General features: G+C 44.4%; 6 protein-coding genes and 1 long non-coding RNA gene across 10 annotated transcripts; 3 read left to right on the forward strand and 4 right to left on the reverse strand.

The window, feature by feature from the left end:
- Nucleotides 1–45,856: 45,856 nt before the first annotated feature.
- Nucleotides 45,857–196,262, forward strand: akt3a (AKT serine/threonine kinase 3a). 2 transcript variants are annotated; one of them, XM_014179955.3, is made up of 14 exons: nt 45,857–46,044; nt 59,381–59,648; nt 158,949–159,074; nt 171,507–171,618; nt 175,008–175,155; nt 175,539–175,670; nt 175,817–175,882; nt 176,471–176,539; nt 177,997–178,119; nt 178,852–178,980; nt 182,774–182,988; nt 184,160–184,247; nt 184,580–184,682; nt 189,759–196,262. In XM_014179955.3, the coding sequence occupies exons 2-14, from the start codon at nt 59,603–59,605 to the stop codon at nt 189,842–189,844; spliced, it is 1,443 nt and encodes a 480-aa protein (XP_014035430.1). In that variant the 5' UTR covers nt 45,857–46,044; nt 59,381–59,602; the 3' UTR covers nt 189,845–196,262. The 2 variants fall into 2 exon arrangements, with proteins under 2 accessions (XP_014035430.1, XP_014035429.1); XM_014179954.3 differs by lacking the exon at nt 45,857–46,044 and adding an exon at nt 46,053–46,262.
- On the reverse strand, nt 117,102–122,206 carry LOC106589690 (uncharacterized). The gene is made up of 2 exons (XR_001324885.3): nt 122,053–122,206; nt 117,102–121,606 (listed from the first exon to the last, which is right to left on the reverse strand). It is a non-coding gene; the product is annotated as an uncharacterized LOC106589690 (long non-coding RNA).
- Nucleotides 196,263–196,356: 94 nt separating the features above from the next.
- Nucleotides 196,357–254,386, reverse strand: sdccag8 (SHH signaling and ciliogenesis regulator sdccag8). The gene is made up of 18 exons (XM_014179967.3): nt 253,901–254,386; nt 253,450–253,596; nt 250,552–250,637; nt 250,113–250,226; nt 249,757–249,882; nt 249,570–249,653; nt 249,331–249,395; nt 248,994–249,185; nt 248,329–248,467; nt 245,182–245,334; nt 244,619–244,753; nt 239,231–239,347; nt 238,712–238,854; nt 217,919–218,046; nt 215,779–215,887; nt 210,211–210,342; nt 201,273–201,399; nt 196,357–199,614 (listed from the first exon to the last, which is right to left on the reverse strand). The coding sequence occupies exons 1-18, from the start codon at nt 253,965–253,967 to the stop codon at nt 199,573–199,575; spliced, it is 2,106 nt and encodes a 701-aa protein (XP_014035442.1). The 5' UTR covers nt 253,968–254,386; the 3' UTR covers nt 196,357–199,572.
- A 73-nt stretch (nt 254,387–254,459) lies between these two features.
- cep170aa (centrosomal protein 170Aa) lies at nt 254,460–320,400 on the forward strand. 3 transcript variants are annotated; one of them, XM_014179957.3, is made up of 19 exons: nt 254,460–254,674; nt 265,426–265,585; nt 275,680–275,769; nt 281,299–281,377; nt 281,664–281,722; nt 285,790–285,997; nt 288,989–289,126; nt 295,399–295,860; nt 303,708–304,312; nt 306,306–306,449; nt 309,235–309,370; nt 309,503–311,071; nt 311,400–311,450; nt 314,187–314,442; nt 316,441–316,651; nt 317,073–317,329; nt 317,434–317,527; nt 317,652–317,703; nt 317,889–320,400. In XM_014179957.3, the coding sequence occupies exons 2-19, from the start codon at nt 265,481–265,483 to the stop codon at nt 318,149–318,151; spliced, it is 4,779 nt and encodes a 1,592-aa protein (XP_014035432.1). In that variant the 5' UTR covers nt 254,460–254,674; nt 265,426–265,480; the 3' UTR covers nt 318,152–320,400. The 3 variants fall into 3 exon arrangements, with proteins under 3 accessions (XP_014035432.1, XP_014035440.1, XP_014035441.1); XM_014179965.3 differs by lacking the exon at nt 295,399–295,860; XM_014179966.3 differs by lacking the exons at nt 254,460–254,674; nt 265,426–265,585; nt 275,680–275,769; ... (2 more) ...; nt 285,790–285,997; nt 288,989–289,126 and adding an exon at nt 292,770–293,024.
- An 8,421-nt stretch (nt 320,401–328,821) lies between these two features.
- abcg5 (ATP binding cassette subfamily G member 5) lies at nt 328,822–341,215 on the reverse strand. The gene is made up of 13 exons (XM_014179968.3): nt 340,906–341,215; nt 340,023–340,144; nt 336,870–337,006; nt 334,530–334,628; nt 334,253–334,385; nt 333,307–333,446; nt 333,045–333,174; nt 332,734–332,947; nt 332,275–332,480; nt 330,958–331,096; nt 330,297–330,482; nt 329,960–330,072; nt 328,822–329,739 (listed from the first exon to the last, which is right to left on the reverse strand). The coding sequence occupies exons 1-13, from the start codon at nt 341,199–341,201 to the stop codon at nt 329,558–329,560; spliced, it is 2,097 nt and encodes a 698-aa protein (XP_014035443.1). The 5' UTR covers nt 341,202–341,215; the 3' UTR covers nt 328,822–329,557.
- A 20-nt stretch (nt 341,216–341,235) lies between these two features.
- abcg8 (ATP binding cassette subfamily G member 8) lies at nt 341,236–355,015 on the forward strand. Its single transcript, XM_014179969.3, has 13 exons — nt 341,236–341,496; nt 344,412–344,516; nt 347,356–347,503; nt 348,190–348,428; nt 350,475–350,607; nt 350,862–351,131; nt 351,829–351,988; nt 352,131–352,223; nt 352,401–352,600; nt 352,705–352,781; nt 353,539–353,806; nt 354,043–354,170; nt 354,715–355,015. The coding sequence occupies exons 1-13, from the start codon at nt 341,425–341,427 to the stop codon at nt 354,850–354,852; spliced, it is 2,031 nt and encodes a 676-aa protein (XP_014035444.2). The 5' UTR covers nt 341,236–341,424; the 3' UTR covers nt 354,853–355,015.
- A 1,786-nt stretch (nt 355,016–356,801) lies between these two features.
- On the reverse strand, nt 356,802–437,830 carry lrpprc (leucine-rich pentatricopeptide repeat containing). The gene is made up of 38 exons (XM_014179970.3): nt 437,614–437,830; nt 436,759–436,967; nt 436,471–436,593; nt 436,102–436,223; nt 435,865–435,923; nt 435,678–435,764; nt 431,627–431,753; nt 429,074–429,218; nt 428,669–428,826; nt 428,013–428,118; nt 427,808–427,915; nt 421,497–421,615; nt 421,144–421,237; nt 420,248–420,317; nt 414,972–414,999; nt 414,553–414,610; nt 412,082–412,188; nt 411,777–411,854; nt 411,625–411,684; nt 411,427–411,540; nt 411,083–411,213; nt 410,549–410,634; nt 401,908–402,115; nt 388,990–389,114; nt 384,645–384,751; nt 380,915–380,983; nt 380,749–380,839; nt 379,662–379,804; nt 376,399–376,567; nt 376,000–376,126; nt 374,213–374,301; nt 373,922–374,126; nt 367,069–367,205; nt 366,721–366,836; nt 362,810–362,884; nt 362,373–362,457; nt 360,297–360,439; nt 356,802–357,046 (listed from the first exon to the last, which is right to left on the reverse strand). Exons 1-38 carry the CDS (start codon nt 437,823–437,825, stop codon nt 356,969–356,971), a joined length of 4,368 nt encoding a protein of 1,455 aa, XP_014035445.1. The 5' UTR covers nt 437,826–437,830; the 3' UTR covers nt 356,802–356,968.
- Between the last annotated feature and the right edge of the window lie 43,759 nt (nt 437,831–481,589).

Genomic DNA, 481,589 nt, shown 5'->3' on the forward strand with positions numbered 1-481,589 from the left:
ACTTCATAAAACACAGAATCTAATGGAATATAACTACTGTACATACTTCAGCCCTCCAGATCGTTATTGATGGTCCTCCAGTTCGTTATTGAAGTATGATACTTTCCAATTAATAGCTAGAATTCTTTTCTGCAGCAATTAGACCTACATTACAAAACTTTATTTGATTTTGGTCACCAATATAAAAATTTCCCAACAGACATAATCGTGGAGATGGATGGGTATAAATTACTAGACACAATGATATGATAGCACAGACGTTATCCCAAAATGGTGTCAGTTTGTCACAGGGCCACAGCATATGTAATAGGATTCCTTTTTTGTTTTTTTGCATCTCCAAAGCAAAAATGAAACCCATTTCTGGGTGCATTACATACATGCATTCTGGCAGGAGCGTGGTAAGTCCCAGTGTTGTGGTACTCGAGACCGGTCTCCAGACCACATATTGAGTGTCTCTGTCACGGATCCCCCCGGTACTTCTGCTCATTTCGTTCACCAGCTCCGGAGGTCTACGTCACCGGCCTTCTAGGCGTCACTGAATTGGATTCATTACCACCAACCCCGGACTGTCTTGTCTCATTACACACACCTGGTTCCACATTTGCCCTAATTTTATGTGTATATATGTACCCTCTGTTCCCCATTGTCCTTGTTGATTATTGTCCCATGTCCGTTGGTCTTGTGAGTACCTGTGCTCTGTTGTATCGGATTTCGTGCGATGTGTTTTTGTGCGCTTGTTATTACGGGTCTCGTCACGTGTATTATTTATTGGTTTACACCTCACTCTTTTGTTTGGGTTTATATCCCTGTGTTATATACAGTACATAGCTACCTCAATTATCTTGTACCCTTGCAAATTGACTCAGTACTGATTTTTTATCTTTAACTCCGCATTGTCAGAAAAGGACCCGTAAGTTAGCATTTCACTGTTAGTCTACACCCGTTGTTTATGAAGCATATGACAAATATTTGATTTGATTTGTAGTGAGCGATTTTCAAGGCTGTAACATCAATTACATATAGCTTAAGGACACATATTAGTAACAAAAAAAGTATTTTAATAGCCTTTATTGTTTTATTTACTGAATTATACAATATATTATATACTTGTTTACTTTCTAGGATTCAAATATCTCTAAATCCCCAAAACATTTCACGACAACTCCACTCATCACTACTGGGACAAGCCCATTTGCTTGCCTTAAGTACTTTAAACAGTGCATAAACAAAGTTTTGCAGTATGAAGGACTTGCAATATGTTTTATCATTGCTAAACAGTTTAATATAAACAAAAACACGTATTATGTGTAACTATTTGCTCTTTTAAAGTGTTATTCATGGCGAGGGATGCAAATGCCACCACAATTCAAAAAAGACCCAAGAGCACAAAACGAAAATCGCATTTTAAGCAAGGAGTAAGAGGGTCTCTTCACATGAGTACACAACATCCTCCTCAATGTCCTTCAGACCTCCAGAACACTTTCCAAAGAGGGTTCTAACATGGAACACAAAAGGGTTCTTCCTGGAACCAGAAAGTGTTCTCCCTTTACCATATGAAACTTAACATATCATAATAAATGGAGTGTCTCGGATGTACGTACAGAATAATACGAAATGCTCTGAGACCAGTTTGCTCAACCTAGTAGGCCTCCATCCGACATCCCATTTGCCCAGGGCAGGGCAGGGCGCCCATGATAATTATGCTAATAGATATAGCTTGGAGGTAAGAATGTTATGGGTGGCGCCCGCCTGCCTGCCTTTGGATAGGATTAGGCAGATGTTGATACACAGCCGCCTTTGATGAGATTAGCTTTGGTTGCCTCCACCAACACAGCTGGCCAGCCTCTCTCTCACAACCAGGCAGCTCTTTCAGAGAGCCAGTGGATCCTCACTACCAAGCCCAGGATAGAACCAAGCATCAGGCCATGATGCCACTGGAGAGTCAAATATGTATTACATCTACAGACTGGAGAGCTAATATTACATCTATATTCCTTCAATAGAAAGCATGTAGTAAATTGGAATGAAAAAGGGCATTTAATAGTAAAAGTATTACTTAATAGCAGTTAACTATAAGAAAATTGAAGGTGGTGTTGAGAGAGAAAGCTCTTCAGAGAAAGCTATCCCTCAAAGGACAGTAGAGAGCAGAGTTGTTTTCCTCGTGACAATCTCTTCTGAGAGGACCGAGCAATGCCAATTACCACGATCAACGTTCATAACAATTAACATTAAGCACCAGGCCATATGGAGTGATCCACTTTTACCCTGGAAGTACAGGGCCATAAATTAAGGTTACAACTCAATGATGGAGAACAGGAGAATACATGCAGGCAGCACATTACTAAGGTCTTGTGTCTGAAGACTTCGACTAACTTTGATTTCTATTTTAATGTCTGCCTGTACAGTAGCCTTCAATCTTTAATTGTGGTTGTTTTTCTCTGAACTGTCTTGCAAAGTTTAATGTCCTTACAAGAAAGCTAGATTTGATTTCGACTTTGGTCAAAATACATAGAGAATACACGAAATATTTTATTTCCATCTTTTCTTCAAAGTGTCATTTCATTTCACACTGAGCCCTAGAGCTGAGCTTCAGATGAATAGACTGTGCTGAGCATAAAGTGACCTGCCCTGAAAAACACCTGGCTGCCTGCCCCACTGCTTCCCAACATAATGGCAGCCATACAGCCACCATGCTTTCTAATATATTGCTATGCCACTGGCCACAGTCTGTGTGACGCCTCAGAGCCACGCAGGCAAAACCATTTTCTCTTGTGTTAGTGGATAAGGGGATCACTTGTTTGAATGTGATGGATACTCCTGCCTCTTTCTCCATAGGGATGATGGATGGTACTACCGTATACACTGGGAGGTGAAAGATTCACCAAGCCACCTTCCATATTGCACCAACATAGAGCCCTTCCTTCGCGGTTGAGGGTGAGTGTGTCTGGAATGAAACAAGATCAGGAAAACCACCAGAGGAGAGAGGAAAGTGGACTTGTGTCACCTGTGAAACGAAGAGTTAATACAATGCATATGAAGTTTTGTATAATGGATGGATGTGCTGGTAAAAGTACAGGGATGGTTGAATAATGATGGGAAGCTTATAGAAATAGAAAATATAGGGAACTGGTGTTACTAACCTTAAAATAACCTAAAAGGAATGTTCAGGTAACCAATCATGTTGAGCTGGGGGAGCTTGGGAAGAAGAGCTGGGCTTGGGGAGTTGATTAGCACCCACTAAAGACAATATTGCAGAGTGTAAATAATTCATGAATTATCCATTTCGAAGGCACCCATCTCATTGGGCCAGGGGAACAGCTGCTGTCTCCCAGAGCCCAGAGAAAGCCTCTTGAGGTGCAGCATCTGTTTAGGGAAGGGGGGGGCTCTCTGGGGTGTAGGCATCAGGAGACACAACTGTGTGCTTAACTTGTTTATCAACAGATGGCGGGGCCCATTTTAGACATATCTGTTTTGGATTAACGTTTGTCAATCAAGCATCTCTCATGATGACAGCATGGTGCTGGTGAAATTTACAGCAACGTTTAACTCTGTAATGGACGGCGGCTTTGTGGTTTGATTTATTGTAAGATTAGATGGGTCTAGTGGATAAACCCCATCTAATCATGCATTTGTGATGTGTGTTTTGGATTCTCTTTCTCTTTAATATGAAGGTATTACAAATGTTAGCCTCCGAGCTAATTTCCTCACACAGCTGTTGTCTAATTCCGACATCTGGACAGGGTGCAGTGTCCCATGCCAAATGTAGGCCCTGTGGGCCCTTTAGAAACTTTAAAGTGGCAACAGTGCTTCGTTATATGACAGTGCAATACAACCAGGTGTTTGCAAATTCTAGCCAAGATTGACGTAGCGCAGCAAGAATGGTTTGTTAAAAGGTTAAACATTTCACAGTCCTTACTTAATATCGCAAAGGTACCCAATTAATTTCTATCTGTCTATATCTTCAAAAGTTGTATTGGAGGAGAGAATAGTTTACTTCAGAGTTATAACGTCAGACACTGCCTTACTCTGAGGGAGTTGACCAACCGATGTTCAAGATCTGTGTCCTCTATCCTCACTGCCACATGGCATGGAAATTTCCATTGACACAGCAGTCCCGACTATGTCCCCTCTGGAAATGTGGCTATGGATAAGCCAGCACTCCCCTCTCATCTCCCTGCCCAGTATGGCCTTCAGGGGGGATGTTTTCCAGGGGTAGGCAGAGGACAGATGCGGCGGCAGCCCTCGCATTGCTGGAGGAGGAAATGGCTGACTACCTCTTGGCTTGGAGGCGCCATTAACCAATTTGCCTTCCAGATGTCCATCAGTGGGCAGGGGCCAGTACTGCACAGCTCTGTCTGTCTGAGCTGCCTAGCCACGAGAACCCCATACATCTAGTCCAGCTTCTTTTAGTTCAGTCAGGTAGTCACTCGCTCACTCACTCACTCACTCACTCACTCACTCACTCACTCACTCACTCACTCACTCACTCACTCACTCACTCACTCACTCACTCACTCACTCACTCACTCACTCACTCACTCACTCACTCACTCACTCACTCACTCACTCACTCACTCACTCACTCACTCACTCACTCACTCACTCACTCACTCTCTCACTCACTCACTCACTCACTCACTCACTCACTCACTCACTCAAGCACTCACTCAAGCACTCACTCACTCATGATTACTGTATCTAATCGTATCACATTGAGTAGCTTCTGTATGGTGCCACAAGATGAATCCCAAATAAAAACAGCTTTCCAGTAGTAGTCATACAGTAATGGTGGCTCGATGTGGGGAGTGCCAAATAAGAGGGGAGGCTGTGTAGGAGTATTTTTTTGCTCTTACCAATCTGTCTCCTCCTACACTGATTGATGAAAGGCCTACCTATGCTGTTTGTGTGTGTGGGTGGGTGGATGTGTGTGTCATAGTCACAATCACAACCTCAGCCAGTGTGTGTGAACATTTGCCTTGTGGAATGAATTCCCAGGAATGCCTAACCTGCGCCAGCTGTTGGAGACAAGCTACCTTTGCCAACAGTGCCGGCTCTGCCCACTGGATCATCAGTTCCAGCACTTCCATCTGTATCATTTGTACCAATTCTACCCTCTCTGCATCTGGACCTTCTATAGAAAGCCTTCCAACAATGCTGGCCATGGCTAGCCTGCCAACTGTGCCAGATGTTCGAGCTGTAAGCCCCAGGCTAAATGAATGTAGTTCTCTGCTCATTATTCAGGACAGGTAAAGTGCCCCTGTTTGTAGGTTTCTCCCCAACAAACCATCCATCAGTGGGAAGACTTCAGTTGATGTTAGTGGTTGAAGGCATTTAGGAAGGGGGGGGGAGGCAGATGTGGCTTTCATGAGGCCTTAGATTTCAACCTCAGATGTGTTGGAGTGCAAGGGCAAATAGATTCTAAGGTATTGAAACTTATATAATAAACATTTAGTAAACATGAGACATGGCAATTTGTGGAAAAACATGTTAATGGCATAATCAGAGTCTGAAAATTAGCTTCATCATCTGCATCGTTTAGGTATTGGGCAGATTGGGGTATGTTTTGCTGTGGTGCCCACTAAGATGGCATCTGCCAGGGTTTATCAGCATGGCCTCCATGTGCAGGGCGACACGCGGCTTAGAGCCTCCTGACAGATGGTGAGAACCTCCTGGTCTGGACATCCTGCATGGGACTATCTTCTACTGCATGGCAACCATTGTCCACTGTCCAATGACACCAATGTAAGCAACAACTGGACATGGGTTGTTTTTGATTATCCAAAATGTGATGTGGTTTAGTGATATTATCAAAAATAATAATAATTTGCAAATGACCTGCATTTGCAAATGGTTACAAAACAATGACACTAAAATTAGTCTAATTTCTAAACCTACATTTCAATGAGAATAATAAAAACATTCAAAAAAATATAATCCACTGTTCCATTTCGCAAGCATATTTCTGAGAGAATTGCCAAGAGACATGCTCTCGATCACACTGTTGATTCTACATGGCATTTTTCTGTGACACTGGTGGAACTTACTGTAAATACCCTCTCAGTGGGTTATACTGTGAAGGCTCTTCTCAAGGTACCTCCAGAGAGTTCAGACCTCAACAGTGTGCTATTCCATGAAAGCTGATGACCATATGGAGGGCATATACCCTCTGCTTTCTAACCACACCTGTAGTATTAAACATACCTCGTATACAGGATCTTAATTTGATCACCCTTTTGGAGGAGAAATAAAACACTAGTTTGAGTTTTAAAAGGCTTCTGAAGTTTGTAGTTTCCACTTGGAAATTTCAGACTTGATTTTCCCTTACAAAAAATGTACCAACCCCTACGAAAATGTCCATTAATTATAATTCATGTAATTATTCACATTTCCTGTTGCTGCAGGATTATTTTCCTGCTGAAGCAAACTGGCTCAAAATAATATCCTACATCTGTAGACATGTTCTCGAAAAACAGTGATGCTTCAACTAATGTGCAACATCAAGAAAGTTTCCATATAAATACAGACCCCTTGACTTTTTCCACATTTTGTTACGTTACAGCCTTGTTCTGAAATGGATTAAATCATTTCCCCCCCCTCATCAATCTACACACAATACCCCATAATGACAAAGCAAAAACAGGTTTTTAGAAATGTTTGCAAATGTAATAAAAAATAAAAAATGAAATATCACATTTACATAAGTATTTAGACCCTTTACTCAGTACTTTGTTGAAGCACCTATTACAGCCTTGAGTCTTCTTGGGTATGACGCTACAAGCTTTGCACACCTGTATTTGGGGAGTTTCTCCCATTCTTCTCTGCAGATCCTCTCAAGCTCTGTCAGGTTGGATAGGGAGTGTCGCTGCACAGCTATTTCCAGGTCTCTCCAGATATGTTTGATCGGATTCATGTCCGGGCTCTGGCTGGGTCACTCAAGGACATTCAGAGACTTGTCCTGAAGCCACTCCTGCGTTGTCTTGGCTTTGTGCTTAGTGTCGTTGTCCTGTTGGAAGTTGAATCTTCGCCCCAGTCTGAGGTCCTGAGCGCTCTGGGGCAGGTTTTCAACAAGGATCTCTTTGTATTTTGCTCCGTTCATCTTTCCCTCAATCCTGACTAGTCTCCCAGTCCCTGCCGCTGAAAAACATCCGCACAGCATGATGCTGCCACCACCATGCTTCACCGTAGGGATGGTGTCAGGTTTCCTCCAGACGTGACGCTTGGCATTCAGGCCAAAGAGTTCAATCTTGGTTTCATCAGATCAGAGAATCTTGTTTTTCATGTCTGAGAGTCCTTTAGGTGCCTTTTGGCAAACTCCAAGCAGGCTGTCATGTATCTTTTAATGAGGTGTGGCTTCCGTCTGGGCATTCTACTATAAAGGCCTGATTGGTGGAGTGCTGCAGAGATGGTTGTCCTTCTGGAGGGTTCTCCCATCTCCACAGAGGAATTTTGGAGCCTGTCAGAGGGACCATCGGGTTCTTGGTCACTTCCCTGACCAATGCCCTTCTCCCCTGATTGCTCAGTTTGGCCGGGTGGCTAGCTCTAAGAAGAGTCTTGGTGGTTCCAAACTCCTTCCATTTCAGAAATGTTTTGGTACCCTTCCGAAGATCAATGGAAACAGAATGCACCCTCGCTCATTTTAAAATCTCATAGCAAAGGGTCTGAATACTTGTAAATAAGGTATTTCTGTTTTTTATTTGTAATACATTTGCTAAACATTCTAAAACCTGCTTTTGCTTTGTCATTATGTGTCATTATTTATTGTGTGTAGATTGATGAGGGACATTTTAGAATAAGGTTGTAGCGTAACAAAATGTGGAAAAAGGGAAGGGGTCTGAATACTAAATATCAACTGAAAAAAAATATATAGTGTTTAAATATGTTGAATCTACAACAGTATTCAGTGGCTTTGCGTCGTGGTCATATCGTCCATCTACATCAACCAATGGATGGCCTACTGTCACAACGTCTACATAAGGTGGCGCCTCTCCCCGTTCGGGCGGCGCTTGGCGGTCGTCGTCGCCGGCCTACTAGCTGCCACCGATCTCCTTTTCATTTTCATTTGGTGACGTCTGTTTTATGTTAGCACCTGTTTTGAGTTAGTTCATTAGTGGGGGTATTTAGTCTGTCTGTTTTGGTTTGGGATTGTGCGGGATTATTTGTGTCATTTTTTGTAGGTTGGGGATTTGGGTTTTCCTCTGCCGTTTGGTTGTTTAGGCATACGGGTTTGCTGGGCTGCGTCCCGACTCGGTTTGAGGGTTCTTGCCTGTTGCTGGATTTATTGTACCCTACCTTGTATTTACGGCACTTTTGGACTGGTGTTTATTAAACGTGTTTTTTCCATGTACCTTAGTCTCCTGCGCCTGACTTCACCCCTCCTGCATGTTAGAGTTACATGACACCTACCTCTTTTCTCTTGTCTCTCTATACCACAATCACAGTGTAAAAGGTAGTGCCACTATTGTCAATATTGTTCTTTGGGAAACCAACATTTTGAAAAAAGTTTTATTTGACTCAAGAGAGGTGTTAACACAGACAAATTGTTGTCTGGCAACTGTGCTCCCTCGCGCCTCATGCATAGGAAAACAGATATTTGTTTCCAAGTTTGCAGTAAGATTTTGGGAAGATTCCCCTAGCTTCCCTAAGGACACCGTGGGCCATAGTAAGAATCCCTTGAGGGGGACCAAAGACAAACAATGCAGGCTTCAAGACAGACAGAACCACCACAGAGGCGAGTGGTGGTGGTAGTGGGAGGAGCGGACGTTATCCAGTTGTTGAAAACTAAACACAGTCTGGATGTCCAGATGTGTGCACCACAGCCACTATTCCCCAGTGAGAGGTCATGATGGCCCCACCGGAACCGCAAAGTCAACAATGTTCCCAAAAAACAACACATGATAATAAAGTATTGAGGATGTGAGGGACTCTGGGGCGTTCCAGCTGTGTGTGTTAGTGTAGAGGAAGTCTCATCCAGCCGTGTTGACTTAGGAGACTGACGGAGGTCCCACAGCGGTGCCAAGGCAGCTGGGAGACCCAGGGGACTGGGAGTCGGGACAGCACAGTTCTCCCTAGTGACCCCCACATGTCCCCATAGAGTGGAAACTGTTCATTTTGCTCTGCCAGGGGTGGCGGTGGAGGACACATGCCCCTTCAAGTGTCCATGAAAGATAGAATGGTCAGAGCCAGTTGTGTCATTATAAAAAGCAGCGATGTGGACAATACCATCTTTCAAAAATCTCACTCACTATGTTGGCCTCATGTTTTCCGCTGTTGTCATTATCATAGCATTATGGAGTCTTTAGCTCTGAATCAAGCCCCCATGGTGAAGATGTGCAATACAGTTGATTTATCTTCATTCTCTTCCAGAGAAGAAGGTATGCCTGCCTGTGCCTGCCATCACCCAAGTATAACCTTGACACATGGCTTGGTTCCCAGACGTTGCACCATTGACTAGAGGACCAATGTGTGATGAGATTTGATGGCACCCAGTGGCACGACAGCATGCAGCTGAAAGCAGTGGAAACGGGAGTCATGGGGAGAGCATACAGAAGCCCGCTGCCTCGGGATCTTTGTGGCACCACTGGCAAGATGACACTCCAAATGCCTCCTTCATGTAACAGCTGCATTGGCCAGAGGCAGACACGGAGAGGTTGAACCTCTGGTTTGTCCAGAAGACCTGCCGCGGGCCACTTTGTCTGGAAACGACTCCGTTAATGGAAGTTAGGTAACATTTATGATATGTCAAGGTTGGTTTAGTTTAGCAATACATCTATCTTTCATTGATTGGTGGCTCCCCACAATCATATTGTGCCGATATGCACCGTATGCAGTAGCTATACGATTTGTTATGTTTGATTTGATGTGTCAGTGTGCCATGTGAGAAATAGGGAGTATGTAAAATGCAAAGCTTACTAACAGGCGCCGACATACATGGTAAAGCTCACGTCATAGCAAACAAATAGAGCACAGCAATCTGTGGTGAACATATAGAGGTAAAGGTAGTAATAACAGACACAAACATATGTTTAGATGATTTAGACAAGTACTTACTGTATGTATGGGTTTAATCTCAAACCTAAATGATGTAACTAAATCATTACTCTCATTTATGATCATCCAAAAGATAGGACGTTTGAACGTTTGCCATCTGAAAGTATTTGAACTGTTCCAACATGGAACTAAATTGAGGGCAGAACAGAGGAGAGGGGGCTGCAGCTGCAGTCAGACCCAACCTGTGAAGCCCAGATTGTGCTGGCCTTGGGGAGAGCAGGGGGATGCAGGAGGACAGGGACAGCTTGAAAAGGAATAGAGACTCTCTGCAGTGGAGACCTGAACCCTTCTGTTTCTCTGGCTCTGGCCAGAAGTGTCCCTGTCATGTACAGCACACACTCACACTCACCCCCCCCCCCCCACACACACACACCCTGGAGTTACCTTCCTGAGATGTCCATCTCTCCATCTCTTTTCTCTCTTGTCATCTAGCTGGATCTGAGCTTTCTGATTAATAAGTATCTTGGACAATCATGAGTCTTAATGAATGCCTTTAAAAGTGATCTCACGGCCCGAATACTCAGGTCTGGAGTTCAAGGGGGATTTAGTGTCTAAGGAGGTTGGCTTGTTCTTACCTGTGTCAATAAACAACCCTGGGCAGCTACTGCATTTTAAAACAATATACAAGAATTAATTACAACGTGTACTTGAATTGTCACAAGTGGAAAGAATCACATCCCCTATTTACCTATATGTATTTGCATCATAGGTCGGAATCAAAACACCTCTAAAGAACCTCAAGGGCTGGTATTCTGAGAGAAGTACTTAATGTTTCAGAAGATAACCAACTAGTGGACCATTTTCAAGTAATGAAAGCTATAAGCTACATTCCATATTCTATGAGAAAAAAACATGTTAGGAAAACATGTTAAAGTGATATTCTCCAGGTGCTGTCTGTTCATTAAAGCATGCTGTCAAACGTGTCCCACATGGTCCTTGTCTCTACCTCCAACCCAGCCATGACACAAACATACACACACACTACCCAGCTAGCACATTTGGTTCCTTAGAAGTTGTGAGAACTTATGTTTTTGGTTTCCCATTGGTTCTGGGAACGAAGCCATAAGTTTCCTGACTGGTAAAACAGATGATGTTGTGTTCTCTATACATGGAATAAGTCCATTGCGCAACCAGGATGGAGCAAGCATGCCATGTAATTTTTTTTACTCATAGAAAGCTGTACATTTTAGTCTATTCAAACAGACCCCATTTCAAAGGAAACAAGCGCTAATTAAGATCAGGTGTGGCCAATTAGTGGGCACAGCCAACACAGCTGAACACAAGATAGAGGATAGAGAGAGTTTTGTTGATGCTGTTCTTTGAACGTTACTAATGTTTTTTAATGTTTTTTATGGAAAGTTTTATTCTTAATGTTCTGAGAACATGACTTTAAATAGAACCATGAGGAAACCTGCAGAAAACATTATGCTAAAGTACTGAAATTCCTACAGAAGAACATTGTTTCTTAATGTTCTGAGAACATGATTTTAAATAGAATCATGAAGAAGCCTGCAGAAAACGTTATGCTGAAGTACTGAAATTCCACAGAATGTTGTTTCTTAAAGTTCTCTGAACGTTCTGGAAACATGACTTTAAATAGAACCATGAAGAAACCTGTAAAAAAAAAATACTGAAATTCCCCCCAAGAAATATATGGTTCTCAGAACGTTATGTGCTAGCTGGGGTTTAATAGCGGGAACTGGGTTACTGAGATTTCCAGAGATTTCCCGCCCAAACCCATTCTCGTTTCCTGGGATAAATAATGCCGAGAAACTGGTCAATTATAGGGTGATAAATTATTTCAATGAACAGCGTGACAGGAAATGGAACTGTCTATACAGATCATTGCTCAAAAAGATGGCCATAGCCTACCCTTCTCAACAATCCCTTGAACATATCACAACTGGTGAGAGGATATGCCGAGAAAGAGAACGGTAAATTAGCCGAGATGCAAAAATATAAAATATGCACGTGCAACATATCAACTCTCTTGACATTTTAGTCATTCAGCAGAAGCTCTTTTCCAGAAGGACGTACAGTTAGTGCATTCATCTTAAGATAGCTAGGTGGGACAACCACATCTCAGTCATAGTAAGTACATTTTACCTCAATAAAGTAGCTATCAACAAAGTCAGTGCTAGTAAGGGGGGAAAAAGTGTTAGTTCACAAAAGGCTTCTTTTTTTTATAGGGTGAGGGGTGAGGAGGAGGTGCGAGGGGGGTGCTGTGAGGTTATTTAAGATACTCTTTGAAGGACCTGCGCTGTTTCCTGTGTGAGGTAGGGTCATACTCTACGGATGTTGTAGATCATGAACCTGCATGAGCGAGTCACTGGAATGTTTGCAGAGAACTACAGGGTGTTAACCAGTGTCACGCCAAGGTTCTTTGCACTCTGGGAGGGGGACACCGTGATGTTGTCAAATGTGATGAAGAGGTCTTGGGAGGGAGGAAGAGCAGCTCCGTCTTGTCGAGGTTGAGCTTGAGGTGGTGGGTTGACATCCAAACTGAGATATCTGCCAGGCACGCAGAGATGCATGTCGCCACCTGGGTGTCAGAAGGGGGGAAGGAGAAAGGTAGTGAGTGTCATCCGCATAGCAATGAGAGGAGAGACCATGTGAGGATATGACGGAGCCGAGTGCATTGGTGTATAGAGAGCCCTGGGGGACACCAGTAGTGAGAGTATGTGGTGCAGACACAGCTCCTCTCCACATCACCTGGTAGGAGCAGCCTGCCAGGTAGGATGCAATCCAAGAATGTGTAGAGCCTGAGACGCCCAGCCCTGAAAGGGTGGAGAGGAGGATCTAATGGTTCACGGTGTCGAAAGCAGTGGTTAGATCTATGAGGATGAGAGCAGAGGAGAGAGAGTTAGCTTTGGTAGTGCGGAGAACCTCCGTGACACAGAAGAGTACAGTCTCAGTTGAGTGACACGTTTTGAAGGCTGTCTGGTTAGGGTCAAGAAGATCGTTCTGAGAGAGATGGTGAGAGAGTTGGTCAGAGACAGCACGCTCAAGTGTTTTGGAATGAAAAGAAAGAAGGGATACTGGGCTGTAGTTTTTGATGTCAGAGGGGTCGTGTTGTTTTATTGAGGAGGGGGAGAAACTCTGGCCATTTTGTAGTCAATGGGGGAAGTAAGGGAAGTAAGGAATGGGAAAATGTTTCTAGAAATGGTCTGGAGAAGGGAGGAGGGTATGGGGTCGAGCGGGCAGGTTGTTGGGTGGCCGGACTTTACTAGTCACATGATTTAATCTGGAGAGAGAGGGGAGAAAAAGGTCAAGGGTAGTTCTGTGTGAGTGGGACCAGTCGACTCAATAGGCTGAGTGAATGAGAAACGGATGTTGTCAACCTTCTTTTCAAAGTGGTTGACAAAGTCGTCCGAGAGAGGGAGGAGGGAGGGGGTGGAGGGTTGAGGAGTGAGATTTGATTTGATTTTATTAGGATCTCTTTTAGTCCTCATTTGGACTAATTGTCTTCTGCCGAAATCGATGCCCCTCCTTGTTCGGGCGGTGCTCGGCGGTCGACATCACGGCCGCCCGTCCATTTTTCATTTTCCATTGGTTTTGTCTTGTCTTCATACACACCTGGTTCCAATCCCATTCATTACAAGTTATGTATTTAACCCTCTGTTTTCCCTCATGTTCTTGTCAGAGATTGTTTGTTGTTTTGCGTGTGTTGTTATTTTTGGTGCACAACGGGTTTTTGTAACCATGTTACTTTTATATTGTACTTTGGTTTTGGAGTTTGTTTTACTTTATTAAACTACTCCAGTTCCACCAAGATTGTTTCTCCTGCGCCTGACTTCCCTGCCACCTACACACACGCCATGACAGAATCTCTGACCATATATGAAGTCAGCAGGAGAGGGTACCCCGGACATGGAGGTGGAGGAGCGTCCAGGAGCATGCGGAGAAGCTTCAACATCTGCGCCGCCATGGATCTCGTTGTCCAGAATATGGACCACTGGGAGAGACGGAGTTCTTCCAGTGCCTCCACCAGCCCAACCGGGGTCTGTCTTGAGCGCCCCTTTTCCACCTGACCCAGTGTGATTCGTCTCTCCATGCCACAGGGGTACGACGGAGGTGCTGCCAACTGCCAGGGTTTTCTCCTCCAATTAAACATTTATCTGGCCACAGTCCACACAGCTCCATCAGACTGTGAGAAGAGTTTCGCCCTCGTCTCGTGCCTCACCGGGAGAGCCCTGGAGTGGGCCAGCGCCGTGTGTGGAGGGGGAGATGCGGCGTTGGACCATTTTGAGGAGTTCACCCGCTGTTTTCGGGCAGTCTTTGACCACCCACCCGAGGGCAGAGCGGTGGGTGAGCGCCTCTACAATCTGAGGCAGGAGACGAGGAGCGTCCAGGAGTTTGCCCTGGAGATTAGGACCCTGGCAGCCGGTGCAGGATGGAACCACAGGGCCCTGATTGACCATTACCGCTGCAGTCTGCATGAGGATGTCCGTCGGGAGCTGGCCTGCAGAGACACCACCCTCACCTTCGACCAGCTGGATCTGTCCATCCGGCTGGACAACCTGCTGGCTGCTCGCAGACGTCCAGATCGGGGTCTGGTGGTTCCATCCTCCCGCACCCCCTCTCCAATACCCATGGAAATGGAGGGGCGGTGCACAGGGGGACCGGAGGGGGTTCCCGCTCGTGCACCATCTGTGGCCACAGAGGTCACACTGCTGGTCGGTGCCGGGTTGGTTCCTCTGGGAATCGAGGCAGCAGGCAGGGCGCTCTGGCGTCACTCCAGGTGAGCTGGCACCATTCTCACCCAGAGCCCTCTGTTGCACTTATATTTGTGTCTGTCACTGTCCAGAATTTTCCCCGCGTTCCCAGCATAAGGCGCTAGTAGATTCAGGCGCGGCTGGGAATTTCATTGATAAAGCGTTTGCTCATAGTTTAGGGACCCCCATTGTACCCGTGGATGTGCCTTTCCCCGTTCACATCTTAGATAGTCGACCATTAGGGACAGGGTTTATCAGGGAGGCCACAGCTCCTTTGATTATGGTGATAAAGGGGGGTCACACGGAAAAAATGTGTCTTTTTCTTATTAACTCTCCTGCGTATCCCGTGGTACTGGCGCTACCTTGGTTAACTTGTCATAACCCCACTTGTTCTTGGCCACAGAGGGCTCTCACGGGGTGGTCGCAAGAGTGCTTAGGTAGGTGTTTAGGGGTTTCTGTTGGTGCTACTACTACTTCCCCAAGAATATGCCGATTTGGCTCTCGCCTTCTGTAAAAAGAAGGCAACTCAATTACCACCCCATCGACGGGGGGATTGTGCGATAAACCTCATGGTAGACGCTGCACTTCCCATGAGTCATGTGTATCCCCTGTCGCAAGCGGAGACGGTGGCTATGGAGACATATGTCTCCGAATCCCTGCATCAGGGGTACATTCGGTCCTCCACTTCACCCGTCTCCTCGAGTTTCTTTTTTGTGAAGAAGGATGGAGGTCTGCGCCCGTGCATTGATTATCGAATTGACTCAATCAAATCACGGTGGGGTACAGTTACCCGCTACCTCTGATCACCACGGCGATTGAGTCAATGCACGGGGCGCGCTTCTTCACTAAACTGGATCTCAGGAGTGCGTACAACCTGGTGCGTATCCGAGAGGGAGACGAGTGGAAGACGGCATATAGTACCACCTCAGGGCATTATGAGTACCTCGTCATGCTGTACAGGTTGAAGAATGCTCCATCAGTCTTCCAATCCTTTGTAGATGAGATTTTCAGGGACCTGCATGAGCAGGGTGTAGTGGTGTATATCAATGACATTCTGATATACTCCGCTTCACGCGCCGAGCATGTGTCCCTGGTGCGCAGAGTGCTTGGTCGCCTGTTGGAGCATGACCTGTATGTCAATGCTGAGAAATGCCTGTTCTTTCAACAGTCCATCTCCTTCTTATGGTATCGCCTTTCCACGTCAGGAGTGGAGATGGAAAGTGACCGCATTGCAGCCGTGCGTAATTGGCCGACTTCCACCACGGTGAAGGAGGTGCAGCGATTCATAGGGTTTGCCAACTACTACCGGAGGTTTATCCGGGATTTTGGTCAGGTAGCTGCTCCCATTACCTCACTGCTGAAGGGGGGCCCAGTGCATTTGCAGTGGTCGGCTGGGGCGGACAGGGCTTTTAGGCAACTGAAGGCTCTGTTTACCTCGGCTCCTGTGTTGGCTCATCCGGATCCCTCTTTGCAATTCATAGTGGAGGTGGACGCGTCTGAGGCTGGGATAGGAGCTGTGCTCTCTCAGCGCTTGGGTATGCCACCTAAGCTCCACCCCTGTGCCTTCTTCTCTAAGAAGCTCAGCTCGGCGGAGCGAAACTATGATGTGGGGGACCGGGTGCTGTTGGCTGTCATCAAGGCTTTGAAGGCGTGGAGACATTGGCTTGAGGGGGCTAAACACCCCTTTCTCATCTGGACTGACCACCGCAATCTGGAGTACATCCGGGAGGCAAGGAGACTGAATTCTCGTCAGGCAAAGTGGGCCATGTTTTTCACCCGTTTTGTGTTTACCCTCTCTTACAGACCAGGCTCCCAGAACGTTAAGGAAGACGCACTGTCCCGGCTGTATGACACAGAGGAGCGGTCCATGGATCCCACTCCCATACTCCCAGCCTCTTGTTTGGCAGCACCGGTAGTGTGGGAGCTGGACGCGGACATTGAGTGGGCGTCACGTGCAGAGCCCATTCCCCCTCAGTGTCCAGCTGGGCGTCTGTACGTTCCGTCTGCTATCCACGACCGGTTGATCTACTGGGGTCACACATTACCCTCCTCTGGTCATCCTGGGATCGGTCGGACGATGCGCTGACTTAGTGGGAGGTACTGGTGGCCCACTTTAGCTAAGGACGTGAGGATTTATGTTTCCTCCTGCTCAGTGTGCGCCAAGTGCAAGGCTCCTACCCAGAGGTAAGTTACAACCCTTACCCGTTCCACAACGGCCGTGGTCGCACCTGTCGGTGGATTTCCTAACCGATCTTCCACCTTCACAGGGTAACACCACGATCCTGGTCGTTGTGGATTGTTTTTCTAAGTCCTGTCATCTCCTCCCTTTCCCCGGTCTCCCTACGGCCCTACAAACTGCGGAGGCTCTGTTTACACATGTCTTTCGGCACTACGGGGTGCCTGAGGATATAGTGTCTGATCGGGGTCCCCAGTTCACATCAAGGGTCTGGAAGGCGTTCATGGAACGTCTGGGGGTCTCGGTCAGCCTTACCTCAGGTTTTCACCCTGAGAGTAACGAGCAGGTGGAGAGAGTTAACCAGGATGTGGGTAGGTTTCTGAGGTCTTATTGCCAGGACCGGCCGGGGGAGTGGGCGGAGTTTGTGCCCTGGGCAGAGATGGCCCAGAACTCGCTCCGCCACTCCTCCACTAACCTCTCTCTCCCTTTCAGTGTGTGTTGGGGTATCAGCCAGTTCTGGCCCCTTGGCATCAGAGTCAGACCGAGGCTCCTGCGGTGGATGACTGGTTCGGCGCATGGAGGAAACCTGGAACGCCGCCCACGTCCACCTTCAGCGCGCCGTACGGCACCAGAAAGTTGGCGCAGACCGTCACCGCAGTGAGGCCCCGGTGTTCGCACCCGGGGACAGGGTCTGGCTCTCGACCCGAAAAATGCCCCTCTGCCTGCCCTGCCGGAAGCTAGGTCCGCGGTTTGTGGGACCGTTTAATGTCCTGAGGAGAGTGAACGAGGTATGTTATAGTTTACAGCTTCCCCCCCATTACCGCATTAACCCCTCGTTCCATGTGTCTCTCCTCAGGCCGGTGGTGGCTGGCCCGCTCCAGGAGGCTGAGGTGCGGGAAGTTCCTCCGCCCCCTCTGGACATTCGAGGGGGCCCCGGCGTATTCCGTTCAATCCATCCTGGATTCGAGACGTTGGGCGAGGGGCCTTCTGTACCTCATGGACTGGGAGGGGTACGGTCCGGAGGAGAGATGCTGGGCTCCGGTGGAGGATGTGTTAGATCCTTCCCTGCTGCGAGAGTTCCATCGTCTCCATCCGGATCTTCTGCCGAAGTCGATGCCCCTCCTTGTTCGGGCGGTGCTCGGCGGTTGACGTCACCGGTCTTCTAGCCATCATTGATCCATTTTTCATTTTCCATTGGTTTTGTCTTGTCTTCATACACACCTGGTTCCAATCCCATTCATTACATGTTGTGTATTTAACCCTCTGTTTTCCCTCATGTTCTTGTCAGAGATTGTTTGTTGTTTTGCGTGTGTTGTTATTTTTGGTGTGCAACGGGTTTTTGTAACCATGTTACTTTTATATTGTACTTTGGTTTTGGAGTTTGTTTTACTTTATTAAACTACTCCAGTTCCACCAAGATTGTTTCTCCTGCACATGACTTCTCTGCCACCCACACACACGCCGTGACACTAATCTTCCAAGAGTCCTTAAACATTAAAATACAATTTATAATACGATCACATTTTCGCATATAACACACGGTTACAAACAGACATAATACACTGACATATTGACCAGATAAATACTCTAACAGTCTAAAGAGTGATTTTTCATCTACCATAGTCCAGCACAACTTTCCTATGTATTATATTTAAATGGTTTTCAAGCATTGTTTGAATTTATATTTTGAAAGGTTTCTGGTTTGCTCAGATAAATTATTCAATTTCTTTATTGCTCTAAATCAAAATGTTATTTTGCCTATTTCTCTTTTCTGTCTGGATAACACAGACGGTGGACAATCCATTCCTAGTATTTACTGAATGTCTGTCTCTTACCAACTGAATACTGTTGTGAATAGAGTTTGGCTGTTTTAAATGGTGTATATTATGAAATAAAATAAGCATGTTTTTTTTCAATTATCTTGTTGATTGATGACCAACCAAGAGCATTGAGCATGACTACAACATAAGAACCATATCTCCACCTTAAAACAATCCTTGCTGCAACCTAATTTCACTTGCTGATGCATTTCCCCAGACCACAGAACAGAAGTTCACCTAACTCCCAATTAATGCTTGGGTTATTTGCTTAAGAATCTTCCCCGGTAAATATTTAGCTATCCTTCTGATCATGCATGCCGTTTTAATATTTTTTTTTTTACATAGATGAGTTATTTGAGACAACCATGATAAGCAGTTGTCTAGCTGCACTCCTAGTTGTTTGGTTTCTGCCACATCCTCAATTTGTACTCACCCCATACTTAATTATATCCCATGTTGTGTTGGCCTTTTCTTGGTGGAACAGACCAACATAACTTTGGTTTTCTTGGTGTTTAAAACAAGTTTGTTCCGGCCAACCCACTCCCTGATATTTTCCAAATCTACTTGTAGAACTTGTTGTACCTGTTGAACCGATAGTCTTGCTGTATAAATTGTAGTATCATCTGCAAATATAGTAGTTTGAGTTTCAGATAAGGCATAAGGAAGGTCATTGGTATATCTTAAAACCTGTCTGGGCCAGTGGGACGCTTGCGTCCCACCCTAATCAACAGCCAGTGGAATCTCGTCGCGCTAAATGCAAAACCTCATAAATGCTATAACTTCAATTTCTCAAACATATGACTATTTTACACCGTTTTATAGATACACCTCTCCTGAATCGAACCACGTTGTCCGATTTCAAAAATACTTTACAACAAAAACAAAACATTAGATTATGTCAGCAGAGTACCCAGCCAGAAATAATCACACAGCCATTTTCAAAGCAACTAGCATGCATCACAAATACCCAAAACACAGCTAAATGCAGCACTAACCTTTGACAACCTTCATCAGATGACACTCCTAGGACATCATGTTACACAACATATGCATTTTTTGTTCGATAAAGTTCATATTTATATATAAAAACAGCATTTTACATCGGCACATGACGTTCAGAAAATCTTTTCCCTCAAATGCTTCCAGTGAATTAGCGCTACAATTTACAAAATTACTATTCGAAAACATTGTTAAAATGTAATATTGTCATTCAAAGACTTATAGATTAACATGTCTTGAATGCCATCTCTTTGCCAGATTTAAAAATAACTTTACGGGGAAATCACACTTTGCAATAAACGACGTGGTATGCCCAGAAAAAAAGTCTAGGCTATAAATGTTGGAGCTATCTTGGAACGATCAACCATCAAAAATACTATTGTAAATAATCCCTTACCTTTGATTATCTTTATCAGAAGGCACTTCTAGGAATCCCAGGTCCATAACAAATGTAGTTTTGTTCAAAAAAGTTAATCATTTATGTCCCAATAGTGTTAGCACGCTCCGAAGGCTAGTGAAAATGTACCGTGTGCGTCTGACTTGTCGTCAGGAATGAGCAAAAAAAATATATTTAAGTTTGTTCAAACATGTCAAACGTTGTATAACATAAATCTTTAGGGGCTTTTTCAACCAGGGCTTCAATAATATTCCATTGGGACGGTTGCATTGTTTTTCAAAACGTTTCGAAAAGGGAGAGTAGCCATGGGCGCCGACGTCACAATGGTAATGGCCCATCCCCTGTGACCAATATCAACAGTGTCACGATTGTCGTCGGTTAAGGAGGACCAAAACGCAGCCGGTATGTGTACGCTCATCTTGACATTTATTAACTCAGAATGAACACACCAAAACAACAAAACGAAACGAACTTACGAACAACGAAACAGTCTTGAAAAGCACATTCAGCAAAACAAGAAACAATCTCCCACAAATACACAGACAAACACACCCAACTAATATAGGACTTCCAATCAAAGGCAACACCACACAGCTGCCTTCAATTGGAAGTCCACCCCAATTAACTCAACATAGAAACAGATTACCTAGACTAAACATAGAATTACATAAACAAGGAACAGTGCCCAAAAACCCCGGAATACATAAATCAAATGCCCTTTTTAGAAAAACCACCACCCCGAACCACATAAACCAAATACCCTCTGCCACGTCCTGACCAAACTACAATAACAATTAATCCTTATACTGGCCAGGACGTGACAGTAACCCCCCCCCCCCCTAAAGGTGCTAACCCCGGAAGCACCTCAAATTAACAAAAACCCCAAACAACAACAAAAAAATCCCCCTAACTAAAGGGAGGGAAGGGAGGGTGGCTGCCGTCAACGACGGCACTGTGCTACACCCCCCCTCCCCAACCCACCTATATCTGGAGGTGTCTCTGGTTCAGGCAGTACCGGGCAGACGACCCACCCCGGCAGCTCCGGGTAGACGGGCCACTCTGGCTGACCCTGAAGACAGTCGGGCCACTCTGGCTGGCCCGGAAGACAGTCGGGCCACTCTGGCTGGCCCGGAAGACAGTCGGGCCACTCTGGCTGGCCCGGAAGACAGTCGGGCCACTATGGCTTCGCCGGGCAGTCTGGCTTCTGGCTTCGCCGGGCAGTCTGGCTTCGCCGGGCAGTCTGGCATCTCTGGGCAGTCTGGCATCTCTGGGCAGTCTGGCTTCGCCGGGCAGTCTGGCATCTCCGGGCAGTCTGGCCACTCTGGCATCTCCGGGCAGTCTGGCCACTCTGGCATCTCCGGGCAGTCTGGCCACTCTGGCATCTCCGGGCAGTCTGGCCACTCTGGCAGCTCCGGGCAGTCTGGCCACTCTGGCAGCTCCTGACTAGTGGGTGGCTCTGGCGACTCTTCACTGACGGGCGGCTCTGGCGATTCCTCACTGATGGGCAGTTCGGGCGACTCTTGACTGACGGGCAGTTCGGGCGACTCTTGACTGACGGGCAGTTCGGGCGATTCTTGACTGACGGGCAGTTTGGGCAACTCTTGACTGACGGGCAGTTCTAGCAACGTCGGACTGGGATGACGCACTTGAAGCCTGGTGCGTGGTGCTGGTACTGGACGTACCAGACTGGGAACATGCACCTCCAAGCTAGTGCGGGGAGCGGGAACAGGACGAGTCGGACTGGGCTGACGCACTTCCGGGTCCTCACGAGAGACAGGAGCTGGAAACCCAGGGCTATGGAGGCGCACAGGCGGTCTTGATCTTACCTCCTGCACAACCCGTCCTGCCTGAATGGAACTAGTAGCCCTGTACGAGTGGGGTGCTTGTACAGGGCGGACTGGGCTGTGCAGGGGCCTGATGGTAGCCGTGCGTAGAGTGGGAGTTGGGTAGCCTGGTCCTTGGAGGCGTACCGGCGACCAGATGCGCTGCGCAGGCATCCTCCTACCAGGCTGGATGTCCGCTCTAGCACGGCACCTGCGAGGGGCTGGAATAACGCGCACCGGACTGTGCGTGCGTATGGGTGAGATAGTGCGCTCCTCAGCGAAACATGGCGCTCTCCACCTCATACGCTCCTCCATATAACCACGGGTAGCTGGCTTCCGGCTCTTCCTAGGCGTAGCCAAACTACCCGTGTGCCCCCCCCAAAAAAATTATTGGGGGTGCCTCTCGTGCTTCACCCTCAGCACGTCCAAGGTCTCGTACCTCCGCCTCTCTGCCTTGGCTGCCTCAATTTCCTCCCGTGGGCGACGGTACTCCCCAGCCTGGTGCCAAGGTCCAGCCCCGTCCAGAACTTCCTCCCAGGTCCATCTCTCCCGCCAGTCCAACTCGAAATCCCTTTTCCTCTGCTGCTTGGTCCTTAGTTGGTGGGAGATTCTGTCACGATTGTCGTCGGTTAAGGAGGACCAAAACGCAGCCGGTATGTGTACGCTCATCTTGATATTTATTAACTCAGAATGAACACACCAAAACAACAAAACGAAACGAACTTACGAACAACGAAACAGTCTTGAAAGGCACATTCAGCAAAACAAGAAACAAAAAATATAGGGACTGAAGAGCAGCATAGGCTGAGATGAACTTGGCACTCTTGACCACGTATTGGCAGTTCCAAACGCTGAGAGAGACCAGGAATTCCACATGGGTTGTACGAGCAGGGCACACTAAATTAGAAGGGTTGCAGCCAAGGGATGTTGAGTGTCTGTAAAGCTTACAGGGAGAGGAGCAAACAGGTATAGAAAACACATAGTTGACAAAGCTACAAAAGAGCAAAACGAGATAATCTGAAAATTACTAGGTAAGATACTCAAGTGAGAGAGTGGTGTTGAGCCTTCCTCTCTTTGCTTCCTTGAATAACTCGGCAAAACAACTCAGCAGAACTGTTTTTGTTTCGGCGATGGTCTTAATTTTGAAGACGAAACCGCCACGACTGCTGCTGACACTGCTGCCGCTGAGAAAACAGGTGAGACTGAAGTACTAATACTAATTGCTCATTTCCTAGCAAAGGTTGAGAGCACACCTTCCACACTCCCCCTCCAAAACAGCCAATGATTACTAAAACAACAACAGTCACAAATTGCCCTGCCCCTTAATCCTGGTTGATGTCCCAACAATCAACTGCAAGTTATGAGCACTTAGAAATTCACACACCAGGACCAGGAAGACAGACAGCAATTCAAGTAGCTGGCCCTAGCTAGCAAAAAGACAGTACTAGACAACAACAGAATAAGACAAACATTATTCTTATTACTCCTGGAGATATCAGGAGTCCTCTAGCTATAGATTGAAACATTAGAGCAGTCATCACAGCGCTAGCAGTCTACCATTTATTCAACATAAAGTCCCCTGTAGAAAACATCCCTTAGGCTACGTGCATGGCTTCTATAAATGTAATTGCTTACTATACAGTGCATTCGGAAAGTATTCAGACCCCCTGACTTTTTCCACATTTTGTTACTTTACAGCCTTATTCTAAAATGGATTAAATAGTTTTTTCCCTCATCAATCTACACACAATACCCCATAATGACAAAGAAAAAACAGATTTTCAGAAATGTTTGCAAGTATTTTCAAATAAAAAAAATGAAATATCACACTTACATACATGTTCAGACCCTTTACTGAGTACTTTATTGAAGCACCTTTGGCAGCGATTACAGCCTCGAGTCTTCTTGGGTATGACGCTACAAGCTTTGCACACCTGTATTTGGGGAGTTTCTCCCATTCTTCTCTGCAGATCCTCTCAAGCTCTGTCAGGTTGGATAGGGAGCGTTGCTGCACAGCTATTTTCAGGTCTCTCCAGAGATGTTCGATCGGGTTCAAGTCCGGGCTCTGGCTGGGCCACTCAAGGACATTCAGAGACTTGTCCCGAAGCCACTCCTTCATTGTCTTGGCTATGTGCTTAGGATTGTTGTCCTGTTGGAAGGTGAACCTTCGCCCCAGTCTGAGGTCCTGAGCGCTCTGGAGCAGGTTTTTGTATCAAGGATCTCTCTGTACTTTTCTCCACTATAGACCACCAAGTGCTAACAATCAGTATCTGGATAATATGTGTGAAATGTGTGAAATGCTTGAGGGGGGCTGCTAGAATCCTGACTAGAACCAAAAAATTTGATCATATTACTCCAGTGTTAGCCTCCCTACACTGGCTTCCTGTTAAGGCAAGGGCTGATTTCAAGGTTTTACTGCTAACCTACAAAGCATTACATGGGCTTGCTCCTACCTATCTTTCCGATTTGGTCCTGCCGTACATACCTACACGTACGCTACGGTCACAAGACGCAGGCCTCCTAATTGTCCCTAGAATTTCTAAGCAAACGGCTGGAGGTAGGGCTTTCTCCTATAGAGCTCCATTTTTATGGAATGGTCTGCCTACCAATGTGAGAGACGCAGACTCAGTCTCAACCTTTAAGTCTTTACTGAAGACTTATCTCTTCAGTAGGTCCTATGATTAAGTATAGTCTGGCCCAGGAGTGTGAAGGTGAACGGAAAGGCTGGAGCAACGAACCGCCCTTGCTGTCTCTGCCTTGCCGGTTCCCCTCTTTCCACTGGGATTCTCTGCCTCTAACCCTTTTACAGAGGCTGAGTCACTGGCCTACTGGTGTTCTTCCATGCCGTCCATGGGAGGGGTGCGTCACTTGAGTGGGTTGAGTCACTGACGTGGTCTTCCTGTCTGGGTTGGCGCCCCCCCCCCCCCCCCTTGGGTTGTGCCATGGCGGAGATCGTTGTGGGCTATACTCGGCCTTGTCTTAGGACGGTAAGTTGGTGGTTGGAGACATCCCTCTAGTGGTGTGGGGGCTGTGCTTTGGCAAAGTGGGTGGGGTTATATCCTGCCTGTTTGGCCCTGTCCGGGGGTATCATCGGATGGGGCCACAGTGTCTTCTGATCCCTCCTGTCTCAGCCTCCAGTATTTATGCTGCAGTAGTTTATGTGTCGGGGGGCTAGGGTCAGTCTGTTACATCTGGAGTATTTCTCTTGTCTTATCCGGTGTCCTGTGTGTATTTAAATATGCTCTCTCTAATTCTCTCTTTCTCTCTTTCTGTCTTTCTCTCGGAGGACCTGAGCCCTAGGACCATGCCTCAGGACTACCTGGTATGATGACTCCTTGCTGACCCCAGTCCACCTGGCCGTGCTGCTGCTCCAGTTTCAACTGTTCTGCCTGCGGCTATGGAACCCTGACCTGTTCACCGGACGTGCTTGTTGCACCCTCGACAACTACTATGATTATTATTATTTGACCATGCTGGTCATTTATGAACATTTTAACATTTTAACATTTTGACCATGTTCTGTTTTAATATCCACCCTGCACAGCCAGAAGAGGACTGGCCACCCCTCATAGCCTGGTTCCTCTCTAGGTTTCTTCCTAGGTTTTTGGCCTTTCTAGGGAGTTTTTCCTAGGGAGTTTTTCCTAGCCACCGTGCTTCTTTCACATGCTTTGCTTGCTGTTTGGGGTTTTAGGCTGGGTTTCTGTACAGCACTTTGAGAATATCAGCTGATGTACGAAGGGCTATATAAAAATAAATTTGATTTGATTTGATTTGATTTGATAATGTATGTGATATCAACCGAGAGGTACATTTTCTGGATGCTTTAAATATTGACTGGCTTTCATCAAGCTGCCCACTCATGAAAAAGCTTTAAACTGTAACCAGTGCCTGCAACCTGGTTCAGGTTATCAGTCAACCTTCCAGGGTAGTTACAAACAGCACATGAATGAAATCATCAACATGTATTGATCACATATTTACTAATGGTGCAGAATTTAGCTTGAAAGCAGTATCCAGATCCATCGGATGTAGTGATCACAATATAGCAGCCATATCTAGGAAAACTAAAGGTTTTGTAGTGATTGCTATGTAGTTGACGTAAAGAATATTTGTTGGTATGTAATGAGGAGCAAACATACACTTTACTTGACACATTTATGAAATTGCTTTTTCCAGTTACTATTAAGCATGCACCCATTAAGAACATGACTGTAAAAACTGTTAAATCCCCATGGATTGATGAGGAATTGAAAAATTGTATGGTTGAGAGGGATGAGGCAAAAGGAATGGCAAATAAATCTGGCTGCACAACCGATTGGCAAACATATTGCAAATTGAGAAATCATGTGACTAAACTGAATAAAAATAAATTCAAATCTACACTATGAAACTAAGATAAATAACTAAAAAAAGCTTTGTAGCACCTTAAATTATATTTTGGGAAAAAAGGCAAACTCAGCCCCATCATTAATTTAATCAGATGGGTCATTCATAACAAAACTGACTGACATTGCCTACTACTTTAATGATTTTTTCATTGACAAGATTAGCAAACTTTGGCATGACATGCCAGCAACAAACACTGACACTACATATCCAAGTATATCTGACCAAATTATGAAAGATAAGCATTGTAATTTTGAATTCCCTAAAGTGAGTTTGGAAGAGATGAAACAAATATTGTTGTCTATCTACAATGACAAGCCACCGTGGTCTGACAACTTTGATGGGAAATTACTGAGGATAATAGCGGATGATATTGCCATTCCTATTTGCCATATTTTCAATATAAACCTACTAGAAAGTGTGTGCCCCCAGGCCTGGAGGGAAGAAAAAGTAATTCCGCTACCTAAGAATAGTAAAGCCCTCTTTACTGGCTAAAATAGCCGACCAATCAGCCTGTTACCAATACTTAGTAAACTTTTGTAAATAATTGTGTTTGACCAGATACAATGCTATTTTACAGTCAACAAATTGACAACAGACTTTCATTACGCTTATAGGGAAGGACATTCAACAAGCACAGCACTTACACAAATGACTGATGAATTGGCTGAGAGAAATTGATGATAAAAAGATTAGGGGGCTGTTTTGTTAGAGTTTCGGGTTTTGGATCGACTCTGTCAATCACCACATCCTCATCGGCAGACTCAATAGCCTTGGTTTCTCAAATGATTGCCTCGCCTGGTTCACCAACTATTTCTCTGATAGAGTTCAATGTGTCAAATCGGATGGCCTGTTGTCCGGGCCTCTGGTAGTCATTATGGGGGTGCCACAGGGTTCAATTCTTGGGCCAACTCTTTTCTCTGTATACATCAATGATGTCGCTCTTGCTGCTGGTGAGTCTCTGATCCACCTCTAAGCAGACGACACCATTCTGTATACTTCTGGCCCTTCTTTGGACACTGTGTTAACAACCCTCCAGATGAGCTTCAATGCCATACAACTCTCCTTCCGTGGCCTCCAACTGCTCTTAAATACAAGTTAAACTAAATGCATGTCCTTCAACCGATCGCTGCCTGCACCTGCCCGCCCGTCCAGCATCACTACTCTGGATGGTTCTGACTTAGAATATGTGAACTACTTAGAACTACAAATACCTAGGTGTCTGGTTAGACTGTAAGCTCTCCTTCCAGACTCACATCAAACATCTCCAATCCAAAGTTAAATCTAGCATTGGCTTACTATTTCGCAACAAAGCATCCTTCACTCATGCTGCCAAACATACCCTCGTAAAACTGACCATCCTACCGATCCTCGACTTCGGCGATGTCATTTACAAAATAGCCTCCAATACCCTAATCAATCAACTGGATGCAGTCTATCACAGTGCCATCCGTTTTGTCACCAAAGCCCCATATACTACCCACCACTGCGACCTGTACGCTCTCGTTGGCTGGCCCTCGCTTCATACTCGTCGCCAAACCCACTGGCTCCAGGTCATCTACAAGACCCTGCTAGGTAAAGTCCCCCCTTATCTCCGCTCACTGGTCACCATAGCAGCACCCACCTGTAGCATGCGCTCCAGCAGGTATATCTCTCTGGTCACCCCCAAAGCCAATTCCTCCTTTGGCCGTCTCTCCTTCCAATTCTCTGCTGCCAATGACTGGAACAAACTACAAAAATCTCTGAAACTGGAAACACTTATCTCCCTCACTAGCTTTAAGCACCAGCTGTCAGAGCAGCTCACAGATCACTGCACCTGTACATAGCCCATCTATAATTTATCCCAAACAACTACATCTTCCCCTACTGTATTTATTCATTTATTTATTTTGCTCCTTTGCACCCCATTATTTCTATTTCTACTTTGCACTTTCTTCCACTATAAATCTTCCATTCCAGTGTTTTACTTGCTATTGTCACATCCTGACCAGTATAAGGGTTATTTGTTATTGTAGTTTGGTCAGGACGTGGCAGAGGGTATTTGTTTTTGTGGTTCGGGGTGGTGTTTTTGTAGAAGGGTATTTGATTTATGTATTCCGGGGTTTTTGGGCACTGTTCTTTGTTAACTTATTTCTATGTTTAGTCTAGTTAGTTGTAGTTCTATGTTTAGGTTAATGGGGGGTTGGACTCTCAATTGGAGGCAGGTGCTTTCTCGTTGCCTCTGATTGAGAGTCCTATATATGGGTATGTGTTTGGTTTGGTGTTTGTGGGAGATTGTCTCTTGTTTTGCGTGTGTGAGCCTTACAAGACTGTTTGGTTGTTCGTGAGTTCTTTTGTTTGTTATTTTGGTGTTCTCTTTGATTTAAAATAAATATCAAGATGAGCATCCACATACCTGCTGCGTTTTGGTCCTCCTTTCCCGATGACAACCGTGACAGAATCTCCCACCACAAACGGACCAAGCAGCGGAGGAAGGAGCAACAGGTGGACTTTAAGGAGCAAGGGGAATTTAAGTTGGACCAACGGGAGAAATGGACATGAGAACAGATTATGGCCGGGGAGGGCCCATGGAGAAAATGGAGCGAAGACCAGGAACGCTACCGAGGAACACGACTGGCGTTGAAGCACGAGAGGCACCCCCAATACATTTTTTTGGGGGGGGGAACACGGGTAGTTTGGCTGGCCCAAGGGTGAGCCCTAAGCCAGCTCCCCGTGTTTATATGGAGGACTGTATGGAGCGGAGGGCGCCATGTTTTGCTGAAGTGTGCACAATCTCGCCCATACGCACGCACAGTCCAGTGCGAGTTATTCCAGCCCCTCGCAGATGCCGTGCTAGAGTGGGCATCCAGCCTGGTAGGAGGATGCCTGCGCAGCGCGTCTGGTCACCGGTGCTCCTCCTAGGACCAGGCTACCCTACGCCCGCTCTACGCACGGCAACCATCAGGCCCCTGCACAGCCCAGTTCGCCCTGTACTAGCACCCCGCTCATACAGGGCTACTAGCTCCATCCAGCCAGGACGGGTTGTGCAGGAGGTGAGATCAAGACCGCCTGTGCGCCTCCATGGCCCGGTGTTTCCAGTTCCTGTCTCTCGTGTGGACCCAGAAGTGCGAAACCCCAGTCTGGTACGTCCAGTACCAGCACCACGCACCAGGCTTCCAGTGCGTCAGCCCAGTCCGACTCGTCCTGTTCCCGCTCCCTGCACTAGCCCTGAGGTGCGTGTTCCCAGTCTGGCACGTCCAGTACCAGCACCACACACCAGGCTTCCAGTGCGTCAGCCCAGTCTGACTCGTCCTGTTCCCGCTCCCCGCACTAGCCCGGAGGTGCGTGTTCCCAGGCTGATACCTACAGTACCAGTACCACGCATCAGGCATCTAGTGCGTCAGCCGCTCGCCAGTCAGGAGTCGCCAGAGCTGCCCGCCAGTCAGGAGTCGCCAGAGCTGCCCGCCAGTCAGGAGTCGCCAGAGCCGCCCGCCAGTCAGGAGTCGCCAGAGCAGCCCGCCAGTCAGGAGTCGCCAGAGCCGCCCGCCAGTCAGGAGTCGCCAGAGCCGCCCGCCAGTCAGGAGTCGCCAGAGCCGCCCGCCAGTCAGGAGTCGCCAGAGCCGCCCGCCAGTCAGGAGATCGCCAAAGCCGCCCGCCAGTCAGGAGTCGCCAGAGCCGCCCGCCAGTCAGGAGTCGCCAGAGCCGCCCGCCAGTCAGGAGTCGCCAGAGCCGCCCGCCAGTCAGGAGTCGCCAGAGCCGCCCGCCAGTCAGGAGTCGCCAGAGCCGCCCGCCAGTCAGGAGTCACCAGTGCCGCCCGCCAGTCAGGAGTCGCCAGAGCCGCCCGCCAGTCAGGAGCTGCCAGAGAGGCCCGCCGGCCAGTCAGGAGCTGCCAGAGTGGCCCGTCTGCCCGGATCTGCCAGAGTGGCCCGTCTGCCCGGATCTGCCAGAGTGGCCCGTCTGCGCCGGAGCTGCCAGAGTGGCCCGTCTGCCCGGAGCTGCCAGAGTGGCCCGCCGACCCGGAACCGAGGGGGTCTGCCTGTGACCCGGAACCGAGGGGGTCTGCCTGTGACCCAGAACCGGGGGAGTCTGCCTGTGACCGGAACCAAAGGAGTCTAGCAGCAACCCGGAACTGAGTAAGTCTATGAATGATCCAGAACTAAATATAAGTAACTGTGTTTCAAATGAGTCTGCCGACAGTGTGGAATGGAAGAGGTCTGCCTACGATCCGGAACGAGGGGAGTCTGCCTACGGCCCGAAACGGATTAAGTCTGTCTGCATTCTGGAGGACAGTAGGCCGGAGCCTGAACCACCATCTGTATAGTGGTGACGGCAGCCACCCTCCCTTCCCTCCCTTTAGTTTAGGGGGATTTTTTTGTTGGTGTTTTGGGTTTTGTTTATTTAGGAGGTGCATTCAGGGTCTGCACCTTTGGGGGGGGGGGGGGGGGGGGGGGTACTGTCACGTCCTGACCAGTATAAGGGTTATTTGTTATTGTAGTTTGGTCAGGACGTGGCAGAGGGTATTTGTTTTATGTGGTTCGGGGTGGTGTTTTTGTAGAAGGGTATTTGATTTATGTATTCCGGGGTTTTTGGGCACTGTTCTTTGTTAACTTATTTCTATGTTTAGTCTAGTTAGTTGTAGTTCTATGTTTAGGTTAATGGGGGGTTGGACTCTCAATTGGAGGCAGGTGCTTTCTCGTTGCCTCTGATTGAGAGTCCTATATATGGGTATGTGTTTGGTTTGGTGTTTGTGGGAGATTGTCTCTTGTTTTGCGTGTGTGAGCCTTACAAGACTGTTTGGTTGTTCGTGAGTTCTTTTGTTTGTTATTTTGGTGTTCTCTTTGATTTAAAATAAATATCAAGATGAGCATCCTGTCGTGTCTTTGGCTATGCCGGATTAAGTGATATGACATGCTAACTTATAAAATGATTTCTCTGTAATTAATATTACCTGATTAAGCTAATCATGTAAATGTAATTAACTAGAAAGTCGGGGCACCACGGAAGAACGTTTATAGAGCCGTAATCTTCGGAAAAAACTCTTAAAATACTTTGTAATATTTTACATTGATAGCAGTCAATATTAACCCTTGTTTTATTTTCAGTCTCATAATGAAAGTTGTAAATTCTTGGTTATCTTCACGAACCCTGGCTAACAAGTTGAATCAGCAATACAAAATTGGGTTTAATTATTTATTTACTAAATACCTAACTAATCACACAGAATTACAAATACACAGAATACAATGATGTCATACAGAAAACGTCCCGGTAGACGGAACAGATATGACGGCTGGTTACACAAAGGAAAGGGGGTTGGGCTTGAATGAAAGAGCGGGAAGATTTAGGAACAGAGAAACAGCAGCTATGCTATCGTAAATACATTATCTTATGCCTTCTAAATTACCGCCCATTTGGAAAAGGAAAATGCAACAAATATTTACTCTGAGCTGCGCTTCGGTAGATTGGTCGTAGATGCTGGCCGGGTTGGCCAACAGATCTCCCTGTTTTCGGAAGAATGTCAATGGGGGTCAATTGGATACGTGGTGGTATCTTCGTCTGGTTGTTAGACTGGATCCGTCGTCCGTCCTTTCCTAGCCCACGTAAGCAGCGGCCGCTGCTAACTCAACGGCTAGGAAGTAGCACTTCTGTAGTGAATAAGCTCAAAGTTCATACCATTCGCCACCAAAGCTCACGCCGAGGTTGGCTTAGTTCTGTACTTGACATGTGTGTCCTTCTAACGTAGAGGCTGCAGACCTCCCGTACTGGAACAACGTGGTTATCTTTTCGTCAAAGGATTATATAGTGGAGAGGGGGAGGGAGGTGTTTCATCGTTTATAACCCCTGTCTCTTCACAGGGTTGGGCCACTGATCGAGCAGGGCACTTTCCTTATGAAAACCCAAATCTCTCATTCGGAAGCTAAAATTACATTTCATCTCCTAACAAACATTTTCAATATCAAACATTTCAATTGCATAACAATTCCATGTGACTCTGATAACTAGAGGGCGTATACTTTCTCAGATACAGTTTATGTCGTCCTGTCATCAGTCATAATGTCTCAGATGACAACCGAACTGACATACATACTCATTACGTTCCCAAGCATATTTCCAACTGGTTTTATTAACAAAATATGTGGTACCTTTCCCCATTTGTTTGATGTTCCCAGACTCTCTATATTTAACACAGGCTATTCAAGTCCTTCAGTAGATTCAGAGAGGGGAAGTGGTAAAAGGTATTTATGGGGGGGGGGGGGGGTCATAAACCTTACCCACAGGCCAACGTCATGACAATCCACATACCTGCTGCGTTTTGGTCCTCCTTTCCCGACGACAACCGTGACAGCTATATTGTATTTACTTTGCCACCATGGCCTTTTTTGCCTTTACCTCCCTTATCTCACCTCATTTGCTCACATTGTATATAGACTTATTTTTCTACTGTATTATTGACTGTATGTTTGTTTTACTCCATGTGTAACTCTGTGTTGTTGTATGTGTTGAACTGCTTTGCTTTATCTTGGCCAGGTCGCAATTGTAAATGAGAACTTGTTCTCAACTTGCCTAGCTGGTTAAATAAAGGTGAAATAAAATAAAATAAAATAAAAGAGTTCAGTGCGGCTTTTGACATTATCGATCATAGTCTGCTGCTGGAAAAACGTATGTGTTATGGCTCTACACCACCTGCTATATTGTGAATAAAGAGTTACCTGTCTAACAGAACACAGAGGGTGTTCTTTAATGGAAGCCTCTCCAACATAATCCAGGTAGAATCAGGTATTCCCCAGGGCAGCTGTCTAGGCCCCTTACTTTTTTCAATCTTCACTAACGACATGCAACTTTGAGTAAAGCCAGTGTGTCTACGTTTGCGGATGACTCAACACTATAAACGTCAGCTACTACAGTGACTGAAATGACTGCAACACTTAACAAAGAGCTGCAGTTAGTTTCAGAGTGGGTAGCAAGGAATAAGTTAGTCCTAAACAGTGACGATTTTAGCATGTAAATCTTGGTGGGGCAAAAAGAAAAAGTGGGATGCATGCCGGCAAAGCCACTACACAAAACAACACTAAACAATACATTAATTGCACTATAAAGGTGACAAACGGTGACCACAAACTGTTAGGGCCTACCTAAAGCTGTCCCAACAGCAGTCCCAACATCTTACCACTGCTACACTTGGCTATCAGCAGAACCTTGTCTGGCAGCGAAACAGTTAATTCAGCCTCATTTACTGCCTTTTAAAAAAACATAGCTGATACGGCTGACTTGCTTAAACAAATGTGGTTTCTAATGACAATTGAGATGTACAAACTATGGCAAAAGGGAAAAACAAGCAGATAAAGAGGCAATCTGTAATTTCGATTAAGACATGAATGAGGGAGCTAGGACAAACGTAGTCAATATAACTATTTGTTTAGCACTTTTGAAATGTACAGCGACAGAATTCAGAACATAGGCCATTCTTACAGTGTTCTCCCTGTATGCCAAGTCAGAAGCTTAGGATAAATAAAGGGGGCATATAAGCAGACATTGAAAGCTCTGACAATATTTGATGATTACATTTCTCTAAAACATGTTATAGCCTACACGTGCAGCACCAAGTCAGAACAGTAGGTGAAATTAAGAGGGGTAAATAGACCAAATTATTAGGGTGAGGCATATGGGCTACTAACATCTTACTACACAACATACACTTAGTATTACTTTCTTAGCTACAGTATACATATCTCCCTGGCATATTACATAATTTATGCAGCAACATACAATACATTTTTGGACTCACCTTGTTGTGCTGTGCTCACTTGAACAGGAAGGTGGCGCGGCAGTCCTTCGTGGGCAAATTTTCTCATCAAAGTCTGGCATTCTATGGATTTATGGTGCTTTCAAGACAACTGGGAACTCAGAAAAAAACAAGGTTGAATCATGATGACATCATTGATCTTCAGGTCGTAGCTCTAGAAAGAGGACGGATTTACAATTCCGAGTTGGATGACCATTCAAAATGTATTTTCCAAGTCGGAGCTCATTTATTCCTGGCTTCCCAGTTGTCTTGAACTCACTGATGTCAAGTTTTCGCAGTTCCGAGTTAACAGTTGTTTTGAGCGCGGCACAAATCATGCTTCATTGACAGCATGGCCACTGTTGAATGTTTATCATTTTAAACTTGGAAAAGTGCCCCTTAATCCCAGATTTGGGACCAGACAGCCACTCCACTGAATAGCAGGCTAGTGATTGCTTTGCAATGCTTGCATTGCAGTTGCCACTGTCACTGATTCCTTCCAAACCACTCATTGTTGAATTTGCGATTTCCAACTTGTTGTGTAATGTTCATTTCCAATGGCACCGATACGTTTAATCTATAATTTCTCTTCTTTATTTCTCTTCATATGACAAGGATTAAAAAGGATTTGCCAGTAGATTGTCGACTTGATTCATAATGATCACTGCTAGCTAAGATTTTGAAAGCTACTGTACATACTGTATAACGTGATTTGACGTAATTGTATCTGTGGCCAATGACCTTGAGCCTTCTTGGATGGGCACTTCTAATGTAACTCTATGGCAGCACCCAAGGGGCTAGAACTTTCTAGCTCTACCCTTAGACTTGGCGGTGACGTGCTGTTCCCCATGCCAAAATAATATGCAAAACAGGCAAAGCTGCCCCACCTGCCCTGAATGATGGGTCGCCACTGGTCCTAAATATTTCTAAAACTAAAAGCATTGTATTTGGAACAAATTATTCACTAAACCCTAAACCTCAACTAAATATTGTAATAAATAATGTGGAAATTGAGCAAGTTGAGGTGACTAAACTGCTTGTAGTAACCCTGGATTGTAAACTGTCATGGTCAAAACATATTGATACAACAGTAGGTAAGATGGGGAGAAGTCTGTCCATAATAACGCACTGCTCTACCTTCTTAACAGCACTATCAACAACGCAGGTCCTACAGGCCCTAGTTTTGTCGCACCTGGACTACTGTTCAGTCATGTGGTCAGGTTCCACAAAAAGGGACTTAGGAAAATTGCAATTGGCTCCGAACAGGGCAGCACGGCTGGCCCTTGGATGTACACAGAGAGCTAACACTAATAATATGCATGTCAATCTCTCCTAGCTTAAAGTGGAGGAGAGATTGACTTCATCATTACTTGTATTTATGAGAGGTATTGACATGTTGAATGCACCGAGCTGTCTGTTTGAACTACTGGCACACAGCTCGGACACCCATGCATACCCCACAAGACATGCCACAAGAGGTCTTTTCACAGTCCCCAAGTCCAGAAAAGACTATGGGAGGCGCACAGTACTACATAGAGCCATGACTACATGAAACTCTATTCCATATCAAGAAACTGATGCAAGCAGTAAAATTTGATTTAAAAAACAGATAAAAATACACCTTATGGGACAGCGGGACTGTGAAACAACACAAACATAGGCACAGACACATGCATACACACACACAACAACATACGCACTATACACACGTGTACACATTCATTTTGTATTGTAGATATGTGGTAGTGGTGGAGTAGGGGTCTGAGGGCACACAGTGAATATATTGTAATGTTTTTAAAATTGTATAACTGCCTTAATTTTGCTGGACCCCAGGAAGAGTAGCTGCTGCCAATGGGGATCCATAATAAATACAAACACAAATACAAATCTTTCCCTCAATCCTGACTAGTCTCCCAGTCCCTAGTCCTGAAAAACATCCCCACAGCATGATGCTGCCACCACCATGCTTCACGGTAGGGATGGTGCCAGGTTTCCTCCAGACGTGAAGCTTGGCATTCAGGCGAAATAGTTCAATCTTGGTTTCATCAGACTAGAGAATCTTGTTTCTCATGGTCTGAGAGTCTTTAGGTGCCTTTTGGCAAACTCCAAGAGGGCTGTCATGTGCCTTTTTACTGAGGAGTGGCTTCCGTCTGGCCACTGTACCATAAAGGCCTGATTGGTGGAGTGCTGCAGAGATGGTTGTCCTTCTGGAAGGTGCTTCCATCTCTACAGAGGAACTCTGGAGCTCTGTCAGAGTGACCATCGGATTCATGGTCACCTTCCTGACCAAGGACCTTCTCCCCCGATTGCTCAGTTTGGCTGGGCAGCCAACTCTAGGAAGGGTCTTGGTGATTCCAAACTTCTTCCATTTAAGAATGATGGAAGCCAATGTGTTCTTGGGGACCTTCAAAGCTGCAGAAATGTTTTGGTACCCTTCCCCAGATCCTCGACATAATCCTGTCTCGGAGCTCTACGGACAAATCCTTCGACCTCATGGCTTGGTTTCATTTCTGACATGCACTGTCAACTGTGGGACCTTATGTAGACAGGTGTGTGCCTTTCTAAATCATGTCCAATCAATTACATTTACCACAGGTGGACTCCAATCAAGTTGTAGAAATATTTCAAGGAGGATCAATGGAAACAGGATGCAGCTGAGCTCATTTTCGAGTCTCATAGCGATGGGTCTGAATACTTACGTAAATAAGGTATTTCTGTTTTTTATTTTTAATACATTTGCTAAACATTCAAAAACCTGTTTTTGCTTTGTCATTCTGGGGTATTGTGTGTAGATTGATGAGATGTTGTAATACATTTTAGAGTAAGGCTGTAACATAACAAAACATGGAAAAAATCAAGGGGTCTGAATACTTTCCAAAGGCACTGTATATGCAGGCTACACACAACCTCTCGACACGGTTATGGTAGACAATGTCCAATCTCAATTTCCATCTCACATTCAAATCTCCACTAACGTGTATTGTGTGGCACTGGCAATGGCTCAAATATGAACGGTTTCTAATCACAAAATGACTGATACACTGTGCCCACAAAAAAACGCTTCAGGAAATAGACATTTGCAACATTGTATCATGATATTATGCTAACAAAAGCGGGAGCACGGTGGGATACTGGTCAGACTCGTGAGCAATTGATCAACTGGTGAATCTCCGCTAACCTAGGCTTGTTTGTTTAGCAGAGAATCTGATGTTCCCTGTGACAGTCACCACAATAAGCGGGTTATCATGAAGTAAAAACAGCCACAACCTTCTCAAATTACCCCAATAACCAGGTGCAAATGGAGAGAAAAGGGCCAACAAGCTGCCTGACATCTTTCAGTCCAAGGTAGACTAAAACAATATTTTCACTAGACCTCATAATATTTTACCAGTCGGCCAACAGTGTTTCATACGTCTAGGCTATCTACGCTACATGAACAAAATTAGCCCAAAGGCCAGCAGATGTCGATATTGAGTAATTTCATCTTACCGCCAAAGGAAATATATGCAGCCGGCTATATACTAATTTCCCCCGTGGACTGGTTCGTACATAAAACATTCTCCATTCAGGCTGCAAAGGCATCGATTTCCTCGTTAATGTTCCACCACCATGCTAGGGTGGCTAATGCTACTTCATGATATTGCATACAAAGTTCAGACCAAGGGTAAACAACAGACTGCTGCAACCTGATTGGCTGAACGCGAACTGCCACATCCGTGACTAGCAATTAGGTGGTGGAAAATGATGTTCCATAAAGAAAGTACGCATATTTTCCTGTTTTTTTTCCTCTTTCTCGACAATAAATCGAGTTAAGGAGGTAATCGACGCCTTTGCAGTCTGAAAGGAGAATGTTTAGTTGGATATTACTGCATTACTGCATTGTCGGAACTAGAAGCACAAGCATTTCGCTACACTCGCATTAACATCTGCTAACCATGTGTATGTGACAAATAAAATTTGATTTGATTTGATGTACGAACCGGTCCAGGGGGGATACGAGTGCATAGCTGGCTCCATACGTTCCCTTTGGACGGTAAGATTAAACGACTCAATATCACCATCTGACGGCCTTTGGGCAATAACAAAATAGTGTGGTGAATTTGAGAGAACTTTGAGTTGATTAAATTGCAACGAATACAAAAATAAAAAGATAGATTCATGTGTATATTTCTCCACTTACAATGTTATAATGTCCGAATGTTTTTGCTGGTATTGTATGCTTTTAAATAGCACTTCTGGTTTGAACGGGAATACCGGGATGCCCGGTAATTTCATGCAATTTTCTCAGGAAGGAAAATTGGTAGACTCTCGGGAAAATATTAAACTCTAACACACACACTCTGCTGTCCCATTACCACGCCAATGCCGTGGCCCACCGGGACGATGCCCAACGTCGACCTACGGCCCACTGTGCCCACTTTGCTCTCACCAACCTGGACCCCCGTTTCCCTGTGGGTGGGAGGGCACTCTGCCAGCTGAACCCCTCAACATTCCACAACAACAGCAGAGCTGGAGCTCAGGCGGTCTGCCAGCCAAGGGGCCCCAGTCCAGCCATGCCCAGGGAAGCTTTATCTCTCTGCCCTTTCATGTCTGTCCAAGAGAGGGGTCACTGGGGCCCATGTGGCCCTGGATGGAGGGAGGGAGGGACCCGGTGAGAAGGGGGACAGCTGCAGACAGACAGGCAGAGGGAGCAGAGCAGCTGTAGCCACAGTTAAAGGTGTGCAGCAGGAGAGCTTTCTCAGAGGGGAGAAAATATGGTCAGAATTGTCCATTCTGGGTCAGCTAACAACAGCATTCAAGTGATAAATGTGGCCCCAGAGTGATAGAGGACAAGATGAAAATATAAATAAAGTGTTGGGCAATTCTACGAAAACAGAATTGCGCTGAGACTAACATTTTTCACTTTAATATGTTACGTATCCCAAACAAAAAACACTGATTTCAAAGTTTAACAAACCATGCAACTCTATGCACAAGGACTACTTTTAACATGTTTTTATTTTACAAAAACACATTTACTGGAAGAACTTTGCCGATGCAAAATTTGGTAACAGAATTTTTGTAAAATCTCCCTCAGTTTTTTATGTGACTCCGTTTTCCAAAAATATCTGCTCTAAAATTCTAAGATGTCTGCTGAAATAATTGGCTGTCAGCTATGAAATGACACCTTGACTTTGACAACATCTATTTTGGTTATTGAACTACAATAAGTGAAGTGGATTTACACCAGGTAACTGAATTGCGGTTAGAGATTTCATCATGGGTCCCTGATCTATACTACACAGAAATGCATTATTATGGATATGAATGTCATTCTCTTCATGGTGATGTAGCCTAAAAAGGTGCACAAAGGTAGAAATATGCAATATCCTCCTTTGCATATTTGGGTATTATTCTACACCCTGGCTATTATTTTAATGAGCACCGCTCATGGGCAGGTCAATAAGAGCCTGGAAAGGTGACATTTACTGGAGAGAGAGGGAGAGAGAGGCATAGAGAGAGAGGCAGGGCTTGTCCAGACTTGCTTTGACCACCAGATGACAGAAAGAGAAAGAAAACAGTTATGAGCAGAACATAACAGTATGCCAGGGAGGACAGTAGCAGGTGACCCTATGAGCTGAACATAACAGTTTGGCAGTGGAAGGGACGACTTTAGCAGGTGACCCAACTGTGTTTTGTGACTACTGTGATATCCTATTATAGCCAATTTAACTTAAATAATTCCATTAATGATTTTTCTGAAATTCTGTTACCAATATCGTAACATAATTTCATGTTTGAATCACTTAATAACTCATAAAATTAAATAGATACCAACAAAAACACTAGAACTAATTGGTATGTCTACCTTTACTTGTTACTTCTGTGAAGTTAACCTCCCTTCTCATGAGGGAGAGAAATTAGAAAATGTCTTAAAGATACAGTATTAGTTGGCAGGGATCTTTACATTATAGTGTTCTGATGTTTTTCTAATACCTTTTAAGACTTTTTCTCATAGATTTCCATCTGTTTGACTAGAAATCAAAGTATTTGCTTATTCTTAATATTTAGGATAGAAAATGGTTGAAACAGTTATTGTCTTAATAAAAAATTCAAAAACAGAGTCTTAGCTTTCATTTGACACCACATTTGATATGCTCCTATGAACTTCACATATTGATGCTCATGGGTCCTTCTGCATGGAAATGCCCTTTTCCGGCCTACATATTCCAACTCCAGATTAATCACAATGGGCCTGATCCCGATTTAGGAATGTATTCCTTTTCTTACGCACTCCTTTCTCAGCATTTGGTATTCAGATTGACATTTTTCAGTCACATAACAAGCTCTGCAGGTGTGGCTACCTTGTGCGCTCTGAATAAATGTCATTCAACCCCTGAAAACCCTCCCACTTGCTGGCCAACAGATTTTCTCGTGGAGTTTTTCAGTACATTTATCCCTTTAAATATAGTGTACATTTAATAAAAAATGTGTTGACAGACACAATAGAATAGATTGAGAGAACAGGGTCAGAATATATGGATCAATGAAAGAAAGCCATCTATGCATATTCCTGTCAGTTTCAGCACCAACTGGTAGATTTAAAAAATACTCTGATCTTGTAGATAATTTAGCACATTTTAGGGTTAGGAAAGTATGTATGATTAAAAAAAATGGTTTGGAGAGCCTTTTCGCACAAAACATATTGATGAAAAAAAATTACATTGGTTTGATTCTTCCTGAAAGTTTTCATACTCAAGTTCAATCCATAAAATATTGGAAGGTGGTGTCACGCCCTGACCATAGAGAGCCCTTGGTTCTCTATGGTGTAGTAGGTCAGGGCGTGACTAGGGGGTGATCTAGTATATCTATTTCTATGTTGGTGCTAATGTGGTTCCCAATTAGAGGCAGCTGTTTATCGTTGCCTCTGATTGGGAACCATATGTAGGTAGCTATTTCCCCACCTGTGTTTTGTGGGATATTGATTGTTTGTTAGTGTGTTTGGGCACTACGTCCTCATGGTCTTTGTAAATTTTGTTATTTTGTTTTGTTAGTTTCACTTAAATAAATATGTGGAACTATACTCACGCTGCGCCTTGGTCCACTCATTTCCAAGACCGTGACAGAATATCCCACCAACAAAGTACCAAGCAGCGTGAAAATTAGGTAAGGGAGTTTTGGACTTGGGAGGACATGAGAGGACACGAGACCCTTTCTTGGCAGGAGTCGCCAAGGAGCATAGCGGGACAGCGACGACGCCGGGGCGGCCACAGAAACCCCAAGATTGTTTTTTTTGGGGGGGGGCACATGGAGCTGGGGGCTGAGCAGAGGGAAGAGCCAGAGACTGTCAGGGAGGCGATAGAGAAGTGGTCGGTCAACCCAAGGAGAGTGCCAGAGCCCGCCTGGGAATCGATGGAACAGTGTGAGGAAGGATACTGGAGAATGGAATTAGCTAGGAGTATGCGGCAACGCAGGCATTTGGAGGAGCGTGTCATCAGTCCGGTGAAACCTGTGCCGGCTCCACACATCAGATCTCCAGTGTGCCTACTCCCTGCACTCACCCTGAAGTGCTAGAGACTGTCAGGGAGGCAATGGGGAAGTTGGGAGAGAGAGAGATGAGAGAGATGTTGTGCAAGTGTGTTCTGCTCAAAATCCGACCAGAGGATCCGGTTAGCAGTCTGGTGCAATCTGGGCCGGCTCCACGCTTCTGGCCTCCAGTGTGCCTCCCCAGTCCGGTACGTCCTGTGTCTCCTCCTCGCACTCGCCCTGAAGTGCGTGTCCCCAGTCCGGTACGTCCTGTGCCTGCTCCTTGCACTTGCCCTGAAGAGCGTGTCACCAGTCCGATGCAACCTGTGCCGGCCCCACGCATCAGGCCTCCAGTGCGCCTGCCCAGTCCGGTACATCCTGTGCCTGCTCCTCGCACTCGCCCTGAAGTGCATGTCACCAGTCCAGTGCCACCTGTACCAGCGCCACGCACTAGGCCTCCAGTGTGCATTTACAGTCCAGAGCTTCCGGCGACGGTCCACGGTCCGGAACCTCCTGCGACGGTCCACGGTCCGGAACCTCCTGCGACGGTCCACGGTCCGGAGCCTCCTGGGACGGTCCACGGTCCGGAGCCTCCTGGGACGGTCCACGGTCCGGAGCTTCCAGGGACTCTCAACAGCCCGGAAAGTCCAGGCACGGTGTCCAGTCCCGCTCCATGGCAGGAGCCTTCCTCTGCGCTGGTGCACAGTCCAGGCACGGCATCCAGTCCAGCTCCAAGGCCGGAGCCTTCCTCTGCGTCGGTGCCCAGTCCAGGCACGGCATCCAGTCCCGCTCCATGGCCGGAGCCTTCTTCTGCGCCGGTACCCAGTCCAGGCACGGCGTCCAGTCTAGCTCCAGGGCAGGAGCCATCCTCTGCGCCGGTTCCCAATCCAGGCACGACGTCCAGTCCAGCTCCAGTCCAGTCCAGTCCAGCTGGATGCCGTGCCTGGACTGTGCACCAGCGCAGAGGAGAGCTCCAGCCTTCCTCTGTGCCGGTGGCCAGTCCAGGCACGGCATCCAGTCCCGCTCCATGGCGGGAGCCTTTCTCTGCGCCGGGGCCCAGTTCAGGCACGGCGTCCAGTCCAGCTCCATGGCCGGAGCCCTCCTTTGCGCCGGTGCCCAGTCCAGGCACGGCACGGCGTCCAACCCAGCTCCATGGCCGGAGCCCTCCTTTGCATCGATGCCCAGTCCAGGCACGGTGTTCAGCTGAACTATACTCACGCTGCGCCTTGGTCCGCTCATTTCTAAGACCATGACACGTGGGAAAAAAGTGTACAAATAGAGTTTAACAATAATACTATAAATCTACTCCAATTCAAATACGCTACATGTCCCAAAATATTGCACAACGTCTCTCTATATGCACAGAGAGAAAAGTGTATAAAAACAGAATTATGTTTCATTTACGCATGCTTATCTCGGGTCAACAAGAATTTACAATTTGGTGTAATTTGTGTGTTTGTGTGAAAAAGATTCCCTTTTGAGTGGATGAGGTATTATGAATTTATGTGTCAACATGTTTGTGTGTGTCAGAATTTTCATATGTGTGCATGTCCGTGTGTGTGCACTGAGGAACACCCTTAGCTCCTGTGTGGTGGTCAGGTTGAGCTCCCCCCAGAGCAGACGGATGGCAGAGGGAGGGCGTCTGTTGAGCCCATAGCCCTGTGAACACATAATACAGTGTGGCACGCTCGCCTCCAGCTCCACCTGTGTAACAGCAGAGCCCCAGCAGGCCTCTGCCCCCTATACTACCTCTGTGTCCTTCCCTCTGCCATCTGGGTCAGCCAGGGAGCCTGGGCCTAAGCCACAGTCTGACCCCCCACACCCCAGGCCTCACGTGGAGTTGTGAGGGGATGGAGTCAGCCTCTGGGACCCAATGCCCACAAGGCTTCCTCTAGCGTACCTGACTGGGACACGAGTTCTAGAGCAGCTGCTGTCTGTAGCCTATACCAAGCTCATCATCACCACCTGAAAACAATTTTTTTGGACCAAATCATTCAACTTACACTGTCTCATCTACGTAGGAGATTGAGCAGAAACTTTGTTTGAATAAAAACATTTAGAATATACTAATAAGACGAGCAAGTGTGGATTGTAATTGAACTGAAGTAAATATATAAAAAAATTTGACAGTAACTATTCATCTATGAATCATTGCTATTAATGGGTGAAATATGCCAGGAGAGAAAATAATTACAGACTGATAAAAACATTGAATGAGTGATTAAGCACCTACCATATCATCTAAGTTAACTTAGTTTTCTATAGATCCCCACTATGAATTAAATCAAGCCTTCACACTATTACAGAATAATAGGCACTAATTTAGGCATGACACATCACTAAACTCGGTAACACTTTCTACACAGTAATAACTGTAGTAACAATATAGTAGTACTATGTAATGACATGGTAATATGGTTTAGCGGTATCAGTTATTACACAATTGGAACAACGACTGTGTAATTCCACTTCCACTTGCTGAAGGTTATTCCACATGTGTAATTATTAAAGTAATGTAATTACATGAAACATAGTCACAATTTGGTTGGTGTTACTAACATAGTAATTCACAGGTGACTTTCAAACGTGTAATTACAAAAGACAAGTTACATAGTGGAACAAGAAAATATGCAGTAACATTAGTAATTACACATGTGGAATAACTTTGACCAAGTGGATATGGAATTACACAGTCCTTGTTCCAATTGTGTAATAACTGATCCCGCTAAACCATATTACCACGTATTTACATAGTAATATATATGTAACTAATATGTTACTACAGTAATGAATGTGTAGTTACATAGTAATAGGGGCAATTTAATGTATAGTGTTCCTTAAAGTTGCACTATGTAGAAATCGCTCCGCCATTTCCTGGTTGCTACAATTCTAATAGTTTGCCTAATTTCAGTTATGTGACAAAGTAAGCTGGTATAGTGTAGAGAATCATTGTACCATTTAAACGGCTGTGAAATATATTTTCCATAACCAAAAATATGTTGTTTTAGCTGTTTGAAGCTGGTGTACAACCCCGAAAGTAAAAGAAGCAAAAACAAAACTTAAGAATGGGAATCATACAAATAACGCAAATAGAACAGATCTACCGCATCTTAAACTTGCTTTCTTGTAGAGTTATAGATCTATAACCCACATTTCTATGTGAATTTAGTGGGGCCACACAAAAAGTTACATATTGGCACTTTAACTCTAAGCAGGTTGCAGTTCAATCTTTCACCACATGGGTGGCTGGTGTACTAGTTTGCACTAATCTGAATAGAATTGTATTAGAGAGAAATCAGATATGAACTGCAGGCAGCTAAGGTTATAATATCATGATGAAACTGAGACAGAACAGCAATAGCGATTACATCCAAATGAAAAATATGTTATTGTAAATGTTAAATATGAAACAAAAAGACAGAAAACCAAAACCAATGTACTTCTTGAAGAAAATAATAATAAATAAAAAACTGGGATATAAATGAATGAATTAATGAATCAGCTATAAGCTATAGTTACTACTCTTCTAACCTTAGAAATACCCCACAAGCTACAATGGTAAACTATAGCAAAATAGACCAAAAGAGACAACCACACAGCAGTTTTCAGCTGTCGGTGCAACACAATGTGGAACTTCAACAGAGCTATTTCCAGATGTTAAGGTGAAACAGATTGATTGTCTGTTAATGTGAATCAGATATTATGTTGTTTTCACTTCCTCTATGATGTCTCCTCACATGCAGGCACTGAAACCTCCACTACAGAAACAGCAGAGATAAATATAATATAATAGCTCTATAGTAACATTCTATTATATTATTATATTACTTATGGCAATTGCAAAAACGTTGTTGTAGATTTTGTGGCACTTTGTGAAAACCATGTGTCCAACTTTCTAACTACGTCCAACAAGTGAGTATCAAATGCATATTAACAATGCATATTTCAGGCAAAGCAATGATCATCATTCATGATTTCACATATTCTTTCACTTAACCTATGTACCTTAGGCTACACGACACATGACATGTCTCTCAGGAATGATGGAATTGCATAATCCTGTATGAAATGTTGGGGATTACACTGCAGCATAGTAAAAGGAAAATAAATAACTCATTATGTGTGTGTGATATGGGCTGTGTTGTAAATATACAGAAGGATGCGGCTCTTATCAAGCACCTGATTCTCGCGAGGGTTGGCTTAGCAGAGAGACACGGAGGAGAGTGAGCAAAATAAGGAACAGACAACCACCCAGCCTGCCTGGCGTACAGAGCAGACGGGGACAGGGATAGACAGAGCCAGGAAAGCCGTCCGAGAAGTGGCTGGGCGTGACGTCACGAGTTTTCTGAACGTCAACAACAACCTGCAGCATCAGAACCTGCCAGCGGCGGTTCCCAGTGGGCGGTTCCTGGGGTAAGAGGAGTTGCAGTCGCTTTTTTCAGCCACCACAACCTCTCTGTATTGTTTGAAGCCATTCCAGCAGCGACACAGTTCATCCTCTCGTTGTGTTTCCGGCCAAGGCTGCTTATCTCTCATTTATTCACACGCGCACAAGAAAAGCGCGAGCTTATAAAAGTAGAGGCACGATAGGGGAACCCATTGCTCTCCCCACGACTTCCCGCGCCAGCCAGGTAATATAATCATGACAACAACCATAGTTATGCTGCAAAACGGTTGAAAATATACTTCTGATACTGTGTTTATGTGAAGTTTGTAGTATTCAAGAATGGTGGAAGCTATGTCCACTGACAGCTAACGTTAGCCAGAGAGTGTTTGTAGTGCTTGCTACGTGAAGATGATGCTGATGCTGCAACGAGGCTGAGAGTGCGAGACAGTATAGGGGAGGTGGAGGGAACTGGCCTAGTGTGTTTGCGTGTTCTCAGCATTGTTTTCTGCCCCCCCCCCCCCAAAAAAAACCTATAAATCTCGGAGAATAAATTGTTTACGTCAGGCATTAAATATTATATACAGTCAAGTATCTGAATAGTTTGGAATAATTTATGCATGCCTGTAAAGTCGATTCTTAATTCTTTAGCTCATCTGCTAGCAAGCTATTGGCGGCATGCGTTTGCTTGACAGCTCTTGAGGTGAGATGATGCAGTTGCTACTGTTGTGCTGGCAGGCTATCATTGGGAGCGTTCAAGGAGATACGTTTTGTGAAGTTGGTGTCACCGCCTTTCAAGGTGTGTTGCATTATGGGGATACAAATAGACAATACAAATTGTCTGACTTGCGCCTACATGTTGACTGCATTGCAGTTGCTTCTCACCAACTTCAACCTGCAGCAATCGCCTGCGTTGTAGGAAGATCTATTTTCAACCAATTGTTATGGTGTTTTTGTTTGAGCCAGCGACGAAACGGGAACAAACTTTTCTGTGATTCATATATACACAGTGGATATATACCAATAAATCACATTTGAGACCTCTCACCAATTGATTGTACAGACATATGATTTCAGTGTGTGTGTGATATGGGGGTTAGAGACATGTTTATTTCGACAATTACGTTGACACTACCATGTTGATCTGAGCCTTGCTGTAGGAAAACCACAACACTGTCCGACTTTCCGCTGTCACAGATGCACCTCCCCCGACTTCACTCATGGACTTTCGTCTACAGTGGGCTGCATCAGCCTAACAACTGGAACATGCTAATTTTCAAAAAGCAGCAACAAAGTTTCCATAAACCCTTTGAACCCTCTGTCAGTTTGATACTTTGTGTGCCAACAATGTTTACTAAAGCTTGTGTTTGTTTATGTCTGCATTTCTGCAGCACTCTATAATAATTCAGACTGATAATTCAGGATGTCTTGACCCACTCAACTATGTGACACTGTCACTTTATAATGAGGACTAACACTGCTGCCTGCTCCTCTTTTTACATAAACATTTGGAGTGAAGATGGCATCCCCTAGAGCCCTCATACACCCCTGCCACTGCCCATAACCACTGGTACAGTGATAGGCTTGGTCATTTTATGACAACTAGGATTCTAATGCAGCCTCCATGTAAATCACACAGTAGGTTATAAAAGTTGACAAGTGATACTGAGGTAATTCAGTATCTGACAAGATAAGAGGAACTCCTGGGATCCATCAGAAATCAGCATCCGCCAGCGTTCAATCACACCTTTTCATTTCCTTAATTTCAAACCAAAACACTGGTCTCGCTCTCTCTTGTTACTCTCTGTGTGATCCTTATGAATTTTCATTCTTCATTCAGGCACTGCTCCTTTGGTGTTATCCTAATCCATGTCTAATTCAAAAGGCACAAATAAAATGTTTTTTTTTTTGTTGTCTTGTGGGCTTGTCTGTGCAGATGATGATGATGGGAATAGATTTGTATTTGAAAGACAACTCATTTTGACATGGCTTTACTTCCATATCCGTTTTCTTTTCTCTTGACTTTCTTAGGAGGGTAAATGCCTTTGGACAACAGCTGCTGTCCTGGGTCTGTTCTAAGATGTTTGATGCTAAAGGAAGTGGAAGTTAGGAAGTGTGTGGCTAGGCTTAATGTACTAAGTGCTTCCAGAAGCCATCTTGGGTTACAGAGCAGTAGGCCTAGTTTTTATCTGGATTCTTAAGTGCGCTGCAGGAGTCGTGTAGAGCAACATGATATCCCTCCGCTAAGGAATCACTTGTACCCTTGACCAGGGTCTTGTTCATTAGGCACAAATGGGAGCATCATTTAAATGCGTTTCAGAACCACTTCAAAAACTATTTGATGCATCTTAAGGAGCTTATGCTGTCTACATTTGTTGATAAACAAATTAAAAACATGCCAGCCAGGGCATGTGCATACTGTTTGTTTAGACTATACAGTCTACAGAATACAATCATTCTAATCAAGGCTTTTTGACATAGGTCAGCAATTTGCATCTTTCTATTATTTCAGCTGTCTGTCATGTTCTGTATAACATTAGTGATGGGGAAAAATGTATACAGTTACATATCGGGATATTGTTGGGGACGATATATCCTATAGTTTTGACAATATCACAATATTATTTGTGCACTAGTTAGCTGTACCTGCACCAAAACTCCAGTATTTCTTCTTCATAGCTTGTTCTACATCTCATTTTTAGATATGGAGCCAATTTGTTTTCAGGTCTTTTATTTCCATGACCGATTAAAACATTTTTCTCCTGGCTCTCTCTTGTCCCTCTGCAGCAGACATATGGTGAGCAATATGTTTGGAACATCGAAGCGCAATACATATTGTATCGGCACCAAAGTATTGTGATATTATTGTATCATGAGGTCACTGGCAATTCCCAGCCCTATATAACACCATGACTTTTCTCCTGTGTAGGCTATGGGAATGTGGATGATCTGTCTGGGATAGTAGGCTATTTGCTTAATAGGCTCTCAATGGGAGGAGGCTGCGGTCAATTCCACTGTAACAGAGTGATGCTGAGACAGTGCAGATGCAAATTTTGGTAACAGAATGACTGTGATGGCACAAACCATCATTCTATTACCCAACTTTGCATTTGCACTGTTCTTCAGGTAGGCTAAATGTGTTTTTGTAAACTTTTCTGTGGAAATTGTAGTCCTTGTGAATAAAGTTTAACTTTGCAATCATTGTTTTTTGTTTGACATATATTTTAAAGTGAAAAAGTGAGTCTCAGCATCACTCTGTTACTGTGGAATTGCCCATTTGGCTCCTGAAATAGATTTAGGCTACTTAATCCTTCTGTAGTGATTCTTGGGGGAACAAGGCCTGTCATAGTTAGGGTTGCAAAATTCAGGGAATGTTCAATACATTCCCCTGGTTTTCCCGAAATCCCGGTTGGAGGATTCCCGGAATCAGGAGGGAATAGGCAGGAAATCCCCAGGCGGGATTTTGGGAAAACCACGGAATTCCCTGAACTTTGCAACACTAGTCACAGTGTTTGCATGATGAAGCATTATGTTTTTGCACACTATCTAGTTTAGAGAAAGAAAACATTTGAGTAAATTCAACGTTGTTGTAAATTCCCCCAAAATGGAATCAAGCCAGGCATTAGCCAAATGAGTGGTTTTTGTCCAGAAATGCTCGGGTGCTTGTATCTTTCTAGATATTCTTTATTTCCTACATTTCAGCAGCTGTGAATTAATTTATGTGTACCTAGCCTATATTCTTGCTGCTGTATGCTCCAGCCTCCAGGGCTGAGGGAATTGTAAATGCTTCATGGTGTATTTTTGAATGGAATGAGGCGTTTCAGATTCTTTTTCTGCTTGTATCCTCTGGGTCCACCCCCACAGTGTGAGTCAGGTCAGCCTCTCACTCTATAGTTTACTTAGTTGTTCTGATTTGAAAGTGTTTTATTTGTAAATGTGTTGATGGGCAGTGGGCACTAATTGGCCTTTTATATCGCTATGGGAACTAAGTACAACCCAGTGTTAGAGGTTACATAGTCGATATTGGTTTAAAACCTGGTGCCTTGTGATGATAATTCAAGTAATTTATTTACTAGTACAGGTGGGGCCCCCTGCAGCCTGTAATAATAATATACTGTACTTCTGGAAACTCTGGGCCTATATGTCTACAGAATCTCTAGGAAATCAAATATGTTCCGTCTGCTATCACCATGTCTGCAAACTGTCCTGTTCCTCAGGATAAGCATTGATGGTCATTCATGGTGCATAATGTCTGTTTGATTCCCTTGTGGCAAGTGTGTCTAGTAGTTCACACTGGCCTTTTGCTCCTGCATGCCTGCAGGCTGCCCCGGGAGCTGCTCTCACTCATTCGCTGATTCCTTTGTTTTCTTCAGTGGATGGGATCTGTAGTGTGAGTGTTGCCTATAAAGATAGGTTAGGTATGGATTAGTCTAGTGGGTGACAGTACAGTATTGCCCATTGGAGAGTGATCACAATCAACTGGAGTTCAGTGAATTTCCCTAATGTGGTGTGCCGTTCATTTTGATTCAGGGCTGTTCCCTGACATGGCGTGACTGATTTATGGTGTGTGGCAGGCTGGTACCTCATACCACTGCACATTGATCAGGTACTGATACTCCCTGTATATTGTGCCATTCTTGCGTATTTTATTCCTCTTGTTACTATTTTCAATTTTATTTTACTCTACATTGTTGGGAAGGGCTTGTAAGCGAGCATTTCACAGTAAAGTCTACACTTGTATTCGGCGCATATGACAAATACAATTGGATTTGAGTTGATTTGGCTGGCTCTTTCTGGACCCTCCCTCCGCTCCCCTCTCCACTAGGGCTGCGAATTGGCAGGGACCTCACAATACAATATAATCACTATTTTATAGATATTGTGATTCGATACTGAGATTTTATTGCGATTCGACGTTCCAGACATATTGCTCTCTATATGTCTGCTGGAGAGAGACGAGAGCCATGAGAAAACGAGTTTTGATCAGTCATGGAAATAAAAAGTGCTGAAAAGATGTTGGCTCACTATTTACAAAGAAGATGGAGAACAAGCTATGAAGGAAAAATACTGGAGTTTTGGTACAGGTACAGCATCACTACTCTCCATCCCCGTGAAATGAAATGACTATCTCAACGTTCTCCCTCTGACTACATAAAGACATTGAATTCAGCGCTGTTGGTTTTAGCACAGCTGAAGACTGTTCTGCGGTGACAGGCTTACAACAGCAGGGCTGGGGCTTTGTCACACTGGATCTCAGCTCGCCACCGTGTCTGTCACTCAATCTGTCTGAGGCGGAGGGAGGGTGCAGGGGAACATAGTGGAATGGCGGCCAGCAGCACACACTGCTGCCTCTGCCACACATGAAGAGCCAGGCATGATATCGACAGTCAGCTCTCTGTCCTTCTTCCGCCCCTCTCTACTACTATAGACTAGTACTACACAGACTTGAGCTATCAGACAGGCTGAGTCACCACATCCTCTATGACACCTTTTTTTTAATTTTATGTGCTCTGTCCTTTATACTATAGTCATTCATTGACAGTCATATGAAATCCAGCAGCGTTCTGTGCAAGGCAATGATTGGGAAGCTCCGTAGCCCATAAGGCTGTGGCTGAAACCCCCTCCAGCCCCATTATATACCCATTGTGTACACCCCAGTGATTTTATAGGCTTCATTGTGCTACACAGCCAGCCAATAACCGATCTTTCTGGGAGGCTCCATCTCCGAGTTCACTTTTATGTTTGGGTGATGCCAGGCTGGGTTCATCTTTTATAAAACATGGCACACAATTTGATCTGTTTTTCTCCCCATAGGACTGCTGTTATCTGGTGTGCTGCTTTCACAGCTCAGTCCAAAATACATTTAGAATTCTAACCTCACTCATTACGATGCTAACAAACGTTCCCTAAGCAATAGGCTATTACTTCAAGTATTCAGCACAGCAATTCGGAGACAATGAAATTGAAATATGATCTATTGTCTTGAAATGCAAGCTATACATTTTCATGGATTAAAGAGCCTCTAAGGCCCCTTTGATTAGTATAAGGAGGTATTATTTGATATTGATCTCAGGATAGTAGATTCTGTTGTACCACCTAGGAATTTGAAATGAGGCATGCATGCCTTGCTGCCAATCACTGAACATTTTCTCATGATATATTTTGGTGGAGGGTGTTGGCAGTTGTAAAGTACTCTAAGGATACAGTACTCTGGTTGCATGGTGCTACAGTATGGTGCTACAGTAGGATTCCAACACTCTGACCACAAGGTTTCAGTTCAGAGTCTCTCATTTTTTTCTCACACTATCACCATCTGTAACAAGTACAGTATAAAGTTACCTGTGGGATTTTCACCTGTAAGAGATTCTGTCAACCAACAGCTACTGCCAAGCGGCTAACGTTAGTACTGCGCTGATCCTGTTAGCCTAGTACACAGTGTCTTTACTAATGACTGACATTTTAAAGGTTTAGGGCTATCTTCATTGATGCCTCTCCTCCCTTGCCTGTCCCTTCAGCACTCAGCCAGAATCTGGACCATATCAACAGGATAATAACGTAAATATCTGGACGAGGTGAGCAGGGCACTAATGACTATAACACCCTGCATGTACTGTACATTGTATTCAATAAGGAGGTTCATTTCACTCACCTCGTCAACTCATTGTCCACTTAGTTAGTCGGGTTCATTCATACAATTGGGGTCAAAAGCACCTTTAGTAAGACACAAAGTCGGATACAAGACATTTGCTATCTGGTTTGTCCAGTTTGGTTTTCCAAGGAAAAAAGGGATGTTCCAGGGAAGTGCTGGCCTGCGTCTTAGAACATACAGTGCCAAGAACACAAGAAAGGGGACAGTATATTAAATCATGCCAGTACTTGTGATAACCCGAGGCCTGCATATCTCCACTCCAGCCAGTGTTCACTTTGAGGACTACATAATGTGTATGTTACTCATGCTGCTGTAGACTGTCTCGTACACACACTTCCAGGTCAAATGTTAGGCTAGATTGTAATGTACTTGGTGGCTTCAGTAGTTTTAAAGAGACTGTAATTGTTAGTTGGCAAAGTATTGTGCATTATAGATGCGTATCTCGTTATATAGGCTACAGAACCTTGGAAACCAGGGTGACATTTCATTAATTAAGTTAGCATCATTTGCACTGCCAACACCACGGTAGCTCTCTCAATGGGCATCTTTGGTCAAATTGACTTAACTAGATACCTAAAGATCTGTTGTGTGACTGTACATCTAAAAATGTCACTGAAGAAAACGAGAGCCAAAACAAATAGCAAATGCATCTGCAGAGGCATTCTGCCAAACAGTTTAGCTCTACTGTTTCCTGTAGCATGTGTCAGTAATCCTGTGTGATTTTGCGATGTAGTAAAGGGGTGAGTTACTCTACCGTGACAGACAGTCAGGTGTGGGAGAGAGAGTATTGGGTGGATTGTGCATACACCGGCTCTGTGGTAGACACTCGGTGGATCATGTTGATGCGATGCTAGCTTAATAGTTGACTGTGGGTCTTCCGAGTGTTCACCACAAACTGCCGTCAGAAGACTTGCTCTTAAAACCATTGCTTGACTTGGACTGAAATAGATGCCGGTACTCATTTTGGGTGCCGGTACTGTTTACATTTAGGTGCAGGAGCTCCACAGTACTTTTGAGCTAATATTCTATAAGAGGAACAGGAGCTCAAGCAGTAGAACATTTTAGGTGCCGGTACTCAGCTCTGGTGAGCTCCTACCTAAGTCAAGCACTGCTGATAACTGGCACTTTTGTGGAGTTGTGTGTCATTTATTCCCCAGCCTGATATGACAAGGCTTTTCTTAGATGTGTCAGCAGGTCTGATCTGAATACTGATGCTAGGCAGAGCTCCACAGTGGAATACACTAACTTTGATTTATTAAGCTAGCCTATGGTGAGTCTGGTATGGCAATGCAAGGTTCTATGGCACCACAATTGAAATGCTTGCAGGTTTGATTCTCTCTGGACTGGCTATCAGATTTGGTTGAATTCCTTGTACATTTCACAGTACTCTTCTGGTCCTTGATGTAACATAGACATTCACAAAACAATTGTCTGACAAATCCTTTCTTCGCAAATTAAGTAAACAGGAAGTAACAGGCGACCATGATACATTGATACATTGTTGCACATTTTGGGGAATATTCAGAGGTGGAAACTTTCCGTGGGAATTAAAGGGAATATATGGGAATTAACGGAAATATATGCAAACTAATATTAATACCATTTAAATGTAGATGTTTTTTATATTGGATACATATATCATATGGAGACAGAAACATAAACCTTTTACCTTATCATAAGTATACATAATAGAAATACAAAAAAATATTTGACTCTTCACATGGGATGATTTCACTGAACAACAAAAGAAAGGGAATATTGAATGATCATCACATCTCCCAAAAACGTTTTCAACATCTGTAAAATGATAGTCTAGAAACTAAAGCTTTGGTTGTCTTCCTCTCAGGCTTCCATGTCTTCTCCCTGGACCTCCTCAATGTCCAACTCTTGAACATCAGACTCTGAGGCCTCATCTTCACTGTCACTTTCCAACCTTGTTGAGGATGGCTCGTTGTCAGGCTCAAAAAGCCTCACATTTTCCCGGTTGGCCACCAATTTTTCAACCCTTGTATTGGTCAGCCTGTTGGGTGCTTTGATGTGTGTGTTCCCAAACAAGGACCAGTTGCGCTCTGAGGTGGCTGATGTTGGTGGGATTTTGAGGATGGTGGAGGCAACAGGGGAAAGAGCCTCAGATCCACAAAGTCCCTTCCACCAGGTGGCTGATGAGATATGTTGGCACGACTGCCATATTGCATCTCCATCCCAAAACCCTTGCTTGGAAGTGCACTTCGCCAGACTGCAAAGAACCTTGCACTCATCCAGGCCAAGGTGGCGAGAAACGGTAGTGATGACACCATAGACCTTGTTGATCTCTGCACCAGACAGGATGCTCTTGCCAGCATACTTGGGGTCCAACATGTACGCTGCGGCGTGTAGGGCTTCAGGCAGAAGTCTTCACACTTTTTGATATATTTCAGAACGCCAGTTTCCTCTGCTTGGAGCAACAGTGAAGTGGGCAGGGCAGTACGGATTTCTTATCTTACATCTGCAAGCAGAGTCTGAACATCAGACAGGATGGCATTGTCTCCCTCAATCCGTGCAATGGCTACTGCTATAGGTTTCAGGCTTACCACTCTTTCCCAAAATACATCATCCAGGAGGATCCTCTTGATGGGTCTGTCCATATCGGCAGACTGTGATATGGCCATTTCTTGGAGAGACACCTTCCCCTCCAGGAGACTGTCAAACATGATGACAACACCACCCCAATGGGTGTTGCTGGGCAGCTTCAATGTGGTGCTCTTATTCTTCTCACTTTGCTTGGTGAGGTAGATTGCTGCTATAACTTGATGACCCTTCACATACCTAACCATTTACTAGGCTCTCTTGTAGAGTGTATCCATTGTTTTCAATGCTATGATGTCCTTGAGGAGCAGATTCAATGCATGAGCAGCACAGCCAATTGGTGTGATGTGAGAGTTGGACTCCTCCACTTTAGACCAAGCAGCCTTCATGTTCGCAGCATTGTCTATCACCAGTGCAAATACCTTCTGTGGTCCAAGGTCATTGATGACTGCCTTCAGCTCATCTGCAATGTAGAGACCGGTGTGTCTGTTGTCCCTTGTGTCTGTGCTCTTGTAGAATACTGGTTGAGGGGTGGAGATGATGTAGTTAATTATTCCTTGCCCAGGAACATTCGACCACCCATCAGAGATGATTACAATACAGTCTGCTTTCTCTATGATTTGCTTGACCTTCACTTGAACTCTGTTGAACGCTGCATCCAGCAAATGAGTAGATGAAGCATGTCTGGTTGGAAGGGTGTGTGCTGGGTGAAGAACATTCAGAAATCTCTTCCAATACACATTGCTTGTGAGCATCAGAGGTGAACCAGTTGCATACACAGCTCGAGCAAGACATTCATCAGCATTTCTCTGACTACGTTCTACCATTGTGTCCAAAAAACTTCTGATTCCAGGAGGACCATGAGCTGTTGCTATTGATAAGGTGTCTGATTCATCATTTTCACCTCGAATAGAAGTAGAGGGACTTTTGTCAGAGTTTGCTTGTTGTGAGCGCTGAGGGAACTTTATGCACTTGGCCAGATGATTCTGCATCTTTGTTGCATTCTTCACATATGATTTGGCACAGTATTTGCAAATGTACACAGCCTTAACTTCTACATTAGCTGCAGTGAAATGTCTCCACACATCAGATAGTGCCCGTGGCATTTTCCTGTAGAGATTATTTAAAAAAAATTAAAAAAACCCAAATACAATTCCATGTACAGATAAATAGTTAAGCAGTTAGATTAAACAACTCCTTTGTAAGATACAGGTGAATTAACACTCCTCAGTTAGCAGGCTAAAGAAAGCTAAAACCCACATGGTAGAAAAAACTAACTAGCAGAAATTGTTAACAAGTTCAAAATGATTTAAACACACTTTGCTGTAGGCTACTATTTTCAAAAAATCATGAATGTCATATAAAATATATTCACCCCACCCAGTATTGTAATGAAAATGTACCATAAAGCATGTAGTCCTTGGCTCAGACAGTGTAGTAGTGTGGGCTCAATAGCATCTCATTAGTGTGCAAGATCTTGAGAAACAGCTGTACATGTGATGGAAGAATGCACTGTGCATGCAGAGGGTTGCAATTCCATTGAATTGGGGATAGTTTAACAAAAATATGCCGCAAGACCTAGAATTGCCTTGTGTGTATCCCACAAAAAAGGTTCACTGTTATAAACTAACTTTTTTTAATGAATTTAAGCAAAATTCCCCAAATTCACGGGCTTAACTAACCATGGAAAATTTCCAGAAGAATTCCGGGAATTTACCGGAAGGTTTCCGACCCTTTGCAACCCTAGTTATGACACACACATAAAATAGCATGCGTGTATAGGTTAAGGCTATGACATACTGTCCTGTATATCATGTAGCCTACGTTTACAGTACAGTAATCCAATGAATTAATATTGTCTACTGGTCAGACACTTCTGAATTCGTGAACGTCAGAGTGACCACTGCTTCTAATACTGTTTGGAACAATGGTTATATTGCGCCTCCAGTGAAGACAAGGCATACTACTGTAGCAGTACTAGAGACTGTCACATGACCCTCTGAGGCTTCTGTTGTAGCTGGTCATTAGGTCGATAGGTTAATTGGTGCTTTGAACTCCTCGGTGTCGAACAAATTTGATTGAACAATTTAGTGGGTCTGTAATGTTTTGAGAACATGCTGTTTTCAGAAGTAGTAAGTAAGTAACCACTCTGGCAAAATCAATACTGCTCTAGTGGTCTTGGGAAATCAACTACTGCTGTTGAACATTAAACACATAACCTAGTTAAAGGGATACTTCAGGAATTTGGCAATGAAGCCCTTTACTTCTCCAGAGTCAGATGAACTCATGGATACCATTTTGATGTCTCTACATGCAGTTTGAAGGAAGTTGCTAAGTAGCATTAGCGCAATTCCTAACTAGTGTTAGCACAATGACTGGAAATCTATGGTAACTTCTAGCATGCTAGACTTCTAGTCATTCTGCTAACCCTAGTTAGCATTGGCTCACGAATCTAAGTTCCTTTTCGATTAGATGATAGCTTAGATAAATCAAGACTTGAGTCTCCAGCCGGAGACTTGAAGAAGAGGCTCACTCAACAGCCTTTTCGATGGAAGTTTTGAAAGGTAGCATTGGGTCATTGACAACAGTGTTATTTTTAGGAATGGCTTATCGTATCCTAGAGTTTCAGGTCAGTGATGTGCCCCCACAGCCCACACAAGCTCCCAGGCCTCTACAGCCTCCATCCTGTTCTCCTGGCTTCTCACCAGAGGCGCCAGCTGCCCACCCACTACCACCTCCAATACTACCACCGTTTATGAATGAATCCTCAGGCCTTAGCTCAGATCAGATGAGAGAGGAAGTAGCCGAGTGTCATACTGTTTTACTCAGGATCTTAATTTAGCCCTCTAGTTAAGGTGCGGGGGGGTTTGACCTCTAATAAGGAAGAATGTTTCCTCTGAGTGTGCTTACTAGTCTAGTCATTAGTGGAGTAATGTCAGCAAGGTATTAGATTAGATAGCATAGGTGAGAAGAGACACTGTTTGTTTTTCTTTCCTGTTTGTCTGTTTCATAAAATCCGGGGTCAGCTTGCTCTTCACCCTGTTAATCCTTGAGAGTCTAAGCCGGGTGAGGGGGGGATTGTTTTAAGATAGTCATACCAAGGATCATTTAGCTATTTGATTTTGAATTGTAGGACCCCCTTAAGGTATAAAACACACACACACACATATATATATATATATATATATATATATATATATATATATATATATATATATATATATATATATATATATATATATATAATGGAGGAAACATATTGAATTTGGCCTTATTAGCCCATAGAAACGCATTGAATAACAGCTTCCTACATGGATAAACAGATAGTTCAAAAAATGATCAAAAGTAAGTTTGTTCGGAAGGGTCTGTCCTATACCTGAGAGATAAGAAAGATCAGAAAACAATTTTTTATTTATTACATGTATTTAACCCCTTATACTTCCATAAAAACATTTTAACTGGTACTTGGCTACCTTCAGATTGTGTTCGTGAGAGTCTCATCTTTCATTAGAGGGGTCATAATAGTTTGTAGGCAAAACCGTTCGTATGCTACAGATTTTTCCTTGACAATACTTTTTTTTAATATAATGGTCTGATAAACACGGTGGATTGAGATGCAGCCCAGGCAAAAACAACTGATATCTCTAGCTTAAACTGATGGAATTTGATGGGGATTTTTTTATTATACCAATTATATTTCTGCAGGGGCGCGGACATCGACTTTATGGGGCTAATAGCATAATCAATACCTTTTTTGATGCTTGATTGACTTTGTTTTATCTTATTGACCATTTAGACAAGAGGGAACATTTAGGTTAGATGTTTGTCACTTTCTTTTATCCTGTTTTGAAAGAATATAAGGATATAAAAAGACCAATAAAGACAGGAACATTGCAATATAGCTATTTAATAAACAGCATAGGAATGTGGTTCAGGGATGAATAGGAAGTATCAACAGGAGAGTCCAACTGCGGAGGGGAAAACAATGCAACAAGGGAAAAGCAGCTTTGGTGGGATGGAGGGATGTTATTTGGCTTCACAATGACTGTTGTTTGTCATGTCAGATTGTGTAAGAATGAAGGGGGAAAGGCAAAGAGAGAGACAGAGAAAATAATCCATGTATTATTTTTTCCCCTGTTACTTCCTTCCAGGCTGAGTCACCACTGGAGAGTGGGAAGGTCTGGAGAGAAAGAACGAGAGAACGAGAGAGAGAGGGGAGGGAGAGAAGAAACAACCACGAGAGGAAGAGAAGACGCCACACACCACTTGTATGCGAGTGTGTGAGAGAGAGCGAGAGCAACTGAGCGAGCTGCCGGGAGAGCGCGAGTAAGGGAGGGTGAGAGACACCGCCGGCATCGAGGCTGGGAGGCACCATGAGCGATGTCACCATCGTCAAAGAAGGCTGGGTGCAAAAAAGGGGTAAGTAGTACCTCTCCTCTTATGGGCTGTTTTGTAACCGACTGGGATGAGTGAGAGTGAGAGAGAACATGGAGATGTGTGTTTGAGAGTGAGAGAGAAAATGAGTAAACACATGGATGGGTGATTATTCTGTGTGTCTCCCCAGGGATAAGTCTCTTTATTATGGTTGGCTGGCTGCTTTACGCCAGGGCATGGCTTCAGTCTGATTGTGTCTGAAGAGAACAGTGTGTGTGGGTGTATGAGAGGAGAGGAGGGGAAGGGAGAGCACACAGCATGTGCCTGTAGTATGTACATGGTTTTCTGAGTGTCTGTCTGAGCTTAGCTTGCGGAGGTTGCGTGCGTGCATGTGTGTGCGTGCGTGTTTGGCTGCTGTTGCTAAATGAAGGGGAAGGACTGCCCCAGTGTTGATGTTGCAAGGCTGTTTTACTCCGATTTGACTTGGTCTCCCCTACTGTGTGTGGAATAGAGACAGAATTGCATTTGCCTTAAGCTGTTGTCTGCTGCCGGCTTCTGCTTCTATGAGACATGAAACAACCTCCCTTGTCCCTGACTCAATGCTAGTGTCCCTTTCTGGTCCTAGACCTCCAGGGGTGCTGTGCTGAATCTGACATAAACCCAGAAGAGAGAGAATTAAGATTTTTTTTGAAAGATTTGTGTAATTTCTCAGTTAATTTAATAAAGTTTGCGTTAGATTTACTTATTATTAAATATTTATGTAAAGCACATTGTGTTGTATTCATTCCATGTCTGATATGTGCTGTATAAATAAAGCTTGAATTGATGTTATGCACTTGGCCTGTTGCACAACAGCTCTGACATGTGAGGAGCATGTCATCACAGGGTCGTGGGTCACTGGCCGGTTTCTCTGAGTCTGTTGAGATCTTTTGATGAAGACGGACAAGACATCACCCCTGGTCTACACTGGTCCTGGTGCCTTGCGCACTCTGTCTGTCTCGGTCTGTTTGATGGCCTTCTATTCCCCTCAGTCTGTGCCCTGGGTGGGTGCTCTCTCTGACAGATTGCGTGTTCAACGTTTTTCTCCAACCACCTAAACATTCTCAGTGCTGTACTAAATTAGAGACAGCCTTAGTTTGTCTTACATCCTTAGTAGAGGTCGACCGATTATGATTTTTCAATACCGATGCCGATTATTGGAGGACCAAAGAAGCCGATTTCCGATTTATCGGCAGATTTTTTTTATTTATTTATTTTTTATTATTATAATTTTTAACATTTGTAATAATGACAATTACAACAATACTGAATGAACACTTATTTTAACTTAATATAATACGTCAATAAAATCAATTTAACCTCAAATAGATAATGAAACATGTTCAATTTGGTTTAAATAATGCAAAAACAAAGTGTTGGAGAAGAAAGTAAAAGTGCAATATGTGCCATGTAAGAAAGCTAACGTTTAAGTTCCTTGCTCAGAACATGAGAACATATGAAAGCTGGTGGTTCCTTTTAACATGAGTCTTCAATATTCCCAGGTAACAAGTTTTAGGTTGTAGTTATTATAGGAATTATAGGACTATTTCTCTCTATACGATTTGTATTTCATATACCTTTGACTATTGGATGTTCTTATAGACACTTTAGTATTGCCTGTGTAACAGTATAGCTTCCGTCCCTCTCCTCGCTCCTACCTGGGCTCGAACCAGGAACACATCGACAACAGCCACCCATGCAGAGCAAGGGGAACAACTACTCCCAAGTCTCAGAGCGAGTGACGTTTGAAACGCTATTAGCGCGCATCCCGCTAACTAGCTAGCCATTTCACATCGGTTACACCAGCCTAATCTCGGGAGTTGATAGGCTTGAAGTCATAAACAGCGCAATGCTTGAAGCATTGCGAAGCGCTGCTGGCAAAATGCACGAAAGTGCTGTGTGAATGAATGCTTACGAGCCTGCTGGTGCCTACCACCGCTCAGTCAGACTGCTTTATCAAATATCAAATCATAGACTTAATTATAATATAATAAACACACAGAAATATGAGCCTTAGGTCATTAATATGGTCGAATCCGGAAACTATCATCTCGAAAACAAACGTTTATTCTTTCAGTGAAATACGGAACCGTTCCGTATTTTATCTAACGGGTGGCATCCCTAAGTCTAAATATTGCTGTTACTTTGCACAACCTTCAATGTTACAACATAATTACGTAAAATTCTGGCAAATTAGTTCGCAACGAGCCAGGCGGCCCAAACTGCTGCATATACCCTGACTCTGCATGCAGTGAACGCAAGAGAAGTGACACAATTTCACCTGGTTAATATTGCCTGCTAACCTGGATTTCTTTTAGCTAAATATACAGGTTTAAAAATATATACTTATGTGTTTTGATTTTAAGAAAGGCATTGATGTTTATGTGCAACGATTGGGCTTTTTTCGCAAATGCGCTTTTGTTAAATCATCCCCCGTTTGGCGAAGTTGGCTGTCTTTGTTAGGAAGAAATAGTATTCACACAGTTCGCAATGAGCCAGGCTGCCCAAACTGCTGCATATACCCTGACTCTGTTACAGAGGTGACACATTTTCCCTAGTTAAAAGAAATTCATGTTAGCAGGCAATATTAACTAAATATGCAGGTTTAAAAATATATACTTGTGTATTGATTTTAAGAAAGGCATTGATGTTTATGGTTAGGTACACGTTGGAGCAACGACAGTCCTTTTTCGCGAATGCGCACCGCATCGATTATATGCAATGCAGGACACCCTAGATAAACTAGTAATATCATCAACCATGTGTAGTTAACTAGTGATTATGATTGATTGATTGTTTTTTATAAGATAAGATTAATGCTAGCTAGCAACTTACCTTGGCTTCTTACTGCATTCGCGTAACAGGCAGGCTCCTCGTGGAGTGCAATGTAAAGCAGGTGGTTAAAGCGTTTCACTAGTTAACCGTAAGGTTGCAAGATTGAATCCCCGAGCTGACAAGGTAAAAATCTGTCGTTCTTCCCCTGAACAAGGCAGTTAACCCACCGTTCCTAGGCCGTCATTGAAAATAAGAATGTTTTCTTAACTGACTTGCCTAGTTAAATAAAGGTGTAAAAAAATCGGCCCCAATTAATCGGCCATTCCGATTAATCGGTCGACCTCTAATCCTTAGTTTGTGTGTGTGTGTCTGTCCAAGCATGTGAGCAGCGATGGCACTGGCTGGCTCCAGTCACTCTTGCCACCCCATTTGGTTGAATTATGAGCCCCTAGTCCATGTCTGACACACTTGAGTTGATTTAGAAGACTCCAGGTACACTCCTCTAGCTCCTGCTCTCTCATTGAGCTGCTGCCTAAATAGATTTTTATGGACAAAATACAAGTGGTGAAGTGGATGGTCAGTGGACCTTAATGTCTGATGTGATTTGTGGGGTTTCTGAACCCCAGGGGTTCTGCTACAGACTACAGACTTATTATAGCAGGATCTCTAGCTGTCTTGGTCCTCTGTAGCTAAGTTGGTAGAGCATGGCGCTTGCAACGCAAGGATAGTGAGTTCGATTCCTGGGACCACCTGTATGTAAAATGTATGCACACATGACTGTAAGTCACTTTGGATAAAAGCGTCTGCTAAATGGCATCTATTCTAGATGTGATGAGCCACATTGTGTTCTGGGGTTTTATGCCTGCAGCACAGTCACATTGTGTTCTGTCTCTAAAGCTCCCAGAGCTCATGTCTGTCTATCAAAATGGAATACAGCTTTTTAGGAGGCGTCTGCATGCAATTTTCCAGACCATAGTACAGAACCATTATTCCAATCCTTTTGTGGTCTTACACAGTGTCAAGGCTTGCAGTTTAAGTGCTATTTGATGGTATTGAAGTATTGATCCACTCAAAGCAGAATTAGCCTAAACAAAGAAATTAGCTTAAGGACAAAGCTTGTTTTTCATCAGACATGATTGAATCAAGGCTTTAAGCTCTGCAAGGGATTCCAGTGAAATGCATTGGGGGGGGGGGGACAACCAGAGGCACGGGTGGGAGCGAGAGTGCTGTTGAGTTATCTGGGAAATGTCTGAACCTTAGAGCTTTATAATACTAGCAGTGCATAGGTCATGAGAGTGTGCAGTCGTTGCATCGGTTTCAATGCAAATCACATGGGTAGGTGAGTGAAAAATAATGCAGTGTATGACAACACCGTCTGAACACGCTAGTAATATTAAGCATAATCACACCGTGTGTGTGTGTGTGTGTGTGTGTGTGTGAGAGTCAACTTCTCGGAGCCTCCCAGATGTGCACATGCTCCAGAGCTGTCCATTCCATCCCATATAAGGCCATGTGGGAACCTGGGGGATCCGTTCAAACTTCCCTCCCTCCCTCCCTAGGAGGGGAGGGGCCACGCCTTCCTCCAGCCATGCAGCCTGCAGATGGGGAGACGAGAGGAGAGTAGCCTCGGCTCTAAGCTGCCTGGGAAACAGAGCACGTTTTGTTGGGCTTGGACTCTGGCCAACATGACCTTGTTCACCCTCTCTTTCTCTGCCCCTCCCTCTCCTCTCTCCATCCTTCGCTCATCTATTTTCCCTCCGTGCTCTGTCCCGCTCCATTCTAACCGCCTGCCTTCCTGCTTGTGTTTCCCTTGCTGCAGTAAAGTGATTTTGTCCCTGGCCTGACACAGGCTGTGTCTACTGGGTGAGTTTGTGAAAACAGAGCTGTGATACAAGGGGAAAGGGGGGCGTCTGGCGGTGACATAATTTCCTGTTTACGGACCAGCTGAATGGGTCTCTCTGAGAGGGGGCCCGCTGAAGAGAGGATGATTGACCAGCTCCTCTGTCCTCCTCCCTGCATTACATCCCTCCATCCATCCATGCTCTCACACTGAATTCACTAAGTGCTGATTGAACTCTGGGCCAATGATGTCCTCATACCCTGGAAGCAGCAGATCGGAGACGAAGGTAGAACAATACACTACTAGGCTCTATTCAGTCCGAATCTGTAAACGGGTTTCCCGGTTCAATCAAAAGCAGCATTCTTCCATGTGTGTATTATTGCAACCCAAAGTGAATTGTTTTCAGCTACTTCCTGAAATCCGGTCACTGGGTTCGTTGGAATAAGTCCAACTGCTTCCGGGGCTCACTTAAAGACATGTATTAATATAATTTGATGACTTTTGCAGTGTGGATCTCCTAGATATCTCCCTCACAGATCTACATGGATTCTCTCTAGCATATGGTGAAGCACAGAGGGAAGTGGATGGCATCTGCACCATTCAGATAAGCATCCCACATGGCCTCCTTGGATTGGTTCTGGACGGCGTGTCTGTGTCATCATCTCTGGTTAAGAGCAGACCTCCCTGTCTGTGTGTGTGTGTGTGTGTGTGCATAATGCGTGCTCTGGGGCTGCTGGGATCACATGGCTGCTCTGCTGCGGTCTCAGTCAGAGCACTGATGGAACACTGTGTACTGCAGGGGTTATGACTGGGGAAAAAGGGGAGTGGGGGTGGGAGGGGGTGGAAGCTGTGCGGAGGCATGAATGAAGCTCTCTCTCTCTCTGACTCTGACCTTGGTGGTACCAGCTCTGCTGACTGCGCTATACCTTCAGTCACCTCTGGCAGGGAGAACCCATCTGACCCCACACAGAGCAACACTTCAGTGGCCACTGCACCACTCCTCTGGCTCCTCTCTCCCCCTCCGCCCAGGCCTCATGGTGGGGGGGAGGGGGCTGCTAGTGGGAACTCCCTGGAAATCTCCTCCATGACTCAGAAGAAAGTGAGACACAGACAGCAGCCAATGTGATGTGACCTGTCTGGTCTGTTTCCATAATTTGCTATCAACTTATCACACTTATGGTACATGTCTAGCTGCTCCTCCCCTCTCCAAGAACACTGGTAGATAATACAGTATGGCTTCACTACTATCAGACCTGTCTGCCTCCAGTCTTCTCCTCACGATGGGCCCCAGCGTGCGTCTGCCTGCCTGGTAGCGGGTTCCATCTACGCATATTAAGTGGAGGAGTGCAGCCTCCACAGTCACGACTCAGCCTTTCGTGCGTGTCTGTGTGATGCATCAAGGACACACATGCACACAGACTTACTGTATATACAGAAAATTGTCTGTCTGGCTGGCTGTCTCTAGCTGGCTGGCTGGCTGGGAGAGGTCTTGCTTGCTGACTGGCTGGGTGGCTTGCTGGCAGTCTTGTACGTGACTAGCTGGCTGTACGTGACTTGCTTGCTCACTGTCTTTCTGGCTGGCTGTCTGGGTGGCTGTCTGGTAGAGTTCTTACTTGCTTGTTGTCTGGGAGAGGTCTTACTTGCTAGCTGACTGGGAGAGGTCTTGTTTGCTGGCTTTCTCTGACTAGCTGACTGGCTGGGAGAGGTCTTGCTTGCTGACTGGCTGGCTGGCAGTCTTGTCTGACTAGCTGGCTGGGAGAGGTCTTGCTTGCTCACTGTCTTGTTGGCTGGCTGGCTGTCTGGTAGTAGTCTTACTTGCTGGCTGACTGGGAGAGGTCTTGTTGCCGGCTGTCTGTCTGACTAGCTGGCTGGCTGGGTGAGGTTTTGCTGGCTGTCTGTCTGACTAGCTGGCTGGGAGAGGTCTTGTTTGCTGCTGTCCAGGGACGGGTGCAGGCCAGAGGAACAGGGTTAGGGTGCTGCTGACTCATGGCCCAATCCAGAACCATGACTGCAGTATTTGTCACTGTGTGTGTGTCTGGATGGCCCAGGGCTGGCCTTCTCTGATGATTGTGCTGCATTATTATTAGTCATCAGCCTGCTGACTGATGTGGTCCATGTGTTCTGATCCTCAGATAGTGGATCACATAGTACTAGACTCAGTGCTCTTCATGTTGCTCTACTCTCATCCATCCCTCTGTCCAAACTGCACTCTGTGTGTGTAAACGTCTGCTGCGTGTCTTGTCTGTGTGTTGAGCCCTGTCTGAGCAGGAGAGAGGACTGGGGAGGTTGGAGTGTGATGCATTTAGGCTCTAAATGCTATTGGCATGTCTGTGTTGAATGTTGAAGTGCTTGATCTTTACCAAATGTGATGAAAATGCCCGGCATGTGTTTACTCTTACTTTGTACTTGTGACCTGTAGCAGGAAATGTATAGCAGGAATGTAATTTAATGTCTATCGGCTACATGTTTCAAACAGACCACCATAGTCCCTGTGCCCAAGAAAGCGAAGGTAACCTGCCTAAATGATTGCTGCCCGTTGCACTCACGTCGGTAGCCATGAAGTGCTTTGAAAGCCTGGTCATGGCTCAGATCAACACTATCATCCTGGAAACCCTAGACCCACTCCGCTTCAGATACCGCACCAACAGATCCACAGAGGACGCGCTCTCAATCGCACTCCACACTGCCCTTTCCCACCTGGGCAAAAGGACAGCTATGTGAGAATGCTGTTCATTAACTACAGCTCAGCGTTCAACACCATAGTGCCCACAAAGCTCATCACTAAGCTAAGGATCCTGGGACTAAACACCTCCCTCTGCGACTGGATCCTGGACTTCTTGACGGGCTGCCCCCAAGTGGTAAGGGTAGGCAACAACACAGCTGCCACGCTGATCCTCAACACTTGGGCCCCTCAGGGGTGTGTGCTCAGTCCCCTCCTGTACTCCCTGTTCACCCACGACTGCGTGACCAAGCACGACTCCAACACCATCATTAGGTTTGCTGACGACACAACAGTAGTAGGCCTGATCACCAACAACAATGAGACAGCCTATAGGGAGGAGGTCAGAGACCTGGCAGTGTTGTGCCAGGACAACAACCTCTCCCTTAATGTGAGCAAGACAAAGGAGATGATCGTGGACTACAGGAAAAGGAGGGCCAAACAGGCCCCCATTAACATCGACGGGGCTGAAGTGGAGTGGATAGAAGTTTCAAGGTCCTTGGTGTCCACATGACCAACAAAATATCATGGTCCAAACACACCAAGCCAGTTGTGAAGAGGGCACGACAATACCGTTTCCCCCTCAGGAGACTAAAAAGATTTGGCAAAACTGAGTTCCCTTTTGTTTCACGGTCCTACAAAAGGGGGACTGCCAGTCCCCATATTGACAAAAAGTTGCACCATCGAGAGCATCCAGGACCTATATACTGGGCGGTGTCAGAGGAATGGCGAGAAAATTGTCAAAGACTCCACAATCACCCAAGTCATAGACTGTTGTCTCTGCGACCGCACGGCAAGTGGTACCGGAGCGCCAAGTCTAGGACCAAAAGGCTCCTTAACAGCTTCTACCCCCAAGCCATAAGACTGCTGAATAATTAATCAAATGGCCACCCGGACTATTTACATTGACCCCCCCACCCCTTGGCTTTTACACTGCTGCTACCCTCTGTTTTATATCTATGCATAGTCACTTTACCTCAACTAACCTGTACCCCCGCACATTGACTCGGTACCGGTACCCCTTGTATATAGCCTCGTTATTGTTATGTAATTTTCTTATGTTACTTAAAAAAACAAACACTTTAGTTTATTAAGTAAATATTTTTCTTAACTCTATTTCTTGAACTGCATTGTTGGTTAAGGGCTTGTAAGTAAGCATTTCAAGGTAAGGTCTACACCTGTTGTATTCGGTGCATGTGACAAATAAAATTAGATTTTTGATTGATTTAAGGCTTACTGAATGAAAAGCATGCTTTGATAAAGTTGGCTTTATTAGTTGTAACAGTCTAATGATAATGGAAGAGTTATTACTGGCCATACACTAGATAAGTAACAGAGCATTCCTCCCGAAAGGAGCCTCAAAGTTAGTTTTTTCAGTGAAACACTCTCTACTTTTTAATTAGCAAATGGTTGTTTTCATCTTGATAGTCAACATCATTTCCCATTATCTCCTTTCTCTCCTCTCTGAATGAGACTTTAACTCTCACTGAAGACATATTTCACTGTGTGCAGTCAACACATTTATCAAAGTAGTCAGAACAACAACAGGGCTGCATCGAACGGCTTAAATTACTTCATCAGAACATTCCTCTCCCTCATTAAACATTCCTGGAATGTTCTGTCTGCTTGCTGTCATCGCTGGCACTCAATCATCTTCCGCCTTCCGTCATACCATCCAGAGAGTCTTCTCACTCATTCTCTAGATCCAGTATCCCCCTGCAAGGCTAACATCCACAGCATAGACCAGCTTAAATTTCAAGATGGTACATGCTGGTCATGCTGGTGTGACCAACATGGCTTAGCTAATTAGGCTGGCTGACCAGCTGGTGATGCTGGTGACCAGCTCATGCTGGTATGCTTGTGACCAGCTTATGCTGGTACTGGATGCTGTTGATGCTAGAATGCTGTTGACCAAGCTGGTCTATGCTGGTCCAACATGGTCTAGCTCAGGGATGGGCAACTTTGATGGGAATGGGGCCACAAAAAAAGTGAACTCATGAGGGGCCGCAGTGGCTCACGTGTCTGAAAACCCTACCCTTTTGGGGGCCCTAAGCAAAATTTGGTTGGGGTCCCCCCCATTTGACCATGATTACTACAAATGGATATGGTCTACTGGCCAGCTAACATACCAATCTAAAAATGTTTTGCTTTAATGGGCTAATTGAGTGACAGTCAGTGACTGACATAACGTAACTGCTTATGCAGTTATGATGAAATTGTGCCTTGTGTATCCTACTATTCTAACTCTTAACAGTAAGTTGAGAGCAAAACTGAGTTCCCGACTGAGTTCCCTTTTGTTCCATGGGCCTACAAAAGGGGGGCTGCCAGTTGCCCATCCCAGGTCTAGCTGGTCAAGCTGGTCTGGCAAAACCACACCTATTATCATATTTCCCAGCATGCTCTATTGCAGTTAGATTTGTTTTGAATTGTTTGTTTCAATATCTTTTTGGTTTGTTGTGTTTTTGCATGTACATTGATTTGATGAATTAATCTTATTCTACACAAAGATAAATAACATACATTTTGGTTGGACTTATTCCACACGTTACTGAAATGGTTGTTCCCATTTAGATGGTTTAGGTAGTTTTATTTACTCCTCTTTCTAACCCTGGGAGTCATTCTGAATGCAGATTGTGGGTGAATACAAGTTTTAAATTGTTGGATACCCCCCACTTAATAGGAATAAAACATCACTTTGCAAGCCAGCAGAATGTTACTTGCAGGCCTGTTGTGGCCACTGTATTAGGGAAAAACTCAGCCCTCAAATGAAGGCCTTATGATATATGTCATGTACTGTCTTTAAATAATAAAGCACTTTGATGCTGGTCACCAATGTCCAAAACCCAGCGAAGGCACCAGCAGAATCACAATGAAGGCACCAGCGAAAACCCAGCGAAGGCAGGTGACCAGCGTAATCAGCCTATTCTGGTCTATGCTGTTTTTTTCAGCAGGGATGTTCTATAGCAGGGCTGCCCAACCGTCTTCCTGGAGATCTACCGTCCTGTGGGTTTTCAATCCAAACCTCTTCCTGGAGATCTACCGTCCTGTGGGTTTTCAATCCAAACCTCTTCCTGGAGATCTACCGTCCTGTGGGTTTTCAATCCAAACCTCTTCCTGGAGATCTACCGTCCTGTGGGTTTTCAATCCAAACCTCTTCCTGGAGATCTACCGTCCTGTGGGTTTTCAATCCAAACCTCTTCCCGGAGATCTACCGTCCTGTGGGTTTTCAATCCACACCTCTTCCCGGAGATCTACCGTCCTGTGGGTTTTCAATCCACACCTCTTCCCGGAGATCTACCGTCCTGTGGGTTTTCAATCCAAACCTCTTCCCGGAGATCTACCGTCCTGTGGGTTTTCAATCCAACCCTAATTTAACACACCTGATTCTACTAATTAGCTGCTCAACAAGATCTTAACTAGCTGAATCAGATATGCTAAATTAGGGTTGGACTGAAAACCTACAGGACAGTAGATCTCCAGGAAGAGGGCTGGGCAGCCTTGTTCTATAGGGTTCCATTGGTACATATTGCCAGGCCCTTGTTTCTCTGCTCATACGCTGGCTCAAATTTGGTGTTTGGTGTGAAGCGTTGCAGGATCATAGAGTTCATTCCTGTAATGATGAGCTCAATGTCAAGAGTCTGATGACTCAAGAGTCAGGAGGATGGATACCGCAAAGAGAAGGAGTGAGAGGGGGAGAGAGACCACTCAGCCATGTCTGTCTGTGCTCTTTCCCCGTCCAGTACTCGGGTTTCGGGGGCAGACAGGACAGGACCTCTGTTCAGGGTCTTATCAGGGACGGACATCTTGGCTAGTGTGACCGTGTCAGCTGCCACCCGCCTGAATGGTGCCATTGAAGGGGAAAAGGAGCAGGGGCTGGCCCATACCTATGGCACTGTTAGGCTGATCCTGGGTCTGGGGGGGGCAAGGCTTAGAGGCGAGAGCAGTAGGGATGGAGGCTGGTTTGACTCAAGATGTTGTTACTTTTTTGGTTCAACCTCTGAGGAACACTCATGGTATTGATTGGCTTTGGCTAAACTCATGGGTGTCTAATGGGTGTCGATCTGAGAGCGCGCGTTATACCCCGGAACGGGTCTCTTGCTTGAAACTGCCTTTTACACAACGCTCAATGACTTTAAATGGAACCATGAGGATACCTGTAGGAAACGTTTTACTGAAGCAGAGAGGGAATGTTTCTTACTATTCTTCAACAACGTAGAACTGTCAGCCTGTGTTAAAATATGCTTAAAATGATTAAAATACAAAAAAAGGGATTGCGTTGAATTGTTTTGGGGAAATTAACATAGACATGGTTTTAAAAAGGTAGTGGTAATATTAAATTCAGTACCGAAATTTGTAGGCGCCTTAACTTACCCTGTCCTGCGGCTCAAGTTACCCCATACACGAGTTGTGCCAAGATACTTTTTTGTAGAAGCTATGTTTTCAAAACTGTAATGTTTACATGAATTTCTATTATTTCCAGGGATACAAAGCATCCTGAAATATGTGGATCTTTGTCAGAAATAAAACCATATTTCCCTCGATACAGTGACGCTGCCACTAGGCGCCATGGCAACTATAGAACCATACATTTCCCAAAATGAATGTTGTTTCTTAAAGTTCTCAGAACTATTTAAGAACATTCCCAATGTCAAACCATTTGGAGAACATTCCTAGAATATTGTAATTAAATGTAACCATGTGGGAAACGTTCTGTTAAAGTAATGAAATGTTTTTTGTCAAGTTCCTTAAATGTGGTGAGAGTATTCCAAAGCTAAGCAACTATCCTGCACCGTTCCCAGAACATTGTAGTCATTTAGCAGACTGTCTTATCCAGAGCGACGTACAGTTAGTGCATTCATCTTAAGGTACCTAGGTAAGACAACCACATATCACAGTCGTAGTAAGTAAAACATAGAAGTGCTTTAAATACTCATAGGACAACAACACTCTCACCAACCTCTAAGAAACATGTGGTTCTTAGAACATTTTGTGCTAGCTGGGTAGTAGAGTATTTGGACTCTGCCGGTCTATGCTGCATTGACATATACGTATGGCGTCTTCCATAGGCCTATCCCTACCTAGCCAATCAGAGCTGTTGTGTTGTAGACGCACTCGGTGTTGTGACACTGTGTGTGTGTGTGTGTGTGTGTGTGTGTGTGTGTGTGTGTGTGTGTGTGTGTGTGTGTGTGTGTGTGTAGGACCTCCTTTGTTTTTAATCCGAGGATATAGTGGCCATGCTCATAAATATGTAATCAGCTGTGAGCCATTAGGAAAATTGGGATACCATGACAGAAGTCTTCATGGTTGAAGCCACACTCGCATGCAGTATCTGCTGGCCTGAGCTATCAGCTTAGGCAACAGATACTGATCAGTCGTGGTGATGACGCGTTTGCCTTTAGCAGTGGAACATCCGAACTATACGCTCACTTTTCATTAAGTGTTCAATGAATCTTTCATGGGAAAGTGTCCCACTCCGGCATTAGTATGGAAGAGTCAAGCACAGACGTGTGCACGCTGTTCTGTGAGGAGCAGCGGTTGGTTGGGATCACTGATGTATATACAGTATACTGAACAAAAATATAAACACAACATGCAACAGTTTCAACTATTTTACTGTGTTAAAGTTCATATAAGGAAATCAGTCAATTGAAATAAATTCATTAGGCCCAAATCTATGGATTTCATATGACTGGGCAGGGGCGCAGCCATAGGTGGGCCTGCTGGGGAGCCAGGCCCAGCCAATCAGAATGAGTTTTCCCCCACAAAAAGGGCTTTATTATAGACAGAAATACTCCTCAGTTTCATCAGCTATCCAGGTAGCTGGTCTCAGACAATCCCGCAGGTAAAGAAGCCGGATGTGGAGGTCCTTGGCTGGCGTGTTTACACGTAGGGCTGTGGCGGTCATGACATTTCGTCAGCCAGTGATTGCCAAGCAAATAACTGCCGCTCTCACGTTAATTGACCGTTAATTAACATAAACACATTCAGCATCTCAAGCCACTGATGCAGACCTTTGGAACATCTGCATTTTCAAAAGTCTAATAAATCCATGTAATATAGCCTACACCTTCACAATAAATCCAGAATTTAGACGGGTCTAAAGAAGCATGATATGAAGAAAATGTAGTCTATTTCAGAAGAACAGAATAGCATACTCTGAGTTGTCCTTATGTTAGGTCCTCATCTGGCTGTGGGCTACGCTAGTTCATTTAGCAGACACAATTTTCTTGCAATTCCCGTGCATTATTTTATTAAATTTTATAGTATGAAGAATACAATTGAACAAAGCTGAATAAAATAGAAAGGATGTTTTCTCCAAACGATTTGAGGGAGTGCGCACACTATTCTATGTTGAGCAGTTAACAAAGAAACATGTACTCCAATATGCTTAATTTAGAGTTATTAATGTAACTTTAGTTGTTCTACAAACGTTGGGCTATATGTTCTGATTTTTAATACATTCTAAGGCTGCATGATACGACTCTAATAATGATTTGAAAAAAGTTGCATGAAAGGCATGAGCTCTGTTGTTTTTTGTGCAGGCTTTACACACTTCATCAGCCTCTCATTCACAATTTCACAAGCACTTGATAATGCCTCAAATTTTCTGGTGTCATCCCCTTTGTGTGGCCATAATGCCCCTTAAAAAAAATCCATGTCTTTTGCTGCCAGTGGCTCTGTTGTGCCCTTGGGCTGAATATAATAATTATAATTCCCTTCTCCCTGAGTGCTGCATGCTCCAAAGCACCTCTCACTCATATGGCTCTCCATCACGTGATCGGGTCTTTCTCACAGGCTACAAGTGGAGACCGACACATTGGGGACACAACTGCACTCGTCCTTATCCAATTCTGAGGTGCATATTGAAGATTTTGTAAGAACCGTCCACATTTACTTTTCGTCAGCCAACAAGATGAGTAGGCCTAACGAACAGCAAAAGCACTAGCCTACATTAATCTACTATCCCCCATAGTATAAACGTTGACCTATTGTGTGCAAAAAATAAATATTCCAGTCTGGGACAGTTGTGGGATGTGATAGATCCTAAATTAATACAACCACTAGCATCAAAAAACCTGTTTTACGCAATGAGGCTGATGCAACAGATCAGAACGTTTAGCTTAAAATGCTGATAAACTATTAGGCTATTTCTTAACATTATAAACCCAGCGACGCCCACACGGCTTTAATAAGCATGAATGTTCCATTAGCGGGAAAACACTTATCAAAAGTGACCGCAAATGTGATTATGCATGTAATGGGTGCATTTTTATGGTGAAAATTACCTTTCCCAAACTTGAAACTCACCCACTGCTTATGTATTCCAGTTAGGCTCTACACCCCTTGTAAAGGGGATTAATGTGCTTCATTTTAAGACGTTATTTGGCCACTTTAGTTGTGATACAAACCTTATTAAAACATATAGGCCTATGGGCTAGGCTACATGAGATGTGTCACTATGATTTGAAAAAGTCACAAAAAAAGGCATTGTTTCTTACGCTGGGCATCATTCACAAGTGATAATATATCATTCACAAGTGATAGGCTAATATTGTCACCCATCAGACTATTCTTGATTTAATCTTGTCTTTACATATTATTTAGTATATGTGCGAAATTTGTTTAAATTTACAATGGACCATTGTCAGGCACCTGTCTCAAAACATGGTTAGGGGAAAAAATACACGTCATCTATGCACTTAAATAGCGAATGGAGGATGCTTTTCCCATGGTAAGTTTTTAATGCCAGCCAGGTAGGCTTTACTCCTGTTGTAAAGAGAAGCGATGTGCTTAATATTAGGAAAGTTGAGAAATAAATATTGTAGGCCTAGCTTATAGAAAGCTGATGGGATCCTCCTATTTTTAATAGAGGCCACCACTGTTTTCTCACGCAATTGCCTAGCCTATAGAAATGTTGCGCAACATGAGTTTATGGGCTCTCATGAAGTGTTTCATGAGATTTTCGATTACGTTTGCATTGATGTCAGAGTGGTTAGAGGGACAATAGAGTGCTGAGTACCAGGCAGTTAGCATGTTTGGTAGGTTACTAATGACCAACAGCAGCATCAGAGCTTGGAGAAACCTAATTGATCACGTGGAATTTGACTGCCTTCATGACTCGTGACCACCGGTGTTTTGCGGTAATACGGTCACCGTAACAGCCCTAGTTACATGTGGTCTGCGGTTGTGAGGCTGGTTGGACGTATTGCCAAATTCTCTAAAACAACATTGGAGGCGGCTTAAAAAAAGGGCCCGACGGACAGGGCTGCCGTCCTTCTAGCTCTTAGGAAACTTGGCAGTATTTCATTTTTTTATGTGTGATTTCTTACATGATTAGCCCAGGAAATGTTTCATGTTATTACATACAGCCCGGAAGTTACGACCAGGAATACGACTTTCCCGAATCGGATCCTTTGTTCGTACCCTCAAGTGCAATTTAACTGATTCCAGAGGCTGTTCCAAAACACCACCGGTGGAAAAGAGGTATTCAGAGTGGACCACCTACCGATCTGAGCATATTACTCGCTAATGTTCAGTCTCTGGATAATAAAGTTGACGAGCTCAGAGCGAGGATTTCCTACCAAAGAGATATCAGGGATTGTAACATACTGTGTTTCACGGAAACATGGCTCTCTCGGGATATACTGTCTGAGTCCGTTCAGCCAGTTGGGTTCTCAGTTCATCGTGCAGACAGGAATACATATCTCTCCGGGAAGAAGAAGGGCAGGGGTGTATGTTTCATGGTGTGATTGTGATTAGAGGTCGACTGATTATGATTTTTCAACGCCGATACCGGATATTGGAGGACCAAAAAAAGCCGATACCGATTAATCGCCCGATTTAAAAAATAAAATAAATACAAAAAAATACAAAAAAAATACAAAAAAAATAATAAATAAAATCAATAAAATAATTATTATTATAAAAAATATAAAAAAAAAAATAAAAAAAAAAAATAAAGACAAAAAAATATACCATAATAATAATAATAAAATATATATTTTTTAAATGTATAAAATATATAGTTTATTTAATAAAAAAAAGTAGTATATATATTTTTGGGATATTTGTAATAATGACAATTACAACAATACTAAATGAACAATGAACACTTATTTTAACTTAATATAATACATCAATAAAATCAATTTAGTCTCAAATAAATAATGAAACATGTTCAATTTGGTTTAAATAATGCAAAAACAAAGTGTTGGAGAAGAAAGTAAAAGTGCAATATGTGCCATGTAAAAAAAGCTAATGTTTTAAGTTCCTTGCTCAGAACATGAGAACATATGAAAGCTGGTGGTTCCTTTTAACATGAGTCTTCAATATTCCCAGGTAAGAAGTTTTAGGTTGTAGTTATTATAGGACTATTTCTCTGTATACAATTTGTATTTCATATACCTTGGATGTTCTAATAGGTACTTTAGTATTGCCAGCCTAATCTCGGGAGTTGATAGGCTTGAAGTCATAAACAGCGCAATGCTTGAAGCATTGCGAAGAGCTGCTGGCAAACGCAGTGAAGTGCTGTTTGAATTAATGCTTATGAGCCTGCTGGTGCCTACCACCGCTCAGACTGCTCTATCAAATCATAGACTTCATTATAATATAATAACACACAGAAATACAAACCTTAGTTTCCGGATTTGACCATATTAATAACCTATCATTTCGAAAACAAAACGTTTATTCTTTCAGTGAAATACGGAACCGTTCCGTATTTTATCAAACGGGTGGCATCCATAAGTCTAAATATTGCTGTTACATTGCACAACCTTCAATGTTATAACATAATTACGTCAAATTCTGGCAAATTAGTTCGCAATGAGCCAGGCAGCCCAAACTGCTGCATATACCCTGACTCTGCGTGCAATGAACGCAAGAGAAGTGACACAATTTCCCTAGTTTAATATTGCCTGCTAACATGAATTTCTTTTAACTAAATATGCAGCTTTAAAAAAAAAAAGACTTCTGTGTATTGATTTTAAGAAAGGCATTGATGTTTATGGTTAGGTACAGTTGTGCAACGATTGTGCTTTTTTTGCAAATGCACTTTTGTTAAATCATCCCCCGTTTGGCGAAGTTGGCTGTCTTTGTTAGGAAGAAATAGTCTTCACACAGTTCGCAACGAGCCAGGCGGCCCAAACTGTTGCATATACCCTGACTCTGTTGCACAGAACGCAAGATAAGTGACACAATTTCCCTAGTTAAAAGAAATTCATGTTAGCAGGCAATATTAACTAAATATGCAGGTTTAAAAATATATACTTCTGTATTGATTTTAAAAGGCGTTGATGTTTATGGTTAGGTACACATTGGTGCAACGACAGTGCTTTTTTCACGAATGCGCTTGTTCAATCACCCGTTTGGCGAAGTAGGCTGTGATTCAATGATAAATTAACAGGCACCGCATCGATTACATGCAACGCAGGACAAGCTAGATAAACTAGTAATATCATCAACCATGTGTAGTTAACTAGTGATTATGTTAAGATTGATTGATTGATTGTTTTTTGTAAGATACGTTTAATGCTAGCTAGCACCTTACCTTGGCTCCTTGCTGCACTCGCGTAACAGGTAGTCAGCCTGCCACGCAGTCTTCTCATGGAGTGCAATGTAATCGGCCATGATCGGTGCCCAAAAAAATGCCGATTACCGATTGTTATGAAAACTTGAAATCGGCCCTAATTAATCGGCCTTTCCGATTAATCAGTCGACCTCTAATTGTGATAACATACAGGAATTCAAGTCCTTTTGTTCACCTGACCTTGTGTCACGTAGAGTAGGCCAGAAGGCTAAATTCGATAACCTAACCTCTATCAAAATAAAAAGATGGTGGAGCCGCAAAAGTTCTTCTGTGCAAGGGTGTTTATTTACATAGTGATTCCGGAACAAAAACAACAGTAATGCCATCAAACGTATACCTTATGGGACAGCTAAAAACAATGCTGCCCCATCCCATCCACAGCTCAATCCAAAATGCCTCTCCATGAACTGAAAGAGAGGCTCCTTTTGTAGGGGTAGCCCCTCCCCTCAGAACAATTAACACTAATTAATTAAGCAATTACCTATTCAAACCTACATTTGCCATTTAACTAAACATACTAAAGTATATACATTGCAACACGTTTTTTATGAAACAATATCACAATATAACATTTACAAAATTATATCATTACTGACAGTGTCTTTCAATATGGCCATTTACATTAATGAGCCATTCGGGACAGGCTCTACAAAGTCAACCCAATTCCCTTAGCTCGGGTCCTTATCCAGCATACCCGTAAACTACAGAGATGGAGAGAGAGAGGAACAGAATAAACAACGCGCTCATCCATAACATCTAAGTATAATAAATATTGCTTATATTAGATATGAACACTTGTCTGTTTATTTCTTTATACCATAACCGGTTACTGACGTAAGTGTGAAATGTATGTACTAAGATAGAGGAGTTAACTTGTGTGTCGACCCACATTGTTAACTTATCTGATAACGGAGCAGGGAGGAGTGATGAATGTGTGCGTGCGTTAAAGTACCAAATTCTGCCCGCGGCCAGTGACGGACTTCTACGTCACACCTAGAATACCTCACAATGAAATGGCGACCGTATTACCTCCCAAGAGAATTCTCTTCGGTTATAGTCACAGCCGTGTATATTCCCCCTCAAGCCGATACCACAACTGCCCTCAAAGAACTTCACTGGACTTTATGCAAACCAGAAACTACATCCTAAAACACTCAACCACTGCTACTCCAACTTCCGGGATGCCTACAAGGCCCTCCCCCACCCTCCCTTCGGCAGATATGACCACGACTCCATTTTGCGCCTCCTTTCTTATAGGCAGAAACTCAAACAGGAAGTACCCGTGCTAAGAACTATTCAACGCTGGTCTGACCAATCGGAATCCATGCTTCAAGATTGTTTTGATCACGCGGACTGGGATATGTTTCCGGGTAGCCTCCGGGAACAACATAGACGAATACACTGATACGGTGACTGAGTTTATCAGGAAGTGTATAGGAGATGTTGTACCCACTGTGACTATTAAACCTACCCTAACCAGAAACCATGAGTAGATGGCAGCATTTGTACAAAACTGAAAGCGCGAACCTTCGCATTTAACCATGGCAAGGTGATTGTTTGTATTCGGCCATATTCCCAATGTAGTTTTTCCCTCTGTAAGGCAATCAAACAAGCAAAATGTCAGTATAGAGACAATGTGGAGTCGCAATTCGAAGGCTCAGACACGAGACCTATGTGGCAGGTTCTACAGACAATCACGGACTCCTAAGGGAAAACCAGCCATGTCGCAGACACCGACATCTTGCTTCCGGTCAAACTAAATACCTTCTTCACCCGCTTTGAGGATAACACAGTGCCACCGACGCAGCCCGCTACCAAGGACTGTGGGCTCTCTTTATCCATGGCCAACGTGAATAAGAAATTTAAGCGGTGTTAACCCTCGCAAGGCTGCCAGCCCAGACGGCATCCCTAGCTGCTTCCTCAGAGCATGCGCAGACCAGCGAGCTAGGGTGTTTATGGACATATTAAATCTCTCCCTATCCCAGTCTGTTGTCCCCACATGCTTCAAGTTGTCCACCATTGTTCCTGTACCCAAGAAAGCAAAGGTAACTGAACTAAATGACTATCGCCCCGTAGCACTCAATTCTGTCTTCATGAATTGCTTTGAGAGACTAGTCAAGGATCATATCACCTTTAACTTACCTGACACCCTAGACCCACTTCAATTTGCTTACCGCCCCAATAGATCCACAGATGATGCAATCGCCATCGCACTGCACACTGCCCTATCCCATCTGGACAAGAGGAATACCTATGTAAGAATGCTGTTCATTCACTATAGCTCAGCATTCAACACCATAGTACCCTCCTCCAAGCTCATCATTAAGCTCGACGCCCTGGGTCTGAACCCCGCTCTGTGCAACTGGGTCCTGGACTTTCTGACGGGCCACCCCCAGGTGGTGAGGGTAGGAAACAACACCTCCACTTCGCTGATCCTGAACACTGGGGCCCCACAAGAATGCGTGCTCAGCCCTCCCTGTACTCCCTGTTCACCCATGACTGTGTGGCCATGCACGCCGCCAACTCAATCATCAAGTTTGCAGACGACACAACAGTAGTTGGCCTGATTACCAACAATGACGAGACAGCCGACAGGGAGGAGGCGAGGGCCCTGGGAGTGTGGTGCCTGGAAAATAACCTCTCACCCAAATTCAGCAAAACTAAGGAGCTGATCGTGGACTTAGTCCTATATCGACATAACCTGAAAGGCCGCTCAGCAAGGAAGAAGCCACTGCTCCAAAACTAGCATAAAAAAGCCAGACTATGGCACATGGGGACAAAGATCGTACTTTTTGGAGAAAGGTCCTCTGGTCTGATGAAACAAAAATAGAACTGTTTGGCCATAATTACCATTGTTATATTTGGAGGAAAAAGGGGGAGGCTTGCAAGCCAAACACCATCCCAACCGTGAAGCACGGGGGTGGCAGCATCATGTTGTGGGGGTGCTTTGCTGCAGGAGGGACTGGTGCACTTCACAAAATAGATGGCATCATGAGGGAGGAAAATGATGTGGATATATTGAAGCAACATCTCAAGACATCAGTCAGGAAGTTAAAGCTTTGTCGCAAATGGGTCTTCCAAATGGACATTAACCCCAAGCATACTTCCAAAGTTGTGGCAAAATGGTTTAAGGACAACAAAGTCGAGGTATTGGAGGGCCATCACAAAGCCCTGACCTCAAACCTATAGAAGATTTGTGGGCATGGGATTGTTTTGCACTTTTCGCACCAAAGTACGTTCCATTTTAGGAGACAGAACGTGTCTCCTTCCTGAGAGGTATGACGGCTGCGTGGTTCCATGGTGTTTATACTTGCGTACTATTGTTTGTACAGATGAACATGGTACCTTCAGGCGTTTGGAAATTGCTCCCAAGGATGAACCAGACTTGTGGAGGTCTACAATTTTTTTTCAGAGGTATTTGGCTGATTTTTCTTTAGATTTTTCCCATGATGTCAAGCAAAGAGGCAGCGAGTTTGTAGGTAGGCCTTGGTATACATCCACAGGTACACCTCCAATTGACTCAAATGACGTAAATTAGCCTATCAGAAGCTTCTAAAGCCATGACATCATTTTCTGGAATTTTCCAAGCTGTTTAAAGGCACAGTCAACTTACTCTATGTAAACTTCTGACCCACTGGAATTGTGATACGTTGAATTATAAGTGAAATAATCTGTCTGTAAACAATTGTTGGAAAAATACTTGTGTCATGCACAAACTATAGTTTGTTAACAAGAAATTAGTGGAGTGGTTGAAAAACGAGTTTTAATGACTCCTACCTAAGTGTATGTAAACATCCGTCTTCAACTCCTACCTACCTACCTACCTACCTACCTACCTACCTACCTACCTACCTACCTACCTACCTACCTACCTACCTACCTACCTACCTACCTACCTACCTACCTACCTACCTACCTACCTACCTACCTACCTACCTACCTACCTACCTACCTACCTACCTACATTTTTTGGTAGAATATACCTTTATTATTCCCCGCAAACCCTTCCACCCCTCCCCCAATTGGAGTAAACTAAGAAACAATAACACTTAGGCTTCTACCTTCAGTTTATACATATTATACAGATTTTACAGACACAATCTATTTTACAATAGTTATTTATATTTTTGTTCAATATTTGAACTGGAGACAGCATCCAAGATGGCCGGCGGTTGTTTTCAAAGTGTGCGTCTATTACGTAACCCTGGGGCCTTGGTTGGGACCCTGGGGCCTTGGCCCTCACTCACATTCATCATAGTTAGGCTGTCAGATGACTGCCATGTATGTAGCACATCTGGCTACAGTATGATGCTGGACTACATTAGAATAGGCAGGCAGGAAAGCTGTGCTGCTAACAGCCCAATGAGAATATGCAAAGTCAACTAAGTCTTCAGCGGATGTCATATGAGGAAGAAGGGAAGAAAAAACGTCCTGTCATCTTTCCATTGTTTCATGTGTTCTATCTTTCTGTGTGAAGGTAGTCCTTTCTGTGTGAAGGTAGTCCTTTCTGTGTGAAGGTAGTCCTTTCTGTGTGAAGGTAGTCCTTTCTGTGTGAAAACAGCTATGCTTCTCAAGCTTCCCCTCAACTGCTAATCTTCCGGCAGCAGACCGGAGAAAAGCCACATTTTCAATGGCAGAGAGCTGCTGCTCATTTCTATTTGGAAGAAGACAGAACAGAGAACCGTTTTGCATCTGGCAGGTAGGCACTGGAACTGGAATCCCAGAAAGACGAGTTATTTCTAACTGAAGGAAGGAAGGAGGCATTTAGACTCATGTCTTAATTCAACATTTTTTTTTTTAAACCATAGATTTTCGGCTGGGACGAGTTAGGATGGGACATTGATACACCAGGTATATGATTGGATATGATTTTAGAATGGTAACCCAGGAGATTAATGGCAGTGAGGGTTGAGGTGAGGCTTCCTGTCGAAGGTCACATCCACACTTTCCCACATTAGCACATAGGCTACACAGAGTTCTAAACTGTATAGGCCAAGTATCTCAGAAAAGGAAATCCTAGATGCGTATTATCAATGTCTTTAAGACATGCTATAATGAGAGGCAGTAGGATGTTAAAATACACAAACCAAAATGATGATCCATAGTTCTCTTTAATCATGGCCAGAAGATGCACTGTACCATGTGTAGAATAAATGGATGTGTGGGTGGGTATGTCTATGCATGGGTATGCCACTGTGCTTGCCTGTCAGTACAAACCCCTCAGCAGTGTTGAGACATCAGTGATGAGCGAGTGGGCATTGGGCTGCTGTGCACCCATCCCCTCGCTTCCAGCTGGACGGCCATCTTGGCTCGGTGAGTTCAGTGAGTTCAGTGCTGCTGGAGCCGAGTGGATCAGGTGGCAGTGCCAGACCGCTCTGATATCAATCACCCGCCGCCGCTGTCTTTGTGTCGCCCATTTCTCTCCTTCTTGACTGCAGCACAGAGTAGACAGTCAAAACACCAGTCTCTTTCTCCTCTTTCCTTACCTCTCTGACTTTCGTCCTCCCTTTCTTTTTTATGCATCTCTCTTTTATTCTCTTCCTCTCTCATTTACATACAACAGTGATAAACATGCACACTCACAACCACACACAGCCAGCTTGCGCCAGCCACACTGACAGACACTGGGGGCTTTTGTAGTGAATGACATCCACACTCACATCCGGAGGAAGGGATACAGTGCGGTTTAACAAACTGTGTACATTGTTGAGCAGTGACTCACTCACTTCCAACTGTGTGGAGGCAGTCACCAACAGAATGTTGTATTCTTCTATCTGTGACAATCACAACAAGGCCCATACCCATCTATGTAGGCCCTTGTGACAGACCTAACATTCAAATGTTATGGTAAATTGAGTTCCTGGCCAGTACGTTCTGAAGATTTGGTTCTGGGTGCTGAAACTACCTCTATGCTGTCTGTGGTGGTTAGGGACACATTCTGAACCACACATAATGTGCATTTTAAGCTGCATCTTCACAACCCTCATAAACTCTTTCTAAGATGTCAAAAGGGCAAAGCTCTGACTTAAAGCCCTGACAGGCCAAAGGGACTGCCTACTGTGATGTGATGACCACCTTCCATCCACTTCAGCAGCAGCTGCTTTAGAAATCTCCTTTTTGACTGATCCCCTTGTTGTTCCCTGTTTTTTTTGTACACAGCATTTTTAATCATCCTCTCTCCAGCTCCTTTCCAGAGGTGATGCTCTTTCAGGCACATCTAGGAGAGGTATGTAAGTAGGAAACCAGGTAACCTAGCGGTTACAGCTATGGGCCCAGCTATGGGCCAGTAACCTAAAGGTCGCTGGTTCGAATACCTGAGCCAACAAGGTGAAAAATCTGTTTATATGCCCTTGAACAAGGCACTTAACCCTAATTTGATCCAGGGGTGCTGTACTACTATGTCTGACCCTGTAAAACAACACAATTCACTGCACCTATCTGGTGTATGTGACAATAAAACATATATTTTTTAACCTTATACAGTCAGTGCATGTGGCAGTAAAGTAGCTGAATCCCTTATTACCTAGTTAATGTTCCTAAAGGCCACAGAGCCCAGGATGTTAATGTGATTATGGGGAGCTCAGGGCAAGTAATCTAAGATTGTGACGTTATTGAGGCTGCTTACACTGTGTGTGTGCTTTACGCAAGACAAGCTTTCTCCCTGCAGCCCATCCCCAGCCCTGCCGACGCAGCACAGCTTCCAGCCACTCCAGACGTCTCAGTCACAGATTCCACAAGCCATGTTGCCTCCGTCATCATGCCACCAGCCACACTAAATAATGTTTAGCCCCCTCTCCTCTCCTACTAACTGGTAATACAACTTAGATATTGTTCTTGACCGAATGTAGAATTGAACAATCATAATACGCTGTGGGGGAAAAAGGTCTACAACTGGCTGACATTAAGTGTCATCCCTTTAACGACAGTGGAGGATTCAGGTCACTGTATTCCTGCTGGTCTCTCTCTCTCCTGTATCAGCCTCTGGCATTAAATCTACATGGCGGGTGCTCTAAAAGGTTAGTGCTCCATAAAAGCAGCAGGGAAGGCCTCTCTTTTTAAAGGGCGACAGAGAGGGACAGGCTGGCCCGGCCGTCGTCATCAGCATGCAGACAGTGGTGGGGCACATCGATTGATGGTGCTGCTCGGCTCGCTGCCGGCTGGAAGGGTGGATGAGCGAGACAGTGGCTACCGGGGAGGGTGGGAGGACAGAGGAGACGAGAGGGGAGGAATGGGGAGAGTGCAGGGCTGGATACGAGCCCCACCACCAACCAGCGGGCCTGTCAACCTGTTTACGCACCAGCTGAACTGATGACCAGAAGCAAAAGGACTGGCTGGGCTGAGACCACTGCTGCTTTAACGTGATGGGAAAACACTGGGAGTCTAGCAGGCAGGCACACACATGCACGCGTACACATGGACGCTACCTGTACACACACACACACACACACACGTCTGCCATACATCATCAGTCAGGCCTGGTGGGGGGTTGTTTGGAGATCTCTCAGGGTCACCTAGGATGGAAGCACCTGTCAAAATAGGGATGTTTTCTCATGTTTCCTCAGCCAAGCGTCACCTGATGTATGAAGGGGAATGGGGACCTTGGACATGACTGGTATTCACACAAACTCTGCATTGGTGCAATGTCATCAAGCTTTGCTTTTATAGCCAATGTACAGAGTAAACACTTCCCTGGTAATACTTTGTTGGTTACATTTCTTTGTGTCTCCCAGTATACTGAATGCTGCAAAGAGGGTGTTTCAGTGTTGTCAACTGACTAGCTTGTTTGGAGAATCCATAAAGGGACCCGATATACAACCCAGGGATGTTGAAGCTAGAGTCCTCAATTGAAACAATAACAAAGCGGACACCCCGCCTATGTTTTGGTGAAAAGCTGAGGAGAAAGCCTGGAGAAATGTAACCACTCTTAAATTCCGAGACCAAGCTATGGATGCAAGGGCTGTTATATCAAAATTATAGATTTAACCATGTTATGAGGCTATACAGTGTTTGTTTACATTTACAGTGTTTACATTAACAAACCATTAAAACAAGCTTATATTTTGGGTTCTAATGGGGTACGACAGTTGAACTAAGCTCCTAAGGCATTTATAAGTTATAGTCTTCGAGAATAAATGGATGTATATCATTAATTCATCAAAACATGGATGTAGCAACTATGGATTGTAATGCGTTATAGCTGTCCTGTCTCCTCTGTGTAGAAGTGCTGCTGGACAGGAGTTACAGCTGTCAGTGACATGCTTTACAGCCAGAGCCCGGCCTAGAGCATAGCCACCTGCATCTCTGTAAGCCTTAAGGGAACATGGGATCTCATTATGTTCAACATATTTACCCTCACATCCCTTCCTGCACTACAACATTTTGCAATATGTAGACTACTGTAGTGTGTGGCAGTGTATCACAACCCCCCCCCCCCCCCCCCCATCGTTGTTTACCTACAGTCATTGTAAGTCAGTTCTTGGGTGTTGTGAAGGCTGTCTCATGTTCTGTGAAATTGGGTCTTGAGTGACCTTTTAGAGAAATTGCCTTTGTTTTAAGCTGGTCGCATCAGAATAAACTAAACTGGCTACCAAGCTCTGATCCACCTGCTAAGCACCTCCTGCTAAGACAAAATAGGGGGTTCCCCCACACCTTCTTTCTCACCTCCGTTGAGGTGCCATTTCCTCACCCAGCTCACCCCTCAGCTCAGCTAGCCTTCCCCTCCATTCCCACACCCTCCTGCAAAACCCATCAGAGAAGGGGAACGCTGTGACATTACTGCTGATGAAGCTCCCTCCGGTCTGTACATTAATAGTATCACAGTATCAGCATCACATTACATGCTTTACATTATTCAGTATCAAGGGGAAATGGAGGGATGGTCCCCTGCTGGGATGTGACCAGGAAATTACAGTGTTAACTGTCTTAGCCCGTGGTGCTGAAATGTTCTGAACACTACTCCCTCTGCCAACAATAGAGGGGGAGGAGAGAGCAGAGCTGTCACTCTTCACTTCCTGTTAAGGCAGGAAAGCCTGTATTTGTTCCCTCGGCCAGTAAGCCCTAGCTAATGAAAATGAATGGCTGATTATGAAGGCATATTATTCTGTACAGACAGAGGGATTGTATGTGCTCGTCTTTGAGTGCTTCACATCTTGTTCTATCTTTTCAGAGACAGACATTTTATTTCCCCTTTCAATTTAATTATCCATGTACTTTCATACTTATGCAAGTTATTTTAGAGAGTATATTTGAGTTTACGATGTTGTCGAGGAAACCCATTGAGATTGTCCTCCGTTGCAGAATAAATCCCTCATCTTTTCTGTCCGTGATGCTTTCCTGAAGTAGCCATACAATAAATGACCACGCTCATTATTTATTTAATGGGGCCTAGTGAATAGATAGGCTATGTATTTCAAGTTTTGCTGTAGCCCTATGCGATCCCATAGGCAGCGCGGTTTATAACAGCCAAATTTAACAGGTGAACAGACAGTTGATCTTTTACATTGTGTTATGTATGCAACTACTGTAAGTATCCTAATCTAATGTCAATGTTTTTCAGTAGGCTAGACAATGTTTCAGAACTTGCAGGCAGTCCAGCATATATTAAGGTTGGGGGTAATGTCAATGCAAAGCATTGTTGAATTCAAACATTCTGCTGACAGCTCCACAACAATTAGCCATTGTTTTCTTTCAGAAACTGGCAGTCTTTCGCCAAATATGGCATGCATTTTTACCTCAGGTCTGATTTATAACAGGAAACATGCATATGTATGGCGTGTGCCAAGTTTATAAATCTCAATCTTTTTAGACATACAGTACCAGTCAAAAGTTTGGACACACCTACTCATTCCAAGGTTTTTCTAGGTGTGTCCAAACTTTTGACTGGTACTTTACGTCAGTGGAGGCTCCTCAGAGGAATTTCATAAAAATAAAAATTGTGACACATTAAAAAAGTTAGCCTTTTTAGATAAAACTATACTAAATATATTCACATCACCAAATGATGGATTAAAACAGGTCTACAGTAGCCTCAACAGCACTCTCTGGGGTAGCACCATGATGTAGATGGAGGGCAGCTAGTTTCCATCCTCCTCTGGGTACATTGACTGCAATACAAAACCTAGGAGGCTCATGGATCTCACCCCCTTCCATAGACTTACAAAGTAAGAATAACTACTTCCAGAGGACGTCCTCCAACACATCAGAGCTCTTGCAGCATGATCTGACACGTTGTCCACCTAGGGCTGGGCGGTATACCATATTTTACTATTTACTGATATTGATGCATGGAACTGTTTGTGTTTTATTTTACCTTCTATAATGGTATTTCAATATTTGGTTTGTTAAATGTGATCCGCAACTCCGGCGTGTATAATGTCAGTTTGTATAGTTCACTCCGTTTTCTACTTGAGTCATTTCAAGTCATTTCCCTTTCCTCCTGCTGCTGCATGCCAACAACCACACCAAGCCCTGCCCGCTGTCGCTCAAGGAAAAAGCAGTTGCTCGACCACGGAGTCACGAGCACTTTCTTGCCATTCACTCTGCATGGTCAGGTTGATGCTCCAATGTTGGTGACATGCTGATTTCCACAAGCGTTCTATACACTATTAGTTTGTGTATCTTACTGTCTGCAAACTATTATCCTCTAGTTTGTCTTTACTTAGCAAGGTGTTGCTAATGCTAATTGCTAGTTAGATGGCTAGCTACCTTGCTAAATGTATTAGAGTCAAAGCAAACATAGCTAGCTAGATAATACTGACTGGTACCAGTGCTGGCGTAGGCCTAGATAAGCATGTTTGTGCAACGGTATCTTATCAGAGGAATATACAAAGCATGAATATGTTTGTCCAGCTAGCTAGCTAGCTACATGAAGTAAGAAAACATGTAATGTAACATCTAATTAGCGTCACCTGGAAACACTGACCAACACTTGGGTTCCTACCCTGTCAATAATTCCTCCGTGGTTTATTAATTCGTTGTCATGTCAAACAACAATGTATTCAAGGTGCTGCCCACTATATTCCAACTATAGGATTAGCGTACTCGTTATATTTCCATGATTCCAACAGTTCATCAATTAACTAAGCCTATATTTCTTTTGCCCATATCATGCTGTGTGGCACAGTGTGGAAATAGTAATAATAGTGCAGGAAATGCAGTAATTGATGAAAAAGTTGAATATGATTTTTGCTTGGACTTTGATTGAACAGTATAAATGGAGAAAGCCCCATTGAAATAACTTATAATAGGGTCATGAACATTTAGATCTTTTATAATTAGAAAACATAAAATACCGTAATTCCGTCAAAAATGTGAAAATATCGTGATATGATATTTTGTTCATTTCGCTCAGCCCTATGTCCACCCAATCAAAGGCTCAGAGAATGAACTTATACTGAAAGCATAAGCTATAGCTAGCTAGCACTGCATTGCATAAAATGTGGTGAGTAGTTGACTCAAAGAGAGAGAAAGAAAATAGTTCAACAGTTTTGAACAAATTAATTTCTTAAATGAAGGAGAAGCGAGAGAGGGAGGGAGAGAGCTAGTTTTATTTCATTGTATTTTTTTTTTTACTTACTTAGCTAGCGAATGCAGCTAGCTATTTTAGCCTACTCAAACACCTGGCTCAAACAAAGAGAGATGCAATGTTAGCTATCTGGTTAAGGCTATCCAAAACTGGAACTCTTCCAAGTCAAGCTTATGTTTTTTTTTAAAGTAGGGCCCGCCGGTGTAACTGCTAAACTGCTTGCTGTACACTGTACTGCATGATTGTAGCAGGTTTACTAACGCGTTAGTTATAGTAGCTGTGTTGACTATGACATAAGCTAATATGGTGACAACGGTGTAGGCTGTCTTTAGCGGTTATGGTATGAAGGTTTGGCTTGCCTGTTCATAGACAACTGTTGTGTTGTGCACCGAAGTCCACAAGCAAATGGAAAAGGTGAGAGGAGGAGAGCGCATAGATGCGAGAAGGAATTATACAATGAGCAAAGTGATCATGCTGTTTGTATGTGGCTGCTATGAAAGTGAACTGTGTGTGCGGGTGATCAGGGGTGTATTCATTCCTCCGATTCTGTTGAAAAACTTTTCTTAAATGGAGGCAATCAGAACGAAAACAGGGATAAACATACCTGAATTTGTCCAATAGAAACTCTTGTTTGCAACTGTTGGACTAATGATCACACCGTAGATCAGCTAGATGCAGGCAAGAGTGTGCAAGGTGGTATTTGTCACCTTGATGTCACTGTCACCTTGATTACTCAAATTTTTCTCTCAACCCGTGCACCTATGTTGTAAACTTTCATTTATATGCTAGGTTGTAGCAACCTCATGATGGGCATATGGAAAATTTGAGTATAATGTAATAGCCTAAACCTATCGATGTTACATTGAACTGGGGGAATGGAATATGAATGACAGTCATCCAATATGCTGTAATAGAAATAAGGCCATGCTCATAAACAATTTTTTGGTCCTCCCTAATCTTAAAAATCACCGGCTGCCACTGAAGTACGTATTCTTTTCAGAAATGGCACAGGCAGATATTTAGTGTGAAATTTACGCAACGGTTATAAATGACGCCCCAGGGGTGGTGATTGTCACTGTAGCGTGAGCTAGAAGAGGCGCGGCGTGTCCCGGATTCACCCTGCTGTATTCCCCAGCCAGTCTGAGTCGACAGCGTCAGTGGCAGAGGGAGGCAGAAGCACAGCGCGGGGACGGTGGAGTGAGGCACGGACTGCACCGTGCACGACTTTCCCTTGCCAGTCCCTCAGAGCCAGACAGACGGCACTTGGTAGCTGAGCAGGGACCTAGCTGGGATTGTTATTGTCATTGAGGTGTGTTTCACAGACAGAAAACAAAACAATCCTCACGTCTGCTGTTGTAGCGCAGGATGGGAGTGCTGCGGCAGAGGCAGTGGCACCTGAATGTGAATGAGACCTCAGAATAGTGGCTACCTGGCACTCACCCTTTCTCACAGAAATCTGTCACTAGGTATACAGTCTGGAAAAACGTTTAACAAGGCAGCATTTTACAGACAAACTGTCGTTCATCAGTGGTTCCCTGTGTGACTTATCCACACCCCTCTTTGTGTTCTAAGCCTTAGTGACCGTACATAAAGGACATGAAACTACTGTACATAGTATCCAAAACCACTTCCAGTACTGTCAACATTGACAGTGGCACATATTGATGGGCCCACCCTCTATTGCCAGTATGTTTTGAACCTTTCACCTCATTGAACACAAGTCATTCGATTGGATTGTCTTTAGTTTGTTGATAGCTTTTGGGCACAGGGAGCTCCTGGCCGGGTTACCACCACCCCTCAGACACTCCAGAAATTCCTAGTCAAAGGGGGTGAAGCGGGAGGAAGCGGGTCCATTAAGCAGCTAGAGAGGGCAACAGGGCCACCACCAAATCCATCCCACAGAACGATGCTCTGGGGAGCCCCACCTCCCTGCACTCTACCACTCTACCAATTTCATATCTTGGACAGAGTGAGAGAGATGTAGAGGAAATGAAATGCACTCAAGCCATCTCATCTGTAGGAGGGGGAGAGAGAGAGGGGGGGAGAGCAAGAGAGAGGGAGATAGGAAAGCGTGTGAGAGAGGGATAGAGAGGAGAAAAGTCTAGAGAGAGACGGAGGAAGGGCACTCATTCTGAAAGCTATCAGGAAACTGTTTTCCCCCTTGCTGCCGGAGATGAGACGGAAGCTTTCAAAAAACATTTTACTATATCTGTTTGAGTGGAGGATGTTTTTTTCCCAGCTCCTTTGTCTGGCATTTAGACAGCATGTTTGTATTTTTTATTTTTTTTGTTTACTCGCTAGACAAAGCCATTGTAAGGTTTGCCACACTGCTTTTACGTTTCTGTAACAGAACTGATTTTCAGGCTAGGGTTTGTCTTCTAAAAAGGCTTTCCCTTGATTGTGCCTGTCTCCTAGTGTATACTGTGCCTAACTCTATTCGTCTTCAACTCACATGTCTTCTTCCATCACACGTTTATTGAAGTCCATTCATTTGTTTAGGGGGGACTGGCCTATGCTAATTTTACAATGTAAAGTAGTAGGCCTAGCGTTTGCCAATCACATTGAGCTTTTCTTCGATTCAACACTGACACCAACCATTCCCCAGTACAGTAACAGTAAACCAATACCAACCACTCTCTTGCCGTTTGAGTTACTAGTCCCAGCATATTAACCCTGCAGCGCTTACAGTACAGTGTAGCGTTGTCACTGACTGTCCCTGACCAGGCAACATGTTTCCATCCCAGCAGGTAGTGGGCCCTCACACAGCGTCAGGTAGCCCCCCGAGAGTGTTAAACTCACTCCACCGTAGGGCTGTGATGGTCTTGGAATTTGAGGTTACGGTAATTGGCCAGGCCAATGTACATGGTCACTGACAACTGTTCAGGGGGAGGTCACAATGATGTTTGTTCACTTGTTTACATGGATATGCTTCTTAATAAAAACATACTTGAAACAAGCCATTGTACTTCATTATTATCATGGCATTTCATTATGATTATTCAGGTTATTACTTATAAATATAAAATCAACAAATGAAGAAATACCAGGTTGGAGAGCATTTGTTCCATTTTCGTATTGACACAACATTAACGGGGTCAAAATAAAGATATATGCCTAGCTTGTCCTTGAATGTTTTTTCTGCATAAAAAAACAAGTCAATACAGATCCTATTTCGACACACAAAACCATTCAAATGAAGTCCGATGGGTTTCCCCAAAATATTTGCATAACGTCACAATGTTCTTCAAAGAGAGAACGGCATAACGAGGGAATGTAGCCTGAGCTACTGAAAACAGCCCTTTTACAAGATGACATCATGACCTTAACATGTGATTCTTATCTAGATATGGAGTCCAGACGGGCTAATTTAGGAAACGTTCTGAATGCACACGCCCGGAAAACCACCCGTCAATCAAAGCCACCAGTGTATGTCAGACACGAGCAAATATTTCTCCTTTCCTTAAAACATATTGAAAAATCTTGGCCTACCTTAGGCTTTCCTGAAAGTAGGCTATACAATAATGAATTGACAAGGAAAGTATGAAGGGGACAGCTATGCTATAGTATGAAGATGAAATTATAAAAATACACACAACCATGTCCATAGCCTATTTATCAGTGACGCTGATTATTGATGGGGATGATTTTTCAAATACTGTGAGGAACTATTATAATTTGAATGGATGTAAAAAAAAAAAAAAAATAATTAAGGACTTTGTTGACTTACTGTGTGAGGTGAACAAAAAATGACTGAGAAGCCCAGCTGGGCACTTTCCTACATTTGACATTTGCAAAGCAGGCCAGGAGAATCTATGCAGACTGGTTTCTTTGTCAACATTTATCAGGACAGAGAAACCAGACACATGCTCACATGGAGCGTGTAGGTCTAGATGATGGTATGAAATAAACCAAAACTTGATTCTCACAAGTGTAAGAGGTTGGTTTACTAAGAGAATGAGAATGGTAAAGTACTGTAATTAATACATGCAATTAACCAAATATAATGTAACCAAATGAAAGGGATTAACTGTAAATTGCCTGTTTTACAAATGGTAGGCTAACACATGGGCATTCATAAAAGGTCATTGCGGGCCGACACTGTATTAGGGCTGGGCGGTATACCGTATTTTACGATGTACAGGTATTGATGCACAGACCGGTTTGGGTTTTTACTTTACCTTCTATAATGGTATTTTAATGTTTTTAGTTTGTTAACTTCTCTAGGGCCAGTGGGACGATTTCGTCCCACCTACGTAACAGCCAGTGGAATCCCGTGGCGTGTTATTCAAATACCTCAGAAATGCTATTACTTCAATTTCTCAAACATATGACTAATTTACACCATTTTAAAGACAAGACTCTCGTTAATCTAACCACACTGTCCGATTTCAAAAAGGCTTTACAACGAAAGCAAAACATTAGATTATGTCAGCAGAGTACCCAGCCAGAAATAATCAGACACCCATTTTTCAAGCTAGCATATAATGTCACATAAACCCAAACCACAGCTAAATGCGGCACTAACCTTTGATGATCTTCATCAGATGACAATCTTAGGACATTATGTTATACAATACATGCATGTTTTGTTCAATCAAGTTCATATTTATATCAAAAACCAGCTTTTTACATTAGCATGTGACGTTCAGAACTAGCATACCCCCCGCAAACTTCCGGTGAATTTACTAAATTACTCACGATAAACGTTCACAAAAAACATAACAATTATTTTAAGAATTATAGATACAGAACTCCTCTATGCACTCGCTATGTCCGATTTTAAAATAGCTTTTCGGTGAAAGCACATTTTGCAATATTCTAAGTAGATAGCCCGGCATCACAGGGCTAGCTATTTACACACCCACCAAGTTTAGCCCTCACCAAAGTCAGATTTACTATAAGAAAAATGTTATTACCTTTGCTGTTCTTCGTCAGAATGCACTCCTAGGACTTCTACTTCAATAACAAATGTTGGTTTGGTCCCAAATAATCCATAGTTATATCCAAATAGCGGCGTTTTGTTCGTGCATTCAAGACACTATCCGAAAGGGTAAATAAGGTTTACGCGCACGACGTGTTTTGTGACCAAAAAAAATCTAAATATTCCATTACCGTACTTCGAAGCATGTCAACCGCTGTTTAAAATCAATTTTTATGCCATTTTTCTCATAAAAAAGCGATAATATTCCGACCGGGAATCTGTGTTTTAGTACAAAGAGAGAGAACTAAAAACATGGTGTCGCCCCGTGCACGCGCCTCAGCTCATTGTCCTCTGATAGACCACTTAACTTCTTGGGGCTATGTGGGACGCTAGCGTGCCACCCGTGGTGCACCCTATCAACAGCAGGTGCATTTCAAGAGCGGCAAATTTGAAACCAAATAAATGTCAAAATTCAAATTTTTCAAACATACAACTATCTTATACCCTTTGAAAGATAAACATCTCCTTAATCTAACCACGTTGTCCGATTTCAAAAAGGTTTTACGGCGAAAGCATAAAGTTAGATTATGTTAGGAGAGTACATTGACAATAGCTGTGTGTAATGTTTTGTCAATTCAAAGACAGGCGTCACCAAAACCATAAAACCAGCTAAAATGATGCACTAACCTTTTACAATCTCCATCAGATGACACTCCTAGGACATTATGTTAGACAATGCATGCATTTTTAGTTCTATCAAGTTCATATTTATATCCAAAAACAGCGGTTTACTATGGCATTGATGTTCAGGAAATCGTTTCCCTCCAATAACCGGCAGTCAAGTCAGCACCACAAATTAAATAATTAAAATTAGAAAACATTGGTAAAATATTATATTGTCATTTAAAGAATTATAGATTTACATCTCTTGAACGCAATCAACTTGCCAGATTTAAAAATAACCTTACTGGGAAATCACACTTTGCAATAATCTGAGCACTGCGCCCAGAAAAATACGCTTTGCTATACAGACAAACGGCCATGTTGGAGAGATCTAAAATCGAAAATACTATGTAAATAATCCATTACCTTTGATTCTCTTCATCAGATGTCACTTCCAGGAATCCCAGGTCCATAACGAATGTAGTTTTGTTCAAAAAAGCTCATCATTTATGTCCAAAAAGCTCCGTATTGTTAGCACATGATCTAAGCCAGCCGGACTTCTCGTCATGAACGAGGGGAAAAAATATATTTACGTTCGTTCAAACATGTCAAACATTGTATAGCATAAATCATTAGTGCCTTTTTTAACCAGAACATGAATAATATTCAAGGTGGACGAATGCATTCTCTTTTATAACGTATTGGAACGAGGGTACCCAACATGAACTCGCGCGCCAGAGTCTAATCGGCCATCACCGTTCCATGGCTCTTGTTCGGTCAGATCTCACAGTAAAAGACTCAAAACACTTTGTAAAGGCTGGTGACATCTAGTGGAAGCAATAGGAAGTGCCAAAACATTAATCAACCCCTGTGTGTTTCAATGGCATAGGCTTAAAGGTCATTCAACACATCAGGTATCCACTTCCTGTCAGAAAATGTCTCAGGGTTTTGCCTGCCAAATGAGTTCTGTTATACTCACAGACACCATTCAAACAGTTTTAGAAACTTTAGGGTGTTTTCTATCCATATATAATAAGTATATGCATATTCTAGTTACTGGGTAGGATTAGTAACCAGATTAAATCGGGTACGTTTTTTTATCCAGCCGTGAAAATACTGCCCCCTAGCCCCAACAGGTTAACCAAAGGCGCTAAAGTTTTTCAGCCAGCGGCTGGAATTACATCATTCAGCTTTTTCCCGGGTTCTGAGAGCCTATGGGAGCCGTAGGAAGTGTCACGTTACAGCAAAGATCCTACATTTTAAATAAACAGAGCCAAGAAGCCCAAGGAATGGTCAGAGAGGGTACTTCCTGTACAGAATCTTCTCAGGTTTTTGCCTGCCATATGAGTTCTGTTATACTCACAGACACCATTCAAACAGTTATAGAATCTTTAGGGTGTTTTCTATCCAAAGCCAATAATTATATGCATATTCTAGTTTCTGGGCAGTAGTAATAACCAGATTAAATCGGGTACGTTTTTTATCCGGCCGTGTAAATACTGCCCCCTAGCCCTAACAGGTTAAATGTGATAGGCCGTGTGTAACGTTAATTTGTATAGTTTACTCCGCTACTTGAGTCATCTCTCTCCACTCTCCATGCCGCTTTCCACCCAGACCTAGTCCCGCCCTCTGTCACTCAAGGAGGGCATTTGTTGTTGCTTGACCACCAGACACTTTCGTTCAGTCTGCATGCTTAATGCAGCACATGCAACAATGTTGATGACAACGATGCTGTTTTCGCTTTGCTTCTTATTATAAATCCACTAGCGTTCTATAATTACACTATCCGTTAGTTTTCTTAGCAAGTTGGGCCTAAATCATGTTAGCTGCTAATCACTAGTTAGCTAGCTAGCTAGCTAGCTACAGTTGAAGTCGGAAGTTTACATACACTTAGGTTGGAGTCATTAAAACTCGTTTCTCAACCACTCCACAAATTTCTTGTTAACAAACTAGAGTTTTGGCAAGTCGGTTAGGACATCTACTTTGTGCATGACACAAGTCATTTTTCCATCAATTGTTTACAGACAGATTATTTCACTTATAATTCACTGTATCACAATTCCAGTGAGTCAGAAGTTTACATAGAGTAAGTTGACTGTGCCTTTAAACAGCTTGGAAAATTCCAGAAAATGATGTCATGGCTTTAGAAGCTTCTGATAGGCTAATTGCCATCATTTGAGTCAATTGGAGGTGTACCTGTGGATGTATTTCAATGCCTACCTTCAAACTCAGTGCCTCTTTGCTTGACATGATGGGAAGATCTGTCTCCTAGAGATGAATGTACTTTGGTGCGAAAAGTGCTAATTTAATCCCAGAACAACAGCAAAGGCCCTTGTGAAGATGCTGGAGGAAACAGGTACAAAAGTATCTATATCCACAGTAAAATGAGTCCTATATCGACATAACCTGAAAGGCCGCTCAGCAAGGAAGAAGCCACTACTCCAAAACCGCCATAAAAAAGCCAGACTACGGTTTGCAACTGCACATGGGGACAAAGATCGTACTTTTTGGAGAAATGTCCTCTGGTCTGATGAAACGAAAATAGAACTGTTTGGTCATAATGACCATCGTTATGTTTGGAGGAAAAAGGGGGTTGCAAGCCGAAGAACACCATCCCAACCGTGAAGCACGGGGGTGGTAGCATCATGTTGTAGGGGTGCTTTGCTGCAGGAGGGACTGGTGCACTTCCCAAAATAGATGGCTTCATGAGGAAGGAAAATTCTGTGGATATATTGAAGCAACATCTCAAGACATCAGTCAGGAAGTTAAAGCTTGGTCGCAAGTGGGTCTTCCAAATGGACAATGACCCCAAGCATACTTCCAAAGTTGTGGCAAAATGGCTTAAGGACAACAAAGTCAAGGTATTGGAGTGGCCATCACATAGCCATGACCTCAATCCTATAGAACATTTGTGGGCAGAACTGAAAAAGCGTATGCGAGCAAGGAGGCCTACAAACCTGACTTAGTTACACCAGCTCTGTCAGGAGGAATAGGCCAGAATTCACCCAACTTATTGTGGGTAGCTTGTGGAATGCTACCCGAAACGTTTGACCCAAGTTAAGCAATGTAAAGGCAATGCTACCAAATACTAATTGAGTGTATGTAAACTTCTGACCCACTGGGAATGTGATGAAAGAAATAAAAGCTGAAATAAATAATTCTCTCTACTATTATTCTGACTTTTCATATTCTTACAATAAAGTGGTGATCCTAACTGGCCTAAGACAGGTAATCTTTACTAGGATTAAATGTCAGGAATTATGAAAAGCTGAGTTTAAATGTATTTGGCAAAGGTGTATGTCAACTTCCGACTTCAACTGTAGCTAATAAATGTACTGAGTTGGAGCAAATGGAATGAGCTATACAGCCTGATAATACCAGTGATGGTGTAGACCTAAATCAGCAAGTTGTTTGTTTATCCTCTAAATCAAAGAAGAATACATGAAGCATGAATATGTTAGTGTAGTAGTAGTATAAGATTCAATGTAACCAAATATTATAGGGTCCCCTGGGAAACACTTATCAACAATTTGGTTCCTACTCTGTCACAATTACTCCTCCCTGGGATTTTCATTCATTGTCATTTCAAACAACAAAACAGAATCCGTATCAAATTATACAAAGTCAGGTTGGATAGGATTGGCACATTGTCCCGTTGACACAACGTTAGCACATTATAGGCTTTTTATTTACTTATTTACTAGCAAGCAATGAAAAGGTGCATTATCTGAAAGAAAGTCCTCACACCATATCCTATAGTGCTGCTTGAGCATCGAAGGACAGTTGGAAATAGGAGGAGATGTAGACATTTTTATAGACCGACTAAGTTAGAAAAATAATAGCTTATAATCATTAAACACTCTCGCTATTAGGTAAAGTTTATCTACATGAAAATAAAGTTAATACAAATTAAACAAAATCCTAAAATGAATGTATGCCTATTTAAATGGTTTTGACGGTTTATTTTATTTTCATGGCAGTCTTCATCCATAACCGTCAGTTACACGGTTATTCAATTACAGCCCTACTCCACAGTCACTCCCTGTCACACAGCCCTCTCTGCTCAAGGTTAATCACCAGATGTGGTCTCTCTCTCTCTCTCTCTCTCTCTCCCCCTCGCCTCAATTTGTATGTTTTTATATTTCCTCCTATAGCGTGACATTGTCATGTACAGAGACTGTGAAGTGTCCGAGGGCAAGAGGGCAGGCAGGCAATATATTTTTAGTCCTAGCAGCCCACCAACAGGGCCCAGGCTGCTGTAACTAGTTGTAGCTCTAGCTGGGTATATGTGCATTGGGCTGCAAGGCTGACAGAACTAATAATGTCTCTGTAAGCAGCCCTCTCATCATCATACCTCTCCTCAGACACAGATGGGCCTTCTGCCCACAGAGTCTCCCAGCACCACTCGTTCCCTCACCCATAATGCAGCACTCCCAGCCCTGGCTTGTCCCTTTTATTACATTTGGTCTATTGGCCAGGCTTGACTCTTCTGTAATGGCCAAAGCCATTCGACTCATTCATTTATGGTGCTTTGGCAGGGCCTGACCTGCACTCAAACAAGGATCAATTCATGGATTCTCATCGCCCACATAAACAGAATTGTGCCAGTTAGTGAACCTGACATTCTAATCTCAAGTTGTCGTTGTCTATAATGTCATACATATGTTTGAATATACATTGGCCTGGCCCTGCTTAGAACCAGAAATGTGTACTGTAGCACCCTAAAGTATCTAAGGGAGTGTGTGGTGTACAACAAGGTTTCTGTTCTCTCCTGACATTGTCCCGAGAACGGATCTATATTCTCTGGTTTCTGTGCTGTGCTTGTCAGGGAGACAGTTTCATGATAGGGACAGCAACCCTAGTCACAGCCTCTATAGGCCAGAGGTCATGTTGGGTCATAGGCTGAGGACAGGAAGGAACAGATGGAGCAGGGAAGGAGAGAGGACAGGGAGAGATGGAGCAGTGAAGGAGAGAGGACAGGAAGGGGTAGATGGAGGAGCGAGGGGGAGAGGACGGGGAGGGAGAGATGGAGCAGTGAAGGAGAGAGGACGGGGAGGGAGAGATGGAGGAGCGAGGGGGAGAGGACGGGGAGGGAGAGATGGAGCAGTGAAGGAGAGAGGACGGGGAGGGAGAGATGGAGGAGCGAGGGGGAGAGGACAGGAAGGGGTAGATGGAGGAGCGAGAGGAGGGGGGGAGGGAGAGATGGAGCAGTGAAGGAGAGAGGACAGGGAGAGATGGAGCAGTGAAGGAGAGAGGACAGGAAGGGGTAGATGGAGGAGCGAGGGGGAGAGGACGGGGAGGGAGAGATGGAGCAGGGAAGGAGAGAGGACGGGGAGGGAGAGATGGAGGAGCGAGAGGAGGAGGGGGGGAGGGAGAGATGGAGCAGTGAAGGAGAGAGGACAGGAAGGGGTAGATGGAGGAGCGAGGGGGAGAGGACGAGGAGGGAGAGATGGAGCAGTGAAGGAGAGAGGACAGGAAGGGGTAGATGGAGGAGCGAGGGGGAGAGGACGAGGAGGGAGAGATGGAGCAGTGAAGGAGAGAGGACAGGAAGGGGTAGATGGAGGAGCGAGGGGGAGAGGACGAGGAGGGAGAGATGGAGCAGTGAAGGAGAGAGGACAGGGAGAGATGGAGCCGGGAGGGAGAGAGGACAGGAAGGGGTAGATGGAGGAGCGAGGGGGAGAGGACGAGGAGGGAGAGATGGAGCAGGGAAGGAGAGAGGACAGGGAGAGATGGAGCCGGGAGGGAGAGAGGACAGGAAGGGGTAGATGGAGGAGTGAGGGGGAGAGGACGGGGAGGGAGAGATGGAGCAGGGAAGGAGTAGACAGGGAGGTAGTGATGGAGTAGGGAGGGAGAGAGGACAGGGAGGGAGAGAGGACAGGGAGGGAGAGAGGACAGGGTGGGAGGGATGGAGTAGGGAGGGAGAGAGAGAGGACAGGTAGGGAGGGATGAATGGAGAGGACAGGGAGGGAGGGATGGAGGAGGGGGGAGAGACGACAGGGAGGGAGGGATGGAGGAGGGGGGAGAGACGACATGGAGGGAGGGATGGAGGAGGGGGGAGAGACGACATGGAGGGAGGGATGGAGGAGGGGGGAGAGACGACATGGAGGGAGGGATGGAGGAGGGGGGAGAGGCGACATGGAGGGAGGGATGGAGGAGGGGGGAGAGACGACATGGAGGGAGGGATGGAGGAGGGGGGAGAGAGGACATGGGATGGAAGAGGGGGAGAGACGACATAATTGTAGGATATACTCTAAAACATTCTTACTGTCTCTCATACTGTAGCAAAGAGTTATTTTCCTCTGTGTTTTCACGCACCTAAGCAGATCCTCCCTTCTGGGTTTTAGGAGGGAGAAGTGGCCTCTCAGTCACTCGCCTCAGGTGAGAGGAGCTAACTCTTTGCTATGAGTAGCTCACTGTCTGCAGGCTCCTATTTTTAGCTGGGATTATTACTACTTACTCCATGACTCTTTCCCAGGCAGCCGCTCGCCCAGTGCTGAGATTGAAGTGTGTAGCATCTCGTTCTAACCGGCTCTGCCTCCGTGTGTACACCCTTAATCAGGAAGTCTCTAGGAGGAAGACGGCATTATGGATTAACACAAGGGGAATGCTGCGACATAAGCTGTCCTCCCCTCGTCGGCTAGCACAGCATTTCCACTACCTCTTGTTTCCACTGCCTCATCAGAGCAGCGCGTCGACTGCTCAAAGATTATCTTGATGACAGCCAAGGCCGCCCACTCATTCAACAGACACAACAAAAGCTATAGAAAGCTAGCCCACGACTAATCTTGGAAACCCACTATGACAATCTTGTGTATTTGCGTTGGATCCTCAATTAAATTCTGGGGGCAGATGTTAAGATAAATATACTAATGCGACTTGTAAAGTATCAACCCCCCTAAATGGAAACTCTCTGTAAATTTCTGGCAATTCTATGGCCAAATTATTTTTTATATTTTGTATTTATTTTACCTTTTATTTAACTAGGCAAGTCAGTTAAGAACGAATTCTTATTTTCAATGACGGCCTAGGAACAGTGGGTTAACTGCCTTGTTCAGGCCCCCTCTCCTTCCAAAATCCGAAAGATGCAGGCACCTGCGGAATCATGATTTGTCAAAATGATGAGTGATGAAAAAGCACCATACCTAAAGAAAAATCCTTGTTAGTTGTCACATCACACAGTCTGTTGACAGACGCTACTACCATTGATATGTTATGTGTGTCTGTCCACGAGAGCCATAACAGATGCCATAACCACTGACGACTTGGTTTCCTCAATCAGTTGTTCTTTTATTCTCTAGCTAGCTAGCGAACTTGCCCCTCTAATCCTCCTGCTTTACTAAACCTTAGATTATTCAGTCAGGGTGGGGAACGTCGCCCTCCTCTCTGACCCTGCGGGCCCACCACCCCACATGGTGTCCCCAGCTGCAGTACAGGGGGACTGGCTGTTTGTCTGGGGCCCCAGCATCCAGCACTGGTTTTGGCAGCGAGTGCGGCAGCAGCAAGGCTGTGGCAGGCTGCAGGGAGGTGAGGGAGGGCAGGCGGGGGTTAGTGGTGCTCTGGGCAGTTGTTTGTTCACCCGCCCACAATTGCTAGTAACCTATCCGCAACCGCCCGACTATATGTGATAAAGATCTGAGGCCCGCACCCGACCTTAACCCTCTAATATAGAAAAAATGCTCTAGGCTACAGTCAGATTTTTTGACAGAGGGTGGAGGAATTTTCTTTTGCTTGATTTAGATATATTTATGCTTATAATTTCCAACATTTTGGTAGACTATTTGTTACCCTACAATTAGATACATGCAGCTTCACTTCTGTCACATGTTGCCCTAGAAGACTAAATAAACCCTTGCTCACCAGAATAAAGTCATACAGTTTTTTACAATCACTTTGGCACTAATTTCAGAACCTTGTGGTCATTTTTCAAAACTAGACACAAAACTCAAAACGGTCATCACTCGTAACACAGGCTGTCCAATGTTCAAAACATTGCATTGTGCATTCATATCTTTAAAGAAACCTTGCACTTGCAGAATCATTGGTTCAAATAACTCATTTATCATGAAATACCATAGAAACATGAATTTAGATCACCCACACACAAGCTACCGATAGTTTCACTGTGTAGTTGTTCATACATTCATTAAATATTGTAGTACAACATATGTGATAAATGTTTCATTATGGTACTACACGTTAATACATCACTGTAAAAGGACTAGCAGAGAGAATACTACAGACACAGTGGAATCATTGGACAAAACCTGAAATGTATTGATGAAATACAATAAAATCACAACATAGGTTTCTTTGAATCAAAGCAAAAATAATTAGCTACAAAAAAATCTACAGTAAAACGTCAACTGCAGTGCTCCTCACCTGGCTTACTGTAAAAAGGTCAACTGCAGTGTTCCTCACCTGGCTTACTGTAAAAAGGTCAACTGCAGTGTTCCTCACCTGGCTTACTGTAAAAAGGTCAACTGCAGTGTTCCTCACCTGGCTTACTGTAAAAAGGTCAACTGCAGTGCTCCTCACCTGGCTTACTGTAAAAAGGTCAACTGCAGTGTTCCTCACCTGGCTTACTGTAAAAAGGTCAACTGCAGTGTTCCTCACCTGGCTTACTGTAAAAAGGTCAACTGCAGTGTTCCTCACCTGGCTTACTGTAAAAAGGTCAACTGCAGTGCTCCTCACCTGGCTTACTGTAAAAAGGTCAACTGCAGTGTTCCTCACCTGGCTTACTGTAAAAAGGTCAACTGCAGTGTTCCTCACCTGGCTTACTGTAAAAAGGTCAACTGCAGTGCTCCTCACCTGGCTTACTGTAAAAAGGTCAACTGCAGTGTTCCTCACCTGGCTTACTGTAAAAAGGTCAACTGCAGTGTTCCTCACCTGGCTTACTGTAAAAAGGTCAACTGCAGTGCTCCTCACCTGGCTTACTGTAAAAAGCTAAACAAAGGATTGATTACTGTACTTCTATATTTCCATCAACCCTGTCTTGTGGATTTGGCCACAGGTTCTCATCCACATCACAATGGATGTTTTCATTAGCCAAACATTTTGGGTAGAATCTTCGGGCATGGCGTCATCCATGGCCCTGATGTCATTGCATGCATCATCCATGGCCTGGAGAAGGGCGGCTTGTTTGTGAGGGCGCCTATCATATACCTTCCACCTCCGTGTGGAGAAAAATTCCTCAGTTGGCTTAAGGAAAGGAGAGTATGGGGGTAAGTACAGGGTGGTAAATTGTGGATGGGCCTGAAACCATGCTTGCACCATTTGAGCATGGTGGAACCTGACATTATCCCACACAATGACATGGGTCACACCATCAGCTCTACAGACCTGATTTAGTTCATCAAGGAAGGTTACAAGGAGAGCTGCATTATATGATCCAATACGAGGTCTGCGTCCCACCACACCATCTTCTGATATAGCTGCACACATGGTGATGTTGGGCCCCATGTTGTCCAGGTACTTGGATGGTTGCCCGCTGGCCAATAACATTCCGACCTCACCTCCTTGCCTTGGCCAAGTTGAAGCCTGCCTCACCCAAAAAGAGGAATTTGTGCTGGTTTTCATCAGCATCCAGCTCCATCACCCTCTAAAAATACATTTTGGAAAGAGAATTGCTGATTACAATGATGTAGAATTTTGGGGGAATTTTTCACAACAGGCATCTTGAAACTGAACGTACCAGAACATACTCAGTCCTCTGTTGCTTCACTCTGTCTGCATTTCTTTCTAAAGGCACACGGTATAGCTGTTTTAGAGACACCTGGTGCCTTTTCAGCATGCGTGCAATAGTTGACAAACTTATGGCTTCCACATTGTTGAACATGTCGTCATTGTCCAAGATGTGCTGCCGAATTTCTGTAAGGCGAATATCATTTCTGGTCCGAACCAAATTGACCACAGCCCGCTCTTGTTGGTCAGTACGAATTTTGCAACTGCCTCCTCTAAATGGCCTAGTCTCAATTCTGTTGGGAAAATTACAGTCAGAACCCATTTAGTCACATCACATACTCTGTGGTACACATTGGCATGCAGTATACAGTCATTTCATAATTGAGAGTAACCTAATGTTTAGTGCATGCTGAAGACTTACCAGTTCTCATTGTGGAAAGTTCTGATGATTGAGGCCACGGTTGATCTTCTGAGGTTTGGTTGAATCATTGCAGCTGCCTCAGTCATTGTCATGTCATGATTTACCACATGGTCTACAACTATTGCTCGGATTTCATTGGACATTCTTTGCTGTTGCTGCCTCTGTCTTGATCCATGGCCTTGTCCTCTACCACATTCCCCCACACCTCTCAAACGAGGCCCACGACCACCTCTCAGAAGGGGTGCTTGTCCCCTGCCATTCCTTTGGCCACCACGTCTTCCTCATCTTCCTCCTTCCACTGTTTGACCTCTTGTGACCTGGATCACCTGCTGACTCCGTGTTATCGCTATGTTGTTGTAGGTGGATACCACTCATTTCACTATATACTCGTACCACAATGTGAATCCAATCGTCAGCAACCACTTTATTGGCCACTTTATTAGGTACACCTGCGTGTTAACACAAATAGCCTGCTCCTTCGAACAGCGAACCATGTGGCTGCCTGCAACTCAATATATAGAGTATATAGAGTAGAGAGCTTTAGTTGTTTTTCGACCAAACAGAACGGATAAGATGCGTAATGTAAGTAACTTTGACCGTGGTATGATTGTTGGTGCCACACATGGTGTTCCAGCATCTCAGAAACAGCTGCCCTTCTGGGATTTTTACGCACTACAGTCTCTAGAGTTTACAGAGAATGGTGCGATAAACAAAACACATTCAGTGAGCGGCAGTTCTGTGGGCAAAAACACCTTGTTAATGAGAGAAGTCAGAGGAGAATGTCCAGACTCATTCAAGCTGACAGAAAGGCCACAAATGCTCAAATAACAGCTGTTTAAAACAGTGGTGTGCAGAAGGGCATCTCTTAATGTGAATAATTCAGGCCGTGAATAATTCAGGCTGTTGTGGAGGCAAACGGGGGTCCTACCCAGTACCTGATAGGTATAGCTAATAAAGTGGCCGTTGAGTGTACAGTAATGTCAAATCTAAAAACATGGTCTGGAAAAGTGGTACATGGAACCATGGAAACAGTGTCTGATGAAGAAATATCCATAGATAATGTAGTCCAGTTGGTTCATGTTCCACGGTAATTGGTGTCAATGGATCTCGTTATCCTGAAACTTTCATGATCTTAACATGGAATATTGTTTGTCAATTTCCATAACTATGCATTAAGAGTAATGCAGCAGTTACTTATCATTTTGAGCAGTTGTATCAATTGATAGTTAGATCATTGTAATGAAATGAATAGACAGTCATCTCAGATGTAATGTGTGAATTGCATTTTGAAATGGTAATACTCTGATGTTAAGTTGTAATTTTGAACAGGTGATTTTAGTTCAATGAACTAATTATCTTAGCTTTATGTGTATTGTATCCAAGCTATTGGAAAAAGTCTTAAGAGTTGAAAATTGTGTATTTTGATCATCGGTTGAGAGTTTTGTGTCTGGAGTTTTGAAAATGACAGGAAGGTTCTGAAATTAGTGCCAATGTGATTGTAAAAAAACTGTAAATCGATAGAATGAATGCTTCAGTCTAGTTTACATTGGGAAAGTTCTCTGTCATCTCTGCTTCATTCACGGCGCCAAGACGTTTAGGCGACAAGGGAGAAAATGAAATAACTCTTTAAAAAAAAAAAAAAAGATTTTCTGTGCAACATTTCCAAATGACATCAGTTTGACCGGTTGTAAGGAAATGGAAAGCTCTGAAAACGACCCAACATATTTCTGATAAGATTTAAGTTTGGCTTGGATGCATATTTTATCTAGTTGAAATACTATCAGGTTTTATGATGCTGATAAAGACAGCACCTCTACAGACGGTATCTAACTGCACATTCACATTCTCTCAAGAGGCTGAAAGAAAGAAATCATATTCCTCCACTCCTGTAGCCTTCATTTCACTGCAAGAAATGCTGAATTCTGTCGGAGTTAATATTAAGGCTATGTGAGAGGTTACACTCTGTGTCCACATTTCAGTTTCCCTTTAACCCATTTGAACAATAGACTATAGTTCCCTTTACGTGCCGTAGGCCTATTTGAAGTCCCCGTTTTGTAACTGTCGAATTTGTATAGAATTAGACATTTATGGATTTTTAAAGGTATTATTTTCTCTTTATTCAACCCGCTCAGGTATATAACCACGGGGACTGCGGGTTATGAGTCAACGCTCGCATCACTAGCGGGCGGGGTATGGAGTCCCAGAGGGGAAAGAGAGAGGGCAGGGCACAGCCCCCTTTAGGAGCTGAAGGGTCTCCACTGCTCCCTACTCCTCTCAACCAGGCCCCCTTCCCCATTGTAACAGAGCTCCTCCTGGTAACAAAGCTGGCCGCAGGGCACACAAAGCCCCCAGATGGCACTCAGAGATGGGGACATATCAATAATAATGGAAACCAAACAAAAAGGCTGGCCAAGCCAGTGTGAGGATTAGGGCGCTACTTGGCCCTCCTTTACCCTGCCCAGTGTGGCTGCGTCTGGAAGGGTGTTAACCCCCCTTTGAGTGGGCGGCAATACATCTGCACTCAGCCATGTCCTCATGCCAAGTGTATGGATGAAATACCTGGTACAGTATGTGTGCATTAACAGGGGGTGGAAGGGACACTCATTGTAATCCGGGCAGACATTTGATCCATTTAACAATGTAATACTTGGATAGACAGTTTAGTTAAAAACAGGCAGATTATGAAAATGAAGGAAGTGTTTTTGACACCATTAGCTTTGATCCATTCTTCATCATCCATCCTTTGTTCTGTTGATGCAGATGGTACCAAGTCAGAAGTGAGGGAGGCGCCTCCTCCAAGTTGAAAACACACAGTCAGAAAGGAAAGATGAAAACACACAAATGTGACCGGATCTTCTGTCACCATAGAGGGGACACAAAGGGGGACCGAGAGGGGCGGGGTAAGGGGTGAGGGCTGGCCAGGTGGCAGGTGGAGCTCCCTGGGGACATGAAGCCGATCTCGTCGCAGCACGGCGGGGCCTCACCCCTCTCCCTCTCTTTGTCTCTGAGAGATAGGTTATTTTCTTCCTTCTCTTTCTTCTCTTGTCTTCCAGTGGATTTGTTTCATACAGCTGGTCTGGCCCTCATCGTTAATGAGGGAGTTACTGGAGCCACACAGCTGCCCCACTCCCACACCACAACGACAGGTCTTATCTGGTTTAACTAGCACCAATCAAAGAGCATGTTGCATCTATGAGAGGCACATTCATATCTGTCTCTATCTGTCACCCCACAGCAGAGAGAGGCTGGGAAATAGGCTAACATCTCACCGGTTTAATAGAAATGAACAATGAGCAATAGTTCATACTCCCTTGAGGGAAATTCTTTTTTTTGTTTGTAATAATCTTAGTATTAATATTAATGCTAATGTCAATGCTAAGGTACTGTAAGGTTAATGTACCTTAGCTGATGTGGTTAGTGTGTCTAGTACGCTATGTTAGACTTTACTTGACGAACCTCTCTAAAAGAAACTCTGCTTTCCCATCTGGTCTAACATCTACTGGCTGGCTGACTGACTGACTGACTGACTGACTGGCTGGCTGGCTGGCTGGCTGGCTATCACCAAGTCCATTAATCATCGCCCAATCTCAGGGGAAATATTTCACTTAAGTGACTGAGCCCAGAGTACATTCATATGCAGACAGAGAGTCACACATGGCAACTGTACTTGCACACGTATCATCTCCTAGCCATATACAAATATTGGAACAATGACCAATGAGATTGTGCGTGAAGCAAAACAGTAAACTAACTTTGTACATTGCTTGTGTCTAGGGATGGCAAAATTATCGTATAACCGTGTAACCGACGGTTATGGAATGAAAATAAAATAACCCTCAACCATTTAAAAATGTACAGTACCAGTGAAAAGTTTGGACACACCTACTCATTCAAGGGTTTTTCTTTATTTTTGTTTTCTACATTGTAGACTAACAGTGAAGACATCAAAACTATGAAATAGTACATATGGAATCATATAGTAACCAAAAAGTGTTAAACAAATGAAAATATATTTTATACTTTAGATTCTTCAAATAGCCACCCTTTGCCTTGATGACAGCTTTGCACACTCTTGGCATTTTCTCAACCAGCTTCACCTGGAATGCTTTTCCAACAGTCTTAAAGGAGTTCCCACATATGCTGAGCACTTGTTGGCTGCTTTTCCTTCACTCTACGGTCCAACTCATCCCAAACCATCTCAATTGGGTTGAGGTCGGGTGATTGTGGAGGCCAGGTCATCTGATGCTGCACTCCATCACTCTCCTTCTTGGTCAAATAGCCCTTACACCGCCTGGAGGTGTGTCACCAGCAAAGCATCATCACACCACCTCCTCCATGCTTCACGGTGGGAACCACACATGCGGAGACCATCCATTCACCTACTCAGCATCTCACAAAGACACAGCAGCTGCAACCAAAAATAAAAAAATTGCACTCATCAGACCAAAGGACAGATTTCCACCGGTCTAATGTCAATTTCTCGTGTTTCTTGACCCAAGCAAGTCTCTTCTTATTATTGGTGTCCTTTAGTAGTGGTTTCTTTGTAGTAATTTGACCTTGAATTTGACCAGATTCACACAGTCTCCTCTGAACAGTTGATGTTGAGATGTGTCTGTTACTTGAACTCTGTGAAGCATTTATTTGGGCTGCAATTTCTGCAGCTGGTAACTCTAATGAACTTATCCTCTGCAGCAGATGTAACTCTGGGTCTTCCAATGCACACCTGTTAATTGAAATGCATTCTAGGCGACTACATCATGAAGCTGGTTGAGAGAATGTCAAGAATGAGTAAAGCTGTCATCAAGGCAAAGGCTGGCTACTTTGAAGAATCTAAAATATATATATATATATATAAACAACAAAAATGTTTGGTTACTACATGATTCCATATGTGTTATTTCATAGTTGTGATGTCTTCACTATTATTCTACAATGTAGAAAATAGTACAAATAAAGAAAAACCCTTGAATGAGTAGGTGTGTCCAGGCTTTTGACTGGTACTGTATGACTGCTGGGCATTCGTGCGGTTGAGTCAGTTTCTGAGATAACATGGACTCTTACCAACGTGATTAAGCGTAGTTGCCCTTGCTAAAACAAGCAAGGTGTTGTAGCAAATTATGAATAGAATGGGCTTGGAACATCTAACCCTGGCAATTTGACTGGTAAACTCATGGGTACACTCGCATTGGCTGCCTGATATTGTGATGCAATAAATTCCATGGTAATGTAGAATGTTCATTCAAATGATGTTAACTGATGTAGCTCATGCAATGGAATGTATTTTGTTGAGTTGAATCAACAAACTTCCTGCTTTTACTTCCTGCTTTGCTCCTATACTCGCAATGGCCGCCAGTCCACCCATTATGCCATCATTGACTTGAATGGGGACGCCTGTTCTATTCATTCTATTTCTATGGCAGCACATGCAGGACATGAGAAAATGTGCATCTTTAAATGTATATATTTTCTATTTGAACGGTTATTACGGAGACAGCAGACATTTGGCTGGCCAATTACAATCATCCAAAATTCCATGACCGTCACAGCCCTACTTGTCATACTCCTAAAGAGGTAATGTTGACATTACCAACGGCTTAATGACTTCTCTTCCGTGTACATGACAGAGAACCGGAACCAATGGTTGAGTGGTGTAATGTTGAAATGTGTTGTTGCAACCAAGACACTCCTTGCCTCTTGTTTCTCTCTCTTCCCACTTCCTACTCGAGCGGTCTCTTCTGGGCACGTTCCCCAGACCTGAACCCAGAACTTCACTGGCTGATAGACAGGAAGTGAAAGTGCCATGGGAATACCAGCCTTTCAGGAGCGCTGAGGAGGAAGTCAGGACTAAGTAATAGCAACAAAACACAACAAAGCCTTTTGTACAACACTAGGGAGGTGACAGGAGAACTAATGTCAAGGTAGTAGCATGGTGCTGTTCAACTGACCAAATGTTGTTATGACACCTAGGTACATTGTAGATCCTCATCCATGTTTGTATCTTCCAGCTTGTAGGATGTGTCCTTGCTGTGCTAGATTAAGTGGAGAACTGAAAGATAGTTTAAAAGCATCTTAATGATTCAGGCTTCCTGGCAGCACAACTGTCCTGACATCAGGGGTTAGACAGAATTGTAAAGTGTAAATAAGGACTGTTTTATGATTGTGTACAAGTGTGTACCCTGGTGAAAGTGACTTAACAGATCAGACAGGTCATGATGTGACCCAGGAGACAGGACAAGGGACAGTCAGTTCTATTAATAGGGAAAACCTGATCATCCTGACTGGATTAAGTCAGTGTAATGATTCTACCTACAACGACGGAACTGCCGGATCAAGGAGGTACATGTTAGTTCATAGATATAGCCTACTGTTGGTCATTTGTTGGTTTGTTTTTCATACCCTGCTAAACAACAGTAAGTTTACATGCTGCCAGGACAACAACCTCTCCCTCAACGTCAGAAAAACATAGAGCACAGGAAATGGAGGGCCGAGCATGCCCCCATTCACATCGACGGGGCTATAGTGGATTGGATTGAGAGCTTCAAGTCCTCGTGTCCACATCACTAAGGATCTATCATGGTCCACACACACCAGTACTGTCATGAAGAGGGCACGATAATGCCTCTTCCCCCTCAGGACACAGAAAAGATTTGGCATGGGCCCTCAGATCCTCAACAAGTTATACAGGTGCACCATTGAGGGCATTTTGACTGGCGGCATCACTGCTTAGCATCCGACCGCAGGCGCTACATAGGGTAATGCGTACGGCCCAGTACATCACTGCTTAGCATCCGACCGCAGGCGCTACATAGGGTAATGCGTACGGCCCAGTACATCACTGCTTAGCATCCGACCGCAGGCGCTACATAGGGTAATACGTACGGCCCAGTACATCACTGCTTAGCATCCGACCGCAGGCGCTACATAGGGTAATGCGTACGGCCCAGTACATCACTGCTTAGCATCCGACCGCAGGCGCTACATAGGGTAATGCGTACGGCCCAGTACATCACTGCTTAGCATCCGACCGCAGGCGCTACATAGGGTAATACGTACGGCCCAGTACATCACTGCTTAGCATCCGACCGCAGGCGCTACATAGGGTAATGCGTACGGCCCAGTACATCACTGCTTAGCATCCGACCGCAGGCGCTACATAGGGTAATGCGTACGGCCCAGTACATCACTGCTTAGCATCCGACCGCAGGCGCTACATAGGGTAATACGTACGGCCCAGTACATCACTGCTTAGCATCCGACCGCAGGCGCTACATAGGGTAATGCGTACGGCCCAGTACATCACTGCTTAGCATCCGACCGCAGGCGCTACATAGGGTAATGCGTACGGCCCAGTACATCACTGCTTAGCATCCGACCGCAGGCGCTACATAGGGTAATACGTACGGCCCAGTACATCACTGCTTAGCATCCGACCGCAGGCGCTACATAGGGTAATGCGTACGGCCCAGTACATCACTGCTTAGCATCCGACCGCAGGCGCTACATAGGGTAATGCGTACGGCCCAGTACATCACTGCTTAGCATCCGACCGCAGGCGCTACATAGGGTAATACGTACGGCCCAGTACATCACTGCTTAGCATCCGACCGCAGGCGCTACATAGGGTAATGCGTACGGCCCAGTACATCACTGCTTAGCATCCGACCGCAGGCGCTACATAGGGTAATACGTAGGGCCCAGTACATCACTGCTTAGCATCCGACCGCAGGCGCTACATAGGGTAATGCGTACGGCCCAGTACATCACTGCTTAGCATCCGACCGCAGGCGCTACATAGGGTAATACGTACGGCCCAGTACATCACTGCTTAGCATCCGACCGCAGGCGCTACATAGGGTAATGCGTACGGCCCAGTACATCACTGCTTAGCATCCGACCGCAGGCGCTACATAGGGTAATACGTACGGCCCAGTACATCACTGCTTAGCATCCGACCGCAGGCGCTACATAGGGTAATGCGTACGGCCCAGTACATCACTGCTTAGCATCCGACCGCAGGCGCTACATAGGGTAATACGTACGGCCCAGTACATCACTGCTTAGCATCCGACCGCAGGCGCTACATAGGGTAATGCGTACGGCCCAGTACATCACTGCTTAGCATCCGACCGCAGGCGCTACATAGGGTAATGCGTACGGCCCAGTACATCACTGCTTAGCATCCGACCGCAGGCGCTACATAGGGTAATACGTACGGCCCAGTACATCACTGCTTAGCATCCGACCGCAGGCGCTACATAGGGTAATGCGTACGGCCCAGTACATCACTGCTTAGCATCCAACCGCAGGCGCTACATAGGGTAATGCGTACGGCCCAGTACATCACTGCTTAGCATCCGACCGCAGGCGCTACATAGGGTAATGCGTACGGCCCAGTACATCACTGCTTAGCATCCGACCGCAGGCGCTACATAGGGTAATGCGTACGGCCCAGTACATCACTGCTTAGCATCCGACCGCAGGCGCTACATAGGGTAATGCGTACGGCCCAGTACATCACTGCTTAGCATCCGACCGCAGGCGCTACATAGGGTAATGCGTACGGCCCAGTACATCACTGCTTAGCATCCGACCGCAGGCGCTACATAGGGTAATGCGTACGGCCCAGTACATCACTGCTTAGCATCCGACCGCAGGCGCTACATAGGGTAATGCGTACGGCCCAGTACATCACTGCTTAGCATCCGACCGCAGGCGCTACATAGGGTAATGCGTACGGCCCAGTACATCACTGCTTAGCATCCGACCGCAGGCGCTACATAGGGTAATGCGTACGGCCCAGTACATCACTGCTTAGCATCCGACCGCAGGCGCTACATAGGGTAATGCGTAGGGCCCAGTACATCACTGCTTAGCATCCGACCGCAGGCGCTACATAGGGTAATGCGTACGGCCCAGTACATCACTGCTTAGCATCCGACCGCAGGCGCTACATAGGGTAATGCGTACGGCCCAGTACATCACTGGGGCCGAGCTCCCTGCCATCCAGGACCTCTATACCAGGTGGTGTCAGAGGAAGGCCCTAAAAAATGTCAATGACTCCAGCCACCCAAGTCATAGACTTGAAAGATAGTTGATTCGATTTTTCAATAAGGCCAATCAACAGTTTGTAGTAATGAGTCCTCTTGAATAAGACGGGATGAATTGAATACACTCTTAGGTTCTAGATAGTACCTTTTCTTTTCTAACAGGGTTCTTTGGCTCTCCCCATAGGAGAACCCTTTGAAGAACGCCATTTTGGTAATCTTTTTTGAAACCTTGGGTTCTACCTGGAACCAAAAAGGGTTATCTTATGGGGACAGCCAAAGAACCCATTTGGAACCCTTTTTTTCCCTAAGAGTGTAGATTCAGTATGAGCTAAGGTAAACAGTCATGCTGAGGACAGGACACCACACTGATGTACAATGTATCCAGATGCTCTCCACTCACTCCCTTTGCTCTTCATGAATGATGTACAGTAGGCTGTCAAAAAATTACTAGCCAGCTCAATGAAAAAATATTGCCGTAAAGGAAAGAGGAAGTCTCTTCAGAGCAGTATGTTGTAGGTTGAAGAGGGGGTGTGTTTATTTAATGTGTCTCAATGTGAGAGTTTGTGGCTGGGGATTGGGAAAGGAAGGATGTGTGTCTGGCAGGCTCTAGCTTGTGTTCCAAATGGTACCTTATTCCCTATATAGTAAACTACTTTTACCATGGTCCATAAGGCTCTGGTCAAAAGTAATGCACAATGTAGGGAATAGGGTGCAATTTGGGATGTAGTCCTAGACTCGGGCCCCCGATGTGTCTGTAAACGGCCCAGACAGTGACCTTTTGAGTCTCGGGCTTGTCTGATAGTGAGTCAAGGCTTCACTAATTGGTATGCTGGGTGCTGGGCCGGAGCACAGTTAAGCATTTTCTAGCAGGACAAAGGCAAGGATTGTTTGGGTCCGAAGCAAGTCTTCATTGTGACCCCCCCCCCCCCCCCCCCCCTCCTTCTCTTCTCTCATCCAATCCCCCTTAAAAAAAGACAACTGTCTTAGTGTTCGGAGAGTTTCACCATTGGGATGCAAATTTGGAAGTCTATGGTGCCACTAACCCGATAAAACAAACATTTCTTTATAGGCTTCCGTCATCGCTTCCTGTTTTCACCCAGTTGCTTCAGTACTAGGCAATGACTGCCTACTGTAACAACCAACAACGACAACAAACTCGTGACTTTCTATTTTTCTTTATGGTTTGAAGTGTCTGTCCAACTGTATTCCGCTCAAGCATGTGTCACATTCGCTGCTTCTGCCAAGAAAATGCACTCTCTTGTTGTGTCATTGCTCTTGCTATTACTTTATGGTTTGAATAAGTGTGAAGTCCTGTGATATATTGGTCTAAAGTCTAAAGGGCTTGTCTAAGATTCACCTCTCAGTGTCAGGCCATTGAGGGCAGGTTGGGTAGTTGGCACTTGCCTACTGCCAATGTCAGAATTGGATGGACACATTCACAGACAAGGGAGCAGCTTTAAAGAGGGATCAGATATGGACATGTGTTGCGGGAACCACAAAGTGCACAGCTGTTTGAGTCTCACAAACAGGACAGCACCATCTCAAAGGCAGTAGAAGGACAGACTTTCTTCCTCCATATCCCACTGACTGTAGTTCCTAGAAGGAGGTAGATGTCCAGAATGACTTGGAACATTTAGTCTGGGTTGATTCTAGGGCTGTGGCAGTCATGACATTTTGTCAGCTGGTAATGCAAATGACTGCCGGTCTCACAGTAATTGACTGCATCTCCGTGCCTTCACTCATATAAGCTGCTGATGTTTGATTAAAAAAAGAACCTTTATTTAACTAGGCCAATCAGCTAAGAACAAGTTCTTATTTACAATATTGGCCTACCCCTTCCAAACCCGGACGATGCTGGGTCAATTGTGCTCCGCCCTATGGGACTCCCAATCACGGCGGATGTGATACAGCCTGGATTCGAACCAGGGACTGTAGTGACGCCGCTTGCACTGAGATGCAGTGCCTTAGACCGCTGCGCCACTTGGGAAGCCCATTTATGATGTGCGCCTTTAGAACATCTACATTTGAAAAAGTAATAAATCCATTTAATATACACCATCACAACAAATCCATTATATAGTTCATTTAGCAGAGAAGAGATGCTTATCAATCCATTCCATTATTTTCTATTCTATGATTTTATAGTAAGAAGAATCCGTAGTGGTGCATGGGTACTGGGGAAGCCAAGCCTCTCCATATTACAACCTATGTGTTGTGATAATTGCGTTGTTTACTCTATAACCTGTTAGTTCATATGCCCTGCGACCGTGAAATATAGACCTAAAGGCCGAGACAATAAGACACAGTGGCAGAATAAATTCAACCACACCTTTTTGTTTTATGACAAAACCGGAGAGCAACCTCTGTCCAGAGAAGTCCAAAATACATATTGCATGTACAGTAACACAGTTACATGACCTACAGCATGGTCAAGCAAGTTCATCTTTCCAACATTTTCAGACTACTAAACAACTATTAATTTAGAACCCCGGCTTAGTCTAATACAGTGACAACTAAAAGATACCAAAAACAATTTAGTCCAATCAACGTAAGCTAAATACGTGGCTGTCCATGGACATGGTTCTGATTTCTGTGTGTGTGTGCACGTTCATGTAAGTAGAAAAACATGTTGACTCACCTTACTTGTAGAGAAACACAAATGCCATCCTCTCTTTCATGTTGAAGAAGCAGGCTATCACTCTTGTCATACAGTGCACGCTTGAATTTGTTGTTGTCCTAGGTTACCTGGCTAAAATTCTTGCTCACTAGTCTAACTTCCATTCATGGGCAACAATAGCTAGTTAATATTAGCCTTCTACATCTAGATACATATCAAACTTCCATCTTCTCAGGCCAGTGGCATGATGTATGAATTAATGGTTGGATCAGATTTGCCGTTTTAATCACTGGCCAGTATGGAGATTTAAGTAAAACCACAAGTCCAAATCCCTGTCTCCATCCATTAATAATTTAGGGAAGGGCCCATTTTAGCTAGCTTGCTAGCTAGCCTCCGGAGGACAACAACACCAAGAGATGCAACAATTCAAGTTTTTCTGTCAATGACGTATGCTCTCAATGGGATTTGATAGGATGCTCGCTGGCTTCCCTTGCCTTTAATGCTACGGTTGGCAACAATGTCATACTCGTTTGGACCAGACAGCATCAGATAGATGGTCTACATGTAGAGAGACAGAGAGGCGCTGTTTCACTCGCTTGGATGCTTTCTCCTGTGAGATACATTCAGCCTCTTGTGAATTGAAGGAAAATTATGAAACGCCGAGAGACGAAAGCTAATTTATTGGTACATTTTTGGGGGAAGTTTCGCTTCCCTTGGCATCCATGAATACACCGAGAAGAATACAATTGAACAGAAATTATATTTTTCCCATTCCCGAGCAAGTGTGCATATGAAGTGGCTATGTTGAGCGTAAAGTGATAATTAGAAATAGATTCTATACACTAGATTTAAAGTTATTTGGCAACTTTAGTTGTGAATGATACAAACCTTAGAATGTCTTAGAAATCAAAACATATATGTCCTGCATGATGCAACTACAGTGCATTTGAAAAGTATTCAGACCCCTTGACTTTCTCCACATTTTGTTAAGTTACTGCCTTATTCTAAAATGGTTTCAATAGTTTTTTTACCTAATCAATCTACATACAATACCCCATAATGACAAAGCAAAAACAGGTTTTTGGGAATAAAAAAAATAAAAATAATAATAAACTGAAAAATTACATTTACATAAGTATTTAGGCCCTTTACTCAGAACTTTGTTGAAGCACCTTTGGCAGTGATTACAGCCTCGAGTCTTCTTGGGTATGACGCTCCAAGGTTGGTACGTCTGTATTTGGGGAGTTTTTCCCATTCTTCTCTGCAGATCCTCTCAAGCTCTGTCAGGTTAGATGGGGAGCGTCGCAGCACAGCTTTTTTCAGGTCTCTCCAGAGATGTTCATCTTTCCCTTGATCCTGACTAGTCTCACAGTCTCTGCCGCTGAAAATCACTGTGTTCTTGGGGACCTTCAATGCTGCAGACATTTTTTTGGTACCCTTCCCCAGATCTGTGCCTCGACACAATCCTGTCTCGGAGCTCTACGGACAATTCCTTCGACCTCATGCATTGGTTTTTGCTCTGACATGCACTGTCAACTGTGGGACCTTATATAGACAGGTGTGTGCCTTTTCAAAATCATGTCCAATCAATTGAATTTACCACAAGTTGTAGAAACATCTCAAGGATGATCAATGGAAACAGGATGCGCCTGAGCTCAATTTTGGATCTCATAAGTATGAATACTTATGTAAAAAAGGTATTTCTGTTTTTTATTTTTAGTACATTTACACACACAAAAAAAACTTTTCACTTTCTCATTATGGGGTATTGTGTTTAGATTGATGAGTAGGGGAAAAAATATTTAATCCATTTTAGAATAAGGCTGTAATGGAAAAGAAATGTGGAAAAGGGGAAGGGGGCTAAATTTGTGAAATCAAATGAAATCTGTTCGGGAACATCAATAGTAAAATGCTTTCATAACAAAACATATTTAAACTGTTGACAGCCCCTCTCTCTGCGTGCTCCAGAAAGGAATGGAGAAAAGAGGAGATGGAAACACACAGTGGTGAGATATTCTGTAGCTAAATGTAATGTGTCAGCCTATTTAATTATGAAAATGTAATGTCAAATACAAATTCACTGTAATTGTAGGCTAGCTAGCCTACTCTGCAAGCCGCCCTGCAAAATCAATGAACCAACCGCATCGCCTAGGCCTATATGTTCTCTCCTTGCCAGAAGATACCGACCCTACCAATACGCTTGTGTACACTGAGCTGTACTGGGGTCGGAAAGCTATCATGATTACATTAAGTTAATGTACGGAACGGAGGCGTTTATCCCACTTATACCACAGTTACCAAAGAAAACAATACTAAAGCACACATTTACTTGTATAATTATTATAATTGTTTTATATTTTTAATAGTAAATTCATACTTCATCTCATCTTGTCATCTTTGGTTGCTAGAGACGCGACCCAGTCGTTTGTTCGATTAGTTATATATTTAGTTGCTCATTCTATATGTTCCGTTGCCATGCTCACCGGCAACGTTCTTATCCCTTGCTTGCTTGCTAGGTAGCCAACTAGTTTCGGCTAACACAGTCACGGCCTCTGCAGACAGATTAACAGCAAAGTATTTGCATTTGTTTAAACTGTTTTCTTTTGATATTCATTTGGATACATCCATGACAATGAGCTAATGATGCCCAATTTTGCCTGGTATAGTGCCTTCTTGTCAGGGCACTTGCCGTCACTGTTCATTATGAGATCACATTGCATATCAAACACTAGGCTAGAAGCTAGCTAAATAGTTTGTTGCCAATATGACAACCAAATTCAAAATATCAATTGCTGGAAATAGCTGGTCAAACTAGAAATGTGGGAGGATTTGACATCATAGCGCCACTTGCGTCATGACTACAGTAGGGACCGGAGAAATTCATTTTCATCACTCACTACGTTAGGTCATTAGATGTTCCAAAACATTATGTCTCTGAAAAAAACAAATCAGTTGCTAGCTAGCTACGTTTTATTCGTTGGACCCTTTCTTATCCAATTTGGGTTTGTGGGATTGTTGGTTTAGCTTTCTGTAACTTTGTAGCAAGTACGGTCTGCATGTGCACGTGCATATTGCATCATGATTGCAAGGTGTCCTGGTTACTTTTCCAACTGTCCCATTATCTAGTTTTAATGTCCATTCTAGAATTCCCTTCTAGCCAATCAGAAACGAGTATTCAACAATGCTGTGGTATAATTGTTGTATAATGGAACAATCATTATTTTAATTCAGCCTTTTTTGCAGGCTTGGGCTCATATAAAGGCCTATACGTATGCATAAGCTCTAATATGCATATGGGTGTTCTACATGCAACCTCTTAAATGCTTTGAATGAATCATCACCTTAGAAAGCGCTGTCCATTTCGTTGTGTTTGGCTCTGAAACAATATTCACTACGTCTATGCTTTCCACTCAGTTTCAACCTGTTATTGACTCATGACTGCTGGTGTAGAGATAATACGGTCACCCCAGCAGGCCTAGTTGATTCCATCCTGTTTGACTTTAAATCTCCCTAGGCCACCAAGCATTAGCAGGGTCGGGATGCTCAAATTGTAGCTCCTTGGCAAATTACAATTACACCACAAAAAGTCCAAACATGGTTCTCTTTTATATAGGCCTATATGCATAGGCTACAGGATTTTTCGGTGCATTACTGAACTATTTACATCAACCACAATCTCTGTTTGTGACAGTTGTTATCAGAAAGCTCTTTTCCATCCGACACTTGTAGCTATGCCTCCAGGAAATACCAATGTACAGTTCTTTTAGAAATGGGAAAGACCCAAGACCAATCAATCAGTCAATTTATCATGTAGAAATCCCCTTCCATGCCCTTATTTTATAAGCCATGACTGGACTAACTTGTGTAGGCTGTCAGAATCTTTTAACATGCTGGATTCATTATTTAATGGCTTTGAGTTTTGTGCAAGAGGGCAGTGGCCGCAAGAGAGGCACTGAAGGGCTCGGCAAACACTTGCGCACGCCCCGAGTGTGTGGCCATTGAGGCAGCACGCCAAGCGCACGTACGTCAGGACACAGGGTCAATGTGCTTTTAATGGCTCTTAAGTGTAAGGAGACAAGCAGGCTTTTGTGGGGAGAGGGCCTGAACAACACACCTCCCTCTTTTCTTCAGGAGCTTTGTCTGTCATGGTCGGGTGGATGGGTGAGAAGTGTGTGTGTGTGAAGGAGAGATGAGTGTGACTGTGGAGAATGGGCACTGGGCAGTTTGCTCACCTACCTATGGACACACAAACACACAGATTTGTTCTCCCATGTATGTACTGTATATAGTTTCCAGTTTGTTCTATGATGATTCTTTACATTTCTCTAAGCATCTCTCTCTTTCTCTTTTTTCTCTGGCGCTGCCTCTTCACCCTCACCAACTCTGGACCTGTTCATAAAGGTAAGTGATATAAACATATACATTTCTGGGTGAAGGTGATTTCCCCTGGTGCACCTAAAACCCCTTCATAGCCTAGCAACCCATCACAGAGATGTATCCATTCACATCCAGTCCACAGCTCCTCTGTTGCAGTCCACAGCTCCTCTGTTGTAGTCCACAGCTCCTCTGTTGCATTATCATCCAGTCCACAGCTCCTCTGTTGCAGTCCACAGCTCCTCTGTTGCAGTCCACAGCTCCTCTGTTGCAGTCCACAGCTCCTCTGTTGTAGTATCATCCAGTCCACAGCTCCTCTGTTGCAGTCCACATCTCCTCTGTTGCAGTCCACAGCTCCTCTGTTGCAGTCCACAGCTCCTCTGTTGCAGTCCACAGCTCCTCTGTTGCAGTACCCAGCTCCTCTGTTGCAGTACCCAGCTCCTCTGTTGCAGTATCATCCAGTCCACAGCTACTCTGTTCATTCAAATGTGCTGAGGGACTTTTTTTTAATAGTTTCCTCGTGTTATTGCCTAGTTCTTACTGCTTTGTCTCATCTTGAGTAGGGCTCAGTTCAGTAATAGCTGTGGAATGGGGACAAGCTGAGGTGTAGTGTGGAGAGAACAGGCTGTGCTATAGAGGTGATGGCTGCGCTCTGTGAATAGGATAGGAAGACTATGTTCCTGCTCAGACACTGCATGGTGGTGTTGAGGTGCCATGCCCTGGGAATATAACGGCACGACAAAATGCCTCACTTCTCCACCACTAAATCTTGTCCCAACTCATGTCAGCAAGAACTATAGGCAGAGAGGAAAGAGGTATTATGTTTCACGCTATGGGTACTCTTACTTCAGCCCACTATTGATTCCTCTGTCATACAATTCTCTACTGATTCACACATATACACACATGGCTTTCCGTTCTCAGCCGAGGAGAGAGGACTGTGTAGTAGACTGACCCCTATTGGTTGCCAATCGAATGAGGGAACCCCTAGGTAGACAAGTCAATTTGACACATATTTGGTTGCAGGGCTCTTTGACACACAGATGCAGGGGTAATCAGCAATCCAAACATAGTTCTGTCAATACACATTTTAACTGTTTAGGGACAGAATGTAAGGAAATAAGAATTATGGTCTGCCATAATCATTGCTCCACAATCACCTCGTATCTGGTTTAATGTAAACCATGCTAAATATTATCGGTACAGTCGATATGACATAACTGAATACAGGCAGACTCACTGGGCAGGTTCCCTGAGGTTGTCCCCTTTCCTCCTCCACTCTCCCGTTAGTATCACCATCAGCACATAGACAGAAGCAGGCTTTCCTCTGAGCACGGATCCCCCATCCATAATTCATACATCCCCCCTGACTGCACTGCACGTCTCAACTCCTAACACAACTTTATACAATGGCAACAGGAGCGCTCTCCTCTCTGCAGCAGCAGCCGCCGCCGTGGCCCACTGGCTAATTATAGCCGCCGCAGCTGCTTTCAGAGCAGAAAGGCCTCCCTAACAGTTTGCACTAGGGTGGGGGAGAGAGGGAGGGGAGGGGAGAGGAGGGGGAGGAGGTTGTGAAACGGAACACCTGTTTGTTATGGAGAGAGAGGGCCTCCAGATGACTGCTGTCAAAGCCCCTGGATCCAGGGAGTGGGGGAGGAGAGAGAGAAGGGGGAGAGAGGGAGTGGGGGAGAAGGATGGTGTTTACTCTGGCTTCCTGCTGAGTCTGATGGGGTCTTTATTTATTACAACTGCACACTCATCTACATTATAGCTTGTTGTATTTGACTTCTTGGAGTCTTTCTCTCTTTCTCATTCTCTCTTCCTCTTTCTCCCCCCTCTAATTCTCTCTCTCCCTCTCTCCCCCCCTCTATCTCTCCATCTCTGTCTCCGTTTCTCTTGCACTCACATCCCCTGATAGTATAGGCCAAAACACTTGAGTGTGTGTAGTACCAGTCAGTGGCTGTACTTGGGTGGGGTTGGTTTTAGGCTTGGGAGAGGTGTATTAGTCTTATCCCTCCCTCTGTGGTTCACACTGCCCTCTTGCTGTGGCTGGGGGTGGTGGTGGGGGTTGTCCCTACCCCCTCTGATGGCAGGCTGGCTGTGTGAGGAGGGGCGGGCCAGGGGCGCGGACAGGTTGATTAGCACAGGCGCCCCCTGGGGGCCAGGCCTCCTCAGTAGTGGAGCATCTCTCCCGGCCGGTCTGCCCTCACCAGCCCCCCACCCACCCCCACACCCCAACTGGCAGCAGCACACGGCAGTGCAGCTGTGGAGGTATGCACAGTTAGAGAGCCTCCCCCTGAATGAGCCAGGTGGTAGATTATAACAGGCACTCTGTGAGGTCTCTGAGAACTAGCCTAGTCTAGGCTATTACAGTTACCACTGCTGTGTTCAGGCCATATAAAACCAGCACTGGTGAAAAAGGTGGGATTATCGAGCAGGATTTTAAGGTGCAGGCGCTAGGCCTACCACATACATAACATAGAGATTTAGTTGTTTAGCTGTCTAGTTGTAGAGTGCTGTCACATCTGTTTTTATGGGTCATATCCAGTCAGAGAGCAAAGGTTGAACAGAGTGTCACCAATGATCAGAGGAAGTAGAACCCTGAAATAGCCAGTGAAAAACAAACAACTAGCATACCTCAGGGCTTACAGTAACATCCGGACAAACAACTAGCATACCTCAGGGCTTACAGTAACATCCGGACAGACAACTAGCCTACCTCAGGGCTTACAGTAACATCCGGACAAACAACTAGCCTACCTCAGGGCTTACAGTAACATCCGGACAAACAACTAGCCTACCTCAGGGCTTACAGTAACATCTGGACAAACAACTAGCATACCTCAGGGCTTACAGTAACATCCGGACAGACAACTAGCCTACATCAGGGCTTACAGTAACATCCGGACAAACAACTAGCCTACCTCAGGGCTTACAGTAACATCCGGACAAACAACTAGCCTACCTCAGGGCTTACAGTAACATCCGGACAAACAACTAGCATACCTCAGGGCTTACAGTAACATCCGGACAGACAACTAGCCTACATCAGGGCTTACAGTAACATCCGGACAAACAACTAGCCTACCTCAGGGCTTACAGTAACATCCGGACAAACAACTAGCCTACCTCAGGGCTTACAGTAACATCCGGACAAACAACTAGCATACCTCAGGGCTTACAGTAACATCCGGACAAACAATTAGCCTTCCTCAGGGCTTACAGTAACATCCGGACAGACAACTATCCTACCTCAGGGCTTACAGTAACATCCGGACAGACAACTATCCTACCTCAGGGCTTACAGTAACATCCGGACAGACAACTAGCCTACCTCAGGGCTTACAGTAACATCCGGACAGACAACTAGCCTACCTCAGGGCTTACAGTAACATCCGGACAGACAACTAGCCTCCCTCAGGGCTTACAGTAACATCCGTACAAACAACTAGCCTTCCTCAGGGCTTACAGTAACATCCGGACAAACAGCTAGCCCACCTCAGGGCTTACAGTAACATCCGGACAGACAACTAGCCTACGTCAGGGCTTACAGTAACATCCGGACAGACAACTAGCCTACCTCAGGGCTTACAGTAACATCCGGACAGACAACTAGCCTACCTCAGGGCTTACAGTAACATCCGGACAGACAACTAGCCTACCTCAGGGCTTACAGTAACATCCGGACAGACAACTAGCCTACCTCAGGGCTTACAGTAACATCCGGACAGACAACTAGCCTACCTCAGGGCTTACAGTAACATCCGGACAGACAAGTCATCTGACATTCATAGTTCTGTAACTTTTCAGGAAACATGCTGTACAGCTGAGCATATCTACTGTCTCAATATTGGATATACAGTACTGTACAGTACACCAACCGCTCCAGGAAGGACAGTACACCAACCGCTCCAGGAAGGACAGTACACCAACCGCTCCAGGAAGGACAGTACACCAACCGCTCCAGGAAGGAAGGTACACCAACCGCTCCAGGAAGGACAGTACACCAACCGCTCCAGGAAGGACAGTACACCAACCGCTCCAGGAAGGACAGTACACCAACCGCTCCAGGAAGGACAGTACACCAACCGCTCCAGGAAGGACAGTACACCAACCGCTCCAGGAAGGACAGTACACCAACCGCTCCAGGAAGGACAGTACACCAACCGCTCCAGGAAGGACAGTACACCAACCGCTCCAGGAAGGACAGTACACCCACCGCTCCAGGATGTACAGTACACCCACCGCTCCAGGATGTACAGTACACCCACCGCTCCAGGATGTACAGTACACTCACCGCTCCAGGATGTACAGTACACCCACCGCTCCAGGATGTACAGTACACTCACCGCTCCAGGAAGTACAGTACACTCACCGCTCCAGGATGTACAGTACACTCACCGCTCCAGGATGTACAGTACACTCACCGCTCCAGGATGTACAGTACACTCACCACTCCAGGATGTACAGTACACCAACCACTCCAGGATGTACAGTACACTCACCACTCCAGGATGTACAGTACACTCACCACTCCAGGATGTACAGTACACTCACCACTCCAGGAAGTACAGTACACTCACCACTCCAGGAAGTACAGTACACTCACCACTCCAGGAAGTACAGTACACTCACCACTCCAGGAAGTACAGTACACTCACCACTCCAGGAAGTACAGTACACTCACCACTCCAGGAAGTACAGTACACTCACCACTCCAGGATGTACAGTACACTCACCACTCCAGGATGTACAGTACACTCACCACTCCAGGAAGTACAGTACACTCACCACTCCAGGAAGTACAGTACACTCACCACTCCAGGATGTACAGTACACTCACCACTCCAGGAAGTACAGTACACTCACCACTCCAGGATGTACAGTACACTCACCACTCCAGGATGTACAGTACACTCACCACTCCAGGATGTACAGTACACTCACCACTCCAGGAAGTACAGTACACTCACCACTCCAGGAAGTACAGTACACTCACCACTCCAGGAAGTACAGTACACTCACCACTCCAGGATGTATAGTACACTCACCACTCCAGGATGTACAGTACACTCACCACTCCAGGATGTACAGTACACTCACCACTCCAGGAAGTACAGTACACTCACCACTCCAGGAAGGACAGTACACTCACCACTCCAGGAAGGACAGTACACTCACCACTCCAGGAATGGCCAGTCAGAGTATCTTACTAGTGTATGTAGAAAGCATCTCTTCTACCGCCTCCACAGCAGTGGAACATGTCTGGAGAGGAGCTGCTAGACTAATATTAGGATTAGAGGGGATGGTTTGTGTGGGCTAGATGAGGAGAGTAGAATTAGTTTTTAACCTGCTATAAAGTGGCCCACCACATCGAGCAGCACGAGCCTTGGCTTGTGTGAACCGGAACAGCTCATTGGAAAGGGTCATTGGCTTGTGCGAGCCAGAACGGGTCATAGTGCGAGCCGGACCTGGCTGGAGCAGCAGAGCCACACTGGTAATCCCCCATGAATTTCAGCATGCTAATCACAGGCCGGCCTGGCGGAGAGTAAATGCCAGAGGCCAATCAGTGAGACCGCTGGGGTGAGGGGGCGGGGCCGCGGAGTCTTGGGCCGGAGGACTACTAAGCCTTAGCTAAGGGCAAGGGGTTTGAAGGGTTCTGGGGATTTCAGGGGTCTTAAGAGTATTGCTAGGGAGCATGTGGCTGGGTTTTTCAGGCATAGGGGAAAGCTAGGAGAGAGAGAGAGAGAGAGAGAGAGATGAAGAGAGAGAGATACTCTGCACTTTGAGCCCCGGGGTGGGCAGGTGGATAATGGAAAAGTGTCATGGGCGGATGAAGCTACGGCTTTCCAATTACCATGCTATTGTGGGCACAAATACAATTACATTTACCATATGCCTGTGCAGCAGCGGATTAGGACCTGTTCCTTACCACGGTGGTGTGCTGTTGTGGCCCTAATTCCACCACCAGCAAAATATTGACTTTGACCCCCCTCCCTACGTTCGGTCCCAGCTTTCATTTTGATTTGATTCAGTTGGAAGGTAGATGGGGTGTTTCATGATGACATAGTACCCTAAAGGGGCAATCTGGGATTCAAACAACAACAAAGAGGCCACCTACCACATTTTTGGTAAACAGAGATGGGGCTGGAGAAATGTAACCACTCTCAAATTCATAGATGGAGCAATGATTGCAAGGACTAATCATCCATGAGATCAGAATGATAGTTTAACCATGTTTTCAAGCTTTAGAGAATTTGTCTACAATCACATTGTTTAGAGACGATGGAGTAAAACAAGGCCATTTTGCTGACAGTCTGCACTTGAACCAAACTTTTGGAGTATACAGCCAAAATAAGAAAAAATACTTCACTGTCCAAATAATTATGAAGGGCAATAATCAATTGCTATATAGTATTCATTAAAAAAAATATATATTTTACCAATTGCAGATTGCCCCTTTAAAAGGATAAGCTGAAAACATCTAACAAACTTACATTTTGGCGTGTACCAAACCAATGGTAGGTAGAGCAAACGGGCTGCTGAGATCTAGAATAGGGTGCTATGATTGTCTTTGAGACGAGATTGTACTGTATGAGTGTATTAGGGGTTACAGAATTAGGGGACACAATTCTCTATCTGCTACGGTTTTGTTCCTGCCTGCCTCTGCTCTCCTGCCATTACAGCCCTTTCAGACCAGACAGCCGCAGCGGCAGTCACCGGTCACCCTGACATACAGTATCTCTCTGACCGCTCAGCCTGCCACTGTAGGTAGCCAGCGCTGAAAGTGTGCTCTTAGTCTCCCCATAATGGCCTTATTGGTTCCTGTGAAGAGGAGGAAGTTATTAATAATGTGCTCCTGCCTACCAGAGAAATGGTTTTCACAGGGGTTCTGGTAACTGAGCTCCCTGACAATTGGCACTCAGAGCCCTAATAGTTCGTAGTATGAGCTGTTCTGAAGACATGGATGGACCGAGTCTAATCCGGTTCTGATTTATCTGTCTGCACAAGATGACATTGTAGTTGGAAATGTGTTCTATGCTCTGACATTTCACACAAAGGCAAATGGAGTCTGAGTGTAGTCTCATACAGCAACAGGTGTTGGTAGTACCTCTCCTGTCTATACAAGGGCAGAGATTGCTCATGCACCTATAGAATGATGGCATCTGGCAAACAATGGACTTCTTGTCCACTGTGCCAGTGCTTCTGGCTCATATGCAGAGGGTGTATTTGATTACAGCCAAATTAGTGCCATATTATCTTATCCTTGGCTGAAGTATTTGTCCGACGCTAACCTTACGTTACTCTTTAACAATGATACATTCTTCACAGGGGAGTAAAATATGCCGTCAGCTGTGCCAGCCAGGCTGCTGCACCAGGCTGCTGCACCAGGCTGCTGCACCAGGCTGCTGCACGCTGTCGTGGGCAGAGTTGGATTCTACATCCACAGCTTGTGCTCATAATGTCACTTTGACCAATGTACAGTAAAGTAACCTGAGATTCAGAAAGCATTAATAATGTTTTCCTAGAGAAACAGCTGGTCCGCACTCTACATACAGCCAACGGAGCCTGGTCTCTGTTGAAACTGTCTCTTGATCTCAGAAATGATCATGTCCAACTAATGATAAACCCTACCTTCAACATCAACCTCTCTCTCTCTCTCTCTCTCTCTCTTAACGTATATGCCTGCTAACTGCTGGGCTACAGCTGTCTCCTGCTTTGTAAATGATTTACATTAAAGGTCTCCTATCTGCTCTTCTGGCATTTGCAGTATGCAACAGTGGTTCTGGTGGCTATAGCAGATGCCACCATGTGTCCATGTGTTTGAATGCAGTCAACTCCTACTTCACACACAACTCCCAGGCAACTTTTCAGAACTTCGTATCTGAGAGAGTAGTGGAATCTACTTCAGAAATTAGAACAGCTCATAGCCTGGTATGTGGAACACCTTTCAGTCGCATTTGCAGTAATTAGGCCTACTGAAAATGCATGTATTTTTATTTATTTTTTGCACGTAAAGAGATTTAGAATCTGGAGACCTTGGACAGAGAAAGAAAATAAATAAGTGAAATTCACGCTTCTCCATCTCAATCACCACCATACTCTCCAGTTGCCAATCAGACTCTTATTCATTTGCTTTCCAGGAAAAAGCCCTGACAAAAATCATGTAAGTGACGGTTAGCATGGCTTTCAGAAGGGATAAATGCCTCCCATATGGTCCACTGGCAGGGTCCAAGTTTTACAATTAGCAGCGCTCATCCTCCTCATTACTGGTGTTCTTAATGGGGGGGCCGTGCTCTGTGCTGTGGCGTAAGGTAGAGACAGACACACCGCACACAACTAATGACTGGCCCAGGCCCACACTCTCTGAAAGAGAGGAATAGAGAGAGCGAGAGAAGGATGGGGGTAGAGAGAGCGAGAGGTGGGGGGGGGAGAATGCTGAGCACATGCAATAAATGACTAGATAAGCTGCCCTGGCTCTTATTCACACTGGATGCTCCAGAGATTCTGGCAAGCTGGCAGACTTCCTCTCCTCTGCCTCCCTCACCGCCTCCTCTCTCCTTCTGTTTAAATTGGAGTTATGGCAATCAGATGAGATGGGTTCACTTCAAATATACACCATATGAAAGTAAATGGAACTCAAACTGTATACTGTAGATGTGGTGAGTGAGGGTATGACTGAGGTCTACAGTTCTACAGTATTCTGCAGTGGGATGTTGCGCAGCTGCCTGTTCAGGTACCAGATAACAGCCTGTCACTGTAGAGATTTGTAGGAGAGGATTGTTGGATATTCACAGAGGTGTTATGAGCAGGTACTGTAGAGCACACACACACACGCGCACACACACTCTCTCCCGATCACTCAATGAAGTTGCTGTCTCTCTGTCATACTCCATAAACCCGGAAGCATAAAGGCCAAAACCCAGATTAGATCAGATTAGCAGAGGAAGAGAGGATAGAGCAAGAACAAGACTTTAGATCATCCTATAATTTGCCAGATTATTTATTTGTTAAATATTTTAAAGTACAAGAATAAATAGTAAATTGGCTTTGAGTATATAAAAATAAATATATAATAGAAAAATATAAACTTTCTCCTTTTTTTTACAGTACCATTTTATACTGAGCTCAGAAATGTGCTTCAGGTCCCTCATGGTTTCACTTCATGTGGCTGTGAATGAAAACCCAGTTGAGCTCCTGAGCAGAATTACAGTGAGATGAGCTCTCAGGCTGCAGATCTGTCTGCCAGTGCTGCTGCAGCTTTGGGTGGCCCTGTCACCCTGCCTGTCACCCTGCCTGCCTGTCACCCTGCCTGCCTGTCACCCTGCCTGCCTGTCACCCTGCCTGCCTGCCTCCCTGCCTACCTGTCACCCTGCCTGCCTGCCTGTCACCTTGCCTGCCTGTCACCTTGCTTGCCTGTCACCCTGCCTGCCTGTCACCCTGCCTGCCTGTCACCCTGCCTGCCTGCCTCCCTGCCTACCTGTCACCCTGACTGCCTGCCTGTCACCTTGCCTGCCTGTCACCTTGCTTGCCTGTCACCCTGCCTGCCTTGCACCCTGCCTGCCAGCCTGCCTGTCTTGCTGTCTCCCTGACTGCCTGTTTGTCTGCTTCACAGTCTGGGGTCAGGCATTAACATCCTCCCTGCAGCTACACCCCTACCCACCACAACCATCAACACCACAGCACCCAGCCTCACCTTCTACATCTCTCTTCCTCATCCTCCCTGCTGCTACACCCCTACCCACCACAACCATCAACACCACAGCACCCAGCCTCACCTTCTACATCTCTCTTCCTCATCCTCCCTGCTGCTACACCCCTACCCACCACAACCATCAACACCACAGCACCCAGCCTCACCTTCTACATCTCTCTTCCTCATCCTCCCTGCTGCTACACCCCTACCCACCACAACCATCAACACCACAGCACCCAGCCTCACCTTCTACATCTCTCTTCCTCATCCTCCCTGCTGCTACACCCCTACCCACCACAACCATCAACACCACAGCACCCAGCCTCACCTTCTACATCTCTCTTCCTCATCCTCCCTGCTGCTACACCCCTACCCACCACAACTATCAACACCACAGCACCCAGCCTCACCTTCTACATCTCTCTTCCTCATCCTCCCTGCAGCTACACCCCTACCCACCACAACCATCAACACCACAGCACCCAGCCTCACCTTCTACATCTCTCTTCCTCATCCTCCCTGCTGCTACACCCCTACCCACCACAACCATCAACACCACAGCACCCAGCCTCACCTTCTACATCTCTCTTCCTCATCCTCCCTGCTGCTACACCCCTACCCACCACAACCATCAGCACCCAGCCTCACCTTCTACATCTCTCTTCCTCATCCTCCCTGCTGCTACACCCCTACCCACCACAACCATCAACACCACAGCACCCAGCCTCACCTTCTACATCTCTCTTCCTCATCCTCCCTGCTGCTACACCCCTACCCACCACAACCATCAACACCCAGCCTCACCTTCTACATCTCTCTTCCTCATCCTCCCTGCTGCTACACCCCTACCCACCACAACCATCAACACCACAGCACCCAGCCTCACCTTCTACATCTCTCTTCCTCATCCTCCCTGCAGCTACACCCCTACCCACCACAACCATCAACACCACAGCACCCAGCCTCACCTTCTACATCTCTCTTCCTCATCCTCCCTGCAGCTACACCCCTACCCACCACAACCATCAACACCACAGCACCCAGCCTCACCTTCTACATCTCTCTTCCTCATCCTCCCTGCTGCTACACCCCTACCCACCACAACCATCAGCACCCAGCCTCACCTTCTACATCTCTCTTCCTCATCCTCCCTGCTGCTACACCCCTACCCACCACAACCATCAACACCACAGCACCCAGCCTCACCTTCTACATCTCTCTTCCTCATCCTCCCTGCTGCTACACCCCTACCCACCACAACCATCAACACCACAGCACCCAGCCTCACCTTCTACATCTCTCTTCCTCATCCTCCCTGCTGCTACACCCCTACCCACCACAACTATCAACACCACAGCACCCAGCCTCACCTTCTACATCTCTCTTCCTCATCCTCCCTGCTGCTACACCCCTACCCACCACAACCATCAACACCACAGCACCCAGCCTCACCTTCTACATCTCTCTTCCTCATCCTCCCTGCAGCTACACCCCTACCCACCACAACCATCAACACCACAGCACCCAGCCTCACCTTCTACATCTCTCTTCCTCATCCTCCCTGCTGCTACACCCCTACCCACCACAACCATCAACACCACAGCACCCAGCCTCACCTTCTACATCTCTCTTCCTCATCCTCCCTGCTGCTACACCCCTACCCACCACAACCATCAACACCACAGCACCCAGCCTCACCTTCTACATCTCTCTTCCTCATCCTCCCTGCTGCTACACCCCTACCCACCACAACCATCAACACCACAGCACCCAGCCTCACCTTCTACATCTCTCTTCCTCATCCTCCCTGCAGCTACACCCCTACCCACCACAACCATCAACACCACAGCACCCAGCCTCACCTTCTACATCTCTCTTCCTCATCCTCCCTGCTGCTACACCCCTACCCACCACAACCATCAACACCACAGCACCCAGCCTCACCTTCTACATCTCTCTTCCTCATCCTCCCTGCTGCTACACCCCTACCCACCACAACCATCAACACCACAGCACCCAGCCTCACCTTCTACATCTCTCTTCCTCATCCTCCCTGCTGCTACACCCCTACCCACCACAACCATCAACACCACAGCACCCAGCCTCACCTTCTACATCTCTCTTCCTCATCCTCCCTGCAGCTACACCCCTACCCACCACAACCATCAACACCACAGCACCCAGCCTCACCTTCTACATCTCTCTTCCTCATCCTCCCTGCAGCTACACCCCTAGCCACCACAACCATCAACACCACAGCACCCAGCCTCACCTTCTACATCTCTCTTCCTCATCCTCCCTGCTGCTACACCCCTACCCACCACAACCATCAACACCACAGCACCCAGCCTCACCTTCTACATCTCTCTTCCTCATCCTCCCTGCTGCTACACCCCTACCCACCACAACCATCAACACCACAGCACCCAGCCTCACCTTCTACATCTCTCTTCCTCATCCTCCCTGCTGCTACACCCCTACCCACCACAACCATCAACACCACAGCACTCAGCCTCACCTTCTACATCTCTCTTCCTCATCCTCCCTGCTGGGAGCCTGCTGGGAGCCTGCTGCTCTGCCCCTGGGTGGAGGGAGTGTTTTTAGGGTGTGGCGGGGTGGGGGGCTGTTAGGGAGGTGTGGGGGGCTGTTAGGGGTGGTAGACAGACAGACAGAGAGAGAGAGACATTGGAGATGTGGAAACTGAATGGATAGAGTTGTGACAGCCAGACAGACCAAAGAGGTCAGACGATGGAAGCAGATGATCAGTAGGACTTGACCATTGGGCTATGTGACCATTGGGATATGTGCCCTGACTGTATACACCATATTCCCACAAACCTAAGACATAGCAGCGTGCCTTGTGCTGGTCTCATGGGAATATAACCCCAGCACTATATGAAGGCTATTGGTGCTGACGTAGGCTTGTTTATTTGAATCATACCATTTCATAAGCATTTCCATACACCCACAATAACGTCTGCTAAATATGTGTATGCGACCAATAGAATTTTATTAGATTTTTCAGTAACACCGCCTTCTGGTTTCATTCAGTCTGAGTTGAGCAGAGCTGACCGTTCAGTTGTAAAGCGATAAATCCACACACAGACGAGGACACTTAAGTTAAATGGTGAGCTGGACAACTGGCAATAAAAAGAGCAGGGGGCAGAAAGAAGGTCTGCTTCAAGAGGGTTAAGATTGTGTCCGTCTTATTTCTTGTCTGATTTAGCAACGATGGAGTGTTGTTGAATGCAGAAACAGTTGGGTCACCAAGGAGGCCATCATGAACACACAACCCACTGTACCTACCACCCTACCCTGTTATGTTCTACCACTCTACCCTGTTAGTGTTCTATCACTCTACCCTGTTAGTGTTCTACCACCCTACCCTGTTATGTTCTACCACTCTACCCTGTTATGTTCTACCTACCTACCTTGTTATTGTTCTATCACTCTACCCTGTTATGTTCTACCACCCTACCCTGTTAGTGTTCTACCACCCTACCCTGTTATGTTCTACCACCCTACCCTGTTATGTTCTACCACCCTACCCTGTTAGTGTTCTACCACTCTACCCTGTTAGTGTTCTACCACTCTACCCTGTTATGTTCTACCACCCTACCCTGTTAGTGTTCTACCACCCTACCCTGTTAGTGTTCTACCACCCTACCCTGTTATGTTCTACCACCCTACCCTGTTAGTGTTCTATCACTCTACCCTGTTAGTGTTCTATCACTCTACCCTGTTAGTGTTCTACCACTCTACCCTGTTATGTTCTACCACCCTACCCTGTTAGTGTTCTACCACCCTACCCTGTTAGTGTTCTACCACTCTACCCTGTTATGTTCTACCACCCTACCCTGTTAGTGTTCTATCACTCTACCCTGTTAGTGTTCTATCACTCTACCCTGTTAGTGTTCTACCACTCTACCCTGTTATGTTCTACCACCCTACCCTGTTAGTGTTCTACCACCCTACCCTGTTAGTGTTCTACCACCCTACCCTGTTATGTTCTACCACCCTACCCTGTTAGTGTTCTACCACTCTACCCTGTTAGTGTTCTACCACTCTACCCTGTTAATGTTCTATCACCCTACCCTGTTAGTGTTCTACCACTCTACCCTGTTAGTGTTCTACCACTCTACCCTGTTAATGTTCTATCACCCTACCCTGTTAGTGTTCTACCACCCTACCCTGTTATGTTCTACCACCCTACCCTGTTAGTGTTCTACCACTCTACCCTGTTAGTGTTCTACCACTCTACCCTGTTAGTGTTCTACCACTCTACCCTGTTATGTTCTACCACCCTACCCTGTTAGTGTTCTACCACTCTACCCTGTTAGTGTTCTATCACTCTACCCTGTTAGTGTTCTACCACTCTACCCTGTTAGTGTTCTACCACTCTACCCTGTTAGGGTTCTACCACTCTACCCTGTTAGTGTTCTATCACTCTACCCTGTTAGTGTTCTATCACTCTACCCTGTTAGTGTTCTACCACTCTACCCTGTTAGTGTTCTACCACTCTACCCTGTTAGGGTTCTACCACTCTACCCTGTTAGTGTTCTACCACTCTACCCTGTTAGGGTTCTACCACCCTACCCTGTTAGTGTTCTACTACCCTACCCTGTTATGTTCTACCACCCTACCCTGTTAGTGTTCTACCACTCTACCCTGTTATGTTCTACCACCCTACCCTGTTAGTGTTCTACCACTCTACCCTGTTAGTGTTCTATCACTCTACCCTGTTAGGGTTCTACCACCCTACCCTGTTAGTGTTCTACCACCCTACCCTGTTATGTTCTACCACCCTACCCTGTTAGTGTTCTACCACTCTACCCTGTTAGTGTTCTACCACTCTACCCTGTTAGTGTTCTACCACCCTACCCTGTTAGTGTTCTACCACCCTACCCTGTTAATGTTCTACCACTCTACCCTGTTAGTGTTCTATCACTCTACCCTGTTAGTGTTCTACCACTCTACCCTGTTAGTGTTCTACCACTCTACCCTGTTAGTGTTCTACCACTCTACCCTGTTAGTGTTCTACCACCCTACCCTGTTATGTTCTACCACCCTACCCTGTTAGTGTTCTACCACTCTACCCTGTTAGTGTTCTACCACTCTACCCTGTTAGTGTTCTACCACTCTACCCTGTTAGTGTTCTACCACCCTACCCTGTTAATGTTCTACCACTCTACCCTGTTAGTGTTCTATCACTCTACCCTGTTAGTGTTCTACCACTCTACCCTGTTAGTGTTCTACCACTCTACCCTGTTAATGTTCTACCACTCTACCCTGTTAATGTTCTATCACTCTACCCTGTTAGTGTTCTACCACTCTACCCTGTTAGTGTTCTACCACTCTACCCTGTTAGTGTTCTACCACTCTACCCTGTTAATGTTCTACCACTCTACCCTGTTAATGTTCTATCACCCTACCCTGTTAATGTTCTATCACTCTACCCTGTTAGTGTTCTATCACTCTACCCTGTTAGTGTTCTACCACTCTACCCTGTTAGTGTTCTACCACTCTACCCTGTTAGTGTTCTACCACTCTACCCTGTTAGTGTTCTACCACTCTACCCTGTTAATGTTCTACCACTCTACCCTGTTAATGTTCTATCACTCTACCCTGTTAGTGTTCTATCACTCTACCCTGTTAGTGTTCTACCACTCTACCCTGTTAGTGTTCTACCACTCTACCCTGTTAGTGTTCTACCACTCTACCCTGTTAGTGTTCTATCACCCTACCCTGTTAGTGTTCTACCACTCTACCCTGTTAGTGTTCTATCACTCTACCCTGTTAGTGTTCTACCACTCTACCCTGTTAGTGTTCTACCACCCTACCCTGTTAGTGTTCTACCACTCTACCCTGTTAGTGTTCTATCACTCTACCCTGTTAGTGTTCTACCACCCTACCCTGTTAGTGTTCTACCACCCTACCCTGTTAGTGTTCTACCACTCTACCCTGTTAGTGTTCTACCACTCTACCCTGTTAGTGTTCTACCACTCTACCCTGTTAGTGTTCTACCACTCTACCCTGTTAGTGTTCTACCACTCTACCCTGTTAGTGTTCTATCACTCTACCCTGTTAGTGTTCTACCACTCTACCCTGTTAGTGTTCTACCACCCTACCCTGTTGTGTTCTACCACTCTACCCTGTTAGTGTTCTATCACTCTACCCTGTTAGTGTTCTACCACCCTACCCTGTTAGTGTTCTACCACTCTACCCTGTTAGTGTTCTACCACTCTACCCTGTTAGTGTTCTACCACTCTACCCTGTTAGTGTTCTACCACTCTACCCTGTTAGTGTTCTATCACTCTACCCTGTTATGTTCTACCACCCTACCCTGTTATGTTCTACCACCCTACCCTGTTAGTGTTCTACAACCCTACCCTGTTAGTGTTCTATCACTCTACCCTGTTAGTGTTCTATCACTCTACCCTGTTAGTGTTCTACCACTCTACCCTGTTATGTTCTACCACCCTACCCTGTTAGTGTTCTACCACCCTACCCTGTTAGTGTTCTACCACCCTACCCTGTTATGTTCTACCACCCTACCCTGTTAGTGTTCTATCACTCTACCCTGTTAGTGTTCTATCACTCTACCCTGTTAGTGTTCTACCACTCTACCCTGTTATGTTCTACCACCCTACCCTGTTAGTGTTCTACCACCCTACCCTGTTAGTGTTCTACCACTCTACCCTGTTATGTTCTACCACCCTACCCTGTTAGTGTTCTATCACTCTACCCTGTTAGTGTTCTATCACTCTACCCTGTTAGTGTTCTACCACTCTACCCTGTTATGTTCTACCACCCTACCCTGTTAGTGTTCTACCACCCTACCCTGTTAGTGTTCTACCACCCTACCCTGTTATGTTCTACCACCCTACCCTGTTAGTGTTCTACCACTCTACCTTGTTAGTGTTCTACCACTCTACCCTGTTAATGTTCTATCACCCTACCCTGTTAGTGTTCTACCACTCTACCCTGTTAGTGTTCTACCACCCTACCCTGTTAATGTTCTATCACCCTACCCTGTTAGTGTTCTACCACCCTACCCTGTTATGTTCTACCACCCTACCCTGTTAGTGTTCTACCACTCTACCCTGTTAGTGTTCTATCACTCTACCCTGTTAGTGTTCTACCACTCTACCCTGTTATGTTCTACCACCCTACCCTGTTAGTGTTCTACCACTCTACCCTGTTAGTGTTCTATCACTCTACCCTGTTAGTGTTCTACCACTCTACCCTGTTAGGGTTCTACCACTCTACCCTGTTAGTGTTCTATCACTCTACCCTGTTAGTGTTCTATCACTCTACCCTGTTAGTGTTCTACCACTCTACCCTGTTAGTGTTCTACCACTCTACCCTGTTAGGGTTCTACCACTCTACCCTGTTAGTGTTCTACCACTCTACCCTGTTAGGGTTCTACCACCCTACCCTGTTAGTGTTCTACCACCCTACCCTGTTATGTTCTACCACCCTACCCTGTTAGTGTTCTACCACTCTACCCTGTTATGTTCTACCACCCTACCCTGTTAGTGTTCTACCACTCTACCCTGTTAGTGTTCTATCACTCTACCCTGTTAGGGTTCTACCACCCTACCCTGTTAGTGTTCTACCACCCTACCCTGTTATGTTCTACTACCCTACCCTGTTAGTGTTCTACCACTCTACCCTGTTAGTGTTCTACCACTCTACCCTGTTAGTGTTCTACCACCCTACCCTGTTAGTGTTCTACCACCCTACCCTGTTAATGTTCTACCACTCTACCCTGTTAGTGTTCTATCACTCTACCCTGTTAGTGTTCTACCACTCTACCCTGTTAGTGTTCTACCACTCTACCCTGTTAGTGTTCTACCACTCTACCCTGTTAATGTTCTACCACTCTACCCTGTTAATGTTCTATCACCCTACCCTGTTAATGTTCTATCACTCTACCCTGTTAGTGTTCTACCACTCTACCCTGTTAGTGTTCTACCACTCTACCCTGTTAGTGTTCTACCACTCTACCCTGTTAATGTTCTACCACTCTACCCTGTTAATGTTCTATCACCCTACCCTGTTAATGTTCTATCACTCTACCCTGTTAGTGTTCTATCACTCTACCCTGTTAGTGTTCTACCACTCTACCCTGTTAGTGTTCTACCACTCTACCCTGTTAGTGTTCTACCACTCTACCCTGTTAGTGTTCTACCACTCTACCCTGTTAATGTTCTACCACTCTACCCTGTTAATGTTCTATCACTCTACCCTGTTAGTGTTCTATCACTCTACCCTGTTAGTGTTCTACCACTCTACCCTGTTAGTGTTCTACCACTCTACCCTGTTAGTGTTCTACCACTCTACCCTGTTAGTGTTCTATCACCCTACCCTGTTAGTGTTCTACCACTCTACCCTGTTAGTGTTCTATCACTCTACCCTGTTAGTGTTCTACCACTCTACCCTGTTAGTGTTCTACCACCCTACCCTGTTAGTGTTCTACCACTCTACCCTGTTAGTGTTCTATCACTCTACCCTGTTAGTGTTCTACCACCCTACCCTGTTAGTGTTCTATCACCCTACCCTGTTAGTGTTCTACCACTCTACCCTGTTAGTGTTCTACCACTCTACCCTGTTAGTGTTCTACCACTCTACCCTGTTAGTGTTCTACCACTCTACCCTGTTAGTGTTCTACCACTCTACCCTGTTAGTGTTCTATCACTCTACCCTGTTAGTGTTCTACCACTCTACCCTGTTAGTGTTCTACCACCCTACCCTGTTGTGTTCTACCACTCTACCCTGTTAGTGTTCTATCACTCTACCCTGTTAGTGTTCTACCACCCTACCCTGTTAGTGTTCTACCACTCTACCCTGTTAGTGTTCTACCACTCTACCCTGTTAGTGTTCTACCACTCTACCCTGTTAGTGTTCTACCACTCTACCCTGTTAGTGTTCTATCACTCTACCCTGTTAGTGTTCTACCACTCTACCCTGTTAGTGTTCTACCACTCTACCCTGTTAGTGTTCTACCACTCTACCCTGTTAGTGTTCTATCACTCTACCCTGTTAGTGTTCTACCACTCTACCCTGTTAGTGTTCTACCACTCTACCCTGTTAGTGTTCTACCACTCTACCCTGTTAGTGTTATACCCACTCTACCCTGTTAGTGTTCTACCACTCTACCCTGTTAGTGTTATACCCACTCTACCCTGTTAGTGTTCTACCACTCTACCCTGTTAGTGTTCTACCACTCTACCCTGTTAATGTTCTACCACTCTACCCTGTTAGTGTTCTATCACTCTACCCTGTTAGTGTTCTACCACTCTACCCTGTTAGTGTTCTACCACTCTACCCTGTTAATGTTCTATCACTCTACCCTGTTAGTGTTCTACCACTCTACCCTGTTAGTGTTCTACCACTCTACCCTGTTAGTGTTCTACCACTCTACCCTGTTAGTGTTCTACCACCCTACCCTGTTGTGTTCTACCACTCTACCCTGTTAGTGTTCTATCACTCTACCCTGTTAGTGTTCTACCACTCTACCCTGTTAGTGTTCTACCACTCTACCCTGTTAGGGTTCTACCACTCTACCCTGTTAGTGTTCTACCACTCTACCCTGTTAGTGTTCTACCACTCTACCCTGTTAGGGTTCTACCACCCTACCCTGTTAGTGTTCTACTACCCTACCCTGTTATGTTCTACCACCCTACCCTGTTAGTGTTCTACCACTCTACCCTGTTAGTGTTCTACCACTCTACCCTGTTAGTGTTCTACCACTCTACCCTGTTAGTGTTCTACCACTCTACCCTGTTAGTGTTCTACCACTCTACCCTGTTAGTGTTCTACCACTCTACCCTGTTAGTGTTCTATCACTCTACCCTGTTAGTGTTCTACCACTATACCCTGTTAGTGTTCTACCACTATACCCTGTTAGTGTTCTATCACTCTACCCTGTTAGTGTTATACCCACTCTACCCTGTTAGTGTTCTACCACTCTACCCTGTTAGTGTTCTACCACTCTACCCTGTTAGTGTTCTATCACTCTACCCTGTTAGTGTTCTACCACCCTACCCTGTTATGTTCTACCACCCTACCCTGTTAGTGTTCTACAACCCTACCCTGTTAGTGTTCTATCACTCTACCCTGTTAGTGTTCTATCACTCTACCCTGTTAGTGTTCTACCACTCTACCCTGTTAGTGTTCTACCACTCTACCCTGTTAGTGTTATACCCACTCTACCCTGTTAGTGTTCTACCACCCTACCCTGTTAGTGTTATACCCACTCTACCCTGTTAGTGTTATACCCACTCTACCCTGTTAGTGTTCTACCACTCTACCCTGTTAGTGTTCTACCACCCTACCCTGTTAGTGTTATACCCACTCTACCCTGTTAGTGTTATACCCACTCTACCCTGTTAGTGTTCTACCACTCTACCCTGTTAGTGTTATACCCACTCTACCCTGTTAGTGTTCTACCACTCTACCCTGTTAGTGTTCTACCACTCTACCCTGTTAGTGTTCTACCACCCTACCCTGTTAGTGTTCTACCACTCTACCCTGTTAGTGTTCTACCACTAACCTAGGTCCTGTATATTTTCCTCTTCAAACAACAGGCATCTGACCAATCAAAGTTCCACAACAGCAGAAGTCCAACCCTTTTCTCCTTGTGCTCAGTCATACCTCCTATAGGGTTAATATGCCTGCCTGCCTGCCTGCCTGCCTGCCTGCCTGCCTGCCTGCCTGCCTGCCTGCCTGCCTGCCTGCCTGCCTGCCTGCCTGCCTGCCCGCCCGCCTGCCTGCCTGCCTGCCACCCTCCGCTATGCAGCTGTGCCTCTGCCTCTTCAACACAGCACCTTTTCTTTAAACCCACTCGACAGCAGCGATCGGAGAGTGTGTAGGAGTGCTCCTGTGTGTGTTTTAGAGTGCATGTGTTTTAACAAGAGAGAGGCTCTCGTACCCGCAAATGGTTTATGCAGCTGTATTGTGGGGAGAGACAAACAAAGGGGTCATTATTGTGTCTGTGAAGAGATGGGAGATGGGGGAAGAGGGACGAAAGAAATGGGCAAATAGAGAGTGGGGAGGAGGAGGATAGGGGAGGGGGTGTATGTATGCTTGTGTTTTGGGGGCCGCCGATTGGGCGATGAGGCACCGCTGCTGTTGGTTGGGCGATTGTTGACTTGCCATCTGCCGGCAAGAAAAGCAACTCCAGTGGGTGTGTTGGAGAGCCTGTGTGTGCGTGTGCGTGTGCGTGCATGGAGGAGAGAGAGAGAGATGGAGAGCTTGTGAGGGAGGGAGGGATAGAGGGAGAGAGAGACAGAGAGAGACAGACACATAAACATGTGCAGATGTCGTGCAGCATAATGACTGGAACTTGAGACGCACTCAGTGCCAGGCTGCTGCTGTGGGTGGGGACAGTCTGAGTGTGGTTTGGAGTAGGGAGGTGGAAGTGAGGGGGAGGGGAGGGTGTTTGGTTTAGGTAGACAGTAGTAGACACTCTCACCTCACCTCATCTCTGTCTCAGATCACATCCACAGTTCCCGCTGGGTTGGCTCATCCCTGAGCTCCAAGGCTGAATGTGACAGGACAGGAGCAGTCGTGACTGGGAGAAACTCCCCTGTAGAAACCACTCTGTCATCCAACTCTGGGTCTTGTTATTGGGGTGTGGAAGGACAGGGGGGCAGCTGTGGTCTCTTCCAGGTCACGCCACCCACTAACACCCCCCAGTAGCGTCCTCACAAAGCGGCTGGGCTGGGCTGACTGACAGAGCCCATCCTCACTCACTGTCTACCCCCAGGGAGAGCAGTTTACCAGGGTCAAGTCAGGATGCGCTTGGGTTGGCAACCCGTCAAGACGCTGCAATAACTTATTAATCAGGGGCAATAAAAGGGATCACAAGCTGGATCATTGATGATTCTCCTCAGCATTTCTTTCTTCTCTAAAAAAATGTTTAGTTCAATGTCCTCTTATGCACCTCTTACCAACTCAGTGGCTTTGTGGTTAGAGCGTCCGCCCTGAGATAGGAAGGTTGGGAGTTCGATCCCCAGCCGAGTCATACCAAACACTGTAAAAATGGGACTCGATGAGTCTCTGCTTGGCACTCAGCATTGAGGAGACAGATTGTGGGTAAGGCCCTGTGATAGACTAGCGTCCTGTCTAGGGGGTGTACTTGTACATCAAGCTGCCTCGCGCTACAGAAACAGGAGAAAGTCTCCTGCTCCTACAGTATGAGCCTTTACGTCTCGCACAAGCCAGGGTTCGTGCAAGTCTACTTATGTACTGGAAGAAAATGAATAGGGAGCTCTGTTGTAAGAAGACTTGTTGTTGATGTATTTTTCATAGCTTCCTGCAAAAGCAGTCGAGTGTGCTAAGTTGTAATGGTGTGATCTTATTTGTCTTAAGTGTGTATGAATTATGGTTTGATGTATTCTGAAGTGGTTCTGCTACGGTGGATGGAAAGTCAATGACAGACAGTGTTTGTCTTTCTGCTCTATCTTCTTTGCTTGCCAAGAGCAATTAAGGGAGAAAGAGAGGCTTCTTGGTCTGGGCCAAACTGCTCCTCTTCCTGACAGCACTGCTGTATTGATCTTTTACTCAAGGCAGGATGGAACAAAGGACAGTGCACAGATATATAACCACCACAGCCCAGCTGGCAATATTAGCATCCTTTCTATTCATTCATCTGGGCAAGCTATTAACAATACAGCAAAAATCAATGGAGATTTGCTGCAGATCAACACAGAAGTTAGTTAAGGAGAGGGAGACAAATCTCTCTGTCTTTAGCTCTGTTTAAAGGTCTCCAGTGGCTGCACGGGGTTCGCCAACTCCAAAAAGACGTTAGACACCCACTACATCATAAACACCAGCTCCACTTTACAGACAGCAGTTTGTGAGCTCAAGTGCTCTAACTGTCTGGGCTTCAATGAGCTCTCTGAATGGGCCCATTTAAATGAGTTTGGCTGGGGTTGGTGGCACTGTTAGTCTCAATTCATTAGTGTTGAGTACAGGGGTGTGGCGTGGGAATATGGGTGGTAGTGGATTTGGTGTGTGTGAGTGTGGGGGGATGCATTTGACAGTCCCTGGTTGTTTACTCTGCGGTGTGCTGGGGTACAGGGGATTATCAGCTGCTGTGTGTGTGTGTGTGTGTGTGTGTGTGTGTGTGTGTGTGTGTTTAGGGTTCGGGGGGGGGGTTAGTTTACTGGAAGAGAAGGACAGGACACAGCACAAAAGCGGTGGTGGAAGAGTGGGGTGAGGAGTGGGGTGAGGAGTGGGGCGTTGTTGGGGTATGAGGGGTGGTGGACAATGGGGCAGGGGGGATCCTGTATTGTCCCCCCTTCGCCAGCTGCCTCCCAGAGCCCTGGTCCTGCTCAGCCCAGCACTGCTGAATAAATAATAGAATATAGTCCCATCCATCCACTCTGGATATAATGGCCATTCAGGTCCTCTACCACATGCACAGAGCCAGGCAGACAGGCACGGCCTCAGCACAGCAGCACAGAGCCCTGAGTCCTGCACCTGTTCACCGCTGCTGTACTGTACAAACTTCGCTCAGACTGTTGGTTCTGCCCTACACTGCACTGATTAGATACACTGGTTACAATTTGTGTGATTCTGTTGTTCTGTTATGAACAACATCCACTTTCCTTTCCGCTCTTTAATAGAAGATTTAGTCCAACATAACCAACGTGTCTGAGTTAGCCTTTAACCAAAGTTAGCATATTTGTTACATACAACTTTTTATTGAGTTCTAGCACTCATTCACACCGCACATTTAATTGCCTAATTGTTTGACTATCAGTTCCTGTTAGTAACATATTGAAGGTGACTCCAGGTCCTCTCTTGCTGGCTGTGTATATCCATAATACATGGCTGTGTCCAGTCCAGGGGCCCAGTGGAACATGTGGGAGTCACCCTGTGACTGGGATGAATTAATAATGACAGTTGTGGTGATGGTGACAGTCTCAGCACACTGACACCCTTTGACCTCGTCAGTTCTCTAACCCCTGAGTTGGTTCTCTAACCCCCGAACATCCGGGCCGGTCACCCTCTGAATATCTGAAATGGCTTCTTGGCCTGTACCACCAAGTGTGCCCATTAGAAGAGATGACCATTCAAATATACTCATTTAGGCTAGCTAATTCACCTCTACTACTGCGCCTGTCAGGGAAAGTCATTATTGAAATGTAGGCTAAATCATGATACATTTGGTATTGATGTTCAGGTTCCCTGTCAGAGGAATGCAATCCGCTACTTTAAATACTATGAGCAGCAGCAGTGCACTCTGACCTTAAACAACCCCTTTGTCTAATACCCTTCCTCACTGTTTTCTGGGAATCCTGACTTCCACTCAGGGAAGCTCCCCATCAGTCCTTAATTCACTGACCTCTGTCTGTGTCAGGCAACCATTGTCCTCTCCTCCCCCTGTCAGTCCTCTTGACAGCATTCGTCTACCCTGGGCTCTACGTGCTGGTTTGTTCAATCATGTCGTCTCTGAAGAATAGGAGGATTATCATGTTAAATGAAGGGAGGAGCTTGTATGAATTTCACACTATGAATGAGACCTTGTTACTGTTGAAATATTAACATTGTGGTTCTTACAACAGTGCTGAGGCATAAAAGTGCTGAAATGCTGTCAAAGCTGTTAAGGGATGTTAGGTGTTTCACAGGACTGTGTTATTCATTCTTCATTACCGTGACTATCTAGCAGACACCCATGTAAAGACTGGTTTCAGTGGTAGTTTCAAATCATTCCCCAAGCTTTTACTTGGTTTCTGATCATGTTATTGAAGTTTCATGATTTCTTTTAATTGTAATTTATACTCAACAAAGAGAAGGCTGGTCAAGGCAATTCATGCAGTGACATCAAGTGAAGGATAAAGTCAAAAGGACAGCAAAGGCAAGGACATTTAAAACGCCAACAGTGTACATCAGATCCAATCTGGTGAAGTAAGTAAGCATATCATCAACCATCACATGGTGCTTATTGATGTGGAACATTATGCCTTTAAATGATGCAGTGACCTTCCATTACATGTATTCAAACAGCACCGCTCAAGTCTATCTACACAAGTAAATTAATTAGATTGGAAAACAGATCGAGGCAATAACAGCAATTGAGGCTATTTGATTATGAGCTCTAATTGGGTCACAGTTCCTTAGATAATCATATTAATTATCCGTGTTTTCATAGCAAACACAATTGCAGGCTTACAGACAAAATACAACAGGTTAACACAATGTAGCACAACACCAACTCAATTAGCCAATTACAGTGGTCATCGAATGTGTCAAGTAGTGAATTGAACCCATTTTTTGTGTGAATTTGTGTTGGGAATTTGAGGGCATTAGGTTTCACTGGCACATTGTTTTGAGTAATGTCTTCATGGGTAGGTACGGGACGTTGAGCTGAGGACTTATAGGTATGTGTGAGCATCCTGACCTGTGTATTTGAGGACATCGGGGCATTACTAGTCTATAATGTCCTGTGTAGGGTAAAGAAAAGGGTCAGTCAGAGGACCAACGTTACCCATGTGACCAAACTTTACCCCCTCGCTAATTGAAGCCCTGTCTGCAGAATCTTCTAGAATCAGTATAGAGAGCAGGAGGACAGTAGGTACAGTAGCTCAACGAACCCCTGTCCCCCTCCAATCCCAGGTTGTGTTTAGTAAACCGACCTTCATCACTCTCCCCTGGAGTCTCGGGGATGGACCCGCCTCTCCATAATTCAGATTGGGATTAGGAAAGTGGGTGTTTGCATTTTAGCTGGAGGGGTGGTGCACACCATAGCCACAGTGCCACCTGTGCCAGTTGGGAGGATCTGCGCAGCCCCCCCCCCCCCCCCCCCCCCACACACACACACACACACACACACACACACACCCCTCGTGCTCCAGAGAGGGAAAGGGGATTAGGGAGAGAGGGCCTCTTGGCTGCAGTGTCTCCGTCACTCACAGACTACTGTGGCCCTCTGTGCTGAGTGTGAAGCCAGGCAGGCAGCCGGGGAGGCAGTGAGCCAGCGCCATCTAGTGATCACTGCTAGTTTTACAGGGACTGACCAATACGAGAGGAGAGGCGAGGGGAGGCGGGGGAAGGGGAAGGGGAGAGGCGCTGTGTGGGAGACAGGGAATGAGATTACATAGTCATTAGTCTCTCAGTCAGATCTAGCTAAAGGTCTAAGGATGGAGCTTCTTAAGATTTTGAATGTGGACATTTGTGACCTCTGCTTTGTTACACATGAGAAGATTTCTGTAATATAGCCTATTTCAATCAAAATCAGAAGTTGTGTATAAGAGGAATGATCAATCATTGCTTGGTAATACATAGTAGGGCTGCACAATTAAACAAATTCAAATCTGAATCGCAATATTGACATGTGCAATATCTATATCACAAGAGATCCATATCACATGCAATATTTTGAAACGCATCTCAGCCGCCTGTAATGTCAGTTTTTATAGTTTACTCAGTTCCTCTTTCTCACTGTTAGATTCACTCCAGGATCTTAAACACAAGAAATTCCTAACATATCACACGAAATGGATGACGTAGTACACAATTGGATGATGTAGGACACAAAAAAAACGGTGACCCATTTTGGCTCATGGACACCACTTTCAAAATGACTGGATGTAATTATACAAAAGTTCGAGAGTGCATCTAATAGTTGAAAGTCATCCTTACTCTCATCCTTTACTACCAGTTGAAAGTCTCATCCTTACTGTCATCCTTTACTACCAGTTGAAAGTCTCATCCTTACTCTCATCCTTTACTACCAGTTGAAAGTCTCATCCTTACTGTCATCCTTTACTACCAGTTGAAAGTCTCATCCTTACTCTCATCCTTTACTACCAGTTGAAAGTCTCATCCTTACTCTCATCCTTTACTACCAGTTGAAAGTCTCATCCTTACTCTCATCCTTTACTACCAGTTGAAAGTCTCATCCTTACACTCATCCTTTACTACCAGTTGAAAGTCTCATCCTTACTCTCATCCTTTACTACCAGTTGAAAGTCTCATCCTTACTGTCATCCTTTACTACCAGTTGAAAGTCTCATCCTTACTCTCATCCTTTACTACCAGTTGAAAGTCTCATCCTTAATGTCATCCTTTACTACCAGTTGAAAGTCTCATCCTTACTCTCATCCTTTACTACCCAGTTGAAAGTCTCATCCTTACTGTCATCCTTTACTACCAGTTGAAAGTCTCATCCTTACTCTCATCCTTTACTACCCAGTTGAAAGTCTCATCCTTACTCTCATCCTTTACTACCAGTTGAAAGTCTCATCCTTACTCTCATCCTTTACTACCAGTTGAAAGTCTCATTAAGTCTCACTAAAAAGTTTCACTAATCAAAACCTTTTTTCAGAAGTCAATAGTTATCCCCATTGCTCCTGTTGCGTATACAAACAATGTCATTAGAATGTCATGAGAGTAATCATCCTTACACTCACACTGTACTACCAGCTGTACTATCTATCAGCCTGAAAGCTAGTATGTGTAATGCCAGCGTTGATCTGAGCTGTATTGCTGGGCTACAGTGACTGTTGTTTTTGTATCCGGCCGCCTGTGTATGTGTCTCTGTACACGTATGTGTGGGTGAGTGTGTGGCTATGGTGGCCCATGATCTGACCTCTCTATCCGCCGCACGCTGCACCAGCTGGGGGGTAGAGAGGGGCACCAGGAGGGCGAGCTGTGTGCAGCTGGCGGGGCTGAAATCTCCCTGGGCCCCAGGGGACCACCAGGGTCCCCTGGGCGCCCCACTCAATCTGCCTGTGGCTGCCGGCCCCCAGAACCAGAGCCACCCTTTGTCTGCTGTTGGAGGAACCCACCACCACAGTACTACTCATCATGGCAGTACTACTCATACATCTGGGCTGTTCTCGGAAATGAAATCGCTGTTGGAATCTTGTCATATGCCAGGAGGGGAGTTGTTCTAGTGAAGTGAGAGCACTGATGTCATTGTGTCCCTAGAATGGATAGCATGTAGTGCAGTGGACTTTTATGTGCTTTTAGTCCATCGCTATGATTAATACCACTGCTGCTATTACTACACTTAACTAGCCTAATAATCTTGAGTTAATATTCACGTCATAAGAAGGAATCGACCATGCCCACAAATTGGGGAGAACAAACATTATTTCCCATTGACCCCCAGCGCTCAATTTTCGGCTGGCGTTAAGGCGGCGCTAGTGTCAAACGCACATTAGTTTGCCATTTAGTCATGTAAAAACTGTCGCACTGGCATTTTCCAGCCCTAATGCCAGGTTTGACATTTTACCTGTCTAACATAAGTGCGCTAGCGCTCATTTGGGAGGGGTTGGAAATATTTTAGGAGTGTCCTTAAAAACATGATCCAAAGTGCTAATTTTAGGCAGCGGAAACGCAGCCTGTTTAGATTAGTTTATTAGTTCTCTTATTAGGCCTTATCAATAATGAATTTAATCTTGCTTATTGACAATGTTTGGCATGTCCATGCTCAGCCATAATGCAATTTACAGTAGGCCAAGACTCTATATCATTTTGAATGCTATTGAAGCCATGCAATTATACTGAACAACAATGTAAACATACAACAATGTAAACATGCAACATAGAACAATTTCAAAGATTTGACTGAGTTAGTTTATATAAGGAAACCAGTCAATTGAAATACATTCATTAGGCCCTAATCTATAGATTTCACATGACTGGGAATACAGATAGGCATCTGTTGGTCAAAGATACCTTAAATCAAAAGGTATCAGAAAACAAGTCAGTATCTGGTGTGACCACCATTTGCCTCATGCAGCGCGACACATCTCCTTCGCATAGAGTTGATCAGACTGTTGATTGTTGCCTGTGGAATGTTGTCCCACTCCTTTTCAATGGCTGTGCGAAGTTGCTGGATATTGGCGGGAACTGGAACACGCTGTCGTACACATCGATCCAGAGCATCCCAAACAGGCTCAATGGAGGCGGCTAATGGTAGAGAAATGAACATTCAATTCTCTGGCAACAGCTCTGGTGGACATTCCTGCAGTCAGCGTGCCAATTGCATGCTCCCTTAAAAAATGTTGTGTGAATTGGAGTTGATTTTAAGGCAATACATAGAATACTGTAAATACACTACTTGAAGCAACCACATAACCATCTCTGCAGCACTCCACCAATCAGCCTTAATGGTAGAGTGGCCGGACAGAAGCCACTCCTCAGTAAAAGGCACATGACAGCCCACTTGGAGTTTTCCAAAAGGCACCTACAGACTCTCAAACCATAAGAAACAAGATTCTCTGGTCTGATGAAACCAAGATTGAACTCTTACGCCTGAATGCGTAGCATCACGTCTGGAGGAAATCTGGTACCATCCCTACGGTGAAGCATGGTGGCAGCAGCATCATGCTGTGGGGATGTTTTTCAGCAGCAGGAACTGGGAGACTAGTCAGGATCGAGTCAAAATTAACAGAGCAAAGTACAGAGAGATCTAGCAGCATTGTAAAAACAAAGGGCGGGTGTCAATGGAAATAGTCAGGGTGGCCATTGATTAATTGTTCAGCAGTCTTATGGCTTGGGGGTAGACGCTGTTAAGGAGCCTTTAGACCTAGACTTGGCGCTCTGGTACCGCATGCCGAGAACAGTCTATGACTTGGTTGACTGGAGTCTTTGACAATTTTTTTGGGCCTTCCTCTGACACCGCCTAGTATATAGGTCCTGGATGGCAGGAAGCTTGGCCCAAGTGCCAATTCTTTTCAGTCTCCTGAGGGGGAATAGGCATTGCCATGCCCTCTTCACCACTGTCTTGGTGTGTTTGGACCATGATAGTTTGTTGGTGATGTGGACACCAAGGATTTTGAAACTCTCAACCCGCTATACTTCAGCCCCGTCGATGTGAATGGGGGCCTGTTCAGCCCTCCTTTTCCTGTAGTCCACGATCAGCTCCTTTGTCTTGCTCACGTTGAGGGAGAGGTTGTTGTCCTGGCACCACACTGCCAGGTCTCTGAAGTCCTCCCTATAGGCTGTCTCATCGTTGTCGGTGATCAGGTCTACCACTGTTGTGTCGTCAGCAAACTTAATGATGGTGGTGGAGTCGTGCTTGGCTACACAGTCATGCGTGAACAGGGAGTACAGGAGTGGACTAAGTATGCACCCCTGAGGGGCCCCCGTGTTGAGGATCAGCGTGGCAGATGTGTTGTTGCCTACCCTTACCACCTGGGGGTGGCCCGTAAGGAAGTCCACGATCCAGTTGCAGAGGGAGGTGTTTAGTCCCAGGGTCCTTAGCTTAGTGATGAGCTTTGTGGGCATTAGGGTGTTGAATGCTGAGCTGTAGTCAATGAACAGCATTCTCACATAGGTGTTCCTTTTGTCCAGGTGGGAAAGGGCACTGTGGAGTGCGGTTGAGATTGCGTCATCTGTGGATCTGTTGGGGCAGTATGCGAGTGGGTCTATAGTGGGTCTATGGTTTTCGGGAAGATGGTTTCCGGGAAGATGGTGTTGATGTGAGCCATGACCAGCTTTTCAAAGCACTTCATGGCTGCTGAAGTGAGTGCTACGGGGTGGTAGTCATTTAGGCAGGTTACCTTTGCTTTCTTGGGCACAGGGACTATGGTGGTCTGCTTGAAACATGTAGGTATTACGGACTCGGTCAGGGAGAGGTTGAAGATGTCAGTGGAGACACTTGCCAGTTGTCCGCACATGCTCTGAGTACACGTCCTGGTAATCCATCTGGCCCCGCGGCCTTGTCAATGTTGACCTGTTTAAAGCTATTGCTCACATCGACTACAGAGAGCGTGGTCACACAGTCATCCGGAACAGCTGGTGCTCTCGTGCATGCTTCAGTGTTGCTTGCCTCGAAGCGAGCATAAAAGGCATTTAGCCCATCTGGTAGGCTCCCATCACTGGGCAGCTCACTGCTGGCTTTACCTTTGTAGTCCATTAATAGTTTGCAAGCCCTGCCACATCCGACGAGAGTCAGAGCCGCTTGGAAGACCCACTTGCGACCAAGCTTTAACTTCCTGACTGATGTTGCTTCAATATAGCCACATCATTTTCCTTCCTCATGACGCCATCTATTTTGTGAAGTGCACCAGTCCCACCTGCAGCAAAGCACCCCCACAACATGATGCTGCCACCCCTGTACTTCACGGTTGGGATGGTGTTCTTCGGCTTGCAAGCTTCCCCCTTTTTCCTCCAAACATAATGATGGTCATTATGGCCAAACAGTTATATTTTTGTTTCATCAGACCAGAGGACATTTCTCCAAAAAGTACGATCTTTGTCCCCATGTGCAGTTGCAAACCGTAGTCTGGCTTTGTTATGGTGGTTTTGGAGTAGTGGCCTCTTCCTTGCTGAGCGGCCTTTCAGGTTATGTCGATATAGGACTCGTTTTACTGTGGATATAGATACTTTTGTACCTGTTTCCTCCAGCATCTTCACAAGGTCCTTTGGTATTGTTCTGGGATTTGCACTTTTCACACCAAAGTACGTTCATCTCTAGGAGACAGAACGTGACTCCTTCCTGAGCGGTATGATGGCTGTATGGTCCTATGGTGTTTATACTTGCGTAGTATTGTTTGTACAGATGAACGTGGTACCTTCAGGCGTTTGGAAATATGCTCCCAAGGATGAACCAGACTTGTGGAGGTCTACCATCTGTGGAGGTCTTGGCTGATTTATTTTGATTTTCCCATGATGTCAAGCAAAGAGGCACTGAGTTTGAAGGTAGACCTTGAAATACATCCACAGGTACACCTCCAATTGACTCAAATGATGTCAATTAGCCTATCAGAAGCTTCTAAAGCCATGACATCATTTTCTGGAATTTTCCAAGCTTTTTAAAGGCATAGTCAACTTAGTGTATGTAAACTTCTGACCCACTGGAATTGTGATACAGTGAATTATAAGTGATATAATCTGTCTGTAAACAATTGTTGGAAAAATTACTTGTGTCATGCACAAAGTAGATATCCTAACCGACTTGCCAAAGCTATAGTTTGTTTACAAGAAATTTGTGGAGTGGTTGAAAACCGAGTTTTAATGACTCCGGCCTAAGTGTATGTAAACTTCCGACTTCAACTGTATACTTAAAGGGGCAATCTGAGATTGGTATATCAACTGGGGACGACGTCGTCGATGCACTTATTAATAAAGCTGGTGACTGAGGTGGTGTACTCCTCAATGCCATTGGATGCATCCCGGAACATATTCCAATCTCTGCTAGCAAAACAGTCCTGTAGCGTAGCATCCTCATCATCTGACCACTTCCGTATTGAGCGAGTCACTGGTACTTCCTGCTTTAGTTTTTGCTTGTAAACAGGAATTAGCAGGATAGAATTATGGTTAGATTTACATAATGGAGTTCAGTCCCGGGTTCGATCCCAGGCTGTGTCACATTTGTGCGGCTGGCTTCTGGGTTAAGCGAGCAGTGTGTCAAGAAGCAGTGCGGCTTGGCAGGGTCATGTTTTGGGGGACGCATGGCTCTCGACCTCTTCCGACTCCTTAGGGGAGTTGCAGCGATGGGACAAGACTGTAACTACCAATTGGATATCTCAAAATTGGGGAGAGAAAGGGGACAAAGTACCCCCAAAAAATAGATTTGACAAATGGAGGGTGAGGGAGAGCATTGTATGCGTCTCTGTGTGTGGAGTAAAGGTGGTCTAGAGTTTTTGTTTCCCTTCTGGTTGCACGTGACATGCTGGTAGAAATGAGGTAAAATGGATTTAAATTTGCCTTCATTAAAGTCCCCGGCCACTATAAGCGCCACTCACAACTTGTAGCTGTATAATCCATTTGTTTTTTTGATGCTAGCACTCACTCATGTGGCTGCTAGCACCATCATGAAAAGGGGCATGAGGGAAGGCCTACAATATTACATCAGAGTTTCTAAACCCAGAAGCGCAACATCCCGAGACTTCCGGGAACACTTGTGAAACAGACCAAACAGACCAGGCCGTGGTTTGGGGAATTGAGAAGTCAATGAGAGAATTCATTTTCTTGAAATCAAAAGGCACAACATAGATTCCTGTCAATGTCTTTAGTAGTTGAACATGTCATTACTCCAACCTCGTGAAAGTGACTACCTAACACGTTTTAATTTTCACGAGAAACTACTTTTTAACGGAAGAAGTGCCTTTGATTTGACGGCCTGCACATGCTCATTTTGGCGCAAGACGACGATTAGACGCAATGACTTGTTTCTACGCATGAGCTCAGTTAGCCAACGTCGCAATGACTTGTTTCTGCGCATGAGCTCAGTTAGCCAACGTCGCAATGACTTGTTTCTGCGCATGAGCTCAGTTAGCCAACGTCGCAATGACTTGTTTCTGCGCATGAGCTCAGTTAGCCAACGTCGCAATGACTTGTTTCTGCGCATGAGCTCAGTTAGCCAACGTCGCAATGACTTGTTTCTACGCATGAGCTCAGTTAGCCAACGTCGCAATGACTTGTTTCTGCGCATGAGCTCAGTTAGCCAACGCCGCAATGACTTGTTTCTACGCATGAGCTCAGTTAGCCAACGTCGCGAATGACCTACAATTTCTATTGGAGAAGCAGTTTTAGCCTATCTTCATACTGTACTGTCTTTTGATTACGTTTTTCTAAGTAGTGAGAAAGCTCGGGAGCAGGCAATGATGACAAATAATCTTTAGACATGTTGCACTTTTCTTAAATGTAGTTTAATTGACTAAAACAAGCAGACAACAAGTACATTGCATTATGGAAAAAAAGGTTTGTGCAGTGAGCTAATGGGCTAATCTAGGTAACCACTGGTTGTTTTCCCCACTGGTTGGCGGGGAAGTGTTCTTCTGATCATTCACTGTAGTTCACTGTGGGAGGAACAGTTAAACAGAGGGCATACAGAGTCAGTCTGGCTTTCACTCCTGTACTACCACTGTCACCAGCCACCACCCCCGCGTCCATTCCCAGAAGCCAAGTAGTCTCCTGGCCACCCCTCCCTTCTGGGCAGCCAGGTAATGACACTAATACACTGTAAGTGGATTGGCTTGAGCCAGCCCTGGATTTCACATAAGATGTCTGAGAGCCTCTGGGTTGGAGCAGCAGGGCAGCTGTGCCTGGGGCTACTTCCCGGTCACAGGCCTATGGCAGGGGGCATGGGAACACAGTCACACACACACACACACACACACACACACACACACACACACACACACACACACACCGAGTCTGAACTAAATAAAAAGAGAGATCGTCTCTTATAACTTCACTTCTTCATTTTCACACGTAGAGGAGTAAAGGACGCACCTTCCTCCCTACCCCTGCATTTACCCTGTGTGGATTACCTGGGCATCCCAGGTTGATGGGGAATCTGTCCATGCAGGATGTAGCCCACAGTTTACTCCCAGCTATCTAGGCATGCCAGAGGATCAGAGCTCAGACCACCGTGTTGTGTCTTAACTGGGGACATGACCGTCATCTCTAAGGGATCAACTCCTAAGTCTTTCTGGGCAATTCAGGTAGAAAATACAGCAAATCCCTGCAGCTTTGCAACACTAAAGGATCACCCCTTCTCTGCCCTCCACTGATTTAGTCACCCTTATTCTGGCAGCCATTGTGGTCAAGGAGAAATTCAAACCAGTCTAATTGGAATCACCCATTGACTGAATAAATGGCAGTAGAGGCACAATCCTGATTTTACTTATGCAAGGAAATAAAAGTAAGGCGTGATATATCAGAAATTGTGTAATAGAATTATTGTCAACCTAAAATATTGTCATAGAATTATAAATCCAGTACAGTTTTTACATGTTTTACACACATTTAATAAATAGCCTCTAAATACCTATAACTTGTAAACTGTAAGCTAAATTATGTATAATTTGTTCATATATTTATAAGTGTCTCCATTCTCAGTTAATCAGTGTAAAAAGAAGATAACATGAGGTACTTTTGTGCTATTGAGCTTCCTTTCCTGTCAGCTTGGCCAAATTGACAAAGTGGGTCCAGCCGCTCTCCCTCAGCAAGCTGCCATGGTACACAACCTACATGGTGAGGAGAAACAGCAGATCCAGGTACAGACAGATTTCTCTCTCTCTATCCTCCCTCTTCATCTCTCTCTCTCCATCTCTCTCTCTCCTTCCTTCCATCCATCCCTCCCTCCGTCTGGCCAGGTCTGGTGCTGCCCATGTCTGTGTGCTCATGTCGGTGCCTGGGCTGGGGGCTGGGGGCTGGGGCACCGTTTGCAGGAGCGGCTGTCTCTGGCGGTGCCCAGACAAGCTGGTTGGAGGTTTGGAGCGCCCAGCCCTGTGTGCTGGAACGTGGCAGCCCGCCGGTCCCAGGGCTCCCGTCACAAGCCCATCTGCAAATCAGGCCGGCTCCGGCCAAAGCATTAAATTAAATACTTGTTTGGGCTGATTAACAAATGGGCTGTGTGTTTTTTCTTCTGAAAACTAAAAACCTGATTGCGTCAAATGAACAAGAAGATGGAGGTGTGGGTTCTTAGAACGGTCTCAGGAGCTGTGACGGTGTTGGGCCGCTCAAAGTTTTTTGGTGAAGAGCTCATCTGTCGGTGGAAGTGGCCCATCGAAGTCCATTCCCAGATTCATACAGCCACCTGCCTGTCTCAGTCCACTGACAAATGAACAATTAATCTGGTCTTGTAATTGAGTGGCATACAGTATGTTGCTTTAATTGTGCAATTGGATCTGTTGGAACAGTCTCTCTCAGAACTGATTCTGTGGGTGGCTGAGCTGAATTTTTATTTCAACTGTTTGCATCGTACCGCAAAAAAACAGTATTGTGTTGAATGCAGGACATTTTCTCAATCTGCCCAAAATATAACATGGAGTATCTGCCTACAGCAACCCATTCAAGATGTTCAGAATTTGAGCAAGCAGAGTCATTATGACCAGGGCCAGCGTTGAGAGTTTGATGGAACACTATTGGATCAGTTGAGACTGAGAGTTGGAACTATATGTGGGTGTAACTGTCCATCCCCTTCTGTTCCACCTCTGGCTACCCCCTCTAGATAGTCTGGTTCCCAGTTTGGGTTAACCCTCAGTCCAGGATATTGGACCATTTGCCTCACTGCAAACCCAGCACCACAGACTGAATATTGCATTGACCAAATACAGCTACACTCACACACTAAGTGCAATCTGGTGGGACACCTATTTGTAGCATTCATTAAAGACCACCCTGTCTGTCTTAACACTCTGTTACCTTCTGGCTTAAATCCAGTACATTTGATTAATTCAAAACCTAGACATCTCCCTCTCAGTGACTTCATGCAATTAACTGTGTCACGCCCACTCTTCCGTCTGGTAGCAAATGTCTATACTTACATTTATGTCTTGTTTTGATCAGGAATAATTTATAGGCCTAATTTATTTATCTACCAAGTGTTAGTGGTGAGATCCTGTGACAGGCTGTGTGAGCGAGTCGGAGGAGAGACCTTGCTACCTATGGTGGCTCCTGTCCCCACGGCGTACTGCATTGCGTTCAGCTGCTCTCCTCCCCTCCTGTCCTCCCCTCCCACAGACCCCAGCCTCACAGAGGCATACCGGCAAAGACCTCCGTCTCCTCAAATTAACATGAGCAGGTGTTTTTCTCTGATGTGTTAATTAAGAAAAGCTGCTGTCATTATGCTTTAAGTGGATGTTACAAATAGAACATGTTGTTTATTTTCTCTTCCCGGTGTAAAAAAAAAAGAAGTGATCAGAGCTGTCACAGAGGCGTGCGTGTCAGCCATCGGGATGGTGGGCTAATTACCAGGAGTTAAAAAACACAAAGTGCACGTTTTAGGATTTACACGTCTCGTCCATTATAGAGGATTTGAGTGTGTCCATCCACACGAATGAGGCTGGAGCAGAAATGGCCTGATGCTGAAACTAAATGGAACTGGATATTGAACATAATGGTTATATTAGTATTATATGTGGAAGTGGAAGGACTAACGAATGGTACTTTTTAGATCGTTGTTTGACTGTCGGTCTCATTGAAAATGTCAATCTTCTTGCCTACAGTAAAAATCGATTGTAAAATGGAAAATATCACCAAAAATAAATTAACAAGAAGAAGCACATTGCATATGATTGTTTGCTACTTTTTAAAAACTCCAGTCACGTGCTATGACTTCTATCTTGGCAGACAGCAGTGTAGTACCTTCCCTCTCAAGTCAAATTCCAAACTTCTTCCATTAACAGTTACCATAGCTTCTAGTATGCACCTTACACAGTAGTTGTAATACTACAGAACAATACACTGAGTAAACCAAACATTAGTAACACCTTACTAATATTGAGTTGCCCCCCACTGTTTTGTCCTCAGAACAGTCTCAATCCATCAGGCAAGGACACCGCAAGGTGTCGAAAGCGTTCCACAGGGATTCTGGCCCATGTTGACCCCAATGCTTCCCACAGTTGTGTCAAGTTGGCTGGATGTCCTTTGGGTGGTGGACCATTCTTGAAACACACAGGAAACTATTGAGCGTGAAAAATCCAGCTGCGTTGCAGATCTTGACACAAACCGGTGTGCCTGGCACCTACTACCAAACCCTGTTCAAAGGCACTTAAGTGTTTTGTCTTGCCCATTCACCCTCTAAATAGCACACATACACAATCCTTGTCTCAAGGCTTAAAAATCCTTCTTGAATCTGTCTCCTCCCCTTCATCTATACTGATTGAAGTGGATTTAACAGGTGAAATCAATAAGGGATCATAGCTTTCACCTGGATTCACCTGGTCAGTCTATGTCATGGAAAGAGCTGGTGTTCTTAATGTTTTGTCCAGTCAGTATATGTTAAAAAAAAGCAGATGTGCTGCCTATGCTCTCCAGTATCCTGTGTTGAACCGGTGCTGTGCGTATGATGTAGCGCTGTGTGCTGAGATGTTGACACCCTTGTAATCCTGCTGTTGGTTATTAGATGGAGCAGGCTGTTGCACCAGAAGTTTTGTTTGGTAATGCGGGATAACCAGCTGCTCAGCAGATGTTGTTTTTTTGCTGCTGCCGCCCGGGAGGGTTAAAGGTGTCCGCTCTGGCCCCCTGATGGAGATTTGACCTCCCATGCTGCAGCCCTCTCTACAGGGCTAGCCTAAATCCCGGGGCAGGAGGATAGGGGTCCCCCAGTTTAACCCAAAATGAGGCAGATGATCGTTGGGGAGTGATTTCAGCCCTGAGATCGTAAACATGTTTTTATCATTTTGATCATGTTAATCCCAAAACATAGCAAAGCCATATGATGAGAGTCTAAAAGCTATTGGTGTGAATGGATATTGAAACAGTAGCCACTTTAGAATGATACTGATTATAGGGGTAAGCGGTGTTACTGCACTTTAATGTAAAAACAATCATGTCTGCACTAAAAACAATTGCGCATAGAGCTCAAAGAGCCAACAACTTTTTAACCTGTTCCATAAAACCATTTAAACATGTAATAAGTGGTTTTAACTGCTTTATGAGTGCATACCTTACTGTTTTTGAATCTATGGACTTGCAGATTTCATGCACTAACAAAGAAACTCTCTCTCATTCTACAGGAGAATATATCAAGAACTGGAGACCACGCTACTTCCTGCTGAAAACGGACGGATCGTTCATAGGTTACAAAGAGAAGCCACAGGACGCAGACCTACCCTATCCCCTTAATAACTTCTCTGTTGCAAGTGAGTCATCCACTGTGCTGGCTTCTAGTACGTCAATTCATCTAAATCAATAATATGCCACAGTGATAAGTAGTACCTAGATCATTTTGACAATTTACTTTTATTTATTTAATCTCTATTTAACTAGGAAGTCCCATTGACGTCATGAGGCGTCTTTCCCAAGGGATACCTACAGTTGAAGTCAGAAGATTACATACACCTTAGCCAAATACATTTAAACTCAGTTTTTCATAATTCCTGACATTTAATCCTAGTAAAAAATCCCTGTTTTAGGTCTGTTAGGATCACCACTTTATTTTATGAATGTGAAATGTCAGAATAATAGTAGAGAGAATGATTTATTTCAGCTTTTATTTCTTTCATCACATTCCCAGTGGGTCAGAAGTTTACATAAACTCAATTAGTATTTGGTAGCATTGCCTTTAAATTGTTTAACTTGGGTCAAACGTTTCGGGTAGCCTTCCACAAGCTTCCCACAATAAGTTGGGTGAATTTTGGCCCATTCCTGCTGACAGAGCTGGTGTAACTGAGTCAGGTTTGTAGGCCTCCTTGCTCTCACACGCTTTTTCAGTTCTGCCCACAAATTTTCCACAGGATTGAGGTCAGGGCTTTGTGATGGCCACTCCAATACCTTGACTTTGTTGTCCTTAAGCCATTTTGCCACAACTTTGGAAGTATGCTTGGTGTCATTGTCCATTTGGAAGTCCCATTTGCGACCAAGCTTTAACTTCCTGACTGATGTCTTGATGTTGCTTCAATATATCCACATAATTTTCCTACCTCATGATGCCATCTATTTTGTGAAGCGAACCAGTCCCTCCTGCAGCAAAGCACCCCCACAACATGATGCTGGATATAGATACTTTTGTACCTGTTTCCTCCAGCATCTTCACAAGGTCCATTGGTTTTGTTCTGGGATTGATTTGCACTTTTCGCACCAAAGTACGTTCATCTCTAGGAGACAGAACGCGTCTCCTTCCTGAGCGGTATGACGGCTGCGTGGTCCCATGGTGTTTATACTTGCGTACTATTGTTTGAACAGATGAATGTGATACCTTCAGGCATTTGGAAATTGCTCCCAAGGATGAACCAGACTTGTGCAGGTCTACAGTTTTTTTTATGAGGTCTTGGCTGATTTCTTTTGATTTTTCCATGATGTCAAGCAAAGAGGCACTGAGTTTGAAGGTAGACCTTGAAATACATTACGCCTCCAATTGACTCAAATAATGTCAATTAGCCTATCAGAAGCTTCTAAAGCCATTACATAATTTTCTGGAATTTTCCAAGCTTAAAGGCACAGTCAACTTAGTGTATGTAAACTTCTGACCCACTGGAATTGTGATACAGTGATTTATAAGTGAAATAACAATTGTTGGAAAAATTACTTGTGTCATGCACAAAGTAGATGTCCTAACTGACTTGCCAAAGCTATAGTTTGTTAACATGAAATTTGTGGAGTGGTTGAAAAGCAAGTTTTAATGACTCCAAGATAAGTGTATGTAAACTTCCGACTTCAACTGTATACTTAAAGGGGCAATCTGACATTGGTATATCAACTGGGCTTTTAAATTAATGATATACATGTACACCCATTGATTCTTGAAGAAGATCAATTATAAATTACATCAAAATATAAGCTTGTTTTACTCCACCTCAACGCCTCAAAACATGGTTAAAGGTATAATTTAGATCTCATGGATTGTTAATCCGTGCATCCATATCTTTGTCTATGAATTTGAAAGTGGTTACATTTCTCCAGCCCCATCCCTCAGCTGTTTACCGAAACAACTAGACATAAGCTGATAGCCACTAAGCTGGTGGAAACATTTGACTCCTTGGCACAGTTCCTACAACAAAGGCCACAGTAATTACATGGACATGAAACGACTACAACAGTTTCCTATTGTCCCAACACACAACAGAACTGACAATGGCCTCAGATTTGCCTTATGATTGGCTGCTGGATAGTTTTTCTAAGGGAAAGAAAGGACAGTTTAAGAGGGTGGGTCCATCCATCAATCCATCCGGCCTTGCTGTGTTACCACTTGGACACATGGAGGGAGCTTTCTCTCTCTCTCTCTCTCCATCCGTCAGGAAGCTAGTGCGGCCAGGTTTTAATCTAAAGGCTGGGGGAGAGAGGGTGGCCATACATCCGGCCCCGGCTGGCTTGGCAGCACTACAGTATTGCCACATCTGTTGTCCAAAGCTGGGAGGCCAGGTGGTGCTGGGACGCTGGCTGCTGTAGTCAAATGGGCCAGTGAAATGGAATGGTGCAGCCCCGCCTGCCTGCCTGTCTGTCCGTCCCAAGCGTGGGGAGAGATACTGTCACTGAAAGACAGACAGAGCCTGAGACATTCCCTGCCTGACCAAGAGGCTACAGTCTAATGTCAAACACTGTCTGACCAACAGGCTACAGTCTAATGTCAAACACTGTCTGACCAACAGGCTACAGTCTAATGTCAAACACTGCCTGAACAACAGGCTACAGTCTAATGTCAAACACTGCCTGAACAACAGGCTACAGTCTAATGTCAAACACTGTCTGACCAACAGGCTACAGTCTAATGTCAAACACTGTCTGACCAACAGGCTACAGTCTAATGTCAAACACTGTCTGACTAACAGGCTACAGTCTAATGTCAAACACTGCCTGAACAACAGGCTACAGTCTAATGTCAAACACTGCCTGAACAACAGGCTACAGTCTAATGTCAAACACTGTCTGACCAACAGGCTACAGTCTAATGTCAAACACTGTCTGACCAACAGGCTACAGTCTAATGTCAAACACTGTCTGACTAACAGGCTACAGTCTAATGTCAAACACTGCCTGAACAACAGGCTACAGTCTAATGTCAAACACTGTCTGACCAACAGGCTACAGTCTAATGTCAAACACTGTCTGACCAACAGGCTACAGTCTAATGTCAAACACTGTCTGACTAACAGGCTACAGTCTAATGTCAAACACTGCCTGAACAACAGGCTACAGTCTAATGTCAAACACTGCCTGAACAACAGGCTACAGTCTAATGTCAAACACTGTCTGACCAACAGGCTACAGTCTAATGTCAAACACTGTCTGACCAACAGGCTACAGTCTAATGTCAAACACTGTCTGACTAACAGGCTACAGTCTAATGTCAAACACTGCCTGAACAACAGGCTACAGTCTAATGTCAAACACTGCCTGAACAACAGGCTACAGTCTAATGTCAAACACTGTCTGACCAACAGGCTACAGTCTAATGTCAAACACTGTCTGACCAACAGGCTACAGTCTAATGTCAAACACTGTCTGACTAACAGGCTACAGTCTAATGTCAAACACTGCCTGAACAACAGGCTACAGTCTAATGTCAAACACTGCCTGAACAACAGTCTAATGTCAAACACTGTCTGAACAACAGGCTACAGTCTAATGTCAAACACTGTCTGACCAACAGGCTACAGTCTAATGTCAAACACTGCCTGAACAACAGGCTAATGTCAAACACTGTCTGAACAACAGGCTACAATCTAATGTCAAACACTGTCTGAACAACAGGCTACAGTCTAATGTCAAACACTGCCTGAACAACAGGCTAATGTCAAACACTGTCTGAACAACAGGCTACAGTCTAATGTCAAACACTGTCTGACTAACAGGCTACAGTCTAATGTCAAACACTGTCTGAACAACAGGCTACAGTCTAATGTCAAACACTGTCTGACCAACAGGCTACAGTCTAATGTCAAACACTGTCTGACCAACAGTCTAATGTCAAACACTGTCTGACTAACAGGCTACAGTCTAATGTCAAACACTGCCTGAACAACAGGCTACAATCTAATGTCAAACACTGTCTGAACAACAGGCTACAGTCTAATGTCAAACACTGTCTGAACAACAGGCTACAATCTAATGTCAAACACTGTCTGAACAACAGGCTACAGTCTAATGTCAAACACTGTCTGAACAACAGGCTACAATCTAATGTCAAACACTGTCTGAACAACAGGCTACAGTCTAATGTCAAACACTGCCTGAACAACAGGCTAATGTCAAACACTGTCTGAACAACAGGCTACAGTCTAATGTCAAACACTGCCTGACCAACAGGCTACAGTCTAATGTCAAACACTGCCTGACCAACAGGCTACAGTCTAATGTCAAACACTGCCTGAACAACAGTCTAATGTCAAACACTGTCTGAACAACAGGCTACAGTCTAATGTCAAACACTGTCTGAACAACAGGCTACAGTCTAATGTCAAACACTGTCTGACCAACAGGCTACAGTCTAATGTCAAACACTGCCTGAACAACAGGCTACAGTCTAATGTCAAACACTGTCTGACTAACAGGCTACAGTCTAATGTCAAACACTGTCTGACCAACAGGCTACAGTCTAATGTCAAACACTGCCTGAACAACAGTCTACAGTCTAATGTCAAACACTGTCTGACCAACAGGCTACAGTCTAATGTCAAACACTGTCTGAACAACAGGCTACAGTCTAATGTCAAACACTGTCTGAACAACAGGCTACAGTCTAATGTCAAACACTGTCTGAACAACAGGCTACAGTCTAATGTCAAACACTGTCTGACCAACAGGCTACAGTCTAATGTCAAACACTGTCTGAACAACAGGCTACAGTCTAATGTCAAACACTGTCTGACTAACAGGCTACAGTCTAATGTCAAACACTGTCTGAACAACAGTCTAATGTCAAACACTGCCTGAACAACAGTCTACAGTCTAATGTCAAACACTGTCTGACCAACAGGCTACAGTCTAATGTCAAACACTGCCTGAACAACAGGCTAATGTCAAACACTGTCTGAACAACAGGCTACAGTCTAATGTCAAACACTGTCTGAACAACAGGCTACAGTCTAATGTCAAACACTGCCTGACCAACAGGCTACAGTCTAATGTCAAACACTGTCTGACCAACAGGCTACAGTCTCATGTCAAACACTGTCTGACCAACAGGCTACAGTCTAATGTCAAACACTGTCTGACCAACAGGCTACAGTCTAATGTCAAACACTGTCTGACTAACAGGCTACAGTCTAATGTCAAACACTGTCTGACCAACAGGCTACAGTCTAATGTCAAACACTGCCTGAACAACAGGCTAATGTCAAACACTGTCTGAACAACAGGCTACAGTCTAATGTCAAACACTGTCTGAACAACAGGCTAATGTCAAACACTGTCTGAACAACAGGCTACAGTCTAATGTCAAACACTGCCTGACCAACAGGCTACAGTCTAATGTCAAACACTGTCTGACCAACAGGCTACAGTCTAATGTCAAACACTGCCTGACCAACAGGCTACAGTCTAATGTCAAATACTGTCTGAACAACAGGCTACAGTCTAATGTCAAACACTGTCTGAACAACAGTCTAATGTCAAACACTGTCTGACCAACAGGCTACAGTCTAATGTCAAACACTGCCTGAACAACAGGCTACAGTCTAATGTCAAACACTGTCTGACCAACAGGCTACAGTCTAATGTCAAACACTGCCTGAACAACAGGCTACAGTCTAATGTCAAACACTGCCTGAACAACAGTCTAATGTCAAACACTGCCTGAACAACAGTCTAATGTCAAACACTGTCTGACCAACAGGCTACAGTCTAATGTCAAACACTGCCTGACCAACAGGCTACAGTCTAATGTCAAACACTGTCTGAACAACAGGCTACAGTCTAATGTCAAACACTGTCTGAACAACAGGCTACAGTCTAATGTCAAACACTGTCTGAACAACAGTCTAATGTCAAACACTGTCTGACCAACAGGCTACAGTCTAATGTCAAACACTGTCTGAACAACAGGCTACAGTCTAATGTCAAACACTGCCTGAACAACAGGCTACAGTCTAATGTCAAACACTGTCTGACCAACAGGCTACAGTCTAATGTCAAACACTGCCTGAACAACAGGCTACAGTCTAATGTCAAACACTGTCTGACTAACAGGCTACAGTCTAATGTCAAACACTGTCTGACTAACAGGCTACAGTCTAATGTCAAACACTGTCTGAACAACAGGCTACAGTCTAATGTCAAACACTGCCTGAACAACAGTCTAATGTCAAACACTGTCTGACCAACAGGCTACAGTCTAATGTCAAACACTGCCTGACCAACAGGCTACAGTCTAATGTCAAACACTGTCTGAACAACAGGCTACAGTCTAATGTCAAACACTGCCTGAACAACAGTCTAATGTCAAACACTGTCTGACCAACAGGCTACAGTCTAATGTCAAACACTGTCTGACTAACAGGCTACAGTCTAATGTCAAACACTGTCTGAACAACAGGCTACAGTCTAATGTCAAACACTGTCTGACCAACAGGCTACAGTCTAATGTCAAACACTGTCTGACTAACAGGCTACAGTCTAATGTCAAACACTGTCTGAACAACAGGCTACAGTCTAATGTCAAACACTGTCTGACTAACAGGCTACAGTCTAATGTCAAACACTGCCTGAACAACAGGCTACAGTCTAATGTCAAACACTGTCTGACCAACAGTCTAATGTCAAACACTGCCTGAACAACAGGCTACAGTCTAATGTCAAACACTGTCTGACCAACAGGCTACAGTCTAATGTCAAACACTGTCTGACTAACAGGCTACAGTCTAATGTCAAACACTGTCTGACCAACAGGCTACAGTCTAATGTCAAACACTGTCTGACCAACAGTCTAATGTCAAACACTGTCTGACCAACAGGCTACAGTCTAATGTCAAACACTGTCTGACCAACAGGCTACAGTCTAATGTCAAACACTGCCTGAACAACAGGCTACAGTCTAATGTCAAACACTGTCTGAACAACAGGCTACAGTCTAATGTCAAACACTGTCTGACCAACAGTCTAATGTCAAACACTGTCTGACCAACAGGCTACAGTCTAATGTCAAACACTGTCTGACCAACAGGCTACAGTCTAATGTCAAACACTGCCTGAACAACAGTCTAATGTCAAACACTGTCTGAACAACAGGCTACAGTCTAATGTCAAACACTGCCTGAACAACAGGCTACAGTCTAATGTCAAACACTGTCTGACTAACAGGCTACAGTCTAATGTCAAACACTGCCTGAACAACAGGCTACAGTCTAATGTCAAACACTGCCTGAACAACAGTCTACAGTCTAATGTCAAACACTGTCTGAACAACAGGCTACAGTCTAATGTCTAACACTGCCTGACCAACAGGCTACAGTCTAATGTCAAGCACTGTCTGACTAACAGGCTACAGTCTAATGTCAAACACTGTCTGACCAACAGGCTACAGTCTAATGTCAAACACTGCCTGTCCAACAGGCTACAGTCTAATGTCAAACACTGCCTGAACAACAGGCTACAGTCTAATGTCAAACACTGCCTGAACAACAGGCTACAGTCTAATGTCAAACACTGCCTGTCCAACAGGCTACAGTCTAATGTCAAACACTGTCTGACCAACAGGCTACAGTCTAATGTCAAACACTGCCTGTCCAACAGGCTACAGTCTAATGTCAAACACTGTCTGACCAACAGGCTACAGTCTAATGTCAAACACTGCCTGACCAACAGGCTACAGTCTAATGTCAAACACTGTCTGACCAACAGGCTACAGTCTAATGTCAAACACTGTCTGACCAACAGGCTACAGTCTAATGTCAAACACTGCCTGAACAACAGGCTACAGTCTAATGTCAAACACTGCCTGAACAACAGGCTACAGTCTAATGTCAAACACTGTCTGACCAACAGGCTACAGTCTAATGTCAAACACTGCCTGAACAACAGGCTACAGTCTAATGTCAAACACTGTCTGACCAACAGGCTACAGTCTAATGTCAAACACTGTCTGACTAACAGGCTACAGTCTAATGTCAAACACTGCCTGAACAACAGTCTAATGTCAAACACTGTCTGACTAACAGGCTACAGTCTAATGTCAAACACTGCCTGAACAACAGGCTACAGTCTAATGTCAAACACTGCCTGAACAACAGGCTACAGTCTAATGTCAAACACTGCCTGAACAACAGGCTACAGTCTAATGTCAAACACTGTCTGACCAACAGGCTACAGTCTAATGTCAAACACTGTCTGAACAACAGTCTAATGTCAAACACTGCCTGAACAACAGTCTAATGTCAAACACTGTCTGAACAACAGGCTACAGTCTAATGTCAAACACTGTCTGACCAACAGGCTACAGTCTAATGTCAAACACTGTCTGACTAACAGGCTACAGTCTAATGTCAAACACTGTCTGACTAACAGGCTACAGTCTAATGTCAAACACTGCCTGAACAACAGGCTACAGTCTAATGTCAAACACTGTCTGACCAACAGGCTACAGTCTAATGTCAAACACTGTCTGACTAACAGGCTACAGTCTAATGTCAAACACTGCCTGAACAACAGGCTACAGTCTAATGTCAAACACTGCCTGAACAACAGTCTAATGTCAAACACTGTCTGAACAACAGGCTACAGTCTAATGTCAAACACTGTCTGACCAACAGGCTACAGTCTAATGTCAAACACTGTCTGACCAACAGGCTACAGTCTAATGTCAAACACTGCCTGAACAACAGGCTAATGTCAAACACTGTCTGAACAACAGGCTACAATCTAATGTCAAACACTGTCTGAACAACAGGCTACAGTCTAATGTCAAACACTGCCTGAACAACAGGCTACAGTCTAATGTCAAACACTGCCTGAACAACAGTCTAATGTCAAACACTGCCTGAACAACAGTCTAATGTCAAACACTGTCTGAACAACAGTCTAATGTCAAACACTGTCTGAACAACAGGCTACAGTCTAATGTCAAACACTGTCTGACCAACAGGCTACAGTCTAATGTCAAACACTGCCTGACCAACAGGCTACAGTCTAATGTCAAACACTGTCTGAACAACAGGCTACAGTCTAATGTCAAACACTGTCTGAACAACAGTCTAATGTCAAACACTGTCTGAACAACAGGCTACAGTCTAATGTCAAACACTGTCTGAACAACAGGCTACAGTCTAATGTCAAACACTGTCTGACCAACAGGCTACAGTCTAATGTCAAACACTGTCTGAACAACAGGCTACAGTCTAATGTCAAACACTGTCTGAACAACAGTCTAATGTCAAACACTGCCTGACCAAGAGGCTACAGTCTAATGTCAAACACTGCCTGACCAACAGGCTACAGTCTAATGTCAAACACTGTCTGAACAACAGTCTACAGTCTAATGTCAAACACTGCCTGACCAACAGGCTACAGTCTGATGTCAAACACTGCCTGACCAACAGTCTAATGTCAAACACTGTCTGAACAACAGGCTACAGTCTAATGTCAAACACTGCCTGAACAACAGGCTAATGTCAAACACTGTCTGAACAACAGGCTACAGTCTAATGTCAAACACTGCCTGAACAACAGGCTACAGTCTAATGTCAAACACTGTCTGAACAACAGTCTAATGTCAAACACTGTCTGAACAACAGGCTACAGTCTAATGTCAAACACTGTCTGACCAACAGGCTACAGTCTAATGTCAAACACTGTCTGACTAACAGGCTACAGTCTAATGTCAAACACTGTCTGAACAACAGGCTAATGTCAAACACTGTCTGAACAACAGGCTACAGTCTAATGTCAAACACTGCCTGAACAACAGGCTAATGTCAAACACTGTCTGAACAACAGGCTACAGTCTAATGTCAAACACTGCCTGAACAACAGGCTAATGTCAAACACTGTCTGAACAACAGGCTACAGTCTAATGTCAAACACTGCCTGAACAACAGTCTAATGTCAAACACTGTCTGAACAACAGTCTAATGTCAAACACTGTCTGACCAACAGGCTACAGTCTAATGTCAAACACTGTCTGACCAACAGGCTACAGTCTAATGTCAAACACTGTCTGACCAACAGGCTACAGTCTAATGTCAAACACTGCCTGACCAACAGGCTACAGTCTAATGTCAAACACTGTCTGACTAACAGGCTACAGTCTAATGTCAAACACTGCCTGAACAACAGGCTACAGTCTAATGTCAAACACTGCCTGAACAACAGGCTACAGTCTAATGTCAAACACTGTCTGACCAACAGGCTACAGTCTAATGTCAAACACTGTCTGACCAACAGGCTACAGTCTAATGTCAAACACTGTCTGACTAACAGGCTACAGTCTAATGTCAAACACTGTCTGAACAACAGGCTACAGTCTAATGTCAAACACTGCCTGACCAACAGGCTACAGTCTAATGTCAAACACTGTCTGACTAACAGGCTACAGTCTAATGTCAAACACTGCCTGAACAACAGGCTACAGTCTAATGTCAAACACTGCCTGAACAACAGTCTAATGTCAAACACTGTCTGACTAACAGGCTACAGTCTAATGTCAAACACTGCCTGAACAACAGGCTACAGTCTAATGTCAAACACTGCCTGAACAACAGGCTACAGTCTAATGTCAAACACTAAGAATGTCTCAGATAACTCACCTAAATGACTAGTAAACAACGCTATGACACCAGATGAATATTTTCCTTCTCCAGAGCCCCATGTTTCTAATATATACCATTTGTTAATTACATTTCAATATAGTTTGGTAAATTGAAGTACATGAATATGTGGAGAGTTCAAATGAGGATAGAATGTTATATAACAAGAAAGCAAACTGATGAACTAATAGTGACAGTAGTGTAGGTGGTGGCCCTATCCCACCAGGGATTTCTGAATAGGGAAATGAATCTGAATGCATATTACAGTAACACTCCAATATAAATGCCTATTGATTGATGGCAGTACAGTTGCTGGAGCGCTCTCCTGGTATGTTTAGCTGAAGCAAAACAATCTCCTCTGTATTCCCCCTAGAATGACTATGCTGTGTCCAGCGCTACTACCTACTGGAACTCTGTCATGACCTTGTTTTCTCTGCGCTCAGTGGGAGACTCCATTTTATTAGCGGAGCAGGAAGAAAGAGGTAGAGTGCGCCTGCGACCTTAGCCGTGTCGTCATTAACCTTCCCGCCTATATTTAGGCCGTCCCGCCGTTTGGTGGCGGCAGAGATGAGGCCAGCTGAGGGAGGGAAGTCATTACCTACTGGCACGTACAGACTCAACACTCTGTTTCAGCTGTCATCTGACTGAACATTGTCCCCAATAGCTGCTGTAGCGGTGACAGTGGAGCACACAGCAAAACTTTTCCACAGTTGGGTCTGGCTGTGTGTGTTCCTGGATGGAATGAGACAGCTTTAACTTGCAAAGTGTTGTGTTTGCTGCAGTACAGTCCATCTACGTTGAGTGTACAAAACATTAGGAACACCTGCTCTTTCCATGACATAGACTGACCCGGTGAATCCAGGTGGAAGCTATGATCCCTTATTGATTTCACTTGTTAAATCCACTTCAATCAGTGTAGATGAAGGGGAGGAGACAGGATAAAGAAGGATTTTTAAGCCTTGAGACAATTGAGACATGGATTGTGTATGTGTGCTATTCAGAGGGTGAATGGGAAAGACAAAATATTTAAGTGCCTTTGAATGGGGTTTGGTAGTAGGTGCCAGGCGCACCGGTTTGTGTCAAGAACTGCAACGCTGCTGGGTTTTTCACGCTCAACAGTTTCCCGTGTGTATCAAGAATGGTCCACCACCCAAAGGACATCCAGACAACTTGACAACTGTGGGAAGCATTGGGGTAAACATGACCCAGTATCCCTGTGGAACACTTTGGACACCGTGTAGAGTCCATGCCCTGATGAGTTGAGGCTGTTCTGAGGGCAAAGGGGGGGGGGGACTCAATAATAGGAAGGTGTTCTTAATGTTTGGTATACCCAATAACAAAGCTAACCTACTCTTTCATCAACAGCAACTAGTGATTGGGGAAAAAAATCTTTACAGTTACATAACGTAATATTATTTTTGGATGATATATTGATATTTGACTCCAAGTATTGATTTGTAAATGTTTAGTTTTATTAGCTGCTGTAGGTAGCGTTAGCCAGCTGTAATCGGCTGTACCTATGCCAAAACTGCTGTATTTCTCATCCTATAACTTGTTCCATATATTTTTTTTTAAATAGTGAGCCAACACATTATTTGCACTTTTATTTCAAAACTAATTTCCTCATTGCTCTATTGTCCCTTTACAGCAGATACTATAGTGAGCAATATGTTTGGAACATCAAATCGCAATAAGATCGCAGTATCGAATTGCTATAAATTGAGAATTGTAAGAATCACAATACATATCATATCAGCACCTAAGTATTGTGATAATATCGTATCATGAAATCCCTGGCAGTTCCCAGCCCGATCAGCAACTGAACCTCAGACACAAGATTTAACATCTAGTAAATCTGAATATTCACAGATGCTTCTCTATCTGACCTCTCTGTCTCAGAATGCCAACTGATGAAGACAGAACGACCAAAGCCCAACACATTCATCATCAGATGTCTACAATGGACCACCGTCATAGAGAGGACCTTCCATGTGGACACACCAGAGGAAAGGTAGGCTCAGTCCTTAGTCTGCTCATCTATGGCCAACTGACTGCTTTTCCTCTACCCAGTACCCAGTACGTCTATGAAAACAGTACGTCTATGAAAACACTACGTCTATGAAAACAGTACATCTATGAAAACAGTACATCTATGAAAAGTCATAGTGTAGCTCTCAAGTCAGGAGGTCATGTGAAACTGAGAAATTGTTCACTAGTTCCATTTTAAATTATGGTTTACTATGATAATCTATTAGAGGGATGGTCAAATTTGATGGGAGTGGGGCCACAAAAAATATGAACTCATCATGAGGGGCTGCAGTACCCACATCCATACCTATACATGCAGTCAGAGTCGGCCGTAGCCTTTTGAGGGCCCTCCTGACAGCGGATAGGAACAAAAATTACGTTAATTACCTGCAATTCTACAAATCTTGCCATAGGGTGGAGAGAAATGTTTGCCGTTTTGAATATGATATCTGAGTGAGAATGACTAACAAAATCAATGGGGTTCCCCGGTCAAGAATTTGGCCATGATTACTACAAGTTTAGATAGCAGGGTAGACTAACTTACCAATTTAAAAATGTTTAGCTGACATGGCTAATTGACTGACATAACAAGAGAAAAACTGCTGATGCACAACCAATTTTGGAAGTTGCATCTTGTGTATTCTACCTCACAACATTACGTTGAGACCCCAACTGAGTTCCCTCCTCCCAAAAATGAAATTGATCTGCGGTTGCCCATCACTGGCCTATAATATGACTATGAAATGACTTTATACTAAATGGTATTCCAGAGATAATTTTGTGTGAACGTTTTTTGCGACAAACATATTTGTCCTCAGTTTCAAATCCATTTGAAATTAGAGCAGTATGTCATTTAACAAAGATGAATAGAAAACACAGATATCATACAAGCTCCGTTCCAGTAAAACCAACCAGGTGATCAGCAGAGGGGGTTGTGGCGGGTTTGTATGTAGGCTAGAAAAGAGACCTTTCAAGTCTAGTAGCACTGGCATAAATTCTCCAGCTGCTCTTCTTCTAGGAAATTGAGATGTTTATCTCTCTCCAGAAAGAACAGTGTTTGCCCATAAGACTTAAGATAATAAGCTGTGCCTGTTCACAGTTGGCACACATACAGACTATCCTCTCCTCTCTTCTGTCTCTGGGGAACGGGCAACTGCAGGCAGCGACCTGTGAGAGTGAGCTACGGAGCAGAGCTGGGTAGTGGAAGCAGCACTGGCAGATGTTATGGTCTTAAACTCCACTTTCTGCTGGTGAAGTGAAGAGACTTTGAGTTCGAGCTGTAGCCTCACTAGACAGGCCAGGTGGTTGAGGGGAAGTGCAGCCAGCGGTTAAGAGGAAAGGTTAAACGTATTTTCCAGTTCCTGTCTTAAACCTTATAGCCACTGTACTGTACTGTGTCTCTGGCTGGCTGGCAGCAGCTTTTACTGTACTGTACCCGCCTGGCACGGGCCCAGCATCGGCAGGCCCACGAGTGAGGAGAGGGGAGGCACCAGCTGGCACGTCGCCCGACTGTAGTCAGGCCCATTATCTCTCATTAGCGAAAAAATCTCATTATACGTAAAAAAAAAACAAAAAAAACGGAGGGGGTAGGGAGAGATGGCTCAGCTCGCATTCATCTGCACGACCTTGAGAGGATTCCCGTTGCTTTTTATGTGTACAGTGTGCCGTTTGATTGTTCAAATGGAACACAACTTTTCTTTGCCCTTGTTCGGAGTCACATCCGATATATTCAGAAACCTGAGTGAAGCTGGGAAAAGGTGTTCAGAAAGAGTCTTTTTGTGTAGGTATGGATTTGCATCTTGTTCAATCCCTCATTGTAACATATGGGCCTCTCAAAGTCAAAACAAAACATGGAACAAAAACCCCACTCGGATGCTACTTTGAGTCAAATGTTCTGTTTGTTTTATCACGTTACCACACGTGCTAAATGTCCTGTTTTACTTCTGGGGGGAATGCCATTAACAATTGTGGTTACCTTTGTGTAAAGGAAGGAAGCAAAGTCTCCTCCCTCGCAAACGGAAACTAGTTCAAACCCCTCCCTTCTGCTAATTTCACCTGTATTTATCATGGCCCGAAAGGACATTTTTGTTTTCATGAATTTTTACAATATAGCCAATTTTGACTGTGGCTGTGGAATCTAGTGGAAACCGTTTCTCATCTGCACACGGGCTTGAAAATCACCGCACAAGTTTAAGCATCGCCTTCTCCCCAATCCTGATTCGTCCAAATAATCAATGACGAAAAACCAAAACCAGGAACTACTACTGCTGCTCGTAATCCTAGAATTCTACGTGAACCTTGACAGATTCTCACCTTTTCATTTCTCCACAACCATCAGTCCATGAGAGATTAACGTACTGTAAATGAAAGTTTCCAAATGCTAACGATCCCCTCCTGTGGAATGTTGATGTAGCAGCAGTACAGCCCAGAGGGAAGCACAAACCACACACGGATATATTCATCATCATTAAATACACACGTGCTCACAAATCCAAATGCATCACTCTTTTAATGCAACAGATGTTGTACGGCACAACAAATGAAAACCCAATGGGGGGTAAAGCCATTTGCAAACACGCAGTAGTTCCATTGACATAAACTAATTTGTGAACATTTGTTTTGTTTTAAAGTGACTGATCATTGACGATTACATAGATGATTGCATAGATTAGCCTTTGTTGAAAGTTCAGTTTTACCCCATTGTGAAGGTGTAATGAATAGATTGCACTGTCTATAGATCATTCTTAACTTAGCAGAATGTCATTGATTATGCATAATGGTGTCACATTAGACGTCAAACAAGTAGCTACATTTCAATGTGAAATATCACTGTTACCATGCAGAAGTTTGTTCATGTGTCTGTGTTACAGCTGCTGTATGGTATGAGTTAAGGCTATCCATACTCCAGACTATTGTTATACTGTATATGTAACTTTACAGGTGTACATATCCTGACAGGGACAAGTGGACCGGACTAACCAGACTACAGACTGTTAAGACCCTATACCTACAGTTGCGGTCAAATATATTGGTACCCTTGCAAGGTTCACTATTTCTTTTAAAATCAGTTGAAATTGAAAACACTTTTGGTGTTCACACGTGTATTTGTTTCATTTCCAACTTCACAGGACAAAAATATATATATATAAATAATAAAAAAATTCAAATGAACTTGGTTGGAGGCAAGTCATTTACTGTGTAATTTATCACGTGGTAAGTTGCAGCTGCCTACTGGGTAAAAATTGCCATTCAACCAGTTTGGAAAAGAGAAACAGAGCATTCAGCTCCAAGCCATAGTAAAGTTCAAGGGTGCCAATATATTTGACCGCATCTGTAACTAGAGGTTTGTGTTCTGCTCTGTTTTGCAAACAGGGATGAGTGGACGGAGGCGATCCAGATAGTAGCAGACAAACTCCAAAGACAGGAGGAAGAGAGGATCCAATGCAGTCCCACGTCTCAGATGGACAACATCGGAGAGCTGGAGGAGATGGACACCTCTACCAGCCACCATAAACGGAAGGTAAGAGATATATCTGGACCACTGACTTTTTTTGTGATAATAATTGTCAGCAAAGATGAATAGATACATACAAAATGAAGTTACATCCCAATCCCATCCCGCCCAAGGACCTAAGGGATGAAATTAAATAAACATACAAATTCTAAGTGTTTCAGTGGCAAGAAGCCATTGGTTCACAGTGTCTTCTTTAGCTCCACTGACTAAAGGATGACCACACCACGGGAGACATATCCTGATTGACTGATACAGAAACACGGATAGAATCATTTTGCGGAGCTGTTAAATTATGTGTTAAGTTTCCCATCAGTCCTCTAAAATCAGACACAAATTCTGCTTTATAGAACTATTAGAACTGCACTGACTTGACCTACGGTTTCTTTCAGACAATGAATGACTTTGACTACTTAAAACTACTGGGAAAAGGCACTTTTGGTAAAGTGATTCTAGTGAGAGAGAAGGCTAACGGGAAATATTATGCAATGAAGATTTTGAAGAAAGAAGTCATTATTGCAAAGGTACGTTTCACTCCATGTTAATGACTTCATCAAACTAAACCTAACTGGTATCAAGTTGAATGACGTTCTATAAAGAAATGACTGTCATATTCATATGCTGCGCTGTCTCAGAAGCACTGTTCCATTCACTACCTTATATCCCACAGGATGAAGTGGCACACACACTCACAGAGAGCAGAGTATTAAAAAACACAAGGCACCCTTTCCTAACTGTGAGTACGCATCCCTACACACACACACACACACACACACACACACACACACACACACACACATACACACGTACACAAAGGCATGCATGTACGCTCACATGTAGCCATGCATACAACAGACAAAAGCAGTTAGCAGCACATTGAGCCTATATGTATCTGAACCCCCAGAGACTCATTATAATGCAGTGGATAAACTGTTAGAAATGAACAGCCCAAGTCTAGCTTTACATCTGTCGACAAGACACCACTGAGAGGTCATTTCAGTGATACTCCAGATGCTGTTGTTCGCTGCAAAACACACACAAGCAAAAATACACACACACACACACACACACACACACACACGCAGCAAAACAATTAAGGTTCACATGACATCACAGTAACATTCCACCTTGTTTCACATTTCTCACATCTGCAATCAAGGCTTAAGAGAGTCAAAGAGCAACTGCTATTTTGTTGAATGTGTACTCCCAGGATAGAAAACGTACTTCTCTCTGAAAAACAACAAGAATATACATATGTGCTAGGTGTGAAAACCATCCTCAGGTTGTGGAGCTGATGGTTGTGTTTCTGTTCCTCCTGTTTCAGTCTTTGAAGTATTCCTTCCAGACTAAAGACCGCCTGTGCTTTGTAATGGAATATGTGAATGGAGGAGAGGTAAGCCCTGACTAGTACCTGTGTCTCTGTCTGTCTTCTCTCTCTCTGTCTGTGGCTTTCTGTCTGTCTGTCTGTCTGTCTGTCTGTCTGTCTGTCTGTCTGTCTGTCTGTCTGTCTGTCTGTCTGTCTGTCTGTCTGTCTGTCTGTCTGTCTGTCTGTCTGTCTGTCTGTCTGTCTGTCTGTCTGTCTGTCTGTCTGTCTGTCTGTCTGTCTGTCTGTCTGTCTGTCTGTCTGTCTGTCTGTCTGTCTGTGTGTGTGTGTGTGTGTGTGTGTCTCGGTCTCTCTCTCTCTCTAAAGTTACCCATACACTCACACACAGAGGAGTACAGCACACGGTCAGTCCTGTGTAGGTCCTGTCTGTGGAATGTAAGATTAATGTTGTACTTTTGAGTTTGCAGGATCATTCTATACTGAAATAATTCAGATTGACCAATGAGCATTGTATGAATGTATCATGGTCTAATACATTTCTTCTGTCGCTTCCATAGTATTTCTCTCTGGTAAAGTTGGATATTTTCTGCTTCCAGCAAACTGGTCTCCACCTGTCACCATTCCAAACCTTTTCCCAATTTTTGTCCATTTGAACACACCTATGGGTGATATTACTGAAATGACACTCTGAAATGATTTTTGATTCGCAAAATTTCGATTTACGGCATTTTTAATCGGGATGCTTTGCAATCTTGCGTTCATTCCCTCAGTCTAAACATCACCTGCTCCCTCCATCAGTCCAGCCAGCTCCAACCCAGAACCCCCTCACCTTAGTGGGCCGATCTGTCTGCCTGCCTCCCTCCCTCATCTTTACAAACCTGCCTGCCGCATTCACAGCTGCCAGTGCTCTGATGAAGGCCCACCTGTCCTCACCCATAGCCCCCCCTCTACCCCACACCTCTCCTCTCCTCCCCACCTGTCAGGCTGGTCAGGCTGATCAGGCAGGCCGTTAGCACCGCCCCAGCGGCCATATGCAAACCTCCCTCAACAATTAATGGAAGATGTGCCGCCCCGTGTCCTCCTGGGTAATTTGTACAAGAGGAGCTCGGGCAGGGAGACAGGAGGGGGGAGAGGGATGGCAGAGAAATTACAGAGAGCCTTGACATCTGACAGAGAGAGAGAGAGAATGGAGGAGAGGGTATTCCCATACTCACTCTTTCAAAAATGAAAAGATGATTGCAGAAAAGGGCGCCGGCCTCTTTAATGGGATGTTAGCCCATGAGCGGCGCCGATTGCCTTTAACAAGATTGGTGTATTGATTAAAAGGCTGATTTAACAGGCCGCGCCGGCTACCCGGTGGAAAGATGGGGATGATGCGCCAGCTGCTGTCTAAGTTCGCCGGGCGTCCTCCAAGGGCCCCACCATCCATCATCTCAATATGGCGATGGGAGGCAGTTTATGTTGTGTTAATTTCCTCCAATAAATCAGTAATTATTGCAATCCTGTCCCTGCTGTTTATCCTGCAGCTGTTTTTCCATTTGTCGAGAGAGCGGGTGTTCTCTGAGGACCGCACGCGCTTCTACGGTGCCGAAATAGTCTCCGCTCTGGACTACCTGCACTCCGCCAAGATTGTGTACCGGGATCTCAAGGTAAACAAAAAAAGCGGGAAAGTAATCAGATATTTGGGAAGTTGTTGTTTCCCTCACCTAATGTGGCCCATTATCCTGTGCGAGTGGCACGGGATGTGGGGAATGTATTAAAAGCTCCAGAGTTTTCAGTTTTGGGAGAGAGGGGCTTTTTGAAAAACATCAAAATTCTCTCGGGCGTGTGAAAGATGACACAGCGTTTTGCTTACAGCCTTGGCCCAAGCCTGTCTGAAAGGAGCCAAGAAACATGAAAAAAGAAGCATTTGCCATTAAAATTAAAAGGTTGAACGGCTTGACGAGCTTGAGGTTTCTTTCCCTTCATCTGCTAGGAACTGTGGACAAGAAGGAGACTCGTTTACTTTCCTCCTTGTTATTAACGTGACTCTGGTCAGACTATTCAACTTCCCTCACAATGTGAAGTGTCTCCACAACACATTTTCCTGGCTGAGACATGAGTAGAGGCAAAGGCAGACAGTACATTTTCTTGTGTACTTGAAATGATCAAATAAACTTGGGGGACATGGAGAGGAATCACAGACTGCCTTCTCTTGTGCAGCTCAGCAATACAGTATGTGTTGTCAGAGTCGTTGAGTTTGCAGTACATCCCTGGGCTTTTATAAGCCTGTTTTTCTAACTGTGTTGCACTGCAGTGCTTGTCTGTCCTTGTGGCATTGTTCTGCCCACACACTGGCTTGGCCTTCAGTGCTTTCAAAGTTGTTTCCTGTTCCCCTACAGCTGGAGAACCTAATGCTAGACAAAGACGGACACGTCAAAATCACAGACTTCGGGCTCTGCAAGGAAGGAATCACAGATGCTGCTACAATGAAGACTTTCTGTGGAACGCCGGAGTACCTAGCTCCAGAGGTACAGTACTGTCCCTTCTAAACCCACATTACCCGTCTGCTATATTCACCCCTTCAAACCCCTGACATACAGTACAAAACTCACCCGAGCATTACAACTCAATTGTATTAGGTCTACATCATTATTATAGTTGTGTACCCCAGTTCACTTTGATTTAGAACTAAACATCATAAACCCACTACAATAACCAGTCTATTGAGATACTGTAGCCTATTTATGGCCAAGACTTTAAGATTCATCTGCCAAATAATGCTTGCAGCTATGGCAGCAGGTTTACATCATCCTCATGGCAGAGTCCCATAGCTAATGACGCCATTGGGACTCACACTGCCTCTCACAGTGAGCATAATGTAAACACCCTCACATGCTCTATAGGAAACACTGTCCCTGGTGCCAGGCTAACAAACAAGTGGATGTGTGAAGTTGTAAGATTGAAATTGAGGAATCTAGTTATATCAAACACCGTTCTGCTGTGATTTCTCATTGGCCGATTTGTTTTATCTTCTCTCTTTATTTAAAGCTAGAATGTTTAGTTGCTACATCCATTTTTTGGACTTATAAATGAATGATATATGTTCATTGATTGTTGAAGACTATAACTTATAAATGCCTCATGAGCTTAGTTCAACTGTCGCACCCCATCAGAACCCAAAATATAAGCTTGTTTTACTCCCATGTTTGTAAACAATGTAAATGTAAACAAACACTGTATATCCTCATAACCTAGTTAAAACTATCATTTTGATATCAAGGAGGGTACTTGCATCCATAGCTCTGTGTATGAATTTTAGAATGGTTACATCTTTCCAGGCGCATCTCTCAGCTTTTCACCAAAACGGAGGCGGGATACTGCAGATTCTAGCTTTAAGTAGTCACTGTAATGTTCAATAACGAACTGCTATATTCTAGTCATTAACAACAGTAAAGTAGATGTACAATATTTTACAACTCAATAACAAGTATTTGGCGTCCTTTCTGAATGACAAAAAAACATTTAAAAACGTACCACATTGCAAACCCGTTTTTTCCCCCTTTAACCAATGCTTAAACATGACCAACGTTATGGTCTCAGGTTTTTACTACAATGCATATTTATGAAGTGCAGAGGAGTGAGGACTGTGGGTCGAGTGGGGGAAGAAAGGCAGGGGATAGAGGGGGGCATAGATCCCACTTAAAAAAGTATGGAGGACAATTTGGCGCTGGATTTTGTTTTGCTAAGGCCCTCCGCTGTGCCAGGAGATGATTTGAGTGTTGGTTATTTTTCACAAGAGTATGTGATTGCACAAAAAAGTACATGCTAAATAGAGGCAGATGGTGGCAGATGGGGGAGGTTGGAAGAAGGTGGCTGGGAAACCTGGAAATCTATACCGCCGCACTGGTGTAAAAATAACAGAACACACTCCGCGCCAAGTTCCAGAGATGCAAAGTAGCTGGGATTTAAAAGAGGGAAGTTAAAATATTCCAATGCTTTAGGTTTATAAAAATGAAATGTAGATATATTTTACACATAAACAAAAAGAAACACTATTTGATTTGCCTTGTTTAAAAAGGGCAAATGTGAATACCAAAAATATTTTCTTCTTAATAATATATTTTGTATATATACTCTCCTAGTTTTGGTTACTTTAGCCTTATTGAAATAACTCAGTGACATCTTTTCTCATTTTGATATGCATGTATTTTTTACAAAGTAAAAAATGTGCAGGTTAAAACATTTTGGGAAGATATAACCTAATGATTGGATAACGGTAGTAAAAATATATTAAATTGTTTATACTGTAGTGTTTCAATGCACATTTATGCGCCATGTGTATATGTACATTTAGTCTATTATGTTTCTTTATGTGTGTGTGTACACAAGCTAGGGCAGGCTGGGCGGGCGGAGCTGTGTGTTTGTTCCCTGTGCCCCGCTGGGTAACTGGGCTGGTGGAGCCAAAGGCTCTCTCTCTCTGTCCCTGCCCAGCCAAGCCTGCCAAGGGCCCCAGTCAGTCCTGGGAGCAGCAGCCCCGCCACATGGCTGTCCGAACGGGGCCTGTTCCTCCCCTCCAGGCTTGCCTCTCTGCCTGTGGCTCTGGAACAGGGGGGACCCCAACTGGCTCTGTGTGCATTAATCGCATCCCTGCCTGCACCCGAGCTGCTCCTGCTACAGTCCCAGGACAAACTCCCAGTCCCAGCTCTCCCTGCACACACACATGCATATGTACACACATATGCATATGTACAGACACACACACACACACACACTCTACAACACACACACACCTCTGGCCCTAGGTGATGAAACAGCATTAAACATGTAAGTATTTTTCCTCCTAACTTTTGGTTTGATGAGGGGAAGGATATTCCATCTGGTGTGCGTGGTAGCATTCCTCCTCAGGTTTTTACTTGGTAATCCAGTGTTATCCCTCCAGCATTATGTTCAAACCCATGAATAGTTCATCTTTGACTGTACCACTGTTTCTCTCAGTGATGCTGATTTCCATCCAGCCGGTTGCCCGTCTTGATAAGCTCAATACGTGTTATTAGCAGCAATTTGCTTCCAGTGTTATTTAGTGTGATAATGCTCAGCTTTTTGGGATTACATGTAGTGTACAAACACAGTAACTTGTTTCAGTCAATTGAAGTTCAGTCTAACTGAATTCTTAGTGATTACAGCCTGTATTCATAAAGTGTCTTGAGTAGGAGTGCTGATCTAGGATCAGGTCCTCCTTGCCTTCTTCAATATAATCTAAATGGCAAAACGTATCCTTGATCAGCACTCCTACTCTGAGATGCTTTATGAATACGGGCCCAGAAATTCTGAATGTTATTTGGAGGTTTTCATGTTGTCTTGGTTGATATTTTTTGGTTAGGACTAGTCTTTAAGACAACAGAGGAGGATCATTGCGTCCACACGTCCAGGTTCTGCTTCCCATTCAGATTAGAGACAAGACATTATTATTCTACAGATTCAGAGCATATGCTTAACTGGCCTCTCTCCAGCGCTGCTTGTCGTTAGGTAGTCATATTAATTAGGCCTTTCCTCAGCGACGGTCTGAAATGGAGCCTGTACTCCCTCCACCTCTCTTCCTCCCTCACTTTTTCAACAAGGTGAACGGCAGCACACCTGAGACGATGTAAGAGAAGGGGAAGGAGAAGAGCAGGTTGATTGTGTATTAGGACAGCAGCCCAGATAGAAGGCTTTGATTCAGCCGTGGCTCCTCTGGCTCCATGCTTCCCGTAGCCAGGTATCCACCTCTCTCTCTGGTGGGGCTGCCCTTGAACCAGCGGGTCACATCATGATGGCGAGGCCCTCTATGTCCATCCAGGAGCGTTTCCTGTCTGCCCGTGCCAGGTAGGGCCTCCAGCGCCAGCCACTTGGCTTGGCCAACGGGCATCTGTGACACGCAGCAGCAGAGTGACAGCCATCGCAGTCTGTGTAGTGATGCCACTGCATGATGCTGTTGGGTTCTCATGTCACAGGAACACCGTACTGTGGAATAGGGCTTTGTGTTAGTCATAGTAAACCAGCTGGACCTGGAAACAGAAACTCGCAAGGGTCAAATGTCCACCAGGTCGTTTGTTAACCAACTTTGCGTCAGAAGTCGGTTGTATGTAAAACGTTTGGCGAAATAACAAAGTTGATGTGCTTGGTGTTTTTGTGTGTTGTTGGCAGGGGTGATTGGACCAGTTTGCAGCAGTTTGTTCCTCTGAACTGAAATGTTGAATAGAGGAGTTAGTGCCTGTCCCATAGAGATACCATACAGTTCACATTAATAAATGTTCTTATTCCATGATCTGTGTGTCTGTCCAGGTGCTGGAGGACAACGACTACGGCCGGGCGGTGGACTGGTGGGGTCTGGGCGTGGTCATGTACGAGATGATGTGTGGTCGGCTGCCCTTCTACAACCAGGACCACGAGAAGCTGTTTGAGCTCATCCTCATGGAGGACATCAAGTTCCCCCGCACGCTGTCGTCAGACGCCAAGTCACTGCTGTCAGGACTACTCATAAAGGACCCCAACAAAAGGTACAGGCCAGCTATACTGTACACACCGTGGCCAGCCATACACACCGTGGCCACCAATACACACCGTGGCCAGCCATACACACCCTGGCCAGCCATACACACCCTGGCCAGCCATACACACCCTGGCCAGCCATACACACCCTGGCCAGCCATACACACCCTGGCCAGCCATACACACCCTGGCCAGCCATACACACCCTGGCCAGCCATACACACCCTGGCCAGCCATACACACCGTGGCCAGCCATACACACCGTGGCCAGCCATACACACCCTGGCCAGCCATACACACCCTGGCCAGCCATACACACCCTGGCCAGCCATACACACCCTGGCCAGCCATACACACCCTGGCCAGCCATACACACCCTGGCCAGCCATACACACCGTGGCCAGCCATACACACCCTGGCCAGCCATACACACCGTGGCCAGCCATACACACCGTGGCCAGCCATACACACCCTGGCCAGCCATACACACCCTGGCCAGCCATACACACCCTGGCCAGCCATACACACCGTGGCCAGCCATACACACCGTGGCCAGCCATACACACCGTGGCCAGCCATACACACCGTGGCCAGCCATACACACCGTGGCCAGCCATACACACCGTGGCCAGCCATACACACCCTGGCCAGCCATACACACCGTGGCCAGCCATACACACCGTGGCCAGCCATACACCACACCCTGGCCAGCCATACACCACACCCTGGCCAGCCATACACCACACCCTGGCCAGCCATACACCATACCCTGGACAGCCATACACCACACCCTGGACAGCCATACACCACACCCTGGACAGCCATACACCACACCCTGGACAGCCATACACCACACCCTGGACAGCCATACACCACACCCTGGACAGCCATACACCACACCCTGGACAGCCATACACCACACCCTGGACAGCCAGACTCCAAGCAGCACTGCTCACCATCCAATAATGCCCCATTGGAAGTGACTCTACACTAGTTCTATTTAAACTAACTATCAGGGTTGAGGTCAATTCAGTTTTACACTCAGTTAACCCCAACCCTGCTAGCTTTAAAAAGCTTCAAGTCAATCATATCTATTCATCAAATTCAAAGTACTGTAACACTAATGTCTTGGCGGCAGACACACCTTTGAATAATTTTTGACGTTCTTTCTTTTCACAGGCTTGGAGGAGGTCCAGATGATGCTAAAGAAATCATGGGACATAGTTTCTTTACTGGAATCGAGTGGCAAGATGTTTATGATAAGAAGGTAATGCCTGTAATACCAGTTCTATAATATGTACACATTCATATTGTAGAATCATGTTGGGAGTCCTACAGGACTCCTGCTCTTTGCCCCTCACCAGTATGCATTCCTGATCATAGTTTTCTAACTCACTGTCTAGATAGAGGAAAGTTATCCTTGCTTTTTCAGTGCTTTACCATCACAGACACAGTGCACACCTAAGATGATGCAACCCTGGTAGCAGAGGGAGGTGAAATGCATTGTGGGAGGTGTAAACTCGTTGCCTCCAGTCCTGCCTGTGTGCTGCAACACCTCTGTGACACAAGTGCTGTGTGTTTCCCTCCCCTCCTACCTAGCTGATACCGCCCTTCAAACCTCAGGTGTCGTCAGAGACAGATACCAGGTATTTTGACGAAGAATTCACGGCACAGACAATTACAATAACTCCCCCTGAAAAATGTGAGTGAAACTTTCTTATTGTTCTTTTTTGCTAATGTTTAAAATGTGAGACACTGTCACTTGACACTTTACTCAGGCTATGTTAGATGTGCAAATGTCGTTCCATATGTTAGACGATCATGTCTTATTTTGGGGCTAGATTGTATCAGATCCACGCTAGCCAACAGCCGCATAGCAGTTGTGTTAGCAGTGTTGGAGGTGGAACTGCTGCGTTAGGGCTGTCAAATTCACAAGCGGCTCCTGGAATTCGACCTAAAATTAAACTTCAATCAGTATAGATGAAGGGGAGGAGAGAGGTCAAATAAGGATTTTTGGCCTTGAAACAATTGAGACATAGATTGGCACACATACACAATCAGAGGGTGAATGGACAAGACAAAAGATTTATAGTGCATTCGGAAAGTATTCAGATCCCTTGTCTTTTTCCACATTTTGTTACATTACAGCCTTATTCTAAAATTGATCAAATAAAATCAATCTACACACAATACCCCATAATGACCAAGCAAAAACGTATTTTTACAAATGTTTACAAATGTAAACATACAGTTGAAGTCGGAAGTTTACATACACTTATGTTGTCATTAAAACTAGTTTTTCAACCACTCCACACATTTCTTGTTAACAAACTATAGTTTTGGCAAGTCGGTTAGGACATCTACTTTGTGCATGACACAAGTAGTTTTTCCAACAATTGTTTACAGACAGATTATTTCACTTATAATTCACTGTATCACAATTCTAGTGGGTCAGAAGTTCACATACACTAAGTTGACTGTGCTTTAAAACAGCTTGGAAAATTCCAGAAAATTATGTCATGGCTTTAGAAGCTTCTGATAGGCGAATTGACATAATTTGAGTCAATTGGAGGTATTTCAAGGTCTACCTTCAAACTCAGTGCCGCTTTGCTTGACATAATGGAAAAATCTAAAGAAATCAGCCAAGAACTCAGAAAAAAAAATGGTAGACCTCCACAAGTCTGGTTCATCCTTGGGAGCAATTTCCAAATGCCTGAAGGTTTTTTATTTCACCTTTATTTAACCAGGTAGGCTAGTTGAGAACAAGTTCTCATTTACAACTGCGACCTGGCCAAGATAAAGGAAAGCAGTGCGACACAAACAACAACACAGAGTTACACATGGAATAAACAAACATACAGTCAATAATACAATATAAAAAGTCTATACACAGTGTGTGCAAATGAGGTAGTATAAGGGAGGTAAGGCAATAAATAGGCCATAGTGGCAAAATAATTACAATATAGCAATTAAACACTGGAGTGATAGATGTGCAGAAGATGAATGTGCAAGTAGAGGTACTGGGGTGCAAAGGAGCAAAACAATAACAGTATGGTGATGAGGTAGTTGGATGGGCTATTTACAGATGGGCTACGTACGGGTGCAGTGATCTGTGAGCTGCTCTGACAGCTGGTGCTTAAAGTTAATGAGGGAGATATGACTCTCCAGCTTCAGTGATTTTTGCAGGTACTTTGTAGGTACCACGTTCATCTGTACAAACAATAGTGCGCAAGTATAAACACCATGGGACCACAGACCTGTCATACCGCTCAGGAAGGAGACGTGTTCTGTCTCCTAGAGATGAATGTACTTTGGTGCAAATACCAGAACAATAGCAAAGGACCTTGTGAAGATGCTGGAGGAAACAGGAAAAAAAGTATCTATATCCACAGTAAAACAAATCCTATATCGACATAACCTGAAAGGCTGCTCAGCAAGGAAGAAGCCACTGCTCCAAAACTGCCATAAAAAAGCCAGACTACGGTTTGCAACTGCACATGGGGACAAAGATTGTACTTTTTGGAGAAATACCCTCTGGTCTGATGAAACGAAAATAGAACTGTTTGGCCATAATGACCATCGTTATGTTTGGAGGAAAAAGGGGGAAGCTTGCAAGCCGAAGAACACCATCCCAACCGTGAAGCACGGGGGCAGCATCATGTTGTGGGGGTGCTTTGCTGCAGAAGGGACTGGTGCACTTCACAAAATAGATGGAATCATGAGGACGGAAAATTATGTGGATATATTGAAGCAACATCAAGACATCAGTCAGGAAGTTAAAGCTTGGTCGCAAATGGATCTTCCAAATGGACAATGACCAAGCATACTTCCAAAGTTGTGGCAAAATGGCTTAAGGCCATCACAAAGCCCTGACCTCAATCCCATAGAACATTTGTGGGCAGAACTGAAAAAGCGTGTGCGAGCAAGGAGGCCTACAAACCTGACTCAGTTACACCAGCTCTGTCAGGAGGAATGGGCCAAAATTCACCCAACTTATTGTGGGAAGCTTGTGGAAGCCTACCTGAAATGTTTGATCCAAGTTAAACAATTTAAAGGCAATGCTACCAAATACTAATTGAGTGAATGTAAACTTCTGACCCACTGGGAATGTGATGAAAGAAATAAAAGCTGAAATAAATCATTCTCTCTACTATTATTCTGACATTTCACATTTGTAAAATAAAGTGGTGATCCTAACTGACCTGAGACAGGGAATTTTTACAAGGATTAAATGTCAGGAATTATGAAAAACTGAGTTTAAATGTATTTGGCTAAGGTGTATGTAAACTTTCGACTAAGTATTCAGACCCTTTACTCAGTACTTTGTTGAAGCACCTTTGGCAGCGATTACAGCCTCGAGTCTTCTTGGGTATGACGCTACAAGCTTGGCACAGATTTATTTGGGTAGTTTCTCCCATTCTCCTCTGCAGATCCTATCAAGCTCTGTTAGGTTGGATGGGGAGTGTCGCTGCACGGCTATTTTCAGGTCTCTCCAGAGATGTTCGATCGGCTTCAAGTCCAGGCCACTCAGGGACATACAAAGACTTATCCCAATGCCACTCCTGCGTTGTCTTGGCTGTGTGCTTAGGGTCGTTGCCCTATTGGAAGTTGAACCTTAACGCCAGTCTGAGGTCCTGAGCGTTCTGGAGCAGGTTTTCATCAAGGAGTTTTATGTACTTTGCTCCGTTCATCTTTCCCTTGATCCTGACTGGTCTCCCAGTCCCTGCCACTGAAAAACATCCCCACAGCATGATGCAGCCACCACCATGTTTCACCTTAGGGATGGTGCCAGGTTTCCTCCAGACGTGACGCTTGGCATTCAGGCCAAAGAGTTCATTCTTGGTTTCATCAGACCAGAGAATCTGTCATGTGCCTTTTACTGAGGAGTGGCTTCCGTCTGGCCACTCTACCATAAAGGCCTGATTGGTGGAGTGCTGCAGAGATGGTTGTCCTTCTGGAAGGTTCTCCCATCTCCACAGAGAAACTCTAGAGCTCAGTCAGAGTAACCATCAGATTCTTGGTCACCTCCCTGACCAAGGCCCTTCTGCCCCGATTGCTCAGTTTGGCCGGGCGGCCAACTCTAGGAAAAGTCTTGGTGGTTCCAAACTTATTCCATTTAAGAATTTTGGAGGCCACTGTACCCTTGGGGACCTTCAATGGTGCAGATTTTATTTTTGGTACCCTTCCCCAGATCTGTGCCTTATATAGACTGGTGTTTCTTTCCAAACCATGTCCAATCAATTGAATGTACCACAGGTGGACTCCAATCAAGTTGTAGAAACATCTCAAGGATGATCAATGGAAACAAGATGCACCTGAGCTCAATTGAGGCCCATAGCAAAGAGTCTGAATATTTCTGTGAATAATGTCTCTTTTTTTTGTAGATTGAGGATTATAAAATTTTTATTTTAATTATTCTTTTTATTACCCCTTTTTCTCCCCAATTTTGTGGTATCCAATTGGTAGTTAGTCTTGTCTCATCGCTGCAACTCCCGTACAGACTCGGGAGAGGCGAAGGGCGAGAGCCGTGCGTCCTCCGAAACACAACACAACCAAGCCGCACTGCTTCTTGACACAATGCCACTTAACCCGGAAGCCAGCCGCACCAAAGCGTCGGAGGAAACACCGTACACCTGGCGACCGTGTCAGCGTGCACTGCGCCCGGCCCGCCACAGAGTCGCTAGTGCGCGATGGGACAAGGACATCTCTGCCCGGCCAAACCCTCCCCTAACCCGGACGATGCTGGGCCAATTGTACGCCGCCCCATGGATCTCCTGGTCGAGGCCGGCTGCAACAGAGCCTGGACTCGAACTCAGAATCTCTAGTGGCACAGCTAGTACTGTGATGCAGTGCCTTAGACCACTGTGCCACTCGGGAGGCCTGTAATTTTTTTTCATCCATTTTAGAATAAGGCTGTATCGTAACAAAACATGGAAAAGGGGAAGAGGTCTGAATACTTTCCGAATGCACAGTAAGTGCCTTTGAACGGGGTTTGGTAGTAGGTGCCAGCCGCAACGGTTTGTGTCAAGAACTGCAACACCGCTGGGTTTTTCCACGCTCAACAGTTTCCCGTGTGTATCAAGAATGATCCACCACCCAAAGGACATCCAGCCAACTTGACACAACTGTGGGAAGCATTGGGGTAAACATGACCCAGCATCCTTGTGGAACGCTTTTGACACCTTGTAGAGTCCATCCCCCGATGAATTGAGGCTGTTCTGAGAGCAAAAGGGAGGGGGGGGGCGCAACTCAATATTAGAAAGGGTGTTCCTAATGTTTGGTATACTCAATGAAGGTTGTATTCTCATTGGTCAACGGCTCAACCAAATATTACCCAATAATCCACGTTGAAATGACGCGTTGTGCCCAGTGGGTCATTTACAAATTCGAACACTGAAATATGATGTAATCTACACCTCATTTGGCAGATATAAATCCTCATTATTTTGTTTAATGATTTTCAATTTGAACATCATTATTTCTATATAGCCTACACCTTCTCGTTCTGAACTTCTAACTCGAGTGGAACAGGTGTGGCTTTGTGACAATGATCACAAGAGCAGCTGCTCACCGATTTGACAGCTCCAGCGCAATTACACCTTCGACAGTGCCAAAACATCAGCGATGAGGGTGTCGGCTATCGCCAGTTAACGCTTGATCTAAATGAATCTAGGCCTTAAACATGCTCACTAGAGCATCAGAGAGGCTTAAATAGAATCACTGTAAAAAGGTTGAATTGCATGATTGAAGTGAGTAATGTCCTGTTTGTCCCTCCCAGTTGATGAAGATGGGATGGATTGCATGGACAACGAGCGGAGACCACACTTCCCCCAGTTCTCCTACTCGGCCAGTGGGAGAGAATGAGCGCTGTATCCAGACAGTACTGCACCACCATCAGTACCAATGGAAGGTTACAGTATAAAACCAACCTAGCCTGAGCTAACCCCTCCTCTCTCCATTTGGGTCATTCCATAGTGAGCATGGAGATCCATCACTGTACGTTTTATGTGTCTGTTTTTTTCATGGGGATTTTGCATGTGTGGTCAGACAGAAGTTCAGCCCTGTTGGTAGTTTCCGACAGTTAATGGTGCATTTCTTATGGAATGCTCCTTTTAAAGCCTTGAAACTGACTCAAGATGGCAAATGGGTTTGTTGTGTTGTGTCTTTAGTGCCCTTGGTCATTGACTTCTGAGATCCAGTTCTATCTACTGTAGGAGACTGACATTCCTGCTAGGGAGAGCTGCTGTCTAGCATTCTCATTTCACATAGGACAGTATACTAGAACTCGAGATTCACAGGAGATTCTCCATTGGTTTGCTGTGTCATAATCTGCAACGGTCCTCATTCTTCTCTTGATGACATTTGGGTTTACACATTATCGTTTGGTTAGCTAACATCTGTGTTGTGTGTGTGTATAGAAATACGTTATACTGTAGGATTAGAGATGTTTGCTTTCAGAAGTCAAAAACTGCCAGAAAACGGTTCACTCAGGCTACACAGAGATCAATCTGTCTTCACCTCAGTATACAGGTCACTGGTACTGCTATCTTTACTCTGCAGGTCAAGCTACAAGCGCTAACTATACAAACCACCTCCACCACTTCTCATGGACACTATGACTGTAGTCTCACATATTATACTGTTACGTCATTTTGTTACTTATTTAAGGTGTGCAAAAGTAAAACTCTAGTCTCGTCTGCTATTTGTTGATAAGCTGTGATTTTTACTTTCTCCTCTCGCCTGTGAAATCAGTCATTCGAATAGTGTGAACGCTTTGGGATGTTGCTCTGCCAATGTTATGTATGAATGGGAGTAAATGTTTGTGTACTGTGTATAGAGATTTTAAGAGAGCCTGAAGGCACAGCACTGTTGGCTGTAACCTCCTGTGAATCCGAGCTGTGCGTTAGCTGTCAGGAACAGCAAGGTTCACCTCAACCTGTCTAACAGTGAGGATGAGAGGAAGAGCATTCTAGGTATGTGTGTCAGGGTTATCTGGCTGAAGGTAGATGCTTCCCACAACTGAAATTATGTAAAGCTTTATTTCAGACATATCATCGCTAGAAAATAAAAGCATTCAAAAACTCAAATGTATCAATGTGAATGAGAAATGCAAGATGGTGGCTGTTTACTGTCTAATGCTCCTGTAAGGGGAATGGCTAATGGGGTTTGGGGGTGGGGGGGGGCTAAACCTGTAAGGGTGAAGGAATTAGAATTATCTGACCAGGGTGGGGGACATACTGTATAACTATGATTCAATGGGGACAAGTAAGAGGGAGGTATTGGCACTGTTTGATTTGGACCACAGCAATGGCTTCCTGTTTTATTTATTTGTTCTTCTTTTGTATAACTGTTCTTGTTATATGATTAGGAGTAATGTCCAGTCTTTTGTTCTGGATGAAAAAGGCACCTCGAATAATGGCTTAAGAATGTAGAAGCAAAGCCTTCATGTTGTCGTTTTTGTTCACATTTTTTGGGGGGGTTTGTTTCTTTGTTCTCTTACCAAAATATGACGACAATGAAAAAGACAGAGCAGACAGCATATTAAAGAGTTCTATCAGTACCAAGGTATTATTATTAAATATTTTCCATAAGACTTTTACATTTCACGGGCATCTAACCTGGAATGTCTAAGTGGTATTAAAACCTTTAAGTTCTCTTCTCCACATACAGTATATAAGGGCTGTATAAGCTTCAACTCCCTTTCCAACTGGTATGACGCTCCTGTTGTCTTCTAGCATCTGAGCATTCCTGTAATACATGTAAATACATGAGAATGGCACAGAACAAGCTTCCTCAAACAGTCTAATTTACTACATTTTAGTTGCTTAATAACACACTGCACGTTTAGGCCTTTTTCTTTACCTCTGCTTTTTAGAACAAGAAAAATATGACATTAGAATGAATAACTTAAGCATTTACAAAGGGAATATATTCATTGGCTCTATGGTTTTAAAGTCAAGAGATTGTAAGAATAGGCATAGATGGAGAATAGCTATAAAGCTTACTGAAATAATGAGTATTATAGACTGTGACCAATGTTCCAGGGGTAGATACACTGTAGACTGTTTGGTAATGAGTATTATAGACTGTGACCAATGTTCCAGGGGTAGATACACTGTAGACTGTTTGGTAATGAGTATTATAGACTGTGACCAATGTTCCAGGGGTAGATACACTGTATAATTAACTTTATTTTGTGGCTGACTACTTTGGGATCTTGTAACAGCCTTCAATGCTACATAGAATGTAGTTTCCTTAACATTGTGTTGTATTACCATTTTACCATAGCTAATAGTCAATGACCAATCATTTTTTGGGGTCATCATTTGATTGAAGTGTACCACAGTCAGCATAGGAATCTTCAAGTGATAGTCAAGTCAACCACCTACTCTATGCTGACTGGCATCATTTGATTTATTCTAAAAGTGTACAACATTCAGTAACTTTAGCTCTGTGGGTGAAGAGCCATAGTATTCAATGGTACATAAACACACCATTCTGTATAACTATGTCTTTTTTTTGCTATTTTAAAGCTAGTTTCCTTCAATTCTACACATTCTGCCATGTCTTATGTGTGTTCATGTCATATCTGAGTGACTCAAAACATTACAACATAATTCATGGGCTAAAAAAGCATTAGCTGACCTGGGCTAGTTGATCTGGACATTTCTGACAAGTTAAATAGGTCTCTAAGGTCTACAATGACAAGAGGAAAACTACTGATGCACTACCCAATTTTTAAATGGCACCTTGTGCATTCTACTATTACAACTTTCAAAAGTTGAAAGCCCGACTAAGTTCCTAGGGGAACCACTAAGGCACAAGTCCACTAGTCATAAGTTAGCCTTGCTTAGCATCAATGTGACCTACTATTATCCATTGAAAGGACAGAGTTTACACATTCCTGATTTCCAGGTTACATTCAAGTTCCATTTCAGATGTGATATAATTTAGGTTCAGTATATTCCACCAGTGGTTTGCAAAGCAAGGAGAACGTAGCCTATCATGCTAATGTCAGAGCAGAAGACAAACCATTTGTAGCGAGAGATATCCTGTCTGTGAAGGTATGAAAAGAGTTAGAGTGAATGTAGTGACGTGGACCAAAAAGACCAAAGCAGATGTAGTGACATTTCTCAGATTATTACACATTCCCAAAGGATGAATGATTGGTCTTATATTCGTTGTAGTTGATGGGGTCCAATAAGAGAGAAAAGAGGAAGTTGAGCAAGAGAGAGTCTATTGAACAGGTATGAGGGCCATAACTTCAAAAAGTGTGACATGATTGGTCCATATTTAAGCCACTAGAGAAAGTCCATTTTTTTGTTGTTGTAGCATGGAACAGGTGTGGTTTTGAGATTATATTGCAAAATGAGCAATGGTGAATCTTGTTCAGTTGTGATACAAGTAGGAAGTTAACTCTTCTCATAAGAGAAGACCGTGAAATATGGGAAAGACATTATTTGTCTTAGCAGTTAATTGTTCATGATTGAATGTCAGTGTTGTTTTATTAATATGGCCAATAATGTATCGTAGAAGAATGTGGAGAGAAACTGAACAATGTGCTGTGATCACTAACCCCTAGGCTTTCAATTGTGTGGTCGTCTGTTATGGTTGAGTTTTCCTCTTTTGTCTTCCAAGATGCATTCCTTTTTTGTTTTTGCTGGTATGTGTTTTGACAAAAAAAGAATCATTTCACCATGTATGATTAATAGAGGCTTTTATGGCTTACAGTGTGATTTTGAATCATTTTTATTTCAACATTTTTTTTTTATCAATGGACAACTTGAATTTGTTTTGTTTATTTTTGAATTGAATATGGTTGAGTATAATGTTTTGGGGTATTTAGCAGTCCTGGTCTTTAGTACTGCAGCTGATTATGGACGAGGGGGAAGGAAGGGAGCGTTACAGTACTGTCTCTTTCGCCTTTTCGGCATTACTATTCTTTTTTCTGTGAAATTCTGTTTCCTCCACCATTTGTTAAAGTCACACAAAGAAATAAAATATTGCATAATTATGTCAGATGCTTGATTATGTTCCTGGGGGAGAAGATCCGCGTTAAAGCTTGATTTTCCCGCATTGCGGAAACTGCATTCATGGTAAATGCTGCATATGTTGGCCCAAATCGGAAATTGTCTTTACATTTTAACGCAGCTCTTCCACGATACGGATTGAATCCAACCCTTAGTCCCCCTTAACAGAGACTCTCATTCCAAATTGTAAAAAAAAAATGCAAACTGAGAAATCGTGATCAGTGGTGAAAATATCGTTAGTCGTCGCCTCCCACGGTATGTTGACAGACGCTACGATACCATCCTATGTTATGTGCCTCTGACAACGAGAGATTACTGTGGCACTGCTTCAGACACAGAAGACTTCACATTTCGCTTGGCTGAACTGTGACTATTGCTGGCTTCACGTGCTTGTGGGAAATAGGAAACTGGGATGTCAAACATGACTGTGTTCAAGAGAAGTGCTTTTGAAGTCGGAACAATTCTTCAACCAATAAGCTTTTAGCTAGCTTGATAAGCTTGCTAACATTGCTAATAATAAAGTTTGCTAGCTTGCTTTATATTGACAATATGGTCAGACTTGCTACATTATTCACATTGATAAGGTTATTGTAAAAAACATATGTTGTCATCTTTTGGTTGAAAAGGTAAAAGGTCAGTGGTAAGACGTGGCAACTCGGGGAACAACCTTTTCTCTGAGTTTGCCACTTGTAATTCCGACTTGGAGGGTCATTCAAGTGAATTTTCCCACTGGGAATTAGGAGCTTCCTATAACTCCGATAGCACGTGAACACGGCAATACTTCCATTTCATCCATATGAATATGCACTTGTAAAAAAGGAATAGACTGTTTTTATAAGGACATATTTGAGAACAGGGAATTTCAAGGGGGAAGCGAATGTGGGCAAGGGCAATTGGCCAAAACGATAATACGCTTTGTGTTATTACATTTAAAAAACTGCTTTCATGTAAATGGCTCCTTTTATGATTTCAGAGAACTGAAAATTGCCCTTACATTTTTTTTTTACTTTTAAAGAAAAATAAGAGAATTACTTGAAAGCACAGTCCCTCATGCAGTCCATGCTTAAATTAGTTTATTGTTAAAATATTGTCATAATGAAGTGTGATAATAACAAGGCCAGGAGAGGCTGCCGGGAGACAACTTCAGCTGAGTGACACTGACGAGGTCTTACCTTTCTACTGGACATGTCTTACCTGTTATTCTAAGAGAGCTCAGTTCCACAGGAAGGTTGGACGTCGGCAGTTTCACTCAGTCTCAACGATTCAATTTAGAACTCGCAGATAAAAAACTAAATGTAGCTATATGTGAGGAGGATGCGTAGAACATCCACCTAGAAATCCCAGATGTTTGTTTCTGTGGGTCATTAACATAGAGTGATGTTCAGTTCCACTGGGTGAAGCATTCTAGTGCCGTTGGCCATCTCCAGGGTCAAAGGTCTGGGGTGAGCTGTGTGATCGCCTCCACTCCGACCAACGACAATGTGGGTTCTATTCTTACTAACTGCAGGGTCTATATATAAATCTATTTTACACCTCAGTGTACACACTTTGCTGCTACTGTTTGTAATGTCTACAACAGATTTTCTTGTCATCTTGCTCCTGGTAGTGTTATGAACGAGCATGAATTGTAAAGTATTTATTTAAAAACAAATCGCTGTCAGATGAAAACCTCATCTCCAAAACTGAAAACTTTTAGGAAATTGAAAAAAACTGCCATATTTTCCCATTAACGAACATACAATTATGAACTTTCAGAAGCTATTTTAAATACATTTTATTGGTCCTAGAGTCAATGTTCAGAGTACATTGAGTGGACTTACTGCTTTCAATACATGTAAAAAAAAAATAAGGCAAAAAGTGGAGTTACGAGGTTTTCATCCAACAGCGACATAATAATAACTTGTAATTAATTTGATGTCCATGTAGCTTCAGAGTTTGACATTTTCTTGATCTTGCTAGCTCTTTCATTAGATCCACGTTAAGAGATAGTCGTGTGGTTAAGGATTTTAAGCAGAAGGGATGAAGTATCAGAACAGAGAACCGTTCTAGTACTCCCTGTCATTAAAGAATACAAAACCTTTTCTTTCCCCTTGTGAATAGGACCCATAAGGATGTGAAAATTATATGATCTGCAAGAAAGTGTTTTTGTACACTGTACGTCCTTAGTATTTTTACACGTAAATGTATATGATAGGGATACACATTATTTTCCTTCTTACAGACCGCTTAAATAAAGCACCTTGTCAATCTGCTATCTTTGTCACTTACTTCTGACTACTCGTCATACTGTATTTCTCAATGAGAAAAAAGATAGTTATCACACTCAATAACTCAGATTGAGCAATATTTTCAACACTGTATGTAAAATATTTATTGGAATTTTAACTGAAGTTTATATCAAATATTGAAATGACATTCTACAACATGCAGCTTTTACCACGTAAAAACCTCATCTCTATATAAAAACATTGAACAATACAAAAACTGTCATCTGTAATTCCAAATGCAATTTTTGTCTATAGAAAACCCTCATATTAATCTAAGTACACACACTCAGCAGGGCTGTGCTGCTGCTGTTTCTGCATGGCTGAGGCAGTGTGTTTGACCATGAGTATCCATGACAGGAGGCGCTCTCCACTGTGGTGCTCTCAGTCAGAGCTGCTCCCCACGCTAAGTCCTGAGATCACCCAGATCTGCTCTCTGCCATCAGCACCACCATTAACCCTACCTCTACTGCTGCCCATTACACACATACAGGGCATTCAGACCCCATAGACTTTTTCCACATTTTGTTACAGCCTTATTCTAAAATGTATTAAATTAAATGTTCCTCGTCAATCTACACACAATACCCCATTATGACAAAGTGAAAATAGGTTTTTATAAATGTTTGCACATTTATTAAAATAAAAAAAACTGATACCATATTTACATAAGTATTCAGACCCTTTGCTATGAGACTCTAAACTGAGTTCAGGTGCAATATCTTGAGATGTTTCTACAACTTGATTGGAGTCCACCTGTGGTAAATTCAATTTAGTGGACATGATTTGAAAAGGCTGTCTATATAAGGTCCCACAGTTGACAGAGCAAAAACCAAGCCATGTGGTCGAAGGAATTGTTTGTAGAGCTCCGAGACCGGATTGTGTCGAGGCACAGATCTGGGCAACGGTAGCAAAAAATGTCTGCAGCATTGAAGGTCCCCAAGAACACAGTGGCCTCCATCATTCTTAAATGGAAGAAGTTTGGAACCACCAAGACTCTTCCTAGAGCTGGCCACTCTGCCAAACTGAGCAATCGGGGGAGAAAGGCCTTGGTCAGGGAGGTGACCAAGAACCCGATGGTCACTCTGACAGAGCTCCAGAGTTCCACTGTGGACATGGGAAAACCTTCCAGAAGGACAACCATCTCTGCAGCACTCCACCAATCAGGCCTTTATGGTAGAGTGGCCAGATGGAAGCCACTCCTCAGTAAAAGACACATGACAGCCCACTTGGAGTTTGCCAAAATGTACCTAAAGGACTCGCATACCATGTGAAACAAGATTCTCTGGTCTGATGAAACCAAGATCGAACTCTTTGGCCTGAATGCCAAGCGTCACATCTGGAGGAAACCTGACACCATCCCTCAGGTGAAGCATGGTGGTGGCAGCATAATGCTGTGGGGATGTTTTCAGGGGCAGGGACTGGGAGACCAGTCAGGATCGAGGGAAAGATGAACGGAGCAATGTACAGCGAGATCCTTGATGAAAACCTGCTCTAGAGCACTCTGGACCTCAGACTGGGGCTAAGGTTCAACTTCAGGACAACGAACCTAACCACACAGCCAAGACAACGCAGGAATGACTTCGGGACAAGTCTCAATGTCCTTGAGTGGCCCAGCCAGAGCCCGGACTTGAACCCGATCGAACATCTCTAGAGAGACCTGAAAATAGCTGTGCAGCGACGCTCCCCATCCAACCTCAGAGCTTGAGAGGATGTGCAGAGAAGAATGGGAGAAACTCCCCAAATGGGCCAAGCTTATAGCGTCATACCCAAGAAGGCTGTAATCACTGCCAAAGGTGCTTCAACAAAGCACTGAGTAAAGGGTCTGAATACTTAAGTAAAAAAAGAAATGTCCCTTTCTTCAGTGTAAAGGGTTTAAACACTTTCCCATGCTTGTTCAATGAACCAGGGTAGCCTAGTGGTTAGAGCGTTGGACTAGTAACCGAAAGGTTGCAAGTTCGAATCCCCGAGCTGACACGGTACAAATCTGTCGTTCTGCCCCTGAATAAGGCAGTTAACCCACTGTTCCTAGGCCGTCATTGAAAATAAGAATTTGTTCTTAACTGACTTGCTTAGTTAAATAAAGGTAAAATAAAAATAAATAAAACCATAAACAATTAACGACCATTCCACAGGTGCATGTTCATTAAGACACTAACAGCTTACAGACGGTAGGCAATTAAGGTCACAGTTATGAAAACTTAGGACACTAAAGAGGCCTTTCTACTGACTCAAAAACAGGGTCCCTGCTCATCTGCGTAAATGTGCCTTAGGCATGCTGCAAGGAGGCATGAGGACTGCAGATGTGGCCAGGGAAATGCCACCAGCCATACTGCTCGTTCTGTGCGTGATTTCCTGCATGACAGGATTGTCAGTGTTCTGCCATGGCCAGTGAAGAGCCCTGATCTCAAACCCATTGAGCATGTCTGGGACCTGTTAGACCAGAGGGTGAGGGCTAGGGCCATTCCCCCCAGAAATGTCTGGGAACTTGCAGGTGCCTTGGTGGAAGAGTGGGGTAACATCTCACAGCAAGAACTGGCGAATCTGGTACAGTCCATGAGGAGGAGATGCACTACTGTATGTAATGCAGCTGGTGGCCACACCAGATACTGACTGTTACTTTTTATTTTGACCCCCTCTTTGTTCAGGGACACATTATTCCATTTCTGTTAGTCACATGTCTGTGGAACTTGTTCAGTTTGTCTCAGTTGTTGAATCTTGTTATGTTCATACAAATATTTACACATGTTAAGTTAATTTGCTGAAAATAAACGCAGTTGACAGTGAGAGGACGTTTCTTTTTTTGCCAAGTTTATATATATCTTTTTTTTTAACCTGTTTTTGCTTTGTCATTATGTGGTATTGTGTGTAGATTTGAGGAAAAATAACAATTAAATCAATTTTAGAATAGGGCTGTAATGTAACAAAATGTGGAAAGTCAAGGGGTCTGAATACTTTCCGCATGCATGTATAACTAATACACACACAGGATGTGGCCCAAAACCAACCCGAGAGAGGCATGCGTCTTCGCTCACACAGTCATTTTTGTAGAATAATAACTGAATTGGTCATATACCCTATTTCTACAGTAGGAGACCATCATTATAAGGAAAGGAGGATACCTAGTCAGTTGGACAACTGAATGCATTCAACTGAAATGTGTCTTACGCATTTAGAGGTGCAGGGGGCTGACTTAACATCCACGGCGCCCGAGGAACAGTGGGTTAAAACTGCCTTTCTCAGGGGCAGAACGACAGATTTTTACTGTCACTGTGCTTCAGTCAAGATGAAGAGGATGTCATGTAGACAAGGTGTCAGGCCTCCTAGAACCAGCAGGTAACTGGGGAAACAAAGAGGAAATTAAAGAGCAAAAACACACCTGGACACAGGCCTCTAAATTGGGACTATTTTGTCCGCATATGCTCCTAAATATTTGGCTGTGCGACCTGGAATTTGAATTTGGGAGGACCAGTGCCTAGAAGGAAATAAAAGAATAACTGGCCAGATAATTATTGTTGTAATGATTAGGCTTCACTGTACTGCTGTTTCTGAGTGCCCAAGAGAAAGAATATTTGTTACCGTTGTGGTTGCACCATTACTATAGACAAAAGGGCTTGTTTCTATCCCAAACCGTTCGGAAGTTACCCCATAGTACCGCCACTACTTTTCTTTATTTCACTGAAGCAATGGCGGGCCGCATTTTACATTTTAGCAGACGCTCTTATCCAGAGAGACTTACTGGAGCAATTATGGTTAAGTGCCTTGCTCAAGGGCACGTCAACAGATTTTTCACCTCGTCGGCTCGGGGATTCGAACCAGCGACCTTTCATTTACTTGCCCTTAAGCGCTAGGCTACCTGGTTTAATCTTAAACTGTCACAGGGCATTAATCATTTGTTTACACGTTGTTCAGTCATGTTACCTCATTAACTAACAACCTGGCAACTTCATCAGTATATCCAAACTTTTGGGAGCACATAAAAAAAGGGAAAGGGATAGCTTCTTCAGGAGAGCAATGATTGAATGACAGATCTCTTGCATGTCATCACTCACAAACTTGACTTTCTTAAAGAGACGGCGTCCAATTTTCTATGTAATGCATTTTTGGACAAAGTAGAAACCTAATATTACCCAAATGACTAATTTCAATAACAGGCATTTGTATCAACATTGTAGATTTTATAATCAAAAATGTCTTTACAGGTTTGCATATTAGTTTCTAGGGTACAACATTTGTTTCAACAGTAGCTAGAATTCATAATATAGGCCCAAGAATACAGGCTGTATCTCAATCAATTTTTTTTTTTTAATTTGATTTTCCAGGGCTCCTGGATTTTATGTTGCTCCTAACTTTAGGTTGGGAGCACCAGTGATACAATTTGTTTAAAAAATCTAGAGCCATGACTGGACACATTGCTGGAGTTCACATATTACTAGAGCCTCAGCCAGTATTGATTCAGGTTTTCGCCCTCAGTTAAGATTGACTCGAATGGCACTATCCTGGAATGACTGTGCTGTTCTGTTCAGCAACACATTGGTGGTTCTTAGAGTAATGCTCCGAGGGAAATCCAGAAGTGCTAACGCTGATAAAAACAACAGCCTGGCAGCATTAGAGCAGCTGAGAACAGAGGCACTCGGCAGGGCTCTCCTCCATCTCCTTAAGCTCTTAAGAATGTCAGCCTCTGTCTCTCCCTCTCTGTCTGACACGCCTTTAGCAGCAATCTGGAAGAGCATCTGTGGAGCGCCTAGTCTTGCGTGATGTGCGGCCCTGGCTACCAGCTGTTGTGGCGCTTGTGTGCCTTCTCTTCTTCTCTCTTTCTCTCACTCGCTCTCTCTCACTCGCTCACACACACACTCTCTCTCGCCCTCTCTTGCCCTCTCTCTGGGTGATAGTGTGGCCACGTCTCTGTGTTTCGGGTGCAGGGGTGAGCTGTACCCAGCACCATATAGAGATGAAGAGTAAATTGAGTGTAGATGACAACCATGGTTCTGACTGTACCTGTATGCGTAGGTTCTGCATCTCTTCAGTGAGGAGGTGGCGCTCCTGCATCAACAGGTTCTGTTTGGCAAGCAGCTCCATCACCTGCTGGGCACTGGACTGACTGTGCTGGTCCAACTGCTGCAGTCTACAGGATACACACACACACACACACACACACACACACACACACACACACACACACACACACACACACCGCACAATAGTCAATGCAATGCCTTGTATAATGTACAATTCGACACAATCTTTTCCGACACGTATGACGAACAAGATGAATATGATAGACAAAGTAGATTGATAAAAAGCATAGAGTTGAGCAACAGATCCAGTTATTTTATTTTCATTATTTAACCTTTAATTAACTAGGCAAGTCAGTTAAGAACAAATTCGTATTTACAATGATGACCTACCAAAAGGCCTCATGCGGGGACGGGGGCTGGGATTAAAAATAAAAATATAGGACAACACCCACATCACGAGGAGAGACACCACAACACTACATAAATCGGACCTAAGACAACACAACATTGTAGCAACACCACATGACAACATGGCAGCAACCACAACATGGAGGACTCATATTGCTTCTCACCCACAAAAAAAGATTGCAATTATATTTGATGATCTTTGTCTTCAGAGGTATATGATATATAGTTATAAAACTAAAGGGCAAGACAATGCCAAATACCCCTCAGAAGGAGAGGCCTCCCTCTTCCCAGTGTGTCCCAATACAAAGGGTCCATTCAGCTGAGGCTGGGGAGGCCCTCAACGTCCAACAAACACATCAGATCAGCCCAACTAAACATGGCCCCTCCCCCATAACACAGAGCTAACTCACACGCCAGGAATGCATTACATTAGCATAAGTGGACCGCTATACACAGGATAGGCTATCCGTATAGTAGTGGGAATGGGATGGCTATAGCTTATTATTTGACTGTCCATGGGCTATAGTCATCCACCATCATGGGTCCTTGGATCAGATGAGATCCAGGCCAGGTCCCAGTGTCCTAGATCCCACAGGAGGGCACGTCGCCAGGGCCATGGTGGAGCTGAGGAGGGGCCCGGGTGCCCAGGGAGGGGATGTACTCCTTGAGCACAGTAGGCGCCATGCGAGGGGAGGCCTCTAGCTGTTGCTGAAGGGGGGAGACAGATGCCCCTCTCCTTCTGGCTGGGGCAGTGCCGTCTGTGCAGTGGGAAGGAAGGCAGAGCAGGCGGCCCCCACTTCCCCCCCGTGAGAGCTGGAGCACGCGGGCCCTCCTTGGCCCTCCCCGTCCCCGGCTGCACTGGCCAGCTTGTCCCGGGCTCAGGCCCTGCTGCGCTGGAGGCTGGAGCTGCTGCCTCCCCCTCGCCTGGCCTCCAGAGCCTGGCAACGAGCTGTCAGATCTGGGGATGCAGCCTGCGTCAGCCGGCCCCCGCCCCCACACGGACACACAGCAGGGAGGACACCGCCACGTTAGACACCCAGCTCCGGAGCCCCGCAGAGCCAGGATGGAAACACTCCACAGGACTGACGTGGGGGAGGAGAATGACTTTTCAGAGGTTTTCAAGAGGTTTGACGCAGTGAGATGTCTAGATGGTAAACTTTGAAAACGGGTACATTTTGTAATGAAAATCTATTTTGTATGATGCATCTTGCTGCCATTTGAGTCGTGATGACGAGGCCATCAAATGAACATAATAACATTCTTATTATGGATGACATTTTATTTGTTTACATATCATTCAAATGAGTGCTGAACATAACGCTGGACTGTACTGTACACCTACTATAGGAGTGTGAGAAACATTTAGAAATGCCACAAGACAAGCCGGTTAATAGGAGCAGCTAAGAAATTGAACATAATTCTTGTAGAGCCTTGGTATTATTTTAAAGTGGTTAAAAAACATTTCCCATAAATATTATAAATGATCCATTTTGTTACATTTTCCAGAGGAATCTGAATTTCCTTCAGGTGATAAAAGGTCATGACCCTGTTATAACAGCACTCTTGTGAAAGGCCAACCTGCAGCAGCAGTCAAGAGTGGCAGCCAAGATGTATTTTAAGATGTCAGTGCAAATGCCATGTGTATTAAACCACTTAAGCAGGTTGTGTAATTCTGTAACTAATGCTTTCACCAACACAACACCTTACCTCGCCACTTCAGGAACCATGCTGTTTCAATCTGACACATTAGCCTATTAATTACACAATCCTCCTGACCTTAATCCAGCTCCAAAACCACCTTTGTCTTCACCCCCAACCCAGCCGCCTCAACCCCCAGCCCCGCCGCCTCAACCCCCAGCCCCGCCGCCTCAACCCCCAGCCCCGCCGCCCCTACCCAGGCGCCTCAACCCCCAGCCCCGCCGCCTCAACCCCCAGCCCCGCCACCTCAACCCCCAGCCGCGCCGCCCCTACCCAGGCGCCTCAACCCTACCCAGGCGCCTCAACCCCTACCCAGGCGCCTCAACCCCAACCCAGGCGCCTCAACCCCAACCCAGGGCACTGGGGAGGGGGTGAGGCAAGAGGTGAAAGGGGGGGGGGGGGGTTAAAGCTCAAACTGAAGAAAAAGGCGAACTCCTCCTCCGAAGAAGCAATCACAATGGGGGTCTGATTAAATTAGGGGCCCGTCCAGCAGCCAAAGCAGCAAATCCAATAACTGCCCTACATTTACTGGCACACAACTTAATTAGGTTTTTAATACAGCTTAGCGCTGGGCTCTCCCCCTGCCCAGGCTGGCTGGCTGGATGACTGGCTGGCCAGTGCCCACTGCTGCCTGTGCTCTGCCCGCTGCTGGTTGGGTGGAGGGGCGGGTGGATGGATGGCAGAGATGGCCGAGCTCAGGCCTCCCCGCTGACCTGGTGAAAGGACACCATCTGCTGGCTCCCAGGCTAACTGAAGACAGGACGGCTGCACTGAGACACACACACACACACACACTCCCTAAAAGCAACGGCAAATTATCAATCTGTCTTTTTTCTTTTTAAATATGAAAGCAAACTTTTTGAAGCTGATCTGCCAAATATGCCTTGATTTACAAGCACCTTCCAATGTGTACACTTCCAGCCAGCCAGGCAAAATCTGATTATCGTTCTTATGGACACTTAAATCACACACACACACACACACACACACACACACACACACACACACACACCAACCTCTGCAACAGAGACCTGCCGTCGCCCACAGCTTGTGCCTAAGTTCCCAGGTGATGCTGTTTGTTTGTTTGTTTACAGGATGGAGGCTAGCGGTGGAACAGGGGAGACTCTTCAGGTTTGTATAACAAAGTGTGGAGCAGCACTGCTGTGTGGCCTACAGCGATGTTCCAGGGGGGAACCTAGTGTCTGTGTCTCTGTGTGTACTGGGGAACCTGCAGACGGCACGCCGGCTCAGCTCGAGGAGCGGGGAGCGTACGGTAAGCCCAGTCTCCCAGGGTGAGCCTGGCCCTGCTGTGGCCTGGGGATGTGTGGCTGGCTCTAGTCTACTCTGTTCATTTACCCAGCTCTAGTCTACTCTGTTCATTTACCCAGCTCTAGTCTACTCTGTTCATTTACCCAGCTCTAGTCTACTCTGTTCATTTACCCAGCTCTAGTCTACTCTGTTCATTTACCCAGCTCTAGTCTACTCTGTTCATTTACCCAGCTCTAGTCTACTCTGTTCATTTACCCAGCTCTAGTCTACTCTGTTCATTTACCCAGCTCTAGTCTACTCTGTTCATTTACCCAGCTCTAGTCTACTCTGTTCATTTACCCAGCTCTAGTCTACTCTGTTCATTTACCCAGCTCTAGTCTACTCTGTTCATTTACCCAGCTCTAGTCTACTCTGTTCATTTACCCAGCTCTAGTCTACTCTGTTCATTTAACCAGCTCTAGTCTACTCTGTTCATTTACCCAGCTCTAGTCTACTCTGTTCATTTACCCAGCTCTAGTCTACCTCCTGCTTGGTACAACCCAATATCACCTGAGAAGGATGGTTTTTCAGCAGTGTGTTGGCTCGGCTTGTCCAACAGTTCGGAAAACACACACACGGGGGGGGGGTTGCCTAAGGCCGGTTTGGACAGGCTTAATAAGAACACCACTCTTTCCCCATATCAGAGGAGTGTCCTGGATATAAATGATATCCTGGAAACTTCTTTGGAGCTGAATACTATAGTATAACATTAGGACTGTCCGACCAACTCAAGTTAAACCTATAGAATACAACTTTGTGAGGATAGAAGTCTGAATTTGGCATCACTTTACACTAACATAAGGGACATTATACCATCACAGGAAAAAGCATATCTCCTTAGCAAGAGTCTGACCCATGTTCAATCTGTCATTATGCAATATTCATTTGAATGGGAGTAGATGAACCACCACTAACAACCCAGCCCAGATTGGGGATCATGGGGGATAGAGGGTGAGGAGAGGGGGTGAAGAATGAAGGCAGACTGCCTTGGCTTGCCTGGTTAAAACCATACCGCCAGGGGCAGCATGGCTACAGCTGCTCAGCACCCCACCCCCCTTAAAACAAAACCGTACCCACCCCAGCTCAGCCCGACCCACCCTGCCTAAGCCTAAACCTGGCATGGCACGGGGGTGGGTGGAGTGTATGCCCGGAGGCCATGATGAATATCATACCCCCAACCTGTTAGGAATAGACTGGCTCGTTGTTGATCATGGTACCCTTTATTAGTTTGATTTAATATCTTTAATCCATGTAATTATTGGCATGATGAATAGCTGACGTAGACAGCAGAACAGTGGATTTGCTAACACAGTCCTGGTCTCCAATAGAACACAAGCTAAACACAGCATCCAGTCTTCCTAAAACCTTAGACCTTTTTTACATACTCCCAATAAAAACACTGTCTGGTGGTAAAAATCTGCCAAAATTACCACAGTAATGTAACGACAAACTGTTACACAAAACAAAACTCCAAAATAACAAACTAAACCAATGAAAGTCACAGTTGTAAAAGAGCTAATGTTGCTGTTTGAGTTGGTTTTGTGGACGGTGTGACGCCGAGAGGTCTGTTGATGTGATGCTCTGGTTAGTAACACAGCACTCCAGCTTGCATGCCTCTGGGAAGCGGCCCGGCATACAGCGTCGGAGCTGTAAAGCCACCGTTTGACAATGCTATTTCAGCAGGCCGCCCAGCCTCAGCCCCAGGCTACACAGGCCAGCTGGGTGAGACAGAGAGGCAGAGCAAGGGATGGAAGGATGAAGAGAGAGAGAGGGAGCATCAGTGCCACCCAGAGGGAGAAAGGAGAACAACGAGCCCATATTGAAGAGTAAAAGGAACCCAGGCTGGAAGACTGTCCTGACATAGCCTCTGATATGCTGATTCCATTCCTATGCAATGGATGTCTCATATTTTCACAAACGTGAACATTGTATGATTATTTCGATTAGGGAAAAACATGAAGGATGAAAAAAAACACATGGTCTAAAACTGTCTTGCTGTACTGTACCCCCCCCCCCCCCCATTCTGCTCACATATTAGTAAATAAATAATAAAAACTGTCTTGCTGTACTGTACCCCCCCCCCCCCATTCTGCTCACATATTAGTAAATAAATAATAAAAACTGTCTTGCTGTACTGTACCCCCCCCCCCCCATTCTGCTCACATATTAGTAAATAAATAATAAAAACTGTCTTGCTGTACTGTACCCCCCCCCCCCCCCCCATTCTGCTCACATATTAGTAAATGACTGAAATGGAGGTCAGATTAATCAAGTATAATAACCACTCCTCTAGGATCACCCCCCCTCTCTCTCTCTCACACGCAACCCCTTCTACATCTTCCTTGCCTCTGCCAACTTCATTTGCAAATGAAAAGTTTGAGGAGCGTCTTCTTGTTTTGGGGAGGTGGCAGCACAGTGTGTGTTGGGGGGAGAAAGTGAAGAGGAGGAGGGGGTGGGTGGCAGAGAACCAGATGAAGCAGCCCTCGCCCGGGGGCCTTCGGTCTCCCCCAGCAGCGGCAAGGCTGTTCCCGGACCGCCGTCCACCGTTTGTTCCATTATCCAATCTCCTGGAGCCTTTTGCCCAACACAACTCCAACAACTGCCTGCACCTCTTCCACACATGGCCCTCCATCCCTCTCTCCATCCCTCTCTCCATCCCTCTCTCCATCCCTCTCTCCATCCCTCTCTCCATCCCTCTCTCTTCCACTCCAGACACGCACACCACCTTTCTTTATGGGGCCATATGGCTGACAGAAGCCAGTAGATTTAGCGACACATCTGCGTATACATTACTGCTCTCCTTAAAGGGCCGTGATGCAAGACGCCAGTGTGTGTTTGTCAGAGTGTTGGTGATAATTGCTGAAGGAGCATGCTGGCAGGGGGTGAAGGGACGGTGTGGCACTTGGTGCAGACAGGCAGAAGTGCGGTTAAAACAACTACTGAAGCGACGGGGCAGAGCAGTGGTGTACACAACATTTTAAAGTGTACAACCTAAACCCTAAACAACTTTTCAATTCACTTATGTAGCTTGGTTTCTTGAAGAGAATTTCTATACACATGTCAATGTAATGATAAATCTGTTTAGAGTTTGATAGATTACACACTGCACAGGTGAGAAAACGCTGTCAATAGGACTGGAGTGTGCTTGATTAAGCTACAAACTCCCAGACTTAATTGCATTCCTGTTGAGGAAGGAAAAATCTGCCTGCTGCTGAATCTCTTCTATCATCTAACTAATTATTGCTTTCTATAGTCACTCAAACATTAGGAACAGAATACATGACGATACTGAAACAATTAAAACATGTCATTATATTATTTACCCAATTACTTCATTACAAAGATGCTCACCAGGAACTTGTTTTTCTCTCTTGAAAGAATCATTCACAAATTGGCAATCTGATAACTGACTCCATACTGCGTAAACCTATCCAATTCAATAATCTATCTATTCATTGCATATAATCCAATTCAATTTGATTCAATCTATTGATTGAATAATTTGATTCATCTTCGACTACACATCACACAAATGCTTCAGAAACACGTTTTCCTTGTGCAATTTATAGGATACATCCACTGTCAGTTAAAGTACAAGTCTTACACTAAAATATTGCTTTACATGAGAGTCCTTGGATCATAAAATAGTCATTTAGGAAAATTATATCTAACTAAATCAAATTCTCTGAATAGATAAAACCTACTCTAATAAAATGTTTTGTTTTTAATTCAATGCCGTTAACCCTTTATCACAACAGTGTTTTAATTAGTTATACTATTCTATTCTTGATGAATCACTTTGATGATATCATTTTCATCATAATTAAAAACAGAGCCTCAAATCAGGAGCTGTGTTTAAAATGTGTCTTGAATAAAATGACAGATCAGATATAAACCCACAATGCAACATGTTAGTTCCTGATACATTCTCTGAACAAACAAAATGTTGTTATAGCCAGATAACGAGGCTGTGTTTCAAATCATTCAATTGTGTTCCTTACAATATGTATATCACGCTGCCTGCTTTGTTTCTCGGACATCTCTCCCCAATCTCCGGGCAAAAAAAACACAGAAATACTATAATAAATAAATAAATGCAGGAGCGAAAACATTGTGTGCTAAAACCCCTGTGTAGCTTGGCATTCTCTCCCCAAATGTAAAAATAAATCAAGCTGATTTTCCAAATGTTTCATACGCGCCGCGCTGTTGCAGCTCTTCACAGCACAGATTGCGCTCAATGTAGAATATGTGAGAGCGGCAGAGCCTTGGTTATTTGCATGTTGGGTGAACCCATTTGCACCTGCTTGTTAACACGTACACCTTAACCCCCGTGTGCCAGGGCAGCATGCCCGCTGTGCCACCTATTCCCAGAGCACTGAACACACAGGAGAATCACCCTTAGCATAGTGCTGCTGGGATTAGTGAGGAAGGGAACTTGGCAAAACACCAGAATCTCAAACTAAATGCCTCGCACGTCATAATGGTTCTCATAATTGTACGCAGCCACATCTCCACTTCTTTAACAACAGAGATCTTGTTTTACATTTGTGAGGTAGGTACATTAAAGATTAAACCAGGCTCCAGATTTCTCAAGATCCTTTCAATGCAATCACAACAGAGAAGAACTGCCATCACTGTGAATAAGAACCTAGACGTCTTCGCAGTAAAAATGAAGCGTGCCTTTAAGGTTCAATTACAGTGCTCAAACAAGACATTCACCAAACATAACTGATAGTACATTTCAATTGGAAAGAAGAAAATGACCCATTTTAAATTTCTCCACACCTATAGAAAACAGACCTCTATTCTCCCACTGTGTCTCCTGCGATGTGGGGATTCACAACGTCACAGACCGGACAGCTGCGATTCTCTCTCAATTTCTTTTTACCTATTGTTTTTCTTCCCGGCACGTTTTTGACAGTGGGTGTTAAACAATATGTAGTGTTACGTTGGGAGCGGGGGTGGGGGGCGGGCGGGCGGGGGATACAGGCTCCTAGAAGAATCCTCAGTGGAGCGCCGAAGCACGGCGCTGACGCCCACACACCCTCACCCACGTGGCACTGCCAGGCTGTGTGCCAAGCGGCCCTGGGCTCAGCGCTGTGGGCCGTATAGTAAGTTCTGTATACCCTCCCGAGTCAGATGGGAAGAGGCCCCCGCAACACAACAGTCTTTAAAAAGACTACTGTAGACCAGATACTGTGCTACTGTACTGGCCACTAGTGCATACACTGTACTGTATCTCTACCGACGGGATATTTAGACTTCAAATTCTGTTCACTCGTCATCTTCTCCTTTCAACATGTCCTTTAATCGCTACAGTACTCCAACATGAGAGCGATTGATCCTAGACCCTAGAAAATCAATTCGCACTTCATGGCTTAGCAATATCCTTCCTTAATCCATATCAGCTATCCCTGTGCTTGTGTGTGTTCTTGTGTGTGTTCTTGTGTGTGTGTGTATGTATGTATGTATGTATGTATGTATGTGTGCTCGCGAGTTAATACCTGTTCTTCATGCGCTGGTGCATCCTCCCATGTTGTACACACTGCTGCTCCATCTCTGTACAGCGAGCTCTCAGCTTCCCAACACTCTGTTCCAGATGATCCTTCTCCAGGGAGAGCTGCTCCACCTCTCTCCTGTCAACCACACACACAAATACATTTTTACAATTGTTGCTTTTCATGGCATTGAGTGTTCAGCTATCAGTCTCACCAGAGATGTCATTTTGTTGCCAACCAGGGGTGCGTTCAGTTCGATTCAACGTTTGCTACGTTGCGTGACAGTTTGTATTGAACGACACGTTTCCCCAAAACAGTGTGCACTGTTCTTCAATAGCACGTGAAGTACGTTTGCTGTAGGCTGTAGTGGAGCAGGTGGAGAGCTTCACGTTCCTTGGTGTCCACATCACTAAGGAATGAACATGGTCCACACACACCAACACAGTCGTGAAAAACGCCCGACAATTCCTCTTCCCCATCAAGAAGCTGAAAAGCTTTGGCATGGGCCCTCAGATCCTCAAAGGCTTCTACAGCTGCACCATTCAGAGCGTCTTGACTTGGGTTACAAAATTCCAGGAACGTTCAATAAATTCCCTGGTTTTCCAGAAATCCTGGTTGGAAGATTCCGGATTTCCTGCTTAGTCCTTCCAGATTCTGGGAATCGTCCAACTGGGATTTCGGGAAAATGTGGTAATTTATTGAACGTTCCCAGAAATGTGCAACCCTAATTTTGACTGGCTGCATCACCGCTTGGTATGGCAACTGCTTGGCATCCGACCGCAAGGCTCTACAGAGGGTAGTGTGTACGGCCCAGTACATCACTGGGGCCGAGCTCTCTGCCATCCAGGATCTCTATACCAGGCAGTGTTAGAGGAAGGCCCTAAAAATAGTTAAAGACTCCTGCCAACCAAGTCATACACGGTTCTCTCTGCTACCACACAGCAAGTGGTACCACTGCACCAAGTATAGAATCAACAGGACCCTGAACAGCTTCTACCCGCAAGCTGTAAGACTGCTAAATAGTTAGTTAAATAGTTAACCAAATAGCTACCTAGACTATCTGTATCGCACTAACTCTTTTGACTCATCACATACGCTGCTGTTACTGTTTATCATCTATCCTGTTGCCCAGTCACTTTATCCCTACCTACAGTATACTGCTGCTACTGTCTATTATCTATCCTTTATCCCTACCTACAGTATACTGCTGCTACTGTCTATTATCTATCCTGTTGCCTAGTCACTTTATCCCTACCTACAGTATACTGCTGCTACTGTCTATTATCTATCCTGTTGCCCAGTCACTTTATCCCTACCTACAGTATACTGCTGTTACTGTCTATTATCTATCCTGTTGCCCAGTCACTTTATCCCTACCTACAGTATACTGCTGTTACTGTCTATTATCTATCCTGTTGCCTAGTCACTTTATCCCTACCTACAGTATACTGTTGTTACTGTCTATTATCTATCCTGTTGTCTAGTCACTTTATCCCTACCTACAGTATACTGCTGTTACTGTCTATTATCTATCCTGTTGCCTAGTCACTTTATCCCTACCTACAGTATACTGCTGTTACTGTCTAGTATCTATCCTGTTACCTAGTCACTTTATCCCTACCTACAGTATACTGCTGTTACTGTCTATTATCTATCCTGTTGCCTAGTCACTTTATCCCTACCTACAGTATACTGCTGTTACTGTCTATTATCTATCCTGTTGTCTAGTCACTTTATCTCTACCTACAGTATACTGCTGTTACTGTCTATTATCTATCCTGTTGTCTAGTCACTTTATCCCTACCTACAGTATACTGCTGTTACTGTCTATTATCTATCCTGTTGTCTAGTCACTTTATCCCTACCTACAGTATACTGCTGTTACTGTCTATTATCTATCCTGTTGCCCAGTCACTTTATCCCTACCTATATGTACATACAGTACCTACCTCAATTACCTCGTACCCCTGCACATCCACTCAGTACTGGGACCCTGCGTATATAGCCAAGTTATCGTTACTCATTGTGTATTTTATTCCTTGTGTTATTATCTTTCTATAACTGCTCTATTTTTTCTCTCTTCATTGTAAGGAAGGGCCAGTAAATAAGCATTTCACTATTAGTATACAATTACGAAGCATGTGGCAAATAACATTTGATTTGTACTCAACGCACACCAAGTGAATAAACGGTTTACCACCCCTTTTTTTTTTTTGCAGAGTTTCCAAAGCTTCCAAAAGGTGAATAGCCAGGTTGTTGAAACCTTAAGGATGCTCTCAAAAACAGCAACAACAGTGCTCCAACTCTGCCAAGTCTACCCCATTAGTGATAGCGATAGCTCATTTCTCCAACTGGGTGATCCGAGAGAAGGCTGCTGCCATAGCTATGAATGACATTTAGCCAGTTGGTTGTTCTTTGAAAGATAGGAGCCATTGACACACTGCATTCCAAGTAAGAAATGAGAAGAGAGAATGGGAGGGGCTGTAGTGTTAACGGACATCTACGGTTGAAGTCGGAAGTTTACATACACTTAGGTTGGAGTCATTCAAATTTGTTTTTTCAACCACTCCACAAATGTATTGTTAACAAACTATAGTTTTGGCAAGTCGGTTAGGACATCTACTTTGTGCATGACAAGTCATTTTTCCAACAATTGTTTACAGACAGACTATTTCACTTGTAATTCACTGTATCACAATTCCAGTGGGTCAGATGTTTACATACACTAAGTTGACTGTGCCTTTAAACAGCTTGGAAAATTCCAGAAAATGATGCCATGTCTTTAGAAGCTTCTGATAGGCTAATTGACATTATTTCTGTCAATTGGAAGTGTACCTGTTGATGTATTTCAAGGCCTTCCTTCAAACTCAGTGCCTCTTTACTTGACATCATGAGGAAATAAAATTAAATCAGCCAAAACCTCACAAAAAAAACATTGTTGACCTCCACAAGTCTGGTTCATCCTTGGGAGCAATTTCCAAATGCCTGAAGGTACCACGATCATCTGTACAAACAATAGTACGCAAGAATAAACACCATGGGACCACGCAGCCGTCATAGCACTCAGGAAGGAGACGCGTTCTGTCTCCTCGAGATTAACGTACTTTGGTGTGAAAAGAGAAAATCAACCCCAGAACAACAGCAAAGGACCTTGTGATGATGCTGGAGGAAACATGTACAAAAGTATCTATATCCACAGTAAAACGAGTCCTATATCGACATAACCTGGAAGGCCGCTCAGCAAGGAAGAAGCCACTGCTCCAAAACCGCCATAAAAAAGCCAGACTACAGTTTGCAACTGCACATGGGGACAAAGATAGTACTTTTTGGAGAAATGTCCTCTGGTCTGATGAAACGAAAATAGAACTGTTTGGCCATAATGATCATCGTTATGTTTGGCGGAAAAAGGGGGAAGCTTGCAAGCCAAAGAACACCATCCCAACCGTGAAGCACGGGGGTGGCAGCATCATGTTGTGGGGGTGCTTTGCTGCGGGAGGGACTGGTGCACTTCACAAAATAGATGGCATCATGAGGTAGGAAAATTATGTGGATATATTGAAGAAACATCTCAAGACATCAGTGAGGAAGTTAAAGCTTGGTCGCAAATGGGTCTTCCAAATGGACAATGACCCCAAGCATACTTCCAAAGTTGTGGTAAAATGGCATAAGGACAACAAAGTCAAGGTATTGGAGTGGCCATTACAAAGCCCTGACCTCAATCCTATAGAAAATGTGGGGGCAGAACTGAAAAAGTGTGTGCGAGCAAGGAGGCCTACAAACCTGACTCAGTTACACCAGCTCTGTCAGGAGGAATGGCCCAAAATTCACCCAATTTATTGTGGGAAGCTTGTGGAAGGCTACCCGAAACGTGTGACCCAAGTTAAACAATTTAAAGGCAATGCTACCAAATACTGAGTGTATGTAAACTTCTGACCCACTGGGAATGTGATGGAAAAAAATAAAAGCTGAAATAAATAATTCTCTCTACTATTATTCTGGCATTTCACATTCTTAAAATAAAGTGGTGATCCTAACTGACCTAAAACAGGGATTTCTTACTAGGATTAAATGTCAGGAATTGTGAAAAACTGAGTTTAAATGTATTTGGCTAAGGTGTATGTAAACTTCCGACTTCAACTGTATGTACAGCAGTGATTCTCAAACCTGGTCCTGGGGACCCAAAAACGGGTGCACATTTTAGTTTTTGCCTTAGCACTAACACCTGATTCAAATCATCAAAGCTTGATGATGAGTTGACCATTAGAACTTAGCTGTGTGATGCTATTGCAAAAAACAAAATGTGCACCCCTTTGGGTTCCCAGGACCAGGGTTGAGAACCACTAATGTACAGCACTGTGGCAATCGAGACTTCCAGATAAGGAGCTCCACCCTTTACTCAAGTTGAGGTCTACTCAGCCCACATTTGAGGAGCCCAAATTGGCCAGCAGGCTATTGGCCTCCCCTCTTCCTCTCTCAACAGGCTGCACTGGGCTGTGGAGGAGGCCTTTGCCTTGTTTACTGTTGGGTGTAGTGGTGCAGAAGAACGCAGTGCATTCATCTGGCTAGCAGGCCGGCTGCGCTTTAGCTGGCACATTGAGCATGAGGCATCGGGAGCTGAAACAGCCTGAAGACACACAACAAAAGGCCACCGCAGTGCAACACTGAATGAGGGCTACGCAGCGGATGTAGTGGTTTTACAATTGTGTGTATGTGTGTTTAGGAGAGAGAGAGAGAGAAAGCGAGGGCATTTAAACGTTGGTTTACAAGCTGTTGTCCTCTGTGTTAGCATTACTGAGTGTATGGGTGTATTCTCTTCTAAGATGAGAGTGTGTCGTCCTGTATATGGGGTTGGTAGGACCTAGGCAGGTTGGGCGTTCTGGCTGTGGCAGATTGGGGTCTGTGATGTGACTAATGTGCTTTACACTGTTTTAACAGCTGACTGGCCCAAAGGCCTGAGGTGACAAACGTGTGTGTGTGTGTGTGTCTGTCTGTGGACAGACTGGCGTGGCCCACTGCATAATGACAGCAGCTCTGATACAGCACAGTGTCGTGACAACATTGCAAAGGAACAGTGCCACGGAGAACAGATTTCACAATCTGGAGGTATACTGTATGGTACTTCTCATCCAATGTGATATTTGACATTATGGTCAAAGACGACAAAAAACAGGTCACGGTGTTTCGCCGGCAACGCAATTCCAGGTTCCATCAGGCACTGAAGTCAGGCAGTGAAAATATGTCATACTTTGATTTATTTATTTTTTTAACTGCTGGTTATCATGACCGCATTAAAAAAAGTCTGACAGAGTGACATAAATAGTATTAAATAAGTGATAAAAGTGTGTGAAGAGGACTGGCCACTCTTCAGAGCCTGGTCCCTCTAGGTTTTTCCCTTGGTTCCTGCCTTTCTAACTTTTTCCTAGCCACTGTGCTTCTGCATCTGCATTGCTTGTTCTTTGGGGGTTTAGGCTGGGTAGCTGTAAAGCACTCTGTGACAACTGCTGATGTAAAAAAGGCTTTGACTGACTGCCAAATGTCCATGAAATAAGTGTTAATGTCCAGTGTGGGTGTTACCTGCTAGTCTCTGTCAGCATCTCCAGCTTGGCCCCCAGACTGAGACATTCATCCTTCAATTTCCCTATCAGGGCATTCTGGGAGCTGAGGAGGGCCTCCAGCTCACCCACTGCAAGGGAACATGGGATAGCAGGGTCAGTGACCACAGTCATGATACATGCTGTACATTCACTCAACATCAAATATCTTGCATCCTGGACAGGTACAGGAAAAAGACAGTGAATTACATACAGTATGTTTATTTGTGCCTAAATTCACGTAATGAATGAAGTATAGTATCTTTGTGCAGATTCACCATGCAATAAAGTTGTTTAAAGAAAGGATTGTATTGTAAATGGAGTTGTTTGAAACTCTTTCCATTTGCTAGGTTTTTAACCTTGTTATCATGTAAAATAAATAAAGATAATGCCATGTTTTATTGTCACATACACCACACACAGTAGGTGCAGTGAAATGTGTTGTTTTACAGTGCCCATAGACTGACTCGCGACTCTTTTGGAACAATCCAAAACTCGACTTTGATCAGTCTTTGAAATGTTGTGCGGCGGTATCATCACCAACATATGTCTTTTTAAAACAATGCTGCAAGTTTGGAATGGTGTCCATTCCACCTGCTCTACCATTCTGTCACAATAGAACTCATGAAGGACTCCAGTCTTTTGAAAAGTACCTCAGATTTATAAAGAGCCTTTCAACTATTTACTATTCTGTGAAATAGCAGCCGAGTGGATATGCAGATGACTCTTCCAGGCTTAGATCTCAAGTGCTTCATGCAGGAGAGCTTATGAAGTGTTTTACATCACCTGGCATTCACAGGGAAATTGGTAGAACTAGACTTCAACATTGTACATTCTGGCTGAGTAAGGGTAGTTTACAGTAAAATGTTCTAGCTTCTGCAGTGCTGAGACATGCTAGTCAGATTCCTTTCATTTAGAGGAAGCGAAAGAAGCTGCTATTCAGACAAGAGGTTGGATTCCACTGGTCGAGTTTATTACCACTAAACTGGGAGAGTGACTTAAGGGATGATGCTCAGGGGTGAAATGAACTGTGACTGTACATAAAGTAGGGAGCAATTACTAACTCCACACAGCTAATCTGGTCTGGTCAAGGAAACAGAGCTGGTTTCATGTTCTCTCTAAAATGATTTTGTCATGGTGGCTTATCGACATAGTCTGCCAGTGTACAGAGGAAAAGACTCCAGAAAGCTCTGTGCTAGCCATTTGGACATAAATAGACAAATCGCACAGCATGGACACACAAAGCAAATACAGATATTTGGGAAGTGGTGTGGAAATCTTTTTTTTATGTTGCGAAATTAAACTTTACAAAAAAAAAGTTGGGTCGCCGGCTGGGAGCAGTAAAAAAAACTTGCCCAAAAGAATCGTAATTAGCTAACAGGCTTTGAAAGCGGCTGGGCATGCGTAGGCCACAGAGACAAACAAGATACAAAGACAAACAAACTGGGAGTAAAAACAAACAGCGGAGAGAGAGAAAGAAAAAAAACATATCGTCTAGAGGCTATTCTGTCTACAACTACTAAAAACCAAACTGTTTAGAAAGCGAGGGAGGGGGAGGGAGGGAGGAAGAGAGGGATGGAGGGGGTGGTTGGGAGAGAGAGAAAACTAATTAGCTGGTGCGAGTGGCCATTATACGCTTTAGAGAAGGAAGTGGTCTGTGGTATTAAAGGACTAATTCCATAGGCCCAGAGAGCTTCCTGCTGAGCTTCTGATGCCATCTCTCTTTAGACAACATGTGTGCCGCCGAGCTGCGCCAAAAAGAAGCCCTTTGTTTTCCCGAGGCTTTGTTCTGGCAATCAGCATGCTTCAAGTTTCTCAAAACACAGGTAAATAAACTCGCTGGATCCAGATGGTGCAACAGATGTGAGAGCAGCACTCTGAAATCTACAGACAGTGAGCCCAGAACGCGGCCCATTTTTCCCTTTCTAAACGATAACTAATATGTAATGGCCAATCTCTGGAGTGCCAAGCATCTGCTCCCTTCGGCCAGCCAAAGGTTACAGGTGTTCCTGATGCCGTCCCTCACAGTGTGGCATGGGCCGGGGTGCGGATGGGGGCATGAAGGGTGGAGAAAGGTGGGGGTGTTCTTTTGGCAGGCTGTGGCGGCGCCACCGGACACCCACCGCTCCGCTCGTGCTGCGCCTCCATTTGCTGGAGCCTCTGTGTCAGCTCCTGTTCGCGCTGCTGTGCAGAGAAGGTCAGAGCATCCATGTCCTCGCCCCGGCAGCGCTCCGCACTCTCCTTCTCCTGCCTGAGCGAGAGAGACGGAGAGGATAGAAAGAGAGATAGAGAGGAGGGAAATAAAAAGACAGCTCATGAGGGGTGGAAGGGTAAAAGTGTCACGCCCCAGACAATAGGCCCCTGGGTGTTGAGGCAGCTGTCCACTACACAATGCAACAGAACACAGTGTACACTGAGGGGGTGAGATGTACTGTACATGTGATGGACTAATGATAAACAATAAAGCTGTATCCTGTGTTTCCCCTATATTAATTTAGCAGCGGTGGGACATTTCGCTCTGCCACTCCCAAAAATATGATTTTGAATCTTTTTTGTTTATATATAACATGTAGTTCAAAAGAAGTTGCTAACTAGCGTTAGCGCAATGCCTGGAAGTCTATGGGAACAGCTAGCAAGCTGGAAGTCTAGTTGTTCCCCTAGACTTCCAGTCATTGCGCTGACGCTAGTTAGCAACTTCCTTCAAACTGCATGTAGAGACATCAAAATGGTATCCATGAGTTCATCTGACTCTGGAGAAGTAAAGGGCTTCATTGCCAAAATCTCACGCTTTTAAAGGCATAGTGCGTCTCAGCAGGATATATATTAGATACAGTACCAGACAAAAGTTTGGACACACCTACTCATTCAAGGGTTTTTCTTTATTTTTACTATTTTCTACATTGTAGAATAATAGCAAAGACATCAAAACTATGAAATAACACATATGGGAATCATGTACTAACCAAAAAAATGGTTAAACAAATCAAAATGTTATATTTGTGATTCTTCAAAGTAGCCACCCTTTGATGACAGCTTTGCACACTCTTGGCATTCTCTCAACCAGCTTCATGAGGTAGACACCTGGAATGCATTTCAATTAACAGGTGTGCCTTAAGTTCATTTGTGGAATTTCTTTCCTTCATAATGCGTTTGAGCCAATCAGTTGTGTTGTGAGAAGGTAGGGGTGGTATACAGAAGATAGCCCTATTTGGTAAAAGACCAAGTCCATATTATGGCAAGAACAGCTCAAATAAGCATAGAGAAACGACAGTCCACCATTACTTTAAGACATGAAGGTCAGTCAATACAGAAAATTTCAAGAACTTTGAAAGTTTCTTCAAATGCAGTCACAAAAACCAAGCGCTATGATTAAACTGGCTCTCATGAGGACCGCCACAGGAAAGGAAGACCCAAAGTTACCTCTGCTGCAGAGGATATGTTCATTAGATTTACCAGCCTCAGATTGCAGCCCAAATAAATGCTTCACAGAGTTCAGCAGACACATCTCAACATCAACTGTTCAGAGGAGACTGCGTGAATCAGGCCTTAAAGGATGAATTGCTACAAAGAAACCACTACTAAAGGACACCAATAAGAAGAAGAGACTTGCTTGGGCCAAGAAACACGAGCAATGGACATTAGACCGGTGGAAATCTGTCTTTTGGTTTGCTGAGTCTAAATGTGAGTCTTTGTGAGACGCCGAGTAGGTGAACAGATGATCTCTGCATGTGTAGTTCCCACCGTGAAGCATGGAGGTGGTGGTGTGGGTTTGCTTTGCTGGTGATACTGTCTACTGTCTGTGATATATATAGAATGACAATACAGTAATGAAAATCGCGATCAAACTACTGCACCACTAATGTTGCTCATAGAATACAATGTCATGTTGTGCTTTTTACCGCCATCAAAAATGAGATCTCGTATCAAGACTTTTATCTCTACATTTCTAACAAAATAAACTAAAACAAATATCAAATCAATCAATCTATAGCAAATTCAACAAGAACAAAACATCAATTTGAAATCTAACGACAACGGCAACCCCCAAAAAAATTGCACAAAAGTTTTTAAAAAGTGATAATTATGGGAGAGAACGAAAGAAAGCGACCGAACTTTTCTCCCACACTGGGTTTTGGAACAGGGCTCCAAAGTGACCGTCTCTCCAGGCCTGCTGTCGTCTGGAGTGTGAACGCAGGGGGGCGGGGTGTTGGGTTGTGGTGGTGCGCCTGCCTAGGAGACCAGGAGAGAGAGAGCGGCCACCCGCCCGGCCCCCTGCGGTGCTTGAACAGCGGCCTAAAACACCATCCATCCCCACACCAGCGCCCAGCGTGGGCTTGCAGAGCCCTCACAGCCAGCCATTTGTTACTGTTTGTTTCCAGGGGGGCCCCAGCCTCCCAGCCTCGCACCGGTGGTGTTTATCCACCAATTAGCATGAGACAGCCGGCCAGAAAGTTTCAGAGAGGACTGATGACGACTGACGAGAGTTGGAAGTTTTGAGCCAGAAGGCCAAGATGAGCCATGGTCAGAAGAGAGCGAAACAGCGGAAGTTCGATTTGTTCTTTCTGAAGCTCTAGTGAAGATGGCCCTGAACCTTATTTCCATTTCTATAGTACATTATGATAGTAAATGATATATTGTAAGTAGTGCTTTTATATCGAAGATGCACTTCAGCACATAACATGTACATGTAGCCTAGGCGGCAGGTAAAGTAGCGGTTAGAGTGTTGGGCCAGTAACCAAAAAGTTGCTAGTTCGAATGCCCGAGCCGGCAAGATGAAAAACCTGCCGATGATCCCTTGAGCAAGGCACTTAACCCGAATTGCTTCAGGGTCGCCGTTGATCATGGCTGACTCTGGCCGTGACCCCACTCTCCGAAGGTGTCTGAGGGGGAGCTGGGATATGCAAAAAAACGAAATGTCCAATTCACAAATGCGTATAATACACACTTCTACATGTGTGAAATAGGACAGATATAAGCACCCACCTTATTAGTAATAAATATCCTTTGCTATCTTTTTTATTTATTTTTTAATATGTGATTTCATGTGTAAAATAAAATGTTTTGCTGCAAAACGAATTGCTTCCTTTTCTGAACCTGATTTGGGATGACTTGAGACCCATTCTATCGGTTTTCCAAAACCTACATAGAGAGCAACCACCTAGAACTCCCCTAACAGAGATTTCTCACAGTTCCATATCTCTCAGTCCAGGGGTCACTTTCTGTTTGCTCACTGGCTATAATTATGTGAGTGAGCGAGGCCTAATGGTCAGTGAGTCAGTCAGGAGGCAGGGCAGGGTCGACCAGCCTGATAGGGGGAACTATACTATCCCGTCCCAGCACCCGGCTCTGTGGCTAGGTCCTGGGTGCTAGAGCACTAAGTGAGGGCCCAGGGCTGCCTAAGTGGGTACTAGTCAAGCTGTTGCCCATTTGATTTGGAATACCACAGCCCATTCGAGCGCAGAGTTTGCAGCACCCCGCGGTGCTCCATGATCCACAGCCAGGAATGACCAAATGCTACGGTTCCTAAAACGAGCGCAAATTGGAGTCAGCCGCTTGGCAACACCAGCTACTGTTTAGTGTGATAATGCGTCAACCTCTCTCAAGACTAACTTTTTGAACATGTTGGTCAACTTAGATAACAACAACTTCTACACTTTTACAGTGAAAATCTAAACTGAAAAACAGGGTATAGTACATGTGTAAGTAGGATTTATTTGAATATGAGGAATAGAAGCAGTCTTCAACGAGCACAGTAGGCCTGATGTTCCTACCCAGCCCAAAACAGAACAAATAAACAATGTGTGATAACAGTAGCCATCTATCAGTGCACAACAGACAGCATGTTCCCAAGCAAATTCATTTATTCAATGACTTACCCAACTCTGAAAACTGTAAATACTCATCACAACAATACTCTATTGGAAGTACATTATACCTGGAAAAAATACTGAACCAGTTGCCATTCACTCTTCTCATTCATCCCTTCCTTCATACATTTACATTGATGTCAAATGATCTCGAAAAAGATCGATCCTGATGCTAAGAATAACAGTATAAAGAGAACTAATGAATGCTGATTTGGTGTGGCACTGCCAACTGGGGGTATTTGTGGCATATTGGGCGCTTGCAAGGAATGTTGTCTAATGACACCATGTACTCAGCTCAGGGAAGAATAAAGTTCAGTATCCACATACAGACACACTTTAAAGTACACCTTGTATATTTTAACACATTTATTCAGCCGCTGGTGTGTCAATTGCACTCCATTCACCCATGTCCTTCAATCTAACTAACACATCTCCCCCTCACTCTCTAAGATAGAGAAATATCAAAAGCAGCCCCTTCTAGCCTGGCTATCACTTACATAGCACAGCACAGTTTGCTCTGTGCATTATTCCGCTCTCTCCTCCGCTCTTCTCCGTCCTGGGGGCTCTTATCTCTGCTCCTATCCCTTTTTCTCTCATTCCCCTCCATTCCTCGCTCCCCCTTCCCCTGCTCTCCCTCCCACCCTTTTTCCTTTAACTAAACTGGCTCTGGCTCCCTCCATCTGGTCCCTCTTCCTTCAGCAGCCCTGCACCTGTTCACACCTCCTCTCCTGTTGGACCGCACTGAACATTTCCTCCGCTGCCAGGGCTATTCTGGCACCCGCAACCTCTCTGTCATTCAATCCATCTGTCAGAAGTGAACTTTGTTTACCGCCAGCTTCTGCTTTTCTTCTTCAAGGAGCAGCAAAGCCCCCTCAAGGTCACGGGCAGAGCGAAATGCAGTCGCCACCAATTTAACAAATACTCCCCTGATTCAGGACAGCTACACACACCCCCATACGCACAACCCACGGAGGGAGAGTGCACATTCTTTTGCAGAAACATATTTCACTCCTCTGCAAATGTAAAACTATTTTTCTTCTCACGGTTGTAAAGTTAAACAAATCTTAAAAGCTTAACCCAATGAGTCCCATCATAATGCTGGCACGTTTTGGACTTCCAACCCCTTTAAAACATTGTATGTTTGAGCTCCAGACTTACGGGTTGTACCATTGGATTATTCTATTTCTTCTGCATCTGTAGATACCATTAGTCTGTGTGATTAACGGGGCTGAGATAGAGCGGTGTTTGTGAGACAAGGGCGGATCCTGAAAGGGCCCGGGGCCCTATGACACTCAAAAGCTACACAAGAGCCATTAGAAGCTAAGGGGTTCTTCTACGTAGAAGATCATAGGATATCCCAGAACATAGTGTCTATAATACGCTCATAGTAAGCTCACGTACAGTTCCTTCACAACCCTTGACTTCTTCCACATTTTGTTGTGTTATAGCCTGAATTAAAAATGGATTAAATTGCGCACAAAAAATGCCACTGGCCTACACACAATACCCCATAATGTCAAAGTGGAATTACAGTTGAAGTCGGAAGTTTATATACACTTAGGTTGGAGTCATTAAAACTCGTTTTTCAACCACTCCACACATTTCTTTTTAACAAACTATAGTTTTGGCAAGTCTAATCTACTTTGTGCATGACACAAGTAATTTTTCCAACAATTGTTTACAGACAGATTATTTCACTTATAATTCACTGTATCACAATTCCAGTGGGTCAGAAGTTTACATACACTAAGTTGACTGTGCCTTTAAACAGCTCGGAAAATTCCAGAAAATGATGTCATGGCTTTAGAACCTTCTGATAGGCAAATTGACATCATTTGAGTCAATTGGAGGTGTACCTGTGGATGTATTTCAAGGCCTACCTTCAAACTCAGTCCCTCTTTGTTTGACATCATGGGAAAATCAAAAGAAATCAGCCAAGACCTCAGAAAAAAAGTTGTAGACCTCCACTGAAGGTACCGCGTTCATCTGTACAAACAATAGTACGCAACTATAAACATCATGGGACCACGCAGCCGTTATACCGCTCAGTAAGGAGACGTGTTCTGTCTCCTAGAGATTAACGTACTCTGGTGCGAAAAGTGCAAATTAATCTCAGAACAACCTTGTAAAGATGCTGGAGGAAACAGGTACAATAGTATCTATATCCACAGTAAAACGAGTCCTATGTTGACATAACCTGAACGGCCGCTCAGCAAGGAAGAAGCCACTGCTCCAAAACCACTATAAAAAAAAAAAGCCAGACTACGGTTTGCAACTGCACATTGGGACAAAGATTGTACTTTTTGGAGAAATGACCTCTGTTCTGATGACACAAAAATATAACTGTTTGGCCATAATGACCATCGTTATGTTTGGAAGAAAAAGGGGGAGGCTTGCAAGCTGAAGAACACCATCCCAACTGTGAAGCACGGGGGTGGCAGCATCATGTTGTGGGGGTGCTTTGCTGCAGGAGGGACTGGTGCACTTCACAAAATAGATGGCATCATGAGGTTGGAAAATTATGTGGATATTTTGAAGCAACATCTCAAGACATCAGTCAGGAAGTTAAAGCTTGGTCGCAAATGGGTCTTCCAAATGGACAATGACCCCAAGCATACTTCCAAAGTTGTGGCAAAATGGCTTAAGGACAATAAAGTCAAGGTATTGGAGTGGCCATCACAAAGCCCTGACCTCAATTCTACGGAAAACTTGTGGGCAGAACTGAAAAGGCGTGTGCGAGCAAGGAGGCCTACAAACCTGACTCAGTTACACCAGCTCTGTCAGGAAGAATGAGCCAAAATTCACCCAACTTATTGTGGGAAGCTTGGGGAAGGCTACCCAAAACGTTTGTATGTCTATGTAAACTTCTGACCCACTGGTAATGTGATGAAAGAAATAAAAGCTGAAATAAAATCACTCTACTATTATTCTGACATCTCACATTCTTAAAATAAAGTGGTGATCCTAACTGACCTAAGACAGGGAATTGTTACTAGGACTAAATGTCAGGAATTGTGAAAAACTGAGATTAAATGTATTTGGCTGAGGTGTATGTAAACTTCAACTGTACGTTTTTCAAAGAACAAAGAAAAACACAAATGACTGAAAAATGTTAAGCTGACATGCAACATAATAAGTTGCATGGACACACTCTGTGTGCAATAATGGTGTTTAACATGATTTTTTTTAATGACTACCTCATCTCTATACCCCACACATACAGATAATTGTAAGGCCCTTCAGTCGAGCAGTGAATTTCAAACACAGATTCAACCACAAAGACCAGGGAGGTTTTCCAATGCCTTGCAAAGAAGGGCACCTATTGGTAGATGCTGACATTGGATATCCCTTTGAACATGGTGAAGTTATTAATTACACTTTAGATGGTGTATCAATACACCCAGTCACTACAAAGATACAGGCGTTCTTCCTAACTCAGTTGCCGAAGACAAAGGAAACTGCTCAGGGATTTCCCCATGAGGCCAATGGTGACTTTAAAACAGTTACAGAGTTTACATGGGTGTGACAGGAGAAAACTGAGAATGGATCAACAACATTGTAGTTACTCCACAATACTAACCTTATTGACAGAATGAAAAGGAAAAATATTCCAAGACACGCACCAAGACACTAAAGTAATATTGCAAAACATGTGGCAAAGCCGTTAACTTTTTGTCTTGAATACAAAGTGTTATGTTTGGGGCAAATCCAATACATTACTGAATACCACTCTCCATATTTTCAAGCAGTGGAGGCTGCATCAAGTTATAGGTACGCTTGTAATCGTTAAGGACTAGGGAGTTTTTCAGGATAAAAAAATAAACAGAATGTGGCTAAGCAAAGGCAAAATCCTAGAGGAAAATCTGGTTCAGTCTGCTTTTCACCAGACACTCAGAGATGAATTCACCTTTCAGCAGGACAATAACCTAAAATCTACAAGGGAGTTGCTTACCAAGCCGGTGAATGTTCCTGAGTGGCCGAGTTACAGTTGACTTAAATCTGCTTGAAGATCTATGGCAAGACCTGAAAATGGTTGTCTCGCAATGACCAACAACCAACTTGACTGTCACGTCCTGACCAGCAGATGGAGCTGGTGTAGTAGTTTGGGGGTCAGGACGTGGCAGTCTGGTGTGTGTCTTGTGACTCCTGATCAGGAACAGCTGGGAATCGTTGTTCCTGATTGGGAGTCACATATGTAGGAGTTGTTTGTCACTGGGGTTTGTGGGTAATTGTTTCTTGTTTAGTGTGTTTGCACCTGACAGGACTGTTGGCTGTCAGTTTCCTTGTTTTGTTTGTTATAGTGTTCTTTCTAATTAAATTGAAAGATGAATACTAACTCTGCTGCATTTTGGTCCATTCCTGAAGACAGCCCTTACATTGACAGACCTTGAAGAATTTTGAAAAGAATAATGTGCAAATGTTGCACAATCCAGGTGTGGAAAGCTCTGAGACTTACCCAGAAAGATTCACAGCTATAATCACTGCAAAAGATTATTCTAACATGTATTGAATTTGGGGGTTGAATACTTATCTAATCTTATCTGTTAGTGTTTAATCGTTCATAAATGTTTTACAAATGTTAACATTTTTCTTCCATGTTGACATGAGTATTAAGTGTAGATCGTTGACAAAAAAGACAATTAAAAACATTTTAATCCCACTTTGTAACAACAAAATGTGGAAAAACTCAAACTCCAAACAGTTGTCACTGACTTTTTTTTTTTTTTTTTTTAAACATGTCTGTACTTACAAGGGTTCATATTTTTAAATCAGGTTTTTGCTGTGTCAACATTTGTCAATAAAACTAATGAATGCAACTGTTTATGTAAAATTGTTGTGTTCTACTTGTAGCCCTGGTTGTCCTGAAAATAACATGGTAAAACACTTCATTGTGAGGCTAAATATAAGGGCTGGATATATAGATACTGTGCCTTGCAAAAGTATTCATCCCCCTTGGCGTTTTTCCTATTTTGTTGCATTACAACCTGTAATTGAAATGGATTTTATTTGGATTTCATGATGGACATGCACAAAATAGTCCAAATTGGTGAAGTGAAAAATAACTTCTTAAAAAATATATATATATATTTAAAAAACGGAAAAGTGGTGAGTGCATATGTATTCACCCCCTTTGCTATGAAGCCCCTAAATAAGATCTAGTGCAACCAATTACCTTCAGAAGTCACAATTAGTTAAATAGATGGCACACAGGTGGACTTTAAGTATATATAACAATCACACACACCTGTTCCGAAAGGCCCCAGAGCTGCCCCCTGCAAGGGCACCACTAAGCAAGGTGCACCACCAAGCAAGCGGCACCATGAAGACCAAGGAGCTCTCCAAACAGGTCAGGGACAAAGTTGTGGAGAAGTACAGATCAGGGTTGGGTTATAAAAAAATATCCGAAACTTTGAACATCCCACTGAGCACCATTAAATCCATTATTAAAAAAATTGAAAGAATACGGCACCACAGCAAACCTGCCAAGAGAGGGCCGCCCACCAAAACTGACGGACCAGGCAAAGAAGGCATTAATCAGAGAGGCAACAAAGAGACCAAAGATAACCCTGAAGGAGCTGCATAGCTCCACAGCGGAGATTGGAGTATCTGTCGTTTGGTGTTAGGCAAACATATGGAAGAAGGTGCTCTGGTCAGATGAGACTAAAATTTAGCTTTTTGGCCATCAAGGAAAACGCTATGTCTGGCACAAACCCAACACCTCTCATCACCCCGAGAACACCATCCCCACAGTGAAGCATGGTGGTGGTAGCATTATGATGTGGGTATGTTTTTCTCCCTTCGGCAGGGACTGGGAAACTGGTCAGAATTGAAGGAATGATGGATGGCGCTAAATACAGGGAAATTCTTGAGGGAAACCTTTTTCAGTCTTCCAGAGATTTGAGACTGGGATGGAGGTTCACCTTCCTGCAGAACAATGACCCTAAGCATACTGCTAAAGCAACACTCAAGTGGTTTAAGGGGAAACATTTACATGAAATGTAAACTAGGAATGGCCTAGTCAAAGCCCAGACCTCAATCCAATTGAGAATCTGTTGTATGACTTAAAGATTGTTGTACACCAGCAGAATCCATCCAACTTGAAGGAGCTGGAGAAGTTTTAGTCCTTAATATTTCTACACACTACCCTCTGTAGCCCCTTACGGTCGAATGCCAAGCAGTTGCCATACCAAGCGGTGATGCAGCCAGTTAAGATGCTGTCAGTGATGCAGCTGTAGAACTTTTTGAGGATCTGAGGGCCCATGCCAAACCTTTTCAGTGCCCTCTTCACTACCTTGGTGTGTTTGGACTATGATAGGTCCTTAGTGATGTGGACATGGGGGATTTTAAGCTCTCGACCTGCTCACTACAGCCACGTCAATGTGAATGGGGCGTGCTCGGCCCTCCGTTTCCTGTAGTCCACGATCAGCTCCTTTGTCTTGCTGACGTTGAAGGAGAGGTTGTTGTCCTGGAACCACACTGACAGGTCTCTAACCTCCTCCCTATAGGCCAGGAATGGGAAACTTTGATGGAGGTGGGGACCACAAAAAAATCAGAACTCCTGAGGTGCCGCATCCTTTGCATACCCACATCCATACCCCCCACCCCTTACATTGCAAGCAAAACATTTTAGCGGCCCCCTTCTTGACAGCGGAGATACGTTTTTTTGTGTGTTTTAGTGGTAATTTCATGAACGTCTCCACATTTTGCCATGCGGCGTAGAGAAAATGTTGCCGTTTTAAAGCAAGTTTGCTGCAATTCTGCACATTTTGCCATGGGGTGGAGAGAAGATTTTCCAATTTTATAACTCATTTCGTGTAATTCTACTCCATTTGCCATGGGGCAGAGAGGAAAATGAGCTTTTTTACAGCAAATTTCTGAAAATTCTACACATTTTGCCATACAGTAGGGTGGAGAGAAATGTTTGCAGTTTTTTAATATGATATCTGAGTGAGACTGAATAACAAAATCAATGTGGGCCCCTCGACCGGTAATTTGACCAGGATTACTAAGTTTAGATAGCTGGCCGCTAGACTAATTTACCAATCTAAAAAAATCTATCTATCTATCTATCTATCTATCTATCTATCATGGGCTAATTTTGAAATTGCACCTTGTGTATTCTACTATTGTAACAGTAAGTTAAGACCCCAATTGAGTTAAGGGGGGGGGGGATTGATCCGAGGGCTTTCAAAAGGGGGACCAATTGCCCACCCCTGCTATAGGCTGTCTTATTGTCGTTGGTGATCAGGTCTACCACCGTTGTGTCGTCTGCAAACTTAATGATGGTGTTGGAGTCATGCGTGGCCACCTAGTCGTGGGTGAACAGAGGGTAACGGAGGGGACTAAGTACACATCCCTGAGGGGCCCCCGTGTTGAGAGTCAGCGTGTCGGATGTGTTGTTGCCTATCCTCACCATCCCAGGCGGCCCATCAGGAAGTCTAGGATCTAGTTGCAGAGGGATACTATATGTCACACATTGGCCTCAAGTATGCTGGAATGCATAAGTGCACCAGCTGTTTTTGGTTTGTGTGTGTGTGTGTGTGTGTGTGTGTGTGTGTGTGTGTGTGTGTGTGTGTGTGTGTGTGTGTGTGTGTGTGTGTGTGTGTGTGTGTGTACATATGTGCGCGAGACAGAATGAGTTGAAAGATGAAATGCGGAGAGTGAGTGTATTTGAAAGACAGTCCGAGAGGTACCCTCTTTGTGACTTCACATAGCCCTGTCTGTCTGTGTGGCAGGCAGCATCAGTGGCTCTCCCAGCCCTGCGGCCCAGTGGCCAGTGCTTTTATCCAGAGGAACAACCTTTCTCTCCCTCCCTCTCTCTCTCTTTCAATCTCTCCCTTTCTGTCCTGGCCTTGCCGGGCTCCCCTCCGTCGGCCCAGCGCCGGTACCACACAGAGCAGATGGCATCAGGAGTTGATCACAAAGAGAGGAGCCCACACAAAGAGGTGGTACTGAGAGGGATGAGTTGGGCACAGCCCCCGCGACCCTCCAGCTCCCATCTCCTGTCGCGTTGAAACACACTCTTTGTTTTCCTCCATTCAATGGCCACGGCTTCTGTAGAAGGTTTTTGATTCCTGACCATTAGCGCTGCGGCTGAGTTTTATGTTACAGAATGGTGTTGATTTGTGTGACGCTGAGGTGGGTTGGATGGCAACGTCCCTCTGTGTTAGCGTAGGGGGAACAGGTAGGGGGCACAGGTTGGGCTCTGACAGAGGCCCTCCAGTTTGGAATGGGGAGGGGGGGGGGGGTGGGGGCGCAGTGCGTCATGATGTGGGTGTAAGCCACAATTCAGGTGTTGTTATAAGCTCGTTTCGCAGAGGGAGAAACTCTATATTATTTCTGTCTTTGGTCTCGCTCCCACAATCTTTCACTCAGTAGCTTACTCTTAACTCTAAATGTTTTACTTATAATGTGGCTATTGCGCTAATTGTTTATCTTATCGTGCCATTTCAATGAATGAAATGGGATGTTTGTATAGATGGAGTAAAATTGTTACAGTTTTACATAACCCATAGTGGATTCCTATTATTTCCAAACCCAACGAAAATAAATAACAACATATGATAAAGGGCAAATGCATTTTCATTAGATGAGTTGCAATTAATATAAAAATGGAAAATGAACAGGCTTATGCACGAGGTCGTCAACACCATCACCTTTTTGTTTATATGAGACCACAGATGTCCATACAGAAATTATCTCTCCGCTTACAAGAAGGTGATCATCGGTGTCCTTTAACCCCATCAGTCCTGAGACCCCAGCAACAAAAAAAGAAAAAGAAAAAAGACTTAATTTGACTTTCATTTACAGTGGCCTGTGAAAGTATTTACCCCCCTTGGCATTTTTCCTATTTTGTTGCCTTACAACCTGGAATTAAAATAGATTTTAGGGTGGTTTGTATCATTTGATTTACACAACATGCCTACCACTTTGAAGATGCAAAATCTTTTTTATTGTGAAACAAACAAGAAATAAGACAAAAAAACATAACTTGAGCATGCATAACTATTCACCAACCCAAAGTCAATACTTTGTAGAGCCACCTTTTGCAGCAATTACAGCTGTAAGTCTCTTGGGGTATGTCTCTATAAGCTTGGCACATCTAGCCACTGGGATTTGTGCCCATTCTTCAAGGCAAAACTGCTCCTGCTCCTTCAAGTTGGATGGGTTCTGCTGGTGTACAACAATCTTTAAGTCATACAACAGATTCTCAATTGGATTGAGGTCTGGGCTTTGACTAGGCCATTCCAAGACATGTAAATTTTCCCCTTAAACCACTCGAGTGCTGCTTTGGCAATATGCTTAGGGTCATTGTCCTGCTGGAAGGTGAACCTCTGCCCCAGTCTCAAATCTCTGGAACACAAACAGGTTTCTCTAAAGAATTTCCCTGTATTTAGCGCCATCCATCATTCCTTCAATTCTGACCAGTTTCCCAGTCCCTGCCGATGAAAAACATACCCACAGCATGCTGTTGCCACCACCATGCTTCACTGTGGGGATGGTGTTTGCTTATTTTTTCTTCAGGCAATGGCTTTTTCTGGCCACTCTTCCGTAAAGCCCAGCTCTGTGGAGTGTAAGGCTTAAAGTGGTCCTATGGACAGATACTCCAATCTCCACTGTGGAGTTTTGCAACTCTTTCAGGGTTATCTTTGGTCTCTTTGTTGCCTCTCTGATGAATGCCCTCCTTGGCTGGTCTGTGAGTTTTGGTGGGCGGCCCTCTCTTGGCAGGTTTGTTGCGGTGCCATATTCTTAAAAATGTTTAATAATGGTGCTCTGTGAGATGTTCAACGTTTCGGATATTTTTTATAACCCAACCCCGATCTGTACTTCTCCACAACTTTGTCCCTGACCTGTTTGGAAAGCTCCTTGGTCTTCATGGTGCCCCTTGCTTAGTGGTGTTGCAGACTCAGGGGCCTTTCAGAACAGATGTGTGTAATATTTTTTTTTTTTTATATATATATATATATTTTTATATATATATATATATATATATACACACATACACACACACTTAGATTGCACACAGGTGGACTTTATTTAACTAATTGTGACTTCTGAAGGTAATTGGTTGCACTTCATAGCAAAGGGGGAATACATAGGCACGCGCCACTTTTCCGTTTTTTTAATTTTCTTCACTTCACCAATTTGGACTATTTTGTGTATGTCCATGACATGAAATCCAAATAAAAATCAATTTAAATTACAGGTTGTAATGCAACAAAATAGGAAAAATGCCAAGGGGGGTGAATACTTTTGCAAGGCACTGTAAATTAAAGGAATGAGTGGTTTTGGGTGGATTTTTCCTTTAATGAAATGGCTACCTGGACTATTTGCATTGGCCAATTTTTTGGTACTGAAACTCTTGCTCCAGCTCTAAGCACACTGACTGGACTGTACCCACACACTTACACATACTACACTGACACTCCGGCACACACACGCATATTGATGCCACACACACACGCGCGCTGCTGCTACTACTGTTTATTATCTATCCTGATAGCTTAGTCACTTTAACCCCTACCTACATGTACATATTACCTCAACTACCTCGTACCCCTGCACATTGACTCAGTACCGGTACTCCTTGTATATAGCCTCGTTATTTTATTGTGTTACTATTTCATTTTTTTATTTCGCTAATTTTTCTTTAACTCTGCATTGTTAGGAAAGGGTTCGTAAGTAAGCATTTCACGGTACCGTCTACTCTTGTTGTATTCGGCGCATGTGACAAATTCAATTTGATATATTGAAAGACTGAGGAAAATGGATCTGAAATGGCAAAACTTGCATCACATAACTTGCTTGCTCTTTATCAAACCTTTAGGATCTGATGCATAATATTGCATATTTATTACATTCTATGAAGAATTTAGATTGTGGGGGAGTGTAACCGTTAGATGCACACTAACAACAAAATAATGTAAATAACTGAACTAAATAAGTGTATTCTAGCTGTATTTATAGAGTATGTAGCGAAAAGCTGTACCTATAACAACCCAGATTCTGTCTACCTGCTCCACATGATAGAAGACAGATATTGACCAGGGAGTAAATGGAAGAAAGAGTGTGCCTGTGTCTTGGTGAGAGGAGGGAAGCAGGGATGGTAACCCATCTTCCAGAAACAGTAAGTAGGGCACTCTCTCTGGACAGAGTTGGCCCGAGCGGGAACAGTTGCACCCGACAGATTTGCCTCCATTTTGCCTGAGGACTCTCAGCGTTCTATTATGTACCACCCGGCAACATGAAGAGATGGAGGAATGGGGAATGGAGAGATGGAGGGATAGAAAGACGGGAAAGGGACTGTTGCCCTATCTGCTGAGGAAGAGTGGTACTGTTCATTGATACTTTGTCACTAGAAGACTATGCATGTGTTTGGTCAAAAGAAAGTCTGGGCCTGAATGGAGGCTGCCTGCCATGAAATGCTTCCTAAAAATATATTTTAAACATTTAAAGAATTAAAGTAAGTATGGTTATGTCAGCACCAATTTCAAGACGTGTGTGTTTATTACAATGTATATGTTTTATAGATACAACACACTCTGAAATGTAAGATAAGGCCGTGATTGGCATTTCCTAGCTCGATTCTGAAAGAAGACAATTATTTTGTGATGAGAAAAAAAACACTGAAAAAAAAGCATTGTCACCAAATACCATAAAAATACCATTATCAATATACTCCATCTGCATTCAGTGACTAGTACATAACAAGTCAAATAATACAAGGAAATGGTAAATATTAATCTTCCATTTCTATGTGTGGTTATACTGTAGTACCTATAAACAGTTGACTTGACATGAGGCACATCCTAAAACCTGACTCAATATCCCAACAAATAGCTGTGATGCCCTCTGTACCTTCCTCGCAAAGGTTATAAAAAGAGAGGGGGGGGGAGACACGTTCTCTGGAGCAGGTTGGTCTCTGTACCTTGACACGTGAGAGGGCCGGGCTGGCCGAGGCACGGTGGCAGAGAGAGGGGCACCCAACAGTGAGGCGAGAAGACACGGCAAGGTCTCATCCCAGGCCAATGGGCACACCACTGTCAACATCATGACACTCTGCGGTTCCCCTGCACACTCCCGCCTGGCCGCCAGCCTTCCCAGCTGCCCTATCCGTTACTGTCTGATTAGTTCTGCTAAGCAGCCCCTCCCCTGCCAGCCTTGCCGCCATCTGCTACCGAACAAGATGGCTGCCGCCCAGCTCCCGCTCAGTGCCTGCCCTCCTACCTGGCAGCGCCGGCGCCTGCGCTTACCCCAAAGTGCTAACACAGGTTCTCTCGGCTGGCAGCAGGCTCAGCGGACGAGATTTCATTACTACTACTTTGACAAGAGCGAGGCCTGTGTGCCACTGGCTCTTTTATCCTGCCTCTGATTGTACAACCACCTCCCACTGACTTGGTTTGCAGCAGTTTGATTCTCCACATAAATCTCCCTCTGGCATCTAGCTGCATCTGCTCACTATTTGATTCATTTTCAGATTCCCACCCTTTCAGGGCCTGTTTCCCCCTCTCTGCACCAACAGGAGCGAGAGCGAGAGTGAAAAACAGAGGAAAGGGGAGGGCAGAGAAGCGTGTCGTGTTTAATGGAATTTTGAGATCAAATGATAAACTTTTGATCCCAGGCACAGTGGTGGTCACAGCTTTGTTTCTGTAGCCCAAATGGTCCCTGTTGCTGTGGGGGTGAAAGGCCACATGAAGGAGAGAGAGGGGACTCTCAGACAGTTCATAGTGTATCGAAGGTGTCTGTCATATCAATTGCCACATCCAACTCAATGGAAAAGAAGGTCATTGAAAATATCAGAACCAAACCGAGCCAGCGAATGAATGTCCTTGCAATGCCTATGGGTTCAAATGTCTGTATGTTTTTCTCACTACTGTAGAGTTAATTTGTACAGGACACAGGTACAGTCAGCCATCTGAAATAGGTGAATACTATCAATATGTCTGTGGCAGACTGGCAGCAAAGGAACAGAACACGGTACACGGAACCACTCAGTCACGTAGTTTCCTCATCAATTCATCCACACAAACGCTGATCTACCAAGTGAACTGGTCAGATGACCATTCCTTCTTTAGGAGTATTGTGATGTATCTAGAATGTTCTGTCCATCCGTTCACCACAAACAGATGGAAGGCTTGTCTGGGTTTGCTTTGACAGAGGCATCATTAGTATTTGGGAGTTTGATGTGCATGTCTACGCCTGCAGGTTCCTCCTTCGAGCAGGGACATGCTTATCAATCTATCCAAACTTTGGGCCCCACATTGCCAACGACAGTTCTCAAACACCATCATTAAAATGGATGCAGAATTTCATGTGGATGAAATGTGGATGAAAGCCCATTTCCCTTCCAAGCCTCAGTATAGCGCATTGCCACCAAACACAAAGTGGACATTTTGAGGTTTTGAATATCTGGCAAGTGATGGGAATGAAAGAATGCTGTTTAGTTTTTAGGCATGTTTTTTTGTTTCGCCCTATGGGGTCCCCTGAGTAGAGCAGAGGAGGGAAGGGGAGAGGGAGGGGAATGACAAAAAGACAGGAGCAAACAAACCAACAAACAATGGGACTAAAGCCCGGGCTCAAAGGCGTCAGAAGGAGCTGAACAGAGTGGGGGGGGATTAGGACATATCCTCGGCTGCCCAACGCACAGCTGGCTGATGATCCAATGCTGGAGCTGACGGGGGGCTCGTTTTCAGTGCCATCCGCCACAGGGCCTGGGGGGTGCTCTGTGTGTGTGTGTGTGTGTGTGTGTGTGTGTGTGTGTGTGTGTGTGTGGGTGTGTGTGTGTGGAAAGAAGAGAGCTCCCAAAAAACAAACAAAAGGCAAAAAGTGCTTCATGTCCCCCCCATTTCAAGGGGAACTGTGATCATTCGGCCCGTGAGATGAAGACACAAAAAAGCATGAATCAAAGGCCCGTCTCAGAAGCCTGGTCACACAGATGCCTGCCTTCCAGCCCCCTCTTCCCCTGGAAGTGACACAGAGAGGGCGTCCCCCTCTACAAAGGCCCCGTACCTCCCAAAGTGAACAGCGGGGGCGCCGCACTGACTGACACTCACATAGACCACCCCCGAAAGGGATTTAGATGGATTTGTGTCTGTAGTGTGATAGAGTTTGGGTGAGGGGAGAAAGAGAGAGAGGCCTGTTAGATTGGCCTGAAGGAGGAGTGTGGCCATGGACAGATGTCTGCTGCATCTGTGCTCCGTTGCTGGCCCTCTCTCGCCAACCTCCCCCTGTAGTTCACATAAACACCCCCTGCCTAACAAAAAGCCCTCCACTGCCAACGGCTGGCTGCACTGGTCACTGGCTCACTTAAAGGGCCAGTTCAATGAAAAGCAAAAATGTTGAATGTTGTTCTTCCACATAAGAATTATTTGAGCAAGTAGAGTGGAGTCTTTCGTTGCAGTTGAAAAGGAAATTGATCTCTCTCCTGGTGTCTGGTGTACATCAAGGCCTTCTGTGTTTAGGCCTCTCCTTGAGCAGACTAGTGAGCCACAGTAAGGCCAGACTAGAGAATACCAACCATCCTTCTTGTTCAGGTCATCTCAGCTTTTACAACAGAAGGAAGGAGCTAACAGGAAACTCTGATAGATGGAGCACAGTTTAACCGTACTTCTCGCTAGATCACAGAAGCTTGCTGTATGACAGAGGAAAGCACCAGAGGTCTCAGTGCACCACCGTACAGTACTGTCAGAAAGACACACATGGTGGAGCATCACGTCCATCTCCACAGCTGTCTGGATTAGACAAGCCCACTTAAAGACAGATCAGAGCTCCACAGCGTCGGACAGGGGATGAGACCACGGTTCACTCTGTACCACTCTGTCTCTCCTCTGCATGGCAGCGGGGCACATCTGTGCCTGGCTCTGATCTAACACCTCGGCCGGGGGTGAGGAGGTGGCGGGAGGAGGAGGCTGAACTGAGCGGCTGGCAGGCCATCGGAAGGAGAGAGAGGCGCTGATCCTACCCGCCGTGTGCTGGGCGGACGGGCACAGGGCACAGGCAGGTGCCAGCAGGGCCAATCTGCCGCTGACCGCCAGCCGACCCAGTGCCACACGGAGGAGAAACAAAGGAAGCAGAAACTGTCGGCTGCTGCTATCCACTGCTACACAGCATTTTGAGCTAACGAAAAGCCTTGTAAATCTTCTAGTCTATAGTAAAGAGGATGGAATGTAGCATACTGTATGTAGGTGGAGCTGGAACGACGAGCAAATGCTCCAAAAATACTTTATGGTGGTCCAAGACAAGTTGCATTTAAAAATCTAGATGTCACGATGACAGCAGCTGCTAGAATATTCCCCAAAAATATTTTTAACACATTTTTATATTAACTTGTAAATTGGCTTATAGTTTTTGAAATGCAGAAATAGAAAGAACAGGAACATACTGTAGCTACAGTCTGATTCCTTTTATGAGCTGGTAAAACATCTAGACAGTGTGTGTGCCATTGGCAATGTAAGACAAACATCAGTTTCTATTGAAACAGGTTTATTTTGATCAACATCATCGATAGATTGCTACACATTGTGAATGAAGAGAAAACAGCATATGAATCCTCATCCCTGTCCCTACCTCTGTCCATACTGCTATCCCTGTCCCCCGTCTCTGTCCCTACTGCTATCCCTGTCCCCCGTCTCTGTCCCTACTGCTGTCCCTGTCCCTACCTCTGTCCCTACTGCTGTCCCTGTCCCCTGTCTCTGTCCCTACTGCTGTCCCTGTCCCTACCTCTGTCCCTACTGCTGTCCCTGTCCCCTGTCTCTGTCCCTACTGCTGTCCCTGTCCCTACCTCTGTCCCTACTGCTGTCCCTGTCCCCTGTCTCTGTCCCTACTGCTGTCCCTGTCCCTACCTCTGTCCATACTGCTATCCCTGTCCCCTGTCTCTGTCCCTACTGCTATCCCTGTCCCCGTCCCTACCTCTGACCATACTGCTGTCCCTGTCCCCCATCTCTGTCCATACTGCTATCCCTGTCCCCCTACCTCTGTCCATACTGCTATCCCTGTCCCCGTCCCTACCTCGGTCCATAATGCTATCCCTGTCCCCCATCTCTGTCTCTACCTCTGTCCATACTGCTATCCCTGTCCCCCATCTCTGTCCCTACCTCTGTCCATACTGCTATCCCTGTCCCCCATCTCTGTCCCTACCTCTGTCCATACTGCTATACCTGTCCCCCATCTCTGTCTCTACCTCTGTCCCTACTGCTATCCCTGTCCCCTGTCTCGGTCCCTACTGCTATCCCTGTACCCTGTCTCGGTCCCTACCTCTGTCCATACTGCTATCCCTGTCCCCCATCTCTGTCCCTACCTCTGTCCCTACTGCTATCCCTGTCCCCTGTCTCAGTCCCTACCTCTGTCCATACTGCTATCCCTGTCCCCCATCTCTGTCCCTACCTCTGTCCATACTGCTATCCCTGTCCCCTGTCTCAGTCCCTACTGCTATCCCTGTCCCCTGTCTCGGTCCCTACCCTAAGCCCCTGTCCCCTGTCTCTGTCCCTACTGCTATCCCTGTCCCCTGTCTCAGTCCCTACTGCTATCCCTGTCCCCTGTCTCAGTCCCTACTGCTATCCCTGTCCCCTGTCTCGGTCCCTACCCTAAGCCCCTGTCCCCTGTCTCTGTCCCTACTGCTATCCCTGTCCCCTGTCTCAGTCCCTACTGCTATCCCTGTCCCCTGTCTCAGTCCCTACTGCTATCCCTGTCCCCTGTCTCGGTCCCTACCCTAAGCCCCTGTCCCCTGTCTCTGTCCCTACTGCTATCCCTGTCCCCTGTCTCGGTCCCTACCCCAAGCCCCTGTCCCCTGTCTCGGTCCCTACCCCAAGCCCCTGTCCCCTGGCATATAAGGAGAAACGGAGGTCTGTATGAGAGGAGACAGCAGCCGGTCTGGGTGAGTTTAATATAAGGTACGGTGCTTCCTGACTGTGGAGCTGGCGCAGACTGGTGCCCGGGCTGGGCGCTGAGGGGCTGAGCACTGGCGCAGTGGCGGGCGGCAGCGGAACAGAACAGGGCAGGGTGGCGCGGGCACGGTGGTGTTGTGGCATGTATAATAGGATTAGGGGTTACCTGGTGAGGTGCAGTTGGTGCTCAGCTCGGCCCAGCCGCTCCGTCAGGCTCAGAGCCTCCGCCTGCAGTCGGCCCGCGTCCCTCTGGGCCTGGTCCAAACGCTGCCGGCAGACGCTCAGCTCCACACCCAGCTTCTCCACTTCCTGCCCCCAGCGAGAGAGAGACGGAGGGAGTTATATGTAATACATCCCCCGTGCCCTTTTCCGCTATAATATTTGCCTGTAAATAATAGTGGCAACACCATGCAACCTCAAATATGCTACATTCTCCAACTTGAAAAAAGGAATAGTATTCCCATGTTTTCAACATGACAAATAAGGATGAATAATAAATCAATCCCAAAAAATAACTGACATACTGAGACTCAGAGTTGCTTGAGAGGGGCTGCCAATTCTTTTACACAAATACCTGAGAAAAGTACATTTTCGAAAACGTTCCTGCATAAAAGTGACACCAGCACACAGTCAATAAAAAGATTGTGGCTTTTTTCACTATCCCTGCCATGCCCGGCCTCCTCACCTGTTCAGTCATCTCTAGCTGCCGTGTTGTCTTGGAGCTGCAGTCTCGGAGCTCCCTCTCTGCCTCCTCTCTCTTCAGCTGAGCCTGGCTGAGCTGGTAGCGCAGCTCCCCACACACCTGGACACCCAGGAGACAGGACAGGGGGTCACAGTAGAAATCGACATTGCGTCTGCTCCTAGTTGTGTTCTACTAAAGCCCTTTCACTAGAATCAGAATCACCTTACTCACCAAATACATTTGCATATACAGGAATTTGACATATAGTACTAAATGTTGTTGAGCAGTAATAATAAACAGAATTAAGAAGATGAAGTTGATCTAAATAAAGCTCAATGCACAGTCTTCATTCAGAATCAGTAGCTAATGATTGCATTGGTTGTAATGACATACCCCTAAATGCACTCAACGGCAAGCCATGACACCCACCATCTCAGTTTGTTCTGAAATCGTTTCGGTAGTTAGAAACAGATAATAATAGCATTCCTGTAACAATATTTTGTTGAAATATCATTTGATCTCTGAGAAATTAAGCTAATTGATTGCACCCAATTTGGCCATTATAATTTATAATATTCATATAATATGAAATAAATATAGTACCAATTATCCATTTTGGACCAAACTTTCTATAACAATGAGTACGAGCTGAGGAATCCAAAGAAAGTGCCAAAAGCCACCCACGGAGTCAAATTGACTGTTCTATACTTACACCATAAAGCTAGAGTACCTCATATGAAGATGTATTATTGGGCTGCACAACTGTGTTCACTTAAACAATGGACAGCAGACTATCCTTGTGCATGGAGGTGTATTGAAGCCATGATCTAAAATATATATTCACTACTTCAGGTCCAAGGTATGGAAGAAAAAAATCTGACAATCCAAGGACTCAATCCCATTCGTGTTTGGGAAAATGTACATAAATTCACGAGGTAGAAATAGGGCTGTTGTGGTGACGCATTACCGCCACACCGGCGGTCACGAGTCAAAGGCAGTCATATTCCACATGACTGTTTAGTCACGGTAATTAGCCTTCTCCAAGCTCTGATGCTGCTGATGATCATTAGTAGCCTACCAAACTTGCTAACTGCCTGGTACTCAGCACTCTAATCAGTCTGACATCAATGCAAATGTATTGAGAGCCCATGAGCTCATGTTACGCAACATTTCTATAGGCTGTGTAATTGCGGGAGAAAACAGAGTGATGGCCGCTAATAAAAGGAGGAGGATCCCATCAGCTTTCTATAGTCTAGGCCTACTATAATTATTTCTCAACTTTCCTAATATTAAGCACATTGCTTATATTTACAACAGGAGTATAGCCTACCTGGCTGGCATCAAAATAAACCACGGGAAAAAGCACCCTCCATTCGCTATTTAAGTGCATAGATGATATGTATTTTTTCCCCACTGCCTCGTTTCGATACAGGTGCATGATAATGGTCCAGTCTAAATTAAAACTAATGTCACACATATATTATTTAGTATATGTAAAGACAAGATTAAATCAAGAATAGTCTGATGGGTGACAATATTAGCCTATCACTTGTGAATGATATATTATCACTTGTGAATGATGCCCAGCGTAAGAAACAATGCCTTTTTTTTGTGTGACTTTTTCTAAATCATAGTGACACACCTCATGTAGCCTAGCCCATAGGCCTATATGTTTTAATAAGGTTTGTATCACAACTAAAGTGGCCAGATAACTTCTTAAAATGAAGCACATTACAAGGGGTATAGAGCCTAACTGGCATATATAAGCAGCATGTGAGTTTCAAGTTTGGGGAAGGTAACTTTCACCATTAAAATGCACCATTATAATAAAAGCATTACATGAATAATCACATTTGCGGTATCTTTTGATAAGTGTTTTCCCGCTAATGGAACATTCACGCCTCTAGCCTAATACCATGTGCTCACTGCTTCCCTTATAATGTGAAGAAATAGACTAATAGTTTAATTAACAACATTTTAAGCTAAACCTTCTGATCTGTTGCGTCAGCCACATTGCATAAAAAAGTGTTTTTGATGCTAGTGGTTGTATTAATTTAGGATCTATCGCATCCCACAACTGTTACAGACTGGAATATTTATTTCTAGCACAGAATAGGTCGACTTTTTTACTATAGGGATAGTAGATTGACATAGGCTAGTGCTTTTGCTGTTCGTTAGGCCTACTCATCTTGTTGGCTTACAAAAAGTAGAAATGTGGACAGTTCTTCCAATATCTTCAATATGCACCTCGGAATTGGATAAGGAAGCACACAGTTGCATCCCCAAAGTGTCTGTCTTCAATTGATGCCTGTGAGAAAGACCCAATAACATGACAGAGAACCATGTGAGTGAGAGGCGCATCGGATTGCGCAGCACACTCAGGGAGAAGGGCACACCGCAGCACTCCGGGCTGCAAAAGGCATGGATTTTTTTAGGGTGCATTACGGCCACAAAGGGGATGCTGCTGTTAAATTTGAGGCATTATCAAGTGCTTGTCAAATTGTCAATGAGAGACTGTTGGAGTGTGTACAGCCTCCGCAAAAAACAAAGCAGAGATCATGTCTTTCAAGGGACTTCATTAGTCTCTTCATTAATGAGACATCATTAGTCTCATGTATTAATGTATTAAAAATCAAAACATATAGCCCAACGTTTGTAGAACTACTAAAGTTACATTTATAACTCTAAATTAAGCATATAGGAGTACATGTTTCTTTGTTAAATCGCTCAACACAGAAAAGCCGCATGTGCGGACTCCCACAAATCGTTTGGAGAAAATATTAATATTTCATTCAACTTTGTTCAATTGTATCCTTCATTCTATAAAATAATGCCACGGAATTATAAGCAAATCTTGTCTCCCAAATTAACTAGTGTCGCCCACAGCCATTTGGCATAGCCACATAAGGACAACTCAGGGTATGCTATTCTGTTCTTCTGAAATAGACTACATTTTCTTCATATCAGCTTTAGATCTGTCTAAAATAAATAATGCATTATTATTGTGATGGTGTAAGCTATATTACATGGATGAATTAGACTTTTTAAAATGGCTTGTAGGCTATGTGTGGAAGCCAGGAGATGCTACATGTGTTTATGTTAATTAAACGGTCAATTACCGTGAGACCGAAAGTTATTTGTTTGACAATAACGACTGACCATTTTCGTGACCGCCACAGCCCTATGTGGAAAGAACCAATATCACCAGACACCCCTGTTTGGAATAACCCCACCTCACCTCCAGCGCTTCATGACAACACCTTTAAGTCCTGACTCCAAAGTGGCATTGTGAATTTTGAACATGTGTACTATGATGATCTCTACTGGATTTGGATTGTCCAAGGCCCATTTCTTTCATTTCCTAAAACTCTGAAATCTTATTCAATCGCGTCAACAGAATAAGCATAGAAAAATACTGACAGAAGTTTCTATGCCAAAGAAGTCGATTGAACCTCTACCTGATGGTTCAGAACCTATAAAGAAGAAATTACAAACAGATCCAAAAGGAACAAATTGAGGAGAATCATTGGTCACAGATATGTGAAAATGTTCAAACCTGCTCTTAAAACCTAAGAGATAAACTACTGCAATTTAAGATCATTCATAGGACTTACTTCACTCCTGCCATAATGCATGTATTGCACCCAGAAATGTCACATCTCTGTTGGAGAAGCAACAAGCACAAAGGAACCATATTATATATGCTGTGGCCTTATGATAAACTGACACCATTTTGGAATAATGTATGTGCTATAATTTTATTGAGTATATGTATATGTATATCCTTTCATGTCCACAATAATGTCCGTTGGGAAATGTAAATACTGGTGATCAGAGAAATTTTGCAATGTAGGTCTAATTGCTGCAAAAACATATATAGCCATCAAATGGAAAGTCTCATATTCACCCTCAACAACAAACAGGTGGAATTAAGTATCTATCTAGATACATACATCCCTTTAAATTTGGTATATTATAAAGTTAAACAGAAACAGGAAATATTTGACAGAATTTTGAAAAACATACTGTATGTTGATCACCTTAAAATATGTTTTGTATAGTGGGTGTTTTGTTTTTGTGAAGTCCTGTAGAAAAACAATTTAAAAAAACAAATTGTTGAAAAATATATTATTAGGTTTATGTCCCATCCTACATCCTGATATTACCAGATTCTGACCACTAGATGGTGCTGTTCCTGCTATTAGGTGATACAAAAAAAGAATTCCCCCTCAATGTTAAAGGGATAGTTCACCCAAATTACAAAATGACATTGGTTTCCTTACCCTGTAAACAGTCTGTGGAAAAGGTATGACAGCAACCCATGCTTTGGTTTTGTTTACCTGGCCACTGTTTCAAATCCTAACTTTTTAGCATTTGTGCCACAAATCCAATGCAAGTCAATAATACCTATATTAAAATCTATAAGTAAAAATTGATTTTGATCATTTTAACATGAAGTGTGATAATGCTAATATAGGTACCATTGACTTGCATTGGATTTCTGCCACAAATGCTAAAAATGTTGCATGTGAAACAGTGGACAACAAAACCCAAGCATGGGTTGCTGTCATACCTTGTCAACAGACTGCTTACAGGGTAAAGAAAACAGCGAATTATCCCTTTAACATTGAGGGGGAATTCTTCTTTTGTATCACCTAATAGCAGGAACAGCACCATCTAGTGGTCAGAATCTGGTAATATCAGGATGTAGGATGGAATATAAACCTAACAACTTCAATGACAAATTTTTCTGAACAGGGGAAAAAAAACATCCCGTCACTGGGAACACATTACATAGGATGAAGAAACAATACTCAGAGCCACAGCTCCATAGTTGTCAAACATAGAAAAACTGATACTATATACTCGGGCTTTTGAACATTTCTTTGGATTCCTCATGTCTAACTAATTGTTAGAAAATAGATAAATATAGTACCTATTGAATATTACATAAATCCTACAAATTAAAATGGCCAATTTGGATAGAATCAATTAACTTCATTTCTCAGATCAAATGATATTTCAACACAATGTTGCAGGAATGCTAATCTGTTTCTAACAACAGGAACAATTTCAGAACAATCTTAGATGGTGGGTGTTGAAATCCTATTTTTTGTGCTTTTGAGGTGGAATGACCCAACTGCCACCTAGAACTGGAATGGTTATAGAGCTTGAAGCTTCCAAATAAAATGTTGATATAGACAAGGCTTTGGTGCCACCCAGTGGCTTTAAAATGCATTAAAAAGATGTCACTGAAATCACTCTCCTCTAGGGACTGCAGTAGTGTGTACTGTGTCTGTAAATGCCAGTTCCACACCTTAGCAACTATACCAACAGGCTCAAACCTGGAACCTCTCTAGATGTTGTACAGTAGTAAGGTGGTTCCAGTACCTTGCTGGTGTCCTGCTCCTGTGATGCAAGTTTGCGTAGGGTCTCATCCAGCTGGGTGCTCAGGGATCCCCTGTCTCTGTCCCCCCTGGCCAGTTGACCCTCCAGCTCTGCTACTCTCTGGGATAGGCTGGCCACCTGGGAGTGGAGACAAACAAATTGAAGAAAAACTGAAATCCTACTGTCTGGAAGAACGCTCCATATGTTTTGCATGGGTGTAATTGTGTAGTTATTCCACTAGATGGTGGCAAATATGAGAAATATGGCCTTTGTGATCTGTGGTCAATATTCTAATTATTTTGTTTTTTGGCCCATCCCTTTTCCCGAGGACAAAAGTAACTGTTTTAAATGTATACAGTGCCTTCAGAAAGTATTCAGACCCCTTGACAGTAGTTACATAGAAAATAAAGTTGTTTTAATACTCAAATACTGCATCTTCAATATATTTTATGCTTGCTGCTATTGTATTACCTGAATAAAACATTTCATTAGCGACTAGGATAAAGAGAAAGTTTAACATATCTCAATTTGAGCTTTATGAAAGTTTCAAAGGCAGAAGGACAGACCGTTTGGGCCAGTGTCTCCTTCTCCTTGAGGGCCTCGTTGCGTACCCCCTCTCTGGCATAAGAGATTTTCTCCTGCTCTGCAGCCATCTCAGTCTCCAGTCTCTCTCTCTGTCTGGCCAGCTCCCTGGCAAATGCCTCACACTGCACCACCGCCTGTAGGAAGAACAAAACTAGTACACACAGACGGGTACACACAAGTGTCAAAGGGAGGATACAGCAAAAAATATATTTCAAGTGTCTCACAAAGAAATACGTTATGTTTACCACTTCTATATCTTGAAAACATGTACAACATCATATAAACCTTTCATATTCACTGTTCTAATCAGGTACTGTACTAGTCTCAAAAACCCGACCCTAGGCAACAGCAGTGACTAGAGTCTGCTAGATATGACTGACGCTCTTGGTCAAAGGCTGACATGCCAGAACAATGCAATTCTAAACATACACATAGGGTAAAAGGGAAAACCTAGTCAGTTGTACAACTGAATGCATTCAACTGAAATGTGTCTTCCACATTTAACCCAACCCCTCTGAATCAGAGAGGTGCAGGGTGGCTGCCTTAAATCAACATCCTCAGCTCGGGGATTCGATCCAGCACGAAAGTGATTTTAGTGAAGGTAGTTGATGCAAACTAGCTACTTGTGAAATGCAGGAATTAAAAATAACCTCTGATCTCCACCTTGCTACAGTGAGGGACAAAAGTATTTGATCCCCTGCTGATTTTGTACGTTTGCCCACTGACAAAGAAATGATCAGTCTATCATTTTAATGGTAGGTTTATTTGAACAGTGAGAGACAGAATAACAACAAAAACATCCAGAAAAACACATGTCAAAAATGTTATAAAATTATTTGCATTTTAATGAGGGAAATAAGTATTTGACCCCTCTGCAAAACATGACTTAGTACTTGGTGGCAAAACCCTTGTTGGCAATCACAGAGGTCAGACGTTTCTTGTAGTTGGCCACCAGGTTTGCACACATCTCAGGAGGGATTTTGTCCCACTCCTCTTTGCAGATCTTCTCCAAGTCATTATGGTTTCAAGGCTGACGTTTGGCAACTCGAACCTTCAGCTCCCGCCACAGATTTTCTATGGGATTAAGGTCTGGAGACTGGCTAGGCCACTCCAGGACCTTGGCAAACTGCTACAAACTGCTACAAGACCATGGTGCTTGCCTACGGAGCTGAGGGGAACGGCACCTCCATACCTTCAGGCTCTGATCAGTCCCTACACCCAAAGAAAGGCACTGCGTTCATCCACCTCTGGCCTGCTCACCTCCCTACCTCTGCGGAAGCACAGTTCCCGCTCAGCCCAGTCAAAACTGTTCGCTGCTCTGGCACCCCAATGGTGGAACAAGCTCCCTCACGATGCCAGGACAGCGGAGTCAATCACCACTTTCCGGAGACACCTGAAACCCCACCTCTTTAAGGAATACCTAGGATAGGATAAAGTAATCCTTCTAACCCCCCCCCCAAAAAAAAGATATAGATGTACTATTGTAAAGTGGTTGTTCCACTGGATATCATAAGGTGAATGCACCAATTTGTAAGTCGCTCTGGATAAGAGTGTCTGCTAAATGACGTAAATGTAAAATGTAAATGTAAACTTCAGACGGGCATGTATATGTGCTTTCTTGAGCAGGGGGACCTTGCAGGCGCTGCAGGATTTCAGTCCTTCATGGCGTAGTGTGTTACCAATAGTTTTTTTGGTGACTATGGTCCCAGCTGCCGTGAGATCATTGACAAGATCCTCCCGTAAGGTTCTGGGCATTTTTCCTCACCGTTCTCATGATCATTGCAACTCCACGAGGTGAGATCTTGCATGGAGCCCCAGGCCGAGGGATATTGACAGTTCTTTTGTGTTTCTTCCATTTGCGAATAATCGCACCAACTGTTGTCACTTTCTCACCAAGCTGCTTGGCGATGATCTTGTAGCCCATTCCAGCCTTGTGTAGGTCTACAATCTTGTCCCTGACATCCTTGGAGAGCTCTTTGGTCTTGGCCATGGTGGAGAGTTTGGAATCTGATTGATTGATTGCTTCTGTGGACAGGTGTCTTTTATACAGGTAACAAGCTGAGATTAGGAACACTCCCTTTAAGAGTGTGCTCCTAATGTCAGCTCGTTACCTGTATAAAAGACACCTGGGAACCAGAAATCGTTCTGATTGAGAGGGGGTCAAATACTTATTTCCCTCATTAAAATGCAAATCAATTTATAACATTTTTGACATGCATTTTTCTGGATTTTTTTGTTATTCTGTCTCTCACTGTTCAAATAAACCTACCATTAAAATTATAGACTGATAATTTCTTTGTCAGTGGGCAAATGTACAAAATCAGCAGGGGATCAAATACTTTTGTCCCTCACTGTAGCTACTAGTTTGTATTTTATTCAGGCAGATGAGGTACTGCGTAGCCAGTGACATAGTTACTCTATGCCAAACTGACGTTCTGTTATGTACAGACGTGTTAAGCCGGAACATTGGAACATTGTGGAAGGCTACCCAGATTTCTAGAGAGACTAATCACGTACAAAAGGGTCCAAGCAAAAACATTAAAACCAGTATAGTGAAAACGCTGACGTCATCCATTCCTATGGAAAACTCCAGATGGTGCATGAAGCCGGAAGGATTTGAATTTGAAGTGGCCATAACTAGCAAAGGATCACGGTCAATGTAGTCGTTTTCATCCTGACTAAGAGTCAACCTTAATGTCTATGGCGCCTCCTCGTAGCACGCTGGCCTGTGATTGGTCTGTTTCAGCATGTGCTCCTGTGTGACGACAAATGTAGTAGTCAGAATGGATCACTATTTCATTAAATATCTTGATTTGTAGCCAACTTTAAAATAATTCACCGTGGGGATCAAACTTGATCATAATAAATACATTTTAGAGCCTAAAACGGCCATCAATTATTATATTTTTTTGTTCTGGCGATCATAATTTACATAGGCTTTCTAGGGTAGACCAGGGCTTTTGGCACCGGTACGTTGCTATGCAGGTAGCTGACCAGCAGAGCTTGTGACATCACACTCCAGACCGGACACTGGGTCCAAACCATTAAAGTGTGTAGTTGAGCAGCCTGACCATTAGATGTCACTGCTGCTCAGTAATGTTCCGCAAGTGAGTGGTTGTCTGATTCACCCTGGTCTTCTCCAGGTTGGCCTCCTCAGCCATCTCTACAGCCTGTTTGACCTGCTGGTAGGCTGCCCACTCTCTCTGCTGGGCCTCGCTCTGACTGGCCCTCAAAGAGCACAGCACACTCATCAGCTCATCACGCTCTCTGTGGGACACACACACACACACACACACACACACACACACACACACACACACACACACACACACACACAGAGAGATAAACACACATGCTCATTTCAATGTGGGCAAATAAAAGCTATGTTCATCAATAATCCTTTTGGTGTAAGGATACTAATTTTCACAGTCACTTGTAGACATGCCATGCCCTCTCAAAGCCAGATTTGTCATTTGTGATTGACATGGAGAATGAATTACTGACAACCTTGCTAAAGGGGATGGAAAATTGATTGCTTTGTGTCAGAATATGCCAACTGGATTGATTGAGATGACATCTCAATGTGAACATTCTTCCTTTGACATAGCTCAGAGGCACTGACCAACCAATGAACAAGGGAATAAATAAAGTGTGATCAATGGCAAAGCCTTAGGCGTACTGGATAGGAAAGATGTCCCTTGGTTTGGTATGGTGGTATGAGGGGGAAGAGACCTTGTAGGAACCCAACTACTCTAATCAATACAGGACAAAATATCAGGACAAAAGCACTGACTTGGTGAGTCTCTCAATGGCCTGGATGTGCATGTTGGAGTGTGTCTCTGCCAGCACGGCCTCATTCTGGGCACACTTCAGACAGAGGCCGCCTACGCACTGCTTGGCACTGCCCGCCGCTGCCATCACTTCCTTATGTCTCAGGCGACCTTTGACTTCTTCACACTCCTTCTGACTGCTGGCCAGGTTCTTGCTGAATGGAGGTGATCAAAACAACAGAATATCAGGAAAATGGATGGAGGATGCACGAAGAGGATGAAAAATTCAACCGTGATTAATCACATATGCAAGATCTCTGTGAATTAACGCTGATCTATAAAGTCATACAGTTCACTTACTTCAGTGACCTTACTTGAGCTTCCAGTGTCTCTGTCTGGGCTAGATAGAGGGATTTGAGCTGCTCCTGAGGCCAAGTTGATAATGTGATGTTGGAGAGGAGATTAGCTGTCAACATTACTCTCAAGTCACTTCAAAATGTAAAAGCTAGGCTAATAAAAGAATGTATCTACATGTAGAAATGCTGTCAGCTGCTGTACTCAGTACGGAAGGTTAGGTGACCATAGTCACACAGGCCTACCAGTTCTTTCTTCCACTTGTGTTCCTCTGCTTGTTGAAAGACAGTTCTTTGAGGATTGTCTTCTCTGGGCGGCTCGGAATTCACCTAGGAGAGAATACAATGATGAAAAATGGGTCCTTCTGTCGTGTCTGCACTTATCTCCACAATGGAATTTTAACCCAGGACCATCATTGTGAAAACCCATTACCGTGCCATCTAAGAGAGTGTAGTCTTTCAGGGTGTCTTCCACCAGTTTGGACTTGATCTCTCCATGTAGTTTCTCATTCTCTACCACCACCACCCTTATCCTCTGTTTCATCCCCAGAAGCTCCTCCTGCCAACAACATCAACGAGCAGTCACAAACAGATACACAAACAGATACACAGTTGTGCTTAGGTCAGTAGATGCTGGTAGAATTTTTGCGGGTTACAAGTGTCCAGCAAGTTGAACATCTACCACTGTAATTCATTCCATGTAACGAATATCCATTGGTGAACAAATTGAATAAGAACTTGAATGAGTCAGTGGTAACGAGAGACTGTGGGGTCATCATACAGACAGACCTTGCAGAACTTGACCTCAGCCTCCAGGTGCTGGATGTACTCTGACTGGTTGTGGAGAATGGGGACCAGGTCTTTAACAGCAGGCATGCTAGAGCTCACATCATCTTGACACCTCTGGTAAAATGAATTAAAGAAGGATTGTCTCTGTTAGTCATCAACAAACTTACAATCGGACAATAAAAGCATTGCACCCAAACAAATTGTGCAAAAAAACGAACTAGTCTGCCACACCACCAGTGTCTGAACTCAATAACTACATAGTTATTTCCAATAGGTTTTTTGGTGATCAATCAATATATTGCCGTAGGATGGAATTGATGAAGTGGAGTTGATCTGATCTAAATAGGCTGATAAAGGGAAAGGACATCTAGACATCAGTGTTGGGTTAATGGTCTTAAATCTTAACATAGACGCTTATGCACGGTCTTGAGGATAGTACCTTTGGAGAAGATTTTCTCTTTGAAGGAGAAGTGAGTGAAAGTGTCTCTTTTTGCTGCTTTTGCAGGAGTGATCGCAGCTGATTGACTGAAAAACAAAATAAGCCATTAGCATATGTAGCAGTGCAAATACACAGGTAAAACTGATTGAAAAAAATATCCGCGGGGATAATAATGAAGTGTGCATGTAATTTTGGGAAATCAGTGCTGATGCATGAAGATGTGCCTCTATGGTAGGGTTCTCCAACTTTAGCTACTGATTGTACGCCAGATATGTGATAACTGTGTTTCCATTTAGTATTTTATTAGAATCCACATTAGCTGTTTCCAAGGCAGCAGCTACTCTTAGGGTTCAAACAGAAATAAAACATTACATTATACACATCTGTGTTGCTTCATTATTACATAACAAGTGTTCATTGCTCAATTTTTTCATTACAATTTTACATGACTAAGAATAATGTGCGTGTGTGTTGCAGGGCATTAAAGGTTAGCTTATACAAAACTCTGACCTGTTCTCGATTCGGAGAAAAAGGCATCATATACAGAGCATTCAGAAAGTATTCAGACCTGTTGACTTTTTCCACATTTTGTTACGTTACAGCCTTATTCTAAAATGTATTAAATATTTTTTTCCCCCTAATAAATCTCACACACACACACAATAACCCATAATGACAAAGCGAAAACACATTAAGACATTTTTGCAAATGTATAAAAATAAAAAAACATACCTTACTTATTTACATAAGTATTCCAACCCTTTGCTATGAAAACATAAAAACATAAAAACATACCTTACTTATTTACATAAGTATTCAGACCCTTTGCTATGAGACTCGAAAATGAGATCAGGTGCATCCTGTTTCCATTGATCATCCTTGAGATGTTTCTACAACTTGATTAGAGTCCACCTGTCATAAATTCAATTGGTTTGACATGATTTGGAAAAGAACATGTCTATATAAGGTCCCACAGTTGACAGTGCATGTTAGGACAAAAACCAAGCAATGAGGTCAAAGGAATTGGCCGTGGAGCTCCAAGGCAGGATTGTGTCGAGGCACAGATCTGGAGAAGGGTACCAAAACATTTCTGCAGCATTGCAGGTCCCCAAGAACACAGTGGCCTCCATCATTCTTAAATGGAAGAAATTTGGAACCACCAAGACTCTTCCTAGAGCTGGCCGACAGGCCAAACTGAGCAATAGGGGGAGAAGGGCCTTGGTCAGAGCTCCAGAGTTGTTCTGTGGAGATGGGAGAACCTTCCAGAAGGACAACCATCTCTGCAGTTCTCCACCAATCAGGACTTTATGGTAGAGTGGCCAGATGGAAGACACTCAGTAAAAGGCACATGTCAGCCCGCTTGGCACCTAAAGGACTCTCAGACCATGAGAAACAAGATTCTTTGGTCTGATGAAACCAAGATTGAACTCTTTGGCCTGAATGCCTAGCATCTCATAACCTGGCGCCATCCCTACGGTGAAGCATAGTGGTGGCAGCATCATGCTGTGGGGATGTTTTCAGTGGCAGGGACTGGTTGACTAGTCAGGATCGAGGGAAAGATCAACGGAGCAAAGTACAGAGAGATCCTTGATAAAAATCTGCTCCAGAGTGCTCAGGACCTCAGACTGGGGAGAAGGTTCACCTTCCAACAGGACAACAACCCTAAGCAGACAGCCAAGACAACGCAGGAGTGGCTTCGGGAAAAGTCTCTGAATATACTTGAGTGGCCCAGCTAGAGCCCGGACTTGAACCCGATTGAACATCTCTGGAGAGACCTGAAAATAGCTGTGCAGTGATGCTCCCCATCCAACCTGACAGAGCTTGAGAGGATCTGCAGAGAAGAATGTGACAAACTCCCCAAATACAGGTGTGCCAAGCGTATAGCATCATACCCAAGAAGACTTGCGGCTGTAATTGCTGCCAAAAGGTGCTTCAACAAAGTACTGACTAAAGGGCCTGAATACTTATGTAAATGTGATGTTTTTTTATTATTATTAGAAATTTACACAAATTTCCAAATACCCATTTTTGCTATGTCATTATGGGGTATTGAGTGTAGATTGAGGGGGGGGGAAAACGATTTAATCCATTTTAGAATAAAGTTGTAATGTAACAAAATGTGGAAAGTCAAAGGGTCTGAATACTTTCCGAATGCACTGTAAATGTCAGTGTACATTTGCAAGTAGCTCTACAAAAACCAGAGAACTCAGAAAGATATTAAAACCATGTTTTGTATCGAGTGAGAAATGCCTCTTACAAGTTGTTTTGAAGTTGTTTTGGTCGCACTGTGTGTCACGCTGTCATCTACTTCACGCGGCCGCATAGAAATGACTAATCCTGCAAAGATGCTGGGAAACACTAGATGTGTGGCAGCTAAGATGGTGAGGAACCTCCTTGCGCAGTACAAGACATTGATTTAATATCTTTCCGAGTTCTCTTTTTTTTGGGGGGGGGGGGGCAACAGCAAACGGACACGGACTTTTATAAGATACCCTTTTCCCCAAATCGAGAACGAAGACGGTAACGCCAAAAGCAGGTTAGTTTCAACATCTATGGCTGTGTTTTCTATAAGCTAACCTGTAACGCCCAGTAATAGAAACATTGTTATCACATATCTGGCGTACAGATCTATAGCTACTCCAACTCCAGTCCTGGACAGCAGCTAGTGGGGAGCAAGTTTCTGCTACAGCCCATCTCTTATACGCCAAAGTATTCAACTAACCATAGTCCTGCGACTGGAGTATGAGAGTCCTCAATCTGGACTATAATTAGTCAAATCAGGTGTGTTACTGCAGGGCTGGAATGAAAGCCTTCACACCCAGTAGCTTTCCAGGACTGGATTTGGAAAACCCTGGTCTATGGGACCCAAGTGATGACATTGATCACAGGCTCAAGTACCAGCTTCACTCTGTTGCCTTCGGTTCCATGAGTCCTCTCCAGTCATGCTGTCTGTGTCTCCAGCCCTGCCTGGTTCCATGCCCTCTGCATCTGAGCTGGGCTCTTCCAGTGCACTGCTGAGCTGCTGGATGCTGCGGTTCGCTCTCTCTGGGGGTCAAATCATCATGTTGAAAGGTTTACTATGTAATAGATATGACTGTATTTGTAAGGCTGAATAACAAACTAATGACAATGTATCTCTCTTTTGAGAAGAGATAGACTAGAGAGTAAACGTGGGGATGTTGTCTTGATTATTTAGCCAGCTCTTGTCGGGAACACTTGAAGTAGGTATATGGCTAATGTTAACTACAAAATAGAGTAAAATAAAAGCTAGCTAGCTAGTTATTGTGCATCATTTTCTGGCTAAACACAACCCTTATCTTAAGCTAGCTAACTAGCCTAATGTCGTTACCTCTGAGTTTCTTTTGATATGCTCCCAACTCTTCTTCCTCCTCATCAGAATCCAACAGTGGCTTCATGGATAACTTTGTGTTCTTGATGTAGCTAGCTAGCTTCACATAAAAACGTTGCTATCATGTACATAACAAAAGACACCACAGAGATATGCTCAGGAGACTAGCAGAGATGTATATGTAGCTATGCCTAGTTTCACCTCAGATGGCAACCGTTGAAATGAGCAGCTTTACAAATACTTCCGTAAACCAAACAATGAGCCTTGGAACTTGTCGTTTTATTCTGGACGCGATGTCCAACTTTTGAATTGCACAGTTGAAAATAAAAACTGTAACCACAAGATCGCGTTGGTAGGCCTATCAGATTAGTATGATCGCGAGATCAGCCTTCGTAATCACATAAAGTTGCTTTTATTCGGCCACAACAATGCACACTAATACATGTTAACCGAATTAATTTGCAGAATTTCACAACACTGTAGTACATATTTGGTTTTAATCTTTGCATTTATTTTATCCAAAATCCCCATTCGACCGCACATTTGCCAATCAATCTGGAAAAACACGCCCACTGGGTCGAGCAGGAACTGCAGACGCTGGCGTGGAGGATGTAGGCAGCTCTCCGCTATTTCTAGTGGAATAGCGTTATTGCAGCGCAACTGAGAGAAGACCAACGCGCATAAGGACAGGGCTGGGCACCGACATCAGCGTACAGTTCCATTGGATATAGCAAGTCTCCATAACAGCCAGCCGAATAGAGCAGCAAAGAAAGGGTAAGTGAGAAATGCATGATAATAAAACGTTTTCCACAGCTGTGTGATTGTCTTGGGGAGAATGTTTTTAATTGCAACCAAATCTTCCAAGTAAACCAACTGTACAAATGAATACATACATGCAGTTTCTGTTTTTACTTTCTGTCAATGTAACTGGAAGATCTGGAACCATGATAAAATAGGCTACAACGTTTTAATTTCAGGGCATATTTGGTAAATTATGAAATAATAGATGAAAGTAAGGCCTAAATTATAAATCTCATAATTCACAATGGGCCTATGCAGAATGATTACCGTAGCCTATAAAGTCTGATGTCTTATTGGTTAACGATATGTAGAGTGAGAGAAAGCGCAGTGAGACTGGCTTGGCTAGTGGCGGTGTATTGTAATGCTGCATGCATGACTACTTCTCCAGCCTTTGTGGGCTTGCTACATTGTTGCAAATATTCCTTGCCATGTAATCGGCTACTGTGTATCCGAGAAGCAATAAAGATAACGCTGTACTGTAGCTACAGTAGCGTTTGATTATTTGCTACATTTTCTTTAGTTGATACAATTTTGATAGTCTAATGCTCGCCTTTAGCTTTAGCCAACCAGGCTATCCTCAGGCTAGGCAGCGCTGGACCGGTCAGGATGTCCAGTTGTTCCCAGTTAATCAGTGGAGGCTACGGGCTTTCATTCGATTAGTTCGTCTGTTTGTAATGTTTAGAGGGTTTTTTATGCGAAAAGCTATGCCTTTCGTTTTGGTTTAGCTGTTTTTTCTTTCCCGAAGACGTACCCCTTACCCGAAGATGGGGTGCTTTGTTGTGAAGCCAGACAGCTGGCCTGGTTTGCATCCGCTCTCTTTGTGTAATGTGTAGATTTTTTCACGACACAAGACTTTAATTTAAAAAAGTGCTGCCAGTGCATCTGAATAATTTGATATGTTTGGTTTAATTGGGAATGAAGAGGCCTCTCCGTAGGGAGGTAATTAATGCTCGAATCTCTCAAGATGTCACCTAATGTCAAACTCCCATTAATTAATTAGAGCGGTGTTTTGCTTCTAGCTCTCTTTTTTATCAGAAAAGCTCGAGATTCTGCTTTTTCCTTATGCTCATTAAAAGTTATAAACGAATGTGAATCAGACATGCGGTGGTCAGTGCAATCCTAAGTCTTTATTAAACATTTATAGTCAGGCAAATTTGCTTATAATAGCTAGAACATTAAACCTATGTATGTACATTAAACAGCCTTTTGTCTGTTTGAAAACAGACTGTTATTCTTTGAGAGCGGGCCAGTGTACTACATTGACCGTTTTCTTTTGGATAGTTGTCTCCTCCTCCTGCAGGAATTCAAGTGTTGGACCTGTGCCACTGATAATGATAGCCAGCACTCCTCCAACTGTAACCGCTGGCTGTAGGCAGCTGCTTATTGGGAAGTATGTCACAGTCATTGTATGACTGGACAGGCAGCACACAGAACTAGCCTACGCCTAAGTACTGACACATTTTATGATGCTGTAGTTAGAATACTTCAAATATAGTTCTGCATCAATTATACAGTATACTGTACATTATTATCAATGTCATCATGTCACTCATTAAGGTTTTTTCTTTAGTCTAGTCTCAATGACCTGGTAACAACAAGGTTTATAGAGGCAGGGTGTTTCCTTTGAATAATAACTTTTGTTTGTTTGAGGACTTTGTTGTCCTGCCCTGCCATTGTATCCCAACAGCCACAGGGAAGCTTGGGAAATTAGTTCACTTTACTATGGCATTTTGTATATTGTTCATCATGAGACTCTGCCTCCTTCACTCTAATACAGAGACTGCCATGAGGCCAGTTCCCTTTTCAGTGTTGTTATAATAGTGTTATTATACACACATATTAAGAATAGAACTGACGCTTCTACCAGGTCTGTTTTACTAGAGGTTTATGGGTTAATGGCCTAAAAGAATAATGGCCTCTTTTGTTTTCAAGGACAGTGATCATTTTTGGCATACCATAGGTAGACTACTTTTCATCTATTTCATCAGCCAGTTCCATGTTATAAAACAACATTTGTGTGTCAACTTTTTCAACATGTAGAATAAGTGTCTCAAACAACATTTAATCTTCTTCACATCTGTTTTGGGGTGTAACCAGTAGTTTATATTTGGTTATATTTGTTCAATTGACTCTTATTATCTTTGCCAGTATGGATGATATTTTTCCGAGGGCCAGTCTCTGTTTCTGTGTGAGAGACATGGCTATTTTTATCGTGCTGTGAAAATAGGAAGGTTATCTCTGGATAATATTAGAGGTGGTGTCATAGTCTACTTGGCATGGCTAGTGCTAATGTCACTATTAAGGCCAGAGGTAGAGCCAATGTTTCAGCCTCACAAGCTATGGTCAGTGTATTTACTAAACCAAACATTTGCTTTACTTGCTCTATAATCTGTATGTTTTCTATAATCTGCTTTTCTAAAATAAAACATACATGTATTTATGTGTCTGGAGAAGTTTTGCCTCCTTTCCCTGCTACTGCCCTGAATGGAACAAATCCTAACTGGTGCAGGACTGTGACCAATGCATTCAGTGTCCCGTCTCATCTACATATTGATCAAATAAATTCTTGATGTCCAAATTGATCCTTGTCTGGCACAAGCCAGTAGGGTCACCATTAGTGCAGGGTCCCCATATCCATAGAGAATGTTATGGTTAAATCCAGCATGACAATGTTGCATGTGTGCTACATCACCTGTGACCTATATCAATATATCTTAAAATAATACTTGTAATAATTCTAATAGAATATATAACTTATTATAAACTGGGTGGTTCAAGCCCTGAATGCTGATTGGCTGACAGCCGTGGTATATCAGACTGTATACCACGTGTATGACAAAACATTTATTTTTACTTCTCTAATTACGTTGGTAACCAGTTTATAAGTCAATAAGGCACCTCGGGGGTTTGTGGTATATGGCCAATATACCACGGCTAAGGGCTGTATCCAGGCTAAGGGCTGTATCCTAAGAACAGCCCTTAGCTGTGGTATATTGGCCATATACCACACCCCCTTGTGCCTTATTGCTTAAATATATAGCTTGAGGCCGTATGTTATGTTAAACAGTTGAATTAGGGATTTCTATGTAAATCTATCGATGACATTGTAAAAGGACAATGAGCATCTATTGTTTGATGTTGAATGGATGCAAATGGCTTCTCAAATGGGATTCACTTGAATATACATTTTCATGGCTATTTTTACTGTAAACAATTAAGCCATGCTGTACCTAAAACATGTACTGTAAGATATTTTAGTATCAGTAGTACTACTGGCATCAACTACAGTCTATACAGTGAAGCCCATCTGAGTAAAAAAACATATGCCCAGCATTGGGCGGCAAGTAACTTAGCGGTTGAGAGCGTTGGGCCAGTAACCGAAAGGTCGCTGGTGTGAATCCCTGAGCCGACTAGGTGAAAAATCTGTCGGTGCCTTTGAGCAAGACACTTAACCCTAGTTGCTCTGGATAAACGTGTCTGCTAAATGTAAATGTATTTACATATGTAGGTCCTATGGATCCTTATGTGCGTTACTTCTTAAATTTGGCTTTACATACGGATCACAATCAGGCTTGATGTAGGATTTTTGCAGGGTTTTGTTTTTCAAACCAACTGCTCATGTGGTAAATGTGCTGTCTGTGTTTCCGGACCATATGGTATTTTTGCAGCACCTCCAAAAATATTTGACCCCTTTTTCTCCCCAATTGGTAGTTACAGTCTCGTCCCATCGCTGCAACTCCCGTACGGACTCGGAAGAGGCGAAGGTCGAGAGCCATGCGTCCTCCAAAACACGACCCTGCCAAGCTACACTGCTCGCTTAACCAGGAAGTCAGCCGCACCAATGTGTCGGAGGAAACACAGTACAACTGGTTAGCGTGCATGCGCCCGGCACCTGCCACAAGGAGTTGCTAGAGTGTGATGGGACAAGGACATCCCGGGTGGCCAAACCCTCCCCTAAACCAGATGACGCTGGGCCAATGGGTCTCCCAGTCTCGGCCGGCTGTGACACAGCCTGGGATCAAACCCAGGTCTGTAGTGACACCTCTAACACTGCGATGTAGTGCCTTAGAGCACTGCGCCACTCAGGAGGCCCCTCTATGCATTTTTAACAAACCAATTTACCAAGCCTCAGAGATAACTTGCCCCAGTTGTGCCAAATTAAGGAAAGCCATTCATGATTTACAACACAATACAGTATGCTGATATTTTTGTTGTATAGTTTCTGCTATCAGTACTTATTATTGGATATGTGCAGCCAAGGTAATAGAACAATGTCTGAATGGCAAATGCATTTGTCCCCTTGAATGTTCTTGGTCTGTCAGACTGACAAGGGCAGAGAACAATGCTCGTCACTTAACCTTCACCCAGAATGGCCTCATGTTCACATTAGGAATAGGAACTGCTAGTAAGAGCTAACTATTGAGTCGTTACAATAACCATGACCTAATTCACCCTGTGGGTGATTAAACTAGAGAGCAGTAGTTAAATCACTATTTTAGATTAGATTAACGTTGTATCTTTTAAGCCTAGTAAGAAAGAGACAGTTTCCCAGACTGCTACCCAGACTGAGGCACACGACTACATGTTTATTACGTGGCTAGAGTGGCTTTCCATCAACATAATCTGTCTGCTCTGTTGGTTTTAGCTAGTGATCGAGCATCCCTCAGTGGAGTTTACCATGTCAAACAAGGTTCATCACTAAAACTATGACAAACCTTGACACAAGAGACCCCAACTACGACCTATTCAAGAGTTTAAAGGGTCTTCCAACCTCCAATTACAAGATAATGTTTTGTAGGGCTATGGGCTCTTTGAGTTTATTTAATCAAACAGAGTTGGTCTGTAGAGCTTGTCTTCCAGAGCCATTCTCCCTATACGTTTTTCTGTCCCCATAGCACCCAGCAATATGGTTCAATAACAGAGGGAGACTGTTAGCTATTGTTAAACTTTGCAGTCAGCCCAGACAACCGTCTCACCTAGACAACCATCTCACCTAGACAACCGTCTCACCCAGACAACCGTCTCACCTAGACAACCGTCTCACCTAGACAACCGTCTCACCTAGACAACCGTCTCACCTAGACAACCGTCTCACCTAGACAACCGTCTCAGTGCTGAGTCCTTGAAGATAATTATTTTGATCACCAAATTATTCTGTCACCAACTAATTATTATCAAATGAATGAATATAGATAAATGTTATTATGGATCCATAGACCAACTGATGTCATATAAGGATATGCAGATTACTAAATTATGTCAATACAAATACTAGCCTATTCTATTTGAGCAATTGGCATAGTGGCGCATTGTGGTTAGGTAAATGAGTGACACATCAATATCTTTTTCATGTATGTGCACAGGAAAAGTAGGCCATTCTGGTACAAACGTCAAAGTAAATTGTCTTCATACAGATTGACAGTCAGCATGAAACTGCATCACTCCCCTGGGAATAAGTCATTGAACCCTCAATGTATGCCCGGCACTTAAGTTTGAAGTTTTCCTATTGCATAGTCAAATTTCCTGCCAAACGACCAGATAGTGTCTGCGATAGCTGTTAAATTTTTAATCAGGTCTAATACTAGCAAGGGATGTTGTCTGAGGCCATGACGCCTTTAATCCTTCCCTGACGAAAGCCTATTTCTGGAGGAATGGATACACAAGATCAATCGATTGTGTGGTTATATAAAAATGTGCCTCCTAGTGATGAGTAATTACTCCCATACCAAAAACGTAAGATATTTAGATGGGAGCGCTATGCAGCCTAGCTGTAAGTCATTTAAAGAAAGGATCCTTGTGTCTGATCTCTCCTTTTGTGTAGGGTTAGATGTATACCTCTATGTCTGCTGGGCCTGGTCTGATCTGTCTGGCTGTAAATAATAGTGCAGTCATCTGGGACCAGAAAACTACTGTCTTATCCTGGGTGATACAGCCCTTTTTGTTGTTTATTGCCCTGGGCTGTTGTCCTGCCTCCCTATGCTTTCTGACTGTCTGGATGCAGCCATGTATCAAAGTAATGGGCTCTCATTAGCTTTGGGCCATTGCCTGCTGAAGCAAAGAAGAAGATCAGACAAGCGTACTGTAGTATGCCATTTACTTTATGAGGTTTTACAGCAAACAATCTAGTTCATTTTAGTGCAAGTTGACAGTAGGCCACATTTTACATCACAGCCCAACCCTTTGCTGAAACACTTGCCTCTACATCTTGGAAATAATGTGGGAGTGCTTGCACAGATTGCCTATGTGTAGGTGCATTTGTGCAGCTGTGTGTTTGGTTGCAGTTTTGGCTGCAGTTTGCTGTGATCGGTGGGCTGAATCAGTAGCTCTGGCCTACGTTGGGATAAGGAGGCAGAGACTTACACAGCTGTTGCATCATCTGGTCATGGCGCTACGTGGAGGATCCATGGTCACAGGAGGGAAACACATTAGAGACACCCGGAAGGGAACGCCCCATTCATCTCTGTCACTTCCTTACAGAGGGAGCCTGGGATCTGATTGGCTTAGAGAGGAGAGAAGGATTTTGAATGGCTGGAATGAGAGCACCATATTAGTCATACTATTCGGTATGTTGTATTTAGACTAAGTAATGCTAAAGCTTAGAAGGGATTAGTCAAAGAGCTGATTATGCTAGATTCGCTTTAGCTTTCTCTGTAATTATTATTTTTCTCCTTTAACAGCTAATCATACACATTGTGAAATCTCATGAGAGTAACTGGCTTAGTGGAAAAGAGGCTTGTGTTGCCTTCAAGAGGCTACTGTTACTGTATGAGAATCTGTTTAAAACACAAAGCAGTTTTTCAAATCACACACGCAGTGTAACAATCTAACTTCCTGTCCAAGTGAATTCAAAGATGAGCGCGGGCCTTCCTCAGGAAGCATTGAGCTAACTTCCTGCTTTGCATGCGTTCACCTCCTCACAAAGCATGCACAGTCAGCTCAGAACAATCCAGCTCTTTGACCTAGTGGGGGTGGGGTAAAGGGTCTCTGCCCAGCCAAAACCAAGACGTCATCCCTTAACCCACAACAAGGATGTTAGAGGATGATAGGGGGTAGAGATGAGGATTTTGCAATAACTCATCTGTTTTGAAATGGCATAAAATGGTTTACCAATCCACAGTCCTCACAGGACATTACAAACAAGACAAACTCATTGTACGGTATCAGTGCCATAAGTTCTGCACTGTAGAGGAGTACTCTGCCAGAGATCCACCTGGCTTGCAGGCCTGCCTCATGTCTCAACCTTTGAAACATTCTCCCCCTCAGATCCAACCATTTGAAGCCAATAACAAATGAACATTGGCATGCATGCGGTGGGTTGTGGGTTGTAGGTTAGTCATTTAGCAGGGATTGGGTCCTGTCAGAGCTGCATGTGTGCTGCAGGAGAGATACAGACAGACAGACCTAACCCAGTATATTCCCCAGCTGGGAATATAAGGACTGTGAAGACTCTTTTATGTGGGATTAACTGAAGGCTTTACACTGGTTGTCCTGTACTGAGACTTCTGGCTGTGCTGTGCCACGTTACGTTCTCCATATCCCTGGATTCTGCCTTGGTTTCTCCTGGACTAATGGCTCCACTGTGGCTAGGCCCCTGATTCCTGGGCTCCACAGGGGAGAAACACCTCACACTATTATCATGTTATCCTGCTACAGTCGTTCTATACATGTACAGAAAATGCTCTTCCTTCATTCTTAATCGCAATTATTTTGTGATATGAATCTTCTTTTTACCAAATAACTTGACATTGAAACATACTCTAACAAGGATATAACTTTTATATGGTTTAAAGTTTCATGTTTTATTTTTCGTATGTACAGGATACACATGCTTACTTGGGCTGTTATGCAATAGGTTTTGGGGGAAATTTCAGAAATTCATTAAAATGTTGTGAAATGGGAGACAACTGGCAAGCAGATGCATGCACACAAATATTCTACTTGATCCAAAGCAATGTGAAGGCCTATTAATACAGAACAAAATGTTGAACGGCAGGTAATATTACAATAAAAAAAAACTTATTGTGCAGGATGTGCACCCAATAAGCTCTTTCTATGCCTTTGGTACAGTAATTCAAAACCCATCCCAGATAAAACCTAGAACACTATTTCATTCTGTCCATTCCGTGGAATAATCAGTGTGTCCAGGGGTTTGTCTGTGAAACATGATCAAATATTAATGCCGCTCTTTCATGAACACACCACCAAATAACAATACAATTTGAGAGGTCATGGTAGAGGCGTCATATACAATAGTGTCTGTGAGAGGCAGGGGAGGGGAGGGAGAATAGTTTACAGCAGGGTTCCCCAACTGGTGACCCGTGGAAGATTTTATTTGGCCCCCCAAGTTTTCTTTAAAAAATTCTATTGTTAGACATAAGACTCTAAAAGCACCAGCTATTACGCTCCAAGTGATTTTCATTTTGGAAATATGTTCTAAAGTATTCCCACTCATAATAGTGGGATATACACTCAGTGGATAGTTTATTAGGTACGCCCATCTAGTACCGGGTCAGACCCCCCTTTACCTCCAGAACAGCCTGAATTATTCTGGGCATAGAAACATTGCTCAATTGGTATCAAGGGACCTTATGTTTGGCAGGAAAACATTCCTCACTTCATTACACTACCGCCACCAGCCTGTACCGTTGTCACTAGGCAGGATGGGGCCATGGACTCATGCTGCTTACGCCAGAACCTGACTCTGCCATCAGCATGACACAACAGGAACCAGGATTTGTCGGACCAGGCAGTGTTTTTCCACTCCTTAATTGTCCAGTGTTGGTGACGGCCTGCCCACTGGAGCTGCTTCTTCTTGTTTTTATCTGACAGGAGTGGAACCCGGTGTGGTCGTCTGCTGCAATAATAGCCCATCCGTGACAAGCATCAACGAGTTGTGCGTTCTGAGATGCCGTTCTGCACACCACTTTTGTAATGGTCCGTTATTTGCCTATTTGTGGCCCAGCTGTTAGCTTGCACGATTCTTGCCATTCTCCTTCGACCTTTCATCAATGAGCTGTTTTTTGCCCACAGGACTGCCGCTGACTGGATGTTTATTGTTTGTCGCACCATTCTCGTAAACCCTAGACACTGTCGTGCGGGAAAGCCCAGAAAGCCGGCTGTTTCTGAGATACTGGAACCGGCGCGCCTGGCACCGACGATCATACCACGCTCAAAGTCACTTAGGTCACTCGTTTTGCCCATTCTAGCGTTCAATCGATCAGTAACTGAATGCCTTGTTGCCTGATTAACATAGCAAGCCACGGCTACGTGAATCACTGTATGTAGGCGCGAGCAATTTTCGTGAAGGGGCTGGTGTACCTATTAAACTGGTCACTGAGTGTATGTGATCGTATACAAATGTAGCCAAGGTTTTAAATTATGATGTTTTAGTAAAATATTATATTTGTTTGGCCTTCTTGCGGTCAATTGGCAAATTACTTCTAATTATGTTCTAGCCCCCTGACCATCCTCTCAATAAAAAATGGTCCTGCGGCTGAATCTAGTTGATGATCCCTGGTTTACAGGCTCATCTGTAAGCGGACATAATATAATCTGTTCTCATGTTCTGCAGACACTCTGACGTGGGAGAGGCACTCATAACTCAGACACAATATGTTCTCATAATAATACACCATTAATGTGTGCATGGGGGACTGAGGGATTGTGAGGGAGAAAGATCTACCAGCTTTAGCACCCAAGATACAATATTTGGCAGAGCAGGAGAACAGTGTCTCTTCTCCAAGTCCTTTTTTGTGTATGGCAACAAGCCATGTGTATCCAAAACATGAAGTGTGAAGAGAGACTGTCACGTTGTCACGGCCACTTGGCTCTTGTTTCAATGCCTTTGTTTATATGCATGCGTGCATGAAAAAAGGATTTTGGTCTTGCTGCGCTCATTGTATTAGTCCTTCGTGCAGCCTCATTGCCTACCACAAGAAATGCGTGTGCAAGTCAAATCTTAAAGTTTGACTTGAGGATTGTTGAATAGGCATTTATTAAGTAGACTTACTTAAGAGATCAGAGATAACAGTTTAGCTCCTTAATCTGTGTTTAATCTATCCTCTGACGTTACTTAAAGGCTGCAAAATGGCACTGAGCTCTTCCAGTTTCTGGTGTCAGCATGCAACACTCTGTAGCCTCACATTTCTATTTAAACAAGCAGTTAAATGCAGCGTATTGGAGTATGGAACTAACAGCGGTATGTAGGGTACTTTTTCTATAGCCATGGTAAATTGAATATGATTCACAGTGTTGTGACTTTTGTGACACTTTCAAGAGGTTATGGAGGAGCAGGTCTATACGTCAGGCAGTTATGCTGCTTGATTATTTTCTCCAGCCCTAAGCAGTTGGAACTTGGAACTGCTCTGTCTGACCTCCTTTTTAGCCCAACAGAAGAAGTAGAAAAAAAACATTTTAGGGTGGGTTGCTCATGCTCAGCCAAGATTCTTACATCACTTCCTGTAGCATCTGGCAATGATCAGGGCCAGCCAGGGCAGACACAGCTAGGGAGGATGTAGCTTTCCCAGACTGTGCAAGCGCCCGTCAACACACAGCTACTCCAAACCAGACAGCTACTTCAGATGCAAGAACATTTTTAAGAATAGCTGTTTTGTAAATACATTTAACTTCTTCTTTCTTAGTTCTTTCCTCAATCACTCTTTTTCCACCCCTCTTTCTCCCTTTCTCTTCCTCGTCCACCTTGTCTTTCCTTCTCTCCCTCTCAGGATGACGTAGGGTTGGAGGTGGGAGTGAGTAGCATCGAGCCGTAGCAGAGCAGAGATGAGTCTCACATCATGGTTCCTGGTGAGCAGCGGGGGCACTCGCCACCGTCTGCCCCGGGAGATGATCTTTGTCGGGCGAGACGACTGCGAGCTCATGCTGCAGGTGAGCACAGCTCCAACTGCTAGAACATAAACTTGATTCAACACAACACAACCCCAGTCACTGTACTCATACTGTTAGACATGGAGCATACCTGAATTAATGACTACTTGGGATTCACAGACTGTTTGCTGAAAGTATCATAGTCTTTTATTATTTTTCTCCATTATATGCTAGCTCCCAGGAGTGATCTGACCATTTTGATAAACGTTGATATGTTGGGCGGGGGCTGTATCTAAGGAAACACCATGCAACATAATCAGACAATGGCAATATGATATATCCACAGGCAGCCTGGTTTAAATACACAACTTCCTTTGTTTTTAGTGGAGCTGTTGGTGTTTCCAGAGGCTACGCCTGGCGCAGCTAAGCAGGCTGCTGCCGCTGTGAAAGTGATATGGCTGAGAGCACCTTCTTTATATCACACGCATGACCTCTAACCCCTGGGGATTAGGTCATGTGAACACAGCTAGTGACCCTTATGTTGCATGGTTTTAGGAGGAAGGGAATGCATCAAGCTTACTGCCTTTTGGACAACCCTGTTGTTCAGTTTAAATGTGATATGTGCATTTTTATAATGCTATTTTACAAAGCTTGTATCTCCTGAGAATAATGTATCTGAGCTTTGCAAGTTTTGAGACGGGTAAAGTATTTAATTTATGCATGAATAGCTGTGTCATTCTTAGTACTATTTTATCTAGGGTCTCATTTTACCACCCCATGGAGTACCAGCCCTGACATCTACGCAGGACTCAGCAGAGTACCAGGCTTGACATCTGAGCAGGACTCAGCAGAGTACCAGGCTTGACATCTGAGCAGGACTCAGCAGAGTACCAGGCTTGACATCTGAGCAGGACTCAGCAGAGTACCAGGCTTGACATCTGAGCAGGACTCAGCAGAGTACCAGGCTTGACATCTGAGCAGGACTCAGCAGAGTACCAGGCTTGACATCTGAGCAGGACTCTGCAGAGTACCAGGCTTGACATCTGAGCAGGACTCAGCAGAGTACCAGGCTTGACATCTGAGCAGGACTCAGCAAGGGTGTCTTCTAAGGAGAAGCCCTCCCTGAAAACTGTCATAACCTGAATATTCACATGAAACCTGATTATATAACCTCTTATCCCCCTCTATTCTGCCTCTTTGGTTCTGTGTTGTCACATTGCCTCATGAGGTAATTCAGACAATTGGAGAATTGTGAGCCACTAACCTCACACAGACCTGCATTTGTTGTTATTACAGAAGTCAGGAGAAATAGTATAAAGACTGATAGTAACTGACTGGGCTTTGTTTAGGAGTACTCAGGGAGGGCATGCTGCATGGGAATGGTAGTCTACCTCACTCTAGGCATTGTGTGTGTGTGCGAGTGTGTGTGTGTGTGTGTGTGTGGGTGTGTGTGTGTGTGTGTGTGTGTGTGTGTGTGTGTGTGTGTGTGTGTGTGTGTGTGTGTGTGTGTGTGTGTGTGTGTGTGTGTGTGTGTGTATGCGTGTGCGTGTGCGTGTACGTGTGTGTCCACGCATGAAAGTGTGAGAGAGAAAGTCCCAGACAGAGATATTTATAGAAAGTGGGGCAGATACCTCCTGAGTTAGATCTATCCTGACTGAACTGGCTCCATAGGAAGTAGAGTGGCTGCTTCATTGCCAAGTGTAGCGCAGAGAATGGGTGTGGTGTAGCAACAGTATATCATATAATACTTATGAGAAAACGGCTCAATTCAATCCGTATCGCGGAAGATTCAATGTTCCCGCGTTTGGGGAGACTGCATTCACAGTAAGCGCTGCATATGTTGGCTCAATTTGAAATTACTTTTACATTTCAATCGCGCTACAGCGTGGATCTTCAGCGCTACGGATTGAATCTAGGCCTTTGACATAGATTTTAAAGCAACGGCAATGGTTGTACAACTATTGGTTGTAGAACAATCCTTCTTCAAAAAGTGTCACATTACAACGATACACATGTACATTCTGTGCTCCTTGACGTCAACTCTGTGAATCTAACTAAATTAGACTTTCCACGCCAACTTAAATAGTTGATTACTCACTGGCCAAGTTTACTTAGTGCCTGTCCCTTTTTCAGCCATGACTCTGTACAACGAGTACATTTATTTACAAGTAACTGAATTGCCTGTAGTGTATGTGTGGCAATACCGACAATGCTTCAGTCCTTAACAGTGATGTAGATAGTGGTAAAAAAAATGGTGGGTAAACTCAGATCACCGGTCACGGTGAAAAAAGTAACACTCCCTATACTTACAATGTATTTTTCTGCAAATGTGGGTAAACTGTTGGGCAAAAATAAAATCTTGGGTACTCTGCATTTACTTACCCTCCACTATACCACTGCTCCTTAACTCTGAGACACTTGAAACTCAGGCTTCACATACACTTTCTTGGAGACACAAATCAAGAAGTCCTCCTTCAACCTCAGCAATCCTCAGTTTGTCCCTGTCTACTAATGAGTCTATAATTAAGCAGCAGGTCATTAATACATCAGCACATCCCCAATAGAAGTTAGAAGGTACCGTGCTAAATGGATTCTAAAAAACAAACAGATCAGAGTGCCAGCAAGATACTTAAACGTGTTACTGCTGAAATCATCAGGGTTGGAATGAAAGGAACAAGGAGGCTGTCTTTTAAACAGGGATCCTCTTTTCTTGTGTGGGTCTCTCTGATGACCTGGAGGAAAGAGAGGAGAAGACTGGGTACTTTGTTTAGTGTGAGTCTGCCAACGGAACATACGCCTAGAGGTCTGGGCCATGTGACTGTTTTTACGGCCACAGTCTTGTTGTCACATGGGTATCTCAGCAATGTACGGGTTTAAGATCCGTTGCATAGCTTCCCAACCCAAGGGTATCAGACTCAAATATGGACCACTCCCAACTAGGCCTCTTGTAGTTAGTAACAGTCAAATCAAAGCATTATGTTTATGTTTGAAATAAAAAAATTAATGAAGGAAACAGTCTCTCATGCTGTGTTCTCTACAATACTGTAGATACAGTATATCTACAGTAGGTTTATGTGAGTGTGAATGGTGTGTTATATACTGCTCAAGAAAATAAAGGGAACACTTAAACAACACATCCTAGATCTGAATGAAAGAAATAATCTTATTAAATACTTTTTTCTTTACATAGTTGAATGTGCTGACAACAAAATCACACAAAAATAATCAATGGAAATCCAATTTATCAACCCATGGAGGTCTGGATTTGGAGTCACACTCAAAATTAAAGTGGAAAACCACACTACAGGCTGATCCAACTTTGATGTAATGTCCTTAAAACAAGTCAAAATGAGGCTCAGTAGTGTGTGTGGCCTCCACGTGCCTGTATGACCTCCCTACAATGCCTGGGCATGCTCCTGATGAGGTGGCGGATGGTCTCCTGAGGGATCTCCTCCCAGACCTTGACTAAAGCATCTGCCAAGTCCTGGACAGTCTGTGGTGCAATGTGGCGTTGGTGGATGGAGCGAGACATGATGTCCCAGATGTGCTCAATTGGATTCAGGTCTGGGGAACGGGCGGGCCAGTCCATAGCATCAATGCCTTCCTCTTGCAGGAACTGCTGACACACTCCAGCCACATGAGGTCTAGCATTGTCTTGCATTAGGAGGAACCCAGGGCCAACCACACCAGCATATGGTCTCACAAGGGGTCTGAGGATCTCATCTCGGTACCTAATGGCAGTCAGGCTACCTCTGGCGAGCACATGGAGGGCTGTGCGGCCCCCCAAAGAAATGCCACCCCACACCATGACTGACCCACCGCCAAACCGGTCATGCTGGAGGATGTTGCAAGCAGCAGAACGTTCTCCACTGCGTCTCCAGACTCTGTCACGTCTGTCACGTGCTCAGTGTGAACCTGCTTTCATCTGTGAAGAGCACAGGGCGCCAGTGGCGAATTTGCCAATCTTGGTGTTCTCTGGCAAATGCCAAACGTCCTGCACGGTGTTGGGCTGTAAGCACAACCCCCACCTGTGGACGTCGAGCCCTCATACCACCCTCATGGAGTCTGTTTCTGACCGTTTGAGCAGACACATGCACATTTGTGGCCTGCTGGAGGTCATTTTGCAGGGCTCTGGCAGTGCTTCTCCTGCTCCTCCTTGCACAAAGGCGGAGGTAGCGGTCCTGCTGCTGGGTTGTTGCCCTCCTACGGCCTCCTCCACGTCTCCTGATGTACTGGCCTGTCTCCTGGTAGCGCCTCCATGCTCTGGACACTACGCTGACAGACACAGCAAACCTTCTTGCCACAGCTCGTATTGATGTGCCATCCTGGATGAGCTGCACTACCTGAGCCACTTGTGTGGGTTGTAGACTCCGTCTCATGCTACCACTAGAGTGAAAGCACCGCCAGCATTCAAAAGTGACCAAAACATCAGCCAGGAAGCATAGGAACTGAGAAGTGGTCTGTGGTCCCCACCTGCAGAACCACTCCTTTATTGGGGGTGTCTTGCTAATTGCCTATAATTTCCACCTGTTGTCTATTCCATTTGCACAACAGCATGTGAAATTTATTGTCAATCAGTGTTGCTTCCTAAGTGGACAGTTTGATTTCACAGAAGTGTGATTGACTTGGAGTTACATTGTGTTGTTTAAGTGTTCCCTTTATTTTTTTGAGCAGTGTATTTGTCACTTATAAAAACAAGTCATTTTCACCATGACACTTAGTTACTTCAAATTCAGCAATGACATGCATGATTTTGTAGACAATCGCTCTCCCTTCATTCTCCTGAATCACATAGAATGTTTTCATGCTCTGAACAGAGATGGAAAAGACGAGATTCCAGTATGCCTATGTGTGGGTGCTTTAGCTCTCTGTCTCTGTATGGATACTCGATATGGCTCGTCTCCTCTGTAGTGTGGGAACTGGGAGATACTGTTCTGTTGTAGGTGGGCTGTATCTCTACTACAGAGTCAGGCCAGATCAAACAAGCCCTGTTATAAGACATGCAGTGTGGCACACAGAGATTAGGTGCATGGGATTGGAGATGAAGCTCCCAGCAGGCCACCTCTCTCTTTCTCTCGCTTCATTCGAGATCTGTGCACTTACAATACGTTGACAATTGTGTAAATCATGCATTGATGTCAAATCAAATCAAATTGCACATGGTTAGCAGATGTTAATCCGAGTGTAGCAAAATGCTTGTGCTTCTAGTTCCGACTGTGCAGTAATATCTAACAATTTCACAACAACTACCTTATACACACAAGTGTAAAGGAATGAATAAGTACATATAAATATATGGATGAGCGATGGCCGAACGGCATAGGCAAGATCCAGTAGATGGTATAGTGTACAGTATATACATATGAGATGAGTAATGTAGGCTATGTAAACATTATATAAAGTGGCATTGTTTAAAGTGACTAGTGATACATTTATTACATCCGATATTTAATTATTAAAGTGGCTAGAGATTTGAGTCAGTATGTTGGCAGCAGCCACTCAATGTTAGTGATGGCTGTGTAACAGTCTGATAGCCTTGAGATAGAAGCTGTTTTTCAGTCTCTCGGTCCCAGCTTTGATGCACCTGTACTGACCTCGCCTTCTGGATGATAGCGGGGTGACCAGGCAGTGGCTCGGGTGGTTGATGTCCTTGATCTTTTTGGCCTTCCTGTGACATCGGGTGGTGTAGGTGTCCTGGAGGGCAGGTAGTTTGCCCCCGGTGATGCATTGTGCAGACCTCACTACCCTCTGGAGAACCTTACGGTTGTGGGTGGAGCAGTTGCCGTACCAGGCGGTGATACAGCCCGACAGGATGTTCTCGATTGTGCATCTGTAAAAGTTTGTGAGTGTTTTTGGTGACAAGCTGAATTTCTTCAGCCTCCTGTGGTTGAAGAGGCGCTGTTGCGCCTTCTTCACCACGCTGTCTGTGTGTGTGGACCATTTCAGTTTGTCCGTTATGTGTACGCCGAGGAACTTAAAACTTCCCACCTTCTCCACTGCTGTCCCTTTGATGTGGATAGGGGGGGTTTTCCCTCTGCTGTTTCCTGAAGTCCACGATCATCTCCTTTGTTTTGTTGACGTTGAGTGTGAGGTTATTTTCCTGACACCACACTCCGAGGGCCCTTTCCTCCTCCCTGTAGGCCATCTCGTCGTTGTTGGTAATCAAGCCTACCAGAGTAGTGTTGTCTGCAAACTTGATGATTGAGTTGGAGGCGTGCATGGCCACGCAGTCATGGGTGAACAGGGAGTACAGGAGAGGGCTGAGAACGCATCCTTGTGGGGCCCCAGTGTTGAGGATCAGCAGGGTGGAGATGTTGTTTCCTACCCTCACCACCTGGGGGCGGCCTGTCAGAAAGTCCAGGATCCAGTTGCACAGGGCGGGGTCGAGACGCAGGGTCTCGAGCTTAATGACGAGTTTTGTGGGTACTATGGTGTTAAATGCTGAGCTGTAATCGATGAACAGCATTCTTACATAGGTATTCCTCTTGTCCAGATGGGTTAGAGCAGTGTGCGGTGTGATTGCGATTGTGTTGTCTGTGGACCTATTGGGGCGGTAAGCAAATTGGAGTGGGTCTAGGGTGTCAAGTAGGGTAGAGGTGATATGATCCTTGACTAGTCTCTCAAAGCACTTATTGATGACGGAAGTGAGGGCTACGGGGCGATAGTCGTTTAACTCAGTTACCATAACTTTCTTGGGAACAGGAACAATGGTGGCCATCTTGAAGCATGTGGAAACAGCAGACTGGGATAGGGATTGATTGAATATGTCTGTAAACACACCAGCTAGCTGGTCTGCGCATGCTCTGAGGACGCAGCTAGGGATGCCGTCTGGGCTGGCGGCCTTGCGAGGGTTAACACATTTAAATGTTTTACTCACGTTGGCTGCGGTGAAGGAGAGCCTGCAGGTTTTGGTAGCGGGCCATGTCAGTGGCACTGTATTGTCCTCAAAGCGAGCAAAGAAGTTGTTTAGTTTGTCTGGGAGCAAGACGTCGGTGTCCGCGACGGGGCTGGTTTTCTTTTTGTAATCCGTGATTGACTGTAGACCCTGCCACATACGTCTCGTGTCTAAGCCGTTGAATTGCGACTCTACTTTGTCTCTATACTGACACTTAGCTTGTTTGATTGCCTTGCGGAGGGAATAGCTACACTGTTCGTATTCCGTCATGTTTCTGGTCGCCTTGCATTGATTAACCTGTTAGGGCTAGGGGGCAGTATTTGCACGGCTGGATAAAAAAAATGTACCCGATTTAATCTGGTTACTAATCCTACCCAGTAACTAGAATATGCATATACTTATTATATATGGATAGAAAACACTCTAAAGTTTCTAAAACTGTTTGAATGGTGTCTGTGAGTATAACAGAACTCATTTGGCAGGCAAAACCCTGAGACATTTTCTGACAGGAAGTGGATACCTGATGTGTTGTATTACCTTTAAACCTATGCCATTGAAAAACACAGGGGCTGAGGAATATTTTGGCACTTCCTATTGCTTCCACTAGATGTCACCAGCCTTTACAAAGTGTTTTGAGTCTTCTGGAGGGAGATCTGACCGAACAAGAGCCATGGAACGATAATGGCCCATTAGACACCTGGCGCGCGAGTTCATGTTGGGTACCCTCGTTCCAATACGTTATAAAAGAGTATGCATTCGTCCACCTTGAATATTATTCATGTTCTGGTTAAAAAAGGCCCTAATGATTTATACTATACAACGTTTGACATGTTTGAACGAACGTAAATATATTTTTTCCCCTCGTTCATGAAGTGAAGTCCGGCGGGCTTAGATCATGTGCTAACAAGACGTAGATTTTTGGACATAAATGATGAGCTTTTTTGAACAAAACTACATTCGTTATGGACCTGTGATACCTGGAAGTGACATCTGATGAAGAGAATCAAAGGTAATGGATTATTTACATAGTATTTTCGATTTTAGATCTCCCCAACATGACGACTAGTCTGTATCGCAACGCGTATTTTTCTGGGCGCAGTGCTCAGATTATTGCAAAGTGTGATTTCCCAGTAAGGTTATTTTTAAATCTGGCAAGTTGATTGCGTTCAAGAGATGTAAATCTATAATTCTTTAAATGACAATATAATATTTTACCAATGTTTTCTAATTTTAATTATTTAATTTGTGATGCTGACTTGACTGCCGGTTATTGGAGGGAAACGATTTCCTCAACATCAATGCCATAGTAAAACGCTGTTTTTGGATATAAATATGAACTTGATAGAACTAAAAATGCATGCATTGTCTAACATAATGTCCTAGGAGTGTCATCTGATGGAGATTGTAAAAGGTTAGTGCATCATTTTAGCTGGTTTTATGGTTTTGGTGACCCTGTCTTTGAATTGACAAAACATTACACACAACTCTTGTAAATGTACTGTCCTAACATACTCTAAATTTATGCTTTCGCCGTAAAACCTTTTTGAAATCGTAAAACGTGGTTAGATTAAGGAGATGTTTATCTTTGAAAGGGTGTAAAATAGTTGTATGTTTGAAAAATGTGAATTTTGACATTTATTTGGTTTCAAATTTGCCGCTCTTGAAATGCACCTGCTGTTGATGGAGTGCACCACGGGGGGGACGCTAGCGTCCCACCTAGCCCATAGAGGTTAAAAGCAGTGCTTCGCGCTTTCAGTTTTGCGCGAATGCTGCCATCAATCCACGGTTTCTGGTTGGGGAAGGTTTTAATAGTCACCGTGAGTACAACATCACCGATGCACTTGCTAATAAACTCGCTCACCGAATCAGCGTATACATCAATGTTGTTGTCTGAGGCAGACCTGAGCACGGGCGTTGAACAGACCTGAGCACGGGCGTTTCCTGTTGTAGTTTCTGTCTATAGGCTGGGAGCAACAAAATGGAGTCGTGGTCAGATTTGCCGAAAGGAGGGCTTTGTATGCTTTGAAGTTAGTAGCAATGATCCAGAATTTTGCCAGCCTGGGTCACGCATTCGATATGGAAGATTTGTGTGAAGTTAGGATATCTGTCACACATCACTTAGCCATACCGGCAGTTAAACATATAAACATGCAAACACACTTATTCCCTTACAGCTTTGAAATTGACTGGTATTCAAAACAGACAATATTACTCAGACCTAGGCTGCTTGGCTAGAGCGATATCAGAAAGGTCTCGTCTCTATTCTGTATTGTATGTGTCTAGTCCCTGTGCTGTGGTATGTACTGTGTCACAGACACTAGTCTCTTGGTCTAATCTGGTTTGATCTTGTTTGATCACAAACCTAATCTACAGGGGAAGGTTTGCCCTCAACAAATGTGTATATGGCATCAGAATACAGTATCTGCTCTGTGAAAGAATTCTCCATGTGTCCTTTATCCATAGTCCGATCATGATATTTTCACATTTTCTAAATGTCATCACTCATGACAATTAGAATTATGACTGGAATTTGGCATTGAATCCAGAGATGCTGAAAGTGTTATTTTGTTTAGTGTACATCCCTGAAACATTCCCTAAAGTTTGCAATATCTAGATGTTTCAAATCAAACTCTATAGAGCTGATAGTGTGCTCTCGGGAGATGGTAAAACATCGAAACTAACTATCTCGCCTCCTCCCTCCACTCCCCCCTACATATTGTGTTATATGTGTTTGTGCTTCCATCTCTGTCTGTTTGAGAATAATACAGGGCCTAACTGTCTTGTAAAAAAGGGTGGCAGGTAGCCTAGTAGTTAGAACGTTGGACCAGTAACCGAAAGGTTGCTGGTTTAAATATCCGAGCCGGCAAGGTTAAAAATCTGTCAATGTGCCCTTGAGCAAGGCACTTCAACCTAATTTGCTCCAGGGGCGCCGTACTACTAAGGCTGACCCTCTAAAACAACATGTTTCACTGCACCTATCTAGGGTTTGTGATTATTTTAAAAAGTATATATACAAAATTAAAATAAAGTATTATGAATGGAAATATACAGTATATACCTCTGTGTTTCAAAAATGTAATCTGACTTTAACAATGCATGTTATTCCTCCTTCAAACACTGACATTGCTGCATGATTGGATGTTGATATGATCATGCACACTCTGTTATCTCATGTCAAAAACATTTCCAAGATAAGCGTTGATGTCAAGTTTTAATCAAACAATGTGTAACACCATTACTGTTGTGTTTGTGTTTACAGTCGCGGAGTGTTGACAAGCAGCATGCAGTCATCAACTACGAGTTAACCAGCGATGAGCACAAAGTCAAGGACCTTGGCAGCCTGAACGGGGTGAGTGAGAGGAGGGTGAAGAGGTAGGGGAGGAGAAGAGATGTAAAGGGGTCAGGGGTTAAAGGGAATTTTCACCGCTGCTCCATTTCACTATATATGTCCATTAATGTGCTATTAACATATCATATGTGTCATAAACATTTTGAATTTCCTCACTACACGCAAATACGAGCGTTTCTGCATCTCACCAGTAGAAACGGTCCAGCTACATTTTCGGGCTGTAAGCAAACCACAAAATCCAGAATTCATATCGATTTCAGGACGTAGTACCACCCCGCGGAGGGGGATCCAGTTGATGTGAGAAATATCTGTGTTTGTAGCCAGCACTTTCAGCCAGAGGGTTCTCGAAACGGAACTGAAGTCTCAACTAATGGGGTTGCCATGTCGACCGAATGTTGAAAAGTGATGCTATTCCATCGATTTTCCCCTTCACTTCAAAGAGGAAGGCATCCGATCCGCCAACATCAGAGCAGCAGAAAAGAGGTCAAGCTAAGGTAACGTAGCTAACGATAACTAGCTAACTAGCTAGCATTGAACTTTATTTGTTTATCTAAACCAAAACTAGATAGCTAGCTTTCATAATACGCTGGCTAGACATTCCAAACTATATCAATGTAGTTACCCAGCTGCTATCTGGTGATGTGATTTGTAACTTTGCAAGCAAACGTTAGCTTCGTTAGTTTACGTTAGCTAAGTAACTACCGCAGAGGCTAATGTGACTGTGTTCTATTTAGAGTCCGATCCCATCAACATATGCAGAGGCATCAACATCAAGCTCAGCACCAGGAACTAGTGTAAGTCACTTTCTAAAATCTACTAAATATTTCCATGACTCCATGATGAGCAAATAAATATACTGGAGCTAGGCATAAACATAGTCTGTGTCGTGTTGTCGTAGTTGGTGTGTTTACAAGTACTGTAGGCTGCAACTTCTACTGTATGGTGTGAGTGACTGACTGGTGTCAGTTGGGTGTGGGTATTGTGTGTGAAAGTTAGATCTATTGACATGAGGGGTGTGGGTGGATGTAGTACCTTGTTTAAGTGTGTATTGGTGGAGAAACAGTTGTAAAATGTTGGCCAATCACTGACTTACTGCTCTACACACTAATCCGGCTGCTGATGACACACATTGACACCAGTTTTACTAGTACAGAGCCTGTAGACCCATTGGAAGAAAGATTTCAGCCTTGAAATAGCTCAAACTCATCATGATCTGACTTTAAAACAAGCCAGGACAGCCAAAGGTATTTATGAAAGCAAAATCACCAATACACTGAACTGTCTACAAGACAAGTGCTCTTAAAACATTTCCCACCCTTGCAGTCAGTTCTTTGGCATGGGGAGAGGGGTGTTAGTATACTCTTCTAGCCTATTCACTATATTGTTGGCAGTGCTTTTCAACTCAATTGCACAGCTGTAGGTGCTCATACACAACAATACACGACTAGACTGTCAACAAGTCAAGCCCCCCCCCCAGCCTAGTTCAATGCCTCATTATTGACTCTGAGTGTAACAAAACACATACCAGTCTACTGTACCCTTTTTTGTTTACAGATTAACATGGTTTATTCTATGGTTACACATCCACATGATCAGTCTTCATATCTTTCCAGGAGACTTGCAGTACAAACAAATCTTCTGCAAGAGGTCGAAGCAGTGGGTGGTGAAGAAAGTGTATGAGAGGCTAGTCCACCTGGCTGTGGAGTGCAGGAAGAACCAGACGGTTGTCTACAAGGACCCAGAGTCACAGCCCCACAAACCCAACATCCCTGCCAACATCGCCACAGCGCAAAAGTCTGCAAAACCAGCTGCCATTACCCTACACAAGAAGAGGTTCACCAGCTGAAGAACATTCTAGAACCTGCCTGGAACATTCAACCAACACAACATCCATATTCAGTTAGACTGATGTTGTAGTATAATATAGAATGCCCAGTATGCGCACAACTGCGTTGTGGTATAGATATTGCTACACTAGCTGTTGTACATACAGTATGTATATAATGGTGTTTTATATATATTTTTAAACTGTACTGACAAGTGACTAAATGATTCCAGCTGCATAAGAAACCAATAAAGAGTTGACTTCAACTTCTGGATCAGTTCATTCTAATATTCATGAAATGTATTTGGATCAACTACCTTCAGTCTTACTGCTAAAACAAATGATGCAGGGAGTTGGAGTAGCATTTGCACTTACATTTGTTGGCAAGTTAACATGTTTCAATAAAACAGTAGATTAGTCTGTCAATATAGCAAATACTGTAAGTAGACATGGCTTGTATTCAAGACAAAGTTGATTAGCTCTGGAGACCGAGGCGAGTTTACATAGCAGTATGCAGGAACAGTTATGGCAATGTATGACGTATACAGTAGAAGAAAAATATACCACTAACGCTTCTAATAGATACTACAGTTCTACAAAGGGAATACATGCATACGGTGTGTTTGGGTGATGCAGTGAGGTATTCGGAGTCACTTTGATACAACAGGAGATTGTTGTTATGGGACCTTAAACATCTCTTCAGAGTCATCATCTTTGTATCCAAGCGGTATTGTCTTTGAGAGAAATAAGAAAACGCTATCACACATTCATGGGAAATCATTGTGCACTATCTATATTCCTACTGTAGCAGCATGGTGAAGAATATGAGACATCTCAAAAACAGATGAATCGTCAGAAGCAACCACTGTAGCTAATTATTTAGCAATCCCGGATAGACGGTAACATAGCTCCTGTGAGCCTGTAAACTATTACCTCCCCCATTTGGAAAAGCCTGCCTTTAAGGGTGGGAACAGGAAGTAGGGCTCCCGTCAGGCTGTAATCTTTACAAAGCGGCTAGCTTGATCGCGCAGTCGGCGAAACCCAAAGGCCACAATAATTGCTACAAAACATGACTCCATTCATTTTTAGATCAGACAGCAGGCTCAAACAATCAATGATGTCAGTGGTTGAACTCTCCCAGTGTGAAAATAGAAAATACACCTATAGTGCATAATTATGTCTGAAACACAGTCTTATCATTCATAACTATGAAGGGAGACTGGAAAAACACCCCAAAGTGTTGAGCGGTGAAGTTTCCCTTTAAGTGCTTCATCTCTAGGCTAATAAAATTTGCTCACATGGCATTAACAGAATGTATTCTCATATGACGTGCCCATATTCTACACCATGATCTTTTCACGGCAGAGTAAAACCATGTTGAAGTGCTCTTCCCGCCACATGGTGTGAGTAATGTGTTAGTTAGGCCTAGTTCTGCTGATGGCTCAGTGTGTAAATCACTCCGTGTGTAGGCTAACCCACTAGCTTGGAACCACTGTGACACATTATCTCAGGCAGGAAGCTGAAGTCATAACCTCTTTCTCCTGAATCATGCTCCAGCATTCCTCCCCCGCCGTCCAAGGGCCCGTAGCGACAGGAAGTATCACTCCATCCCATGCTGGGACAATCAGAGCCTGACTGCTGAATGACCTGCACATCTTGCTCATCTTTAGGATAGATCTTGAATCATAAGGAAAGTCAGCGGTATGACTTATTAGGTGTATAATCAATCTGTCTGTCCAGGACACTGTTCTGATAAATCCTGATAATAACAACAGCTAGTCTATAGTCATAACTGCATCTCCTAAATAGACATTGTAACAACCTCTAAGCAAAGATTTCAATTACCCAATTTAACCCTGCTTCTCTTTTAGAGTGACTTTAAATAGTGGCCACCTGAGTGGCACAGCGGTATAAAGCACTGCATCTCAATGCTTGAGGCGTCACTACAGACCCGTGTTCGATCCCAGGCTGTGTCACAGCTGGCCGTGACCGGGAGACCCATGAGGCGGCGCACAATTGGCCCAGTGTCACCTGAGTTAGGGAAGGGTTTGGCCGGCCGAGATTCCCTTGGCCCATCGTGCTCTAAAGACTCCTTGTGCCTGGCTTCCAGGTTAAGCAAGCAGTGCGGCTTGGCAGGGTCGTGTTTTGGAGGATGCATGGCTCTCGACCTTCGCCTCTCCGATTCCGTACGGGAGTTGCAGCGATGGGACAAGACTGTAACTACCAATTGGGGTAAAAAGTAAAAAGAATAGGGGCCTTGTGGCCCCCCTAAATGTGGAGTATGAAATCATTTTTACTATCGTTCTTTTTTACATCCGTTATTAGACAGTGGCAACGATGATGATTATGAACATGGTCTTTTGCCTGCTAATGCCTGCAATGCAGGGAAGGAAACGATATGACAACAATAACATCTAATGTAACTGGCTCCTCTAACAGTACAATTGGTCCCAGCTTGGCCCCCCCAGTTGAAATGGTCTAGAACCGCCACTGGGTGGAGATTATAACAGAACATGGCCAAGATGTTCAAATGTTCATAGATGACCAGCAGGGTCAAATAATAGTAATCACAGTGGTTGTAGAGGGTGCAACAGGTCAGCACCTCAGGAGTAAATGTCAGTTGGCTTTTCATAGCCGATCATTTAGAGTATCTCTACCGCTCCTGCTGTCTCTAGAGAGTTGAAAACAGCAGGTCTGTCCGGTGAACTGGTCAGGGTTCCATAGCTGCAGGCAGAACAGTTTAAACTGGAGCAGCAGCACGACCAGGTGGACTGGGGACTGCAAGGAGTCATCAGGCCAGGTAGTCCTGGGGCATGGTCCTAGAGCTCAGGTCCTCCAAGAGAAAGAAAGAAAGAAAGAAAGAAAGAAAGAAAGAAAGAAAGAAAAAGCAGAGAGCAGTGAATTTACAATGCAATCCAAGTCCAAAAAGGTTTTCTCTCTTTACTCAACTAGTCTATGGAAGGACAGTTTTATTGCTTCTTTAATCAGAACAACAGTTTCCAGCTGTGCTAACATAATTGCAAAAGGGTTTTCAAATGATCAATTAGCCTTTTAAAATGATAAACTTGGATTAGCTAACACAACGTGCCATTGGAACACAGGACTGATGGTTGCTGATTATGGGCCTCTGTACGCTTATGTAGATATTCCATATAAAATCAGCCATTTCCAGCTATAATAGTCATTTACAACATTAACAATGTCTACACTGTATTTCTGATCAATTTTATGTTATTTTAATGGACAGAAAATGTGCTTTTCTTTCAAAAACAAGGACATTTCTAACTGACCCCAAACTTTTGAACGGTAGTGTATATTCAAAACATTTCCTTTTATAATGTCACTTTGGCTGGTTCTTATGGGGGTAATGGAGAGACCTGCAAGAAAACCAGAAATCACATTTACTTAATATTTTTACAGTCCTGATCTAATACAACCCTGATCCAGCCATCACCCTTTTCCTTTACGTTTTTGATGATTTGTATCTGAGAATGAAAGGTGATATGATTGTATTCTGGGTTAAGTGTAGCCTGAAATTAAGTGCGCTGGGAACAGTTTCCCTAAATTCATTATGTATTTACCCATGGGGGTTTTAAGCAATGATAACTGGGCTTGCATGCCTGGCACTGGAGAGAGTCAGAGAGCAGTGAATTTACAATGCAATCCAAGTTCAAAAAGGTTTTCTCTCTTTTCTCTCCACACAGACATTTGTGAATGATGTCCGCATCCAGGAGCAGATGTATATCACTTTGAAGATTGATGACAAGTTAAGGTTTGGATATGATATCCTTTCAATCATTCCGTCGTTACAACCTTAGTGACACAACAGTACTTCAATCCCTAAAAACATGTACCATCTGTTAATTGAATTGCTCTCGTCCCACTTATCATTTGTCAAGCTGTATAGTTTTTAAGTGTCAAGCTGTATAGTTTTTAAGTGTCAAGCTGTCATTCACTCTATTGTGGTTTTGGCCTTGAATGACTGTTGTGTGTGTATAAGGAAGTGGCTGTGAGGATAGATGCAAACATTGATAGATACAAACAAGTGTCTTTCCTTAACCTGTCTCACATACCAACCTGTTCACGGTGGTGCGAGGCGAGATGACTGTCCCAGACGAGGCTCTGCAGGTAAGACACTTCCTTCTAGACACAGACGTACATGTACAGTGCCTCCAGAAAGTATTCACACCCCTTTACTTTTTCCACATGTTGTTGTGTTACAGCCTGAATTTAAAATGGATTACATTGAGATTTCTTTTGTCGCTGTCCTACACACACTAAACCATAATGTCAAAGTGGAATTATGTTATTTTTTAAACTAATTAATAAAACATGTAAAGCTGAAATGTCTTGAGTCAATAAGTATTCAACTCCTTTGTTATGGCAAGCCTAAATAAGTTTAGGACTAAACATGTGCTTAACAAGTCACATAATAAGTTGCATGGACTCACTCTGTGTGCAATAATAGTGTTTAACATGATTTTTGAATGACTAACTCATCTCTGTATCCCACACATACAATTATCTGTAAGGTCCCTCAGTTGAGCAGTGAATTTCAAACACAGATTCAACCACAAAGTCCAGGGAGATTTTCCAATGCCTCGCAAAGAAAGGCGCCTATTGATAGATGGGTAAAAATAAAAAAGCTGACATTGAATATCCCTTTGAGCATGATGAAGTTATTAATTACACTTTAGATGGTGTATCAATACACCCAGTCATTACAAAGATACAGACGTCCTTCCTAACTCAGTTGCCGGAGAGGAAGGAAACCGCTCAGGGATTTCACGATAAGGCCAATGGTGACTTTAAAACAGTTACAGAGTTTAATGGCTGTGATAGGAGAAAACAGTGTCACGTCCTGACCATAGATAGCTCTTATTTTCTATGGTAGAGTAGGTCAGGGCGTGACTGGGGGGGTTTATCTAGTTTATTTAGTTCTATGTTGTTTGGTTCTAGTTTCTTTTTTCTATGTTAGGGTTTTTGTATGATCCCCAATTAGAGGCAGCTGGTCATCGTTGTCTCTAATTGGGGATCATATTTAAGTAGTTGTTTTTCCCACCTGTGTTTGTGGGAGATTATTTTGAGTTAGTGCATGTTGCACCTTTTTCGTCACAGTTTGTGTTGTTGTTTGTAGTTTATTGTTTGTTTTGCAAAGTTTCACATTAAAATAAAAGATGTGGAATGATACCCACGCTGCACTTTGGTCTCCTTCCTACGATGAACGTGACCGAATCTCCCACCACCATAGGACCAAGCAGCGTGGCCAGGAGTGGACATGGGAGGAGATCCTGGGGGGGCACATGGGGAGATTGGCGGAGTCAGGGTTTAGACCTGAGCCAACTCCCCGTGCTTACCGGGGGGAGCGTATGACCAGTCAGGCACCGTGTTATGCGGTGATGCGCACTGTATCTCCAGTGCTCATTCATAGCCTGGTGCACATTCTGCCTGCGCCCCACATTTGCCGGGCTAAAGTGAGCATTCAGCCAGGACGGGTTGTGCCGGCTCAGCGCTCCTGGTCTCCAGTACCCCTCCTCGGTCCAGGATATCCTGCGCCAGCTCTACTCACTGTGTCGCTAGTGCGCATTCACAGCCCAGTTCGTCCTGTGCCAGCGCCCCGCACTTGCCGGGCTAAAGTGAGCGTTCAGCCAGGACGGGTTGTGCCAGCTCTACGCTCCAGACCTCCAGTGCGCCTCCACGGTCCAGTATATCCTGCACCGGTTCTACATACCAGGTCTCCAGTGCGTCTCCACAGCCCAGTACGTCCTGTGCCTCCTCCTCGCACTCTCCCTGGAGTGCGTGTCCTCAGTCCAGTACGTCCTGTGCCTGCTCCTCGCACTCGCCCTGAAGTGCGTGTCACCAGTCTGGTGCCACCTGTCCCGGCTGCACGCACTAGGCCTCCAGTGCGCCTGCCCAGTCCGGTGCGTCCTGTGCCTGCTCTCCGCACTCGCCCTGAGGTGCGTGTTACCAGTTTGGCGCCACCTGTGCCAGCCCCACGCATCAGGCCTCCAGTGCGCCTTCCCGTTCCGGAGGTTCCGGCGACAGTTCCCAGTCCGGAGGTTCCGGCAACAGTTCCCAGTCCGGAGCTTCCGGCGACAGTTCCCAGTACGGAACCTCCAGCGACATTTCACAGTCCGGAACCTCCGGAGACGGTCCACAGTCCGGAACCTCCTGAGACGGTCCACAGTCCGGAACCTCCTGAGACGGTCCACAGTCCGGAACCTCCTGAGACGGCCCACAGTCCGGAACCTCCTGAGACGGCCCACAGCCCGGAGCCTCCTGAGACGGCCCCCAGTCCGGAACCTCCAGCGACGGCCCCCAGTCCGGAACCTCCAGCTACGGCCCCCAGTCCGGAGCCTCCAGCGACGGTCGGCAGTCCGGAGCCTCCACCGATGCTGGCGGGTTCGCAGGATGAGAGGGTTCTTCGTCCTGCACCAGAGCCGCATCCGATGCTGGCGGATCCGCAGGATGAGAGGGTTCTTCATCCCGCGCCAGAACTGCCTCCGATGCAGGAGGATCCGCGGGATGAGAAGGTTCTTTGTCCTGCGCCAGAGCCGCCAACAACACTAGACACCACCCCTAATCCTCCCATTTGGTTTCAGGTTTTGCGGCCGGAGTCCGTACCTTTGGGGGGGAGTACTGTCACGTCCTGACCATAGATAGCTCTTATTTTCTATGGTAGAGTAGGTCAGGGCGTGACTGGGGGGGGGGGGGGGGGGGGGTTATCTAGTTTATTTAGTTCTATGTTGTTTGGTTCTAGTTTCTTTTTTCTATGTTGGGGTTTTTGTATGATCCCCAATTAGAGGCAGCTGGTCATCATTGTCTCTAATTGGGGATCATATTTAAGTAGTTGTTTTTCCCACCTGTGTTTGTGGGAGATTATTTTGAGTTAGTGCATGTTGCACCTCTTTCGTCACGTTTGTGTTTTTGTTTGTAGTTTATTGTTTGTTTTGCAAAGTTTCACATTAAAATAAAAGATGTGGAACGATACCCACGCTGCACTTTGGTCTCCTTCCTACGATGAACGTGACACAGAGGATGGATCAACAACAGTGTAGTTACTCCACAATACTAATCTAAATGACAGAGTGAAAAGAAGGAAGCTTGTACAGAATAAAAATATTCCAAAACATGCATCCTGTTTGCAACAAGGCACTAAAGTAATACTGCAAAAAGCAATTCACTTTTTATCGTAAATACAAAGTGTTATGTTTGGGGAAAATCCAATACAACACATTACTGAGTACCACTCTCCATATTTTCAAGCATAGTGGTGGCTGCATCATGTTATGGGTATGCTTGTAATCGTTATGGACTGGGGAGTTTTTCAGGAAGGAAAAAAAAATAAACAGAATGGAGCTAAGCACTGGCAAAATCCTTGAGAAATACCTGGTTCAGTCTGCTTTCCACCAGACACTGGAAGATGAATTCACCTTTCAGCAGGACAATAACTTAAAACACAGGAGTTGCTTACCAAGAAGTTTTGACTTAAATCTGCTTGAAAATCTATGGCAAGACCTGAAAATGGTTGTCTAGCAATGATCAACTACCAATTTGACAGAGCTTGAAAAAAATATGAAATGAATAATGGGCAAATATTGTACAATCCAGGTGTGCTAAGCTCTTAGAGACTTACCCAGAAAGACTCACAGCTGTAATCGCTGCCAACGGTGATTCTAACATGTATTGACTCAGGGGGTTGAATACTTATCTAATCAATATATATTAGCAGTTCATTTTTTACAAATGTTAGAATTGTTCTTCCACTTTGAGTAATTTGTGTAGATCAATGACAAAAAAATGACAAAGAAAATTATTTTACTCTCACTTTGTAACACAACAAAATGTGGAAAAAGTCAAGGGGTATGAATACTTTCTGAAGGCACTGTGCATGATATCTATTTTGTTCTCAATGTTGTGCTAAATATCTAAAATGAAAATAGCACCGGTTATATCATAGTATAAAAAAAGTGTTTGTAAGTAGACTCATGAGCTCATAGCCCCCTTGCAAATATAACTTTGGGCTGTGTGTGTGTGTGTATGTATGTGTGCATGTCCGCATTAGATGAAAGATGATATTTTTGGCCATGACCGTGTCCTCTGTCTTCCCCTGCTGTGTCTCTTCCACTCTCTCTTTCTCCCTTGCCCCCTCGCCCCTCACTGTCTCCTTCCCTCCCTCTCTTTCCCGCCATCAGCATGAGAAGTTCACCAGCCAGCTCCAGCTGAGTAAGAAGCCCTCCAACGGTGAGCCCACCAAGTCACCTGCCAAATCTCCTGCCAAGTCCCCTTCTAAGACCCCCAAGTCCTCCAGCTGCAGACCAGCCGAGAGCAAGGCAGCCGAGGGGACCATGGAGCCATCAGCCAAACCTGCCGAATCACACAAGGGAGATGACAAGATGGCAGGTGAGAGCAGGAAGCACATATAAGAGATGAAATGTATGTTGTACATTACAGTATGATCCAGTAATTTCAGGGAATAATTGAATGGGATATTTCATTGTTGATCTTCAAGTGATTCAATCATGACGCAGTATTTGGAGATTTTGGCAATTTCTGCATCCAAGTTGTGACTAGATTCATAATTCCATTTGATACCGATAGCATTTTAGAATCAGTATTCTAAATGAGTAAGCGACGAATGTCATGATCCTACCGTAGATTATACAGTATAGGTAGACATGTCATCTGAAAAGACTAATAAACCTCTACTTTTCACTGCCTGTCTCTTCTGGAGCTTTTTCTTTTCATTTATTGCCTGTAATTAAAGAGTGAGGGCTTAGGGCGGATGTTTAAATAACACATTGTAAATCCAGCTGAATCTCATTAAAGCAACCTTAAAAACAACACAATAATCTGAACAACTGTCCCTGTACCACTGGAGGGTCTTATCTGATTGGCCAGCCTAGCATGCTCCTGTGCCCACTATCAATAGCTGAATGAGTATTATTCCAATCAAATAGCTATAATTATCTACAGGAGGCAGTAGAGTGTCTGCAGCTGCTTTCGCTCTCCTCTCCCTGTTTCTGTTTCTGTCATCTCTCCCCTGTGCTTTTGGTAGGAGGAATGTCCGCTACACTTGCATCGTTTACACGCTCAATAGTCAATTCACTCAGCTGGAGTGGGAGCTTATGCTGGTGTTGGTGTAGGTAACAGTGGATATTTTACTGATGTTAGTGTCTCTTACAGTAGGTGGTACAGATACTGGATACTCTGTGGGAGGCTGAGGGGATGTCTTGAGTTGAATAGCTACTGTATTACAGATGGCACAGTATATTTGTCTATCTTTTAACAGAGGAACCATGGCTTTTGCATTGTGACAGTATATGGTTCATTGTCATTACATTAGGAATCTCAGAGGGAGTTTTTGCTATGCACTGGCCTTTTACAGTAGGTTACCTGGGGCGGCAGGTAGCCTAGGCTATCGAAAGGTTGCTGGTTCGAATCCCCGAGCCGACTAGGTGAAAAATCTGTCTACATAACCTTGAGCAAGGCACTTAACCCTAATTGCTCCTGTAAGTTGCTCTGGATAAGAGTGTCTGCTAAATGACTTAAATGTTAAGCTGTTTTGTCCCTATGGATTGAGTAGTTTGTTCTGAAATATGAGAAGATGTCCTTAATGAATGGCTTAAGCCATTGTCTATAGTCTCCGGATCAAAACAACAGATGTTCTAACACTGTCATATGGGTCATCAGGCTTAATCCATGAGTCCAGTGTACCAACATTACATGCAACCCTGCTTGCCACCCACTATGTGTTTAATTACAACATCTGCAGTGGGGGCCTTCAGCAGAGGGCCTATAATGATAGGCAGAGGCACATCCACATACGTCTCCTCCATTACCCGACGGCCCTTAAAAAATAGGAGGCAGGAAGCGTTTACATGTGTTTCTCCTTCGCTGCCACCTGGATATTTTAGCCTGTTAATTGTCAGTTTGATGCTAATGTGTTGTTCCCCCCTGACGACTCAGACTCAGGGAGTCACTGTATGTTCCCTTTCCTCTCTGCAGCACACCACCAAAGGTTCACTGGAGATATTATGCAAGCAGGCATAGCTCCTCACCAAGCTTGCAGCATTTATAGGCTCCTCACCAATCTTGCAGCAGTAATAGGCATTTATAGGCATTTTTAACACAAGCATCTGTAAGTATGCACTGCAATTAATGCTTTCTCTGGGTTTTGCTCAACATATGTAGGATCTTAATTTGAGCTAGTTTGCCAAAGCAGAATAATTATCCTGCAGCAACAGGAAATGTGAATTGTTATGTGGATTATAATTCATAGTGGTTTTTATAGGGGTTGATCGGTTTTTCTTAAGGAAAAATCAAGTCTGAAATTTCCAAGTGGGAATTACAAACTTCAGAAGCCTTTTTAAACCTCAAATATACAACAAGTTTTAAATGTCTTGCATTTCAGAAAAGTTACCCTGCAACAGGGTGATCAAATGAAGAGCCGGCATCTGCATGCAAAGTCAGTGCTTACTTTAACTTGAAGTGATTATGTTCCATTTAGCTATTGTGACTTTATTTGCAGTAAATTGGCCTACACATCATGTCCCGACCTGGGTTCAACTAGCAACATACTATTGGGCTTGACTTGGACTGAAATAGATGCCGGTACTCATTTTGGGTGCCGGTACTGTTTACATTTAGGTGCAGGAACTCCACAGTACTTTTGAGCTAATATTCTATAAGAGGAACAGGAGCTCAAGCAGTAGAACATTTTAGGTGCCGATACTCAGCTCTGGTGAACTCCTACCTAAGTCAAGCACTGGTCACACCAATGTAAACATCATAGCTGGATTCAGCTGGGTGAAGTCAAGAGTATTGCTGTGAAGTTTTAGAGGGATACACTGGTAGTCGTACATCTATTTATGACTCCAGGCCTTTAGCAGTGGGGAGAGGAGAAGGTAGAAATATCCCATCTGTAACACCGAGAAATGTGTCTGTTGGGTCAAATGAGGTTCAGACAAAGTCCAGGAAGAGATTCTCCTCTTAAACATTTCAACCGATAAACATAGCCAACCTCCAGCCAGTCTGTTTGAAGTCAGATCTGCCATATGTGTTGGTTGTGTGTTGAGTTAAGCTCATTGGTGATAAGGGAGCAGAGCATGGTGTTGATGGGTTTGTCCCTCTGTGTCCTGCTGACTGGGTTATGTAGGTCAGTGGAATGGCTAAAGCCAAATCAGTGCTTCATGACCCATCATCCAGCTTTAAGACAGAGGGATTAAAAGACACTAGTGCAGCTGTGCTCAGGAAGTATTGCATGACCATCACAGTAACTTCTGGCCTGTTACTGTGTCCATTGATTTCATTAATGTACATGCATGTTTCACAAGCACAATGGGTAGATTATTCAATCTAAATCTAGTGAAACTTCTTGTGTTTGTGTTATAGGGGACATAGCAGCATTGCACCGGGGGACCCCTCTGTATGGACAGCCATCTTGGTGGGGGGATGGGGACGCAGACGATGAAAACTCCTTCAAGCAGGAGACCAAGACGTGTGGGAAGAAGCATGACAGCTCTGCAGCAGGTAAGAACCAAAGAAAATGACCTCATCATATCTCAAATGAAAAAGAATGTGAACATGGCAAGATGTTCAGATACATGCATACTGTACAGTATACTCTAAGGCTTAAAGAACATGATCCAATGACATTCCTGATGGCTTGAGGTCAAATCAAAATAAACTGATTTGCGATCTTTTTACTCGTGCTCAGTTTTTATGAATTGGCAGAGAATTTGAACTGGCAATTTGTTTGTAGACGTTCCTGGTTGATCATTGTACCCTATGCAATGTTTGTTCTGAAATAATCCCGTGGTTATAACAGAACTATAGCATGCCAACGTTGGAACATAAAGCACAGAATACTTTCTGTAAGTAGTGAAATGGTTGCTTTATGTTAATTCCCAGGCTTATCCTGTCTCTGTGTATTGAGGGTAATGGCCATCCGGACTCGCAGTACGCAGTATGTATATACACTCTGTGTGTGTCTGTGTTGGTCCGGAGGACTGGGATCCCATTAACTTGTGATGGGCAGGAGTAACAGGATTAGAGATTAGGCCAGGCTTGGACGCAGCAAGACACCCAATGGGTGCTGGGGTGGACTGGGGGAAGGCCGACCAGACATCTTAGACTATTAGATCATAGAGCTATCCTTACACTATCAACAGTCAGAGCTGGACAATAGCACCAGTGCAGTGCATGTCCTCGGCAGCCCTTAGGAAAGCCAACATTTTGGGATAAATTGAGGCTTGTGATCGGAAAGCCTGGAGGACTTTTATTTTAATTCAAGTATGGGAGAGGTTGCATCTACCATGGAACTCAGTAAGTTGAAGCAATTTAACAGTTTCTTTGTGTGACCATTGGCATGTGTAGAAAGTATAGTGTAGGCTACCTTTGAATTACAAATCTATTAAACAACAGTCGATTAATGTAAGGATATTTGTATTACGACCATGTTCACTTTGGGGGGAAAATGTACAGTTGAAGTCGGAAGTTTACATACACCTTAGCCAAATACATTAAAACTCAGTTTTTCACAATTCCTGACATTTAATCCTAGTAATTCCCTGTCTTAGGTTAGTTAGGATCACCACTTTATTTTAAGAATGTGAAATGTCAGAATAATAGTAGAGAGAATTATTTATTTCAGCTTTTATTTCTTTCATCACATTCCCAGTGGGTCAGAAGTTTACATACACTCAATTAGTATTTGGCAGCATTGCCTTTACATTGTTTAACTTGGGTCAAACGTTTTGGGTTCCCTTCCACAAGCTTCCCACAATAAGTTGGGTGAATTTTGGTCCATTCCTCCTGACAAAACTGGTGTAACTGAGTCAGGTTTGTAGGCCTCCTTGCTCGCATACGCTTTTTCAGTTCTGCCCACAAATGTTCTATAGGTTTGTGGTCAGGGCTTTGTAATGGTCACTCCAATACCTTGACTTTGTTGTCCTTAAGCCATTTTGCCACAGCTTTGGAAGTATGCTTGGGGTCATTGTCCATTTGGAAGACCCATTTGCGACCAAGCTTTAACTTCCTCACTGATGTCTTGAGATGTTTCTTCAATATATCCACATCATTTTCCTCCCTCATGATGCCATCTATTTTGTGAAGTGCACCAGTCCCTCCTGCATCAAAGCCCCCCCCACAACATGATGCTGCCACCCCTGTGCTTCACGGTTGGGATGGTGTTCTTTGGCTTGCAAGCGTCCCCTTTTTTCTCCAAACATAATGATGGTCATTATGGCCAAACAGTTCTATTTTTGTTTCATCAGACCAGGGGACATTTCTCCAAAAAGTATGATCTTTGTCCCCATGTGCAGTTGCAAACCGTAGTCTGGCTTTTTTATGGCGGTTTTGGAGCAGTGGCTTCTTCCTTGCTGAGCGGCCTTTCAGGTTGTGTCGATATAGGACTCGTTTTACTGTGGATATAGATACTTTTGTACCTGTTTCCTCCAGCATCTTCACAAGATCCTTTGCTGTTGTTCTGGGATTGATTTTCTCTTTTTGCACCAAAGTACGTTCATCTCTAGGAGACAGAACTTGTCTTCTTCCCGAGCGGTATGACGGCTGCATGGTCCCATGGTTTTAATACTTGCGTACTATTGTTTGTACAGATGAATATAGTACCTTCAGGCAGTTGGAAATTGCTCCCAAGGATTAACCAGACTTGTGGAGGTCTACAATTTTTTTCTGAGGTCTTGGTTGATTTCTTTTGATTTTCCCATGATTTCAAGCAAAGCGGCACTGAGTTTGAAGGTAGGCCTTGAAATACATCCACAGGTACACCTCCAATTGACTCAAATGATGTCAATTAGCCTATCAGAAGCTTCTAAAGCCATGACATAATTTTCTGGAATTTTCCAAGCTGTTTAACGGCACAGTCAACTTAGTGCATGTAAACTTCTGACCCACTGGAATTGTGATACAGTGAATTATAAGTGGAATAATCTGTCTGTAAACAATTGTTGGAAAATTACTTGTGTCATGCACAAAGTAGATGTCCTAACCGACTTGCCAAAACTATAGTTTGTTAACAAGAAATTTGTGGAGTGGTTGAAAAACGAGTTTTAATGACTCCAACCTAAGTGTATGTAAACTTCCAACTTCAACTGTAAAATTGCAATATTATTGTGAAAGCAGTGCTCTAATGTACAGTAGATGGTATGTAGTGACCACTGACCTGTCCTTATCTCTGTTATTGAGAGGCCCACAGTAGAGGGCAGTTGACTGATCTGTCAGCTGTTAATATGGACAGCGTCCCCAAGGAAAGTGTCACAAACAGTGGGCCTTCCTGACCAGTCTTTAGTGACAGCCCCAATATTTCCCCAGTGTCAACAGAGTGCACTGGCGTGTTATGTATGTAATTGTAAGCCATGTCTCTACGGCGGCATAAAAACAGATCTGGGGTTATATTCATGGTCATTCAATGTAAAGGATACGTGTGCAGTGTAGACAGCTTGCAGTGAGCGTGGGTGGTAGGCTGGTAGTGGGTGCTGAAGTCTATAGGATACCCATATAATGTTATGGAGTTCTATGTGATTGTGTAGAAACTGCTCCGTCTTCTTATTCAAACTGCACTGAATCTGAAAGCACTCACACCCTCCGCTTCGAATGCCACTTAAGGGAAGTCACTGAGGACAACACTCTCTCTGTTCAAAACAAGACACCATATCCACCCTCCTCTCCTCACTGTCCAGCTGCACTCTCTCTCTCTCTCTTTTCCTCTTTCTCTCGCAGGGGCATACATTGTGAGTTTATCTAGCCAAAGAACCTTCAGCTTTGAATAGCATTATCTGCAGGCATTCTTTAGTCAACAAAGGGAACTTCGACTGGTGTGGAGGAAAGACAGAAAACCTTTTTAATGAATCAGCATTATTTTCCTGAAAGCCTAGAGTCTCTTGGGAGCCCAAAGAAGGCACATAATAAGGGTACGCCAATAAGGTGTACCCACAATACAGTTCCAAACATCAAAGAGACAATTTATAATCTAATCTCCTCCCATAGCTATTTCTGTAGTGTGGAGAGGGCATACTACCCCCACTTGCCCTAGTAGAGAGAGGCTAACTAACAACAGAAGGTAGCAGTGGAGGGGAAGTGAGATAGTTTAGAGGAACGGTCTCATGTACTATTGAATAGATTCTGTTGTAGCCGCCCCCAGCCCCCATCCTTATGTATTGTCACTCAGGGCTATTGGGTTACGCCATTGCACCAGCTCTCACAGAGCGCTGAAAGAAACCGCTTTCTCCAACACTGAAACTCTCATTCGCTATCTAGTCTGTAGTAACTTGCTAAAGTCCTTATATATATTGTTTTGCTAATTACTCAATTTAAGGACATAGTTTACTGGGAATCCGAACTGAGGCTTTAATTTTGAAGAGGGACCCACCTCTGCCTGAACTTGCAGTCAGGCCGTTTCAGCTTTGAGGTATGTGTTCTCACTTTTAAAGGCACTCTGTTCACTTCAGGGTGGTGGATTAATGAGTGTAAAACACCTAAAGTCCTGCCAGATTACTTAGATGTATTATGTTGTTAAGTATACATTTGGTTCCTGTCATTAATATGTAATGACATGGGTGCTGTTAGTAATGCTTGTATGTCTCATGGACTCTAATGTACAGTACACTGAGTGTCCATGTTAAATGAATGGCCACCATGACCCTTAGTGCTTTTGAGTTGAGTTTTCACATCAGTCACATGAGTCTTAATGTGATCATTAGAGGAAGGGTGGTAGATTTATAAAAAAGGGAAGTTCTAGGCTTAAGTTCTGATTGTCTTGTTCTGGGAAGCAGTGGGTGTTATTGATGCTTGGATAGGATGAAACCTGAAAGCACAGCCTTATTTACTGCCAGACCTGTTGGTGACTATAATCTAGGACCTGATGCAAGTGGTACCAGTTTGAATGTACAGTGCCTTCGGAAAGTATTCAGACCCCTTTAATTTTTAAAATGTTGTTACGTTACAGCTTTATTCTAAAATGTATTAAATTGTTTGTTTTCCTCATCAATCTACACACAATAGCCCATAATGACAAAGCAAAAACAGGTTTTTAGAAGTGTTTGCTAACTTATAAAAAATTGGAGCAGGTTTTCATCAAGGAGCTCTCTGTACTTTGCTCCGTTCATCTTTGCCTCGATCCTGACTGTTCTCCCAGTCCCTGCCTCTGAAAAACATCCACACAGCATGATGCTGCCACCACTATACTTCACCGTAGGGATGGAGCCAGGCTTCCTCCAGACATGACGCTTGGCATTCAGGCCAAAGTGCTAAATCTTGGTTTCATCAGACCAGACAATGTTGTTTCTCATAGTCTGAGAGACTTTAGGTGCCTTTTGGGAACCTCCAAGCGGGCTGTCATGTGCCTTTTACTGATGAGTGGCTTCCGTCTGGCCACTCTTCCATAAAGGCCTGATTGGTGGAGGGCTGCAGAAATGGTTGTCCTTCTGGAAGGTTCTCCCATCTCCACAGAGAAACTCTGGAGCTCTGTCAGAGTGACCATTTGGTTCTTGGTCACCTTCCTGACCAAGGCCCTTCTCCCCCGATTGCTCAGTTTGGCCGGGCGCCCAGCTCTAGGAAGTGTCTTGGTGGTTCCAAACTTCTTCCATTCAAGAATGATGGAGGCCACTGTGGTTTTGGTGTTTTGGTAACCTTCCCCAGATCTGTGCCTCCACACACAATTATGTCTCGGAGCTCTAAGGACAATTCCTTCAACCTCAGGGCTTGGTTTTTGCTCTGACATGCACTGTCAACTGTGGGACCTTATATAGACAGGTGTGTGCCTTTCCAAATCATGTCCAATGAATTGAATTTACCACAGGTGGACTCCAATCAAGTTGTAGAAACATCTCAAGGATGATCAATGGAAACAGGATGCACCTGAACTCAGTTTAGAGTCTCATAGCAAAGGGTCTGAATACTTATTTAAATAAGGTATTTCATTTAAAAATATTTTTTTTTTAATACATTTCCAAAAATGTCTACTAACCTGTTTTTGCTTTGTCATTATGGGGTATTGTGTGTAGATTTTTTTATTTAATCCATTTTAGAATAAGGCTGTAATGTAACAAAATGTGGGAAATGTCAAGGGGTCTGAATACTTTCCAAAGGCACTGTAGTTCTCTATATGGACAACATTATGTCTCATTTCACTCAATGTTTTACTTTGTTGAAAGCCCCAGTTCGTTGCAGACATGGGGAGTTTATCTGTTTTCAAAAAGAGACAAAAAGTTATTTTAAGTTGAAGTGAAAGATATAACTTTCAAGAAAGATTTGGCTTTATAGGGGGTCGTAAATCCCTGTAGGTATTATATCTTCAATATTTGACTTTGATATAGTTCCTTTACTCTGTTAGGGAGGAAATGTGCAAAGCCAACTTTTTTGTATGTTACATGAACAACTCAGCTGCTCACTTTGTCATACATATAAACCAGATGGTCTCTCCACTGTCCAATCAGATCATCCATCATCTCCACATCCCATAATGCCTTGCCACTTAATGTAATCAAAAATAAGTTACACAATCATTATTAAGGTATAGCCTGAAGGGGGTTTGATTGGCTTCCTCATCAGTTATTGTCAAAGTGGACACTACATGGCTTTGTGCTTGTCTGCATGGGCCCCAGCTCAGCTTGACCTGTTTTGTTTAGAGGGCTGTGTTCTGCCAGGGCCTCAGACACTGATTCAGACTAATGCTGAGACTAATGGTGAGACAGAACAGACACAGCTGAACGGCCCATGTGGGGCCCATGACCTCTGACCTCTAGATACTGATCCCCAGTGTTCTCCTCTCTGTGAACCTACAGACGGCAGAGAGCCTAAGAGGAGTGAGAGGCCTAGGGAGGACGGCCTGGGCCCCGAGCCCAGCTACTTTGAGATCCCCACCAAGGAGGCTCAGATGGCCGAGGACAGCATTCATGAGATCCCCACCAAAGACACTGAGGGGGCTGCTGCTACCGCCAGCGCCAGCACTCAGGGCCACGCCTCACCTCACGCCTTCACAATCGAGTTTGATGACACCTCCCCTGGCAAGGTCACGATCAAGGACCACGTGTCCAAGCTGACTCCGGACCACCGGCCCCGGCCTAAGAAGGCCTCCCATTCTGGCAGCAAGGACCTCAGCACCCTGCAGGCCGCCATGATGGTCTCTGAGAGCAAAGTGGCTGATTGGCTGGCCCAGAACGACCCCCCCACGGTGCGCAGTGAGTCCACGGAGGACAGCAAGAGCATCAAGAGTGATGTCCCTGTCCACTTCAAGAGGCTCAAAGGTGAGGGCCATAGCCTGCCTGCTCTCCTCCCTATATCCCTGCCTGTCTTTCTCTCTGTCCCCCATCTGTTGCCAGATCAGCGAATGCACTTATTCCTCCCTATAGCTACACTACAGTATCTTCTACTAACTGTTCTACATCTGGCCTTGCTAACCTCACAATTAAGCTGATCAACATGTGTTTTACTGCTAAAAACCATGAGTGTTATTTTGGGAGGTTTTTGGGGAGATCCTGTAAAATGCATCCTCTTTACAAAGCTTATCTCTTACTCGCTACGAACAGATCCTAAAATGTTGGTCAATCTGATCCTCTAAAATAAGACTTGTTTGACCCAGAAACTCCTAGGGCGCTATTCAATCTGTATCGCTGAGGCGTTACAGATTGCCCGCTAGAAATGTAAAGGTAATTTACTATTGAACCGACATATGCAGCGTTTAGTGTGAATGCAGTCTCCACTAACACGGGAACATTGCCTTTAAATTGCGCTGTAACACTGAATATCCACAATACGGATTGACAACAATAACAATGATATCTGTCCATTGGTGGGAGGGGTCCCAGAGGGAATGTCCATAGGGGAAGCATCAGGGGGGAAGTGAGAAGTGAATGAAACAATAATACAAATAATAATATATACATATTTACAACTGTAACAATGATACATCAGAGGGAGGCTAGTAGCTCTGTAGTTGCAATGGCGCCCTAGTAGCAACCTAAGCAGAGAGCTCCTGTAAATATGTACATATTTAATCGTTTTTAAGTGTTTTTAATTGTTTTTTTATCAGCTGTTTTGTTTTTGATAACGTTGAGTTTTGTTGCATATTTCTGGTGGTTTTGACCCACAGATTTGCAGATGGACTGGCAGGTCAACTCGTTTCGACTTGGCTAGCTAGCTGGCTAATAGTTTTTGTTCGAATGATGCATCTGGACACTGTATCAGCTTTTGTGTTTCACCTGGCTGCTGGTCCCTGATGTTTTGAAAACATAAATTGAAGAGTCACCTGAAGCTTGAGAGGAATGGGAGATGCAGTAGAGGAATGCAGTGCTGAGGCAGAGGGCTCATAGTGAGGACGACTGGCTACTACTCTGAACTCTGTGTGGTGAGCTTTCTGGCGCCCAGAGCTGCTGAGGCGTCACCCAAGTGGGTACCATACAAATGGTGAAGGAGATGTCCTGTAGCTACACGACTCAGGCTGGTTCCCAGAGTAGCCCTTTATATGATTGTCACCAGACTCTTCATCAACCATCTCCCTCATCACCCTCTGATCAAGCCATGAACTGTCCATCTCCATCTTTTGGGGATGCATGCACTCAAAGACTTGGCCTCTATTGGTTGACCTATAGTTAGGTCAACCAGTACATCACTGGATGTGATGTACTAGCTAGCTAGGCTACTCAATGTGATGACCTAGCTAGGCTACTCAATGTGATGTACTAGCTAGGCTACTCAATGTGATGTACTAGCTAGGCTACTCAATGTGATGTAATAGCTAGGCTACTCAATGTGATGCACTAGCTAGGCTACTCAATGTGATGACCTAGCTAGGCTACTCAATGTGATGTACTAGCTAGGCTACTCAATGTGATGACCTAGCTAGGCTACTCAATGTGATGTACTAGCTAGGCTACTCAATGTGATGTACTAGCTAGGCTACTCAATGTGATGTACTAGCTAGGCTACTCAATGTGATGACCTAGCTAGGCTACTCAATGTGATGTACTAGCTAGGCTACTCAATGTGATGTATTAGCTAGGCTACTCAATGTGATGTAATAGCTAGGCTACTCAATGTGATGACCTAGCTAGGCTACTCAATGTGATGTACTAGCTAGGCTACTCAATGTGATGACCTAGCTAGGCTACTCAATGTGATGTACTAGCTAGGCTACTCAATGTGATGACCTAGCTAGGCTACTCAATGTGATGTACTAGCTAGGCTACTCAATGTGATGTACTAGCTAGGCTACTCAATGTGATGTACTAGCTAGGCTACTCAATGTGATGACCTAGCTAGGCTACTCAATGTGATGTACTAGCTAGGCTACTCAATGTGATGTATTAGCTAGGCTACTCAATGTGATGTAATAGCTAGGCTACTCAATGTGATGACCTAGCTAGGCTACTCAATGTGATGTACTAGCTAGGCTACTCAATGTGATGACCTAGCTAGGCTACTCAATGTGATGTACTAGCTAGGCTACTCAATGTGATGACCTAGCTAGGCTACTCAATGTGATGACCTAGCTAGGCTACTCAATGTGATGTACTAGCTAGGCTACTCAATGTGATGACCTAGCTAGGCTACTCAATGTGATGTACTAGCTAGGCTACTCAATGTGATGTACTAGCAAGGCTACTCAATGTGATGTACTAGCTAGGCTACTCAATGTGATGACCTAGCTAGGCTACTCAATGTGATGTACTAGCTAGGCTACTCAATGTGATGACCTAGCTAGGCTACTCAATATGATGTACTAGCTAGGCTACTCAATGTGATGTACTGGCTAGGCTACTCATGGTGATGCATTGCGTGTTTGTTTTTTGCTTTTGAAAAGCACTATAGACATTTTATAAATTATTATTATTATTATTAAACTCCCAAACTGGCCCTCATACAATCATGGCCACTTAATCATCCCCAGCTTCCAATTGGCTCATTCATCCCTCCTCGTCTCCCCTCTAACTATTCCCCAGGTAATTTATGTAAATGACAATGTGTTCTCAGTCAACTTACCTGGTAAAATAAGGGTAAAATAAACAATTTAATATATACTTTTTTTTTTTAAATAATCATCAGCCTGATGGTCTGGGGGTAGAAGCTATTGGCCGACTGACAGTTTTTGCCATGATGCTCCTATACTGCCCACGTCTGAGTGATGGAAGCGGGGAGAACAGGCCGTGGCTCGGGTGGCTGAGGTCCTTGATGATCTTCTTGGCCTTAATGATCTTCTTGGATTTCCTGTGACACATGGTGTTGTTCGGCTGAGCGTACCACCCTATGTAGAGCCTTGCGGGGAGCGGTGGTGGAGTTGCCATACCAGGCTGTGATGCAGCCCGACAGAACAGTATGCTCTTGATGGTGCTCCTGTACAACACTGTGAGAGTCCTCAGGGACAGACAGAATTTCTTCAGCCTCCTGAGGTTCAAGAGTCGCTGTTGTGCCTTCTTCAGCACGGTGTCTGCCTGGTTTGAACATTTCAGCTCCTCTGAGATGTGTACGCCAAGGATATTGAAGTTTTTCGCCGTCTCCACGGCGGCCCTGTTGATAAGGATGGGGTCATGCCCAGTCTGGTTAATACTGAAGTCCACAATCAGCTCCTTTGTTTTGCTGACGTTGGCACCACATCGTCAGAGTGCCTACCTCATGTCCGTAGGCCATCTCGTTGCCGTTGGTAATCAGGCCTACTACTGTCGTGTCGTCGGCGAGCTTGATGATGGAGTTGGAACTGTGTGAGGTCGTGGGTATACAGGGAGTACAAGAGGAAACTGAAGTCGCACCCTTGTGGGCCTCCCGTGTTGAGGATCAGTGTGGAGGAGGTCATGTTACCTTCCAGTAGAAGCATGTCTTCTACTTTGCTAATGCCGGTAGCAGCAGTCGTACTCTAAGCTAAAAGGCAAAGAAAGGCCATTGCGTGTTTACTCCCCCTGTAGCCTGATCTGACTTTCATCCCGGGAGAAGGCTTTGCTCGCTACTCGTCTTAGTGGTTTATCTAGCTGTATGATTCTTCTCCTCCAGGAAACTCTGGTCAGACAAAATTCCCTATGAAGTCACACCATCTCCATGAAATGATAGGTGGCCGTCTGCGCTCTTTAAATGTCCTTTATCTCAAATAGTGTATGTTTATGTAATTCTATAAAGGTCCCCACCCTCAAGCAAATAGATGTTGAAATCCTTCTGTGTACTTCATATCACTGACAGAGACACCCACTTATCAAATCAAATCAAATGGCTCCCAGACCCTGGTCATGACCCCACTCTCCGAGGGTGTCTCAGGGAGAGTCGGGATATGCAAAAAACACATTTCCAATTCACACATGCGAATATTACACTCTTGTACAAATATACAGTAAATATAGGACAAATATAATCACCCTCCCACACAATTATGGCTCTCTATGTACAACCTACCACTCTGACTCTGGTGATTCTTCAAACTTAATTCTCTCTGCCCTACATAAACCCAGAGACTACAGTATGGCTCTCTGTCCTACATAAACCCAGAGACTACATACAGTATGGCTCTCTGTCCTACATAAACCCAGAGACTACAGTATGGCTCTCTGCCCTACATAAACCCAGAGACTACAGTATGGCTCTTTGCCCTACATAAACCCAGAGACTACAGTATGGCTCTTTGCCCTACATAAACCCAGAGACTACAGTATGGCTCTCTACCCTACATAAACCCAGAGACTACATACAGTATGGCTCTCTGTCCTACATAAACCCAGAGACTACAGTATGGCTCTCTGTCCTACATAAACCCAGAGACTACATACAGTATGGCTCTCTGCCCTACATGAACCCAGAGACTACAGTATGGCTCTCTGCCCTACATAAACCCAGAGACTACAGTATGGCTCTTTGCCCTACATAAACCCAGAGACTACAGTATGGCTCTCTACCCTACATAAACCCAGAGACTACATACAGTATGGCTCTCTGCCCTACATAAACCCAGAGACTACAGTATGGCTCTCTACCCTACATAAACCCAGAGACGACATACAGTATGGCTCTCTGCCCTACATATACCCAGAGACTACATACAGTATCACACTCTGCCCTACATAAACCCAGAGACTACATACAGTATGGCTCTCTGCCCTACATAAACCCAGAGACTACAGTATGGCTCTTTGCCCTACATAAACCCAGAGACTACAGTATGGCTCTCTACCCTACATAAACCCAGAGACTACATACAGTATGGCTCTCTGCCCTACATAAACCCAGAGACTACAGTATGGCTCTCTACCCTACATAAACCCAGAGACGACATACAGTATGGCTCTCTGACCTACATATACCCAGAGACTACATACATTATCACACTCTGCCCTACATAAACCCAGAGACTACATACAGTATGGCTCTCTGCCCTACATAAACCCAGAGACTACAGTATGGCTCTCTGTCCTACATAAACCCAGAGACTACATACAGTATGGCTCTCTGCCCTACATAAACCCAGAGACGACATACAGTATGGCTCTCTGCCCTACATAAACCCAGAGACTACATACAGTATGGCTCTCTGCCCTACATAAACCCAGAGACGACATACAGTATCACACTCTGCCCTACATAAACCCAGAGACTACATACAGTATGGCTCTCTGCCCTACATAAACCCAGAGACTACAGTATGGCTCTCTGTCCTACATAAACCCAGAGACTACATACAGCATGGCTCTCTGTCCTACATAAACCCAGAGACTACATACAAAATGGATGTCTGCCCTACATAAACCCAGAGACTACATACAGTATGGCTCTCTGTCCTACATAAACCCAGAGACTACATACAGTATGGCTCTCTGTCCTACATAAACCCAGAGACTATAGCATGGCTCTCTGCCCTACATAAACCCAGAGACTACATACTGTATGGCTCTCTGCCCTACATAAACCCAGAGACTACATACAGTATGGCTCTCTGTCCTACATAAACCCAGAGACTACATACAGTATGGCTCTCTGTCCTACATAAACCCAGAGACTACAGCATGGCTCTCTGCCCTACATAAACCCAGAGACTACATACAGTATGGCTCTCTATCCTACATAAACCCAGAGACTACATACAGCATGGCTCTCTGCCCTACATAAACCCAGAGACTACATACAGTATGGGTCTGTTAATGGCAGTCAGAATATTTGCTACTTCCTCGGGATTAGTCGCCAGTACTTCTAAATCCCCCAGCCGTCTCCCAGCTCTGACACCCATTGCCTGAGCTTAGCATGGATGGCATAGTGGCTACCTGCCTTTCTACCTCCCCCATTCTCCATTCTCCCTGCGTAAGGCACTGATTTTCTGCTGAACACCAAGGAGCCAGGCCACATCCATCCCATCTCCTTAATAATTCATCCACATAGTGTTTTAGTTGTGCTTTTCCTTTGTTTCATATTTTAATTGGAGCCTGGACACTATCTCTCTCTGCATCTTTATTACCAACATTGGGCCTTTTTTAATGCACTTTTTGGGTACGACAACATGAATCTCTCTCTCTCTCTCTTGCTCTCTCTCTCTCTTTCTCTCTACCTCTTCTCCCTGCTAACTGCTGAGTAGGGTTATTTTGCTGTGGGATGCTGTTTGACAGGACTCAGGAGAGAGTGTGGGCTGGGCGCTAGCTACTCTTTGGAGCTGGCTAATTAAATGGCTGCTAATCTATGGTGTACGATAGCTGGGGGTGGGGGTGGGGGTGGGGCGCAGGCAGGATGGTATGAATAGAGATTTATGAAGCACATAGCATGTATGAAGGTGAAGTCAGAGGCTGAGCTGCTGAGTGCTACAGTACATACAATGCTGCTGGACAATGCAGTCTTTCCAGTTTTAGGTGTGGCTCCTGTACTCGGTTTCTGGGGTTATTCTGAAGCTGTACCTTCCAGAGGCTGTGGTGGGAGTCTAGCTGTGGGACCGAGAGGAGGGAGAAACAGGGGTCGGTGTTGAGGTTGGAGTTGTTGTGCTGCAGGCGGTCAGGACTGGGAGCTTAGGAGCCTGGTGTGTTTGTATAAACCATACATGTGTGTCTGAGTCGTGCTCAGTGGTGCTCAGTGCTGCCGTCAGCCCCAGGGACAGAGAGCTGTGTGTGTGCCGTCAAGCGTGAGGACGGGAAAGTGAGACGAGCCAGAGGCTGCTGTGTTAATATTCATGTTCTCAGGTGGGTCTCTGAAACACAATGGATGGAGAGGCAGGCGGTGCACGGGGTGCATGGGGACCGCCTGGAGATACTGTGTAGCTTTTACACTGCAAAGTAAGGGTTAACTTTGTTGTTTGTGACGTAAATTAACCAACAGTTTAATAATTATGTTACGTTTTGGTGGTTTTACTCACTTACTGAAGAAGGTTGTGAATGTTTTTGTGTGTTTTTACACTGTGTGATGGAGGTTTGACATTTTACATTTGTCTGTGTGTTAGAGGGTTAACGCTGCTGTGCTGTGTAGTAGGGTTAACTGTTGTTTTGTTGGCTGTCTCTTTATGTTGTATATTACGGTTAATAACGTTATTTGATTGGATGTGCCTCTGTGCTTTGTAGAGTTAACTGTGTTGTTTGTTCTGTACTGTGTAGTAGGGTTAACTGTGTTGTTTTTGCTAGATGTGTCTATGTGCTGTGTGTGATGAGGTGGAGGAGTTGCAGTCTGACTCATGTGGGGCCGGGGCCAGCCAGCTCTAGTCACTCAGAGACAGGCAGCGCTGTGAGGCTCCTAACAGTTCCTTTGTCTGGGGCTGCTGCATGAAAGGCCTCTGTCTCCAGAGTGGCCTGGTGATTTCTGCCTCTGAACCCACCACTGTCAGGTCTGATTTCATGCTATTTCCTGAGCCCCCGCTAAAGAATACCCACTTTCCCTCCTCCCTCCACCCTTCCTGCTTCTGCTCCTTCCTCCAACCGCCTCCTTCTCCCCCTCTGCCCACTGAGGAGGCAGGGCTGGTATTACTGTGGCTGGGTGAAGTCTGGAGTGCTGCCGCATATTGGATTGCGTCATAGAGGGCTATGGAGGCCTGTCCTTCTCGCTTTCTCTCTCTAAGTCCTAATTAGCAGTTGAATGGTCAGAGGTTAGATGTTTAGTGTTTCCTGTATGCGCAGTAACTCAGGTATGTGCTCTCCTCTTTTGGCCCTCCCAGGCAGCAAGCATGAGGACGGCACCCAGAGCGACTCCGAGAATGGGATTGGTCTGCGCTTCGGCAACCGGAGGCTGGCTTTGGAGGAGAGGCTGAGGGTAGCGCAAGGAGGACAGGGGGGTCAGGGGAGTCAGGGGGGCCGGACCACCAGCAACAGGACCGCCTTCATGATCGAGTTCTACGATGACGACAACCCCCGCAAGCGACGATCCTACTCCTTTTCGCAGACTGCACCGCTGCTCGGGGGCGTGGCCGGGGAGGCTCTGTGCCCCACGCCCCCCTCCCACCCTAAGTCCCCCTCTACCACGACCACAGCCACAGACTTCAGCAAGGCCCCGTTATCAGCGGCCTTGATAGCGGGTGCCCCCACGGCCGCCCGGGTCCTGATGAAGCAGAGGTCTGAGGACCAGAGCATAGGAAGGAGCTCGGTCAGTACAGGCCACCAGACCACTGAGCCCAGCCCCAGTGAGGAGGGTCTGAGGACCCCTCGGTCCCAGGGGTACAGGGACAGGGAGCAGGAGGATGACCAGAGTGATAAGGGAACCTACACCATCGAGCTGGAGAACCGCAACCCTGAGGAGGAGGAGGCCAGGCGCATGATAGACAAGGTATAGTCAGCTTTCTGAAGTATTTTCACACACCTCAAGGATTTATTGTTATGGGTTGGGTTGCTGTGAATACGATTTCTATTTGAAAAAAATATTTTCTGAATTGCAGGTAGGAAAGCTGACCTTGTTTGAATGTAAGAATGGCCAAGTTCTAGGTGTCTTGAATTAACTGTATCAAAGGTCATGTTATTTTTCTTCAGTTTTCTAAAATGTCCGCCAAAAATAACATCCACTAAGCATGCTGAGCTTTTGAAGCTTTTGAAGCTGTAATGATCTGTCATAATGAATTATTACATCGCTACGTTCCGAATGAAAAGCATTTTACTATGTCCTCTGATGCTCTGTGACCCATGGGTAAAAGTACATTGGATTTCATTTTGTAAGGTATTTTATTTCCAACTGAATGTGGTCGTTGCGAGACCAATTGAAAAAATGTACATTGTACAATATGTAGTCTAAAACTTTTATACACTGAAGGTCTTGGTCAGGCACTCACTAATATACGCATTTTCAATGGTATATTAACAAAGAAATGTTACTGTCAGGAAATGGTATACCAAGCAACATAGGTCTTTGCCCTGATGTGGCGGTCAATTTCCCTTAAGTCTCTCTGTTCTAATTAGGGTTAGCTCATACAAACAGCCATACACAATGAGAGAGTGAGCTATATAACCTGCTGCATAACCTGGCTGTCACAATCCAGTGCAACAGCTGCCATAAAATAAAAACCACAGTTAACACAGCACAAGACTCATTCATAAGACTCACGCACAAGACTCATTCATAAGACTCACGCACAAGACTCATTCATGACTCACGCACAAGACTCATTCATAAGACTCATGCACAAGACTCATTCATAAGACTCACGCACAAGACTCATTCATAAGACTCACGCACAAGACTCATTCATAAGACTCACGCACAAGACTCATTCATAAGACTCACGCACAAGACTCATTCATAAGACTCACGCACAAGACTCATTCATAAGACTCACGCACAAGACTCATTCATAAGACTCACGCACAAGACTCATTCATGACTCACGCACAAGACTCATTCATAAGACTCATGCACAAGACTCATTCATAAGACTCACGCACAAGACTCATTCATAAGACTCACGCACAAGACTCACTCATAAGACTCACGCACAAGACTCATTCATAAGACTCACGCACAAGACTCATTCATAAGACTCATGAGTAACTCCCTTAAGCACACATAATTTACAAAAGATGAGCAGAAATGTCATCATCCATCCTCACCTTCTTCCAAATGAACTGTTCTATTGACACCTAGGGACTAGTTTAGGATCATAATACCTTGCTGCAAAACAAGGTTAGCCTTTAGCTAGCGCTCACTTTGAACACAGCATTCCACATGTTACATACCGCTGTAGAGCAAATCTAATGGGGCTCACCATCGAGCTCTCTCCATTATTCGATCATCCTCCAGGGAGTTTAGAAAACCACCGGTTTGCTTATGTAACAGCTGCCTGCATGCTTTCTCATGCTGAATGAAAAGATTTCTAAAAGGGCGAGTCTCAGAAGTAGAGAAGTAAGGATTTACTGCTGGCTTAAGATTCCCCCCAAAAAGCTCAGTTTAAACTCTTAAACATGTAGCCCTGAGATGTCCTTTTTGACTCATTAAATATTTATATGGGACTTAAAAGATGGTAATTGGGGCATGGAGTAAGTGGAGAGTGGGTGGGGCATTGGTTGTCAGATTTATTTAGAGCATAGACTGGGTAGTCTTCTCAAAACTAGAAGTGTGATGATTGTAATTCCTATAATTAGCTGACACAGTAATTGGCACACTGCTCCCTGTCTTTTTACATGGCCGTTATGGATGTATGAAGTGTGTGGGGGCAGTGCTTTGATCCAACTGGCCCTCATGTTGGTCCAATATCAGCCACCTTTGTCTTTGTAGTAGACTACCGTGAGTGGCAGTGATGAGTCATGAAGCTCTTTATTTTCTTGATGCTCAGGTGTTTGGGGTGGAGCAGAACCAGGATCCGTCTGTCTCAGTACCAGTAGAACACCAACAGGGAGAAGCGGGGAAGGAGAAGAAGGAGAGGAAGAAGACAACAGAGACGGGAGAAACTGCGAAACCAAGCTGCCTTCCATCTGAGGTAAAACACCCCTTCCATGGAGACACAAATTATTATACCCAATCTCTCACATCTTTTAGTCATCATAGTCACCAGGCTACCAACACCTGATAGCATCTACAGTTGAAGTCAGAAGTTTACATACACTTAAGTTGGAGTCATTAAAACTCGTTTTTCAACCACCACAAATTTCTTGTTAACAAACTATAGTTTTGTCAAGTCGGTTAGGACGTCTACTTTGTGCATGACACAAGTAATTTTCCAACAATTGTTTACAGACAGATTATTTCACTAATAATTCCCTGTATCACAATTCCAGTGGGTCAGAAGTTTACATACACTAAGTTGACTGTGCCTTTAAACAGCTTGGAAAATTCCAGAAAATGATGTCATGGCTTTAAAAGCTTCTGTTAGGCTAATTGACATCATTTGAGTCAATTGGAGGTGTACCTGTGGATGTATTCCAAGGCCTCCCTTCAAACTCAGTGCCTCTTTGCTTGACATCATGGGAAAATCAAAAGAAATCAACCAAGACCTCAGAAAAAAAATTGTAGACCTCCACAAGTCTGATTCATCCTTGGGAGCAATTTCCAAACGCCTGAAGGTACCACGTACCTCTGTACAAACAATAGTACGCAAGTATAAACACCATGGGACCACGCAGCCGTCAGGACTCTGTTTCCTAGAGATGAACGTACTTTGGTGCAAAAAGTGCAAATCAATCCCTGAACAACAGCAAAGGACCTTGTGAAGATGCTGGAGGAAACAGGTACAATAGTATCTATATCCACAGTAAAACGAGTCCTATATCGACATAACCTGAAAGGCCGCTCAGCAAGGAAGAAGCCACTGCTCCAAAACCGCCATAAAAACGCCAGACTATGGTTTGAACTGCACATGGGGACAAAGATCGTACTTTTTGGAGAAATGTCCTCTGGTCTGATGAAACAAGAATATAACTGTTTGGCCATAATGACCATTGTTATGTTTGGAGGAAAAAGGGGGAGGCTTGCAAGCCGAAGAACACCATCCCAACTCCTGCAGCATCCTGTTGTGGGGGTGCTTTGCTGCAGGAGGGACTGGTGCAATTCACAAAATAGATGGCATCATGAGGGAGGACAATTATGTGGATATATTGAAGCAACATCTCAAGACATCAGTCAGGAAGTTAAAGCTTGGTCGTTAATGGGTCTTCCAAATGGACAATGACCCCAAACATACTTCCAAAGTTGTGGCAAAATGGCTTAAGGACAGCAAAGTCTAGGTATTGGAGTGGCCATCACAAAGCCCTGACCTCAAACCTATAGAAAATTTGTGGGCAGAACTGAAAAAGCGTATGCGAGCAAGGAGGCCTACTAACCTGACTCAGTTACACCAGCTCTGTCAGGAGGAATGGGCCAAAATTCACCCAACATATTGTGGGAAGCTTGTGGAAGGCTACCCGAAACGTTTGACCCAAGTTAAACAATTTAAAGGCAATGCTGCCAAATACTAATTGAGTGTATGTAAACTTCTGACCCACTGGGAATGTGATTAAAGAAATAAAAGCTGAAATGAATCATTCTCTCTGCTATTATTCTGACATTTCACATTCTTAAAATAAAGTGGTGATCCTAACTGACCTAAGACAGGGGATTTTTACTAGGACTAAATGTCAGGAATTGTGAAAAACTGAGTTTAAATGTATTTGGCTAAGGTGTATGTAAACTTCAACTGTATCTCATTCAGTGATGTGATGCTTGAGAAATGTAAACATTACTGAGATTCATTACTATGTTAATATGCCAAAATAGCATTTATTTTCCAGTGGAACTCCCATTGTTTTTGTGTTCTGAGGGGAATGATGCACAAACCAGAAATGAGTGACAGAGTCCTGTCTAAAGTGGCATATCTATTTACTCTTAAAGGTGGAAAGCAAGAGCTCCTGATTTCGATGACTCTGTTGGTAGGGCAGTAGTGGACTAGTTGTGTCACTCCCTGACTTGACCACATCCTTGTTATTGACAGAGTAGGCCACTCAGTGCCTGACCTAGTTCATAGAGCGATGAGAAATTACTCTTTTCCCCCTCCAGGCAAGTTCCATTCAAGCACGAGGGGAGGAAGGAGACTGTATATACAGTAGGCTACAATAGTCTATCTGATGTATATGTGGATCTCTGATCTCGATATTCTGTTCAGTACAATTTCTGCTATTCTGTTCAGTTACTATTTCTGCTTTAGCTTGTGACTTTCTGATAGGACTCCATGCAAAGGAATACACTTTGGCTCTGTGAAAACAATATTCTCCTCAGTAGCACTAGAGTGTAATAAAAAAACGGATAGAGCCAGAGACCGATAGATCATTTCACATTCCCATGCTTAGTTTAAAATATGAATCATCTAATACATAATGAATATGATTTGACTCTTCAGGCTCATCACTTAAACATAAGACCATTCAGAGGTGAACAAATGGCAGCAGCGTTGTGTTCTGTGTCCTCCCTGCTACATGTGGATACTCCCTCCAGCTCTATGTGTCCAGTAGCAGGGATGTGTTGATTTGCTAGGTTAACTGTCTCTTCCCACAGCCGCTGTATCTCTGAATGGGGTGAAGTGCCATGAGTCTATCAAGAGAGACTAGGCTAACTGTCTCTCTCTCTCTCTCTCTCTCTCTCTCTCTCTCTCTCTCTCTCCTCCTCTCTCTCTCTCTCTCTCTCTCTCTCTCTCTCTCTCTGTCTTTCTCTCTCTGTCTCTCTCTCTCTCTCTCTCTCTCTCTCTCCTCTCTCTCTCTCTCTCTCGCACTCTCTCTCTGTCTCTCTCTCATCAGAGTGTGTCTGAGAACCCGGTGGCAGTGGGCAGTAGTCGCTGGGTGTCTCAGTGGGCCAGTCTATCTGCTAACCACACCAGGACTGACCCAGAAGGGTCTGGGGCTGAGTCACCTGCCTTCATCCATCAGCAGAGAGGTACAGTAGGGCTCCTATATTTACCAAAACCAGGATCATGTGGATCTGCATCTGTATTAGTGAAGGTATTTTCTTCACATAATAGCACAAAACTAGAAATGTAGCTTTACTATTTTTGTTTATTTCTACCAGAAGCGGATGCCTTTGAGTCGGGCGTGTCCATCCGAAGTGCCAGCTCTGCCACCTCCAGTCTCACCGAGCGAAAACGCAGGACCCTCCCCCAGCTCCCTATCGACGACCCCCGGGCTAATCCAGGGAAGAGCTTGTCCGGCCTAGGCCTGCATCGCTCAGAGATCGGGGAGAAACAGGACACGGAGCCCCAGGAGAAGAGCCAGGTGGAGCATAAAGGAGACGGGGCATGCTTTGCCTCCATAGAGGAGGGGGATATGATGAAGGGCAAACAGAAACAGACCAAGGCCCCGCTACAGGCCTCCTCCAAGCCCCCTCTCAGACCTATGAGCAGCAGTGAGAAGAGGTCCGAGGAGAGAAGGAGACGGGCGGAGGACAGGATTCAGCACCACAGCAAAGAAGGAGGGGACGGGGGGGAGAAGTCAGGGGGCAAGCCTCTGGTCCGCCAGGGCAGCTTCACCATCGAGAAGCCCAGTGGTGTGGTGCCCATTGAGCTGATCCCCCGGATCAAATGTGGTGCTGGTGTCCTTGGCCGCGAGCGCAGCGACTCTGTGAGCAGCATGGACACAGCCACCTTGCTGAAGGACACAGAGGCTGTCATGGCCTTCCTGGAGGCCAAGCTGAGGGACGAGAACAAGCTGGACAGAGCCAACCGGGCAGGTTCCATCTCCCCCGAGTCAGACGTGGACACGGCCAGCACCTATAGCCAGGCGGCAGGGGAGGGAGAGAAGAAAGCAGCCCACCAGAAACGCCGCTCCCTAAGCAGCCTGCACAAGGAGAAGAGCAACTTGAGCTCAACCTCCAAAACCGCTGCCAGCACCAACGCCCGCGAGCGCCTGGAGAGAAAGACCAAAACCAGAACCGATCCCAGCCGGCCAGATGTCCGCCGCTCCGTCCAGCCTGCCTCCTCGCGGGCACGCCAACCATCCCAGGACCTCACGGATGACGATCAGACCTCGTCTTTCCCAATCTCCGACATCCTCTCCTCTGACCAGGAGAGTTTGTATAGTCGCTCGTACGGCCGCAGCCACTTCACCTCTACGGATGACCTGCTACATTCAAAACTGGAGGCCAAATCCAGCAGCAAGACCAGCTCCAGTAAGTCCAGTAAGACCCTCCAGGCCGCCACAGCTTCCTCTCTGGGGAAGCAGGCCTCTCTGCCACAGCCACGGCCTACCAGAACGTCCCTGCTCCGCCGGGCCAGACTGGGAGACACATCCGACACGGACCTGCCCGATGCAGACAGGATGTCTGTGGCCTCCGAGGTGTCCACCACCAGTTCCACGTCCAAGCCTCCGTCTGGTCGTAAAGGCCCCTCGCGGCTGGACATGCTGGCCCAGCCCAGGAGGACGCGGCTGGGCTCCATCTCGGCCCGTAGTGACTCAGAGTGTACTGTGGGCCGGAGCAGCACCTCCTCCCCTCGCCTGTCTGCAGAGACCGCCCTGCGTCTGGGACTCCGCTCCTCCACCCCCACTGACAACAAACTGGCTCCTCGCATGAGGGCCAACAGTGTGTCCAAGCTCACTGAGGCCAAGTCCAGAATCAGCCCCTCCATCCACAGCACTCCCTCAGGTGAGGTCCTGCTCTCATCTCTGATACATTCACTCTGATATAAGGTACATCTTGATACATTCAGGACTCTATTATTTAATGTAAAAAAACTGTTAAGGGGTAAAGGAGCAAGTCAAATGCTATCTTGTGTGTTTTTTCCCCAGCCCTTTGTCTCCCCCCCATTCTGGTGTAAAGGAATGTTTAGGATTTTTCCGCTATTACATCATTGCAGTTTTTGGATAGGCTTGCCCTTCTTCTTGTCCTTTCTTGGTCATTGTTTGTCCTTATCCATGTGTGTGTTGTGATCAGTGTAAATCACTCTCATTGTCTGGCTGTCTGTCCTGTTCAGAGAGCCCTCAGCCTGAGCCTGAGCCTGACCCTTCAGAGGAGGAGCTCATGGGTACTGTACCAGAGAGAGCTCTGTGTGTGTGTGTGTGTGGTGTGTTTAGTGTGTGTGTGATGTGTCCCCCTCTTCAACCTGCCACTACAATGATAACCCTAATGCTCTACTCCAACTTTCTATCTTATTGGAAATGTTTAGGTCTGTTAGATGTAGAGGTACCCGGAATTACTATGGACACAAGTTTCAAATTGGATAGAAGTGAATTGTTATTTGCCCAAACCATCTTATTGGTCAAAAGCTGACCAATCTTTTATTCAATCTTAATTGCCAATAAGCTAAGGGTTACAGAGCCAAAACGATTACATCAAGTGTTACTGAGCCAACCTAACATCATTGCTGATGCAAGACGAGCAAATGTTGTGGGCAGCGCTGGATTGTGTTATTTAGGGGCTGTACTCCACCTAGTGGAAATATTCATTTAACACATTGTCATAGCATATTAGAACTTGTCATGTAGTTAAGTAAAATGTTATTACAGTGAATCCAATTGATATATTTGAAATCTAGAGAGAGCATTAGGTCATCCATGTACAGGCTACAGGGCATTAGGCCCAGATGTGACATTGTGATCCCACTGGGTACAGACATCAGTTCAACGTCTAGTTTTCATTTCACCTTTGGTTGAGTTGTCAACTAACGTGAATTCAATGTGAAATCAACAAACAAACAAAAGAATCAGTGTCATTGGATTTTGGTTAAAAGTTGGGTGAAAAAATACTTTTTGCAAATCTAATCAGTTTTCCATGTTGATTCAACATCATCACATAGATTTTTTGGTTGTTGAAATGACGAGGAAACAACGTTGATTCAACCAGTTTTTGCCCAGTGGGATGACTTAACACATTCCCTAAAATGAGTAACTAATCCACCATGAGTGTGCCATTGACCACACCTTCTAACAGGAAGTACACTCTTAGAAAAAGGGTTCCAAAGGGGCTCTTTGGCTGTCCCCATAGGAGAACCCTTTTTGGTTCCAGGTAGAACTCTTTTTGGGTTCCATGTACAATATAACCCTCTGTGGAAAAGTTTCTACATGCATTTGAAGTTATGGGTAACTAAAAAAGTTTCTACATAACTTAAAATGCATTTAATAAATAAAGATCTTTAGGGTTACGATATATTTTGGAGTGTTATACATTTTCATAAACAATGTGGGATGGCAGTACCAAAATGGTTCTACCTGGAACCAAAAATGGCTCTTCAAAGGGTTCTCCTATGGGGACAGCTGAATAACCCATTTAGGTTCTAGACAGCACCTTTTTTTTTAAAGAGTGTAGTCACTGGAAACTGAGACAGTCAAGCACTGGATTCAGGCCTACCTAGGAAGATACATTACAATCAATCAATCAAATGTATTTATATAGCCCTTTTTACATCAGCAGATTTCACTAAGTGCTTATACAGAAATCCAGCCTTAAACCCCAAACAGCAAGCAATGCAGATGTAGAACCACGGTGGTTAGGAAAAACTCCCTAGAAAGGCAGGAACCTAGGAAGAAACCTAGAGAGGAACCAGGCTCTGAGGGGTGGCCAGTCCTCTTCTGGCTGTGCAGGTGGAGATTATAAGATTACATGGCCATTAAGGCCGGATTGTTCTTCAAGATGTTCAAACGTTCATAGATGACCAGCAGGGTCAAATAATAATCACAGTGGTTGTAGAGGGTGCAACAGATCAGCACCTCATAGGCGAGCATTCAGAGGTCGAGACAGCAGGTGTGGTAGAGAGAGGGAGAGTCGAAAACAGCAGGACCGGGACAAGGTTGCATGTCCGGTGAACAGGTCAGGGTTCCAAAGCCGCAGGCAGAGCAGTTGAAACTGGAGCAGCAGCACGACCAGGTGAACTGGGGACTGCCATGAGTCATCAGGCCAGGTAGTCCTGAGGCATGATCCTAGGGCTCAGGTCCTCCGGGAGGGGAGGGAGAGAGAGAGAGAGAAAGAAAGAGATAATTAGAGGAAGTATACTTAAATTCACACAGGACACCAGATAAAACAGGAGAAATACTGACCCTAGCCCCCCCGGCACATAGATTATTACAGCATAGATACTGGAGGCTGAGTCAGGGGGGGTCGGGGGACACTGTGGCCACGTCCGACAATACTATAACTTACTATAACAATATATGTTCAATTGTCTAGCTAGAGGGAGAGAGCACGTAGTATACCTTCACTGATTATGTGCCACTGTTAAAACCATATACATTTCCACCATCAGACCACTTTCCACCAGCCCCATGTCAGGCTATCAGCCTACATTCCACCAGCCTCATGTCAGGCTATCAGCCTACATTCCACCAGCCTCATGTCAGGCTATCAGCCAACATTCCACCAGCCTCATGTCAGGTTATCAGCCAACATTCCACCAGCCCCATGTCAGGCTATCAGCCTACATTCCACCAGCCTCATGTCAGGCTATCAGCCTACATTCCACCAGCCTCATGTCAGGCTATCAGCCTACATTCCACCAGCCTCATGTCAGGCTATCAGCCTACATTCCACCAGCCTCATGTCAGGCTATCAGCCTACATTCCACCAGCCTCATGTCAGGCTATCAGCCTACAGAATATCTTGTCTATGATTTGTCTAGAGTTCAGAGTTACAGAAATCTGCTTGGCTTTAACTTTAAGATAGAATGCTTTAGACACTGTGAGCATCCGGTGCTTTCTTAGTGAGTCAAATAACTTCAAACAAAACACAAATGATCTCTTGATAACTATATCTTTCTCCCTGACCTTAGCCTCTAACAGGTGGAGACGGCTGCCCCCAGAGTACGGATCCACCTCAGAGGAGGAGTTTGGCTCCAACAGGAACTCCCCCAAACCCGGGCGCCCCCTGCGCCCCCACTCGGTCCTGAGGGGTACCAGACTAGGGGGCTCCACCAGCAGCCTTAACTCTGGTCAGGTTGGCCCTGGAGGTATGGTCCTCAAACACCGCATGAGAGAGCAGGAGGAGTACATCAAGGACTGGACTGCTCACAGCGAGGAGATTGCCAGGTACTCATCTACTCCGACTTATACATACTCACACATGCATAGACAAGACTGCACGGGTACATACACAAACACATATACACACACCTCAGCTAGCGCATAATGTTCTAAGAACCATATGTTTCTTAGAGCTTGGTGAGAGCGTGGTTGTCCTATGGTTATTTTGCATACAACCTTCCCACAACGTTCTGGGAATGGTGCAGGATACCCAGCTAGTACATAATGTTCTGAGAACCATGTGTTTCTTAGAAGATGGGAAGAGTTTTGTTGAAGCTGAGAACGGAATGCATATTTTTAAATAGCGTTCTTAGAACGTTCTTTGAACGTTACTAATGTTTTTTGTGTTCTGAGGAACTTGCAGAAAACATTATGCTGAAGAACTGAAATTCCCACAGAAGGTGTTTCTTAACATTCTCAGAGCAATTTCAGAACATTACTTTAAATAGAACCATAAGGAAACCTGTAGAAAACGTTATGCTGAAGTACTGAAATTCCCACCTATGTTGTTAAGTGTGTTCAGGTGAGCTGGCTGCACCCACTAATTGGCCACGCCTGATCTCAATGAGTGATTGTTTCCTTTAAAATGGGGTGTGTTTGAATAGACTAAAATAAACTGTTTTGTATGAATTAAAAAAACATGACATGTGAGCTCCATCCTGGTGGCGCAGTGTAATTCCATGGATAGATAATAGAAGATCATAGGTTTGAATCTCACCGAAACAGTGCCACAATAAAAAATAAATATGACTGATGCCTAAGCAAATGAATTTCCATGTGCCCTATCTGTACATGGAGTTCAAAACAGTTAACCCAAACTAAGCTAGCAGCATTATTAAAAGCATTATTGAAACATGTTTTCAGAACATTATTTAATTACCTTTTTCATTTCCGTTCTCAGAACGTAAACTTTCAGGGAACCATATTAAAATGTTGTCAGAACCTCCCTGCAACCTAAAAATGTACACTCCCAGAACAGGCAAAACGTTCATTTAAAAAAACGTTAAGTTTTACCGGTCTGGAAACTTATGGCTTTATTCCCAGAACTAATGGGAAACAAAAAACATACATTCCCACAACTTCCATTGAACCAAATGTGCTAGCTGGGACACACACAAACACACACGCAAGAATCCATCTACTTTTACTCATTCATATCACAAATATTTGTTATTTGAATCCACAAGGAAGTTCAGTTTATATGCTTCATGGACATGGCACAATTGGTAAATAAGATACTATCTGTAGATAGGGCTGCCCAATGAATGGCTTAGTGTTTTCTCTCTGATCAAACAATGGTCATCTTTAGTTAGTCCACTTTAACTGACTCTGTTCTGTGAGGCTGTAATAAATGGTTCCCGACTCAGCTGGGACTTTCACACAGTATGGTGGTCATTAGATAGAACCATACCATCTTAGACATAGAGCTCCTGTGTTCTCCTGCATGGAAAGGTTGGTCTATCATCAGTCACTGTCTCTCTCCTCTTCCCTGCACCCTTCCTCATCCTGCATATCTTCCACTTGACCTAGTAGTCACAGGGAGACTGAACTGAGCAGACAGCAGTGAGAAAAGGATTGATTCAACCAGCCTCATAGAGCAAGCACAAGGAATTTCTTACGCATCAGACAAGGAAATTTAAAGTAACGGAGGACAATATTATGTTATCGTAAGCAGCTCTTAGTAAAGCATTTTGGAAGTTCAGGTTCCTTGCATAAAATGCTTGCAAAGGATATGATCATTTACAAGTGAATATTGTTCATTCACATTGAAAATGGTCTTCCCTCCATCTAGTGGACAGTATGTAGAATGGTTATATGTGCTGTGCTGTGTCAGTTCATTATACATTAAACTAATTGCTTCTTGTTGAGGCTGACATGCAGACGTTTCTCAATGTCTGATGAGTAGTCTTGGTTTATATCATTGTGAGATATCTGTTTGTGTGTACTGATTTATGGAAGTGTCACTCTCTGCCCAGTTCCAGAAGCACGTCTGATGTATCATAGGTTATTTCCCTGTGTGCGTAGGATCAGTCAAGACCTGGCCAAGGACCTGGCCATCCTCGCCCGGGAGATTCACGACGTGGCCGGAGAGATCGACTCGGTCAGCTCCTCTGGCACGGCTCCCAGCACCACGGTCAGCACCGCCGCCACGACGCCCGGCTCCGCCATCGATACCCGCGAAGAGGTAGGCCGCACGCAGGAGGGCATGCAAAAGGTGCTTGACTTTTACTTTATTCTCTCCTACCTTCCTTCCTTCCTTCCTTTTCTAAACTACTAATGCTCAATGGCTTCTGCTTCAGCGTCGCTTTATCTTTGATCTGCTGTCGAAGGTGTGGACTGTGAACTTGCACTGTGAACTGGCATTTCTTGTATCCCATTTTGAGTATTACTGCTGTATACTGATCAGATATGACTAAAAGGTGTATTTGCATTCTCTTAACAAGCTTTCATTGACCTTTCTCTGCTAACTTCTTTAATACCTAATTCATAACTATGTAACTCATAACTATGATAATCTAGTGGCCATAGCATACATACATTCATACAGAGAAGATACAGTGTAAATGTTCCATTCATGGTTAACAATCATACAGCTGCCTCATATAACCAACAAGGTCTTCCTCTGCCCCTCACAGCTGGTTGACCGTGTCTTTGACGAGAGTCTCAACTTCAGGAAGATCCCTCCCATGGTGCAGAACAAGGCCCCTGAGATAAACGGACGCCCTGTGGAGCTCCGTCCCCGCGCCCCAGACAGCCTGGACTCCCACTCTGCCCTCCGCAGACGCACATGGAACAGGGATGAGGCGGTGGTGGACAGTCTACTGCTCACATCTGTCTCTCAGCTGTCAGCTAAAATCAGACAGTCTGTTGATAAAACAGCAGGAAAAATACGGTAACAATCAAGCTCTATAAGTTGTTTATATCTGTATATCTGACATTCACAAGAGATCAAGGAGATATTAAGCAAAGCAACTTTATGGTCTATGATTTTTCCAGAATATTGTTCAAAGACAAGGACAGGAATTGGGATGAGATTGAGAGCAAACTCCGATCTGAGAGCGACATACCACTTCTCAAAACCTCTAACAAGGTAAGGAAGAAACAGGTTATAAATGTATTTTTCCTTATTTATTTTTATACATAGATTGTCATAACGAAGCAACCTTTTATTCCTCTCTCGTGTCACTGCCTTCCCCTTTTCTCTCCTGGAACAGCAGATCTCCTCTATCCTCGTGGAGCTGAAGAGAGTAGAGAAGCAGCTACAAGGTAAGATAGCATGGTAGACCACCACTAAGAAGACTCTGTGGGCAGTAGTATTGCAAATAGATTCAGACTTATAAACACATATATAGTTTCACTACATACATTCCACTTGCTTTATCATATACTGTATGATCCCAATCAAACACAAGCTCATCCATTTGAACCAATCTCCTGTATTTCTCATTCAGTGATAAATGTAATGGTGGATCCTGACGGCACCCTGGATGCCCTGAGTGGCCTTGGCCTGACCAGCCCCCTTACACCCAAGCCCAGTCCTGGTTCTCAGGGGCCCCAGGAGGCCCTCCCAGGCCCCACAGTCTCAGCCAGGGGCAACACCGCCTCCTCAGCCCCCACTGAGGGGTCAGGGTCTGGGTCAGCCAGAGACCTGGGAGGCCTGCAATTCACCCGCATCCACCCCAGTGGAGAAGAGAGTGCCATCCCCCAGAAGTGACATTCACAGCCTCTGCGCTGCATCATGTGTAGAACACCCGCCTCAAAGAACAATTTCCCCTCTTTCTGAATTTTTCTGAATGAAGATCCACCATCCTATAGTCTACTGTATGTCAGAACCCAACAGGACAGGCCTTAAGCAGGATTTCTTCCCTTCTCTTTAGACGTACAGTCATGCACGCATGACTAAGTCACTTTGGGTAAAGGTGTCTGCTAAATGGCATATTATTTATTAAAGTCAATGGACATGAACAACACCACTAAGTCAAGCAGCTCGCATCAATCGATACACACAGAGGAGTGGCAGTCAGCAATGTGTGTGGTCGACCTCTAGCCAGGCATATTTGCATTCTGGAGTTTGGTTTACCATCCTCCTCCATGCAAACTGGCCACAGACACACCCTATAGTAAAGACAACTTCTAGAGTGCCTCCCCATCTTTCTTCTTACCCTTCGTACTGGCACCAGCTAAACAGTGAACACTTTGTATTTGTGTCGCAACAAGTAGCATTGACATTTAGTATCAAGATCGACTGAGTAGAGCGTTCTCTTTCTTGTTTGTGTCATCGAAATTAATCATACTAATTTAGTAGGAGTTGTCGATTGTATGAAAACAATTGCTTTCAGGAAACAAATGTTCTTCTTTTACAATAGTAATTAAACTTACCAAAGCTAACAGTACAGATTTTTTTTTAAATGTGAGCCAAGTTTCCTGAAGTGAAATAAGTGTACTGTGGAGCAAACTCAAGAAATGTTACGTATTGTATTTTGAATGGCAATTTATCTGTTTTGCTGGTAATATGTTTTCTATCTGTTTTCTGCACACATTTGACTAAAATACTGAATTTCAACTTTTCTGAGCAATTATGTACCCAGCGAATCAAATACATTGTTATGGTGATATGCAATTCACACAAAACCATTTTGATACTGTTTGAAACGGTTTTAGACTATGTTACAGTACAGTTTTAGACTATGTTACAGTACAGTACTGCTTGTATGTAGCCTAAGCCTGGTCCTTGACCTGAGTGACATATTTCATATGGTTTGCATTACTTGATATGTGGTGTCTTTGCAAACTGGAAGTGGAAACGAAAATCTGACTATGACCCTATTTGTTTCAGCTTGGGCTGTATTGAATCAGCCTTATTTACTGTAACACTTCATACAGTAACATGCTCTTTTTCTGGAGTCCATAATAGTTTACAAGATGTCCACCCTGAATGGCCTTGGTTGGAGAAAGCTGGTGGGTCTTCTTTCAAAGGGGCCTCTGTCTGTTTAGTGTTTATTTACAAGGACTTTACATCGTTTTTTAGAAATTGTATCAGACAACATTACTGCAAAGAGCTTACTGTCAAAGCTTCATTCGCTGTAACCACTGTCATTACTTCATGTATGAATGATGATCATAAGTCATTTGATTTCTTTAGCAAGCCTTTTACTGACATTGAATCGCTCACTCTTCTACATTTCCATAAGGGAGGATGTTTTCATGTACTCATACGGTATGTGTGTATAGACCTAGACCTCCTCATTGAGTTTGCTGCTTCTCTGTAGTTCCTTTTTGGAGGGTTAGCCTGACCATTGTACAAGCCTTTCCATGTAAAGTTATGTGTTGTAGTATAAAATAATTCAAGATAGTGCAACAGTATTTAGACACTTAAGCAATAGTGAAGTTAGGTACCAGAAGACATGCTCTCCATCTTTTCTGCTTTGTATACAGACTTTTGATGTCACTAAGTGCCCAGTTTGAATAGTAGAACGGCATTTTTTTTAAATTATGAGTAATCATCAAGTAGTGGGCTGAAATTATATAATTTTGCACATTGCAGTGTGAGAAAATATGAAATGTGTCAAAGGCTCTTCAAGTGTCACCGTGAGTGGTTTTTGGATACAAAAGGACAAAACCAAAAACCTCAATTCAACACAGATTTCGGAATTAGATGCCTTGCCTCTGTGTAGCTATTCTCAGTACACTATCTTAACCATAACCTTCATGTTTGTCAGTATATGAAATTAAAAAAAAGAAAGCAATGGGAAAAATGAAGTGCTCAGTACACTTTTTGGGGGGTTATTTTTAAAGTTTACACATTTGTTATCAGTGTTTTACTTTTCTGTTTCATGTTTTGTATAAACCGCAATTTTATTTATTTTGTTGTTCATTCAATGTATTTTATTGTTGCAATTCATGTGTTTTTTGTTATTTTACATATGTTACTTATTTTCAATAAAATAAAAAGTGTTGATCCTTCCCCGATTTACATTTCTTTTAGCTGGAGAAACAAAATCAGTTGGTATTCAATTAGTTAAGCTAGAAATGCCATTCAAACTTTAAAACAGGCAGACCGGTCTGGAATACTTGAGGTGTGGTTGTTCATTTAAAGGTTCATAAAAGCTCCATAGGCTTGAATGGGAAATATTTTGATTCGCCACTGTTCTTGAATAGCTACAAACACCAAACCAACTTAGCATCTACAGTGCCTTGCGAAAGTATTCGGCCCCCTTGAACTTTTCGACCTTTTGCCACATTTCAGGCTTCAAACATAAAGATATAAAACTGTAATTTTTTGTGAAGAATCAACAACAAGTGGGACACAATTATGAAGTGGAATTACATTTATTGGATATTTCAAACTTTTTTAACAAATAAAAAACTGAAAGATTGGCCGTGCAAAATTATTCAGCCCCTTTACTTTCAGTGCAGCAAACTCTCTCCAGAAGTTCAGTGAGGATCTCTGAATGATCCAATGTTGACCTAAATGACTAATGATGATAAATAGAATCCACCTGTGTGTAATCAAGTCTCCGTATAAATGCACCTGCTCTGTGATAGTCTCAGAGGTCCGTTTAAAGCGCAGAGAGCATCATGAAGAACAAGGAACACACCAGGCAGGTCCGAGATACTGTTGTGGAGAAGTTTAAAGCCGGATTTGGATACAAAAAGATTTCCCAAGCTTTAAACATCCCAAGGAGCACTGTGCAAGCGATAATATTGAAATGGAAGGAGTATCAGACCACTGCAAATCTACGAAGACCCGGCCGTCCCTCTAAACTTTCAGCTCATACAAGGAGAAGACTGATCAGAGATGCAGCCAAGAGGCCCATGATCACTCTACAGCTGAGATCTACAGCTGAGGTGGGAGACTCTGTCCATAGGACAACAATCAGTCGTATACTGCACAAATCTGGCCTTTATGGAAGAGTGGCAAGAAGAAAGCCATTTCTTAAAGATATCCATAAAAAGTGTTTAAAGTTTGCCACTAGCCACCTGGGAGACACACCAAACATGTGGAAGAAGGTGCTCTGGTCAGATGAAACCAAAATCAAACTTTTTGGCAACAATGCAAAACGAGAATCTGTGGAAAGAACTGAAAACTGCTGTTCACAAACGCTCTCCATCCAACCTCACTGAGCTCGAGCTGTTTTGCAAGGAGGAATGGGCAAAAATTTCAGTCTCTCGATTGTGCAAAACTGATAGAGACATACCCCAAGCGACTTACAGCTGTAATCGCAGCAAAAGGTGGCACTACAAAGTATTAACTTAAGGGGGCTGAATAATTTTGCATGGCCAGTTTTTCATTTTTTTATTTGTTAAAAAAGTTTGAAATATCCAATAAATTTCATTCCACTTCATAATTGTGTCCCACTTGTTGTTGATTCTTCACAAAAAATTACAGTTTTATATCTTTATGTTTGAAGCCTGAAATGTGGCAAAAGGTCAAAGTTCAAAGGGGCCGAATACTTTCGCAAGGCACTGTACAAACGGACTGAACACAGATTGTTTGTCAAAAGATTGTTGATACTGTTTTTACTTTTTGAACTATAACCATTTTATCCCATGGACCCAGTTTTCCTTGAATGAAAATTAAGCAGTGACTAGGACTGGCCAAGGAGACCCCAAATAACATATTTGTAAAATAAATAAATAAACCAACACTCCTAGCAATAGTTATGCAATGTGACCTATATGTCACATCTGGTAGAAAGGGGAGCAAACCGTTTCAACAATTTGTATTTCTGCATTTTGAACTGTCATTAAGGCGGCTACTTAGAATAATATCAAATATAAAATATATTTTGATGTGTTTAACACTTTTTTGGTTACTACATAATTCCATATGTCTTATTTCATAGTTTTGATGTCTTCACTATTTTTCTACAATGTAGAAAATAGTAAAATAAAGAAAAACTCTGGAATGAGTAGGTGTGTCCAAACTTTTGACTGGTACTGTATTCATTTTACCCTCGCTGCCAGTTCATAGTAAAACTAGGATGAATATCAGAGGCCAGCTAGTTAACACTGGTCTGAAATGTACCATTATATTCGACATGATTAACAAACTACTGCCATGCCTTTTCATACAAAACAATTGATGAACACAGATAAAAAAGACGATTACTTTCAAGTAGATAGTTTTCGTTTAATTTACCTAATCCTCTCTTGCTCATATTGGGAGCTTCTTCCGGAGATTTGATTGATGGAACAATCCAGCCAATGGTTAGGCGGTTGTGGTTTTGGCAGAGGGGACTGATTGGTCAGGAATAAAAGGTCCAGAGTGCCAATCACATTTCCACTTGCAAATATCTGTCTACAAATTTACAAAACGTTTTACAAGTTTAAATATCTCTTGGTAACGTGACAACCGTGACACAACTCTGAGCGCTCGTAGATTCTAAATACTCGCAAATGGACTTGTAATAATTCTGAAAATAAATTATACTTGCAAATCTTATTTAATGTATTCAAATGTCAAGTTACAAGTTTGCGACCGTTGTTAAATCTTTCACACATCATGACACAAGCTTGCAAAAATGTAATTACACATTTGCGAATTGTACTTGCAACAACGCATCTCAATGTGCGACCACGAAATTCAAGATACAAATTTAGTAGTGTCATCATTATAATCCCATAAATTCCAGCATGTAGTTGCATATTTCCATTAGGGAACGCCTACTCTGTGAAGTGCGCGTGTGCAATAACTCAAATTCAGCCTTACACAACTAAAGACCACCATTTTTTGAAACTTTGGCGAAAGGTAAAGTCTACAAAACCTAGTCAACTCTGTTCATAACAGATTCTAGTTTTGGAAACAGAAAATTGTGTTGAGATCAAATGCTTCGTAGATGACAAAATTAGCAAAATGTGGGCCAAAATCCAAATACTAAGTTACTGTTCATATAAGGAAATCAGTTAATTGAAATGAATTCATTGGGCCCTAATCTATGGATTTCACATGACTGGGCAGGTGTGCAGCCATGGGTGGGCCTGGGAGGGCATGACGTCAACGTAAATAAGCGTTTGTTCTTAACTGACTTGCCTAGTAAAATGTGGAGGTCCTGGGCTGGTGTGGTTACATTTAGGCTGCAGTTGTTAGGCCAGTTGGATGTACTGCCAAATTCTATAAAATGATGCTGGAGGCAGCTTATGGTAGAGAAATGAACATTCAATTCTCTGGTGGACATTCCTCTGGTGTACATTCCTGCAGTCAGCATGCCAATTGCATGCACCTTTGAAACATCTGTGGCATTGTGTTTTGTGACAAAACTGCACATTTTAAAGTAGCCATTTATTGTCCCCAGCACAAGGTGCACAGGACAGAGAGCTGATCAACCCCTTCTCTGTTCCACTGCTGATTTTCGGCAGCAAGTTTGATATCTTTCAGGTGAGATGTGTTTTCTACTTCTACCACTCAGCATAAAGGCATTGAAAAACAATATTCACCCTGACGAATCTAGCTGTTAAGATTTGTGTTTTCAATTGTCGTCTATTTCTATTGATTTCATGTTTTGTGAAAAGTGAGCATATTTGATGAATGAATACATCCTCTTTGTATGACTTTGACTCTGAGGAGAGGAAAGTGATCTGCAAGACCCTTCGGTTTATTGCCCATTACTACGCAGCTTCTTTGATGGTAAGACCTGTAGGCCTAATAGTCATCAACGCCGTTGCCAATGTGCCTTTGCATATCAGTATTTCACTGTAGGCTATATCAAACAAGTATCTCAAATGCAATGAGGATTTTGGTACAGTAAGTTTAATCACACAATGCTGTCTTTAAATCTACTGTTCATTGGTTTATGCTCTTTGCCTCGACATCTGTCCAGCCTTCCACCTGCTGTTCAACAGCAGCAAGTCTGAGAGCTTGATGTCCAAAACTAAGAGCTTATTCACACAACTAGCATTTGTTGTCTATCAATGCCACAGTTGGTCAATGTTTCAGAACATTTCAGAGCACAATACTTAGGCCCAGTATAATGAATTACAACTGTCATTCAACATTAACACAGATGTACATGTTTCCTGCTATTCTGACCGGAAATCCATGTCCTCTGATCTCAGTAAGCCTCGGATCATTCCTGCTGGGACTGACTCATCAGCCAGATATGTGAACTGTGTTGTGTCTAGCCTCCCCTTGTGGTAACATTCAGTACTGCAGTGTTAGTGCTGTACTGTTCAAATCAAATCAAATTGTATTGGTCACATACACATATTTTTAGCAGATATTATTGCGGGTGTAGGGAAATGCTTGTGTTCCTACCTCCAACAGTGTTCATGATAGTTTCAAAGTTTGCTCGCCACATGCATGGGATACAACGGGTGTAAAACAGTACTGTGAAATTCTTACCTTGAGAGCTCTATCCCATCAACTCAGTGATAGTATTAATGATACAGATAAGAGAAAATAGGGGGGGAAAACATAAAAAAAATGTGAATATAGACAGGTCGGAACCAGTACACGAGTGGTTGATGTAGGTTTATACATGAAAAGTGACTGGTAGTAGGATATACATGTAAACAGGGCTGAAAAGTGACTGGTAGCGGGATATATAAATACTTATGGTAATATACTAATAGTAATATATACATATAAACAGGAGTAATAGTGAACAGTAGCAGGAGTGGTGCAGCGGTCTAAGGCACTGCATCTCAGTGCACGAGGCACCACTACAGTCCCTGGTTCGAATCCAGGCGGAATCACATCTGGCTGTGATTGGGAGTCCCATTGGGTGGTGCACAATTGGCCCAGTGTTGGCTGGGCTAGGTCATCATTGCAAATAAGAATTTGTTGTTAACTGACTTGCCTAGTTAAATAAAGGTTACATTAAAAACATTTTTTATAATAATCAATGAACAGCGGCGTAGGGGTAGTAATAAATCAAATCAATAATCATTATAGCAGGGGGTGTGTTCGTATGGTTGTAAGTGTGTGTGTGTGTGTGTGTGTGTGTGTGTGTGTGTGTGTGTGTGTGTGTGTGTGTGTGTGTGTGTGTGTGTGTGTGTGTGTGTGTGTGTGTGTGTGTGTGTGTGTGTGTGTGTGTGTGTGTGTGTGTGTGAGTAAGAGTGATAGTGATAGTGAAGGTGTGTGTGTCAGTGGGTAGAGACCTGTGAATGGGCATAGAGTCAGTGTGGATAGTCTGTGACAGAGAGAAAGCAGTAGTTGTCAGCCATTTAACACTCTTATGGCCAAGGGATAGAAGCTGCATAGGAGTTGGTCTGAGCCTTGATGTACTGGCTCTGCCTCTCGGGCGGCAGCATGGAGAACAGTCCATGTCTGGGGTGGCTGGGGTCTTTGGCAATTTTTTGGGGTCTTTCTCACACACCGCCTGTCATGTACGTCCTGTATGGCTGGGAACTCGCCCCCAGTGATGCACTGGGCCGTCCGCATCACCCTCTGTAGGGCCGTCCGGTTGAGGGCAGTACAGTTGACATATCAGGTGGTGATAGCATCCTGACTGGTTCTCTCAATGGTGCAGCTGTAAAATTTCCTGAGGATCTGAGGGACCATGCCAAATTGCGGCCCTGTTGACGTGGATGGGGGTGTGCACCCCCCCGTAGTCCACGATCAGCTCCGTGGTCTTACTGTATCTGTTATTTTAATATGATACACTTGATCTCACTCTACTTCCCAGGTTCTCCCCCAATTACTGATGTTGACACTGGGACTCTGCATGCTAAAAACCCTCTAGATCTGTGGAAGAAAGTGTTCAAGGTCGTTTTTCCTCCTGAGGTAATTCCTGCACTATGGACAAGCACCCTCTCATTCACACATACACTCACTGCTGCACACCCATACACAATCACGTTACAATGTGTGTGTGATACTAATCTATTACTCCTGTCTTGCACCAGTGAGCACCACAAAGAGCTGAAGAACCCAGCCAAGGACCTACAGTACAGTGAACTACAGATTGTCTCCATGAGGGCCCAGAAAGACACGGTATGAACCTTGTCTCAACTCCAATGGCCCCTGTTAGCCTGTTGGTCCAGTCTGTTTGTGCTTTAGCCAACTTTCTGTGTTTGTTATGCTGCATTTACACAGGCAGCCCAATTCTGATCTTTTGCCCAATTATTGACAGAAGAGCTGATCTGATCAGTCAAAAGAGCAATTAAAGTGGAAAAAGATCAGAAAATGATTAGAAGAGTTGGCTACAGCACACACTGTATGGGACCAGTCAAGGTCCATGGAGATTGTCAATAGAGCCGACCGATATATCGGTTCACCAATATTATCGTTTTGTCCCCAAAATAACCGTATCAGACCCCAAAAAACATATCGGTCGGGCTGTAATTGTCAAGATTATCATGTTCTTCTAATCTAGCTCAACCATCTCTACTTGTCTTCTAGTAACCCCAGTTACATTGCATTGCGGTTGCCCTGTAATAATCCATGTGTAATTGTCTGATCATAACTGTTTTAATGTGCAACGATAACCCTTGGAATGGCTGCAGCTAGATACACATGTGCCACTGTGGCGTTTGAACTAAAATAACCTCTGGTGTGTTTCTGGCTCCAGCCAAGTGTCCACATGATGTTTTATTTATTGTCCCTCACCTGATTCAGCTCAGATAGCACTCCTATTGGGCAGGGATCATATGGTGGGTGGAGTCAGCCAATAGGAGTTGAGAGACTGGGGTACTGACTCCATGCCAATATAGAGAATGTGAATACTAAAGACTCAAACACGTGCCTTGATCGTCTAGAAATCCAGACAGAGCCATTAGCTGGAACTTGGTTCAGATGGATTTTTACGAGGTCAGAATTCCGTTCTGGCCCGGGTCACACTGAGTTTATATGTTTTTACCAGCACTACTGATTGAGTCTTTGTAATAAATGTCATAAATGACGTAAATGCATGTGTCAAGTTTATCACCTAAATGAATCTGTACCAGTTGGACCCTGAGCTCAGTGTTCTGTTATACCAGGTAACATCGTTTGACAGTCATCTTGCATGGTATTGTTAGGTTCTGAACAAACTGAGTAAAAACTCAACCGGACAACTAGAAAAAGCTCAAACCAAGTTTATTAACCCACTGGGTCATACAGCTGCAAAGACAAGGCATGATTACACAAGCACATATTTTTATAACCTTATAATAGGCGTGGTCAACCCCTTATCTAGACAACCAATATATCTCTGTTGCTAGGCAGGAATTTAATTGGTTCCTCTCACTGATGTAGTCACAGCGCTGCCTGTTACTTAAACCTTTGTGGACATGGAATGTATGTGTGAGATAATACTGCAGCAGGAGACATTGTGGTGGGCCTCTCTGGCCCCCCTCCCAGAGGTTTCTTCTCAATTCATCTATTGATTTGACCTTGAGACGCGTCCCTCACTCCTCCTCATTTCCGCAGCCTGCCTTGTCAGAGACTAACAATTGCCTTTCACCTCTCTTCTCAGAAATATGGAACAGAATATGAGCTTCTACTCTCAGTAACTTTCCATATTCCTAGTCCCATCCATCTTTCATTGATTCCAACATATATACATTCTTTATACATGTAAAGTCATGAATGCGTTCTAGTATGGTAACATGACTACAGTTCAGCGTTCAACACCATAGTGCCCACAAAGCTCATCACTAAGCTAAGGACCCTGGGACTAAACACCCCCCTCTGCAACTGGATCCTGGACTTCCTGATTCCTGACGAGCTGCCCCGTTTGTTTTTACAATGCTGCTACTCGCTGTTTATCATCTATGCATAGTCACTTTACCCCCACCTACATGTACAAATGACCTCAACTAACCTGTACCCCCCCACATTGACTCTGTACCGGTACCCCTGTATATAGCTTCGTTATTGTTATTTTGTGTTACTTTTTTATTTTTTTTTTAAAGGCAAATATTTTCTTAACTATTTATTGAACTGCAATGTTGGTTAAGAGCTTATAAGTAACCATTTCACGGAAAGGTCTACACCTGTTGTATTCGGCACATGTGACAAATAAAGTTTGATTTGATTTGAATTAGTACATTTCAAGCTAGAGTCTAACCGTATCCTTACATGGTTTTAACACTATATGATCTATACGATTGTGTGAAAACCATATAGGATGAACCCAAAACAATGATAACGTTGTCGCCTCTTTCTTGTCTAAAGAAACTGGACCAGTACAAGAGGAACGTGTCTAAGTCTTAGAACTGGAGACCTAACTTAATAGACTCATCACCTCTCAGCCAATGAGAACATAACAACAGAATGTTCTGGAGCTTAGACAGACTTTACCCTCTACTTCAGACTTGGCAGACACCTGTACGGTCATTTAATATACCCAGAGAAATGCTCTGATTACGATATACTGTAGAACTTACTATATAATACATGTTTCATATCAATTGTATTGGATTCATACATTGATTTTCCTATTCACATACACAGCACAACAGTTTGTATTGTAAGTATTTTCATTAGAAACATTTATTTAGAAAAATACATTTACTTGACATTTTTACAACAATAATGAGATCAACACATCCCATCATACTGGCATGTCACTTTCTGCAAGCGTAGAAAACACATATCCAACAATATACCTTATTTCTAAAGTAAAAACAGTATTACAGTAGTATTACTTCTTTACAGTGTGTCAGAGAATCATTCACTAGATTTGTTACCATACCGACATTACACCAATCACTTTCTTTGCTCATGACACTCCTAGTAAATGTGATAGTCCAACTCAAGAACCACTTCCATGGCGGTCTTTACAGGACAGACTTTACCAAAGAAGTCCAGTATTCAATAACAGCAGAAATGCCCCCCCCTCCCTTCCCCAAATGGGCAGGGAATATAACTCCATTCCTTATTTGTGTTTCTTACTTTCAATTAGACAGTTTGAAGACAGATGGAAGGGGGTAAACTGCATAGAAAGTGGTGGACCAAGGGTTCGAACCCCTGCCATTGGGGAATATACACTCATTGGCCTGTCTGCCTGCTTTATATAGCAAGCTACGTGACTCACTTTCTGTCAGAGCGAACCATTTTCGTGAACGGGGTGGTGTACCTAATAAACTGGCCACTGAGTATGTGGTATATTGTGCAGGTTGTGCTTACAGTACCACTAGCCCAAACAACAGCACTCCCACACCCCTTTCTGTCTCCATGTTGGTGTCAGTGTCTGTTTCAGTGTTGGACGAGGCAGTCTCTGATCTTGTAGCTGATGACTCCCAGCAGCACCAGGGCAGGCAGGAAGGAGTAGAGCAGGAGGAAGTCCAGGGTGTAGCGGTCCAGGGCTCCTGGGTAACCCTGGTCTATGATGTCATCTCCATCAGTCATCAGACAGGCGCCTGGCAGAGGTATACTGCCTGTACCGGCATAGAACATAGACAGAAGTAATCAACCCCAGACTCATTGTAAAGATCAGCCGATATATAATATGCATGAGTCTTGACATTGGCTTTTTAGAGCAACCTGATTGGGATGTTACATACTGTTACAGTGCACTGATCACAGAATCTCCTGATTCATTTGGACACTGGTGTCACTAGCTTCGTCAACTGGAGAAAGATTTGGTATGAGTCTTACTGCATGTGAAGTTGAGGCCATGGAACTCTGTGACGATGAGAAGCTCACATCCGTACTTCTGAAAGGTTAGGTAGCTGAGCCACTGGAACACCACAGGCATCTGCTGGTAACTCCTATGGAGGGAGAAAAACAGAACAGGACCATTAGTTAAATATGGTCCATAGTTTACAACTTTGAGAGGGGTTATGAGAGCCAATGCACAAACACATAAAACTTCACCAGTACCAATAATTTACCAAATTAATTGTTAAAGGGAATTGTTAAAGGATATGTAAAACAATAGGATGACAATTAGACACTGAAAACACAAGTCCATATTTCCTAGTAGTGGTCTGACCTGAGGAATCCGGAGCCCACCATGATTCCAGCTACGTTGAGCAGCGCCACTCCTGTGTTGACCATGTTGGGGTCCTGCACCACTCCCATCAGGACCAGGGTCAGCAGCTCACCCACCAGATGGGGCACCAGGATCACTGCTGAGAAACACAGGAACCTCCACATCTCTGGGTTCATCCCCACCGTCCTGAGAGAGAGAGAGAGACACCCATGCATGGACACACAATCACGTGTGAGAGACCATGAATGCAAATCTACATGGTAAACACACACACATACGTTATGTTCTTCTATCCTCGTTGGGACCTAAAATAAATGTACATTCAAAATACTATTTTCCATAACCCCTGAACCTAACCCTAATTGTAAACCTAACTCCTAAGCTTAAAATAGCCTTTGTTCTCATGGGGATGTGGAAAATGTCCCCATAAGGGAGAATTTGACTTGTTTTACTTTAGGTCCTCACAAGGATAGAAGAATCCACACACACACACACACACACACACACACACACACACACACACACACACACACACACACACACACACACACACACACACACACACACACACACACACACACACACACACACACACACACACACACACACACACACACACACACACACACACACACACACACACACACACACACACACACACCAGTAGAGGAAGGAGGAAAAGATGAACACGCTGATGATGCTGAAGGGGAGGATGTGGAAGATGTAGGCCAAGAACATCTGCCACTTTTGGTACAGGCCATCCTTACTCTCCTGGTCAGCCATGGCCCTCAGAGCAGGAACTAGAGACGACAGCATCATTAGGGCAGTGGTGATTATGATATGAACACAACCCCTGCTATTGCATCCAGGTAAATATTCCAAGGATACCTTGAATTGTTTTACCATTAAACTCTAACACTGATTGTATTAGTTTCTCTTGTATAATGTCATTTCAGCACAGAGATGTGTGTGCTAAAAGTAGCTTTGCCTATGGGCTACTAAATATCCCAAAGTTCAAGACAGATAAACATTATAAACCGACTGCCACTATCTACAGCTGTTTAGGTGCTTATTGACTCGAGGTTGCCCTTAAGTCGCTTGGCCTAGTGCCTTATCTCCTTCTATATCCCTAATCGCTACTCCGTGAGATAGGGGATGGAAGGAGACGGGGTAAAATAGGAGGGTTCATTGAACTTTCCATTGAGATCTGGAGAAAAGTTCCTAGTCAGTGTCCTCTCACCAAATAAGGTCCACGTGACCAGAACATAGGCAGTTGATGTTACGCAGGCATGGTTTGACAACATTGGACCATTTTGATGTTATTGTAACTCAATATGTTTCTCCGCAGGTGTACAATAGTAGCCTGTAAATCAGCCTGATCTGATTTTGAAAATGAGAGACTTACTGAGTGATTATCTACTACTCTAGAGCCAGCAAAAATAGTGCACTATTACAGGGAATAGGGTGCCATTTCAGACATAGACCATGCAGAAACAGAAAGTTAACTCACACAGAGCTACAGCGTTCAGCATGCCAGTGTAAGAAACAACAAGCTAACTCACACAGAGCTACAGCGTTCAGCATGCCAGTGTAAGAAACAACAAGCTAACTCACACAGAGCTACAGCGTTCAGCATGCCAGTGTAAGAAACAACAAGCTAACTCACACAGAGCTACAGCGTTCAGCATGCCAGTGTAAGAAACAACAAGCTAACTCACACAGAGCTACAGCGTTCAGCATGCCAGTGTAAGAAACAACAAGCTAACTCACACAGAGCTACAGCGTTCAGCATGCCAGTGTAAGAAACAACAAGCTAACTCACACAAGGCTACAGCGTTCAGCATGCCAGTGTAAGAAACAACAAGCTAACTCACACAGTGCTACAGCGTTCAGCATGCCAGTGTAAGAAACAACAAGCTAACTCACACAGAGCTACAGCGTTTAGCATGCCAGTGTAAGAAACAACAAGCTAACTCACACAGAGCTACAGCGTTTAGCATGCCAGTGTAAGGCGACGCCCCCATAGCTTGGTAGATGATGCCAATCCGGTCCTGTACCGCTCCCTTGGTGATATCATCGTCCAGCCTCATGACAAAGAAGGCCACAAACAGGCCATAGATGAGGTTCTGGGACAGACGCATCAGGACACCCATCCTGTCTCGAGACAGGTTCCTCACAGTCCTCCTACAGAAAGAGAGAAAGGTTAGACCATTGTCTTCCGTCAGGTGGCGTCATTCTAACACGACACGCGTTGCCAGAAGCCAGATCAGTGCAGACAGCACTGGAGACGATGGAGGTTAGACAGGACGGAGTCAGACAGTAAATCAGAGGTAGTGGCATCATACTACCTCATCATAGGCTACTATACCCTTAGGAAAAAAACATAGACTTATTTTACCTTCATAATCAAACGCAGCACAGTAGTTTGACCTCTGACCTGAGAAGCACAGCCAGTTTGGCCAGGCCGCTGGGTGACTCTTTGCTCTTGAAGGGGATGCTGGGTTTGTCTGTTCGCTGGCAACTCTGCTCAATCTGTCTCAGCATGCTCTGATTGATCTCTGAGTCCTGATAGGACGAGGTGATCTCGTGCATGCGGCTGTAGGTGGTGGCCTCTCTCTCACTGCAGCGCGTGTCCACTGACGTCAGATCCACTGTTGGTCAATCCATAGGGCAGACCAGGCGGGAGAGTCAATAGAGAGATAGGGGTGGTACATGAATACATTGTGTGAAGTTAATATATTACTGTACCATAGATATCAAAGGGGTTGCAGTATTCTGGACAGTTGTAGCCACATGCGCTGAAAAAGTCCACCATCTCTCCAGGCTGGCCACAGAACACCAGCTCACCTTTACTCATTATGGCTATTCTACTGAAGACCTAGGGAACACACATAACAGAGAGTATAATGCATCAACAGACAAATCTCAGGGATGAAAATAATCTGTAAAATTGACATAATCACTGAACGTAAGGGAATAACACAAAGCAGCTTTGTTCTCTTTCCCTCACCCTGAAGAGTTCAGAGCGTGGCTGGTGGATGGTCACTATGACAATGCGGTCCCTTCTGGCCAGCTCAGCCAGTAAAACAACAATCTGATTGGCCGTCATGCTGTCAAGGCCCGTGGTTGGCTCGTCCAGAAGGATGACCTCTGAAACGACATCACATGTCCCAAAGTAACACATCGGAATATTTAACATAGAAAAAACTTCAACATCAATTTTATTCTAACTTTTAAAAACAGAGTTGAACTTTTTTAAATGGCACAGTCCCCCTCTAAGGGGCAACTCTTTGAGATAAGTGTGTTCTTTTCTGTTAATTTATCCAATTAGCACAATTAAAAGATTGCCTTTTTAAAAAGGATGAGTGGAATTAACAGATGCATTAATTGTGTGATGATTAATTCATTTCCTGGTTGATTGGCGAGGCAGCGGATGGGAACCCTTCATTAATGTGGCCTAGTGTTTGGGTGGAGAGGGCTCCGTCTAATCCGAATGAGGACTGAGACCCTCTCACCCCCTGTGGGTACTCAGGCCCTGATAAACTCCACCTGGGACCCCCCACATGATTCACTCAGCTTAATACTGAGTGTGTAATAACCCTGCCTTTCATTACCCTCCCCCATCTCTTCCTCTCTTATCACCCCTCTGTCCATCCCTCTCTGTTTCTAGTCTATTATTAGACACAGGTCCCATTGTTAGCCGCTCAGAAGTGGTTGAACTCTGTGATGATCAACTTTTTCCTTCGCTCAAGGTGACATACTCTTATTCTAACAAGGCACAGTTTAATCCATGATATTGAAAATGTGTTTTCTTGGTTTTGTAGAATAGCCTGTATTTTTCTACACATATTTTAGTAATGTACGGTATAGTTGTGTGTTTGTTTAAGGGGTATTTACATGCTTGTCTCCTGAAATTATGCACAGGCAATGACCAAAGACAGCTTCTTTGTACTCACTGGGGTCCTGAAGCAACTGCATGGCAATGGACACCCTCCTCCTCTCTCCCCCAGAGATCCCTGGGAAGATGCGTCCTCCGATCACACTGTGGGCCACGTGACCGAGACTCAGCTCCGCCATCACTGCCAACACCTGCAGGCCAGGCCAAGTGGTCAGGGGTCAACAACTTATCACAGTTGATACCAGAATCGCTTGAGAAATCAAAGATATCTTAATGTGTATCTGTTGTAGGCCAGCCCTGGTCTAGAGGTTATCTATAGTCTGTACTATTCACACCTTCTTGTGGATGACATCTGCTGAGTGTCGTCTCAGGGCCAACTGGGCTGTGTATGTCAGAGTCTCCTCCACTGTCAGGTAACTCAACAGGTTGTCACTCTACAGAGGGAAGACAGAAAGCCAGGGAGAAAGACAGATCGAAGGCATGAGATCAAAATATTAGTAGTCCATGTATTGTGTATGCACTGTATAGTGAACTTTACGTTTTCTACTCAGAGCACCATGTATCCTTTGTAAAATGGTCAACAGGTGTTAAACAGTTGGAGCTGTTACCTACCTCTGCACAGACGTAGGGGACTGTCTGTTACCCACCTACCTCTGCACAGACGTAGGGGACTGTCTGTTACCTACCTACCTCTGCACAGACGTAGGGGACTGTCTGTTACCTACCTACCTCTGCACAGACGTAGGGGACTGTCTGTTACCTACCTACCTCTGCACAGACGTAGGGGACTGTCTGTTACCTACCTACCTCTGCACAGACGTAGGGGACTGTCTGTTACCTACCTCTGCACAGACGTAGGGAACTGTCTGTTACCTACCTACCTCTGCACAGACGTAGGGGACTGTCTGTTACCTACCTACCTCTGCACAGACGTAGGGGACTGTCTGTTACCTACCTACCTCTGCACAGACGTAGGGGACTGTCTGTTACCTACCTACCTCTGCACAGACGTAGGGGACTGTCTGTTACCTACCTACCTCTGCACAGACGTAGGGGACTGTCTGTTACCTACCTACCTCTGCACAGACGTAGGGGACTGTCTGTTACCTACCTACCTCTGCACAGACGTAGGGGACTGTCTGTTACCTACCTACCTCTGCACAGACGTAGGGGACTGTCTGTTACCTACCTACCTCTGCACAGACGTAGGGGACTGTCTGTTACCTACCTACCTCTGCACAGACGTAGGGGACTGTCTGTTACCTACCTACCTCTGCACAGACGTAGGGGACTGTCTGTTACCTACCTACCTCTGCACAGACGTAGGGGACTGTCTGTTACCTACCTACCTCTGCACAGACGTAGGGGACTGTCTGTTACCTACCTACCTCTGCACCTACCTACCTCTGCACAGACGTAGGGGACTGTCTGTTACCTACCTACCTCTGCACAGACGTAGGGGACTGTCTGTTACCTACCTACCTCTGCACAGACGTAGGGGACTGTCTGTTACCTACCTACCTCTGCACAGACGTAGGGGACTGTCTGTTACCTACCTACCTCTGCACAGACGTAGGGGACTGTCTGTTACCTACCTACCTCTGCACAGACGTAGGGGACTGTCTGTTACCTACCTCTGCACAGACGTAGGGGACTGTCTGTTACCTACCTCTGCACAGACGTAGGGGACTGTCTGTTACCTACCTCTGCACAGACATAGGGGACTGTCTGTTACCTACCTACCTCTGCACAGACGTAGGGGACTGTCTGTTACCTACCTACCTCTGCACAGACGTAGGGGACTGTCTGTTACCTACCTACCTCTGCACAGACGTAGGGGACTGTCTGTTACCTACCTCTGCACAGACGTAGGGGACTGTCTGTTACCTACCTCTGCACAGACGTAGGGGACTGTCTGTTACCCAAGTGATCCGTGTTAAAGGTGAGGTAAACTGTGAGAGTTTTGTGTGTATGTATGGCAGCTGTATAATGTTGTCTTTCTCTTTCTGTTTATTGTGTGCCCCTAACATAGATTGAATGGGCTAAGTTTTAATGATTGACTGACAGCAGAGCCCTACTGGATTATGGAACTTTGATGTGCTCCCGCACCATGGGTATGAGCGTGGATGCATGGGTGAGTGCGTGCGTGAATGAACTCTCCTGCTCCTCTTCTTAATTACTGTGCGATTTAATATCATCATCTCATCCAAGGCTTAGGAGGGAAATTTAATGACTGGATTAGTTTATGGCCCCGGTGAGCAGGGAGGATTTTATCTGCAGTAAAAGGAAAGATTATTTCAAAGGACTGGGTTCTAAACTCAGTGATTTAATTTAGCTGTGGATACACATGAACATCCCAGAGAAAGATTACTGTATGTAGAAGCTATCTGTAACTCCAGTTAATTCCACCCTGGCTGGCCACCCATCCCCTACTTGAAGTGAGTAGAGTTGATGGAGGGAGTGTCTTTGTGGATTCTTATTTACCCCATGCCACGTATTTCACCCACTCTCTCTCACTTTCTCATGCAGCAGTTTACGGACAAAGCTCAACGTAATGTCAGCCAGCTTGAACTTTATACAGCTAGCAAATATGATAAGCTAAGAACAATATTTATGGCGGTCTGTGAATAGTGAGTGAGAGGTGAGACTGTATTACTTTGTTTGTGTGTGTTTACCTGTAGCACATAGGAGAAACAATCCTGGTACTGCTCTCTTTTCAGCTTCCTCCCGTTGACAGACACATCTCCCAGAAGAGTCCCTGAGTTTCCAATCCTCCCAGAGATAGCATCCAGGAGAGTGGTCTTCCCTGAGCCTGGCACACACAGAAAGCCAAGGGCAGCACAGGATGAGACAAATATGATTGTGCGGTAGTACAGTATTTTACATAGATTGCATGGTAAGAGGAGGCATTGTACCATAAACTGTACTGTAAGCCTATGTCAGGTATGATTTGTGCATTTATGTTCCACTGTGGTAAATATTTTATGTTACTGATTATGTTAGTAGTCTCGGCACCCAGAAACAAATTACTCTGACAGTCTGGTCTCAGAGCAAAACATATTATATGTTACTAAAATCTATGCCACTCCATTTAGTATAGTATATGTTGCGTTACGTTAAATTATTTGACACATTTATTATGATTTACTGAACAAAAGTATAAACGCAACTGTTGGTCCCATGTTTCATGAGCTGAAATAAAAGATCCCAGAAATTGTCCATACGCCCAATAGCTTGTTTATCTCAAATGTTAGTGAGCATTTCTCCTTTGCCAAGATAATCCATCCACCTGACAGGTGTGACATATCAAGAAGCTGATTAAACAGCATGATCATTACACACAGCATGATCATTACACAGGTGGACCTTGTGCTGGGGAAAACAAAAGGCCACTCTTAAATGTGCAGTTTTGTCACACAACACAATGCCACAGATTTTGAGGGAGCGTGCTGACATGCTGACTGCAGGAATGTCCACCTGAGCTGTTACCAGATAATTCAATGTTCATTTCTCTACCATAAGCCACCTCCAAAGTCATTTTAGAGAATTTGACAGCACGTCCAACCAGCCTCACAACCGCAGACCACGTGCACCAGCCCAGGACCTCCACATGCGGGATTATCTGAGACCAGAAACCCAGACAGCTGATGAAACTGAGGAGTATTTCTGTCTGTAATAAAGCCCTAATTCTGATTGGCTGGGCCTATGCCCTCCCAGGCCCACCCATGGCTGTGCCCCTGCCCAGTCATGTGAAATCTATAGATTAGGGCCTAATGAATGTATTTCAATTCACTGATTTCCTTATATGAACTGTACCTCAGTAAAATCATAGACATTTTTCCATGTTATGTTAAGATTTTTGTTCAGTATATATTATGTTCGATAAGACAGTAGGTTACTTAAGGCAAAAATGAGTGGAGGGTGGTTGTGGGGTGGATGGGTAGGTGTATAACGCAAACGTCTAGCAACCCAAATGTTGTGAGACAAATCTTATCACGGGCCACTTTAGCATTTTAGCACGAATTGCAATTTGTAACATATCATACAAATTGTAATTCGCAACATTCGATATGTCTTACAATTCATATTATATTGTACGACTGTTATTACATTGGTAGGCCAATGTAACGTAGCCTAACATACATTAGCTTGTGAAAGTATTCACCCCCTTTGGCATTTTTCCTATTTTGTTGCCTTACAACCTGGAATTAAAATAGAAAATAGAAACAAACAAGAAATAAGACAAAAAAACAGAAAACTTGAGCGTGCATAACTACTCACCAACCCAAAGTCAATACTCTGTAGAGCCACCTTTTGCAGCAATTACAGCTGCAAGTCTCTTGGGGTATGTCTCTATAATCTTGGCACATCTAGCCACTGGGATTTTTGCCCATTCTTCAAGGCAAAACTGCTCCAGCACCTTCAAGTTGGATGGGTTCCGCTGGTGTACAGCAATCTTTAAGTCATACCACAGATTCTCAATTGGATTGATGTCTGGGCTTTGACTAGGCCATTCCAAGACATTTAAATGTTTCCCCTTAAACCACTCAAGTGTTGCTTTAGCAGTATGCTTAGGGTCATTATCCTGCTGGAAGGTGAACCTCCGTCCCAGTCTCATATCTCAGGTTTCCCTCAAGAATTTCCCTGTATTTAGCGCCATCCATCATTCCTTCAATTCTGACCAGTTTCCCAGTCCCTGCCGATGAAAAACATTCCCAAAAACATCCCCCATGATGCTGCCACCACCATGCTTCACTATGGGGATGGTGTCCTCGGGGTGATGAGAGGTGTTGGGTTTGTGCCAGACATAGCATTTTCCTTGATGGCCAAAAAGCTCGATTTTAGTCTCATCTGACCAGAGTACCTTCTTGCATATGTTTGGGGAGTCTCCCACATGTCTTTTGGTGAACACCAAACATGTTTGCTTATTTTTTTCTTTAAGCAATGGCTTTTTTCTGGCCACTCTTCTGTAAAGCCAAGCTCTGTGGAGTGTATGGCTTAAAGTGGTCCTATGGACAGGACTCCAATCTCCGCTGTGGAGCTTTGCAGCTCCTTCAGCCTTATCTTTGGTCTCTTTGTTGCCTCTCCTGATTAATGCCCACCTTGCCTGGTCCGTAAGTTTTGATGGGCGGCCCTCTCTTGGCAGGTTTGTTGTGGGGCCATATTCTTTCAATTTTGAATAATGGATTTAATGGTGCTCCGTGGGGTGTTCAAAGTTTCTGATATTTTTTGTATAACCCAACCCTGATCTTTGTCACTTGGTCCCTGACCTGTTTGGAGAAGTCCTTGGTGTCCGTGGTGCCACTTTCTTGGTGGTGGCCCTTGCTTAGTGGTGTTGCTGACTCTGGGGCCTTTCAAAACAGGTGTATATATACTGAGATCATGTGACAGATCATGTGACACTTAGATTGTACACAGGTGGACTTTATTTAACTAATTATGTGACTTCTGAAGGTAATTGGTTGCACCAGATCTTATTTAGGGGCTTCATAGCAAAGGGGGTGAATACATAAAAACGCATCACTTTTCTGTCTTTTTTTTTTTTTTTAAACAAGTTATTATTTTCATTTCACTTCACCAATTTGGACGATTTTGTGTCTGACCATTACCTGAAATCCAAATAAAAATCAATTTAAATTACAGGTTGTAATGCAAAAAAATAGGAAAAACACCAATGGGGATGAATACTTTTGCAAGGCACTGTATCATACTAAACGGATTGGCACGGATGTTAGTAGCATATAATACATTATGCTCTGAGACCAGATTGACTGAGTATTTTGTTCTTCATTGCCTGTCAGCTGTAGTGGTGTGTTTGTGTTACCCACCTGAGTTCCCCAGTATTCCCATGATCTGCCCACTGTTCACATGGAAGGAGACGCCATTGAGAATCTGTCTGGTCCATTTCTTTTTGAAGGTGGCGAGGTCCCACCAATGCCCCACGCGCTCACTGACAAGGGCGCACGCACGCACACACACAAAGTTTACTGAATCTGTGTTATGAGTATAATTGGCTCGTTCCACGAAATGTGTCCCTTTTGGACCCATTTAATATCATAAGTACAAATTGTGCACCAATATTGAATTTTAAAATATAATTTTATTATTAAATGAAGTACCTTTTAATATAGACCACATGGAACATTTGAAATTAATAAAGGTGAATTATGGTTGATTTAAGATGAAATCGTCAACCCTGATATGGTCAACCTGTTACTTTATTTGGCACTTAATAAGCACTTACTATAGTAAATTAAAATGGGAAAACATATTTTTTATTAGGTTGAACATGTGCTCTTCATTACAGAATGTAAAAATTAGGTGAAATCGACCCCCAAAAAATCAAGTTACACTACCCATTTTGTAGGAACGACCCAATTCATGTAATGATCTGCACAGTAGATACAGAGATGCACTGCTAGACATGCACTGCTGCTCTGCTTTAGATGAGCAGATACAATGTTTCCATTTTTACCTCCCTGTTACTGTACCAGAATAGTATGTTCAAGTACAAAATCTTGCCGCTTGATGCGACTGTTTACTGGTATAACAAGCCCTATCTTATGTAGAGTATGACCTAACTGTAATGTTTAAAGGCACAATCCGTAAGATTGTTTTAACAGTTCATTCACAGTTCCAAACCAAGGGACAGTGATATCCCGCATCACATTCGTAACACATCTTTCCATCTTGTCAATAGCATTAGCTTACCTGACGCTGTAGGAGACGTGGCTAACGCTCAGGCAGCAGGAGGGTTGCGGTTGGTCAGAGGGTTCTGGTCCAGACCTCTTCACCACGCTCTTCTCTGACACAAACTTAAATGATTCCTTAGACCTGCTCTCTGTCCCCTCTGGTGTTACTTTCATAGAGTAGGACCCATTCATCATGGTTTCACAGCTCTGCTCATCCAAGCCACAAATATCTGTTGTCTCTATGTGCGTCTTCTTTCTGTAGTCGGCTGTTTGTGGCCATTCAGCATTACGTTGTGACAGTGGAGCCAACACCATTAACACAGGGCTCTTATCAGTGGAACTTTGCTCTTGGGCTGTATAAAGAGAAAGGTAACAATAAGTCACAGGTCTCCCCTATGCTGTGCAGTCAGTCTATGTCAGCCTGGGAGAGGAGAGGAGAGGGAAGACCAGGGAGACATACAGACTCAGAACCAACCAGGCACATGGGGCACTGAGCCCTATATCAGAACTTCCACCACCGCCTACAACTCCACAAGCCATGTATACTGGAGGGACAGACAACAGGCCAGATCCAGAGACAGGGATCGTTGCCGGTGGCCCCCCACAGACGGTGAGTCAATGACGATCTACAGACCAGCTCTGACCTTCAACACAGGTACAGTGACATGGGATAGGACACACAGAGACTGAGAAACAGACTGGGAAAAAATTAGTTCTTAGGTTCATTCACTTGTTTTTTTTATGTTTGGGTTTAGTTTGACTTTCTATGATTTCCGTCATTGACTCAATGAGCTGCATAAGGCCATAAGCAAACAAGAAAATGCTCATCCAGAAGTGGCGTTCCTAGTGGCCGTTGACTTTAATGCAGGAAAACTTAAATCAGTTTAACCTAATTTCTACCAGCATGTCACATGTGCAACCAGAGCAAAAAAAAACTCTAGACCACCTTTACTCCACACAAAGAGATGTATACAAAGCTCTCCCTTGCCCTCCATCCGGACACTAATCTGGATGCTTATAAGAAATCCCGCTATGCCCTCAGACGAACCATCAAACATGCAAAACGTCAATACAAGACTATGACTGAATCCTACTACACCCTACTACATCCTACTACATCCTACTACTCTGACGCTCGTTGGATGTGGCAGGGCTTGCAAACTATTATGGACAACAAAGGGAAACCCAGCCGCGAGCTGCCCAGTGACGCAAGCCTACTAGACGGGCTAAATGCCTTTTATGCTCGCTTCGAGGCAAGCAACACTGAAGCATGCACGAGAGCACAAGCTATTCCAGACGACTGTGTGATCACGCTCTCCGTAGCCAATGTGAGTAAGACCTTTAAACAGGTCAACATTCACAAGGCCGCGGGGCCAGATGGATTACCAGGATGTGTACAACATTTTCAACCTCTCCCGGACCGGGTCTGTAATACCTACATGTTTCAAGCAGACCACCATAGTAACTGTGCTCAAGAATGCCATGGTAACCTGCCTAAATTACAACCGCTCCATAGCACTCACATTTGTAGCCATGAAGTGCTTTGGAAGGCTGGTCATGGCTCACATCAACACCATCATCCCGGAAACCCTAGACCCACTCCAATTTGCATACCGCCCCAACAAATCCACAGATGACGCAATCTTAAACGCACTCTACACTGCCCTTTCCCCCTGGACAAAAGGAACACCTATGTGAGAATGCTGTTCATTGCCTACAGCTCAGCGTTTTAACACCATAGTGACCACAAAGCTCATCACTAAGCTAAGGACCCTGGGATTGAACACCTCCCTCTGCAACTGGATCCTGGACTTCCTGACGGGCCGACCCCAGCTGGTAAGGGTAGGCAACAACACATCTGCCACAAGGATCCTCTACACGGGGCCCCTCAGGGGTGCATGCTTAGTCCCCTCCTGTACTCCCTGTTCACCCACGACTACGTGGCCAAGCACGATTGCAACACCATCATTAAGTTTGCTTACGACACAACGGTGGTAGGCCTGATTACCGACAACGATGAGACAGCCTACAGGGAGGATGTCAGAGACCTGACAGTGTGGTGCCAGGACAACAACCTCGCCCTCAACAGGAGCAAGACAAAGGAGCTCATTGTGCTACACAGGAAAAGGAGGACTGAACACATACCCATTCACATCGACGGGGCTGTAGTGGAGCGGCTCAAGAGCTTCAAGTTCCTTGGTGTCCACATCACCAACAAACTATCGTGGTCCAAACACACCAAGACAGTCGTGAAGAGGGCACGACAACGCCTATTACCCCTCAGGAGACTGAAAAGATTTGTCATGGCTCCTCAAAAAGTTCTACAGCTGCACCATCGAGAGCATCGTGACTGGTTGCATCACCGCCTGGTATGGCAACTGCTCGGAATCCCACCGTAAGGTGCTACAGAGGGTAGTTTCGTACGGCCCAGTACATCACTGGGGCCATGCTTTCTGCCATCCAGGACCTCTATACTGTACTAGGCAGTGTCAGAGGAAGGCCCCAAAAAATTGTCAAAGACTCCAGCCACCCAAGTCATAGACTATTCTCTCTGTTACCGCACGGCAAGCGCTACCGGAGCGCCAAGTCTAGGTCCAAAAGGCTCCTCGACAGCTTCTACCCCCAAGCCATAAGACTACTGAACAATTAATAAAATGGCTACCCGGACTATTTGCATTGAGGCCCACACACTGCTGCTACTGGCTGTTTATTATCTATGCATAGTCACTTTACCCTTACCTAGATGCACATATTACCTCAATTACCTCGACTAACCTGTACCCCCGCACATTGACACGGTACCGGTACCCCCTGTATATAGCCTTGTTATTGTTATTTTATTGTGTTACTTTTTTTTACTTTAGTGTATTTAGTAAATATTTTCTTAACTCTTTCTTAAAACGGCATTGTTGGTTAAGGGCTTGTAAGTAAGCATTTCACTGTAAGGTCTACACCTGTTGTATTCAGCGCATGTGACAAATAAAATAGTATTTCAATATTCATGCTACTCTAGAGAGGTGGCAAGCATCTGCCTATCTATCTCTAGGCTTTTTAAATTACATAATGGTGACATGTAGCTCTGTTTGAGTGGACCCTGGACAGGCTGGAGGTCTCCTACACGGTTTACCAGAATGCTATATAACCTTTTATCACACACCGCTCAGTTTAGGATCCGTTTATCTGGAATCATAACTAATCACTTTTATACAGGAGTCATCAGAACCGTCCGATAAAGTGGTAATTAAATCCATCGTACGATGCATTGGTGGCCCAAAAAATTAAGCCTCTAAAGATACACCAGTGTTCTTAGATTTGCTAAGACAAATGTCTGGCAGAATATACTAAGAGAAATACAAGGGTTTATTACCATATTAAATAAGGTAAATGGATGCCAGTGAAGATTTAGTTACGATATGTGAATGGCCCTCTGATAAGTGAATGGTATGTGTACACAGTACAAAACTGAGTAACTTTTTGACCACTTCCTCACTCAGTAACCTACAGTAACCTCTACTCCTTCCTTAGAGAGGAGACACTGAGCTCTTCTCCTCTTCTGAAGAGGACAGTAGCCTGTACTTCACCTACAGTGGAGGTCGCAATGAGATAGAGGTCAGCAACCTGCACTATGAGGTAACAACACCTTTCTCCCACTCTATTCTTTCTCTCTACTCTTCCCAATTTCCCTATGCTCCTTATCACTGATTGTATCAGTCTCAGTTTTGCCTGCCTTTTACATTCTGTCAGTATTGTAATAAAGCTCGATAGACCACCTGAGAGGTGGAGCAAGTACTGGATAGAGCAGAGTAGCTCTGAAGCTGCCACCACCTTTGTTTGACCGGTATGGTCTGTCGTCAGAGGATAAGACACAACAAAACTCAACACAGATATAGCAAAAAATTATCTTTATTTAATATACAATTTCATATTTTTATGAAATGCTAGGCTACCTGCTAAATTCCTGTAGGCTCTGTAACCCAATCAGGATTGCTGCAATGAGCCTAATAAGGTGTAAGGCACACGGCTATTAAGTGGGGAGGCAGGTAGCCTAGTGGTTAGAGGAGGCAGGTAGCCTAGTGGTTAGTGTTGGGCCAGTAACTGAAAGGTTGCTGGATTGATTCCCCGAGCTGACAATGTAAAAATCAGTTGTTCTGCCCCTGAACAAGGCAGTTAACCCACTGCTCCTAGGCCGTCATTGTAAATAAGAAGTTGTTCTTAACTGAATTGCCTAGTTAAATAAAGGTCATGTTTTTTTAAAGAAAGTGCGATAACTCACTAAAAAGTGACACTACACACACAGTAGTGAGATATACGTTAAGGAGAACTGATTGGGTTACAAGGTTCTAGTACTACTTCACTGCAAACCGGGCCAAGCCCAATGAAATGTAATTGTACAAACATGCACATTCTCTGCACACATGGGCATAATAGCCTACACACAGTCCTGAGACCCACAGTCCAGAGACCCACAGTCCTGAGACCCACAGTCCTGAGACCCACCCACAGTCCTGAGACCCACCCACAGTCCTGAGACCCACCCACAGTCCTGAGACCCACAGTCCTGAGACCCACCCACAGTCCTGAGACCCACAGTCCTGAGACCCAACCACAGTCCTGAGACCCACAGTCCTGAGACCCACAGTCCTGAGACCCACACCTGATAATAAAGACATAGAACCCCCCCCCCCCCCCCCACTTTGAGCTACATGGTCTGCAATTCTGTTCGACCCACATAACCCACACTGTATTTTAAAAACTATACATTTAAAAAGACTAGGCCGACGAAAGAGAACATTGACATAACATTTCATATCAGCATGCGTGTGGTTTCTCTGTCCTGATAACGCATTGCACTCACCTTAACGGGGAGACGTTGTCATTCGCTGCTGGGTAGGGCAGCAGGTGATGAAGACAGGAAGTGAGGCGGGATTTGCGGAACCGGATAAGATAGTGGGGTCGGTAGGAGTGCGAGCCACCTCTCCTGCTTTTGAGAATAGACCACGTTTCGCGTTGTAGCGTGTTCTTGGACATGCAAATTAATAAGCTATCCCATCAGCTGGGAGTGCTATGCATTTTTAAAAGTTACATTTACATATGGAGCACTCCAAATGAAAGACAATGGACACATTTACAAAACTCCTAAAGTGATGGTTATAAAATTAACCAAAACTTGTTTCTCACAAGTGTAGCAGGTTGTAAACTCCGCAAACAACGTTTCCACTGCAAAAATGAGAACAATAAATGACTGTAATACCTGCATTAACAGAAATGTATGTAACCAAATGACTGGGATAAACAGTACAAGGCCTACTAGTAGCATGTAATGGGGAATTGATAAAACGAAACAATCAAAGGGCAAACAATATATACAATGAAACAATGAATGTGCTAGAATTGGCGGGAGACAGCGGAGCACATTCTAGAGGGCTGAGTGCATTCCTCCCCTTCTTCTTGACTCAACATTTTGAATTATATTCACACATATTAGATGCTTTTCACTGACAACCACAACTCAATAATCAGCTAAGCATATTGCCAGGCATAGGCCTACACACTTGTGATTTGAAACAATCCACAGCTATAAGCTAATGATCCTCTGTGGCTAAGTCAAGCTCTCTGGTAAAGTATTTTGAATTATTTCATTTTGACAGAAGTAATTATATAATTTGGGCAAAACATAAATTTACTTTAGGGGAAGGCAGCATCCTAACAGTGCCCTGTGCACCCGCCAACTTTGCTTTCTAATTCGCAAGCGGCTGAAACCAGAGATCTGTATATAATGACAAGTTGCTCATGTCTCCACCCTAACAATGCAAGTAGTTGTCCCAAAGGCGGTAATGCAGGCGATAAGCTTAGGTCTGCATATGATACCCATAGAAACGCATTGGATTTATTCAGGACCGATTTTGGCGAGTGAGCCCTCTCGCTTCGCCGCTTCCTCTCTGCTGAAACTGGCGAGGGAAACAGCGCCCCTTTGTCTTACTATATGTACCCCATGTATCTGATGCTGTCTGGCCAGAAAAAGTATGACATGCTATACCCTTTTTGTCCGGACAGCATCAGATACAGGTTCTACACATACGGAGACAGAGGGGCGCTGTTTCACTCGCTCGGATGCTTTATCTGAGATTGATGCGTCTTTCTTTCCGCGTGCGTCTCGGTCAAATAAATTATCAATATTTTATTTGGATGGGCAAGGAGGTACGGTAGGGCGGTCCGGGCCCTGCCCATAACGCCGGCCCTGCTCTACCTTATATCAGTTTCTCACAGAGTCCCAGGCAAAGACTTGCAAGCAGGCACAGGTGCGAGCAATTAGTTTACATGTACGTTTTTGTAATTTAACGGACGCTCTTATCCAGAGTGACTTACAGTGGTTCATGATTTAGTGACATCCTCCCTTACAAGCTGTCCCACAGCTTCACCACAGTATCAAAAAGTCTAATGTGTGTGTGTGTGCCTGTGTGTGTGTCAGGTGGACACGGCTGCTCAGATCCCATGGTATGAGAAGCTCTCAGAGTTTAAGATGCCCTGGGAGATGAAGGGAGACAAGCAGACAGCCATAAACAAACTCAACCTGCGAGTCCGCAGTGGCCAGATGCTGGCCATCATCGGCAGCTCAGGTACATACACAGCTACTCTCCACAGGAGGCAGCACTAATCTTAGCTCTGTTTTGTCAACAACTGGCTGTACTTCTACATGAGAAAGATAGGATTCAAGATAATTTACTCCAAATGGTAGACAGCACAGTAGGCCTAAAACAAAATTGTGTTTTAGGTAAGGGGTTAATTGTTACAAATAGTACAATTTGCCCCCACTACAAATCTGAGTCTTGTGAGAAAATACAACAATAATTATTGTCATCAACTATACCAATCAAAAGACCTCTTCTTACTGAAGAAAATGATATATTATTAGATATATGGGGAATGTTCCACAGGTCAATATTCAAAAAAGAGAGGCGGCAAGAATATTTCGAATTCAGCCTGAAAAGCAACAGACATATTTATGGATTTAAGCAAAACTTCCTAGGCATGTAGATACACTAACCAAGCAGAAGCACATTGAATAAGAGCTTTCTAAGCGGTTTCTAATGTGTTATTTAGTTGTTGCTTTGTGCACTGTGTTACTTTGTGCCCAGTGTCGCCTAGTTACAGTTTGTTCCAATATCCAAACTAGCATATCACTTCGAATGCATTCCCAATACATAGCTTAATCTAGTGTGGATATTCCCCAAACAGTTATGGTCTGATGATGACTATGCAAAGATATGCCCTATAACCTCTTTCATATCCTGTCCCTCCACAGGTTGTGGAAAGACCTCCCTGCTGGACGTCATAACGTGTCGTGATGAGGGTGGCTCCATGACGTCTGGCCAAGTGCTAATCAACGGGCAACCTAGCAACCCAAAACTGGTGAGGAAGACCATAGCCCATGTCCGCCAGGACGACCGCCTGCTGCCTCACCTTACTGTGAGGGAAACACTAGCCTTCGTGGCTAAGCTACGGCTACCCACAAACTTCAGCCAGAAACAGAGGGACCAGAGGGTAAGCATTGGTAAACTTCCCAGGTCATGTCACATGGGACGTTATAGCAGTGTTCTTCCCAATCCCCGGGACTCAGAGGGTGTACAGGCTTTTGTTCCAGCCCAGGACTAACAGACCTGATGTTCTGTTCCAGTCCAGGACTAACAGACCTGATGTTCTGTTCCGGCCCAGGACTAACAGACCTGATGTTCTGTTCCAGCCCAGGACTAACAGACCTGATGTTCTGTTCCAGCCCAGGACTAACAGACCTGATGTTCTGTTCCAGTCCAGGACTAACAGACCTGATGTTCTGTTCCAGTCCAGGACTAACAGACCTGATGTTCTGTAAGTGCTGGGCCAGAACAAAAGCCTGCACACCATGAGGACCATCAACGATATTCAACAATGTACACTGAACAAAATTAAACGCAACATGTAAAGTGTTGGTCCCATGTTTCATGACCTGAAATAAAAGATCACAGAAATGTTCAATACGCACAGAGTTTATTTATCTCAAATTTTGTGCACAATTTTGTTTACATCCCTGTAAGTGAGCATTTCTCATTTGCCAAGATAATCTATCCACCTGACAGGTGTGTGGCATATCAAGAAACTGATTAAACAGCCGGATCATTACACAGGTGCACCTTGTGCTGGGGACAATAAAAGGCCACTCTAAAAGGTTCCGTTTTGTCACATAACACAATGCCACAGATGTCAACATCGTTTTAGAGAATTTGGCAGTAGGTCCAACCGTGCTCACAACCGCAGACCACGTGTAACCACGCCAGCCCAGGACCTCCACATCCGGCTTCTTAACCTTCGGGATCGTCTGAGACCAGCCACCCGGACAGCTGATGAAACTGTGGGCTTGCACAATCAATGAATTTCTACACAAACTGTCAGAAAACATCTCAGGGAAGCTCATCTGTGTTCTCGTTGTCCTCACCAGGGTCTTGACCTGACTGCAGTTCGGCGTCGTAACCGACTTCAGTGGGCAAATGCTCACCTTCGATGGCCACTGGCACACTGGAGAAGTGTGGTCTTTAAGGATGAATCTCGGTTTCAACTGTACCGGGCAGATAGCAGACAGAGTGTATGGTGTCGTGTGGGCGAGCAGTTTGCTGATGTCAACGTTGTGAACAGAGTGCCCCATGGTGGGGGTGGGGTTATGGTATGAGCAGGCATAAGTTACGGACAACTAACACAATTGCATTTAATCGATGGAAATTTGAATGGACAGAGATACCGTGATGAGATCCTGAGGTTCATTGTCGTGCCATTCATCCGCCGCCATCACCTAATTTTTCAGCATGATAATGCACAGCCCCAGCGCCAGTTCTTCCATGGCCTGCATACTCACTAGACATGTCACCCATTGAGCATGTTTGGGATGCTCTGGGTTGATGTGTACAACAGTGTTTTCCAGTTCCCGCCAATATCCAGAAACTTCGCACCGCCATTGAAGAGGAGTGGACAGCATTCCATAGGCCACAATGAAAAGCCTGATCAACTCTATGCAAAGGAGATGTGTCGAGCTGCACGAGGCAAGGGGTGGTCACACCAGATACTGACTGGTTTTCTGATCCATACATCTACCTTTTTTTTTTAAAGGCATCTGCGACAGATGCATATCTGTATTCCCAGTCACGTAAAATCCATAGATTAGGGCCTAATGAATTCATTTCAATTGACTGATTTCCTTATATGAGCTGTAACTCTTGTTGCATGTTACTTTTATATTTGTGTTCATTGTAGAACTTAAGTAAAATCATAAACAAGCTCCATACACTCTTAGAAAAAAGGGTTCCAAAAGGGTTCTTTGGCTGTCACCATAGGATAACCTTTTTTGGATAACAATAGGATAACCTCTGTGGAAAGGGTTCTACATGGAACCCAAAAGGGTTCTACTGGGAACCAAAAAGGTTTATTCAAAGGGTTCTCCTACGGAGACAGCCGATAAACCCTTTTAAGTTCTGGATAGCACTTTTTTTCTAAGAGTGTAGGAATTATGATAATAACACTTCAGCTGTTTGTCATGTGACTGTGGCTGCACTGCCTGTATAGGTGGATGACGTCATTGCAGAGCTACGTCTGCGACAGTGTGCCCACACCCGGGTGGGCAATGACTTGGTGAGAGGGGTGTCTGGGGGAGAGAGGAGGAGGGTCAGCATCGCTGTGCAGCTGCTCTGGAACCCTGGTGAGATCTAGAATGAGGGAGGTCAAGTAATGAAGAATGCACCAATATGACTTATTTTGAAATGAGTGGATATGCGTTGATATAATCCAGATGGAGACGTTTGCTCCCCTCAGTGCTGTAATTAACATAGGTACATTTCCTTTATGCAATGTTACTCTACCTGTACTTTTAACTACTTCAGATTATCATTATACCCAGAGCCCTGTATTGAGCACAGTAAAAGGCACTCATCTAATCTCATTCTCTGTGTGCAGGTATCCTGATCCTAGATGAGCCCACGTCGGGGCTGGACAGCTTCACGGCCCATAACCTGGTGATCACTCTGTCCCGGTTGGCCCGGGGGAACCGCCTGGTACTGCTTTCCGTCCACCAGCCACGCTCAGACATCTTCCAGCTATTTGACCTGGTGGTCCTGCTCTCCTCTGGCTCAGCCGTCTACTGTGGGCCCGCTAAAGACATGGTTCCATACTTCACAGCCCTGGGACACCCCTGCCCCCGCTACTGCAACCCCTCCGACTTCTATGGTAGGTTAAGGTAAGGGATATACTGTATGTTGGGTATGAGACGGTCAAACATGTTATGTTCCTTGGCATACACATCTCCAAGGATCTGAAATGGTCAAACCACTCTGACACCATGGTGAATAAGGCTCGACAGCGACTCTTTAACCTTGGGAGGCTGAAGAAATTTGGCCTGTCCCAGAGGGCTCTCACAGTGTTGTACAGGAGCACCATCAAGAGCATACTGTTCTGTCGGGCTGCATCACAGCCTGGTATGGCAACTCCGCCGTTGACCGCAAGGCACAACAGTATGCTCAGTCCAACGCACCATTGGGTGCACACTGCCTGTCCTCCAGGACACCTACAACACCAGGTGTTGCTGGAAGACCAAGAAGATCATCAAGGACCTCAGCCACCCGAGCCACGGCCTGTTCTCCCCGCTTCCATCACTCAGTATTGGAGCATCATAGCAAAAACGAACAGACTGGCCAATAGCTTGTACCCCCAGACCATCAGGCTGCTGAATAGTCAGCTATCTGTTCCCCATGTTCCTCCCGCTTTTGACACAGACGTCTACCCTGCCAGAACCCCAATGGACATTTATCATTCCGAATAGCCACGACTATTCCCTTCTAATCTAGAAAGGAGAAATTGTGAAGTCAGTTGAGTGTATCTGAATGTATGTGTGTACCTGTGATCATGCGTGTGTCCATCCCCTCAGTGGATCTGATCAGTATAGACCGGCGCAGCCCAGAGAGAGAGGCTGAGTGTCTGGAGAGGGCCAGGGTGCTGTCAGCCCAGTTTGTGGAGAAGGTGAGAGGGACAGATGACTTCATGTGGAAGCCAGAGGAGCCAAGCACAACCCTGGAGGCCATCACGATGTGAGTCTCGCTTATGAAACCTTCTGAGACCTTCTCAGAGACCTTCTTAATGTGCTGTTTTTAATGCATTGCATTAAACATCTTATTTTGCTTCACATCATTGTAACGAACAAGTGATTCTGTTTGTTTGTCACCCACACAGCACTCAGTCCGCACCTCAGGAGGAAGTGATCACTATATCCAAACAAAAGGACCGCCTGCCAGGCCGACTACACCAGTTCACCATCCTCATCAGGTAAGATGATGATGCACTTGGGACATTCTGTCTCAGTTTTCTCAGAAATCTTCCATTCACATGAATGCCTGATTTTCGCGAATGGCCGAGCTATGTGCATGCATCTTAAATTAGGATTCATCCCAGTGATCTGAGAGGAGAAACTGCAGTAACGGTGAAAGTGCTTCCTCCTCACAGGCGGCAGGTGCACAATGACTTCCGAGACCTGGTCACTCTGCTGGTGCACGGCTTCGAGGCTCTGCTCATGTCTCTGCTGATTGGCTTCCTGTACTTCGGGGCAGGGGAGGAGCGTCTGTCGATCCAGGACACAGTCGCCCTGCTCTATATGATCGGAGCTCTCACCCCATTCGCTGTGGTCCTGGACGTCATAGCAAAGTGTGAGTGGCAGCCACAGTGACCAATCAGAGTGCTCAGTTGAGAGTGAAAGAATCCATCATGAGCCAATGAGTGTTGCTCCTTGTGTAATTTTGGACATCCGCAGGTCACACAGAGAGAGCTATGTTGTACCATGAGCTGGAGGACGGCATGTATAACGTCACATCCTACTTCTTTGCCAAGGTAACAGTTCACACTACTACCTCTTCACACTATGTGGCCCGAGGGCGATTTTATTTGGCCCCCCAAGTTTTCTGAGCAAAAAATAATTGCATAAAAAATATACTAATAAAATATATATATATACACACACACATATATATATATATATATATCATTTTCATTGTTCTAAAATTGATAATTTCTGAAATCTGTTCCTAAGTATTCCCACGCATAAATAGAGAGGCCTATGTGAACGTATCCCACCCAATGTAATCAAGGTTTGAAATGATTCCGCTTCTGTCACATACGCTATCTGTTTGGGCTTCTTGCAGTTTACAAAGGATTTATAACTATGTTCTGCCCCCTGACCATCCGCTCTCCTGGTCCTCTGTAGCCCAGTTGGTAGAGCATGGTGCTTGCAATGCCAGGATAGTGGGTTAGATTCCCGCTACCACCAATACGTAAAAGATGTATGCTAAATGCCAAAGAAAGAAAGAAGAATTTAGTGGTTCTCAAAATGTTGGTTAACATATGAACCAGTAGGGGTCAGTATAGCTCCATGCTTGCCTGACCTCAGTGAGGATTTCATACTGTTGTGTAAAAACCCTGCAGAGGACACACACTTTTCACAGTGACAAAAGCAATGTAGCCACAGTATTTACATGCTATGTAAACTATGGTCCAGTGTAAGCAGTTGTTAGTGAGTTAATGTTGTTAGTCAGTTGTTAGTCAGTTAATGTGATGTAGAAACATAAATGTGTGCGTACGTCTCAACCAGGTCCTGGGGGAGCTTCCAGAGCACTGTGTGTTCACGTTGGTCTACGGCCTACCCATCTACTGGCTGGCTGGCCTGAACCAGGCCCCGGACCGCTTCCTGCTCAACTTCCTGCTGGTGTGGCTCATGGTGTACTGCAGCCGCAGCATGGCTCTGTTTGTGGCTGCAGCCTTACCCACCCTGCAGACATCAGCCTTCATGGGCAATTCTCTGTTCACTGTGTTCTACCTTACTGGAGGCTTCGTCATTAGCCTGGAGAACATGTGGTTAGGTGAGGAGGACACAAGTCTCTGCTCTGGTCCTCGTACATTTGCCGCATTCTAGGCCTTTTTTTTAATGAAGATTCTATAGGGCCACATGCAATACTAGCAATCCCAATCCCTTAGAAACATATGACAGTTTACATGAGCATGACAATATGGGACCCTCTATCTTGTATGTAACGTGTACTCTGCAACATCTGTGACCTCTGACCTGTGTCTCTCTGAACTGTGTGTCTCTCCTCAGTGGCGTCCTGGTTCTCCCATGCCTCCTTCATGCGCTGGGGCTTTGAGGGCATGCTGCAGGTCCAGTTCAGGGGACTCAAGTACCCCGTCTCCATCGGCAACTTCACCCTCAACATCGATGGCATACATGTGAGTCATTAGATACATAGCTGTCCAGTGTGAGACGACTCCCCTAACCCGGACAACGCTGGGCCAATTGTGCGCCGCTCTATGGGACTCCCGGTTGTGACACAGCCTGGGATTGAACCCAGGTTGTAGTGACGCCACAACGCAGGGCCACTCAGACGCTTTAATCCAAAGCAACTAATAGTATTTTTTTTTTACCTTTATTTAACTAGGCAAGTCAGTTAAGAACAAATTGTTATTTACAATGATGGCCTAACCCGGACAAAGCTGGGCCAATTGTGCGCCGCCCTATGGGACTCCCAATCAGGGCCGGTTGTGATACAGCCTGGAATCGAACCAGGGTCTGTAGTGATGCCTCTAGCACAGAGATGCAGTGCCTTAGACCACTGCGCCACTCGGGAGTCCATAAGTGTACATACACTTATGTATGAGTGGTCCTGGGAATCAAACCCATTATCCTGGAATTGCAACAACATGCTCTACCACCTGAGCTACAGAGGACCAACCTTATAGTATAATGATATCTTTGACCTTTGTTTCTGTCCAGGTGGTGGAAGCTATGGATATGAACCAGTACCCTCTCTACTCCTGCTACCTGGTTCTCATCGCTGTCGTAGTGGGCTTCATGCTGCTCTACTACCTATCACTCAAATTCATCAAGCAGAAGTCCAGCCAGGACTGGTGAAACCATGGTTACAGAAACCAGTCTCTTGTCTCATCCTAAAAGGACTGTAAAACAAACCAATGCTCGTTTCAGTACCACCCTCTGCCATTGGATGGCAGCAAAGTACTGCATTCTGTGTAAATTAGTTTCAATGAGGGATTAAAAAACAAATCTTGGCAAATGATTTGAGCGCCACTCAAGCTTTCACTTGTTCCATTTTACATATTTTTTTCTTCTTTTTGTTTTTACAGTGCTTAATCTTTTTTTTGTATATGTAAGGCTATTAAGCTTAACAATATGTGTACCAGTAGAAGGTCTAGTAAAAGCTAGTGAGAGGTTTAGTAAAGTCACACTGAAAAGGGGTTGGCGTTGTAGATTATGTACGTTTTGCACTGGTGCAAAAGCCTGATAAATGTACAGCGGCCATGTTTTAGATTAAAGGACTAAATCAACTGAAGTACATCCGCTTGAGGTAGGTTCACATTGTGCCCCTTACTACGATTCCAGACATGTAATCATACCCAGTCTAATACTGCCATGGAATAAACCTGTCTTCCTTACATGCATGTATGCAAGAGTTGAGATCTGAGGGATATTGAAACTTGGCATAAGAAAAACTAATATTCTTAATGCAAGTTGATAAGAGGTCAGTGAGTGTCTTAGACTAGTCATAACTGTGTGTGTGTAAGCTTTGCACATCTGGATTTGGGGATTTTCTCAAGCTCTGTTAAGTTAGATGGGGGAGCGGCAGTGAACTGCAATCAAGTCTTTCCACAGATTTTCAATGGGATTCAAGTCTGGTCTTTGGCTGGGCCACTCAACGATTTTCACATTCTTGTTCTGAAGCCATTCCAGCATTGCTTTGGCTGTATGCTCGGGATTATTGTCATGTTGGAACCTAAATCTTCGCCCTCCAGTCTAAGGCCGTTTGCACTCTGAAGCAGGTGCTCAAGGATTTGCCTATATTCAACGTTGCCTTTATCCTTACCAGTCTCCCAGTCCCTGCCACTGAAAAGCATCTCCATTGCATGATGCTGTCAACACCATGCTTTACGGTAGGGATGGTATTTGATGGGTGATGAGCTGTGCCTGGTTTTCTCCAGACATGGCGCTTTGCATTCAGGCCAAATAGTACATTTGTCTCATCAGACCACAATCTTTCGCCTTATGCTCAGTCTTTTACATGCCTTTTTGCAAACTCCAGGCATGCTGTCATGTGCCCTTTTCTCAGGAGTGGCTTCAGTCTGGCCACTTTCCCATAAAGGCCAGATTGGTGAAGTGCTGTAGAGTCTTGTACTTCTGGCAGCTTCTCCCATTTCAGCCAAGGAACTCTGTCAGTCTCTACAGCACTTCACCAAGAGTGGTCATTGGGTTCTTGGTCACCTCTTTGACCAAGGTACTTGTTGCCCGGTTGCTCAGTTTGGTTGGACGGCCAGCACTAGGCAGAGTCTGGGTAGTTCCATATTCTTTCAATTTTCCATTGATGGAGACCACTGTGCTCTTGGAAACGTTCAACACTCTAGAAATGGTTTTATAGCCTATAGTTTCTGCTCTTACATGCACTTTCAACTGTGGGACCTTAGACCAGTGTTTCTAAATCATGTCCAAACTATATCATTGGCCACATGTGGACTTCAAGTTGTAGTGAAATATCAAGGATGATCAAAGGAAATTGGATACACCTGAGCTCAATTTGGATTGTCATAGCAAAGGGGTGTGAATACATATGTATATTTCCTTTTCAATACATTAGCAAACATTTCTAAAAACTTGTTTTCAATTTGTCATTATGGGGTATTGTGTGTAGATGGTTGAGAAAAAAAACAATTTATTATATTTTTTAATTCAGGCTGTAACAACAATGTGGAATAAGTCAAGGGGTGTGAATACTTCCTGAAGGAACTGTAGATGGATACCTACATGTACACCATTTCCCTTTGAAAAGTGGCTCCAGAAAAAAAAAGTGTCAGTCTAGTTCCTAACATTTATTGCATAAATACTTCTGTACATCAATTTTAATCATCATAAATCAACATGGAGGACAGAGTTTAACATCCAGTAATACTTCCACAAGATCTGTTTTCACAGCTTATAAAAAAAAACTACAACGACAGAATGAAGAAGAGTAGCGACAGTCTTATTCCTCCACTGCGTCGCTCGGCTGCGATCCCTTGGATTTCGCCTTCAGCTTTTCTGCATAAAACTTAAACGTCTCCTGGAAAGAGGGGATCAAAGAAGGTGGTCACCCGATAGTTACAGGCGAAGTCGGAAGTTTACATACACCTTAGCCAAATACATTTAAACTCAGTTTTTCACAATTCCTGACATTTAATCCTAGTAAAAATTCCCTGTCTTAGGTCAGTTAAGATCACCAGTTTATTTTAAGAATGTGAAATGTCAGAATAATAGTAGAGAGAATGATTCATTTCAGCTTTCATTCCTTTCATCACATTCTCAGTGGGTCAGAAGTTTACATACACTCAATTAGTATTTGGTAGCATTGCCATTAAACTGTTTAACTTGGGTCAAACGTCTCGGGTAGCCTTCCACAATATGTTGGGTGAATTTTGGCCCATTCCTCCTGACAGAGCTGGTGTAACTGAGTCAGGTTTGTAGGCCTCCTGGCTCACACACACTTTTTCAGTTCTGCCCACACATTTTCTATGGGATTGAGGTCAGGGCTTTGTGATGGCCACTCCAATACCTTGACTTTGTTGTCCTTAAGCGATTTTGCCACAACTTTGGAAGTATGCTTGGGGTCATTGTCCATTCGGAAGACCCATTTGCGACCAAGCTCTAACTTCCTGACTGATGTCTTGAGATGTTGCTTCAATACATCTACATAATTTTCCCTCCTCATGATGCCATCTATTTTGTGAAGTGCAGCAAAGCACCCCCACAACATGATGCTGCCACCCCCGTGCTTCACGGTTGGGATGGTGTTCTTCAGCATGCAAACCTCCCTTTTTCCTCCAAACATAACAATGGTCATTATGGCCCAACAGTTCCATCAGACCAGACAACATTTCTCCAAAAAGTAAGATCTTCGTCCCCATGTACAGTTGCAAACCGTAGTCTGGCTTTTTTATAGCGGTTTTGGAGCAGTGGCTTCTTCCTTGCTGAGCGGCCTTTCAGGTTATGTCGATATAGGACTCATTTTACTGTGGATATAGATACTTTTATACCTGTTTCCTCCAGCATCTTCACAAGGTCCTTTACTGTTGTTCTGGGATTGAGTTGCACTTTTCGCACCAAAGTACGTTCATCTCTAAGAGACAGAACGCGTCTCCTTCCTGATCGGTATGACGGCTGCGTGGTCCCATGGTGTTTATACTTGCGTACTATTGTTTGTAAAGATGAACGTGGTACCTTCAGGCATTTGGAAATTGCTCCCAAGGATGAACCAGACTTGTGGAGGTCTACCATCTGTGGAGGTCTTGGCTGATTTATTTTGATTTTCCCATGATGTCAAGCGAAGAGGCACTGAGTTTGAAGGTAGGCCTTGAAATACATCCACAGGTACACCTCCAATTGACTCAAATGATGTCAATTAGCCTATCAGAAGCTTCTAAAGCCATGACATTTTCTGGAATTTTCCAAGCTGTTTAAAGGCATAGTCAACTTAGTGTATGTAAACTTCTGACCCACTGAAAATTGTGATACAGTGAATAATCTGTCTGTAAACAATTGTTGGAAAATGACTTGTGTCATGCACAAAGTAGATGTTCTAACAGACTTGCCAAAACTATAGTTCGTTAACAAGAAATTTGTGTGATTGAAAAACAAATTTTAATGACCCCAACATAAGTGTATGTAAACTTCCGACTTCAACTATATATGGTAATTTAGCAGACGCAGTTCATAGTAACAGATATAGTCAGTATATGACAGGGAACAACCAAAACCAAAGTCTGTACAATCTACAAATTAACAGTGTGGGTGTGGACTGTGTTGGTGTATTTGTGTGTGTGTGTGTGTGTGTATTTGTGTGTGTATCGCAAATCGTAGCCAGGGCTCACTCCCCTTTCAACAAGTCCACCGCACCCCTGGGTCTAACTAATAGACTTCTCCATCCAATCACGGGCTCTTGTTTCATCTCCACATCCTGATTAATACACAAATACGGGATTTACACTTTTCCTCCCCTCCCACTAGTCCACCTAATTAAGCCCTGCTTTCAGGCTGAAAAAAGTGGGGCATTTTTGAGAAGGTGAGTGCTTTCAGGAGATTAACGTTGCTGTAACATTGTATATTCCCCTATTAACCGTGTAATTAAAGTCGATAAATAGCCGTGTTGGCGGGAGGGGCCTGACGCGGGCCGCGCTTCAAATCTCTCCTTATCTGCTCTCTCAGGAGACGGCTTTGTACTCCAGCTAGAACAGCAGTCTGAAAACAGAAGGGTGGAAGAGGGTGTAGAGAAGGGGGGCACTACCTGAGATTGGTTTGTTGAAACTTTAAAAGGTGATTTGAGAGCTCTGAAGACTGTTCTCAAAAAAAAAGGGGGGGTTATGTTTGACATTTCCCCCCCCCCCCCCATCTCTACTCTACTGTGGCAGTTTTGGAACGTGGCTCTACCTTTCCGACAGGTATTGAATTATGCAGTGAGCCTGTTCTGCGAGTTCTAGCTGCATCTCTGTGGGTGGGGGTGGGTGGGGCACGGCATCGACAGAGCTTGCTCTGCAGGTGTGTGCGTGTGATTGTAGGGCAATGTAAACAACTCAAGTGGTTGACCTAGTTAGTGAGAACTCCTGGAGTGCAGTGTGACTACTTTGGCTGATTGCCAATTTGCCGGTGTTGTGTTAATGTACTATATTGTCCGATGATTCAAGTGCTGTTAAATCCCTACCTCTCTTACCAGCTCATTACAGCCTCATAGTACACAACTCACTGACAGAATTATGTGCCAAACAAACCTATAGACTTGCACCTAAAAAACAAACAAGACCACTGCAATCAAAACAGATATCAGTGTAATACATAGTAATGTGTAGGTTATGACTGCAGGCATAATCCAATGCAAGCCACAAAAGGCCAGATAAAAGCAGAAACATGTAGAGCATGGAGCAGAGGCCTCCTGAATGGAGGCCTCGGCGGCGCTCAGAGCAGGCAGACTCCCATCAACACACACACCCTGACAGACATTAGGTCACCAGTGGAAAAGATGCCAACCCCAGTTAGGGCTGGGGTGTGTGTGGCCTGGTACACTGCGTGTGTGTGTGTTTTTGTAAGAGTGTGATTTGTTGTTCTGTAGCCCAGTAGACAATACAAGCCCTCAGGACTAGGACAGTCTGCTGGGTATGACACTGGTCAGGCTTGGATCTTCTTTCCAACAACCAAATAATATTTGTAGTCTAACATTCATGACAGACACACTGCTATACCGTTGAGGTGGCAAGCAGAGCAAAGTGTGTGTGTGTGTGTGTGTGTGTGTGTGTGTGTGTGTGTGTGTGCTCGCGCGCGCTCACAGGTGGCTCAGTAAAGGGGACGGTCTCTCCTGCGTTCCTGTACAGCACGGCAAGTCTCTTCAGACACAGCTCATCAGCCTCCACTCCCTCCATCTGCATCTGCTGGTACAGGGCTTTAGCCGACACCAGGTCGTTGTCCACACCTGGGTTTGTGTGGGATGCATTTGCAAGAGTGAGACAAAGTTGATGCATGAGGTCAAAAAGTGTTGAAGGAAAGAAGAACAAAAGCAGAAGACAGAAACATGAAAACAGTGTTAATATTACCACTGTTACCTCTGACCTCTTCATGACCACCAGGAGAACAGTGTTAATATTACCACTGTTACCTCTGACCTCTTCATGACCACCAGGAGAACAGTGTTAATATTACCACTGTTACCTCTGACCTCTTCATGACCACCAGCAGAACAGTGTTAATATTACCACTGTTACCTCTGACCTCTTCATGACCACCAGGAGAACAGTGTTAATATTACCACTGTTACCTCTGACCTCTTCATGACCACCAGGAGAACAGTGTTAATATTACCACTGTTACCTCTGACCTCTTCATGACCACCAGCAGAACAGTGTTAATATTACCACTGTTACCTCTGACCTCTTCATGACCACCAGGAGAACAGTGTTAATATTACCACTGTTACCTCTGACCTCTTCATGACCACCAGGAGAACAGTGTTAATATTACCACTGTTACCTCTGACCTCTTCATGACCACCAGCAGAACAGTGTTAATATTACCACTGTTACCTCTGACCTCTTCATGACCACCATGACCTCTTCATGACCACCAGGAGAACAGTGTTAATATTACCACTGTTACCTCTGACCTCTTCATGACCACCAGCAGAACAGTGTTAATATTACCACTGTTACCTCTGACCTCTTCATGACCACCAGCAGAACAGTGTTAATATTACCACTGTTACCTCTGACCTCTTCATGACCACCAGGAGAACAGTGTTAATGAAATAGTCAGGCAGAACAGCAGGCCTGAAGTACTTCAGAATGTCACATTTAGCATGCCACACTGGCTGAAGCAGAATCAGTCATTAGTGAACATCCTGTTCTCCAAAAACACCTCTCAGGTTCCAGCAGACGCCGTCTGCTCCCTCTCGCCTGATGCATATTTCATTTGCTAGCTAATGACGACTTAGCTACAGGCCAGCAAGCCGAATGACGCACCCTGCTTAAGTTGCCTCACTATAGCCTAGACAGGCCAGCGAGCCGAATGACGCACCCTGCTTAAGTTGCCTCACTATAGCCTAGACAGGCCAGCGAGCCGAATGACGCACCCTGCTTAAGTTGCCTCACTATAGCCTAGACAGGCCAGCGAGCCGAATGACGCACCCTGCTTAAGTTGCCTCACTATAGCCTAGACAGGCCAGCGAGCCGAATGACGCACCCTGCTTAAGTTGCCTCACTATAGCCTAGACAGGCCAGCGAGCCGAATGACGCACCCTGCTTAAGTTGCCTCACTATAGCCTAGACAGGCCAGCGAGCCGAATGACGCACCCTGCTTAAGTTGCCTCACTATAGCCTAGACAGGCCAGCGAGCCGAATGACGCACCCTGCTTAAGTTGCCTCACTATAGCCTAGACAGGCCAGGGAGCCGAGCACCTAACTGATATACTGAAGCTCATTATCCTGACCTGTGATTTGACTGTATCGTACAAAAAACAGTAAGCAAAATGACAGTAAAATACGTAAGTTGGATCATTTATATAGAATATTTCCTAAGTATGAGTGCATTATGTAAAATGCTCTAGTCTAGGGGTCGCCAGTATTTTTAGGGGACATAAAAAAACACTACAATTTGGAAATCTATTCCAAAGTATTCCCACGCATAATAGAGAGATATGTGATCGTATACAAATGAAAGCAATGTTTGAAATGATTATGTTCAAGTCAATTATCTGTTTGGGCTTCTTGCGTTAAATTTGCACTCTACAAGCTATTTGTAATTATGTTCCTGCCCCCTGACCATTCATTCAAGAAAAGAAACAAAGGTCCCTTGGCTGATTCTAGTCGATGATCTCTAGTCTAGTCTGAGCATGTCTTTACACAACGTTTTACCATAGCACTTCATCAGGTAGGGATACAACGTCTCCTTCTCTGTGAAGTCAGGGATGAGAGTCATCAGGGTCTTGATCTTGCCCACCTATAACAGATCGACAGAGTTAAATAGATGCCACCAAGTCATAACACTCCTTAAAATGATAATACTATATGCATGCAGGTAACCTAGCGAATAAGAACGTTGGGCCAGTAACCGAAAGGTTGCTGGTTAGAATCCCTTAGCAGACTAGGTAAAGAATCTGCCGACGTGCCCTTGAGCAAGGCACTTAATCCTAATTGCTCCTGTAAGTCTCTCTGGATAAGTGCGTTTGCTAAATGACTCAAATGTCAAATGTAATGATGATGCATTTCTCCAGGCACTTTAAATGAAGGCCAATAAAAAGAAAAGCGTTGGTTCAGATCTGACATAGTGAGGTTGAAGGAGATGGTGGTACCTGGCCTGGTTTCTGGGCCAGCCTGGACATGTAAGAAACCAGAATCTCCTTCTGTTCAGCCACAGCATTACAGCGCTACAGAAAGAGAAGAGGGACAGGAGAGATCAGAGTCATGACTAACCAGGTTTCCATCCAACCTTTTTATGCGAGTAAAGTACATGTTGGATAAAATAAAATGTTACGACAGGAGTGATGGAAAATGATCATTTAAACATTCCATAGGTCAACAAAACCCAATACGCTAGACAAGGTGGGATCTTTTTGTGTCTGTAAAATTAATTATGCGAGAAATGGTGGTGGATATAATAGCCATCATATTGAAGTAAACTTCAGGTCATGCGATATGGCGTGTGGTCCTCCCACTACTTGGGAAACCATGCAGTTTATTAGGCTACATGTAACAAGTTATGATGAACTTCACAGGGTGGTGAAAGAGCACGGTGATGAGCTTGATGCTCCTTTCCAATAAATATCCAGGCTTATTCTGGTGACATGATGATCGATGCTTGCTCTTATCCATATTCTCATCATGTAGGGAGCCTACCCATACTGTCTGCAATATGTTGGATAGAGCACAAGTGCCAAGACCAGTCGGCACATTCGCTATAGCGCATCATTTGTGACAAAACCATCAGTAGAGTTGAAAATGCGATGGAAACCCACGGAACTTGCTTTTTTGGTGGGGTAAATTTACCCGCAAAAGTTATTTTTAAGTGCACTACGTCGTCACACACAGCCTTTCCTCAACAACAAGCAAATTTGATGGAAACATGTCTCTGGTTGGAAAATGCAGGATTTTAGAATATTCGCCAATTGGATAGAAACCTAGCTAGTGACTGTGCAGAAACAAATGCAGACATGCAAATGTAAAACCACACACAGCAATTCAGGGACTTGTAAAAAGGGTACATGTACTGTAGGAGTACATCTGCTTGTGAACAGGGTTCTATTTCCTGTACCGTGAGTGTTTTGTGTCTTAAGTGTTTTTGAATTGCTTTAGGCCTTTTATTATATGCCCTGCACTCCAGATAGCGTTCTGCAGTTCTAGGTTCATTACACCGCCAACAGGGTGTCAGCCAGATAACTACTTATTTCTTTATCAAATTTAAAAATGTACAGTGCCTGTTCACTTTAAAGTATAATTATCTACACTTAGCAACATAAAGGGGCTGATTGGAATCTGTACTACGCTGAAGCATTCTAGGGGGTAATTTACTTCACCACCTTTACTTTCTGTCATTAGCCAATTACCAGAGGCAGGAAGTGAGGTAGGGGAAGTAGCTCTCATAACGAGGAGAGAATGAGTGAAACCAACCAAGGTTCAAACCTACGGAAGAATGTATGTAAACAGGCTCTTTATCACAAAGCAGCCATTTTAAATTCAGGGCTACGATTTAGAAATACTTTTTATATAAAACAATTAAGAGGGATTTGCTTTGGGCTAAAGATGTAACCTTAAAAAAAAATGGTAAGAAGTAAAGACTGAAAAGTGTGAGTGCCGCATTAAACCCTGCCGTGCTCTGAGTCTTCTCTGGGTTCAGTGGCAATGAGGTCACATTACAAGCCATTCGTGAACGCCGTGTTTCTTTCCTTGGGTGGAATTAAAAGCGACGGCCTCGGAGGCTTTTAACCGCAGCGCAGTGTAGCAGCGTATTAAACAGAGGGCCAGAGTCACTCAGCGGCAGAATGGCTTTAGTACAATCAGGCAATTAGAACAACACTCCTCCACTCTCCTCTTCTCTCCAGTCGCTCGCTCTCTCCGCTAGGACCCGTTTTATCCAGAAGCCAGACTGGCCGTGACGTAACCCCCTGTATCCCTGATCCCAGACGAGCATACTCCCTCACGGCTGCTTAAAAGCTCTGGATAAGCAGGGAATGTCAGAATATCTCTACCCCCAACCCCCCACCTCCCAGAGCAGGTCTAGGAGGACCCTGCCTCACTGACTTCTGGTCCGACTCACTTCTTAATGACTTCATTCAACACACTTGTCATCTGCCTCGTTAAAAGCTTTTCAGAGTTTAGCTAACAGTTTCTTCTAGAATAGAATTGTTCCTCCGTTACAATAAACCTGGAAGAGGCCTGCAGAAATACCAGCCAAGTTGCTAAATATGCTCAAGCAGATGCATATTACACGAAACACGGATTCTTCTAATTTGGCTTTAATTTCTTATGAACTTAGAGTAGTATCTGTGTTCATTTTCATGTCTCCGTTGGAATAAACCATCTTGTTAATCATTGAGCAGCAGTATAATTACATGTGAATTCAAGGGGAACATGATCTGGAGGGGTGTGGTAGCAGAAGGTCTCTTTTGATCCTTCTCCCTCTCAATGTTCATGTGGCTCGAGCTACATTTAAATAACATAACTGAGCAAACCGATCCATCTTGCATATTTTCAAAGTACATTATACTAATCGACATTTGTGATGCGAAGGTGATCTATATTTCAATGTGACTGAGGGTGATTTGAAGTCAAAGTATGCTAAATAACCTTTGCCTTTATTCAGATTGTGGATATATCGATATGTGCATGGAAATCAAAATATACTTATTAACACATTATTATACAACCCTTTTGCCTTCAGAACAACCTAAATTTGTTGGTTGTCAAAAGCGTTCCAAAGGGATGCTGGCCCATGTTGACGCCAACGCTTCCCACAGTTGTCAAGTTGGCTGGATATCCTTTGGGTGGTGGACCATTCTTGATCCACGTGGGAAACGGTTGAGCGTTAAAAACCCAGCAGTGTTGCAGTTCTTGGCACACTCAAACCAGTACACCTGGCACCTACTACCATACCCTGTTCAAAGGCACTGTTCAAATATTTTGTCTTGCCAATTCAATTGTCTCAAGGCTTCAAAATCCTTCTTTAACCTGTCTCTTCCCATTCATCTACCCTGATTGAAGTGGATTTAACAAGTGACAACAATAAAGCCGGGTGTAGACTACACAACTTTCAAAATGCTAAAAATGGCTGAGCCTCTTACATTAAAGGACCAGCTTTCCTGTTGTGTTATTCACACTAAACCATATGGGACAGACAGGGTGGTCGTGAGGGTTCGACACCACGCTGTCCCGTGAAAACAATGTGATGTGATTACACTTAACGTAGCTACAACAAGATCTGGCTCAAATCAGCCGCATACGTTTTCAGTCAGATATTCACGCTTGCCATTTGGAGTTCAAATATATAGCCAACATTTTGAATGGAATAACATTGCTTGTGAAACGTTAGAGCTGTAACGATTTGACACTTTGGCAAGAACAGACGCACACTAGTAGTGGTCATCGCTCCTGCTGAAGAGTCTCCACATTCTGGGTGATGAAAAACACCTCACTGGCTTCTTCTCCGGTGAGCTCTCATTGGCTATTGCTGATCAGCGTGCTCAAAACTTGTCGTTGCACATCTCACACTACAAGAGCACTGCAGATTTTGTGCCGATAAAATAAAATGTGTTTGAAAATATCAGGATGTCTGGGACTGCTCAAAGACGAGATTGGTAGCTCTCAGATTGAGTCTCTGACCCGCTCACATTAAAAGAGCGTTGGTGACAGCCGCGCGCCCAGAGTAGGCAACTACATGGGCATTTTGTCCAGGAGCTCAAAAACCTGTCTGGGACTGCTAAATCCGGGCCAAAATCGTGTTTGCGCACACATGAACAGACACACACAGAGAGAGAAATAGATAGAAAGCCAGCCACGAGAGCAACACCCACAGACTTAAGGAATAATAGCATTCACCTGGTCAGTCTATGTCATGGAAAGAGCAGGTGTTCCTAATGTTTGCCCACACATGAACACACAGAGACAGAGAAACAGACAGCCAGCCAGCCATGAGAGCTACACACAGAGACGAATAACTCAAACTGATTGAATGTAGTGACTGATGTCACTGGGTGAGTGGGATACGTACGGCCAGCATGAACTTGGCGTCCTCTACCATGTTAGCCTCCAGCAGCTGTAGGAAGAGGTCTGAAGCAGCTCTGTACGATGAAAAGTGATTTGCCAGCCTCTCTGCCATGGCACTCACTACACAGAGACACACAGACAGGGTCACAATCAACATAGATCTCACTCAGCAAGGTTAATGAGAAGATTGATCTGATAGGGTATACAGGCTGGTACGCTGCTTGCCGATGGTCTGTTCCAAGAGTATCAACTACTGCAGTAAATTCTATATGAAAGTGGGGACCGTGTTGGACATTAAAGACACTGTCTGAAGGTGGGCGGGTGAGGTTATACAGGTGTCTGTGTTCCTTACATTTATCCAGTGCAGCGCTGTTGTTCTCCTCCAACACCTTCCTGAAGACAAAGGCCATGCTGGCAGCCGGACCCTGAGGCCCATCACCCTGTGTGTAGACAGCCTCCAAGCCCTCCACTGCAGAGTCCAGGTCTCCACTGACAGAGACAGAGAGAGAGACAGAATATAGGCATTTCGCTAGGTCAAAAACAGAAAAAAACAAAGACTCCAATCTCTTCACTGAGAGCTCAATGTATCCGCTGGGGGAAGTAGCAGCAGCAGAACTTTCTGGGAAAGAAATAACCAGTAAAACACGACAGTAACGGAGACAGAGCGGTCGATGAGGGCATACAGGGAGGTATGATTAAATATTCTCTAAATATGCGAGGAGCATCCCCCTCATCATTCGTCCAAACACAGAAAGAGAAAAACAAAGTGCATCAAACTATAATCGGCTGCATTAGCATTCTCTCCGCTAACAGTGGCGTGGGGGTGTCATCCCCGCCTAGCTCCCAGGGCCAAGACGCAGGAAGATAGGATAGCGGAAGTGAAAAGGCGCTCATGCCCGATTGGGCAGCACTCCCTGCTCTCTCGCCTGCCTGGGCCTGTCAGGAAGAACTCTGACCCCACCCCCAGCACGATTGGCCTAAACAGCTGTGACACGTGCGGGGCGGCACGATTTGAGCCGAGCTGACTGGTTAAGAGGGAAGGGTCCAGAAAGGAGCGCCACATTTAGAGCTGGACCTCAGTAAATTATTCAGACTCAGTCACAGCGATCACAGTGGATTCAGGCACAGATGAAATATTCATGTGGGCTGGTGGAGAAGGAGAGGAAAGGATGTAGAGGGAAGGGGGAGAACTAGAGGAAGGGAGGAGGGAGAAGGGTTAAGTGTTAGCTTGTTGGGGTCCCAGGTTAGGTTGTTCATATTTGGTGAGTTTAGCCTATTTGGTAGTGGCAACCTCTTCATAAACATTCCTCTGTGTGATCACATCAATGTTAACCGGGACATTGTGTGTGCTGTATTCTCCTAGGGTATTGTTAACCCTCTGGGGATTGGAGGCCAGGGTATTGTTAACCCTCTGGGGATTGGAGGCCAGGGTATTGTTAACCCTCTGGGGATTGGAGGCCAGGGTATTGTTAACCCTCTGGGGATTGGAGGCCAGGGTATTGTTAACCCTCTGGGGATTGGAGGCCAGGGTATTGTTAACCCTCTGGGGATTGGAGGCCAGGGTATTGTTAACCCTCTGGGGATTGGAGGCCAGGGTATTGTTAACCCTCTGGGGATTGGAGGCCAGGGTATTGTTAACCCTCTGGGGATTGGAGGCCAGGGTATTTTTAACCCTCTGGGGATTGGAGGCCAGGGTATTTTTAACCCTCTGGGGATTGGAGGCCAGGGTATTGTTAACCCTCTGGGGATTGGAGGCCAGGGTATTGTTAACCCTCTGGGGATTGGAGGCCAGGGTATTGTTAACCCTCTGGGGATTGGAGGCCAGGGTATTGTTAACCCTCTGGGGATTGGAGGCCAGGGTATTGTTAACCCTCTGGGTATTGGAGGCCAAGGTATTGTTAACCCTCTGGGTATTGGAGGCCAGTGTATTGTTAACCCTCTGGGTCAGGGAGCATCAACTGGATTAAGCCGGAGGCCAATTTTTTCTTGAGCGGATGGTCGTGCAGCCGGAACATAATAAATTGAAGCCCAAACAGATATATGACTAAAACAATCATTTCAAACCTCAACTACATTTGCGGACATTGCCTAGCGTAGGGTGCTGACTTTCGGATGGGACGTTAAAACGGCTGTCCTGACTGGTTATTCAAAATCCCATGAGATTAGGGTAAGATTAGGGGTTTTCACCCCGGTGTCATGGCTAAATTCCCAACCTGGCCACATTCCATCATGGTTACCTGATCATCCCCCTCATTCCTAATTGGCATACAGTGCATTTGGGAAGCATTCAGACCGTTTGACTTTTTCCACACTGTTACATTACAGCCTTATTCTAAAATTGATTTAATCTGTTTTTTTCCCTCCTCAATCTACACACAATACCCCAAAATGACAAAGGTTTAGACATTTTTGCAAATGTATTTAAAACAAAGAAATCTTAAATATCACAGTACTTTGTTGAACCACCTTTAGCAACGATTATAGCCTTGAGTCTTCTTGGGTATGATGCTACAAGCTTGGCACACCTGTATTTGGGGAGTTTCTCCTATTCTTCTCTGCAGATCCTCTCAAGTTCTGTCAGGTTGGACGGGGAGCATGTTTGACCAGGTTCAAGTCCGGGTTCTGGCTGGGCCACTCAAGGACATTCAGAGTCTTGTCCCAAAGCCACTCCTGCGTTGTCTTGGCTGTGTGCTTAGGGTTGTTGTCCTGTTGGAAGGTGAACCGTTACCCCAATCTGAGGTCCTGAATGCTCTGGAGCAGGTTTTCATTAAGAATCTCTGTACTTTGCTCCGTTCATCTTTCCTTCGATCCTGACTAGTCTCCCAGTCCCTGCCGCTGAAAAACATCTCCACAGCATGCTTCCACCACCATGCTTCACCGTAGAGATGGTGCCGGGTTTCCTCCAGATGTGACGCTTGGCATTCAGCCAAAGAGTTCAATCTTGGTTTCATCAGACCAGATAATCTTGTTTCTCATGGTCTGAGTCCTTTAGGTGCCTTTTGGCAAACTCCAAGGGGCTGTCATGTGCCTTTTACTGAGGCGTGAAATCTATCTGGCCTCTCTACCATAAAGGCCTGATTGGTGGAGTGCTGCAGAGAAATGGCGCCGACAGAGGGCTGCCTCGCTTCTAGCTCTTTTATGTATTACTACTTACATTATTAGCCCAGATTTGTTTTGTGTTATTACATACAGCCGGGAAGAACTATTGGCTATCAGAGCGGCGGTAACTCACCAGCACTACGACTTCCCCGAAGCGGATCCTTTGTTCGCACCCCCCAGGGCAATATCCTGCTAAAACACTTGACCACTGATACGCCAACTTCCGGGATGCCTACAACGCCCTCCCCCACCCTCCTTTCGGCAAATCTGACTTCGACTCCATTTCGCTCCTCCTTTCCTATAGGCAGAAACACACAGGAAGTACCCGTGCTAAGGACTATTCAACGCTGGTCTGACCAAATCATAATCCACGCTTCAAGAATGTTTTGTTCACGCGGACTGGGATATGTTCCGGTTAGCTTTGGAGAATAATATTGACGAATATACTGATAATGTGACAGAGTGTATAGGAAGTGTATAGGAGATGTTCTACCAACTGTGACTATTAAAACCTACCCTAACCAGAAACCATGGATAGATGGCAGCATTTGCGCAAAACTGAAAGTGCGAACCACCGCATTTAACCTTGGCAAGGTGACTGGGAATGTGGAATAATACAAAGTGTTGTTATTCCCTCCGCAAGGCAATCAAACAGGCAACACGTCAGTATAGAGATGAGACAAAGTGGAGTTGCAATTCAACGGCTCAGTCTTCAGACAATTACGGACTACAAAAGGAAAACCAGATGTCTTGCTTACCGACAAGCTAAACACCTTCTTCGCCCGCTTTGAGGATAACACAGTGCACCGTTGCGGCCCGCTACCAAGGACTGTGGGCTCTCCTTCTCCATGGCCGCTGTGAGTAAGACATTTAAGCGTGTTAACCGTCGCAAGGCTGCCGGCCCAGACGGCATCACTAGCCGCGTCCTCAGAGCATGCGCAGACCAGCTGGCTGCTGTGTTTACGGACATATTCAATCTCTCCCAAACCCAGTCAGCTGTCCCCACATGCTTCAAGATGGTCACCATTGTCTTCTTCGGTACAGGAACAAAGGTAACTGAACTAAATGACTATCGCCCAGTAGCACTCACTTCTGTCATCATGAAGTGCTATGAGAGACTAGTCAAGGATCATTTCACCTCTACCTTACCTGACACCCTAGACAAACTTTGCTTACCGCCCAAATAGATCCACAGACGATGCAATCGCCATCGCACTGCACACTGCCCTATCCCATCTGGACAAGAAGAACACCTATGTAAGAATGCTGTTCATTGACTATAGCTCAGCATTCAACACCATATTACCCTCCAAGGTCATCATTAAGCTTGAGGCCCTGGGTCTGAACCCCGCCCTGTGCAACTGGGTCCTGGACTTCCTGACGGGCCGCCACCAGGTGGTGAAGGTAGGAAACAAGACCTCCACTTCACTGATCCTCAAGACTCGGGCCCCACATGGGTGCGTGCTCAGCTCCCTCCTGTACTCCCTGTTCACCAAGGACTGCATGGCCAAGCACGTCTCCAACTCAAATCATTAAGTTCGCAGACTACACAACAGTAGTAGGCTTGATTACCAACAATGAGGGGACAGCCTACAGGGAGGAGGTTAGGGCTCTGGGAGTGTGGTGCCAGGAAAATAACCTCTTAATCAACATCAACAAAACTAAGGAGCTGATCGTGGACCTCAGGAAACAGCAGAGGGAGCACCCCCCTATCCACATCGACGGGACCGTGGTGGAGAAGGTGGAAAGCTTCAAGTTCCTTGGCGTACACATCACTGACAAATTTAAATGGTCCACCCACACAGACAGTGTGGTGAAGACACAACAGCGCCTTTTCAACTTTAGCACGCTTGGCACCTAAAAGTCTCAAACTTTTACAGATGCACAATTGAGAGCATCCTGTCGGGCTGTATACCACATGGTACGGCAACTGCACCGCCCGCAACAGCAGGGCTCTCCAGAGGATGGCGCGGTCTGCCCAACATCACCGGGGGCACACTGCCTGCCCTCCATGACACCTATAGCACCAGATGTCACAGGAAGGCCAAAAAGATCATCAAGGACAACAACCACCCTAGCCACTGCTTGTTCACCCCGCTATCATCCAGAAGGTGAGGTCAGTATAGGTGCATCAAAGCTGGGATGTTTGTCCTTCTGGAAGATTCGCCCATCTCCACAGAGGAACTCTAGAGCACTGTCAGATTGACCATCAGGTTCTTGGTCACCTCCCTTACCAAGGCCCTTCTCTCACGGGCCGGCAAGCTTTAGGAAGAGTCTTGGTGGTTTCAAACTTATTCCATTTAAGAATGATGGCGGACACCGTGTTCTTGGGGACCTTCAATGCTGCAGGCCCGGGAGAGAAGTGCCTCCACACAATGCCTCCACACAATCCTGTCTCGGAGCTCTACGGACAATTCCTTCGACTTCATGACTTGGTTTTTGATCTGAACATGCACAGTCAACTGTGGTACTGGTGTGCATGCCTTTCCAAATCATGTCCAATTAATTGAATTTACCACAGGTGGACTCCAATCAAGTTGTAGAAACATCTCAGAAACTCCCCAAATACAGGTGTGCCAAGCTTGTAGCGTCATACCCAAGAAGACTCAAGGCTGTAATCGCTGCCAATGGTGCTTCAACAAAGTACTGAGTAAAGGGTCTGAATACTTCTGTAAATGTGATGTTTATTACAAATAAAAAAAACTTTGCTAACATGTCTAAAAACCTATTTCTGCTTTGTCATTATGGGGTATACTCAGCCTTGTCTCAGGATGGTAAGTTGGTGGTTGACGATATCCCTCTAATGGTGTGGGGGCTGTGCTTTTGCAAAGTGGGTGGGGTTATATCCTGCCTGTTTGGCCCTGTCCGGGGGTATCGTTCGGATAGGGCCACAGTGTCTCCCGACCCCTCCTGTCTCAGCCTCCAGTATTTATGCTGCAGTAGTTCATGTGTCGGTAGCTAGGGTCAGTCTGTTATATCTGGAATATTTCTCCTGTCTTATCCGGTGTCCTGTGTAAATTTAAGTATGTTCTAATTCTCTCTCTTTCGGAGGACCTGAGCCCTAGGACCATGCCTCAGGACTACCTGGCCTGATGACTCCTTGCTGTCCCCAGTCCACCTGGCCGTGCTGCTGCTCCAGTTCCAACTGTTCTGCCTGCGGCTATGGAACTCTGACCTGTTCACCGGACGTGCTACCTGTCCCAGACCTGCTGTTTTCAACTCTCTAGAGACAGCAGGAGCGGTAGAGATACTCTGAATGATCGGCTATGAAAAGCCAACTGACATTTACTCTTGAGGTGCTGACCAGTTGCACCCTCGACAACCACTGTGATTATTATTATTTGACCCTGCTGGTCATCTATGAACATTTGAACATCTTGGCCATGTTCTGTTATAATCTCCACCCGGCACAGCCAGACGAGGACTGGCCACCCCTCATAGTCTGGTTCCTCCATAGCTTTATTCCTAGGTTCCGGCCTTTCTAGGGAGTTTTTCCTAGTCACCGTGCTTCTACACCTGCATTGCTTGCTGTTTGGGGTTTTAGGCTGGGTTTCTGTACAGCACTTTGAGATATCAGCTGTTGTAAGAAGGGCTTTATAAATAAATTGGATTTGATTGTGTGTAGATTGATAAGGGAACAAACGATGTAACAAATTGTAGAATAATGCTGTAACATAAGAAAATGTTGAAAAGGGGGTCGGAATACATTCCGAATGCACTGTACATAAAGCGTCAGTAGGCAGAAAAGTGCTATACAAATCCAATCAATTATTATTAATTATTATTTGTATACAATCACCTCTATTATGCGTGGGAATACTTTGGAACAGATTTCCTGGTGTTTTTACAGTGTATATGTACAACAATGAACATTTTTGCTCAGGAAACTTGGGGGACCAAATAAAACCACCCGCAGGGCGCCAGTTGGGTAACCCTGCTGTGTATTGGAGGCCAGGAGATTTTTAACCCTGCAACCAAGTGGTAACAGAGCGTAGAGAAACAGGTTCACTGCAATGCTACTGAAACCCATGATAACGGCATGACAATACCCCTTCATAAAGCTGGGCACGATTGAGTGCTAAGTAGGTGAGTTAGATGAACCTTACTTTTTGATGTGTGCCATGGCAGTGTTGTTGAGAAAGACCATACTTGACAGGTTGAGGGGTGTGCCCAACCCTTTCATCAGAACCTCCACTTCCTGGATGCCCTGGACGTCCCCATGGCTACCGAGGGATTGCACCAATCGTGTGACGGACAGTTTTGAGGGCACCTGGTCTCCCTGCAGCATGGACTTGAGTGTGGACATGCCATCTAAGGGTGGGAGGAAGGCAACAGAATGTATGCAACAAAGAAACTCGCTGGGTGTGTGTTTGTGCACGGATCACGCAAAAACCCACCTTTGGCTAGCCCTCTCTTGACCTGTGTAATGATGAGGAGGCTGTTGGCTATGTCATTCAGCTTGAACCCTGGGACACGGCCTACGGCACTGAGGAACAGAGAGACAGAAGAACAGACATAAGTCAACAATCTTCAACCTTACAGCAGAGGTGACCAACCCTCCACTCCATTGAAATGGGCATAGAGAGAAGAGGGGGAAAATAAGACTGAAACAGAGGGACAGAGTGAAAGTGAGTCCGATTGCCAATCAAGTCTGGCCATAGAAGTATTACAAAACAACCGGGTGTTCAGACTACTCCCTCTGAGGTCCTCTCCAGCGCCTAGTGTGGGGGGCTGTGAGTCTCCTCCGGGGCTGGGCAGGGAGAGAACAGCTGCTGCAGTGATGAGACCCTAGGTAATGTCCCTTTCCCTCCATCCCTCAATCTATCCCCTTGTCCTTTCAGACATCTTTTTTCCCATTTCAGAGCCACTAATACCTCAATCAATCTCTCTTTTATTATTACGGTCTCCGACCGGATTAATCTGGCTGCTCAATTGAGCGTTGGCCTCATGCTCCTTATCGCCGGGCCGACCAACCACCAGCCCTCCGCTCACTCGGACAGATTGCTGCGGAAACCTCGGTCAGAGTGATTCTTATCAATCCCAAGGAAAGAAAATCCCTCCTGTCGCTGCCCTCTAGCCTCCCCATCTCCCGCACTCTTTTCACCCTCTCTCTGGGGTCTCCCCCCTCCACCCAACTTCCGCTCTGACCCTCCCACATTTCTCTCCATCCCAATCCCCTTAATCTCTGCTAAGCGCCCCCACTGCTCAGTTATGATGCAGCCCCTCCTCCTCCTCCTCTCCCCAACCCAGCCTTGGGCCCCATCTGGCTCCAGCCCTGTCTAAGTCATCCACACGCAAGAGACTGGGCTTTATACACACTAGGGGAATTATTACTGTACTGGCGTCTTGATCATCTTCCCACATGATTAAACCAACCCCCCTGCCTCCCTCCCTTCTCTGATAAATTCAAGGTCCCTCACAGGACTAAAATACCCTGGGTTAAGTCATGCCCTATACTGGCCTGACATAGGGGTACCAAAAGTTCTGGAGCGAAGGGGGACAGGTGGGAATGAGATGTGACGTGTGTAATGTAGAAGGTAGGCGTTGAGTCCTTGTGGTAATTCTGTAACTGTTCATAAACACACAGACAGACACACATAGGGAAGTTCAACAGCCACCCAAGGGCAGTGAGCGAGGGCAGTGAGCGAGGGAAGGAAGAGGAGAGGATTATACAAAGACTCTCCTGCTCGAAGGGGACAGATCATCAGTCGTGTTATGAGCGATGAGAACCTAATTTCGCTCTCGTTTTTTTAAAAGGGATAACTCCTGCTACTAAGATCCCAGGACAACCAAAAAACACACACACGATACATTACTAATCAGCAGAAGATTGTCATTTTTGTGCAAAGTCATCCGCTTCCCAGAAAACCAAATTAATCTGTGGCGATAGGAAGGGGCTCAAGCGCTTCCGAGGCTTACCAGACCACTGCTGTTCACATCCAGCAGGGTTAAGGGTCAATTCACAATCACTTGGTAATCTCAAACCTAATTCAAGAGCCCTGGCTGCCCTGTATACTGTAGGCTTAACCTGTGACAAACCAGAATTTGGCTCCGAGTGTGGAAGTAGCCCACTGTAAAAGTGTGTGGTTTCTTTGTCAGGACCATTGGCAGATAGAGAGGGGGAGTGAGGGAGAGGACACAGGACATACTGACTGGTGAACACACACAGGACAGACAAACTCACATCTCTTTGACCACCATGGCGTCCTCCATACTACCCTCGGCCAGCAGAGCCCGGATCAGACTGTCGTAGGGGGCCGGGCCCAGGGTCACACCCTTCCTATCAATATCCTTCAGCATATCATAGGCCTCTGGACAGACCAACAGAGGGAGATGGAAGGAGAGGGAATGAGAAATGTAGCAGGAAAGAGGGGTTGATAGAGATCACCATCAGGAAACATATGAAAAGCATTCAACAATCCACCATGTCAACGGGACAACCAAAAAATATCTCGTAAAACATGTCTCAGTGGTCATGGGACAGTCTGTAGAATTGATGTTCCTGTATTAAGAGAAGCCCAGGAAATCCCCAATATTACCAATGGAGGTCAGGCAGCAATATAAACTCCCCAGGGCTGCGTACCTTTAGCCTTGCCCTTCTTGCAGAGGGTGAGCAGTCTGAACTGATAGTCAGCAGGGCTGTTCTCTGCAGTAGCAGCCTGAGTGCTGGCTGACTTGGTGGCTTTGCCCTTTGACCCTTCAGGCTTGGTCTCTGCCTGTGCTTCTCTGTCTGCAGCCTGCTCATACCACACCTATGGAAAGGTAGAGTACAACATGCTGTGAATAACTAGTATCAAAACAGCCACTGGTAACATATGGGTCACCATTCACACGATCCAAAAACACCGGTCCCCATGGTACACAAACGATAGGAACACAAGAGCAGATATATCCATGCTTATCCCATAGAAAAAGTGTGTGCGTGCGCAAGTGAATGTGTGTTTCATAATTCTACAATGAATCATAGAAACAGAGTCGCAAATTGCATATCACAACATATCTGGGTGATTGGTGCATGTCTGTGTCGAGTTCAATGTAAAACTGATTTTAGTACTTCACTTAATTTCACAATTTTTCATTGTCATGGCAATTCTGAATCATGAAAACACAAAATCAACCAAAGCAAAGTAAGTAGAATGTTTGTATTGAGAATGCTTGGTTAAGAACCACAGCGTTGATTTGCAACTCCGTTTTGGTTGCAAGACGACTTGCTTCTGCCATCGAAGATTAAACATTTTTCTAAAATGAGCTTCTACACCCAGCAATTTCATCAGTCCGGACCATGGATGGCACATCAATATCTCCTGCAAGACCATCAAATATCATCGACAAGGGTAAGAATTAAATAGTGTATTCTCACCAGGATTTGGTTTATTGCCATTTGTGTATTTCTCAACATTGACACTTGTGGGGATTGTAGAGCAAAACGGAGAAGACCATCGTGAGAGTCTTCCCTTTCCACAGTGGGGTTAGTTTGTAGCCCAAAACGGTTCGGATGCTACAGACAGAAGCTGGCACATCAGCGTTACTGACTTGTGGGTGTCATCGAGCAAAACGGAGAACAGAGTTCGTGAGAGTCCTCATCTTTCCATATTAGTTTATAGGCCAAACCGTTCGGACGTGTTGTGGAAATTCTTACACAGGGACACTTAAAGTCCATCTTAAATGGATCATTGTTAATTATCCGCACACTGGAGAGGTTCCAAAAAAAGTTATGCACTATAGTGAACATCTGTCAGAAGCTCTTATTATCAAAATTTTTAAATCAGCTTTACATGTCATATCTCACAATCACACAACTTCACATCCACTTAGTACCATTCCCAAACACACTCGGTAATCTCCCTTATTACCCATGTGCATCTTCAACGATTCTCTTGTTGTTACTTGCCATTTACCTTATGTAGCGTCAACGGTTCTCTTGCCACTACTTGCTATACATATAAATAACACCTCGTATTCAAAAATACCTTGTGTTATTTTGTAGTGGCTGCAGACCACAGACATTTCTTCTAAATGCCTATAGACAGCTGTCAGCGAGGCTTTCGTTGGTACCATTACGCCCTCGCTCTAGTTCTCTCATAAAACTAGTGAATAGTCTTCTCTCTATAAGACTGTAAAATATATATATCTTTTTTTAAATTATGAATTCTCTTTTATTATCAGTGCACTGGACAATTTTTTCTTCTTGAGCGGATGGTCGTGCAGCCGGAACATAATGAAAAAACAATGGCAGAAGGTTTTAGTTATGTTCGATATCACCTCCTCTTGGTGAAAATTGGAAGTGTTCTATGGCTACAAAGAGCAGGGAGGAAGGTGAGCCATGGTTGGCTTCGATGCAGTGGCGCGCAATAGCATAGTCTGTTTTTATTTCTAATAGCAGCCTTAAGTTCTGCGATGCTTCAATGCTCGCTTAGTATGTCCAATATAAACAGCAGCACAGATGCATTTGAACATGTATAGGACTTTTGTGGTGCTACAATTAATGATGCTTTAGATTTTGTATTATTCTTGACCTGTTCTTGGGTGGTATTTTTGTTGTTGTTGTATTGGTCATATTGTCAATGTAATTTCCATTGGGAGGGCCTGGGAGCCTAGTGTCACGCTTGTTGGTTTGCTGCATGCTGTGCATAACGGAATCGGCTAGATTGCGCGCACGGCGAAAACAAATGCGAGAGGGACATGTTGTGAATTCTCGTAGATTTGGATCACATTTGAGGATGTTCCAGTGTTTCAATACAATGGATTTGATGCGACCGGCACATGGGCTGTACTCCGTGGAAAAACACAAACGTGGGGGTGTTTTGTACTGGTTTCTATTCGTGCCAGTGACTAGGCTTTGTCATTCAGTCTCTAGCACGGGTATAGGCCTGTTCAATGACACTAATTATACCCACGTTGCAGGAACCTTTTGCGCATGTCATGTGAAATGTCCCTTTAAGTATAAGAATTGCGATGCGTCTTTTTTGAGTGAGGTGTGTGTGTGTTTAGTAGACTGAGTAGGGCCCCTCAATCTTCAGTCACCCGTTCAGCGACCGGGGGAGGGGGTTAAGTTACACTGGCCAGGGGTAAATTAGGCTAGGCATACGGGCCGGGGAGGCTAAAAGGGGGTGTGGGGGTTGACAACTCCAGGGCGCCTCAGGTCACAAGGGTCATCGCCAAGGGCTAAAGCCATCACTTTGAGTCTCATCTCCCTCCAGGCCTCACCAACAAGCCAAACAAACATGGACACAACTGGAAGGAAGCTGGAAAATAATGTATTCCAATGGAGAAATAATGTATTTTGAATCAACAGAGGAAACGGGTGCAGTCAGGCGGAGGGAATGCTGGGTAATTTGGTCACATCTTTCCAGTAGCCTCTGCCAGAGTCCTCTAGAGACTTGTGCTAAAGTCCCCTAAGCAGCAGACATGGTGTTATTTAGCAGTGGCTGAATTATTTAGGCATTAGGGGCTAGTATTAATTCCTGTCCCAACGATCATCCCAAATTCAAATTTACCCTAGCTGTAGCTAAAATACAACGATTTGTTGTTTCAGACTGACTGTCGCCAGAGGTGCGGAGAAATCAGACTAGTTCAGGGATTTCAACAAACTTGGAGTCAACCAGGACAGAGGGGGCACCATGGCAAGCCAATGATAATGAAGCCTATAATAAACTCTGAGGTACTAAAAGGTAGCGTCCTGCCCACGATTCACTGTGCAACAAACTGAACATTAGCAGAGAGGATGAGCTTTAATGAAGCAAACACTGATTTTGGAAAATTACTGATTTGATGGAATAGAAATAAAAGGAGAGCTGTGCTTACTAGTGGTGGCAGAGCGGTAAGTGATTTCAGAAGGCTTTTTACCTCAGGCACCTCGAAAGGCACCTCCTGTCCATTACTCTTGAGAATGTCAGCCAGTATGCGCAGGGTCCTCTCTCTTGGTATCACGTTCTCCTCCTGCATCTTGGTCCAGGTGGCCTCCGCCTTGCGCCAGTCGTTTGTGTCCTCTGAGGGTGAGAAAGAGCATGATCACACGTACGCACACACACAAACTCTTGAAAAATGTATTTTATAAACGAGACTTGGATAAATAAAAAGGTTAAATAAAAAAAATAAAACACACACACAAACGTGTATACGCACACAGACATCAAGATTCCTTGTTGACACTCATGCTGCTTAATGCTGAGAGAGCAATCAAGGCAGAAATGGCCTAATCTGCTCATCCTCGTCAGCCAGACACTTAACTCTGGGCTGATTTGATTTGTATCCGAGCAGGCTTCATCTGACCCAGGCTGAATTGGGCAAACAGTTCCAAAAAGCTCAATCTTCCAATCACGAGATGTAATCTAATCATACACTATCTGTGGATACTGGGATTCTGAACCCATTCTCTCACACACAAAATGGCCCTAGGGTTACGCCACATTGCTGCCAGGGATTGGGGGGGGGGGGGGGGGGGGGGGCAAAGGTTAAACGGTCATATGAGAAGAGGAGAGGGATGTAAGTAGTAGTGACTTTAGTGATACTTGGGGGGGCTTAATATAACCAGTCAGGGGTAAAGTGAGGTTCATAAACTTCCCCTGTTGGAGAACGTAGATGAACAATATCTGGCATGCAGTCAGTCCATCCATACAGCCATGGTGAGATACAGGAAAGACCTTAGAATTATGAATTAGAATCAGGGTTGGGCTTTATTCGAATTGAAGGGAATCAATTTAGGAAGTGATTTGACAAATATATCCTTTTCAGTTTATCGAGAAGCCATTAAAAATAGATGCCCCCTTTTCAATCATTTATTTGAAATGTCAGTTTACTTCCTGAATTGACTGCCTTTGATTCTTGAGCCCAACCCTGATTAGAATACTAATAGAATAGTAAGTCAATAGGATGTCGACAGGAAAGCCAGCCAGTCAGAGAAGAGTAGGGATGGAGGTTGAGGGGGACTTACTGCAGAGCCTCAACAGGTAGTGATACAGCTCATCTCGGTCACATTCAAACAGCTTGGCTGTCATGTCCACCATGCTCTCCAAAGACTCCATCTACACAGGGACACAACACTTTAGACGTGGTGTGTGCGCATGTGTGTGCGCGACTGTGTGTGGTCCCTCTCTCACCTGGTTGCCGTTAATGCATTTCTCAGCATACCACTGAAGGCGTCCTGGTCGAGCCCTTAAACCTGGAGTCTGTGGGAGCAACAGAAAGGACTTCATAAACAAATACAACATGGTTTATGTTAAATCACCTAGTGCCTCATAAACCTTTCTGTATTGCATACTGTACAGGGTACATCAAAAACCCAACAAGCTGAAACATACTGGGACCTCCATTTCATACCTCATGATTGAGTATATGATTGAATATACATTAAACCCATAAATTCCTGTAATTTCCCAGAAGTGAATATCTGAATATCTCAACTCTAGAACAATCCCCCTGAGTTATCCAAGAAAGTAATATCCAACAGGCTCAAAATGACTAGAAACAGATATGAAAAAGATAGAAGATGAAGGGTGTATATGGATAATACCGGAGCCATATAATAATGGCTCTGGATAATATTATGGTATGATGCCCTTTGGACACGCACACAGAGGGTGGCATAAGCACACTGTATTTTTGGAGTGATATGTGTTCATATGGGCTAGGGAGGGTGGGGTGGAAGGGGTTAGAGATGGGATAGCATTTCATCAGTGCTCCAGTCAATCAGAGTGAGATAGGCCAGAATGTTAATCTGTGTATGACCAAGATCTCTCAATCCCCCTGTGCTGCAGGACCATGGCTACTTGATCAAAAAAAGACTACGCATTATGGTCTTATACAACCAGCCAAAGGACAAATTACAATTTGTTCTGTTCTCCGCCGCCGCGTCTAATCTGCTTAGTAAATAAGGCCGAGCGCAAGTGGTACATATTTTTTCTACGGCGAACAGGAAATCCCCCCCCCAGCCCAGCTTGCTACCCCCCCACCCCTCCAGCCAGAGATCTAAGCCCCCTGAGGGCAAATCTTCCCGGGCATAAAATCCATGGTGATAAGTCCCTCTTCCTCCCGCTTCACACACACACTCTCTACTTTTCACTTCCAGCACATATCCCAATCCCCAAAAGGACATCTAGGTCAGATTATTAAGACAATCTCCTGCCTGCTGCTTTGTGGTTTATGAAACTCGGCCCCTTTGACTATGCTGTCTGGACTAGAGCGCCACAACAAGCTCACATCACACAGCAAAAGACAATGCAGTAGTGACTGTTGCACAAACTCACATAGCCTTTCTATACTCATCCTCATGTAGTCATGCCACCCGCTCACAGATTATGCTCAACAATCTCAATTCCGTGTATTTGACACTTATAATTAATACTCCCCACTTACACAACTCACCTTACCCGACACACACACACACACACACACACACCCACCCACCCACCCACCCACCCACCCCTACCTAATGGTGCCCACCCCTTAACAAAACCACCTAACCTTAACCATAACCAAAAAGTGGTACCCATTTCTATTGTATTTCATTTAATTACCTGCAATTAAACACCTTGCAATTATAGAAAACAGAGTCAGCGGCTAGCCTCTCTGTTCTGACACTTGAAGCTCCACTGAAGAGGAAAGGTCTCTGTGATAGATCTCCGTCATCCATCTGACCTCCCAGATATCACTCGTTTTAATTAGTGGGCAGAGTTAGGGGTCAGAGTTCACATGGAGAGGATATCTGGTTGGGGGAACGAGAGCCTTTTCTGATTCTGACCTACCGGTCTGACATGAGACCACTTCGCTGCTATTTATACACACAGACCAGGTAGAGTTCTCTTCTACGTTTAGCCTCAATACAAAGCTCTGCACAATATGGAGACATTAACCACAGTACACAACTACATGTAGTGAGTCACAAGTTCACAATAGACCAGAAAGGAGACTCCCGTCAGGCCTAAATCCAACTGCCCACATTTGAAAACAGATTATCACAAACATACAAAACCAGAAGAATGTCAACAGAACTGAAGGGCATTTCAGGTCAAAACAAAAACCCAAGAGAAGATATTGAAGTTGAAATGTATAATACTAAATGTTTAGTGTTGGTCTGGTATCATCTGAAGCTTGTCGGAACCTCCCCTTCTAAGATGACATGAAACGGACAGTCCCTGTCCCATTCTTAGAGGGGTATTAGTACACAATAATAGCATGTCAATATTTAAGAGGGTTTGCGAATCATAGTTCATGTCCTAAATCCTCCTTATAGAAACTCAGAGGGGACAAGCAGCTTTTGGCTAGCCCTGACACAGGGCCAGGACACCATGATACATAGATGATCTGGTCAAGTTGAAAGAGAGAGAGAGAGAGAGAGAGAGAGAGAGAGAGAGAGAGAGAGAGTGCGAGAGCCACACAGTACCAGCAGACAGCATTATTCTCATCCTGAAGAATCAGGATATTAAAAGGCGTTCAGGGCCAAATAACTAAATCGCCTGCTCCCCTCCTTATCGAGAGACCATCCCTCTGCTGTCGATCCATCCTCACCGACATCATTTTCATCTTATCCCCCCGGACCAAAGCCTCCTCATCTGATGAGTTTTTAATAACCAGGAAGAGGCTTAAGATGGGCCCTGCCAGCCAGCCTGCTGCAGCCCAGAACAACAATAACAACAACCACTACATCTACCTAACTTTAATAAGGATCGTATGAGGGCACAGTTCTGGAAATGGTAAGGATGAAATCCTAAACGGGATGGATTGTGTCTATGGTCAAATTAATATCTGCATTAAGACACGCACATATGGTTACAGCATCTGCGTTCCAGCTTCCGCCCCACATACAACACACAGTACACAAATACCCCCATTTGACTTAAAACAAGAATACGCACAGAAACACACCTCATGGCACTAATCCGTACTAACTGGTATCCATCCAGTCATGCAAGTGGACAGAGTAGACAGGGGAATTGAGCAGGGAGATTAGAATGGTTGGATAATTAAACATCTGAATGGTTTTGTCTAAATAAATGTTCAGTGAGGAAGAATAGACTCGTGAGCTGCACGTGTTTGGAGTGTGTGTCGGGGGAACGGCCTGAAAGCAGAGACGGCGGATGGACTGACACGAACAAAAGACACAGAAAACGAATCAAGAAAACAGGACTTGTACGGAGCTCTTCTTCCCTAGGTACCTCCAGCTAATAGAAGCTCTTCTCCACTCCAGCCGCAAAACATCTTCAATGTGCAGCTCTGCTGAACCCTAACCCTGCCCCCAGAATGAGGTACCCCCCTCAAATCTAAGGAGTAACCACCTCACACAACAGTCCAATTAGCATCCCTCTCCTGAAACGGTGTTTGCTGGCAATCTCAGAAGACGGCTATATCATAGTAATGTGGTTCCCGAGACGTTAAACAGCTCCCCAGAGTTTTAGGCGTTAACCTACCCCTTAATACCACAGCTATATACAGCAATGTGTTCAGGAACGTGCCTGTCCTCTCTAGCCAGTTAATATGCAAATACAAAAACCCAGTCAATCCTTCAAATCAGAAGTGTAGCTTAACCCCTGACCTGTTAGCTCCCAGGAAATTCACAGAGATAGGATTGGCTCCAATCTCTTAATAGAAATGGGAAATAAGTGACTGCTTTTCATATAAACCACTGGCCACATCCAGCACGCAACACGCACAAACACACACTCCTCTGCTTCCCTCACCTGTTCTATTGTGTTGGTGAGGAATGGCATTAGTTCAGATTTAGACCCAATCTAATTTAAAAAGAGGGAACTTATTACTGCCGTCTAATTAAGTATCTTTAAAATAGCTGTGTGCTGCATGCAAACACAATGGGAGGTGGTGTGGTGGTCCCACCTCAATGATTTTGCGGGCCTCCCGGTGGCGGCCGGTCTGCATGAAGGCGAAAAAGAGGTCGTACAGCATTGTCATCTCGCCTCGCTCCTGGCTCACAAAGTCCATCGCTGTGGGAAGAGGAGACGGAGAGCGAGGAGAGAGAGGTATGAGAGGCTAAACAAAACAACACACACACACACACACACACACACACGCAGAAAGCTTTTCCCCGCATTCTTCCAGTCCCATTAGAATGGCTATAAGCTGCTTGGCTTTCAGAGCTGAAACTTCTCAAAGAGCTGCTCTCAGCAGTCTGCTGCCAATCTCCCTCTATCAGGCACTGGCCAGGTGGAGATGTGGGGGCTCATCTGCATACACACCAGCACACACAGTCTATCCATAGAAACACTCAAAACTAATACCAATGCAAACCTCACACTCTTCAACAATCTGTACATTTGAAAAAGGGACAAACACCCAGAATACTATTTCCATCCATTCATAAGTTTGCTGAGGGATAGAAATGAAGTGAATTTTTGATAACTGACACCATATGTTGTTTCCAGGCAGGGTGAGAGGACAGAGCAGCACAGGGGTGTGTGTTTAAGGGGAGCCCTGTCTGACCCTGGGCAGGGGCAGTGCCACTCACAGGGTGAGAGAAGAGGGCATAGGGCCAGGGGGTGTAGAGTGGTGCTCAACAGGGGGGGGCACTCAAACCCACTCACCTACTGCACACAAAGGACTTAACCCCTTCACCACCCTTTTGTCAAGAGGAGGAGCCATTAAAATCATGATCGCCAGCATCCTACACAGTGACCTGGGGCCCGTTGTCAATGGTGGGCTCTTAGTAGACACTACACAGTGACCTGGGGCCCGTTGTCAATGGTGGGCTCTTAGTAGACACTACACAGTGACTACGGGCTGGCCTGGGAGAGTGTACATTGTACATCACAACACACATTGTTGCACTACATGTCATGAATGTGAGGATGGAGGGAGGAGGGATGGATGAAGAGTTGGGAGACAGCCCAGTACAACACTGGGGACGAGCTCCCTGCCATCCAGGGCCTCTATATCTGAGGAAGGCCTGAAAAATTGCCAAAACTCCAGCCAGCCAAACCATACTGTTCACTCTGCTACCGTCTGGCAAACAGTACCGGAGCATCGACTCACGGACCAGCAGTCTTATGGCTTGGGGGTAGAAGCTAAATAGTCAACTAATGATACCTGAACTATCTGCACTGACCTAGACTATAAGCAGGGACTGTGAAGTAACACAAACACATGCATACACACACACGATAACATAGGCACTATACACACACGTACACATGGATTTTGTATTGTAGATATGTGGTAGTGGAGTATGGGCCTGAGGACACACACTTAGTGTGTTGTGAAATCTGTTATGAATGCATTGTAATGTTTTTAAAATTGTATAACTGCCTTAATTTTGCTGGAGCCCAGGAAGAGTGGGGATCCATAATAAATACAAATATGTACACATTCACTAGACACATATACACACAAACTACACAAAACCCTCACACATTCAAACGCATCATTTGCTGCTGCTACTCTGTTCTTTATTTTATTTGTATTATTATCTATCCTGATGTCTAGTCACTTTACCCTGCCTTCACGTATATATCTACCTCAAATACCTTATTATTATCTATCCTGATGTCTAGTGACTTTACCCTGCCTTCATCTACATATCTAAAATACCTTATTATTATCTATCCTGATGTCTAGTCACTTTACCCTGCCTTCATCTACATATCTAAAATACCTTATTATTATCTATCCTGATACCTAGTCACTTTACCCTGCCTTCATGTACATATCTAAAATACCTTATTATTATCTATCCTGATGTCTAGTCACTTTACCCTGCCTTCATCTACATATCTACCTCAAATACCTTATTATTATCTATCCTGATACCTAGTCACTTTACCCTGCCTTCATGTACATATCTAAAATACCTTATTATTATCTATCCTGATGTCTAGTCACTTTACCCTGCCTTCATCTACATATCTAAAATACCTTATTATTATCTATCCTGATACCTAGTCACTTTACCCTGCCTTCATGTACATATCTAAAATACCTTATTATTATCTATCCTGATGTCTAGTCACTTTACCCTGCCTTCATGTACATATCTAAAATACCTTATTATTATCTATCCTGATACCTAGTCACTTTACCCTGCCTTCATCTACATATCTAAAATACCTTATTATTATCTATCCTGATGCCTAGTCACTTTACCCTGCCTTCATCTACATATCTAAAATACCTTATTATTATCTATCCTGATGCCTAGTCACTTTACCCTGCCTTCATGTACATATCTACCTCAAATACCTTATTATTATCTATCCTGATGTCTAGTCACTTTACCCTGCCTTCATGTACATATCTACCTCAAATACCTTATTATTATCTATCCTGATGTCTAGTCACTTTACCCTGCCTTCATGTACATATCTACCTCAAATACCTTATTATTATCTATTCTGATGTCTAGTCACTTTACCCTGCCTTCATCTACATATCTAAAATACCTTATTATTATCTATCCTGATGTCTAGTCACTTTACCCTGCCTTTATGTACATATCTACCTCAAATACCTTATTATTATCTATCCTGATGCCTAGTCACTTTACCCTGCCTTCATGTACATATCTACCTCAAATACCTTATTATTATCTATCCTGATGCCAAGTCACTTTACCCTGCCTTTATGTATATATCTACCTCAAATACCTTATTATTATCTATCCTGATGTCTAGTCACTTTACCCTGCCTTCATGTACATATCTAAAATACCTTATTATTATCTATCCTGATACCTAGTCACTTTACCCTGCCTTTATGTATATATCTACCTCAAATACCTTATTATTATCTATCCTGATGTCTAGTCACTTTACCCTGCCTTCATGTACATATCTAAAATACCTTATTATTATCTATCCTGATGCCTAGTCACTTTACCCTGCCTTCATGTACACATCTACCTGAAATACCTTATTATTATCTATCCTGATGTCTAGTCACTTTACCCTGCCTTCATGTACATATCTACCTCAAATACCTTATTATTATCTATCCTGATGCCTAGTCACTTTACCCTGCCTTCATTTACATATCTACCTCAAATACCTTATTATTATCTATCCTGATGCCTAGTCACTTTACCCTGCCTTCATGTACATATCTACCTCAAATACCTTATTATTATCTATCCTGATGTCTAGTCACTTTACCCTGCCTTCATGTACATATCTACCTTAAATACCTTATTATTATCTATCCTGATGTCTAGTCACTTTACCCTGCCTTTATGTACATATCTAAAATACCTTATTATTATCTATCCTGATACCTAGTCACTTTACCCTGCCTTCATCTACATATCTAAAATACCTTATTATTATCTATCCTGATGCCTAGTCACTTTACCCTGCCTTCATCTACATATCTAAAATACCTTATTATTATCTATCCTGATGCCTAGTCACTTTACCCTGCCTTCATGTACATATCTAAAATACCTTATTATTATCTATCCTGATGTCTAGTCACTTTACCCTGCCTTCATGTACATATCTAAAATACCTTATTATTATCTATCCTGATGCCTAGTCACTTTACCCTGCCTTCATGTACATATCTAAAATACCTTATTATTATCTATCCTGATACCTAGTCACTTTACCCTGCCTTCATGTACATATCTAAAATACCTTATTATTATCTATCCTGATGCCTAGTCACTTTACCCTGCCTTCATGTACATATCTACCTCAAATACCTTATTATCTATCCTGATGCCTAGTCACTTTACCCTGCCTTCATGTACATATCTAAAATACCTTATTATTATCTATCCTGATACCTAGTCACTTTACCCTGCCTTCATCTACATATCTAAAATACCTTATTATTATCTATCCTGATACCTAGTCACTTTACCCTGCCTTCATGTACATATCTACCTCAAATACCTTATTATTATCTATCCTGATACCTAGTCACTTTACCCTGCCTTCATGTACATATCCTAAATACCTCGCACTCCTGCACATTGATCTGGTACTTCCTGTATATAGCTCCACATTGATCTGGTACTTCCTGTATATAGCTCCACATTGATCTGGTACTTCCTGTATATAGCTCCATTCTAGTGTATTGTATTCCTTGTGTTAGTTACCATTTAATTTTGTATTATTATTTTTAAACTGACTCGTTGGGAAAGGTACGTAAGCAAGCATTTCACTGTAACGTCTACACCAGTTGTATTTGGCGCATGTGATCAAGAAATGTGATTTGTGGTGGTGGCATTCACCTTTCTGTAGGAGCTCCGTGTCTCCCCTCTCCACCAGGCCACAGATGACGTCGTGGATACGTGGGAGTTGTCCATACTGCTTCTGACACTCCATAGCTGCCTCCAGAGCCCCGCCAAGGTCCTTACTGGTGAGACACGCAGAGAAAGAGAACATTCATTTAAAATCAAATCTATATGGCTGAGCGAAAACAAGACTACTCCAGGCCTTTGACCTCCGTCACAAACGACTGACCTCACAACAATGGAGCCCTTTTCAGCCCTGACAGGTCAACCAGGAGATGAGGCAATTGGCCACGCTCCTTTGACAAATCTCTCTGGTAGAACAAATGATTAAAAACATTGGGCTTTTCCAGGGTGAATGGATGAATAGACGGGAAACAACCTCTTTTGTGATCTTTAGCCTTCTCTCCTGTTCTCCAACGCTTTCAGCATCCCTCACCCCCCTCACCTCACCCCCAGCTGCGCAATTTAGAGGAATATGGCAACAAAATTAGAGCGCTCCCCGTGCCATCTCCACCCTCCTCCCGCTCCTCCCCCTGAACAAAGAGCCTGGGAGTGGGGCTGACAGAGAAGACAGAAAAACACCACTCCAATCCCTTCTATTGTGACTGCGCCGCCATCAATCTGTTGATTGGGTAATTACCATGCCAATCACACAGAGGTCACAGCGGATAGGGCACCGTTGGGAGGGGTCAGGTGGGGTGGGATAGCGAGCCAGAGAGAGGGGAGGGAGTGAGTAACAGGTATAATTTCTGTAGTGTTTTCTACCCTTGAAGATTATACAGCCACCGGACAAGGTAATGTGCCTCCCACCCAAAAAAAGTCTGACCTTGGTATGGACAGAATGGAGAGGGAGGTGGGTACGGGCAAAAAACACAGGATGTGATTGAGCTTGGAACACAAACTGGGCTCAGGCAATCGGTTTTAATTGAAATGAAGAGCGACAACATTATTCATCAAGCAGGAGTCAAGAGGCAATTCAACCACTCGCTTCCTGATTGAACAGCCACTCTCCAGAGAATGAGAGAGCAGCAGAGAGAGGGAGAGAAGAGGTGTAATTTATTCAAAAAAAAAAGTGAGGGAGAAACTTTTACTGGACAGGAATATAATGACCCGTGATCTACCTGCCAGTCATGTTTATATGAATCCTCAAACTGGAGTTAAGTTACAGCCATACATACACTCAGTCAGTGTTACCTCGTTCCAAAGGTATTCTGTCAAATTCTACAGAATCATTTCATTCCAAGACGGTCGATCAGACATTTACACCACCCTCCCTCCATTCGACGACACCTCCATTCCGCCCACCCAAATACCCCAAACCCCTTCTTACAGGAAAAAAAACGTCTTTAGAAACTCCCGACCAGCATCGCAATTACAGCGCCCTCTCCTCCCATCTCCAACCAAAAAGAGAATTAACCATGTTGAAGGCTTCATAATTTCCCTAGGTACAATTTAGCTGTCACTTGCGCTCCGATTTACTCAAACACGTTCCCCCGTTAATGTCACCAACTTTGCATGTCAAGCACTTTCCAGCCAATTAAGTCCTGAAAAAAGATGGTGGCAGCGAGTGCTTTACGCACAGAACCTGAAGGATTAGACAAGAAAGATCATTTCTTTCCATCCTTTCATTATTTCCTTGCACGCCTCTCCTTCCCTCCTTCCTCTCCTCCGTCCCACTCTTTTGTTCCACAGAGATTGGCATTCACGTTATCACACCACTGTCCCCTGGAAGGAAGGGAGGGAGGGCCGAGCAGAAGAGGGTGTGTGTAGGGGAGAGTGTGTGTGCGTGGGGGTGTGGTGTTTGATCGTGACACCTCTAGCCTGCTGTTATGAGTTACATTAGGACACGGCTGCTAAGCCACAACATACAGTATACTCTGTACACACAGTGACAGACATATTGATTAATCTGTGGTCAAGTCCAACTTAATGGCTAGTCTGTCTCGGTTCCCCATTTCTGTTGTACAGCTGCACTTACATACTCCACTCCCAATTTGTCCCTCACCCCCTCACGCACACACACTAGGAGTGAATCCAGTTCTCCATCTCAGGCCGCAGCCGCCTGACAGCTCTCCTCCGTCTCATCTCCAACTGTAATACCCCCCCCTCCCCCCCACTCCTCTCCAAGACTTGTCTCTCCCACCTCCCATTGTTAGGCTCATTAGCATTGCAGGGGTGCTAATCAAGGATATGGATCCAGTAAGGCAGTTAGCAAGCGGTTAGCGTGTCTCAGCGAGAGAGCCAGTGTGTTGGAGCGGTACTCGGCGGCTAACTGGCTAGGCTGACGGGCTGTCAGCGTTAATCTGGGGGAGAAGTGTTCATTAAGTCATTACTGCTGACACTGTGATGAGACAGCGTCGCCAGAATGACACGTAGCGCTTTGTCCTCCGCCGCCAACGCCTCCCTGACGGACGGCACCAACAGAGAGAAGAGAAAGAGGAGGGGATGAGATGGAGAGCGAAAAGGAGGGATGAATAGTGGAGGAGATGGGAAGGGATAAATATGGAGAAGAAAGGGGAAAGCGATAGATGTGGAAAAGATAAAGGGCAGAGACGTGAAGAGAACGGGAAACCTTATTCTGGGGATGGAAAAAAAGAAGGCAAAAATCCTTAACATACGTCTCTAAACTTTGTCTTTGTGCCAAGTAGAGGTCTAGGCTATACTAGGCCACAGAGAGGTTCTTTACAGGTGTAGAAATCCCTCTAGAAAGCATTCCTCGGCCTGGGTTTTGTATTGTGAGCCCAGTGAACCCCAGTCATTCAGCGGTGAACGTGGCTCTGCTCTGTGCAGGGAGAAGAGAGATCCCTTGTTTTCACTGCTGCTAATGAACCTGGGGAAATTACCAAACTAATCTCAGAGCAGGCAGCAATTAAGGCATGAACCTCCACGGTGTGTTTGTGTTGAGCACTGACTGACAGCAAACAAACAGCCCCAGGGGGGCGCTTGCACCACACTGTTCAGTGTGTCAAACGTCCATGTGTGTAAAGGTACACCCTTGGTACACGTGTGTGTGTACACCCTTGGTACACGTGTGTGTGTGTGTGTGTGTGTGTGTGTGTGTGTGTGAGAGAGGTGGGGGCGAAGGGGGGTTGTTTCGAACAGTGCGCCGCATGGCTGTGGCAAATCCAGCAATTAGTGCTCTGTACATAATTAACATGCAAATGAGCTGATCTACTTAAAAGCTGTTCTCACAAATAGACCTGAACAGGGGCTGAGGGGTGGGGCCATGGCTCCCAGAAACACAGGTTTTTCCCCCGGACTCATTTGCATATTACATTTTTAGCGAGAAGGCATCGATAGCCATCTCAGAGAAGCGGAGCGTGAGTCAGAGTTATGTAAATAGGGGTCAGGAGGGGGAGGCTAGGGTTGTTAGGGGTACAGCAGCTGGCCGATCCCCAAACATACACACACGCACACAAAGCCTCGCAATCTAACCCCCTCCCCCCACCTCTGTTAGAAAGACACACAAACACACCAAAATGCATGCACAGCACAGCCCCAGATCCAAACCCTCCCTGACTGAACCAGTTCCCCAGAATGCTCCTTCAAGCATGATCAGGACTCTGGCTCACATGACCCACCACAGCCAATGATGAACAACGAAGCAGTGAGACACAGGAAGTCCTTTTCCCAGAGAAAGTGTTCAGGTACCCTGTTGGGCGTTATCATCTGGGCTCTGGTCCATTCCACCACTTAGAATGAAGGATTACTATGGGACTCACACACTCACACTCACACACACACACACACTGCAAATAGTCTGGGTAGCCATTTGATTACCTGTTCAGGAGTCTTATGGCTTGGGGGTAAAAGCTGTCGAGAAGACTTTTGGTCCTAGACTTGGCGCTCCGGTACCGCTTGCTATGCGGTAGCAGACAGAACAGTCTATGACTGAGGTGGCTGGGGTCTTTGACAATTTTTAGGGCCTTTCTCTGACACTGCCTGGTGTCGAGGTCCTGGATGGCAGGCAGCTTAGCCCCAGTGACGTATTGGGCCGTACACACTACCCTCTGTAGTGCCTTGCGGTTGGAGGCCGAGCAGTTACCATACCAGGCAGTGATTCTAGTGGTATGCTAGTCTAACCTGGGTTCAAATACTACTTCAAAGTAAATATTGAGATAACCAAATACAAATAAATACTCACATGCATTTGAACCCAGGTCCTAGGAGTATTTAAAATATTTTCAAATACCATAAAACTTCACATAAACAGTCTCAAATAGCCGCTTGTCCCTGTGCCTGCTCACATATCAGCAAATAAACGGCTGTTTCAAATAAAACACAGGGTCTAAATGAATTGTTACATTAAATAATTCATTGACTCTAAAAATAATTGCTATTATCAGTATTTAAATGGGCAGTAAGAACTACTAGCCAGTGGCTGCTAACAGCAGAGAACTGCTAGCTAACTGGCAAGCTCACACAGTCAACAACTTCAGAGTACAGACACCAAAAACAAATGGCAAATCGCTATCTATTCACAAAAGTAATAACTGCCAAAATGGACCGTCAAAGTGGAGAATAATAATAATAATATTATATAGTAGCAGTCAAAAGTTGACACACCTACTCAATCAACCTACTCTACATTGAAGAATAATAGTGAAGACATCAAAACTATGAAATAACATATCACTATTATTCATGTCGTAACCAAAAAAGTTTTAAACAAATCAAAATATATTTTATATTTGAGATTCTTCAAAGTAGCCACCCTTTGCCTTGGTAACTGCTTTGCACAATCTTGGCATTGTCTCAACCAGCTTCATGAGGTAGTCACCTGGAATGCATTTCAATTAACCTGTTAGGGCTAGGGGGCAGTATTGACACGGCTGGATAAAAAAACATACCCGATTTAATCTGGTTACCACTCCTACCCAGTAACTAGAATATGCATATACTTATTACATATGGATAGAAAACACCCTAAATTTTCTAAAACTGTTTGAATGGTGTCTGTGAGTATAACAGAACTCATTTGGCAGGCAAAACCCTGAGACATTTTCTGACAGGAAGTGGATACCTGATGTGTTGTATTACCTTTAAACCTATCCCATTGAAAAACACAGGGGCTGAGGAATATTTTGGCACTTCCTATTGCTTCCACTAGATGTCACCAGCCTTTACAAAGTGTTTTGAGTCTTCTGGAGGGAGATCTGACCGAACAAGAGCCATGGAACGATGATGGCCCATTAGACACCTGGCGCGCGAGTTCATGTTGGGTACCCTCGTTCCAATACGTTATAAAAGAGTATGCATTCGTCCACCTTGAATATTATTCATGTTCTGGTTAAAAAAGGCCCTAATGATTTATGCTATACAACGTTTGACATGTTTGAACGAACGGAAATATATTTTTTCCCCTCGTTCATGACGAGAAGTCCGGCTGGCTTAGATCATGTGCTAACAAGACGGAGATTTTTGGACATAAATGATGAGCTTTTTTGAACAAAACTACATTCGTTATGGACCTGTGATACCTGGAAGTGACATCTGATGAAGAGAATCAAAGGTAATGGATTATTTACATAGTATTTTCGATTTTAGATCTCCCCAACATGACGTCTAGTCTGTATCGCAACGCGTATTTTTCTGGGCGCAGTGCTCAGATTATTGCAAAGTGTGATTTCCCAGTAAGGTTATTTTTAAATCTGGCAAGTTGATTGCGTTCAAGAGATGTAAATCTATAATTCTTTAAATGACAATATAATATTTTACCAATGTTTTCTAATTTTAATTATTTAATTTGTGACGCTGACTTGACTGCCGGTTATTGGAGGGAAACGATTTCCTCAACATCAATGCCATAGTAAAACGCTGTTTTTGGATATAAATATGAACTTGATAGAACTAAAAATGCATGCATTGTCTAACATAATGTCCTAGGAGTGTCATCTGATGGAGATTGTAAAAGGTTAGTGCATCATTTTAGCTGGTTTTATGGTTTTGGTGACCCTGTCTTTGAATTGACAAAACATTACACACAACTCTTGTAAATGTACTGTCCTAACATACTCTAAATTTATGCTTTCGCCGTAAAACCTTTTTGAAATCGTAAAACGTGGTTAGATTAAGGAGATGTTTATCTTTCAAAGGGTGTAAAATAGTTGTATGTTTGAAAAATTTGAATTTTGACATTTATTTGGATTCAAATTTGCCGCTCTTGAAATGCACCTGCTGTTGATGGAGTGCACCACGGGTGGCACGCTAGCGTCCCACCTAGCCCATAGAGGTTAACAGGTGTGCCTTGTTAAAAGTACATTTGTGGAATTTCTTTCCTTCTTAAAGCGTTTGAGCCTATCAGTTGTGTTGTGACAAGGTAGGATGGTATACAGAATATAGCCATATTTGGTAAAAGACCAAGTCCATATTATGGCAAGAACAGCTCAAATAAGCAAAGAGAAATGACAGTCCATCATTACTTCAAGACATGAAGGTCAGTGCAGTCGCAAAAACCATCAAGAACTATGATGAAACTGGCTCTCATGAGGACCACCACAGGAAAGGAAGACCCAGAGTTACCTCTGCTGCAGAGGATAAGTTCATCAGAGTTAACTGCACCTCAGATTGCAGCCCAAATAAATGCTTCAGAGTTCAAGTAAGAGATACATGTCAACAACATCAACAGTTCAGAGGAGACTGCGTGAATCAGGCCTTCATGGTCGAATTGCTGCAAAGAAACCACTACTAAAGGACAGCAATAAGAAGAAGAGACTTGCTTGGGCCAAGAAACACGAGCAATTGACATTAGACCGGTGGAAATCTGTCCTTTGGTCTGATGAGTCCAAATTTGAGTTTTTGGGTTCCAACCGCCGTGTCTTTGTGAAACACAGAGTAGGTGAACGGATGATCTCCGCATGTGTGGTTCCCACCGTGAAGCATGGAGGAGGTGTGATGGTGCTTTGCTGGTGACACTGTCAGTGATTTGTTTAGAATTTAAGGCACACTTAACCAGCATTGCTAACACAGCATTCTGCAGCGATATGCCATCCCATTTGGTTTGCACTTAGTGGGACTATAATTGTTTTTTCAACAGGACAATGACCCAACACACCTCCAAGCTGTGTAAGGGCTATTTGACCAAGAAGGAGAGTGATGGAGTGCTGCATCAGATGACCTGGCCTCCACAAATCACACGACCTCAACCCAATTGAGATGGTTTGGGATGAGTTGGAGTGCAGAGTGAAGGAAAAGCAGCCAACAAGTGCTCAGCATATGTGGGAACTCCTTCAAGACTGTTGGAAAATAATTCCAGGTGAAGCTAGTTGAGAGAATGCCAAGAGTGTGCAAAGCTGTCATCAAGGCATGCTAGTTAGCTACGGCGTCATATGATACGGTGCACTGGGTGGGTTTCAGGAAGAATACTGTACCAAGTTATCTAGCTGAATAAACTAAGTTTGAGCCTATTCCTGGAAACATTGAACCACTGTAGTTTACATCAATTATAATTTCTAAAGTGGAAGTTGGAAAAGTTAAGTATTTCAGTGAATGGTTAGTGAGGGAGGCCCTGCTCTCTCGCTTCCCCAGTTGTTTAGTTCATTTTCATTCCAATCTCCTTTGCATTAGCGTAGCCTCTCCTGTAGCCTGTCAACTATGTGTCTGTCTGTCCCTGTTCTCGCCTCTCTGCACAGGCCACACAAACGCTTCACACCGCATGGCCGCTGCCACTCTAACCTGGTGGTCCCAGCGCGCACAACCCACGTGGAGTTCCAAGTCTCCGGCAGCCTCTGGAACTGTCGGTCTGCGGCCAACAAGGCAGAGTTCATCTCAGCCTATGCTACCCTCCAGTCCCTCGACTTCTTGGCGCTGACGGAAACATGGATTACCACAGAAAACACTGCTACTCCTACTGCTCTCTCCTCGTCTGACCACGTGTTCTCGCATACCCCGAGAGCATCTGGTCAGCGGGGTGGTGGCACTGGAATCCTCATCTCTCCCAAGTGGACATTCTCTCTTTCTCCCCTGACCCATCTGTCTATCTCCTCCTTTGAATTCCATGCTGTCACAGTCACTAGCCCATTCAAGCTTAACATCCTTATCATTTATCGCCCTCCAGGTTCCCTTGGAGAGTTCATCAATGAGCTTGACGCCTTGATAAGTTCCTTTCCTGAGGATGGCTCACCCCTCACAATTCTGAGTGACTTTAACCTCCCACGTCTACCTTTGACTCATTTCTCTCTGCCTCCTTTCTACTCCTCTCCTCTTTTGACCTCACCCTCTCACCGTCCCCCCCTTCTCACAAGGCAGGCAATACGCTTGACCTCATCTTCACTAGATGCTGTTCTACTAATCTCACTGAAACTCCCCTCCAAGTCTCCGACCACTACCTTGTATCCTTTTCCCTCTCGCTCTCCTCCAACACTACTCACTCTGCCCCTACTCAGATGGTATTGCGCCGTCGCAACCTTCGCTCTCTCTCTCCTGCTACTCTCTCCTCTTCCATTCTATCATCTCTTCCCTCTGCTCAAACCTTCTCCAACCAATCTCCTGATTCTGCCTCCTCAACCCTCCTCTCCTCCCTTTCTGCATCCTTTGACTCTCCATGTCCCCTATCCTCCAGGCCGGCCCGGTGCTCCCCTCCTGCTCCGTGGCTTGACGACTCATTGCGAGCTCACAGAACAGGGCTCCGCGCAGCCGAGCGGAAATGGAGGAAAACTAGCCTCCCTGCGGACCTGGCATCTTTTCACTCCCTCCTCTCCACATTTTCTTCCTCCGTTTCTGCTGCTAAAGCCACTTTCTACCACTCTAAATTCCAAGCATCTGCATCTAACCCTAGGAAGCTCTTTGCCACCTTCTCCTCCCTCCTGAATCCTCCTCCCCCTCCTCCTCCCACTCTGCGGATGACTTCGTCAACCATTTTGAAAAGAAGGTTGACGACATCCGATCCTCGTTTGTTAAGTCAAACGACACCGCTGGTCCTGCTCACATTACCCTACGCTTTGACCTCTTTCTCCCCTCTCTCTCCAGATGAAATCTTGCGACTTGTGACGGCCGGTCGCCCAACAACCTGCCCGCTTGACCCTATCCCCTCCTCTCTTCTCAAGACCATTTCCGGAGACCTTCTCCCTTACCTCACCTCGCTCATCAACTCATCCTTGATCGCTGGCTACGTCCCTTCAGTCTTCAAGAGAGCGAGAGTTGCACCCCTTCTCAAAAAACCTACACTCGATCCCTCCGATGTCAACAACTACAGACCAGTATCCTTTCTTTTCTCTCCAAAACTCTTCAGCATGCCGTCCTTGGCCAGCTCTCTTGCTATCTCTCTCAGAATGACCTTCTTGATCCAAATCAGTCCGGTTTCAAGACTGGTCATTCAACTGAGACTGCTCTTCTCTGTGTCACGGAGGCTCTCCACACTGCTAAAGCTAACTCTCTCTCCTCTGCTCTCATCCTTCTAGACCCATCTGCTGCCTTTGATACTGTGAACCATCAGATCCTCCTCTCGACCCTCTCTGAGTTGGGCATCTCCGGCGCGGCTCACTCTTGGATTGCGTCCTACCTGACAGGTCGCTCCTACCAGGTGGGGTGGCGAGAATCCGTCTCCGCACCACGTGCTCTCACCACTGGTGTCCCCCAGGGCTCAGTTCTAGGCCCTCTCCTATTCTCGCTATACACCAAGTCACTTGGCTCTGTCATATCCTCACATGGTCTCTCCTATCATTGCTACGCAGACGACAGACAATTAATCTTCTCCTTTCCCCCTTCTGATAACCAGGTGGCTAATCGCATCTCTGGCAGACATATCACCACCTCAAGCTGAACCTCGGCAAGACAGAGCTGCTCTTCCTCCCGGGGAAGGACTGCCCGTTCCATGATCTCGCCATCACGGTTGACAACTCCATTGTGTCCTCCTCCCAGAGTGCTAAGAGCCTTGGCGTGACCCTGGACAAGACCCTGTCGTTCTCCGCTAACATCAAGGCGGTGACCCGATCCTGTAGGTTCATGCTCTACAACATTCGCAGAGTATGACCCTGCCTTACACAGGAAGCGGCACAGGTCCTAATCCAGGCACTTGTCATCTCCCGTCTGGATTACTGCAACTCGCTGTTGGCAGGGCTCCCTGCCTGTGCCATTAAACCCCTACAACTCATCCAGAACGCCGCAGCCCGTCTGGTGTTCAACCTTCCCAAGTTCTCTCACGTCACCACGCTCCTCCGCACACTCCACTGGCTTCCAGTTGAAGCTCGCATCTGCTACAAGACCATGGTGCTTGCCTACGGAGCTGTGAGGGGAACGGCACCTCCGTACCTTCAGACTCTGATCAGTCCCTACACCCAAAGAAAGGCACTGCGTTCATCCACCTCTGGCCTGCTCGCCTCCCTACCTCTGCGGAAGCACAATTCCCGCTCAGCCCAGTCAAAACTGTTCGCTGCTCTGGCACCCCAATGGTGGAACAAGCTCCCTTACGACGCCAGGACAGCGGAGTCAATCTCCACTTTCCGGAGACACCTGAAACCCCACCTCTTTAAGGAATACCTGGGATAGGATAAAGTAATCCTTCTAAACCCCCCCCCCCCCAAAAAAAAAGATATACAGTGGGGGGGAAAAGTATTTGATCCCCTGCTGATTTTGTACGTTTGCCCACTTACAAAGAAATGATCAGTCTATCATTTTAATGGTAGGTTTATATGAACAGTGAGAGAGAGAATAACAACAAAATCCACAAAAACGCATGTCAAAAATGTTATAAAATGATTAGCATTTTAATGAGGGAAATAAGTATTTGACCCCTCTGCAAAACATGACTTAGTACTTGGTGGCAAAACCCTTGTTGGCAATCACAGAGGTCAGACGTTTCTTGTAGTTGACCACCAGGTTTGCACACATCTCAGGAGGGATTTTGTCCCACTCCTCTTTGCAGATCTTCGCCAAGTCATTAAGGTTTCGAGGCTAACATTTGGCAACTCGAACCTTCAGCTCCCTCCACAGATTTTCTATAGGATTAAGGTCTGGAGACTGGCTAGGCCACTCCAGGACCTTAATGTGCTTCTTCTTGAGCTACTTCTTTGTTGCCTTGGCCGTGTGTTTTGGGTCATTGTCATGCTGGAATACCCATCCACGATCCATTTTCAATGCCCTGGCTGAGGGAAGGAGGTTCTCACCCAAGATTTGACAGTACATGGCCCCGTCAAATGATGCGGTGAAGTTGTCCTGTCCCCTTAGCAGAAAAACACCCCCAAAGCATAATGTTTCCACCTCCATGTTTGACGGTGGAGATGGTGTTCTTGGGGTCATAGGAGGCAGCATTCCTCCTCCTCCAAACACAGCGAGTTGAGTTGATGCTAAAGAGCTCCATTTTGGTCTCATCTGACCACAACACTTTCACCAGTTGTCCTCTGAGTCATTCAGATGTTCATTGGCAAACTTCAGACGGGCATGTATATGTATTCTTCAGCAGGGGGACCTTGCGGGCGCTGCAGGATTTCAGTCCTTCACGGCGTAGTGTGTTACCAATTGTTTTCTTGGTGACTATGGTCCCAGCTGCCTTGAGATCATTGACAAGATCCTCCCGTGTAGTTCTGGGCTGATTCCTCACCGTTCTCATGATCATTGCAACTCCACGAGGTGAGATCTTGCATTGAGTCCCAGGCCGAGGGATATTGACAGTTCTTTTGCGTTTCTTCCATTTGCAAATAATCGCACCAAATGTTGTCACCTTCTCACCAAGCTGCTTGGCGATGGTCTTGTAGCCCATTCCAGCCTTGTGTAGGTCTACAATCTTGTCCCTAACATCCTTGGAGAGCTCTTTGGTCTTGGCCATGGTGGAGAGTTTGGAATCGGATTGATTGATTGCTTCTGTGGACAGGTGTCTTTTTTACAGGTAACAAGCTGCGGTTAGGAGCACTCCCTTTAAGAGTGTGCTCCTAATCTCAGCTCGTTACCTGTATAAAAGACACCTGGGAGCCAGAAATCTTTCTGATTGAGAGGGGGTCAAATACTTATTTCCCTCATTAAAATGCAAATCAATTTATAATATTTTTGACATGCGTTTTTCTGGATATTTTTGTTGTTATTCTGTCTCTCACTGTTCAAATAAACCTAACATTAAAATTATAGACTGATCATTTCTTTGTAAGTGGGCAAACATACAAAATCAGCAGGGGATCAAATACTTTTTTCCCCCACTGTAGATGTACTATTGTAAAGTGGTTGTTCCACTGGATATCATAAGGTGAATGCACCAATATGTAAGTCGCTCTGGATAAGAGCGTCTGCTAAATGACGTAAATGTAAGGCAAAAGGGTGGCTACTTTGAAGAAACTCAAATATAAATCAAATTATATTTTAACACTTTTTTGGTCACTACATGATTCCATGTGTTATTTCATAGTTCTGATGTCTTCACTAAACCCTGGAATGAGTTGGTGTCCAAACTTTTGACTGGTTCCGTGTGTATATATATATATATATATATATATATATATATATATATATATATATATATATATATATATATATATATATATATATATATTTTTTTAGAGACGTACTAAGACAAAAATAAATGTGACAATGTGTAAATAATAACACATTGCATGAAATGAAGAAATTCATTAAAATGCTGGAAGTGAAAGCTGAAAATAAACAAGTAACTATGCAAATGAGCCAAAGCTGTGTGCATTATGGAAAAAGACACCTGGCTCAAATAGAAGCCTGTCTCTAATAAGCGCCTGTTGTATTCAGTGATTTAAACAAATAAATGTCAGGGTTATTAATTCAAGTTTTAAGGACATTTCAAAATGGCCACATTATTTGAAAATACGCTATAAGTTAATATTTAAATAAGAAATAATTAAATACATGTATTTGAACACAGGTCTGATGCTAGTATGCAGTCTGGACACAGGAGTCTAGCCCACAAGTCCTATAGAGTACCTGACAGCTGTTAGGACTGAAGGAGGAAGTACTACTCACGTCTCCAGGTGGGCTGAGACCAGGGGGGAGCAGAGGTTGGCGGTGGGCGTGGCCAGGCCCAGGGTGAAGATGGTGTCTTGGAGCCTGCGGACAGCTGCCACGTCCCCCTTCATGGCCGCAGCATTGAGGACGTGGAAGAGCAGGGTAACTGTGGTGTCCCTCACAGCCACCTCCTTCTCCTTCATTTCCTTCAGCATGTCCACCGCCTCTGTGATTGGGGGGGAGAGATGGAGAAGAGAGAGAGGGGGGAGATGGATGGAGGGAGGGAGGGAGGGAGAAGAGAGAGAGGGGCGGGGAGAGATAAAGTCAACATGGGAGCTGGCCAAATGCATGTTGATAAAACTACAAGCGAATGTCAACATCTGACACAATTACTCAATAAATGTCATCTAGTATTACAGTCAGTTACTTGTGGCTTAACTGCCTTGTCCTAGAGAGACTTAGGGGGCCAGGAACTACAATGGGGTGGTTAAAATAAGTAGTCAGCGCTCAATCTCACTTGATGGGAAGACTCCAAATGAAAGAGGGAGGGAAGGAGGAGACAATGTGAGAGAGAGAATGAGAGCGAGATGGGGAGAAGGTGATAAAAGGCCCCTTAGATAATTCCATGTGGGGAAAACAAACCGCTATTAAAACAGCGTTTTACACCCAGCAGGAATGCAAATCGGCCCGTATAATGCCAATTTCCTGCTAATTGCTACTTGCATTTCTAAACGAGACTACAATTACCGGGCCGCTTTTTCCCGTCCCTGTGCCGAAAGCGATGGGGCTAAATTATAGGTGTGCGGCGAGTGCCCGGCGTGCCCTGGCCCCGGGTCCTACAGAGGTAATAATGGAGGCTTTTCAGCAGGCTGGGCACCCATCTGGCTGACTGGGCCGTGCGGAGTGAACACTCTCCTCTTCTCGTCTCTCTCCCCCGGCAGCAGTCAGCTGCTCTGTGGCAGGGCCAGACAATTAAGATGTGTTTACACTGTGTTTAGAGGCGTGCTAATGGGCTGATACCGATAGGGTCTGTTTACACCGGTGATACTAATCATCACAGCCTGGTCAGAGAAAGAAAACATCTAGCTCGTCAGTACACACCCCATGTAAACACACACACACAAACAAACTAACTATTATTGGCTTTGGCCCTCAACTACCACGCATATGTGAGTTCTGGCCTCATTTGGGCTCAAACCCCAATTGCTACTCACAGTGTGAGTGCTGTGGCTAGCAGACTCAATAACAGCCAGAACAGAAAGGACCCTGTGTTGACCACTACAGGTGAGTGCAGTTGGATGCCACCATCCCTCCAGTTCTGGCAGTCTACTTCTCTGGCTAGCTATTATACCTCTTCAACCAGAGTGTTCTCTCAGGGATGAACACTCCAGTGACACGACAGCACACACACACACACACACACACACACACACTGGTGTGTGCTTTGGCATCCAAATTCCAGTCTGCCTCTCAATCTCTCCCTCCCCCCTCATTTTCATGAGTTGTTATGCAAATGAAGCACAGTCTGTGACTGTCACAGATTTAATGAAGCAAAAAGGGAAATTGGAAAGGGGAAGAGGGGTGGGGGTTCATGTGGGTCACATTGGGTTTCTAAGAGGCAGCTTTTGTTTTGTGTCTGGGGCTCATTCTGTTCTCTCCCCGGGGCGTCAGGATGGGGTGGATATGGATCTGAACAGGGCCCAGTTGGGTCATGTCCCTCTGGGGTTGGGATGACCCTACATGTACCTGTGGACATCCCCTTCACTGGATCTCTGAATATATTTCTCTATAGGATGATACTGTGGAGAGGAATCAAAGCCTTGACTAATGACAAAGAAAGCCTTGGATGCTGTTCCCCAGAATGGTTGGGATTTCTACCTGCAGGCTATGGCCTCATTGTGATTGAATGGTATTGGATGAAAACCTGCAGACAACCTGCAGACAACTGACGAAAAAAACATGGAAAACCAGCTCTGTGGTTCTATGAAATCGATTGATAAATCAAGTACCAAGTATCATGGGGTAGGACACCAGCAAACACTGCAGCCCTTGAGAACTGGACTAAGGGGCGAGAGTTGAATTCCTTAGCTGTAGGTGTGAACTCACTGGGCCAGGGATATATATTTTTTTTCTCACCAGGTATGACAGTTGAGAACAAGTTCTAATTTACAACTGCAACCTGGCCACGATAAAGCAAAGCAGTGCGACAAAAACAACAGAGTTACACATGGGATAAACAAACGTACAGTCAATAACACAAAAGAAAAATTTATATATAGTGTTCCAATGTAGTAAGATGAGAGAGGTAAGGCAATAAATAGGCCCCAGTGGCAAAATAATTATAATTTAGCATTAACACTGGAGCGATAGATGTGCAAGTAGAGATACTGGGGTGCAAAAGAGCAAAAATAAATAACAATATGGGGATGAGGTAGTTGGATGGGCTATTTACAGATGGGCTCTGTACAGGTGCAGTGATCGGTAAGCTGCTCAGATAGCTGATGCTTAAAGTGAGGGAGATATAAGTCTCCAGCGTCAGTGATTTTTGCAATTCATTCCAGTCATTGGCAGCAGAGAACTGGAAGGAAAGGCAGCCAAAGGAGGATTTGGCTTTGGGGATGACCAGTGAAATATACCTGCTGGAGTGCGTGCTACGGGTGGGTGTTGCTATGGTGACTAAGTGAGCTGAGATAAGGCGGGGCTTTACCTAGCAAAGACTTTGATCCCTCCTGTCTCAGCCTCCAGTATTTATGCTGCAGTAGTTTGTGTCGGGGGGCTAGGGTCAGTCTGTTACATCTGGAGTATTTCTCTTGTCTTATCCAGTGTCCTGTGTGAATTTAAATATGCTCTCTCTAATTCTCTCTTTCTGTCTTTCTCTCGGAGGACCTGAGCCCTAGGACCATGCCTCAGGACTACCTGGTATGATGACTCCTTGCTGTCCCCAGTCCACCTGGCCGTGCTGCTGCTCCAGTTTCAACTGTTCTGCCTGCGGCTATGGAACCCTGACCTGTTCACCGGACGTGCTTGTTGCACCCTCGACAACTACTATGATTATTATTATTTGACCATGCTGGTCATTTATGAACATTTTAACATCTTGACCATGTTCTGTTATAATATCCACCCTGCACAGCCAGAAGAGGACTGGTCACCCCTCATAGCCTGGTTCCTCTCTAGGTTTCTTCCTAGGTTTTTGGCCTTTCTAGGGAGTTTTTCCTAGGGAGTTTTTCCTAGCCACCGTGCTTCTTTCACATGCTTTGCTTGCTGTTTGGGGTTTTAGGCTGGGTTTCTGTACAGCACTTTGAGATATCAGCTGATGTACGAAGGGCTATATAAATAAATTTGATTTGATTTGACTTATAGATGACCTGGAGCCAGTGGGTTTGGCGACGAATATGAAGCGAGGGCCAGCCTACAAGAGCATACAGGACGCAGTGGTGGGTAGTATATGGGGCTTTGGTGACAAAACAGATGGCACTGTGATTGACTACATCCAATTTGCGGAGTAGAGTGTTGGAAGTCAAAGTCAAGGATCGGTAGGATAGTCAGTTTTACGAGGGTATGTTTAGCAGCATGAGTGAAGGAGGCTTTGTTGCGAAATAGGAAGACGATTCTAGATTTAATTTTGTATTGGAGATGCTTAATGTGAGTCAGGCAGGAGAGTTTACAGTCTAACCAGACACCTAGGTATTTGTAGTTGTCCACATATTCTAAGTCAGAACCGTCCAGAGTAGTGATGCTAGTCTGGCGGGCGGGTGTGGGCAGCGATCAGTTGAAGAGCATGCATTTAGTTTTACTTGCATTTAAGAGCAGTTGGAGGCCACGGAAGGAGTGTTGTATGGCATTGAAGCTCGTCTGGAGGTTTGTTAAGACACAGTGTCCAAAGAAGGGCCAGAAGTATACAGAATTGTGTCGTCTGCGTAGAGGTGGATCAGAGACTCACCAGCAGCAAGAGCGACATCATTTATATATACAGAGAAAAGAGTCGGCCCGAGAATTGAACCTTGCGGCAACCCCATAGACACTGCCAGAGGTCCGGACAACAGGCCCTCCGATTTGACACACTGAACTCTATCTGAGAAGTAGTTGGTGAACCAGGTGATCTGTTTGTTAACTTGGCTTTGGAAGACTTTAGAAAGTCAGGGCAGGATGAATATAGGTCTATAACAGTTTGGGTCTAGAGTTTCTCCCCCTTTGAAGAGGCGGATGACTGCAGCAGCTTTCCAATCTTTAGGTAACTCAGACGATACGAAAGAGAGGATGAATAGGCTAGTAATAGGGGTTGCAACAATTGCGGCGGATAATTTTAGAAAGAGGTTCCAGATTGTCTAGCCCAGCTGATTTGTAGGGGTCCAGATTTTGCAGCTCTTTCAGAACCTCAGCTGTCTGGATTTGGGTGAAGGAGAAGCAGGGGAGGGACTTGGGAAAGTTGCTGCAGGAGGGTGCAGAGCTGTTGGCCGGGGTAGGGGTAGCCAGGTGGAAAGCATGGCCAGCCGTAGAAAAATGCTAATTGAAATTCTCGATTATCATGGATTTATCGGTGGTGACAGTGTTTCCTAGCCTCAGTGCAGTGGGCAGCTGGGAGGAGGTACTCTTATTCTCCATGGACTTTACAGTGTCACAAAACTTTTTGGAATTTGTGCTACACGATGCAAATTTCTGTTTGGAAAAAGCTAGCCTTTGCTTTCCTAACTGACTGTGTATATTGGTTCCTAACTTCCCTGAAAAGTTGCATATCGCAGGGGCTATTCGATGCTAATGCAGTACGCCACAGGATGTTTTTGTGCTGGTCAAGGGCAGTCAATTCTGGAGTAAACCAAGGGCTATATCTGTTTTTAAGTTCTAAATTTGTTGAACGGGCATCCTTATTTAAGATGGTGAGGAAAGCACTTTTAAAGAATAACCAGGCATCCTCTACTGACGGGGATGAGGTCAATATCCTTCCAGGATACCCGGGCCAGGTCGATTAGAAAAGGCCTGTTCGCTGAAGTGTTTTAGGGAGCGTGTGACAGTGATGAGGGGTGGTCATTTGACGGCGGACCCATTAAGACCCAGGCAATGAGGCAGTGATCGCTGAGATCCTGGTTGATGACAACAGAGGTGTATTTAGAGGGCAGGTTGGTCAGGATGATATCTATGAGGGTGCCCGTGTTCACGGATTTAGGGTTGTACCTGGTTGGTTCCTTGATAATTTGTGTGAGTTTGAGGGCATCTAGCTTAGAACGGCCGGGGTGTTAAGCATATCCCAGTTTAGGTCATCTAACAGTACAAATTCTGAAGATTGAAGGGGGGCAATAAAATCACATATGGATTCCAGGGCACAGCTGGAGGCTGAGGGGGGTCTATAACAAGCGGCAACAGTGAGACTTATTTCTGGAAAGGTGGCTTTTTAAATAGTAGAAGCTTGAACTGTTTGGGCACAGACCTGGATAGCATGACAGAACTCTGCAGGCTATCTCTGCAGTAGATTGCGACTCTGCCCCCTTTGGCAGTTCTATGTTGGCGGAAAATGTTGTAGTTGATGGAAATATCAGAGTTTTTGGTGGGGGAAATCTGACATTAGGATCAAACCCAAGTTAACGAGAGTGGGGGGGTTAGGGGGGGGGAAAAGTTACCCACTCCCCGACTGCCCATCAGCACGTTACACACACCAGCAGAGTCGTACTGGGGGAAGGAACATGTTAGCTAGCCTGCGAGGGAATGAGCACCCATCAGAGAAGAGACAGCTCATCTCTTCTTCTCTCCTTCCTGACGGCACCACTAATCACCACGACCAGTGGCTCGGCGCTAACATGACCAAATGGAGGCTAGGCGTCCAAGCAGACGGAGTGGTATGTATATCAGCCAAGCCAGCCAGCCAGGGATCTGAAACTCATCCAGCCACATACTGCCACGGCCAGGTAAACAAATATCACACAGGCCATTAATCCCTCTAATTTCCCTGCCTTGCGTTCCACTAGGCCCCTGCACACCCAGGGCTGTGTTTACCGGAGGACCCCACAGAGGCTTTAGCTATCCCTATGCAGGGGGATGAAGGGAAAGGTGGAGAGGTGAAGGTGGAGGTAAAGGAAGGAAGTAAGGAAAACAACAAAGCCATTAAAAGCGGGGAGCCAGTGAGCGGTCCTGCCACAAGTCATGATCTTCAGTGCGGGCCTGGCTGTCTGTAGCGCGGCCCGGTAGACCGGGGCAGCGAGGTGTGCTAATGTGGATGACAAGCCGCCGCCGCACTCACTGGGGCTAATGGCCAGCTAACCCCCCCCACCTCCCTCCCTCCCTTCACAGCACCTCTGCTTGAATTCACATGCAAATTTGTGTGTGTGAAATGTTCAAGCACTTTCCCGGACATGATATGCCATTAGTATCAGGACGGATTTCTGTAATTCTGTTAAAGTAGCGCGAGTCCTGTAATTTTCTCTCGCTCTCTCTCTCTGTGACGGGGGGAGACAAGGCGGACAGAAGGGGGGGGGGTGAGAGTGACACGCATCTTGAAGGAAAGAGAGAGAGGTAGCGTGAGAGAGACGGGGCACACATTTACGCTGTCACTGTGTGCACAAAGCAAAGAAGAAACACTTTTATTGTAATTGGGTCTTACATGGGCAGGCAGAAACCCACCGTGGCATTCAGATAATGGCTGGTTAATGTGGGCGTCCTGAGAGTGAGAAAAAGGCGGCTGCTGCCTGCTCCTCGCCACATGCATACAGCCTGCTCTCTGAGAAAATAATTACTCCTTCAGCAGACATTTAACTGCATCAAACACTTCCTTCACTCAGGAGTTGAACTTTGATGTTCTTTCATATGGCTTATGGATATAGGCATCTTGTAAAGAAAGATGTACAGTTGAAGTCAGAAGTTTACATACACTTAGGTTGGAGTCATTAAAACTCGTTTTTCAACCACTCCACAAATTTCTTGTTAACAAACTATAGTTTTGCATGACAAGTAATTTTTCTAACAATTGTTTACAGACAGATTATTTCACTTATAATTCACTGTATCACAATTCCAGTGAGTCAGAAGTTTATATACACCAAAATTCCAGAAAATGATGTCATGGCTTTAGAAGCTTCTGATAATTGACATCCTTTGAGTCAATTGGAGGTGTACCTGTGGATGTATTTCAAGGCGTACCTTCAAACTCAGTGCCTCTTTGCTTGACATCATGGGAAATCAAAAGAAATCCGCCAAAACCTCATAAAAAAGCATTGTAGACCTCTACAAGTCTGGTTCATCCTTGGCAGCAATTCCCAAATGCCTGAAGGTACCACGTTCATCTGTACCAACAATAGTACGCAAGTATAAACACCATGGGACCCAGCAGCCGTCATACCGCTCAGGAAGGAGATTCGTTCTGTCTCTTAGAGATGAACGTACTTTGGTGCGAAAAGTGAAAATCAATCCCAGAACAACAGCAAAGGACCTTGTGGAGATGCTGGAGGAAACAGGTATAAAAGTATCTATATCAACAGTAAAACGAGTCCTATATCGACATAACCTGAAAGGCCGCTCAGCAAGGAAGAAGCCACTGCTCCAAAACCGCCATAAAAAAGCCAGACTACGGCTTGCAACTGTACATGGGGACAAAGATCGTACTTTTTGGAGAAATGTCCTCTGGTCTGATGAAACAAAAATAGAACTGTTTGGCCATAATGACCATCGTTATGTTTGGAGGAAAAAGGGGGACGCTTGCAAGCCGAAGAACACCATCCCAACCGTGAAACACGGGGTTGGCAGCATCATGTTGTGGGGGTGCTTTGCTGCAGGAAGAACTAGTGCACTTCACAAAATAGATGGCATCATGAGGTAGGAAAATTATGTGGATATTTTGAAGCAACATCTCAAAACATCAGTCAGGAAGTTAGAGCTTGGTCGCAAATGGATCTTCCAAATGGACAATAACCACAAGCATACTTCCAAAGGTCTGGCAAAACAGTTTAAGGACGACAAAGTCAAGGTATTTGAGTGGCCATCACAAAGCCCTGACCTCAGTCCCATAGAAAATGTGTGGGTAGAACTGAAAAAGCGTTTGCGAGCAAGGAGGCCTACAACCCTGACTCAGTTACACCAGCTCTGTCAGAAGGAATGGGCCAAAATTCACCCAACTTATTGTGGGAAGCTTGTGGAAGGCTAGCCAAAACATTTAACCCAAGTTACACAATTTAAAGGCAATGCAACCAAATACTAATTGAGTGTGTAAACTTCTGACCCACTGGGAATGTGATAAAAGAAATAAAAGCTGAAATAAATCACTCTCTCTACTATTATTCTGACATTTCACATTCTTAAAATAAAGTGGTGATCCTAACTGACCTAAGACAGGGAATTTTTTACTAGGATTAAATGTCAGGAATTGTGAAAAACTAAACTGTATTTGGCTAAGGTGTATGTAAACTTTTGACTTCAACTGTAGATGTACAGGCTTAACCAAACCACACATTTATCCCGAAAATATGACTGACCGGGAACAAATCTAGTGTTAGCCTGCTGAGCTAAAGCCAAAGCATTAGCTCGGGGAGCTAACGGAAGTCTTCAGGTCTCAAGCATGGTGACTTTTCAGGCAAGGTTTCTCAGCAGTCTGGACAAGGAACCCTGAAAGCTTTTCTTTAACAGAATGCAACTTCCCTCGATTACGTTGCCCTGACAGTGTCTATTGCCCACTCACCTTCCAGTCTGCCCTGCTTGGTCAGGACCTTGACCAGAGCCACGTACTTGCTGGAATCCAGAGACACTGAGGAATCCTTACGGCTCCTAGACATGGGGGGTTGAGAGAGTTAGACCATAGATTAGAGAAATATACTTTTTTTTATTTTTTAAATGTCATTTGTGTGTAAAAGATCTCGAACGTGGCTGATGCAGTTCATGTCACAATTGCAACTCCCATCTCCCAACAATTCAGATTCCTCTACCCCCCCTCCCACTTTGATGAAGCAGTGCATGGGAAAGGGAGACAGAGATTGGAGCTGAAGGTGAGTGCAGCACCGAGGCCTTTCTGTTTCAGAAAGGTTACGGATGCAGGGTGTGGGGTGAGGAGAAGAGATGGGTGTACGTATGCACCGGATTCATCAGAACACCCCTGTCCACTGCTCTGGCCCGGCCAGTGCATTAACGTCTCTCCTAATCCAGCTCAGGTTAAACTTTAATGCTTAGCTGGACCGAGTATAGGGGAATGTGTGTGTGTGTTTCCCAATCCACTTACAGCTCTCTTTTCAAGTTCAGCGCCTCTTCCACATTGTCATGGCGACAGCAGAGGTGGATGAGGGTGGCGTAGCTCCCGGCAACCATGTCTGCCTCGTGTTGTCTCTTCAGCTCCAGAGCCCTGTCCAGTTTCTGTCAGAAAGACAAGACGTTTTTAAAAATCAACCTTCATCTCAAATGCTTAATCCTAAGAACCGCAATAGTCAGCCGGCCCAGTAGGGCATTAACAACCCTCATTTAATTGTCTCTTACTGTCGGCAGCAGACTATCACTCTGGAACTAAACCAGGTTTAAGCTTAACAAACATTACCCAAAAGAGAGAGGGCATGTGTGCTGAGACTGTACCTCCTCGGCACACAGAGTGAGGATGAGTTGTTTCAGGGTAGCTCCTACTGGTTTACTGTCAGCCTTCAGCTCAGCCAGCCTGCTCTCCAGCGCCAACACCTTGCCATCCAGACTCTGAAAGGTAGACAGGAAAACGCTACACGCACTCTCCCTAAATGACCATCACCTATATCTCTAAAACCCAATGAATACACTCACAACGACTCTGTTGTCTGAGAGGTTCAGAGGTTCTTTGCTGTCCACCAGGGCGATGACATCCTAAAAGAAACCAAAAGAACCACATAAGAAAGAAACCAAAACTGCATCATTAAGAATACAGTAGCTGTGAGTCAGTGATTTAGGACAGATACCTTGATGAGCTCAGGCACGTGATAGGAGTCTAGCAGGTTTCTGATCCCTCTGTAGATGTTCCCTGGGATGATGATACCCTGCAGGTCAAACACGGGAGAACAGGATTAAAATTCATTCTCTTTCACCTGGGGTTGTCCATTTTAGGAGGGGGCAGATTGCTAATCTGAAATGTGAGATTTGGGACGTGGGTAATCTGAATCTTATTATCCACATAGACAACTCTTAATCTGAGATCAATGTGTGTAAGCCTGTCAGAGGGGTTGTATTTATGAATGGGATGAGTCTAATATCTGTGTGTGTGTACCATGCTCTTCAGCTGGTTGAAGTACTGCCTGAGCTTGTCCTCCTGAGCCTGCACCTCTGCCTCAGTCATGCTGTCCATCAGGTTATAGAGAAAGTAGGACACAGCCTCTGTAGAGATGGAAGAGAGGAGTGATGTTATACGTGCGCACACACACACAGATGGATACAAGGACATAGAACGTGGTCCCAGGATAATGGCTGTGTGTGTGTGTGTGTGTGTGTGTGTGTGTGTGTGTGTGTGTGTGTGTGTGTGTGTGTGTGTGTGAGAGAGAGAGTAGTGCTGACGGTATTCTTTGAGTGAAGCGAACAGTAATGCGTGTCGGGCGGGTGGCAGTGGGTGACAGCCTCGCACTCTGGGGCGGCCGTGCGGAGGACACAACGGGAAGTGACACGGATAACTGTCTCCATCTCTCCCACCAGCACTGCAGCCCGGTCAGACCACACACACACACTGACACGGAGAGACACAGCCGCGCCACACACACTGAAAGACACACATTCCTGACAAACTAGACGCAGGCTGTTTGTTCAGCGCTGTGTCAGCAGCCTGGGCCCATTTCCCTGACAGACAGGCTGTCCCTCTGGCCAGGTCTCACACCCACCCTATATCTAGGGCAGGACATGAACGTGCAAACAGTCTTCATAACGCAGGGTGAGCGCATCAGCAGACTCCTGCAACGGAGACTGCAGATATATACACAGTGAACGCATAGACAGAGACACAGATACAGAGCCTTCAGAAAGTATTTATACCCCTTGACCCACAACCCCTTTTTGTTTTGTTACAGCCTGAATTTAAAAAGGATTCAATTGAGATGTGCCACTGATCTACACACAACACCCCACAATGTCAAAGTGGAATTTTGTTTTAGAAATGTTTACAAATGAATGAAAAATTTAAAGCAGAAATGTCTTTAGTCAATAACCTTCAACACCTTTGTTAAAGCAAGCCTAAATAGATTTGGGAGTAAACATTTGCTTAACAATTCCCATAATAAGTTGCATGTACTCACTGTTTGCAATAATAGTGGTTGACATTTTTTTATGAGTACTCCATCTCTACCCCACACATTCAATTATATGTAAGGTTCCTAAGTCGAGTAGTGAATTTCAAGCACAGATTCAACCACAACGACCAGGGAGGTTTTCCAATGTCTCGCAAAGAAGCGCACCGATTGGTAGATGGGTCAAAATAAAAAAGCAGACATTGAATATCCCTTTGAACATGGTGAAGTTATTAATTACACTTTGGATGGTGCATCAATACACCCAGTCACTACAAAGTAACCAGCAACTGAGTTAGGAAGGATGCCTGAGAGGAAGGAAACCACCACTTTCCACCATGAGGCCAATAGAGATTTTAATGGCTGAGAGAGGATACGAAGGATGGAACAACATTGAAGTTAGTCCACAATACTAACCTAAAATGACAGTGAAAAGGAAGTATGTACAGAATAAAAAAATATTCAAAAACATGCATCCTGTTTGCATTAAGGCACTAAAGTAATACTGCAAACAAAAATAAATTGCAAAGAAATGTACTTTTTGTCCTAAATACAAAGCATGATGTTTGGGACAAATCCAACACATCACTGAGTACTACACTTCATATGTTCAATCATGGTGGTGGCTGCATCATGTAATGGATATTCTCGTCATCGGCAAGGACTAGTTAAAAAAAACGTAAATCGAGATACGCACAGCGAAAATCCTAGAGGAAAACCTGGTTCAGTCTGCTTTCCACCAGACACTGAGAGACAAATTCACCTTTCAGCAGGACAATAAACAAAAACACAAGGCCAAATCTACACTGGAGTTGCTAACCAAGAGGACATTGAATGTTCCTGAGTGGCCTAGTTACAGTTTTGACTTAAATTGGGATGAAAATCTGTCAAGACCTGAAAATGTCTAGCAACAACCAACTTGACAGAGCTTAAATAAAAATGGGCAAATATTGTACAATTCACGTGTGCAAAGCTCTGAGATTGACCCAAAAAAGATTCACAGCTGTAAATCACTGCCAAAAGATGATTCTAACATGTATTGACTCAGTGGGTTGAATATCTAATTAAGATAGTGTTTTAATTTTTCATGAATCTTTAAAAAATGTAAAACATTTTCTTCCACTGACAGAATTGTGTAGATCGTTGAAAAACAATTAAATCCCAATTTCTAACAACATTTTTTGGAAAAAGTCAAGGAGTGTGAATACTTTCTGAAGGAAACAGACAGACAGACAGACAGACAGACAGACAGACAGACATGCACACAAACACTTGACTGTCCCATGTCGCTCAGTTGGTAGATAATGGAACTTGCAACGCCAGAGTTATGGGGCACCAGCACAAATAAAGTATGCAAATATATGCGCTCACTACCGGATAAGAGTATGCTAAATGACTCCAATGTAAAACTAAAAAAATAGATAGTGTTCTTATGGCCAGATTTTCATCCATTCACAAACGATCTTACCAGCAGATCCTGTAGCTCCCTGAGAGAAACGCTCATCTTTGTACAGCAGCTCAGTGATCTGAAAACAAGCATAACCTTAAGAGATGCATCTCATTCAAAGACACACCTACATACAAATCGCACAGCATCACATGGTGAAAACTCATGCCCCAGAATTATATAGCAGTCATATTGTTGCCTTTTAAAATGCATCAATGGAATCAACAGGGGAACGGTTAGAAAAAAAATCATTGCAGAAATAAATATCTATAAAAAACTGGTAGTCTGTTGGTCATCCAAATTACAATCAAGATTTTATATATGTCATACATTTCTCCCTGCAACATTCTGAACCTTCCACCCGCTTCAATAAACCCCTGCCAGGTTCTCCCAGCCGATTATGAACAGAGCTGAAACCAAGCAGCAGTGCATTGTCTTACCTTGGCCATGCTTTCCAGATCGTCAGACCTGTAGGGGGCAGCAGAGGACAAGACATCAGAATACAAGGACACCGACAGAAATCGGCACACAGAATCAGGATACTTAGGCTGCATTCACAGAGGCAGCCCAATTCAGAATTGACCTAATTCTCAAAACATATATCTGATGTGATTGGTCAAAGACCAATTAGTGGATTTTAAAAAAAATCAGAATTAGGTTGCCTGTGTAAACGCAGCCACATACAGTACTAGTCAAAAGTTTAGACACCTACTCATTCATGGGTTTTTCTTTATTTTTACTATTTTCTACGTTGTAGAATAACAGTGAAGACATAACTATGAAATAACACATATGGAATCATGTAGTATCTAAAAACATGTTAACCTAATCAAAATATTTTTTATATTTGAGATTCTTCAAAGTAGCCACCCTTTGCCTTGACAGCTTTGCACACTCTTGGCATTCTCTCAACCAGCTTCATGAGGTAGTCACCTGGAATGCATTTCAATTAAGAGGTGTGCCTTGTTAAAAGTACATTTGTGGAATTTCTTTCCTTCTTAATGCATTTGAGCCAATCAGTTGTGTTGTGACAAGGTAGGGTTGGTATACAGAAGGATAGTCCTATTTGGTAAAAGACCAAGTCGATATTATGGCAAGAACAGCTCAAATAAGCAAAGAGGAACGATAGTCCATCATTACTTTAAGACATGAAGGTAGTCATCTTCAAAACACCCAGAAAAGGCTACTCTCCTCGATGTTATCCTCACACAAATCCTGATAGGTATCAGTCTGGTGTTTTCTGTAATGACCTTAGTGATCACTGTTTTACAGCCTGTGTTCGTAATGGCTGCTCAGTGAAAAGACCTGTCCTGATTTGTCATAGACGCTTGCTAAAAAACTTGAATGAGCAAGCCTTCGTTCATGACCTGGCCTCTGTAAATTGGTATAGAATCAGCTTGATCCCCTCTGTCGAAGACGCTTGGACCGTCATTTTTGATATTTTCAATGATATTGTTAACAAACACACACCCACCAAGAAAATGAGAATTAAAAACAGGTTCAGCCGTGATCTTGCGGAGTTACTCCACCTCTAGAATTGCATTTGGCGAAAGGCTCGGCACACTCATACTCAGGCTGACTGGCTCTCGTTCAGGCAAATGAGCAATAAGTGCACTCAGGCTATCCGGAAGGCCAAAGTTAGTTACTTTAAGGAGCAGTTCTCTCTCTGTGGGTCTAACCCCAAGAAGTTCTGGAGAACGGTTAAAGACCTAGAGAATAAACCCTCCTCCTCACAGCTGCCCATGCCCTTAATGTTGATGATGTGGTTGTTATTGACAAGAAGCACATGGCTGAGCTCTTTAATCACCACTTCATTAAGTCAGGATTCATATTTGACTCAGCCATGCCTCCCTGCCTGTCCAACATGTCCTCATCTCCCACCCCTTCTAATGTGACTATCCCCGATGCTTCTCCCTCTTTTTCCCCTGCCCCGCTACAAAATTTCCCCCTGCAGACAGTCACTGAGTCTGAGGTGCTAACGGAGCTCCTTAAACTTGACACCAAAAAACCATCTGGGTCAGATGGTTTAGACCCTTTCTTCTTTAAGTTTTTAATATTATTATTTTTTTTTTTTACATTTTATTTAAAATTTATTTTTTACCTTTATTTAACTAGGTAAGTCAGTTAAGAAAAAAATCGTATTTACAATGACGGCCTACCCCGGACGACGCTGGGCCAATTGTGTGCCGCCCTATGGGACTCCACTCTCAATCACGGCCGGATGTGATACACCGCCAAGCCTGTCTCTCCTTTCTGGGGAGGTTCCCATTGCTTGGAAGGCAGAGACAGCTCGTCCTTTATTTAAAGGGGGAGATCAAGCTGATCCTAACTGTTATATGCCTATTTCTATTTTGCCCTGTTTATCAAAAAAGTGTTGGAAAAACTTGAAAATAATCAACAGACTGGCTTTCTTGATGTCTATAGGATTCTCTCTGGTATGCAATCTGATATCCGCTCAGGTTATGGATGTGTCACTGCAACCTTAACGGTCCTCAATGATTTCATCATTGCCCTTGATTCTAAGCAATATTGTGCTGCTATTTTTATTGACTTGGCCAAAGCTTTTGATACGGTAGCCCATTCCATTCTTGTGGGCTGGCTAAGGAGTATTGGTGTCTCTGGCCTGGTTTGCTACCTACCTCTCTCAAAGAGCGTAGTGTATAAAGTCAGAAAATCTGCTGTCTCAGCCACTGCCTGTCACCAAGGGAGTAGCCCAAGGCTCAATCCTAGGACCCACGCTCTTCTCAATTCACATCAAGATAGCTCAGGCATTTTTTAATTTTCTTGAAACAAGTTGTTTTTTTTCATTTCACTTTGACTATTTTGTGTATGTCCATTGCATGAAACCCACATAAAAATCTATTTAAATTACAGGTTGCAATGCAACAAAATAGGAAAAACGCCAATGGGGATGAATACTTTTGCAAGGCACTGTATCTCATCCATTTATATGCAGATAACATAGTCTTATACTCAGCTGGCCCCTCCCCGGATGTTGTGTTAAATGCTCTACAACAAAGCTTTCCTAGTGTCCAAAAAGCTTTCTCTACCCTTAAACTTGTTCTGAACACCTCCAAAACAAAGGTCATGTGGTTAGGTAAGAAGAATGCCCCTCTCCCCACAGGTGTGATTACTACCTCTGAGGGTTTAGAGCTGGAGGTAGTCACCTCATACAAGTACTTGGGAATATGGCTGTCCTTCTCTCAGCACATATCAAAGCTGCAGTCTAAAGTTAAACCTAGACTTGGTTTCCACTATCGTAATCGTTCCACTTTCACCCCAGCTGCCAAACTAACCCTGATTCAGATGACCATCCTACCCATGCTAGATTACGGAGACAACATTTATAGATCGGCAGGTAAGGGTGCTCTCTAGCGGCTAGATGTTCTTTACCATTCGGCCATCCGATTTTCCACCAATGCTCCTTACAGAACACATCACTGCACTCTATACTCCTCTGTAAACAGGACATCTCTGTATACCCGTCGCAAGACCCACTGGTTGATGCTTATTTATAAAACCCTATTAGGCCTCACTCCCCCCTATCTGAGATATCTACTGCAGCCCTCATCCTCCACATACAACACCGTTCTGCCAGTCACATTCTGTTAAAGGTCCCCAAAGCACACACATCCCTGGGTCGCTCTTCTTTTCAGTTCGCTGCAGCTAGCGACTGGATCGAGCTGCAACAAACACTCAAACTGGACAGTTTAATATCAATCTCTTCATTCAAAGACTCAATCATGGACACTCTTACTGACAGGTGTGGCTGCTTTGCATAATGTATTGTTGTCTCTACCTTCATACCCTTTGTGCTGTTGTCTGTGCCCAATAATGTTTGTACCATGTTTTGTGCTGCTACCATGTTGTGCTGCTAACATGCTGTGTTGTCATGTGTTGCTTTGTTCTGAACGGATGATCTCTGCATGTGTGGTTCCCACCGTGAAGCATGGAGGTGGTGTGATGGTGCTTTGCTGGTGTCACTGTCAGTGATTTATTTAGAATTCAAGGCACCCTTAACCATCATGGCTACCACAGCATTCTGCAGTGATATGCCGTCCCATCTGGTTTGAGCTTGGTGGGACTATCATTTGTTTTTCAATGACCCAACATACCGCCAGGCTGTGCTGCATCAGATGACCTGGCCTCCACAAATCACCCAACCTCAACCCAATTGAGATGGTTTGGGATGAGTTGGACTGCAGAGTGAAGGAAAAGCATCCAACAAATGCTCAGCATATGTGGGAACTCCTTCAAGACTCATGAAGCTGGTTGAGAGAATGCCAAGAGTGTGCAAAGCTGTCATCAAGGCAAAGGGTGGCTACTTTGAAGGATCAAGCTTCTATAAGAACAATATGACAGATTACTGATCTATGAGTCCCAATGGAGCATGACAACTCTGTTAATGTCACATGGCAAACGACCAGTAAACGGACAGGGATGACAAGAGCCTGGGCTTCTGAAGAAGCAAACTATCAATTCTGAATGCTCTAACAGAGATACATGATCACTGAAAACAATGCAACAGGGATAGAGATATATACACACACACACACACACACACACACACACACACACACACACACACACACACACACACACACACACACACACACACACACGACAGAGAAGAGCACTGCCACTTTGCCTTGACAAATCATCTGAGGAAAAGAGAGGAACTTGACTAAAGGGAAGAAAAGAGGCACCCTACACAATATTTAGATGAATAGTCACCCGAAAACCATGTCAGACACACGCACTCACACAAAACGATTCCTAAATGATGATGACACAGCCGAGCGTTTGTAGCGTTGTCAGCTGGTTTAAGAGGCACAGAGACGAGAGGAGGGTGGAGGGAGAGCAGGGGTCTTTAATGATTAAATTATCCCTTGACCATGCTCTGACAGAAGCAGGTTGTGGAGCGTGGTGACATGGCTCTGACACAGCACACCCTCCCCAGTGACACCCCCCTCTTCTTTGGCGTCAACCCCAATTATGGGCGTAACAGGCCGCCTGGCAACGACAACACCGCGAGGCTCACAGCTGAATCTATAGCAGGCAGCCATTCTACCAGGAACATCGTCCAGAGACCAGTGAGAAACGAGTCCAGATGTAGTCAATCATTCACATGACATTCATCTAGAAACTTGTCAATCTTCCTCATGAGGTGATGATGTTCCTGTCATCTGCAATATCAGCCCCTTTAACTATCATTTCATAGTCATAACTAACGAGTGTGTGTATATTGGTGTGAGGGGAGGACAGTACAGCAGCACACAAACACCAGTAAGTATGCCAGGACCTCTGGGCTCCCTGGGGGGGGTCAAGACAGATGAGGGCGGGAGGAGTGGGTGTAAAGCGTAAAAATGTACATCATTGCCCTCCTGCCTGTAGCCTGCCTACAGACCTCAGGCTGGGTAGGGTCAGGGCAGAGCCTTAGGGGCAGGGCTCAGAGTACCCTCATTAACATATATCCCAGGGTGCTCCTGGGCCAGGGCTCCAGGTCAGGACCACTGACTGACTGTGTCCATATGCATGAGGCAGCCAGGGCCCGGAACTGGGTGAACAAGGGAGAACAACGCTGCAGTCTAACTCACTCACTCACTGACAGGGGGGGGGGGGAGGCAGACCAACAAATTTGCACACACACTTTACACTTGTAAAGACAAACAGAGCACTCTTACTCTAAAAACAGTTACCACGTAAGAGAACTCACCTTCTGAAGCCCTGGATGAGACTTCCTCTGAAGGTACTCAGGTCCAGGGCAGGGAAGGAGGGAGCAGACACTGGAGAGGGAGTGAGAAACAGACACATTCTGAGGAGTACACTAAGGATGTTTGGTTTCCCAAAGCCTTTATAGATAGAATGACATGTCAATGTGGTGTGAAAGACCAATAAGACTAAAGAGAAAAATCCAAGCAACCAGATGGACAAAAAAAAGGGGTGTGTGACAGATTAAGTGAACGAGAGCAAACGGGTAGAGCGAACGAGCATCCATTATTAAACACCCCTCCACCTCATCCCCTCCCATCACTCTTCACCTCCACCAGTTTAGGCGCGTTGCTCCCTCGATCTCCCGCTCCTCCAAACATATTCACACACACTAATCACTTAAAAGCCCTGATGAGCTAGGAGTGTACGCGGAGCGGAGAGAGAGCGAAAGAAGAGCAGGCGAGAGACCGCTCTCTGATGGGGCAATTAGGCTCCAGGCAAAACAGAGGCCAGATGCTGATGACGAGAGTCAACTCCCCAGTGCATCCTACATAACCCAACCCTGGGCCCAGAGAGTTGTGCTAGGTAGAGAGTGCCCCTTGGACCCCTCTGTGAACTATGAATGACTAGGAATGGGGCCATCATGAATGTATGTTTGTGTACATAAATGAACAAAGAAGGTGCATTAGACATGATTACGGGCATAACGACCTGTAATAGATGTATGTTGATGTACATGATTGAGGATAACAACTAATAGAGTAAAGATAGTGATGAAAACAAGGGAAGTGCATTAGACATGATTACGGGCATAACGACCTGTAATAGAGGTGTGTTTTGACATGTTGAATGGACAGAGGAAGCCATTAAGACAGAGTTGAAATACAGGTAGATACTCACTTGTAACCAACAGTCCTGCCAGGTTCCCACTACTAGCCTCAGAGCGCATCTCAGAGGACAAGAAACCCTCAGACTCCAAGGAGCAGCCCATTTCCTACAACAAATACACACCATTCACATGAACACATAAAAATATATAAAATGCAAACGTACACACACATACACACCAAGACTATCAGAAATGAGCAACGCACGTACACATCTCATCTTGGCTGTCCATTGAAGACGATGAGGAATGCTCCTCTTGTGCATGGGTGGGGGTAGCGCTTCAGGCGCTGGTGCCACTTCATGTGGAGGCCACCCACCCTACACACCCACCCACCCTACACACCCACCCACCCTACACATCATACCTTGAATGCGTCCCGGGCAGCGTCTATGTTCGGGAAAGCAGGCAGGACGTAGAAGGACAATGTCTCTACATCAGCTGGTACATCCACTTCCTGCATGCCCTTCAACACCTCCATGATCCCTGGAGGAACATCAACACAGACTAGCATACCCAGCTCTGCTACAGCACAGACTAGCATACCCAGCTCTGCTACAGCACAGACCTAGCATACCCAGCTCTGCTACAGCACAGACCTAGCATACCCAGCTCTGCTACAGCACAGACTAGCATACCCAGCTCTGCTACAGCACAGACCTAGCATACCCAGCTCTGCTACAGCACAGACTAGCATACCCAGCTCTGCTACAGCACAGACTAGCATACCCAGCTCTGCTACAGCACAGACCTAGCATACCCAGCTCTGCTACAGCACAGACTAGCATACCCAGCTCTGCTACAGCACAGACCTAGCATACCCAGCTCTGCTACAGCACAGACTAGCATACCCAGCTCTGCTACAGCACAGACTAGCATACCCAGCTCTGCTACAGCACAGACTAGCATACCCAGCTCTGCTACAGCACAGACTAGCATACCCAGCTCTGCTACAGCACAGACTAGCATACCCAGCTCTGCTACAGCACAGTACAAGACAGCACAACAGTGGACATCAGGGATGGGATCAATCCCATTTCCAATTCCAGTCAATTCAGGAAGCACACTGAAATTCCAATACCAATTTCCTTTAATGCTTTTGAGTGAGGAACATTTGGAATTGGGTTTACTTTCGGAGTTGACGGGAATTTAAATAGAAATGGACCCCAACCCTGCAGCATCCAGGGGTTGAGGGGCCGGGCTCCAAACCCATTCCCATCACCCTGCCCTCCTCGCAAGTCTCCGCCCCAGGTACACCCACCCCGGGAGCGGCCACATGCATATGGAACAGGCACTGTGCTGCCTAGGCCTGGACGGACATATGAGGCCAAGAGTGGAATGAACCAGTGATTGTCTGCGCGCGTTTCTCAGGGTGAGAAATACCTAGCTATGTTTCATGTATGTTTCCATGCAGACTTCAGCAAGAGGGCAGGCTAAGTGTTTCAGTGCTGTATGTGGGCGCACAGACACATCCTGGCTCCCTCCCTGCGCGCGTGTGTGTGTGTGTGTGTGTGTGTGTGTGTGTGTGTGTGTGTGTGTGTGTGTGTGTGTGTTTACACTCCACTCAGGCCCACACAGCTCTCTGTATCTCAGTCCTCTTGGGAGGGTCTCTGTTCACCTGGTAATACCCTCCACTGCCCCAAAACACACCTGAATAAAAGATAAGGACCTGCTTTTATCCACCATTAAAACCTGGGGGTGGAGGGTAAAACCAGCCGGGGGTGGAGGTGAAGCAGGAGAGAGGGGTAGCATTAACCAGGTAGGCACCTGGCTCACTCAGGCCACTCCATCATATGTATCCTTCATTCACCCCTCTCTCCCTCACAGCTCAATGCCCTCACTGCTTTCAAGAAAAAGAAAAAAATTTGTCAATCTGATGCTTTCTTCTCAATGGAGCCTGTGAGTGTCCTCTCCTCTCATCTTTTCTTCATTTTTTTATGAAAGGAGAAGAGCACCTGTTTTCCTGTTGAATAATCTATGATCCATTTCTGGGCGAGCCAGACTGATAGAAAACATGTCAATGGAGCTGGTAAGTGTTGGTCCCATGTTTTATGAGCTGAGCCCAGAAATGTTCCATACACACAAAAAGCTTATCGCTCTCAAATGTTATGAATACATTTGTTTACATCCCTGTTAGTGAGCATTTCTCCTTCGCTAAAATAATCCATCCACCTGACAGGTGTGGCAATTAGCATGCTGACTGCAGGAATGTCCACCAGAGCTGTTGCCAGAGAACTGAATGTTAATTTCTCTACCATAAGCCCCCTCCGTCATTTTCAAGAATTTGGCAGTACGTCCAACCGGCCTCACGTATAACCACGCCAGCCCAGGACCTCCACATCCGGCTTCTTCACCTGCAGGATTGTCTGAGACCAGCCACCCAGACAGCTGATGAAACTGAGAAGTATTTCTGTCTGTAATAAAGCCCTTTGGTGGGGAAAAACTCATTCTGATTGGCTGGGCCTGGCTCCCCAGTAGGCGGGCCAGTCATGTAAAATCCATAGATTAGGGCCCTATTAAAATGATTTAAATTGACTGATTTCCTTATATGAACTGTAACTCAGTCAAATTGTTGAAATTGTTGCATTTATATATTCAGTATATACTGTATATGACCTGGTTCTCACATGAGATTCTAGAATCAGCACTTTTTCACTAATGCAAGTGTGCGAGGGAGTGAGTGGCTTTTAAAAGCAGCAGGGTAGGCGCTGGTTCAGTGGTTACATTTAAAAGCAGCAGGGTAGGCTCTGTTCAGTGGTTACATTTAAAAGCAGCAGGGTAGACGCTGGTTCGGTGGTTACATTTAAAAGCAGCAGGGTAGACGCTGGTTCGGTGGTTACATTTAAAAGCAGCAGGGTAGGCGCTGGTTCAGTGGTTACTTGGTTACTTTTAAAAGCAGCAGGGTAGGCGCTGGTTCAGTGGTTACTTTGTTACTTTTAAAAGTAGCAGGGTAGGAGCTGGTTCAGTGGTTACTTTGTTACATTTAAAAGCAGCAGGGTAGACGCTGGTTCGGTGGTTACATTTAAAAGCAGCAGGGTAGGCGCTGGTTCAGTGGTTACTTTTAAAAGCAGCAGGGTAGGCGCTGGTTCAGTGGTTACATTTAAAAGCAGCAGGGTAGGCGCTGGTTCAGTGGTTACATTTAAAAGCAGCAGGGTAGGCGCTGGTTCAGTGGTTACATTTAAAAGCAGCAGGGTAGGCGCTGGTTCAGTGGTTACTTGGTTACATTTAAAAGTAGCAGGGTAGACGCTGGTTCGGTGGTTACATTTAAAAGCAGCAGGGTAGGCGCTGGTTCAGTGGTTACTTGGTTACTTTTAAAAGCAGCAGGGTAGGCGCTGGTTCAGTGGTTACTTGGTTACTTTTAAAAGCAGCAGGGTAGGCGCTGGTTCAGTGGTTACTTTTAAAAGCAGCAGGGTAGGCGCTGGTAGGGTGGTTACTTTTAAAAGCAGCAGGGTAGGCGCTGGTTCAGTGGTTACATTTAAAAGCAGCAGGGTAGGCGCTGGTTCAGTGGTTACTTTTAAAAGCAGCAGGGTAGGCGCTGGTTCAGTGGTTACTTGGTGATCTAACAGCCAAACGCCGGGGTTACAAACAGGCTTCATATACACAGTTCATAAACTCACTGCATAAAGTAGAATTAATGATCCTTTTGATATTAGGGTAAAAGGTTTTAAGACAGGTTAGCTAACATTTCTTTTTAGCTTTTTCCAAGTGCACTTCATCTTACAATTGGAGCAGGATTCACACTGTGGGAATATCTAACCCTCTAATATTGCACAGGTGAGGCATGAGACTGGCTGGAGCACAGCAGAGGAAGGTCATAGTGACTGACAAGACTGACTCCTTGGGACTAAAGGCCTAATCCTCACCTTAAACGTCCTGGTACATGCGCATGCCAGACTATAACTACATGTCCACTGAGGCAGAGGAGACTAGGTCAGAAGCCCTCTGAGTCAAGAGATTGACAAAGAGAAAGGGAAATGAAAGAGGAGAATAGCAAGGAGAGGACCAGAATTAAGTGAACTGGTTGCTATTTCTTACACTCCTCCTCTGTCCTTGAAATGAGTACCTGTACATTCTCTGCCTCGCTCTCCCCCTCTCCCCCTCCCTCCCTCCCTCCGTCCGTCGCGCTCGGTTTTTGTCTCTAGGAGTACAGGTGGCTGTGACGATGTCAGATGGAATCACTTCTTGTTCCATTAATTACCACACTAACACTCACAGGGTGGACTGAGGGATGGCAGGAGAGGAAGTGGTGAGAGCTGGGTTAGAGGGAGGGGGCATTTGTTGAAGAGGTCGAGGAGAGTTGGTTGGGGGGGGGGAATAGACTGGATGCCTGGTGGCAGACGGGGGGCTTTAATCGGCACCACACAAAACATAAAAGCCTCTTCGTAAAGCAGAGGCGAAGAGGCGGCTCGCCGCACCACTTTCTCGCTCTCTCTCGCCGTTGTCACAAGTGATAAGCGCGCGCTCCCTGCTCGGGAGTGACAAGCCGGCCGTGGCTCACGGCTGGTGGGAACAAAAGCAGAGCATATGCTTCCTCAAACTCGCCTGCCCAAATCCACACCTCATCAAAATGCTAAGTTTTTTTGCCCCGCTCCTGCCCGCCAGTGACACCTGTGGACAGAAAGTGACATGGCGCTTAATATTTCATGCCGGTGCACAGTGGTGCGGGTAATCCAAAGTGAATTCCCTCAGAGCGCTCGCATTTACATGAAATCAAGTCACTCCGCATCAGTCACATCACCTCCACCACGCTGACCCTGAACGCTTTTACACACACACACACGGATGGACACAAACACGCCCCTCCTGCAGCCATAGAGCGGCTGCATCATTCATGAGGGTTAACGCTAACAACACAGAGACAACCAGAGTATAAAAGAAAGAGAAGTTTCTTTGTTTCCACTAAGCGGTCTGACAACTAAATGGATGTACCATATGTTCAAACCAGGGTGGAGTCTGCTAGCACGCTACTCTGAACCTTCTGAAGCAGCCATTCTCACCTATAACTAAGACTCCAAGAACAAAAAGAATGTATCGCTTCTCAAAGGCAGATACATTCAGACAATGTCCAAATATGGTCATTATGACACGAATTTGAAATCGCCTTGGACCATTTCAGTCTAGCCATTTATCTTTCTGAAATAAAGTAGCAACACAATTAATCGTTTTCTATATCAATATATGAAAACACTCCCAATCACTGTTGGAAGGATGAACTGCTCCTAAACCCCCTTCTCCCATGAGGCCCTGTAGTTTCTTCAGGGCTGAAACTGGACTATAGGAAACTAGAGGCTTCCACAGCCACTGGAGCAGAATGACCTGTGACCTCTACGCCCACAGCCCCCAGGAGAAGCTAGGGGGTGGGGGATTAAACCCCTCAGGCTACCGTCCCCCAATCCCCACCAAAAAGGGGGACCCCATCCTTTCCCCATCAGGGCAGGGGTCACATCAGCCTCCTCCTCATATGAGAGAGAAGAGCATCGCTTAGATAAACCTGCCATTATGCTAATTCACTGAGGGACGTGGAAAAGGAGTGAGGTAGAGCGAAAGATGGAGCGCAGCAGAGCAACAAAAGGGGAAGAAAGGAAAGTGCAGTTTGACAGTCAGACAACCAAAACAACTTCCAGTCCTGGGCCTTTTTTAGTCTTGGAGGAGAATAAGAACATACAGTAGTTATCCTGGGACCTTCCTTGACCTTTACTAAGATCTATTCCGAGAGGGGGGGGGGTCATCATCTGTTCCGTTCTGCCTGGAGTGCCCTCTCTCCATCTCAGGCTCAGATCCGACCTCTTTCCCCCCACTTGCCCCCAAACCAGTGAAATCGTTCCAGGTTGGACCACTCTGGCCCATAAATATTTGACAGGCCCTGCTCTTCTAAAAGCCCCTTCCGAAGGAGTGGTCTGGAGAAGTCATAACCTGGCCAAGGCCTGAGTATGTTGTGGGCTCCGAGAGTCTCTCTATCCACAGAGTACTACATAAAGCCTATATCTCTACAGTAGACACACACACACAGCAGCATTGACGCTCAGGGCATCACATTAGGCTCTCACATACACATATGCCTTTCAACCACAGTGACTTAAAACCAATACCTCAACTATCTTCAATCCCTTCTAAAATGCACACATTTAGAACAACTATTTCAAGCATCAGAGCATCTAGTTCCAGGAGTGCCTCTCTCATAAAATATATTTATGCTATTGGAGCGAGAGAGAAGACTGTGGGTGTACGTCATGTGAGTGACCTCTCAGACAGTGACATCAGACAGGTCCCATCATGCCCTGTGGTGGGTTAGGGATCAGACCCCGGCGCCCACCAGGGAGTGGCATGGAGGCGTCGCCGTCCACAAAGCCGTGACGGACAGCTCCCTCACTCATTCTGAACCCTGTCACTCTCTGTGTTGGCCCCGTGTAGAGGTGAGAGTGACCCAGGGACACCCTGGCAAGTGAAGCTAACATGGGTGGTCAACTTGGAACGTCAATCTACTACAATGGCCAGTCCAGAGGGTGGTACTAGTTCACATCTGAATCTCCAACCACAAAGCATGAATGGGCTAAACAAATGAAGATGGAGGGTTCTATCGAGAGAACACTGGAGCTGAAATGACCCATTCAATCCCTATTTATCAGTATTTTATATCAAACGGTTTCGTGTTTGTAGGTTTTAATCACATTTCCATACCTGTTGTGTTCTGGTCCTTGGCATGTTGTGTGAGGAGGGGCCAGAAGTAGTGGGGTCTGATGGTTTGCCCCTGTTCCTTCATCATCTTCATCACCTCCACTGCAGTAGCTGGAGAAAAGGAGGGAATATTAGAGAGATGAAGAACTCCCTCGGCTGTGCAGCCTCCTACTCGTTCCTGTGCATTTCTCAGAAGGATGTAGCTTACCAGTCTTCTTGGCCTCCAGGCAGCAGTAGAGGGTGAACTGCAGGGGAGCAGCGTGGTAGCTGGAGTCCTGCAGCTCCTTGCAGTAGCGCGCCACCTTATCCACTGGCTAAAAACACAGACAGATGGACATTTATTGAGCAGCTCATTTGTAGAATCCGGTGTAGTAGATAAGGGTTGGAACTATAGTGTGCAGAAGGGTAGCTCTCCAGGAGGCCAGCTTGAGCAATCCTGGTCTAGAACCATTGTTTCCCCTAGGATATTTTTCAACAGCGGTGGCAAAGTTAACAGGGGGGGGGGACGTGGTGGTGGCAGTGGCCAATGGTGCGGTTTTAGAGGCCCCCTCTTGACCGCAGAGGCAATTTGGTTGTTAAAGCTAATTTCCTGCAATTCTACACATTTGGCCATGGCTTACGCCTTGTTGTTATGCTATCTGAGTAACTATCTGAGTAACTCAAGCATTATAACAAAGATTCTCCCCGACTGTCTAGTTTTCATTTAGGTAATTGTTAGTTCTCAAAGTATATAGCTCCATTATCTTTTGCACATACTTTATATCTGGTTGGAATTGTTGAAGTTTACACTAAAAACGTTATACCATCACGAAATTGATTTTCTAAAACTTTGTATTTTTTGCAGTGGAAACACTAAAGCCTTACCTTGTCCATGTTGACACAGTGGCGCAGGAAGAAGTTGCCCAGGTTGGGGGAGTCTCCACTCTGGGTCTCTTGCTGCAGGGTGGGGAAGGTCTTCAGCACAGTGAAGGCTGTGTCCTCCTGGCCCTGGGTGATCAGGCTCAGACACAAGTTCATAGCATCTACAGGGGGGAGAGGACAAGACAGATGGGTTGACTCATCCAATTGACATTCAATTCATCAATATCATAATCTTTGTTATCTCAACAACGCATAACCAGAATGTTCAGGGGTAGTTTCAGTCCCCGCACCGTCTAAGTACAGGACCCCTCAACAATAAAGTCAAGTGTTAAACCTTCACTTGCATTGCAAGGTCCTGAAAAAAAAAATCACTGTAAAAAGTGCTAGTCCTCCAGAGCTGATTCATACCTGGTACATATCCTCTCTCGTGTCTCATACGCTCCACTATCTCTGGTACATATTGCTGATGGCCTGCCTTGGACAGGCTGAATACCACCTGCATCAGGTCTCTGTCCATCAGACTGGTGTCTGTGTGCTCCACAGCCTCCAGAGTCTGGGGATGGGACACACGGGAGGGTCAGTTCACACACACACACACACACACACACACACACACACACACACACACACACACACACACACACACACACACACACACACACACACACACACACACCAGGATTTCTGTTGACCGACAACATTTTAAATTTACCGGACCCACATGCATTGGGTGTGTAATCTGATTAGGGTATCTACCCATGGTTCTCAGAATGACAGTTAGAATATGGTAATTAACAGAACGTGCAAGTCGAGGATGAAACGATGTGCGGTCCTTCTTATTGAATTCTGATGTGCACTTTAAACATGTTAGACTGTCCACATGGACTTTTTCTCAGTCAACATGATGAGTCATGAACAGCAAACTAACCTATGTCAATCTACTATAGTAAAAAAGTTTAAGGTATTTATTCTATTGGTCAGCTTGTCAAGAAAGAAATAGCCTACTCCAAACAGCTTCTGGGCCAGTTTTGGTAAGACACGTCTCATAATATATATTAACTATTCAGGTTTCAAACAATTAAGTATATAGGTTTAAAAATGCATACTGCCTCCAGCTCATTGCAAAGTGATGTGTGACGTGCTGATGAAGCCTGCCTTCCATTGCCGTTTGATGCCACGTTCAATACAACTGGGAGCTCGGAAATCTCAGACTTCTGACTTCAGTGTGTTCAAGAACACTGGGGGGGGGGGGGCTCCGACTGGGAAAAATCATTTTGAACGGTCATCCAACTCAGAATTCCAACTCGAGAACTTGGTGCCTCTTTGTATAGCTCTGACTTTCAGACCTAAAGATCACTGACGTCATGATTTGACCTAATATTTTCCAGAGTTCCTAGTTGTCCAGAAAGCCTCATTGTAAAATGGATGAAATCGTTTCTCCCCCCAAATCAATCTACACACATAATGACAAAGCAAAAACTGAAATATCACATTTACATAAGTATTTAGACCCTTTACTCAGTACTTTGTTGAAGCACCTTTGGCAGTGATAACAGCCTCAAGTCTTCTTGGGTATGACGCTACAAGCTTGGCACACCTGTATTTGGGGAGTTTCTCACATTCTTCTCCGCAGATCCTCTCAAGCTGTCAGGTTGGACAGTGTCGCTGCACAGCGTCGCTGCACAGCTATTTTCAGGTCTGTCCAGAGATGTTCGATCGGGTTCAAGTCCAGGCTCTGGCTGGGCCACTCAAGGACATTCAGAGACTTGTCCCCAAGCCACTCCGTTGTCTTTGCTGTGTGCTTAGGGTCATTGTCCTGTTGGAAGGTGAACCTTCGCCCCAATCTGAGGTCCTGAGTGCTCTGGAGCAGGTTCTCATCAAGGGTCTCTGTACTTTGCTCTGTTCATCTTTCCCTCGATGCTGACTAGTCTCCCAGTCCCTACCGCTGATAAACATCCCCACAGCATGATGCTGCCACCACCATGCTTCACCGTAGGGATGGTTCCAGGTTTCTTCGAGATGTGAAGAATGGCATTCAGGCCAAATAGTTCCATCTTGGTTTCATCAGACCAGAGAATCTTGTTTCTCATGGTCTGAGACACTTTAGGTGCCTTTTGTTAAACTCAGAGTGGGCTGTCATGTGCCTTTTTACTGAGGAGTGGCTTCCGTCTGGCCACTCTAACATAAAGGCCTGATTGGTGGTGTGCTGCAGAGATGGTTGTCCTTCTGGAAGGTTCTCCAGTCTCCACAGAGGGACTCTGGAGCGCTGTCAGAGTGACCATCGGGTTCTTGGTCACCTCCCTGACCAAGGCCCTTCTCCCCCTACTGCTCAGTTTGGCCGGCGGCCAGCTCTAGGAAGAGTATTGATGGTTCCCAACTTCTTGCATTTAAGAATGATGGAGGCCACTGTGTTCTTGGGGACCTTCAATGCTGCAGAAATGTTTTGGTACCCTTACCCAGATATGTAATTATGGTATTTCTGTTATTTATTTTTTAATACATTTGCAAAAAATTTTACCAAAAACAGGTTTTGCTTTGTCATAATGGGGATTGATAAGATTTCTATCAATTTTAGAATAAGGCTGTAACGCAACAAAAAGAGTCAAGGGGTCTGAATACTTTCCGAATGCACTGTACATAATGAAAATAGTCCCCACACACACACACGTGTCAATTTAATTCCACTAAATTATGCAAATTAACCTATAGACCGATAAGCATGACCAGTCAAATGTATTTCCATCAATGAATAGGCTAAAAAGCATTATTTCGCTAAATGATTTTTTCTTCTCCCCGATAATTGACAGGCTGCAATTTTCTTTATCGAATATATATATATTTTTTTTACAAAAAGCCGGCCATTACTGGCTAATGGAAACCCTGACATACACACTACAAGGTGTCATAGTGCACTTACCTACTAGATCTTATCCACTCACACAAACCCAATGGTCCACTCACCTGTTTGATCTTGTCCATATCTCCTTTCTCTGCATAGGCGTTGAGCAGTGCCACATATGTGTCAGGGCCCGGCTCGATGCCTGCCCCCTTCATGACTTGCAGGATGCTCTCTGAACTCTCCATGTCACTGTATGGGCACGAGAGACACCCAAGTCAACACAATAAGACTGATGGGTTCAGATTTGTAAACTTGACAATTTTGTTAATCACTACTTATACTAGAAACATGAGGGGTGCCATAGTCTAGGGCAGTGGTGCTCAACAGGTTTTGCCTGGGGACCCAAATTTGACAATGACAATTGAGTCGCGACCCAATATTATGGACTGTTGATGATTACATTTTGTAATATATTGCAGCTACATTCTTGGGCAAGTTTCACTTGCAAAATAGACTGTCTCACTGGTCTACTATTATGGTATTAAAGAAAGTCATTACACAGCCATATTAACTGAGAAAACATAAATTCAAGAGAATAAGCCATTTTAATTAGGAGACCAGTTCAGGAGTGGGGTGTAATACATTATCAGACTCAGAACCTAACATCAAAACCAGTCCAATAATGTTAATGAACAGTAACACACACCAGTCCTATAATGTTAATGAACAGTAACACACACCAGTCCAATAATGTTAATGAACAGTAACACACACCAGTCCAATAATGTTAATGAACAGTAACACACACCAGTCCTATAATGTTAATGAACAGTAACACACACCAGTCCTATAATGTTAATGAACAGTAACACACACCAGTCCAATAATGTTAATGAACAGTAACACACACCAGTCCAATAATGTTAATGAACAGTAACACACACCAGTCCTATAATGTTAATGAACAGTAACACACACCAGTCCTATAATGTTAATGAACAGTAACACACACCAGTCCTATAATGTTAATGAACAGTAACACACACCAGTCCTATAATGTTAATGAACAGTAACACACACCAGTCCTATAATGTTAATGAACAGTAACACACACCAGTCCTATAATGTTAATGAACAGTAACACACACCAGTCCTATAATGTTAATGAACAGTAACACACACCAGTCCAATAATGTTAATGAACAGTAACACACACCAGTCCAATAATGTTAATGAACAGTAACACACACCAGTCCAATAATGTTAATGAACAGTAACACATACCAGTTAAAATAGAAAAAACAACAATCATTAGGAATACTTACTCATCAATTACCATGTGAATAGTTTCACAACCTTAAAGTATATATTTTTTTAAAGGTGTAAATTTAACCAGTTCAATAACATGTAATATGAATGTCAGAATTAGTTAATTAACCTAGTGACCAATAACTCATTAACCTGTTTATTTACTGTGTGTGTGGCCTATCAGTGGGAAAGCTGGGGGTGTTTTTTCAGTTGGATAAGTTTATTGAAGTCTGGGGTGATGGTTGACAGGGAAACTCGGAGGTCATACTGGCTGTCCAGTTTATTTCTACTTTTAGAATTTCAGCACGGCCATAGCAGAGAAGCCACTTTCACACAGATAGGTAGTGCTGAACTGTAGCATGATTCTGGTTGCATGGCAGGCGAGAGCAGGATTCTCTCCCATTAAGCTGCACCAGAACTGTGGCAGTGTCATTTCCGGGATGCGCATGCGCAGTCCGCGACCAAATGACAGCTCCACCAGCGGATCCTTTTCGGGAAGTAGTCACAAAATGTTCCCTGCAGCGTGACAAGATGCTGTTAAATGTTAGTTTTTTTCCCCCAGTGTGTCGCCGTGCTCTTTGTTGATCAGATTCTGGGCATTGGGAAACATGTCAATACTCCCGTTAGAAATATGATTTGCCCAAACGGTAAGCTTCAGCTTGAAGGCATCCACTTTGTCCCTCTGTTCAAATCGATTGTGCCCCCTCCCTTGCATTGACACATTGAGCAAATTCAAATGATCAAAAATATCTGCCGGGTGGGCAACCTATGTGAGCCATTCCTCACAATCAAAATGTTCCGACAGAGATTACTTATTTTCCAAAAGAAGCGCACCAATCTCCGCAAAAAAATCATAAAAGTGACCCAACACTTTACTCCTGGAAAGCCAGCGGACCTCTGCATGATAAAGCTCCTGCTGGTGCCCACTCCCCACAGAAGGCCTGGAAATACCTTTTCTTTTTTATATAGTTGACACACATCTTGGATAGTGTCGTGGAGCTCCCTGTGTAGGAAGCAGTGGTTCCACGTTGCACTCTGTGCTCCCTCCAGGATCAGCTTTACTACTCCTAAGTGCTTTCCCGTCATGGCAGCTGCCCTATCAGTGGTCACACTGACGCACCCATCCCAGACCAGTCCCACGGAGCCTAGGTGCATATCAATTGTGTTAAAGACAGCCTCTGCAGTGGTGGGCAAATAAGCACTAAAAAAGGAACTGCTCCTGAAAGTTATTATCCCACACGTGTCTAACATAGACCATTAGAATTGTATGGTTAGCCACATCTTTGGATTCATCAAGCTGCAGTGTGTAATGGCATTTTTCACTGATGCGCTCTGATGTCCTCAGACACATCCTGGATTCTCCTCCTCATGGTGTCATTGGATAGGGGTATAGTTTTAGGTTTGTTGGCAGCTGACTCTTCCGAGATTTCAGTGAACATATCAATCGCAGCAGGGAGTATGCGATCCTCTGTAGTGGTGTGGGCTTTTTTGCACTTACCTTGTCGCCCAGCGCATTGCTATGATGTGCGAAGTGGCTTTTCTTGTACGGTGCATATGTTCAACAACGAATCGTGTGAGGACACCAGATATTGACATTTTCTTTAAAAAAAGTCTGTCTTATCTTTGTGACTTGGATGCTTGGTGTCCAGATGCCTTTTCATTTTGGAGGGTTTCACACACTCATTAGCTGACAGCCTGTCTTCTAAAACCATAATTGATGAAGTCGTGGTCGTATTTTCTCTTCTTGACAGGGACAGGGTTATCTGCCTTGTTGTTGACATTGGAAACAGCAGTAGATGAAGAGGGAGCTGAATGTTTTAAAAACTTGTCAAAAATTTTACTCTTGACAGCTAGCCTACATGAGTTAAATGACAGCTAACTATCCACATGTGCAATGCCTGCAGAACACATCTGCATAGTTAGCTGTCAATCAAACTAGCTGTCAAAGGATCTGTATTATCTGATTGGACGTGTCACATTTAAAACAAAATAATGTTTATTGGATCAGTGTGTGTTTGTGTGTGTGTCGAGAAATCCGCCATTTCATTGGATTAGCGTGGGGGGGGGGGGGTGTCGTGGAGTGTGTGCAGCGTGAAAACCCTCCAAGTCCGAACGTAGCTAGTCATTTCAACATTGCTGACGCGCTGCACGTGTAAAGTCAGCAACAATAAGAGGTGCAGCGCACGCACACCAGTGTGTCGCGGTAACGTTGTGAAAGTCAGCAACAATATGCGACGAGGCCGTATCCTTTCAATATAAAAATGTCAGTGCGGCGGTTACCTTTAAAATATTAATTACATTTTTTATATTCTTGCGAAAGTCCCATGACCCCTTAAAATCATCTTAAGACCACCATGGGGAGGGGACGCGACCCCCCAGGTGAGAATCCCTGGTCTAGGGTCTGCACCGGAAGTTAATGGTTATCTGTAGGAGGAAGACGATCACATAATGGCAGGCACTGATAAGGGTGGAGAGATGTGGATTCGTGAGGAAGGGGGTTCGAGGTAAGGTCACATTACGGGAGAAGGAACAGTTTATTGCCCTTATCACTTTACATCTTTATTGCTAGGCAGGAAGTTATGTTTAGAGAGGAGACTCTACCCAAATTGGGGTATATACATATATATATATACTATCACTGGTGGAACCATGTCTTTGTCTTACGTAGCTGTATTGACCCAATGGGTGAATAAACTTGGTTGGAGCTTTCATAGTGCCCGTCAACTTCTAACTCTGATATCTACAACCTAACAAGACCAAAACACATTAAGAATTAGGCGGTAGGGCCACATTTATACTTATCATTGACATGCATTACACATACATAACCTACAACACAAGCAAGGATTCAAATGTGACACTCACCCTGCACGTGCATGACCTGTCACTAAGGAGTTGAAAACAGCCTCTGTGATTGGCAGGTCCTTGCTCTTCATGAAACCCAGGATTGTACTGAAAGGGAGTGTGATGAGGAAACAATAAACAGTCCTTCACTTCACATTGCTCCGATATCAAGTCTCTGTCTTAATAAACTGGTAAAGGTCTGTCTTACCTGGCACCCTCAATGTCTCCATCATGGCAGTAGGCTGCAATCAGTCTCTGGAAGGTAACCTAAACAGGAGGAGAGCTGTCATATCAAGCTTTCATCTATATTGAAGACCTTCATCTTATCATGACGTAAGTACTCAGTTACAATATACAAAGAAAGACAGCAACAACAAAAAAAGCAAGAACAAAGTTCCAGTAAAGAACATCAAGGTAATAGATAGGATGCAGTGAATCTACTCACTCTGTTGGGCTGCACGCCGGCTGCCTCCATCTTGGCCAGGAACTCTGTGGGGGAGAACTTGAACTCGTTCTGCAGGTATACCTTGAGCAGTGCGTTGTAATGACTGGCGTCGTATGAGGCACCTTGACAGTAAAAAAGGAACATTTACTAATCACCAACATGACCACAAACCAGTCAGCCAATTCATTTTGTCATCTCAATACCCCATTTCTTCCTACAGCACTGTTAGTTTCAGTTGGGCCTCCACCCACCCACCCGCCCTCCGTTTTCATTGTCCTCTGACCCTCATACATCCACTGATCATTTCCTCCCAGTGTCCTGTCCCAATAATGCCCTCTGGGTTTGGGTTCTATGCGCGCGGCCTTATACCCAGCTCCTGTAGCTTGTCCCAGATTCGGTGCGCCAGCTCAGTGCGTTCCGCCAGGGGCATCTCAGGCAGTAGAGAGCCACAGCTCCGCAGGAGGAGCAGGGCCTGGTTCCCACTAGGGTAGCCTTGAGAAAGAGAGACAAAAATATAGAAGTACAAGCCATGTGTTAGTTGGAGGGGAAGCATGTCAAGACGTAGAACAAAAAAATGTTTTAACAAAAAAGGAGTGAGGTGCTTGTCTGAGGTTCTCAAAGGAAGGAGGAAAGTGGTCAAGGTGCTTAACTATTTACCTGTTCGGCAGATGTCGTGGAAGATGCGCAGCAGCAGGGTCTTGGTGATGCGTCCCGTCCTCCTCACTGAACTGTCAAGCTTTGCCAGGGCCCAGTCAAACTGCTGGGCCTGCTTCGATCGCACACCCAAACTGGACTCATCAGTGGGTAGTCCCCGCTGCTCTGTGACCGTGGCGTAGTGACGTACCCCTGCATAGGGCCACACACACCTAGCAGAGGGAAGACCATGCAATGGGTTATATATGGTTTATGGCAATAGGCTTACAGCAAAGATACAGTTTTGGATCTCCCATTAAAGGCCACGGTGCCACAAGAATGACCTTGTCCTGAGCACCCCTGCTTCCTTGCCTGATCCGAAAGGCACTCATCACCCTATACAGGCCTGTGGGCCAAAGTGTAGTCACCAACTCCTTCAAATCGAACCCCTCCCGGGCTAGCTAACGTTCTTTTAATGGAGCAGAAGATGGCGTCAAGCCCTCAGATTGTAGCCATCAGTTCTCTGTATATTCATTTGTGCAGAATCAGGGTTACTAGTTTAAATACAATTAGTTAATAGTCGTCCCATACAACATAGATAGCTAGCTAACGTTACATGATTTTGTTATAATTAGCTAACGTTACATGAACGTCATTAGGACTTATGCAAGGAGGCCGTATTTTTATTACATACTAGATTGTTGACTAAATAATACAGGCTGATACCAGTATATAACATATATACACACATCAATACATTTGCTCTCATGATAACCGGTCATATTAATGTTTAGGTGCATTACTATGACTGTCATTGAAGCTCAATGACAACCGTAGGATGCCAATCCAGCATGGACCGGCTAGCCAGCATTACGCTACCTGTGTACACTGTATGGGCCTGGGACGATTTGTCTTGAACAGACTCCGGAGCCTTTACCACCGATCGCTCCACTGTACAGTCGACTGAGCTGCGGTCCATTTCTGTTCGTCCCTGTTCTTTGAAGAAAGCCCGATGGCGAACATTTCAGAAGTCGTGCAGATCTCAAGAGTGCAGCCATGTTTAACCTAAAGTGCGAGGAATGGAAGGGCATCCGCACCACGTGATGGGTTCAAAGGCTAACGGTCGAGAACAAGAGATCAGTAGAGGGGTTTTGCTTATTGTCGAGTTATATTATTCCCAGAGTTTTAACCAATCTGAGAAGTGTTATAATTTTACATGATAGACATTTGTAAATGTACATATTATGACCATTACTTGCCTATGTTCTATCTTACATTGCATTGTCTGGATTTATTATACGGCAACACCCCCAACGATACAGTTATTCTATTGATCCACCTCGGTTTCATTACATGAGGAAAAGCACGAAGCGTCTTAGTCTAGTCATGAATGTATACTGAACAAAAATATAAATGCAACATGCAACAATTTAAAGATTTTACTGAGTTACAGTTAATATAAGTTAATCAGTCAATTGAAATTAATAAATTAGGCCCCTATGGATTTCGCATGACTGGGAATACAGATATGCATCCGTTGGTCATAGATAGTAAAAAAAAAAAAAAGTAGGGATATAGATCAGAAAACCAGTCCGTTTCTGATTTGACCACCATTTTGTCTCATGCAGCACAACGCATCTCCTTCGCATAGAGTTGTTGATTGTGGCATGTTGTCCCACTCATCTTCAATGGCTGTGAGAAGTTAAAGGATATTAACGGGAACTGGAACACACGTCGATCCAGATAATTCCCAAATGTTTTTATTTAACCAGGCAAGTCAGTTAAGAACGAATTCTTACTGCAATGACAGCCTACCGGGGCAGAACGACAAAGTTTTACCTTGTCAGCTCTTGGATTCAATCCAGCAACCTTTCAGTTACTGGCCCAACGCTCTAACCACTAGGTTACCTGGCGCCACAAACGTGCTCAATAGGTGACATGTCTGATGAGTATGCAGGCCAATGCAGAACTGGGCCATTTTCATCTTCCAGGAATTGTGTACAGATCCTTGCAACATCGGCCTGTGCATTATCATGCTGAAACATGAGGTGATGGCGGCGGATGTATGGCACAAAAATGGGCCTCGGGATCTTGTCACGGTATCTCTGCATTCAAATTGCCATTGATAAAATGCAATTGTGTTTGTTGTCTGTAGCTTATGTCTTCCCATATATGCCATAACCCCACCGCCACCATGGGGCACTCTGTTCACAACGTTGACATCAGCAAACTGCTCGCCCATACGATGCCATGAACGTGGTCTGCAGTTGGGAGGCCGGTTAGACGTACTACCAAATTCTCTAAAACGACATTGGTTCATTTCTCTTATTGTAGAGAAATTAACATTAAATTATCTGACAACAGCTCTGGTGGACATTCTTGCAGTCAGCATGTCAATTGCACGGTCCCTCAAAACTTGAGACATCTGTGGCGTTGTGTGACAAAATTGCACATTTTAGAGGGGCCTTTTTTTGTCCCCAGCACAAGGTACACCTGTGTAATGATCATGCTGTTTAATCAGCTTCTTGGTATGCCACACTTATCAGGTGGATGGATTATCTTGGCAAAGGAGAAATGCTCCCTAACTGGGATAAAAACAAATGTGTGCACAAAATTGGAGAGAAAATAGCTTATTGTGCGTATGGAGCATTTCTGGGATCTTTTATTTCAGCTCATGAAACATGGAACCAACACTTTACATGTTGTGTTTATATTTTTGCTCAGTGAAAACTGGGAGTTTATACATAAGTCTATATGGAGTGTGCGACTCTCTTTGTTTTATAGCTAAAAGTATACTTGAAACACATTATAAATACACTTTTTTTGTAAAGAAAATACAGGAATTCTAATTCAAAAACGAGTTTAGTATACAGTATTTCTAATTTATGAGAAATATACATAAAATATATATTTTATATATATACTAAGAATATACTTAAGTAAATAAAAAGTGTCCCAATTTAGATCATTTTAATAATTGTAAACGTATTTAATATACTTCATGCTAATAAAATACAAATAAAATTGACATAAATACATTAAATGTAAAATATGTTACTGAAGTATGATTTTTTTCATCTGCTTGGGTGGGGTGGCAGAGTTCCATTTAATCATGGCTCTATTTAATACTGTGTGTTTCCCAGCCTCTGTTCTGGACCTGGGAACTATGAAGAGACCTCTGGCTGCATGTCATGTGTGATACCGATGAGTGTCCAAACTGTGTGCCAAATGCTTGAACAGAAAGTTTGGTAGACAGTTCAGTACCTTCAACACATCAACACCTCACACCTCAACTTTGAGCCAGGAGAGATTGACATGCATGTCATTGACATTCGCCCTCCATGTACATCTAAGTGCAATACGTGTTGCTCTGTTTTGGACCAACTGTTTTGGACCAACCAGAACAGAGGCTGGCACCTGACAACACAACTGGACAGTAGTCCAGGTGCGACAAAACTAGGGCCTGTAGGACCTATATGGCTGACTGAGATATCAAGAAAGCAGAGCAGCACCTTATCATGGACAGACCTCTTCCCATTTTAGTAACCATTGAGTCTATATGTTTTTACCATGATAGCTTGCTATCTAGGGTGACACCCAGCAGTTTAGTCTCTTCAACTTGCTCAATAGCCACATTATTCAAAAATAGATCCAGATGAGGTTTAGGGTTCAGCGAGTGATTTGTTCCAAAAATTATGCTTTTATTTTTTGAGATATTTAGCACCAGCCTATTGCTAGTTTCCCATTCTAAAACTGACTGGAGATCTATGTTAAGGGTATCAGTTATTTATTTGACTGTTGCACACAGGCTATATTAAAGGTCAGTGGAAGGGCATTAGTAAACACAGAAAATAATAATGGTCCAAGCCGGCTGCCCTGCGGTACACCACACTCAACCGAATTTGCATTATAGAGGCTTCCATTAAAGAAAACACTCTGTGTTCTATTTGATAGGTAACTGTACATCCATGAGGGTGTTAATCCATAAGACCTACGTTTTTTCAGCAATAAGTTATAATTAAGCTAATTAAGTTATAATAAGCTTCCACAATCTTCTTCTTATCAATTTATTTCAGCCAATCATTGTTTAAGTGCATAGCATGTTGAGTGCCCTTCCCTATAAGCATGCTGAAAGTCTGTTGTTAAATTGTTTTCTGTAAAATAACATTGTATTTGGTCGAACACGATTTTCCCCAAAAGTTTGTTAAGCACTGGTAACAGGCTGATTTGTCTGCTGTTTGAACCATTAAAAGGTGCTCTGCTATTCTTGGGCAGTAGAATTACCTTTGCCTCCATCCAGGCCTCAGGGCACACACCATCTTCTGGACTTAGATTGAAGATGTGGCAAATAGGAGTCGCAATGTATTCCCTTACCAACCTCAGAAATTTACCATCCAGGTTGTCGGTTCCAGGTGGGTTGTCCTTATTTATAGATAGCAGTCAGTTTTTCACCTCTTCCACACTAACTTTGCGGAATTCCAAGCTACAGTGCTTGCCTTTCATTATTTGGTCCGTTATACATGAATATGAAGGCTCAGCATTTGTTGTTTGCATGTCACGCCTAAGTTTGCTAATCTTGTCAACAAAAAAGTAGTAAAGTGGTTGGCAACATCAAAAGGTTTGTTATGAATGAGCCATCCGCCTCAGTGAAGGATGGAGCTGAGTTAGCTTTTCTGGCTAGAATTTCATCTAAGGTACTCCAGAGCTTTTTACTATAATTCTTTATATAATGTATCTTTGTTCGATGGTATAGTTTCTTCTTCTTTTTGTTTAGTTTAGTTATGTGATTTCTCAATTGACTGTATGTTTGCCAATTTACTGTGTTGCCAAACTTATTGGTCAGTCCAATAAGACAAAGTTTTTCAATTCATCATCTTTCCATGGGGATTTGGACGTTTTAACAGTCAGTTTCTTTATGGGCCCATCGCATGCTTATCAGTAACTGGAAGAAGCAATTTCCTAAATGCTTCAAGTGCAGCGTCAGGATGTTCCTCATTACAGACATCAGACCAACAAATATTTTTCATATCTTCAACATAGAAATCATTTTTTATTTGTTTTTTCTTGTGAAGCACATTGCGTCGCATTCCGTGTCTAAAATGTGCTGTATAAATAAAGCTTGATTTGATTTGATTGTAAAACCTCTTGTATGATCGCTTATACATTATTCTAGGTCCAGTCTTTGGAACTTTGATTTTCCAAGATATGTCTATTATATTATGATCATTACATCCGATGGGTGTGGATACTGCTTTAGAGCAGATTTCTGCAGCATTAGTTAAGATGGGGTCAATACAAGTAGATTATTTATTTGTTATGATGGGGTCAATACAAGTGGATGATTTAGTTCCTGTTCTGTTTGTAAGTACCATGGAAGGTTGACTGATAACCTGAACCAAGTTGCAGGCACTGGTTACAGTCTGAAGCTTTTTTTTAGTGGACAGCTTGACGAATATAACCTACTGTCGCATTTTCATGGACATCCAGTTGGGGACGCTCTTGCCCCATAGAATTGGGTGAGGTGAGTGATAAGACAGAGGTCCTTCAGTGAGACCAAACCTCAAGGTTGGCAGGGAACAATGACAAGTTACAATTCCTAAAATACAATTGTAAACAAAAGTTATTGTTCCTTATGTAAAAATTGCCTCAAGTAATAATATTTATTAAAGTAATAAATGTTGAAAATCTTGCTCTACAACCCTCCCCTGGTTTTATTTAACCTTTGTATAGCCAGGGAGTCATGTGGAAACTACAGTCTCTTTTGCAGATGAGCCCTGCATGAACACATCAATAAACAACAATTACACTACACATATCTATACAAAATGAATTTGCAATGACTTGTTTGAACGGTACACAAATTGAGCGAGTTCCTTCCTACAAATATCTTAGTATCTGGCTTGATGACAAACTGTCATTTAAAAAAACATGTCACTGAGCTGGTGAATAAGTTGAAGTTCAAGGTTGGTTTTGTTTACAGAAACAAGGCATGTCTGACTTTTGTTAATGGGAAGGAAATTGTCCAGGCCACTCTTAGGTCTATTTTATCTTTATGCATTCGGCAGCATCTACACATAACTAGATGCTGTTTTCAATTGTGCCCTTAGGTTTATTACTCGTAATGGTTATAGAACTCACTGTTGTGTTTTGTATCAAAAAATGGGTTGGGCCTCTTTGTATGTAAGGAGAGAGCGGCATTCTCTTATGTTTATTTACAATGCACTCATGCAGAAACTGTATCAATCAACATTAATTAAACGTACACTTACAAATTACCAAACACAGTCACAGGCTTGGATAACACTGGAGGCCCCTTCAGTCTCCCCTTACACTGAACAAAAATATTAACGCAACATGTAAAGGGTTGGTCCCATATTTCATGAGCTGAAATAAAAGATCCCAGAAATGTTCCATATGCACAAAAAGCTTATTTCTCTAAAATGTTGTGCACAAATTTGTTTAAATCCCTGTTAGTGAGAATTTCTCCTTTGCCAAGATAATCCATCCACCTGACAGGTTTGGCATATGAAGAAGCTGATTAAACAGCATGATCATTACACAGGTGCACCTTGTGCTCGGAACAAGAAAAGGCCACTTTAAAATGTGCAATTTTGTCACACAACACAATGCCACAGATGTCTCAAGTTTTGAGGGAGCGTGCAGTTGGCATGCTGACTGCAGGAATGTCCAGCAGAGCTGTTGCCCGAGAATTTCATGTTAATTTCTCTACCATAAGCCGCCTCTAATGTCGTTTTAGAGAATTTGGCTATACGTCTAACTGGCTTCACAACCACAGACCACGTGTATGGCATCGTGTGGGCGAGCGGTTTGCTGATGTCAACATTGAAAACAGAGTGCCCCGTGGTGGCTGTGGGGTTATGGTATGGGCAGGCATAAGCTATGGACAATGAACACAATTGCATTTTATCAATGGCAATTTCAATGCCTAGAGATACCGTGATGAGATTGATTTATGAACTGTAACTCAGTAAAATCTTTGAAATTGTTGCATGTTGAGTTGTTCAGTATAGTTGGATAAAGCTGCTTTGACTTTATGTTGAAGATCTCACATAGATCTCTGAAAGGAGATGATCTGGTCCCCCTTGGTCAATTCAGAGAAATGATCAGAGACCTCTAAGTTGAGAAATGTGTCTGTTCTTCTTAATATGTTTTGTAATTTTGTATATTGTATGTTGTATATGTGTTTGATGTATTTATGTAGGGCTCATCTGAAAAAGAGACCCTAGTCTCAGGATACACATCAATTATACAATACATGAAAAGCGAACACGAAACATGAAAGCAAAACACAATCATGTGACACAAACACATTCATTAGTAAAAAGGCATCTGCCTGAATTGCTCTAAAGGCACCAACTCCACAATCTTTAAAGAGTTATGGAGATCATTCCACATGAGGTGCAAAAAAACAAAAAGCAGATTTACCTAACTGGGTGGTGATTGAAGGAATCTCCAGGGTTATTCATCCCTGAGTCCAGGTCTGTACACTTACATGTCTGAAGGTTAACAATGAGGTGAGGTATGGCGAAAGTGTATGCAAGAGGCCTTTATAGACAAAAAGAGCACAATGCATCGATCTACGAGACTTTAAAGAGGGCCCGCCTACTTTCTGATACAAACTGCGATAATAATGGAACACTGGTCACTTTATTAATGTTTACATACTGTTTTACTCATTTCACATGTATATACTGTATTGTACTCAATACCACTTCAACTTTGCTCATCCTAATATTTATATATTTCCTAATTCCTTTCTTTTACTTTGAAATTGGTGTTTATTGTGAATTGTTAGATACTAATGCACTGTTGGAGCAAGGAACACAAGCATGTTTCTACACCAGCAATAACATCTGCTAGATATGTGTATGTGATCAATAACATTTGATTTGATTTGATCACCAAAGTCAGTAACCAGAATGAATGTTGTCTGAATGATTCGTTTTCTGCTGTATTTAACGCAAGACAACCTGTTCCTATAGAAGAAGGCTATTTGAATTCTTAATTTCTTAACTAACTCATCAACAGGCTTTTTGAAAGACAGCTTTTCATCAATCCAGATCACAGGAGGTTGGTGGCACCTTAATTAGGGAAGACGGGCTCATGGTAATGGCTGGAGAGGAATGGTGTCAAATACGTCAAACACATGGTTTCCATGTGTTTAATGCCATTTCATTCGCGCCATTCCAGCCATTATTATGAGCCGTCCTCCCTCAGCAGCCTCCTGTGATCCAGATATTTATAAGCGGGGACGCGGACAATGAGGCTATGCATTGGAGCACTTTACATAGAAAATATGTGTCAACAGCATAGAGCATTCTCAAGTCAGATTGTCATTACCGATACGATTTACCACAATACCCCCTCAGTGGTAAATGCTCAAGCTGTCAGACGTCAGCCGCAAGCTGCTGCTGTTTGTTTTTAAAGTGGCGTGTTTACCATGGGGCTGTGAGCAGAGGCTGATTGGCTTCTACTAGGGGTCAAGTTGGGTAAAGGTCACCCAGGTGGTGTGTTGGCAGGCGTGGGCCGACGCCCTGTGGGTCGCTGTGGAGCGTCAGAGCCGGTGGAGGTCTGGTGAGGTTGACGTGTGCCATGCCTTCCCCGGCTCACCAGGGTGACATTTGCCCCCGGTAGTCACAGCCCCCATCTCCCCCCACCCCATGCTGTATGGCATGCCACCTCGCATGGTGTTACCCAACTGACAGGTGACAGTAAACAGGCTCTGCCTGCCAGGCACATCCACCCCTGCTGGAGCTGTCCTCTCTCTGTCTGAGCCTCTGCCCGTCTAGACCCGCCCGTCTGCCCACCCAGAGAGGGCCAGGGGGAAGAGGGGGAGGGCGCTTTGGCAAGGCATGGTGAGGCAGCTCAACCTGATGGCACAAATACCAACCAACACACAGCCTTAGTCACCATGCCTTATCTTGAGAGAGATTTAACCAGAGTCACACCATAGACAGGTCTAGTAGTAGAGCGAAACTGAACTATTTTGAATGATGAATGTGTTTCCTAATGGCCCAGTGAGTGTAAGTGATGCTGCTGTGTGCCATGTGGTGACATGAGTATATTACAACATTTGAGCTGCCTGTATTTCCCCTCTAGCAACTAGAGCACATCTTTCCCCCAGGATAAGTGCAGCTCCTATTCTTCAGTTTGTTTATGCTCACTGTGTTATGCCGTATTCCCTGTGTATCCCCTATCAGTGCTGTACTGTGAGATAACAGAGAACAGCCTCAAACATACACCACTGGCTTCCTTGTCTCTCCTAGATCACACCGCCTCACTCTTTTATAATTTAGCCAAAGAAAATATTCCTCCTGATCATGCATTAAAGATACACTGGTTTATAACTGGCGGGTGAGAACAGTACAGTATGTGCGAGGGAGCTTTTTCTCTCTCGTCTCTTGAAACTGTCTTCCTGTCTGATCGCAGTAAGCATGATAGGCAGCTACTGTACCACAGACAGGGGGATGGAAAGATTTAGGCAGAACCATAATAGATGATGGTATTAATGTTAGTTCACCAGTAAGGTGCTACAGATGTAGGATCTTAATATGATCACCCTTTTGCAGGAGAACTTTGCTGCAATGCAGGAAATGTAAAACTTGTAGTGTATTTGAGGTTTTAAAAGGCTTCTGAAGATTGTAATTTCCACTTTAACATTTCAGACTTGATTTTCCCTTCACAGAAAAATGTATCAAACCCTACAAAAATGTCCATTAATTTTGATCCACATAATAATTCACATTTCCTGTTGCTGCAGTATTGTTTTTCTGCTGTAGCAAACTGGCTCAAATTAACCCTTGTGTTGTCTTAAGGGTCAAAAATGACCCGCCACTATGTTTAACCGCAGAGAAAACCCCCTAAATTATATTTTTTTAACTTGAAATTTGATGACTTTTTCTAGAGTGACCCCAACATTAGAAAAGGTGAAACATTGCCTTTGTTCATATTTCCATGAAAGCTGTACACCACCAGGGTACAAAGATTGTCTTAGGGTCATTTTTGACCCAGCAGTTATAAAATAATTTACACATCACAAAAACCACAAAGACACACACACACACACACACACACACACACACACACACACACACACACACAATGATAAATTAAGATTATGTGTGCTACTGATTGAACTCAGACAAAACTAAAACATTCTTGTGCATGTGCAGCATCTCCTCTCCACAATCCCACACATGACTCAAGTTCACAGACAAAATAAAAACTATTTCAGACAAAATCAACAACATTTCAGACAATGCCCAACAGGTCGTAGATCAGATTTTTTCAGATGTCCAGGAGGAACAAGAGAACAATGATTTAGAAGAGGAGGAGGTATCTGAAGAAGAAGATGGGGAAGAATACAACCCAGAGCACGATGCATCATCTTCAGATGAAGAAGAAATCCCCCAAGCTGAAAGAAAGACATTTTTGTCAAAGAACAGCAAAATAACATGGTCCATATGACAACCAGGGAATGATGGCAGCACAAAATATCATAAGGATGACCCCAGGGCCCACAAGACATGCAGTTGCCCATGCCCAGGACATCACCTCAACATTCTACATGTTCATCAAACTAGCCATCGAAAAAATCATCCTGGAGATGCCAAATTTGGAGGGTTTCCGTAAATATGGAGACAACTGGAAAAGGATGGATGAGATTGACCTGCGTGCCTACATAGGGCTGCTAATCTTAGCGGGTGTGTATAGGTCCCGGAGCGAGGCTACATGTAGTCTCTGGGATGCAGAGGGCGATTTTCTGTGCCACAATGCCACTGAAAGTCTTTCTCACTTTCTCAAGAATGCCACGATTTGATAACTGTGAGTCAAGACCTGCAAGATGTGTGAGAGACAAACTGGCGGCCATAAGAGCGGTCTGGGAGAAGTGGGTGAAGCCTGAAGTAGTGGATAAGTAGTGAACAGTGGATGAGCAACTGGTTCCATTCAGAAGTACATTTTTATTTTCATTTCTGTAATGTAAGTGATTTTTACTGATAATTTTATTATGTATTGCTGTAATATCATTGATTTATGTGATTGTTTTCTGTGACACTGATACTAATTACTGATAGTAATCTCTTTTGTCAAAAAGTCGCTGTGCTTTCGAGCAGTATATGCCCAGCAAGCCAGCAAAGTATGTCATCAAGATATGGGTGGCCTGTGATGCACAATCCAGCTACGCTTGGAAGATGCAAGTCTACACAGGGAAGCTGACCGGTGGAGGCCCAGAGAAGAACCAGGGGATGCGGGTTGTCCTTGATGTGACAGATGGACTGAGGGGGCACAATGTCACATGTGACAATTTCTTCACCTCTTATGAACTTATGAGCTCCCCCCTGCACTCCTCACAACAAGGGGGAGAGAGGCCTTCTCATCAAAGTTTGCCTTCACCCCCACCACCACTCTAGTTTCTTACCTCCCAAAGCGGAATAAGAATGTGGTCCTCCTGAGCACAGTGCACAAAATGAATGATATCGTGAGGACAGGAAGCCAGCCATCATCCTGGACTACAACCACAACAGAGGAGGCGTGGACAACCTGGACAAGGTGATTGGAACTTACAGCTGCAGGAGGAAGACTGCCCGCTGGCCCCTGGTCATCTTCCATAACATCCTTGATGTGTCCTCATACAATACCTTTGTGATATGGAACAAGATCAACCCTACCTGGATGCCTGATAAGTGGAACAAGAGGGTGTTCCTGGAACAGCTGGGAAAGGGAGCACCTCCCCCGCACAGCAGCCTCTGCAGTGCTTGTGAAAGCTGTTCAGGGGCTGAATCTTGATCTACCTGAGGCTGCAGCTGGGGCAGACAAGAGGAGGAGATCATACAGCTGTAACTGTGGGACTGAAGTAGTTGCTCATCCTGTCCTGTAGGAGCATCTCTCTATTTACTTGTGTTTTTACTGGCCTGCTCAAGAATTGATTGCTGCCACCATCACCTGCCCTTCTCCTGCTTCAGAACGACGAGTGAGCATGTGTGACGGCTCCGAAGTGAACATGCCCGGCAGGCTCTAGGGTCCAAAGGTCCATGTGAGCTAAAAGTATGATGCAGAGGAGGAGAAGGAGGATATCTCAAGGTCACTGAATAATGAAGGAGGGAGGGCACCACTGAGCAAAGCCCCCACTCTACTCTCCTCCTCTTTCTTTTTTTTCGCTGAATGAACTTGGGAAAGGCCTGTTCTATTTTTCCACAGCATGAATGCATTTGTGTAAGTGATCTATAATTCATCAGTATTATCCATTATTTACAGATTATTTTATTTTATTTTCTAAAAGATTTTTGCCCTCAGTCTTACTTTTGCCCGGCCGTCCCCTAATTGATAACCTGGGCCAGTCGATTCATATAAACAAACCCCTTTCCCTCCTGCCCAGGACCGGAGGTTTTCCCATCTGTGTAGTGCAGCGTGAACTGTGCTAAAACACAGGTAGATGGAGCACTACCCTCTAAGTGACCTAAAGTATGTGTTGACAGGCTCTCCTGTCCAGGTGAGGTCCCAGCACTCTGGTGCTTGTCGGTTATATCCAACAGGATTCAGCGCTCCTGTTTCTGTCCTGTGCCTACGCCAGCGCTTTCCTGCCTGATGGTGGCAGGTGTCTGAGAGTATCCATCCACCATCACACCATCCCCTCGAGACCAATCCTTGACACTACTATATCACATGACTCAATGTCACCCCCGCACCCCAGCACCCCCGCACCCCCAAGAGAGGGAGAGGGAGATATGGAAGGAATGAGGGAGAGAGACATGGAGCACAAACAGAAATGGAAAGAGAGAAGTGTGTCTCCCTAAGGAGTGGTTGCTGTCCATCTACATCAGGAAGTGTGAATGTGAAGGCAGCAGGAGAACTTTCCCCAGTGTGAGGACAGTTGTTATCCTCAAACCCCAGAGAGCTCAAGTGTCACATATGTGAAGATCGCAGGTTGAGCTGGTGGCAAATCAGACACTACAAACACTGTGTGTGTGTGTGTGTGTGTGTGTGTGTGTGTGTGTGTGTGTGTGTGTGTGTGTGTGTGTGTGTGTGTGTGTGTGTGTGTGTGTGTGTGTGTGTGTGTGTGTGTGTGTGTGTGTGTGTGTGTGTGTGTGTGTGTGTGTGTGAGCGCATGTATGTGTCCTATGAGACATTATTTGGGGTACAGTCAGTATTCTTGTTTTTCTATGGTGATTGTGGAAATTGAGATTGTAACAAGTGCTGTGGGTGGACAAACAAATTGACAGCTGTCCCATATAGATTAGAGTTATTTTTTTTATAGTTGGGAAGAGATTTTCAATGTACAGATTCCATGGCACTTGGTTTATGAACTATATGCAAAACGACGCCGGATTGAAAACGTTGAATTTTTCAATTTAAATTATTAAACACAATTCTTGAAACAAATAGAATGTTATATATATATATATAGGGGATACAACCATCCCAGCTCTGCAGATTTTGCTGTGAAGAGACAGAGTCCTTAGATCATTTATTTTGGTACTGTCCATATGTAGCTTGTTTTTGGTCACAGGTCCAGGAATGGCTGAAGAATTGTAACATTTACCTGGAGCTAACGCTGCAGATAGCAATACTGGGTGATCTGAAAAGTCATAGTCAATCAATCGATAATATTATAATACTTTTAGCAAAAATGTTTATCTTTAATTTACAATCTGTAGAAACTATGAGAATAGAAAGGTTCAGAACTTTTGTGAAGCATCACAGCACAGTTGAAAAATATATGGCAAATAGAAATCCAATATGGATGGTGTTAAGAGATAGATGGGAGGAGACACATTGAGCTGAAGGCTGGGACTAATAACAACAAGATAACAATTTTAAAATATACTGTGTCCGTAAAATGTATGTAGGTTCAGAACTTTTGTGAAGCAGCACAGTTAAAAATATATGGCAAATAGAAATCAGAAATAGAAATAGATGGGAGAGGTTGAGGGTAGAGGAAGCACTAAAAACAAACAAAATATAACTATTGTAAAATAGATTGTGTCCGTAAAATGTATATAGTAGGTATAATCTGGAAGTAGAAGCCTAAGTGTTGTTGTTCATTAGTTTACTCCAATTAGGGGACGGGTGGTAGGGTTGTGGAAAATAATAAAGGAAAATATATTTTTAAAAGATATATATACAGTACCAGTCAAAAGTTTGGAAACACCTACTCATTCTAGGGTTTTTCTTTATTTTTACAATTTTCTACATTGTAGAATAATAGTGAAGATATCAAAACTATGAAATAACACATATGGAATCATGTAGTAACCAAAAAAGTGTTAAACAAATTATAATATATTTTATATTTGAGATTCTTCAAAGTAGCCTCCCTTTGCCTTGATGACAGCTTTGCACACTCTTGGCATTTTCTCAACCAGCTTCACCTGGAATGCTTTTCCAACGGTCTTGAATGAGTTCCCACATATGCTGTGCACTTGTTGGCTGCTTTTCCTCCACTCTGCGGTCCAACTCATCCCAAACCATTTCAACTTGGTTGAGGTTGGGTGATTGTGGAGGCCAGGTCATCTGATGCAGCAAATAGCCCATACACAGCCCGGAGGTGTGTTGGATCATTGTCCTGTTGAAAAACAAGTGATAGTCCCACTCAGCGCAACCAGATGGAATGGTGTAGTTTTGATATCGTCACTATTATTCTACAATGTAGAAAATGGTCAAAATAAAGAAATACCCTAGAATGGGTAGATATATACATTTACAAAAAATATATATGGGGGATTAGAAATTATGCAGACAATTACATTGATGGAAGCTACAATCTATCTGCAATATGAAAGCTGATCTACCCCCCCCCCAAAAAAAAATATGTTTTAAAAATAAAGTGCTGTGGGTGTGATGTCTTTGTGAGGATCCTCATGGCAAAGGGATTTGTACAGTAACTCCCCCTTACCCAGTAGCCCAAGGCCCAACCAAGCCATACTGACAAACGTATCAATTCCTCTATTATAAATATACTGTATACTGTACATTGAGACAGGCACATCTATCTCACTGTTTCTCCTGTTTCCCTCTAGCACATGCAATCTTTTCCTCTCGCAAGTACATTTTCTTTACACGCACATTCTAAACCATATACAAAGTCTCTTCCTCTTTATATTTATCCTGTGGATTTCTACTTTTTATTCTCTCTCATCTCCCTCTGTGTGTTCCTATGCAAGGAGTGACTCACATCTCTGTCTCGGTGGAGCGGAGGTGGAGATGACCATCCTCCACTGATCCCAAAACACAGTGACATTCAGCCCCATGCAAGTATCATTAGCACCATCATTATATCGATATTAGCCCAGTGGATCAGTTCACGCTCCACCACCTAGCACCCTCACCGCGTGGCATCCGCGCTGTCTATGTCACCACTCATCAGGGTCCTCAGAGAGACTGCACTTCTCTCCCGCCCTGCGGAGCGTGATGGAAGGATGGCAGATGGGAGATATGTTTTATCCACACCTCTGTCTTATAGCCGTGCCAGCCCCATGCCATCTTGGGGATCGTGTAACCCTGGGTTGTTCTCCTTATTAACTCAGCAGAAGGGGTGGTTAAGTCGACCTTGAGTGAGGGAGAGGGAATCAAAGGAGGATGGAGGGAGGCTGGAGGGGGCAGTGTATGCCCATTCCAATGATGCCCCAGGGCCCAGGCCTGGCTATAATCACCTGAGGATTAAATCTGCCTCCCTGGTCAGCGGCTCTCGCTCGTCTCTCTTCCAGTGCTATATCCATCTCACTTCTGATATTCTGTGAGGCAATCCAGCATGAAGAAATTCCTACACACACTTCCTCGCCATCTCACCTTAGTCTCTCTCTGTGTGTGCAGCTGTTGTGAGCAAATACAGTTCATGGTTGTTACATTACTGGAGAAGTGAGTTGTAGTGGTGTTAAGCACATGTCAAACTCATTCCATGGAGGGCCGAGTGTCTGACTGAACCAGCCAAAAGAGGATTGGCCCCCCTTCAAGGGAGTTTTTTTCCCTTGCCACCGTCGCTTCTGCTTGTTCTTCTGCGGTCTAAGGTTGGTTCACTCCGTGGGTATCTCGTCCGTATGCCTGTACTACCTCAACTATATCGCCAAGCATTCAGCACCTGCAGCTCACTTCTTCTCAAGGGTCCAACTAACTTACCGTTGTTTTTTGTGGGGGATTTGCCTTCACCGCAGCAGTGATGTCTACCTGAGACTCAAAGCTAAACCCTACAGCACGTAAAACTCATTCCACGGAGGTCTGTGTTTGTTTTGCTCCTGCCATGTACTTGATTCATTGAATTAAAGTCACTAATTACACTGAACAAAAATAGTTACAGATTATATAAGGAAATCGGTCAATTTAAATCAATAAATTAGGCCCTAATCTATGGATTTCACATGACTGGAAATACAGATATGCATCTGGTCACAGATGCCTTTAAAAAAGAAAGGTAGGGGCGTGGATCAGAAAACCAGTCAGTATCTGGTGTGACCACCATTTCCCTAATGTAGCATGATACATCTCCTTCACATAGAGTTGATCAGGCAGATTGTGGCCTATGGAATGTTCCCTTCAATGGCTGAGAAGTATTGGATTTATTTAGCAAAATTAAGGCAGTTATACAATTTATTAAACATTACAATACATTCACAACACATTAAGTGTGTGCCCTCAGGCCCCTACTCTACTACCACATCTACAACACAAAATCTGTGTGTATAGTGCATATGTTATTGTGTGTGTGCCTATGTTGTTTGCTTCACAGTCCCCTCTGTTCCTTAAACCTGTTAGGGCTAGGGGGCAGCATTTGCACGTCTGGATAAAAAAAATGTACCCGATTTAATCTGGTTACTAATCCTACCCAGTAACTACAATATGCATATACTTATTATATATGGATAGAAAACACTCTAAAGTTTCTAAAACTGTTTGAATGGTGTCTGTGAGTATAACAGAACTCATTTGGCAGGCAAAACCCTGGGACATTTTCTGAACGATGATGTCCCATTAGACACCTGGCGCGCGAGTTCATGTTGGGTACCCTCGTTCCAATACGTTATAAAAGAGTATGCATTCGTCCACCTTGAATATTATTCATGTTCTGGTTAAAAAAGGCCCTAATGATTTATGCTATACAACGTTTGACATGTTTGAACGAACGGAAATATATTTTTTCCCCTCGTTCATGACGAGAAGTCCGGCTGGCTTAGATCATGTGCTAACAAGACGGAGATTTTTGGACATAAATGATGAGCTTTTTTGAACAAAACTACATTCGTTATGGACCTGTGATACCTGGAAGTGACATCTGATGAAGAGAATCAAAGGTAATGGATTATTTACATAGTATTTTCGATTTTAGATCTCCCCAACATGACGTCTAGTCTGTATCGCAACGCGTATTTTTCTGGGCGCAGTGCTCAGATTATTGCAAAGTGTGATTTCCCAGTAAGGTTATTTTTAAATCTGGCAAGTTGATTGCGTTCAAGAGATGTAAATCTATAATTCTTTAAATGACAATATAATATTTTACCAATGTTTTCTAATTTTAATTATTTAATTTGTGACGCTGACTTGACTGCCGGTTATTGGAGGGAAACGATTTCCTCAACATCAATGCCATAGTAAAACGCTGTTTTTGGATATAAATATGAACTTGATAGAACTAAAAATGCATGCATTGTCTAACATAATGTCCTAGGAGTGTCATCTGATGGAGATTGTAAAAGGTTAGTGCATCATTTTAGCTGGTTTTATGGTTTTGGTGACCCTGTCTTTGACTTGACAAAACATTACACACAACTCTTGTAAATGTACTGTCCTAACATACTCTAAATTTATGCTTTCGCCGTAAAACCTTTTTGAAATCGTAAAACGTGGTTAGATTAAGGAGATGTTTATCTTTCAAAGGGTGTAAAATAGTTGTATGTTTGAAAAATTTGAATTTTGACATTTATTTGGATTCAAATTTGCCGCTCTTGAAATGCACCTGCTGTTGATGGAGTGCACCACGGGTGGCACGCTAGCGTCCCACCTAGCCCATAGAGGATAAGGTGTATTTGTATCTTTTTTAAATTCTAATTTTACTGCTTGCATGAGTTACTTGATATGGAATACAGTTATCAAGTCACAAGGCGAGACCCAAATGCAGACACAGTGTCACGACTTCCGCCGAAGTCGGTCCCTGTCCTTGTTCGGGCGGCGTTCGGCGGTCGACATCACCGGCCTTCTAGCCATCGCCGATCCACTTTTCATTTTGCATTTGTTTTGTCTTTGTCTTACACACCTGGTTTCAATCCCCCAATTACTTGTTCATTATTTAACCCTCTGTTCCCGCATGTTTGTTTGTCAGTAATTGTTTATTGTATTGTGGTCCGTATTGTGTGGCCTTATATTTACGACGTGTATTGTGATATATTTTGAGGAAAATTGCTTTCTTTACTCTTATCTGCTGTCCTGCGCCTGACTCATCTCACCAGCTACACACAGACGCTTTACAGAATTACTCACCTGGGGTGACACGATAGTGCCCTGCCTGCTGCCTCGACTCCCTGAGGAACCCCCCCAGCACCGACCAGCAGTGTGCCCTCTGCGGCCACAGATGGTGCAGGGAATGGTCCCTCCTCCGGACGCCCTAAGTGCAGCACCTCCCAGCTCCATGGGCGTCGGAGCGGAGGTGCTGGGGGATGGAACTGACAGGCCCCGATCCGGACATCCGCGGGCAGTCAGCAGGTTGTCCAGCCGGATAGACATGTCCACCAGCTGGTCCAATGTGAGGGTGGTGTCTCGGCAGGCCAACTCCCGAAGGACGTCCTCGCACAGACTGCACCGGTAGTGATCGAGCAGGGCCTTGTCGTTCCATCCCGCACTGGCGGCCAGGGTCCCGGAAGTCCAAAGCGAATTTGTGTGCGCTCCACGTCCCCTGCCTCAGGTGGAACAGACGTTCACCCTCCGCTCGACCCTCAGGCGGGTGTCTGTCTAGCATTAGTTCTGAATACGGTTGTGGTTTTGATCACTAATATGGCTGTGACTTTTGGACTCTCTTTGAGTGTTTCTTGGATTTGTTGCCTGCTAATTGGAGGGATAACTTGTTTTACACTTAAAGGTAACGCTTATGGGCATCCTGCCTACACTGGACTTGAACCAACTGGATCCTATGCCCAAGCAAGTGTGGTGTCTGGTCCAAATGCTAAAGCTTCTGGCCACAATGCCCCGTCAGCAGGAGCTACTGGCCACAATGCCCCGTCAGCAGGAGCTACTGGCCACAATGGCCCGTCAGCAGCAGCTACTCGCCACAATGCCCCGTCAGCAGGAGCTACTGGCCACAATGCCCCGTCAGCAGCAGCTACTCGCCACAATGCCCCGTCAGCAGGAGCTACTGGCCACAATGCCCCGTCAAGTGTGAAGTCCTACCCCAGTCCCTCAGCAGAAGCGTCCGGCCCCGGGGCCTCAGCAGAAGCGTCCGGCCCCGGGGCCTCAGCAGAAGCGACAAGCCTTGAATAGACGGCCCTACAGACTGCGGAGGCCCTGTTCACTCACGTTTTCCAGCACTACGGGGTGCCTGAGGACACAGTCTCTGATCGGGGTCCCCAGTTCACGTCCAGGGTCTGGAGAGCGTTCATGGAACGTCTGGGGGTCTCGGTCAGCCTCACCTCAGGTTTTCACCCCGAGAGTAACGGGCAGGTGGAGAGAGTAAACAAGGATGTGGGTAGGTTTCTGCGGTCATATTGCCAGGACCGGCCGGGGGAGTGGGCGGCGTTCATCCCCTGGGCAGAGATGGCCCAAAACTCACTCCGCCACTCCTCCACTAACCTCTCTCCCTTCCAGTGCGTATTGGGGTATCAGCCAGTTCTGGCACCTTGGCATCAGAGCCAAATCGAAGCTCCTGCAGTTTAAGCGCTCAGGGGAGACCTGGGACGCCGCCCATGTGCACCTGCAACGGGCCGTGAGGCGGCAGAAGGTGAGCACCGACCGCCACCGCAGTGAGGCCCTGGTGTTCGCACCGGGGGACCAGGTCTGGCTCTCGACCCGAAACCTGCACCTCCGCCTGCCCTGCCGGAAGCTGGGTCCGCGGTTTGTGGGGCCATTCAAAGTCCTGAGGAGACTGAACGAGGTATGCTATAGGTTACAGCTTCCCCCAGATTACCGTATTAATCCCTCGTTCCATGTGTCTCTCCTCAGGCCGGTGGTGGCTGGTCCACTCCAGGAGTCTGAGGTGCAGGAGGTTCCTCCGCCCCCTCTGGACATCGAGGGGGCCCCGGCATATGCTGTTCGAGCCATCCTGGACTTGAGGCATCGGGCAAGGGGCCTTCAGTACCTCGTGGAGTGGGAGGGGTACGGTCCAGAGGAGAGATGCTGGGTGCCAGTGGAGGACATCTTGGACCCTTCGTTGCTGCGGGATTTCCACCGTCTCCACCCGGATCGCCCTGCGCCTCGTCCTCCGGGTCGTCGTCGGTGTCGGCGCGCGGCTACTGTCATGACTTCCGCCGAAGTCGGTCCCTCTCCTTGTTCAAGCGGCGTTCGACATCACCGGCCTTCTAGCCATCGCCGATCCACTTTTCATTTTCGATTTGTTTTGTCTTTGTCTTACACACCTGGTTTCAATCACCCAATTACTTGTTCATTATTTAACCCTCTGTTCCCCCATGTTTGTTTGTGAGTAATTGTTTATTGTATTGTGGTCCGTATTGTGTGGTCTTATATTTACGACATGTATTGTGATATATTTTGAGTAAAATTGCTTTCTTTACTCTTATCTGCTGTCCTGCGCCTGACTCATCTCACCAGCTACACACAGATGCTTTACACACAGGACGCAGATGGTTGGAGTCTTCCAATGTTTATTAATCCAAAGGGGTAGGCAAGATAATGGTCGTGGACAGGTAAAAAGGTCAAAACCAGATCAGAGTCCAGGGGGTACAGATTGGCAGACAGGCTCATGGTCAAGGCAGGCAGAATGGTCAGGCAGGCGGGTACAAAGTCCAGAAACAGGCAAGGGTCAAAACCGGGAGGACTAGAAAAAGGAGAATACAAAAAGCAGGAGAACAGTAAAAACGCTGGTTGACTTGGAAACATACAAGACAAACTGGCACAGAGAGACAGGAAACACAGGGATAATGATCAGTCTATATTTTAATAGTAGGTTTATTTGAACAGTGAGAGACAGAATAACAACAAAACAATCCGGAAAAACGCATGTCAAAAATGTTATAAAATGATTTGCATTTTAATGAGGGAAATAAGTATTTGACCCCTCTGCAAAACATGACTTAGTACTTGGTGGCAAAACCCTTGTTGGCAATCACAGAGGTCAGATGTTTCTTGTAGTTGACCACCAGGTTTGCACACATCTCAGGAGGGATTTTGTCCCACTCCTCTTTGCAGATCTTCTCCAAGTCATTAAGGTTTCGAGGCTGACGTTTGGCAACTCGAACCTTCAGCTCCCTACACAGATTTTCTATGGGATTAAGGTCTGGAAACTGGCTAGGCCACTCCAGGACCTTAATGTGCTTCTCCTTGAGCCACTCCTTTGTTGCCTTGGCCGTGTGTTTTGGATCATTGTCATGCTGGAATACCCATCCACGACCCATTTTCAATGCCCTGGCTGAGGGAAGGAGGTTCTCACCCAAGATTTGACGGTACATGGCCCCGTCCATCGTCCCGTCAAATGATGCGGTGAAGTTGTCCTGTCCCCTTAGCAGAAAAACACCCCCAAAGCATAATGTTTCCACCTCCATGTTTGACGGTGGAGATGGTGTTCTTGGGGTCATAGGCAGCATTCCTCCTCCTCCAAACATGGCGAGTTGAGTTGATGTCAAAGAGCTCCATTTTGGTCTCATCTGACCACAACACTTTCACCAGTTGTCCTCTGAGTCATTCAGATGTTCATTGGCAAACTTCAGACGGGCATGTATATGTATTCTTGAGCAGGGGGACCTTGCGGGCGCTGTAGGATTTCAGTCCTTCACGGCGTAGTGTGTTACCAATTGTTTTCGTGGTGATTATGGTCCCAGCTGCCTTGAGATCATTGACAAGATCCTCCCGTGTAGTTCTGGGCTGATTCCTCACTGTTCTCATGATCATTGCAACTCCACGAGGTGAGATCTTGCATGGAGCCCCAGGCCGAGGGATATTGACAGTTCTTTTGTGTTTCTTCCATTTGCGAATAATCGCACCAAATGTTGTCACCTTCTCACCAAGCTGCTTGGCGATGGTCTTGTAGCCCATTCCAGCCTTGTGTAGGTCTACAATCTTGTCCCTAACATCCTTGGAGAGCTCTTTGGTCTTGGCCATGGTGGAGAGTTTGGAATCGGATTGATTGATTGCTTCTGTGGACAGGTGTCTTTTTTACAGGTAACAAGCTGCGGTTAGGAGCACTCCCTTTAAGAGTGTGCTCCTAATCTCAGCTCGTTACCTGTATAAAAGACACCTGGGAGCCAGAAATCTTTCTGATTGAGAGGGGGTCAAATACTTATTTTCCTCATTAAAATGCAAATCAATTTATAACATTTCTGACATGCATTTTTCTGGATATTTTTGTTGTTATTCTGTCTCTCACTGTTCAAATAAACCTACCATTAAAATTATAGACTGATCCTTTCTTTGTCAGTGGGTAAACGTACAAAATCAGCAGGGGATGAAATACTTTTTTCCCCCACTGTATGTTTTTACCATGTCAATTTACAATCTAGGGTTACTCCAACAGTCACCTCAACTGCTCAATTTCCACATTATTCATTACAAGATTTAGTTGAGGTTTAGTGAATGTTTTGTCCCAAATACAATCCATTTAGTTTTGGAAATATTTAGGACTAACTTATTACTTGCTACCCATTCACAAACTAACTTGTTAAGCGTTGCAGTCATTTCAGTTGCTGTAGTAGCTGACATGTATAGTGTTGAGTCATCCGCATGCATAGATGCACCGGCTTTACTCATAGCCAGTGGCATGTCATTATTAAAGATTTTAAAAAGTAAGGGGCCTAGTCAGCTGCCCTGGGGAATTCCTGATTCGACCTGGATTATGTTGCAGAGGCTTCCTTTAAAGAACACCCTCTGTGTTCTGTTAGACAGGTAACAAGTAACACATGTTATCCAGACACTGACTGTTAGCACTTGGTGGTCTATAGCAGCTTCACACCAGAATGGGCTTTAGGTAAGGCAGATGAACCTGTAGCCATATTATTTCAACAGTATTTAACCTCTATGGGCAAGGCCGGACGAATTCGTCCCACCTACGTAACAGCCACCTGAATTCAGTGGCGCGATTTTTGAATCGTTTGAAATACTATTACTTCAATTTCTCAAACATATGGCTATTTTACAGCTATTTAAAGACAAGACTCTCCTTAATCTAACCACACTGTCCGATTTCAAAAAGGCTTTACAGCGAAAGCAAAACATTAAATTATGTCAGCAGAGTACCCAGCCAGAAATAATCAGACACCCATTTTTCAAGCTAGCATATAATGTCACAAAAACCCAAACCACAGCTAAATGCAGCACTAACCTTTTATGATCTTCATCAGATGACACACCTATGACATTATGTTATACAATACATGCATGTCTGTTCAATCAAGTTCATATTTATATCAAAAAACAGCTTTTTACATTAGCATGTGATGTTCAGAAAAAGCATACCCCCCGCAAACTTCCGGGGAATTTACTAACAGTTTGCTAAATTACTCACGATAAACGTTCACAAAAAGCATAACAATTATTTTAAGAATTATAGATACATTACTCCTCTATGCACTCGATATGTCCGATTTTAAAATAGCTTTTCGGATGAAGCACATTTTGCAATATTCTAAGTACATAGCCCAGCCATCACGGCTAGCTATTTAGACACCCGCCAAGATTAACCAAAATCCTATTTCCTATAAGAAAAATGTTCTTACCTTTCCTGTTCTTCGTCAGAATGCACTCCCAGGACTTCTACTTCAATAACAAATGTAGGTTTGGTCCCAAATAATCCATCGTTATATCCAAATATCCTCTGTTTTGTTCGTGCGTTCTAGACACTATACGAATGGTAAATAACGGTCGTGCGCATGGCGCATGGCGTGACAAAAAATGTCTAAATATTCCATTACCGTACTTCGAAGCATGTCAACCGCTGTTTAAAACCAATTTTTATGCCATTTATCTCGTAGAAAAGCGATAATATTCCGACCGGGAATCTGCAATAAGCTAAACAGCCGAATGAAATTTCTCCACGGGGGCGAATCGTGCACGCGCCTCATTCAATGGTCCTCTGATCGGCCACTTGGATAAGGCGATAATCTGTTTCAGCCAGAGGCTGCCTCGTCATCGTTCAGGTTTTTCCCGGGTTCTGAGAGCCTATTGGAGCCCTGGGAATTGTCACGTTACAGCTAAGATCCTTACTCTTCAATAAACAGATGCAAGACGCACGACTCCTTGTCAGACAGGTCACTTCCTGCATGAAACCTTGTCAGGTTTTTGCCTGCCATAGGAGTTCTGTTATACTCACAGACACCATTCAAACAGTTTTAGAAACTTTAGGGTGTTTTCTATCCAAACCTGAACAATAATATGCATATTCTAGCTTCTGAGTTGGTGTAGGAGGCAGTTAAAAATGGGCACATATTTTTTCCAAAATTCTCAATACTGCCCCCTAGCCCAAACAGGTTAACATGAAATCCTCTCTAAGCTTTACAGGAATGTGGTTCTGAATACAAATCGCCACACCTCCACCTTTGGCATTTTTGTATTTTCTGTAGATCTTATTAGCATGTATTGCTACCACTGTATCATCTAAGTGAGTTTCAGAGATTTCCAGGAATAGCTATTCCTTATGTCAATCTGCTCCGAACCTCTCGCAGTCACTCCCGTCCCCTTTCACCATGTTGCTAGATATTGGCGGGAACTGGAACATTCTGTCGTACATGTTGATCCAGAGCATCCCGAACATGCTCAGTGGGTGACATGTCTGGTGAGTATGCAGGTCATTGAAGTATTGGGGCATTTTCAGCTTCCAGGAATTGTGTACAGATCCTTGCGACATGGGACTGTGCATTATCATGCTGAAACATGAGGTGATGGCGGCAGATGAACGGCACGACAATGGGCCTTAAGATCTTGTCACAAATTGCCACAGCTGCTCCTAACTGCTAATCAGCTTCTCACTCTCCTTTATCACCACTTCTACCACTCCCGAGTGGCGCAGTGGTCTAAGGCACTGCATCGCAGTACTAGCGGTGTCACTACAGCCGTGATCGTGAGTCCGATAGGGTGGCGCACAATTGGCCCAGCGTCGTTCGGTTTAGGGGAGGGTTTGGCCGGGGTAGGACGTCATTGTAAATAAGAATTTGTTCTTAAAACCTCTTACATCTAGACGTTCCGCTAGCGGAACACCTGCTCCAATATCCAATGATAGGCGTGGCGCGAATTACAAATTCCTCAAAAATACAAAAACTTCAATTTTTCAAACATATGACTATTTTACAGCATTTTAAAGACAAGACTCTCCTTTATCTAACCACACTGTCCGATTTTCAAAAAAGGCTTTACAGCGAAAGCAAAACATTAGATTATGTCAGCAGAGTACCCAGCCAGAAATAATCAGACACCCATTTTTCAAGCTAGCATATAATGTCACAAAAAACAAAACCACAGCTAAATGCAGCACTAACCTTTGATCTTATTCAGATGACACACCTAGGACATTATGTTATACAATACATGCATGTTTTGTTCAATCAAGTTCATATTTATATCAAAAAACAGCTTTTTACATTAGCATGTGATGTTCAGAACTAGCATACCCCCCTGCAAACCTCCGGTGAATTTACTAAATTACTCACGATAAACGTTCACAAAAAACATAACAATTATTTTAAGAATTATAGATACAGAACTCCTTTGTGCAATCGAGGTGTCCGATTTTAAAATAGCTTTTCGGTGAAAGCACATTTTGCAATATTCTGAGTAGATAGCCCAGCCATCACGGCTAGCTATTTAGACACCCACCAAGTTTAGCCCTGACCAAAGTCAGATTTACTATTAGAAAAGTTTGATTACCTTTGGTGTTCTTCGTCAGAATGCACTCCCAGGACTGCTACTTCAATAACAAATGTTGGTTTTGTTCAAAATAATCCATTGTTATATCCAAATAGCGGCGTTTTGTTCGTGCGTTCAAGACACTATCCGAAGTGTAAATAAGGGTCATGAGCATGGCGCATTTCGTGACAAAAGATTTCTAAATATTCCATTACCGTACTTCGAAGCATGTCAACCGCTGTTTAAAATAAATTTTAATGAAATTTTTCTCGTAAAAAAAGCGATAATATTCCGACCGGGAATCTGCGTGTAGGTAAACAGACGAAAGAAAATAAAGCATGGGGTCGACTCGGGCACGAGCCTGAGTCTCACAGTACTGTGACCAGCCACTATCCAAACGCGCTACTTTTTTTCAGCCAGAGCCTGCAAAGCCACGATTCAGCTTTTTGCCGCCTTCTGAGAGCCCATGGGAGCCGTAGGAAGTGTCACGTAACAGCAGAGATCCCCTGTAATGGATAGAGACAATCAAGAAGGCCAAGAAATTGTCAGACAGGGCACTTCCTGCATAGAATCTTCTCAGGTTTTGGCCTGCCAAATGAGTTCTGTTATACTCACAGACACCATTCAAACAGTTTTAGAAACTTTGGAGTGTTTTCTATGCAAAGCTAATAATTATATGCATATTCTAGTTTCTGGGCAGGAGTACTAATCAGATTAAATCGGGTACGTTTTTTTATCCGGCTGTGAAAATACTGCCCCCTAGCCATAACAGGTTAAAGGATCTAACCCTTTTTTCAATTTTCGCCTAAAATGACATACCCAAATCTAACTGCCTGTAGCTCAGGACCTGAAGCAAAGATACGCATATTCTTGATACTATTTGAAAGGAAACACTTTGAAGTTTGAGGAAATGTGAAATTAATATAGGACCATATAACACATTCGAACTGGTAAAAGATAATACCATTTTTTTCATCATCTTTGAAATGCAAGAGAAAGGCCAATATAAACTCAGCAATAAAAGAAACGTCCCTTTTTCAGGACCCTGTCTTTCAAAGATAATTTGGAAAAATCCAAACAACTTCACAGATCTTCATTGTAAAGGGTTTAAACACTGTTTCCCATGCTTGTTCAATGAACCATAAACAATTAATGAACATGCACCTGTGGAACGGTCGTTAAGACACTAACACCTTACAGACAGTAGGCAATTAAGGTCACAGTTAAGGTCACAAAACTTAGGACACTAAAGAGGCCTTTCTACTGACTCTGAGAAACACCAAAAGAAAGATGCCCAGGGTTCCTGCTCATCTGCGTAAATGTGCCTTAGGCATTCTGCAAGGAGGCATGAGAACTGCAGATGTGGCCAGGGCAATTTAGTGCAATGTCCGTACTGTGAGACACCTAAGACAGCGCTACAGGGAGACAGGACGGACAGCTGATCATCCTCGCAGTGGCAGACCACGTGTAACAACACCTGCACAGGAAAGGGTACATCCGAACATCACACCAACGGGACAGGTACAGGATGGCAACAACAACTGCCCGAGTTATACCAGGAATGCACAATCCCTCCATCATTGCTCAGACTGTCCGCAATAGGCTGAGAGAGGCTGGACTGAGGGCATGTAGGCCTGTTGTAAGGCAGGTCCTCACCAGACATCACCGGCAACAACGTTGCCTATGGGCACAAACACACCGTCGCTGGACCAGACAGGACTGGCAAAAAGTGCTCTTCACTGATGAGTCGCGGTTTTGTCTCACAAGGGTTGATGGTCAGATTCGCGTTTATCATCGATGGAATGAGGATACACCGAGGCCTGTACTCTGGAGAGGGATCGATTTGGAGGTGGAGGGTCCGTCATGGTCTGAGGCGGTATGTCACAGCTTCATTGGACTGAACTTGTTGTCATTGCAGGCAACCTCAACGCTGTGACTTACAGGGAAGACATCCTCCTCCCTCATGTGGTACCCTTCCTGCAGGCTCATCCTGACATGACCCTCCAGCATGACAATGCCACCAGCCATACTGCTCGTTCTGTGCGTGATTTCCTGCAAGACAGGAATGTCAGTGTTCTGCCATGGCCAGCGAAGAGCCCGGATCTCAATTCCATTGAGCACGTCTGGGACCTGTTGGATCGGAGGGTGAAGGCTAGGGCCATTCCCCCCGGAAATGTCCGGGAACATGCAGGTGCCTCAGTGGAAGAGTGGGGTAACATCTCACAGCAAGAACTGGCAAATCTGGTGCAGTCCATGAGGAGGAGATGCACTGCAGTACTTAATGCAGTGGGTGGCCACACCAGATACTGACAGTTACTTTTGATTTTGACGCCCCCCCCCCCCCCCCCCCCCCCCCCTTTGTTCAGGGACACATTATTCCATTTCTGTTAATCACGTCTTTGGAACTTGTTCAGTTTATGTATTTGCACATGTTAAGTTTGCTGAAAATAAACACATTTGACAGTGAGAGGACATTTCTTATGACTTAAGAATCTAGGCACAATTGTGATTTTGGCCACTAGATGGCAGCAGTGTATGTGCAACGTTTTAGACTGATCCAAAGAACCATTGCATTTCTGTTAAAAATGTTTACACAGACTGCCCAAATGTGACTAATTGGTTAATAATACCGTTTCCAGTTCATAACTTTGCACTCTCCTCAAACAATAGCATGGTATTATTTCACTGTAATAGCTACTGTAAATTGGACAGTGCAGTTAGATTAACAAGAATTTAAGCTTTCTGCCCATATCAGATATGTCTATGTCCTGTGAAATGTTCTTGTTACTTAAAACATCATGCTAATCACATTAGCGCACGCTAGCTCAACCGTCCCATGGGGGGGACAATGATCCCGTAGAAGTTTCAACTGACCATTTTTTAAAACCTGACCAAACAGTCATTCATCCTCTCTGGGGGGTGGGGGTTGCCTTCACCACAGCAGCTTAACTACCACATCCTGACAGTGATGTCTACCTGAGACTCCAAGTCAAACCTTACAGACTCCACCCCCCAAGTCCTTAATCTGCAGCCCGCGGCTTCCTCTGGTCCATTCTCATTCTCACAGCCATTCCATTTCCTCAATAAATATACTAAACCCATTTCATGTCTGGTCCTTACCCGTTAACTGCCAAACACAAAAACGACATTCACTCATTACTTTAATGCACAAGTGACATAAGACCACGTCGACAGTGGTCAGGGAATATAGTCTATTTATTATAAACTCTATGAGGGCAAGCGTAATATAAATCCTGGAGGGCTGTTGCAGACAGAGAGAGGGGTCTATTTGTATTTTGGGGCTCTGGAATGCACACACACATACACACAGTGTTCCTCTCACAATATGTTAGCCGTAGCTGGAAAAGGTTGTGGGGAAGCTGATGTGACAGCAGTAGGGCCCTGGCTGTGCCCCTGACACAGGAGGTATGGGGCACATCCAGACAGGTTTGGGGAAGGAATTAGGAGGTGTGATATTGGGTATTGCCCCAAGCTCTGCAGGTGAGAGGGCTGGTGTGTGTGTGTTGTGGGGGTTGGTTCTTCTATCCTTGCCGGGACCTAAAATCCCCAAAAGTCCCCACAAGGATAGTAAAACACATCCCCACTTTGGGAAGTTTAGTATAGGTTTAGTTTTAGGGTTTGGATTAGGGTTATATGTTAAGGTTAGGGTTAAGGTTAGGGTTAAGGGAAGGGTTAGGGGTTAGAGAAAATAGGATTTTGAATGGAAATACATTTTTGGTCCAAATGAGGATACAAGAGAAAAATGTGTTTGTTTGTCACTTTACCCTAGTCACTTTAGCCTGCCATCATGTACATATCTACATCAAATACCTCGTAGCCCTGCACATTGATCTGGTACTGGTTCTCCCTGTATATAGCTCCACATTGATCTGGTACTGGAACTCCCTGTATATAGCTCCACATTGATCTGGTACTGGTACTCCCTGTATATAGCTCCACATTGACCTGGTACTGGTACTCCCTGTATATAGCTCCACATTGATCTGGTACTGGTACTTCCTGTATATAGCTCCACATTGATCTGGTACTGGTACTCCCTGTATATAGCTCCACATTGATCTGGTACTGGTACTCCCTGTATATAGCTCCACATTGATCTGGTACTGGTACTCCCTGTATATAGCTCCACATTGATCTGGTACTGGTACTTCCTGTATATAGCTCCACATTGATCTGGTACTGGTACTCCCTGTATATAGCTCCACAATGATCTGGTACTGGTACTCCCTGTATATATCTCCACATTGATCTGGTACTGGTACTTCCTATATATAGCTCCACATTGATCTGGTACTTCCTGTATATAGCTCTACATTGATCTGGTACTTCCTGTATATAGCTCCACAGTGATCTGGTACTCCCTGTATATAGCTCCACATTGATCTGGTACTTCCTGTATATAGCTCCACAGTGATCTGGTACTTCCTGTATATAGCTCCACATTGATCTGGTACTCCCTGTATATAGCTCCACAGTGATCTGGTACTGGTACTTCCTGTATATAGCTCCACATTGATCTGGTACTCCCTGTATACAGCTCCACATTGATCTGGTAATAGTACTCCCTGTATATAGCGCCACATTGATCTGGTACTGGTACTCCCTGTATATAGCTCCACATTGATCTGGTACTGGTACTCCCTGTATATAGCTCCACATTGATCTGGTACTGGTACTCCCTGTATATAGCTCCACATTGATCTGGTACTGGTACTCCCTGTATATAGCTCCACATTGATCTGGTACTCGTACTCCCTGTATATAGCTCCACATTGATCTGGTACTGGTACTCCCTGTATATAGCTCCACATTGATCTGGTACTGGTACTTCCTATATATAGCTCCACATTGATCTGGTACTTCCTGTATATAGCTCCACATTGATCTGGTACTTCCTGTATATAGCGCCACATTGATCTGGTACTTCCTGTATATAGCTCCACATTGGTCTGGTACTTCCTGTATATAGCTCCACATTGATCTGGTACTCCCTGTATATAGCTCCCCATTGATCTGGTACTGGTACTCCCTGTATATAGCGCCACATTGATCTGGTACTGGTACTCCCTGTATATAGCTCCACATTGATCTGGTACTGGTACTCCCTGTATATAGCTCCACATTGATCTGGTACTGGTACTTCCTATATATAGCTCCTCATTGATCTGGTACTTCCTGTATATAGCTCCACATTGATCTGGTACTTCCTGTATATAGCGCCACATTGATCTGGTACTTCCTGTATATAGCTCCACATTGATCTGGTACTTCCTGTATATAGCTCCACATTGATCTGGTACTCCCTGTATATAGCTCCCCATTGATCTGGTACTGGTACTCCCTGTATATAGCGCCACATTGATCTGGTACTTCCTGTATATAGCTCCACATTGATCTGGTACTCCCTGTATATAGCTCCCCATTGATCTGGTACTGGTACTCCCTGTATATAGCGCCACATTGATCTGGTACTGGTACTCCCTGTATATAGCTCCACATTGATCTGGTACTGGTACTCCCTGTATATAGCTCCACATTGATCTGGTACTGGTACTTCCTATATATAGCTCCTCATTGATCTGGTACTTCCTGTATATAGCTCCACATTGATCTGGTACTTCCTGTATATAGCGCCACATTGATCTGGTACTCCCTGTATATAGCTCCACACTGATCTGGTACTTCCTGTATATAGCTCCACAGTGATCTGGTACTTCCTGTATATAGCTCCACATTGATCTGGTACTTCCTGTATATAGTTTCACATTGATCTGGTACTTCCTGTATATAGCTTCATTCTAGTGTATTGTATTCTTCTTGTGTTACTATTTGTATTTTTCATTCTATAATTGTTTTACTCTGCATCATTGGGAAGCATTGTTGTTTTCGGCACATGTGACAAACACAATTTCATTTGTCTGTGTGTTGCAGAGGAGGAGGATAAGGTCATCCTTATGGACATTGACAGCGTCTTGATGCCCCTCCTGTCTGTATGATAGCCAATATCACTATGAGGATATCTCTTCAACTGAGAACCATGAAATATATTGGACAAATAAAACCTTATGGCACAGAACAGAGATAATCAATAGAGGAAAATAAACTGTAAACAATATGATAATGCAATAATGTGAGATATTATTGAGTTTAGCTCATTATTTTTACTGTTTACTGAATAGTATGAATCAGGTTCATTCAAATGATTGTACCTTAATGTTTAAAGCCACGAGAGGAGCAGGTTATTCTCAATTATTGATTGTGTACATGTACAAGTTGTTTATAATGGATGTACATATCTAGTGTGTAGCCTATGCATACAGTATGTGAGTGTGTGTATAGCTATAGTATTGGTGTGCTGCTGGGTTTGTGCATTATACAGTATATGTTACACACACACGCATGCACAAACACACACGCACACACACACAGGCTCACAAATATACATTCATTCCTACCTCCAGCCTTTCCCACCCTGCATTAGCATAATATTTTAATGGTGTTGATTACTAATAATTAATTAAAGGGAGGAGTTGAAGGGAGTGAAGAATGTAAAAGAGGGAGAGAGGGAGAAAGGAAGGGTAGGCCAGAGGGAGATGAGTGTTCAGTCATGCACAGGCAACAGAGTGTCTGACATCAGTGTGAAAAAACCCTGTGAGCAAGCACACACACACACACACACACACACACACACACACACACACACACACACACACACACACACACACACACACACACACACACACACACACACACACACACACACACACACACACACACACACACACACACAGAGAGAGAGAGAGAGAGCGAGTCTCACAAGACCCTGAAAGACCTCCTCTGGCAAGGCCTGGAAACACTACACACATTTGCATACACACACACACACACACACACACTCATCAGCATACATACCCACACAACCACTCATGTCCATCTGCTTAATGTACAATGTGCATTCACTTTGATACCACAGTACTATTTGCTGTACGGTTGACACCCTACCCAGGGTCTGTTGACACCCATTTGTTCTATGGCTGACTTTTGGCAGCCATTTTACCTGTGCAGCTAAAAACCTGCAGGTCTCAAGGGGTTCTCTGTTTCTCAGGTGAGAAGGGGACGTTCCTCAGACAGTATCCTCACCTCCCCATCTCCCTCTCTTTTTTCTACCTCTTCTTCCCTATCACAGATTTCCCTCTCTCTCAAACACAATTCCTCAAATGTTCCACACGTCTCTCTGCACCTTTGACCCCCACAGCCCTGAGCTAAATGACATTTGGAAAACTGTCCCTTTATGTTTCTTTTCCAATTTCACTATTTCGGCTTTTGCCTTTGTCCTTTTCTCCCCCTCCATATCTTGACAACATTTTGGGAAGGTGAGGATCGCCACCTGATCTGACCTTTTCCCACCTTCCACCACAGCCAATAGCAGCAAGGCTTCTTGTTCTGTCCTGCGCCATTAGAAAGCGTGACCTTTAGAACTTCACCACCAGGATGGCATTTCTGTTAATCCATCTCTCCAGCTTCATAAATTGGTAATGTCTAGAAATATGTGGGGTTAATCGTTCAATTGAATTAGAATCACAGGTGGCTCTTCAAATGGATGAACATACAGTAAGTATACTGTAAGTAGAATCTGAACATTCCCCCACGGTGAATGAAAGATCCTCTTTGGTTGCTGTTTATTCTGCATCCATATTCAACTCCAACTACCTCTAATCTCTAAGTCACTCTGTGCTCTGATAGGCTTAAGGATGGAGGAAAAAGAATAGTAAACAAACAAACAAATAAATCATTAAACACAGCTATAGCATTATAATCCAAGGAACAACCGAGCGCATAATCAAATTGTCCCACTGAGAAATGAAAAAGTAAAAATTAAATTGGGAAAGATGAGAGAGAGAATGTACCTGGCCCCTTGACCTGTACAATCTATATGGCCCCTGTCCCCTTGAACTGTACCCTGTCTGTGGCCCCTGGAGAAGGATAGGTGCATTTCGATATTCCCACTGAGGCCTCTCTCTCCTTCTCTCTTTCTTTCTCTTCCTCTCCCTCCCTCTCGCTTTGCAGTCAGACTGTGAAGTCCTCTCTGTGATTTGTGGCGGTGTGTAATGTCAGTCGTGTCGCCTCGCATTACATTTCTGCACTGTGAGGAGACGCCGCGTGCCATCGCGCTCCGCTGAAGACGCCACTGACAGAATCAGTCCCCCCGCTCTGTGGCACTTATCAGTTAGAGTCTGCGTTCCCGGGGGGAGGGAGATTACTGTTGCGCTGCTTCTGCATTCTGCTGCGTTGTGAAAACAGGGCCCTGGGGGCGTTTAGCGGCGGAGGTGGGGGGGTTGTGTTTTTAGGAGCTCATGGAGAGATACCTTTCTTTTTTGGAGGCAGAGGAGGTGAGGATAAAACCCATTGTTCTGTGATCTGGCTCATACATATCACCACTTCTACATCTCCTGCTTCGCTATGATCAACACATTGGCCCCAGAATAACCCTGATCATTACTGCACCCATCTCTCATGTACGTATAATCTGACTTAACCCAGAAGTAAAATATCTAGTAATCACGCATAATCCGTCCTCGTGAGATTAATTAATCCCCCCTTTCTTTTTCTCTCTCTGTCAGATTGTTGCCCTTACTTTACACAATGCCCATCCCCTCTTTACTTTTCAACATCTGTCAAATAGTTCCTCTGCCCTTGTTTTCTCCCCTCTCCGTCTCTCCCTTCCACCTTCTCTTCCTCTATCCCTCCTTCAGACTTTGGAGTGTTCACTGAATCTCATTAGCTAGAGATTGAACCCTCTACTCATGTCATCTGTCTCGTCTGTCAGAGTAGAGCACTCACTCCCTCACTCAGCCTCTCCTAAGGGACGTCTCAAACTTCATCAGCAATCCTCTCGTCCTATTCTTCTCTTCCTCTTCCTGTGTTTCTCTTACAACTCTGAGCTGATTTACATTCCACCCCATAGCACAACACAGCAGACCTGTCCAAAATGGCCGCCGCCATCTACACCCTCCACCTGGCCTTAGGTGCCTTGTCCAACCCTGTATCTGTCTGCCCTTTAGCCTCAAGTCAATCTCTCTGTCCCTCACTCCTTTCATCCATCCATCCACCCATCCATCTATTCCTCCATCCCTCCATCCATGGGCCCAGTGGCCAGGCAGATGTGTAAGGTCCCTGACAGGATGGCTGTCACTCAGAATGTGGTGGGGGTGTGAAGGGAGCCGTCACGCTCTTTCAGGATCATATGCTGGGTGTCAGCCACATCGCAAGGAGACCCACACCCCCCTCTCATGACCCCTGCTCCATCATACCCCCTATGCATACACACACACATGCGCGAACACACACACGCAAACACACCCACGCAAACACACCCACAAACTCACACACACACACGCGAACACACCCACACCCACACCCACACACACACACACACACACACACACACACACACACACACACACACACACACACACACACACACACACACACACACACACACACACAGGCTATACACTCCCTGACATGTTCACACACACACACACACACACCCAGAGAAACCCTCACACTCCAGTGCCCTGAAGAAGAACTTTCACACTGATACTCCCCTGGTGGAGAAGCTCCATGTGAATGATGGGACAGTGGTTCACTCCATTACAGTGTGGGAGTGTGAATGATGGAACAGCGGTACACTCCATTACAGTGAGGGAGTGGGTCTGTGAATGATGGAACAGTGGTACACTCCATTACAGAGGGTAAGTGGATCTTGTTTTTGTCTCCAGTCTGTGAGGTCTCTCTCTAGAGATGGTCAACGTCCCTGGTCTCAGACGTCTGGGTAAAGAAGGCCATAACAGATTCACACTCCAGTGATCATGGCATCGATCCCTCTCCCTCATCAACACACCCCCACCTCCCTTCCTCCTGCCAACCAGCCAAACCATACATCCCATGGGGGCTGTGTGTGTTATGACTGCACATCAACATTTGAAGAGCGGGTAGTGTGTGTGTGTGTGTGTGTGTGTGTGTGTGTGTGTGTGTGTGTGTGTGTGTGTGTGTGTGTGTGTGTGTGTGTGTGTGTGTGTGTGTGTGTGTGTGTGTGCTTGCCCACGTGTATGTGTGTGTTTGCCAACGTGTGCGTGCATAGTGTTTTTTATAGATTTTTTGGGGTGTGTGTGGGGGGGTCTAGGTTTAGTCCAAGGAGACAGACGAGATGGAGAGGTCCTCATCAGACGGCCAGCTGTCGTTTCGGGTTAGCCTGGGTGAGAGGCGGACAGAGCAGAAGACAGAGCAGAGGATGAATAAGTAAAGAAGTAGCAGACTTGGCTCATGTTAAATGTAGAAGGGGTAACAGATCAGACTGCTGCCCAGGTTGCTGAGCCTGTCTCTGGGTGAGTATTAGATAGTCCGGGGGCAGGTTGCGGTAGTGGTGGCCGGGGTCTGCTCTAGTGGCGTGTGTGCTAATTGGGAGCTCAGCGGGACAGGGAGCAGTTCTGGCGTAATGCAGCGTAGAGTGCTCCAGCCTCCGCCCTCCGCACTGGGCCAGAACCCCAGAGAGTGCCCTCAAACCTGCCTGTCAGCTGTTGTTAGATCACAGCTGTGATCGCAGCTATGCACCGCCACCACACACACACACACACACACACACACACACACACACACACACACACACACACACACACACACACACACACACACACACACACACACACACACACACACACACACACACACACACACACACACAGGTTCATTTAGACACATGGAAAACTCCACACACACACACACACACACACACACACACACACACACACACACACACACACACACACACACACACACACAGGTTCATTTAGACACATGGAAAACTCCATAAAATTTGCATAACCCTCTGCTGAAATACCTTTACATGTTCACTCACCCATAAATTCCCATATACATGTTGGCAAACTCACTAAGAGATATCACTCCCTCACAGAAACTCCCTCATAGACATCACTCCCTACAGAAACTCCCTCATAGACATCCTTCCCTCACAGAAACTCCCTCATAGACATCACTCCCTACAGAAACTCCCTCATAGACATCCTTCCCTCACAGAAACTCCCTCATAGACATCACTCCCTACAGAAACTCCCTCATAGACATCACTCCCTACAGAAACTCCCTCATAGATATCACTCCCTCACAGAAACTCCCTCATAGACATCACTCCCTCACAGAAACTCCCTCATAGACATCACTCCCTCACAGAAACTCCCTCATAGATATCACTCCCTCACAGAAACTCCCTCATAGACATCACTCCCTACAGAAACTCCCTCATAGACATCACTCCCTACAGAAACTCCCTCATAGACATCCTTCCCTCACAGAAACTCCCTCATAGACATCACTCCCTACAGAAACTCCCTCATAGACATCCTTCCCTCACAGAAACTCCCTCATAGACATCACTCCCTACAGAAACTCCCTCATAGACATCCTTCCCTCACAGAAACTCCCTCATAGACATCCTTCCCTCACAGAAACTCCCTCATAGACATCCTTCCCTCACAGAAACTCCCTCATAGACATCCTTCCCTCACAGAAACTCCCTCATGGACATCACTCCCTCACAGAAATTCACTCATAGACATCACTCCCTCACAGAAACTCATTCATAGACATCATTCCCTCACAGAAAGTCACTCATAGACTTCACTCCCTCACAGAAACTCACTCAGATCAACAAGTGTACAGTGACACACACTGACTGCACCTTAAACAAACAAAGAACTACAGTATGTGAACAGTAGTAACTTACAGTAATTCACAATGTTTTGTCAATTATAGAGAAATTATAATTGTGTTGGAGCAGAATTTATAAGAAGAAGTTTCAGTGTCTCTCATCCTCTCTTATTTCAGTTCTCACCTTTTTGGGAATGAGAAGGGAAGGAGTGCTAGTGACACAGCGGGTGAAACATGCTCTGCCGCCTTGCCTGTTTTGTCCTTGTGCATATTTAAATGACATCATCAATAATGGACGGGCCCTATCAGTGGCAGTGCAGGCTGAGATCAGAATGGGAAGGGTTCATCTCAGAACCTGCTCTATGTAGGTCAGACTGCGGTCTGAATCTTTAATTAAAGCTACAGCTCATTAGGCCTTGTCTGCCTCACCGGCCATGGACCCTCAGAGTGCTCCAACTCACTCACCACTCTGCATTTAAGGGAGTTGTGACGCATGACAAGATGCCAACTCTTTGCATGTTTTATGCAATCATGAAGAATGCACAAAGAGAGCATGTGTGCATTTGCATTTCTGTCTGTATATCTAAAAAAAAGGCAGCCCATGTCTTATAGTGTTAACTGAGATTACCTAAGTGATTATTATTAGAATAAATTGTGTGAATATTTTTTTCAGTTTTGCGCAACTACTTTACTAATTTCAACATTTCAAGAGCAGAATTCAGCTTCACATAGTTTAACATACTTTATAAACTGTCCCTTTCCACCCACTGCTCCCATTCCACCCAAGGGTCAATGTTACTGCTGCTCACTGCTATGAGGTGGATGAGAGAAGACAGAACCTGTAGATATTCCTTGGAGATCACTCTCTGTATCGGTCTTTGCCATCCCATTACTCCTGGTCCTTCCTGGATCTTTACTCCTCTCTCCGTCATTCCCCCTCTTCGTCTCCAACGGCTCTCCTGAACTCTCCCTGGTTCTCCATCCCCATGCAGACTAACAAATACGCCGTGTTTTCCTATCCAGATCAATACACAGTGAAATGTCATGGTGAGACAGACAGAGGTGGCCCTGTGGATGCTTAGGGAAAAAGGCTGTCCTTGCTTTGTTAAATGATTTCTTCCGGCTGAACCATTCTCAGTCGGAGAGGCTTAGATACTGTAGGTGCAGGTTAGAGGTTAGAGTTCCCCAGAGTTCCCAGGTCACCTTGGCATCCTACTCCTGGTCATCACTTCACCTCCCTGTCATTCCTGTCCTAGTTATCTCCTTCCATTAACCCTGTTCTGATAATACTCTTAAAACATAATTAGAACTGTTAGGTAACCATTACACTACTGTGCTGGTATACATGGCAGTACTACCTAGTACCACTAGATGGTGCTGTCATGCTGCTGATAGATACTGTAAAACAGATTCTATTACAGCAGGTCAGACCAACATTCAGCATGCCATTGCAGACTTTAAAAAAAACTTTTTAGCTTTTATTTAACTAGCCAAGTCAGTTAAGAACAAATTCTTATTTACAATGACGGCCTACACCAGACAAACCCGGACCAATTGTGCGCCGCCCTATGGGTTATTGAGCACACTTACAGACATGTTTTATTTATTGTTCCTTTATTTAACTAGGCAAGTCAGTTAAGAACAAATTCTTATCTACAATGACAGCCTAGGAACAGTGGGTTTACTGCCTTGTTCAGAGGCAGAACGACAGATTTTTACCTTGTCAGCTTGAGGATTCAATCTAGCAACCTTTCAGTTACTGGCCAATGCTCTAACCACTAGGCTACCTACCGCCCCATGTCCCACACTTTAGGTAAATGTATCCTTGTGTAAGTTACTTCTAGTAAGATTGACGGTAATAATAGATACACTTTCCCGTTGGGGTTTGGCTTTCAGGGTCTGGTTGGTTTCATTGAAAGACCCACAACTGAAACAATGGGAGTCACCATGACAATGACATTCAGTCAGATCACAGTCACACATAATGTAAAGTTATGTCGTGATTTTGATAGATGTGGTGCTTATAGGAAAAACAGAGCTTATGGCACACACATATTGTCACGTCCTGACCATAGTAAGTTGTTATTTTCTATGGTAGAGTAGGTCAGGGTGTGACAGGGGGTGTTTGTCTGTTTTTGTATTTCTATGTTCAGTGTCTAGTTTTGTATTTCTATATTGGTTTTTGTTTGGCATGACCTCCAATTAGAGGCAGCCGGTTGTCGTTGTCTCTAATTAGAGGTCATATTTAAGTTGATGTTTGTGCCACCTGTTTTTGTGGGTGATTATATTTTGTGAGTAGTGTTTGTTCCTCCTGCGTCACGGTTTGTTGTTTTGTCCTTCAGTTTATTTTGGTATTGCATTAAGTTTCACAGTCTAATAAATATGTGGAACGAAACAGACGCTGCATTTTGGTCCGCTCATTTAGACAACCGTGACACATATAGGCCACTGTTAACGCTATCTTTATAAACCTTTCCCAGTTTATAACACATGTTATGAGAGTGGGTGTGTCAGAACATATGTCGGTGAATGGGACATACAAGCATGTGATTTTTCGTGGGGAGCCCGTCCTCTTGGAGTAATCCTCTCGCGTTGGGCAGCTGTTCTTGTTCCTATTCAACCCCACAGAACTAACCCAGGCCCGCTGATTACGGATCAAAAAGGTCCGGAAAAATGCTGGGAATGACAGAGGTCTACTGCCATTTAACAAACAGCTGTTTAATGAGTGTAATCCCATTATGGAGGGGAAGCAGCCGTTAACCAGTGGAATCAAAAAAGCCCCATAACATCAAACATCCACCACCTTGTTTTAACATGGGTATGAGGTACTTGTATGCATATGCTTCTGTTTTTCAATGACAAACCCACTACTGCTGTGTGCGGCCAAAGAGCTCTATTTTCATGTCATCTGACCATAGCACAAGTTCCAGCATATGCAGCATTTGCACAAAAGTACCTCATACCTACAGTAAAATATGGTGGTGGATCTTTGATATTATGGGGCTATTTTGCTTCCACTGCTCCTTGTTAAGGTCAACAGCATAATGAACTTTATCAAGTAACAGGACATTTTAGCCAAAAACCCGGTTGCCTCTGCCAGGAGGCTGACACTTGGCCGCAAGTGGCTCTTCCAGCAAGACCACTAATCAAAATCCACATAGAAATTATTCATTCACCACAAAATCAACAAACAGCCTCTAGATTTGAACCTTTGGACGAAGAGCAGATGAATGATATCAAGGATCTGGAAAAATTCTGTATGGAGGAATGGTCTAAGATCCTTCCCAACGGGTTCTCCAATCTCATTAAACATTTTAGAAAAAGGCTGAGTGTCCTTATCCTCGCAAAGGGAGGGTGCTAGTGTATTGAAAACAAGGGCGACAATAACCTGTCTGGGCTAGGGGGCAGTATTTTCACGGCCGGATAAAAAACGTACCCAATTTAAACTGGTTACTACTCTTGCCCAGAAACGAGAATATGCATATTATTAGTAGATTTGGATAGAAAACACTCTGAAGTTTCTAAAACTGTTTGAATAGTGTCTGTGAGTATAACTGAACTCATATGGCAGGCAAAAACCTGAGAAAATTCCAAGCAGGAAGTGGCCTGTCTGAGAATTTGTAGTTTTTCTTTTGATTCTCTATCGAAACTACAGTATCTGTGGGGTTACATAGCACTTTCTAAGGCTTCCATTGGTTCTTTAAAGCCTTCAGAAAGCGGATTGAGGCATCTCCTTTCTCTGGGCAGAGTATAGTAGCTCAGTTTCTCAGTGGTCTGCCTGGTGACAAAGAGATTGGATATGCGCGTTCACGAGACCACACTGTTTTTTCTTTCAGCCTTTGAATGAATATGCTATTGTCTGGTTGGAATATTATCGCTATTTTACGAGAAAAATACCATAAAATTTGATTTTAAACAGCGTTTGACATGCTTCTAAGTACGGTAATGGAACATTTTGAATTTTTTTGTCTCAAAATGCGCTCGTGCGTTACCCTTTGGATAGTGACCTGAACGCACGAACAAAACGGAGGTATTTGGACATAACTATGGATTATTTGGAACAAAAACAAAATTTATTGTGGAAGTAGCAGTCCTGGGAGTGCATTCTGACAAAGATCAGCAAAGGTAATACAATTTTTCTAATACTAATTCTGAGCTTAGTGTGCTCTGAATTTGGCTAGCCCTGATGGCTGAGCTATGTACTCAGAATATTGCAAAATGTGCTTTCGCCAAAAAACTATTTTAAAATCTGACATAGCGATTGCATAAAGGAGTTCTGTATCTATAATTCTTAAAATAATTGTTATGTATTTTGTCAACGTTTATGATGAGTAATTTAGTAAATTCACCAGAAGTTTTCGGTGTTTTTTGATATAAATATGAACTTGATTGAACAAAACATGCATGCATTGTATAACATAATGTCCTAGGAGTGTCGTCTGATGAAGATCATCAAAGGTTAGTGCTTCATTTAGCTGTGTTTTGGGTTTTTGTGACATATATGCTTGCTTGAAAAATGGCTGTGTGAAATCGGACAATGTGGTTAGATTAACGAGAGTCTTACCTTTAAAATGGTGTAAAATAGTCGTATGTTTGAAAAATTTTAATTATTGCATTTTTGAGGTTTTGGTATTTCGCGCCAAGCTGTTCCACTGGCTGTTGAATAGAGTGGGACGGTCACGTCCCACCTAGCCCATAGAGGATCATTTTGACCCCTATCTTTAATTTAAAATATATATATATATATATATAACTTTTTTTTTTAAATCTCTTTCTCTGAGCAATTGTCTTAGTGAAAATAATATAATTTCCACATTTTTTGGATCATACAATATAGTTTTTGTTCATCTTTTTTTTTCATCTTTATCAAGTGTGCCAATAATTATGGACCTGACTGTACATACATGTAAAGAGTCTTCACCCTATATAACTAATAAGAATATACACTGAGTGTACGAAACATTAAGCCTCAATTCGTCAGGGCATGGACTCTACAAAGTGTGGAAAGTGTTCCACAGGGATACTGGCCAATGTTAACTTCAATGCTTCCCACAGTTGTAACAGGTTGGCTGGATGTCCTTTGGGTGGTGGAACATTCTTGATACACATGGGGAACTGTTGAGCGTGAAAAACCCAGCAGCGTTGTAGGTCTTGACACACTCAAACCGGTGCGCCTGACACCTACTACCAAATCCTGTTCAAAGGCACTTCAATATTTTGTCTTGCCCATTCACCCTCTGAATGGCACACATACACAATCCATGTCTCAATTGTCTCAAGGCTTAAAAATCCTTCTTTATCCTGTCTCCTCCCCTTCATCTACACTGATTGAAGTGGATTTAACTGATGACATCAAGAAGGTATCATAGCTTTCACCTGGTTTCACCTGGTCAGTCTGTGCCATGGAAAGAGCAGTATATATTTTGTATACTCAGTATAAAGTGATTATATATAGTCTTGTGAGTATGCATACAGTCAGTACAAGATAGCGTCAATGCAGATAGTCTGAGCAATCATTTAATTAACTATTTAGCAGTCTTAATAAGCAGTCTTATGGCTTGGGGGTGGAAGCTTCCTTGTAGCCTGTTGGTCCGGTACCGTTTGCAGATAGTAGCAGAGTGAGTAGTCTATGACTTGGATGGCTGAAGTCTTTTTCGGCCCTTCCTCTGACACCACCTGACATAGAGGTCCTGGATGTCAGGGATCTCAGTCTCAGTGATGTACTGGGCCGTCTGCACCACTCTCTGTAGGGCTTTGCGGTTGAGGGGAGTGCAATTTCCATACCAGGCGGTGATGCAACCAGTCAAGATGCTCTCTATGGTGCAGCTATCTAACTTTTTGAGGATCTGAGGGCACATGCCAAATATCAGACTCTTGAGGGGGTAGAGGAGCTGTTGTGTCCTCTTCCCGACTGTGTGGGTGGGTGTGGACCATGTTAAGTCCTTAGTGATGTGGACGCCAAGGAACGTGAAGCTCTCGACCTGCTCCACTACAGCCCTGTCAATGTATTTGTATTTGAATTTGTATTTATTATGGATCCCCATTAGGTGCAGCCAAAGCAGCAGCTACTCTTCCTTGGGTCCAGCAAAATTAAGGCAGTTTATACAATTTTAAAAACATTACAATACATTCACAGATTTCACAACACACTGTGTGCCATCAAGCAACTACTCCACCACTACCACATTTCTACAGTACTAAATCCATGTGTATGTATAGTGCATATGTTATCGTGTGTGTGTGTGTGTGTGTGTGTGTGTGTGTGTGTGTGTGTGTGTGTGTGTGTGTGTGTGTGTGTGTGTGTGTGTGTGTGTGTGTGTGTGTGCATGAGTCTGTGCCAATGTTTGTGTTTCATCAAGGATCTCTCTGTACTTTGCGTCGTTCGTCTTTCCCTCGATCCTGACTTGTCTCCCAGTCCATGCCGCTGAAAAACATCCCCACAGCATGATGCTGCCACCATCATCCTTCACCGTAGGAATGGTGCCAGGTTTCCTCCAGATATGATGCTTGGCATTCAGGCCAAAGAGTTCTATCTTGGTTTCATCAGACCAGAGAATCTTGTTTGTCATGGTCTGAGAGTCTTTAGGTGCCTTTTGGCAAACTCCAAGCAAGCTGTCATGTGCCTTTTACTGAGTGGCTTCCGTTTGGCCACTCCACCATAAAGCCTTGATTGGTGGAACGCTGCAGAGATGGTTGTGCTTCTGGAAGGTTCCACAGAGGAATTCTGTGGAATTTTGGGTTCTTGGTCACATCCCTGACCAAGGCCCTTCTCCCTCGATTGCTCAGTTTGGCCAGCTCTAGGAAGAGTATTGATGGTTCCAAACTTCTTCCATTTATGAATGATGGAGGCCACTGCATTCTTGGGAACCTTCAATGCTGCAGACATTTTTTGGCACCCTTCCCCAGATCTGTGCCTCGACATAATCCTTTTTCGGAGCTCTACGGACAATTCCTCATGACTTGATTTTTGCTCTGACATGCACTGTCAACTGTGGGACCTTATATAGACAGGTGTATGCCTTTCCAAATCATTTCCAATCAATTGAATTTACCACAGGTGGACTCCAATCAAGTTGTAGAAACATCTCAAGGATGATCATTGGAAA

The sequence above is a fragment of the Salmo salar genome, chromosome 28, assembly GCF_965601325.2.
Source record: "Salmo salar chromosome 28, fSalSal1, whole genome shotgun sequence".
NCBI lineage: Eukaryota > Metazoa > Chordata > Actinopteri > Salmoniformes > Salmonidae > Salmo > Salmo salar.

What these genes read in the sequence shown, in the direction of transcription:
- akt3a (XM_014179955.3), top strand. Translation starts at nt 59,603, where the DNA reads ATGAGCGATGTCACCATCGTCAAAGAAGGCTGGGTGCAAAAAAGGG. An exon ending in AATATGTGAATGGAGGAGAG is followed by an intron (nt 176,540 to 177,996) that starts GTAAGCCCTGAC and finishes TTTATCCTGCAG; the next exon opens with CTGTTTTTCCATTTGTCGAG. An exon ending in CGGAGTACCTAGCTCCAGAG is followed by an intron (nt 178,981 to 182,773) that starts GTACAGTACTGT and finishes GTGTCTGTCCAG; the next exon opens with GTGCTGGAGGACAACGACTA.
- sdccag8 (XM_014179967.3), bottom strand. Translation starts at nt 253,967, where the DNA reads ATGAAGCCACTGTTGGATTCTGATGAGGAGGAAGAAGAGTTGGGAGCA. An exon ending in ACAAGTGGAAGAAAGAACTG is followed by an intron (nt 249,396 to 249,569) that starts GTAGGCCTGTGT and finishes ACTTGGCCTCAG; the next exon opens with GAGCAGCTCAAATCCCTCTA. An exon ending in GCTCAAGTAAGGTCACTGAA is followed by an intron (nt 249,186 to 249,330) that starts GTAAGTGAACTG and finishes ACCTCCATTCAG; the next exon opens with CAAGAACCTGGCCAGCAGTC.
- cep170aa (XM_014179957.3), top strand. Translation starts at nt 265,481, where the DNA reads ATGAGTCTCACATCATGGTTCCTGGTGAGCAGCGGGGGCACTCGCCAC. An exon ending in CAAGTTAAGGTTTGGATATG is followed by an intron (nt 281,378 to 281,663) that starts ATATCCTTTCAA and finishes AACCTGTCTCAC; the next exon opens with ATACCAACCTGTTCACGGTG. An exon ending in GCATGACAGCTCTGCAGCAG is followed by an intron (nt 289,127 to 295,398) that starts GTAAGAACCAAA and finishes GTGAACCTACAG; the next exon opens with ACGGCAGAGAGCCTAAGAGG.
- abcg5 (XM_014179968.3), bottom strand. Translation starts at nt 341,201, where the DNA reads ATGGTGTTGGCTCCACTGTCACAACGTAATGCTGAATGGCCACAAACA. An exon ending in GCAGTTGCTTCAGGACCCCA is followed by an intron (nt 333,447 to 334,252) that starts GTGAGTACAAAG and finishes ATGTCGTTTCAG; the next exon opens with AGGTCATCCTTCTGGACGAG. An exon ending in TTTTCCTCCTTCCTCTACTG is followed by an intron (nt 330,483 to 330,957) that starts GTGTGTGTGTGT and finishes TCTCTCTCTCAG; the next exon opens with GACGGTGGGGATGAACCCAG.
- abcg8 (XM_014179969.3), top strand. Translation starts at nt 341,425, where the DNA reads ATGTATACTGGAGGGACAGACAACAGGCCAGATCCAGAGACAGGGATC. An exon ending in TCAGCAACCTGCACTATGAG is followed by an intron (nt 344,517 to 347,355) that starts GTAACAACACCT and finishes TGTGTGTGTCAG; the next exon opens with GTGGACACGGCTGCTCAGAT. An exon ending in CCTGGACGTCATAGCAAAGT is followed by an intron (nt 352,601 to 352,704) that starts GTGAGTGGCAGC and finishes GGACATCCGCAG; the next exon opens with GTCACACAGAGAGAGCTATG.
- lrpprc (XM_014179970.3), bottom strand. Translation starts at nt 437,825, where the DNA reads ATGCCCTTCCATTCCTCGCACTTTAGGTTAAACATGGCTGCACTCTTG. An exon ending in ACTGTGTCAACATGGACAAG is followed by an intron (nt 428,119 to 428,668) that starts GTAAGGCTTTAG and finishes CTGTGTTTTTAG; the next exon opens with CCAGTGGATAAGGTGGCGCG. An exon ending in CAAGGACCAGAACACAACAG is followed by an intron (nt 421,616 to 427,807) that starts GTATGGAAATGT and finishes ATGTTCCTCCAG; the next exon opens with GGATCATGGAGGTGTTGAAG.